The 575,442-nt window shown below is 41.9% G+C and overlaps 11 protein-coding genes, 2 long non-coding RNA genes and 31 other non-coding genes across 70 annotated transcripts in view; 34 read left to right on the top strand and 10 right to left on the bottom strand.

The window, feature by feature from the left end:
* The window catches only part of VCPIP1 (valosin containing protein interacting protein 1), a 14,784-nt gene extending 8,762 nt beyond the window's left edge, over positions 1 to 6,022 (top strand). The window contains exon 3 of the mRNA XM_075085152.1: positions 2,523 to 6,022. Within this exon, the coding sequence (XP_074941253.1) occupies positions 2,523 to 3,394 (872 nt within the window). The 3' untranslated portion in view covers positions 3,395 to 6,022. The remainder of the gene's footprint in view (positions 1 to 2,522) is intronic.
* Positions 6,023 to 17,039: 11,017 nt separating this feature from the next.
* On the top strand, positions 17,040 to 17,129 carry TRNAY-GUA (transfer RNA tyrosine (anticodon GUA)). The gene is given in 2 exon segments: positions 17,040 to 17,076; positions 17,094 to 17,129. It is a non-coding gene; the product is annotated as a tRNA-Tyr (tRNA).
* A 665-nt stretch (positions 17,130 to 17,794) lies between these two features.
* On the top strand, positions 17,795 to 41,568 carry MYBL1 (MYB proto-oncogene like 1). 2 transcript variants are annotated; one of them, XM_075085151.1, is made up of 16 exons: positions 17,795 to 17,989; positions 21,664 to 21,766; positions 21,885 to 21,956; positions 24,930 to 25,022; positions 26,069 to 26,289; positions 28,103 to 28,286; positions 28,512 to 28,586; positions 30,078 to 30,182; positions 31,405 to 31,638; positions 31,954 to 32,322; positions 32,807 to 32,949; positions 33,358 to 33,472; positions 35,168 to 35,284; positions 35,371 to 35,475; positions 37,433 to 37,612; positions 39,387 to 40,630. In XM_075085151.1, exons 1-16 carry the CDS (start codon positions 17,970 to 17,972, stop codon positions 39,513 to 39,515), a joined length of 2,265 nt encoding a protein of 754 aa, XP_074941252.1. In that variant the 5' UTR covers positions 17,795 to 17,969; the 3' UTR covers positions 39,516 to 40,630. The 2 variants fall into 2 exon arrangements, with proteins under 2 accessions (XP_074941252.1, XP_074941251.1); XM_075085150.1 differs by lacking the exon at positions 37,433 to 37,612 and having other exon boundaries at positions 17,841 to 17,989; positions 39,387 to 41,568.
* Positions 41,569 to 54,219: 12,651 nt separating this feature from the next.
* VXN (vexin) lies at positions 54,220 to 79,863 on the bottom strand. The gene is made up of 9 exons (XM_075085149.1): positions 79,788 to 79,863; positions 78,953 to 79,072; positions 74,586 to 74,896; positions 74,007 to 74,179; positions 70,910 to 70,965; positions 64,943 to 65,105; positions 60,781 to 60,842; positions 58,523 to 58,608; positions 54,220 to 57,523 (listed from the first exon to the last, which is right to left on the bottom strand). Exons 4-9 carry the CDS (start codon positions 74,071 to 74,073, stop codon positions 57,337 to 57,339), a joined length of 621 nt encoding a protein of 206 aa, XP_074941250.1. The 5' UTR covers positions 74,074 to 74,179; positions 74,586 to 74,896; positions 78,953 to 79,072; positions 79,788 to 79,863; the 3' UTR covers positions 54,220 to 57,336.
* Positions 79,864 to 81,123: 1,260 nt separating this feature from the next.
* On the bottom strand, positions 81,124 to 105,668 carry ADHFE1 (alcohol dehydrogenase iron containing 1). 4 transcript variants are annotated; one of them, XM_075085148.1, is made up of 15 exons: positions 105,554 to 105,668; positions 105,040 to 105,077; positions 102,740 to 102,783; positions 102,500 to 102,553; positions 101,115 to 101,269; positions 100,752 to 100,948; positions 100,276 to 100,353; positions 99,025 to 99,130; positions 97,632 to 97,784; positions 96,418 to 96,516; positions 95,441 to 95,519; positions 95,177 to 95,273; positions 91,297 to 91,454; positions 87,488 to 87,616; positions 81,124 to 81,568 (listed from the first exon to the last, which is right to left on the bottom strand). In XM_075085148.1, exons 1-14 carry the CDS (start codon positions 105,607 to 105,609, stop codon positions 87,533 to 87,535), a joined length of 1,398 nt encoding a protein of 465 aa, XP_074941249.1. In that variant the 5' UTR covers positions 105,610 to 105,668; the 3' UTR covers positions 81,124 to 81,568; positions 87,488 to 87,532. The 4 variants fall into 4 exon arrangements, with proteins under 4 accessions (XP_074941249.1, XP_074941246.1, XP_074941248.1 ...); XM_075085145.1 differs by lacking the exon at positions 81,124 to 81,568 and adding an exon at positions 82,298 to 86,883; XM_075085147.1 differs by lacking the exon at positions 81,124 to 81,568 and adding an exon at positions 82,298 to 82,702.
* A 1,603-nt stretch (positions 105,669 to 107,271) lies between these two features.
* On the bottom strand, positions 107,272 to 108,589 carry RRS1 (regulator of ribosome synthesis 1). Its single transcript, XM_075085143.1, has one exon. It carries the CDS (start codon positions 108,486 to 108,488, stop codon positions 107,409 to 107,411), a length of 1,080 nt encoding a protein of 359 aa, XP_074941244.1. The 5' UTR covers positions 108,489 to 108,589; the 3' UTR covers positions 107,272 to 107,408.
* Positions 108,590 to 180,006: 71,417 nt separating this feature from the next.
* CRH (corticotropin releasing hormone) lies at positions 180,007 to 181,842 on the top strand. The gene is made up of 2 exons (XM_075085142.1): positions 180,007 to 180,301; positions 180,827 to 181,842. The coding sequence occupies exon 2, from the start codon at positions 180,842 to 180,844 to the stop codon at positions 181,361 to 181,363; it is 522 nt and encodes a 173-aa protein (XP_074941243.1). The 5' UTR covers positions 180,007 to 180,301; positions 180,827 to 180,841; the 3' UTR covers positions 181,364 to 181,842.
* A 1,128-nt stretch (positions 181,843 to 182,970) lies between these two features.
* On the bottom strand, positions 182,971 to 222,694 carry TRIM55 (tripartite motif containing 55). 4 transcript variants are annotated; one of them, XM_075085140.1, is made up of 11 exons: positions 222,162 to 222,514; positions 221,575 to 221,747; positions 213,617 to 213,782; positions 211,820 to 211,915; positions 207,666 to 207,899; positions 206,564 to 206,586; positions 206,340 to 206,464; positions 203,947 to 204,164; positions 201,072 to 201,359; positions 198,659 to 198,749; positions 182,984 to 184,119 (listed from the first exon to the last, which is right to left on the bottom strand). In XM_075085140.1, the coding sequence occupies exons 1-11, from the start codon at positions 222,348 to 222,350 to the stop codon at positions 184,109 to 184,111; spliced, it is 1,614 nt and encodes a 537-aa protein (XP_074941241.1). In that variant the 5' UTR covers positions 222,351 to 222,514; the 3' UTR covers positions 182,984 to 184,108. The 4 variants fall into 4 exon arrangements, with proteins under 4 accessions (XP_074941239.1, XP_074941242.1, XP_074941241.1 ...); XM_075085138.1 differs by lacking the exon at positions 198,659 to 198,749 and having other exon boundaries at positions 182,971 to 184,119; positions 222,162 to 222,694; XM_075085139.1 differs by lacking the exon at positions 182,984 to 184,119 and having other exon boundaries at positions 198,569 to 198,749.
* A 9,895-nt stretch (positions 222,695 to 232,589) lies between these two features.
* Positions 232,590 to 242,971, bottom strand: LOC142053458 (uncharacterized). Its single transcript, XR_012659230.1, has 5 exons — positions 242,243 to 242,971; positions 240,049 to 240,182; positions 236,081 to 236,270; positions 235,441 to 235,507; positions 232,590 to 233,197 (listed from the first exon to the last, which is right to left on the bottom strand). It is a non-coding gene; the product is annotated as an uncharacterized LOC142053458 (long non-coding RNA).
* Positions 237,683 to 237,755, top strand: TRNAR-ACG (transfer RNA arginine (anticodon ACG)). Its single transcript has one exon. It is a non-coding gene; the product is annotated as a tRNA-Arg (tRNA).
* On the bottom strand, positions 241,080 to 241,169 carry TRNAY-GUA (transfer RNA tyrosine (anticodon GUA)). The gene is given in 2 exon segments: positions 241,080 to 241,115; positions 241,133 to 241,169. It is a non-coding gene; the product is annotated as a tRNA-Tyr (tRNA).
* Positions 241,352 to 241,424, top strand: TRNAR-ACG (transfer RNA arginine (anticodon ACG)). Its single transcript has one exon. It is a non-coding gene; the product is annotated as a tRNA-Arg (tRNA).
* On the bottom strand, positions 242,763 to 242,835 carry TRNAR-ACG (transfer RNA arginine (anticodon ACG)). Its single transcript has one exon. It is a non-coding gene; the product is annotated as a tRNA-Arg (tRNA).
* Positions 242,972 to 243,054: 83 nt separating the features above from the next.
* TRNAY-GUA (transfer RNA tyrosine (anticodon GUA)) lies at positions 243,055 to 243,144 on the top strand. The gene is given in 2 exon segments: positions 243,055 to 243,091; positions 243,109 to 243,144. It is a non-coding gene; the product is annotated as a tRNA-Tyr (tRNA).
* Positions 243,145 to 248,164: 5,020 nt separating this feature from the next.
* DNAJC5B (DnaJ heat shock protein family (Hsp40) member C5 beta) lies at positions 248,165 to 286,129 on the bottom strand. Its single transcript, XM_075086172.1, has 4 exons — positions 286,023 to 286,129; positions 257,920 to 258,133; positions 253,740 to 253,914; positions 248,165 to 248,259 (listed from the first exon to the last, which is right to left on the bottom strand). The coding sequence occupies exons 1-4, from the start codon at positions 286,127 to 286,129 to the stop codon at positions 248,165 to 248,167; spliced, it is 591 nt and encodes a 196-aa protein (XP_074942273.1).
* On the top strand, positions 260,651 to 260,739 carry TRNAY-GUA (transfer RNA tyrosine (anticodon GUA)). Its single transcript is given in 2 exon segments — positions 260,651 to 260,687; positions 260,704 to 260,739. It is a non-coding gene; the product is annotated as a tRNA-Tyr (tRNA).
* TRNAA-AGC (transfer RNA alanine (anticodon AGC)) lies at positions 261,076 to 261,148 on the top strand. Its single transcript has one exon. It is a non-coding gene; the product is annotated as a tRNA-Ala (tRNA).
* On the top strand, positions 262,532 to 262,620 carry TRNAY-GUA (transfer RNA tyrosine (anticodon GUA)). The gene is given in 2 exon segments: positions 262,532 to 262,568; positions 262,585 to 262,620. It is a non-coding gene; the product is annotated as a tRNA-Tyr (tRNA).
* TRNAA-AGC (transfer RNA alanine (anticodon AGC)) lies at positions 262,957 to 263,029 on the top strand. Its single transcript has one exon. It is a non-coding gene; the product is annotated as a tRNA-Ala (tRNA).
* On the top strand, positions 264,413 to 264,501 carry TRNAY-GUA (transfer RNA tyrosine (anticodon GUA)). The gene is given in 2 exon segments: positions 264,413 to 264,449; positions 264,466 to 264,501. It is a non-coding gene; the product is annotated as a tRNA-Tyr (tRNA).
* TRNAA-AGC (transfer RNA alanine (anticodon AGC)) lies at positions 264,838 to 264,910 on the top strand. Its single transcript has one exon. It is a non-coding gene; the product is annotated as a tRNA-Ala (tRNA).
* Positions 266,293 to 266,381, top strand: TRNAY-GUA (transfer RNA tyrosine (anticodon GUA)). The gene is given in 2 exon segments: positions 266,293 to 266,329; positions 266,346 to 266,381. It is a non-coding gene; the product is annotated as a tRNA-Tyr (tRNA).
* Positions 266,718 to 266,790, top strand: TRNAA-AGC (transfer RNA alanine (anticodon AGC)). The gene has a single exon. It is a non-coding gene; the product is annotated as a tRNA-Ala (tRNA).
* Positions 268,169 to 268,257, top strand: TRNAY-GUA (transfer RNA tyrosine (anticodon GUA)). Its single transcript is given in 2 exon segments — positions 268,169 to 268,205; positions 268,222 to 268,257. It is a non-coding gene; the product is annotated as a tRNA-Tyr (tRNA).
* Positions 268,594 to 268,666, top strand: TRNAA-AGC (transfer RNA alanine (anticodon AGC)). The gene has a single exon. It is a non-coding gene; the product is annotated as a tRNA-Ala (tRNA).
* TRNAY-GUA (transfer RNA tyrosine (anticodon GUA)) lies at positions 270,050 to 270,138 on the top strand. The gene is given in 2 exon segments: positions 270,050 to 270,086; positions 270,103 to 270,138. It is a non-coding gene; the product is annotated as a tRNA-Tyr (tRNA).
* On the top strand, positions 270,475 to 270,547 carry TRNAA-AGC (transfer RNA alanine (anticodon AGC)). The gene has a single exon. It is a non-coding gene; the product is annotated as a tRNA-Ala (tRNA).
* TRNAY-GUA (transfer RNA tyrosine (anticodon GUA)) lies at positions 271,926 to 272,014 on the top strand. Its single transcript is given in 2 exon segments — positions 271,926 to 271,962; positions 271,979 to 272,014. It is a non-coding gene; the product is annotated as a tRNA-Tyr (tRNA).
* TRNAA-AGC (transfer RNA alanine (anticodon AGC)) lies at positions 272,351 to 272,423 on the top strand. The gene has a single exon. It is a non-coding gene; the product is annotated as a tRNA-Ala (tRNA).
* On the top strand, positions 273,807 to 273,895 carry TRNAY-GUA (transfer RNA tyrosine (anticodon GUA)). The gene is given in 2 exon segments: positions 273,807 to 273,843; positions 273,860 to 273,895. It is a non-coding gene; the product is annotated as a tRNA-Tyr (tRNA).
* On the top strand, positions 274,232 to 274,304 carry TRNAA-AGC (transfer RNA alanine (anticodon AGC)). The gene has a single exon. It is a non-coding gene; the product is annotated as a tRNA-Ala (tRNA).
* TRNAY-GUA (transfer RNA tyrosine (anticodon GUA)) lies at positions 275,688 to 275,776 on the top strand. Its single transcript is given in 2 exon segments — positions 275,688 to 275,724; positions 275,741 to 275,776. It is a non-coding gene; the product is annotated as a tRNA-Tyr (tRNA).
* On the top strand, positions 276,113 to 276,185 carry TRNAA-AGC (transfer RNA alanine (anticodon AGC)). Its single transcript has one exon. It is a non-coding gene; the product is annotated as a tRNA-Ala (tRNA).
* TRNAY-GUA (transfer RNA tyrosine (anticodon GUA)) lies at positions 277,569 to 277,657 on the top strand. The gene is given in 2 exon segments: positions 277,569 to 277,605; positions 277,622 to 277,657. It is a non-coding gene; the product is annotated as a tRNA-Tyr (tRNA).
* TRNAY-GUA (transfer RNA tyrosine (anticodon GUA)) lies at positions 279,450 to 279,538 on the top strand. Its single transcript is given in 2 exon segments — positions 279,450 to 279,486; positions 279,503 to 279,538. It is a non-coding gene; the product is annotated as a tRNA-Tyr (tRNA).
* TRNAA-AGC (transfer RNA alanine (anticodon AGC)) lies at positions 279,875 to 279,947 on the top strand. The gene has a single exon. It is a non-coding gene; the product is annotated as a tRNA-Ala (tRNA).
* Positions 281,323 to 281,411, top strand: TRNAY-GUA (transfer RNA tyrosine (anticodon GUA)). The gene is given in 2 exon segments: positions 281,323 to 281,359; positions 281,376 to 281,411. It is a non-coding gene; the product is annotated as a tRNA-Tyr (tRNA).
* Positions 281,748 to 281,820, top strand: TRNAA-AGC (transfer RNA alanine (anticodon AGC)). The gene has a single exon. It is a non-coding gene; the product is annotated as a tRNA-Ala (tRNA).
* TRNAY-GUA (transfer RNA tyrosine (anticodon GUA)) lies at positions 283,199 to 283,287 on the top strand. Its single transcript is given in 2 exon segments — positions 283,199 to 283,235; positions 283,252 to 283,287. It is a non-coding gene; the product is annotated as a tRNA-Tyr (tRNA).
* On the top strand, positions 283,624 to 283,696 carry TRNAA-AGC (transfer RNA alanine (anticodon AGC)). The gene has a single exon. It is a non-coding gene; the product is annotated as a tRNA-Ala (tRNA).
* An 11,861-nt stretch (positions 286,130 to 297,990) lies between the features above and the next one.
* LOC142053457 (uncharacterized) lies at positions 297,991 to 307,795 on the bottom strand. 2 transcript variants are annotated; one of them, XR_012659229.1, is made up of 3 exons: positions 307,665 to 307,795; positions 303,801 to 305,602; positions 297,991 to 300,314 (listed from the first exon to the last, which is right to left on the bottom strand). It is a non-coding gene; the product is annotated as an uncharacterized LOC142053457 (long non-coding RNA). The 2 variants fall into 2 exon arrangements; XR_012659228.1 differs by having other exon boundaries at positions 303,814 to 305,602.
* PDE7A (phosphodiesterase 7A) lies at positions 306,697 to 382,334 on the top strand. Of its 4 annotated transcripts, none has more exons than XR_012659227.1 (13): positions 306,697 to 307,787; positions 348,349 to 348,409; positions 355,759 to 355,842; positions 367,257 to 367,408; positions 369,009 to 369,072; positions 371,366 to 371,461; positions 374,959 to 375,059; positions 376,925 to 377,056; positions 377,393 to 377,484; positions 378,129 to 378,273; positions 379,114 to 379,214; positions 380,143 to 380,220; positions 381,546 to 381,609. XR_012659227.1 is itself a non-coding variant. In XM_075085134.1 (13 exons), the coding sequence occupies exons 1-13, from the start codon at positions 307,650 to 307,652 to the stop codon at positions 381,755 to 381,757; spliced, it is 1,455 nt and encodes a 484-aa protein (XP_074941235.1). In that variant the 5' UTR covers positions 306,701 to 307,649; the 3' UTR covers positions 381,758 to 382,334. The 4 variants fall into 4 exon arrangements, 3 of the variants coding, with proteins under 3 accessions (XP_074941237.1, XP_074941235.1, XP_074941236.1); XM_075085134.1 differs by having other exon boundaries at positions 306,701 to 307,787; positions 379,114 to 379,210; positions 380,140 to 380,220; positions 381,546 to 382,334; XM_075085136.1 differs by lacking the exon at positions 371,366 to 371,461 and having other exon boundaries at positions 306,700 to 307,787; positions 379,114 to 379,210; positions 380,140 to 380,220; positions 381,546 to 382,334.
* A 3,270-nt stretch (positions 382,335 to 385,604) lies between these two features.
* Positions 385,605 to 411,930, bottom strand: MTFR1 (mitochondrial fission regulator 1). 12 transcript variants are annotated; one of them, XM_075085125.1, is made up of 10 exons: positions 411,858 to 411,910; positions 406,107 to 406,202; positions 405,589 to 405,731; positions 401,533 to 401,631; positions 395,866 to 395,984; positions 392,534 to 392,775; positions 390,473 to 390,725; positions 390,121 to 390,289; positions 387,477 to 387,548; positions 387,208 to 387,304 (listed from the first exon to the last, which is right to left on the bottom strand). In XM_075085125.1, exons 3-9 carry the CDS (start codon positions 405,652 to 405,654, stop codon positions 387,483 to 387,485), a joined length of 1,014 nt encoding a protein of 337 aa, XP_074941226.1. In that variant the 5' UTR covers positions 405,655 to 405,731; positions 406,107 to 406,202; positions 411,858 to 411,910; the 3' UTR covers positions 387,208 to 387,304; positions 387,477 to 387,482. The 12 variants fall into 12 exon arrangements, with proteins under 12 accessions (XP_074941232.1, XP_074941229.1, XP_074941234.1 ...); XM_075085126.1 differs by having other exon boundaries at positions 411,884 to 411,905; XM_075085122.1 differs by having other exon boundaries at positions 406,149 to 406,202; positions 411,884 to 411,898.
* Positions 411,931 to 412,163: 233 nt separating this feature from the next.
* ARMC1 (armadillo repeat containing 1) lies at positions 412,164 to 445,354 on the top strand. 5 transcript variants are annotated; one of them, XM_075085120.1, is made up of 8 exons: positions 412,946 to 413,110; positions 415,289 to 415,489; positions 415,746 to 415,771; positions 419,621 to 419,712; positions 439,011 to 439,200; positions 442,286 to 442,402; positions 442,486 to 442,560; positions 443,107 to 445,354. In XM_075085120.1, the coding sequence occupies exons 2-8, from the start codon at positions 415,423 to 415,425 to the stop codon at positions 443,296 to 443,298; spliced, it is 759 nt and encodes a 252-aa protein (XP_074941221.1). In that variant the 5' UTR covers positions 412,946 to 413,110; positions 415,289 to 415,422; the 3' UTR covers positions 443,299 to 445,354. The 5 variants fall into 5 exon arrangements, with proteins under 5 accessions (XP_074941220.1, XP_074941218.1, XP_074941217.1 ...); XM_075085119.1 differs by lacking the exons at positions 412,946 to 413,110; positions 415,746 to 415,771 and adding an exon at positions 412,164 to 412,337 and having other exon boundaries at positions 415,286 to 415,489; XM_075085117.1 differs by lacking the exons at positions 412,946 to 413,110; positions 415,746 to 415,771 and adding an exon at positions 412,183 to 412,337.
* Positions 445,355 to 575,442: the final 130,088 nt, after the last annotated feature.

Here is a 575,442-nt window from a genome sequence, read left to right as displayed (position 1 = left end):
CCATCCCCTTCTTGCATTGCTAAATGTCACATCTTGGACTATATGCAGAATAGCCAAGCAAGTATATAAATATTACCTACAAAGAATAGGATCTGTTTCTTTTGAGAAGAAAGTACTATGCAGTTATTTTCTCTCATTTAAAGTTTATTTTCTTATTGAAGTCTTTGCATTCATTGTTTAGAGCTTGTGGGTTCATCTCTAATAATGATTCCTTTGCTGCTTTCTTACTGTTTGATTTCTTCTTAGGCAGTTTTATCAACCATAACTTTATCTTGATTATTTCTGGAAACAGGTATTTTACCATGTAATTTCTGTTCTATTTGCAGTAATTAAAACGTGTGGTACACTCAGTGCCCACTATGTCTCACTGAATTATTAGCCTTGGTAACAGAATTAGCATGCAAGTGTCCTACAGCAGATCTGTTTCCTTTTAGTTTTCTTTCTTTTAATATGCTTGTACAGTAAAGACTGGTATATTGTTTGTGGCAAGTGAATTAGCTTAAACAGTGCCTGATGGAAAGGACATTCTGGACCGATTAATGACTAGCCGGAGTTGAGAACCTGAAATGAATCCAAGAGACTTTAAGCCAGCTTGGTCATTAACTCACAGAAAATGCCTGACTTAAAAGTCATTGTTGCCAACTGACAACACCAGAACTAAGGCTGTAGGAGATGATACTCTGTATTTGAGCATTATTGCATTTCTGTGTGTGCGGGTATTTTACGCTACCTTGGGAGGCAGAATTACTATTTCAGCATTAACATACTTGTATGATTTTTAACATTTTATTAACCACTAAATTTCTACATTAAACAATTAGTGTGCAACAATCTATTTTTTTTTTTTCACTTAAGCTCTTTACCTATTTGTAATTTACCTATTTGTAATATTTTAGTTAATGTAATAATGCAACTACCATACTGGACCCTTGGAACAAAGCTTTTGATCAAGTGTAGGTACTGTTAATCAATTTAAATTTGATTTAGTAGATCTTGTTTTAAGATCTTATTTTGAGATTTCAGGATTGCAATTTCAGAGCCAGTTTTGGTCTGTCATAGAAGCTGTTACAGCTCTCTTGCAAATGAAGGTTGAGCTGGTAAATTATGCAGTAAAAACAAGTTCTTCAGGCTAAGTTAGATGGGTAGGTGTTTGGGGTTAAATTTTGTCCTGTGTGTGTTCTGCCTGTTTGGTTACTGGTTCCCATGGATATCTAAAGAAAGGAGCTAGGTGCCTGAAGTTCTTGAAATAAAATTTCATCTGTAGATTCTCTGAAACTGTAAAAGTGTGTGAGTCAGAAGCTGTGGAGGATGAGTGAGATTGGTCAGTTGGTGCATCGGTATTAAAAACAGTTTAATAATGTTTCAAATTATTTGAGTCACCTTTTTCATTGATGCCCAGAATACTTATTTTCACTGCATTGTATTTGATAACACAGACATAGGATCTGCTTGTTGTGTTTCTTCCCTTCTGCATAATTTCTGGTGTTTTTCTTCAAGAATTGTAAGAGAATGTGAGGAAAGATCCCATTAATTTACCTATTCCTGGCACTTTTTTAAAAAAAATTTTTTTAGTTGTAGCTCTCTTTTCATAGCTGATAGAATTGAAGGGAGTTGTTGCAGCCAAGTTTTCATCTGGAGATAGCTTTTAACTCACCAAAAGCCGTTGTCACTAAAGTGATACCTTACTGCTTTTACCACAACCTGCATGGGACACAGTTGAAAGAGTTATTTTGTATTTTATGATTATAAACTGGAAAACCCAATGTTGCTCACTTTTGACACAGAGCAGCTTCAGAACTTTTGTCTCGTGAGCTCTCAATTTTAGCAGATTGGTCAAATTGTAAGTGGGACAATGAAACAAACAGCAGGTTAAAAATATTATGCCTCATGATTGTATTGTAAACAACAAAACTTCTACTGTCCAGGACTACTAAACATAGTAAGCTTGAAACACTTTTATTTAGCAACACTTCTTCTCTGAGAAGACAAGAAGCAAATTTCAAGTTCATCAGGCTCAGCAGCAGTTGTACACCCTGAAATCCTACTACAATTCTAACTAGCATGGAAGTGGTCTTAAATATTACTTTTCCAGATAGTGATTTGAAATGTCCTCTTTGGCTGTTTTCTGGGGTTTTTCTTTGTTTGTTTTTTGTGTGGTTTCAGGGTGGTGGTAATGATGGGGTTTGACTTGTTCTGTGTTACCACAAGCATACACTGTTTCTTTAACTTCTGTTGTGTTTGAACTGCAAGTCCCAGCAAGGTGGTTGTTTAATCTAGTAATACGACACTCCTGTCTCTTCATTAGAATCACCATAAAAGGCAGCATCATCATCTTAGGGGTATACCGTGATTGCTATCCCATGGCATACAAGCCTCAGTTGGTTTTCTCCCATGGTAGTAAGTTTCAGTGTGTTTTGTTTTTACATGCTTGATGCAATAAGTTTAAATACAATAATTACTGTGTAATCAAGGCATGCCTTAAAATATGTTAGCACTTTGAATAACTACTTCTATCTTTATAGGTTTGGCTGATGGCAAGCACTGTACTTTTCCACATCTGCCTGGTAAAAACTTTGTGTACAACGCAGCAGAAGACAGATTAGAGCTGTGTGTGGATGCTGCTGGACACTTTCCCATCGGTCCTGATGTAGAAGAGCTGGTTAAAGAGGCCTTAAGTCAAGTGCGAGCAGAAGCTACTTCAAGAAGCAGGGAAGCAAGTCCTTCACACGGAATGTTGAAGCTGGGTAGTGGTGGAGTAGTGAAAAAGAAATCTGAACAACTACATAACATAACTGCATTTCAGGGAAAGGGCCATTCCCTAGGAACTGCATCTAGTAGTCAACAACATGATCAAAGAGCCAGGGAAACACCACTTTTAAGAAAGCATGGCACAGAAACGGACTTCAGTCCTTCTGCTAAAATTGAGCCTTCGGTATTCACAGCTGCTTCTGGTAATAGTGAGCTTATCCGAATCGCACCGGGAGTTGTGACAATGAGAGACAGCAGACAGCTTGACCCCACTTTGATTGAGGCACAGAGAAAAAAGTTGCAGGAAATGGTCTCCTCTATTCAGGCTTCAATGGATAGACATTTGCGGGATCAGAATACAGAGCAGTCAGCATCAGTTGATCTATCTCAAAGAAAAGTAGAGGCAGTGAGTTCAACTGCTAAAACTGGGAGCTTTCAGGCTGGCTTACCCGAGTCGTTTTCTGCACCAGGTGGTACCGAGCACTTGGATACTGAATCAGCTGATGGTAACGTGGTGAATTCTGCGGGAACAACATTCCCTGCAAGGTCTAAAGCACAAAAGGGAAATTCTGTTGAGGAGCTTGAGGAGATGGATAGTCAAGATGCAGGAATCACTAATGCAACTGAGCCAATGGATCACTCTTGATAGGTTAAAATCTAATAAGGGTAGAAGAAATTACTGTTCAAATGTAATGTTTATTGGCTGGGCCACACAAAGTGATTAGTTATTAAATCTTGTATGTATGTCAAAGATTATATCATCTTATTCAGTGCATGATAAGCAAGTGTGTGATTGGCAATAGCTTTCAATATTACCATACTGCTGCCCAGGCTGGCTCTGTTACCTGTAAATTAGTTATTAGGAAATGCACTGAGATGAATATCTGCTGTAAATGTGGGTTCTTGAAAATTCTTTGTCATTTTTAATTCCTTAAAAAGTCTTAGAATTTAGAGCCCATGCAAGGTTCTTACCATGCTAGTTTAAGGTTACTGGAAAGGCTAGAACAGGCAAAACTAGAAACGTGACAGTTAGTCCTGTCCCAGGTACTTAATTCCACTCAGAAATACACTATAAATGTGAATTACACATAAATTTCAAAAAGCAACTGAAACTAAACTTCTGCTAAATCTGATAATGTAGCATATACAGTACTTCAATTACATTGTGCTGGCACTTCCTCCGATTTAAAAACTTTTTCATTCATACAGCTGTATACGCTTGTCAAATCTTGAAATAAGTGTAACTTTAGTAAATTCTAATTTCTGCATATTGTCAGTTTAAGCGAGTTAGGAAAAAGGCTACTTAGTGTATGATGAAGATAAAGTGAATGTGGTGTGGTTATGCATGGCTGTCTGAGCCAACACAGCCATTTTGATGCTCTGTTAGTAAGTGACAGCATGTTTTTATTTCCTCCCAAATACTGAGCTTGTCAGATGTTGTACAACATTTAGTACAACTACAGGAGAGAAGGAGTTGGCAATTGCAAGAAACAACAAACGTTCAATGGCAAATCCATTTCTTTTAAAATAGTTCGATTACTAGCATTGGTTAGTAATGGCAAAAATTAAGTAACAGCTGTGCTCTTCAAAGCAAATTAACAATTTATTGGAAGGAAATGACTCTAACATACATTATTCTAAAGTGTTCAGTGATAATTGAGCTTTTGGAAAGTTTTAGTGTCTATAAAGACTGCCCACCTCTATTAGCCTCAGTTCAGTTTGTGATGCAGGTTTCCCTGCATCAGTGATAACATAGCTGATATCCACGTAAGTAGCATGTTCATCAGGGCTGCAGTGCTAGTTCTTAAGAAGCAGCCATTGTGCTTGCTCCCTAAGGATGGAATGTGTATCTGATACTGCACTTTGCTTCCTATCTTCAGAGTCATATTTAAGTGCACTATTATTGCTTCCTCTCATGGTAAAATAACATTGAATGGATGAAAGGAATTAAGAGCATTTAAATATTGAAATATGTGTTTGTGCACATGTGGGTTTTTACCAGTTCACAAATGTTGTTTGTATTGTATATGTTTGTATTCAGAAAAGTCTCCTCACTTTTTACATTTCTAATCACTTAAACAGTTCTAAGCATTAGTATGATAAAAAGTCCCAGGAGGGAGGATTTATTTTTGTATGTAAAAATTAACTGAAGCAAGTCACTTAAAGAATAGCCCGTTTTGCCCAAGTAAATTAAAATGCCTCTGTTGGTTAACTTTTTATGTAGAGGGAATAAATATTACATGATTTAGTATACTACTTTCAGGTAAAAAATAAGAATCACCTTTTCACAAATATATGATCTCAAACCTGTAAGTCAGCAATTTGGAAGCTTGGAATGTATGAAGTAATTTGGCTCGCCAGAACTGACCTTGCTCATGCACTGATTAACTGGCAGGGCTCATTCAATGAGAAACAGGATGCATATGCAGCAGCTGGAAGCCTGCCACGACTTCTGAAAACATTTAGTCTCCCATGAATCAGCCTAGCTGTCTGAAGGCTACTTCTATATAGAAAATGTTGAGTAGAGGCTTGTGCTTTGTCACTGTGTGAGCTTTAGCAGTGGTATGTTCCTGGGAAGAGGTGTAAGTCAGGAGAGGCTGAGGGGGAGGAATCTCCGGGATCATTTCCATTTCAGAGAAGATAACTATCACCTAGACATTTTTAATCTTTTCTTTAGAAAAAGAAGTCTTCCTCGGCTGGAAAAAAATACAGGCAGTGTATATGAGAGAATTTAAAGTTTGAAATAAATTGACATATTTATTGCACGTCATCCTTGAGGGAAGTTGCTTACTTTTTTCATGCCTTTCTGGTAAGACTACAGAAGTTTGTGTGCCTTTTACTGTTTAAAGAGGAAGGCTTGGTTTAATTTTGACACACTTCCCATTTCAGCAGTAATTTGACATTTTCCTTCTTATCTAAATAGAAATAGACATAGATAATAGCTCTGTTTGACTCACCCTTAGTGTTACCTTGGGTCCAATCAAGTCACGTAGATCAGAACTCTCAAGTTCCTAAAACAAAATGGTCTCAAAAAGGAATGGTAAAATGGTGTCAAAATCACACGATCTGCTGACGTGATTTCCTCTGGTGTAAAGCAGGACTGTCATATTTCTTTGCAGTGTTCTTATTTCACGTAGCTTTCTCATGCATTTAAATATCAGTGTGTTTGAGAAAGACAGCTTTTGATACTCTCAAGTGAAGCTAAACTTCATCTACGTGCCGGTGAGATGTGTAACTGTACAGGAGAAGTGAAATAAAGAACACTGAAGTGTAAGTTTGAATAGATGTTTCATTTGATTGCTAGCAGTGGGTGGAAATGTAAGTTGAGGCAAATCTGTGTGCCTGTCTTAGGAGCACCCGTGTGCTTGTTAGATTTCCCTGTTAGCATCAGGAACAGTGGTGGGGTACAAGGGCAGGGAAGATGCTGTGTCATTGTGGATATGAAGCCCTGTCAATAGGACTTCTCAAATGGCGTGAAGAGTGTCCCTTTCTCAACAAACGCCCAACCTCTTGCTACTGAATTGCCTCTGCACTTAGGCTGTGGTTCTAAATTATTTTTGAGTACCTGTCTTGATTACTTTCTTGTCTAGGGGCTTTACCACCTTTTACGCAGTGACTCATGGCAAACAAGACTTAAATTATTTGAAAATCCTGAACTTAAGTGGCTTAGTATGTATAATGTAAATGAGAGATGATTACTGAAAATACAGGCCCATTCAAAAAAACAAACAAAAAAACCCCACCTAGATTGCCAGTGAGCATATGGGAAACCTCAGGAGAAAAGATCAGATTTCCAGGCAAATGCAAGCTTTTTACTACTTCAGATAGCTGGCTGCTTAGTAAGGTTGACTTTTTGATACTGCTGTTTCTCTGTGAATTGTTTGCATTTCGGCGAAGGGAAAACAAATAGCAGCTCTTCGAATAAAATCATATATGTTTGGGATGTCTTCACTGGCATGGTCACAAAACAGCAATGTATATTGTTGGTTTTGTGCACCCCGTATAGCTTACTAGTCTTCTGACAGAAAATATGTGCTAGACGTTTGCCTCCGACAGAATGCTCTAGCGATGTCCCAGAGGCACAGTGCCGTGAGGCCGTATGCTAAGAACCCTGCACAACAGGCACACTTTCAAGACCAAAATGCTTAATTTACAGTCTTTCGAAAAGTAGAATCTATTGTCACTGTCACAAGGTTAGCAGAGTTGCTAACTTTTTCAACGCACTGAAAATGCCAGGTAATAAAATTCATCGTATGCTTACAATTGGGAGAGCGATGCTCGATCTGAAATGTATGAAAAATGAATGATTTAAGAAGATGCCACTGTTACCTCTACATTTTTTGGTTCCCATTTTCAAATAGCAGAATCTACATGCTTTTGTAAAATAATAATAATAATATGAAGTTGATCCTTCTGCTAAAAAAACAAACCACAACAGTAAGTGGTTTCTTTGTTTTGCTTGTGGATATCAGTTTAGCTTCTTAAAATTGAAGAAGTTGCTTAAGATCTCTAGAATGCAGGATTCCCTCTGAGCCCTTATGCCTGTGGTTGAGCAATAAAAGGTTGAAACAAGAGTGGTATTTTCAGAATTAATTTAAGTTTAATGAGGATTATTGCCAAGAAATGAAAGAGTGCACTTTTAGGAGGGAATGCTATTTAAAATGTATAAATAAGAATTAAAATAGTGTATATATTTAGAGAACAAATCTTTTTAAACAGTAAGTGCTTTACCTGTTGAATTAAAATGAAATTAGCATAGAAACTATACCATCTTCACAGTACTGGCTGTTATCCAGCACAGTTTGGTTTGTTTTATTTGTGATTGCTGTACTAATTATATTTGATTTTTTTATCTGTAATGTAACAATAGTGTATTATAACAGTATATAGTGTACTATACTACACTTCACTGTACAGTATTTGGAATTTTCTTTGATTGCTATATTAAAACTATAAGTTAAAACATCTGCTTTGGTTTTATAAGGTGCAACTTTTATCTAGCCTTTCACACATTAGCCTGTTCAATTGACACTGATTTGGCTACAAAATGAATGAGTTGTAATTATACCAACTTTTGCATTCTACATATAAATTGCCTTATACTTGCATACATGAATAATAGTACAGAAGTTGAAAAACTGGTACGAATCTTAGAAAAGTAAACCCTGATGCCATCCATTTTGCTTTAGTTATGTTTCTGTTTAAAGGAAACTTTCTTGAAAGAAAAACTCTGTATGGAAAAGTTTGGAGGTTTTTTTTTTTGTACCTCATATCTGTTCTGAATATTTCATTAAACACACAGGACCTTTGAATTTGAGAGATTTTTAAAACAAGTTTTTATATATTTGAGACCAAAACCTGAGATCTGAGCCTTTTTCAAAGTTGTCACCATGAAGGTGTAGAAAAACACTAACCAAGTCCTATGTGACACTTATGATATCTTACAGTCTGTGGTTTGAAACATTGGTCAAAATGTATTTCAAAATAAATTTTAATACATGCATGTAATATGCAAGTATGAATAGTATAATTTGGAAGAGCTAGGCTTTTGAATATTTGGCATGCTTAAAGATGAACATACTGACAACTACGAAATTATCTCTGTGCTTTTTCCACCAGCTACACGTGGCAGTTTGTTTCAAAAATGGTCTGTAATCATAACTTTTGAGCCTAAAAAGAAGTCATGAAACCCATCTGCAAAACTCTGTGTTCCTTCTTCCTGTATTTAATTCAAAGTGTGCTAGCATTAAAGCATTTTTTAAAATGATGGGTGTAAGTATACAGAGTTAATTTTGATTGCATGTCATATCATGAAGAATTAAAAATTATCCTTTGGAAGATTTGTATTTCAAAGGCCTTAATGCTAAGCTAGAAATTTACTCATCTTCATTAACGCAGTGTTTATAACCTGAGCAAAAACCAGTACTGAATCTATGAAGCAACCGAATTAAGAGTGCTTTCAAAGTGTTTTCATTTTTCTTCAGCTATTAATTGTACAGCCGTAATATGTGTCTAAATGTTCTTCTTTTAGATTGGAGTTGTTGGGTTTGGTTTTGTTTTTTTCTTAAATTTTTATTCTTAGGTATGTCCGTAGCAAATCTGTTCTAACATCCCTGCAAAACCCCAGCTTTCTGCCAGAACAAGACTCCTTGCAACATAATTTTCTCCCTAGGGTCAGGGTGAGAGTGAACCTCGGATGCTCATCAGCTTGTGCAGTGAGTTGCGGAAGGTGCTTCTGGTATTATGACGAGTCAATTCGAACACGTATATTGACTGCAAAACTTAATAGAAACTGTGTCACTTTGATGTGGAGTTTATTTTATTGAGGCTTTGACATACGTTGGCTTCCACCTATTTGTGATGTTTTGAATATTTACTTCTTAATGACAGACAAAGAAAAGTAGTAGTGTTTGGATCCATAGTAGACTCGATGGCAAAGCTGACGTTTCAGAAACCTGGTTGCCACAACTGATTTGAAATGGGGTTTTCTGATTTGAGTTACTTAAACTGGTGTACACTGGGTGATTGTGAACATCTATTAATGCTGTCAAAGGCACTAGGCTTTGGTGTAAGCATGACCTCTGTTGCAGTAACTTGCAGATGCTTTCAGAGGCTTCAGAAAAGACTATTAATCTCTGTTCTGTTAATGAAAGGCATTGATTTCATGATTAAGACATAGCTGCACAGACTTGTATTTGGACTTTATCCACCTCTGGTTTTTTAAATGACTACCTAATTTTGTTTTCTGCTGGAAATAATACTTCTAGTGGCTTGTCTTGCTGGTAGCAAATCTAATTTCACTTGTAAAGTGATCCTGTAGATCTGGACAGGGTCTGTGCTTTTGGAAACTTGTATTCAATAAGTAAAAAATGAAAAGAAAGATGGCAGGTGGAAGGAAGTTATCAGAATTAGAAGAAGGTTTAGAAGGTGCTATGGTTCTTATTCACCAATAGTCTGCAGAGCCTGGTTGTGTGAAATGCAGTCATTTCTTATAAGCCTTTAAGACATGATTCAAGCAACTTCTTTCAGAATAAGAAAACTTGATTTTTATAGGCTATCTTGTCAACTCAGTATATGACTTTCTTTAAAATGAAGCTTCTTTCAGATTGTCATGTTGTATAAATGTCAAGAGATGCTACCTCCTAATCCTAACCTCTCCTTTCCCACGTGCATTTGTGCAGACTCTACAAATCCTAAACAGGTCTCTTCTGATGTTGGGGTAGCTTTCCTGTTTGCTTTTCATTTGCCATTTAGATTTATATACTGAATAATTTCTACCCTGGATGTTTTTGTAAGCTTATCATCCTCTGTTTATACTGCTGCTCTTTGAGACAGTGAGAGGCAATAGATAAATGAGCCAGTTTCACAGAAATTAGACTGATAGAAATGAAAACCTTGTCTGACTTCCTCTGAGGTCCATATGCATGGGACAGAAAGGAATGAAGGGGGATTCCTAAAAGAGCAGAGGACTTGTGGGCATATTCAGGAGAGAGAAGATGATACATAAGGATTCATCAATGATTCTAAAATCACCTGGTAGTTCTGTAGGGCAACCGTGTTTCATGTTGTTCCACCTCCAGGGTGATGAGCTTTAGAAGCTGCAGTGGCTCGTGCTAAATCTGGGGATTTCCCTGAGAGCCACCTTTCTTTTCTCCTAGGAGCAAAAGCTGACAAATACATACTTTTCCACACAGTGGGACAGAAGGGGTGAGACCTCACCAGTTGTTGCCACATGATGGTGTAAGGTTTTGGCAGGAAGAAAAAAGCCAAAACACACAGAAAAAGGCAAGGGCCTAGCCTAAAATTGCGTGGGGGTGAAATAACTCCTATTTCTAACTATATTTATGTTCAGATCTGCTCAAGTGTTGCTCACTACATACCCAAGTCCTACATTGGAACATTACACATACAAGAATACTACTTTTTCCCCTGCTATGTCTTTCTTAAAATAAAGTCCTTCTTGGCTTCTAAGGACAGATGCTGGAAGTCACAGTTATTTTTGCAGGGAGCAGGAGGGATGGAGGAAACAAGAGTCAAGAGTACCAAGAGTACCTGCTTCCTTCTGCTTTCAAAATAAGAAAATTCAAGGCATGGTACAATGGAAGAAACTAAACACCAGTATTTATTTCTTTGCTCCCTCTGTTTCTCCTAACCTTAACTTCTTCTTTACCCTGCCATAGTCACTAACATATTTTTTTGTTTTCTTACCTGCATTTAAAGCCAGCTGAGCTAGCCCATTCCCTTCTTAGCTTGGAAATTTTGAACTCTCTCAGGTCTCTAGGAAGCCAGCAGCCCCAAAATCCCCAGTTATCTACTGTCTGTTCTGAAAGTAATCTCTTTTTAACATTTTGGGTCTTTCCAACCCTAACCCTGAGGTTCTACATTTGAAACTCTCATAAACTTGCATCCCTGCACAAACTCAGAAAATACATTTGTAATAACTGCGGACCTCTCATGGATGCTCAATCCTGACTGCAGAAGCGGAGCCAGGGTGGAGGTGTGCAGTCTTTTGCATCTGTAAGCACTCTCTGCTCTCCCTTCCCACTGGAATTCTGCAGGGTGCGGGAGCAACACTGCCTTGAAAAGAGGTAAACTGCAGTTGTGCAAGCAGCAGGGGCCAGCGTCTCTGGGATTGCTGGTTGTGATGCTGGAAAACTTGTCTCCGAGACTCCTGTTATTGTAATTGGTGCTAGGAGTGGGAAGGAGAGAGTCTTGCTGCTAGTTTGGAAAGTAGGGGATCATAACACTATTCTTTGTATAAAGTGGTTTTTATTTTGGGGGTAGAAAGTCAAGCCAGTGCTTTCCATTTATCACAAGGATGCTCTTGAACTTGGGCTGTTTGCTTGAACCTAGCTCAGGCTGCTGCTGGGGCACTGCTACTGCTGCCTGACTACTGTTTACCCACCTGACTGTGTGGTTGGCTCTGTCTGGCTCCACCTGCTTTACAAAGCCCTTGCATTAGGACCAATTGTTTACTCCTGGGGTTGGCAATGTCTAAGGATTAAGTTGACTTCTCTTGGATTTGTAGTGATGACCACCTAGGGCATAATTCCACAACAGTGTGGGAAAACATGTACTGCTAACACCTGATCAACAGGTGACTTCTAAACAATCTCTTTCATCTCCAAATTTGTGAATGTTTGTGAAAGGAGTAAATCCTTTTTCTAAAACATTTGCATGCCTGGCCAGAGCTGGTAAACGCATTCCTCCATGATTTCCAAAATAAGCAAGTGGCATTTGAGAAATTAGTAAAGCTCGTTAATTAACATTATAATCTAATCTTGCAGCGGTATTGGGAGAGCTGACAGCAAGTTCATAGGTAATGTCTAAGTGTAAATTTGGGAATGTTTATTTCCCCCCTTTGATTCAAGGCCATCTCACTTTTAACCCCTAAAAAGTAATCTGTGTGCCTATATAGTGCCTCATATAAATTAATACCCATGCCAGTGAAGTGCTTGCCCACGAGAAATTTGTCTCTTCAGATGAGTACTGTCAGTGTAGCTGCCACTGTACTTGCATGAGCAGATGAGGTGAGGCTTAGGACTTGGATTCTAAGTGACAGTGTCCATCTGTACGCTGACACGATTGCCTCACACTCTGTGCCAGAGGCAGTGGGAGCTCAGCGTGACCTCAGTTTCTTCTCAAGCCAATGACAGCCAAGGATTGCCAGAAGCAGGGACACAGAGCAGCTCATGAGATCTGAAATACAATCTCATCCCTGAGAACTACAGTTGTTCTACAGTAAGTAACTTGTTCTCTGTGTACATGCCTGAGTGGATCCTACTGTAGGTTGCTGGCAGGGCTATATCCCTCAGACTGCTTTACTGATCTCCTGGACTTGGGAACTGCGGTTGTTTTTCAGTCCAAGGCTTGATCCAAAGGCCACCTCAGAGTTTTCTGAGTACAGCCTCCTTGAGAAGCTGATACAGGCTGCTTTGGGAATGTGCAAGAGGACGTTTTTTTGTGCGCAGTTGTCACAGAGGTTAATGCACTAGTATAAATTCTAAGCCCATCCAAATATACTAAATTATTTTGATATTTTTGTGATACGGTAGCCCTTAAGCCTTACATTTCCACCCTCCCTACACTAGCATGAATAATGTAGACCTGTCAATATAGTAAAGCCAAATTAATGAAATCACAAAGTACATACACTTCCTCTGTGTTATGGTTAACAGAACACAGGCTCATTGAGTTAGGCACTCAATTAAGCACTTTTTCCCCCTCTCAAAAGGCTGTATAAATAGATTGCATCAAAGTGCACAGAGCTTGCTAACTCTTCTGGGTGAGGTGGTTGATCCAGTAAGACTCAGCATCCAGGAAAATGTTGTAAGGAGCATTTAGAGAGAATTCCAGCAAAAGCAGATTGTTTTCAATAGCCATGAATAGAATATTGCCCTTCAGAAACTTTCATACTAAGAAGTTTGGTTGTTTTTTTTTTTTTAAAAAAAAAAAACCTGAGTATGGCTCTGAAGGCACACAGCAAGTTGAAATTGCTCTGAACTGCAGCTTCACTGAACTGACTGTGACATGATTCAAGTACTAATGATAAGCTGGGATCTTCAGCACTGAGACAAGGAGCGGATGCAGGTAATAATGTGCTGTCCATATGGAGAACTATTTTAATTTAAAAGGGTATCTGGTGACTATCCTTGTGCTCCATCAGGGCTTTCCCCAAACATGGGGAGGACGCTCAGTGCCCACAGGGCTGATGCAAGCAAGATCACCTTGGGTGCTGAATGAGGGGTGCCATGACACTGAATCTAGACCAGGTCAAGAAGCTGGGCTGAAGACTTGATGGATACATGTGGGTTTGATTGACGTATTTGGTGTTTCTGCCAGTGTAAAGCTCTGAAGATTACAGTCACTAGAGGAACTGGTGATAAGGCACTGAAGACTACTAAAAGGAAAGCAACTGGTAAAAAAAATTGCAAGCTCACATACACTAAGCTTGGTCTTTTAGCAATCATCAGGTGTTTCTTTTACTTCATAGACCTTAGCTCTATGAGACTGGCAGCAATTGCTTTTGAGCTGGGAAACTGTTTGCAGAGAAAATAAGCCACTTGATTTCCCAATTCAAAAAACCTGATTCCTCAGTTCACATTGTAGGAATTTTGCTAGATTCAAGGGCTGAAGCTCTGGTAGCAAGAAGTCAGTTGCATGCCTTATTCATAGTGCTGAGAGCCATCTTCACAAAGACTCTGGGTTCCTCAGTTGTATGGTTTCCAAACAACCTACAGGGAGATCATTTAGGACAGGCTGGTTATTCTTAACTCCATGTCTGTTGTTAAGCCCTGTGCCTTCTGGGGAATATCCTTGTATTGCTTAATTGTCCAGATAAATGTTGAACTGGCTGCCTGAATTCACAATGCGATCCTTATGAGCATGGCAACAAAGAATTACAAACTTCCACACATGACTTCAGAGTTTTTCCATCATTTCAGCTCTGTGACAATATAAAGTGGGATCATGACTGGTATTTTTTTATTCATTAAAGGCTTTGCCAGGGAATAGATGGAACTCTCACAGAATTGGAGCAGTAACAAATGAGCCCAGTAATACATGTATGGACTTAACATATGGCCTAATAGTTCATACCGCTGCAGCTGGGTGAAATTTTTTGAAGCATCAGCATTGCCCAGAAAGGCACCTGTCTCCCAGCAGGAACAGAGTCGCTGATCTGCCGTTGGTTAGGGTCATAATGAATGGCTAATAGAACTTTTCCCACTGCAGGTCAGCAGGAAGCTTAGCAAGAAGGAATAAATAACAGGGCAAATTAGAGGATCATCACTGTCTCTTCCAGGGTACTTTGCCTATCAAATCATCTGGGTAAGGGTGTGAGTGAGTGTCCTGTCTTTGGAAGCAGGATGCCCACTGCTGTTAGCATGTGGGGAACACTACAAAAACCAAGCAGGATTCAAATGCTAACAGGTGGTTCTAGTGATGTTTGGTTTTGATTTGTCAGGAGACCAAACTAAGCACTCCTAAGGCAACAGGGAAGTGGCAAAGCGGAAGTATGCCCACTGTGACTTAAGGTCCATGATCTTGGAGTGATGGTGACATTTCCCTCATCCTGCCACCCTGAACCTGCAGCTGTGTTTTCACATCTGGTCGCGTTCTTCAGGTCTAGGCTGGAATTGAGCTCTCCTTTGTTATGAGGGAGTCTTGGGAAGGACAAGCAAAGGCAGAAAGCAGGTCTTGTATAACAGGACTCGGATATCGGAGGCTGGTGAGTGTCCTACAAGAAGTCTGTTGAGGCTGAGCCTGGTGGCTTGTGGGCCGTAACAGCCTTGGCGGGCTGCGATGGGGTAGGACAGTTCCTGAAAATAGTGGCATTTGGGGGAGATGTTCCATATCCCACTACAGAGACAGACTGCCAGTTATTTCTCAGAGATGATCTTAAATGAACAGCTGGAAGAAATATCTTGTTGTAGGGTCTCTTAAAAGAGAAGTAGCTAGACCTCTGGCTTGGTTTTGTGAAGCTACCAGAAGCTGAGAAGAGATGGAGAGACGATGCACCTCCATCCTTTTTTTTGTCATGTAGGAGCACAAGAAACTCTGAACATCAGGCCTTGTCACACCGGACAGTAACACTTACAGGATTAAAAGAGAAAAAAAAGAGGTGTGTAGGTGATGTATGCCAAGGACAATGTTTACTGGACATACAAACTGCATCTTTAGATTTGATTTTTTTTTTTACCAGGACCATCAGTACTTATTTGGTAGTTTGACTCTGCTAATGCTTTCAGGATCTATTTCTTACAAATTAAGAACACATGAATTACTATGGGAATATACAATGGGAATATACAAGAAGGCACTTATTTAAACAACACTTTTTATTTCAGGCTCCTTTCACTTTGAATTAAATATAAATGAATGCTAAAAGATGACATTTCATACCATATGAAGCTGACGACACAAATCCTGTCTCAGGGCTGGTGTTTATTCCACATACTTTTTGATTACAGCTTTTGTAGTTCAAAGACTCCTGTCAGAGCTTTGATGTGGGGCAACCTGCTGTGTAGTCATCTCTGGATACTAGAATCACAGTGGGTGCAGGTTGTCGCTGAACACCTGCAGCAGGCAAAGACTGTAAATAAACAAATCAAAACTTCAACCTATTTGATCCCCCCCCCCGAAAGATGCAACGATACGAGTTAGGACTTGAAACAGTAGGTTTGTACTGCAGGTAAGTCAGGTTTTTGTGGGTGTTTTTCCCTCCTGCGCCTACGGGCCGTGCCAGGGCCTGAGGTTCCCGTGTGCCTGTGCAGAGGGCGCTGCGAGCCAAGCTGTCCCACTCACCCTGCTCCCCTCGCAGGCTGGGGACAGGCACCCTGCACAGATAGGTACGTGTAACAACGTATGTAGGTGCATGTGTCTATGTGCAAACTCCATACGTACAAGGCTTCGTTCATACAAATAATTTCCAGCTTACTACTCTCGTGTAGGGGAATACCTAGAAGATACATAGGTTATGCTGGTGTGTAGCTTGTACTTTGTGGAGGTGACAACTTCAGGAGGTTGTTTCCTCTGTGGTGGTGGTGAACAATTTTCTGTAAGTAAACCCATTTAAAAAATGTATTTGGGGTAAGAAACCGTATGCTGTTTTGAGGCTTTGTTTTGATCATTAAAGTTAAAATCACTTTAATAAAAGAAAAAAGCTGGTGGTTGGGCTCTGCAATAGGCTTGAGCACCCAAGAACTGAGCAAAGGCTGCGGATGACTAAAGGCTGACCCGAGGTGTGCCTGCCCTTTTGATTTTGGCTCTGTAACTGCTAACCCACGTCTTCAGGGCAGGTGCTCGCACCCTTTTCTCCTAAGGGCTCTGCAGAGTTCGTGTGTTTGTAGGTGCAGCCACAAGAGGATGTGGTGCGATGGCTGGGGTGCCTCTTTTGTAAATATAATAGTGCAGTGGCTAGAGCAGGTGCCCCGTAAGCGGGATGAAGACCCTCGCTTCGCAAGCACGCGTGTAAGGACAGGGCATCGGCGTTTCCGAGGAGGGAAGTGGGAAGGGCTGTCTTCACACCCTGTGAGGCTGCGGTGGTGTGCAGGGCTGGGGGCGCCGTGCTCGCCCCTGCCCTAACCGACCCGCCGGTAGGAGGGAGGGGGCCCTGGCTGCGGGAAGTCTCCGCTCGGCGTTCGCCCTGTCAGACGCGGGGCGCCGGCGATCTCCGGTCTGAAACGGGTCTTTACGCCCCAGCCGTTCCCGGGGAGGGGGCCGCGGCGCAGCCTGCTCGCCGTGAGGAGCGCTGGGGCTGTGTGCCGCGGTGCAGCCGCGGCGCCCAGCTCCCTTCGATAGCTCAGCTGGTAGAGCGGAGGACTGTAGAGGCGCGGCCCGCGGGAATCCTTAGGTCGCTGGTTCGATTCCGGCTCGAAGGAGTAGCACAGTTTTTGCGTCGCCGCGCGGGGCGGCCGCCGGTTTTTTTTCGTCAGGAGCTCTCTCCCCCCTCGCCCACCGTTGCCGCGGGTGGCGTGCGCGTGCTTGCGCCGGGGCGTAACGGGCCCGGGGTGGGGGGGGGAAGAACGAGGAAGACTCGCTCCCCCGTCATGCTTCGCCCCCCCGCCCCTCCCCCCCCCCGCGGCGGCAGCGGGCGCCAGGCCACGCCCCCCGCCCGGGTCGCGTGCGGCGGCGGTGGCCAATGGGACGGCAGTCCGCCTGCGCAGATTCAAACGGTGGCTCTGGAAGGAGGCTGGGCGCGAGATTCGGCGGCACCGACCGAGCCCGCCGCGAGCGCGGCGGCGGCGCAGCCCGGGGGGCAGCGGCGGGGCCAGCCAGCGGCGGGGCCGGGTGGGGCAGGGCAGGGCACGGCACGGCAGGGCAACAGGCCAACAGGCCAGGGCGGGAAGGCGCCGCCGGAGCCCGCGGCAGCTCTGACAGGAGCGGGGAGGCACCGCCGGGCGAGAGGGGGGCCGCTACGTGCTCCGTCCTTGCGGGCAGGGGCCAGGCCGAGCCATGCCTGACGCTCCGGGAGCCGGGCCGGGTCGGGGTTGAGGGCGGCCGCCGGGGAGCTGTAGACACCGTGAAGCTCCGCGGGGAGGAGGGGGCCGCCGGAGAAACCCTGCCCGCCCGAAGCCTCCCTGAGCCGCCAGCGCGCTTCTCCGTCCCCCGCCCGACCTGCCGCGCCACCCGGCCGCCAGAGGAGGAGGCCGGGTGGGGGCTCGGAGGCTCCGCGCCGCGTCCCGCTGCGCCGGCGGGCCCCCCTATGGTGCGCCCCGAGGATGGCGAAGAGACCGCGCAGGTGAGTGCGGCTGCGGGCCCCGCCCGGCCCAGGGGTCTCTGCGTTCCCCGCCCGGGCACCCCCCGCACGCCGGGATCCCCGCCAGGTGCCGCCGCCGTCCCGCCCCTCGCCCCCCCCCGCCGAGCCCTGCTGGCGCGGCTGTCGGCCTCCTTCCACCCCCCGGCCCCGGGTGTCACTGCCCGCCTCCCCTCCGCCCTCCGACCCCTCCCTCGCCCGGCACCCGCCCAGGTGGCCGTCCTCCCTGCGGCTCCGGAGTACCAGCTCCCGGGTATATGTCTCGCTGCTCTGGCTTCTATGCTTTCGCTCAAACCATTTTTGTTGTGGCTTACCTAGGCTTAGTTCTTCTGTGGTCGCTGAGCTTTTCCTGCCGGTTATTTTCCTTCTGCTGGAGTAATACTTTTTGCTTTTCTCCTCCCGAGTGGCTTTGGCACACCCTTGATGTAAGGTTTGGGACTGTTCAGTTAAAGCCGATGTTCGGGCCTGCTGATTGCCTCCAATATCTTAAATGCACCTACTTTCTCTGATTCGGCATATTCTTTGATTGAGGATGTTATTATCTAGCCTGCAGTCTTCCTGAGGGAGAATGTTTTCCTCGGGAGCTTCAGCAGTAGCCCCAGATGGTTTTGACACATCTTTTGTTTTATTGATATGAAAATGGGTGTGTCTTTGCTTTGTATCAAGAAGGTGGGCCTTGGACAACTGGTTTATTGTTATAATTATTCTTGTCCTAAATAGAAAATCAGTTTCTGAAAAGTGATAAAGAAATGTGAAAGCAGGATTAGGATTGAGAAGGGAAAAGGTATGCAATGAGTGATATTAATGCCAGAGTTACTTATGGCGTCAGGGGTTTACCGTGACTGTATGCTTCTCATGGAGTTGGGGGTGGTTTCACAGTTATGGATATTAAAACTGCTTCTGCATCTTCCTCTGACATGAAAAGAGTTCATAAATTAATCTCTTTCTGCAAAACTGCACCTAAACCAAGAAAACAATGCTTTTGGGTCCTGGTTGTGTAAGGAGCAAAGATTCATTAAGGGCCTTTGCTTGCTGAGGTTAACTGCTGGAGCTGTCTACATGTAGCTATCTGCAAGAATCAGCTCGAAGAGAGAATGTTTCTTGTTGCTCCTAATCTGTGTTCTGTAATTTAAGAGACTTTCCTCAGTGGTATTGCAAACAATAGTTTCATCTCTGCAAAGCTTTAGCTTGTATTATCTCTTGTGGCTATGGAGTGCTTTGATGTCATCATTGAAAATACAGCTGGCTGTGTATAGCAGAGGAACGTTTGATTAGAGTTCAGTAGCCCTGCAAGAATACTGTGTCAATGTGTGATGATGATGATACCGCCAAAACTAAATCATTGTAGCTATGAATTTACATAAAAGTGATTTCAAGATTGTTAATCCAGGTGTGGAGTAAGGAGGAAGTATAGTTGTTTTGCACCAAATGGAATCAAGTTTAATTTGGTTAAACTGCTCTTGGTTTTTGCATTTGGAAGCTTAATTTTCTCCTTTAATGGTTCTTAACTCAGAATTGTAAATATAGGTAGCACAGAACTCAGGAAATATGTTATTGTTCCAGATTTCTTAATGAAATTTGGTGGCTGTGTTCCACTTTAGTGCAGTATTGTGGTATGGTTTCATAACTGCAAAAGAATTGTCACATGAACTGTAACAACTCCATGTGTTTGAAGATATTTTAATCAAAAGCTCAAGTTAGTAGTCCTAACCATTCATGTATGTTTAATATACAATCTACTGGTGTACTGTTCTAAACAGGACCAAAGACTAAACAGTTATTCATGTGGAGTCAAGGTGCAAGAGAGCTTAGTGCCTGCTCAGCTGGCCCTTGTGCCTGGGAAGTGCACGGAGGTGGCTGTGCTGGTTTGGCTGTGGGACGTGTGCGCCGCTGGAGAACTCCAGCTGCAGGGCTCTTAACTGCCACTGCTGGCGGGGACACCACGTTGTCTGGTACCGGCCGTCTTGTCAGAATCACTGCTGTGTACGTGGGGCCTTTCCTCTTTTTTAAAATCCCCATGACTTTTCATGTAACTGAAGACTCTGTCCTTGAACTAGTTTGCTGTACAGTGGGTAAGGAGATTGTGTTGACAAACAGCTTAACCACAAGGCCAAATTTTAGTTATAAGTAAACTGTATGGCTTGCTTGGTATGAAATAGGATTATAATACTAAGATGTGCTCCTTATAATACAAAGAAACACTTCTGAAGTTTGTCAAGAACTTGTGGAAGTACTGTGAAGAAGTTGCTGTTGACCTTTCAACAAGCTCAATGCTTTGTATGTCACTGGCTCCACAAAGTTTTAGTATGTTTACATGTTACTATTTTTACTGCATCATGAAGCGAAGTAGGGCAAATCCAGATGTGTGGGATGTAAAGGCAATGTTAAAGACATGGGGTCTGCGGGAGCTGGGTACATAACTACCTTGTAGTAATGCTTTCAAGTAAGTAGTGCTCTTCTTGAATGACCATATTTTCATGTTAGCCATAGAGAACATTCTCACTTCCTGGGAAGTAACAAATATGTATCAATGGTTAATGAGCATGGTGTGTGGGCAAATTGCGTGTTCTGGAAAATAATGTAGAGGTCTGCCACCTAATCAGTTCTTGGGACACCAGCACAGGTTAATTCTGTTACTGGGAAAAGATATATTTTTTTAACCTTTGGTTGAAAAGTGGAAGTAACTTTTAAGGCTGAGCAGAGCTAGTAAATTTAGTTTTGAACATTAATTTATGATATTTATATTGTGCTTTATCCAGGTAATGAAACGGAGAAAACTTAAGATTGCCATGTGAAACTGCTTTTAATTAAAGTTGTGTATTTGGATGGGAGTCCCTTCTTGGTGTCTGCTATAACTAATGTAGAGGAACTGCTCATCTTGTTAGGCCTAGGTTTCCACATGTGTTTGAATTTACACTAACATGAGTCACTGACATCTAAGCTGAAGTAATATTTCCGTGAAACATTTCCCTGTGCTGCTTGTTCATAAGGCTTTGCTTATCAAGGCTGTGAAGTATGCATTTCTCCAGTAGATGGAGTGCGATCTACATGGAGTCACAGAGGTTAACCTGGTTTCCTGCCCTTCTGACTCTTAACTTACAGGGTCAGCCATGATCCGGTAGTTATTTCTTGCTGGAGTATTTATGCGTTAAGAGATCTTTATCTAATTCCTGTAACACTGAGGCAGCACTTCTGTTCGAGGCAGGAGCCCGCTTAAAATCTCAAGTTGGCGCTAAATTAGTTGGCACCCTGGTTGAGTGTGTTTGAGTTATGGAGGTGGAATATGAATGTACTTTGCAGACTAGCCAAACACGTTATCTTATAAGCTCATTTATATAAAATAACTTCATAAATGTGTTACAGAAACGTGATCCTAAGCAACAGCTTTTGATTCAAATTTGTCTTGACTTGGAATGAATTATCTGTCTGTATCCCAGCATGTGGCCTTGAAATTAAAATTAATTCTGTTCCTTTGACATGGTGAATATAGGGCACTGCTGGAGGCAGACCTTATGTTAATACAAATTACATATGTCATTTTAGAACAATGTGTATACAGATTGGAAAAAAGGTACAAGTAGTTAGGGAAAAAAGTTATTCAGAGTTTAAAAAAACCCCTTCTATTTCTATCTTCTTCACTCTTGTGTTGTATTCTGCAGTGAGGAAGATGATGACTTTCAATATGTGGACCATGACTATGAAGTTCCACAGCAAAAAGGTTTGAAGAAGATATGTAACAGGGTGAAATGGACACGTGATGAGGTAATACTTTATTGGCTTCAGTTTAATTCCTGTATGATATCAATAGCACATTAAATGTTATTTTGTATTGTATTGGGATATCATGTAAAATTTATTGGCTGAGGTTATGTCTTAACAGGATGAAAGGCTAAAGAAGCTGGTGGAACAAAATGGTACAGATGATTGGGCTTTCATTGCTAGTCATCTACAAGTAAGTTGAATCTCTGTTTCAGTTAAGCTTCCTCTTAATATTTATTTACTTTGGTCATATCCCTAGTTTGGAAGTGAGGTGAAATAGAAATCAGAAACACATAATAGTAAAAAATATTTTAAAGGATGCTTGTAAATTGGACTTGAGATCTAGCTCAGACCTTGGAGAACCTTCCCAGCTCAGGTTGGGTCTCAAGTGGTGGTCTGAAATGGTCAAAAATAATTTACGCTTTCTGTCCATGCTTGCTTTTTGTTTTCATTCTGGAACATATCCCTGCTTCCTATTGGTGGCATCACTTGTAGTGGTTACATCTGAAGCAGTTAGGAGAGTGGGTTGCGTCTGAAAGACTGCTTGAAAGGAGAAGGATCAATTTCTTAAACACCTTTGGAAAAGGGGGATGAGGTAGTGGATTTTTTTTTTTGTTTTGGTGTTAGGTGTTTTTTTGGTCTTTTTTTTTCCCACAGTGATGTCTGCTTCCCCAACATATGAAAACTTTCCCCCCAACAGTAACTTCAGTTGTTACGAATGGAACCTTAGCAGGTTTCTTGGAAGTTTCCTACTGGAACAGAACAAGAAATTTTAAGTGTCAATGGTCAGGTGAAACAAGTAAAGGAGCTGTTTGTTCAAATGATAAATGACTCCTCAGCTGCATGAGCTGCACTGGTAGAAAATACATACAACTAGAATCCATTATGTTTGTTTCTCTTCTGATAAAATGTTATAAAATGCCTACTATAAAAATGTGACTAGAATCTAAGGTTGAAATCACTACTTAAGTGGTATTGAATATTCAAATGTTAAAAATAAAAAAATTACACCCCCCCCCCCCTTGTGGCTGTTATAATATTGAGTGGGATTATATGGTTATATTAAATCCCTGTGTAACTAGGTAAAAATAGACTTGAATTCTAAATGCTGAACTGCTAACTTTTCAGTGTTCTCTTCATATTTGTGCAACTGTGGTGCTTCTGATTTTTTTTCCAGGTGGCAAAGTATAGATATCGGGAAACAAACTCAAAGCTTCTAAATTTAAGGAGTACCTAAGCTTACATATGTATTATCCCCTTCCAAAAAGCAGTGAAATGAGTGAATGGCAGAGAAGAGATACTATCCAAAAGCTTTTATATTAAACTGTTTAAAAATACAGTGTTTGGTGATACTGGTCTGCAGGTGTAGTATGGAGTTGCATTTAACGGATCTAATAGTTTAATTTAATAAAACATTCTCCACCTGAAAACATGCTGCTGGAGAGAGAAAGCTGTTGTTCATTTGGACCCAAGTGAGGTTGAAAAAAGGCTCCCCAGCTATCATGGGAAACATGCATGGATAATCAGGTTGCCCACTGCAGATGTTTGGAAGATGGATGGTTGATGTTGGAAGGAACATCTCAAGGTCATCTAGTCCGAGGCCCCTGCTCAAGCAAGGTCAGCTGGAGCAGGCTGCCCAGGATACTGTCCTGTTGGGTTTTGAATATCTCCATGGATGGAGTCTCCACAGCCTCTCTGGTTGTCCTATTGCAGTGTTCAAATTACAAAGCCAAATAATAGAGGCTGGTGTAATTAGAACGTACGCTGTTATTGATGGTCTCTTGCTAGGAAAACCAAGTGTATCTTGAGTTACTAGCATGTAAAGGTGCTCAAACTGCCATGTTTTCAGAACCCCATTTCACTATTGGGCTGGGCACAAGTAAACCTTCCCTGTATTCTACCCAAAAAAGTGACGATGGCTTAAAGGTGACTCTCAAGAGAGGAAACACAGCTTGCATTCTCTTCAAATTTGTTGTGGCTAAGGCAGACCTGAAATGATTTTGTTGTTTCATCCCATCATTTGTTTTGCTCTTCTCCCCCATATATGTAATGATTTAAGAAATGTCTGGAAGGCAAAAACACCAGAAAGCCAAAATTTCAGAATTTTTCTCTTGAAAATGGCAGCAGCTATCCTATGTTGAGTCTGCCTTTAACAGCTTGTCTCTACCAGGAAATGATGATGTTTTGTAACAAACACTAGTGTGCTTTTAATCATACGGTGTCTACTTGTGATTAGCTTGAAAGTACTGTCATCAATGTAATTTTAGATGTAACAGTGTTTTGGGTGTCTCTGGTCTTGCAGATTGCTTCTTGTTTAACCTCATCTTGGCATGGTAATGCCATTACTTGGTAGGCAAGCACAGCAAACCCTTGACATCAGTACTTGCTATCCAGCAGCTTGTACTGAAGAGAGTAAACCATCATGTCCCAGTGTTATAAAACATGTACTAATCAGTATGCTATGCTGGGGCAGGCTCTTATCTGCATATTTCTAAGGATTGAACCAACTAGCGAGAGAGTCCCAAACTTTCCTACAGACAGTTTATACGAGGCTACGTGAAAGCTTACTTCTCTTTCATAACTGGGAACAATATTTCAAAAGATCCTTAGTGAAGCTACAGAAAAGCACCATCTGTCCTGAGCAGGAAAAAGCAATGTTGTTTAATTAGTATGTGTTAGGTAAACTTGATATAAATCTGTCTTACTTAACACTCTAGTAAAGAGCTGAGAATATATTAATTTGAGACTTGGAAAAAAGTTTGTTGTCTTATTTGAAAGAAAAAGATTTCCTTTAAAATGTCTTTCCTTGTATAGGTTATAGATAATGTCAAAAGCATGTCAATCACATGAAGTTCAGAGAAGGTCTGGAGTAATGATGACAAAAATAATTATAAGTTTTTCTTTAAAGAAGAGAGTGTTCTGAATTTGATTATCAAGTAAGAACATTGAAGTACTTAGAGCTTTGCAAGGCTGTTTTTTCTGGAGAAGAGCTTTTATAAGCAAATGGAAGAATAAATAATAAGGGAGAATTTAACTATTATACTTAGAACAAAGGTCTGAGTAAGGCTTTTAATTTGAAATAAGCTAATAATTCTGGCTAGCTAATATTTTGGTTTTATGTATTCAAGAGTTTAACAGCTACACTGGTCTTCTAAAACTATTTCAGAATCGTTCAGATTTTCAATGCCAGCATCGATGGCAGAAGGTACTAAACCCAGAATTGATTAAAGGTCCCTGGACTAAAGAAGAAGATCAGAGGGTAATAAAACCTAATTGATACTGTACTCTTTTACTGTAATAAAACTGGCATATGACTACTAAGAATGTGTACATTTTCTTAGGTTTCATCCCCACAGTGATGCTGTCTGATGCATCTTGTGACATAGGTAATTACATTATGCTGTGTGAGAAGGAAAAAAACCGCAGCTGCTCTTAAGTAGATGGAATGTCTGGTCTGCTCAAGCATTTAATATCCCTTTGTTCAGATCACTAGCTGAGCTACTCTGGCTTACCAAGTAGAGGAGATACCTTTACAGCACTAAAGATCAAAGGACTTATTTACATCTTTTGTTCCTCAAACCCACCAGACTTAAAGGGGTTGGGAATAAGGGAAATTATTTCATACTCTACTGTTAAAGAAGCTAACAATGGTGTTAGACCTCTTTTCCCCATCTCTGTTAATCCACACTGCAGCTTTTTGCCTGCAAAACCTGGACTGCCCTGTAGGGAGGTGCACATACAGCTTTCACATGTGATGTTTCAAATCGACTGCTTATTCCCACTTATAAAAGCTGTTTTAAGATGTTTAAAACTAGTATTTGTCAACTTATGAATATGGTCTTCCAAATCTATTTATTTACAGTTCTCATCAGTCTTCTAAGAAAAAGCTTCTAATGTGTAAAAACACATAGAAAAGGGATGAAGGTTGGGCATAGAGGTGGGGGTGTTTTTTCTCATACATATGTTGTTGAAAAAAGTCAAACCAAGTATCTTTACCAGCTTCTCTTTTGGTCTTTCCTAACATCAGCTTATGCTATGGGTTACAGAAAGAAAACTTCTAAATGAACGTTTTCATAGTATATACTTATATTCTAAACGCAGTGAATTTGGAGTTAATAAGCAATTTTTTGTTTTCTTTAAAAATAATTTTTAAAACCCTAAGTTGCTGTCTGCCTCCTTAGGCCTAGTATCTTACAGAGTTGTCTATTATAATCCTATCCTAAAATGTGAGTTTATCAGTGTTCTCAGTCTTTGATTAGGAAAACTAGGGTATGGAATTATAATGTGCTTTCATCTGTGTTCCAGGTTATTGAATTAGTTCAGAAGTATGGTCCAAAGCGCTGGTCTCTAATCGCAAAACACCTGAAAGGAAGAATAGGCAAGCAGTGCAGAGAGAGATGGCATAACCATCTCAATCCTGAAGTAAAAAAATCTTCATGGACGGAAGAGGAGGACAGAATAATCTATGAAGCTCACAAGCGTTTGGGAAACCGATGGGCTGAAATAGCAAAGCTTCTTCCTGGAAGGTGCTTTTCCACTCAATTTGTGTTAAATATTGGAATATGGAAAGTGGTCATTGCACAACTCTTTCCAATGTGTTAGTCAGAGACCATCAGTTAAAACTTACATCATCTTTGTCTGGATAGATACTGAAATTTTCAAAGATCTTTTGCACTTGATTATGTATTTTTAAAAAGCCATAAAACCAATAAAGAGACCTCTAACGCTCAGCAGGTTCTTTCAAAAATCCTCCTGTTCACTTACAAAAAAAACTGTAGCAGAGCTGAAGAGTAACTGCGTGTAATAGTGCAAGAATGCCTTAACATTGTATGACTTGATATCAAAGTGCCTTCAGTAATATGCATTTGGGTGTGACTTCATTTTTGGCTTTAGATCAGAATTTCTTTTTTTAAAATTTATTTTTTATGGAATACTTCTTGTTAAGACACTCAAAAGAGAATCTTAGTAACTTTCAAAAGTCTGGGTTTAGGAGTCATGCGCTGCAAAGCTAGTGGTTTACCATGTAGTCTCAAAGTTAAGAATGAATTGTATATATTGTTCTCCTTATCTGTGTTTCCAGTGTGATTGCCAAATTACATGCTTGTGGAAAACAGTTTTAGTGTTTAAAGAGTTTAATGAAATAAACTTTTTTACCTTGTACTGTTAATTGAAACTCAATGTTAAGCTGTTCCTCTCTGAATTCAGTCTGTGTGTCCAGGAGGTGACTGCCTAGCTCTGCCTAAGGAATGTCAGCACTTGTTATGTTGGGAGAATGAGTCGTTAGAGATGTGTGTTTAAAAATTTGACATTTTGACTAAGTACACAATCCATGAATCACAGGAAATCCTTTGGAGGAATGAATGGGAGGAAATCGATTGCATCTTAATAGAATTTCAGAGAGGGAAGATGAGTTTGTAAGGACAGTGGCATTCCTAATAAACTTGTTTGACAGTAAATCCAAGATGAGACTCTTAGCTAGAGGTTGGATGCTAGACCTAGAAGATTTGTAGAGTTTAACACTAGTGGGATGCAAAAGGGGAATACTTCTTGGAGTTGAGCTTAAATGAAGAATGGAGTTTAAAGCAATTTTTATTTCTCTGTACCTCTCTCTAAAGCTAGTAGTAATACTGCTAGTATTTTTAGACTGTAATGCATTCATACTCTACTCTTGCCATAATGCTTGTCTAGCATTAAAAGTAATTTCAGTGTGCTTGTCAAACTGCAGACATTTTTTTTTTTATCAAGTGGAATGACACTGGGTGCTGGTCTTCTGCCATGCCTGCTTTTCCCATACAAGATCAAGAGCACCAGGAAGTAGGGGGATGTTCTTCCACTAAGCTGCACATAAAACTCAGAGCTGGGAATGTAGGCTGTCTTTTTTTCTTTTTTCTTTTTTTTTTTTTAAGAAGAGATGTCTTCCAGCAGCAAACACTGGCTGCAGTGCCCTTATGCTGTGGGACAGTTGGGTGATTGCCTTAGCTTTGTGTTCTGCAAACTTGTAGCAGAGGGTAAATAATGCAGTGACAGAGAACACAGGGTTGCTGCAAGTATCCAAGAAAAAAGGTTCTCACTCATGATAATAGCTAGAATGAAGGCTTTCTCTTTTGCTGCTTTTACTTTCCCGCAGAGTTGAAGTTTAGTAGAAGGAAGTTTTGAAAAGAGTAGTTTTCTAGTCATTATGCCAAAACCTCACTGATAATAGAACTTGCAGTCCAAGCTGCTGGAGCTTTCTAGGTTAATCCGAAGTCACAAATCCACTGTACAAACCCTGTAAATTATGCCATCTATTAAATTTTGAGATACAGAAACCAGTCACTGTTGTATACACTTTCATTTTAGGACTGATAATTCGATTAAAAATCACTGGAATTCAACAATGCGGAGAAAGGTGGAACAGGAAGGATATTTACAAGATGGTATAAAGTCTGAAAGAGCTAGTTCATCCAAACTTCAGCCCCAACCTTGTCTGACTATGGAACACTTGCACACTCAGAATCAATTTTACATACCTGTTCAGACACATGTAAGTTTGAAATCCAGAATAACTAGTATTTCCCAGTTTCAAATAATTCATTGCATTTGGAATGAGAAACAAATCTGAAAGAATGAAGATCTGTTGAGTTTTTTTGTGATATTGTGGTAACTTAGGATTTGTAAGCTGTAATAAATAGTTTATGTACAATAAACTAGAGATAATTTTGTAGTCTCATTTTTTTTAGGGTTTATAAAACGATTTATGTCTTTTCAGATTCCAGTATACCAGTATGCCTCACCGGAAGGCAGCTGTCTAGAGCATGCTTCAGCTTCTTCCAACTTAGCTCAGGTAAATTGTTATCGGGCATCATAAATGAAGACAATGTACTGTGTGTTATGCTATAAAATGAAGAGTTTAAAAACCTGCTACTTCAAAATGTCTTTAAGGCTTTAGCATTTACCTAAATTTATGTAAGTGTTCTTCTGTAAGTAAGCTTGCTAGCTTAGTTGGTAGTTCTAGGTAGCAAAAAAGGAGCTGACTGTACATCCCAGAAACACAGCGGTTGTCCTCATTTCTGACAGAAGTATGGCTTAAAACATAGTCTACTAGTTAAATCTTTAGGTTGAAATTATGACCGGTGAGCATTACCTAGCTTCTGAGAGACTTAACGACAAGAATTTACTACATTTATATATATATATATCTGTGATAAATACAACCCTGTTTGAAAGACTCAGTTCAAATAACTTACTGTGAATTACACTTCTGGCTGTGCTTTTTTTATTCTCAACAGGTTTTAGTTTTTTTCTGACTGATAAACTCCTGTCAGTCAGCTGAAGATGCTTTTTCATGCAAAAAATAATTGGTTATGTTTATTTCCTTTTGCTCCTTTGGCCTCACTTAGAATATATCTGAAATTCCTCACGTGTTGCAGACTGAATGTAGATCATGGTTTGTAATACGACTTCCTGGAAGAATTTTTGTGAATTTAACATTAGTAAAAAACCTATTTTGACGCGGAGAATAATATGTATTTTGTTTGTGCTAGGTGTGTTAAAGGCATTCTGCAGAACTCTGTACCTAACCTATAGTTTCCCTGTGTGGGTCATCTGTTTCATGTTGTATTTTCCTCCCTGATCTCAGGATAAGAATAAAACTCATAACAAAGCCTCCTATGGCCTTTGACACTCTGGATTGCCCTATACAGAAAAGTATATGATACTTTCTGCTCCTTGAAGTCCCCCTAAACTGGGGAGTGTAACTAATTTTGAAGCTCATGGCATATATCCTAACTTTTTTGTATTTATAGCAATAACAGAAAGTTTTAAGGAGGTTGAAAACAAACAAACTAACCAAAACCAATTAATTTTCTTTTCTGATAGTATTGGGAGGATTGCATGTATAGATACTCTATCAGCAAATGCTGATTTGAAACACTTTCTTGTACGCTTAGTGAGGATAAATAACTCAAAATTCTAGAAAGGACATGAAAATGCAAACACATCTACCAAGGTGCCAACGTTGTTGCTTCTATTAAAGACAGAAATGAGTGCCTTTTGGTTAAAAAGTGCTATAGCATGCTGAGCATTAGCAGGCCATATTAGAAACTTGTTGAAATATTAACTTGTATACCACTTTAATATCGGATCCATCTCCTGGTAATTGCTGGAGTTGTTTCTCTTGCAAGTGTATTACAAAATATAATACCGCTTGAACAGCTCTGTTCCACCTATGTGTGGATTTCTGTTTAAAATGTATCTGTGTTATAACGTAGAGTCTTTACTATGGAGGGGTGGTGGAGGTGGAAAATAGTAATCACTTCTTTCTTAAATTTTTCAGCAGTCATTTGTTGATGATGATCCTGATAAAGAAAAGAAAATAAAGGAACTTGAATTGCTACTTATGTCAGCAGAGAATGAAATCGGAAGAAAACGAGTGTCTTCTGTAAGGACTGTAAATATTTGAATATGCTTTACTGAGATTAATCCTCAGCAATTTAGTAATGGATGTTTGGTTTTGTTGTGTGTTTTCACCCGACCTTCTAAAATCAAACCTGTAGCTGTGGGGTTGTGAAACAAAGCCTAGCCATTAGAATTGAGGCAAATTATTTTTAGTGCATTTTTCTAAACTGTGAAAACAGCAGAAATATGACCTGCAATTTGGCCGTTGTTCCTAAGACCCAGGACTTTAATCCTCTTCAAGAGGTAGCATGTTTGTTGGTATCACCACCATTCAGTTTTACAGATCAGCAGTGTTGATCACCTGTTCAACAGAGAAAGGTGAAAAATATATAGGTTTTGCCCTATTTGATTTCAAAATGTTGTGTAGATTATATTTTTATCAAAATTCTATGTGAGTGCTTGTAATACTTAATAACCAGATTTGGACAGGACAAATGGTATATAAATTTTGTGCTGTACAAAATTTATGTGTACCTCAATGGAATGAGGGAAATTTGCAGATGACAGTCAGTTATTTCCTCAGGAACAGAGGGCTGTGAACAACATCAGACACCTAACCAACACAACGATATTGATCACTAATTTAGATTACAGGTGAACTTCCAGTTTTTTGTGGTGGGACTATTCCTGGCATTCTCTTGAAACAGTGCAGTGTTCTGCTTATCTAGTGCAATCTGTATTGCTTCTAGATTTCCAGTAAAAATTAAGATCTGTTCTGTGAGTTTCTAAGCAGTGTACTAAAAGGGATAACCATTTAGAAGTTAAGTAAACTGTCAATGCAGAATCTGCGTTAAAAAAAAAATCATATCAAACAAGAAGTATTTAATGTTCTAGAAACAGTTTCTGATCTTAAAATATACCTGTGTTCTATAGTGAAGATGACTTCATAATATACTGATGTTCAGAAACACGGGAAACTTGCATCAGAGATGTGTTCTGATACAACCCACGATTATCTAAGTTATAAGCATGTATAAGATGTGAATGAGAGGTAAGAAAAATCTTACACAATGTGAGAATGTTGAGTGTGTTAATGTAAGAAGGCTAACTGCATTAATGCAAACAGATAATCAGAGTTTGAAAAAGCAAAAATTAATAGTTACGCTTAGTCTTTCCACATACTACGTTTTTTTCCTCCCCACGGTCTCATAACGGACTCTTCAGCTTCTAAGTTGAACAAGATGAACATGTTTCTTACTTTTTAGCAAGCTGGAAACTTACCTTGTTGGTCTGGAAGTTTTGTCACGGAAGATTGTGTGTCTAATACACTAAATAGCCTTGGGGAACAAACAAGTGAGTTCTACAGCATGGATGAGACCCACGGCACATCTGTTCAGCAGAATTCACCACCTAAGTATTTGGCTGTGGAAGCAAATACAATGCTGTCGTCTCTACAAAACATTCCAGAATTTGCAGAGACTCTAGAGCTTATTGAATCTGTAAGTCTGTATTTATTCTAAAAAATGTTTATTTAGGAACACCAGGTTTTGCAATATGTGTAAAATACTCTTAAAATAACCTTATTCTGTACTTGTCTGTAGTTTTACCCATGTTGAGTGATTTTTTTATTGCCTGTTTTAAAAGAATTGTGTTTGGAAATGTTCAGTGTTTTAGGATTGTGTGAAAGATACAGGGAGAATAATTCATTATATGGCTTCTGGAGGTAGAGAGCTGTTAGACTGGCTTAGATGTTGTGAAATAATCTTGGATAACGCTGACAGTTATGTTTGAGTGTTTCACATCTTGCCTCATAGGATCCTGTAGCGTGGAGCGATGTCACCAGTTTTGAGCTTTCAGAGGCTGTTGCATCTCCTGTCAAGCCAGCTCCCGTAAAACTAATGCGGATTCAACAAAATGAAGGGGCTGCTGAGTGCCAGTATAACGTCAGCGTTGTGCTTGATGGCAAAAAACATAGTAGCATCAGTGGCGAGGAAGAAGCAGTTTGTCAAGCAACCCCAAATTTAACTAAATTCAGCACTCCACCTACTATACTAAGAAAGAAAAAGAGATTGCGTGTTGGGCAATCACCAGTTAATGAACTGAATGATGGCTTGTGTAATGATGCTATCAATGTTGCACTAAAGCATACACCAGTGAAAACACTACCATTTTCTCCATCGCAGGTGAGTTTGTTATTAAATATGGCTAAACTATGAAGGCTGCAGCGGGTGGATTATAAATTACAAGTACTTTCTTCCGTAGTCATACTTTGTAGCCTAAGCGTATATGTCTAGAAACTTCTTGAAACATCTGCATAAGGGGAGACATATTAAAAAGAAATTGTTAATTAACCTATTTCCTCTGTTTTGAAGAGTAACTTGGGGGGAGGGGGCAGCGACTTAAATCAGCTCACACTTTCTCATGCAAATAATTGTTGAGAGAGACCTATTGTCTCTGTGACCTAATTAAACAGTAGGGATTTTAAGGAGAAAACCAAGGTTTCAGCGATAAATATTGCAAATGTCTTGGAGTATAAGTCAAGAATAGTTGGAGTTTGTCAATAAAAGCCTTTCAGATATATACATATAATTTTTTTACTGTTCAGTGCAGTGGTGAAGTTTCTTCCTTTAAGATTGCTTAGGGGTTTTTTCCTCTCTTGTGCTTTAGTTTTTCAACACTTGCTCTGGAAATGAACAATTTAACCTCGAAAATCCTGCATTTACATCGACTCCAATCTGTGGGCAGAAAGTTCTTATTACGACTCCTCTACACAAGGAAATGACACCAAAAGATCAAAAGGAAAATGTGGGGTAGGGTTATTACATTAAACATCTGGTGGTGTTGCTCAAATAAAAACAAGTTTTCCTAAACATTGAAAAATTAGTCTACCTGTACACATACTGTGAATGAGTTTTAAAACCCCTAACACTTAAATACTTGTGTACAAACAAACTGGCTTCCTGTTTTTAACTTAACAGAAAGTGACTTGTACTCAGTTAAAATTTTTACTTTTTTAAAATACTGAACAAAATCCAATTAAAGTTTAATATACCTGGGGCAATGCTGTGGTGATCTTAATACTTTCAGATCCATGATGGTGTTATCTGTTGTGTAAATGAAGGTATTTTAAAATGTTTCTTAGATTCATTTTATTATGTTACTGTTGATAAAGTAAAATATTAAAATGCATGTGTGAACATTTTTCTATGCTTGAATAGTTTTAGAACTCCCACAATTAGAAGATCTCTTTTGGGTTCAACACCAAGGACCCCAACTCCTTTTAAAAATGCTTTGGCTGCTCAGGAAAAAAAGTATGGTCCCCTCAAACTTATGGTATGTGATGACATTGTTTATTTTCTTCTTTGTTAAAGTCTAAATGCCCTTTTGATTCTGAGATATTGTAAGCCTCAGCATGATCTTAGAAAGCATTTTGTAACAGTGCTGTTGTTTCAGGGATGTTCCATATTATGCTAGAGAACAGCTAGAATGTGAATCAAAAATGTTTCAGATTTTCTATGTTAGGTTAGTGTCCTTCAGTGTAATATAGGGGCGTTGTCTTTTTGAGTCGTATTTGGTACATATAATAATTTGATCCATAGTATCCTAAAATGCATTGGTTCCGCATCTGTGAGTTGTTTTAAATTTGTGTAGCCTTGCTAACACTGTACCTCTTATGAGGTGGTAACATCGTTGTCCGAGGTTTTAATTTTAATACTTCAGCATTCTGTTTTTTTCAAAAGAAAAATTGTGAGAGAGTGAATGAGTGTGGATCCTCCAACTGGATAATCTAGTAAGAGCAGACTGGTGCAGATGAATGTGACTGACTTTGTTATTATAAGCAACTTTCACATTTGACTTGAAAAACTGCATTATCTTTGAATCCTCTGGACTATATAAGAGCTGAGCTGCTTTCTGGCTTTTGTTCTTCTACAGTGCTATGACTGAAACTAGATGTTTACCACAGCATGCTAGTATTCTGAGAATTTTTTTGATGGGAAGATGTTTGGAAGTGTTTTATCCTTCCTAGGGGTTTAGTTGAGTGATGCCTACAATTTTCTTCATCCTAAAACCCAAAATCTTATTATAGCAATTAATGATTCCTCTGATTCTTTTGGCTCTCACAGAAGACACTTTTTGGTTGACTGTGGATAATGTTACTTTTTTTGGTTGTTCATTTGTTCCAACTGAATTCAATTTTTGCTCTCTTCTGAGCCTACCTGAGGTATGTTAATGCATAATAACTCTTGGAATTCAGTAGACATATGCTTTTCAAGTTCTGAAAAAATTCCAGTCAATATATATTGACTACTTCTTTTCTGCAAACACAGAAGGTAGCTCAGACTTTGCCACAGGGCTTGGCACCATCTGTGTTACCCTATAGATTCACAGTCTCTCACTATGCAAATGGAGTGGTTTGGCATTCCTGTTTCTGTCCACTATTAACCTCCTGTTCAAAATCAAATTTTGAGGGCTTAAGGGAATTCTTCTCCTGTTGGTACACAAAGGAGCCATCTGTATGGCTTCTGTGAAATTCTGTACTGTACTTAGGACTATCAATGTCTTATTCAAAGATTTGTGTTAAGATTGATAGAAATTCCTTTCCCAACAACAGTCATATTTTTACAGTTTTTTAGTATGTTTGTATGCATGTATGTATACATACATGTGATTATGTATGTGTTTAGTATATATGAAGTATTCTTACCCCTTTTGCCACTGGATAACCGTAGGTAATAAATGGAAACAAGTAGTTTGCGTGTCTTATTCAATGCTACCTTGCATTTTTGAGGCACTGTGTGGATATATGTTATATCTGGCTAGAAATAATGTGGAATAAAATGAATTAAAAAATCTGCATAGTATTGAAATGTTGATGTGTAGTTGTTAACTACAATAGCTTAAATCCTTTTTTCTGTTGCTATATTTTGCAAGATCTCTTGTGGCCTGCATGAGCTGGAGGTAGAATATGGTAAAAACTAGCAACTAATCGACTTCCTGTATTTTCTCCTTCAATTTTAATTAACTTAGTCACAACCACTTGCCTTCTTGGAGGAAGACATTAGGGAAGTTTTGAAAGAGGAAACTGGAACGGATATATTTCTCAAGGAGGAAGATGACACTGTGTATAAAAGCTGCAAGCAGGAGGTAACATTACAATAATAATTTCAAATAGGAAATAACTGCTTTTAAATAATAATTTACAATTATTCTCTGCAAAATGTTAATTGCAGCACAACTCTTCTAAAAAAGTCAGAAAATCACTGGTCCTAGATCCATGGGAAAAAGAACAGGTTGGTGCCCAGCTCTTCCCAGAAGATAATAGTTTGGATGTACAGGTGAGTATTAAACTACTAAAGACCATCACTGGCAGCAATATTAATCTAGAACTGAGTAACTTTCATTCTATCAACTAAAATAAAATGTTTGGATTGAGGCTAGATTCATAAATCTAGAAAGTGAAAATCACCTTTAGTTTGAAATATTACTTCACGTGCTAAAAGCAATACTTGAACACTGGGCTTGAATTCATGCATGAATTCTTCCTTTCAGGTGTTCAGAGCAGGACTGGTAAAGTAATGCAGATGCTTTGCAGATTTACTGTTATAGCAAAGCTGCTTCCATGCTGGCTACCTACAAACTTCAGCATATATGGCCCACTGAAGCTCTCTGTAATACACCAGGAAGATGGCATTTGCCCGTGTTTTGCATGCTTGACAGTCTGGCAGACACGTTCTGAAGACTGCATATTAGCAGCATGTCTTTCCTTTCCCGCATCACGTGGTAGGGGAATACTTACTAAGCACGTAGATGATGAGGCTTCTGGCCTTCGTCTGCCTGAAGGAATTTGAATACTTCTGCCTCAACAACTGACACATCAAGAGCTCAGAGATGGGGCTGTTTTGGTCCCTCATTCCTTTAAAAAGTAGCCCAATATTTTTCCAGTTGAGTGATTGAATAGATTACTCTCTAGTCTTGTAGTTTGTAGGAAAACCTTATTCTAATCTAGTTCTTAAATTAATGTATGTATCTGTTTAATTCTGAAAAAGTAAATGTCTGACTTTTGATCAGGTATAAAAAAAAGTATATTCAAGAGGTAGGAGCCAATGTCTTTGAAAAGAACAGGTGCTTAAGCCGTACCCCTTTCTGATTATTGTAGCTGGTTTTCTATATTCGCTTCCTAATGCCAAGCCTCGGTGTCTGTCTGCTGGGTGTGACGTGCTCTGCCACCTAGTGGAAACTCCTTACTTCCCCAAGAACATTTCTGTCTTCTGAGGAGCAGCGTTGCTGTGGCCATTCAAAACAGAAACAAAATATCCGGTGTTCTCTTAGTAACGTCTTGTTATGACATGGTATATTGTACATCACTGATGTTCAGGTTATTAAGCTAAAACCCAGATACGCTATGATGTTGTGGAACATTAAAGACAATGGACTGGGGAAAAATCGCTTTTCCTCCATTTTAATGAGGGATGCTGGTGCAGCAGGAACATTTGCTCTTAGCAAGAGAGATAGTGTTGGTATCTGATTAAAAAATGAAAAATATACCAATCCTGAAGTAGAAATTGTGTGTCCATGTGGCTTTAAGTTAGGAGTAAGGTCCTCCGCAGAATAAATATGTAAAGGTAGTTTAATGCAGTTTAATGGGGTGTTTTTGTAAGCAAACAAGCATATATGCCACTGTTACATCTGAATTTGCTCTCTAAAACTGTCATATACCTTTGTTCTGTTTTGCTATGGTGAAGATGGATTAATTTCTTTTTATTTCCATAAAGACTATCAGCCTATAAAAATCTTCTGGAATGAATCAATCCAGTGCTTATTTCAGTTCTTAAAGCAGTTCCTCCCCCTGATACTGATATGAACTTAATTCTTTTTACTCCAGTTTCCTTGTGCGTACTTCCACAAGGATCGTACCAGAAACGAATGACAAGCTTTTTCTTTAAAACTGTTCTGCAGTTACCGCTTTATCAAGTCTTGTTCTTAACAAAATGTAGTCAGCTGTAGCATGGCTTTATATGAAAGAAGCAGTCTACTCTGTAGTGCTCAAATAATGCTGGCAGCTACTTGTTCTACTGTGCTCAACATTGACTGTGAATCCCAGTACAGACTAGGCTAGTTCTTCATATACTGTTCATTACTTTTTCTTTTCAGATTCTCTCCTAGGGTCTTTTTGATTGTATTTGCTTTTTTTACATTTTGGCTTCTCTGACCACATCAGTCGAAGACTTTTTTTTTTTTTAAATTATATATTAATTATTATTCCTGTTCCCTACCCTCTTTTTTTGTCAATAGTCAGAAAATGCATATACCACATCTTTATTAATGATACCATTGTTGGAAATACATGACAACAGATGTAACCTGACATCCGAAAACCAGGATACAAATCCAGCAAACAAAGCAAATGTGGTAATTAAGAAGAAACTGAATGCATGTGCTTCAAAAAATGTCAAAATGGAGAAAACTCTTCAGGTCTGGATGCAAAGAATTCTGTTAGTTGTGTTAGCAGATTAACAGAGGATTTCTTTTTGGTTTCTGTCTTGTACTAATGTCTAGAACTGTTCGATTCAGTGATCTAGTTTCGATCAGTGTTTCCATGATCCTAATTTCTTGTAAGTTGGTCATTTGTCCATGAAGTGTTTATTCATAGCAAAGTTCTTTAAATAAAACCCTGATGTTTCACTGAGTGGCCTCAAGATGTAATGTGGGGAAAAAAAATCAGGGTAGGGTAGACCTGCAAAACAGGTTTGGGTACCCAAGTCTAGCAGTAAGAAAACTTGACTTTGTGCGCACTAAGCCTCTATAACGCCAAAGTTTCTCAAATTTGGCTGGTGGTTACTTCATAATAAGCCCAGTGGGATTCATTAAGCAGAGTTCATTCACAGGTTCTGGTTGGTAATTGTTCTTGCAACATGCCTGTTCTTGTACATCTGTACATTTTCCATACTGTTAAAATGGTGGAACCTAGTTTTTCCTCTACGTGTGTCTTGATCGCCAGGTTTAGGGAGAGATTGTCTTCAACCTGACTTGGTACCGGTTCCAGTTTGCCCTACAGGGAGTTAATGTGTAAAGTTTTTCTGTCTTCTCAATATCTACAGCTCTGTATTAATTTAAAAAAAAAAAAAAGGCAGGGCACCTGGAGCCTGATCTTCCATGTCTCATGTAATTGCTTTAACAGCGATGTGTTTTTAAGTACAGAGACGCCGGTATTACTTTCTGATCCTTTCTTATGAGAAGAAAGAACAAACCTTATTTAGTTGTGATTTGCCAAAAAGAAAAAAAAAATTTAACTGCAGTGAATTGCAGCAAAGGTGGCCCAGAACTATGCTCTTACAAATACTTAAAAGGGGAGCTTAGTGATACTGTACCCGCAAATATTCTCATTGAACTCTCTCTTTTTGCTCTTTCCCTTGAGAAATTCCCTCTCAGTTTAGTGGCCTCTCTAACCATGGGTCCCTTCCATGAATCAAAGTCCTGCTAAATTTATAGAGAAACTCAAATGGCTAATTTTCTCTGTGCATCTATATGTGGAACTGATCCTTTGGATCACTTTCTAGCTCAGCATGGGAGGGAGAGAATCCTGCCTTCTTCACTATGCTACAATCTGCTAGTGTCAGGTCCAATTTAGAGCTGCTGCAAATCATCTTGAGATTCAATAAATCATGTAAACTTGCAGGGTTTGCTTCATGGAAGAAGCAGCACCAGCGGCTCAGTTATTCTTCCATTCATTATTTTTATTCCTAATTCCTTTGCCATTTCTAATATATTCCCAAAACATCTGAACATTCTTCCACAGCTGCCACTTCGGTTCAGTGAAATCCTTCACAGTATTCTTTTTCAGCTGCCAAACCATTTTACCTTCCTTGGTGTCTCCAGACAGCTGTCAATAATGTATTTTTCTGCCGGTTGAACTCAGCCCATTTAAAAGGGGAGGATATCCAAAGAGAAGATGACTTAATTAACTTCCCTTTTATGTATCAATTGTTGAACTAGTCTATTTTTAGGAGTGCGTTACATTTTCTGTGTTAGAACTTAAAGCGTAACACAGATGCGCTGCTGGGGAGCTGGGTTAAGGGGTAGAAAGGGAGCTTTGTCGCAGGTTTTAGGTATTATATTGTAGGACTGACTCCTCAGTAAAATACTCTATTGCTAGACTTGGATAATTTATTATTACTCTGAAAGGTTGTATGAGAATTGCTCGAGTATTTTAGTTAAAAGAATCTTTTTAACTGAATTTTTTTTTCAGTCAAATTGTGAATGGGAAGCAGTTGTTTACGGAAAAACAGAAGACCAGCTTATCATGACTGAACAAGCAAGACGATATCTGAGCACATACACGGCTACCAACAGCACTTCAAGGGCTCTGATACTGTGATGGTCACTGCAACTGACAGCCATCTCTTTCCATTGAAACTGACACAATGTTGAAGGCAATTCCAGCACAGTGCTTGTGAATTAAGTCTTTACTTAAGGACAGTCTGCCAAGGGAAACCTTAAAGCTACCTTAAAGCTTCCTTTCTTCTTCTGACTGACAAAGAACAGGCATGAAGCTCTCATAGTCTCTACAATGGGATATTGCAAACACTTCTGCAATGGATTTCTTTAATATTAAAAAAGTAACACCCTGAAATATGATAAAGAATGATAAAAAACATTGCAGTACTGACAACATACAGATTTTAGGTCTATTTTTCATATTTATTCTTTTGACTTGCATTGCTTTTTTTCTGATAGTGCATTTTTAATATAGAGTAGGTTTATAGGTTGTTACTGGTTTCCAAATGAGCAACATACATGACTGCTTTTGCTTATGTAGCATTTTTCTAGTATGTAAAGAAACACAATGGAAAGGAGTATAAAAGAAGGATAGAAAGTTGCACTACTAATTTTTTTGGTATGCTGCAAAACAATGAAATTAACTACAGTGTTAAATATATTTATTTGCAAATGGTACTAGAAATAGGCGGGGGGTGAATTAGGCTTTAGTGTAAAGCATCAGTATTTTCTTCGTAAATCTCAGAATGAGATGATTGTTGAATGTATTGTACAGTATGTAGGAACAGGGAAAATTTTGTAAATTGGAAAGGAGACTGTTTTTTATAATTTATTTTCATTTTAAAGCTTAAATGTAGATATTTATATGTATGCAGGTTGTCTAGAAGCCAACGTTGTTTCCTGTTAAAACAGCTAAAATGATAAAAGGACAAGTTTAAAGTATGGAATAGCAGAAGAATTACAGTGGTGAAAGTGTACGAATCTATACTGTATGTTACATCTACATAAAGATTGCACTATAACCCTTAAATCATGTTGGTCTACAAAACAATTACAAGGTACACCTCTATTGTACAGCAACTGTTCCTGTACCTTGTTTAAATATATTTAGAAAGGAATGGTGGGGTCCTGTATGTGACCCAGGAGTACTTTGTCCTGCATAGGAACTAAAAACTAATGCATTTTAAATATTTAAAAAAAAAAGAAAAAAAGAAACTTGGCACCTTGGATCTCAAAACAATTGTATCTGCACTTAAGTTTGACCGTTATATACTTACTAAATGTTTGAAGAGCAAAGAGAACATTCTTTTATTTATGAAAAATTTTTGTCCTTATTTAAAGGTATACAGGTCACAACAGTTGCTTTAGTTGCCTATTTTAGGTATTTGCACTTATTTTATGTCTTTTTTTGAAGGAATGTTTTGGCTTGCTTTTGTTGTAGAGATTTTTATGTAGTAAATTTTGAGCAAGTTATAATGGTGTGTTATCAGCAAATACTGACAGGTAAATAGAATTGTACACTGTAGTTTTAGTTATTTATAATTCAAACACTCTTCCTCTCCACTCCCGGGTGTGCTGCTACAGATAGTGGCAGAATCGGCTTGCTGCTATGAGAGATGGAAAGAGCGAGCATCATATGCACTGTATGTAAACTTACAAAAATGATGTCAGGTTCTCTAGTTAACTTTATGAGATCAACCAGTACTATGCAGGGTGTGGAAAGCATTCCTATCACTTTAATATCAAAGGTGGTAGAGGATAATTTATTAATGGAGAATTTTAACGTGATGAGTGGCACAAGGAAGGTAATGGGTTATTAAACTTTTTTAAACATCTCAAAGCTTACACAATCCTTATTTTTATGAGCTTTTTGATATTAAATATTTGCCTGGCTATGACAGCAGTAGGCATAAATATTTTTAGCAGTTTTTAATTAGCATCAAAATGTTAAGGGGGGGTGTGTATCCTATATAAGCAAGGGGGTCAGAAAGTATCCATCATGCCAGGATTACTCCTCACCTACGAAAACTGAGAGGAGGCGACTGGAATTCTTGGCAGTACTAGATTTAGCTGTGCATTACCAGAATGGATTTAACAGCAACATTTAATGCCAGAGACAGCATTTAATTCACCAAAAAAAAAAAAAAAAGAAACAGACATTGGGAGAGAACAAATATCTAGAATCTGGATGATATATTTCAGTAGAAGTGGTATCACCAAAACTGCCTATACCAAGTTTAAGCATAGATTTATGGTAAGTAGTATTAATTTGTGTTGGTATTGGTTGGATCATTTAGTTAACTCCTACTTTGTTGCTTTAGCAGGAAGGTTTTAATCTTTCACGTCAGGCATCTTTTATTACTTTTCGAATGTTGCGTGCATTTGCATTTATTTCATTTTATAAGTAGATTGTACATGCAGCAGCCAAACTTGCATGAAACCTAAATACATATTACTCCGTACTTCTGTTTTAAGGTTTGACATAACGTGCAACAAATGCCATGTTTATCTTAGTTTTTGTTGTACCACAAACTTTTCTTTTATGTAAGAGAATTTCACATACAATACAGGCCATATTAATGTCAGAAATAAAGCATCTATGTACCAGGTTACTGTAAGTGCCTTTTATTTGAGAACTTAAACATACAGTGCTTGTTAAAGCAACATGTATGTATGTGTGCATGTGGAACTGCAAGAACCCTACCTTTTCTGGACAGGCAGAGACAAACAGCAGTCCTGGGAATAAGTGGGTTACCCAGCAGGATGGAGCCCCTCGACCATGCTTCAACCCAATCAACTTGTAAGCCGACTTGTATTTGGTTAACAGTTTGTATTTGTCTCTCAAAGCTTTAACACCAATATTTATGTATTAGAGACAGTTTTGAGGGATGAAGAATGTTGCTAGTGTAAAGCTTTTTTACATTCCTTTCATTTGTATGGTAGAAGGGATATTTTAGTAGGTGTGCCTGGGTCTTGGGAGGTCAATGCAAGTGTAAGCTGTACACGGTGATTGCTTTTTTCCTAACTAGCACTCACAAACATGTAACAATCTGAATCAGTGTTATACTTTGACTCTTACTTTGCTAGAAACATGGGCATTCAATAAATAATATTATTGCCTTCCCCAGTTTCGTGACAAAATACAAATGTCAAACAGTTAAAATAAGATAGTCTGTTGAAGGGAAAGGACAAGAGGGACTAACGCAAGCCAGTTCTTCAGAAATATGTCCTGGCAATTTGTGTCACCTAGCTCTAAGCTGGATAGGCAAACTGTGACTGTTACTGGGGCTTTGCTGGGCTTCTGGCTGTCGTAGCCGGATGGCTGTATGTATGTGCTGCAGACCCGTTTCTGTTTGCCCGCGTGAAGCTTTCCATCACTTGGGACAAGTGACGTGGGCTGAGTGTAGAGCCATTTGTTCTTGTGGCTGGCTGATGACCTCGGAAACTGGGGTTTCCGATGGTGGATGAACATGGGGTCTCTAGTGATGTCACTAGGTCATTTTTCCATGTCAGCTTTGCTCAGTGAACAAAAGTAGAGCAGAGGGACAGCCAGTAAGCCCAGCTTGGAAGGAACTACAACCGTAAGTTTGATTATATGAAGGCTCTGGAAGCTCTACTTGGAAGAAATGGTCTTTAAAGAATTGATTGGTGAGAATAAGCCCAGTTCCCACTGCTATTACTCTGGTTTTATGCGGGAGTATCTACTAGTTGCAACGAACTAAAATGGATGCAATGTTGTGAGTGCATCAAGCTTCATGAAATAAGGGTTTTAACGCTGGATATTAACTGACCACTGTTGCATCATAGTTGTGACCAAGGTCCAACACAATGGAAGCAACAAAAACAATCTGGAACTGATTCTTGCATTTGGTTTTGTGGCAAACATTCAGATAAAGTTTCAGTACCTAGGCAGAAAATACACTGATGTGATGCTAGACCTCATTTAACTTTTTTTTCCATTAGTTTCCTTAACCTGTAAAGCTGAAGCTTTACAAGCTTAAATGCTTACTTTCATGAAGAAGCTGTGGATTACTGTTTCTGTGCCAGCTGAGCCAAAAGATCGGTCCCTCTCAAAGCTGCAGCGTGCTGGTCTGTGTGGCTTCCCCTGGAGACAGCCAGCTTATCCCTTGAGTGGGTTGGATTCTTGCCCTGCAGCTGAAGGGAACAATAGGATCCTTGTAGTTCTGCTAGCACGATGTGCTGGAAGAACAGATAAGCTTTGGACGTTTATACATAACCTTGCATTCTCACATACAGCAAAAATCTGAACACTCATACCCACTGAATTCCACCTTAATGATTATGAAGAAGCGTCAATAGCGCAGCTTCTGTTTCCATCTGGAGTAAGAGATGTGCAATATGGCATTCTTCAGTATCAGCTTGTGTTGGTGGTTTGGTTTTCTTCTTTAATTCCACTTTCTCTTCTGCTTCATTGCAGTGTGTGTTTTTTGTGAGGTGCAGAACTGAAAGGAGTCCTCTGACGGTGCTTGCTGTTGGACTGCATGACCCCAGTGATACAGTTGCTATTGCAACGGGAATTCTGTCTACCTGCTACTACCTTTTACCGACATTTGGGGGGATTCTTTGGGTTTATTTTTAGAGAGTCCTCTGGATTATTTACCTGACTTCTGAGTTCCTGTGTCATCACACCCTCTGACTACAGAGAAGATGGATATTAATGGCTTTAGCATACCCAAAGCGGGAATGGGCTGTGTATTGGCTGGCAGTGATGTATGTCTGTGACTGTCCTGTGTCATATTCTGAGGGGAAAGGGTGCTTTTGTCTCTTGGCAAAGGAGAATTCTGCTTACTCAGCATTTAGTTACTCACCTACTGTTGGCCAGTTGCTTGATCTTAGTTACTCCTTGTAAAAGTGCTGCTTGGTGGTTGCACAACCAGCAGAACTTCAGAGTACGCTGTAGCGCATGCTGTGCGCTCTGCTTTAAAGTGGTCTATCCCATAGGTTAAGAAATATTTGCAGAGTTTTCTGAGGGTATCAAGTTCTTACACTAGCAGGTATTAAACGAAAAATAATTTAAAAAAAAATCAATAGAACATACCCATAAAACAGAGAAAAGAAAACCCAGAGAAAGACCATGCTCATAAGCAGTGATATGAAGTGCCTCAAAAGTCTTTGTAGGAACTACATGAACAAAATGAGCTATGCACATACATTAGATGGAAAGACAAAGTTTGGAAAAGCAATCAGCTTTGTAAATCACAGCAGTTGAAGATGTGTTTGCATGTACATGTAGGGATGAGTTGGCTTGATGCTCTCACCTTAAAGCTGAGCAGCGTACGGGAGAACAGCATCCTTGTTTGCCTACTTCTCAAGCTGGCAAAACATGCATTTGGCATCTTGGAGCCAGAGAGGACTGGCCCAGCACCAGGGCTCGGGCTGCGCCACGCAGCAAAGGGGAAGCGCGTTAGCTGCGCTGAGCGACGGGCCCCAATAGCCGGATAAATCAGCTGCCAGCTATTTACAAATGAATGCCACGTTCTCCTCAGCCATACGGAAACGAGCGGATCACCGGTGTCTGGAGGGCCTGTGTCACCAGAAGTAGGCCAGTTTGTGCGTCGTCCTGCGCTGGCAAACGGCCAGGCTTTGTGTGCTCCAGACACCAGATGGGAAGCAATTATGAGTGTGACAAGCAGGTCATCTGGCAGACACTCTGTGGACCTGCTGCCGCATAATTTTTGGCGGGAAAAGGAGAGCTTTTTATTCCCCCCCCCCCCCTTTTTTTTTGTTTTTTTTTTTTGTTATAATACAACCTCTCCTTGAGCAAACTTACAGTGACTGGGTATGGAGCATCCTGTGTTTGCTGAGTTCATGCTCCCTTTGTGCCCTTGCTGGTGCATACCAGAGTGCAAGTGTTTTAACTTGGCCAGCAGTAAGCAATGGTTACAATTATGTTTGTACATCGTATAGTTTGCAAATATGGCCTGCGGTGCTGGCACAGATGTTTTAGCAACTTGGCAAGCCAGGCCGGGACAGGAGGCCTCCAGCCTAGGACAGGAGAATGAGGGAGCCTGGAAACTCCTCTGGCATGGACCTGGTTGTCCAACAGGGAGCCTGAGGGAGAAAGAAAACCCAGCACTCTTCAAGACTTCCCACTTCCCTGTAGGGCCAGGTGGAGGGGGTGGACCTTTTGGCAGCTGGGGCCAAGACGGGACCTTGTCAGTTTGTCCTTTGACCGTAGTCACTGGCTTGTGAAAGGGGAGTTTGCAAGCCCAGACAAATCAGCTTAGCTGGCTCCAGCTGAGTGTGACAATACAGTCCCTCAACCGAGAGCCTGTTGCTAATTGCGTTGGGCAAATGTGTAAAACGTATTACATCTTCCATTGCTTTTGTCCGGCCAGCTGGGGAAAAATGGCAAACGTGGCCTGGGTCACCCAAGGTCACGCTTTCAGGGTGCAGCTGGGGATGGAGAAGGTCTGAGCGGGCACAGGGGCTCCGTCGGTACTGGCCCCAGAGAGGAGAGTTGGTGCTCGCTGTGGTGCAGGGCTGGCTGGTGGCAGATACTTCTCCCTCTGCAGAGCTCCTGAGGAGCTTGGTGACAGTGGGTGGCATCTGACTCCCTCCCTCAGCAGCGGCTCAGTAGCAAACATGGATATAAATAGAGGGCAGAAGGAATTTCCCTGTACCTGAGGGGTTCCCAGCTCTTATGTATAGAGAATGGCCCTCAGCAGATAGCTGCAGAGTTTGAATCCACCTCTGGAAATCATGTTCAAAAGAGTTTTTAGGTCCAGAGCCTCAGTTCAGCTCACAGCAGACCCTGTCAGTAGTTTTACATCTAAAGTTTCTTGCTGGTAAAGTTTTGCCCAGACCTCACTGGGCTAGATGTTTATAACCTAGCCTAGCCCTTCGTCATGGGTTAGCATCGTGTTCCTTGCCCTTGGGGAAGGCAGGAGTAAGCGTGCATGTTTCTCTCATTTCCAGCTTTAAATGAGCAGGTAACAGCAAGGTAAGAAGAGAAATGTTGTCCTGAGGGATTTAGTGGTTGTCGAGAAGCACCTGCAGCCTCTGATCCTGTTCAGCTTCCCACTTCCCACGGTTTGGTGCCAGGCTCTGTGACAAGGGCAGCTCGAGCACCCCCCTTCCAGCCCACCTCCCTGCCCCATGGCAGCTCAGCTCTGCAGGTGGAAAAGCCAGCAGCAGGTCCAGCTGTCGGCAGCAGTCCTGGTCTACCTCGTCCTTCCACCTCCTTCAAACTCTACTGCTAGTGACTGCTTGCATTGAGAGCAAAGGCATTTTCTGCAAAGGTACTTGGAGCCAGCCCCGCTGAAACAGTCAAAAATGCAAACAATTAAAATGTTGAAAAAATTCACTATAAGTGCGCATGGTCTAACTGTGATAGGATGGGGGGGAAAGATAATGTTAATTTAGTTCAAATCTCTGGAGCTAAGCAAGTGGGATCGGTGGCGACCTCAAGCGCCAGCATCTCTGTGTGACTCCCAAGTGCTCATATCAGTAGGACTGTGGATCTGCCTGTTCAGGAGAGATGTCATGAGGTTTGAGGCTGAATCTACATGCACAGACTCCTGAAGTTCAGGTGGTGGCTGGATGAAAGTACTTGCCACTCTACCCTGGTGTATCTTTTTTTTTTTCTTTCCCCTGAGACTTTTTTTGTTGTTTTCGGAACGCTGAGAGGGCATTTGGGAGATGTGGGGGTTTTTTTGCCTTATGACTGCAGACAGAATATTTTGCAGACAGAATATTTTGCAGGCAGCGCTTGTTGCAGGTTATAGATGGGAGGATAGATGTTATCACATTGCAGTAAGGATTATGGATGGCCGTTTCTCTTCTGCGAAAAACCCCAGAACAAGAATGCGTTATGACTCTTTACTGACCATGAATAAAGCTATCAGCTATTGGTTTACTTAAGCGATATGACAGCTGCAAAGCAGGTGGAACAGAGATCTTGGAAAAAATAACCTTCAACGACCTCAGAAGCTCTACTTTATAGCATTGGCTTTCATTTGGTGGAGCAGACTTGTTCCCAGCTCAGGCTGCCTTGCTGTGAAAATATCCCCTCTGTGCCTTCCCCCTCATATTTGGTAGTAGCCAGGCATTGATGCTAAAAACTTGCTTGGGTTTGACGCAAGTGAGAAAGAAGGGTTTTAGTCCAGAAAGGCTGGTGAGGGGTTGAAAAGAACAGGGGATGTGAGGGGTGTGGGACTTCTCTGGCTCTGCGCTGCTCGGCCCGTAAAAGTGGTGCTCAGGGACACTGTCAGCTGTGGCCCAGAGCCTGTGCAGGTGGAACCTCAAAAATATTTAGTTTTTACTTTCTAAAGCAGTTTAAATCCACAATGGCATGCCTTATGGCACTGGAAAATGTTGAAGCATTTGGAGGGAAGGGAAATGTTTTCCTCGTCACACCTCGCCGTGTGAAACGGCATTTCCTGTGGGGAGTTTGCATATCCGGACCGTTCACCGAGAACCAGCAGAGGTTTGTGCCACCTAAACATAATGTGGCCAGAGACTCTGAGCTGGCTGTTCACATGGGCACAGACACAGGGGCTTTTTTTGGCATGCTTTCCCTGCCCTGCATCATATGGTACGTGAGCAACCCTGGTGTTCTGAGGTGTCGTGCTGACCGTGGGTCACCACCCACAGTCAATCCGTGGCAGCGGCGGCAAGGGGCACCCTCTTACTCAGCCATGTGAGGCGTAAAGTGATGCATGTCCAGCTATCCTGTCAGGATATTTATGAAACAGCAATGGTGTAACTTCACATAACGCTATTTCCAACATACGAGGGAAGTCCTTTCATTGCCCGATGTGTGGCATCGTGCCGGGTCTCCATGTCTGTGCTGGTTATCAAGATGCTGTAAAACTTGACAATAGCTGTGTGCATTTGCCCTGATCAGATGGATTTGATGCTGTTTTCTCATGGTATATAAAAGGAACTAAAGCAATTCCTTTTGCAGCTGGTGATGGTGGTTTGTTAGTAGTGTTGCTGGCAGGGAGAGGGTGAAGCTGCGCACCCCCAGGCTCGGTGCCCCAGGGAGACCCCACTGGCCTGCCTGCACCGTCTTTTGGGAGCAGGTGCTGAGCCACAGGGGAAAATGTGCATGTCAGTGGGTGGGTTTGTACAACGTGTGCCCTCTACCTAGCAAACGTGGGGCAAGAAGGTTTCCTTGGTGGTGTGAAGTGCTTCTCTTAGGTGCTGCCTGCGTCCATCTATAAGGCAGTTGTTTTGTCCTGTGTTGCAAGGGGCTGTGGCGGGGTTTGTGCACATGCTACTTTCTCTCTGAAATATTCTGCTTAAACTAACAACCATCCAGCTGGGAGCACAACTGGATACTGCGATGACTTGGGAGTTTTCCTTCTGCTGTGGGTTGTGTGGCAGAGCTACCAAGGGGGTTTTGCTGTTGGCCTGATGATTCCTAGGGAAAAAAGTGACTGCTGTAACTGGCTGACCTGACTCTTGCACAAAACTGGCTCCATAACCTCATTTATCTCCAATTCACCCCAAATGTCTGTTAAATAGTTTATTCTGGTGCTTCAGAAAGGAGATTTGAGGGCAGAGGGTTTGGCTCTTTTGCATTTATCAGATCCTAGAGGAAGGAAGCGTTCAAGCTGCCTTGAGGTTCTTCCAAAAATATTGGTCCTCATGGAAAGTACCAGAAGTACCAGTTCCAACACCATGAGCAACTAAACGCAGACAGTGCTGAGGTTTGCACTGCTGATCCCCCTTTTGTGAAAGCAAGGCTTCTTTGGCAGGAGGGTGAGCCTCTCCACTGGAGCCTGTGGAGGAGGCTTCCGTGATGACACAGCAGGATCCCTGAGATCTGGACTGGCCACAGCCTCCTTCAGCACTTCAATGATTTCATCACGTGCTGGCTTTGCATTTCAGGTGAACTACTGAAAATTGAGCAGTCAATGGGTCATCAGGAGCTGTGTGTAAACTTTTATACCTGTTCCATCTGTTCTATCTGATTTTTGAGTCTTACTTTTCCCCATCTTCTGTTAAGAATCACTGTTGAAGGTTTCAGCTTGGTGGCTGTGGTGCAATTCACACCTGTGACTTTATAAAGGCAAAGAGGCTTACTGAGGCCGAGCAATTTTTCTACCCTATTTTTAGGCACCTGGATTAGCTGGAGTATATTTTCATTTTGTTGAAGTCTGCTTTTTCTGAGCCTTTAACTGTCCTGCAGAACAGCAATTTGCAAGCCTGCTAATACCAACAGTCTCCTAATAAAAATGCAGCCACCTGTGAGGCAGAAGCTGATGGTGCCAGCCAGGTTAGCTGGTGACACAGGGGGAGAGATGTGAAGATGGAGCCTGTGTCTAGGTAAAGCAGCATTTACCTCTGCATGCCTGGGTGACTGCCTGCTTCTCTTCTCCTTTAGAGGATACCCAGGAAGGGCAGGGATTTCCCACCCTCTGGGCAGAACATCCCCTACCCTCCTGCATCCTTGCAGGGTTTCTGGGAGGTGATGCACCCCCCCAAAAGCTGGGTATGGACCTGGACAGCCCAGTGGGGTGACCTGGAGGTTCCTCTGTGTGTCCGCAGCTATAAGTGGAGACCTCTCCTCCCTGCTGAAATGTATTATGTATTATATTGTAGAGCTGAGCAAATCTGTGTGAAGCTGACCTGGTCTCAGAGCCGTGCTCTGTGTTGGCATGATGCTGGTATCCAATGGTTGCACTGGTAATCATACAATACTTTGGATGCCTGCTGGGGGCTGTTGTGTAGTGGTGAGCCTGATGAAAGCTAGCCAGTCACGCTGAAAAGCAAGAGTTGTGTGAATAAGCTATTTCTCTTGCTTTTGCAAAGGTCACTATCCGCCTGAACGTGCAGTCTTCCTCCTCACCGTGCTATCCACACGGCACCGCTGGCATCTGCTTTAGTGGCTGGACCAGGTGAGGAAGGGGTTTATTGACCCTCTGCAGGGGCTGAGGCTGCTGACCTCTGTGCTTTTTGGATTTGGAGGGTTTCTGGTTTCCATCTCTGCTGATCACCCTGGCTGAGCTTTCATTACACTTGTGTCTCCAGCCTGGCAGTGATCACATGCAGTAAGAAGATATTTTTAACCCTGAGACCTGAAGCTGAGTCAATGGCCTGCAGAGAGGCCCTTGATGTGTCCAGCTGCTGCAGCTGCTATGCAAATTGGGCCAGACCCTGTTCTGCATGCTTGCACTGACAAAGGCACGAGTGCTGCACATGCATGGCCTCCCTGGTGCGAGAAGGGACGTGGGGCTGGCTGGGAATGCCGCTGCCCGGGGAGGAAGGCAGCCTGGGCTGAGCCCTCCTGTTCCTCAGGGTCCCTGGCAAGCGGCTGCCTGGATGGATCCTGCTTCTCACCTGCAGGAAGGATTGACATAGGGCAAAACAGGTGCCGGAGTAGTGGCAACCAGACCGTGGCTGTTTTGCACATATGGGGCGACTCCTCTGTCACACTGGTGGAGTTTGTCTCATTTCTTTAGGTGGCAAAGGTCAGGGAAGAAAGGGCATCTCCTGAGGCACCTGAGACTTATGTCTGGCCGAGGGCCTTGTGCCGGGCTGCAAAAGGAACTACTCCTTTAGCATGTGTCAGTCGGGCATCAGCTGCGATGGATGCCATGGTCACAAAATAAAGGCTCCCTTGCAAAACCCCAGGCTGGGCGAAAGCATCCTGTATTCATATTCTTGCCTACCCCACAGCGCCTCTGTACAGACCTTTGTCTTTGCGGAGCGTGGCTGGTGCGCTGGTGCCAGAGCCTGGAGTGGTGGCTGCTGAGGGTTTCTGTGTCCATGGAGGAAAACAATTGGAGGCTTAATTCTTATTCATATTTTTTCCCCTAAAATATTTGTGTGTCTTCTGCTAATGTGATAACCCACCTCTAGCATGTTGTTGTCAGCTAAATAGGTTGATATTTCTATTTATAGTGTAAATTATTTAAAAAAAATGATTGGCCAAGCTTGGATTTTTAGATATTACCATTGTGAATAAAAGAATAGGCACTGCAAGAGTCTTCAGTGAGGATGAACCCCATTTATAAGGGTTCATTATAGATAAAGCTTTATCCAACTTGCTTCAAATCTGACTGAAAAATCTGCTTGCATCCTAACTTACAAGGACAAATGTCAGCTACTGAGTATTACAAGGGCTCTGGGATAGAGTTATAAAGAATTTATAGGGTTGCAGTTTTCACAGGAAAGGTTAATGTCTTTATTATTAAAAATCACTTGCAGGACTTTCTGTGCAGTCTAGCAGTTAAATACAGCCTCGCTAGGCTTGCCGCTGCACTCCCAGGCTAAAGTAGCCTCTAATTTCTGAAGCTTTTGCTGGTCCTTGTTACTCAGGCAACTGCTTTGACGAGGATGCTGTTGCTTCCTGCACCCCACCTTTGCTTTTGCTGGCACAGCGCGGGAGCAGACAATGCCTCGGCAGAGCGGCTGGTTTCACAGCGTCAGCTCCCGGCACGGCTGCGCCAAGGGCTCGCTTCAACAAAAAGTGCCTCGTCAGTGGCGGGGTGAAGGACCGTGCACGCTGCAGGGCCCTTTGCATGTCTCTTCTGCTTTATGGTCCAGTGCAAACCGCCCCCCCCCCCCCCCCCCCCCCCAAAAAAAAAAAAAGGGAGCATCAAGCAAAATAGATGGTGTGTTGCCTTTTACTATTTCACTGCTATGCAAACCATGACAGCGCAGTAGGAAAATGTTGGTCTAAAATAAAGCAGAGTAAACTGTTAGGGCAGGTGAATCTGCAGGGTGGGAGGTCTGAAACACCTGGGACTGGGGGCTGCCAGCTTGTGTCTGTGCTGATCTCCTGCCTTTGGGTCAGCCCTTGGCTGCTCCATGGGGCTTATCAATAAGGCTGTTAAAAATGATGCCTTTTATTGCAGCGAATCCAACCTGATGGCTAAGGCAGGCATCATTCACATGTACTTCCATTTCATGTTCTCCTTTGAGCTCAGCTGCTTGTTTTTCCTGGGCCTTGATCTAACTTCATTAAATATTCAACTCTCTCTCTTCCTTCTAAATGCTTCACTTTTTATTTTAGTGATCTGTGTAGGGTCAAGCTGCTCGCTCGTGAATAATCTGTGGAGCTAACACTGAGATTTTAAAAATCTCTCATAAAATATTCATGGCTATTTGACATCTGCATTGTTTGTAGAGTTCACACACAGGGTTTCATCTGAGAAGTCTGACTTGTTTCGCTTTTCTTTCTGTGTGCGAGTCCTGATGTTGCAACTTTTCTGACTGTGTAACTCTAAGATGCGAAATTAGTCTGCAAAAGCCAATGTTTGAGTTAAAAATGTTTTCCGTAAAAAGTGTGCGGTATTCCCCCAAGCAGCAATGCGTCTGTGATCAACTCTTCTGGCAAACCTGTTTGCTACAGGATCTGTAAAGTGAGTGCAAAAAGGGAAGAAAGGCAGGCAAAGCATATCTGAGATTTTTTTTTCATGCATCAGTAAGAATTGTTTTATATAGTAGCCTAGCTTTAAATTCACTACAGTTTATTTAAATAAAGTGGTATGCAAAGTAATGATAGATATTTTAATGAGTAGCTCTATCACAAAGATGTTTTTTGAAATGGTGAGAAGAAATTAGAAACCTTTGGTTTTTTGGAAATGAAATATAAATTACTGTAAGTGTAATGGACTGTCATCCTGCAGTCTATTTCAGTCAGGTGGGTGCCCCAGTTAGTCTCTAGTTCCGGGGAACCCAAAATTGCAAAATGACACGAAACGCATATGAAAAATGCATCCTCTCAGAGATGCTATGAAGTATGACAGTATGCACGGGTCAGGCAGTGCCCGTCGGCTGCACAGTTAACAACTTTTCTGTCTTTGATGGGAAAATGGTACCGTTCACTTATGTTTTTAATCCCTATTTCACATTTTTCTGACGGTGCGCTGGAGTCGACCCAATGTTGCTTTGTGTACATTTTCATCTGGAAAATGTATTGCGCCTCTGCATCCTGTTCCATACTCATGCCAGTATTTTTAACACATGACTAAGGGTTGGGTATTTGCAGAGGAGTTCCCAGCAGAAGCCAGGTTGTTACCGCATGTCCTGGAAAATATCTGTGCCAAGTCCTTTGGTGTGGGCACTCATCGAGACAACACTCCCCGGTTGCTCATTTTAAACATAGACACTGTCTGTAATGGAAGGACCAGAAATGTGGCACCTTTTCACCAGAGCTGCACAGAGTATGGTCGGTGCCACAGGCAGGGGCACAAGCCATCCTCTAATGGACGGGCTTTCCAAAATTGGGGCTGGTGAAGGATGTCAATGCTGTATGTTTTCTTTCCTTGTTGTATCTTAAAGTCTTTCTCCTTGCAGTCCTGAGGCAGCTCCCCTAGCCTGGGCTTCTGCGTCCATGTGCCACCGACCTTGTGTTGGGCTGTGGTTCAGCGCATGGTCTCCGAAGACCACGTTGTGTTTGAGGTAAGTTAAGTGACTTTGTTAACTGGTAGGACTGAAGATAGGAAGCACTTGGTTTTATTCTCTACCAGAGCCTCTGTCTTGGTGCTCTTATTTGACGGGATGGACAGAGGGAGGTGACACTGCTTACCTCTCAGGGATGCAGCGAGACTAAACCCCGTGTCCGTAATCCTCTTAAGGTCAGGTGAGTAAATATGTATCTAATGCTGGCACTGCCAGGCTTGTTCTCTATCTGATAACAAACAGTGATTCTGCCACCTGTAAAATATTGGGACCGCTCCCAAACATACACTTCCAGGCTCTCCTCGTGGGGAGCAAAATGGGGGTTCTTTGCCATCAGGGTGTTCGTGTCCTTCAGTATCATAAACCCTCCCTCTGCTTTCCACTAAGTGCTTTTCAAAAGCTTCTAAGTCACTGAGACCTGTATGTTACCACGTTACTTGATTCTTTTATTTATTTTTATGAATAGGACATATTTTGTTTGAATCAATAAAATAGGTATCTACTACAATACAAGAAATCTCCACAGCAGTTCCTGGAATACTGAGAAATTAAATATGCTTCTTGTAAATCTCTCCTTCTCTTGTAGAACCAAATTATAAATTAAATAAATAAGAAAACCATAAATACACATTTCAAGATACAGCAATTATTAGGTAGAAACATTAATCATCTCCTCTTCACCTCCACCCTCATACTGCTTAAAGCTATTAATTAACAAATGGAATACTACAATACAGCTTTCTCAACGGACTAAACACTTGGTGCCCTGGACTGTGTGTTGGGTGCTCTGTGGGTCACGTTAGCTACAAGGGCAGGTACCACAAATGCTCACTGCCTTTATTACCCCAAATGCAGTGAATGGACTTTTCCCGGTGCCTGTCCGTCATCTTTATTTTTGCTTTGCTTAGGAAATGAGACCAAAACAGGGAACTAGTGATTGCTGTTCTCCATACTCCTTGAGTGTAAGCGTTGCTGTGCAAGAGTAGTCCCACAGGATTTACTAGGTGTAGTACCTTCTGGCAGGATTTCTATGGGCTGGAGAGGGAGGTTAAAAGATGTTTCAGGAAAATCTTGTCCATGGCTCCAGCTTGGTTCATTCATGGAGGACCTATGCTGGCAGGGTCACAGTGTCTGGACTATTACCCAGGGGCAATGTGTCAGGGTCTAATTTAAAGGTGGGGTGGCTCTGGTGGCTCTGGAAAACTGCTCTGGTGCTGTTCAGGTGTGCAGCCTTCAGCGGGCATCGGCATTGCTCTTGCATGCTGTGACTGGTGACACATGGTCAATACTGGGCCACCATCACCTCTTCTCCCTCCCTTGCCAGCAGCTGGGGCCTTTTGGTGTGTGGTTAATGAGAAGCTGTGTTCTCCTTCTTTCCCAGGAGGAAGAAAGAAAAGCAGGAGAGCAAATCATCCCTCTTTCAGGCTGCTGGGCCAGAGGACTTTTGCCTTTGGTAAGGAGGAGGGGACAGTGTGTGATTTCTAGTTGCAAGGCTGTCCTCTGTGAGTTGTCGAGTACATCTGAAGGAGAAGCCTGTGACTAAAGCAGTGATGGATAGCTGAATGTGAGAGCTGACAGATATTTTATGGTGGGCTAGTGCCTCTCCCCTTCTTGGCAGACTCTGGACTGAGTTGGCTGAGGTCGTATGAAAAGCCATAGTACCTTTTAAAATAAGAACTTCCTTCCCTGTCCTACTGCCTTCTGCAGCATGTCCAGCCCCACATAGGTGTCCCCTGCTGCCTTCCTTGGAGCCATGGCGGACATTAGCTCTGTAAAGCTACAGGGCTGCTCCAGTTGCTTTCCCATCCCACGGATTCAGGTTGCTCAGGTTATCAAGCTGTGAACCTTTCCTGTGTGCTGCTCCACCCCGCTCACCCCAAAGCCAGAGGACCTGGCTGCTTTAGTAGCCTCTCCTTCCCTTCTCATTGAGGTGGTACCTGGTACCTCTGAGCTGGTGACACCTGACTGGGGACAACCACCTGGGCCTGGGGCTCTGCAGGCTGCAATCCAAGGCTCCCTCAGTCCTGCGCTCTAAGAGGAATTCAGAATATGCTTTTTAATAAGCCCAGGTTGAAGATGATCTTAACACAAGCAGTGGAAGAAGTCAGCAGGTACCCCAAATGCAGAAGTTGCCTGGGTGGTTGTGGTAGGAGGGGAAGGAGCTGTAACCATTGTTAACGCTGCCGAGGTATGGTTCAGACCTTTAGCGGGTTCACAGCTCTGGAGCCTCCTCACCTTGGTACCGTGGCACTGTGCATGACGGCATCGCACTCTGTTTTATGATGCTGGCTGCAGGCACGCAAGTTTCAGATGGGAGCTGCTTTTCTCTGCTTCTGTCATAGAGTAAGACTCTTATTTTTCATTTATGCTTTGGAGCACTGGCAGTCAGAGATCATCATCATTACCATGAGCAACAGGAGATACACTTCCTCTTGATTTTATATTTAAAGTTCTGTATTTAGGCAAACCAAAGTCTTTTATAATAACCATGGGAGCGCTTGTTTGAGGCAAGTACTGTTCATGACTAATATAATATTGTCTGTAACACTGGTGAAACCTTTTTTGTAAAACTTTTTTTTTTTTTTTTTGAGAGGAAAACCCAAGGGGCCATGACCAGCAATTTCTAAATTGAAAAAAATGTTGAGAAAACTTTTTAGAGAAAATGCCATTAAATCCATCTATTTGTAAGCATGTCCCCTATATGCAAATATCTAATGTTTAGTCACCCAGCTGCACCATTTACATATTTTCTTTCCTCCTAGTATTTTGTGCACTTAGTGAGCGACCCTGTACCACATAGGTAGAGTAAGTTGCTGACTATCAGTCAACATATAAGCACGTTCTCTGGAAGCAGGTTCTCTTGAGGTTATCCAGTTGCTCACAGTTTGATCTGGCAGGACACTTTGAAACACCATCGCTTGTCGCATAGTAAAATTTGGTAAACGTGTGCTTGCAAACGTGCTCAGTTCTGACTCACCCATTCTTTTAATATTTTTGCATCTTTTACTCCTGTCTTGAAAGATCAAAACTGAAGAAAAAAAGATGTTTAGCATCTGTCATGCAGATAAGCGTATTGTACGAGGTGGTTTTTATCTTGTGATATGAGAGAGGGAAGAGGACAAACAGTGGTACACAACGAGCAAACCCCTGGGATTCAATGGCACTCTGTAATCAATCCATTGCCTTGCAGGAATACACAGACCTCTTGGTAAGCTTTTCTTGTTGTGAGTCCAAGCTGATTCAGACAGGACATGTAAAATGTTGAATGGGCAGTAGTTTCAGCCTAATTGAGTAAAGGTGTAATTCTAGTGGGATACTTGGGATTTTAATATATCACAACAAAGAAAGGCCAGTGAATTGCATTGCGTTCACCATTTTTGCCTTGGTCAGCCTTCCTCCCACCATTCTGAGGCAATGGCATCAAGTATAAAAAGGATATTGTTTTCCTGGATGAGCTGTGCTATGTCTGTTCCCTCATTGATCCTAGAGCACCTTGTCCTGGCTAAAGGACCTTCTGTCTTTCCAAGTGATGCGGAGCCTTATCAGTCTGCCTCAAAGGCACTGTTTGTTGCCCCCAGGTACTCTGACTTCTTCTTGTGCTTCATCCACATCTTCCTCAGGAGGCTGGGTGTCCCGCACAGGTTGCTTCCTGTCAGTGGTAGGGAAGCTTCTGCTCCTGGTGGCAGGGTCAGGTCATACTCTGCTGTCTTCCTCCAGCGCTGTCCGTGGCTAGCAAATAAAGCAGATACGTAAAGCATTCATTTCTGTGGCCCTTCTCCCCTGCCTACAATCACTAGCCATTGAAAAACACAGGCTGCCTGTTTGCAAAGGTATGTCTGTGCCTTGCCTCTCCCTGGGACTGGCATGGCTGGGGTGAGCAGGGGCTGTGTGGAGCAGTGGGCTTGGACGCTGCAGCTGTCCCTTCCCTGCAGTCCGCACCCACCTTGGAGCCCCTCGTTGACTTGCTATCAGGGCTACAAGTGGGACTGCTACTAGCTGCATCCTCTGTAGCGTTTGCCACCAGAGAAAAAGCTGGTAGGTGGCCTGGGGAGAGAGCTGAGACCTTCCACCAAAGCCCCGGGGACTGAGTGGCAGCACCCATACTGGGTGAGCTCCACCTGGCCGAGGGGACTACACTGGCTGACGTTGGCTGAGGGGGGTATATGTCAGTTTGTACAAAGTGCGAGGACACTGTGACAGTGAGCTTGCTACTGTCCCTTAGGTGGCAATGGTGGCATCTCAGATATCACCTGGATCTGTGCCTGGGTTAACTGTCTACTGATGAGTGCCTTTGTACTATGGTCACACTGTTCCTGAATTACACTTAAAGACAATAAAGCTTTGTTTAGAAAATTTTTAATTACATTTTCTAAACTGCCTTAGGGCAAATATTATAGACTTCTTAAGGGGAAAATACTTAAATTTTGAATTTAAATGCTTTTCTTTCTAGCGACAAAACAGAGCTGTAACTGGCGCTAGGGCGGCTGTATAAATGGCCATGGCTGATGATATAATCAGCATGTCCTTTAGCCGATTGCTCCCTGCCTTTGCGAAGCAAGTGACATGGCTTTACTATAAATCACCGAGGTTTTAGAGCTGTGATTCAGAGATCTGCAGCTGAGCACTTCTTTGTGTTTCTGGTGAGAGGGTGCCCTGTCCCCTTCCCTGCCCAGTAGTGCTGTACACGCAGCCCCCCAGGCTTGGCTGGAGGGGTGGGAAAGGACTTACTCGTCTGTCGGAGAGCTGTCGCCTGCAGGTGAGTCTGTGACAGTGGCCGCTTTCACTGTGATGTGGGCAACTGGCGATGCTGGGGACTGTGGGAGGAAAAAGCACGTCATTAGGAAATGTCACTGGTGAGTAGGGGCCCAGGGTTCATCTGAGGAAAGAGGCTGTTTTAGGAAAATGAATAAATACTGTAAATCTCTTAAGAGAAAGCAGGCTGGTTAAAGCCTAGACTGGCCAACTCTTACCCACACAAATATCCATTGCTCAAGTGAACAGTCTTATTGAGCTCGGCACAGGGCTCATATGAGCAAGAATTACACCTCTCATCAAAGAAGGAAGGCTTGCAGACCTTTTTATTCCCTAATTTTTAAGCCTAGCTTCCCGAGGAGGTGAGGCTTTGTGCAGACTGAGCAGCCTGTCTCTTGCAGCTCTTCAAATTCAGAAATGTTTCCCCGTTTTGCTGGGTGCTGCTCTGTGGTATGGGGGGCCCTGGTTCATGCCCCAGTTCTCCCATGGCCCCACAAGTACCTAATCATCAACTTCCTCCTTATCTTGTTTGATCATAAATTGCCTGCTAGAACTGAGTCACATTTTACCATGACCTTTAAAGAGGTCATTATCCCGCTCTACTCAGCGCTTGTCAGGCCACACCTGGAGTACTGTGTACAGTTCTGGTCCCCGCTATACAAAAACGATGTGGACAGGCTGGGAGGGGTCCAGAGAAGGGCCACCAAGATGATCAAAGGACTGGGAAGCCTGCCATATGAGGCTAGGCTGGGAGAACTGGGTTTGTTCAGCCTTGAGAAAAGGAGGCTCAGAGGGGATCTCATCACCATGTACCAGTACTTCAGGGGTAGCTACAAAGAAGATGGAGACTCCCTTTTTACAAGGAGTCACATGGAGAGAACAAGGGGGAATGGACACAAGTTGCTCTTGGGGAGATTCTGATTGGACACGAGAGGGAAATTTTCACATTGAGGACAGTCACCATTGGAATAATCTCCCCAGGGAAGGGGTTGGCTCGGCCACATTGGACACTTTCAAGATTTGGCTGGACAGGGTGCTGGGCCATCTTGTCTAGACTGTGCTCTTCCTAGAAAGGTTGGACTAGATGACCCCTGAGGCCCCTTCCAACCTGGGATTCTGTGAGTCGGTGAACAGGCCACTGCCACTGGCATACCCTCCAAGATGGTAAGCTAAAGTGTGGGTTGCCCAGAAATAGAAAAAAATGTCAGAAATTGTGATGTGCTCTTGCTATTTCAGCCAATAAACACACTTACGGATTTTACTGGCAATACTGAAAAATTTCATCATATTATTGTCACTACTGTAACTGCTCTTAAAATGCCTAGGGCTATTTCCTCTGGGGTTAATATGAGACTGGATACATTTAGGTGTGCTCTGCAAGTATCCCAAGACTTAAAGATGTTTGAAATCACTTTTGCAAGCATCCCTTGAAATTTAACTGGGTTAATTATTGGTAGGTGCAATTAGTCTCATTACACTGAATGATTAATTTTGACCCTCCTTCAGTATTGTACAGTCATTTTTCTCAAGTGTGTCCCAGCTACCAGCTAGCAAGTATATTGCATCCATCCAAAAGAACATCTGAAGCCATGAAGTTTCTGCAGTATGATCTGGCGTTGGTCGGAAACTTTTCAAAGGACTATTGTCTGTTTGAAAATCTAGTTTTTATAAAATGTAGGGACCTTGAAGACCGGTTTTTGGTAAGAAAAAGAAGGGAGGGAAAATGTTTTAGTAAAGCTGAGTCATTTTTAACCAAAACATTTTGTCTGTCCATTACAGAACAACTTTTTGGTTTTTGTACGATGATTTTTTCCCATCAAGCCTTTATTGACATTTTTGACCGATCTGATTATCATGTCAGGTTGGCATTCTGGAGAATATGAATTATTTGATGCTTGTTCCACTGTAGAAATTAATTTTTTCCTAATTTGTGAAATTCCAAAACGAGGCTAATTCCTCCCAGCTCTTGCAGGTGGCTGAGCATCCAGAACAGGAGCCTGCCTGTTTCCATCCCACTGCCCTTCCTGGTTCCCTGCAGGGCAGCCGTCCTATGCCAGTCTCTGCTCCCAGCTAAGGATCCTCTGGCAAAAATCACGTCTCAGAGCCTTAACGAAGACTGTGAAATCTGTGCATACTGTGACAGACTGACATGCTGTTAATGTGGGACATGCTGACAGGTACTAGGTTTTAAGATGCATCAGACAGTGGTGGTTGGTCTTGCTGTATTTACTTACCAAAGATTTTCCATCCAACAGGTGATTACAGGACTTGGATGACTCTCGTTCAGTAATTCCCACTGCAAGGCATAAGAAACATGGCATTATTGGTAATTATCCCATTGACACAGCTCGTATTAAAAGTCTCTTTCCATGCAGTTAAACCCAGATATGAACAGAGCCCTGATTCAGGTTATAGTCCCACTAGGTTTGGTTACAGCCAAGAGTGCAGAAGTTTCTTTACTATGATCACCTACTGTGATGTCAAAATAAGTGATTTTGGAATTGCTTAAGTCATTCTGGAAAGTCACTCAACTGCTTGCTCCTAGACTTTTAAAATGAGATGATGAACTGGCCTTAGCAGACCAAGCTAAGTGGGAGCCCTTCCCCCTCTGTGAACACTCGTGTATGTATATACAAAGAGTGGTCCCATCTGCTGCTCCTCAGCAGAGGTTGGGTAATGCAGTTTTTGTGCCTCTTGGAGCCCCACTGCCAGATTTGTCCTGCCTAGGAGATCATTCTCCTTTCTGGATTGTCCTGGGGAGTTATTCTTACCTGGGCAGAGATGTGTGCTCCATCCACCCCATCACAGGGAGGGATGAGGACCTTTCTGTATGCTCCTGGATGAGTGGCTGTCCTCAAACCTGGAGGTTACCTTTCAGTTACAGTGAGCACTCGGCCAGTAACTTATCCATGGGTAAATGTTCACTGACATTCCTGCTAGTGGTGCTGAGAAAACAAATGAGTGAGGGATGCCAGATTTTTTTCATAGAGCCAAACCACCTCATTTGGCTGTGGAAATGTGGAGATCTCTTTTTTTTTTTTCTTTTTTCTTTCTGTTCCTGGCTGTTTTTCATTCTCTGCTGTTTATTAAAAGGATATTCAGGTAAGCGAAGAGCAAGGATCTACAGGAACACTAAGATCCACCAAGACAGAGGATAGAATATGATTCACAACTGCTGTGACCAATGGAATATAAATAGTGACAGCAAACATCAGAAATAGCCAATATAGAGATTATAGTGCTGTCTCCAGCATGAGTTAGCAATCAGAATTGTCGTCTTCTGGGGGCAATATTTGACCATGATAAATATCTTAACCAGCCTCTCTCTCCCCACTCCACCCACCCCTGTCTCCCCCCCAGTGATTCCATTAGGCACCTAACTGTATCCCTCATGTCAAAGTTTAATTCGATTACCTCCTCTCATCTTGCATATTAGGTACTAACAATATTCAGCAAATGGCTCCAGGCATCAGTTCTTCAGCTAATGTCTGGGGGTTTTTTTTTTTGTTTGTTTTTGTTTGTTTGTTTGTTTGCTCTTGTATTGTCTGATTCTTCTTTTCAGCCTGTCCCTCTTCTTATTAGGTATAGAAAATGTTCTGGCAAAGTTTTAGCAAAATATGTAAGGAAAAGTAAGTCCTTGTGGCTTTGGGTTCATAAGCACTTTTCACGACATTGCTGGCTGGGTGCGGTGTGAATTCCACTTCCAGAAGGCGCTATGGATGTCCAGGCCTGGGACAAGGGTTGCTCTAAATCTGTTACTCTGACTTGCACTGTGTTTCCAAGATGAGTACTTGTACAAAACTGAGCACTTCTTTCCTGGAGAACAAGTGCAAGTTTTTTTAATCTATCCAACCTGTGAAGCAAAGCACAGCTTTGAGTGCAGTCAGGGGTTTCTTGTTCTGGCCTTCCACTACACATACTTGCCTTCCTGCACACTGGAATGCCCTGTCCTTACGCTTTGATATTTGTGTAGGGTTTCTGATGCTAGCAGTAAGTGTGCTGATGCTCTCATCTATGCTCTTGTTTGCACGTTCTTCACCTCCTCTGGAAGTTGAACTGTTCACTTTATGACCCAGATTTCAAGCTGTGCTTTACCAAATCTGAAGTCTCCTTAATATTCAACAGTACTTGTCTATGGAGCAAGCATGGAAAACACTACAGACACAACTATTTCCAGTGAGGAAGTTGAAGAATGTTTTTGAAGGGTGAAATTTATGTGGAGGTCACACTTGTAGAGAGATTAATGAAAACAGATGATACATATCTACACATATACCTTGCTCCATAACATATGCTGGCCCTCCAGCTGTTGAGAAACAGCTGGAGAAACCTTTCTGGATCTCATGGCACCCTATTCTCTGTGTAGGTATTATTAATACAGTGTGTACTGAAACCGGACACTGCAAGACATCATGGCAAAAAGCTGTTTTTATTTTCATACAAATATTTGCAAACACTTCTACTTTCCTCCCCTTAAAATGCTAACTCAGTAAAGTCACGCACTCAAAAGTCATGAAATACCAGAATAGGACCAAAGTTGTTTCGTCCCCCCCAAGGATCTAGACTAGAGATTCAGTCTCTAATTTGTGACCGGAAACCATTTTCCACAGACTTTCTGCTTCACTTATACAGACAGTGCTCACTCAGAAAGCAGTTATTCATCCTTAGCTTTCATTTCTCTGGGCAGACTCCTATACTACTTCCCCACCAGTGAATCCTCTGAGGACAGAACTATTAATATTTTCACCAGCTTTTCTGTATTGCTGATCACTGTGGTCATCATCTGCAAAAATGCTTTATAAAAACAGCTTCTTCACCTCCTGGAGGACAAGGAGTTATGCCAGGGAAACAGAGGTAGGTATGGGGTTTAAGAGCAGAAGTTCCTGGAATCAAGTTTTTCAGAGGCTTGAGGAGGATGCAGCACTGTTCATAGTCAAAGCACAGTTTTTAGTGCAGCAGGAACTGAGCACTCCTGGGTGTGGAGTCAGAGGTGTGAAGTAGGCACCCAAAAAAGGGGGATACCTTGGCTGTGTGAGGTGATGAGCATCACTGAGGAGTCTGGTGGCAGTGATGGACAGACCTTTGGAGCTATTGCAGGAGACACCCTGTAGCCCCGCAGCAGCTCTCTTGTCTTGTCCAGATGCTCCTGGTGAGTTTGTCCTGTCCTGTTCTCCTCACTCCTTCCTTCCACCCCTCAGTCAGTCCTTTTTGTTTTATTTTTTGTTCTAATTTAAACTTAGTTTCTCCCTCTCTCCCTTTCAGCATCCCAGTTTCTTTACCCAATCACTTCCCTTTCTCCCTCTATGAGAACTGTTTCCCCCTTTTCTGCTCTTCTTTTTGCATTCCTACATCTTTTCTCCTGTTCATGCCTACCTGTCATTCTTTACCTCTTGTTGCCCTTAACACCAGGGACCAGCAGTCCCTCCTTTCTCCCTCTGCTGGCTCTCTGCCACCCACTACCCCACAGCCGGTCCCAGCCACTCCTCCTCCTCTCCCCGCTCCAGCCCTGAAGCCCCAGCTCTTTGTTCAGCCGTTTCTTGGCTCCAGTCCCAGTTTGAGATCTTTCCCTACAGTCTAAAGCTCAGCTTGCTCCCTCCCAGTTTCCCAGTCCCCACTCGTCTGGTCTGTGTTCAAATGGGATAGCTCACGGGCAGTGAAGTTGCAGAATGATGGGTGTGAAGAACATGCACCTTCAAGGTAGTATCTGCTTTACAGTTTTAGCACCTTGTAACAGCTAAATGTCTAATGTCTCTACCAAACATGTGCCATATAGGAATTTTTCAAAGGCTTATGACTTGACTGCATCTGGGTGGTTTTTCAAGGGAGAGCAAAAGATGCGTTTTTGATTAAAAGGCCATCCCTTGCCAAACTACATGGCCCTGTTCCAGCTTCGACCTTCCAAACATAACTCGCCAGCGTTGCAGGAGCCGAGTGGCCAGTCTATTTATGTTTACTCATTTCCTTGGTTTTGCATTGGCAAACTCTGTTTTTCCTTCACGGGTTCTCACGAATATGCTGAACAAGTTTTGGTTAAAAAAAAAAAATCAGGTCTGTGGCTCACATCCAGAATCTAAAATTTCATCCCAGATAATTATGTTCTGGCAAGTTCTAAGCAGGGATCTTATATAAGAAGATGACTCAGGCAAACTCAGTAATATGCAATCCATCATCTCTAAAATACTGTCAGCCTTTGGAAAGGGAGCATTTATGACTCTGAATAAAGGGAAAGCTCTGCAATGCCACAGTTGTTATCTCATTAATTCCACCAGACACTTTAAGCATGGAAGTATCCTTCACGTATACAACAAAGCACCTGCTTCGCTGCAAACTGGAAGACTGCACTATCTAAAAACATTCTGAAGCCACAGAGGAATAAAGCGACTTCTGTGGACTTACTGTGCTGGGCAGCGCCCGTGGGAGGGCAGGGTCCCCGCGGCCCACTCTGCAGGTGGCCCAGGCCCCGCACCTTGTCTTCACTGTACAGAACCTGGAGGAGGTCACCCTGGTGGGGCTGCAGCTTCTCTGTCCTGTGGGGCCGATGATCGGATACAGCTACCACCTACAGGGAAGAGGTAAAACCATCCCGTTACACCCAGCCTTGGAGATAAGGTGGTCTGTCAAGGTCATGGGGGAGCAGCATCACACTTGCTCTTCCCACTGCTTTACTGTCATCCAGAGGGGATTTTATTGGGTGGGGACTGTGGGGTTTGAAGGGTTTATTTTGTTTGGGTCCTGCCTCCGTGCATAAGATGTATAAAAGTATGGGAAAACCAAGTGTGGTCTCTATGGGACACAGCTACTCAGTTGCACCTTTCTCCGTTCTCCCCAGGAGACTGAAGTGTGGTCCTTTTCAAGATCTACTGAATAGCATATGCCTTTGAGACAGCTCAAATTTAACTTCTTATTGTGTCGTATCTTGGGCAATCAGTTAAACTTATGCAATGTGAATTACTAATGCTCTTTCTTCATGGCCTCTCGTGTCTTTTGGACTTATTTACATTTTATACCTGGTAAATGACTACAGAGGATACAAGGTGGTGAAAAATTGGCTCCTAGAGATTAATTTTCACAAACATTATCTCATATAAACAAAACTCACCGAGTGCTGCATCTTTGAATATTAGGCCCCCTGTACCCTGAACAGAGTCCCTGAAAATCAGCATGAACAAAATCAAGTTCTTTTCTACATTGATCATGACTAAGCCACGGCACTCACTGTGCTGCCACAGGCAACTGGGGAGGCCAGAGCTAATGACAGCTTAAAAAACCATGAGTAGGCTCCAAGCAGGTGGATCCATCAGGACTCTTATCCAGGATGGTCCAGAAATAATTTTCTCAAGAAGATTAAAGTCCCGACAGCAGAGAGTGTTTCATACTTTTGTTTTTTTTTATTCTTCTCTGAAGACTTGCTACTGTCATACTAACAATGATTCAAACAGGGCAAAGATCCAAAACAGCAAGGGAAAAAGACACATGGCAACTGTTCCAACTGTTTCCTGTTAGACTTATTTCTGTTGATCTTATGTCGGAAGAACAGGAGAAAAGCAGTTACTGGCATCTAACTGATGACTGATAGTTGCCATCTACATGTTTTATATATAAACACAATTATTTGTTCTCAAGACTGAGACCAGCAACTGACCAGTACTCAACTGGCGTAGAAAAAGCCTTAATTCTACCTATTGCTCTGCTTTCTAACCTACACTCAAGAAAAAACAAGACTGCATTTAAGCATGTCCCTTCATGCAAAATTGTCTATTTTCTTTAAGTATGTTTTAATTAATTTTGCCATTAATCTGCAATATTCTGTGTACATGAATTTTACACAGATATATAAACACATGCAAATCAATGTTTTCCAAAACAGGAAGAAAGAAAAACCATAACCTGACCACTTTTTACTCTTTTGACTCCATGTATCCTCAAGAGTCTGGAGTAGGCTACGTGACCTGGATCTTACGGACCAGCAGGACAAGGAACAGCAACTGCCCAACAGCAGGCACAAGTGCTGCTGGAAAGGACTGGTGAGGCAACCAAAGCCTAATCCAAGACCTAAGAGGGGTTTTCTCTTAGTTCTGTGGATTTTGGCACACAGCCTAACACAATCCCTGCTCCATAACACTACTTAAGGACGTGCCCAGTGTTAAGTTAAAGTCAAAGGGACTACGGGTGTTCTTGAAGACAAGCACATGCTAAAGGAGGCTGCGGCTGGGGCCTAGCTCTACTGGCCACAAATCTGGTGCTGCCAGAGCCGTGCTTCAGCATTGCTCCGATAATTCAGAAACGAGGGTGATGCTGGTGGTGGGAGGCCTCCTGTTGCTGCTTAAGCAGTTGCCATTGTCTCTCTCCCAGCTGTCCCTGGACCAGTTTCAGGACCTCCCCATCCCTCTGCAGCAGCTCCTCATGTCCACGCATGGGTATGCAGCCCACTGCATTGCCCTGACTACCTGAACCATGCAAGCTGCTTACCAGAGGCATTACCCGCCATCACCACAGTGACAGTGGTGGAGTCACCTGTCTTCATTACGAATGGTGGTGGCTGGCAGGGGTCTTCTCATGACAGCCCTTGGAGTCTGCCTGATGTGAACAGAGATCTTCCAGCTGTCAAAGAATGCTACAAAGCTCACCTTTCCCACCAGCTCTGGAAATATGCACAGTGCTCTTGGTCACACTGTCTTCTTTAGTGTGTGACAGAAAATGCCTGCAACCCTCTGCTACTGAGACACCTGAGATCGCTTCTTTTGCATGGTCATGGAAAGAGCATTTTGGTAAGTAGGATGCTGGCTGCAATCACCTCTAATCCTGAAAGTGGCTTATTTGATCAGTGTAAACCACCATGAACTTGAAACTTAACATTCTGCCTATGCATTGCAAAGGACGAAATTTAGTTTGGGGAAAGGAAGCAGGATTTTAAACTCCATTAATAGCAGGAATTATTTAGGTGCATTGTCTATGTTTTCAGGATTCCTTGTTACAAGTTGTATCAGTAATGCCAAAATGCCTTCAAGCAGAAGAATCTGTATAAATAAGTTGCAATGCTATTTTCCATTACAGCTGGAGACAACAATGCATTCTCTACAACACATCTTCATTTAACATCTTTCTTGGCAGCATTTGGCTGTAATACACTTTTGGAGTTTCTTATCTCCTAATTCAAGATTTCACTGTGACTTTGGCTACCTCACCCATTACTGTAATATGTAAAGACTTATCTAGGTCAGGAAACTAAACCTGCTGTAGCGCAGTTTTGATCTAAACTGGAGCTGACATTTCTCTAGGGTACCTAGGGTAAGGCAGAAGGATTAGCTGGAAGTCACTTTTATTTTCTAGATGTACCAGGGAATTTAAATCTGTGTGAATGGCAGAGTCAGCCAAACTATGCAGAATTAGTAAACAGTTCTCTAAATAACTACTGTTTTTAGAACCTCTAAGTTCCTTGACCAGCTCAGTCTGTTTGCAAGACGTTGACTCTGAATTCAGAGCTCAGCAAAGTCTCTTTTTTGTGCATTTTACTGCCTGGCATACCCACTGTTGGAATTAGCTGTGTTAGGCGGGGAGCATGGAGGATGCAGGAGGGTTGCAGAGCAGTGCAGAGGATGTTCCAACAACCCAGCCAGTGCTTGTTGACCCAAAATCCCACTGCCAAACCAACAACCAACCAGAAAAGGTGACAATTAAACATCTGGCTTTGGATAAAACTCTGAAGCTTAGAGGCTGAACAATGAAATGCTTGTTAGTGGAGGAAATACCAGATTTGTAGAGTTAAGCTCTTTTTGATGGTCTAATGCTGTTCTAATTTTTAATGTGGTAGCACTAGCATGCACAGAGGGAGTTGCCAGTTTTCTATAACATAGCCAGGTACTGGTGTCCAGACAGTTCTACCCAAAGGATTCTGGGGCTAGAAGTGCAAGGGAAGGGAAGGGTCTACTAACACTAACTCTTAATAGTGCAATAGGAACTGCAAATAGGCGTATTATTGAAACACTCAATGGAAAAGACAGAAGGTGTTTCCCCCTTTCTCTCACCCTTCCACAGCCGTGACCATGAGTTTGGGATGGGCTTTTGAATGTGATGAAAGTTACCCCCCAAGGTCAGTCATTTGAATGTTAAGTCACTTTATGGTACACTGCTTGAGTGTTTCTGCTGCGAAAAAAAAGGTCTGGCAGATGTCCATGTTGCTTGCTATTTTTGCCCTTGCTGAGGATTAAAGTTGTGCATCCACTGCAGTCACCAGAGCAGAAGATGTCATGTTAGCTGAGGCATTTCTACAGCACTAAGTGCAGGTGCAGACATAAAAGTGAAAAATAATCATTCTGCTACTTTTCTGTGGGTCTAGAAATTGGTAATCACAACTTCCTCACAGGCATGTATATTCCAGTACGTGCAATTTATCTGAATGCTTGTGCATGAGCTGCAAGCAGCTGTCACACACTGAAGTCTAAGAGTTGACTGTGCCAACTGCAATTGTTTGAGAGCCTTGCTTGTTTTTTCAGCTGGAGCTACAGACCACTCCTCGGGCTTGGTCATCCTGGTGCTAATATGGTGATGCCTGCATCATGACTAAGGGCCAATCAAAGGACGTCTTTAACTGGGGTCAAGAAAGCCCCAAAGGAAAACAAAAATCCTCTGAAAATACAGCAATAAACCAGGGACCTTCTTATCTTGTTTCCTTCCACCTTTATGAGTATAGTGCTGCTAGAGCAGCTGATCCAATCCAAATTATTAGAGGCTCCCATTTAGCAGAAAGAACAACTATCTATCTGCTGAGATTCAGAACGTGATAACAGACATACAGTTGCCCTAGATTTCAATGAAAGCTAGCTGAAAATTTTCTAGCTGAATAGTTCTGTGAGAAAATTCTGGTTAGAAATCTGGGCATTTTGTTGGAAAAGTATCTATTTTGTCAAAAAAAAAAAAAAGAGAGAGAAATTATCTGAGCTTTCTGGTTTTTTAAGTCAGATTGGTTAAATTTTGGTTTGGACTTTTCCGCTCTCTTTATATTACATGGAAAACAAAATATACCAAAGGCATAACAAATAAAAATGGGGTGTCTCAAAATGGCATATTTTGAGTAACACTCCAGCACTCTGACTTTCATCGTCATTTGGAATGAAGAGTCATTTTGAAACCACAGCCTGAGTTACAGGACAAAAATAAGATTTTCACAATTTGAGAAAATACACACATACATAGTTTCTGCCCAAACACAACAAGCATGTTATTGACCCTTCCTAGCAACCACTTCAGGCAACCTGTGAAGTATTGGGATCCTGTGATCCACTTTAATAACCAAGAGAAGGGATGGGAGTGAATGTGGCGAGGCTTTTTTCAGTGCATGAGTAAGTGTGGTAAGCAGGGGGGACCTACTGTGCTGTGGGGAGGTCAGGGGATCAGCAATACAAAGAGTGGGCTGTTTACAAATGAGGATGGGGCTGGGAAGTGGGATAAGGCATGGAAAACAGAAGGACCATGGAGCAAAATATTTCAACAAAGTGCTAGAGAACAGACAGGTCTGTAGTGAGACAAAACGCTTTGTCAGAAGAGTCTCAAAGCTTGTAAAAAGTGCTTTGATATGCAGAAGAAAAAGAGGCTGTCATTCCTGCAAGTCAGAACTGGGATAAAAGGATTGTGGAAGGGGTTGTGAATGGTTCAGGTGGATTTAAGGAGGGAAAACTCTCTCTGAAGACAAGAAACCTCATGCCCATGTGTCAAAGTGTCCAAACTTGGAAAATGTTTTCTCAGAGCATAAAAAATGTTCAGTTATTTGAATGTGGGGGTGTATATCACCTGTATGAGGTGGGTAAAGGTCCAGCTGAGCTGGTGCATTGCAGGTGAATCAAGGACAGGCAAGCATCGCTGCGATCAAGGGACAAGCATCCTCCGGTGGCTCTCTCAGAGCCATCTTTTTGAGTCGAGGTTACAGTGCAACTTGGTGTTTTTCTCCCAAATTTCCCAGGGAATGGGATACTGGCTTCTTGATTAACGTGTATATATATTGATATGAATTTGTTTGCTTTTGATTCCTGCTTGTCCCTCTGGCACTATTGTTAAGGCTTTATGGATAAGAATTAAGTCTGTGATTCCCTCAGATGACCCATGTTGATAAGGTGCTCCGTTCATTTTGACTGACTCTGCACAGCAAGACCGTATTTTCTGAAGTTTCAAAGTGCTTCTGTAAATAAACTGTAGCTTTACAGAAACTCCCCTTTCTGTTTCCCACCCCACTCCCTGCACCAGACAACAATGCACTTTGCCTTGAAAGATCTGCTTCCCATTCATCCACAGCATTTTTAAGGATAAATGTAGCCAACTAAAATTAAAAAAAAAAAAAAAAAGAGGGAGAGAAAGAGAGATTATTCTTACACTCTTTGTTAGGATGTGCTGCGTAGGTTTGGCTCGTCTTCGGGCAGGACTGCTTGCTGTGAAAAGAAGAACAGAAGCACAGTCAGGGTGCAGCAGAGGTGGACAAGATGAGGTTTCACCTGCCTCTAAAAGTCCTCCATGAGAATACACTGGGGGCACAGGGGGGAAGGGGAGGAAGAAGAAAAGGTTTAAGGAGGATTCCAGCTGAAACAACACAGAAGAAAGTCCTTTTTAATGCCATGACAGAGACCATGCTATAGCTATACAACACAGTCATCTGTGTTGCACAGGGCAACAGCCTTCCCCAAGTTTCTGCACCTCCCCATCAACTTGCAGAAGGAACTGTCCTTCTCCATCCTGAGTTTTGATCTGGCCTCCCACCTGCCAATGTTTCAGAAGGAAATGAGCTTCTCTTTCCATCCAGTCACCTTCAAACATGACTAGTCTATACATAAACTTTGGAGAGGCCTATCATTTTATCTAGATAGGGACTTTCTCAATAAAGTTAAACTCCTTCCTGATGTCATTTCACTTTACTGCATGATGTCCAAACACAACACTTGCATTAAGCCCAGTCTTTTCAATCCTCAAAATGACCCATTTACTTCTTTAACTTGGGGCGTTTTGCTTAAAGCCTGTTTCTCAATTTTATTTCTTAGACCCAAGAAGACACCAAAATCATAGGCAAAACAGAATCGCTAGCCACTAGACACACAAGATGCCAGGCCCACAAGCTAAGCTTTTGACTGGACTGAAGCAATCAGTTCTGGGTGAGCAATTTTTTTGGACAAAGCGAAGATTGTTTAAACACTTATTTCAGTTTGACTTGAAACTGGCCCAAAAGACTCTGTCTTTCAGACATACTCAGAGATACTCCCAGTTCTCCCACTCGTCATAGGTTACCATTTGCTCTTTAAAATTATTATCCTCTCCTGTGTTCAGGCTACAGGAGCTACAGGATTTAGCAGCCAGTGAAGGAAACAGGCCTGCAAAAACCTGCCAAATTTGGACAATTAACTCAAATTCTAAAGGCTGACCCTGAGGGCAAGGCACATGAATGTGGGTTTCCTATTCAGGCTGCATGTATAGTCCAAAGGCTTTGAAGGGCCAGGAAGGCTTGTTATGGGATGACAGGTGACTCTTGCTCTCCAGGTGAGCTTTCCTTTACATTTTTGGCATACATCCAATTCCAGGAGTTGCAGTGCTTATCTCTGCTATGTATTACTGTTTGCAAAGAGTTTTGAAGCTGTGGAAGCAGCTGGAGGTCATCCAGGACTGCTTGTCACTGCAGCCAAACTCCTCTCCTCTGATGGCAGGAATAACAAGCGACTGGGCTTTCCAGGGCTCCGGTACAAGCAAAGCTGGCAGCGGGAGCAAAGTCACTCTTCCTAGACATCTTGTGTTTGTCTAAAAGCCAGCCCTCGACACCCCAGTGAGCATGTAAGTGCTGACCATTAGGACCCCACTGCATAGAATTGAAGTTTTGGCCTATGCTCTGCCCATAGTGAAACAGGACAGTAACGCAGAAGGTGATCAGTCTTGTCTGGGGTCCCTGCCAGCGACCCACTGCAGCACAGGCTACTTCCACACTGAACTCATCACAAGCGAGTTATCTGCCTGTATAGAGTCTGAGAGTGTGCTAAGCTGTCAGTTCGATTATGGTCTGTTTTGCATGGTGTGCTATCCTCAGGGATCCCTACTGCCTTCTACTGCAGGACATGTTTTATATTTTAAACCTTGCTGAGTCTGGGATGAAAAACAGACAAACAAAATGAAGGTGGGTTTTTTCCTAGGAATACGTTGTAACTTGTTTTTGAAGCTGCTGCATTCACCTTTACTTCTGGAATTTCAGTGTGTGATGACTAAACTAATTGCTCACAAGCAAAACACTCAAGTGCAGAAGTTTAGTGATCCAAGGAATTATCTTCTTGTCTCTCTGGTATTTTATGTATTCTACTGGACAGTGTGAGGAGCACAGTTTATATAGATTTCTACCAGCAGCAAGTACTACTGTGCTGTTATTGGTACGCAAGCTGGTGCACAAGGAACAACACATGCACCTAACGATAATAAATTTGTGTATTTTCAGAGTATGTATGATCCACAGTCCAACACTGCCTGTCGCCTGCTAGCGGGAGTGGCAAATGGCTTGCAGGGGCTGAAGAAAGGCAAGGCATGGAAGGGAAGTTACAACACCAGCAAACATGCAATTACTTGAATAGCCATTGAACGAACAGTGAATTATGGAGGTAGCCAGAAGTGACCCACTTATACAGGAACACAATGGGAGCAATGCAAACAGTGGGGCTGCAGGGCTCTCCCTGCAAACACGATTGTCTGCGGGGAGTGGGAGCAGGATGATGCTTCTGGATTTGCCTGCAAAAGGATGTTTGTATGTCCAGCCCAGCTCTCGGGCAACAAAAATAATTACAGTGGTGGTTAACTTTGTCATTTCCACTTATATTCTGAAATTAAGCAGCTGAGAGCTCATGCTCGCAGCTTGCAAGTAAAGATCTGATCTGGCCCCACAATTTGTTTTGCCTGCTTTTACCTGCTTTCTTGTTGCTGAAATATGCAGCCATTGAGTTTAAACTAATTTGTTCAATCAAAGGCAGACTGGGCTTTGTCCGGTTCTTACTCTTCATTACAAGCAATTAATGTTAATCATGCATTCATTTCCAGGGCATGGCTTTGGAAATGTTCCACTTATTGAGCCAGCAGACTTAAATTCAACATTCATGCAGTTCACCCAGTTCATCTGAGCTGCTAACTGCTCGCAGAACTTCATTTTCTTTTCTGTTACACAGAATAGCCACACAGTTGCAAGCTGTCACTTTAGCAATTACCTCATAGGTATACCAACACCGATTCCAGATCTCCCAGTTTTGCCAGAGCAAAGATTTTACACAGCCACAATGTGGAAGCACCTGCACGGATTAGCTCCAGAAACAAGCAGCGAGCGCCGGACTGCAAGCAGAGCACAGCACGGCACAGCAGAACAGATGAGCTGCTCACTTCAGAGATTTCCCTGATGCTAGACACCCCATCCATCTAAAAGACAACACCGTAGCGGTTGTTACAGTTTTGATGTACTCACATTTGGATGAAATCACAGTGGTGAAAACTTCTAAATTTTCGTCGCTGCAGCTGTAAATCTGGTGCATTTTCCACCTCCTCCTCCTGACTGCCTTTCAGCTTCATGCAACCGCTCTGAACTTCTGGTAAATAGGTTTCACTAATCCAATCTGGCTCTGTGATCATTGTCCAGATCTACAAAGGACAGGCTGATGCTGTGATCTCATCTCATTCCATATTCTTCATTGCAACATTTTCTGCTCCCATCTGCCTTTCTATGAATACTATTAATGCAAAGATTTAATTTAGCTGTTACTTAAGCCTCTACTCAGATAGGAGCATTTTATTTTATGTCTCCTTTTACCAGTTTGGTGAATTCTCTACAATAAATGGCTAATAATTAAAGTCTGTTTTGTGCAGCCAATGTATAGGCAAATAAATGTTTACAGATGTACTGCAAGGATTTTTAAAATAAGTTGGGTTAATACTTTATGTACACATTTATCATAAAAATTTTCTCCTCCCATGTAATGAGAAGATGATTCTAGGTATATGAAGAAAAGTATTTTATGCTTTACCTTTTAAGTTCATAAACTAGTACCTGAATCCTGGGCACTTTAGTGTAAAATTTCAAATGCAGATGACTAAAGAAGGGCACATCAGGCAGGTGTATGCAGGTCTCTATGCCCCTACACTTCAGTGGCTGCAGAAGTAGGGCAGGTGGTTCAGTCATAGATGGGTTCCTACATGACTTGATGGTTCTGGGGCCTAATTCCATGTTTATGCACTTCAGTAAAGGGTCTTCTTGCGAAAGCTTGTCATTCCTTAATGCTCCCATCATAAATTGTTCCTTTCCACATCTAGGAAAATCAGCCCTCTCAGCTTCTGGTGACTTACTACTGCCATGGACACCTACGATGATAGAAAATTTTGGCTTGCAGGCTCCAGCAACTGATGTAGCAGTAACACTTTCAAGTGTGAATAATGATATTAAATTATATCAGTCTAATGAATAGCCTTCATTACTATCACGTGTGTGTAATTAACACAAAAACTAGTGCTGTCTTCTCCTACAGATGCCTGCCACCAACAGTCCCAGATGGAAAGTGCCAGCAAACATGGGCTGTCACTCTCATATTCATGTAACGTTTCTTATCTGAACAAATAAATATTGGTCAAATACACATCCTGAGCCTGGAAGCCTTTTGGTTGAGTGGAAGGTGTTACTATTTCAAGAAAGAAATGAACGAAGAGAAGCTGGTATCACTTGTTACCTCCCAGGGCAGCCTCCTGCTGTCCAGGGGCAGCAAAGCCATTGCGGGGCTGGGGGCATTGTCCCAGAAAACCATGCCGTGTTTGAAACGGGCGGTGGAGCGGCAATATAATCAAGCAAAAGTTCAATTAGTTTTTGATTTATTGCACCACATGTTCTACTTGTATGACTGATGTCATTAACATCAGGCTCGGCTGGCGCGTTCATCTGTCCCTGCCCAGCTCCCTCTGAAGGCGCACACACTCAACAGATGGGGAGCTGCACGGGCGCAAATGCAATTGTTTATCCCCCTATTGTTCCTGTGTCAAGCAATCAAACCAAATCCATTACCCACCGAGAAAAAGATCAGCGCACCGTCCATTCAGCAGTGAATGGAGCAGAGGCGGTTATGCAGGGAGGCTTTAAAGCTTTCAAAAGGATAAAAAAAATAATGAAGAGCAACACTGAATAGTTGATGGAAAAAAAAAAAAAAAGCTCTAACAAATCTAACCCACCCTTTATTTCACCTTTGGATATTGAGAGTCCTGTAAGATGCACTTTTGGATCTGAGTCATTGTTTTCCTAGTTAGAGGTATGAACTAAAGATGTTTTTATATCATAGCTGGAGTTTAACATTAGAACAAATATTTGGTGTGTCGTCATGTTGAGGGGTGGTGGGGATGTGGAAACTGAAGCGAGATTCAGAAGCTGGTTACAAGCTGGCATTCGTGGCTTTGTAGGTTAGGCTTGGAGCAGGTAGGCTTTGAACATCTATCTTTACAAGGGATGTGATGCTCTGGGGATGAATCACCCTCTGTGCAGAGCGCTGACAAAAGGCTCTCACATCACTTCCAGTCAGAAAAATAGGGCTCAGGAGGGCCAATATAATCTGTCTCATCTAGGAATTAATTCTCCCTGTTCACAAAAGGGAGTTTGCCGCTTCATTCTGCCCAGAGCTTACAGGAGGGTTAAGCACTGTGAATGTCCAGGGTTTTGCAGAAAATATTAGTGTGGCTTCAAGAGAAGGACTGCGCATATTAGGATACTTTTTTCCTAGCTGTCTGTGAATTATTTTGGATAAATGTCTTGTTCTAGTTAGCTACAAAATGGGTGTGATAATACCTGTAAGAAAGTGTACTATTGAGCTCAAATGCATGCAACCTACTGAAGACTTGCAGAAGATAATCTCCACCATGTCCAACCCAGGGACTGTTTGCAGAGCCACATCAGATGATTTCACACAGTATCTCCCTCCAGCTCCCTACTGACCTAACGAGTTCAGTCTGTGGTGGGAGCAGGAATCCTTTTTTTATTCCCCAAACTGTGTAAAATATCTAGAAACTAGGCTCAATTTTTTCTTGCTGCTAAACACAACTAATAAGCTATTAATTTAATTCACATGGTGTCACTGCAGCCATGAGAAGACCCAAAAAAGTTTTTGCACTGGGGTACATCTTTGATTGAAGACTCCCAAGCCAATACGTGGACTGCAAATTCCTTGCTGTGGGCTGTGATTATCTCTGTTTACCAAATACCTGAACTCCCAGTGTTGTCAGTAAATGATCAAAACATTCGCTGGTGGAAGAACATGGCAACTAAAGGTGAATGGGGACAACTCAGGACACAAGACAGACATATGGTGTCTGGCAAAACATCCATCAAACTGAACTGCAGGTTTAGGACAAGGATGGTATTTGATTCTTGGGAATGTGGGCAGAAATGAGGGAGGAGTGGAAAAGAGGAAGAGATGTACGCTGAGGCTGAGGTAAAAACAACTGGTGAAAACGTCATAAGGTGCAGTGAATCTTGTCAACATGGCAGAAAATCCCAGAAGTTGGCAAAATGTTTCTCTGGGGAGGTGGCAACGGTGCTTTTCCCATGGGTTGGATCTGTTCAGCCACGTTTGGAAGAAACAAGTCTACATGCTTGTCCAATTTACCAGGTACACCAGAGTTGGTAAGCTTAAAAGGAATCCAATTAAAACAAATTTGAATTATGGTTACAGAAAAGGTAATTAAAACTTTGAATGGTTTAAGAGAAGTATAAGAAACCTTATTTATCCTGGCCTTTGTAAACAAATGAATGCCTTTCCAGCACAGCATTCTCCCAGTGAAGTCAGTGGGAAGCATCCCTGCATATGCAAGGGATATTGCTGAGGGATTCCCTGGCCCACAGAGGACAGCGGTCTTCCCGAAGCAGGTCTCTGGCTTCTCCCTGCATCTTGCACCCTGTTGCATAAGAGGCGACTCTAATCCGTACTGAGCCACTTGAGTCTATTTCTTACCGTTAGCTGGGCAATATGATAAGGATAAACCACAGGTATTTTTGGAATAGGATTGCAAACCAGAAGTATGCACAGTTAACCATTTAAAAATAAGGTGGGATAAAACTATCCAAGCACGCTGCAGACATTTACTCTAGAACACTTCTGCATGATGCAATGCAAGTGGCATTTTTCATGGAAGGAAGATCGCTTTGTTTCATTTTAGGGCCACAGAATTGCAACTGCCAATGACTGAAAAGTAAAATCAACAAAAAAAGGCAAAATATGAAGTGAGCTTCTCATACAAAATCTGTTATTTTTCTCTAAATGAAAGGACAGATACGCTATCAACAACTTCAACTCATAGTCTGCAAAAGTAGTGCTGCAAGGCTGAAAGGTCTGTGAATAAGTGAAAATTTTTCAAAAGTAACATTTTAATTTGCATCTGGCTGGAAGGTGCTGTAACAGATTTTACCCAAATGGGAATAAGATCGAGGCGTTTGAAAAACATTCTGAATTTTACATTCACTATAGAGGACCAGGAGAGAGGGATGCAAGTGTTGTGCAGTTTGAAAGGGCTACTGCACAGACCTCTCTGCTAATCAGGAAAGAAAATACCAGCCAGATCTGGAAGCCAATGTGAAAGCATCCCACACTAGTTACAGAAAGATACTGCAGGATCCTGAGGAAAAAAAAAAACCCAAACCCACAAAAAACCAAACCAAAACAAAAAACCAAGCCTGGTTGGCTCCTCTTAAAAAAAGTTACATATAGATAATTGGACATTCACCAATTTGCTCTAAGCTTGTAAAACACACTTGAATAAGTCCATACAATGATTAGCGAGAAGCACAATGCCCAGCACTGCAAGGTTCAAGTCCCGCAGAGCTTGTGCCAGCAGCAGGGATTGCACTGAGCCAGCATTAAAGCTAGGGCCAGGCTGAGCACGTGGAGGCTCAACAAGCTTTCATACACTGGTCATGTACTGGTAATCCACAGAAAGCATTAAAAATGTCAACAAAAGAGTGATATGTCCAAATTGGGCTGTGACAACAACCGCTTATTAAGATGCTGAACTTTAACTACATTTGTCCTTGATTAATTAATTTTTCAAGCTAATTGATCAGTGAGGTCTTTATTCCCCTGATAAAGAACAATCTTTTTTGGACGGGGCTTTTTTACTCCCACTTTTTTTCCTTTAAAACATTTTAAGATTATTTTGATTATTGACTCCTGATGTGAACATAACTATTTTTGGAGAAACAAGCACTTTAATTAAAGCTTGTCCTTTGGTTTCTGGATTTGTGCAGTAATAGCTCTCCTTCTGCATCTGCATATTACATCTTACACTGTACGGAGCAAAATCCACCGCCTGGGTAACCAGGCACAAACTACTCAGGGTTCCTCCCATGGATAAGTCTAAAGAATAAGGCAACCTGGACTGTCACCTTACTTGTCTCTAGCGTGTCCTCACGCAGCCACCAAGCTCCTTTTGCCACGTGCAACAGACGTGCTCTGTGGGATGAAGGTCTTTGGAGGGTATCAGATGTCATTGCCTCCTCTGGCCTAGGTTCTGCATGAAAATGAGACTAAATTTAAAACAAGGACCGTCATTATCGGCACTCAGAGACCTCTGTGCTAGAAACTTAGAAAACAGGACTAGGAAGGAGAAGCTGCACTAAAGGCACAGAGGCAGGATCAACTTTGAGTCCGCTTTTGGTCCAGATTTAAGTTACGGTGCCTGCGAGAAGCAGCAAGATAGCACAGGAGGAGGTGGCACCATGACAGAGGAGGTTTTAGGACAGAGTGGGAGCACCAGTACGGAACTGCTGTGTCTTGGAAATGTGAGGCTTTTGAGGTAGCTTTTGTGTGACAAGGATGTTAAATGGGCATATACCATACAGCTATGAGTCTGGAAAGGGAAACTGGGGGACTCCCTCTGATGCCAACTGTGCTAAAAACAGTTTTGGAGAGATGAAGTGAGTTATCTTGTCTCACTGCTGGTTTGGTCTTTGGCCTCTCTACTGATGCTGCCAGCAAGGGTGTCGAAGATCTTCTCCTTTAAGTACCTGACTTGTTTCTAGGAATCTGATTAAAGCTGATCACCTCAGATAACAAGAGGAACTAATGCTGCAAATACATAGGAGAGGATTTTCAAGCTCATAAGCTACATAGAGGTCAGTCCTTTTCAAGTCACGCAGCCTCTGAGATCTTTGATTTTTGCAGAACTGATGATCTTTACTTGTCCTTCTCCCCTGTCCTATTAGCCTTTACACTTAACCACTTACCTCTATTAATTCAGTTCTGGTTGTAATTTGTTCACCTGCATTCACTACTTGGCTCATACTGTACAGAGGTAAGTCTGGGAGAGAGAAATTCAAAAGGCAACAGGAAAGAGTTTTTGGGGGCTTTGCAATAGACATGGCACATTCTCCTTAATAACTACATAGTTTTAGATTCTACATCCTTTGGATTTTTACAATGTTTTGTAAAATGCATATTCTCATCTTAGATGTTCCCCTGAAGTCTGATGTTTCTATATCCTCTCAACTTGGCCAGCCAAAAAGAGGTAGAATGCTAAATCCTAGCTCTTCAACTTTTTATACTCTCTGGCATGTAACCACGTTACATATTCAGGCTCAATGTCTCAACTGTACGCAACTGTATGCATAGATCTACACAAACATCAGGTTTTTTAACAATGCCTTGTTTGCTAGGCACATGCAGATGTCTCCAGTGAAGGACATGCTTAGACCTTTAGCCCCATCAGCCCACCCTGTGTTGCCTTTGTTCAGCAGGTTGGCGTTTTTAGCTTGGCTCTGTTGGGTAGGGCCCTGAACTGTGATTTACAGTTGGTGACGTTATCGTTTCTGACATGAGAAGTCACAAACGGTTACTTTACTATCAAAAGCTGCCCCCAACTCTGTGCTCAGTTTTACCAACTGAATAGTCCTAGTTTTAGGACTTCAATTTAAAACACAAATACAGTGGTTATGAAGTACATCAGTTTAACCACACCAAGAGCCGAACCTGGGAGTGGCTACATGAAGGCTGTGGGACGTGCTCTCCTAGGATGTCCTAACTGCCAGAAATGTGCGTGGCACCACTGTGAGTGTGTCCGAACAGGACCTGTGTGCACCAGAAGTGGAGCAGAGGCTGCAGCCCTCCAGGAGGGAACACCGAAGTGCCACCGCTCACAGCACAGCACTCACATGGCTTCAAACCTTCCTGGCTTGGAAACATGACCCTGGAGAAGGACTGATCCACCAAAACAAGTGTTATAGAGGCTCTGAGGTTTTAGCAGTGCAAGGCAAATGCAATTCAGGCTCTGTTCACATTAATTCCCATTTCTCACTGCTCAAATAAGCACACAGCGACAGCTTTCACAAGGCAGGGACCTGTCCATTGGAAAATGGATTACGACCACCAACTCTTGCGCATAGACTAGTGAGCAACTATCTAATGGCCACTAGAGAGACACCACAGGTCTGTGCTGGTGACCTAGAGGTGAAAAGCCCTCCTTTGTCTGTCTGAATCCCCAAAGCTTTCAGACCCCTGATCAGGGGGGAAGTTCTGATCTAAATGACCATTAATCTTCCTTAAGGTGAAAAGGTCAGAAGAGCAAGTTATTCAGTGTTAACTGTTTTTTATGCCAGCAAAAAGCATTTTTATTTGCAATGCTGTCTTAGACTATACAGCAATACTTAAACATCCAAACTTTCACAGTGATTTTTCAAAAGTGAGGTCAGCTTTTAGATAGATGACAGAGTCCACACACAGTGTCAGCCCCCCACAGCTGTGTCCATAGCTGTACCAACAATGCCACCGTACCAACAATGCCACACAATGGCGTCCTTAAATCCCATAAAGGCAAGTGACAATGCCACAGAATGAAGCGATAACATATTGGAGCTGCTGACAATCAGTCTTTAACATGTGTTATCCATTTGACTGCAGGTGTAAATCAGCATTTCAATGTCAAGTTGCTAATTTAAGGCTGTATGGTCAAACATCCAACCAGCATACCCCAGGAAAAGCACAAGTACATTGTTAAAGTAGGTCAAAGTCACTGCAAGTCAGGGAACAGAGAGAAGTTCCACATCAATAAACCAGTGTTTGTGCTAGTATATATATATTTAATGATACAGTAGTATTAGATTAGATTAAACATTTACCGGCGCTCAGACAACAGTGTGGGCACAGCCATCATTCTCTTGCTGCTCAGTTGACTTTGGTGGCATATGTGGTGCCAGCGTACATGGCTGCAGAACCAAGCTCTGTGACTCTACAGTGCGACGTGAATTAACATGGCTCTCCAAAGGATATGGGTCACATTTCCCCTGCTTTCACTTAACTGTGCCACCTCACGGATGTGCATTAACTTTCCTCCCTTTAATTCCCACGTTCAGAGAAATAAGGAAAATATCTGCTGCAATTTGTTGCATTTAGAGTTCTCTGAAAAGCGAGTACATGTAATTTTTCAAAAGAAACTTAAGACTGAAAGTATTTTTTTCATCCCCTCTCCTATTACTAGGAAAGTAGTTAACTTAAGCCCCTGATTAACATTCCATTGAGCTGTGTCAAATGGTTCTTCCTCTTACCGTTATTATTTGGCTGTACAACGTTTCCTACCAACTCATTCGTGGAAGCTGTTTCAGTACAATGGGAAAAAAAGAAAATGAATGGCATTTCAGTGGGTTATTTAATGGGAGCCTAGAACTGGCAAAATATAAGACTGCATTCAGAAACGTTGCATCTAAGGGAACTGCAGCCTTCCTAATGATGGCCCAGGTTTGAGTTTGGTTTTTTTTGTCTCAGTTTCACCGAGAAATTCACAGCAAGAGTAGAAGCTGTGCTTACTCTCATGATCAACTACACGTGAAGAGGATGCACTCAACATTTTGTAACAAAGAGAGCCTGCGTGATTTCGCATATGTACACTGCAGTCAGTACAAAGGGAACTGCCTGTGGAAAAAAATCCGCATGTACAAATTGAGCTGAGACCTCTGCAAATTCAGTCACCAACAGTCCCGCCACACCATTGCTCAGAGAGGAACCTCTTCTTCTGCAGGAGGCCTGGTGATGAGTCAAACATGGAAACAGGCTTCCAGGCTGGATTAGTAGGGGCAGGTAGGTGTGGAAGACCCTCTTCTTGCTGCCCAGGGCCAACACTGTGGCAGACAAGCTGCGTGAGCTACAGCTCCTGGAGAGATCAGGGAAATGCTCACATTGCCTTCTGTATTCATTAGCTGCTGTTTGAATTTAAATTATGTTTCCTTTTATTTAGGAAGCACTCAGAGATGGTCTGATGAAAAACTGATGCTGCCCTGCATCAGGCTTCCCTTGTCCCTTCTCCACAGACAGACTTAATGCAGTGACAGATTTATTCGGTTGGAGCTGTTGAACCCATGGCATACTGCACACATCCTGGAGCACTGTGATGCTTAAGCAGATTTACTTGGGCGTTATGGAAAGTGCCTAGACATAGCTTTCCTGTGTGTCTCTTAACCATCGCTCTTTCTCATCTACTTTTCAGGTCTCAGGGATGGAAAGCCAACATGACAGCCTTGGCACATTGCCTTAAAGCGAACTCGATGCGATGAGGAATGAGCATGCACACCAACCTACCTGTGATTTCTTCCATGTTTATTCACACAGGATGACAGTAAGAGTTTTTGCAGATTTAGGCATGCTGGTTACATATTTTTTGCTTCATTTTCTTTTTGCCTTAAGTGCTGGGAAAATCAACAGTGGAATGGGAAGAGGCAAGGGAAAAGAGGGGCCAGACAAACTACTTTACCTGCTGCTCCCACTTCTACTGATGCCAAGCAGCAACCCTGAGAGTTCCGAGTACCTTGAAAGAAGAGTGGGCTCTCCATTATGTGGCCCAGGTAAAACTATACCTATTCTTTAACTATTTTCACCAGCGCTACACAAGCACTTGTTTGTACTTGCTCCCCAAATCTAACCTTATCACTGTAGCTAGACTGAGCGAGTAACCAGACGGGCAAGGGTTCAATTTGTGTTTGCCTGCACAAAACCTGGAGAATACAGGACTAGGGGAGAGAAGTCGCAGGTCAACGTCCACAGCAAGAATCCCAAATGTGGTAACTCCTACTCTACTAGGAGTCCCTAGGGCCTCTCAAACCATTCCTCTTCAGCGTTCTGTTCTTCATGTGCCCAGGTGGCCAAGAAGGCCAATAGTATTCTGGCTTGTATCAGGAATAGTGTGGCCAGCAGTAGGGAAGTGATCGTGCCCCTGTACTCGGCACTGGTGAGGCCACACCTCGAATGCTGTGTTCAGTTTTGGGCCCCTCAGTACAGGAAGGACAGAGAAGGGCTACAAAGCTGGTGAAGGGTCTAAAGCACAAGTCTTACGAGGAGTGGCTGAGGTAACGGGGATTGTTTAGCCTGGAGAAGAAGAGGCTGAGGGCAGACCACCTCACTCTCTACAACTACCTGAAAGGAGCTTGTAGTGAGGTGGGTGTTGGTCTCTTCTCCTGAGTTACTAGTGATAGGACAAGAGGAAATGGCCTCAAGTTGTGCCAGCAGAGGTTTAGACTGGATATTAGGAAAAAATTTTTCACTGAAAGAGTGGTCAGGCATTGGAACAGGCTGCCCAGGATGGTGGTAGAGTTGCCATCCCAGGAGGTGTTCAAAAAATGTGTAGACATGGCACTTCAGGGCATGGTTTAGGAGGCATGGTGGTGTTGGGTTGATGGTTGGATTTGATGATCTTATATGTCTTCTCCAATCTTAATGATTCTATGATTCTATCATGACTGAATAACTGCCATTTATGCTTCCTTAAAACCTATTCAAGAAAACATGGTCTAGATACACTAAGCATTTCTTCTTTTTTGTATAAAGACTGACAAATCCTTTTATATAGTTATAGCTGATTAAGACAGAAAGTAAGTCTCTGACTCTACCAGGAAGAGGGAGAGACTCGATCAAGCCCTACTGCTAACAAGTATGACATACAAGGATTGGTAGTGTTGTCATGAAATATGTAATAATACTTACAACTCTGTGCTGATTACGCAGAGCAAGGTGTGCAGAAAGCATTTGAAATGTTCACAGAAATACCATGCAGCAGTTCAGGTACTTTATTTCTGGAACACCTCTAACTTTGCTCTCGATTGTCACCCACCATACAATGATTGTGCCTGCACAGCACCGAGCTCACCACGCAAATGACATTGCAGAAGAGTCGTTATGCTCTGGGAAGCTAGTGAAAGTCTACTTTGTCTCAGTGGTTTTGGTTCATAGTTACTTTATAAATTTGAAGTTAACATGACAGAGTTAAACACTGCTCTCAAACACTTTCAAATAAGCCTTTGTTTATAGCAAGTGTAGTATTGTTGGTTATTTGCATTCCAGTATCATCTAAGGGCAGTAACAGATATGTCACAGAGGGTTTGAGTAACAGAGCAGTACCAGGAGCCACAAGAACAAGCTGCCCACATTTCACACACATGCCCAACCACTGCTGGGCACTCACAATCACAAGTTCACCTCAGCTTCCCACACAAATGGCAGGCTCATGTGCACAAAATAGGCATGCTCAAAGACACAGATATATTTGACCAACCAGGTTTTCTCAGTACAGAATAATTAAGAAAGATAATACATGAAAAACCCTGGTGACTCGTCAGTTTTGAACAAAACTACCACTGCCCCGGAGCCAGGGCATGACTCCCTGTCACACCATCACTATTTGAAAGACAGCACTGTGGGGTGACTTGAGCTCCCTTGATTTTCCCTCAGAAAATTTTCGCTAGTGACTAAAAACTGGTGGTGGGAGAACACTTGTGTAGCTGATGTCCATAAATGGGATTTCACAACCAGTTTAAGCCAAAAACCCTGGTGTGGGACCAAAGGGGTGTGGGAAACAAAAATGGCCCTTATAGCACCATCTGCTTACGTTGGGTTAGGTATTATATCAAACCCTTTGTCTCATCTATAAAATATGGATAAAACCTACTATATCAGAGGGGGTTGTGAGGCTTAATTTAAAAACTAGCAAGATCTCTGGGTTACCTGGGATAGGAAGTTAAGTGCAAGGCTCTGTCAGTTGAAAATGCAGCCTGCTAATAATTGCCGTACTGGCACAAATGGCAAACAAAAAGCATGCTGGAAGGAAATACCCTACATTCCTAACTAGCCCATCAAAGTGCTCTGCTGCAGTGATGAAACCCATGTGCTGTTCTGTTCCCCAGAAAGTATATTCTCCCCAAACACAGCATGGCTGCCATGAATTAAGCTCTTGGAAAAAACATTCTCTCTTCAGGACTGTGTACTGCTACCACAGCCTGGAGAACGATAGGAGTGGAAAGATTAAACAGGCCAAAAGATTATATACAAAAGGGTTTGACAAAAACGTGGGGTATTTTTTTTTCCAAACATGGCAGCTTTGCACAATACAATAAAGTGAATCCCTCACCCCATGCTATTACAACGTTAGCCTTCATGACAGAGGTTCTTGTGGGCAATTTCAGCAGAGGATAGGATTCAGAAGGGCATGGAAATCAAAAGCGTGTCCCAGCTTTACAGTCCCTATGGCCACTAAACCCATTCTGTGGTTAAAAAGAAAATCTCCAGTCTTCAACCAGTGTCCATCCACCTAGTTTAACTGAGCATTAAAACAGATCCAATGTCAATATCCAGTACACATCTGTCCTCAGATTCTAGGATAGCACTAGTTTTATCAAAGACATACACGCAAAGGTGTAAGTATAGGGCCTTTTACTTCAACAGGGTGACTGAAAAATGCTCCCTCCCCAGCAAAAAGAAATAAGCACACCAGAAGTTATGAGGTGGTTCTCATGTTTGCCCTGTGCTGTGGTAGCTGCATGAATCAGATGCTGAAAGGGTTCAACATGAAGCAGAATCTGATTTCAATGAACTGTACACACAACCATGTGTGCTTTTTAAAAAAACAAAAATAGTATTAAAATTTTAGTTTCATTTCTCCCTTTCCCACTTCCCTTTCTCAGTTGACAGTCAATCAGCTGGTTAACTGCTCTGAACGTGCACACTCATTCCCATGTTTAAGCAGTGCTCCCAGCGGGGCACTGTGCAGCCATATGCTACACCAGCACTTTTTAATATTGAACCACAGCACACAGCCACTTCCTTAAGCTGGTGGCTGCGCTCTGAGTGACAGCACCCGCAGGAGCTCAGCAGCAGCAATTGCTTCACAGAGAAGCAAGACAGTGCTGATAGCTTATTTCCACAGAATGCAGCAGGAAAAGGGAGCTGTTGCCTCCACACAGACAAAATGACCATGATGGATGAGGTATTGCCATTATGTGGTTCCTGTTGAGCCTCTGATCATGCTTTAGTCTGGTTTTGCTCCTCCTATGAACACTTTGTATAGATCTTAAAAGGAAAGATAAATACCTGACAATACATGTCAAGATTTTAACCCAAATAGAACTTTCAGGAAGCCTTTTCCAAATACGTGTGAAGTGCATAGGTTTTTTTTTCTTAACCAAACAACAAAAAGTACCCCAGTTCAACAGTCATCTTAGCAAAGCCAGACAGTAAAGAGATGATAAAGTGGAACAGAATACAGAAAGCTGACATCTTCTGCAAGGTAACTCCCCTTTCCTATTTAAAAATGCCCCCAATTATTTCTTAAATAGCATGACTTTTTAAAACAAAATCACAGACAATATTAACAAAAAACATAATTTGTAAAATGTTTTGGAATATCCCTCGAAACATTTTTCCACCTTTGACCACCTCTAAAGCACAGGAAAGCCTTCAGTAAAGCGAGAAGTCTGTTCCAACTTTAATGCAAGTTAATACTACTGACTACTGAACACGATAAAAACCCACAGTCAAGCCTTCACTTCAGAGCACTATTTAGTTAAAGATGAATTACTTGACCTTTTGGCAGCGTACAATGGAACAGAAGTGAAAGACACACAAGTTCTCCCATTCTCTAAACAAATTCAGCCCCATATCTGTAAGAAATTACCTTTGTGTTAGAATAGGGCACACTTTTCAGAACACAATGTTTAAGCTAATAAAGCTTCATGGAAGCCTCAAAGAGGGCAGACAAGTCGTCTTCTGTTTGGGGACGCGGTGATAGTTTAGTCACTCTCTCCTACAAGATTAAAGAAAAACTGGATTGCAGAAGGTTGCCAATAAAATTAATCACACAGTAGCTGAACTATGTGCCTTTGTACTAATGTCCTTCACAGAGAATAACAAGGTTTTGCAAATAAGTAATCAAGTAATTATAGTTGAAGCATCATCAACTGTACAGTACTTTCAAGAATATATTAAATTTTCTATAATTAAATACACAGAAGCAAGATTAAAATGCAGTTCAGTTATAAAGTCAAGTACTTCAAACACAGGTCTTGTCAATCACAGATGTCAGTACAGTGGTGGGTAGTATCCTGGGAATACAGTCCATTTTAAAATTTGTTTGCCAGCATTGGAACTAGGAGGTCAATTTTTAGGGACCAAGATTTTCTAATTACAACTTCTCTCAAAGCCCAGGAACTGCTATAGGTGGGGAGAGTAAACAGTGCTTGCAACTCAGACTCCAAAAAAGAGACGGTAGTGAAACTGCTTAATAAATGGCCTGACACTTTGGAATCAGAATACAAAATAGCTGTGGCTAGTCTTCATTTGGATGGTGATTCAACAGAATTTTCATGTGCTGAAGTCCCGCTGACTGAAATGAAACTCGGGTGTATGCTTCACTGCTCTGCTTGACAAAATAACCACAAAGGCAGGGATGGCAATTCAGAAAAGCCCCACGCTACTGAGGATGAGGCACTGTATTAGTGCAGCTATTCAGTCACTGCAGAAACACTCAGCTGAAAGGGCCTAACATTAATGTACTCATACTGGTTATGATTAGTGCTTTTACGCTTTCAACAATAAATGATTTTAACATTGATTGAAAGGCTGGGGAGAGTTACAAACATCTGCAAAGACCAGAGGCCAGGACTACACTAGGAACTTTTATCTTTAGATAAATGTGGTATTTTGGCAAGATAAGAGTTTCTTCTGCTACAACCTGTTTCGACATCTCCCTCATGGGAGAGGCTGTCCCGGTAAAAGTTCTAAATTTTCTTCCCCCCTTCTTCACATGTGAGACAGTGGATATCATTTGCTAGGGGCCTTGCCTCATGCACCAAGTGAGATGCCGGGGAAGGGGCTCCTCCAGTCCCCTCCTCGGGGACAGGCTCAGCTGAGACACCCTCCTGAGTGGAGCACACACCGCCGTTGCAGCTGCTCTGCTTCCCTCTCAACCCATGGGGCTGCAATCTGCGGACAGGCTGGATGTGGTTACACAGCAAGAGAGGCCACTGCACTTAACACGTGAAATACCATGGTGATGAAATCAGCTGTGAGATATTCACAGTTCATAATCACACTCAGCACAGTTAGCATCTCTTGTGACGAGTCTGAAAAGCGCAGCTTTGTGTGCATAACTTTACCTCCACAAGGAGCTTTGCTGGTGCAGCAGTAGCTATCAAACAATAGCTCTTTCCCCACCCCTGACCCGTGCCACCATGCACGCCGATGCAGCCGAAGAAAAGGCTAAGGTTCTTCTACACAGCTTTGAAACCAAATGGAAAATTCAAACAGCACTAAGGCAAAGGTATGTTGTTTTTCAGATTCACAATATGCAAATTTTAACAACTCAGTGCTCAAGTACTTGGTAAAGTCATTGGGCTTGTATTAGGACATTCTGGGCCAGATTACAGTTTTGCAGCCCTGTGCACCGAGATGGACAGAGTTATCTGTAAAGTCACATGGGGTGACATGAGACAACCACCCTGACAGACTGTATCACATCCCACCTGTATAGACAGAAGGCTACAAATGGATGCTCCTCCTGCATGCCTCAACACAGAGGCACCAGCACTCTCTCTGCACAAGCCTGCTGATATTTCCTGGTGCCCAGACAGCAAGGCCCCAGCTCACCCTGTCTGACTCAGTGCATTCTGGTCTAGTGCCAAAAAATGAGCAACTCCTGGCTCATCAGTGGTTCAGCCCACACTGTAGCTGCTTCTGGGATGTCTGCAGGGGGTGGGTGGGCTAGAGGACAACCCTTTTACAGCCTCTCATTTTCAGTCCTCCCCATCTCCCCTCAAACACCATCACAGGGCTGGCCACCTTAGACCTTGGGACAGCATCTTCTTTGCTAGACCCACTGCTGTCTATAAATAGGATCAATTTCAACAGACTCAGACAGGAAAACAAAATTCTGTTTTAACTTCAGGTATAAGTGTTTGTCTGAGCAGAGTTCCCACCCCAGATCTAGACAGTTAGAGTAGATTCGGTGATTCGGTTTTGTTTTCCTGCAGCCTGCACTTCACAGCGTGGAATACACCCCGCACACTTATTAGTGCTACCACCACTGCACCACACTGCCTTGCTGACGTGAATGGGTCAGTGCTGTATTCCAAAGAAAACCTACTGCAAGATGAAAAGAAAAAATATACCAAAGGTTAAACTGTATGGACTACCTCTGTGGGTAATAACGGACTATTAAGGAACACTAATACATTTTCATCATGCTACATCTCATACACAAAAATGAGGTTTGAGAAACTATTAGGTCATCTCATTTCACACAATACAATTAATCATCAATGCTGTCAGATGACAGTAAATTAATTAAAAGTAAATTTGAGCTAACAAACAAACAAAAAACCTCTTCAACATCTTTTGGTGAAGAACCTTCTCCCTCCCCCAGCTATGCAAAACACACCTTAAACGAGCAGTTGTGCTGTGATGACCCAAACCCAATTATTTTAAAGGAATGTATTTATTAAAACAAACCTCCAAAATGCCCCATAATGATTTACATGCATAACCTATTTGATGGGTGCTCAAAGACCTTAGTGTTCTTCCTGGCTTTGCCACTGCTCTGTTGTGCGTGACTGTAAATAGTTGCACCTTCGTGTCATTTTCTCAGGTATAAAATAGGAATATTAATATTTACCCTCCGATGTTAAGTTGCTCTGAGATTTATGAACGAGAAGAACCAGACATGGTAAGAGGTAGTGCTGAAAAACTGAATAACCTTTCAGCCTATAAAATTTTCATTTTCTCCATAGCGTTTATTTCCTTTGCTACTTGGTGAAAATAAATCCTAAGTGGACAGAACAGTCCATAGCATATGAATCAAACCATCTTTTTACAAGGAAGACACTGGATTTTACTTGTGGAGTGGTGTGTTGCTTTTTGCAGTGTCTTTGTGAGCACTGAAACAATAAAGGCTATTACAAGTTTAATCTATACCATCCCAGGGGACCTTATTTCATGTTCTGAAGGGGGTCAATGGAACAAAAAAGCCATCTGGGAAGAAAAGTGCAACTTCTCAATATGGAAAAGTTTAATGCAAAGTGAGCTCGATCATTCTTACCAGATAGCACTTGGTATTAAGGCTTTACCTATAACCCATCCTGCATACATAATTAACAGGGAGAGTTATGACAAAGCAGTTATCTTCTACAAAGATCAAAAGTCTATGAAAAACATCCTCTTTTTTAAAAATGTGACATTTAAAAAAACCACACAACCTAGCCATTCTTTCTGAATCCATGCGAGGAACAGACTGCAGCATGCACTCCATTCTCACTAAGACAGACGTAAACTGTGTAGAGAAACAAAATACAGTGGGCTATCCATAATTTTCTCTATTTTAATTCTCATGTAGGACTAAAAATAACATTTGCTTGCAAAGAAACACTTCTGTTTTTTCAAAAATCTGCTCTTTTAATTTGTCAAGAAAAACTGTTTTGCTTTCTGTCTTACCTGAGGCAGAGTGCCTTTGACTAATGCAGGGATGTCTGCTTTAGAATAACCAATTGCAGCTAAGCCATCATCAACATTCAGATCAAACAGGAATTTCCGGAGCGTGTCTGCCAAAATAAACCCCGCATCTTTGATTCTGGCAGTGCAGATGTCAGCTCCTAAAATAAGACATAATGCCTTGACTGTAGGGTGGAGAGAGAGGAGGAAGCCTGTTCTGGACTTAATTTAATCATATCATCAGCTGAATTCATATCCATACATAACAGTCACTGCCGTAAAAGCAACATGAAGTAAAAAGAGGAATCAGTCTTCATTTTACAGTTGGAATAGTTTCTAAACTTCTGTGATTCTGTGAAATAAAACAAGATCAGGAGAAGCAGGTAACTGCTGCCAGAAAGACTAACTGCCACATGAGGTTAACTTCCTTTCCCTCTGTGCTTACAGGGAGCACTTTTTGGTCTGACTTCTGGGAGGAAAGAAGCTTAACGCATGAGCGTCAATGGTATTTATTTTTATGGACAGTGTGCCAAACGCTAACTTTATTTTAAGGCCTTGAGTTTGCTGACATCTAGAGGACATGGAAACCACTGACTATTCTGTTCAATTACACATTCGAAGAGAGGACTAGAGCATGTAGGCTGAGAAAGACAATGGCAGGGCAGTGTTCAAGGGGTTAAGGAAATCCTAAACTTAATGCTATTTGAATATCCACTGGCTTGTGTAGGATAATGCAGAACTGAAGAGAAGGAACTGGTATCTTTGAAACATCTACTGAACAGTAATGAAAGCATCAATATAAAATGAAATATTATCAGTATTTCTTATGGAATAGCTTGCTTCCTCTCCTGCAATGAACTGTCAGGACTTATTTAAAAGTAATAACAAAAACACATCCAGACAGAAGACACAGGTTCCTCCATGTGATTTCTTTTCAAAGTAAGCTGAGCTAAATTTGTTCTCTGTGTAACCTCAATGATGTTACACCAGAACTATGTTAGGACCAATTGCCATACTGGGAGATGAGTAAGAGCACAACATAGCTACAGGAAAAATATTTTCTTTGTTCCTCACGCAGTTCAGGCAGTTGTAATATTCAAAGGGGGGGTGCTTTAAGTGAACAGGAGACCAACAAGCTCATTTGAGGAGCTCAGATATTTAGGTAGTAAGACTGGCAGTACTGTGGTAGAGAATGTCTGGGAGACATTGATAAATAAGGTATGACAGAGTCTTGTATGAAGTCTTATGCTATTAGGATTATGCCACGCAGCCTGAGTTTATCCTGGGTTTTACTGCAGAGGAGTAACTGGGACGTAAATCCAGTATCCTCAGATTGTAAAGTAAAAGAGAAAGGGAAGAGGGGAAAAAAAGGACAGAAAATATGAACAGCACTTTTACAATATTGCTGTAGTTCCAGTACTTTTTGCCCAACCTAAAGGATACATCAGTCATTGATTGTACTTAGAAAATTTCTGGCCACACGCATACCTATTTCAACTGTTTAAGAACCCACCCAGGGCGGTATTAAGCTTTTCTGGCTATACCCTAATTCACAGCTGTACATACACACAACATAACTATTTAGTAATCTGCTCCATGTCATAAAATACCTTCTTAGTCATTGCATTTGGCAACATGACAGATTTGAATCACCTACTGTGGTCAGTTGGTCTCTGGACTGGAATCAGAAGTAAACACCCTAGGTGGGAATTAACAAATTCAATTCCACATGACACGTTTTCGGCACAGTCCCTTTACAGCAGGGCAGACAATAATATAGTTTAAATTTCTATTGAGAAAATTAACAGTGTGTCCTGTTTTCAGCTGGGATAGAGCTAATTATTTTCCTAGTAGCTGGTATAGTGTTGTGGTTTGGATTTAGCATGAGAATAGTGTGATAACACACTGACGTTTTAGTTGTTGCTAAGTAGTGTTTATAATAAGTCAAGGACTTTTCAGCTTCCCATGCTCTGCCAGCGAGGAGGTGCACAAGAAGGTGGAAGGAAGCACAGCCAGGACAGTTGACCCAAACTGGCCAAAGGGATATTCCATACCATATGACGTCACACTCAGTATATAAGCTGCGGGGAGTTGGCCGGGGGGCGGTGATTGCTGCTTGGGGACGGGCTGGGCATCGTTTGGTGGGTGGTGAGCAACTGCATTGTGCATCAGTTGCTTTGTGTATTCTTTTATCATTAATTTTTTTTTCCAGTTATTAAACTGTTCTTATTTCAACCCATGAGTTTTTTTCACTTTTACTCTTCTGATTCTCTCCCCTGTCCCACTGGGGCGGGGAGTGAGCAAGCAGCTGTGTGGTGCTCAGTTGTCAGCTGGGATTAAACCACAACACAGAGCTTTTAGAGACAGAATTTATGGCACCCGCTGATACCACAAAACCCAGAGGAACTTGCTTTTTAACCACTTGTTTTAAAATCGGGGAGCCACTGATATGCTGTGCTGGCTAGTTATCCAGAAATATTTTCTTAGTCTACTTTGAGTTGTACATCATTGCTGTAGGAACACAGACATTTTGTAGCTTAGTATATTATTCCAAGTAGGTTTGTGTTCTGGTGTTGACCATAGGCAGGACTGCATACTTCGGAGGAAGGCTGAACAAACCTTATAGCCAACATTTATAAAATAAATGGAATTTTTCCCCATTTTTTCCGACCATGTTGTTTTACATCATCTTTACAATAGTGGGATATTTTCATTGTCTATGTAAAAGTCCCACTCTTCCTTGAAACCCACAATGCTTTCAGATTACTTATACAAGGAATTCATACACATGAGTGGATTGATGTGACTTGCATACAGAAGGCTGACCATACAAGGGACTGAACACAAATTTTCCAAATACCAGGAGAATTGCCTGCCCCATCAGCTTTCTCTCTACTTTCTACACTGCTGCACATGTGACTGGGATTGCTCATTAGCAAGCATGGGTATTAGCAGCAGTTTAGCTACAACAGCCTAGTGGAGGCAAAAAATCTGACCTTAGATATAAATAAATTAGCCCACCACAGAGCCATGCTGTCACAGCTAGACCACTAACAGCTCCAAGATTACATCACTGAAAGCTAGTTTATTACACACAGTCATGCTGGGGGTGCAATGAAGAGATATCCTTTCTCTAGGACACTTTCCAGTGATGGGTTACACAGATAACAAGGCACTGTATGAAAAGATAGTCTTTGAATGAGCTGTCAGCTTGCAGCATTTACTTTTATTCTGCTAAGAAGCAGAAAAGGCCACTATGTTCATTAACCCACTTCTGAGCCATCACAGATGTGTCCACAGAATAGCTACTCCATGCTTTCCCTTGACATCCACCCCTGAGAAATTCCAACACCTACAAACAAGCTTCAGCCTACATTAGAAAGGCCAAAACCTGTGTGTGGCATGGAAAAAGAGCAGGAGTGATTCAGAATATCACTCTGCCCTAATTAATTGCCACAGCAGGAAATTTGATAGGCAAAATGCTTCCTTTTAGGTAACAGATGTACCCGAGTACTGGTTTGTTTTATGGTATCTAGTCTAAAGTAGCTACTCTCCATAAAGCACCTAGAGACATGCCAATCACAGCTGCTGTCTTGTGATTCATAACAGATCTACAGTCAACTTCAGCTATCCAGTTTTCTAGGCAAGAAGCAGATTTCTCTAGCTTGCTTCTCTAACTCCATCATCCAATATCAAAATTTAGCATTATTCTACCTAAGTTTGCATTATGTGTAACTTAGGCTCCAGAATCTTGTTTTTTAACCTTAACCCCCCTGCAACAACAAACCACAATTGCTTGCACACTTTTTTTTTCCCCTCCCCAAAAGACCTTTTGGAAAGAATTCCATTTGTATGAGTAAGTTATATCCACAGAGATTCCTACCTAGTATCTCTGCAGCTTCCAAGTGCCGCTCTGGACATATCTGTGCCGTGAAAGCAAACACTGCTGGGGATGTCAGCACCACAGAAAGGCCATGAGGCTGGGGGAACAAAAAAAAAAAGAAAAAAGAAAAAAGAAAAAAAAAGATAATAAAATCACATCAACAGGACATGTACTTTCAACTTCTATGTGCTTTAATGTTCATTAACGTGAGATAACAGAGAACTGAAATGTATAATATGAAAACAAAGACAAACCAAGTTTTACCACTAAAGAGTGATCCACATTATAATCCTTTGGTTTATAAGCTTTCACCAAACCAGAAATAGGGTAAGACATTCCATGGCTGGAAAAGATAGCAGACAGAAAGTGGTTAGGACAGCTCTCCTGGTATTTGGAAAAGGTGTGTTCAGTCCCTTGCACGGTCAGTCTCTGCATGCAAGTCTCTTAGGTACAGGCATTTAAAGGTATTTAGGTACAGATATGGTATGGATATTAGGTACAGACAACCCTCACACCTCTGTACCTTAGGGACCTAGCTGTAAAAACCAGTAGCTCCTTACTTTGTGAGTGTGAAGTTGTATTACTCCATTGACTGGACTGAAAGATGTTCGGTTACTACAGTAATACAGATACACCAAAATAGCATAATCTGCATCTCTACCTGATCACATTGCCTGAGAAAAACAAACATTAATTTTAAAGTATAATTAAAGAGTAGATTTGCTCAAATGGAAGGAATGAAAGGAAGGTCTCTGAAGAGAATGACTGCTAATAACTTCTCCACAAAATCCAGGCTTAGGCTTTGCTTCTCTGAGATTTCCACCCCTATGAAACTGCATTGCCTTGCAATATTAATTACAGGTCATTTCAGCCAGCTGACTACCTACCCCACAGACAAACTTGCCAGTTCAGGAATGGCCCAAGATTACCTCATCGTTGTCTCACTACAGAACAGCCATTATGAAATTAAAGAATTTAAATGATATTGAGTATTTTTTTTCTAACTATGGTTTTTATTATCAAAAAAGGTAAAGAAGGCCACGTTTCGTAATTGTCACGATTGGCCAGAATACTCAATCCTCATACACATAAATGCCAAGAGCCCATCAATTTCTCACAGCGCACGGCTCCCCCTGCATCACAGGCCATGCTACAATGACTTCTTATATATTTAGCAACAAAGGCGGCGATGACTTTGACAATCTGAAACAAACTAGAGGTTAGCATTTTTCTGTACTCACCAGAGATGAACACCAGCATTGCCAAAGCCAATACCTGCAAAAGCACTTGCGAGGTGCATGTTGGCTCTTGCTTCATGGTCTTCAGGGTTTCTGATGGCTCTGTACACCATGGAGACAACAGTACCAGTGAATTCACAAATGGATTGGTAATTCAGGATGGAGAAGGGAGAGAGGCCTTCTTTATGGACAGAAACCTCTAAGATAAGCTGAGATAAAAATTCTAGAAATATGATCAGTTTACACTCCAGTAAGAGAACAATCCTGCTTCTGGATCAGTAAGTAGATCAAACTGGTTCAGTGAAGGGAAGTTTCCTTTCACTTGTCTAAAAACTGAGTAAATATAGTGAATTTAGCCATATTCACCTCAGTGGTGATTTCAACAATTCTACTTAGGAGCTTTGGCAATCCTATGTATGGTCCGAAGATGACTCCAGCTTTCTCACTATCTCATTACGTGGTGGTCTGAACCCCCCATGGGAAGAGGACAGGGTTCCTTGCCTTCCTACACATCAGACTGCTTGTTGCAGTTTGACAACATGGGGAAGAAGTCTCATGAATAGATTCCTCAGGAACAACAGACAACTATGTTGACTAGCTAGGTACTGTAAAAAGTCTTTTACAAAAAACCCCACATTGATCTTTAGTAGATGTACACACAGTATACAAAACTGTATACAGGCTAAAACTTTATTGGTAGGGATCAAAACCAACTCCCAGTTAAGTCAAAACTTCATCTAAATCAAAAGTCTTCTAAGTATGAACTAGTTTTCAGTAAATGCGTAATTTTGCACATTTGTAAGTACATGCAGTTACCTTGTTGATGGATGTTTAAGTATCTTCATTTACACTGAAGGTCACAGAAGTTACACCAGCAGTATTGTGTTCAGTTTGTTATACATTCCCCTTACACCATCATAGAAAGGGGATTCTTGAAAAAATGTGAATGCTGCTTCCATATTAACTGAGCAGCTTGAAATAGGTTCACAGAGGCATTAAAAAGCTACGTCCTCAAGACAACCTAGTAACCCTAACTTTACTTTCAATTTTATTTGAAAAACTTTTTGCTTTCTTTAAAAGAAATCCAGGGTAGAAAATGAAGGTTTAATGTAGTTGTTTGCCTTATTTTAGCCTAAAATTCATGTTGTTCTAAGCACTCCTTTTTGGGCACTGAAGACTCAACGTACTGCAAGGGGGGCGGCTGTTAAATGTATTACCTTTTCAAATATTTAGCCACAATGCGCAGTGCATGAAGAGCCCAGACGTCACTGATGGGGTTGCTGCCCTGGTAAGCTGGTCGGTCGATTGGGTTCAAAGGGCAGGGACTGCGCATGTTGTAAGGAAGAGCGGTATATGATTCTAGAGCATGGCTAAAAGATTAAAAAATTAATTACTTAAGTGGGAGCACTCCATTTTACTGCCCTGCTGCCCTTTGAATGCAGGTTCTCCTTATTTACTTCTGGTGTTTCACAGTTGCCAAAAATAGACATACAATCTCAGGAACAATTGGGAGAATGCTGGGCGGGGACCTCCAGAGCGTTTCGCTCTCCAACAGACACGCAAAAGGCAATCTAAACACAGTCATGATCTGTCAGCTCACACCATGCTTAAAGTTAGGTTCGATGAACTGGCACCTTGGGGTATAATGCTTTTCACTGAAGAGCCCTGTGCATCTGCAATGGGTGCGCTTCCTTTCTGTAGGACAGGAGCTGTAAGCACTGGAAGCATTGAAAGCATATGTACCTTTCTTTTAGAAGTATTGACCTTGAAAAATTCGGAGTACGATATTTACGCTAAATGGCACTGCCAACAGTCTTATTTCCTGGACGCTTGTGAATCTGACTACACAAAGAAGGGGCACTGCACACCTTGCTACATTTAGATGCCCAAACCTACAGACACCACCATTTTCATTTATGAACAAATGCCTCGATTCCAGTACAGGCACTGTAGTTCAGGGTACTTCACCAAGCTTGAGAAATCACGGTTTCATTACACATCTATTACTTTAATATACACAGCACCCAGAAGCAAAGCAAGCTCCAGCCCTCTGAACAGAACCTTGCATGCATTTTGTGCAGTTAAAAGCTGTAGGTTTAAGATGAAGAAAATTTTGTGCTAAGTGAAAAGCTCAGGAGAGAGGTCCTGAAGATGGTCATAATTGGGCTAAGACCTGCCAGCATCCCTCAAACCTACATACATTTTTCTTGACGCATCGTGGCTTTTATTAGAAAATCCATCTTCTCTATTCCCTGCCGTGTCTATGAGACATGCTAAATGCTGTCACAGTTCTGATTAATCATCTACATAATCTCTTAAAGAGGGACACCTGGACTCTCTTCCCTAAAGACAACCATCCTGGAAGCGAACAGTTTCTCCAGTGCACTGCGAAAACAAACATTTCTGCAAATGAGTGATTTGTTTTCATATGTTCTGAGGAGGGTAGTGAAATTAAGTAAGAGGAAAGTATAACGGAGACCGCCTTAACAAGAACAGGAAAGGGAGAAAATGATCATCCTTTTCTGCTCCTAAACCGTATTTTTTTCTAAAATCATAGTAAAAATATAAAATTGTAATAAATTCAAGTAGCAGTCTACATAGAAAACTCACCAAAGCACATCAAAGCCACTGTTGGCCACTATTCGCTCAGGCATAGACAGTGTGTGTAAAGGATCAATGACGCCTAATGTTGGCTTAATGGCTCTTGAAGCAATACCTGGAATATGTAAGTGAGGAAAATGAATTAAAGATTTGTTGCAACAAAACAGGACAGGACAAGCTTAAGGTTCAAAATGTAACAATTAGGGGAAATTATTTGAAACTATGACAGTAAAAGCAAAGAGCGAGAAGGGAGAGTAAGAAGTATCTATGAATCTAAGTCTTACTGATTATGAAGTCCCTGTAAGAGAGTTACATGATTTGAGGCTGTTGCCTGAAGTGAATTATTCCAGACAATGTTCTCTCTCCGTTTGTAACCCTCCCTGAGCAGACTATGCTTTCAAAATGTCTGCACTGAATGGCATCTGCACCATTATTCTTAGATTTGTATCTTCTGTGAACAATCACAGGGCAAGACTGGTTTTTGTCTACAACCAATTGCTATTGCTAATAGCTCTCTTCAGCATCTGCAGTAACCATGCCTTCATGTTTTGCTTAAGGGGGCACAGATGTAGCTTTGAGGGAGACAGACAGACAGACAGACATAGACTGACTGAGTACATATAGACTAGAAAACTCTGAGCTATGGTCAGAGCTCCTTAGCACACCCATTTGGGTTCCAAGTACAGTACACTGTGTGGCATATATCCACGCGTTTAAAACGAAAACCTCAAAACAGCTATGAAGCTTAAGATGACATTTTAGCTTCAGTCATTATTTGCCAGGGATGAAAAGGCGAAAGGAAGACAGTGCCCCTCACTTGCACAGCATCTCAGGCCTGAGGTTTCAAAAGTCAGGAAAAGGAACATTTGGTTGCAATTACACAACAAAGAAACACAAGTCTTAAAAGCTGAAAGAAAAATACAGAGGAAATAAGGAACAGTTGGTTGACCCTGAATGTAAGTAGAAATTTCCTTTGCAATTAACGTTTTCTGCCATTTAAGAACTTGAAAGATTTTAGTTTCCTGTTTTGCCTTCAAACTATAATCCACTGTATTACATAGATATTTCATTATGTTAATATGCTATAAATTTAATTCAAGGAGGAAACCTTTAAGCTCTTCAAATTTGCCTTTGGCAGTTGAGTCAAACAAAACGACACCTGAAATGACATGCAGTATCCCTTTTTTTTGAGGCAGGGAAATAATGAAGACATTAGAAAAGCAATTGTATTGAATAGCAGACAGGGAAAAAAAATCTCACCGGTTTTTACTTTTAGTTCTTTGAAGTCAAAAATGGCAACACCAGTGGTTTCACTTCCAGTTCCAGCTGTCGTAGGAACTTAAAAGGAAGAATGGGGATAACAACAAATAATAAGTAATATACAATATTGCAACATAAATAAATAAAAACACAATAGTAATGCCACCAAAAATATAGGTATCCCCGATCCTGAGTATGCCTGAGCCAACAGGTCAAACAGAAACTGCCACTTCGATCTCTTTTCTCAGTAAAAGGAGTCAAACTCAGCTAAACAAGACAAACTAATGACAGAAACTGTGATTTTAATTCCACTGAAGTAAATAGCAAAATTGCTGCTGAATACAACTAGAGCAGAAGTAAGCCCGAAGGAAGGTGAAACAGTCATGGTAACCTGATTTCAGTAGAAATATGACACAGGGTGGAGAATGGCTCCCCTTCTCCTAGCCCTCTCTCCACAAACCTCCCTCCTGCTTTACCTGCAATAAGTGGCTTGAGGGGCACAGTGACAGGCTTCCCTTTCCCAATAGGAGCATTGACATAATCCAAGAAGTCTGACGTAGGGCTGGATGCATACAGGTTGGCAGCTTTACAGGTGTCTATGACAGATCCACCTCCAACAGCAACATAGGCATCAAACTCTCCCTTTTTAGCAAATGTAATAGCATCCAGGAAACTTGGAAAACAAGAAAAGCTCCCCCATTAGTCAGGATTAAAACAGCACATAGAGAAACTAACTATTAAGACCAGCATAGAGGTCACAAGGCAGCGTTTAAACAGCTGTATGGCATGCCGTAAGAGCCTAAGGACTACTTTGAGAAGTGCACTGTCAGAAGTAGTACCTTTGGTCTGTTGGCTCCACCCGGACGTTATCATACATCTGAAAATTTATACCATATTTTGCCAAGGAATTCAATACCGCATTTACAGGAGGGAGTTGGGAGAGGTTTTTATCTGTCATCAAACAAACTCTCCTAGCACCAAGATTCTGCAGGTCCTACAATAACAATGGAATGAAAACCCAAACAACTGGTATAAAATCAAACAATGAACTATTGTAATACTAATCCAAATCAACTGAACCATGTAATAATAATTAAAAACTCAACCTAAAAATACTTGGTTCATGTAAAATTTTTGAAACAGTATCAGCTAAAAAGGATTAACCATATACACATAGGATGCAGAAAACAGCATAAAGTATAAAGCTGTCAAACTTATATAGTTGAAGTCTTATGACAGAAGAAGACCAATGATAAAGATCTTAAACAAGTGAAAACCATGTGGAACCACTTATGACTACAGTAAAATGTAAAATGTTTTTTCGAAATTTTTTTTTCCCTACACAATTCCTGTTACATAAAAGGGCTTTTCCACAGGTTAGGTCTCCCCTAAATGCCTACCAAAGCAAGGCATTAAAATCTTGAAAATTTAATATCGAATATTAATTTATTGATGAAAAAATCAAAATAAGGTGGCAAAAAGAAGAAAAATAATACCACATCCTAACCTTTGCTAAATTAATTGTCACAATGGCTATACAAAACATGCAGTTCTAAAATAATCTTAATGCTGTTTAAAGGCAGAAGTTCAGTCTAACGTCATTTACTATTGGGCTATTCACAAATTTACAAATAAAAAAAGAGAACTGTTAATGCCATAAATGCCAAGAAGAGAGGGGAAAAAATGATAGATGGAAAAACCCAGTGATAAAGGCAACCTGGAACAATGCACTCAGGTGAATCATCTCACACTACTGAAACAAAAATTCTACACTTTCACAGTGCAAATTCAGAGCTGAATGAATATCCACCTAATTTAATGGAAAGTCTCTGATTCATTTTAATGAGCACTAGAATAGATGAAAGTGATCTTGAGAAAATCCTGGTGAGTCACCAGGATTCAAAACTTTTTGAATTAAATTCCCTGTCAGAGAAAAATATTGTTGCATAACTCTGGCAGATCATCCACAATCTCATTATCCACTAAGCTGCGTTTCATGTACAAACTTATACCACAGCAACATTGATGTAACATGTTTCTGTTCTTTACCCAACAGTATTTTCTGACCTTTTTACACTGGTATATATGACTACACATACTGCAAAGCAGTGGAGAATCAGGCACACCACATATAAGCTTTCCCTTATAAAATGGATTGATAGCAGCAGCTGCCCATTAGAAAATAACTTATCACCAGTGATGGACTTACACTACGGGTGCTTACCATGCCAATCTCTTTAGTAACTCCTTCTCCATATCGGATGTTTGAAATGGCCATCTACAAAAAAAAAAAAAAAAAAAAAGAACAACATATTTTTTTCTGGAAAAATGGGGAAATGGCCTCCAGTCCCAAGCACTCAAAGTAAATATAAATATTTATGAATGTAAATATTTGCTAAATACCATACTTGGAAGTATACAAAGTACTACTTTTAAATCAAACATATTTTATTATTAGCTCTACCTCAAATGCATAGTCTGTATTTCCCAGGGTAGGCCGTTCAGGTACTAGAATGGAAATGAAACAGTAAAATTAGGGTACAAAAAGTTACTTCTATCTGTACCTCAACACTAGGGTTGACAGATTCCTTTACTTTTAAAATCACTAGTACACTCGCATAGGTCATCTTGGCTTGTCTGGGTAACAGTTACCCATTTCATCCCTTGCTGTTTGTGAGATAAAATGATCCAAGTACTTAATTTGATTCATGGAATTCAGCAAAACAAGAGTGTTTCTTCCTTCTTTCAAGAATTAATTCCTTCCTATAAAAACTGAGTAAGTTATCACAAAGTTTGCATGAGAATTTGTCTGCAGCCTGAGAAGTCCAGAACAGCAGATAGTAAGTAGAACTGAGTATCTGCAGAGCATACAGGCTGCTGCATACAGGTTGAGAGGTGTTACAAGTGTGTAGAGGCTCCATGATCACCTTCAGAACAACTGTTAAGACAAACTGATGAGGCACTCTCCATATGCACCACGATACAGAACATCTTTTGTATGTGTGAGGGCAATACTGACAGGTGTTTACACTTCATTTTACTTCTGCTTAGTCCTGAACTTGCAGGTGAAACTGAATTGCTTGCTTGAAAATTAAAAAACTGCATGCATTGCTAACAAACAACAGGGTTTTAATAAGAATTGGTGTGTCACTATCAACTTTATAAGGATCGTATTTCAGTCACATCCTCTCTCTGCCATGTCATTCTTCCTGAATTTCCACAAAACCCTCTATTTCTTCAATATCCTGATTTTACCACAAAGTGAAACAAACTGCATCAACTGAAACAGCCCATTCTTCTCCAAGAAAAGATCAGATGAGGCATTCTGCTCTTCCTGCTGAAGTCATGCCTTCTGTCTGCTACATTAATTGAAAATATGTGATTTGGATTCAGATCCAATGAACGAAGCCACAATAATGAGTCTTACAGACACTCTGGGGTGCACTGAAGCGCTGACCCACAACAGTAACAGATAGATGTATTAAAATCCTTTATGCACTTCCTATTCAAACCCAGGCCAGCTGCTATCAGCTCTTTCATTGCCATCTCTTGCCAGGCTGTACATGTTTGACCTCTCCTGGAGTTTGAGTCTGCTGTACTCTCAGCCATTAATTTGACAGGCTAAGAACATGTCCAAGCCATTTACTCTCCTGCTTTCTGAAACTATAATAGATGCCCTGCTGTTATGTTCTTGAGCCAAGCTTAACTTCCAGGAAAAATTTTCCTGTGTTCAAAAATGGCACTATTTCCTTGAACACTGCCAAGAAACACAACGAACATTTTTTTTTTCTGCTCACAGTCACCATTAAATCAATTTCCACTATTTAGACACTTACTGAACTGATACCATCTTGCTACATTACAGACTCCATTGTCTTACAGCGAGGATTCTTAACTAAGACTTCTATTTAGCAAGGGCTTAGTTTGAATTGACTGAGTAGGTCATCAAGCAGACAAGCGTAAGAATGAAATTCTATTTCTCAGCTGCACTACTGTCTTGCTGTATGCTAGTCTTTGGCAAAACAAATATCTGAACACATATATAGCTTTTGCCTATGTAAAATGGTAACGGCAATTCTTTAAAAAGTTTCTTAAGTAAAGCACGTGAAACCAAGCCACACACACTGCTGGAATTATGGCCCAAAATACCAATTTTTATTGGATCTGGAGGCTGACCAGCATAGAGGTAGCTATTCCCATAGCCTCCCTATAGTCAAAGCAAACAGAAATTCCTCCCAGGGTGACTCGGTCACTCAGTGCAGCTCTCCTGCTCTTACTCCACAACCCTGGCCCAAGCAAGCTGTGTTTTCAAGACTGACTGTATAAAAAGCTTATAGAGATTACATTTCCCAAGCTAAACCAGACCGTTGTGAATAGCTCCTTTTTATCCATATCGCCTCCCATTTATTTTCTAATGTAATGGACATGTATTTTTCCCTTCAAAACCAGACCTGAAGTTGAGATGGCTCAGGGGATGACAGCAGTAGTAGCAGCCAGGGCAGATTTCTGATCAGCTTGCCTCACAGGAAGAGGAGAGAGGTACAGGATGCCCGAGTTGTGGCTTATGTGGAAACAGTGAACCTCTCTGACAATAACCACCATGTTTTTACAGCTGCAAAATAACAGACTGCTTACCTTATCCTTTAAACTGTTCTCTTTCCCACCTGTTACCTGCACCCTCTGCCCAGGTTACAGTGGTAGGTACAGCTCTACAGGGCGATCGTCTCCCACAGAATTATTTTGGAGACACAAATTAAGTCTTACCTTGGGAGTATGTGTGGCAATGGCTTGGGCACCGACATCTAGTTAAAAGAGGAAAAAAAAGAAAAAAACAAACCAAAAATACCCATGATTAAAAGGGAAAACTAAAGCAGGAACCGAATCTGTCCTTGCCTAAAAGTCTCCTGTCTGCACCCATTCCTGCCGCCCTACCCCGGAGAGGCCTGCCTGAGGCGGCCCGGCACACCCCCGGGGCACAGGGGAGCGGCAGGCTGGGCTCCCACGGACGGAAGAACACGGGTGGGCCGGGCAGCCGGCCCGCGGGGTGCGCGTGTCAGGCGGGCGGGCGGCGCGGGGCAGGGGGGGCATTAGGCGACCCCCCCAGGTAGGGACCTGCCGCTGCTTCTCACGGTGTTTAAAAAGCAGCGTCCGCCCGGCCTCGCCCCCCGCCCCGCTGCCGGCACCTGCCGATACAGGGAGGGAAACCGGCGGCCCCGTCGGAGGCCGGGGCTCCCCCCGCTGAGGCGGCCGCAGCTCCCCTCAGCCGCCCCGCACTCACGCAGCCCGCTGCAGTTGCCGCAGGAGGCGAGCGACCCGCTCCCGCCCCGCCGCCATGGCCGTAGCTCCGGGGGGCGGCCGGGCCGGCACCACCTCCTCCTCCTCCTCCTCCCCCCCTCCCCCTGGGACAGGTGCCAGGCTCCCGCCCGCTGCCCGCCCCCCGCTTCCCCTCACGTGGTTTACCAAAAGCGAGGACTTTGCACGGCTGAAGCGTCAGATTCAGCTCCTCAGGGCCCGCGGAGCCCCCGCGCCTCTGCTCGGGTTTCCTCATCGCTGCTGGAAATGCACAAACTACCCAGGTTTTCAGTGGTGAAAGTTCACCCATAACGTTGTCAGCAGCATAAAAACGGGGGTGTGTGTGGAAAAATGCCATGCTCTCTGGTTGAGCAGGTACAACATGCGCCCTGTGGAGACTGCAGGAAAACTGTAGGTCTGGAACATAAAACAGCTTTTCCTTTGCATTTCCAAGTACTTTCCAAGTACTTTTTGCCCCTGATTTGCCTAGCTACTGCCATGAAAGCTTGGTACCAATAGGTTGTGCCCATGAGACTGCTCCTGCCACTGGCAAGTCCGAAGCAGCCGGCGGTGGTGCAGGCTGCTCAGCACAGTGGCAAGAAACATTTAAAAAGCAAAGAACATATCTTATACAAAGCCCATAGGTTGAGCACCATAGTCAGTCCATCAATACCACCCAAATCCCTTCAGCTCCAAGACATACAATGCCCCTTCTGCCCTCGGCAGCTGCCTTATACAGACAGATGTTTTGCTTTTTGATCATGCTCAAGCTACCATCCTACTGAGCTGCTAGAGAATGAGACAGCAGAACCGCTATACAGTCACTTAGCTTTTTCATAGACTCAAGTACTTGCAGCAGAATACTATGTTTTTATTAACAACTCACAACTTTACTACTTGAAAGTTTGAGAACTTAATTTACTTGAGATTGCTGGAGCTTGTTTTACTACCCCCTTACCAGGAATGGCCCCAGGGAGCAGCATCCTCCCTGCAGCCAAGCCACACACTAGGACAGCAAATTGTACTTTGTGTTTCAAGCGTATAGGAGGCACTACAGAGTTTAAGAGAGTAATAAACATAAGTCTGAGATAATTTCCAATATCTGCTCCCCAACTGCTTGGTAAACAAAAACACTGCGAAACTATTTCTATGAAATGATGCATTACTGTTAATACAGGGAGAAATTTAGGTTTTAATCTGCTGTTCAATGCAAACATTTTTCTGTTTAATTCAGTGGCTGGTCACCAGCTTTGGCTTCTTTCTTTAATCAACAGAACCCTCTAAGAAATCTGTACAATTTCTTAGGCCCTGCAATAAATCTTACAGTAAGTTTTCATGTTCCTTTTGTAACTGAACCTGAATACCAGAGAGATGAGCTGCAGAAGTTGACTTACAGAGCAAGAGCTCCACCGTCAGGCCACTTGCCCAGAGCAGAGAGCAGCAGCCACATCCTTTGACCGTATCTGTGCCTGATCAGGATGTTACTCGATCAGAACACAGTCCTAGTTACTAAGCAAGGGACAAGCTTTGCTCAGCTTCAGTCCTGCCTGGAAACGTTGCAGCCATGGCCAGCTGTGAAGCAACATTACCTCTGGGTCCCCACGAAACTGGGTGGGGACTAGGACTCCTCGACACACCACCAGCTCCCCTTAGGCAGGGAACAGAGTCCTCCCTGACTGCCAGCTAAGAGCCAAACGCAGGACATTTTAGAAAGACCAGAGCGTATTTATTGACAAATCGGTGCGGGAATAGAGCACCAGGCAGGAGGCTGGAAGTGACAGTCCTGTCCCACACCTCGGTGGGCACCCCGGGTCCCGCACCCCACGCAGTCCCTCCGTCCCTCAGGCCTTCTTCCTCCTGCCGCCGCCGGTGCTGCTGCCCGCAGGCCGCTGCTGCTGCCGCCGGGCTCCGCTCTTCTTGCTGCTGCGGCCAGCCCGCTGCTGCCGGCGGCCACGCTTCCCTCGCTGCGACTGCTTCTTGCCCTTGGCAGCGGCCGCCTCGGCCTCCTCCTGCCGCAGCTGCTTGTTGACGGCCCGGGTGATGTCGAGGACCGGCTTCTTGCTGCCCATGTCCCGCAGCAGCTCCAGCTGCCGGTTGCGCTCGCCCGCCAGGTTGCCCAGAAGCGGCTCGAAGCGGCGCTTCCTGCCGCCGTTGCGGGAAGGCGGCTCCGCGGGCTCCTTGGGCAGCCGGGGCTGGAAGCGGCCGAGCGAGGCAGTAGACACACGGGCGACACGGGCGACGTGGGCCACCTCCTCCCGGCTCTGGTGGCCCGTGGGGTGGAGGGGGGCGGCGGGGACGGTGCTCCCGGACCGGTGGGCCCGGGCCAGGTTGCGCAGGCGGTTGAGCTCGTTGCGGGCCACCCGTTCCCGCTTCTCCCGCCGCAGCCTGGCGAACTGGTCCTCCTCCGGGTCGGCTCCCTCCGGCACCTCCGCCAGCCAGGCGCGGGCCGGGTCGCCGCCCGCCCGCCGGTATCCCCACCGCCGCCGCCACTCCTTGGCCTGCTCGTCCCACACCAGCGAGGTCCGCTTGCGGCGGCGGATACCCTTCAGCCGGGCGAACTGCTCCCAGCGCGTCGGCGGCCGCGGCCGCGGCGGTGGCTTCTCCCGCGGCAGGCGGAAGGCCGGCTCGGGCAGCCGCGCCACCAGCGGCCCCCCGGCCCCACCGGCCCGCTCGGCCGGCAGCTCCCAGAGCCGGGCCACCAGCAGCTGCGTGTTATCGCGGGCCAGCGCCCGCAGCAGCGCCTCCCGCCGCGGCCCGGCCCCGCGCAGCCCCGCCGCCGCCGGCGGGTTGCGGTCCAGCGCCAGCAGGTTGCCCAAGTCGAACTCCAGCTCTAGCTCCTTCTCCACCGTGACACTCCGCCGCTTCTCCGCCTCCTGCTCCTCGGCGGCCGCCAGCACCTCCTCCACCCGCACGGCCGCCATGGCGGCGGCGGGACAAGCCAGGCCGGGCCGACCCTGGCCGCTTTCCGCACGTGGGGCAGCCCCGCCGGCCGCTCCCGGAACCGCGGCAGAGCCCTTCCCGGGTCAGGGCGGCGGGGCGGGCACGTCCCAGGGCCTGCCGGGAGTTGTAGTCCCGCGTGCGCCATCCCGGCCCCAGGGGCTGCGCCGGGAGCTGCAGCCCCTGCCTGAGGGAGGCCGTTCCTCCCGGCAGAGCCTCCCTGGCCCTTCTCCCGGCTGCTGGAGCGTTAATTCCCCGCGATTCCCGTCAGGGGACGCCTGCGGCCGCGAGTGCCGAGCAGGCGCTTCCAATGAACCCACTGAAATCCCCGGCGACCCCCTCGGGCTGGGGCTGCCAGCGGGTCGGGGCGGCCGCAGACCCCGCTCCCGCCGCCGCCGCCGCCACCGGCGGGGCTGAGGCCGCAGAACATGTGCGGGAGAGTCCGTGCGTGAGGGGATGCAAGGGCCGAACGCTCGGTGGTGTGGAGAGCTGGTGCCACCGTGGCCCCGCAGCTTTCCCTCCCTCTGCTTGCACCAGCGGAATGCTGTGGCACCCAGACACTGAGCCGGTCTGGGACCGAGAAACAGAAAAATACTTTTTCCATGGGTTTTAGGGTGGTTTTGGGTATCATTATGCCTGACAGTCATTGCCGTGGAGCAACACCCGTAAGTGTTCATCACAGTTCCAAAGATTCAAGTGCTGTATTGCAGCTCCACAGAGACCAACGTGGGTCTTGCGGACACGTCTCTCTGCAGAGAAGGGAGGGGAGGAACGGCGTTTGGAAAGCAGTATCACCTGGCAGAGGGTCTCATCAGGCATAATGATAAGTGAGGTGATCGGGTGATACTGCGTGCACCCGAAGGTCAGCTGGGTCAAAGACACCTCTGTGCTATTTTTAAACAGACAAGCTGTGGAAGAATCCATTTACAGCTGTGATTCGGCTTTCATGGCTGTGACATTGTGAGCTGATCCCCGCTGCCCTGAAAACAAGCTCATGACAGCACTTAACTGTAGCCAAGTGATGGGAGTTTTAATACAAGATACAATTTTCTGCTAAGCTATACCACATCTCTGCCTGTACGTTATGTTTGGAGTGATGGAAATGGTCCCAAGGACAACGGCACAGCAGTATTGTTGGAATTAAGATAAAATGCCAGCCTTGTAAAATGAAGACTGATAGCTGATTCTCAAATCCTAATCCTTACGATATTACATCTTCTACTTTGCAATTCTAGCTGTGATAAAGTCTTTGTTTTCCCGTGCCAACACTTCTGAGTGTGATTCATACACTACGGAGCAGCAGAGTCCCTTTGCGTTTAAACCCAGGCCGGCGGGCACAGCCAGTTTTCCTGTTTACCACAAGATGGCATTATGCTGGATAATGTTTTGTTCCCTGTCCTGGACAGCTCATACTTTCACCTGGAATTACAGATAAAATTAACTTTAAAGACTGTTCTTTGAAGAGATGTACATGCACCATTTAGATTTAGGCATAAATTTATCCTTTTGAATTGCAAGGTCCGCTTTTTCGGTGGTCTGATCAATACCTTTACTCTGATCCCTGTACCCTCCTGTTTTATCCTTCTGTAGCTAACCCTTTTGAGTTCTTTTGGTTTATGTTTGTACAAAGCTCATAAGCCTTCAGGTAAACGTCTGAGACTGAGAGGACATAGCTGGTAATATCTACTGCACTTCCAAAGTTCCTTTAAGTGCTAATGATTACTGTGTATCCCTGGAATAGCAGAAGGAGTGCGTCCCAGGAATTGGTCTTTTAGCTGGTAGCATGAACCTGCTAAGGAAGGGGGGGAAGAATCTCAGAATGTAAAAATTACTTTCTGGCAACTGCTGGATAGAACTGAATTCCAGCCTTTTTATGCATTCCAGAAATTGTCATTTACTGTATGAGTGGTCCTAATGCAGTAAGTGGGGCTGTTCATTTACTCAATTGCTTCAGCGTTACTTTGCGATAGTAGTCTAACAGGGGCACCCTTATGGTTACGGGTTAGTGACAGGAAATTCTATACTTGGTCTCAGATGGATTTCAAAGACGGATTTTTTAAATGGCCTTTTTTCTCCTATTACTGATCTTTGCTGTGTGTTTCATTGCTAGAGGCAATGAATTGATCCTGCATATTTCATCCCTTCATACACGATTGAACAGTAACAACTATGGTTGACAGAGGAAATCCGTAAATGTTTTTGCATATTTTTTTTTGTCCACAAAAATCACACTTCGAGCAAATTAGGTCTTTGAAAGTAGTCACAAGTAGATGTTACAACATGTTCTTAAAGTTATTAACAAAAAAACCCAGAAAAAAATTCTAAATATCTGTTTAGAGAATAAATCTGCAGAAGCGTCTTGCATCATTTCAAAGATTCAGGCTTCTAAAGAACATGGGAGAAACCCTGGCCAAGCTGAAGTCTTGGATGGTTTTGGTGCAGGCCTTGGCAGAGTCAGATTTTACTTATTACAAGCCAAAATTTCATAGTCTTTGTATAGACCTCCTCCTGTTGTGCAGAAGAAAGAAATATCTGCTTGGTTTACTGACAATGCCAAGCTGTTTGTGCTGTAAGCACAGGGCATAACTGAAGAAGGAGCCTCATGCTACTGTGCTTGAAGTGTCCTCAGCACAATGCTGCCTGTTGGCGAAGCCTGGTGACAAAATCGTTACTGCTGCACATAGCGATGGTGTATTATTCAGACAGGACGTTTCTGAGTTTGTGATTTTACAGTGTGGTTAGGAAGGTGGTAGTTGGAAGAATATTGGAATAGATTTGTAAACGAAACAGGGTCTGTAAATAAGAGACATGGATATTTTGGGGAATGATCCCATTGTGAGAAGTGGCTTCTAAGGTGCTTACCTTAGTAATCATAGCCACGCTTTGAGCTTCTAACTCCCGGTTTAGACCTGAGAATTACAAGCAGGCATACAGCTTCCTGTAAGTGAATAGGCATGCGTGTACTGCTGAAAATTTTGGCTTTTGAAAGATACCAATGTTGAATTCCAGAAATAGCTGTTAGAAAATATATGTTTTTATTCTCTCACGTTTGCTCCAGCTTTGTTGTCAGGCTTTTGCAGTAAATTTTTTAAGAATGAATTTTTAGCAATGCTTATACATTTTGTTCATCTCTGGTTTTGGGTTCCTAGTTTTAGAATCTCAAATACCACATTTCTCAAAAGGCCTGTGGCTGGATCTGAGAGTGCTCAGCCGTAGCACTTGAAAGCACTTATCTCTTACTGCAGGCACTCACAGTCCATAGATACTTAAACAATCTCAGCCGTGTTCTCTCTTTCCATGAGGTTCTCTATCTCTTCAGTATAAACTATAATAATACATAAATCTTGGGGTGTGTGTATGTGCTTAATCCTTAGTGTTTTCTTACTTTCTTTACTGTGAGATAATCGATCAGACAGACTTTGGATGCTGTGGCAAAGTGCAGGCTTTCTATGGGGTGAAGAAGGCTGGAGGGGTTTGGGTTGGTTTATTTTAGCCACAGTTGAGGTCTGCATGAAAAACATGCAGAAAAAAGATGGCAGAGTGTAATGTGCAGAAACACTTGTCCAAAAGATTAATAGAAAACATAATGCAGGATATATGTGATGCACCAGAAGAACTACGTCAATGTGATATACTGTTGGTTTTGTTTTTCTGTTAGAAGAGAATAAAGAATTATCCTGCGTAACTTTTATTTTTGTAGTTTCTGTTCAGCTGGGCTACAACTTTAAGTATGTGTTTGATAGGAACTGCTCTAATGTAGTGTTCATGTCTCACTGTTAGTGATACCATTAACTTAGATTTACTCTTCAAACTTTTGCCAATTACCTCTGGATGGCAGTAGATGTAGTTACAAGATGATTCAACCAATTCATAAGCCTGCTGTGAGGATCATTATGAAGAACACTTTTATCAGGAAAACCCAAAGTGCTGGAAATTTTGGCAAATAGTAGAAAGTGCCCTTAAAATACCCACACTGTCTCCAAATCCTTCCTTTCTACTGACTTTGTTCAGTACACTTTGAAGTAAAAATCTGTGTTGTAGGATTTCTTCCTGTAGGGGAGAAGTTTTTTGCTCGCTAAAGCTAAATTAAGTACAACAGTTTCTGGACCAAAATCTGCTTCCCAGTACATTTTTTTTACCCCTGTAAAATGTATTTCATGTATTTCAGCATGTATCTTTCTTTGCTGAGACATATTAAGTGCTTTTGCAGTCCAAACAATGAAGCATAGGCATGAAAATTTGGCTAAACAAAGACTCCTTCCTATTCACTAGTCCATATAATGTGAAAAAAACTAAGTAACAAAAAAATTGCAAAGACCTGAGCCACCATCTTTTATCAAATATCAGGACCGACTTCAGCAGTATAACAAAAATATGCGTGGTACTCACAGTTTTTACTCTTCAAGAAAGAGTTAAATTACTGATTACAGGTAACAGGTAGTTTCTTCTTGCGGCTTCACCAATGTAAGGCCCTGCTAGAAATGTGTTAAGGGACATGCTTAATTCTAGGCATGTGGATTTTTCTATTGATGCTGATGATACTATCGGTGCTCACATGCTTAAAAACTTGGATTGTAAATAAGCGGGATTAGATTTCCTGTCCGAAGGTTCAGTGTGATATTAGCAGAATGTGGGATTTGTGAAAAACCATGAAGATGAAACTCAGGAGGCTGTAGCTCTGGTTCCAAACCCTAAGACTGGGTAACTGGGAATGCAGTTACAAGTGAGTGATAAGTAGAGCCTAATTTTTGGTTCAGAAGCCAGAGCGTAGATAGCTGGCGAGATAGCAGGGAGGTTTGAATGACTGCAGGCATTGTGGAAAGCAATGGTAGACCATAATCTATTTTGATCAGTTGACTGTGACTGCGTGGTTTCACTGAACTGATTTTGGGTAAACAAAACAAAGCTAAGCTAATTTGAGGCCTTCCCAAGTGTTTGATGACTATCTTGCTATGCATTAGGGAATCAGGCTGAAAACAGATTGTGATGTGGTTTGCTTTTTTATGAGCTTCGCAGTGACCTGATTTCTTTGAGGAAGTTTTCTTGTAGCGTGGTCTCAATATTAGAAATACCAGCAGTGGTGTGGCTTGGTTTTGTTAGGTGTTTTTTAGCAGAATTTAAAGAACAGAGAGAGAACTTTATCAGGCAGTGATGGAAAGAATGGCAACGTTGTAACATGTTCTTTTTCCAGGGTCAGTCCTTCTTATCACCTGTCTAGAGTAGACCTACTTTTTGGCACAAGATTACTTCTACAAGTTTGAAAAAAAGCCATGGAACACATTTTCTTCTTTTACAAGAAATCTGTCGTGCACAGAGATTTGCCCTACACTTGCAACCAGAACAAAAATGGCTCCTCTGTTCTGGGTTCATGGCTGGAAACGTCTCCGATGTTGGGAGTGAGACGGGACGTGTAAGTCTTCATCCATGACACAAAGGATGTGCCATAGCCACTCCTGATTTTTGACAGAAGGACACAAGGCAAATCAAATCGAACTAAGGGTCCAGTACTGTGAATCTGAGATTAGGATAAATCCCTATGTGTCTGCTGACAGTGACTCTGCTTTTGTGAGTCAGAAGCAATCCATCTTCAGGAGGGGCCTTAGAAAAAGCTTCCTGAGCACTTTTTCAGTAGAAAATCTCAGTCTTTTATGCACATTTACAAATACTGCATGTGATTAAGCCTATGCAGATAACAGCATTCACGTGTACAAGAGAGATTTGAATGTTGATTTTTGCCAAAGCGAAAAGGATGAGACCTGATCTCAAAGCAAAACAATGCAATACATTTAGGACCACAACTCCTCAGTGACTTACTGGGGAAACTTCAGCTTGGGGCTCGGCATAGATCCAAGCATCATTTCATACACACACCACAGTGATTTCACAGTGATACAACCGCCTGAATCTTCTCCCAGCCCTTGCTGGATGACACGGAGATGTATGCTGAAATGCCGCTTGCCAAAGATGTCTTCAAAGCCTCAGCACTACTTGGCAGTCAGCAAGGGGAAGGCTCCCCAGGCCCAGTTTGTAACCTTTTACCCTCCACATTTCCATTCGTCAGCGAGGCTGATCAGGATGAGATCAGGATCAGGACTCATCAGGAGGGTGAATTAAATTCATCCATTCCAGGATGGAATTTTGTCCTCAGTGTGTTTTCAGACTATTTTGTTCTTAAAGCTACCTTTGACACCATCATGATGAAATACACGTTGAAGGTGGTGCGATGAGGAGTGGGGAATGTACATGCAGGTCCTGCTACAAAGCAGCAAAAGCGTTTGTGTGTGCGACTCTGCTTCCCACAAGCTATTTTGATAATGTATGCTGTAGGTGTCCAAGTAAAAGATATTAAGTGCTGCGCTTCAAATTTGATGTTTCTATTACATCAGTGGCAGTCATTTCAAGGTCTTGCTAATACATTTTCAGTTGACGGTTATCAATAAAAGGGGAAAAAAGTCTTGGTTCAGATCTTTTTGTACAAAAGAATATGGCACTTCATGGGTTCCATCTGAGGTAATAGGGAGGGTTTCAACCACGTGTAACCACAGGTGACTCATGTAAGACAAGAATCATCTGAAAACTTGTATGAGCTTGTACCTAGGATGTATGTTGTGATTCAGAGTAAATTAGGGGAATTTCTGTTAAACAAATATTTTTAATTTTGAATGTCATACAGCCTAAGGCTGTGACTCTACGTCATTACCCAGTGACAACAGATTTGGTTAAAATAGTTCCTGCACTGAAAAAGAAGTCCTAGAGATTAGCACAGTCAATTCACAGGTTTTAGACCATGCTGACAAGGTAGCTGAATCAGCATAGCTGAGGGAGATAGCTTCTGGGGTGGGGTGGGAGTGTGAATGCGTAGCTAGGCATTTGAGAGGGAACAGCAGTCTCTCAAACTGGCTTTGTCCCTGAAGGAATTAGCCGCAGCTTGAGTCACAAGTGAGGATGGCTTCCCTTGGAAGAGCAATTCTGGTTCATGCCTACAGCAGCCTACTCAACCTCTTCTTGAAGAAGTCTGCCTTGTAAAGGTAGCATAACTGCTTATGTAGCAGCAGAGATCTCCCATAACTGCTCCTGTAGAAACCGGTATATTATAATATACTATAAACTAAACCAGTTGCTACATAGGTTGCTCAGTCATTCCTGCAAAGGGTTTGGCAGCATCTCAGAGGGGTGGTGGTGGGGATAACTGGGAGCAGGACCAATGTTGGCCATCACAAGCTAACCTCCCCACTGCTGCTGAATCAGAGCTGTCAGAGCTGGGGCAGGAAATTCCCTGCCCTAATCTGCAGTCAGAGCTCTTTGGTCCTTAGAGGGGATGAGTGATTCTCTGAGCTGTTCAGAGCCTCCCTTGTGCCACCACAAAACCAAATCAGCTGTCCTGCACAGCGCATCCTTATTCTGTCAGTTTTCTGCAGTGTGCCTCTGTTCATCAGCTGCTGCACTACAGGGAAAGGAGCAAACCTGTAAAATGGGATAGAATCTCAGTTTCCAGAATCCTTCTACAGGCACTGTGGGAACTGCTCAGTCTGTAATTTTCCTCAGTTACTAAGGAAATTTTCAGGCAGGAACAAGGCAAGCAGAGGACACCTTCCTTTTCTATTGAAGATGAATCCTGCACCTGCCTCCCCTCTGGGCTTCCCAGCACTCGCCTTGCTCCCTAGAGACCCATCCAGACCATCTCAGAGGTGCCTCACGTAACCCATCCTGTGGAGTCTTCTTTTCTGTTCATCCCTTTTGTTCCTTTCTGTCATTCCTCCTTTGCTGCATTAATGCAGACATCCCCAAGGCCTATTATTTCTACTGTGTTTACTTACTTGCTCCTGTATTTGAAGCTGTTCCTCATAGTCCGTGCTCAACCCTGATCATGTCCATTAGTATTCCTAATTATTTCTGTGAAGCCCCGAGCTTGAATTTCCCTGATTTGGGCAACCTTGCTCCAGTCCAGAGCCTGTCTCTGGATTAGTTTGTCAGTGGGCAGAACAGCCATGTGCTGTGCCAAGGTGTGTCAGAACATGTGTCTCTCATGCAGGTCTACAGAGCACTCATGGGGACCTGGAAAAAGTACCTACTAAGTTGTGTGAGTAAGCCAGGCTTAACTGTCCTATAATGCACTGACATAAATGGTATGATAAGTTTGAATGCTGTGGTGTGAGAAACAGGTGGTGGTAAGTTTGAGAAATAGTTGAGCTGTGAATTAAACTTATGACTCAACCCTTATTGATGTTACCCGTCAATTAGAGGATCATGGAAAATCCCAGCTGTACATTTGGAGTGGGCAGTGTTACGTATTGGAAAGCAATTGCTTTTTACTCACTTGGTAAGGCCTTTCCTGGGCTTTGTAGCCTACATCAATGAAAATACAGACATCTACAATTGGAGAGAGTAGAGGAAAGAGGAGGAAAACTAAGTGGAAAAATACTTCATAAATGAGTTTTAGAGGCTCAGTAGGGAAGAAGGAGGAGAGCAACATCTCTTTAAGTGAATGGTTTGAATGATTGCAGCTTTTCCTTCACTCCAATTTAGTCAAGCTGTGAAAAACAGCTCTAGATAAAGCATATTCTCATTACGTTTTTGCTGATTAGAGAAAGGAAAAAAACCCAACCCTGTAGATAGATTCTCATTATGTTTTTGTGATTAGAGTAAGAAAAAAAACCCCTGTAGATGGTTTAGGACTGGACTGAGTACATTCACAGATCTTGGGAGATGCTTTTGTTCAGGCTATGAGTTATAATGATGGAAACAGCTGACACTAAGCCTATAACTTCTAAATAAACCCTCTAAACTTAAACAATTCATACAAAAAGAAAAGTAGATGGATACTATCAAACATCTTATTTGCTAAGAAGGCTGATTTTGGATTGGAAATTCAAAGATTTGTGTTCATCATCTCAGCAGATTCAGCAGTGGTCTTCAAGGTGGCATGAGATCTTTGTTCTACATGTAGGAAAAAATGCATTCGGGCTGCAATATTGATTGCTGTCCTTTGGAAAAAAATTAATCTCGCTTTTATGCTGTCACATTTGGGTTTTTATTTTCCATGTAAATTACACTAGTTTAAAATTATATACATAGAGAAATAAAATATGCTTGTAAACCTGTTTTCCTGCCTACCTTCAGCTAGGTACGTTTGTTTCGCAAGCTAACCACCTGTGTTTTCCCTGGTTTGGATTTTGAAGTTTAAACCCAGGCAGATAACATTAAGCATGCGTTTAAGAACCTTATGAACTAGGGTTTTTATCCCTCCCTTTTAGAAACCCACCAATTTTTTTGTATTCAGCTTTGCTGATATGTGATCAAAAAGGACATGGGCTATGGTTCTGAGTGAGTTTCATTATAATTTTGGAAAATTCAACAGATTGTTACAGGCTTGCTCTTTGCAAAATACCTGGATGTACAAATCCTCAAAATCACTTGAAATACTTCTTTGTTCTGCTATCTTTCAGGGTGGTAGCATGACAATTTTTTAAGGAAAAGTTGCTTTCAGATTATACTTTTAAAAATGAATGGGATGTTAGAGCTTCCAGAGTCCAGAAGACAAATTTTAACTTTAAATCCTTAGCAAACTTTTGCTGTAGCAGTACTAAAAATCATGCCATTGCATTACTGTTTGGGTTAGGATAGACACAAGCAAAATTTAGCCAGGTTTTCTGTGTGTTGTGGGCAGTGAGTGGGACTTGCCAAGAAAATCTAGCTAATGCTAGATGAGAGCTGTTCAGACAAACCAAAGTATTTTGGCTGCTACCTTGCTTCATCTCTCAGCCTCACCTTTAGCTAAACTAGGCGGGAAAACTGTTGTTTGCAGCCTAATTTAGGAAGATATTCAGACACATGAAGAGTCCTACAGATTTCAGGGTTTGAAGCAAAGTATCTATTTAACTTCAGGTTTTGAACGCAAGATCCTCCAATAGCGTACCTCACTGAGCAAAAGATCGGAAGGTCCTGCATTCTTACCGTGGTATCAAAATGAAGGGGTGTGTGCACCAATAGAACATGGATTATTGGATATGTATTTTGCTTAAATGTACGTGTCTTATGGCAAGTGCCCCACAAAGAAACTTCGAGTGTTCATTCTCAGCGTGAACCTTAAGGTAAAAAAGTGGAAGTGTGCAAATACCTTCTGTGTTACTTAATAACCCCTTCATGCAACTTTTAGAGTTTCTTAATGACATTTTTCTCTGCTAACATTAGTACAACAGAGTCCCTGTGTAGCTGCTGGCCATGTACATCACTTTACATGAACTGACAAATGAAAGGCCAAATAATGTGCTAATTACCTCTTGTTGAAATATAAGTGCCATTGTGACCTTTTTCTGTATGGTACAAACTACTTCTTTGCAGTGTCTAAGAGAAGTTATTTAAATGCATTATGAAAGCTATTCAGGGCCTGATCCTGAAAGCTTTTATGAACCAAATTCTCTCAGTGCTACAGTACAGGTCTACAGCCTGATCCCAGACAGGTGACTTGGTTTTGCGTTGGGTTACATCAGCTTTGCCAGCTCTCCTAGCCTGCTTTTGTGCACAGACTGTTAGTGGGACTAATTAGAGGGCCACGGCTTTATAGCATCAGGCTGAAAAGTTGCTCTGTGTTTTTTGTTTCTGAGGGTACAGTTAGGGCACAGTTAGTTAGGTACAAGGATGTTAATAATTGTCTGAGTATCTGCAAGATACAGTTAGGTATCCTCAGAGCATACAATTAGGCTAAGCTGTTGAAAAGGGTACGTAAAGGGAAAAAAATCTTGCAGATACTCAGACAATTATTAATATCCTTTGTAACTTGCGTTACGTACCCACATGGGCATTGTGAATGAGCCCTCACTAAGGAAGCTTTTTCCAGCTGTTCCCTACAGTTCTCTGGGATTTTTAAAAGTTTCTCCAAGAGAACACGTTGGTGTTTGTGGACTGGAAGGATTGAGTCAAGAATTCAAAAATCACACACCTGCAGCACTGCAAATGGGAAGGACCCCCAGAAATTGCACAGGTGATAATTGTGACTCTAACCCATCCTTGCCTGTTGTTGGTTCCCCAGACTTTTTATTCTTGTTTCTCCCCCCTGAAAGCTTTCAAATATGCCTACATCTTTCTTAGGCTTTGATACTCCAGTTGAAAATCAGTAACCTACTTCCCAGGTCTTATAAATGGCCTTCCCGTCAGTGCCCCAAAGAATAAGACTTTCTTTTTCAGCATCACAGACTGTTGATTCATATTCAGCTCATGAGCCAGTATAACATCGTTTTGTGCATAACTGCTGCCTAATGAGAAGTTTGCCCTTATAGAATACAATACTGTATGGTATAGTACAGTACACAGCCAGTCCATATTAGATTAAACTGAGAACAGTAAGCTGAGCATCTTGGTAACGTATTAACTCTTTGCAGTCCTGACCTATATGAGGTGACTAAGGCCTCGTGACCAACATTAATTTTTCTGATGCCATACTTGCATGTAGTGTCAGAAGAGTATTGAACGTGTAGAGCAAGTAAAGAGCAAAAGAGCTAACAGAGCAAGTGAAGCCATCTGAATCCTTCACTCAGAAGGGACCTGGCAGGGAATTGGGAGAAATGGTTGCAAAGCCTCAGAATTTTCTAGGGCGCTGCCTAGAAACGGCAGGGTAACTGATCCCTCCCGCTGCCATGAACAGCAACTCCCGTAGTACTGGTGGTGATCAACAACACTTTCTTGTGGAAATATGAAGTAGACCACAAACTTCTCAACAAAGACATTTAGAAATGTCAAGAATGCTGCAATTGACAACAGAATGTCACTTGGAAAAAGGCACATCTTGACACCAAAGCAGATGGCAGATGAGACAATTGAGCATTATGTCACATAGCTGTACAATAAAGAGAAGTCATATGAATTTGAACAGCTACCAGCCTAATTAGTGACTTAATAATTTGTCCTCTAACATATCACCAGGTGAAAACAGGGTACAGGAAACTCATCTACCATGAATAGTTGGGGCTGGCAGGACCTAATGACAAACTGTGCTTTGCTCCTTTTTATAAATTCAGATCCAATACTGAAACTGTCTTTCAAGAAGAAGGCCTAAACTGTCAGAGTTTTAAAAAGGGTGCGCGAACAAAAGCCTATATATTCTAACTCTACAAAGCATGCAGCCGTTTAAATATGGAACACTGTTGCTCATCGCCTCTAATTAAGATCTTCCTTACTCTATTTTCCCATTCGTACAGTCCAGTGGATTTAAATGGATTTACTTGTGATTCACTTTGGTGTAAATGAAATGCGAATTGGGATCCTGAAACAGGAGTGAAAATTTATGTGCAACGGCCTGATCCACATTTAGTCAGACATCACTTTGCACTTCTCTAACTGTGTAACAGAGTTGGGAAGTGAATGTGAATGAAATCTATATAGCCAATGAGATGCAAAATAGATTTTGTATCAAAAATCATCAAGGCTGAAAATGGTTTTGCTCCTTAGGACCTGAGAGTAGATAAATTCATTTCTTCTCACATATGCTCTGTTATAATGAGCCAGAATTTAACTGGAGGCAGTTAGAATTAGAAATTAGTGTATTTACATACTCAGAAATTTAGTGTGAAAAGGAAACAAGATCCACCTTGTTCCTCATTCTGTTCCAGGTGTCTTTCTATTAGCTACCTTTATTTTTGCAAGTGCTTTGTAAAACATGATTAGCCTTTACAGAATACCAAAATCTCTCTGATTTTATTAAAAACCACCTTGAATTTCATTTGCACAATAATCCATTTATTGTGAAGCGTTATTTAGAAGCATTTGACAATGAAGATCTCTCAATATTTTAAAATTCAAGTGCTGGTGAAGGTCTCGTCACGTTAGAAAGCAATCAACCATCTTGAGACAGGTTAATAAAAGCATCTTAAACTCATAATCAAAAGGCACTCTTGACCTCCATTACCAGGTACAGGACTCCTAATGATTCATTGATCACATTTTCTCTCTTCAACAAAAATATCATGAGCCTAAAGGCTTTGAGATATCTAACATGAGAGATTTTTTTTTCCTGCTTCACAACTACATTTGACAGATGACCTTTAGTCTTTCTTTCACATTAGTGAGATATTTAACAAAGATAATGCAGATACATTTTCACAATTATCTGGTGCACATGCTCACAGAGTCCTCTATTCGGTACCACACAGTAAACAGGTAAAAGATCCTTGCTTTTGTAAATGCCTTCATTATAAATAAGTGCCCTGCTTTCAGCTTTCTTCTTCCAGTATGATTACAAGGTTTAAAAGCCTCTGAATGATTCTATGATTCTATGAATGCATGCTGTTTCACAGGGAGATTGGTGAATGCGTAGATACACAGGAGGTTTTTGGGATGGATGTGTAGTCTGTTTCCATGCCTTTCCTCCGGCATGCCAACAACTGCCCTTGCATTTTCCAAGTACCAAGAGGTCCCATGTGCTCAGCATTTTGGTTTACGCCTTCACTGTCGTGCAGTTCAAGGGACAGACTGTGGCTTGCCTTACTCTCCTGAGCTCACCTGAAATTTCCTGGCTTGGGTACAGATAACAAGGGAGATGTGACGTTGAGGACATCCGCAGCCAAGTGCTCACCCAGGGTCCTGGGCAGATTTTCAGTCTGTGCAGAAATGCCTGCTGTCAGCACCAGAGCTGGCAGCTGAAGGTGACTCAAGTGTGCCTAGAAGAGCTGCAGTCACACCTCTGGATCATGGCAATGTTCCCATTTTCACTGCTTCTTCAGCCCTGGCAAGTGTCTCCTGGTCAGAGGTGCTGTGGAGGACACAAGATTGCACAAAAGTGTTAAAAGAGCTACATCACTGCAGACCTCCCCACAGTGGTCCTCACTGCACATCCCCGCTCTGTCTGTTTTGCAGATAAAAACTGAAGTTATTCCGCTGAGGCCAACAAGTTTGAGAAACGTGGCCTTCTCTGTCGGAAGACCATTCTCTGCTGGGGAGAGAGGGGCAAGGCAAGTTGTCCTGTTTGGATGAGCTGACACCCCTGTGCTCTGCAGGTGAGAACAGGGAGGGAGGTGAGAAGTAAGCAGACAGCATCACAGAGCAGCTGGCAGAACATGATGAGCTCAAGGTCACTTGGCTGTTGGCCCAAACCCATCCAAAAACACTGAAAGCCAGCAATTAGTCAGGCTGGCAGGCCAAAAGGAAATGGCTAAGCCATGGCATTGTTCAGCAAGGTCATTCAGATTCTGCTAGCAACCTTTGGAAGGCCACCACGGACGTAAACTGGGACCATCATCGTTCATGGCCTAGCTCATCAGTGTGAATTGAACTCAGTGTCATTTTACTTGAATACCGGCCTGAAAACAGATTCAAAAGTACATTCTCGATTGGATCAGGAATTCCTGGTAACTTTTCAACTTCTCTTGGGATGAAGAGGTGGATGACTGAAGGCAACAATGCTTTGATGCAAGATGTCTATTAGAGCAGCACGTACAAGCTCTGGACAGAAGCTTTTCCTGGCACTGAGGCTTTTACAAGGTTCCATCAATTCTGAGACAGTTAAATCTTTCTTCCCCCCTCTATTAATAAACATAAATGTGTGGAAAATTACCCTAATCCTCTTCCAAAGAGGGTGTGCCTCCAGAATCACTGCCACTACCAGGGACCTCAGAATTCTGCTGCCATATTTAGAGGCGATAAAAACAGTCCTTGAATTTCTGACCAAAATCCAAATATAGTCTATTTCTTTCTGCCAGCTGAAAATGTACCTTTTTATTTCATTCAGTTTTATTTAAATCAAATTTCATTCCAAACTTTTCATTCTATAAATGTCTTTTTCACTATAATTATTTAAATAAAGTGCGAAAGTGCCAATTTTAGTGAACTGAATTAGTATGCTACTGAATATGCCTGCTATTGTCATTCTGCTAGGAGTGGTGCTCTGTTCCTGTTTTGACTTCTCCCTGACTTCAGTGGATTTACGCAAGAGCTGAACCCAGTCTGTGAGGGATGGATTACCACAGGCAGTGGCACTTGTCAAATTTGAAGTGGACATAGTTGCTGTTTCTACATGATTTATCAAAGTCTGCACAGTGGGAGGAATACACTGGTTGCTACTTGACCAGGCATTGGCTTTATGGCTAGAAACTGACAGTGCATGTCAGTGATGCCCTGAGACATCTAAGCCTACTTGTCTTGTGTGTTGTGGTGTGTCAGGTCCTGGTTTCCGAAGCATTCAGCTGATCTCCAGCTTGACAGTGTGACGGCTTCTGTCTGTGATGGACACCCCTCTCTGAGAAGGGGGAAACATGGAGCTCAAGAGTCCCAGAGAACATAAAGGAGCAGAAGAGACAATGCAGGACTGTGGGGGACATTACTGTGGTATTAACCTCAGCTGGCTTTAGGTGTTTATGCTATAGGTGTCCACATAGAGCTGGTTGTTTAGGCTCCTTTCAGAGCCAGTGGAGAGAAGCAAGAAATACTGAGATATTCTGGATAACTCTGAGACAAGACAAAGCTTGTCCTAGAAGTGCGTGTTTCTCTTCAGTAAACTTAGTGGCAATTTGAGTAACTCAAGTGTAGCCCTCATTGTGTAGGTGTCACAGGTAGGTGAGATGATCCTATCTTTCTTGTGTGGGACCTTGACAGGTAGAGATTTTCAAGGTACTATGTGTACATTCCCTGTCCAGAGTCTTTTTTCATCTTGTTTCCTTCTTTTTTCTCCTCTGAATAAACGATCTTTTCTCCTCCTCTCTCCTTTCCTGTTTCTTTTCTTCCGTTGCTTACATTTTTACTCATAGTCTATTTTTCTTCTACACTTTGGTGCTCTGAGACGATAATGATTCTACATAAATGGGTTTGGCAATCAAACTACTTAAAGAATTCCTTGAAAATCTTTACTCATCTCTTGAGGGCTAAAGGTGGGAAGCAGGCCAGTCAACTGGGCAGACTCATTGTACCATCCTTACCGAGCACTGCCTTCTTGCCCCACCTCTGTCTCACCCGCTTTCAGTCCTTGATCTGAGGTACCAGATGCAGGTGGTCATCCGACCTGTAATCTGGAGAAGAGGTTGTGCATGGCAGTGAGACTGGTGTTATCCAGCAGACCCTGTGCTCACCGAGGCTACTCCGAGCAATCTTCTGTCCTGCCTGGGGCCTCTCATGGCAGCTCCATGTATTTCATCCAGTGCCAGAAGTCTTATGCACTGGGACATTTGGGGTGCAGTGATGATACAGCTAATGGGTTTAGGGGCTGGGCACTGCCAGAAGAGGGTGGTGGTGCCATTTTCTGCCCCTGCATACCTGGCTGTGGACCCCTGCCCCTTCCCACATGCCACTGGTGCTTGCCTGACCTTGGAGTGAGGTCAGACATTAAAAATGAATGCATATTTCTCATGAGGGAAAGAGGAGATGTGTTCTGTTCTTCTCTTTGAAACTGCAGGCTTTCAGGTACAGCAGCGCTGTGCTCTGGGGTACAGTATAAAAGCAGTATATACATCTGTAAAATGTCTGTGAAGAGGTAGTACACAACGATGCAGCCCAGCTCCCTCAGAAATTTCCTGTTGGCTTCAGTGGCTCAGGATTTAACTCTGTTTACTCTCTGCTGTGTTTCCATAGTGCTGTCAATATTCTCCTACTTGTTCTGCATAGTCAGAGACAAAGATACGGTAAATATATTAGTACAACATTAAAAACTGAGCTCTTCGTGCTGGAAAGCACTTATGCAGCTATGCTTTATGTACAGTTGTTACACCAGGCTGCACCCTGCTCTTGCTCATGCTACTGAAATTCAGGAGTGATTTCCAAAACATCTGTAGGCCAGCTCTATGGATCCAGCCATGAAGGGAATGTGGAAAAAGAAAAGGTCTGCAGTATCTTTTGCTTCCTCCTCTTGCAGCCTTTGAGGCAGAGATTCAGTGTGGCCCCCCTGAGTGCTGTTGTGCTGCTGAGGTGTGAGGACAAGCACTGTCCTGAGCTGGGTGAAGGAGGAAGCCAGATTCTGTCACTGCCCTCATAGCTGTAGCCGGGCCCTGTTACGTGTGAAGGGGTGACCAGTATTAAGGTGGTTGGCCAAAGCCCCTTCAGTTCTTCCTGGCAGACCTGAGCCTGCCCCACGTTCCAAGCACAGTGCTCCCTGCTCACAACTGTTTTTGTTTCTCATTAAAGAATTCACTCGATTACTTATTGGAGATGAACTAGGAGTGTAATCCCAGTGAATTTGTTCAAAAATGCAAATGAATATTCACAGCAGGTTTTTTTTTGGGGGGGGACACTGGGGGGAGTAACATTTGTTCAACTGTATTCCTTACACTTGAGCTATAAAAAGCAGCAAATTAAGGCTCAACATGAAGCCCCATAACATAAAATCAGAAAACGACAGCAGAAATGTTTCAGTATCCACCCACCACTTGCATAGGGGAACAAGGAATGGTGTTTCGTTTGTTGCAGAAAGATTATCATAGTGACCTAGCCCAACAAGCCATAAAGTCCAATCTTCTCCTTAGAGCCCTTTACAGTTTTGCAAGTCAGAATGCTTGTTTTTTCTTTACCATTGTAAAGGAGGATGCAAGGGAAAACACTGTGGTTCCTGCCTCCCTCTGACTCTAAAGAAAGGCTTTCAGGATGGTGGATTGAGCACAAAAACTTTGCAGAAGTGGACTATCACAAACACATGTGAAAATGATATTATATTTGTCCGCTTAAATGCTACATTTCTCATACACTATTAAAAAACCTACATACACATTCAATCAATCTGTTTACAGATATGGAGGAACATAGACTATGTATTCAGCACATACTGTCTCTCATTGCAACTCCCCTTTCTGTCTGCCCACTTTCTAGCAGATGATCTGGGTGCAAGCATTTAGGGATAAAGATCCAGGGTCTTGGTTCACCAGCAGGGGCCACTTTCTTTTAGTCTTCCAGATCTTCCGTGATTCATGTCCAGGGTGTGCAGCTGTGAGCTGGTCTGCCATTCAGGCGACGTTGGAGGTGGACATGCCAGGGCATTCAGCATCCACCACCCGGACAGTCTGTCCTGGACTCCATTCCTTTTCCAGAGAATGGCATACATTTGGGATTTTTCATTCCTCACTATTACTAAGTCAATTTCTATATGATCAATATGTTCTGTGAATCAGTTATTTTTTCCCCAGCTCTAAATGTGTGATACTTCTCAGAAGAGACGTAAAACTGAGATGCTGATCCCTTAATTTTTACAAGCTAGTCTTGTTTAATTAGTGTACGTATATGGCCCTATCCGAAAGTCTTTGGAAGTAATTCCAGTCTTCATGCATACATCCTCCTGAAGTGTCAATTGCAAAAGCAGTTTGTCTTAATTTCCTGCACCAAAACCAGAGGACAGCGTTACTGTGTGCCTTGTACTGCTGTCTACCTCTCAGGTGGGTTTCAAGTCAAGTCAACCATATAACTCTTCCAGTTTAGAAATGGTCCCAGCAGTCATTATACGTGCTAGGTGACAAATTGTAATCTGCCCTTGCTGCTCCTGAAGGACCAACCTAATGGTTGCTGAAGGCAGCTGGAAGTCACTGCAGCATGCTTTACACCAGGTTAAGGCCTCGGCTGCAGCTCAGCTCCTGCAGCTATAGCTTGCTGTGTGAGCTCCCAGCACAGGAGGAACTCATACCTTTAGAAGCTCTATGGGAAAGAATAAATGAAGCAAAGGTTGTCTTCTGCAGGAGCAGATGTGCTCACAGAAGGTGTTTTTGTAGTGATGGGCCAAATGGTGAGAATTTGCACCCTGAGCAGACATTGCTTTTCTGGAAATGTTTGTGGCAGAGATTTGGTCCAGTCAGGAGCAACCTTAAATATATAGTGCCGCTCCGCTTGTGCAGCTGCCTGTTCAAGCACATCTCATGGCTGCTGGTGAAGTTCTTCAGTTTCTTGCTGCACTGTGCACGAAACTTGGCTCTGCTTTTTCTGTCAGTTCTTCTGACAAAAATTAATGAATTTCACAACAATTTGAATCCTTCATTTTCTGAGTATACCTGCTTTCCTATTTAGAATATTCTGGTTTGAGAGCCACTTCTGTCAGTATGGGGCTTTAGAAACAGAAGATCTATATAAATATATATTATTTTAATAATATCAAAATGAATTAGCTGGTTTTGCTTATAAATATAATTATAATTTTGCATTAGAGAACTTTCTCTTTTTTTTTCAGAACATGAGCACACAATTCAGTCATGAGAAAAATCATCCTGGAATGTGTTTCTAGAAAAACAATCAAATGTTGGTAAGCCAAATGCTTGCTTACTACACCACACAGAGGGGAAGTAGCAGAAAGAGAAACCTCTGATGGTACCTTTCATTAAAAGAAAAGCAACTCAAAACCTCACAACGTAGGAAATTAACTATTAGGTACATCTGACTTGATGATGATATCTGTACTGTGGTCTGGACCAAAAAAAACCCCCCCTGTTTATCCTCCTGTGATTACTTCTGAAGCACTTTAGTACTGTCACATCCCACTGGCTTTGCTGTTTTCATTACTCCTGACAGAACGTTTGGGTAAATGCAAGAAGAGAGAGGGGATAGCATAGCAGTTTGACAGCTCTAATTATGAATATTTAAAAGCTGCTTAAATGTGCTCTCTTTTATCACCTAATTTCCTATCAATGACAGCATTGGAAGCACTTGTCTCATTTTTCAAATCAAAGCTTCCTCAAGCAAAATGCTTGGAGACTGAATAGCTTATGCATTCTATTAATCACAGAGGGTGGGAAAAGATCCATCAAGTGCTTCAGATAGTTTGAGAGTACTCCATCCTTGTAGAGCTTTCACCTCCCATTTCTCACAGATGAGTGCGTTCGCCTCGTGTGAGTGGTCTTTGTGATTCTTCTTCATCCAGAAATGGTTTCAGATTTATCTTCCTTCAACAGTGCGTCAAATGATGCCTGAATATTTATAAAAAGAGTAAATTCTAATTGGGGTTAGTCATAGATAGGAGGAAAGAGTAGTCATATGTTGTTTTCTTAAAGAAGGGTAGCTCTTACTCTGCTTCCAGTAGGTCAAGTTTCATTAAAGAAATGTTACAGTTTAGATGGAAAAGAACAACCACTCCAACTTTGAAATGAACTTTCTTTATTTGAGCCAGAAACAGCATTGTTACCTGATGTTTATGCTGTGATTATTGTTACTTTCTGCAGTTAAGATTGACTTTGACCATGATGGTAAAATGTTCCCAATTAATTTTATTGGAGATTTGTTCTTTATGCATATCCTGAAGAGAAGTGTCTTCTCCTTACTAGATAACATTAACCAGACTCTCCCCAATAATGACATTTAAATTCTGCAGGATGTGCTTAACTGCAGCAGCTGGAGAAGGGGAATATCTTCAAAGACGTGCAGACGGTACCTGGTACTAGCCAGGCTGGCCCTTCGCCTCCTGGGAGGCTTGTGTGGCAAAGCAGTGTGATAATGTCCCTAACTTTTTGAAAGAGTCTGTGTCTGAAGTGCTTGTTCCCTCCTGTTTTGCCATTACAACTTGTGAATTTACATTCCATATGCTACTGAAAGATGACATGAGAGAGAAACATGATGACATTAAATGAAAAAAGTCAATTCTTCACTAAGCAACATCTTGTGGTATTTCCTACTATTCCTAGAGGGGAATATAATTCCTCCTGGGCTCATCAAAGTTAGAAGTTTGATGGTATAGCAGGAGAGCCAGTCTCCAGACTGGAGATGTGTGGGATTCAACAGAGTGATGTCTGTCTTTCTTTGATAAGAGCCAGGGAAAAAAAATAGATAGGGAAGCAGAGAGAAGAAGGAAGTTGAAAAGAAATGGTTTGGGAAAATGAAGAGCAGGTTCAAAACTCCTTCACAATATACATTGACACAGCTGGGTAAAAGTGTCCTACGGCTTAGAAATGTCTAGTCCCACAACCCCCACTGAAATGAGTAAGATCTGCATCTAGTCACCAAAGAAAGAACCTCTTACCAAAGACACCCACAGCTGAAAATTTTGGGGTTTTGTTTTCATAAAGTGTTGCTTTATATCCTATATTTACTCTGCACCTTCATGGGTCTAAACTTAGAAATATTTCAGTCCAGCTACCAAGCTAGAGGGAGCTACAGAAGAATAAGGCTGCAAACCTTTTAGAGTTCTGCTATTAACTGTTTCTAACACTTAACGCCATTGATTAAATTTCTGATTTTCCAGAAGAAACATGTTTTGTCCTCTGAATGATTTTTAAAATTTGCTTCTGATGCACAGTCAATTTTCATAGTACAACAATTTTTTTCTCACTTTTTCTTAGTGCTTAAGGGAAAATCTGTGCAAAATTTTGTACTTGCTTTGCTATGTGCATGGCTGTTAACACATTCCTTCATACTGTCTTTAAAAGCACCTTAAAACTGAGCCACCATTTTAATTATGTAAGGCTTTTGTTGTTGAGGAAAGGGAGACCAGCTAACAAAGAAAAACAGGATGCCTTTGTTGGAAGGACAAACTATGTCCTGAAACAACTACCAGGATTGTGGATTTCCCACTGAGTGACAGGTGAGACTTCGTAAGAAGGCAGGTTGCAGCCAAATACTGAATTTGGCCTCAAAGAGAGGAGACAATCCTAACTGCACTTTATGGATTGACAGAAATTAATAGAGACCCTGTGCATTTGGCTGTGAGGGAGAATATGAGTCTGCTTACATTTTTCAGTCAAAATTATTAGTTTTTGTTAATTGAAATGATTAGCACCCAAGGCATATTAACTGTGCTGTTCAGTGCAGTGTAAATGAGCTCACCGAATCATGTCCTTTATACAAAGTTTCAAGTGGGTCAAAAATAAATTGAATCAGTGACCTTTTCTAGTAGTTTTCCCTGGGGCAAAGCAGAATGTGTCATGTGCCTGAGTAATTTATTTTCTTTTTACAAGGTTCTCTCTTCTGCAGGGGTTTTTAGCAGTCTCCAAACTTTGGTGCCTGGGTTATGCCGGTCACAATTCGTGAGACAGCCTTGAAGCACTCAGATAACCATACTGACACAAAGCAACTGGTGCTCCACCGGACTCAGTGAGTGAAATAAGCACAGGCTCATAGAATGGCTGAGGTGGGAAGGGACCTCTGGAGGGCATCTGGTCCAACCCCTCTGCTCAAGCAGGGTCACCCAGAGCTCATTGCCCAGGACTATGTCCAGATGGGTTTTGAATACCTGCAAAAAGGAGACTCCACAACCTCTCTGGGCAACCTGTGCCAGTGCTGGGTCACCCTCACAGGGAAAAAGTGTTTCCTGATGTTCAGAGGGAACCCCCTGTATTTCAGTTTGTGCCCTTTGCCTCTGGTCCTGTCACTGGGCACCTCTGGAACAAGTCTGGCTCTGTCCTTGTTACACACCCCACCTTTACACCACTCTGTGCCAAAAGACTTTGTTACTGTATTAATCACCTTAAACTTCCAGGCCTGATTAGTGGGGGTGTATGATGCAGTGAGCAGGAAGAAATATTTCAATAGGCTTTTGATGAGTTGATGTATAAAGAGGCAAATGAATTATGTAATTTTTATTCATTTTTCACTGGAATCCATAGTTACTTGGGGTATAAGAACAAGAACAAAGAACTTTGATACCACAACTCTCTGTGCCAATTAATGTTTGTGGTTTATATCAGGCAGCCATTTGATGAAATAAATAATAGCTGATGCAGAAACTGAAGTGCTGATTTCTCCTCTCTCAGATGAGTGCTCTACACATCTGACTAGATGCTGTCATGTATTCTTTCTGTCTACAGTTTCTTCTCTCTGCCTTTGGAGAGGGCTCTGGAGAAGTGGTATGTAGGGCTGAGAGCAGGTCACTGAGCCCAGGTTTCCCACCTGATGATTGAGTGTTGCTTTGACTAAATTTCTGGATTAAAATGAGGAAATTGCCCCTCCTTGCTGTTTTTGTGTGCTTCTTGATGTATTAGGGCACACACAGCTTTGCTTCAAGTGATTCAAGTGTTGCAGACAAAACAGAGAGCTTTCCATTTGTAGATCCTGAGAGGATGCAGATAGGAGCCAAAGAGCTAGGAGTTAACATTGCCAGGGCTGGGGTACTTCTGAGAAGACCCAGGTGCAGAATTTTACAGTGTAGGCATACGCGTCGTGTAGCACCCTGCAGTGTTAGTGAGTCCTTGCACTAGGAACTTGCACTGGAATCATGGGCTGTACTCTTCAATCAGTATCTCTTGCACAGCTACATCTCTAAAAACAAAGGGTGGGACACATCACATTCAACTTTAGCTGATTATTAGATAGCTATCTCATATAATTAATCATCTACGTACTTCTACACAGAGAGAAGAAGGCTCCACTAAAGAGAGATTTATCCAACTTACCTAAAATGAGCTGAACAGCCTCTGAAGCTGCTTCTCTCTCACTGCTGATGGCAGAGGGAGTGCCGGCAGTTATCCGGGACAGGACAGCTGGAGTGTGCTTTAGCTGCAGATTACAACTAGGTGTCTATGAGTAGGACTGCCTCTGGTGTAGACTGGTGTCTGAGCTCCTGTGTACAGGCACTTGAAATCCCTCAGAGAATCTAATGCATTTACTCAGGGCTGGCAGATACGCCATAGGACCTACAGGAGATTGCAGCCCTTCTGAAGCAACAGCTGGAGGTCAGGAGGGATACACCAGGGCATCCCAAAGGCACAAGATGCATATGCTTGCACAGAAAATTCAAGCCCCTGTTCAGTGCAAACAACGAAACTTGCGATCAGGGACCTGTGCTAATCTCTCTGAATCCTGGGGGTTTGTCAGCCTGGGCTCAAGAGTGGCTTAGATATGGTGCAGCTCTCTAGCCCTGAGGATCCTCAGTGGGGTCCTGCTCCTCCTTTACTTGGGAGCTGGAGTGTAGAGGTGCCCCTGCCTGGTCTTGCAACTCTCTGAGCCTGACCAGTTCCCTGACTTGCCCTTCCGGCCTGGCCTCAGGTCCGCCTTGCTACTATAGACTTGCTGGGGGACCACAGGGCTCTTGGCTAACAATGGTTCCCATTGCCATGTCTGCTCAGCTCTTCTTGTCCAGATGCTCCAGGAAAGTGCTTAGTGTCAGTGAGGCCACCATCCTCCCTGCCCCACTGCGACCCTCAGCTCCCAGCTCCCCTTCCAAAGTAGATCCACTCTTGCTGCTCCTTGTGTGATTTAGCCCACCAAAAGATAAACAAACTCTAGGTGGGCAGCTCTTTACCTCCCCTGACTGTATTGATTAGAGCTCCACTGACGATGATGGGAGCTTAGACACTTGTCTCCCATGGCAACATCTGCCATAGCTAAATTTAGGTGTCTTAAATTGAAGAGGAATTTCACTTTTACCATAAAGACCGTCAGGACTCGGTTCAGTTTCCCTAGCATAGGCATTCAGAGATCCCCCACCCCATGGCAAGGCTGGAGGATACACTGCAGGAGCCATGACAAATCTGTATCTTGCTGGGTCAGTGCTGGAGGCCTGGTGTCAGATCCTAAGGGACCTCATATGGCACCAGGTGCTCACATTCAGGCAGCCTGATGCCCTTAAAATCAGTTGAGGTGAATCTCCTTTGCCTTGAATCTGTATGTGTTTCTATGCAAACTGCACATAAAATGCCATTGCAGACCCTGCTGAGGGTCAAAGTCAGGATGACTGTGTGGGGCCAAGCAGGGGAGAGCCAGCCAGGGACCCACCACCCCAGCCAGGAGCAGGGCATCTGGGGTGCACAGGGGCAGCCCTGGGCATCAAGCATATCCTTGGGGACAGGTTGAGGCTGGGATGGGATGTCAGGATCAGGCCTGGTGAGGGGAACTGGAGTCAGACATGGCCCAGGATGGGCAGGTTTGGTTGTGGCCATGTCCTCCTGTAGGCATGGGGATGGGGCATGCCCTCAGCTGTGCCAGTACTGAGCTGCCCTGAGCCTGATGGCCAGTGCCCAGAGCAGGGATGGACTCAGGGCCGTGCCACTGTCACTGTGGCTCCTTGTAGCTCTACATCTCCTTTCCCAACCATTGCTGTGTGCCCACTGTCCCCTTTAAAACATCCAAGGAGCAAATTTCTGCCTCTGAAATGCACCTGCTGCTCCTTTTGAATTCAGTAAAGATCAGAGCAAATTCATAGAATCTGCTTTCTCAAATTATAAACTTTCTTCAGATACATTTTGTTGTTATTGACATAAATTACAGTATGTTATAAGAGCATGTAATTATTTTCTGCCCTCTGTTTGTGTGAAGTAGTGCGTAAAATCTGAATTCTGTTCCACGGTGATTTTTGGTTTTATATGCAAAAGGAGTGCAAAACCCACCATCAGACTGCATAATTTCCTATTGTATATTTCTGCATCATTAGTGAGGTTTTGCAATGGTTCTCTGTATGAAGATGTTCCTAAAATAACTGTATGGATCCTGCATCTTATCCACAGCTGTATCAGGGGATGTGTAGGAGTGTCAACAAAACCACTAGGTGAATTTGAATATTTAATTAGTGTAGTGGGAACTTTGGTAATTATTTGCAAGAATGTAACTATTCTAAAATGTGTTTAGGATGCAGCTTCCATGTTTAATTTTTGTTATGGTCTTATGTTATAGACAAGATAATGGCATTGAGGAAATCATCAGGACACTCACCAGAGGTACTTGCTCACCCATGAGTGGATCATTTTCTCTTTCTTGAATGTTGCTTTTACTTTTTTATTAAAACGTTTTCTCTACCTCATGATCCTGCTTTTTGGAAAGGAAAATAAGGGAATTCTTCAATATAATTCAAGAAATAAGACAAATGAATTGAAATATTTGGGTACTTGGACAGGAGATCATTTCAATATTTTATGTAGGTGTATAAACCTTAAGCTGTGTTTGTGATATAGTGTCTTTTAGCTTTTCTTCAAGATGGGGATTCTGAAAGGTAACCTGACCTTTAGCTCTTTTTCAGACTAGGGCAGTTATGGTGACAGCAGTTTTGTAAGAAGGATAAGGTAGTTTTGGTGGTTTTAGGTCAGCAGAGAAAGTGATAAAAGCTTTCATAGCTAACTTTTCTTTTCCTAATGAGTAGATTTTTGAGTAAATTATTCAACTGTGCTAGGGTTTTTCCTCTTTTTTTTAGCAGTTTTTACAGAATTTTCCATATTGAAGGTAGTGCAATATCTTTTTGCCTTGTTTGACTCTAATTGATTCAAAACTGGTCTTCAAAAGTGGTCTACATTAGTTAGTGTTTTCTGCTGTGGAGTTGTGGAAGAGATAATTTTTGATTAATTTTTTACCACAATTGCTAGTTTAAATCGGACTTTTCCAAGTTGATACCCTCTCCGGTTTGGGTGTGAGTCTTCATTTGGTCTTGTTTGGTTCCATATTTTCAATAAAGTCTTGCACCAGGTTATAGGAGAGGATTTGTGAAATAGGAGTAAGTGAAATGCATGAAGTGTTAGAGTCAGTGAAAAGAAGGGGAAACTTCAACTTTTGGGATGATGGCCATGTGAGGGAATGAAAGGCAGAGGAAATCAGAATGTGGGTTACCTAGCCAGCCTCTGGCTAGTGTTTCCCTGCACACCCAGGAAGCCCACAAATGAGGAGTGACCCCAACTGATGCTTTGACCTCAGTTCTACCTCCCAGTTCAGGAGGATGCAGCAGACAGTGAGAACTCACAATTTTGAAATTTTAAAAGAGTAATTGGTGCCAAAAATTCTGGAGAGACGTGAGATTGCTACCTACAATTTCAGGTAAATGAGAATTTATCACTTCCTAAGTGTGGTGTTTCCTTTTTGTCAGTATAGGCTACATCTTTAAAAAGTTGATTTTGATGGTGTGCTTGGCACTGATATGTAACAGTTGTGTTCAGTCATGTTATCTAGGTTTAATTCAAATTAGATTTTCTCTAATCAGCCTCAAGTATAGATTTACATGTTTGTTCTTCCTATGGCCTAAGTTGGACTCATACGTTTCCACATTTCTAGAGCCAAGGGAATCAGATCCATTCCACATCTCTTCAATAAAACAGCAATCTATATCCGGTTCTCTATTACACTTCACATGTAATTACTTTGTCTAGGGTGAGAAGGTGTGGAAGGACAGTATTAATTATAGGTGAGTCTCCGAAATGAGTTTTTCTAGCCTTTTCATTTCTTGATTTCCAGTTTTCTTCTTCTGCAGTTAGAGCACATCTTTTGAGGCAGTACTGACAGTGTGACCATTCATTGCTCTGACAGCTCCTTTGCCTCCTGATTCCTTCTCTGTATTTTCTGCATGTGGAAAAAAAATCCTCCTTCTTTTCCTGTGCTAAAAGATCTTTCTACTTGTCTTGCTGTGTTTGGCTGGAATTTGATCAATAATCAAAGGCATTTATTCCTAATCCAAGCTTTAAGTATTCAAAGAATCAAGATGCCCCCCTCCAAAAAAAACCAACCCCAAACGCCCAAACCTCTGAAGCAGGAAACATATTTGAACAGTCACAAAGGCTAGGGGGAGGTTAGGAGAAAGTAGGGGCTGGGTGAAATACATGCTGGCTTTGAACAGAGGTGCTGTGTGGAAGGTCTTTTGGGCTTTATACAGTGGCAGTTTCTCGGCCATGTAATCCGACATGCTCTGTCACATAGACGAAATTGACAGGAGCATGTATGTGCAACAAATCATGAGATTGGATGTAACAGGAAGGGGCTGCAGTACTTTAAGAAAAGGAGGCAGCAGGTAACAGACTGCTAGAGCAACTCCTCTGGCTCCCAACCTGCTCCTGCCAATGTTTCTGGGCCTTTCACAGAAGATGGATTAGTCTTCAGGCTGTCTGGCTCTAACCCAAAGACTCTAGGTCAAGTGCTCCTGCATCATCTGCAGAGATGCTCAGAAGGTCAATTAGGCAGGCGGTTCGATAACCCCCTGGTCCCTGATTGCAGCCTTTCTTGTTGAGACTCCCAAGGAAACTTGTTCTGATGTCACATCAGGGTAGAGAAAGCACGGATCCCTAATGCTAGTGAATCACCTTTTCAGATGGTTAGAGTTAGCAGAACTGTGCTGATTTACAGCACTTGATAATCTGGTGTAAACTGGAAAAAGGTATGCATAGCAACAGGACAAGAAACAATGGGCATAAGTTATTTCAGGGGAAATTCTGTCTGGATATTAGAAAAAAAATCTTCACCATGAGAACAGTCAAACTTTGGGAGAAGATGCCCAGAGAAGTGGTGGCTTCTCTCTCACTACAAGGGAGGCACTCATGCCTTGGACTGGCAGAGCCATTGATAACCTAATTTGAGGCCCTGCTTTCAAAGGGCGGTTGCGCCTGGTGATCTCCAGAGGCTCCTTCCCACCTTGGCTGCTGTGTGGTTTGCAGTTGTAGTATAATCTTTTTGAAGGAGAGGCAGAACTGTCTGGATGGAAGGAAGGAACAGACCAGGAAGAAATTAGACCAGCGAAATGAAAGGGACAGTATCGCTGTGTGACTACAAGCACAGGATAAACTGGAGGCAGAAGAGAGATGTAGTTGTGCATGGAGCAGCGTTCAGATTTAAATATGACATTTCAGTGGATGTAATAAAAAATATTATCTGAAGCTAAAGTAAAAGCTGCTTGATAGGACTGAGCCTCCTGCATCAGCTGTCTGATTAGTCTCCATAATCTGCTGCTCTTTAGATGCTGACTCTGTTATGGCTTATGCTTGTAGTTGCAGAAAGACCAGACAAAAAATTAGAGAATGGAGGGAATGCACAGAGAAACACTGTGCAGTCTTCCCTTAGAGAGTATATATCATGGGAGCCACTTTTGATTATATTATCCCATTGCTCATGTTGAGACCAATATCTAAAAGTAGAAATCCCATTAGTAATGATAAATAAGTGGCATGTTTAACACAATCAAATTAAATGTATAAATCTTAAGGAAAGATTCTTGTAACAATGTTAATTCATTAAACTACAGGTGGTCTCACCATGAGGGTGTTGCATCATTGTGTCACTCATTAATAATCTTTTCCTGTCACTTCTGAATTAAATCATTTATAGAGATCCTGTGCATTTCCTCTGCCTATTAACCAACTTGCTATTACATACTACTGCAGGAGGTAAAAGTCCTGAGTATTATCAATCCTGAAGTGATTTCTGATTTACCTGAATTGCATCCTGTTCTTCCTTTTCACAAGTCCTATTGCCTTGCTAGTAAACTACAGCGGGTAATAGGCTTAATGATACATACTTAGATTTAGACTGCAAAGACATTTTCATTTTAAAATATAAAAGACTTCAGAATTAGTTCTTTCTTCATCTAACTGACAAATCCCAAGGATCTCAGGCAGGTGTAAATCTAAGCAACTGCTATTTAAGCCAGTAGACCAACGACAGCTTACTCCTGCTGAGTGGCCGTCCGTGCTTAGCTTACAGATAGAGGCACAAGCACAGCATGAGAAGAGATCAGGAAGTGAGGTGTTAGTGGGGGCCAGAGGCAAATTTTTATTTGAAAGTTCAACTGTGTTTGTAACAGTCCTAAAATTGCACCCTTCTCTTGCTGATGGACCAAAGTAGTCTGGAGCTTTATGGTGAAGTCAATGGCAAAACTTCTGTGGATTTCATCCATGATCTATTCATTGAATTACAGTTTGGATGCTGCCAGCTGTTATCCTGCTGCTCTCCTCCCAGCTATTTTTTCCATTCCCACTTCCACGTGCAGTTGGCTTTGGTTTCTCTTGCCATAGCTTTCTCATCCCAGTTTGAGACTCAGTCTGCAAGTCTAAATAATTTCATAGCACCTACTAAACCCCACTCAATTTCTAGTTCCAAACAGGTTCCTTACTCCTTTTTTTACCCTGGTCTGGTCCTTGTCCACTGCATCTCAGGCAGGAAATAACTACTCTTTTACACTACAGAGCAGCTGTGTCTGCATTAGCAAATACCATGGCTTGATGGGAGCAGACCTTTGGAGTGAAATGGTATGTGTTCAGGACCCAGTGGCCACCCCATAAGCATTTCAGGGGTTTTCACTTTGGACAGCCTTTCATGAGCAGGACCATCCTTTACATTAGGACCATATGCCTCCCTTAATAATTTCACTTTGAAGGACCGCAACCCATGCACTGTGAGACCACTCCACAAAATGAAGCAAAGCATGGTAAGTGGTGGACAGGCAGGAGATTTGCTGCAAAGACTAGTAGATGAACCTGCAGTGATACAGTGGAGGAAGGTGTCTTCGAAAGTGACAATACATTTGTCCCTGACAGGCCAGAAAACCAGCTGCAGGAAAATCTGCTCAGCCTCTATAGCGTGAGCTGGGAGTACCCGGTACCACAACATCTTTAGAGAATTTATGCACCAAATACTAACAAATCTTTTCTGGGCACATGTGAATAAAGATTCCTCAGAATTTGTAAATGCATCATCAGAGAAGCATCTCTGCTATGAGGACAAAATTTCTGCTCCAAGCCAGAGGTCTTGAATTTCTCAGTGTGAGATTTCTTTCAACTTAAAATGTTATTTCAAAACAATAACTTTTCCCTAAGATTATTCTTATAAACACCCAAAACATACACACTGAATATAGGAAAAATTATTAGTGTAAAGCAGATACCCATGGAAAATATGAGTTAAAAAAGATAAATCTGTTAAAGAGGGAGACATTTGTAAGCTGTTAAAAGAGATTTCTGGGAAACATCTTCTTTAAATCACCTCATCAGATGTCTCTGTTCAGAGTCTGAACTTCATGTTGATGTTCACAGTATAACATGGCACTCCACAATCAAAAAGTACATTACCACCTACTTTTCTAACTTACCTTTCAGCTCCCCTCACTTGTATTTTAAAGCTTGTAATATTGGTATGTTCAGAAGTTCACACATGAAGACTTGGATGTGGAAGGTGATGCATACAGTTTTTTGAAAGCTGATGAGAAATACCCTCCAATTGATGAAACCAAGTCATCCAAATGGCCCCGGTTTAGTGGTGGACTTGGTAGTGTAAGGTTAATGGTTGGACTCAATGATCTTAAAGGTCTTTTACAACCTAAATGATTCTATGAGTCTTTGTTGGTGGGCAAAGGAAAAGCAATCATGGAGTGTTATATTTAAAAAAACAGAAATAACATAAAATGGTGGTGCTTGTAGGTAGCCTCAAAAATAACCAGTGTTAATAAATACCAACTGAGGCTGTAGAAATCCCACCAGGTTATTTTAAACTCTATGCTGCCTGATGAATTGTGTAGTCTTGTTGTGGTGGATGGAGACTTGCGGAAGGAGCTGTGTCCCAGCAGGTTGCCTGCTTTCTCCAGCTCTCATGAACTCATCTCATAAGAGTTCTAGTTTTCCTGCCTGTCAGGGCCCCAAGCGCATCCCCTGCTCCAGGAGCTGCCTGCCAGGCTTGGGGTAGCTCAGCACCAGTGCGGGCAAGGATGGCTTCTGGCCCCATGGCCACAGGGATGATGTGGCCAGAACTGAGGCTGACTATCCTGGGCAAGTCTGACTCTGGTTCCCCTCACCAGGCCTGATCCTGACCCCCACCCATGGGCTGACATCCCATCCCAGCCTCAGCCCGTTCCTATGGAGGTGCATGATGCCTAGGGCTGGTGCTGCCCGAGTGCCCCTGGCTGCCACGCTCCTGGCTGTGGTGGGATGGGACAGACTGTCAGGCCCTGCTTTGCTGCCCCAGGGGGCCCCCGCTGCTCCCCAGGGAGCCCCCCAGCCCCTGCAGTGCCCTGGCACTCCCCAGATGGCGTCTGTCCTGTGAGATACATCAAAGATATGCAGGAGCGGGGACCATGTACTTCAGCCTCCTGGCCCACTTGTGTTGTTAGGAGGAGACTGAATATAAATTACACCCTATTATTAGGCAGCCTGGGCACCCTGGGCCTCCCTCTTCCTCCACCAGCCCCGCTCAGCTTGGCAGAGACCCTGAACTACCCCTGTCAAACTCACGAGGCCACTTGTGACCAAAAGGAGATGGGGAAAGATCATCCCTGTCGCCTTTTTATCAATAGTGATGACACATTTGAGGAAACTGCTGCTTGTCTCCAGCGAGGTAGCAAGAAAGCCATGAATTATTTATTAGTTCAATTAGTTGACATGGGTGAAGAGTGGTGAGGGCTGTAAAATAATTACTTATTGATTTGCCTTTTCTTCCTCAAACTGCTTCATGATTTTGGTGTGAGACAGCAAAAGCACAAGGGCTTGGGAGCCTGCTTGCTTTCCCTTCTGGTTACAGTGGAGCTGGCATTACAAATAATGAGGCTTCAGCTCTGGACATGTCCAAATATTGGTGCTGGCACAACAGACAGAATAACTTTATTTGCTGCAGCACAGATGCTGTTACCCCATTATTTTCTACAGGCATGTTAAGCAACAATCAATAACTCCCTGTCAGCTTATGGCATTTGGGAACCTCTGGGGACTACTTATAACACTAATTTGTTTTTCACACTTGCCATTGAAACATATTCAAAATGCCCAGACCTTCAAAAGGTGGGTGCTTTTTTTGGTATTTTTTGTGCATATTAAAAGGGGGCTAATTTTTGTGCATATTAATACTAATAAAAAAAAATCTACCCAACTTCAGAAAATGATGGACTGTGACACTCTTACAAAGAAGGCGGCAGGGCTAATGGCATATTTTTAGATCATTCAGAATTCTGCACAGCTTCAGTAAACTTCTACAGTTACTTCATTTCTGTTGCTATGTCAGTAATTAGCAATGTTGGTTACAGTTTGTATTAATGCCTATATCATGGGGTCATCAGACAGGAGGCAATCTGAGAGTGATGCCTACTACATGCTTGTGGTGGTGTAGATATCACAAACACTCTGTTGTTGAGTTGTCACCATAGGCCACTGCTTTTGTGTACGAGAGTCTTTCACAGAACCCTTTAATTAACTTCTTTGAAATCTAAAGTAAGTTGCAAAACAAATACAGACCAAATAATGAGCTACTTCAAGTAAATCAGAAGCTTTAATAACATTGATGGAAACAACCAAATCAAATCACCTCCTAACCCTGGTGGAAACTCGTATCCTAGGGTAATGATGTGACTAAGAATTTGTATCGTGGCTTGTGTTTTGAAGCACAACAGTTCTTGAATTTTTTTGACTGTTGTCAAACTGCAAGTTAGAACATGACATATATACTGTCGTTAGTCATCACAGTCTGTGGTCAGAAAAATGTCAGGTCCAGTCAAAATAATTTCTAAGAACAGAAGAATATGAAGGCATTTCTATCGTAGGACTAGCCTGCAGCGGACAAAAGCGGATGTGACAAGCACTGACATTTAAACCTTGTATCAAAATTACAAGTTTGAAGAGAGGAGAAATATTTTCTTTAGCTGGTGACTACCGTCTATACTACTGCATATTTGCTGGTTACTCAGATTCCTGAATTCAGGTAGCACAGGGCCATGTGTCTTTCTGTACTGGCCAGAGAAGTGTCCTGATCAGATTCAGCAACTTGTTTGAGTAAAAGCCAGCAAGGCAGATTCTTCCCACTGGCTTACAGCACCACAATGTCATTTTTATTGGTGCCGTCATTGTTGTGGTGCATATGATGAATGACCTCCTTCTATCTAGCACTGGCACACACTAACCACTGCCAACAGGAAAATCAAGCTTAGGATCTTCTAGGGTGGGTTGATCCTGGCTAGCAACTAAGTCCCCACTCAGCTGCTTGCATACTCCCTCCCCTCAGTGGGACTGGGGAGAGAATCAGAAGAACAAAAGTGAGAAAACTGCTGGGCTGAGATACAGGTTAGCAAGTGAAGGGAAGAGAGGAAAAAAAAAAGTGATGCAAAGGCAAACATTCCAATGATGCCTAGCCATACTCCGAGTGATGGCTAGTTTGGAAAGTAGCCATTTGAAAACTGGTCTTTCCAGGTTTTATTGCTGAGCGTGATGTTACATGGTGTGGAATATTATTTTGGGTAATTTGAGTCAGCTCTCCTGGCTGCGTCCCCTCCCAGCATCTTGCCCGCCCCCAGCCTGTTGCCTGCGGGGATAGAGTGAGGAACAGAGAAAGCCTTGATGTGGTGCAATCACTCCTCAGCAATAGCTAAAAAATTGGTGTGTTGCCAACACTGTTTTAGTCACAAATCCAAACCACAGCACCATACAGGCTGCTATGAAGAAAGCTAACTCCATCCCAGCCAGACCCAGGACAATTTCATACCAGTGCTTGCTTGTAAAATACGTGGACTGAGATTCTGGTTCACCTTGAGCTTTCCTGCTCTCCTGTTGCAGGGCCAAATCACAGCTTTACCAGAAGCTGCAGCTAGGGTGGGTCTGGAAAGATGAGGTTTCTAGAAATCATGTTTGTTCCTGTCTTGTCTTGTGATTCTGTAGCAGCTATGGTCCTGCTGGTGGTGAGTGTCACTGTGAAACAACACTAGAGGTTTAAAAAAAAGCTTAAAAAAACCCCCATAACTAAGAAATTACACATAAAAAACCCAAGAAGAATACTGTGATTGAAAGCTTCAAGCACTGAACGATACAGAATGACATGATTAGGTTGCCTGAACCATCCCCATACAGGGGATTATCACACCTCACTCATTTGCTCCATGACTGTCTTCAGTTCCACGCTCATATACCTCTTTCTCCACAGGCAACTTTAATTCCAGCATTTTCTTAAGTTCTTGCCCTTGCAGCATTAATATTCTCAGCAATTTAGCACAGTGTGGGTGACCTATAAATATTTGCAAGAGGTTTTTACACTTTTTGTTTTCCTCTGTCTTTTCAAAAAAACCCACATTTTCAGGGCGCAGAATTGAAGAGCATTGTGATAAAAAGGGTCAGAGTGGGAAATGTCAGGATCTTATTAAAAAGCATTCATAGCCTGGGCATTCAGCTCAGCCAGTGGATCGCCTAAATTTTTCTTGCAATCTGTTTGGGAAGCGAGCTTCTTCAGCAAGTAAATGTTAGCAGGAAATTAGGGGAAAAGTTTCCAGCAGTTAAGGGTTCTTATGTTCAAGTGTTATTTTGAAAATATTTCTGGTTAAGTGCTAAACACATTTTCAAGTGTCATTTAACAGGTATGATGGCATTTCATGTGGGAGGTGAGCGTACACCAACAACACTACTGCTCCTTCAGCATGACACATATGTTCATTTTGTGTGCTGGAACAGTGTGGTTTTATGGGCACCTTGTCAATACCTACATTGGCATCATTCACAGAATAACCCTATGGGGATTGTAAATTTAATTACTGTCAGAGTGCCTAGAGGCATTTTTGCACATCAAGTCAAAATACATAAATAAATAAATAAGGCAAACTTCTTTCTCCAGTAAAGACACTTTCTACCACCAGTGGCTCCAGGTTCTGCTGTTAGGTGCCTGCTAGCTACCCAGTCCCCATCTGTGGATCCAAGTGCGGGAATAAAGCCCTGCCACATCAGTAGCCACATCAGTTTCTGAATGCTCTGTGGACAAGGCAATTTTTGCCAAACTGCAGGAACAAGGTAAACATAGCTGCTAGTCAACAAGTTTGGTCTGTAAGGAAAGTTCTGCCTGGCTGAGGGAAAAGGTCAGGAGCAGCCTTCAACAAGACCATCCATCCAGGTGGATGTTTGACAGACCTTAGTGTACTCCTGGGAGGGATTACGTAGCTTTTGGAGGAGACCTTCCCCTGGGGTCCTTGCTTTGTTTTTCCTGCAGTGGCAAAGGACAGTCTTTACATCATTCTGCCCACTACCTTTTTCCTTAGTTATACTGAAAGTCCTTCTTATATTGACATCATGGCCTTTTTCTTGGTGATTTTTTCTTATGCAGTTCAGCAGCTGGTAGTAGCAAGGTGTCAAAGGTCAGAGCAAATACGTGAATTTTACCTTCTTCTATTCTGACTGTAGGTTTTACCCTCTTAGAATTGGCCTGTGTGAAACACCAAAGAGGTAGTACATTTATCCACTGATTAGAGAATGTATATGCTTTTTTCTGTGTCAGTATTCTGCTGCTGTTTAGTTAGTTATAAATCACGGCTAGTTTTACTATGTTAGTATTAACACAGCATTTTGAAAAAGCAAACCTTTGTAATAGTTAACGCTTTTAGCACACTGTATAAAGCAGTATCAAAGGTGACACTGGATAAATATTCTTCCTATTTTCTTGCTTCTAAATGTCTTTGTTATCTTCCCTGGATTCAGGGTTCCTGAATAAGGATACTCTAAAAATAGAGGCATTTGCTAATGCTCAAAATTAGAGCTGCATGACTAATTGATGGATGGCAAAATAGAGAACAAATTCCATGTTTGGGCTGAACCATGTGTAATTGTCCTCCTTTTCTTTTCACTGAACTGTAAATCCTAAATATCTTGCTGGCAGTAGCTCCTGTTTTAACCAGTAACTCAGGGGCTAGAGCACTTGCTACCACAGTATGGGAGATGCTGGGTCAGTTTTATCCCCTGCAAAGCAGTTTTGACGTCCACATTTCTCACTGGCTCAGAGAGTGTTTTAATCCATGGATTTTGTGAGTTGGAAAGGCAGACAGGAGAAGATGGGAAGAAAGAAGGTTCTCCTCTTCTTATTACCCTGCTGTGTACAAATAATTAAATACCCACTCAAGCAAGAACCAAACCCAGATGACCTGGCAGCCTGTTGGGACAACCTGTCACTTGACTCCCCACCATGGGAGTTTCCTGGCAGTCTGGCTGCCACCCAGGTTCTCTCTCATTAAACACTGCAAAACAGACCAGCCTCAAAAGGAAAATCTATGTAATACCCTTTGCCTACTTTTTAAGACATTCAAGAAAGAGTGCAGTTGAAGGACGTTCATATCCCATGGGGGCCTTACTCAGGGTGGGGATTTCCAACAAAACTCCCCTATCTCCCAGTGGGGACCCCAACTATCTTGAGTAGACTGCTCTCAGGTGGTACAATCCCAGGTGGGAGCTGTATAGGGCGCTGAGCAAACATGCAGAAAGTGACTAGTGTGCCTCATGTTTAGGCTCATTAAGAAGGTGTAGACTGTAGGGCTTTTTTTCTCCTTTTACCAAACAATGAAGTCATTAGGACTTTTCTTGCCTTTTCCATCTTCTATTCCTTCCAAGTGGAGCTTGATATTTCAGACACTCTCTGGATTCAGCTCCTGTCAGACAAAGGAGATAATTACAGTTTGGTCTTCCATATCCAGAGAAAGAAGAATCTCCTTTAGAGATCCCGGTTTCATTGATTAAAGACTAATTTACAAAAGCTATTTATAATTTTAATTTAAAAAATATTGGGACCATTGACCTTTCCCTTCCCAGAAAAGCCAGCCCTCACTGTATTGCCTGGTGTCTGAGAGGTCTCATAGGCTTCTCCCCAAAGACCTACAAGGGAGTACCACACCATAGAATGAAACAGGAGAAATCCAATAGACCTTAAGATCAATAGAGTCTTTCCATCTGTTTCGATGGATCTTGGATCAAGCTTCATGATACGTGACACTCATTTTTCATTTATGAACACTTCACCACTTGTTTTATGCCTGAAAGAAATACGCTTAAACCCTGGTTGTTATACATCATGAGAAGTATACTGACTTTAATGGGCCTGTTTTTCTTCTCTGTTAGCATAAATTCTTGCTGGTTATAAGCCTAGTAATATCACTGGTACTATACACATACCTCACTGATGAAAAAAATAAAAGAAGAACGAGAGAATGAGGCTTGTGGACTGATTTATGTCAGCTGAGGACAAAACTGGTGTGCTTTAACAGTACCACAGAAGTTCCACTTGTCTTATTAATTAATGAGTCACTTGCATTCAAACATTTATCAGAAGAAGCCCTGGAGGAAAATTTGGAATAAGTCTGTTATAATTTCTGTATCTTACATGTATAAACTTTTGATGTTATAAACTCTTCTGGCAATTAACATTTAATACACGTAACACTAGTATAATTTTTTTAAAAAATAATAACACTGCTGTTATCTCTTAAGGATAGACACATTTGTTTTACTTTTTCATCATATCTTAGTCTGATATTTCTGCTACCTCTTTTCAGGTTATCTTTCTGTTTTACACTTCTACTATATATTCAGGAGCACCAGAACAGACAAGGCATAAAACATAACATTTTACTTACATTTACTTAAATAAGAAAAAAATTATAAGTATTTATCAGTACAGTTCATTATCTTGCCAAACACAAAGGTAGAAGTCCTTTTTTCAAAGGGCAAAGTAGTGAAATATTTGTAAAACAGTCTTGCTGCTGCTGACGTAAATCTACCTTGCATTACTTTGTTGTTACTTTGTTTTCCTTTTTGTTTTCCCTCCCTGATTCAGTCTTTTTTCTCCATGGCAGTCTCCAGATACAGTGTTTTAGAGTGAGATCCCCAGAAGATGCAGGCACTTTAAGACTCAACATCTCAGAACCGACAGGTAGCATCAGCAAAAGTCTGTATGCTCGGCCTCAGGGCAACAGGGGACTTGGTTTGAATTTTGTAGGAATTATTGGAATAATAGTCTTCTGTAAGGACAAATTTAAGGAGGGTAGTAGTGAAGCGTTAATAGGCATGCTAAAAGATCTGGGCAAACAGGATTGCAGGAAGCTTCAACTTGATGTGACTCAGAAATGCTAGCAGGATAAGTGAGGTTCCTGATGAGAGGTCAAGAAACATGATCTTAAGAGCCACACATTGACTTTCAGTTTCTTGGCAGTCAAAGTCTCGGTACTGGCTTTCTTTGCAAAACCTGATTTCCTGTCATTTCCTTTGCAAGCTTTGAAAAATCCCTGTCTTTGGAGTAATTTTAATTTAGCGTTTTAATAACATTTCACACACGAGCAGAAACTGGTCCCTATGAGCCAGGGAGTTAGGCTGACGTTCAATGCGGCAAAAGTTTTTGAAAGGCTTGCTTTTTTCCACATATACCTTGAAAAAGCTGATGGGGCCTTTCCTATCCATTGCATGTCTTTACACTGACCAGGGAGCAAGCAAACAATACGAACAAGTTGCAGATTTATTTTTTGCTAAGAAGTGCTGTGTTGGGAGTTTGTAAATAAACCACTGTTGTTCAAATATCAGGAAGCATTCCTGAGCATCATGTGTGATGTGTGAGAAATGTGAAACTGGACCTGAATGAGGAGTGAGCTTGGGAGGGAGTCCTAGAGCATTTATTAACCTCAGGACACACAGAGTCAACTGCTTGATTTACTCAGAATTTCTGTGAGTATAAGTGAGAACAAAGTCTCCCCCATTATCTTAAAAGTCAGATTAGTTCTGAATGTGCCCAATGAATCTGGGAAACTTTGTGTTTGGGTTGGGAGAAAAACAGTAAGGACTTGCACAGACTGCAAGAGATAGGCCTGTTCTTCATCTCCAACCCTAGATGGGAAAGAGAAAACCATTAGATCACTGGAAGGTGTTACAGATATATTTAAATTAAAGGTCACTGATTTGATTTATTTCTTTTGGGTACTGAGCACCTTCTCTTCCAGAAGTAGGTATTGCAAAAGTCAGCTTGAGGGTTTCAGGTATAGGTATGGTGCATCATTCTGGGAAAGGTCAAAGCAAACAGTGGCTCCTCTTCTTGAAGGGAGCCAACACACAAAAAGGTTTCTGTTAAGACTTGTTCTGTGAAGTTATGCCTAGACTTTGTGCAGACTATTTTCAGATGTAAACAGAAAAATCAGAAAAGTTTTTCTTACAGGAAAATTCTTAGTCTTTCAGGTGTTTTAAGATATGTTGAGCCAGTCGGTTAGATGAGAGCTGTCTGATGATAAACTGGATCTATAAACCATTTTAAATTGAGAACATAATAGAATTACTTACTATGGTTACATTTATTTTCCCAGCAGTAAATGAACATGAAACTTCTTAGTTTTTTTTTTTTTGTTCAGATGGAGCCATGCGAATTAACAGTGCCGGATATAGTCAATTTGATGTAGTTGGAAGAGATTTTTTACTTCTGCTGTCAACTAAATAAATATTTATCAGCACAATTCATGAAGTATTGAGTACTTTGTATGTCAATGGTTATTCTGATTATTTAAAGTTATAATAACAGTACTGCCATTTTGTAACATTAAAAATAATGAGTGATATTAAAATGATGAACTGGAAATGTGCCCACGATTTGGTATATGGAGATACAAAATTTATGAGAATGTGATACAGAGGTAGAAAAATCAGTTCAAAGGAAGTGTGTTTGGAAACCAGTAAGTGCTGTTTCATGTACAGATGAAGAAATTTGGTAAACAGGATACAAAACTGAGTGTTGTGAGTTGGTTGGTGTTAACTAGACAGCTATGCTAAATACATATGGTATTTAAGGCCAAATTTAAGATCTGTTTGGCACATAATTTATCGCCAAGCCCCAGTAATTTTGAGCACGTCACACCTCATTTGGTGAGCAACTGTGGAGTCTATTGCAAATCCAAGAATAATTTCAGGAATAGGGTGAAAGGTTCTAATTCCCACTTGTGCAGATATTTACATTGTCAGAATATATGTAAAATACTAATGGATCATAGTAGTTGGGACATATTGCCACTGATGTATATTACCAAATTTTACTGCGTTCACAAAGCTGTCTCTCAGTTGGCTCCTCTTGGCTGGAACCAATGTGCTGGCCCCATAGTCTGCTGCCATAGTCAGCCATTAAGGAGTAAAATAGTGAGCTGTTATTGCTGGCAGGATTGTTGAGACAGAGAATCCAGCTTTATTCTGTTTGCTTTGGGTTCAAATACACCATTCCTGGTAATATGGACCATAGAGACTCTATGGTTTGTTGATGATCAGAGTATGCCAAGATCAACTGAGAAATAGACTGGTTATGACTTTTAACTGGAAGAAGAGCAAAACGAGCTCATCTCTGCCTGAAGAAATCCAGGCAGACATATTCGGCTGTTTGACGATCTGCCTCTTGTCTCAGTGGAGCTGATTTCATTAAAGCTGAACTTCCTTTTTGTCACTTCATTCTTTTTCCTTCAGATTAATACACTCTCTGAGTGAATGATGCCCAGAGGTGCTATCAGAGTTCATCAAAAGGAAGTTGTTCTCGTATAAGATTCATTCTGGTGAGAGCCTTAGAGAACTGTAGCTCTTGAGACATCCCAGTAGAGTTACAGTGACAAGATTATCCTAGTGTAGTTACAGTTGGGCTGATGGAGAAGTGCAGATAGCTGGAGAGCTTGTTCTGAGTCTGGAACAGAAGTAGGTCACATTTGGCCTAGGTATGTTGAGTATGGCCAACCTGCATCCATGTATGAGGATGGGCAGGTCATGAATCTACACTCATCAAAACTCTTAACCTCTTGGTTTTTGCATATGTACAGGGTAGAGGAGCCCAAAGAACATTACTGCTGGCACTATTTTTGGTTATCCTCTTCCATTAAGCTGTGGCACAAAGCTCAGTCTGTCATTCTGACAGATGGAACAAACCTGGCTGAGCTTTTAGTGGGTGCAAATCAATGCAGCTCACAGAAGCTGCTGGGTTCATGCTAATTTACATCACAATATCCTGCTGACCTCTTGAATGTGCCCAAATCTTTGGCACTTTGTGCCTCCTACAATCACTTAAAGCTGTGCTGAGGGATTGGGTTAAGATAAAGCGCTTGCCACTTACTTGGCACTCAGTGGGCACAGATTCTGAAGGAGCTTTGAGATACCTGCACCCTACTGAATTTCTTTGGAGGTTGGATATCTGCCTTCCACAGGTTCTTTTGAATATCACTTCCATAACCTCTCAGTCAGAGGTAAGGGTGGAGGAGGGACCAGAATTGGCTATGAAATGCGGTAATAACTTCAGTGACTTCGAGTGAGGTAAATACTAAATATAAATTTCCAGTTTGACACAGAATCCACTGACAGCACCATAATCTCAGATGCTTTCATCATGCATGATTATAAGCACTCATTGGCATGAAGCACCTATCTGTCACATTTATAGTTAGAAGCAGTGGAGGCAGCTGACATCTGACAGGGATGAGGCAGACCTGACAGGCACCCCCATCTTGGCTTGCTTCTCCTCTCTTTTTTGTTTCTGTCTTTCACAGGCTGGTAATACATCTCCCTACAGGGCAGGCTCTGCCTACCCCAGTCTCACAGCCACTGGAGGGAAATGTGCCCTTATGGGGTGACTTCATGACCCTGCTGCTGTCCTGATGGCAGCCATCGGGCCAATGGTCTTTGAAATGGGCAAGTAATTTCTCAGACAGCAGAAACGCATTTGAGACAGGGCATGTGCATATTCTGTTTCCTCATGGCCTGTGACTTCTCCATCTGGGTACCCTTTAAAAACTCAGTGGTGGCGGATCCTTTCTGAATATGGGCTTGGGAATACAGATTGCTGTGGCTGTGTGTATTTAGCAGCTCCAGAGTGTGATTATCCTTCCAGACCAAGCTGGGTGCCAGATCTTTGCCACGAGGAACATGCAGTCTATGAGCTGGTTAGCCCTGTAGAAATCAATCCTACATTTTCAGAGAAGAAGATGAATAACCAAACAGCGACTAAAGAAGTGTTTTGAACTCTGCTTCTTTTTCATTCCTTGAAGAGGATAATGTCTGCCTGCCCTTTTCCTGGCAAAGCTCACCTCTTTGCTCACACTTGTTTACTGCTGGAGGTCATTACCTTGGTGGAGGTCATTGTCCATGCCCACCCACTCTGTGGTGATTCACTCCCTTCCCAACAGCAAATGGAGAAAAGAATCAGTAGTCTGTTCCCTGAACACAATTAAAATGATTATAATAGTTCCTAACTTTGCTCAACATATGTAAAAAATTGTCTATAAAATAGCTTCGACACACCCAGGGAGCACAGTGAATAGAGTCAGTAGTGTATGAATGAATTCTCAGATCAACATCCACCTTATTTCTAGGCTGTCCCTTCAGTTTTGCTAAAACTTTCTGTGAAAAGGACTAGGAATTTCTAACAGTTTATTTCATATTAGTCTGATACTGCCTAAAGCTGAGACTTGGTAATAAAATTTGCCTTTGGTACCTAACAGGCAAGTATCTTACTTATTCTTCTGAACTGCTGTGTGACAACCATGAGACTTTTACGGTCTTCCCATTGCTGAAACAAGGAAACACCGTTTCCTCTTATTTTCTTACACCAGCATAAATCTAAAATAACACCACCATTTAAATTAGAGGCAGAATTTGGCCCATCAACATTTTGTGGGTTTTAAAAACAGCAAGGTATTGAAAAGAAGTCCGTTGTCTCCAACTTTAGTAAAGGAACTTTATCTATCAGGCAGCTGCTGTAGTCTACTTGCAGTTGATTGATGTTACCTTAATAATGATGATCGATTAGATCATCAGTGTCATCCTTAGAAAGAATGTACTTTAGCTAATGACATCAGTTGACTAATAGATTCCTGTTTAAATGTCAAGGGGCCAGAGAAAGACACTCTGCTAAGTACTTACATTATACCTATTGAAAAAAATCACATCAAGTCTACCTTACAAAGGACTTTTGTGCCATAATTATAAACCTTCTCTTTCCTCTCCTACAGGCAAGCAAATTCTGCTTTAAGTTACAACAGTGTAAAGCCAAGGGTTACTCCATTTGTCTTCAAAGTTTGCCTCAGTCTTTCTGGAAACCACCAGACATAAATCACTATGCTGTTACCCAAACATTTCTTTCCCTGCTGTCATTACAGAGAGCACATCTCCAGCCCTGAAACCAGAGGTGTGGAATGTGGCTCCTTTGTCCACTGTGGTCTCAGAAAAAAATATTTTGAGTTGAATTGTCTCTTCCAGTATGTTTGCTTTTGGAGAAACTCAAATTCCTTTCTTCTAATTATATACACTTCCTATGAACATCTTGAGAATATCTTCCATCACTATTGCAGTAAACAAACTGCATTTCCCCTTCCCCTCAGGCAGAAGATTCCAAATAGGTTTTACATTAATGGTATGCACAAGTTAATGATTCCAGTCAGCTATATTTTGCTATGAAATTTTCAAATGTAACATTCAATTGATTTTTAGATTAATATTCAAGGAAATACTTGCTTAATGCAGACTTAAGGGTAGGTAAATATGAATGGGAATGCCATTCTATTGCTACCTTCCTTATGGATTCCTTATGGAGATGTACAATTTATTGCAAGATATGGCTAACATATTCAGCTAATATGAGGAGGTGGTTGAATGAGGGGCATACTGTTCTATGTACAGATGTGTAATTGCACAGTAGAAGGCAATTTTGTCCTTTGAACTTGAATCAAAATGTATAGAACTGTGAGCAGACAAATTCACTTTACTTTACTAGCTTTCTTACACTGAAGTTTAATTACCAGACAGATTTATTTTATTCCTTTTCAGAAAATCACTGCCAGTGTAAAAATAAAGTGCAAAGCTGATAGAGGCAGCATTACAGATGCATATATAAATTTATTTGTTCACAAGCATGTATGCATTAAATACAGCTGCCCAGCTGGCAGCAGTTATATTTTTCTAATTGGAATTTGAATATGCTTAAGTGAATGTATTGTTTTTATGGCTCTGGTTCACTGTTGAGTCAAAAACCTTAATGGAAAGGTGACTATAGATGCTGCCTGAGAAAAAAAAACCCAAACCAAAATTACCGAGGGAGGATATTTGTCTAGAGACCATCACAAATTTAATTGCTGCTGATATTCAGTTCTCTGGAACACATTTCTTCTGGAGCAGGCTGATCTGAGAGGACTATTGCAGGCAGCAGCAAGGAAAAAATGAAGTAGCAGTGACCCCAGAGAGTCAGCGGAGAGTCTCTACCTGAAGGATAATCTTTAGCCACCGAGCTCTCAGGGAGGTGGAGCAGGGCGAGAGTATTGTGGAGGAGAGACACTCTTCCGTGTTTATCACTGTCCAGAGCAGGGGAGGAAGGAAGCTAGGGAAATACATATGCAAGGTGATATTCCATCATCCCAGCAAAAATTTGGAGGATGAAACACAGATGATGGTGTAAGTATTTGCAGTATTTAATTTTATGTCTGGCTTAAGTGGCTAAGGTTATTCAATGCAGAATCACCCACAAAAGGCTTTTGTTGGACTGAACCCTGACAGAATCTGCTACATCCTGAATTTATACCAAGGTTTTTCAACTGGCATCTTTGGCCCTCAGCCCTGTCACCTTGCTCCATCAGCATGGAGGGTTATTCACAATGTATGAGCATCACAGACTGGTGCTAACTTTTCTTCCCTTGCATCAAACTACCTTGCACTGCCGGAAAAGCAAAGACAAAGGCAGTCCAGGGGCTAATGCAGCCATGACCTTCCTGGATGTGCAGAATAATTTTGTTTGTGGAGGTTCTTCACAGGGTGCAACATAACCCGGAGAGCGCTGGGGAACTTTTAAATGAGCTAGTTCTACTTCTAGAAAAGTACAGCAGTATGGCACTCAGAGTGAAAAAAAGCTGTAGGCAATCTCTCCTGGATGTGGCTCTGCCAGTAGAAGATGTATTGCCCCAGCTTTTCAGTGCTACCCACTCTTAGGGACTATTGCTAGTCTGAGCTCACCCAACTACATGTGTGAGTGTTCCCAAACCCACATCACTGAAAACGAGCAAAATAAATCTGACTCTGCTGTTTAAATTATTCTGCTTAAACTGACCTGGCTCACACAAGCAGCTCAGTGGGCAACAATAGAGAAGCCAGGTCTGTAAACTGGGTGGTCATGGAAAGTGGGGATCTGTAACCACGGCAGTGGGCTGCAAGGAGGTTTATGTCTGTGGCTTCAGCAGACCCCCACGCACAGACATGCTGTGCTTCCTGACAGAGGAGGGCTGCAGCTCTGTAAAGGTATTTCATGGTAGGCTAGAAGGGTCCAGGGTCTTATTTTTAAGAGCATGACATATCTTTCATATGTGTCTGACTTCAGGGGACATTGAACTGGAACCAAAATCCAGCTCCTTGTGATTCAGAGATGCCAAGATGCTCCACAACACCCAACTGCTAGATGAAACAGCTGTCTGCTTCATGCTGCTCAGGCTCTGCTGTGAGCTCAGGGGACCCGACAGAGTTCAGACAGAAGATAAAATCCTGCTATGAAGATAACAGCTCAATAAGTGACGTGAGTTTGAAATGCAACCAGCTATCGTCATGAAAGTGATAACAATACAGCTCAAAAGACCCAGCACGGAGCTGTTCTCTTTGCAATTTCAGGATAAGGAGAAGCATTCATTGTCTCATTACATGTTGCATAGTTTGCTCATTTCACCTTTACCTTATCTAGAGAATAAAAACATACCGAGGATGTCTTTTAGCAAGAAGAAAAACAACTGGAAAAGAACATTTCTATCACTATCTGTCTATCTGTCTATCCATCTGTTAATTTAAGTCTTTAAAAGAGAATCTTATATTAGAACCACCAATCCAGACCTAAACAATGTATGAAGAAGGATTTGGTATTTTTATAAGTATTTTTGTATTTTTTAACATTTTTGTTTCCTGGGATGAAAAATTAACTCTTTTAATGGTGGATTTTGCAAAAGCATCTTTTAAAATTTTCTGACCAATACATCATGCTGTGACTCACAGCATGAAGTTGTATAGGTCACATCAGACTTCTTTCTTTATGGAAAACGTGATGTCACATATGGCCCAGTGTGATGTGTCAGAGCACATGAGAGGTCATTCCTGAAATGTGACAGAAAACGTGAAAGAAATGTGGCAGTTCTCAACTTCACTTAAAATCTAAGGATAAATAGCAAAGTGCTAGGTAAAGCTGTCTCATGATGTTAATAGTATTAACTCTTATGCCGTTCTACAGCAGCTTTGATCCTGAAATGTGACCATCTCTGGAACAAAAAAATATTCTTCTGTTTTAAGTATGGTTTAACACAATCTTTTATTTTTATTGTTTACCTTAAGAAATAGCAAGTGAAATGGGATCTCTTTATTTTAGTCACCTACCTAAATTTAGGCTACAAAATAATATCTTGTGAAATCCTGAGACCCTTATGTTTATGGTTTTGATTTCACTTGATGTGGTACTGTCGTGCCTAGAGTATTGCTTCAGTAATAACGTGAAAAGAAAGGTACCACCTATGAATCTCTCTCCTTGGAGATCTTCAAAAGCCATCTGGACATGGCCTTGGGCAAGCAGCTCTGGGTGGCCCTGCCTGAGCAGGGGGGTCAGAGCAGATGCCCTCGAGAAGTCCCTTCCCACCTCAACCATTCTGTGATTCTGTGAAATCAGCAGTTACACACATCCATGACTAAAGACACCTTTTTTTTTTGATTTAGACTCCCTTTGATGACCACCAGCCCTCTGCAATGCTTGGGTCAGTTAAATACCTATTACTGTGGCTTCCCAAGTACTTTGAGGAACGTGTTTGTCTTTTCAGACTGATTTTGTACAGAATAACACCAGTGACAAGAAGGAGGTTTTGGTTAAAATAGATTGAGAATTACAATATTTAAATTATTCTCCATCTGAAACCATGAACACATGTATATACATGCATTCCATGAATTAATACAGATCCGAGTTTTATTCTCTGAACATAGACACATAGTTCTTCACAAAATATTTTATGAATGTGGTGACAGTCATCATCTTGATAAGAGTTTATGCTTAATATTTAATCCCAAAGTCTCTTACAGAAAAGAGGAATCCATTTTACAATATCACATTCTGATAAATCTTTGACTGGATCTGCTGAAAAGTCTGGAGATTTGTCTTTGCTTGAGCCCAGGCCTGTCTTGATGTATGATACAGATTAGTGTCTGTATGTGGTAATTAATTGTTTCTAATTACTCATCTATAAACCATTGCGGCTTTTTTTCCTCTCAGTTGTGTTGCATTGGTGCAATTGTTTTTCCTCTTTACCTGCACTAGGGCAAAGAAAATGATGTACTGTGTCCATGCCATGAGTGTATTAAACAATAGATCTATATTGCATTACTGTATTTATATTTAAAAATTTCAATCAGGATTTCTAAATATTGCTTTACACAGCAACTCTTAATGGGAATAGTTGTCAGATGAAAATTATTATGTCTAAGTTCTGTGATTATTAATATCTAGCAACTTCTCTGGAGTAATTAATTGTCCTTTCCTATTGAAAATCTTCATTGTTCGGTAAAAGTGCCAGGTTTTTTGAAGTATGGGACCAAAATTCGTTTGATCTTTTTGCCTAAAAAAAATCTTTAATTTCCTGACTCTTCTGTGAGAACAAGTGTGGTTAAAAAGGGCTGATTGCTCTTTTCTAGTACTGCTGTTGGAGTTATGTTCAGGGAGATGCAAGTCATCATTTTTTCTTCTCCTAAGCTCTTCTAAAATGTCACTCTTGACATATACTGTATATACACTGCAAAGTGTGCCCAGATCCCAGATCCAGGCTCAGATCCAAACCTCTGGTCTGGCCAAATTTTTGTTTTTTACTTCATACAATCCATGCACGTGTCTTTGCTTCTATTCTGGTGCATTGGTTTGGAGAGATTTTGGTGTGAAGGAGTTATAGGAATGTGTCCCAGAGTCCTTAATACACCCTTAAATAGAGCCACTTGAAGGACTAGCTCATGGGAGAACCTGCCTTCCCATCAGCTACCTCAGCCTGTGTCTGGTGTGCCCCAGGCTGAACTTGGGCAGGCACAGGTTTCTCATAGGAGGTGGCTGGGTTTGCTTAGCTCCCAGTTGCCTCCTGCGAGTTGAGATGAGGAGGAGGTGTCTGTATTTCACTGTAAGGTCACCCAGGTTTGGTCCAGCTGAATCAGAAAAGGTGCAAAAAGGGAAAGTCAGGCTCTGCAGAGGCACAGACTGCCTGAGTGTGGCACAGCTGGTAGGCAAGACTGAGAATGAGAATGGGGTGACAGTGGGGACCGTTCTCCTCTGCTTACTGGGCATCACAAAGCAAGCATGGCATGCTAAATAGTTGCTAATAGATAGACATGTTCATACACCGCAGTCCTAGTGAGAAAGTCCCTGGGCCCATGCCCAGGGAGCAGCACCCAGAGCTGTACCCCAATTTATAAGAGAGCAAGGACCAGTGCGGGCACATCTGGGCAGGAGGCAGGGAGTTCTTGGGCTACAGACTGAGTCACCAACAGGTTCCCGTCTGGCCCTCCGGCTACCACAGCCTTTGCAATTTTATACAGACAAGGTACGGAGTCAAGAAAGGTTAAATCTGAAGCAAAATACATTCACTCATCTTCAGAGGTACATCAGGCTCCATAAATAACACTCCATCCCAAACCCTTGTTTCAGTTTGTTCCCTGCTCCTGTCTGTATTCAGAAGCAAGTGGAAGGTAGGTCCTTAAAATATTTATGAAGTGTTTTGTGCAACTAGTCTAAGCTCTAAATTTAACTTTCCCCCTAAAGCCATAAAACATTCTTGGTAATAAATTCTCTCTTTTTCCTATTTGGGAAGGAAAAGAAATTGTTTATTTTTAACAATTCAGGAAAAATTATAGCATAGTGAATAGCAAGTAAATTAGCAATTCTCTCTATTATCCAAACCAGCAGGTCTCCTATTAACAAAGGCAGTTTGTGGCCCCTGGATTACAGGATCAATCAAACAGTTCATTTTTCTTTAATTTCAGCGAATTAAGTAATCATAAATGAGTCAAAAGCTGCATGTAGGACTTGTATTTACCTGTGCTGAGTTGATTGAGCTGATTTAATACCACTTTCTTAAGCCTTTTATTTTCTGAATTGCTGTTAGTATGTAATCTACCCCAGATTAAGGACAGTTATTAAAGTCTCTCTAGCAAATCTGATGCAGGCACCACCTTCACTCTCACTTTAAAAAATGTGCTTAGACAGCCTGACACTCAGCCAAAGGGACATTAACAATACATAGGCTGGGAAAGGGGAACTATTACATCTACTTTGTTTTGTCTGCAAATTTAATGGCAGACTTTTTTTTTTTTTAATTGGGCATGTATATTGGCACATAGAGCTAGCCAAGGCAGCTTAAATGAAACTTAAATACAGGGGTTAAGTTTAATGTCCCCCTTTGGACGCTGGATTTTATTCAACTGTAGAAAGCTTTAAGTAGTATGTAGCAGGGTCTACCATTGTACACAAGGCAGAACTGGGGAGGAAACAAGACAGATAAGACCTAACTGAGTTCTTCTTTACCTGTAGGTCTGTACTGTCTGCTCGCCATACCTAGGAAGCAGGAAACCTTGGACTTGATTTTTTCTAGATCCCTTGACTACCCATAGACATTTGCTGCATGTCAGCCTCCGACTTTACGGTCCAAAGGCAGTAGTAGCTATATGTGCACATACACCTCAAGCTCTTGTTCTGAGTTGGTGCCATTACGTGGAGTCAGATTCAAACCAGTCAATGCCGGGAAGACTGGAGTCTGATCCAGGGAAAAGAGGAGCAGTAGATGATACTACAGCCACTGGCCTCACTGGCTCCTGGAGCCCTAGAGGGACACGGACCCAGCAGAATTCAGAGCAGCTTTAAGACTGGCCTGAAATATGCCATGGTCTAAATCAGTTCCTTGGAGCCAGAGGCAAACTGAAGTAGTGTGAAGCCACGCTGGTAAGCTCTAGGGTAGTTGAAGGTCTATTTTATGACATAGGTGCAGGACTAGAGACCTTCCTCAGAAATTCAAATAACAGTCAACTGCTCTGCTGGGCTGCGTCGTTCCGCCTTTGAAGATTAAAAGAATTGGATGGCTGAGATTAAAGTATACTTTTACTGTGTGAAGGCATACAATCCACCTACTCAGAGAATTAGATGAGTCATTCAAAAATTCAGTGCATCAATACATTATTTTTTAAACACAGGCAAAATCTGAATTAATAATAGCAACAAGTTTGAAAATTATGTGAATGGGCACATACTTCCTTGTGAACCTTTGGTAGAAAACATTTATGGTGAAGAGGATGTCAGTTTAAAAATTAAAATATTTTCTAGAAAGGCTAACGTCAGAAGAGAGATAGTAGATGTATTTCTCAAGGCCTGCTGCTGGTTCTGCACCATCAAGGACAATAGAGGTATGAAAATAGAAGGTATTTAAGGCCAGAAAGCATCTTTAGATCATCTAGCCTGAAATCCTTTGTGCATCACATACATGCAGGTCATTGTCACCTCTAAGTTGAATTCAGTAACGTGTTTGATGAAAGACCTCCCAGAAAGGCACTGAGTCCCAAGTCCTCTTTTGAAAACCCTTAACAACTGGAGAGCCTAGCTCTTGACTAGGCAGTCTGTGACAACGCTTACCCTGTTTCATGATAAAAACGGTGTGTCTCTGCTCTGACTTGGAGCTGTGTGGCCTATGTTTGCCTCCAGTGCCCACATCTTCTTATGCCTTTCTCCACCGGATTAGGGAGCTGAATGGATCAGAGCAGTAGATACCACTTTTAAGTGGATCAGATGTCTTAATTACAATACCAGCTGTACAGGTAATCCAGGAAAGGATCTTCACTGGAGTACCAATGGCTGGGCTGTAGGCTATGACTGCTCTACTGCTCCCAGGAGGCTGCATTACCCTCCACAGCTGTAAAACTGAAATTGTGCAAAGGTGATTCAGCTTTTTAGCATCTGGTATCTCAGGGAGAGCAGTGTTCTCTCTACTCTGCCTGTATTCTTCCACAGATTGCAGACTGCTCCTCCACCCTCACTGCCCTGTGACTAAGGGCAGGGTTCAGCCATAACTTAACGGCAACTGTAAAATGTGCCTAGGTCCAGACAGTACAGTTGAATTGCGTCCTTTCAGTAACATAAAGGTTCTTCAGTGCTGCTGTGGCAACGCAGAAGTGCCTTACAGTGAATAACACCTTTTTTACATTCACTTAAAGGTATTTTTTGTTGTCAAAGTAGCAAAAGGAGGCCATAGCTGAGGTGCAAGCTGATATTTTTTGAGGATACGTCTAAGTTATGCAAAGGAACAAAACGCAGAAATGCATGGGCCAGGTTCCATGACTTGGCTAGTACCTCCACAACATACAGGACAATTCTGTCAGGCAGTACTAGCTTGTGTCTTCTACAGGAGCTAAGAATCTCCTCTTAGCAAGGTTAGCAAATGTGGGTGTAGTGCATAGCCAATGCAGTCAGACTGCTGCTGGTTCCCAAAAGAGGTCAGTAAACACCATCCCAAGGGTCATACACTCAACAAAGCATTTCAGTCAGTATGTTCAACATGCTGTACTCAAGCTTTTGGACTTGTAAATGTTAGCAGTCTTTAGTTTCTGTGAAGACATGCGGATGTGTTGTTTTGGAGGCTTTTACTACCCTGTTCTCTTTAAGACTGTATGCATGGACTATACTGCCTGGGCCTCATCTGGAAAAGAAGAAATCCAGCTGTACATGTTCCAGTGCTCCTTCAGCTCCACTGCCTCATCCTTGGGATGACACACATCACAGGTGATACAATGTTTTCTTTCAGAACTCAGGAGCAGACTTGTTAGTCATTGGAGAACTCAGCACAACTCAATTAAAATTCTTCCACTACTTAATTGACATTTAGTCAGCTAGGAAGAAAACAACACCAACAGCAAACAGTCCTTGCTTTCAGTTAAGATGTTATGAAACTTCATAACATCCCAACTAGCCAAATGTAAGGAAGAAATGAGGAAAATCTAATTAGACATTGCATGGCCTCTCCTCCAAGTTTAAATGTAATATATTTGTGGTTACAGCTTCCCTTGAGGATCCTCCTACTCATGTCAGGCATACAAAAGTGGTAAAACATCTGTGACAGCATGGTGCATAACATAATATGTCATCTGCGGTCACAAGATTGGGGTTAACTCTTCCAGACAAGGAAGGTGGTATGTCTGCTGAAGGCTTGAGGCTCTGAACATCTGAAAGTGAGATGGATGTGCACAACCATTGCCATAGCAATGTGGAGTGTGCCTCAGCTTTGGATGTTGTAGCAGATTGCTCGAGAGCAATGCAGGACAGCGTGCCCATCTTTGGGAACACCACCTTCTTACAAATAGTTTCTAGCACTGAGCAATCCCTAACACTACTCTTTGAGCTATTGTGTTTTTCCTAACAATTCCTGGAATCATATGAACTTAAGAAAGCATATAGTCATCAGGATCCTACTGCCTCTTAGCCAAAGTATTTATGACATTGGGACACAAAACTTTTGAACTCTGCCATTTCTCCAGAGCCTGGGCGAGGGGGTTAATCAAGAACCAACAGATGAGACTTGACTCTGATAGGCTTGACGCTGTCTCAGGGGTAATTGTCTTCAGCAGTCATGGGGAATCTCATCTAGTTCAAGTTCCTTTCGGATAGTCTGTGGACTGACCTCTTGTCTTTTGTAAGATATCAGAGGTGAGTTGCAAAATGGCTACCAATAACAGTTAAAAATAAATGTGCGCACACTCCTATGCATACTGGGAACGCAAAACAAGGAGGGAGGATAAATAAGCTTTCAGCTAGTTTTCACCACACCTAAATCTCATGTGGTGTCATTGCACAAGATAATCCACTGATTTTTATTTTATTGTTTTTCAAAAGGGTTGAGTGGTCCTTGTTGAAGAAGATTGCTCTATATGGAAATGCAATACAGCTAGTATAAATCTGGTTTTAAAAACCTTCTTCAGAGAGTAGTTATGATTACCTTTCCAACTGAGGAGATGTGTCCAAGGAGTTATAACCTGGGCTTGATGTCCAGTATTTCATTAATAGTTTGGATGATGGAATAGAGAATATACCTGTTAAGCCTGCATATTACACCCATCTGGGAGGGGCAGCAAAAGTGGCAAAGGACTTAGGTGTTACTGACAATCTGTAAAAAACTACTATTGGGCTAAAAAGCTGCAGTCCAATAAGGAAAATCCTGTTACTGGGAGGAAAAATGCATAAACCTAAAATGAGGCTATTCAGTAGACACAGATTTTCTGAAAAAGTCTAGGGAAAACAGCAGATCACAACTGAATTTACATCAACCATGTCACATTGTCTGGATAAAAAAAAAGCATATATTACACCACGATGTATGAGGAGAAGTGCTTTACACACTACTAATAAGGCTTTACCTTAGTCTTGTGTCCAGTCTTGTGTTCGCCATCCTGCAAGATAGATGTAGAGTCCAGAGAAGGCTAGTATGGGTGATGCAGTCCTAGGAAACAAATTGTATGTAGATTGACAAAAGTGAGTGAGAGGGGTTAATACAAAGAAAACTGAGTGAGACACAGTTGTGGTCTCCAAATAAAGTTTAGATAGGATGAAAACTCATGGGCTGTGTGGATATTGCAGATAGGTGTTAGGAAACCTTGGCAATGGTAAGGAAAGATTGATATGCGGGTTGGGGCAACCCCTGGTATCAATACAGGATGGGGGATGAAGAGATTGAGAGCAGCCCTGTGGGGAAGGAATTTGGGCTGCTGGTGGATGAAAAGCTGGATGTGAGCCAGCAATGTACGCTTGCAGCCCAGAAAGCCAACTGTATCCCAGGCTGCATCAAAAGAAGCATGGCCAGCAGGTTGAGGGAGGCGATTCTGCCCTTCTACTCTGCTCTGGTGAGACCCCACCTGGAGTGCTGCGTCCAGCTCTGGAGCCCTCAGCACAGGAAGGACATCGACCTGTTGGAGCAGGTCCAGAAGAGGACCACAAAAATGATCCAAGGGCTGGAGCATCTCTCCTATGAAGACAGGCTGAGAGAGTTGGGGTTGTTCAGCCTGGAGAAAAGAATGATCTGGTGAGACCTCATTGTGGCCTTTCAGTACTTAAAGGGGGCTTATAAGAAAGATGAGGACAAACTTTTTAGCAGGGCCTGTTGCGATAGGACAAGGGGTAATGGTTTTAAACTAAAGGAGGGTAGATTTAGACTGGATATAAGGAAAAAAAATTTTATGATGAGGGTGGTGAAACACTGGAACAGGTTGCCCAGAGAGGTGGTAGATGCCCCATCCCTGGAAACATTCAAGGTCAGGCTAGACGGGGGTCTGGGCAACCTGATCTAGTTGAAGATGTCCCTGCTTATTGCAGTGGGGGTCAGAGTAGTTGACTTTCAAAGGACCCTTCCGACCCTAGCTATTCTATGATTCTATGATGTGGAGTCTCTGTGATACTGCCTTGAGGCCAGGACCATGAGATGGGTGAGGCTGTCTGGGTGCACAGCTGTCAGCAGCATGGGTGTCCTATCTACCTTCTGCTCTGCCACACTCAACAAAGAATAATTTGTGTTGTATTTTGTATATGCTACCTCCTATTTTTACTTGGGTTGAGCTTCCCACATCTGAGGTGCTGAGTTTTCCATCTCACATTTTCACTGGTTGCCTCTATTTTTACTGCTGATCATCTGCATGAGAACACTTTTCTCTACTAGTTCTTTATGGTTTCACACAAAATAGGAGCTTTTAATGACTTACTCAGCTTCCAACGCTGAATGAGTAGCAACCAAAATAATCTGTATTTCACCACATGGTTCAGAAGCCACAGAAGCAGAAGGCCTCTACAATTTGGATATAAGAAAGCATAGTAAGAATTACTGACAAAACTGAGTTTCACAATGTCTGTAAATCAGGTAGGGCTCCTGAGTATGCAGAAAACAGTAATGGAGCCAAGTTGCACTAAGCAGAAAATAGCAGTTAAGACTAGTCCCTTGAAGTAAGTACATTTATGGTGGTGTAAACCAGATCTAGCTAAGGGGAAATACAGGCGCAAAGAAACTTGATTCATGTTACATTATCATAAAATCAGCTTCAACCTCAATAGACTTAAGCTTCTCACGCTGATTTTGATTAAACTCTTGTCACATGTAATATTGATTTCAACTGAATTATTTCTGTTCACACAATGTGAAGGAGGCAGTCTGTCCCTATGAGCATAGAAGGTCTGTGTGTCCTTCAGGAAAGATATAGAAAGTAGTCTGCCCTTCCAGCATTGATTATTGTTTCAATACATGCAGGAACAGGAAAGCATTATGCATGTGCATTTCCCAATGGCTAGTTTCAGCACTAAAGGGAGAAGTAACATTTGCATTCCTTAAAGAACTGATTGAGATTCTAAAAACAGATTGGAAACTTAATGGTAAGAAAGGCACAGCTTGAAAGTCTTTACTTTTTGGCATGAAAGTGTGGACCAGATTGACACAATCTGTGACGTAGTTTCTAATGAAGCATTTGTAATGAGACATTTAAAGCAACTCAAGAGGCCTCTCTATCCTGTTGGGAAAGGAACACAAGGAGCACATATTTGAAATTCATTCAGCAATGAATACATAAGCTGATCTTGACATGAATTTAGAGTAGGATTCAATTGTAGATAGGTGCTTGGGGAAGAAGTTGCTTGTAGGAAAAAAAAAAAAGAAAAGAAAAGAAAAGAGAGAGATATAAATTAAGAGCTAAAATAGTTGGAGGAAACTCTTGGGGAAATTACCAAGAAGAGAGAGAGGTTTCTGCTTATTGAACTGTTGAATCATGGAACTGATTTCAGTTGGAAAACTTTGTGCTGGAATTTCATGCAGAGACAAATTTGGTTTTCCCAGTAGATAGGTAAGGAGGGTGGGACCTCCTGATTTCTGTTTCTCATTCACATCTTGCTTACCCCAGGCAGGGAGGCATCTTTGGTGCTCACTAACACACTGTAACAAGCCCATTTTAAACCTCTGCTGTAGCTGGGGTGAGTGTGATGTAAACATTTTTTTTCTTAGTGTTTAAATGTTTACTAATTAAGCAACTCAAAGCATCCCACTAGGCCTGACCTTGACACACTAACATCTGTTAAAATCATAGTTTACCTTATTTCCCTGTTGAAAAACACCTGTTTCCCTACATAAAGCCACAACAAATGAATGACTGTGCTCTAATGATTTGACCTTGCTTCTGTAGCTCTGTTTTCTCATCCTAAAATGTTGTTTTTTCTTGCTTGCTTTGCTAGTTAGTTAGGGATTAATTTTCTACCTAATCTGCTTGTGTAGCGCTCTGAATATAAAGTGTTTTTAAGTGCCAAATATTGCTGTTATGGCTGATTAGGTTATTAGGTAATAATCAGTAGCTGAAATAGGACTTCCCAGAATGAGAAATAAGTATGGCACTCTTCCACCCTCTTTCCCGTCTGTGGAACGGCTGACTTGCTCTGCAATGCCCGTAGGGCGTACTTGTAAACACCTTGTTGAGGCGTATATGGCTATATGACAGAGTCATATACACATGTGCATTTTAACACCTGATTATGAAATTAACTTTTGGGTGCAATGGCAGCTATGGCTTTCAATGGCAGGAGCAGCATGTGCCACTCTGCACCTGTCCTTCAGGACTATAATCCAGAGATGTGAAAACTTGAAAAGACTAATGCCTTAGTTCAAGTGGTCTGACTTTTGCCCCAGTTTCTGTGCCTAATATTTCCTCTTGGCTGGCTGTAGGTCTTCAGAGGTGCTAATTGAAAACACTAGGCACGAGGAATTAGGTGGAAGTTGGGCTGAGTGAACCTGGGCACAAGATGTCTCCTGTAGCATAAGAACGTCAGAGAAATGACTGGTTACAAAAGCTGTCACCTTCCTCAGTAGTCATGGGCTGAAGTCTAGCATGGGCACAAGGGAATTTCTTGTCCCGGAGACACTTTTTGATTGATTTCACTGTCAGGATATAAGTCAGACAGCCACTCCCAACTCTAGCCTCCAAGACTAGCTTTGCAGCATCTTTTAGGCTCGGGCTGATGGCACTCCCTGAACTGTGTCACAGAAGGAGCTGGTTTTATATTGTCAAGTGTAATAAACCCAAATGTTAGTATGAATTTGCTAACAAATGAAGGTAATTGGGTTCTTTAGGAGGGAATGAGATGACAGCTTTTACTGTACTTCAAATATCAGTCCCAATTACTGTAAATACGATCATGATGCAAAACATTAATTAGGAAAATCTGAACTGTTTGAAATGTAGAGTCCCATATGAATGATTAACTACATGCAAAATATTGTGCCTGATTAGAGGCATTCTACTGAGACATCCATCTGTGAGCTCCAAAGTAAACCTGGTAGGAGGGGAGGAGAGATCATGGCGCTGAGGGACTGGCACGGCTGAGATGACCTACGAAGCTCCTGAGCCACGTGTATCTCATATAGGGTCATAGGGCTTCCAGGACAGTAATCTCTGTGTACCCTATATTTTTTTACTGCAAGCATCTTCAGAAAGAATATTTCAGGGTTAAGGAAGTCAGGCACTGAAAGAGTACATGGCTTGCTCAAAGTCACCTAGGATGACAGTAGCAGAGAAGGAAACTGAGCAATAGTCTTCCAAGTCTTAGCTTAACTCTAGTTCTTGTTTCTTATGCAAGGGTGGAAGTGGGTGTCCACAGAAAGGTGCGAAATAAAACTTCTCAAAAAGTCATTAGTGAGCACACAATTACAAGAAGACCAGGAACTACAAAATTGCCTGTAGGTCACTCCGAGTGCTTTTTCTGGTGGTGTAAATTCTTGTGATAATGCATTAGCAAGTGTTCATCAATTGCTAATGAAATAATGCACCTGGAAATGCTGGCTCTGGGTATTTCCTATGGGATAAACGCATCCACCCATTACCTCCACCAGGTCATAGGCACACCCTAAACAGTGAAGGATGTTCTACTGAAGTATGGCCTTTAGGACATAGCTCAGTACAGGATAGATTTAAGGGGAAAAAAGGAAAGAAATAATGTTCAGTCTTGTGACTTAGTTTTATTTGTGTGTTCTTTGGCAGGGAGAGGGACCATGAGAGCTCAAAACACTTTATCTGCTGGTTTGTATATTATTTGAAATGCATTGGTCTTCTCAGTTCATTAAAAATACTAAATAACTATGCTGTTGCTGTTTTATTATGAAACTTGGATATATGTTGCCAAATGGGCTATTTTAAGCAAAATATTCTGTTGTAGTCTAAATGTACTATTGTTCCTCATTTGGACATGAGTCTGTAGCCACGGAAACATAAAAGCTGAAAAAATGGTCTTTCTTTGTCAAAACCTTGGTGAAAGCATCAAGCAACAAAGGATAATTGTTCATAGTTTGGACTCCTTTTTCAGTCAGTTCTTAGCCTGGAAGTCCTCTCTCTTTTTCTGATGGTGGTGCTACATTCATTGCTGGGAGAGCTGCTCACCACCAGATCACCCACTGATCCAGCTGGAGCATGAATATATGCTCCTTTTTCTGTCAAATTACTCGCATCACGTGCTGTGGTATTTATACTGCCTCCATCTTCTGTGCCAGCTTTAGGGGGAACAGATGATACCCAGAGCAGCACAAACCCCGCTGGTACAAAATTAACTTGCTTTTGAAGAATTTTGATCCAGCAGTGCTTTGCACCAGGTGGCTGCAGAGCTTTTGATCTGATACTGGCAGGTGCCAGGTCAGATTTGCAGTACTGAGTACTTGGAGCTGTGTGTCCAGAGCTTTTCTTTCTCAGCAGCTTTAGTCTTCTCAGACTCTTTCAGAAGCATAGCCTTCCAAAAACAACGTCCCATAAACTTCCCCTGATAGCGATGCTGATGTATGTCTTTATCAGTGACATGTGCACATTTTGGGCACAGAGAATAGTATCATTTATTGTCTGATTCCCTAGAGTACTATAATTGATGCTTACATTTATCCCAAAATGGAAGGTGGCTGTTATATTCATTTGTTCCAAAGAAAATCGGCCTAATGCATAACAATGCAATGTTATACAAATTATATAAGAATATCATAATGACAAATTATGTAATATTCTAGCATTTGAATTTATTATCTCAGTATGCTCTTTTTATGATGAAATAAAATGAGGTTTATTCATGAGCAGCTTACGAAAATTTCACTTCAAGTACTGTATCAGCTAGTTGTTTAGGAGCTCTTCAAGAAATTCCCTAACCATTGATCATGAAGCTACAATTTATTAGCTACCTCTTGTTGATTCTGAAGTAACAGTCTTTAGTGGGCTGTTTTCACAGATTAAATGAGGTTGAAGAAGGAGGCTTACTTGTCCAGATTTTAATGGAGATAAATATAGAAATCACACTGGAAGCTGTAAGAGGAGGGTTCTTTTGGGAGCCCATTAGCATCACTTGCTAAAGGGTAGTGCAGGTAACAAGTGATAAGTACTGTTAGCTGATAATAAAAATGGTTATTCACTTTAGTTTGACTTGGAAAGGTCTGTGCTGCAAAACTACCACTGAAACTTCACTGTGTGGTTCTTTCAGCAAAGGCGTACCTGCTCTTCCTAATGTTGCTCAAATTTCCACTAGCAGCACCAAAATTTCCTGCATATAGGAACAATTCCCAGGGGATTGATTTCTCAGTTCAGCCATACAGCAGCAGGGCAAGAAAAGCCTCAGCTATGGTAGGTGCTTCTGTCTGTGACTCCGTAATTATCTCCAGTGTTCTTGCTTTCTTACTGAAGGCCCTTAACCTGAAATGTAGTGTGATTCACTGTCAGTGAAAGAGCTTCTGGTAATTCATCCCCAAAGTAGGACATTTACCACTGATGAAAGGCCTGGTGTTTGTTCTTAAGCATGATTTGACTCATGCATATTTGGTAGTGTGTTGCTCTAGTGCTCAATTTAGGGACAATGAGACCAGATCAACTCACGAATATTTGCATCTGAAGTAGTTGTTCTTATTATATTGATAATGAGAACTTCTGGATACAGCTGAGGGGTGAACAGTTTCAAGAACTCTAGGAAGCAAGCAGGAAGAATTGAAGATGATTGCTTTCCAGAACAGCTAGGCCCTAAAACTAGAGAACAGGTTACACGTTTCGTAACAGCTGAGAAAGACTATACAACGTAAGTTGGAAATATTATAAAACATAGTGAGCGCAGCCATCTTTTACATCTTTCCACCTGAAAATCAGATGGAATAGTTTGCTGGGTACAAGATAGCTGAGTTCTAGCACCACCTCTTGGCTCCCACCTGTAGGTATGGGATGATTCAAGCTAAATACATGAGTAATGGGGAATCAGGAAGCTTAGCCTTTTTGGATAAAGACAATTCCATTCTTCTTTTCTTCTCGGTGTTAATTCCTTAGCTAGAGGCACAAAGCAAGCAATCTACCAGTCTTTCAAAGCACTGCTGGAATTTCTGGTAGTCCCATTGGCACCTGAGCTGTGGGTGATCATCTGCATTGTCTATGTTGTGAAAGATTCAGGACTTCTACAATCAATTATGAAATCAATTCCTTCCTTTTCTAGTGTAAGGGCAGCAACGTCTGATGCAAAGAAGAATCTCACTGGTTTTACAGATAGGTTGTATAACTGAAAATCTCTTTTTCCTATCACAGTCACATTCCATGTTAGGATCTGTTATGGGGCTTGTTTATTTTTAATGCAGATGTCTTTCACAGACAGAACACTTCTCAATCAATCTTTGTTCTGACACATTCAAGAAAGAAAATTCTGTATTATTCTATTTAAATTCTATTCTGTTAAACACAAAGCCTGTCACTGGATCAGAAAGTCCCTAAGCTGCAGACTGCTTCCCACTAGAGCTCCTGTGCACAGAGCTGCATGATAGGCCCCTAGCACGTGGATCAGGGGGCAGAGAGCACTGTTTGACTGAAGGCTCAGTCAAATGAATGGCAGACACACACTGTATTTGTGAAGTACGGTAAGCACTGTAATATTTGTTCCTTCTTCAACACTCAGAAAGATAGTACAGTTGAAGACACAGCTAATTTATGGCTAGTGAGGCATCTGTTAGTTCCCAAGGGAAAATGGACTCAGGATGGGTACAGTCAGGAGATACAGTCTGAGACTGGCATCCTGGCTAGTGGCAGGATACTGATGCTGTGCCTGGCAAATTGGAGAAGGCCAGTGCCCCATCTGAAACTGTGCTATCAAAATATCAAGATAGTACTTTATTTCTCTAAAACCACCAGGAGTTATACATGCCATGAGTTCACAACAACCTAGTTCATTTGCTGTTGGAAGAGACAAGTCACTGGAAGATTTACTTCAGTTTAGATTCTTGAAAACATCTTAGTCTGTCTCAAGCTACATCCTAGCCATAATTGAAGTCTGAAGGATAAGTGGACTATCTGGTTTTGGTAATGAACAGAGATTAGTTATCAGTAGATGTCAATGAGCAAGAAAAGATTCACCAGACTGTTGTCTGTGACTCCTCTGCAGTTGGCATTGTTCATGTCCAATTCTTAGAAGACGAAAGTCAAACTGAATAGGATCTCTGTGATACTGTGGTGGAAATACGCACAGATGGCAATTTTATTGCTTATGGTTCCAGTCATAATGACAGATAGCGTGTAAAGATATTTAAGCTACAGCATGTGTTCTTTGGAGCATGAGGTGGGTCTACCTCAAGCTCTGTGAAGTATCTCAAGCAGAATCATGCAGAGAGACAAGGTTGCTTTTCAGGATGGTGTTGAAGATTTGAAATCTGGCCTTGATTCCAAACTGGGACTTTTTTTTTCATTCTTTATAAAGGAAGAGTCAAATAGCACCTTGTTTTCTATCAGCCAATTTTTACTCTGCTTGGTGTTGACTTTACTGGATTTTTGAAGGGGTTATCACATAGCTCAGTTTTTGAAATGAAGACCTGTTCTGAGTGGCCGAAACTGGGATATTTACCTCTTAGACAGGGACGTGTTATTTATTATAAGTTTGTCCTCACATGTTGGTAAGCAGCTGAAGGAGGGAGGATAGTCTTGTGCCTGTGGCAAGAGACACACTTCCCAGCTACAGCAAAACAACACGTGCCACAATTCCTTCACTCTCAGAATGGATTAATACCTCCTTTCCTTTCTCCCTGAAGGACCTACTTGAGTGTTTCCTGGGTCTAGGTAGAGCTATGCTGGAAATGTTCATTAGTTGTGAAATGCACAATATTCCTTCTTGCTCATGTCTTTATTTTGAGGTTGTTAATAGAAATAGAAAAAGGATCCAGAGAGAAATCCCACCTCTTAGTCTCAGTCACTGTAGTACTGAAATAGGAGGGTATCTTGAGTCATGCATATATAACTACTGTCATTGCCCTTGCTGACAAGATAAAGACTTGCAGTACAGTTCAATCACCTATTGACATGTAGAAGCCAGTTCACTTACCACTGCCCTTCTTTCCCGGTTCACCAGTTTCCTGTTACTGGCATCTCCTTTCCATTCCTGTTCTGCAACCGTCAGCCAGCCTCCATCACACAGCTCTGCCAAAAGCTCTGCCAAGACAAATAGGAGGAAAGTGTGTGCTTTTCAGTTTGGGGCCAAACCAAGTTTAATTACAGTCAGTGTCAAAACCCTAGATTTCAGAATGCACAATTTCATCCCCTCTGAGTTGAAACCAGTACCTTTTCCCCCGAGGATTATCAATACAGGTAGGGCAAGTGAGAGACTGAGATGTACACCCCATGTTACACCCAGGGACCCTCTTCCTTATCCTACTAGCAGAGGGAGAGGCCTTTCTCAGTCTCAAGTCTAGGAGCAATTCTGACTAAGCTCTATGTGCTTTTGTGTCAACCCTTTTACTAGATGTGTTTCCAGGTTTCTCTGAATCTGTCTCTCATGCTAGAGGCCTTGCTGAGCAGACTTCCTGGGGTGGCATCTCTTGGAGGTTCAGATGAGCTGTCTGGTTGAGCCAAGGATTTTCAAAATCTTCCCTGAGCACAAGACACTCATAGGAAACTGGAGAGAGACAACCTCAGGGAGTTTATTATTATTCACGCTGCTGTCTGACAGCAACACCTAAAGGTCAAGGGCACTCACTGTTAACACCTTAAATTTGGCTGCTCTAAAATTATTTTTCACACAGCCTTTACTAAGGGAACTGAAAAAGCCTTATAGGGACATTCCCAACCTTTGTATGCCCATATATGTGGCTGCCTCAAAAGAGACACTATCAACTCAAGTATTGCTTAAAATTAGACTTTATTTACTGATTACAGTTCTGATGTTATTTTTTAAGTTTAAAAAAAGTTTTGCCCCCTCTGGTAGCAGCTGTCTTCTCTCCTTTGAAAGCATCCTACGAGGAGCTGTGAACTTGCAGCTCCTAATGACTTTTAGGCCACCCTAAGGCTCTCTGCTTTGGTAATTCACCCCTAAATATCTCACCCTTCCCCTGTCATTTAGTAAAAGCTTCATCTGGATGAGCCAGGTTACATCAGAGATGGGTGCTGACGAGTTCTTGGCATTTACCCAGATGGTTTTAGCCAAGTTTCAGTTTAACTGCCAAGCCAAGGGCATGTACAACAGAGCAGAGTGGGAGAGCAAGGAGCCACCAGCCCTCAGCAAAACTCTTCCATGAGATGCAGAATTGCATTGCTGGAGCAGTATGATGCAAGCTTAGGTAGTCCAAACATCTCTGCACCCATTACCTGAGGTAGGCTTGCCTGTAACACACTCATCCTGCAGCCTTGCTTGGATCCAGTACCCATACACATGTCCTGGTGCTAGTTTTAGCCCAGTCTGTGGGCCTTGATTCTGGATGGTGTTGGACTATCTCAGTAGAGAATGCATTTCAGTGCTGAACAAAATTACTTATATATGGCTATTCGTTAACTTTATCAAATTCAGAGGTAATATTTGCAAAGCAGTTTGAGATCTGCTTCTTATCAAGTGGCCTGATGTCAGCCACTGGCACTGCTCTTCCCTGGTGAAGGAGAAATAAAAAACTTAGTGCCTAGGAATATTCATAGTTTTTTACTTGATTTTCATATCCATTAGCCTGGAATAGGGGTTTTTTTAATAACATCCTCAGGCCAAAGATGTATCTGCTTCCAAGTTTACCGGAAGCTCCTAGCTGTAGAGAAGCAACTACAATGCCTCCATTGCCACCTGCCTTTGCTCTCCCAGCATCAGGAGTTAAGAATAAATACTTCCAGACTAAAATCTTCCTCCTTTGGTAAAAGAATAATATATGATGATGTGTGTGTGGCAGTGCCATCCATAGCCCCTGTCATTACATCCGTAATGATGACAAAGCAGAAGAGAGATGAAGGAAACCATCCAGTAAGTAAATTCATTAAGTATATGCTTTGCAATAACGGTAACCCAGAGTGAGAATGGGGGCAGCTGAGAAATCTGTAAATTTTGTCCGGTGGAGACTGATAATTTCTTCCATTTATTGGCTGGCATGATTTGTGTGTTTATTCTGCATTTTGATGCCTTCACCCAGTCTTTCATCTTGGCTATATCAAAACCCACTCCAGTGCTTCCAGACACCGCAGCCCTGAATTAGAAGAACCAGACAAAGAGTCCTGCCAAATTCCTGAGAGTAGACTGTAGTTTTGTATTAGCATTGTCTTCTCTTCATAAAAATGAAGTGTTTTCAAATAAAATTCCATTGGCCTCTGGCTTAGAGGAATGTTTGTTGATCCTGTACATTGGAGGTGCTGATGAAAACCACCTTCATGTTCCCAGCTAATTTAATATTACTATTTACTATAATGTACTGCTTGAATTGCAGTATCACTTAGGATTCCTAGTCGCAGACTAGGGCGCCGCTGTGCTAGACACCAGGCAGGCACAGAACAAAAAAGAAAGGCCCTTCCCTAAAGAATTTGCAGTCTTTGGCATAAGTATGGTCATTATAAAGATAACAATATTTTTTTCCAAGAAATGCCTCATCTTGTTCATTATCCATTGCAATTAGTCTCGCGGGGCTCCACTTCCAGCAACACGCACCTGTTGATAAGTGCAGCCTAGCTGGAGCTGAGAGACTTTGATTCTTCCATTTTTTAATGAACATCAAATGGTGCATTAGAGATGTTTGCTCCTTCAAATATGCAGACATCTGAATTTCTAATTGTTTAGCATTAGTCATAACTTAAGTAGGACGGAGCAGATTCTATATATAGTGTGTTGCCCAGCCATTCAAGACAGATAGTGTGTTTGTATTTCTTCCTATATTTCCTCACTTGAAAGGAGTGAGCAGGAAGTTGCAACATCTCTAGCCTCAAGTATTCCAAAATTGTGCTGCCTACATCTCCTTCTCCCCCAGATATTGAGATTGTTTTCAGAATCATGAGATTTTTAAAGATGATGACATTCTCAGCTCTTCTGGTGTTTATTTGGGGGTTCTCAGCCCTGATGATATAGCTGGATGATGTCTTTAAGCTTGAAGGCTAAACTTTCTTCTTTTTTTTAGCAACAGTTGAGGTTGTAACAGGATTCCAGGAGCTGGAGTTGCCCTTGGTATCGCAAACTTCCTTTAAATTGCTCTGACCATTTTCCCTCTTTACTCAGTTTTCATTTCTCAAGCTCATTCTCATGTTTACATGCTCTTACATATGAATGCATCATGTGTCTTATATTACGAAGGAAATCCTTGTTCACAGCAAACATACATGGTGCATATCTTGCCATTGAATGAGGGTTTTGCTTTCTGCAATTTTCAACTCCAACTTTTCTCCCATTATTTTCTCCTCCATCAGGACAGCCATGGGCTGGCCACTGAAAAAACACAGCCCCAGCAATTTGCTCATATTGCTTCTGCCTGGATGCTGGAAAATGCCACAGCAGCCCAGCTGTGCTCAGATGTTTCTCTTGGTTTTCATAGTGATGCCCAGATCCATCATCCCAGCAGTATGGTGTCCCCATGCTTGTGACATGGCTACAGCTTCAGAGGTGAATGAACTAAATATTTCTGATGATGCTAATGGCTAATGGCAGGCTTGATTCTGCATGGGATGAGAGCAAGGCAAGGTCCCTGATGTCAAGGATGTGTTTGATGGCTGAAGCCAGCACTGGCTCAGTGGCCCTTTCCATTGGGGTGTCCTAGCTGGACAGACAGGCTCTCAACTGCTCCTGGCCTCTGGTGGATGGTTCCTCACAGACTCCCTGGAACAAGCCTGCAAGCAGCCATCCGCAATACAATCACAGCGTTGTAGGCTCCCCTCTGTGCCCCTCTCTCAGCGCTGAATAAAGGGACATCTCTGGGCTCTAACTTCTCAGGGGTAGGGACACGCCTGGGGAGAGGCAATATGGGCATTGCCACCTGCCCTTCCCTGCACGGCCACCCTGGTCTCCCTTACCTCCCCTCGGACAGTGGCTTGGTCTGTGTGCCTGGCACCTGCCCTCCTCTGGTTCAGCATCCCCCCTCCCACTCAGCTGAGCCTGCACCCTGCTGCTGTACAGATTGTGTGTGTCTTTGTCTCTTCCACTGCAAACTAGGGTGAACCTGGTGATTTCAGTGGGTTGTTCCAGATGCATGCGAGATGCAAACCCAAACCCTTGCCCCGGTCTGTGCCAAAGACAGAGAGATCATATGCTCAGCTAACCAGCAAAATATCTTTCATGGTCAAATGTACCCAGACACCAAGGCAACCAGGAATACCAACTGCTCGGTGCTCTCAGGGAGTGCTTGTTTGGTGGATTTCCCTGCTGCTACCAATGATGTGAGATAGTTCCTGCAGCATTATCATTAATGGCATAGAGGGCTTGCACATGTATCGGGTGCAGCGTTCTCCAGCCCTTATCTGAGAGCAAGAATAGCAACTGACAAGTCTTATGAGGTAAATATAAAGGTCAGCTGTTGCCTCCCTGGATGAGGGCTGGTAGGAGGAGAGAGGCGCAGCCCTTGCTGCCTTCATGCTTCTCCCAGCTTGCGCCTGCAACTTCCCTTTGCTGCTCAGAAGGAGAAAGCAAGGCCATGAGGTCTCCAAAAGTGGTTTTTCGTGGTGCCCAAGAGGGTACAGGTGCAGCTCCTCTCCGTGTGACTCACGCTGGAGGGAATACCCCACCGGGTGTCCAGTGCTTTGGGCACAGGGAAGGCTCTTGCTGGGTCAGAAGGTCCATGACTGAGATTCCTGAGTGGTGTGTGCTGGCCTCTGCTCAGCTGCGGGTTAGGCTTTGGGAGGAAAACCATCCCTGCAAATCTACCCCTGTGCAAGCTGCTGTGAACAGCTGTGTTCTTTCCAGACACGGTGGAACCAAGAGGATATTCCCAAGGAATTTTTCCTTCTGCTAGGACCTCCAGCCCATAAAACTGTGTCTTGTGGGCAGCCGTCTGGGATCAAGAGTATGAACATTAAGTCATGAATGAAAATAGTCCTCTGGTTGAGCTTATGAGCTCGGTCTTGGAAAAATGTGAGATTTACTCCTGCCCCATACACAAATCCTTGAGGAGACAGTGGGTAAATCTCTTCACCATCTCATGTTGTTTCTCCCCGCTGGAAAGTTTGGGAAATTAAGGTGTTTTTGTCTCTCTCTCACAGGACTGTAGAAAAACCGGTTATAAGTTGTAGGTGGAGCTCTGATATGATGGTGAGACCACAGAAAATCCCTGTGGCATAAACATGTGAGTCCCTTCCTGGAATTAGGCCATTGAAAAATTGAAAGAGAAATTAAAACTGAATAGGAGAATTTTTAAGACTTCTGGTGTCAGAAGAAATGGCGTATAGCTGAGCTCCTTATGAGTTTTGTTCTTCATCCTGACCTAGAATGTACTTTTTATATTTAATTGTTTTATTTTTATTGATTTTTATAACTCACTTTAATTGAGCCTCTCTATGTCTGGCAAATTCAGTCTGCTGAGTAATAATAGGCAAATGTATTTTGTTCTTAAAATGACTTATCACCTTCAGGCATAGTAAGATACCTCGAATTTTTTGCTTTTTCTCTAGATTGCCCTGGAATGTATAACATTTATGACCATCAGATTTATATTTCTTAGTATCAAGGGCACCAAAGGGTGATATGGAAATGTAGTGCATAGATGTGCCTGTGTATAACTGCTGGCACCTCAGAGTGAGCAAGACGCACTGAGCTCACCTGAAATAGTCACAGAATGTAAGATTGCATGTTAGAGAGCTGATCATAGGGACTGAGTGACAATGGTGATCACATGAAGTGGTTATGCGAGATGACATGCAGATGTTCACCAAACACAAGAATACCAGAAACCCTTACTGCCTTCTGACAAAAGCTGGAGTGGTAATAGAATATTGCACTGTGGTAGAAAGCTGATCTACATCTGATGTGTGTTCTTCCATGTTTGTAGTTGGACATCTTAAAATACCTGGGGTAAGAGCTATGCCCTCAGTTTAACATCATCACTCCTTTACTGCTGTTTTTAGAACTGTGATCTCTCTGCTATGGTCAACCAGTGAGGAGGGGATTCTTCTTGCCTCACATTAGCTATCTAAAAATTCAGTGAGTAGGCTAAGGTAGTTGTCTGCACTCTCTTTATAGACAAGGGAATGAGGTGAGCTTCTCCGGAAGCCTGAAGGCACTATTTTGTGATGGGATGTATCATGCTCTGGGCATGCTTTTGCTTTCCATTAGCTACAGCAGAGTAGCTATAATTTCCTTTCAGTAGGTGCCTGAGTTTGAGATCACTGAGGCTAAAGGGCAGGTGCACCCAACCCGAGACGGCACAGCCTAGATGGGCCTTGCTAACACTTTTTATTTCTAGACAATTTTATTTTGTGATTCACTGTGAAAATTATATTTATCCACAATGTTTGCAGAATGAGTCAAATATTAATACTTTTCTTACGAAGGTTATGCTAATCTCAAACTATATCATTAAACATAAAACTCTAATCCAGATATACCTGGTATCTGCCTTGTCTCTCTCATTCACCCCTCTGCTGAGAATCTAGGATTTCTTCTGTTCTACTCTTCAGGAGTAAGAGCTGAGATTTCACCCAGAAACTAGTGTCTCTGGAGAAATGACTTCTGTGTTCCTAGGCAGTCCGTTCTGCATTTGAAGTGCTGAGGGAAGTACTTTTTGGTATGTGTACCTGTGATATTTTATATGCCTCATTATCAAGACATCTGAATGTCTTACAGTCTTCCCTGCATTTAAATTGTTGGAAGCCCTCTCACACATCACTCAGGAACTATGGGGAAAGTGGGGTAATATGACCATGCTGCGTTAGAAACAAGCATGTATGAGACACTGCAGACCCTGCTCAGAGCCAGGGGTCAGGAAAAAGGGCAGAAGAACCTGGCAGGTTGTACAGCTCTTGGGAAAATTGAAGGAGCTCTCCTAGCCCCACCCCTGTGCTCTTTGATAACCCTGTAATTCTTCAAGGGATGAAACTGTCTGCCTAAAGGGACCTAAATAATATTGTAAGTGATGAAAAACATAAAATAATCTGAGTGAATTCTCACTGGCATCAATCTTTTGGAGTGATGCAGCTCTATGTCTTATCCAGATCTCACCCACGACACTAAAAAAATGTATTTGGATCGGAATGCTTCCTTCTTTACATTTAAGATCACATTATTTTAAGAGGTATCGCGTCTTTAAAAGGTATATTAAACCTAAAAATGAGGACACTGTGATAAAACCCACCCCAGAGAACATCTGGAGGGTTCAATAAGTGCCTCTTGCATTTTCCATCAACTGATTGAACTTAGCTCCTGTTTTTTGAACCTGTTGTTGTTCTCACTGCAAGCTGTGCTGACATGCTTTAAAAGCATACAAACACCTTCTGCTGTAACTATCTACACAATGTATTCTGTTCCGTTTTCAGCATAATATGCGTCTCAGTTCGTGAATGCCTGAGCTAAGAGAGGTAATGCAGAGATAAATCTCTGGTATTACTACTTGTTTTTTCCATTTGTTTATGATGCACAAGATCTGATGCTTTGGCACTTTACCAACAGTGCCTGAGGCCGTAGGTAGGTATAACAAAATTTAAAGTGTATAGCATCCCTAAGGAGATGCTCAGAATTGGGCTGTGGCCAACCTCATATGTTACATTGTTTGAACTTTGTTATTTTATTAAGGAATGGATTTCAGATTCATTAATGATTTAGCATCGATAGCATATGACCACCTTCCGTGGTCTGTTGAAACTCCTCAGTGTGGTGGGAGACATGCGAGTGCATGATCCCAAACATTTACAGTCCAGGCAGGATAAAACCAGTAGGTTTTCGGTACAATTTTCCAATTTAAAGGAAAGGACATGATTAATGTTGCAACCGAGGAGGTGGAGAAGCAGGACTGAGACGCAGTGGCAAAGCTGATGGGAAGTGAAAACTGAAGAACGCACGTTACGCCTGGAATGGGTGTTGGGCAGAAGTTATTTCTATAGGCAGCGCTACCTCCTGGAAGAGGAGATTTGAGAGTAAGCAACCCAGCTGGAGACACTGGTGGAATACGGTCTGGAGCCAGCGGGCATAATGGGGAGGGGGGAGCACTTCAAAGGGAGCTCAGCATGGGATTAGGACACATTTGGGGGTAGGGCCTTTGCTGAGGAGGGCAAACAGGGAAACACGGCCGTAGGTGGGGAAGATCAGCTAGTGGTGTCGAGGAGGGGGAAGAAAACAAAGGCAAAAGAGCGCTTGTTCCCTCCAGGCAAGAAGTGGGGAGGCAGTGGAGGGAGGCGAGGGCCGGGACGCGGGAGCGGGAGCGCGACGGCAGCCCGGGAGGAGCGGGCGGCGGTGCCGGAGGCGGCCGGGGAGGAAGAGCGGGCGGAGCGGCCCCCCGGGCTGCGGTCCCGGCCCCGGCGGCGGCACCCCCAGCCCCCCCGCCGCCCCCGCCCCCGCCCCGCCGGGGCTCACCGAGGGCTTTCCGCCTCCTCTCCCGGCGGCGGAGCACCGGCACCTGCCCCGCTTTGCAGCGGGAAGCGCTGCCCCGGCCCGGGCTGGCCCCGGGCGCCGAGCAAAGACGGGATCCACGCAAAACCTGCGCCCCGAGGAGCCTCCCTCGCCGGCCGGGGGCGGGGGGCCGGGGGGCTCCGGGGATGGGAGGAAGGCCAGCGCCCGGGAAGGCAGCCCCGGTCCCGGGTGGGTCCCTGCCCGCGGGCCGTCCCCTGAGTGGAAACTTTCCCCCGGAGTGACCTCTCATAGTACGCGCCCGCTCGGAAATCTCATTCAAGTATTTTTGTCAATGGGGTGGGGGGGGGGGCACCCTGCTCCCGGCCCCCGGCCCGGCTGACGTCACCGCAGAGGCGATAAATATCTGTTGATATAATTGGACGTGAGATTTGGGGTTGCGATAGCGAAACTCGGCCCATCGCCGCTCCGACGGGCCCCCATGATTTATTCAGCAGTGGATCGGGGCACGCAATCGGGCTGTCAGGAGAGCGTCAGCTTATTAGGCAAGTTCTGCGTGATTCCAGGAGAGGGTCTAAGCTATAAAAATCCCGCGCCCCGGCTCTGATTAGGACCAAATCTGATCCCAAGTTCGCCAGGAGCCGACTCCGAGGGAGAGCGAGAGGAAGGGACGCCGGGCACCGCCGAACCCCGCCGCCTGCCCTGCCCTGCCCTGCCGCCGCCGCCGCCGCCCCGGGTAGGTGCGGGGCCGCGCCCGGGCGCTGAACGGGCTGCGGTGCCCTGCGGTGCGGGGGGCAGCGGTACGGGGGGCTGCGAAGCGCCGCGTCCCACGGGAGGCGGGGAGCTCCCCCGGCCGGGCGCGAGGGAGCCGGGCGCTCGCACCCTGCAGCTCGTGGGGACAAGCACCCCACGCACCCTCCCGGTCTGCGCACACGCGTGGACTCTCTCTGCAAGGATTCAGGCCAGCCCCGTCCCCAGGAGCCTCTGCCGGCTCAGCCCAGGGCTGTTTCGCGGTGGGGGGCGGGCGGCCGCCTCGACGGCGGGGGCCGGCCGGGCCGGGGCTGAGCTCGGCCGGGTCGCGGTGTGCGGGGCGCGGAGGGGCGCGGGGGGGGCGCGGGGCGGCGCGTTTCAGCACCGGGACAGCGGCGGCGGGGGGCGCCCCCTCCCAGGCCCCGCGCTGCCTGCCCCGCCGCCGCGGCTCGGCTGCCTAACCACCCCCTCCCCCCCACCCCCCCCGCCCTCCCCGCATCTGCCCCCGCAGGTTTGGGCCCCGACCATGAAGATCCCGCTGCTGGTCTCCACGGGAATCCTGCTGGTGGCCCTCCTGCCCTGCCAGGAGTGCAGAGCTCTCAGCAAGAGCCCGGTAGCCGCCCACGGGGCTCTGCACCAGCCACATTTCTTCAAGCAGCAGCAGCAGCAGCAGCAAAGTCTGCCCGTCCTGCTCCGTATGGGCGAAGAGTATTTTCTGCGCCTGGGCAACCTCAACAAGAGACCCGTTGGCTCTTTCTCCGCCTCCTCCAGCAGCACCAGCCACCTACAGCCCGAAGCCTCCGCCAGCAACTTTTTCCGGGCGGCGGTGCCACAGCTGCAGCAGCTGCCCGAGCGCTCGCTGGGGAGCCCCGACGAGGGCGAAGCCGAGGGTGAGGCCGTGGAGAGGGAGAAGCGATCCGAGGAGCCCCCTATTTCTCTGGATCTGACTTTCCACCTCCTGCGAGAAGTCTTGGAGATGGCCCGAGCCGAGCAGTTAGCGCAGCAAGCTCACAGCAATAGGAAACTGATGGAGATAATCGGGAAATGAAACGGCCCCTCCCCGCCTTGCCAAAGAGATTCCGCAGTTAGCACAAGAATAATTACACCGTCCGATGTACCATAGTGCTGCTCTGATGTCATCTCTTTATTTTTATATAGCTTTAAACCTAGAAGGGTGTACGCCGAACAGCCTCTGTCCCTTGACTAGCATGCACAACCGTGTACCAAGTGCAGAAACACGAGTGTCGTTCGTAACCTCCCCTACCTTTATTTATTTCTCCGTTTCCCAGTTATTCTAGTGCCATCGCTACGTAGGGATGTGTGAGCATTGGAAGAAATGGTGCCGAGAAGACAGGTAACTTTTCTGCTGGGGGCAGGGAGGTGGGAGGGGGAATCTCTGTGAGCTACTTTAAATCCACTTTTTTCCTTGTAAACATTTTCACAATAAAACATCTTTTCAGCGCTCGGTCGATTTTGTTGTGTAAGAGAATGTTTAATATTTATATTTTTAATAAAAGCTGCAAAGTTACCATGGCTTGATAGACTTTCTTGCCTAGACGCCTGAGGGCTGCTCCGCCTCCCTCAGCGCTTACCGGGGCAGGGATGGGGGGCACCCACGGCCGCGGACACTCAGAGCCGCGGGGAGCCCTACGGCACCCTCGGGGACGTTTTTCCTGGCCCCGGGGAGCCCCCGTCCCTGCGGGCTCTCCCAGAGGCGCGCCCCGACGTGCCGCCGGCCCCGGCCTCCAGGCGGGCGCTGCCCCACGCCGCCGACCCCGGCACCGGCTGCTCCCGGGTCCGGAGGGGGGCTGGAAGCCGGTCGGCGGCCCCCAGCACCGCCGATTCCCACCTCAGCAGCACCCCTGGGGGGTCCCCGGCTCCTGCCGCTGCAGCCGGGCGGCTGCATCCTGCCAGGGCGCAGCGATGGGGCACCGGGGAGGCGCTTCCACATCTCTTTTTTGTTTTCTTTCTATCTCTGCTCATCCTTCCTGCACCCCAAAAAGGGCAGATGCCTCCCCGCCTCGGCTCCCCCCGTCCCGGTGGCAGTGCCCAAGCCGGGTCCCTCCCAGGGACGCTGGCGGTGCATGTGGAGAAACTTTGCGGGAGGAACTGGGGGAAATCCTCCAGGATGACCAGGAGAAAACAGGAAATCCCTCACCCCAAACCACATCTCAAGGAAAAGATGCTCCAGCAGCCAGAGTTGATGCAGTGGTGCGAGCGGTGCTTGCTCTGGGCTGAGTCTCAAGGCTTTGTGCATACCTCACCTATGCAGCCCTCCAAAACTTCTCTTGCAGGACCATTTCCCAGGGGAAACAGATAGAAATGAGGGTTGATGTGAATCAGCCCTGTAGCGAGGAATGGCCAGGACTGGGGCCGACCCCTCACAGCCTGCTAACCAGGCACTGTGTTGGGTCTGCGCTGCCAGCTCACCGGCCCTGCTGGGGTGCAGCACAGCCCTATGGCCTGCCATAGTCCCCTGCCAAAATAGGTGTGTTTAGGGCCTGACTTGGGTCTCCTGGAAAGATCCACACTTAACCCTAGTGCAGAGCTTCACACCTGGTCCCCCACGGCACCGAGCACCCCCAGCAACCTGCCAATCTCTCTTAAACACTACTGAGTTCTGACGCCCTGTCCCCAGTGACAAAACTTGCAGGGTTTCACCATCAGTACATCTTGTAGAGCTTCTTTGAAGACACAAATTTGATTTCATTAGACAGCTCCACATCTGCCATACACACGGAACAGGACATTCAGCTTTTGCCTTTTCTTACAGCGCACCACAGGGCCTTCAAATTAAACCTTGAATTACTATCTGTGACCACCTCACTGCATCCCGGTTTCATGCAAGAACATGCCCCTTTTCCTGTACACACAGATGGCTGAGAAGATGCAGACATGGATTATGGCTGGACAGATGCAGGCAGCACTCTAGCCTCTGCCCCACATGCTCAGAGCTGTGTCTTGCACCCGTTTGTGTGGGGTGGCCAGTGCTTTCAGCACATGCGTCTTCCTCACCCCTGCTGCTGGGCACCTGCCCTACAAATAGCCTGTTTATGTGAGCGTTGTCTGTTGTGGGGAGAGCAAGGGCAAAGGAAGAAACGGCAGCTTTCCTCTCCCCTCGTGTGTTCAGCCTCTGCAGCTGGGGAGGCTCCGGTACTGTGGGGACTGTAAGTGACCACAAGTGACCACTCATAGTGCAGGTGCTTAGGCACGACCCTGACTTGGGAGTGCCAAGGGTGCAATGGTGTCACTGAAGTCACCAGCGCTGACGCAGGAGGGTACTGAGGAGAAACGCTGTGTTGGCAAAGGATGCTACTAGTGAGTATCTTAACAACATTGGTGAAGCATTTACACCTACACGGGGACATGCCAAAAGTGAATAACAAAGCATTAGCGGTGCTCAGCCTACAGCTGTAGTGATGCTATTTTCCCCTTGGAAACAAGAAATTATTGGAAACATTTTGACTACAATACAGTATAACAATTTGTCCCCATGCTCCCATCCCTCTTAGGACTCTGTCATCTCAAGGGCTGGGTACGATGTGGAGGTCAACTGAGTTCCTGGGGATGAAACCTGCTCGGATGTCTCTTTCCAGGCCAGTTTCTTTGTTGACTGCAGCCAGGTCGCCTGCGCTCACGGTCCCTCTGTGGAGAAGCACACCAGAAGCCAGCCGGAGTGAGTCATCATTCATTCAGTGAGTTCAACCAGGAGAAGGAGAAGACATGACGAGCCGGCTCGTCACCCCTCTCATTGCTCACAGGAGCTTCCTCCACTTGTCCTTGAGGAGATGGTTCAGAACCAGTCTGTAAAGGAAGGAAAGGTTGACAAATGGAAGAGGAAAAATGAATTGCATTAAAATCCTTACAATTTCACTACACGCAGAAAACCAGAATGAAGTAGAAAGAGGGGAAAAGGCATGGAGCATGAACATTTGGGGAGGCCAGCCAGACTTCGAATGCCAGAGAAGTCGGAGGGACTTTTGCCACGGACAACGGCAGAGGAAGGCTTATGCTGGGTGAGCGTGTTGCACCTGTGCAAAGGGTTTAGTCCCGATTTGGACCTCTGGAATATTATTGCACCGAAGGTGATAACTGACTGTTTAGAAGTGATCCTGAGCCAGCTTGGCTTGTATAGCTGGGCCTCCAGATTGATGTGGACCAAAGCCAAAAGTTATTGTCAGTGCGTTGCCACTCAAAATCATACTTGTTCTGCTGTCATGAAATCTGCCTTGGATGTGGTTCTTTTTTTCTTTAAAGTCTTTTGATATTTATTTCACTTCAGTTTCACTCAGCCCAGGAACAGAAAATAAATAATACAGAGGTATAAACTTCTGCTTATATCCCAGGCCAAATTCTGCCTTTGTTTGCACAGGTATCCTATGTTTACAGTAAAAAAAAGAATCCGGACATAATATGCTGTAGCTGCTAATCACAGGAATTATTACTATTTTTAAAATTAGCTGAATATTTAACAGGCCAGTATGACATACAGAAATATTTTTACTAGTTCCAGTGTCTTCAGATCCCTTTGACAGAGAATGAAGACCAGCTTGGTGATAGTTTTGGAAATCCTATTAAAGATAAAATATACAAAAATGGGTGATTTGGTAGCTAAGGGATGCCTTCTGTCTTTGTCATTAAAATAATGTTTTAACATGTGATCTACAGGATATTTTCCCCCTCTATATTGCTAAATATGCACATACATTACTGTACATTCTTAAAAGTAAAATAGCCAATTCAGCCAGCCTTCTCTGCACAGGGTTTCACCTTACTTTGGGAATGTCAGCATGATCCCAGGAGTCCTATTTGATGTCAAGATACTACTTGATAGAGGGAAAATGACAGAGCAGTGCCCTCTGAACTTTAACACATCTCAGTCACTTATAATACTGTCCTAAAATGGAAAGTTACCAAAGCAGTGATGCTGACAGACATATCCAGGAACAAACAATGAAGCAGGGATGCTTGTGAGGAACTGAAGCATGGGATGGATGATTTTCCTAAGCATTTTTGTAAGTGCTTAAAGTGTACCGCAGGAATTAGTAAGAACTAAGGATATGTTAAGTATAAATTAGCTACTGGGCTTCATTCCAGTTACTACCTATTTGAGTGTCATGACACCAACAGACAAGACAGCATGGAGGTATGAAAAAAGTAGCTCCCTATTTCTTTGTTTATATATACTTAGAGTTCATAGCTCCTCCTTTAGAGCCAGATCCTCAGTTGCTCTAGACTGGAATAGCTCTACCTGTTCCAATGAGATACTATCTGAGAATCTGCCTTAATATTTGAAGTGTGGACTAATCTTTGGCTTAGATTCATATTTTCAAAGCAAGGCGCTTACTGCTACTCACTGCAAATACAGGGCTCAGAAAGGATTTTTTATGGACAAGGATCTTGCAGAAGAATATAGGTTTTGCTTGCTAACTTTATCATGTACTCTAATGAGAGCACAAGCATGGTGAGAAACCTGGGAGAAACAGCTGCCTACTTGAATACAGAAGCCCATTTTCAGCAATGCTGGTGAGAAGGGTCACCTCCCAGGCTTATGCAAAAGTATCATAAAGAATTGGGCCCATGGGGCCAGATCTTCATCTGAAAAAGCACGTAGCTAATTGAGTCCCGATTACAGAAGATCTGCCTCTCAGCCCAGGAAAGTGCTGAATGCAAACCTTTCAGCTGAAATGTTCCAACCCCGATTACAAAAGTCAGGTATCAGCAGTAAATAGGTGGCTAGACTTTCTGACTTGTAAGGGATTTTGCGCTTTCTTGATCTTAGTCGATGCAGGCATGTAGGTGGTTTATTAGTCCTCTGTGATGTTGAAAATTTTGCCTTTTATTTTTGGAAGGACAGCCAGAGTGCCTGGACTAGCTAAAAGTAATTTTGAAATTGGTTGTGCAATTTTGTGCACTTAGTCTTCAGCAGCATGTGTAAGCAGGCATGGGGCAGCCCTCCTCACCCTGCCAAGCAATAGGACTGGCAAGAGGTTTAAAAAAATAATTTCCTGTATTTTTATTCTTTTTTACTTAAAAGCACACTGGAGTCTTGTTATTTCTCTTCCTGTGCAAGATGGGCTTCCTTTAGCACTTCCACTTGCTATTGCAACCAGCCATTATCCAGACATATACATAAAACTAAGCTTTACTTCGAAGCAAAGAACTAACTATGAGCTTAAAGTTAATTAGCTTGTTTCATAGGATTTGGATCTAACGTGTTAGAAGAAATGAAGCACAATGTAATGACTGAGACTGGCCAGGTGACTGCATTACCTTGTTAACCAACACTGCTGGTACTGCATTTCAAACAAAACAACCTTTGTCTGCATCACTGCCAAAACTGTGTTTCATAATGTGTTAACTCCTTCATATTCTCCTATGATGACATCTTCCTGTGTCAGCAAAACCATGTCAGAGCTCCAACATTCCCACTGAGTTTGGCTGAATGAAGCATTTAGTCCCTGCACCTTGCTGGACTCAGCAGGCTGCTGGTCTGCAATACCTCAATGTGCCTTTCCAAGAGCAATCATTTGCCATCACACCCAGCTGGGAGTGAAGCAAGCACAAAGCTGATAATAGGGCCATTCCTTGGCTTTTAGACTTGTGTTTTCACACCTGTGACACTTCAGTATTTGTGCTCTGAATCATACAGTGACTGAGGTATGCTACTCTCGTGAGGCAAGAGACCATCAAAAGGTGCCAGGAGCAACTCTGTCCACGTTATTAAGTCCGTTCTCCCTTCCAACGACAGCCCACACGACTCAGAGTTATACAGTATGCTGGGATTGTCTGAGACAAAGATTTCAGCTGTAGACTTTTACAGAAAACAACTCTTTTGAACCAGGAGGTGACTCTGAAAGGCAGAAAGCAGAAGTAGGCCCCCTCAGTGTCAATGGCATTGGGCATCTGACCCCACAGTAGGTGTTTGCAATCTCATTCCGGATCACCTCGCTCTCCCTGTTACCACAGGCCTGCTCCGCTGCCAGAGAAAAGCTTTCTGCTGAGCACGGCACAGCCCTTGCCACATGCCTTTCAGATGGTTCAGATTCAACACTTCATTGTGTCTGTTCGTTGTTATTAGGTAACTGTTGTTAAACTTCTACTCAAGCTTTATCTTAGTCTTGGAGATCTCAAGGGTAGGGCTTGTTTTTTCACATTATCTAGAATAACAAGTCCCAACCCTTGATTTGGGTCCCTAACAGCAATAAGGAATAACTAAAATGTTTACCTCAGATTACATTAATCACATTAGGCCAATGTTGAGAGAGTGCTGAATACTTACACTTTGATTTATATTTTCCCCTGTGGTGTCGAGTGACATCAGATGATGCTTTCAATAAGCAACAGGAATTTTCACCAGGCCGGCTCATGAAGCAGGGAGGGAAGCACACCCTGTATGACTGATGGTTGGATTTGTTTTTCCCATAAGCAAAGCCCAGGCTGGAGTTTACATGCCAATTCTTTGGAGGTGCTGAGCAACCACAACTCCCACTGAGCAGCCATTCAGCACTCCTCAGCAACTGGCACACTAGAATTTGCATGAATAAACAGTATAAGGATCTCAGTGTTTAACCTGATGAGTTGTATTAATGTTGCAGGTATTCAGCATCTTTCAGCATTTCCTTCCTTAAGCAGGGCACTACTTGACTCTGTATAAGGTTCTTGTAAAGGGTGTGAAGGGGAGGAAAGGGGTGAGTGTCATAACATTTTCATTTATTAAGGCCCAGCAGTTATCCTATTTAAGCTGGGGAAAAGTAGGCAATCTAGGCATTCTAGATATTTGAAACACAATGAAGTCTACACAAAAAGTCCACACGCTGTTTTCTGCTTTACCACAACTTATCTCCATAGCCTTTAGGTACAAAGAGTGGGATCCATGTTACCAAACTTCAGTCACCCAGAAACGAGATATCCACTCAAGCAAACTGCATTCGTCCCCTCTAATCGGAGTGATGAGAGAAAGGCACCACCAGAGGGTGATTTGCCCTATCTTAAAAGAAGTGTCTATAGGATGGGTTGCCCTCTGGAGGTACCTGTTTCCTGACTCTAGAGAAACTCTTGGTGACCGGGTTAGACTAGATCTGGCTTTTAAGTAATTACACAAGAACATTCCAGCCGAATACTTTAGGATATCAGAAAACTGCTTGGTAGGAATCGAGAACTTTGACTGCACTATTGCTTTTTACGAGATCAGTAACTCTTACATTTAGGAAGTGGGGAAGAAAGGTGAAGGGTCTTCACAGTCTTCTTCAGTTTGGTTTTTGCTTTGGCAATTTTTTGCTTATTTTTGATGACTTCTGGTAAGGTAGGATCTGGAGAAACCAGTATTATAATGTCCCTCTCAGAGGTTATATCATACTAGCTTGCAAGAAGACATGAGAAACAAGGCCTGAAATGGTTGTTTCCTCTAGGGCTGTAGATTACCCACCAGTATATTTTATCCAGATTGAGCATGATTAAATGATCACAACTTTTTGTAATTAATCAGAAACCAAAAATGGTTGCTGGTTTTATGCTGGCCACAGTAGAATAGATTATGCCTTTGTTGACAAAGCAAAAATGGCCTCCTCACATTTTTTGGACAAAAATGTTCTACCTAGTGAATTTATAGTAGTTGAGCACTTTGTGGTGCCCCAGTATGTTATTTCTGACCTACTGCTGAAGTCTCCAAAACTGTATTTACCTTCTTGTGGGATCAGGATCTTGGTTTTGACTGAAATAATGAAAAAGGTCTAGACTTGCAGTGAAATAGGTGAGAAAAGAATGCGTGTGGTTTATTAGAAGTCACTATGCCTGAAGAAAGGGGGTTATTTCTTACAATTATGCACATGGATGCACTGGTTGATTATGAATAGACCTCTTGTGCAGCTATACAAATGTTTTCTGGAGGAACAATGCTAACCAAAGCAGGTCCTGCCCCTTGGCTCCCCATCCACCTCTTCCCGCTTTACCTCCATGGTTCACTGTCCATTTGCATTGCTGCAGCTGTTTGCAGGGCTGTGCTAAGAATGGGAATGTCACTGGAATGACATAGATTTTTTTTGTTGTTTTTTGAGGTGAAGGAAGATATTTTTAAACCTGGAGCATTTGAATGATCTGATTCCAACACCGCCCAACAAACAGCTGCCTCAGCACAAACGCCATGTGAGTGGTGGCATCCGGGCAGGAATAAGAAGCAGGGCCATTTGGCAAGAAACTCCTAAATCACCTTTGCTGACAGAGAAGAAAATGGATCTACACCCTTAGAGGCATGTGAATGCTTTCACTGCCTTCTCCTTATCCAGCAGAACAAAAGTGTGAATTTGTTAGAAAATGTATGTCTTGGAGAAAGAAGGAGCGAAAATACAAGCTTCTTGCTTCTGTGGTTTCTGTAGCCTCAGAAAATGAGTAAGAAATTAAAGTTAGTTCCCATATTTTAGCTGGCTTGTTTAGAAACAACCCCCAGTGTTGACAAGAACAGGTATGATTAAAAAATGCTAGCTGGTCACAAAGCCATCACAGAATTTGTAGCCTATGTTTGTCTGCCTCAAATGTCAAGTGTTACACTTCTGGCACTCATCACTTCCAGGCAGCAGAAACAAAGGGAGCACAACAGGTTATTTTTAAATAGTTTAAACTTTAGTTCAAGCATTTTGTGTTCATACTTTTATGCAGTCTAGCTCCTTCAGCATAACACCTGGCAGCTGTCACATATATCACAACAATATTGTTTCAAGCTAAGAGGCTGCTTATTTTGTATGGATCTTTTCCTTTTATTAGTGGGAACCAACAGAATATTCTCCAAAATAATTGCTACAATTGCCTGCCATGGAAATACATATGGTGGCAGACAAAATAATATTCACAGACTAGTTCCATCAGTCACAGTACTAGATATGTCACTCTTAATAGTGGTCAGTAATGAATTTTAAAAGTCTATTGGGAGGAAATGCCTTTCTTCAATAGATTCTCATTATATTACAATTAACATTATGTGGTTAATGTCTAAGGCAATGTCTATTACATAGTGACCTTAAGGAGACCAATTATAGTTCAGAAGATAACAGCCTGGCTAGCTTATTTTGGTATAAGATCTGCACATCTCCCATGGGATCCAAAGGTCCAGACACTTGAAGCAATGGTGGAAACAGTTTTAGAGTGGTGTGAGAAAGCAGCTTTCTTCTAACTGTCTAACTTTCTTCTAAGCTTTCTTCTAACTTGGAAAAAAGGAAACACAATTCCCTTATTTATGTCAGCTATCTTTTGCATGACTCAAACAAAAAAGCAAGAAATAAGATACTTCTTTAATATTTCACCTATTGCTGTACCTCACTGGCATCACTTTTTGTTGAGAGCAATTAACTACAGATTTACATAAAACCTAGTCCCTCCAGTGTCCAGGAAAATGAAGGAGACCCAAGAGGAGAGTCTTGGAAACATGTGAATGTTAAGGCTGCATGACCAGAACAGTCTTTCCTGGATCTACCCACACATCATTCTTCATTCCTCTCAGAATGAAGTTTTTGAGGACCTCCTGATCAATGAGCCATCTGTCACTTCTGCTCCCTTCCATCCCTGCTGGAGAACTGTCTAGCAAAGGAATGATCATCTTGAGAGGCTGTAGAAGGGGTACACGCTGGCCACCAGTGCCAGAAAGCTACTAGTTCTTCACTCTTCCCCCTACCTCTGCTTCATCAGACAAGTAGATAGGACAGCTGATCAACAAGTTAAAGGTGAAGTAAAGACTTCCAAGAACTTCTCTGTGCCAGTAACCCACCTAGTCCACGTCAGAGAAACTTCTCTATTAGCTTTCAGAGAGAAGTAGCAACTTTAGTAATGGTTTAGCGTCATGTTTGTCTCTGTCATGTAGTCTTTCCTTTGAGTAACAGGGACTGTTGTAAATGAAAGCTTTTTCTTCCCCTGCAAATGGTATTTTTGTAAATCCAGTGAATGAGACAGAGTGCCAGTTCAGACTGTGACTCACCCCAGAGCTCCATTCACAGGATCAGATAACGGAGCCAGCATAGCTGTGAGGTGCGTAGACACATACCATGCTTTGGAGGTTGGAGTACTGCTCACATCTGAGTGACTGACTTAGTTGAGCTGCTGTAAGTATGGGGGGGGGTGTATGTGAGCTGTAGACACGGCGCACCTTGTCTGAGAGACAAAAACACACTGATGGAGAAAGTGGAAGACAAGCTGGAACATCAGCTAAAGCAACGAGTTGCCATTCTTTAAAGCCACCATGTAACAGAAAAAAGAAATTCCTGGCCACAGTTAAAACATTTTTTCCCTCATCACCTGTTGCTGCTGCCCCTTTTCCTTTGTGTGCTCATTTTTCCATGTCTTCAATTGCCTGAATCCTTACTAGAACCACAGCAACTGAAGCTCCAACAATAATATATTGCTCAGTGAGCAGCACCATGACTTCCTGGACAGACGTCTGTCATATCACATCTCACATTGTAATCTGTGCTCACCCATTAGCAATGCTGGCTTGCTTGCACAGCACTTGGCGAGTCGATGTGCAAGATATTAAATCAAACTTCCGTCTGCCCATCTTGCACTGTTCCCAGGTGATGTCCAAGGAAGCTGTGATAAATACTACTCTTAAATTCTCTGATTCAATCACAGTTATTGACCAGGTTTTTACAGAATATAGAACGCAGGTCACAGGCACTTGTCCTCAGAGACAAGCTTGGAACTGACCTGCATCTGGGTGGGCACCAATTCAATTTAAAAAAAAAAAGAATTTGTTTATTTTATAAAATTCAATTATGAAATTGTGCATAAATATAAAAACTAATGTATTTTAAAAAATAAATCTGGTACCAGATATTGAAAACACTGACCAGCACTGATGGGGTAAAAAACAGCTACCTTTCCTCAGAAGGCATTTTGTAATAGACCAAGTCACACAGCAAGTGTTTCATCATGAAAAACAGCCACTTCTTCTGTGTGCAGAAGTGCTGAGCCAGAAGTACTCTAAGAGACTGGGTCTGTATTTCAATCACCACCTTCAGTGGTTGAGATAGACTCAGGCAGATTTTATAGGGTGCTCTCTAAATTAAAAAGAACAATGAGAAATTCAGATCACTTATTTCCCGGCACTGTGAGATCCTCATTCTCTGCTCAGTCAAAGGTGTGACATCTATGTTGGATATCTGCATCATGGTTTGAACACCATGGCACCTACCTATTTATATTGGCTAGTAGCCTGGGATAACAGGTTTTCTGAATTAGTCACTCATCTCTTACTTAGTGACCTGGAGGTTATTGTAAAGATGTTAGGAATACAGATCAACTGAGAAGGGATCTAACACTGAAGCAATGTTCTCTTTTTCAGTTTCTTTTTGGCTGTACCTGCAGCCCCCCAACCTGTACCTCCATTTCAAACGCCGGGTAGGAGGGCACTGAATCCTGCAGGGTGCTGCGGTCCAGCCCGTTGCCTGCTCACAAGTCAGGCACAATATCCAAAGGACTCAGCCCCAGTTTACTCATTACTGTCAGTGGGATTTCAATCAGATAGGCTGGTGTTTAAATATTGACCCACCTCTAATGATCACAGGATTATAAACACTGCTTTCTACAGACCGAACTGTCTCAAGGCAGTGGGATGACAACTAACCAAGTATTTTACAAACAGATGGTTTGTGTTGTTGTGACATAGATCTACTGTAATGTGATGTAAAACAGCAACAGTTCATCCACGACTAAGAAATATTTTTTGTTTGCACTCTATTTTCCTTTCCAAACGCCCTAACAATAAGCAGAACAGGCGATGCTTGGAAGAGGAGGTCAAGTGGAGGTACAATTCAGTATTTAAATGAGCTAGTTGCAGAAAGACAATATCTAGGTGAGCCTGGCTTTGTATTAATTTGAACAGGAGAAATAGTTTTGTCCACACTGTCATTGTGGAGGTCCTTTTGCTAGTAATGGAATGAAAAAATGAAATATACATAATTCAGATAGTATCTATGACTCACCAGACAAATCACAGAGCAGACTATTCGAGGTAAAACTTCAGGTGAAGTATTTGCCACTCATATTAATTATGAGAAACTGTTGTCTGGAAGCTGGTCTTAATACATTGCCCTCACAGCTCATCACTACTGCCTCTGAATCATTCAGATAATTCTCAGACGCAAGGGACAGAGAGGTGTTAAAAGAGGAACAGTCAAGACTTCCCTGATTTTCTTTACACGTTATTTGCTAAACTGAGGGGAAAAAAATCTCACCTGAAGCACAAAATCAAGATGCAAAATGAAAATTTATAGGCAGAATTTGCCAGCAACTAAACATCAGCCTGCCACTATAACTAAGTCCCAATTCATTAAGTCAAATTACAGAGAAGAAAAGACAGAATTTTTGGACCGTTAACTGAGATTTTTGCATCTAGCATTTGCCCTGTATTTCAACTAGAGGCCGAACACTTTTTTTCCCACACCCCCGCCCAGGTGAAATTTAGGAGATGTTTAAGGAAGAAGCTCCAAACAGCATTTAATTTGGGCTTGCATACTAGCTGATTCATGGGTCTCCTACAAAAGGCTCAACTTCATGGAGGCTAGATGACCCATTTTTCATTCAGTCGAAATTTGAGGATTTTTTTTTTGTCTGAACATAAATATACCCCTCCAGTTTTCTACCTAAGGAAAGATACTGTCCAAGTATATCCAGACGTAGACTGTAAATATCAAGTTGACTTTTGCTCTCTCCATTCCCAGATCTTTCATTAGCACTAAGCACAGTTGTTGCAGGGAGCAGAGAGCCTTCAGAGCAGCAGCTGGCTTCCTGGGAGAGAGCTGCCTGGGCTGCGCCTGCTGCTGATGCTAACAAACTTCTTGTCCCACTCTGGGAACAAACTGTGGGAAGGCCATGTCAGGTGGGCCAGACGGAAGGGAAGACCCTCTCTTAGCATCGCTCCCGCAAGATCCAGCCTTGCAAGACTGCCTTGCCTCAAGCAATCCCCTCTCTTGGAGCAGTTGGCTTGAAGAGGGGGACGTAGCTTCCTTACCTGAGCAGATTGGCAAGACTGTTTTCAATTTGGAGAAGAGAAAGGAAATTATTATTTGTGTGCCACTGCCATGCTTGTGCAAGCATTCCAGAGCAGCACTGTGCTAAAATGTGGGACCATACCTTTTATGGATTGATGGAAAAGCAGAGGTACCTGGACAATGAGCACAGCATGATCTCTCTCAGACTTATTTTAGTTTTAAACTATCTTATTTTGTCCGTGTTGTCTGCATATTGACATGACAACCAATCGACTAAAACTTAGCTAAGTACTGACCTCTCTGACATGTGATTTAAAGCTGTCTCATGGAAAAAAAATTGAAGGATCACCAGCTGAAATTGAAGTATTCAGCAGCAGGGTGAAGAGAACTACAGTACATGAATACAGAGAGGACTGTCCCTATGGTAATTCTGGCAGATGGCATAAGGTTGCAAGCAAGTAATAGAAAATTTTAAAACTAATGAAACAAGATTAACATAGGCCACTCCATTAGTATTTCTCCTCCCAAACAGCTCAGTCCTGATTATATTTTATATCCTTATGGAATTAAAGCACTGTACTTACTGGCAGCAAAGGGAAATTAGATCAGAATACTGTTTGTGGATGAATAACTTGCATTTCCTTTCAAACTAAATGTATGTGCTTCAGTCCTTCGGAGCCACAGACAGCTACTTCTCTGATGGGGAATTTGAGGAACAGAATATAAGGTCCAGTACTTCATCTTAGGTGAAATAGGCTGAATAACCAGAGACCCAGGAAAATACAAGACTTCCATAAACTGTCACAAATTTATATAGTGTCACTGCATGAGAGATGTTGCCTACAAAAATCTGATTAGGGGAAAAAAATGACCAAACTTTTCCTTATGCATCCATTGCCCTCTGTATTTTAACCAGACTGAAACAGTTTGAGCAGATGTAAGGTATTTTGTGATCTGCCTTCTTCCAGTGACAACACAAGGAAGTTTTATTATAAAATACTCATCACTGCTGATTTTTGAGATTCCTCTGTTACAAACTGAGGGATAGGGTGGTTCTGAATGTGAAGACATTTTTAAAGTCTACACATTCCTGGAAAGTGGTTTTAATGTTCTTGATGTGCATGGCTTCCTCTAGCTATCAGAGGTCTGCACAAGAGAATTAAAAGGCAGAACTTAGGGCCAGCATTTCACATTTGGTGGCCTAAAGCTGGGCAGCAAGAAGGGCTTACATACCTGGTTGAAAGCTGGGTGTATTGAACATTTGCACCATTAGAAGTGACAGCTAGAGGTTCAGCACTCCTGTAAACTAATCTTACTGCTAAGAATGACTCAATACATAATTAGAAGTCAGATTTCCAAGAGACTGAAGGGCCATGTACCCATTCAGGTGTGCCAGTCCAACAGTTAGATGCCATGAGCATTTACAAACATACACACCGTTCTTCATATGCCTAAAGCTCCACACCTATAAGCCTTGGTAGCATTCTTCAGATACAAAGAGTACAAAACCACATGCCTGAGTCCTGAGGTGACAACCGAGTGAATGAGTTTCTGAAGTGTAATGCACAAAATATGTATTCTTCCTTGCTCACTTAGCCGGTCTTCTGAGACCGAACACAAGAAGACAAGACTTGGTGAAGGCTTGCTTCACCTCCTTCTGTAACTCATCACATAGTCTGTCTCTAAGCTCTCTAAGTTTTTGTTTTGGACTCAAAGATCTGTTTCTCCCCTGCATGGGAAATGGCTGCTTGTTAATATCTATGTCACCCTCCACTAATACATTAATCCCCATGATGGCAAGGCAGCTCATTGATGCTGTTCCTGTGCCCTGTGTTTTAATTGTTCGCTCCTGGTTGTCAACCCCAGAGGCTCAGATTCACTTCAAAAGATCCCCCCAACTTTAGACACTGAGCAGAGGCACCTGGGTTAAGATCGATGTCACCTTACTCACAGCAGCAGATGTGCCAAGTGAGAACCAGCAGCAGCTGGTGAACTGCCTCTCACTGGAGATACCTCTCATCCTCCATCAGACACAGAAGCAGCCTGCGGTGACTCTGCTTCTGACTTAGGCACCCCCTGAAGCAGGATGCTGCTCTCTAGTGCAGAGTTATCTATTTTGTTCATGCTGAATCATCTCCTTCCGTCCCTCCTTAGACCAAGTAATGTGTATGTCTGTGGGCTGTACCTCCTGTTGCCTTATCCCTGCTGATAAACCCTCCTGCACTCTGGAGGAAATTTCTTGATGCATTGATACAATTTCTTAGAGTGCTGCGGCCCTTGAATAGAGTAAATTTTGGGATTTAATAGATGGATCTGACCTCTTTTTTGCTGCTGAAAAGAATGAAATCCCTATCAGTGCATCCTGTTAAAATAGCCTGAAAATAAATTATATGCTTCTTATTATGACAGTCATGCAGATTTATATTATTATTATAAATTATTATGACAGTCATGTCAAGTAATTTTGTATTTGGCTTTCAGGGGCTTCTCACACACAAGAGAAAAAGGGCAGTGACCTGATATCTCACATGAAAGATAAAGACACATAAACTGTCTGAACAGTCACCTTACTACAAATGGAAAAGAAAATAATTTTTATGCAAATAGAGTCTGAGACCAAAATGTCTTTCTCCCTCACCTCATTTCTATTTAATGATTAAATAAATCATAAAGCTGTCACTAGAGACAACATAGAAAGAGGTCTCAAATGGTAGAAATGAGAGCTTTCTGCATTTGTCTATTTTTAATTTCAAAAGGTATTTTGAATTAAAAAAGAAAGAGAGGGAGGGAAAAAAGCATAATGCTATTCACATGCCTGATTTCCCAGGAGTACAAACAAGCCCTATGTCCTTTTGTAATAATATATTGAATTTTCAAAACCAAACACAAATAAATGAAAATTAAACTATGATACATAAATTTAATTGAGATTCACAGTGTCCGATGCTTGTCAAATTCAAATTACCACCAGACCTTGCATCTTCTTGCATAACTTATGCAGCTAAAGCGTAGGTGATAGCTTCTCCCCTCTCCTTTTTATTTTTTTTATAGAGATATATACTTCAGTCATAGTACTGGAATTTGTGTACATAAAAACTGAATAATAATTTATCATTTTTCATAGATGCACTATATCATGTTGTACGGTGCTTAGAGCACAGTACAGAAAGTGAGTAGGGAAAACCAAGCATTTGAATTTGAATTTTTCTGCCATTAGAGCAAACACCCAAAGGTGACTACAGTTACTTTGTGTCAGAGGTCTTTGTCTTCAGAAAATAAGATTAAATGCCCAAGTGGTAACACAGGATTCTCTGCAGATCAGCCATATCACTTTGGAAATTGAATATACGCATACGTCTTACCTAATAGGGATGTGAATTTGGAGCTGGAAGAACTAAATCATGGACAGTGTCTACCAAAAAGGAGCTACTCCAGAAGAGATGTTATGGAATAGTTAAGGTTTAATTGACAGTATTTGCATTCAGGACAACTTCACTGGGTAGTGAAGTTCTTAGTCCTTGATCTTGTAGATATTTCAGCTCTTAACTAGCATGACCAAAGGAAAGAAACCTTTGCCTACAGAAAACCATTTTTTAACCACAGGTATTTAGAAGCACACACAGAGCCTTGGGTGTCTGAAGGGTTTGGGATCCCTCCCCAGCTGCATGGGGATGCATTTCAAGGCCATGTTTGGTACTGCACGCTCACTGGGAATGTGGGAGAGATGGTTTTGGATGCGTTTTGGTGGAAAAAGGACCTGAAGAGGAGTCCCCGATGTGTGGGGCACACTGTGTGGGCTGGAGTGTGAGAGGACCCTTTCCACATTGGTGCTCCCTCAGGGGGATGGCTCGAGATCTTCTCTCTGGAGGTCCCCATGGAGCAGAGCTCGAGCCATCCCGCTGAGAGACCGTTGGTGGTTTGCTTATGGTGGGAATCCCAGCAGCAGGATTATTCAGTGGATTTTTCTTCCTGATGTTCACCCCTCTGATGACAACCATTGCTCTCCAGATCTTCCTCCCCCATTTGTTGGACTGAACAAGCTTGGGGCTCTTCACGTCTCCTGTCAACCCACAGGTTCTCCATCCTGCTGGTTATCTAACAGCAACTGAAATATAAGCCCATGTATCTGAGGGAGTAAACACCTCTTTTCATTTTGAACCAGGGAGATGCAATGTTTAACCATGCAGGAGTAAGCTGAAGGGTGGCGTTTCAAAGGTGCAAGGAAGAAATGTTTTAGGCAGCTTGTATTGTGAACTAGCATGATGTTTTTGGATGGGAAGAAAGGGGAAAAAATCCTTTAAAATCATGTAAGAACATCACCAGAGACACTATTTTAACTGTTAGTTAATGGTAAAAAAAATATTTCCTACCCATGAAAGTACAAATCATGTATTGAATCAGATTCCAAAGATGATGTAGTATGATAAGAAATGCCAAAAGTGATATGCAGAATGCTAACTCCTGTGAGAAAATAAGAAGAGTGCTTCACCAGTGTTGTCATGACACGAAGTAGTCATTATCACTACATTCAGTGAAAAAGCTCTGTTTCCACAGCACTTTTCCATGATATTGTTTAATTGGAGGAAGGGAGTAAAAACAGTTGGGAACATCAGCCAGGGTTTTAAAAAAATAGACAAATACGGCATTTCAGAGGGAGTTGTGTACAAGTCACATGCAGGAAAAAAATAAAGTTGAAGTTCACATACTTAAAAATGATCACTGCCACATGACAGAGGCCATTTTGCTCGTGACATAGACAAATTTCAGCTCAGATCTGCAAACCTTACCACGGCATCATCTCGTGGCAGCGCCCTTCCTAGCTTGGTCTCTCTGCTTTTTCTGTTCTTTAGCACACTCTGCACCTTTCTGCTTCCTGAGCTTTCCTATTCCCTTCCTCTGTCTCCAGCACATGGGCAACCCCATCCTCAGCTGCACGCCCTGCTCCTTCCTCTCCCTGTCCCCAGAATCACGTGCCACCCTTCTCAACATCCTCCTCCTCCCAGAATGTCAGTCACTCATGATCTGGCAAAATATCAAAGCTCAGCACCCCCAGATTCACACGCCAATGGGGATTGACATCTTTCCCACGTGCCTGTTTTTATTGCCAGTACCCGATGATGAAGAGAGCTCGGTACCAGACTGCTGCTTCGGTGTGACTGAACACCACTGCCACTGTTTTTTCAGACAGTTGGCCACATCAAACCTTAATTTTGCTCCTTTACTTGCTACTGGTAAATTAGGACCCAGGAAAGCAGATCACAGTCAAGCAAGCTCCCAGGGAATTTACCCAGGAAGGATTTTACCTGCCTGTGGTGAGGTTTGGCTGCCCAGTTATTAGGTGAACTGGTACAAAGAAACAGCAGCAATTAATTTCACTTTGAATTCACCTGTTTTTGCCAGCTCATTTGGAATATACTTAAGAAGGCAAGGTCATAGCAGATTCGGTAATTTAAAAAAAAACCTATTTTTTTGTATTCCACTCAAATATTCTCAAATCAAGCCCTGACTTGAAAAATAGCTACTGAAATATGGTCAAATGTTGCTTTTCTTAAGACTGAAGTCAGCAAGAATCTTTACACCAAATTCAAATGTCACTGCTAAAGCCTCCAGCTAAAAGGTAAGTGCCCCTTTTATCATGTCTGTATGAACTCCTCCTTATTCTAACTTTTGCTTATGTAGGTAGGTGCTGCTTATGTATGTTGGCTGGTCGACTCCAACTTCAAAGGGAACAGCATGATATACTTACTACCCGCTTGCACTTTTTTTCAGACACACACACAATCTCCTCTTGTCACACACATACAGGTAATTGCTTTGTTAAAACATAGGGCTTAAGCCTGTAAATCAGGATGGTCTAATTTAGAGAGTACTGCTCATGGGCTGGTAGCCAGGCACTAGAGCAGGAGCGGGTGTAGTGTGCAAAACCTTCACAGACAGCTCCCTCAGCTCTGTTCCTTGGATCCTTGACCCATGCGGAGTTTGTACACATGTGCAGAAAAAGAAATATTTGAATTCAGGCTATCCCACCTCTAACATTGTCATTTTAAGGGAAACACCCTCCTGTACCCAACACATCAGTTTCTGTTACCCCATCATGCTGCTGGTAGTCTGACACAGAACTGGAATATATTATCTTCATGCTGTCCTTTAATCAAGTCCCAGTAATCCTTGGAGGAAACCCTTTTCGACAGATCTGAACCCAGGAAATCACACTGCTTACTGAGAGGCAATCAAACACACAAGAAGGCTCTGGGTATTTGCATAGCTTTGTGTTCACATGGGGAAACTGTACGCTCTGGGTGCAGCCACGGAGCTGCAGAAGGCAAAGCCAAGCCATAGCTGCTCTACCAGTGGTGGTAGAATGGCATATGATATACACAGGCTTTCAACAGGTAACGAGAACAATCTCATGCACAGGATTTGTCTACTGCTAAAGCATGCAAATATCTGATTGCGCAGAGGCATCGCCGGCCTCTCTGCCAGATCCTGAGCGTGTGCATGAGCAACTCGGATAACAGCTTGCACAAACGAGGTGCACTGGCAATTAAGCACAAGCAACCATAGGCATGCTATTCTGAAGCTGAAAAGTCAGCCTGTCACATATTGAAACCATCTGTAAATCCAGTGATTTGCTGAAACGACAATTTATGCTGTTTCCATATTTCTGAAATTATTCTTATTCTTTAGCATGCAGAGGAAAATTAAGTCATATTTTCCTTAACAATTGCCGTTCCCGCCTTGCTGCGTGTCACAGCCCTCTGGAGTGACTTCGGTAGCACTGACCTTGGACGTTGCTGCAGTGGCATTACTTTCCTTACCACTCCCTGGTGCGTTCTCCTCGATCGCTGCCGCTGCTAGGGCTTCTGCCTTCTTTGCACTTGTTTCCAGAGAAACTGGAGGCCCTACTTTCCCAAGCCCAGTCACTGGGTTTGAGCTTGGACTGCTTGATTGCCGCGACTGAGCCTTATACCAGCTAGGGTAAAACAAGGGATCGACGGTTTCTGCTGTGGCCGGCACTTGAGTGTCAGACTCTGGGCTCTGTTGAGAACCACTTGGTGTCACAATCTCATCCTTAATCAGGACAGATAAAGAGAAGAACAAGCAGAGTGCACCACATTACCTTCCTGCCATAGCCACATTGCTCTGCATGCCTTGTTTGTTATATGTCACTGCAAGAAATAGATTTGTCCTAATATATGGTCCAAAAGAATTACAATCAAAATGCGAAGCAAAAGCAACTATCATTTGAATAACACAGATATGGGAAAGAAAATAAATTACCAATAAAATAGAATAAGAGGGTAGAATTAGCTGGGAAGGGGATGCCGACCAAGAAAGGAGTGAGCAAGTGCTTCATTAATTCAGCTAAACACCCAATTCAATCTTAAAAATATAAGAAATTCTGTATGAGAGCCTCATTTTATTTAAGAACCGGTACCAGCCATGAGTGACAGATACAGGTACCTTCGAATAGCTTGTTGGGTTTTGGGTTAAGAACAACACATTTGCCAATGAGTCTGTGATGAGCAGCCAGAATAAGAGGAATACAAAGACACTGAAGCGACACGTTAGCCCACCAGCCTTGCTATCATTGCTATAAGCTGAACACAGTTGCTCTGCCAGGAAGAGGAGCAGCCGGCTGAACTGCAACTGTCTACCTGCATCAAGCTGTCAGGGCTCACCCACACAGTACCTGTTATCACCACAGCATTTCCGTTTGCCTTTCTTACACCAGAAAGCAAAAGCTGAAATACGGGTACCCCACACACTGCAACACCCACATGCCACGTCTGACTCCACGTACGACCATCTCATGGCATTTTACAATTGCTACAGCATCATGCCGTACCTTTCCCACTTTAGCCTTAGAAGTAAGGGACTTCACGTTAGTGGGCAGAATTGCTTATGTCTAGTTCTTGTTTGCATAAAACCCTGCGTCAGTTAGGCAACACAAGTTTAGTTAAGTCAGTGCAAATCCTCAAAAGGCAAACTTTGGTTAAATCAATAAAACCTGATTTAAGAGCATCTTCACACAACTGGTGCAAATGCATGTATGTTTTAAAATCAAAGCAAGAATGAGTCTATAGTATTTATTTTCCCTTGTTTTATGTCAGGAGCTTGCTACCATCAAAGATTCTTTATGTGCTTTCTTGTTTTCACACTGGCCTCCTCAAATATCTTCACAGCAGCATTTACCCACTCAGCAACTTCACTGGGTAAATTGTATAAGAGGAGGAGAATTTGGTATGTTAATTGTTTGCAAGGCCAGCTAAAGTAGCACATGAAGTATATTTTTCTATGTAGGTCTTTTATAATAATCGGTGATTACGGTCTCATTCTAATTGCATTCCTTACGAAAAAGTGCTGGCCTAAATCATTCACACCCTGGATCTGTTTGCTGCTAGGTTGTGAGAGGCAGTTTCCTCTCTTGTTTGGTGGAGGAGTGGCTGGAAAGCTGCCTGGAGGAAAAGGACCTGGGAGTGCTGGCTGACAGCCGGCTGAACATAAGCCAGCAGTGTGCTCAGGCAGCCAAGAAGGCCAATGGCACCCTGGCTTGTATCAGGAATAGTGTGGCCAGCAGGAGCAGGGAGGTGATCTTGCCCCTGTACTCGGCACTGGTGAGGCCGCACCTCGAGTACTGTGTGCAGTTTTGGGCCCCTCACTACAAGAAGGACATCAAGGTGCTGAAGGGTGTCCAAAGGAGGGCAACGAAGTTGGTGAAGGGTCGAGAGAACAAGTCTTATGAGGAGCAGCTGAGGGAGCTGGGGTTGTTTAGTCTGGAGAAGAGGAGGCCGAGGGGAGACCTTATTGCTCTCTACAACTACCTGAAAGGAGGTTGTAGCGAGGTGGGGGTTGGTCTCTTCTCCCTAGTAACAAGCAATAGGACGAGAGGAAACGGCCTCAAGCTGCGCCAGGGGAAGTTTAGATTGGACATTAGAAAAAACTTCTTCACCAAAAGGGTTGTCAGGCATTGGAACAGGCTGCCCAGGGAAGTAGTTGAGTCTCCATCCCTGGAGGTATTTAAAAGAAGGGTAGATGTGGTGCTTGAGGATATGGTTTAGTGGTGGACTTGGCAGTGATAGGTTAGTGGTTGGACTCAATGATCTTAAGGGTCTTTTCCAACCTTAATGATTCTATGATTCTATGTCCCTGCATCCATCCAGACAATATCCCTAGGATGATGAATAGAAGTCGGCAAACTCCATTCACAGAAAACAGATTAGAAGTATGATCTAAAAATTAGTGCTGGAAAGCTCACTAAATTCAGAGGGAATGCCAAATTCTTTTAGTATAAAAATTTTAACAACATTTGTAAAAGTTAGTGTGAGTTAAATCACAGCAAGCTGAACATCCCTTGTAATGCGCTTAATTCCCAAACCAAATCTCTTCTATTTATAGCTTATGTATCCCATATGTTTCGCAGTTTACCTAGCAGCATAATTTTTTGCTTATCAAGTGATATATATGCAGGTCAGTAGGACAGGGTACAGTTGTGTATATGTGTATAAGGGCAATAAACAATTTTGCTCTCCAGTGCATCAACTCCCTTATCTGTGCTCCTGATGTATGGTGCCTTCAGGCCGGGGGGAGCATTTCTTGCTCTGCCGGGATGCACTCAGCATAGCTGGCAGGGCAGCTGGGCGCCAGGGGCACTTACCTGACCAGCCGGGGTGGCGGGCGGTGGCACCAGAGCGGGTTCAGATGGAGGCTTTCCTGCTGCGCTCTGCGGTTCAGGGTCCTGCTGAGGTGGCTGTGGTGCTCTTTCAGCCCCTTCCTCCACCTCTTCCTCCTCCTCCTCTCCTGATGACTCTGTGTGGACTTCATCCAAATCTTCACCATCCACTGTCTCCTCCTCCTCCTCCTCTCCCTCCTCCTCTGACAGGACACATGTAAAAGGACTGGGCTGATCACCACATGAAGATGACTACAGTCTTTATGTAATTAAAAATCCATTTACAATTGCACGGTAAAGCTACTGATAAATCTGCTGCCTGGCAGAGGATGCAGGCTGGGGAGAGGGCATTGGTGAGGAGCCTGCTCCCACCAGCCTGGACTGGGCATTGCCATGGAGCTGCCAACAGGTACTTTGCAGCAGGGAGGGCACGAAACACACACGTGTTAAAATCTTAAGCTGGCCCTTTCCATGGGAAGGAGGACAGAAGGTCGTGCCAATGCACTTATCCTCACGAAGGATGTGCATCATGGCCCTGCACTTTTTGCGGGGAGGATACCTGGTCTGGCACAATCTGCCAGGATAAAAGTCCCTCTTGCAATTCTAGGTGTATGTTTGTTTTAAACACCACTGAAGCCACCATAACAAATCTTTATCAGGTCAGTGCTTTGCAATACATGACTGGAGGTTTGGGATACCAGCCTCCCTAAAACCAGACTGTCAAACTTGGTCAAACCGTCACTTTTGCGTCATCTGGCACATCCTGTTGTCAGCATTCATGGCTCAGCTAGTTCCAGAGGGAGCCCTCTAACAATACATTTTCTTTTGCATAATCACACTATTCAACCTCACAAACATCGGATGCTGTTCAGAGTCACCCTACCACTTCAGAGAAATAAACTTAGACAGATGCATTAGCTCAAGCTCCAGATTGGCTACGCATTTTGCATAGGTTATGGTTCTGCCTGAATATGTAGAAGGAATATGGATCTGCAAATTAAGTAACACCCTCATAACGGAGAAATGTTTCTGCAGACAAATACACTCCTGTAAGCAGAATGCCGAATCTCTGCTTCCCCTGGCTACAGAGGACCTCATTGACTGTAGCAAGAGTATCAAATGTAGGACTGAACTCCCGATTGCCAAAGCCCTTGCTAATGCCTTGTCCCCAGGAGGTGGGTGTCACATTCCCCATCACATGGTGGGGGTGTATGCCTGGAGCACAAGGTCACAATCTTGGCAGATGCATGTGTGCAGCAGGCATAAGGCAGCTCTGGCTGGCCACGGGGAAGAACTGGGCACAAGGCTGTGACTAGGGATTATCCCTCCCAGGACAAATCTCTGGAGATTCATGGCCCTGTGAGATGGCACCTGCTCCTCTGCTGCTGACTGGTGCACAGGTGCTGCCCCACTACATGGACCTCTGTGCCAAGTACAGCTAGTCCATGGTTCCCAACCTATGGAGTGCACAGAGGGCATGCAAGGTCCCTCGCAGGGAGAAGCCACACACTCTGAAGTTAGTGTAAATTGTGGCAGGGGAGTAAGCAATGGGTGGCATCTGCATGAGACTTAACTGAGCTGATAAAGGTAAATATACTAGATGTACTAGAGAATCCAGTGCTAGCAAGAAAATTAGAGATATCCAGATGACAATTACTGCTGCCTTTTAATAGGAGAGATCCACTTATTTGAAGCATTTATCTCCATTAACCTCTTGTGGCTTATTCTTTAAGGTAAAGCATAGATGAGCCTAGACTCCAGGCTACTTTGATAAATGTAGAATTACAACTTTGCGTTATTATATAGATATATTAAGCATGTTTAATCATGATGTCATGACTAAATGTCATGACAAATAACATGACAAAAGATGTTAAATGCATGAAAGATGATGACAATTTTTGCTTCCCTCTATAACTCTGTGATCTTGAATTTTGATTGTTTCTGCTAAATTTCTCAACTATATGTAAAAAAGTATCTTTCATAAGTACTTCTTTTAGTAGTAAACATTCTGTTTCTTTAATGACTTTCTAGAGCAGACAGGCCATACAATAACGGCATCTTTTAGGTAAGAAAGGACTGTACAGACTGAAAGAAAAGCTCAATTTTGTGGTTCCTTCACATGAGCAGTAAATAGAGATCATGGGCTTAGGAAAGTGTCAAGGCCACATAAAAGGTAAGATTAATGGTGTCGATGGGTTATGTGATTTTTTTGACTGTGATGGATTTTGCTTTTCATTATAATTGATCCAAAATGGTCTAGTTACACTTTGGGATGGAGAGAAATATCTGATTCCAGTTTTCCTACTCAGTATCATCATGTAAATTACACACAGCTGCAATTTAAGGAAGCAATTGAGGTGAAATAAATGACATACCTCTATCAAAATCAATTTCTCGTATTATCTTTTCTTCCCTACTGAGGTTCACAGTGAACTGGTTCATATTTTCATACCCATCCTCTATTTTTTCCATTTGAAATCCTTTAGATGCTTCAGTAATTCTAAAATAGAGAGATTAGTTATTGGCCTTTGGATCTGCAGATAAATTTGTAATTTGTAATTCATTCTAAAGATCAAGAATCTCAAGTTTAAATACTTACTTTTGTAGCAATGTTTTGGCATTCTGTGAAAACAAAAAGGAAATAACTGACTTCTTAAATGGTTCAATTTTTTCAGAGATTTTATGTATTGAGATCTAATTCTTACACTGGCTGCTTCTAAATGCACGAATATGGACCTCATAAATGACAACCATGAGATCTATGAATGAGATCAAATTTGGATGGCAATTAGTATTCAGCTGAATAAACCTTTTAGTTCACCGAAGATTTTTTAGTTAAAATCTGAATATGGTGGGGAATACATACAATTTCTACAAAAATGAAATGGAAATACTTTTGCTCTCTTTTATTTTTTTGCATGTGTTTGTGGTGAAAAGCAATTGTTCTGTTACCTACTTTAGTCACAGTAACTATATCTTCTATATCTTTGACTACCCATAAGGGCATACTTCTGGAGCCACAAAATTTTATTTGTCTGGAAAGAATATTGTACTCTTCAAAGGCAATTATTTGATGAAAATATGTAGGGGGGGATTGTTGTTCTTGGGTTTGGTGTTTTTGTTTTTTGAGGAAACATCCTTTCAGCTTTTAATATAGAGGAATTGTAAACTTGCAGGACAGAAATTTTACACCAATGAATTCAGTGGACAGACTGCTAATGGCTTCCTAATCAGCTCTCCTGAGTTTATAGTAAGAAAACAGAAGAAAAAATATTAAGTAAAGACATAAAAATGTGAATTAGAGAATAGATATTTAATTTTTGGAAAGTTAATCACTCTGTCAATATGCAAATGAAATCTATAACTCACAGAATTTCATATACACATATATTATAGTGGTGGGACAATACAGATATGTCAGAAAATATGAAAATTGGCATTTCTTCTTTGGGGACCCGAAATTCCTACACAGGATAGTATATTTTGGTGTAAATAGCAAATACTCATGTTCTTGGTTTGGATACTATTCACAACAAGACTAGTCATTTGTCTGTGCTGAGGCAAGTGTTTAAAAAATGAGTTTGCATAAATGTTCACTCAAAGATGGCCAAACTCTGAATGTGCCTAAAATTGAGAAATGCTTAAATAGTTTTTCAATAAACCCATCAGTCTTTTTCTATCTTGATTTATAGACTTTATACCTGCAAAAACACTGCCATTTCTGGTTCTTCCATGAACTGGATTCCTGATTCAACCAGCTTTGACACAGCTTCCAAATGATCCGCATACTTCTTCATCAGGGAGCGGACGTGTTCCAGTTTCTCCTCTTGGGTTCTAGTGATTATTTGTGTCATCTCATTTTTTCTTTCTTCCAGTACAGAATAGAGATAATCAAATTTTTCACACAGCTGCTCTTTCTGTCGTCTGCAGCATTCCTGTGAATCATTTGGTTTACGTTAAACATGTTATGTTCTTAAAAGAGTTTCTATTTTTACTGTTACTTGGAAGCATTTTAATCAAAGAAATTCCTCTTTCTGAACAGTGCAAAGGATTCTGAATGACCCCAGAGACGTTTATGATTTTCAAAGTCCAAAGCTATTGGAACAAAAGTTTTAAAACTGGCCACAAACTCTGAGTTTCAAGCCACTGAAAGCCCCCAAACAGGTTACTGTATAATTTGTCAGTCTCCTAAAAATTGTGAAAGATATTTATGATGTCTGTAGTGATACATCAAAGTCTGCAGAAAAAGTAAAAACCCCCACCATATTAGCAGCTGGGTTCATTTGCACGAACAGAATGTTTTTTAAAGAAGCAATCATCTGAAATCAGCTTTTTTCCTACCAGAGAACCTGGAACTATCCTGGCTGGGCTTGGTTTTCACATATGCCCTCTTAGGCTCTATTTTTACAATAGGTGTCCATTATATTCCATTTACTGTGCACTGAATGGGGTAGAGGTACCACAAAGAAAATAGTGTGTGACATAAACACAAAGACAAGAAAGAGGAATCAGGTTCCAACCCTACCTTCAGGCACTGATTTTCACATCATTTTCTGAGACACTTTTATTGTTCTTCCAGCCAGACAACATAGCATATTTCACTGAGTAAGGAGGATGGGTTTGATGACTGCTTCATTGAGCACTCTCTGACAAGAACACAATGCACTTGCAAGGGAGGATTTATGGGGAGGAAATCGAAGACAGATTAACTATAATGTCTGAGATCTACCAAATAGAAGTACTTGAGGCATAACATTATTGTGGTTATATCCGGTTGTGGATGGTGGTGATTATTTAAATCTCTTTCCTAGGAACTGAGGCTGAATCAATTCCTCATTTTGTCCCTTGGGGCATAATGCTGAGATCCTGGCAGCACTGGATTATTAACAGTCCCACAGTACTTCTGGAAGTGATAAGACTGATCATTCATATTACTTGGTCAGAGAGAATCCAACTTTCTTCTTGACTTTCAGCCAGAGCTCTTTCCTACGAGTGGTGACGGTCTGCTCTATATGGTTCAAAGGAGAAAGCCTTTCCAATATGGACATGTGGCCAAAAATCACTGTCTACATTGAGGGTTGGGGGGCAAATACAGATCTTGTTGCTTTGACCCAAGTATCCACCTCTGCTTCCCAATGAGAAAGACTAGGCTGTACATACACTCCTAATTTAAAACTCCTTGCAGGGCAGGGCAGGCTTGTCCTGCTCTTCTGGAGGTGCTTGTCACTTTCCAGAAATTCTTCATTAGTGAATTGTAGGGTGGGGAAAAGGAAGCTTTCCAACCAAGTGAGTCACAGTTCCTGGGTGTCATTCTATTGTTCAGACCTCAGATAATCTTCCTCTCCTCTTTCACTCCTCTTCTAGCTTTCTCCCAGTGTTTCCTGCACTTCCGCTTGCTCCAGACTCCTCTTCAGTTTAGTCTACAATGACCTCCTCTGAAATGTCATTCAGATCACTTGTAAAACAACCTTAATTTCGAGACAGGTGTGTGCTATCTTTGCCATTTGACACAGGACAAGTGTTAGGGGAAGAAGAGCGAGTGACAAGCAGGGTGCCCTGAGAGATCCTTCCCTATCTCTAAGCTCTAATATATAATATTTCCTTCCAGGAGATATTAGAGTTGTGAACCTCAAGAGTGAGAGTGCAAAACAGGTTCATAACTGCAAATGCTGAAATATTCTCTTTCTGTAGAAAATGTTCCCATACAAAGTCTCTGCTTGATGGAATTACCCTAATCAGATTCTGAATAATGAAAAAGGTTAACAAATATATGACTTTCCATTCTAAAAAATTCTCAGCCTTTTTGGTTTTTTAAAGCATGGCTACAGCAGAAAGAAAGGAGTCCTTGCCACTGAGCATGGGTTGCACTGCTTGTTCTGAAGTATCTGTACTCACTGGCCTACAATATGAGCATTTGGAAGAAACACTAATTTTTCCTTCATTATTTGACTTGTATTGTTTACAGGGCTAAACAGTACTTAACTATTTGTTATTGTTTTCCATTATTTAGCATTTTATATTTCCTATTTGTATTTTCAGTATAATATGTGAATTTGGTCTACCTTTCAATCCGTTAAAAACTATACAACTATTAAGCAGGGTTTTTTTGTTTTCTCTATTGTTTAGGTTTGAATAGGAGCAATAGCTAAATATAGAACTGTAGGCTATTGCTTACTCCAGCTAAAAGAAAAATGATCATGTATTTTCTGCTAAAGCAGATACTTATTGTTCTCTGCGAAGTGTTAAGCAGAAAGAGGAGAGAATCCTGGATTATAAACATTATTTTCATGTGTGCACATTTCTCAGATCCAGCTGTAGCTTTTAATCTTCAAGGACAAACTGATGTCAATTCAGACAAAGTTCTTGTATGGTTGGAAATGTGATTTGCTTGAAATGTAACATGGAAGTGTCAAGGTAAGCTCTAAGATCTATTTTCTGCAATCTCTGGCTTTAAAGGTGAAAACATCTAAAGGTAAAATGCCTGTACTTTCTTCGGGATTCAAGTTTAAAGGTTAGACTTTAAACTGAGTGGATGACTCTGAGGAAGCTAGTTTCAGAAACTGTTGTATTTATTAAGGTATTTTTAGCATAGGGTTTTCTCCATACTTCAGACTAGATGTTTGAAGTTGTGTTTGTGGTTCAGCTAGTTCAACTTAAATGAGTATAAGCTTTTGCTTTTGTATCATTAAAATTTCTGCAGTTAACCTACTTGAAAGGCTTGTTCCTGTCTGCAAAGTCCTGATAGCAGCCAATTTTATCTTTGCAACATGAAGGCTTCCTGACTACAAAGTTCTGACTGCTGCTAACATGTTATCTCATTTACTTGGGCTAATGGTTTTATGTTCTTTGAACCAAACTTGGCCATTTTCTGTTCTTCATTGATCTAAGGAAATAGAAGCTTTGGACAATTGTGTATGTAGATTGTGGAATCAATTTTTCTTACCAATTAGAATCTATACATCTTGGATTAACTTCTTTTCTCTGCAGTTTCTCTTTTCTGCTCCAGTTCTGAAGGGTCAATATAATTCTAATTGGGCTGAGAGGGATGCGACTCCTTCAGTAGATCCTTCACCAAACTGATGATAAGATCAATTAATATGAGCTCCTTTCAGCCTATTGCTCTGTGATGCTCAGATTGGTCAGAGCTGATATTTGTATTTGCTTTGCTGGTGCAGACCTCTTGGAGGAAATGAAAACCACTTCTGCTATTGAATGACACAAAACTAATTCCAGCTCTGTCAAAGCAAGACCTTTACCAGAAAATCCAGAATCACAATAAGAACCTGAACTCTTCCCTCCAATGAGCATCAAAACCAGACTCCTTAAAGAACAAAATAAGTATATTTAATAACCACTTCTGCATAGGGGGCAAAGTAACCAAAGGCAGAGTTCAATGGCACACTTGGGAGCCATGCTGTGTCTACCCTATGGCTGAAACTAAGACTCTGTTCACAGGACCCGTCAGGCCTCAGACTAATACTGGTGTTTTACAGCTTTAGCACTAGATTGTAGATGTTAAATGAACTGGGAGTTGATGGCATTTTGTTGGATCTGCTTTTAACTTCAGTGATGTCTTATGCCACTAAAAATGCGGAGCAAGGCATGCTGATGTGGATTATCCTTACTCTTTGTCCTCAACCACGTGGCCAATGTCAGAGGCAGGGTGCCGAGCAGGACCAATCTTTTGGTTGAGGCAGTACAGCTGATACCGTACAAAGCCACAGGTAATGGTTTAGCAAAACAATGTGGGAATGCATGTGGGTAAAGTGAGGTCTGTTAAAGAATGATCGTTACCATCAGTTTAAAAGACGTGACTTCATGCTGAAATATCTGCATTTAAAGGGGAGGTACCTACCTCAACCGTCTTGCAGGTCTCCTCCAGCTGCGTGACTATCCCTTGTACTCTGTCATTGCTCCCCACCAGGACAGCAATGCCATCACTCAGCTCGGACTAGGAAATAAGGGGAGAACAAGCGGTGGGGGGTTTAGACAATGTCCCACTTCAGGGTGGCATATCTAACTGTGGGGAGCAGGGGATGAATGAGCTGTGCCAGGGTATTAGCTCTTCTTTCCAACAGAACCAAGGAAAATTGGAGCTTTACCTGCCCACAAGTTACCCACTAGTATTTTGACATTTGTTTCCTCTCCTGAAACACTATGAAAACACTGACATTTTGAAACTTTTCATGGAGAAGAAGCTGTGGTTTGGAAAGGAGGAAGCACTTTGTTCTAGGAGGCTCTTCTAGATGCTTTTGTCTAAAGTGTTATGTTTCAGCAGCTCAGAAATATTCCCTCTGGGTTTGTTGAGAGAAAAGTCTTTGCCTCTTGAGGGATTTTTTTTTTAGTGGCTGTGTCTAGCCACCCCACTGTATTATGTCCCTGATGGCTGTAGTTCTTGGTTCTGGAGAGAGGAGGCAGCCCATGGGCCTGGAGGGACCAGGGTGCTACAGAACCCCTGGCATAAGAGCAGTGGGGCTGGGGCTTTGGTGAGAGGGGAAGGAAGAGGAGGAAAGGGTGAAGGCTGAGCCACTGGCATGAGGGAAACAAGTGGAAGAAGGGAATGACATAAGTGTGGGGAGGGGGATGACTGTGGGATATCATTGGAAAAGGAGAGATAGGGAAGATAGTCCCTAGGGAACTTGGTGAGGGTGCTGGAGAGGGCAAGGTGCCCTTGGCACACTGCTGTAGTGACAGATGCAACCATGTCTGTGGCCTCCACAGCTTTGTAAAGGGTCTTTTGAATCACGCATCCTGCAGTCTCCGGGTTTTGGGCGTGGCGGCCACTTTCTGCAGGCATATGGGGAGAGAAATCACTGCTTGCAAATCTCCACACAAAGGGAGTGATCAGCAGCATGGATTTAGTCTAAGAACCTTCTCCCCCTTCTACCTCCCTTTTTGATTGAAAAGGATGTTTGTAACTACTTTCCTAAAGCGACTTCTCATTTGTAGTTTCCACACACAAGCATCTGTGTGACAAAGTTGGAGGCTGGGATTGCAAACTTGGCCTGTCTGATTGCTTGCCCCACTGGGGCCCTCCAGAAAAATGAGCTGTTTATCTCAGGAGAATAACCCAGTGAGTCAGGTTTTAAATTAATACTGTATTAAAAATAAACAAGTCTTTTACTGGTGACAGCAAGGGCAGAGGATGTTAGGTACATCCTGTGCTGCCAACTATTGAATATTCCTGCATTCACTTGCAGGAGGAGGTTTTTCACTTAAGTCTTCTTAAAAATAGGATGCTTAAAGGCAAAGGTGTCTGATAGATAACTGTTAGATTTGTAATGGTCTGTTCTCTTTCCAGTTCACGTGTTGGAAATCCCACTTGTTCTTCTGATCTAAAAGCACTAAAAAAGAGAGATTAGGAACCTTGAAAGAGAGATCCTCAGCTTCATGTCAAATTGTTGTCTAAAACGTTTACTCACTATGCTAACACTGTGTCCCCCAATCTTTCTGTGTGACTTCTCATAAATTTATTTTGCTGTTTTTCTAAACAGTCCCTACAGATTTGGATGAGCTTTTCACTCACACACAAAGGAATGGCAAAGGCACCCCCAGGGCCCTTTAGAACCTTGCAGGAAGCCCATGGGAATACTTTCCTGTTGATGGTCCTGTCAGTTTCTGGGAGGACTATGAGATACAAAAAGATATTTACCTTCTGTTGCTGGTAAACATTTGTGAGAGGAGCAACTTGACAGTCTTTGTGGGCACCAAAGACTTTGCACAAGGAGCAGGTGGGCATTTCACAGTTCAAACAGTAGATATTAATTCTCTCATCCTCGTGCTCTTCGCACATTGGCTGGTCACACTTCCTTTCAGGTCTGCAAAACAAAGCAAGTTTAAAACAGACTTGGTGCTCATGAGTTTCTGGTGACAACACTTAGGGTATCAGCGTGAAATAGGATACCTTTGTATAGCAGTGTCCAAGGCTGACCTGAATATGCAGAGTAGACTTAAAGCTGCTACACAGGATAACTAGATAGACAGCCGTACAGCTGAAGTCCTGACACAAGCAGGATGTGATCACAATATAGCAACATGACTTCATATGGGGATTCCAGCTGGGAGTGTGACTGAACACTTGCTCATATTTAAAAATGTAAATAAGCTCACTAAGACTGATCTCAGACTACTCGTGTACTTTAATTAGCATGTTATCCAACATCTGTCTGAAATATGAAACATATGTAATTCCTTTAGAATTCATCATGTAAAACATTGGGCACTTGGCCTTAATGCGGCAAAGCTCTTATTCAGGGGCTATTTTGAAGAGAGAGTTGTAGGTGTTGGTGGACCTTCATGCCCTTAACTCTATACCTCTGCTGGTGAGCTTTGTGAGGCCCAGGTCAGGACTGTCAATATCAAACAGAACTGGGTACTTTTGCCCTTTGCACTAGGCCAGCAACCAAAATAAGGCCTCACACAAATTAATTTTAGCTGGGTGGCACGCGTCTAGCTTGTACAGCATTGGAATTTTTAACAGTAGCTACTCAATTGTACCAGCCACCACGGGCATGAGGTACAAAAGAAGCATTTCTTTCCTGTGCTCAGCCAGGAGCTGTCACCAGACTATAGCTCAGTCTTGATCTTCTCTTCACCAATATGATTTAGCCATATACACACAAGTCAATCCCCGCTATTTTAGGAACTAATTTAATTGTAGCTTCCTCTAAACAAGCCACTTAGCTGACATTCCCAGTGTAATTGAAAGCTCTGGTCCAGTCTGTGTGGGCAAGCTGATGTATTTCTGATCCCACACTTCAGGCTTAGCACCTTGAGCACGTCTGCGGCAAGCACATGAGTGTGTGAGGATGTGGTACTGGAGCACAGAGTTAGTAGATCAATGGAGGGAGCGTGCCTGCGGGTTCAAGTGTCCAAAGGTTGCCACTCCTACTGTGTCAACATTAGATCTTTCCAATTTGAGCCATTATCCCCTTCTGCTACCACTTGGAAGAAGAACTATGACTATGACTAGTAGCAAGTGGAGCAATGACATCATAGAAATACATCTTGTCATCATTAGAGAGAAAATATTTTCCAAAACTGTAGAATTTAATGGCAAGATTTTTTTACAAGCCATTCTACAGAGCTCTGTAGGAAGGAGACAACCAGTCATTCCATTACAAGTTTAAAAATTCATGGAAAGGTAATTATTTTAGATTATATTACAATAAAGTTTTTCCATACAGTTTGGTAAAGTGGACATTGCATTTATTTTTTAATGACAAAGAACAGGTTTTCTCTTCTGAAGGGAATGGAATGTGATCAATTACATGTGTTTAAAAAAAGATTAAGTACCCACTAAAATGTCTCATGCATCCTTATTTTTTAATTTCAGGAGGGCACTGGAATGTAAAGGGTTCACAAGGAAAACCTGTAATCTGCAATATAACATGATATACCAGAATAAAACAAGATGGGCACTTCTGAAGGAAGCCTGTATTATTTGGGTCAAGTTTCCAGCACACATTTACATAAGGCACTCTGTGTGTCAAATTCAGCATCATTTCAATGCTAGTCAAAAGAGGTGTGTCTCCACTATAAAGAATGCTTTACATTGTTTGCAAATGACTGCAAACAGCCCCATATATATTCATGCTGTAGTGCACCAGTGGGAGGGCCTGCATGTGAGGGCAATAACAGACAATGAATTTCAAAGTGATTAATTAAGCCTGAAATAGCTGCTCTTCCTGCAAATATTTACAAGACCAGAACCAGAAACTACTAGAATGTTATTTGACACTGGAACGGTGCCACTAGCATGAAAGACACATCGCACAGGGCAAAAAGGCAATGGTGTCAAACAAGTTCAGCCAGAAGTAGCCAACCTTCAAAGGTGCCGCAAAGAGCTGGAAGAAACCTGGCAGAACTCCCTGAACTAGCGGGGTCCTGAAGGCAGTGACAGAAGACTAGAAGTAAACAGATCTATAGTCTCCTCTCTAAGCTTAGCAAAAGGAGAGGTTTTTAACAGAACATTCCCTGACTTCAGAGGAGATCCTCTAGGTCTGTGTAGTTGCAGCCAAGGCCAAAACACAACCCCTAAGTTTAAAATGGTGGCTGCTCCTGAAATGGAAGATTAAAGTGTAGCCAGTAGGAAAATGACAGCATGGCTTTAGTAGAAGAAAAGATTCATCATAAATGGACTTATGACCAAAGAAGCAGCAGGTAGCTGAAATGGCCTAATGGATTTGAGCTCTGGTTCTCTGACTCAGCTCTTTGAGGTGCTAAGCCTGTGTTTGACTGCTACAGGCTTGTTCTTTCCCATTAAAAGTGGATTTAGACCTTAATGTGCAAGAGTATTGAGCATGTTCTATGGGGAGGAGGATTCTCAGCACTGGTAAGGCTATACCTGGAGTACTGGGTCCAGTTCTGGGCTCCCCAGTACATGAGAGACATGGACATACCAGAGAGAGTCCAACAAAGGGCCATTAAGATGATGAAGGGACTGGAGCATCTCTTCTGTGAGGAAAGGTTGAGACAGCTGGGACTTTCAGCATGGATAAAAGAAGGTTCAGGCAGTTCTTAACAATGACCTTGATATTATCAATACCTTCAGGTATCTAAATACCTCAAGGGAGGGTGAATGAGGATGGAGCCAGGCAGGGACAGAGGCAATGGGCACAAGCTGAAACACAGATGGTTCTCTCTGAACATGAGGAAACAGTTTTTCACTGTGAGGGTGACTGAGCACTGGCACAGGTTGACCAGAGAGGTTGTAGGGTCTCTCCTTGGAGATATTCAAAATCCATCTGGACATGGTCCTGGGCAACTGGCTCTGGGTTATCCTGCTTGAGCAGGAGGGCTGGACCAGATGCCCTCCAGAGGTCCCTTTCAACCTCAGCCATTTTGTGATTCTGTGATTTAGTGAGGAAATTAAAAGTTGCTGGGCACATAAAGGAACACACTTTAATTAAGGACATAGTAAGACCTTAGCAAAACCACTGTTTATTTACAAGGCATGTTTTCCTTAGTATTTCTACAAATCCAGAAAGATCTGTATGGAAATTCTGAATCTAACTTAGATAGTGTTTTTACTGAGGACCCTAAGATAGGTGTAGCCCCTACTGTACCATCACATCACCTAGTGCCTGCACCTGGTCAGGGGATGGAGAGAATCTGCATGACTGTATGAGGCACAGTCAGGTCATTTGTGAACATATGAAACTGTATTGGTCCTGGTATCAATCTCAGGCATACATCACTAATGACTGGCCTCTACCTGGCTTCATGCTGCTCACCATAACCCTTTGAGTCTGGAGTTCAGCCAGTTTTCAGCCCACCTCACTCAGTGTCCACTGTCCGCTCTAGGCCTTATTTCATCAGTTTGTCAATAAAGTTGTTACAGGAGACAGTGTCGAAAGTCTAGATAAAACAACACCCACTGCTCTCCTCTCATTCACTGAGTTAGTCATCTCACTCTAAAAGTCTTTTGGGTTGGTCAGGTGTGATTCCCCCTTCATAAATCCATACTGACTCTTCCTAAACACCTTCTTGTCTTTTATATGTTGCAAATGGTTTCCAGGACGGTTTGCTCCAACAACTTTCCAGGGACCAGTGCGAGGATGACCAGCCTGTAGTTCCCTGGATTCTACTCCTTGCAATTCTTGAAGATTGAGTAACATTTGCTTTCTTCTGGTCCAGCCCTCAGGAACCTATCCCAGTTGCCACGACCTTTCAAAGATTATTGAGAGTGGCCTTGCAATGACATCAGCCAGCTCCGTCACCACTCATGGGTACCTCCCATCAGGCAGTTCACCTTTTAAAATATTCCCTAATCTGATTCCCCTCTACTGATGATAAGTCTTCCTTGCTCTACACTGAAGGCCGATCTTACCAGTAACGACCAAGGTGAAGAAGGTATTGAGTACCTTGGCTTTCTCCATGTCTTTTGTCACAGGACACCCTACCCCATTTAGCAGTGCACCCACACTTTCCCTAATCTTCCTTTTGCTGCTTGTGTACATGTAGAATCTCTTCTTGCTAGTCTTCACATCCCTCACCAGATTCAGTTCCAGGTGGGCTTTGGCTTTCCTAATTCCATCTGTACATGCTTGGACAGTGTCTCAAAATATTTCTGAGTCACTTGTCCACATTTTTTTTTCTTATTTTTTAATCTTTTATTTTTATCAGGAGCTCCTTGTTAATAAATACAGGCACCCTGCTACCATTGCTTGAGTTTCTGTATATGGGATGGACCATTCTTGGTACCGGGGCCAATATGGTTTCATATGTTCAGGTGGTCCCTGAAAATCAACCACAATGATGGACTCCCACAAAAGCAGTGAACCAGGTTAGAAATGAGGCTTGAAAAAATGAGAAGACCAAAAAGGTTCATAGGGACATAGGGATTCCTGCAGCTCCATTACACTGGTACTATTGCGAACGCCTGGCCCAAGAAAACCATTGGTGCAGGTGACTAGGGGCTTTGTCTCCGTGGGGAAGGATCCAAGTGATGTCTCTCCTCACTTCTTTTGCTGCACAGTCTGTGGGGCTTTTCCTGCAACTCCCTTGCCCATGTCCCTGGCCCAGCCTATCTGAGATGGCCAGACATCCCTGCAGCCTGTCCTCGAGAGCCACATCCTCCCTCTGGAGCTCTGGCTGAGGCCTCTGAGGTGTCAGGGGTAGCTGCTGCTGGTGGTGCTGGCGACCCCACCCTGCAGCACAGCACCACCATTGCAAAGCCCATGCACACTGCTCCCAGCACAGTGTCTGGTCCCTGCTGTGCACAGTGCTACATACACTGCTCTGTCTGTGCTCAGGGTTGCAGGGACAGCCTAACTAGGGCTCTTCCTGGTAGGTGCAAGGGAGAAAGGGTGCTCCACCCTCCCTGATCAGGATTCAGTTGGTAACAAATCCCAAAGCACTTTGGGATCAGGAATAGCTGGCCAAGCTGGTTAGAGGCTGCCAGAGCTTGTGAGAAGTCCACAGACTCCTGTTGCTACCCTTTCCTGGTAGCAGCAGGCACTCTGATATTCCTCAGATGGTTCAGGTAATCAGTGCCTACAGACTTTCAAACACTGATTTAATATTTTAGCCAACTCTATTTCCACTGGGTTCAGCCCTTTGGCATCCTTTAAAGCTTTGTAGAAGCCACATCCTGCTTGAAGATTTCTTTCCTTGTGCCACTAATAGATTCTAAATTGGCCAACAGGCTACCTGCCATCAACTGTAATTTGATGAGCAATGGGATAAAAGACCATACGGTGTGATTCTTAGTAATAGGAAGAGCTGCATATGAGGACTTGGGTATACCCTGCCAACCCCATAACCCAGTTTCTGCCCCAGCTCTTATTTAAAAAAAAAACAAACAAAACAAACAATTCCTTAATTCAAATAGAAACTAAAATTTTAAAAAATATTTTTGAAAGAAATTATTTTTGCCTAAGCAGGAGACAAAGCTTGCTCCTTAGCTGAGTTCCCCTCCCTCTCCTAAGTTCACGTGAAGTGCAGCGGGGAGCTGGCATCATTCTGGCACACACAGTTATGGTGAATTATACCCACATGAGGACTCGAGGGGGAGAGGCTCCTGTCTGGAAATTACATGTGCTGCTGGTTTGAAGGGTTGTCTTGGGAAGTAACAAGGAGCGCACAGCTCACCCTTCTTCTTATGTACCTCTGCCAGACCCCAGACCTCTGTATGGAGGAGACTGGTACAAAGGGAAAAAGTGGAGAAGACTTGATTTCCCTTGACTTTTTGGTTTCAGTGGGACAGCACAGGGTAAAGCCATGGCAGATCTTGCTCACACTCTCACGGGAGCCTGAGGAACGTTAGGCAGAGGGAGATAAGCAGCTGAGGCCTACAAAGTGCCAAATAGTTTAGATAATGCTGCTATGCATTGCTGCTGCTACGTAACTCTGATGATAATTTTCATTCTAAGGACATATGTGAAGGTTAAATAAGCACCTTAACAGACTAAATAAATGAACCTTTTGGACAAATATCTAAGCAAATACCTGTTCATATTTATAATTTTTTCTATTGTCCCCTTTTATTAATCATGTTGTATTTTGTGGAATTTAAAAAAATCTACTAAATCTCTTACATTTCTGTTTAACTGAATTTTGTTCCAATTGCCCATGAACTACATGGGGAAAGGAGCTATATTCCTTTAATATTTTTTAAGTTAAATAAAACTGTGAGCTGAAAAAAACCCAAATCCAAGAAAGACATGAAGCCATACATGTCCAGCTTATTTGGTCAAAAGCAAAGTCCACCACTGTACCTCTGCTGATTCATTTCCTCTGAGATTTTCCTGACTAAAATAATATTTGGGTATCAATGACACACACAAGGGTAGCTGGCCTTCCCTTGGCACTTAGTGCAAAGGGCAGCAGAAAGGACAATTTTAAGCCAACTTTGTGCTCTCCGATGCTTTGAAGCTCCAACCTATGCCCAGCTACAACAGTCCCTGATGGGATTCAAACAGCCAAGAATAGCCAAAGCCACCACTGGGCTCCTAAAAGTCCTCTCTGCTGGTGACTGTCCTCCTCTACTGGAGGAGGGTAGAAGTGCCCCAAGCCACCCAAGGCGCCAGGCTCTGAAGGTTGTGTCCACCTGCAGCAGTGGTACCACCTCATTGCCCCTGTGAAACCCAGCTGCTTGTTGGGGTGGGATAGGTAGACTCTCAGGGAGCACAGCCAGGATTATGCCTTCGTTCAGGTGCACAAAACACCTTGCCATACAAAAGTGACCCTAATGATGCATGCTGGTGGCAACAGGCAGCTTCCCTGGGTGGCGAGAGCTGCTTGCTTGGCAGCCTGGGAACAGGTTTAGCTTCCCCCCTACTAAGTTCCTCAAGGTGGTACCATGCATCTGACCCATCCCAGGGCAAGAAGGACAAGAACACAACCTTCTTCTATTGCTGGATCCGTTACACACCCAATGCAGGCAATTAACATTCAGGAGTAATCTTACTTTTTAGGATTAACCCATTCCTCTGCTCTGTGTGGCACAGCCACACAGCACTGATACATATTATTTCTGGCTCTTCCTTCTTTTTTATGGAATCCTAAATAAGACTTGATTTCATGAGTTCACAATCCAAGCTGACAGGAATGTAGATTTTTTTATTGAGTTTTGATTCGACATTATGATGCAGGGTATCTTCTGTGTGAAATTCAGTTTTCTTCTTGTTTGCACTGTCTGTCCCTCAGGATTTTCTAACAAGATTTGAAATTTCTTTCCCTTCTTTAGCATGAGAACACACAGGTTAAAGACAAATAAGACTCATCTGAACTGTTTTTAAAATAAATTATGTGAAACTAGCTAATTTTCCCTTATTCATGTGAGCAGCCATGCTGACCTCAAGGGCTTTGCTTGCACCGGTAAGTGTTACTCATGTGAATAAGCATGGCACAATCATCTGCTGTAAGTGGAAGCAGGGAAATTCGGCATCTATTTGGATACATTTTTCTGTGTTTAGTGAGGGCTTACTCCATTACACAGCAAACAGACAGGCATGCGCTGCAGCACAGTCCCTTTCCACATTTCCAAAAGAGAAAACAACATCATTTTGTGCGACAAACAGAAAGACCAGAAGGCCACTGCAGCCTCCTAAGCCATTTCTGCTTTTGTGGCAAACCTCCTCTGAAGGGTACACATTCACTTGTTACCTTGTGGACTCCTGCTTGTAGATGTCGATGATGTTCTCCACCAGCAGGTTCCTCTGCAGCCCGTAGACGCCATGCCGGTCGAGGACCACTTCGTGCCTGCAGGAGGGACAGCGAAAGCGGCCTCCCGATGCCACGGTTGTGCCTCCCCTGGTCGGCAGGTAGGGGTTGGAGGCCTGCTCTTGCCAAGCAGCACAAGGAGAGGTGCGTAAGGCCATGCAAAACCATGAAAAACTCTTTCAAAAGCAGCGGGGCAAAAACATGCTTGTAGCAAACCATTTGTCAGCATGCCCAAGGACAGGATAGGGGCAACAAGCTGCCCCCAGGAAAGTGCCTGGCAATCGCAGGGTGAGGAGCTGGTCCCTGGTTTCTAACATGCGGCCATGTCCCCGCAGCTAACAGGTGACACTTTAGTCTGCTATGAGCTCAGCCCTGGCCCCCAGGGACGCTCAACTGCTGCTTTAAATCACTCCCCCCCAAGTCTTACTGACTGTTAAAAGGAACTCACTAAAACATGTAAAAATCTGCTTTTCCATTAATTTCAGCCAGTGCCACTTGGGAAGCAGAACTTTCTGCGGGAAGAAACCTACCTGGAAAATGTCGCTGGCACATTTCCGACAGAGGTTGTGCTGACAGGGTAGGATGACCACAGGCTTGGTGAACATCTCCAGGCAGATGGGGCAAATCAGCTGTTTCTCCAGGTTATCCATGGTTTGCTGCTCTTTGGAGAAGGACTTGTAGTTCAGGGAGGTGCTCATCCCTAGCTTTTCCAGGGTCATACGCTCAGGATCACGGCCTCGTGGAGGGGTTTCCGGGTTGATTTCCCTTGAAATAAGTCCAAGACTGTGCTGCGATCAGAGGCTATCTGGGTTGCTCTGGCCAGAGGACATTGTTTAAACGAGGGGCCGAAGGGAGCTGGGGCTGTTTTTAGCAGCGCGGCGTCACGAGATGCCATCCTGCCGTGCCCATATAAGCGCGTGAGAGTAGGACAGGCTGGGACAGGTGACGGCTGGCGGGGGGACGGGGGGGCGGCCGGCGGGGCCCTGGCTCTCCTCACTTGCACATGGCAGCCTTCACCCCTTGAGAAGGAGGGTGAGCGATAAGCAAATGCAGTCCGCTCTCCCCCTTATCTCTGCATGGCGGCGGAGAGTGTAGGGCTGCCCCAATCTGCCCAGCTGCACAGTGCAGCCTCATAAATACTCTGTTTGGAGCAAGCAGCTGTGGCTGTGAGATGCAGGACATAATTTTACCTGTGTGTTTCAGCAGGCTCTGGGATCTTGCCTTTCCAAGGTGTGAAGCACATGCAGTTGCTGGAGAAGACAATAGGAGTGATGGCTGCGCCAGAGCTCAGACACTTCAGGGTCTAAACATGTCACCACCTTGAAAACCAGTTAAAAAAACTTTGCCTGCCTATAACTATGCTTAAATTTCTTCCGGTGTGGTTTGTTGTTTTTTTTTTTTGTTAAGGAGCTGTAACATAAGAATCTAACAGGACTATTCAAGCCATTAACTCCATAGAGGCTTAAATATGAACCAAAAACATTATTTGAATGTCTTGATGAGAGACAGAAGAAATACAGTACAAAAAGCTTTCAGTTGTACTGCTAGAGAATAGGTGCTAATTGTATATGCTCTCTCTCTACATAGTTTAATTCAAATAGATTTCAGTTTTGGGGACTGCTGTGTTTATATCTGTTTATTAGACACTGATACCCCTCTCAGCTTGGCACTTGTTCCAGAGTTATTTTTAAAATGACAGTTTCCCAGATAATTTGTGGCATGTGATGCCTGATCTTAAGGGAAAGCCATCTGTGCTTCTACTTGCCAATAATTTATCACACAACTGTACAAGCAATAAATATCTCATTCTCCAATTTAAGCCAAAGTCCCTCCATGTACTGTATAATATCACTTTGCCACTGTACTGTACATGTAATCAGAATATTGTCTTCTCTTTTAATCAATAACCCCGACTCCAAAGCAGGGCTCTTTATCTGCCTGCAACACCAGTCTGGAAACTGTGTACTTCAGGGAAATATAAAAGTGAAGATTTTCATTGATTTCCGAATGAAAATAAATACTATTCTCTGCATGAAATGGCAATGAATCACATTAAATTAAATGTATGATTGACTATTTTATTTTCAATGCCTTGCATGCTTTTTAAGTGTTTGGGTGAAATCCTGCACCCGTTTGCAGCCCACCAAGGTGGAATTTCCCCTATGTAAACATACGCATTTGTCAGCAGTCACATAAAAAACAAATAGATTTTTCTGAAGTCTTCCATTCAGGGGAAATTTATGATAGCTTAGTTAAACCCAGTTGAAATCACACCTTTTCTTCAACTGCCTAGTGCAGACAAGAGCCTGGAGCCGAGTGGGAGAAGCTGCTCCGGCAGCTGAGCTGCGGACAGCTGGGATTTTGGCAGGGCTGGCAGGGAGCTTTTCCTGGCAGCAGCGAGAAGATACTTCTCTTCTTCCCCTCCCCTCTGTGGCCGGGTCAGAGGTGACATTCGCATCTGGAGGAATTTGAACGCCTCATTCCTACCCTCCTAACTCTGAGTCAGCTGCTCCTTGCACATCAAAACCTGCTTTAATAAGGGGCTTTGAATTAGATGAGGAGAACTGTCCTTGCCTGGCAAGGTGGGCACTTCCACCTTGCTGCACAGGCAGAAACAGAAAAAGTCTGGAAGGAAAAGCTGAAGGTTAGAAATGTCCCTGAACAAAACACCTGCATATGGTGATTTAGGGAACGGGGTGTTCACGGCATGGAAAAAGTCTGGTAGATTGTGCCGCTGGGTTGGTCCTTTGCACAATGAGCTGAGGCACCTCTCAGGGTATAGTGTGCCTCTGGGATGTAATTCTGGTGAATTTATACTTACCTGTGGTAGCCCACAAAAGCCTTCTGCTAACAGGCTGAGCATGACACCTGATGCATCTGCAGAGGACATCTGATGGCAACAAGGTGAAGGAAAATCTACTGCTGGTTTTCCCCTTTCTGTGTGCGGAAGTACACTAACACGGAGCAGATAATAAACAGCACAACCACAAAAAGGAGCCGACAAAACAAAGATGAATCCACCTTCTACAGCCAGGCCTAAGCTGAAATATTTTTCTGGCAGGAAGATGTATGTCAGACATGTGAAAAATCAGTACAGGTTTTTCTGTCAAAGTATTATGAGCCACAGCAGCGATTGCTAGGTAAAGAAATGAGGAGGCTCGGCTGCACTTGCAAAGGCTGGGGGAGAAGTGCCAGGAAAGCCACGCGTTGTACAACTGTGCTGCAACAAGGAGGAAGAGAAGAGCAAAGCCCAAGAGGCTGCGGAGCTACAGGATGGTCCTGCAGCTGGTCTTCAGCAGGGATTGCTGAGGCTGGACCTCGAAGGACTCACACTGAGAAAGAGGCACCCTCCTGTCTCTCCCTGGCAGCCCTGTCACCCTCCTCTTCCTCCCCTTCCACACCCACAAGGGAAGACCACCAGCATGCACAGCTGTCCACCTCCAAAGAGTCGCCAAGCTAAGCCATCTCTCAAGAGCAACAAAGGGCAAGAGGACCCGCTTTAACCCCGCTCCTGGACAGAATCTCTGGATATCTGCCAGCTACCACCAAGAAGAAAATATCTTTTTTTATTTATTTTTTTTAGTATTTCTTGCCCAGGAATGTTACCTGGCTTTGTTGACAAAACCAGAACACTAGTTCCTAGAGATATGCTTGCTTTTAGAGACATTTCTGCTAAGTTGTCTATTTTCGCAGCTGAATAACTGCTTGGAGGCTGTGGACTGACGGCCAGGAGAGCCTGGAAGGCTGGCTGTGAAGCAGCGGGTTTAGGAAAGGGATTTGGAGGAGGAAGGAGAGGTTAAGAGATGTCCAGGTTCAGGTTTCAATGCCTGTGCTGGTTTTGGCTGGGATAGAGTTAATGACGTCCCTGGGTTTTGCATTCACAGAATACCCCTCTGCAACCTCTTATCTTGTACCAGTGCTGTGAAGCTCTCCGGTGCCAGTCACAGAAAATCTGCCCTGTGGCTCTTTTGTATGACTCAAAAACAAAGAGAAAAAGCATTTTTTTTTTTTTGCCAGAGGACAACTCCCATGTGATTTACCTCTCCACTGAGCCCAGCAGAGACAAAGCCCACTGTACAAGCACTGGACTCCTTGCTCAGGCATCCTCACTCAGACATGGTGGATGCAATGGAGCCTCCTGGTCCATGGGGTGATGGTGCCCTGGCCTGCTGCCACCCCACCTCCCGCCTGTTCCTGGGGATGAACGAGCACCCTGCCAACTCTGCCACCCACCCCAGGGGTGGCAAGACACCTCCACCAGCAGCTGCCTAAAGCAGATGGGCAGCTGTCCATCATCCCCTGAGCAGAGATTGACACCCACCCCCACCCCACTGCCTCCAGCAGTTCCCCATGCTCCCAAGGCTGGCAGGACTCACCTGAGGGCTTTGTACGAGAGCTCAGCTGCTGGAGGAGGACAAGGCTGGCAGGTACCCTTGTGGGCAAGAGAGGGGAGCAGCCACCGCTGCTGTGTGCGTGGACCCCTGGACCAACCTGCCTGTCTCCCCCCAGCTTTGCCCTGCCTCACTCACCTCTGCCAAGGAGTCCTTACTGCCCACGCAATACAACATCCTTACAAAATGAGTAAAATGACAATGCAGCTTTCCCCTCTTCCCATTCCTGCTAACTCTTCTTGCTGTTTTGACAGCAAATATTTGCAGTTTTAGCCAAGCATCCCTGGAGGGCAGGGGGTGGCTCTCCACCCATCTCACTTTTCATCTGTGCCCATTTACCCTGCAGTGAGCAGTCCTCAGCAGTGGATGGTGAGCATCAGCATTCTGACCTGCAACAGGCATGTTGCAGAAACTAAAATTTCACTTACATTTGCAACAACTTACTAAGCAGGTGAGCCAGCTATAAGATGAAGCCCTCCTGCCTGTACAAGTGTGAACTGCAAATGGTACCTTGTATTTAATGATTTTATTGTGATCACCAAACATCCATGATAAATATAGAAACTACCCTTGTACATGACTCAATTTATGCAGCAAAAGAGCCTTTGCAACAGAGACAAGTGCTTTCAAAAGCAGTTGCCTTTTGAGACTGACATTTTTCCTCTCAACATATATATTCATCTTTGTGTACCTCATATGTGATGATAGGCCACATGCGGTCAGTATTTGGAGACCTTCTAAAAACAATCTGGTTTCACATCTCCAGGAAAACAAGGACCAGCACAGGAGCTAATGACGTCTTCTGAAATTTCCTTTTGCCCCTACAAAATCACAGCAGCAGGGGCAAACTCAAAGCATTTCTAAGGGTGAGTCACTGGGAACACATCAAATATGCAAGAGCACAGGATTTCAGGGACAAGTAACAAGGACCAGTCAGAGGGATGATGTCAGTCCTTTTCTTTTGAGTAGGGGATGGACGCTGACCTGAGCTGAAGCATGCTCAAAAGCAGCCCTCTCTTGGCTTATCCATGCTCAAGGAGCTTCCATGGTTTGCAGCAAAGAGAGAGAAACATGGGATAAATGGGAGGATGAACTACATTTATAATTTCTGTTCCAGATTCATCGGCAGTACCAATATAAATTATAGCAGACAAACATCAGAGATTTGGATTAAAAGACCCTGAAACAGGGAGTGTCTGTGGATGAACTCCATCGGGGAGTCAACCTCTGCATGCTGTGGCTCTGCTGCCTGCAGGACACCAAACTGTGGTGTTGCTGCTCCCAGCTGCCTGCCCAGGGGAAGGAAGGAGGGTCCTGTGGCTTCCTGCTGCCTTCCAGCAATGCCAGCAGCCCAGCGTGGACCCGAGTGTCACCTGGCTTTAGGGGCCACAGGAAAACAGAAAGCCCTGCCAACAGAAAGTCCTCGTTTCCCCACAGTCCTTGAGACTGGGATGAGAAATGGTGGTCAGGCCGTACTCTTCAGGGAGGCCATCCCCAAATGGTGATTCAGATGAGGCATTTATCATCTTCCCTGAAACTACGTGTATTCTCAAAAGTCCCAAAATCAGTGAGCTTGAAAAGACAGGCTGCTGGTTCTGTGGAATAACAAACATGAGAACAGTTGTTCAGCATCTCCCCAAGCAATACACAACTTTACAAGCCCAGGGGTACCCAAACCCTCATCCCCTCAACACAGTACTGCTAGAAAGAGATCTACATTTCACATGCAAGGCATCAAAGTATGTCCAAAGCAATGCATAGAGGAAGTACTGCATGTTGGGAAGAAATAGCCCCATACTACTGCCTACCTAAAAATAGGTCCTTTCCAGGGACCAGCGACAAGTTTCACAGATAACAGGCACAGGCTTGCTTTTCCACACCCCCAAATAAGCCCTACAGTGACAGTGAGACAGGAAGAAGGAAAGGATATATATAAAACAAGACCAGTTAGAAAAATGGGAGATCACACCTGTTAGAAAAGTGGGAGAATCCCACTTCCTGTGGGAGAGTAAGAGACCAAGTGCTTTACTGTTTTAGCACGGCTTTTCAAATGCAGCCCCACCACTTTGCTGTCACAGCATCCCATGGGAGCCTGTTTGTAAATCATCACTACATGGCTCCCCTGCTAGCAGAGAGGGCTAGACACAGGGGGCACAGCTGGGGCAGTGCCAGGGGGTCTCCCAAGCATACCAGAATTTAAGGAAAAGGCAATCACAGAGTTTTTACCATAGGAATTTTGACTGGGGGACAGATTTGATTTCCTCTCTGACCTTAACAGGCTGTAGCACCCCCCCTTTAAACACTATTGCCACAGCCCCAGCTCTGTCGTCAGGAAAGGAGAGTGATGTTCAATAAGGAAACGACTTGCGTTTCACAGCACAGATCCAGCTCAGGCTTCCCAGCTGGTGTCAGCTCATCACTTCGCAGAGATACAGCCCTATCCCAGTGTCACGTTTCTCCCCAGCCTTAGTCTGCTCAACATAAGCCACTCTTGATGCTATTTCAGTATGTCCCCTGCATAGCTCAGCTGGCACAGCAGAGGAGCACAGGCATTTTTTTCTCCAGGACAATGATGAGGTCTGTAGTTCAAAGGAGGAACTGATTTTAAGGTTATACTCAGCACATGACTATACCACGTCAGAGACCTGCTGAGACTCTGTCCCAGCTCCCTAGGCTGGTCTAGGTCATGTTTTCCTCCATCCCCATCTTGAGGGTCATTCCTCCAGGACAAAGTAGAGATTCAGCGCTGGAAGATAGAGGATCAAACATTATGGTATTACAGCTAAATTAAAATACTGTGTGTGGGGGAAGGAAGGTTTTCACACAGCAAGGCATTACCTGAACAAGTCAAGTGCCTGCTTAGCATGTGACTGGTGACAGAGGTGGTACCTATGTTTTCCTTTCATGTGTTCCTTTGCCCTGTAAATGCTCTTTAGGCATAGAGCAAAACCAGCATGACTATTCATTTCTGAGTGCCAGTGTCTTTTTCCTTTTGAAAGGCAGATTAGAAGAGCAAGTTTGTCTTTTAGCCATTTTCCGGCCAAGTTCTTTCCCCACTCCCTCACGTGAGATTCACATGAGCGTAGGGGAGCACAATGCATGAGAGAGAGAGATGCAGGTGTTTGCACGGACCGCAACATCTGGAAACTCCTTCAAGCTGGGCAGGAGTTGAATGAATGTACTTTAAGCTATGATGAGGGATGCCATCCACTGTGACACTGTGTTCACTGTACCAAGCAGCAGTTTATTAGATTAACGCCCTCCTGAATTATCACTTCAGGAAGCATCTCGAGCACGCCGGCCCATGTCCACACACACGGTGTCGCATTGCCCTCTCCCATCAGGCTCTTCTCCAGGAGTCAGCCTTTCTGATTCTGGCTGAGCTTAGGGAATGTAAGGAAAGAAAGGGCAGACAGCAAGTCCTTTGGCCACAGAACAAATCAGACTTTGGGTGCCTCTTCAAAGGCTTTGACCTTGCCACCAAAGGGTCAGCTTTGCAGGAAAATTTGTGTTTTGCACGGAAAGCAAGGGTCGGGCTGCCTGAGGATGCACACCTCTCACTGTGAAGTCCTACACCTCTGTAGTCAGTGTTGGGCAATATGAACGAGTAGTTCATGGGAGTAAATTGCATCCCAGTAATCTTACCATGATCTAGGGAGAAGACAAAGAGTTTGGGGCTTTCTCTCCTCCCTCCCCGCCCCCCCCCTCCCGCCCCCATAATTCCCCTGCCTCTACCTTACCTTGCCAAGCACAGCCTGTCCCCAGCCCAGAGGGTCAGTCCTGGTGACCCTGGCCATCAGCAGGGAGGGAGGCTGCTCTGGTGCTGTGTGCAAGGGAAGGAGTGCTGCTGTGAGCCAGCAACACCTGACCTCCCTTGTTCTACCTCTGTGGTCAAGAAGCTGGAAGAACAGGGCACCGACAACTCCATATCCCACCGCCACAGCCACTTTTTTGGATCAGGAGAAGGCGACTGCGGAAGAGGATGGGTGTGTGCAGGGAGGGCTGGGATGTGGTGGCAAAGCAGAGTGCAGGATCGGTGCCAGAGCTGCTGTGCACAGCAGCTTATCACAGCACTTAGAGTTGCACTGCTATTGAAGCACATGGCTGACTGCATGTAGTCTGCAAGAAAGAAGAGGTGGTGCAACAAAGTTGGTCCTCTGATGGATCTGCTTGTTGCGAATTTTGCCTCCTTGAGTCACTTGTGGCCCTGTTTTTCTAAGGCCATGGGGTCAGATCTCCCTCATCTCTGCCATATTGTAGGTGTGCAGGGAATCTTACTTCAGGGAAACCTTGGGATGTGACAAGCTGGAACAGTACACAGCCTGTTTCTGCTGCTTCTGATAATCCCAAAGACTGTAATGCAAACATGACAGTGGTGATAATGGATTTCTGTGTGAGTAGACTACAAATCACGTCTCTTCCAGTTACCTATGTAGTATGGCTTTGGTGCTAGTTCCATCCCTAATCATTGCTATGAAGTACTTCACAGCAAGGCAGCAGCTTTGCAGGAGCTTTGCTTTGTGCAGAAAATTGTATTCAAGGTGCCTTTTAGGCCGTGGTTCCCCATATCCCAGAGTGACGTGTGTGCCGCTTGCCATCATGCTGCTGGGACTGGGGCCGCTGTGGGATCCCACCAGGAGTCAGTCTCAGGACTGCATCTCTCATCCTTTGATAGTTCAGCTCCCAGTGTGGACGGCTGTAGTGCTTTCAGGGCAATCCTTAGTCACTGGTTTAATTCCAACTCAAAGGAGAGGGGGTTTTGGGGTGGGCAGGAAGCCTCTTGCTCATCGCTGGGCTTCTTATTCTACTCGTGTCATGGTTTTAGCTGGGATAGCTTTAATCTTCCTCACTGCATCTGACATAGTGCTGTGTTTTGGACTTAGTATGAAAATAATGTTGACAACACACTGATGTTTTAGTTGTTGCTGGGTAGGGCTGATACTAGTCGAGGACTTTTCCAGTGCTACCTTGAATAGCTCCTACATGACTCCGAAATCCTTGTTTGGGTGTTTCTGACCATTTTGCAGTCCCCTCTGTCAGTAATGGATGATGAACACAGTTTGAGGGAGGAGGCAGAAATTATTCCTGATATTTTCCATCTAGCTGCCATCTAGATGTTTCACAGCTGTCTTTACTGTTGTTCTGTGCACATATATATGTGCCTCTTTCCCCTCTTAGCCCTGTTTTCTTTGTCATTCTCTTACTGCTGATACTCACTGGCCAAGGTGTGGTAGCATCAACCAGAAATATTGAAAGCAGCCCATGAAATTGTAGAGTTTTGTACCACCTTATGTCTCTGTGTCAATTATTTGTACAGTTGTACAAATAAATTCAATCCTAATAAGTTCTCTGTTTAGGAGTTTTCTGGACTTTAGTCTGGGTTGTGACCTTAACAGATTTCACCTCTACAAATGTGAGGGCTGAGAAGACAGTCTCATTTTGGAGGAGGGGAATCCTCAGTCCCAGCACACTCATTTTAGATTTAGAGCAAAGTTCATGAGGAACCTCAGAAGTTGAACCTGGGCCAATCTACTATTCCACACCAAATAGCAGAGGATGCCTCTGCCGTCCCTGGCCTCCACCAGAGGTACTCACCAGAGACCTTGGTTCTGCAGCCAAAATGGGACAGGCATGGCTATTGCTATCTGTTAACACTCTGAAGAATATGCCAAGGAGCCCAATATGATTAGGTGTCCACAGCATAACAGTTCACCATAATCTTCAGCAAGCAATGCCAGCAATAACACTGAAATCCTGCTTAATCCAGGAGAGATGACACAAAAATGCAAATAAAATTATTTATCCATGAAAACTTCATTAATACCCACCCAAAATAGATTACATTTATGGAATACTTAAAAAAGCTAAACAGACTCCTACCTTTACCCATCTAAACTGGCAAGACGTCTCACCTGTCACCGGCTGGTGTGCAGGTGATTGCCCTGAGAAGGTACAGTGCTCCCTTAAAAACCTTCCTCTGCAAGCCATGGCTCAGGTTGCATTTATTAGGGCGCTGCTAATATGTCAGGTGTTGAAGCCAATTCCTTGGGCACCTGGCAGACTTCAACCTAAAATGCATCCAGACTGGCTGCTCATTCTCAGGAACTGAATGAAGTCAGCCATCATTCACTTCCAGGGAAGTATAACTGTATCTTTATCAAGCCAGGTGTCGTGCATCACCTTCTTGCCTTGAAGAAGTCGACAACATTCTCATCCCCTCTCTGGCGACTTAACATGTTCCTATGTGAAATGCTCTTTACACTGACTGTCACAGGTTGCTCCAGGCTGGAAACTGAGAAATAAAGCATTTGAAGGGGCCAATGTGTAGAGCAGGAAGCTCCACCTTTTTCCATCTTGGTGATCCCATTTTCATCCTTTCCCTCACTTTACAGCCAGGGAGCCATTCTGAGGGAAGCATGCCTGTCCAGAATTTGGGAGGCAGTGGGATCTGTGCCTCGGCTCTCCAGCCCCGGGCCGGTGTTGTCCCCGCTCCTCCCCTGGCCCCACATGTTGTCCAAAAAGCAGATTCGCCACACGGTGTGCAGTGAGTCAATAATCACACACTCAGGACAGACACTGTTAATTTATTTCAGAGTTGCTCAAGCCTGGGTGCTTGGTGGTTTTCCACAGATCAAGCACAGAGAAGACAGCTCCTTCATTATATTTATACAACAAACTCATACATATTCTGCCTATCTAATACTTATTCATTCTAATCTACATAGGTTGCATAATGGAATTAAGTCACTTGTCTTTGTTCCGCTTCAGATCCTTCTGCGCATGTCTTCCTCTCTTTGGGGGTCCTTGGTGGTCTTTACAGATGAAGTACCCTAATCCTTTTTATCCATATATTGTCACCTAAGGACAACTCAAGGCTATTTTCTCTTCCCAACTCTCCTTTATATTCTTCCAAAAGGAACATTTGTCCTTGATTAAATGGCCAAGATATTCTGTTCCTAAGCTTAGGTTAAATATTAAAACGTCAAACAATGCTTGATCAAAAGGGAGTCTAGATTCACGCTAATTAAACATAGACAACACCTCTTCTTTCAGGAACCATGCAGGGGGGCAGAAAGGTGCCTGGGCTGTTTCCTTCCAGTTTAGGGAGGTAACTGTGCTGCCAGTGGGCTAATGGGTATCTCTGTGTGGTCCCTGTGTGAAGCCGCTTTGTAAAACTGGAAGGAGAAAGTTTGCAGGGGCAAGTGGAAGATGTGAAGGGAAAAAGACTCAATAACAGGGTAAGAAAGGAATAAGCACACAGCAGTCCCAGGATGCCCTCTGCATTGTATAAGCACTGCTCCCTTTAAACTGACTCCCCAAAGCCCAGCACAACCACCCCACCACCTCTTCTGCTTCGCAGCACCACAACAACCCACTTTTCCTCCTTCCCACATCAACCTTCAGCTCCTTTATCCTCTACCATGAAGCAAGTGGACTGTTTCACCCTCTCCCTGAAAAGGCAAGTCCTGTGAACCAGAGAGCAGCCTATGCTCCTGTGGGCAGAAACTGCTCCCCTTGCTCCTGATCCCAGCACCAGCTTGAAGCAAGGCCTCCAAACCAAGGCTGACTAGGTGAACACACTTTGCCCTATGCCTGCCAGAATAATGATAGCAGGCAAGGTAAAGAGAAGATGTTTACATTATTGCAGAAGAAAAACTTAAACAAAAAACAAAAGACAAAAAAAAGAAAACGGTGGCATTCAGGCATTGAGCCAGTGCCTTTCCCATGATAGCACTCTGGCTGAGCACTTGAGCCAAGGTATTGTTAGCTGGCCAGGTAATGCTAAAGGAATGAAATAATTCTAATTTTTGCCAAGAGGAAGGGCCAGTGCATCTCCTCGACAGGGAAGAAATAGGAGGAACTCCATGCTAAAGTGGTGGACCTCCCTGAAATGGAAAAATTAATTATTTTAGGAGAAAATTAGATGTGAGAGATGTTTTGTTCATCCAAGAGGAAATACTTCTTGGTCAACACAGCCTGAGGTGTAAGGTGTGGAGGAAGATAGGCTATCTGCTCCTCACTGTGTCAGGAGAGCCTGAGGCAAAATGCCTGGATATGAGAGAATGGCCTTACTGATTTAATCTTCAAAGCCAGTAACTGAAGCCTGGTTTTCTCTCATTTCTCCGCCTACCTCTTTTATAAGTCTATCTATCTTGGCAGCTGTGAGTAAATGTTTTTATTTGCTTTTTGTCTTAACCTGTCTTGAATTAAGTATGATTTCAGTGTAATTGGATACTAATGACTTGTTCCTTGCCAAAGGATGTGGTAAATCTCCATGTAGAGCTTAAGGCACCTTGCAAGCACTCTGGATTGCCAGCTTGTTCTCCATAATATCCAAAGCATTACTGAATGCACCCTCCTTCAGCTGCAGGGCCCCACTGGACCCACAGTAACCAGGAAGGAAGAAGTATCTTCTAGGGTTGGGAGCAACCAGGAAGACCTGAATCTCAGGGGCTTCTGCAGGTTTGTTGGAGGACTTCGGTTTGGGGAAAGAACATGTGCTTCTTGCACCATTTGCTGAGCAAGAAGAAAGGTGAGAAACACCCATCAGCCTGAACGGAAGCAGCAACTTAAAGTCCGTTAAAAACTACGTATATTTGTAGCCGGCCTCACTGCCAGGAAAGCTATCAAAAGAAGTTAGGAGCAGCCACCAAAGGTAGGCTTGGCATAGCGCAGGCACACCTGTCCTTCCCTATCTGCCCACCCCTTTGTATCACCACTTCTTATTTCCAGCTCTTAGCTGTATTAATCCCCTCCCCAGGCCACTAGCCTGATTTCCCAGCTCTGGCTCCAGCTTCCTCCAGGCATAAGGATTGTTCCCTGCCTGACCAAGGTTTCTCCTCAAATCAGTATTCTTGGCTGCAGCCCTGTCCTGGGTTCGAGCCGGGCCCATCTCACTGGGACCTGTTTCCTGAATTGCAGAGCACCCCAACACAGCTGTTCTTCCATGCAGCACATGTTCCATTAGTCAAAACTGAGTCTCCTTATTTGCTTACATCAATTCCATTAAAAGTACATAGAAATCTGAGAAACTACTCTTTTCTAACAACATTGTTCATCCCATCGTTGCAGCAGGAGCAACATCCCTGGGATCTCTGAGTGAATATGTGGGAGCCCTCTATCCTGCCTGGCTCAGGCACGCAGTGGATCATCTCTCTGGCTGCCAACCGAAGGAATAGGCACAAGTCCAAGGTGCCTGAACAGAAAAAGGCACTACCCCTACCCCTACAAAATCCTGTTTGCAATTAGACTCTTCCTGCTGATATATGCCCTCCAGCCATTTGGACACACTCACCCCCTTTCATTCACTTTGTGGTTTTTCAAGATTAATTCAGGGGAAAAAACCAAAACCCATCTGCAAAAGAGGAGCTATTTGCAAGTCTCTGCTTATGAAGGAGCTGCTCCCCTCCATGCTTACCTCTCTACACTGGCTTGAGGCAATCAGGAGGAATTTGCCTTGTCTTCACCGCCCACATCACTAGCACCTGCGAAAAATAGAGACAGCAAGAAGGGAAATGAAGAGAGAATGAAAATAACAGATTGAAAGTAAAGTGTCTGCGGACGCAGACAGTGACTCTACCTCTCACCTACTGGATACTTTCTCCACTTCTCACACCTTGCTCCAACTCCATGTCTTCTGCTTCATTGTCTCAACACGACTCTCCTTTGGGCTGCAGTTTGACAAGCAACTGCAGGCGGCTGAGCTGCTCTGGCCAGCAGGACAGGTCAGCCTGTGCCTCTCACCTTCCTCATGCTGGCCCTGTCTGCAAGGTCTGGTCCCCTCATTTGCACCGGCTGAGCTGATTCACCTCACTGACTGTTAGAAAATTACCCACTTCTTTGCTGGGTTATGAAGTTGGCTCAGGTGCCGGGAGTGACCAAAGACCACTAAAGCAGTGACAAGGCAAGTTGTGTAGCTAGCACAGTGGAGAAGAGGGGAAGAGAAGTGAGACCTCATTACTTTGGAGCAAGGAGCTGCTAAACTGGCTCATCCTCCTTTCAAACTTCACCCTCAACATGTTCATTGTTACCCAGAATATAATACCTTCAGTACCCACCAGATGGTCCGTGACTTGAAGGAGTGCTCACAAGCGTGTCAAGCCAAAAGCCATCACTTAGCACAGTAGTCTGGCAAAATCACCACTGCTGAGAGACGTACGGTAGCAATGTGTGTCGTTGATTAATGTCCGTCTCCAACAGCTCCTGGCATTTTCCCTGGCAGTAGGTTAGGTGAATCCCATCCTGTTCCTAAGGAATGGAAAGAAGAGTAATTCATGTTTTTCCATGCTCCCTAACGTCCAAAGCTGGCTAACTGTTTGGGTTTTTTTTTAATTTGTTTGTTTGTGTAATGAAGCTAGGGCTAAATATGCAGACTTTGTTTTCAGTAGCTGGACTCTCTCTGGTACAGACATGTTTCTGAAAGCCTGATGGACAAGTGTCAGGTGAGAAATCAACCAGCAATCAAAGGCTATCATTGGAAGGAACCCAGCAGCTCAGTGACACCCAGGTTATTATCAGTGATGGGCCAACATGCTTGGCTGCCCTAAGGTCACTGAGAGGCTCAGAAAAGCAGGCAGGAAGCATCACTAAGATGTCCTGAGGCTGAATCCAAAATGTTACTGATCTGTGAGGTGCTCCCTGGCTCTCCGTGGAAAAGCAAAACTTACTTTGCATCTGATTGACAAGGTAGAACTGGAAAAGTTCTGGGGTGTTTTGGCCTTTGCAGAGCATACCGAGTGACCAAGACCACAGCCGCTGGGGCGCTGGTCTCCTTCCTGAAGCACCAAAACAGTGCTTTGTATGGATTCAAAGGCAAAGCCCATCTTGGCAGTCCAAAGAGAATTGTCTGAGCTGCAGGAAGAGAATATGGGGTACAGACCAAGAGTAACTCAGGGCTTGGGGCAGGAACTAATATGCAGGCATGAGTTAGGCAAGTCATAATGGGAGAGGCATTGGTGTGACAGTGGAGTGGGGGTTACCTGGAAGACAAGGTGCTGATGCTATCTTGGTGTCTCCAGAGCTGCCTTTATCCCTGTGAACAGATCAGGTCTGTGCCGCACCACACAGCCTGTCCCAGCCCTGCAGGCCTTGTCTGTCTGCTTTGGGGTCCTTATGCAGAGGCAGGACCAGGCGTGGGGTGAGGGCTACAAGGCTTTTCTGCTACTGCATGGTGGAAGCAGAGACAGATCCCACCTCCTCCTCTTCCAGGCACCAGGGGAGCAGCTGGGCTCTGCTGGTGCCAGGGGCTGCTAGGGTGTGGGCGAACAGAGTTTACGAGCAAAGGGGCATGACACAAATCCCAACATTTGGGAACTGGATTATAGGATGATGTTTTTCTTTTTTCCTTTCGGCATAGATACTGCAGAAGGCGACATGATGTGACTTGTTCCCGGCTTGTACTTGCAAAGCTCTTCATCACAGTGGAGCAACATCAGATACGGGACTTGGACCTGGATGCCGGTGGGAACATGGGGTTTCCCACTGCACAACCGTCACCCACTGCTGGAGAATTTCGGGTTCCCCCACCCCAAGAAAAACAGTGCAGAACCCACTAGGGATGGGAGGAGAATCAGAGACTCAATACTGGGGGACCAGGGTGTGCAGGACTTTGCTCCTGCCCCGCAGCCCCGCGTTTTAGCGGTGCCACCCACCGACACTAGGGGCCAGTGGCGCAATGGATAACGCGTCTGACTACGGATCAGAAGATTGTAGGTTCGACTCCTGCCTGGCTCGCTGGTTTAGTTTTTACACCCTCTCCTCACCTTCCTGGCCACGTATCCCTTAAGGTTCCTGCCCAACCGAGCATGGATGGAGGGAAAATTGGGAAGCCTGGGAAAAAAAATACATGGAGGTAGGGATTTCCTCATTAAGGGATTGGTTCAGTTAAGTTCTTACCCACACATCCTGCTCAGCATCTTTGGAAGGCTTCAGCTGGGTCAACTCTATTTCCAAAGAGATTTATTTTAAAAAAAATAATCTTGCTTATTACATGCATCTTTCCCAAGCCCTCCAGGAACCTCGAGCACCTAAGGCTATTCCCAGCATCTTCCAGTTTTTCACTGTCATGCTCTGGCTTGGCTGACCCTGGAGGATACCTGCTCATTGGCTCCTGATGCTGAAACAAGGTAGGTTTGGCTGCTCTGGGGAACTTCCTGGGGAACTAAAGATCATGTCTGAGTGCCCAGGATGTCAGTTGAGAGAGCTGCTGTTAGATGAGTGATAATCCGATAGATCTGGTGACCCTGAAATCCCACTTAACTCAAGCCAGGTGAAGAGTTGGTACAATGAGAAGCATGTGTTTATGATATTCAAAATAGATACACTGGCAAGAGTAAAGTCAAGAAATAATACAGTTTCAGATACTAACAAAATCAGGAAAGATGCTCTCTCTTTTCCAGGGGTTTCCCACCTATGTGATAAGCAAGACATCTTGTCTGTGCATGTGCCCGTATCGCAGACCGCATCCATCAGCCAGCACCTCGGCATGTGGGAACATTTTCACCATTTTTCCTTTTAAATCCTTCAGTCTGAAAATTTTTATCCTCAAACTCTTAACTCTCCTGAGGTTTATCCTATCTCCCCTTTCTCTGGGAGGAAAAACAGCTTTTTCTTGAAATGCAAACAAACATTTTCTTACAATGCAGGAGCTGAAAATGTTTTTTCATTGGAGCAGGTGTCCCCTCCTGCACCCGCCAGGCCATTTAACAACCCCTGATCCATCTGTTTGCCTGCCCACCTCACTCTGGTGACCCAGGGTATCAGAGTGAAATGTCCTATGAATGGGGTTTTTATAATGTCTGGCATCTTTCATTATTAAGTGATAAAAATGATTGAATAGGATACACACACAGAGTTTGTTATTGGCCCTTGCCGGAGACCAGAGAAACAATTAAGTACTTGGCGGTGACCGGTCGCCAATACTTTTCTCCTAAATTAAGTATTTATCAAGCTACGCTATTATCCAAGCACTGAATAGGCTGTTACTGTAGTAAAAAGCATTTAGTACACATAAATACATGAGCATGTCCTAGAAGAGTGGGAAGCTGAGCCAAGCAGTTACATTAATGTAACAGAGCCATAGCTTAGGAGGCAGAATAGTTGTTCAGCATACAGCAAATCCTGAGATCGGTGCCTACATTTTTCCGCAGTTTGAGTTACAGGTATTTTTGTTTGTTTGTTTTTCCTGGCTTTCATTCTGTTGTATTTTTATTTTTATTTTCTTTTTCTCTGCCTTCGTTTTCACTTACGGGTAATACATAGAAGCACATGCATGTCAATACTTTCTGGATGGGTGGGAGAGAAAAAAATGTCTTGGAGTTGGAGAGGGAGAGGAGATGGTCCCTTCTTCAGAAGAAACTTTGGATGTGCCTTTATTTATTGAGCTATCCTTTAGGACAAGGAGAAAGGACTGTCACTGAATGAGTGAAAAGGAGTGAAGGAGTTTGCATGAACTTCTGCAAAAAGTAGGAGCAGAGACATTTATATAGGAAAGAGTGAATCTTAACCAAGAAAAAAAATGCATCTTGCAGCCCTGGATTGAGTCTGTGCCCTGTCCCACACTGGGGAGCCGTAAAGGGATGTGCTTTTGGACTGTGGATTCAGATTTGACTGCTAGATGTGTAAGATAGCAGACACCTAACAAAATGGATGTCTTCCCTCAATTTCTGCTCACCGGGGTGTCCCTGTTCCCTGCTGGGCCGGCTTTTCACACCTGGATTTCTCCTGAGATAGTTCCCGAGAGGGTGTACTGCACCTTGCTGGAAGGAGAAAAGGCTCTGTGTGTGTGTCCATATGCAGACACAAAAACATGCTAATCAATATGAGAGGTAGCTGGGGCCAGGGGCGTAATGCATGAAGTGTGTAACTTCAGAGCAGAAGCTTGCATGTCTGGCTCCTGCTGAGCTTCATAAATCTGTTTCCCTGCTGATAATCTTGCTTGTACCCTGTTCCCACAGACAGTGGGCCTTCCTTGCTCTCATATCTGAAATCTACCCTAGAAAAACATTCTCACACAGAGAAGACTCACTCTGGGTTCTTTTGAAGGAGAAAACTCCCATTCTTCCCCTGCTACGCATACAGACTTGGCCGCCTTCAGACACTTTTACTCTCTCCACGCCAGCAGTCGTTGCCATGTGTGTTTTTCTGCATGCCACGTAGCACCTGTAATGACAAAAAAGACTTTAAGGGAAAAGGAGGGGGGATGGCAATACAACCACAGAACAGAAAACAGGAAAAAAAGGCAGAATGTGAGTGCTGGCCCTGTTATTTACAGCAGCCTAAGCAGGCCCATGTCCATCTGCATTAAATCTCTTCTGTATAAAGGATCCCTATGCCCTCTCCTGCTGCTCCACCTTCTCCTCGACCACCCCATGTACCCGCTTTATGGCACGGCCAAAGGCCAAGACCAAACATCTCGCCCATCGCCTCAAGTTGAGAGAGCATGGAGCACTTTTATCCACTCCCATCAGCCAGGATGCTCAAAGCCCTCATCCATAAGGACTACCTGGCATCATATAAAGCAAAATCAGTATGGATTCTTTGGCACCACATAATGCAACATGCAAAATGAGGAGCACCTGTCCAGAGCTGAAGTGGCACCCTGGAAAAGAAGACCTAATAAAACTAGCTGTGATTGTGCTAAAAACACCTAAATTTTTTTATTCATATAGGGTAACGCCAAATGTATTTTATGATTATTATTATAATATATTATTTTATAATTATATTATATTATAATATATATAGATCCTCTACTCTCTACTGCTAATAATATTATTATGGAAAATAATGAAGCGCTTCCAGAAGCGTCACTGCAACATGAATTTCATTGTTTACTGCAGGGCTGCCACCCACCCCTTTACAGTATTTTCTCTTTTTTTGTAAAAAAAAACAAAAAAGAGAGATGTGAGTTGCTCATGTATTACACATGTTTGAAACGGCTCTAGGAGAAGCTTCTGCCTGGGCGGCGGGGCGGGAGCGGTGGCCGCGACTCCATCCATCGCCGAGGGGCCGAAAATGTCAATATTGCCCGAGGAGTAAGAAGAAAATATTGGCCTCTCCTTCGAGCCGGAATCGAACCAGCGACCTAAGGATTCCCGCGGGCCGCGCCTCTACAGTCCTCCGCTCTACCAGCTGAGCTATCGAAGGGAGCTGCCAGTCACCCCCCAGCGGCCGCCCAAGGTGCCGCCCCGCCCCGCGCGGGGCTCTGAGCATGCGCTGTGCGAGGGCAGTGGCCGCGGGGGTGGGCAGCGCATGCGTGCGCAGGCGGGGGCCCGCAGCGGGAGAGGGGCTCGCTGAGCGGGCGGCGGCGCAGAGGTTTGTCGCGTGCAGGGCCAGTGGCGCAATGGATAACGCGTCTGACTACGGATCAGAAGATTGTAGGTTCGACTCCTGCCTGGCTCGTGCGTCTTTTGGTGCCGGGCCGCGTCTTCGCTTGCCCGCGGAGAGCGGAACTAAACTGGCCTGGCCTCTCTTGCCTCCTCCCTCCCCGGTGGGCACCAGAACGCCGCACGCGTTCACTTGGAAGCTTGCAGAGCGCGCTGCCACGTTTTTTTCCTTCTACACCATCTCCAGTGTTACATATCAGAACCATAGAATCATTAAGGTTGGAAAAGACCTCTAAGGTCATTAAGCCCAACCATCAACCCAACACCCCCATGCCTCCTAAACTATGCCCTGAAGTGCCACGTCTACGTGGTTTTTGATCACCTCCAGGGATGGTGACTCCACCACCTCTCTGGGCAGCCTGTGCCAATGCCTGACCACTCCTTCAGTGAAGAAATTTTTCCTAATTTTTCCTAATATCCAATCTATGTCTACCCTGACGCAGGTTGGGCCCATTTCCTCTCCTTCTAACAAGCCTTCTCCAGTAAGGTTCCCAACAACGGATACGTGAGCGTGAGCAACACGTGGAAAAATGAGGGTCTCAGGGCTTGGCCCCGCACAGCGCGATGCCCCGTCCTCGTGCCGCCCCTCGCCTGCCTGCATACCTTGTATCGTGACCGGCACCAGCGCCGTTCACAGACACCACAGAATAAAGGGTGGCGATTCCAAGGGTTAACAGCACCAATGAGCCCCCTGGGTTATTTATTAATAACAACATGAACCGCTTTTTATAGCGAAGTTGCGCTGAATCCACAGGTTGCGGCTACTCTGAAGCCCTGGAGCGTTCTCAGAACACCTCCCTCCCTTGCCCCTCCCGGTCGCAAGCTGTTCCTTACCCGCTGCATCACCTTTAGAGGTGTCAGAAACGGGGTTTTGCAAAATCGCACGCTTTTCATTCAGCTGCACAGCGAGGATGCTCTCACGCTTCTCAAGACTAACGGGTAATCGCTACGAAAATAATAGTCTTTGTCACAGCAGCGTTGCTTGTTGCCTTCGGAGACCTCACGGCTGTTTTCGGGGATGCCATTCCTAAGACTGACTGTCCCGTGTCAGGCCAATGGTGAGCACGCTGCTCCTCTCCCAGGGCCTAAAGGATTTTTCCCCTGTGTAATTCACTGGCGCGTTCATTGGGTTCAGTCGATGGCAGAGTTAATGCATTCGACGAGACACATATTTAGGGGGTTTGAAAAGTTTATGTCCAGGAGGTTTTCTATAGTTTCTTTGGTAGAGAAAATAACTGACGATGTGCCGGGTGTAGAAACGGTGATAAATTACGAGATCAGGTGAAAAACAATCTCTGCCCCCGTCGTGCGCGTGTAACTGCGGTGGTGACGTGAGAGGCGTGAAAAAGAAACGCGAGCCAGGCAGGAGTCGAACCTACAATCTTCTGATCCGTAGTCAGACGCGTTATCCATTGCGCCACTGGCCCCGCGTAAGGCTAATACCTCCCCGATCCACCGTAGAGCCCAAGGCCCGAGCGCAGCGCCCGCAGCGCCCGCCCCGCCGCCCCAGGCATGGCCGCAAGGCCGCCCGCGCCGCGATCCCGCACGGCCCCGCCACGCAGCAGTGCGTCCCGCGCATGCGCGGCCGGGCACCGAGACGCGGCCTGCACATTCTTGAGGCCTGGCGGAGGAGGTTTAGTCAGGTCCCTTCGATAGCTCAGCTGGTAGAGCGGAGGACTGTAGAGGCGCTGCTCGCGGGAATCCTTAGGTCGCTGGTTCGATTCCGGCTCGAAGGAGACGTCAAACTTTTTCCCCTCCCTCTATACAAGCTGCGTCTAAACAGCTTTTCTTTAACCATTTGCGGGTACGGTTGTTTTTCTCTTCGCAAACCGAGCCTCTCCTGCAGTGGCTCGCTGGCTTCCAGCAGGAGCGGTTGCTGCGGGAGCAGAGGACGCCTGCTGCGGGACTGCCAACGCCTCGTTAATTTTTAAAGGAAAAAAAGATGCATGTTGTTCTTACTCCAACTTACTGCAAACCCTCACAAAGCAAGTTAGTGCAGGAGGATGCCTGTTGAGATCCTGTCATCTCATCACTGTTAATTAGGATGTTGAAATTCTGAGTTTTTTTTCCAAACTTCCCGAAATGTCTAGACACTATTTTTCCAGAATAAGGAAGTATCCATACACTTACATACTGCCACAATAGGAACCCATTTTCAAATCCAGCCAGGTGATACTCAGCACGTGTTACCTCTCTCCGCCAGTGGGAAATCGCCTGTTTTTACCAGCATCTTTCTGAGATTATTTTGTAAGTGTCGGCTACCACCCAGTCGTCCCACACTATCGCCTTCCCAGCCCTGAGACCCTGACGCTGGCACAAAGGACAGAGTCCTCTCATACAAAACTCCTGTACCCATTCATCCCTCTCAAAGTGAAAGGAGACAGGTGCTGCATGTGATGATTTAGCTGACTTTAGTTCCTGGAGAGGAGGAAGGGGGTTGCTTTCATCAGCGGTCTTTCTCCCTGCTTTGTAACAGCACAACGAACATTTTCTCTTCTGTGGAAGACATAAGTGTAGGAAAAGAAATCAGTGATTTTAGCTGTGCTCAGTTTTGCATGCTTCATAATTCTTCTTCAATGATTTTATTCTAAGAAGAGGCAAAAATGTAATTCATTTTGACTGAAATCATACCCATACTTTGGATATTAATTCTTAGGGAAGGTAAGCAATGAACTTAAATGACATACAACTGTTTGATGTTTTTTGGACTAAGCAGAGTGGTTTATCCTCTGAACTTGTTGTGGGGAGGAAAGTGCACAAACTACGTAAATAATTGGTTGTGTGGACGGTAGGTCTAAATCTTCTGTGATTTTTCTTCCATTCAGTATTTTGAGTGAGTCTGGGTATGAGTTACTATCTAAGCACGCAAAAGGGCAGCTCTTTGAGAATACATCCAGCCAAAATGGTTGCCCCTTGTCCATTTCTCAAATGCTTGGGCTTCTGTGATCACAGAGACTGGATACCATCCTAGTGAGAAATATTCCTGTCCTGTAGCAGGCCGAGACTATCTGGCACTCTGCGCTGGCTCTTGGACAGCTGCAAAACCCCTGAGTGAGTTGATGGGACGCCTGCCATTGTCCTCAGCAGCATCAAGGTCTCCCTCTCTGCGCGCACCCTTTGCTAGGGAAAATCATTCCGTATAGGAACTGATGCCAGGAAAACTACTGTGTTCTATCACCTCATTGCACTGCTGAACTTGTTTATGTAGACAAGCACTGTGCATTAGATAAAGGATTTGCAATGTGCAGCTGTAGCTCTGGCTGCTTTGCATAGGTAGGTGCATCTGCTGCAATCCAAGACCAAGTTCCTCTTTGGGGAAATCCTGAGTTGCCGCTTGCCACTTGTTGGGATGCAAAGCTGTACTTTTGGGCAGCTGTCTCAACAGCTTTTCTAGCTGTTACCGGAATGAAGTTGTTGACAGTGTGGAAAAGGGAGTGCTACAATTCATACATACAACCTTTATTAGTCAGAGTGGTTGACAGCAAAGGTAGATTTCAATATATAGTACTTTAAATATAAATAAATGCAGCAAAACAGAACAAAATTTTGGGGATCCATACATTTTGAGAAGATTAACTGGTGTGCAGCTGAATTTTACACAGAAGCAGATCATGTAAGCATAGCTACGTTCATGTCAGGAACTTTTCTGAAAAGCAAACAAATGAGTAAAATTGCATTGAAGAGCTAAGTCCTGAAATCCTCATTCATCCTTTCTCCAGCTGTCCTCAGAATAGCTAGTCCTGACAGCAGCGAGAGAGGCAAATGCTCTGGTACTCTGAAAACTAAGTTTCCTCCTTGGAATTAAACCATGGGTTCAGACACCCAGATTTTTAAGCTGGAAGTCCTGGAGAACTCACTCAGAGCCTTGGTCATTGGTTTGTTCTGAGGTTTTTTGGCTAACTGCAATAATCTGTTGTGGCTCTTCTGTACCAATCGCCATGTCAGTAAAAGGGCTTTGCAAACATGTGGCACCTTGCCCATCTTTGCATCACACTGTGAGATCGAGTCATAAATCTTTCCCAACAAAAATGTCTCATTTAGAAAGAGTGAATAAGAACCACATGACTTACGGTACATCTCGAGCCCATGGAGATAATTTCCTTGATTTCAGTAAACTTTGGCTCTGGCCCATAGAGTGGGCTCTGGAGGGACATCAAAGGTGTTTGGATGTGAAAAAAATCCCCAGTTGCTTTTGCTGATCTGGGATTTACCTTTCCCTCCCTGTCTTTAGGCCTGATCTGTAGCTGTTGTTGAAATCGAGGGTGCAATTCTCAGTGAATTCCATGGGAATAGGAGGAGGGATTTCACACGGGAAATGGTTCCACATATAACCTGTAGCTTTACACCAGACTTCTCTCCGAATGCCTCTTCCATCTCTGCTGGAAACAATCACTACGTAGCATGTGCACACTTTCACAGTGAACACCTCTACCAGACAGTAAAAAGAAATCACTTAGCCTGCAGATTTGTCACATACTATGAGCACTCCCTGCTCCTTCGTTGGGCAATAACACCTTATACCAGAGTAAACACTGTGCAAAAGGGAATAACAAAGAAAGCCAGAAGATGTGTGTATGTGCGTGTGTGTGCTGGGGTGAGTGGGTGCTGGTGCCCCGGCACGTACCCAAGTGGGCTGCGTCTTGCCCATCTCGCAGCACTAGCACCCCAATGCATATACCGCCTGATCCGGCCACCCAGCAGGAGGGTTTGCAGCACTCAGGTGCCGCTGGGAATGTGCCTTCTGGGATCACGTCGCCACAGCGGCAGGATGGTGTCACCAGCTCCCCTCCCCTGGGACTGCCGGGATGGAAGGGCACACCACCCTGGCACCGCTGGGCAGGCAGGATGGCGGTCTGGACTTACATATGTATGAGTGGCCTCCAAAATTATTTGCAAGGTGCAGCTGAGGACAAAGAGGAGCTCATGGGTCGGAAGGGAGCGAGTGCTTGTCCACAGCCCCAGCCATGCCGGGACTTCCCCTCTCCTCTGAAGCAGAAAAATAGGGCTACTTCTGAGGGCAACGCACCTGGAGAACACATATATAACCTGAACTGGAATTAATGGCTTTTAAAATGTCCATGTGTTATGGGAACTTTAAAGAAATGTTAAATTATTTCTTGACTTTGGAGTTACAGCTAGAGCAATGAAACACACTCTTTTCCCATATATTTAGCTGCCACTGAACGACATTTGCTGTGAAAGGTGAGAATAGAAGGAAGACAATAATGTTTCACAACTGCGGAATCCAATTTTAAGGAAAGGAATAAGACTTTTGACTAGCTATATATTTACTGGTCTATATAATTTAGTGGTACGTTACGTCTCCCTTTGGACTGCAGCACTGTGATTAGAGGAGCAAAACCAGCAAATGCATAGAACTGACAATGATTGATGTAACATGATCAATAAAGAGAAAATCAGCTAAGGCTTAAACTACTATGTCAAACCAGTGAAGTGCTAAGTTTAAGATCTCAGAGGCATTTCTTTAGCTCTTACAAATTAGAGGCCTAATTTCTTCATACTTTCTTTAGCCACACCACACGTATCTCCACTGATTTCTGCAGTGGTACACCTGAACATACATCTCATCCCTACCTCTTTATTTAAAATCACACCAAGTGTTCTTAAAGCCCCCGTGCCTGAGGCAGAGGGGAAGGCCCAGGCTGACCCCCATGAGCCAGGCTGTGAGGAGGACGGTTGCGCCCCTGCTGCTTGCCTGCCCTGCCAAGTCCTTGCTGCTCCCAGAGCCCCAGTGCCAGTGCTGGAGCGATGGCTCCTATCCCAGAGCCAGCGGGGCAGCGGGTCTGGCAGCCAGGGACACAGTGGAATAAGCAAGCCAGCAGAAAGTTGTTGGCTGGGGACCAATTTCCAGCACATTGCAGCTGCAGAAAACGGGGCCACCTGGCATAGGCAGCAGGCCCATCCAGGCTGGAATGGGGGAGCTTTGCCATGGGACTGTCACCGGCTCCAGGGAGAGAGGCTCTGGGGTAGCCCAGGGCCAGCCTCCGCCTCCATAGGTTGTTTGCCCACCATCTCCTGGGTTTGCAACTTGTGCACAGGAGGACCCAGAGCCTATGTGTGCTTCTGGTGCTGGATGTGACTCCTGGATTTGGAGTGACCTGCATTGTAACCACCAGGAGAATGACCCCAGAGCACTTTGACTTGGCTCAGGTTTATTATTGCTGGGCTGGGCCCCAGCAAGCTGCTAGCTGCTTTCCAAAGAGCGTTTCCTCTCTGGGAGGGACAGCCCCATCTGCCTCTCTACAGACTTTCCCTCTGAGGTCTGCTAAAGAGCATTTCCAGGGCTCCCTCACAGGAACGTTTCACATCCAGCAAAACTGCTGTGCCTGAGGAATGTTCCCAGGGCAGGGAGGGATGGAGCCGGTGCGTCTGGAGAAGGACTTGAGACTGTGACTGGGAGGTGAAATCTCAGCTGACGGCGGGGAGGAGAGCGATCATACCAAAGGGAGTATTATTAGAGGGAAGGACCATGCCGAGCCTGGCAGTTTGAAGCTGTGAGGGACCAGCATGCTGGTCTGTAGAGCTCTGTGCTAGCCATAGGTATCTCCTTTCAGAGTGTAGATATCAACCTACTTGAAGTGGCCTAGAGGGAGATTCTGCCTTGATAGGAAATTACTCTCAGGTTACTCCTGATTATCTTAAAGACAACTACAAATACAGGCTGCACAGCTTATCATGTGTTTTTTCTCGCTGTGACACTAAGTGGGAAGCACCAAGAGGTGGTGTTTGCCCGCTCTAGGAGTCTGTGCGATAGCTCCGATGGCTGTCCCCTATTAGCTGTGTCTTCTCAGTTGCATTAGTCGGCTGAAGCACGATAGGCGTTTCTCCATCTAAATTGGGGAGGAAGACAAAAAATACTTTAAGAATCCTTCACTTGCTACAAAAGTCAGATTTCTTGTTAACACCACAACATTTCATCTGGTGTTCTGACTACGGCTTAATCTTGGCTTCACAGGCAGCTGTGTGCGTACTGAAGAGGCAGCAATGCCCACACTGAGTCTACAAATCCTCTTGCTCCTTGTCCGCATGTAATGGCAGATTTCTGGGTGACTATTGTTGTTGTTATTAAACTGGACATTAGCTGTACCTGGTGCTTTGCAGAGATTGCAAGATAAGGGTCCTTGCCTGTTCCAACTGCAAGTGCTTGTTCCTGCAAGTGTCGGAATATAATGAGTGCCGTTGTGAGTCAGCAAGCACTAACCTTGACAGCATTTGTGAGAATGGGCCAGAAATGAGTCTTGAAGAAGGCAAAGTTAACAGTAAAGAAAGAGGAGAGTTAAAAGGAAAAAAATGCGTGAGCAGTAATTTACTTGAGAGGGACGAAATCATATACATCCTGAAAGCCAGCTAGTTAAATAAAAATTTAGTTAAATTGCATTTTGAAGTCTTATGTAATATATATACAATAGGATTTTGAGAATTACTGTTTTAATGAGTTTGGAACTGCCACTGCCAAAGACTCATATTATCACTCTATAAATCCTTACTGCTTTGTACTTTCTCATTCCATGCAGTTATATGTTTGGTTTCCCAATATAACTGTAAAAAATGCATTTGTTGCAGAGTGGAGGAAAGTGAAGTCCTTACAGAGTTCCCTGACGTGTTCCCTCTGATAATGAAAAAGGTTTGGCTGCCCTTCTCCTGGGCCTCTTTCCAACCACCATTTTTTGGGGGGGAGGAGTGGACTCAAGACTCAGAGACTGACTTTTAAAGGTTCAGCCATCTCAGTGAAGTGCTTTCATCTGAAAAATTTGGGACTATCTATATCTTGATACTAGCACAGCCTTCACAGTAACTGAATACAAATGATGACTTTTTTTTTGCCAAATGACCGAATGTTCAGAAAAAAACCCTCATCTGACATTTCCTCCTGTTTACATGACAGTTGATCGGATGAATCATGGGCAAAAGATGTAATGTACAGGAGTAACTTAACCCAGAGCAGGAATCTAATTGCATGCCATACGGCTTCCCCTCAGTGGGGGTAGAACAACTTTGACTCTGTCAAGGTGAACAGCAAGAATGATTAAATGCCAAGCAGCTTCTCTGTATGGGCAATTCCGTATTTAGACACAAGGTCAAAGACAGACATGTTTCATAACTTCTGAAAATATATGAGTAATTAATGCTGAGAGCTCAGCTCGGGCACAGATTAGTTTGGCAGTTCTAATCCATTTTTAAGTTGCGACGTATTTTCTAGATTTCTGAGCAGCACTCCCTCCCACCCTCTGCTGCCTCCAAGTTGTTCATTTTAAGGAGGATCCTTTATGGAGGGCAGAATCTAGCAGTTCAGTTTGCTGTGGTACCCAGATGTGCAGCAAGAGAATAGGACCCACTGCAAATCTGTCACGTTGCTTCCAGCTGATCTGTAGACAGTTCTGAGCTGACACCTTCTCCAAGTATTTTGCTGCCCACACCCTTCTAAGATTTATGATGTTTTTTATCATGACAGGGACCCATAGTATAATAAACTGTACAAATATAGCCTGCTAATGAAGAGCTGCAGAATGGAGGTGCGGCAGAATTCACAGTTTAAACTGCTTTCTATAGATAGCTTTTGCTCACTGTTCGCCTACATTGGTATCATATGGAGTGTGGAGGAGACAATGAAGTGCTAAAACCTTATTGCTTCTGAGTTGGGAAACTATTTTGTTATTCACCTTTTTTTTTTATCTCACAGATTTCATTTTCTGTAAAATGAAAATTGGTCTAGAAATGCCTTGCTTTGTTCTTATGATGACAACCAAACAGGAGAAGAAAACAAACCTGTCAAACTGCTTGAGTGCATCATTACAGCCTGAAGTACCAAGGCAATCCAAATTCCAATGACACCTCCTCCAGGACCACAAAAGTCAACAAAAGGTTTGCTATCGACTTCAGTGGAATCTGGCAACCTGCCCTGTGTGTACGAGTGAAAATGATGAACTGTTGCATGCATCCGTGCTGCAGACAAGTGAGTGATACTTCCCTCTGCCACTGTATTTTTGCAGGTCACCCATAACATCATGGCATGATTCCATAGAAGACCCCACTTTACACTTTTTTAATGTCATGTTTGATCTAAAAAAATGTTATGTTTAAAATGTAATAAGCCAAATACAAGACTTATTTTGGAATGTGATCATCCATTGTATGTTAGGCAACAGTCCTCTGTGGTACAAATCAATAACCATGAGAAGAAATCACTGTAACCTTAGGAGAGGCCAGGGCTTGAAAATCCCTAATTTCCTTTAGTTCTGATGGTCATGCTACCCATGGAAGTACATGCTGTAAAACAAGTCTCTCACAGGAGATACTCAACTAACTGAGCACTACAACTATTCAAATATATTTTAATAAAACTTTCTTCTAGAGGAATATGCCATTTATCAGAATTGAAGCCTTTGACGTGATTGTGTTGATTTCAGTGACAACTCTCTTTGCTTTTACATTTTAGGGAATGGATCACTGAATTTTTTTGCCCCACCTCTCCTTTTTTCACTAATAATTATGTTTTATGGTATGTTAATTTGAGGAATGAAATCAACTGTGTATCTCCGTAAATTTGATAAGGAGAAATGTGAGTGACTCTGAAAATTATTACTATTGTGCCAGCTCAAAAGATGAAGTCTAAATCTCAACTCCCACAACATGCATATTGCCTCTTCTGTGCAGTACGGCCGGCTCCAAGCAGCTCCCACTGTGCACAGCAACAACTGGTGGAGACCTGCTCTCGGAGTTTTTCCGCATCAGGAATGGTGACGTTTTATCGATGTTGCATTCCTCAGAAAAGCAATGACTGACTACAAAATATTTGGATAAATTAAAGTATGGCCTTAGCCTGAGAATCTACATTTTGACCTTTGCAAAAAAGTTCTGGCTAGCAATAATATAGATATTGGGGACAGCTGGAGCAAAGAAATTAATTACCAGGTAAATGCTCAGTCTGTGGGCAGAGGGCATGCGAAGAATTTGGATTCTAATAGGATTTCCTCTTCTGAAATGAAATCTGCTGCAGGAGTGATTAGAGTTTGTTCCTGAATTACCTAAAGGAGCATCTGTATTATTTACATAAAGGAAGCCATGAGTATTCATTTCTATGGCCCAACATTTGAAAATGTCTGGTGGAAAAGCCCAGTCTTTGCCATTCTAAGTCAGCTGCACCTTTTTGGCCAGCATCCCTAAACTTTGAGCAGGGGGAGGAAGTGCAGTTTGAGCTGGTTATCATTCATTTTTCTAAATGCAGTATCTATTTTCCTTTCAGCTGCAGAAAAGATGCTCACATTACCCTCTGTCATTTTATTCCTGATATGTAGCTCTCCTTCAATCTAATTTTAAAATATAGAGAATTCTACTCTGCTGAGGCCAGCTGGTTTTGACTGGTAGGAAATGTTGCAAGACTGAAGAGAAGGGTAGAAAAGGTAGAAATATCTAGTTTTCTCCAGCCCCTACCTATATACACTTACTACTGTCTTCCAAATACTTAAAACACATAATTCCACATTCCGTTAATTTTTCAGACTGGTACTTTGCAAAAGAATTTAAATTCTTTTTTAAAATTGGTGTTTCAGTGAGACTTGGTGGGAGTAAAGGCATGGGAAGGTGGCCTAAAATTACTGAATACCAATAAATACCACCTGCGCTGGAAGGAGAGAGAAATTTTTTTCTGCCACTGGGGAATTTTATGCTGGATTTTGAGAGAGAATAAAATACCTGCCAAATTACAAAATGGCAGAATTAAAAAATTCTTATCCTTCAAAGTTCCATCTTTATATTTCAAACTTGGCTTTGGTGTCATAGACCCATAAATATCAAGACCCATTTTAGATTTGTACTTTTCAGGTGCCTAGTGTCATAGAGTATATTACATTTTTTTCAAATGCATTGTGGTTATAAAGCTTTCACTAACTTTTTGTTGCCTTTGCAGAAACTGATCAAGTATGGTAAATTTTTAAGCTGACTGTATTTACCTTGATATGCCTCTAGGCAAAACCAATTTAAAAACACCACCACACGTTGGCATATCAGTTATATAAATAGCATTTGTTTCAACTACTACAAGTGTTTTGTTACATATTTAAGGAAGGGTAAATCTGTGTGAAAAGTTGGGGAAAAAAAATCTTCCTGCTAAGGGAACATGACATTTGCAATCTGGCAGTGCTAATTTGAGCATAATAAATGTAAGAATGTAACAGCATAAGACCTTCCATAACAATGGAAGAGGAGTGAGCTGACTGCTTAGGTCCTTCCTCATAAAAAAGTGTAATCCTAACCATAATTTATATAAATTTGCAACTGAAAAGTGGCCTAGGTCCTCCCCGATACCTTGGCCTCTTATTGCTGGGGCAAGGATCATTGCATCTCTCAGCCTGTCCTGCAAGTGTCCAAATCTAACCAGTTTGAGATGTTTCTGCTTCCCCTGAAGACGAAGGCAAAACTCTGTCTCACTTCAGCAGATTAGGACAGGGCTTTTTGTTCAAAATATGTAAGGCATGCTAGTGCAAATTAGGAAATCACCACCATCATCCTTTGGTATAGCCGAAACTTGAGTGTGCAGCTGAGGGACTCAGCAAAGCCAAGAAAATAGGGTGACCTGCTGTGAAGGGGGTCCTGCTGCCCCTAGCCAGTGTTCCTAGCCATGTGCTCTTGCTCCCTTCTTCGAGCCAGCATTAGCACTTGGCCTGTCCCACCATGAAGCACAGCAGGGAGTTGAACTGGCAGGGAAGTACATTTTTGAGAGGATTAGTTTTCATCTGGATCATATCCAAGATGTGGCTCCTGGTAAGGCAGTACAATTGCTACTGTCAGTGCATAAGAGAGCGAGCAGCTTGGGGACTGGATGGCAGAGGGGCAGGACCACGGCAGCTCCCTTGCAAGCTCTCTTAGGCTACTCCACAACCTTACTGTTGGAAACTTTGTGTCTTTTCTTAAAACCTTTTCTTGAATGGGTACACAGTCAGTGATAAATTTTACGTGAAAAAAAAAAAGTCAGCTTATTCCAGCAGATCAGATGTGACAAGCACCAGCACAGGCAGAGCAATTTGGGCATGGGGGCTAGAGGGTGAACATTGTCTTTTAAGATGAGCCCTGAGACTTCTAAGTGTCTAATAATACATACAAGGAGATATTTAATTGTTTGTGCTGTAAGTTTAGTTTGTTATTAACACACAACTTGGGAAGTTCATCAGGTCATGGTGTTAGCTGGAGTGAATTGGCACATCTCACTGATGTCTGGAAGCAGCCTCAGCATCATGAGCAGAACATCTGGTCTACAGGCTTTAAAGATTGTTTTGAACAGCTTTGCCACACAGTAAGCCCCTATAACACACACCTCTTTCCATGTCGTTCTTAATTTGCTCTTCCAAATCTTCTGGAGACACACAAAACTCCTGCTCTTCACCTTCAGGTGCTTTGGGTTTACACTTTCCACAGCAGCAGTTGAAGCAGCAGCAGAGGCAGCAGCAGAGGTAGCAGCCCGTCAGCAGGCCACAGATGGCAAACAGGCCCTGTGTTAAACACAGCAGGAGGAAAACCCTGTGAGCGATGACATTCCTAAAACTCATGGCAGTCTCTTACTGCAGAAGGTAGACCAGTGAAGGAACTCAGGTTCCCAAGTCCTTGGCACTCAGAGGAGTCCAGCCACTGGCCAAGCGCCTCAACAAGGGCCAGATCTTCCAGAGTCCTCCTCATCCACCAGCTCTTACTTGCCACTCAGGACCATGCCCACAAAGATGACACCAACCAACAGGCCCCTGCACGCTCAACTTTTGAAAGTCTGTCTTCAGCTGATGGCCCTCAGAAAAAACTTCCAGGCGGTATGCAAAACCCCACCCACCTTAAAATGACTCATTTCCATCTTAAAAATGACTCATTTGCCCAAGATCATTTTTGCAAACACTTATTTACTGGCAGGTTCTTGTCAATAATAAGCCAAGAGAAAAAGAAGCAAAGACCCAGATGCATCCCACATAACTTCAGACACTGAACTAAGGCATCCAAATTAGAACTGTAGCCCCTGTGGACTCCCCACATAGTCAATAGCAAGTTGAAAGCCATTCCAGAGGGTGGTTCAGCCCAAGAAGGATTTGAGTTGCCCCTTGGGAGTGTGTCTCTGTCTCTCCCCATTAGCCTGTGCAGGAGCACACAGGTGACAACTACTAAATCAGACTCCTCGGGCTGTGTTTTCTTGAGCCGGCGACTCAGGCAGCAAGAAGTTCCCACCTGCATCACCCTCTGCTCTCTCCTGTCCCTGTGGCACAAAGCGCAGAGGCTTCAGCAGAGCAGGCACAACTGCCTGGGGCCGAGACCAGAGATCTCAGCCAGCTTCAACAGCAGGAAAACTTTAGTTTGCAAAGCTTTTCTTCCTCCACACCAGGTCACTGCCTGGGTTCACAGCACAATTCCACAGCTGCTTGCGCCGGGGGCTGTGTGCCATATCGTGGCAGTAGGATGGGCATTGCAGAAGCACAGCCCTTAGGCTGGCATTGCCGCCCCATGCTCCACGGATGCACAGCAGCAGCCTGGGTCCTGACCCAAGGGTGGATCCAGGCCTGCACCAAGAAGTTTGTGGCAAAGGAGAAACCTCCACATGTCGTTGTGGACAAAGTGGTGTAAGAGTAAAGGAAAGCCAGTGACGATCCTGAAAGGGGAATCACGGCTGATATGTGGACCATGTATGCAAAGCCAGCATAGCTTTGTGGCCACCAGCTGTATATAAGTTAACTTGAAGGTACAGCCAGGCTTTAGCATTATAGTTATACAGTCTGGCCTTTACTATTTGTTATATTCATAAGAAAACATGCTGCTGAGGAAGAAAGCAAGCACAAATGTCAGGATGTTGTCAAGCTTTGACATTGAAGCTATGTAAATAACACTCAGTTAAATATGCATGTCTCAGACAATGTTAGTGGGGGCCTACTGGAGTATCCTAGAAGGTAATAAGACTATTTACACGCCTAATATTAATGTCAAGGTGGTTTTAAATGAAAAGGATGACTCCAACTTTTAAAATGCTTTCCTTCCAATGGGCACCCAAAACTTTTCTAAATGCTGTAGCCCCTAAAATAAGTTATCTGGCTCTTTATCATTTATTTCATAGTGGAGAATAAATGGCCACAATGGATTGAATGAAAAAAAGAGAGAATAAAAGTGTACAGAAGGAAAAAATACTTTACTTTATTTGTGGTACCTTATATATTTCAAGATTTCTTGTGCTTATTTTATCATAGTTGGTAAATCAAGAATCAGTTTACTGATGCGATCAATAAACTGTCTTCATGGTAGACCGAGAATTGCTTTTTTGCCAAAAACAGTTAAAGGAACAACATCTATGCCTCCAGTGGTGAAGCAGTTAAATTTCCCATTACCCAAGTCAGTAGGTTCCCAGTTTAATACGCATGCTAAGTCTGGCACTCCAAAAAATAAGTATTTTTCACTTTGGATTTCTCCATTCATTTGAGTTTCCCTGCTTCTAACGACACACCTCCTTACTGTTGGCAGATTTTCTGAGTATGAGTGTGATAGGGAAGAGGATTTACCAGGAATATTTGTAGTTGAAGAGGAAGAAAACAAGCGAAAGCTGTGGTCCCTACTGTCTTCTACCAGAATGGAAGAAATTAGGGGTCCAGAGGCCATCTGCAGATGATGCCTCAGACTCAAGTAGTATTATAATGGCCAATATAGAAAACTGAAAGTGACCCCAGCATTTGTGCATGAGTTAAAAAGAGATGAGGACAAGTGATCTCAGCTTGCAAAAAACACTTGGTGGCCTGTTTATGCTTTGGAGGTGGCAAGATTTTGGGCTGGGGGAGGGATAGAGAGACCACCTGTGACAATCCTCAAATGAGTCTGTATGCATATTTTGGATTTTTTGCACAGAATTCTTAAAAACCAGGAAGCAGTGATTACTTTTGCTGGGTTATCAAGGACATCTCATCTCACCTTCCTTGAAAGAATCCACACATTCCTCCTTTAGCTGTAAGGGACTTACTAGCATCTCTCTGTACTCTCCAGTGCTCTCTGTATGAGTCAAAGCCACGGTGGTTATTTCTGTTCCTGATTGCCTAACCACAAAGGATTTTATACTTCATAAAACCTCCATTAAAAATCAGTAAGCAGAAGAGGAAACAAAAGCTAAAGAGCAGCCAACAGTGAAGAAAACCTTATTTAGCAAGACTGTTAAAGGAGTCAGTGCTGCTGCTCTCTCAGCTCTAAGGCAGTGTTTCCTAGCATCTGAACCATGACAAAGAGGCCGAAGGAGAGGGTGGACAGCAAAGAAAAGAGGGGATGATCCAGCAGGAGAAGACAGCAGCTGTGGGGAGGGGAGTACAGCCTGCAGCAGGAGTCAGGTACAGCAGCTGCTGGCAGGCAGCCTCCAGCCTACTTCTGAGGGTACAACTGCGCCTTTGCGCATTCATTAGTTTCATTCACTGTTCTGCATTCGAGCAGCTTCCATCTCATCCTGATTCAGCAGACAAATTGTGGCTTCTCAGACCCACAAATTGCCCACGTGACTTCCCAGTTTGAAAGGGGCCCGTGGGGCAGTGAAGCACTGGCCTGATCTGTGCTGAACACAGGAATCCATGTTCCACGGTTCTCAGATCGAAGCTGTCATAGTGTGATTGCCTCACACAGTACAGATCATGTTCCTATGTATTCCAGCAGAGTCCTTGCTTTCCTGTGCTTCTGTTGCTGGAAATAGGTGGGGACAGAATGGATTTTGCACATTTGCAATTCTGTTGGTTTGTTACATTTCTGTAGCACTTATATTTGCTGAAATGTTCAAACCTGACATATGCAAACATCAGAAGACACCAGTGACATAAGAGAACACATGAATGCAACTCCTTTATGACTAGAACAGCCCATGATGTATTTTTCCCTTGAGCAATATGCCATTTTTTGATGTATCATTCTTTTCCTTTCCTACTCTCTTCCTCCACTCCACCCTTCTTACCTTTTCTTCCACTTCCTTTCTCTCACCCCCTCACCAGGGCACATATATGACACCATAATCACATATATGACACCATAATCACAGTGTTATGTATTATTATTATTTACTTATGCTGTGTGCTATATATAGCAAAGAACACAGCTAAATTTGTACTGTAATAACTTATTAACTGGTTGTCACATAAGTGGGACTTCTTGTTTTTGAACAATGAGTCATTTTTATTCAGTCATTACTGAAAAGAAAGTCAAAATTAACCTGGAGCACTAAATTCAAGTCTAATTAGTGTCTAAAAGTGTTACAAAACACACAATTTAACTATTTACCAAGTTAAAAAGAAAACATTCTATAGTAGCACTATTCTGAGTTGATGTTACATTTTGCCACTGTTGATTTTCCAGATAATGTTGTTCTTTAATTAAGCTTATTAACAGTATAGATTCATATCCTGTTGTTTGTTAAGCCTGTAGAGAGACCATGTTTTTCAGGGGGTTCCTTGTGTATGTAATTGTCTGCATGCATTTTAACCCTTGATTTCCAACAGAAAATAATGGTTTACCTTTGCCCACCAGCTTGAGAGCATGAAGTAGGTGTTAACATTTTCCTCACCAAACTGTTCTGCCACATAGAGCCCTAAGGATCCATACTTGTCATATATGTTTCGCTTGGACAGATCAGTCAGTGTTGCATGAGCATTGTTGATCTCTTTAAATTTTTCTGCAGCCTCTGGATTGTCTGGTTTCTTGTCGGGATGATATTTCAGAGCCAGTTTTCTTAAACATGGAAGAAAAAACAGAATAAAATAAACTATCTGTACATATGCATGTATACAGACACTTAGAAAACATTACAAAATATTTTAGTAGAGATAAAATAATTCTGAACAGTGTGTCCAGCCACCTTTTTTCCAGCTCTGCTGTACTTGGTGGAAGAAAAGTAACACAAAGTGACTGTACGTGAAAGTTTTGGTAAAAAAAGTATTGCTATTACACTAAGTATGAACTTTGTGTATTGATACCTAGTCAGCTACCATGTTAAAGGAGACAGTGATATATGCTGAAAGCACAGATTGCAGCATGATAATAAATCACACACATTTGTTGCATTATGATTGCCAACTGATTTGCATCATTTAGCAGGTTTCAACAAACATAAAGATTTTTTAAAGGTTATTTAAAAACATGATGATCATACTGCTTATCCCATCACCATTATCTTCTTTGTAGCAAAGGAAATTCTGTATTCAATTGCCTGACAATAGTAGGTGTATTAAATTTTTGTAAACAGTGTCTGTGTTTGCAGAAGCGCAGATGGTGATGACAGAAAACACAGGTAGGAGGTGCAATAGAAAGGAATAATCTTTCTGAGCACAAGGTGGAAAAGCATACTGAGATAGCCACAGCTTCAGGTGCCTGTTCTTTGGGCCTAATTCCCCACTGTCACACTTTTGAGCAGTCCTTAAATCAGTGGATGCTGACTGTCAACTGTTTTGGATGGTTTATGCTAGTGGGAAGTCTTTGCTGGGACAGGGCTTGGTACTGTCTTTTTCCCCTGACCATACGCAGTGCTACAGCGTCCGAGGACGGGTACAGCTTCAAAGGAACAGTGTGGGACTGTTGGCTCATGGGCAGTGCTGGGGAAGCACAGCTTGAAGAGGGGGTTCGCTTCCAACCATTTTGGAGCACTAGCAGCGTGAGTTCACACGTACGTGCAAAACAAGCAGTGTATCTTTTAAAAACTCTCCACTCCTTTTGAAGAACTGGCAATAAGATTTTTCCAGGACATTTATTTAATGACTAGTGGTGACCTCTAGTGGCATCAAAAGTGTTGTGTTTTAAACGCCGTGATCCTCACCTCAGTCAAGCTACGTTGCATTTTGTAAATATTCTATCAGAATGTTTCAGGAGCTAGCCATGACTGTTATGCCAAAAAATACTATTTGTAGTGTGAAGGCAGTGTACCCACACTTCTAATAAATTTGTCCTCAGAGTAGGGTCTTGCTTGTCTTTCCACCGAAGTCCCAGTGCAGGTTATTCCCCCAGTAAAATGTAACTGCTTTGCTCCTGATGACAGTTCCTGCCTTGGAAACATTCTGCCAATATGAAGACTGATATGAGCCTGGGAACAGCCTCTGCCAACGGTCTCTTTGAGTTCTGTGTGCTGAACCAAATTAATATTCTCTTAGATAATAAATAACTCCTTAAACATGTCTCTAATAGCAGGAAGGGGTTCATGTTCAGTCATATTTAATATACTGTGCCTGTGGTACCTCAAACATAAATTTTCAGTCATATTTAACATGTGGTATGCTAAACATAATAAAAGATGGAATAGGAAAACTGGAAAAACAAGCTAAGTCTTGCACGACTAATGACATTTTGTGTCATCCAAGTATTTAAGTAGCTTTTGCAATCTCTTGCTTTTCTTAGTGGAAAACAAACCCCAGCAATTAGAGTAAAAAAAAAAGAGAGAGGCATTACTTTCAAAACCCATGCATGGCTGCGGTCATCAGATAATCAATATCCATCCTCTCTCTTTTCCCACAAACCCAATCCCTATACCCAACAATCTCATAAAAAAACAAGAATTTGAACAAAATGTAGTTTCAAAAAGGTGAAAAACATTAGTTGCACACTCACTTTACTTAGTATTGTTTTAGAATATTAACAGAATTACTTTCAACATAGTACAGTTAACAAAAGATGAGATATATTCTTATTCTGATTTTGGGAAAACTGTCCTCACTGAAATAATGAAATAACTCCCTGCACACAAAAATGACAAATACTAATTGGAAACTATTTAGTAATGGGAAACAGATATAAATACTGGTAGTGCAATTAATATGAGAGAGAAAAAGGAATCCCTTAGGTCCAACCTAAGAAACAACAAAAGTAAGGTCAAGAACAATGTGACATGTCATAAGTATCAACGAATTAGAAGCTTTCATGTGGGCCACTGGAAAAGTGACATTCCTACTTTGTGATAACTATGGTTCATTATGAATAGAGAAAAAAGAATAATCTCAAAGAAAGAAACTGAAATAAACACAGGAGTGTGTCGGGAACTTCCCATACCAAACACAGGGATTAATGTCCAATCAGATTATTCTCATGAAAAATAGCATTCTCCACAAGCTTGGGAACACTGACATCTGCAGCTATTCACAATTCACAGCAGCAAAAAATACAAGGTGTAAGACAAAAGTGAACAACAAGAAAAGAAATCGGGAACACACAAAATGGTAAGGAAGACAGATGAATAGAGAGAGGTGTCAAGGTCCCATGGTTCCTTCGATAGCTCAGCTGGTAGAGCGGAGGACTGTAGGCTCCCTTGCACGGCCATCCTTAGGTCGCTGGTTCAACTCCGGCTCGAAGGAGTGCCCTTTTGGCTCTGGCCCAGAGCCTGCGGCACCTCCGCCATTTGGCCCTGCCCGGGTGGCTCCCCTTCAAGGGCTGGCCGGCCTTGAACTCTTGCCTGAGGTGGGGGAGACGACCGGCCAAGGCAGTTTTGGGCGAGCCCTGGGCAGGCAATGGTGGTCCTGCGCATTGGTCTTGCCAGGGTTCACCACCAGCAGGAAAGCGCGTGGGTGAGTGGGTGGGTCTGTGAGAGCGAGGCCCATGGGAAGCGCAGGCTTTGGGTGCAGGGCAGCCTGGGTCAGGGGTGTGTGCCTGGGAGGGGAGGGGGAGAGGAGCTCAGGCAGAGGCCGTGGGCTGGGGAATTAGCTCAAGTGGTAGAGCGCTCGCTTAGCATGTGAGAGGCAGCGGGATCGATGCCCGCATTCTCCAACGCTTTTCGTTCCCCTTGCCTGGGCAGAGGGCCCTTTGCCTGGAGCCCGTGTCCTCCTCTGGCGACCGTGGGGATCTCGCGGTGCACCTGGCCTGCGCAGAAGGGGACAGCATCCAGGGCTGCCCCAAGAGCAGCATGGGCTCTGCATGGAGGGAAGGCCTCTTCTCCACCTTTGCTCGGCCCCTGATCGACGGCACCTAGAATACCGCGCCCAACCTTGGGCCCTGTGTAGAAGACGGACGTTGACCAAGTGCAGCAGCCTCAGAACAGGGCCGCCAGGACGGTTGGGAGTGGGCGCGCTTGACCTCTGGGGAGAGGCCGGTGAACGTGGGCTTGTCCAGAGCCTGGACAAGAGAGGGCTTTGGGGGAGCTGAAGAGCAGCTTTCAGCTGCCCATCAGGACGTTATTGATTCAGCGGGCATAGGCCCTTTGCTGTGGTGATTGGTGGGGCAATAGGGATACAACAGCCAACAGGTGGAGGAGGACAGGTGCAGTTTTTCCTCCCCTCCCACCAGCCAGGCAGGAGAAGAAGGGTGCTCAGGAGGCTGTGCAGTCTCCATGCTCGGAGGTTGGCATGAGCTGGCTGGCTGAAGCTTTGCCCAAGCTGGAGCCATCCCCAGGCGCAGGCTGCTCGGAGGAGGTTTGAGCAGAGACGTCCTGAGGTCTCATCCAAGCTGATTTCTTTGACTGCTCTGTCATGGAGGCAGAGCTGGGAGGGGCCGTGCTCTTGCATCAATAGCTCTGCTGGTAGGGCAGAGGACTGCAGGCTCGGCTCCCTTGCATGGCTACCTTTACGTCTCCTGCGGGCCCCGAGTGCCCTAATGGGCCTGAATGGCCCTGACCAGCCTTTTGCGGGACCTCCACGTCCACCCGTGTGTCCAGGAGCTCTACTGACGTTCGGCTCTGGGCCCTTGCTCTCTTCCCGTGCTACACCGCAGGAGTCCGGGTCTCTGTCTCAGCCATGCCTGTGGCTATGCCGATGGCGTTGTCCAGCCGCAGAGACCCTGACGCAGTTGCTGACGTGCAGACGGATGGATGCTCTGCCTTGCCCTCATCCCTGGCTGGTCAGCCTGGACGTGCCTGTCGCTCAGCGGACGTGCTCTTCGCTCTGAGCTATGCAGTGACTTCCTGGCGTGCCGTTGTCCCTGCCTCCCGCTGCCAAGGGTGCCTTCTGCTTCTGGACTCTCCCTTAGAGCAAGCCACCATGGCTGGGCCTGTGCTGGTCGGGTGTCGTGGGCCTGAGAGTTTCTGGGCAATGTGGGTCTAGGGCAATTGTTTGTTTGCTGCTGCTGAAGTGTCCCGCGGGTCTGCGTGAGTGGTGTGAGAGCTGAGGCGTTGCATGAGTCTGTGGTGAAGCTGTGAGGTGTCAAGGTCCCATGGTTCCTTCGATAGCTCAGCTGGTAGAGCGGAGGACTGTAGGCTCCCTTGCACGGCCATCCTTAGGTCGCTGGTTCAACTCCGGCTCGAAGGAGTGCCCTTTTGGCTCTGGCCCAGAGCCTGCGGCACCTCCGCCATTTGGCCCTGCCCGGGTGGCTCCCCTTCAAGGGCTGGCCGGCCTTGAACTCTTGCCTGAGGTGGGGGAGACGACCGGCCAAGGCAGTTTTGGGCGAGCCCTGGGCAGGCGATGGTGGTCCAGCGCATTGGTCTTGCCAGGGTTCACCACCAGCAGGAAAGCGCGTGGGTGAGTGGGTGGGTCTGTGAGAGCGAGGCCCATGGGAAGCGCAGGCTTTGGGTGCAGGGCAGCCTGGGTCAGGGGTGTGTGCCTGGGAGGGGAGGGGGAGAGGAGCTCAGGCAGAGGCCGTGGGCTGGGGAATTAGCTCAAGTGGTAGAGCGCTCGCTTAGCATGTGAGAGGCAGCGGGATCGATGCCCGCATTCTCCAACGCTTTTCGTTCCCCTTGCCTGGGCAGAGGACCCTTTGCCTGGAGCCCGTGTCCTCCTCTGGCGACCGTGGGGATCTCGCGGTGCACCTGGCCTGCGCAGAAGGGGACAGCATCCAGGGCTGCCCCAAGAGCAGCATGGGCTCTGCATGGAGGGAAGGCCTCTTCTCCACCTTTGCTCGGCACCTGATCGACGGCACCTAGAATACCGCGCCCAACCTTGGGCCCTGTGTAGAAGACCGACGTTGACCAAGTGCAGCAGCCTCAGAACAGGGCCGCCAGGACGGTTGGGAGTGGGCGCGCTTGACCTCTGGGGAGAGGCCGGTGAACGTGGGCTTGTCCAGAGCCTGGACAAGAGAGGGCTTTGGGGGAGCTGAAGAGCAGCTTTCAGCTGCCCATCAGGACATTATTGATTCAGCGGGCATAGGCCCTTTGCTGTGGTGATTGGTGGGGCAATAGAGAGACAACAGCCAACAGGTGGAGGAGGACAGGTGCAGTTTTTCCTCCCCTCCCACCAGCCAGGCAGGAGAAGAAGGGTGCTCAGGAGGCTGTGCAGTCTCCATGCTCGGAGGTTGGCATGAGCTGGCTGGCTGAAGCTTTGCCCAAGCTGGAGCCATCCCCAGGCGCAGGCTGCTCGGAGGAGGTTTGAGCAGAGACGTCCTGAGGTCTCATCCAAGCTGATTTCTTTGACTGCTCTGTCATGGAGGCAGAGCTGGGAGGGGCCGTGCTCTTGCATCAATAGCTCTGCTGGTAGGGCAGAGGACTGCAGGCTCGGCTCCCTTGCATGGCTACCTTTACGTCTCCTGCGGGCCCCGAGTGCCCTAATGGGCCTGAATGGCCCTGACCAGCCTTTTGCGGGACCTCCACGTCCACCCGTGTGTCCAGGAGCTCTACTGACGTTCGGCTCTGGGCCCTTGCTCTCTTCCCGTGCTACACCGCAGGAGTCCGGGTCTCTGTCTCAGCCATGCCTGTGGCTATGCCGATGGCGTTGTCCAGCCGCAGAGACCCTGACGCAGTTGCTGACGTGCAGACGGATGGATGCTCTGCCTTGCCCTCATCCCTGGCTGGTCAGCCTGGACGTGCCTGTCGCTCAGCGGACGTGCTCTTCGCTCTGAGCTATGCAGTGACTTCCTGGCGTGCCGTTGTCCCTGCCTCCCGCTGCCAAGGGTGCCTTCTGCTTCTGGACTCTCCCTTAGAGCAAGCCACCATGGCTGGGCCTGTGCTGGTCGGGTGTCGTGGGCCTGAGAGTTTCTGGGCAATGTGGGTCTAGGGCAATTGTTTGTTTGCTGCTGCTGAAGTGTCCCGCGGGTCTGCGTGAGTGGTGTGAGAGCTGAGGCGTTGCATGAGTCTGTGGTGAAGCTGTGAGGTGTCAAGGTCCCATGGTTCCTTCGATAGCTCAGCTGGTAGAGCGGAGGACTGTAGGCTCCCTTGCACGGCCATCCTTAGGTCGCTGGTTCAACTCCGGCTCGAAGGAGTGCCCTTTTGGCTCTGGCCCAGAGCCTGCGGCACCTCCGCCATTTGGCCCTGCCCGGGTGGCTCCCCTTCAAGGGCTGGCCGGCCTTGAACTCTTGCCTGAGGTGGGGGAGATGACCGGCCAAGGCAGTTTTGGGCGAGCCCTGGGCAGGCGATGGTGGTCCAGCGCATTGGTCTTGCCAGGGTTCACCACCAGCAGGAAAGCGCGTGGGTGAGTGGGTGGGTCTGTGAGAGCGAGGCCCATGGGAAGCGCAGGCTTTGGGTGCAGGGCAGCCTGGGTCAGGGGTGTGTGCCTGGGAGGGGAGGGGGAGAGGAGCTCAGGCAGAGGCCGTGGGCTGGGGAATTAGCTCAAGTGGTAGAGCGCTCGCTTAGCATGTGAGAGGCAGCGGGATCGATGCCCGCATTCTCCAACGCTTTTCGTTCCCCTTGCCTGGGCAGAGGACCCTTTGCCTGGAGCCCGTGTCCTCCTCTGGCGACCGTGGGGATCTCGCGGTGCACCTGGCCTGCGCAGAAGGGGACAGCATCCAGGGCTGCCCCAAGAGCAGCATGGGCTCTGCATGGAGGGAAGGCCTCTTCTCCACCTTTGCTCGGCACCTGATCGACGGCACCTAGAATACCGCGCCCAACCTTGGCCCTGTGTAGAAGACCGACGTTGACCAAGTGCAGCAGCCTCAGAACAGGGCCGCCAGGACGGTTGGGAGTGGGCGCGCTTGACCTCTGGGGAGAGGCCGGTGAACGTGGGCTTGTCCAGAGCCTGGACAAGAGAGGGCTTTGGGGGAGCTGAAGAGCAGCTTTCAGCTGCCCATCAGGACATTATTGATTCAGCGGGCATAGGCCCTTTGCTGTGGTGATTGGTGGGGCAATAGAGAGACAACAGCCAACAGGTGGAGGAGGACAGGTGCAGTTTTTCCTCCCCTCCCACCAGCCAGGCAGGAGAAGAAGGGTGCTCAGGAGGCTGTGCAGTCTCCATGCTCGGAGGTTGGCATGAGCTGGCTGGCTGAAGCTTTGCCCAAGCTGGAGCCATCCCCAGGCGCAGGCTGCTCGGAGGAGGTTTGAGCAGAGACGTCCTGAGGTCTCATCCAAGCTGATTTCTTTGACTGCTCTGTCATGGAGGCAGAGCTGGGAGGGGCCGTGCTCTTGCATCAATAGCTCTGCTGGTAGGGCAGAGGACTGCAGGCTCGGCTCCCTTGCATGGCTACCTTTACGTCTCCTGCGGGCCCCGAGTGCCCTAATGGGCCTGAATGGCCCTGACCAGCCTTTTGCGGGACCTCCACGTCCACCCGTGTGTCCAGGAGCTCTACTGACGTTCGGCTCTGGGCCCTTGCTCTCTTCCCGTGCTACACCGCAGGAGTCCGGGTCTCTGTCTCAGCCATGCCTGTGGCTATGCCGATGGCGTTGTCCAGCCGCAGAGACCCTGACGCAGTTGCTGACGTGCAGACGGATGGATGCTCTGCCTTGCCCTCATCCCTGGCTGGTCAGCCTGGACGTGCCTGTCGCTCAGCGGACGTGCTCTTCGCTCTGAGCTATGCAGTGACTTCCTGGCGTGCCGTTGTCCCTGCCTCCCGCTGCCAAGGGTGCCTTCTGCTTCTGGACTCTCCCTTAGAGCAAGCCACCATGGCTGGGCCTGTGCTGGTCGGGTGTCGTGGGCCTGAGAGTTTCTGGGCAATGTGGGTCTAGGGCAATTGTTTGTTTGCTGCTGCTGAAGTGTCCCGCGGGTCTGCGTGAGTGGTGTGAGAGCTGAGGCGTTGCATGAGTCTGTGGTGAAGCTGTGAGGTGTCAAGGTCCCATGGTTCCTTCGATAGCTCAGCTGGTAGAGCGGAGGACTGTAGGCTCCCTTGCACGGCCATCCTTAGGTCGCTGGTTCAACTCCGGCTCGAAGGAGTGCCCTTTTGGCTCTGGCCCAGAGCCTGCGGCACCTCCGCCATTTGGCCCTGCCCGGGTGGCTCCCCTTCAAGGGCTGGCCGGCCTTGAACTCTTGCCTGAGGTGGGGGAGACGACCGGCCAAGGCAGTTTTGGGCGAGCCCTGGGCAGGCGATGGTGGTCCAGCGCATTGGTCTTGCCAGGGTTCACCACCAGCAGGAAAGCGCGTGGGTGAGTGGGTGGGTCTGTGAGAGCGAGGCCCATGGGAAGCGCAGGCTTTGGGTGCAGGGCAGCCTGGGTCAGGGGTGTGTGCCTGGGAGGGGAGGGGGAGAGGAGCTCAGGCAGAGGCCGTGGGCTGGGGAATTAGCTCAAGTGGTAGAGCGCTCGCTTAGCATGTGAGAGGCAGCGGGATCGATGCCCGCATTCTCCAACGCTTTTCGTTCCCCTTGCCTGGGCAGAGGGCCCTTTGCCTGGAGCCCGTGTCCTCCTCTGGCGACCGTGGGGATCTCGCGGTGCACCTGGCCTGCGCAGAAGGGGACAGCATCCAGGGCTGCCCCAAGAGCAGCATGGGCTCTGCATGGAGGGAAGGCCTCTTCTCCACCTTTGCTCGGCCCCTGATCGACGGCACCTAGAATACCGCGCCCAACCTTGGGCCCTGTGTAGAAGACCGACGTTGACCAAGTGCAGCAGCCTCAGAACAGGGCCGCCAGGACGGTTGGGAGTGGGCGCGCTTGACCTCTGGGGAGAGGCCGGTGAACGTGGGCTTGTCCAGAGCCTGGACAAGAGAGGGCTTTGGGGGAGCTGAAGAGCAGCTTTCAGCTGCCCATCAGGACGTTATTGATTCAGCGGGCATAGGCCCTTTGCTGTGGTGATTGGTGGGGCAATAGGGATACAACAGCCAACAGGTGGAGGAGGACAGGTGCAGTTTTTCCTCCCCTCCCACCAGCCAGGCAGGAGAAGAAGGGTGCTCAGGAGGCTGTGCAGTCTCCATGCTCGGAGGTTGGCATGAGCTGGCTGGCTGAAGCTTTGCCCAAGCTGGAGCCATCCCCAGGCGCAGGCTGCTCGGAGGAGGTTTGAGCAGAGACGTCCTGAGGTCTCATCCAAGCTGATTTCTTTGACTGCTCTGTCATGGAGGCAGAGCTGGGAGGGGCCGTGCTCTTGCATCAATAGCTCTGCTGGTAGGGCAGAGGACTGCAGGCTCCCTTGCATGGCTACCTTTACGTCTCCTGCGGGCCCCGAGTGCCCTAATGGGCCTGAATGGCCCTGACCAGCCTTTTGCGGGACCTCCACGTCCACCCGTGTGTCCAGGAGCTCTACTGACGTTCGGCTCTGGGCCCTTGCTCTCTTCCCGTGCTACACCGCAGGAGTCCGGGTCTCTGTCTCAGCCATGCCTGTGGCTATGCCGATGGCGTTGTCCAGCCGCAGAGACCCTGACGCAGTTGCTGACGTGCAGACGGATGGATGCTCTGCCTTGCCCTCATCCCTGGCTGGTCAGCCTGGACGTGCCTGTCGCTCAGCGGACGTGCTCTTCGCTCTGAGCTATGCAGTGACTTCCTGGCGTGCCGTTGTCCCTGCCTCCCGCTGCCAAGGGTGCCTTCTGCTTCTGGACTCTCCCTTAGAGCAAGCCACCATGGCTGGGCCTGTGCTGGTCGGGTGTCGTGGGCCTGAGAGTTTCTGGGCAATGTGGGTCTAGGGCAATTGTTTGTTTGCTGCTGCTGAAGTGTCCCGCGGGTCTGCGTGAGTGGTGTGAGAGCTGAGGCGTTGCATGAGTCTGTGGTGAAGCTGTGAGGTGTCAAGGTCCCATGGTTCCTTCGATAGCTCAGCTGGTAGAGCGGAGGACTGTAGGCTCCCTTGCACGGCCATCCTTAGGTCGCTGGTTCAACTCCGGCTCGAAGGAGTGCCCTTTTGGCTCTGGCCCAGAGCCTGCGGCACCTCCGCCATTTGGCCCTGCCCGGGTGGCTCCCCTTCAAGGGCTGGCCGGCCTTGAACTCTTGCCTGAGGTGGGGGAGACGACCGGCCAAGGCAGTTTTGGGCGAGCCCTGGGCAGGCGATGGTGGTCCAGCGCATTGGTCTTGCCAGGGTTCACCACCAGCAGGAAAGCGCGTGGGTGAGTGGGTGGGTCTGTGAGAGCGAGGCCCATGGGAAGCGTAGGCTTTGGGTGCAGGGCAGCCTGGGTCAGGGGTGTGTGCCTGGGAGGGGAGGGGGAGAGGAGCTCAGGCAGAGGCCGTGGGCTGGGGAATTAGCTCAAGTGGTAGAGCGCTCGCTTAGCATGTGAGAGGCAGCGGGATCGATGCCCGCATTCTCCAACGCTTTTCGTTCCCCTTGCCTGGGCAGAGGACCCTTTGCCTGGAGCCCGTGTCCTCCTCTGGCAACCGTGGGGATCTCGCGGTGCACCTGGCCTGCGCAGAAGGGGACAGCATCCAGGGCTGCCCCAAGAGCAGCATGGGCTCTGCATGGAGGGAAGGCCTCTTCTCCACCTTTGCTCGGCCCCTGATCGACGGCACCTAGAATACCGCGCCCAACCTTGGGCCCTGTGTAGAAGACCGACGTTGACCAAGTGCAGCAGCCTCAGAACAGGGCCGCCAGGACGGTTGGGAGTGGGCGCGCTTGACCTCTGGGGAGAGGCCGGTGAACGTGGGCTTGTCCAGAGCCTGGACAAGAGAGGGCTTTGGGGGAGCTGAAGAGCAGCTTTCAGCTGCCCATCAGGACATTATTGATTCAGCGGGCATAGGCCCTTTGCTGTGGTGATTGGTGGGGCAATAGAGAGACAACAGCCAACAGGTGGAGGAGGACAGGTGCAGTTTTTCCTCCCCTCCCACCAGCCAGGCAGGAGAAGAAGGGTGCTCAGGAGGCTGTGCAGTCTCCATGCTCGGAGGTTGGCATGAGCTGGCTGGCTGAAGCTTTGCCCAAGCTGGAGCCATCCCCAGGCGCAGGCTGCTCGGAGGAGGTTTGAGCAGAGACGTCCTGAGGTCTCATCCAAGCTGATTTCTTTGACTGCTCTGTCATGGAGGCAGAGCTGGGAGGGGCCGTGCTCTTGCATCAATAGCTCTGCTGGTAGGGCAGAGGACTGCAGGCTCGGCTCCCTTGCATGGCTACCTTTACGTCTCCTGCGGGCCCCGAGTGCCCTAATGGGCCTGAATGGCCCTGACCAGCCTTTTGCGGGACCTCCATGTCCACCCGTGTGTCCAGGAGCTCTACTGACGTTCGGCTCTGGGCCCTTGCTCTCTTCCCGTGCTACACCGCAGGAGTCCGGGTCTCTGTCTCAGCCATGCCTGTGGCTATGCCGATGGCGTTGTCCAGCCGCAGAGACCCTGACGCAGTTGCTGACGTGCAGACGGATGGATGCTCTGCCTTGCCCTCATCCCTGGCTGGTCAGCCTGGACGTGCCTGTCGCTCAGCGGACGTGCTCTTCGCTCTGAGCTATGCAGTGACTTCCTGGCGTGCCGTTGTCCCTGCCTCCCGCTGCCAAGGGTGCCTTCTGCTTCTGGACTCTCCCTTAGAGCAAGCCACCATGGCTGGGCCTGTGCTGGTCGGGTGTCGTGGGCCTGAGAGTTTCTGGGCAATGTGGGTCTAGGGCAATTGTTTGTTTGCTGCTGCTGAAGTGTCCCGCGGGTCTGCGTGAGTGGTGTGAGAGCTGAGGCGTTGCATGAGTCTGTGGTGAAGCTGTGAGGTGTCAAGGTCCCATGGTTCCTTCGATAGCTCAGCTGGTAGAGCGGAGGACTGTAGGCTCCCTTGCACGGCCATCCTTAGGTCGCTGGTTCAACTCCGGCTCGAAGGAGTGCCCTTTTGGCTCTGGCCCAGAGCCTGCGGCACCTCCGCCATTTGGCCCTGCCCGGGTGGCTCCCCTTCAAGGGCTGGCCGGCCTTGAACTCTTGCCTGAGGTGGGGGAGACGACCGGCCAAGGCAGTTTTGGGCGAGCCCTGGGCAGGCGATGGTGGTCCAGCGCATTGGTCTTGCCAGGGTTCACCACCAGCAGGAAAGCGCGTGGGTGAGTGGGTGGGTCTGTGAGAGCGAGGCCCATGGGAAGCGCAGGCTTTGGGTGCAGGGCAGCCTGGGTCAGGGGTGTGTGCCTGGGAGGGGAGGGGGAGAGGAGCTCAGGCAGAGGCCGTGGGCTGGGGAATTAGCTCAAGTGGTAGAGCGCTCGCTTAGCATGTGAGAGGCAGCGGGATCGATGCCCGCATTCTCCAACGCTTTTCGTTCCCCTTGCCTGGGCAGAGGGCCCTTTGCCTGGAGCCCGTGTCCTCCTCTGGCGACCGTGGGGATCTCGCGGTGCACCTGGCCTGCGCAGAAGGGGACAGCATCCAGGGCTGCCCCAAGAGCAGCATGGGCTCTGCATGGAGGGAAGGCCTCTTCTCCACCTTTGCTCGGCCCCTGATCGACGGCACCTAGAATACCGCGCCCAACCTTGGGCCCTGTGTAGAAGACCGACGTTGACCAAGTGCAGCAGCCTCAGAACAGGGCCGCCAGGACGGTTGGGAGTGGGCGCGCTTGACCTCTGGGGAGAGGCCGGTGAACGTGGGCTTGTCCAGAGCCTGGACAAGAGAGGGCTTTGGGGGAGCTGAAGAGCAGCTTTCAGCTGCCCATCAGGACGTTATTGATTCAGCGGGCATAGGCCCTTTGCTGTGGTGATTGGTGGGGCAATAGGGATACAACAGCCAACAGGTGGAGGAGGACAGGTGCAGTTTTTCCTCCCCTCCCACCAGCCAGGCAGGAGAAGAAGGGTGCTCAGGAGGCTGTGCAGTCTCCATGCTCGGAGGTTGGCATGAGCTGGCTGGCTGAAGCTTTGCCCAAGCTGGAGCCATCCCCAGGCGCAGGCTGCTCGGAGGAGGTTTGAGCAGAGACGTCCTGAGGTCTCATCCAAGCTGATTTCTTTGACTGCTCTGTCATGGAGGCAGAGCTGGGAGGGGCCGTGCTCTTGCATCAATAGCTCTGCTGGTAGGGCAGAGGACTGCAGGCTCCCTTGCATGGCTACCTTTACGTCTCCTGCGGGCCCCGAGTGCCCTAATGGGCCTGAATGGCCCTGACCAGCCTTTTGCGGGACCTCCACGTCCACCCGTGTGTCCAGGAGCTCTACTGACGTTCGGCTCTGGGCCCTTGCTCTCTTCCCGTGCTACACCGCAGGAGTCCGGGTCTCTGTCTCAGCCATGCCTGTGGCTATGCCGATGGCGTTGTCCAGCCGCAGAGACCCTGACGCAGTTGCTGACGTGCAGACGGATGGATGCTCTGCCTTGCCCTCATCCCTGGCTGGTCAGCCTGGACGTGCCTGTCGCTCAGCGGACGTGCTCTTCGCTCTGAGCTATGCAGTGACTTCCTGGCGTGCCGTTGTCCCTGCCTCCCGCTGCCAAGGGTGCCTTCTGCTTCTGGACTCTCCCTTAGAGCAAGCCACCATGGCTGGGCCTGTGCTGGTCGGGTGTCGTGGGCCTGAGAGTTTCTGGGCAATGTGGGTCTAGGGCAATTGTTTGTTTGCTGCTGCTGAAGTGTCCCGCGGGTCTGCGTGAGTGGTGTGAGAGCTGAGGCGTTGCATGAGTCTGTGGTGAAGCTGTGAGGTGTCAAGGTCCCATGGTTCCTTCGATAGCTCAGCTGGTAGAGCGGAGGACTGTAGGCTCCCTTGCACGGCCATCCTTAGGTCGCTGGTTCAACTCCGGCTCGAAGGAGTGCCCTTTTGGCTCTGGCCCAGAGCCTGCGGCACCTCCGCCATTTGGCCCTGCCCGGGTGGCTCCCCTTCAAGGGCTGGCCGGCCTTGAACTCTTGCCTGAGGTGGGGGAGACGACCGGCCAAGGCAGTTTTGGGCGAGCCCTGGGCAGGCGATGGTGGTCCAGCGCATTGGTCTTGCCAGGGTTCACCACCAGCAGGAAAGCGCGTGGGTGAGTGGGTGGGTCTGTGAGAGCGAGGCCCATGGGAAGCGTAGGCTTTGGGTGCAGGGCAGCCTGGGTCAGGGGTGTGTGCCTGGGAGGGGAGGGGGAGAGGAGCTCAGGCAGAGGCCGTGGGCTGGGGAATTAGCTCAAGTGGTAGAGCGCTCGCTTAGCATGTGAGAGGCAGCGGGATCGATGCCCGCATTCTCCAACGCTTTTCGTTCCCCTTGCCTGGGCAGAGGACCCTTTGCCTGGAGCCCGTGTCCTCCTCTGGCGACCGTGGGGATCTCGCGGTGCACCTGGCCTGCGCAGAAGGGGACAGCATCCAGGGCTGCCCCAAGAGCAGCATGGGCTCTGCATGGAGGGAAGGCCTCTTCTCCACCTTTGCTCGGCCCCTGATCGACGGCACCTAGAATACCGCGCCCAACCTTGGGCCCTGTGTAGAAGACCGACGTTGACCAAGTGCAGCAGCCTCAGAACAGGGCCGCCAGGACGGTTGGGAGTGGGCGCGCTTGACCTCTGGGGAGAGGCCGGTGAACGTGGGCTTGTCCAGAGCCTGGACAAGAGAGGGCTTTGGGGGAGCTGAAGAGCAGCTTTCAGCTGCCCATCAGGACATTATTGATTCAGCGGGCATAGGCCCTTTGCTGTGGTGATTGGTGGGGCAATAGAGAGACAACAGCCAACAGGTGGAGGAGGACAGGTGCAGTTTTTCCTCCCCTCCCACCAGCCAGGCAGGAGAAGAAGGGTGCTCAGGAGGCTGTGCAGTCTCCATGCTCGGAGGTTGGCATGAGCTGGCTGGCTGAAGCTTTGCCCAAGCTGGAGCCATCCCCAGGCGCAGGCTGCTCGGAGGAGGTTTGAGCAGAGACGTCCTGAGGTCTCATCCAAGCTGATTTCTTTGACTGCTCTGTCATGGAGGCAGAGCTGGGAGGGGCCGTGCTCTTGCATCAATAGCTCTGCTGGTAGGGCAGAGGACTGCAGGCTCGGCTCCCTTGCATGGCTACCTTTACGTCTCCTGCGGGCCCCGAGTGCCCTAATGGGCCTGAATGGCCCTGACCAGCCTTTTGCGGGACCTCCACGTCCACCCGTGTGTCCAGGAGCTCTACTGACGTTCGGCTCTGGGCCCTTGCTCTCTTCCCGTGCTACACCGCAGGAGTCCGGGTCTCTGTCTCAGCCATGCCTGTGGCTATGCCGATGGCGTTGTCCAGCCGCAGAGACCCTGACGCAGTTGCTGACGTGCAGACGGATGGATGCTCTGCCTTGCCCTCATCCCTGGCTGGTCAGCCTGGACGTGCCTGTCGCTCAGCGGACGTGCTCTTCGCTCTGAGCTATGCAGTGACTTCCTGGCGTGCCGTTGTCCCTGCCTCCCGCTGCCAAGGGTGCCTTCTGCTTCTGGACTCTCCCTTAGAGCAAGCCACCATGGCTGGGCCTGTGCTGGTCGGGTGTCGTGGGCCTGAGAGTTTCTGGGCAATGTGGGTCTAGGGCAATTGTTTGTTTGCTGCTGCTGAAGTGTCCCGCGGGTCTGCGTGAGTGGTGTGAGAGCTGAGGCGTTGCATGAGTCTGTGGTGAAGCTGTGAGGTGTCAAGGTCCCATGGTTCCTTCGATAGCTCAGCTGGTAGAGCGGAGGACTGTAGGCTCCCTTGCACGGCCATCCTTAGGTCGCTGGTTCAACTCCGGCTCGAAGGAGTGCCCTTTTGGCTCTGGCCCAGAGCCTGCGGCACCTCCGCCATTTGGCCCTGCCCGGGTGGCTCCCCTTCAAGGGCTGGCCGGCCTTGAACTCTTGCCTGAGGTGGGGGAGACGACCGGCCAAGGCAGTTTTGGGCGAGCCCTGGGCAGGCGATGGTGGTCCAGCGCATTGGTCTTGCCAGGGTTCACCACCAGCAGGAAAGCGCGTGGGTGAGTGGGTGGGTCTGTGAGAGCGAGGCCCATGGGAAGCGTAGGCTTTGGGTGCAGGGCAGCCTGGGTCAGGGGTGTGTGCCTGGGAGGGGAGGGGGAGAGGAGCTCAGGCAGAGGCCGTGGGCTGGGGAATTAGCTCAAGTGGTAGAGCGCTCGCTTAGCATGTGAGAGGCAGCGGGATCGATGCCCGCATTCTCCAACGCTTTTCGTCCCCCTTGCTTGGGCAGAGGACCCTTTGCCTGGAGCCCGTGTCCTCCTCTGGCGACCGTGGGGATCTCGCGGTGCACCTGGCCTGCGCAGAAGGGGACAGCATCCAGGGCTGCCCCAAGAGCAGCATGGGCTCTGCATGGAGGGAAGGCCTCTTCTCCACCTTTGCTCGGCACCTGATCGACGGCACCTAGAATACCGCGCCCAACCTTGGGCCCTGTGTAGAAGACCGACGTTGACCAAGTGCAGCAGCCTCAGAACAGGGCCGCCAGGACGGTTGGGAGTGGGCGCGCTTGACCTCTGGGGAGAGGCCGGTGAACGTGGGCTTGTCCAGAGCCTGGACAAGAGAGGGCTTTGGGGGAGCTGAAGAGCAGCTTTCAGCTGCCCATCAGGACATTATTGATTCAGCGGGCATAGGCCCTTTGCTGTGGTGATTGGTGGGGCAATAGAGAGACAACAGCCAACAGGTGGAGGAGGACAGGTGCAGTTTTTCCTCCCCTCCCACCAGCCAGGCAGGAGAAGAAGGGTGCTCAGGAGGCTGTGCAGTCTCCATGCTCGGAGGTTGGCATGAGCTGGCTGGCTGAAGCTTTGCCCAAGCTGGAGCCATCCCCAGGCGCAGGCTGCTTGGAGGAGGTTTGAGCAGAGACGTCCTGAGGTCTCATCCAAGCTGATTTCTTTGACTGCTCTGTCATGGAGGCAGAGCTGGGAGGGGCCGTGCTCTTGCATCAATAGCTCTGCTGGTAGGGCAGAGGACTGCAGGCTCGGCTCCCTTGCATGGCTACCTTTACGTCTCCTGCGGGCCCCGAGTGCCCTAATGGGCCTGAATGGCCCTGACCAGCCTTTTGCGGGACCTCCGCGTCCACCCGTGTGTCCAGGAGCTCTACTGATGTTCGGCTCTAGGCCCTTGCTCTCTTCCCGTGCTACACCGCAGGAGTCCGGGTCTCTGTCTCAGCCATGCCTGTGGCTATGCCGATGGCGTTGTCCAGCCGCAGAGACCCTGACGCAGTTGCTGACGTGCAGACAGATGGATGCTCTGCCTTGCCCTCATCCCTGGCTGGTCAGCCTGGACATGCCTGTCGCTCAGCGGACGTGCTCTTCGCTCTGAGCTATGCAGTGACTTCCTGGCGTGCCGTTGTCCCTGCCTCCCGCTGCCAAGGGTGCCTTCTGCTTCTGGACTCTCTCTTAGAGCAAGCCACCATGGCTGGGCCTGTGCTGGTCGGGTGTCGTGGGCCTGAGAGTTTCTGGGCAATGTGGGTCTAGGGCAATTGTTTGTTTGCTGCTGCTGAAGTGTCCCGCGGGTCTGCGTGAGTGGTGTGAGAGCTGAGGCGTTGCATGAGTCTGTGGTGAAGCTGTGAGGTGTCAAGGTCCCATGGTTCCTTCGATAGCTCAGCTGGTAGAGCGGAGGACTGTAGGCTCCCTTGCACGGCCATCCTTAGGTCGCTGGTTCAACTCCGGCTCGAAGGAGTGCCCTTTTGGCTCTGGCCCAGAGCCTGCGGCACCTCCGCCATTTGGCCCTGCCCGGGTGGCTCCCCTTCAAGGGCTGGCCGGCCTTGAACTCTTGCCTGAGGTGGGGGAGACGACCGGCCAAGGCAGTTTTGGGCGAGCCCTGGGCAGGCAATGGTGGTCCTGCGCATTGGTCTTGCCAGGGTTCACCACCAGCAGGAAAGCGCGTGGGTGAGTGGGTGGGTCTGTGAGAGCGAGGCCCATGGGAAGCGCAGGCTTTGGGTGCAGGGCAGCCTGGGTCAGGGGTGTGTGCCTGGGAGGGGAGGGGGAGAGGAGCTCAGGCAGAGGCCGTGGGCTGGGGAATTAGCTCAAGTGGTAGAGCGCTCGCTTAGCATGTGAGAGGCAGCGGGATCGATGCCCGCATTCTCCAACGCTTTTCGTCCCCCTTGCTTGGGCAGAGGACCCTTTGCCTGGAGCCCGTGTCCTCCTCTGGCGACCGTGGGGATCTCGCGGTGCACCTGGCCTGCGCAGAAGGGGACAGCATCCAGGGCTGCCCCAAGAGCAGCATGGGCTCTGCATGGAGGGAAGGCCTCTTCTCCACCTTTGCTCGGCACCTGATCGACGGCACCTAGAATACCGCGCCCAACCTTGGGCCCTGTGTAGAAGACCGACGTTGACCAAGTGCAGCAGCCTCAGAACAGGGCCGCCAGGACGGTTGGGAGTGGGCGCGCTTGACCTCTGGGGAGAGGCCGGTGAACGTGGGCTTGTCCAGAGCCTGGACAAGAGAGGGCTTTGGGGGAGCTGAAGAGCAGCTTTCAGCTGCCCATCAGGACGTTATTGATTCAGCGGGCATAGGCCCTTTGCTGTGGTGATTGGTGGGGCAATAGGGATACAACAGCCAACAGGTGGAGGAGGACAGGTGCAGTTTTTCCTCCCCTCCCACCAGCCAGGCAGGAGAAGAAGGGTGCTCAGGAGGCTGTGCAGTCTCCATGCTCAGAGGTTGGCATGAGCTGGCTGGCTGAAGCTTTGCCCAAGCTGGAGCCATCCCCAGGCGCAGGCTGCTCGGAGGAGGTTTGAGCAGAGACGTCCTGAGGTCTCATCCAAGCTGATTTCTTTGACTGCTCTGTCATGGAGGCAGAGCTGGGAGGGGCCGTGCTCTTGCATCAATAGCTCTGCTGGTAGGGCAGAGGACTGCAGGCTCGGCTCCCTTGCATGGCTACCTTTACGTCTCCTGCGGGCCCTGAGTGCCCTAATGGGCCTGAATGGCCCTGACCAGCCTTTTGCGGGACCTCCGCGTCCACCCATGTGTCCAGGAGCTCTACTGATGTTCGGCTCTAGGCCCTTGCTCTCTTCCCGTGCTACACCGCAGGAGTCCGGGTCTCTGTCTCAGCCATGCCTGTGGCTATGCCGATGGTGTTGTCCAGCCGCAGAGACCCTGCAGCAGTTGCTGACGTGCAGACAGATGGATGCTCTGCCTTGCCCTCATCCCTGGCTGGTCAGCCTGGACGTGCCTGTCGCTCAGCGGACGTGCTCTTCGCTCTGAGCTATGCAGTGACTTCCTGGCATGCCGTTGTCCCTGCCTCCCGCTGCCAAGGGTGCCTTCTGCTTCTGGACTCTCTCTTAGAGCAAGCCACCATGGCTGGGCCTGTGCTGGTCGGGTGTCGTGGGCCTGAGAGTTTCTGGGCAATGTGGGTCTAGGGCAATTGTTTGTTTGCTGCTGCTGAAGTGTCCCGCGGGTCTGCGTGAGTGGTGTGAGAGCTGAGGCGTTGCATGAGTCTGTGGTGAAGCTGTGAGGTGTCAAGGTCCCATGGTTCCTTCGATAGCTCAGCTGGTAGAGCGGAGGACTGTAGGCTCCCTTGCACGGCCATCCTTAGGTCGCTGGTTCAACTCCGGCTCGAAGGAGTGCCCTTTTGGCTCTGGCCCAGAGCCTGCGGCACCTCCGCCATTTGGCCCTGCCCGGGTGGCTCCCCTTCAAGGGCTGGCCGGCCTTGAACTCTTGCCTGAGGTGGGGGAGACGACCGGCCAAGGCAGTTTTGGGCGAGCCCTGGGCAGGCAATGGTGGTCCTGCGCATTGGTCTTGCCAGGGTTCACCACCAGCAGGAAAGCGCGTGGGTGAGTGGGTGGGTCTGTGAGAGCGAGGCCCATGGGAAGCGCAGGCTTTGGGTGCAGGGCAGCCTGGGTCAGGGGTGTGTGCCTGGGAGGGGAGGGGGAGAGGAGCTCAGGCAGAGGCCGTGGGCTGGGGAATTAGCTCAAGTGGTAGAGCGCTCGCTTAGCATGTGAGAGGCAGCGGGATCGATGCCTGCATTCTCCAACGCTTTTCGTCCCCCTTGCCTGGGCAGAGGACCCTTTGCCTGGAGCCCGTGTCCTCCTCTGGCGACCGTGGGGATCTCGCGGTGCACCTGGCCTGCGCAGAAGGGGACAGCATCCAGGGCTGCCCCAAGAGCAGCATGGGCTCTGCATGGAGGGAAGGCCTCTTCTCCACCTTTGCTCGGCACCTGATCGACGGCACCTAGAATACCGCGCCCAACCTTGGGCCCTGTGTAGAAGACGGACGTTGACCAAGTGCAGCAGCCTCAGAACAGGGCCGCCAGGACGGTTGGGAGTGGGCGCGCTTGACCTCTGGGGAGAGGCCGGTGAACGTGGGCTTGTCCAGAGCCTGGACAAGAGAGGGCTTTGGGGGAGCTGAAGAGCAGCTTTCAGCTGCCCATCAGGACGTTATTGATTCAGCGGGCATAGGCCCTTTGCTGTGGTGATTGGTGGGGCAATAGAGAGACAACAGCCAACAGGTGGAGGAGGACAGGTGCAGTTTTTCCTCCCCTCCCACCAGCCAGGCAGGAGAAGAAGGGTGCTCAGGAGGCTGTGCAGTCTCCATGCTCGGAGGTTGGCATGAGCTGGCTGGCTGAAGCTTTGCCCAAGCTGGAGCCATCCCCAGGCGCAGGCTGCTTGGAGGAGGTTTGAGCAGAGACGTCCTGAGGTCTCATCCAAGCTGATTTCTTTGACTGCTCTGTCATGGAGGCAGAGCTGGGAGGGGCCGTGCTCTTGCATCAATAGCTCTGCTGGTAGGGCAGAGGACTGCAGGCTCGGCTCCCTTGCATGGCTACCTTTACGTCTCCTGCGGGCCCCGAGTGCCCTAATGGGCCTGAATGGCCCTGACCAGCCTTTTGCGGGACCTCCGCGTCCACCCGTGTGTCCAGGAGCTCTACTGATGTTCGGCTCTAGGCCCTTGCTCTCTTCCCGTGCTACACCGCAGGAGTCCGGGTCTCTGTCTCAGCCATGCCTGTGGCTATGCCGATGGCGTTGTCCAGCCGCAGAGACCCTGACGCAGTTGCTGACGTGCAGACAGATGGATGCTCTGCCTTGCCCTCATCCCTGGCTGGTCAGCCTGGACGTGCCTGTCGCTCAGCGGACGTGCTCTTCGCTCTGAGCTATGCAGTGACTTCCTGGCGTGCCGTTGTCCCTGCCTCCCACTGCCAAGGGTGCCTTCTGCTTCTGGACTCTCTCTTAGAGCAAGCCACCATGGCTGGGCCTGTGCTGGTCGGGTGTCGTGGGCCTGAGAGTTTCTGGGCAATGTGGGTCTAGGGCAATTGTTTGTTTGCTGCTGCTGAAGTGTCCCGCGGGTCTGCGTGAGTGGTGTGAGAGCTGAGGCGTTGCATGAGTCTGTGGTGAAGCTGTGAGGTGTCAAGGTCCCATGGTTCCTTCGATAGCTCAGCTGGTAGAGCGGAGGACTGTAGGCTCCCTTGCACGGCCATCCTTAGGTCGCTGGTTCAACTCCGGCTCGAAGGAGTGCCCTTTTGGCTCTGGCCCAGAGCCTGCGGCACCTCCGCCATTTGGCCCTGCCCGGGTGGCTCCCCTTCAAGGGCTGGCCGGCCTTGAACTCTTGCCTGAGGTGGGGGAGACGACCGGCCAAGGCAGTTTTGGGCGAGCCCTGGGCAGGCAATGGTGGTCCTGCGCATTGGTCTTGCCAGGGTTCACCACCAGCAGGAAAGCGCGTGGGTGAGTGGGTGGGTCTGTGAGAGCGAGGCCCATGGGAAGCGCAGGCTTTGGGTGCAGGGCAGCCTGGGTCAGGGGTGTGTGCCTGGGAGGGGAGGGGGAGAGGAGCTCAGGCAGAGGCCGTGGGCTGGGGAATTAGCTCAAGTGGTAGAGCGCTCGCTTAGCATGTGAGAGGCAGCGGGATCGATGCCCGCATTCTCCAACGCTTTTCGTCCCCCTTGCCTGGGCAGAGGACCCTTTGCCTGGAGCCCGTGTCCTCCTCTGGCGACCGTGGGGATCTCGCGGTGCACCTGGCCTGCGCAGAAGGGGACAGCATCCAGGGCTGCCCCAAGAGCAGCATGGGCTCTGCATGGAGGGAAGGCCTCTTCTCCACCTTTGCTCGGCACCTGATCGACGGCACCTAGAATACCGCGCCCAACCTTGGGCCCTGTGTAGAAGACCGACGTTGACCAAGTGCAGCAGCCTCAGAACAGGGCCGCCAGGACGGTTGGGAGTGGGCGCGCTTGACCTCTGGGGAGAGGCCGGTGAACGTGGGCTTGTCCAGAGCCTGGACAAGAGAGGGCTTTGGGGGAGCTGAAGAGCAGCTTTCAGCTGCCCATCAGGACGTTATTGATTCAGCGGGCATAGGCCCTTTGCTGTGGTGATTGGTGGGGCAATAGAGAGACAACAGCCAACAGGTGGAGGAGGACAGGTGCAGTTTTTCCTCCCCTCCCACCAGCCAGGCAGGAGAAGAAGGGTGCTCAGGAGGCTGTGCAGTCTCCATGCTCGGAGGTTGGCATGAGCTGGCTGGCTGAAGCTTTGCCCAAGCTGGAGCCATCCCCAGGCGCAGGCTGCTCGGAGGAGGTTTGAGCAGAGACGTCCTGAGGTCTCATCCAAGCTGATTTCTTTGACTGCTCTGTCATGGAGGCAGAGCTGGGAGGGGCCGTGCTCTTGCATCAATAGCTCTGCTGGTAGGGCAGAGGACTGCAGGATCCCTTGCATGGCTACCTTTACGTCTCCTGCGGGCCCCGAGTGCCCTAATGGGCCTGAATGGCCCTGACCAGCCTTTTGCGGGACCTCCACGTCCACCCGTGTGTCCAGGAGCTCTACTGACGTTCGGCTCTGGGCCCTTGCTCTCTTCCCGTGCTACACCGCAGGAGTCCGGGTCTCTGTCTCAGCCATGCCTGTGGCTATGCCGATGGCGTTGTCCAGCCGCAGAGACCCTGACGCAGTTGCTGACGTGCAGACGGATGGATGCTCTGCCTTGCCCTCATCCCTGGCTGGTCAGCCTGGACGTGCCTGTCGCTCAGCGGACGTGCTCTTCGCTCTGAGCTATGCAGTGACTTCCTGGCGTGCCGTTGTCCCTGCCTCCCGCTGCCAAGGGTGCCTTCTGCTTCTGGACTCTCCCTTAGAGCAAGCCACCATGGCTGGGCCTGTGCTGGTCGGGTGTCGTGGGCCTGAGAGTTTCTGGGCAATGTGGGTCTAGGGCAATTTGTTTGCTGCTGCTGAAGTGTCCCGCGGGTCTGCGTGAGTGGTGTGAGAGCTGAGGCGTTGCATGAGTCTGTGGTGAAGCTGTGAGGTGTCAAGGTCCCATGGTTCCTTCGATAGCTCAGCTGGTAGAGCGGAGGACTGTAGGCTCCCTTGCACGGCCATCCTTAGGTCGCTGGTTCAACTCCGGCTCGAAGGAGTGCCCTTTTGGCTCTGGCCCAGAGCCTGCGGCACCTCCGCCATTTGGCCCTGCCCGGGTGGCTCCCCTTCAAGGGCTGGCCGGCCTTGAACTCTTGCCTGAGGTGGGGGAGACGACCGGCCAAGGCAGTTTTGGGCGAGCCCTGGGCAGGCGATGGTGGTCCAGCGCATTGGTCTTGCCAGGGTTCACCACCAGCAGGAAAGCGCGTGGGTGAGTGGGTGGGTCTGTGAGAGCGAGGCCCATGGGAAGCGTAGGCTTTGGGTGCAGGGCAGCCTGGGTCAGGGGTGTGTGCCTGGGAGGGGAGGGGGAGAGGAGCTCAGGCAGAGGCCGTGGGCTGGGGAATTAGCTCAAGTGGTAGAGCGCTCGCTTAGCATGTGAGAGGCAGCGGGATCGATGCCCGCATTCTCCAACGCTTTTCGTCCCCCTTGCTTGGGCAGAGGACCCTTTGCCTGGAGCCCGTGTCCTCCTCTGGCGACCGTGGGGATCTCGCGGTGCACCTGGCCTGCGCAGAAGGGGACAGCATCCAGGGCTGCCCCAAGAGCAGCATGGGCTCTGCATGGAGGGAAGGTCTCTTCTCCACCTTTGCTCGGCACCTGATCGACGGCACCTAGAATACCGCGCCCAACCTTGGGCCCTGTGTAGAAGACCGACGTTGACCAAGTGCAGCAGCCTCAGAACAGGGCCGCCAGGATGGTTGGGAGTGGGCGCGCTTGACCCCTGGGGAGAGGCCGGTGAACGTGGGCTTGTCCAGAGCCTGGACAAGAGAGGGCTTTGGGGGAGCTGAAGAGCAGCTTTCAGCTGCCCATCAGGACGTAATTGATTCAGCGGGCATAGGCCCTTTGCTGTGGTGATTGGTGGGGCAATAGAGAGACAACAGCCAACAGGTGGAGGAGGACAGGTGCAGTTTTTCCTCCCCTCCCACCAGCCAGGCAGGAGAAGAAGGGTGCTCAGGAGGCTGTGCAGTCTCCATGCTCAGAGGTTGGCATGAGCTGGCTGGCTGAAGCTTTGCCCAAGCTGGAGCCATCCCCAGGCGCAGGCTGCTTGGAGGAGGTTTGAGCAGAGACGTCCTGAGGTCTCATCCAAGCTGATTTCTTTGACTGCTCTGTCATGGAGGCAGAGCTGGGAGGGGCCGTGCTCTTGCATCAATAGCTCTGCTGGTAGGGCAGAGGACTGCAGGATCCCTTGCATGGCTACCTTTACATCTCCTGCGGGCCCCGAGTGCCCTAATGGGCCTGAATGGCCCTGACCAGCCTTTTGCGGGACCACCACGTCCACCCATGTGTCCAGGAGCTCTACTGATGTTCAGCTCTGGGCCCTTGCTCTCTTCCCGTGCTACACCGCAGGAGTCCGGGTCTCTGTCTCAGCCATGCCTGTGGCTATGCCGATGGCGTTGTCCAGCCGCAGAGACCCTGACGCAGTTGCTGACGTGCAGACAGATGGATGCTCTGCCTTGCCCTCATCCCTGGCTGGTCAGCCTGGACGTGCCTGTCGCTCAGCGGACGTGCTCTTCGCTCTGAGCTATGCAGTGACTTCCTGGCGTGCCGTTGTCCCTGCCTCCCGCTGCCAAGGGTGCCTTCTGCTTCTGGACTCTCCCTTAGAGCAAGCCACCATGGCTGGGCCTGTGCTGGTCGGGTGTCGTGGGCCTGAGAGTTTCTGGGCAATGTGGGTCTAGGGCAATTGTTTGTTTGCTGCTGCTGAAGTGTCCCGCGGGTCTGCGTGAGTGGTGTGAGAGCTGAGGCGTTGCATGAGTCTGTGGTGAAGCTGTGAGGTGTCAAGGTCCCATGGTTCCTTCGATAGCTCAGCTGGTAGAGCGGAGGACTGTAGGCTCCCTTGCACGGCCATCCTTAGGTCGCTGGTTCAACTCCGGCTCGAAGGAGTGCCCTTTTGGCTCTGGCCCAGAGCCTGCGGCACCTCCGCCATTTGGCCCTGCCCGGGTGGCTCCCCTTCAAGGGCTGGCCGGCCTTGAACTCTTGCCTGAGGTGGGGGAGACGACCGGCCAAGGCAGTTTTGGGCGAGCCCTGGGCAGGCAATGGTGGTCCTGCGCATTGGTCTTGCCAGGGTTCACCACCAGCAGGAAAGCGCGTGGGTGAGTGGGTGGGTCTGTGAGAGCGAGGCCCATGGGAAGCGCAGGCTTTGGGTGCAGGGCAGCCTGGGTCAGGGGTGTGTGCCTGGGAGGGGAGGGGGAGAGGAGCTCAGGCAGAGGCCATGGGCTGGGGAATTAGCTCAAGTGGTAGAGCGCTCGCTTAGCATGTGAGAGGCAGCGGGATCGATGCCCGCATTCTCCAACGCTTTTCGTTCCCCTTGCCTGGGCAGAGGGCCCTTTGGCTGCAGACCAAGCTTATCGTGTGCTAAGAGTAGGAGTGCATCCATGGCTCTATTAGGAGTTGCACAAGGTATATTAGAATCAGAGGTAAGCAGTTATCCCTCTGTTTAGCAATGATTAAATTTTATTCAGAGAACTGCACACAGTGTGTAATAATATTCTAAATCCCTTATATGTGCTCTCTGACAGAGGTGTCGTACTTGTTTTTTTGGTAAATAGTCTGACAAAGTGTATCTTTTGAAAGTTCGAAGACACATTGAAATACCCTATATCTATATGTATTACTTCACTTTGAGATTGGAAATCAGAAGGCAAAGTAGAGTTTAAGATTTTATAGCAGAAAAAGGTTTCTAAAGGATTTTTTGTAGGGTTTTGATCATAAAAAGTTCTCCTTTGAAATTCTGCTCATTAGAAGCATGTTACATTTACTCCTTGATAAGTTAGACTTGCCAAACTCCGAATAAAAACACAGAGAGCTACCTCTGTCATGTTTATTAAAAAGTAAATTTTGCCCTGGGCTGTAGTAGTATGATTAATACTGCCTTAATTAATAACAGCAGTAAACTCTGAATCAGGTATTGCTGGTTTTATACCTTGCACTAAAGAATACCAGTTCAGCAGCAGATTTCTGGATTAGCATAAATTAAAAGATAATTATAGCAAATCTATGAGACTGACTCATCATTTTATCTTGCAAATATTTACAGCTACTCCATTAAATGTGAATCCCTCTGACATTTCCACTTTAGTCAGAAGTAGCCTTTTTTTTTTGCTATAATTACTAATAAATATGGATAAAGCACCACTGTCAGTTTTACCATAGATCACCGTGTAAATCATCCTTCTTCATGTTCAGCATTAAATATAGTTAATTCCATTTTACATTCTTCCATGACAACTCTTTTCTTTGGGGATTAAAGAAAGCCTCCTTTCCATAAATTTAAATATTAAAGCAACAAGAAAACATGAGGTTTGATACAGAAGATGGTTTCTGGAGCCAGGCTATACTACAGGGACACAGAAGGTGCAAGTCATGAGTGAACTTGATACTGTAATAAGTTTATCCCCCAGTGGTACAGTTATGCAAGACAACAGAATCATGGGATGTCAATAGTTTTCCTTCCATTGTGTGAAGTGTTTGAACATTCACTGCTTCTCCCACCTCTGTTGAATATATGCCATTAGGAACAGAAAGCGGGAGAGATGCAATTTGTTCAGAAACACGGAGGACAGAGGCCCAACAAAATTCAAACTAAACAATGATGCAAGTAGAACTATTTCATAAATTCTTTTTCAGTTCAAATATAGTCCTGCATTTGATAGGAAAAACAAGCCGTGTTAAAGTTTGACTGGTAATACAGTGCAATCAACAGCATCCAGAATGATGCTGTAATAAAAGTTTTACTATATTTATTAAAACCTGCACGTACATGTCTGGCATATTTCGGTGTCAAGTACATCTATTTCACTCATGACATTTAAAGTTCCTTCTCTTTTTAACAGCAGCAGAACAGATTTTAGAGCAAAATGACCCATAAAATCTTCTAGTCTTACTTCTAGGTCTTGTTACATTTCAGCAATAAAATACTTTTCACCATGGTGAATACTTATGTTTAAGTAAAACTGATCTTAAAGTCCTCTCTTATGTTTCAGTAGAGAATCTACCATTTCCTGTGCCAGTATGTTTCAATGGTTGGTTATGCTCACTGTTAAAACCATGTACCTCTTTTCAGCTCACATTGTTTTAGATTCCAAGCACTGGTTTTGGTTATGCCTGCCTTCATAAAGTGGAGAACCTTCTCACAGCTAGCATTTTTCCCCTTCAGAGATATTACACAGTACGGTCAAATAATCTATCAGTCTTCTTCATGACAAGATAAACTGATCGAACTGCTTATGTCTCTTCCTCTAGTTCTTGAATTGTTGTTATAGCACTTTTCTGCATTGGCTTTACTTTTCAACATTCTACAGGAAACCTGTTAACACAAGAACTGGGTGCAATATGCAAAGACTGCACTTTGCAAGCATAGTCTGCGTTACTTTATTCTGACAGTCTGACCTCTCATTTAGCTAGATTAAAACATTTTACATGAAGCACACAGATTGCTGGTGGGATGAAATCAATAGATTCACATTGCATCATCTCTGATTCTCTTCAGGCTCACGGTGCCAAAAAAAAAAAAGATAACAATGACTATCTACAGTGTAGGTAACTCAAGGTTTTACCATCATAATCATGCCAGACGCACAAGCATTTTTAGACATGTTGCAAAGCACATTTTACATACCTGTAGGACTTCTTAATCTCATCATGTGTTGCTCCCTTCTCTAGGCCCAGGATTTCATATAACGCTTCCCCTGATGTTGAGAAAGCACGTTGCCTTTGTTCAGCCATGTTAGCAGCGCATTACCAAAGCTGCAATGTAGAACAGAATTTAAAATAGCAAGTATATATGGATAATATTACTTATTGTTCATTTTAATAGATTTTAATCAGTTAGTAAAAGTTAAAAATACATGAAACTAGAATAAAATCTGATCTAAATTACCCTCCATCACTTAAGATAGTTTAAAATCATTTGAGAAAACGGAAAAGCAAAAAGTAAAGATCAGAAGCTGTTGTGTTAGGTATTACTGTTCATATTAAAGGCTTGATGTTGCTCTCACTGAAACAAATGGCTACATTTCCTACAGCATTAATGCCTGCACATAGTATTTCCACCTAGTTTTATTTGTGTTTGTTTACAACTATCTTTTCTAAGTCTTAGAAAAATAATTCTACTACTTGTTAAGGCTATTGGCTTCTTGCAGTGGGGTAAGAGCTTTGCACCTCTGAGTATAACCTAATGCAAGATAGTGGTGAATTTTTGCTTTTTCAACACAAGGACTCAGATTCAGCCTAACCAATTTTACGTGCCTAATTTGAGTGATTATTTGAAGCTTAGTCAAACTAGACCCCTTATATCATCAACAGACAGACATACATACTCAGAGAACAATTGACCAAGCACTTTCTCCCCATTACCTCTACAGTGTTGCTCAGGATGACTGCATTCCCAACGCATGTGCCTGAGGACAGGTGGAATGAATCTGGACCTAGGCAAGGAGGCTAGATACCAAGAATTTACCTCAGTATTACAAAAGTAATCATTTCTTGCAAACTTATGCCTGTGAAGTACTGATGTCAATCAGGGTCCTGTCTTATTCGAGGTACAAGACTGTGGGCTGAATTCATGAGCTCATGATAAGTTTAACAAGGTGCCCTTACAGTATAGTGCAAATAAAGGCTAAGCATAGGCTGACAGATTTAGTCTACTTAGATCTATCATTCATTCCTTCATGTATCACAGAGGCAAAGCAGACAAACAAGTGATTCTCCACTGAATGGCTCTACTACCTCCTTAAAGTTCATCCTTCTGGATATGAAGAACCAAACATTTTTAAACCAGACCTAGCTAATGCTAGGCAATGACATGAAGAAACTCATATAAACCATAATTTAAAACACCAGGTACAGATACCTATCATTCATAAGAGAAAGCTGCAGCTCTTTGATGGCAGACTTGCCACAACAAAACCCTCACCACAACCGCTTTATTTCTTTGTATGCTCCACTCTTCTCCAAATGTTGAGAAGTGATCACAGAAAAAGCCTAAAAGCGAGCTGTAACCCCAGCCATAAGAAAAACTTCTGAGAACCTGTTTTGTTAGATAAGACTACCAACTCTGCTATTTCACCCTTCTCATTGCTGAGCTAGAAACTCTATCTTGCCATTATTCATATATTATTTACTAGGCCACATTTTGGTTCAGAACCAGCCATGTAACACTTTTAAGCTCTTCAGCTTTGTCCAGTACTAAAAAGAAAACCAAATACCATGTGAATACACACAGAAATATAATAAACGGATTAATTCTGGCACATAGTATATGATTTACTAAAAGACCTAATTTATTCGTATTTACTTTGATATTTTCTTTTTCTTAATAAGCTAACACACAGTGTAAGGTCTTGTGATCTGCTGAAAAAAAAATTCCTTTTACTTTTAAGTGTTGTACACAAACCATCAACTAAATGGACTGAACTTTTGTTTTTAAAGTAACAGTTAAGAATGAAATTATACATGAGCATATAGATATTATTTTACCACTTGCAGTACTTACAATGCTACTTGTTAATAACGTTACGTCCAGAGCATATTTAACATAATCCTGGGATCTATCCTGATCATACTAGAATCATGCAAGGCACATCGAGCCTGTTAATGCACAAGTTAATGGTAGGCAACCATGTGAAGTCACAGATATAAAGCATTATTTAAAAATTCCATTACCTAATGCTATTTAGCTACATGGCAACCCTGAAGCATAACACAAAGTTAAAGTTATGATGGATTTCATTCTGAAGAACTAAAAAATAATGTAATTTGTACTTTCTAATAAAATAATTTTAATAACCCAGTCAGCTATGGAAATTTAAACTCACTAGCCTATTCAGTCTTTTAGTGATTAATCACCTGGAAAGTCTAACTACTCAAAGTTGCTTCTTACTTATTTAAAGCAGTCCTATAAAATACTAAAAGCACAATGAGATGACACTTTTCTAGAAAAAAGTTATGCTCTCTTTATTAAGGATGATATAACAGTTACAATTTTAGTACTAGAACCATTCCCGATGGCTGAAATGACATTAGAATCCTACTTTCAAACTATGTATTTTTATTCCAGTGGAACAGAGACAAGAAAATACTGTTTACTTCCTTGCCTGAAAATATCTTAAAAGACAATCCGAATTCTGATAACAGTTTCACACCTCCTAAGAGGATGGGAGCCCAGTTAACTTCAACTTTTTCTGTGCAAATTTTATACTATGCAGGATGAACTATCTTATACAGAGGTTGTAATAGTATGCCTTTTTTCTACCACACCCATAATTAATTTGTATTTGCACTGAGAAATAAAGCAAGGTGATTCAAATAACATACCTGCTTCAAAAAGTGATGGAACACAGTCTGGCATGTATAAACTCCCAACTTTATCAGTTCAATATCTTGATGGCTTTATGCCAATATAATCCAAAAGGAAAGAAGCAAGTGCCACCAGAAGCCTTGTTCCATGGAAAGCGGCTGCTGCTTTTCATCCTTCACAATCAAGGTTAAACAGGTCAGTGGAGTCTGATTACTCTTTTTGTTTGTTTGCTCAGTATCCAATCGGTTATCTCCCAGGAAGACCTATGAAAGAATGAATAAAACATTCATGGGCTTAAAGGCTGATATATCTGAGAGTTAATGACACAAAAAAATATAGGACATCTGTGTATTTAGTTAGTTGTTCTGTGCTTTACTCTTGGCAGGGTCTGGAGTTTTTCTTTGGTTTTTTGCATACAAATGTATTGAATTTGTTTAAAGATACAACAGTGTTGCTCTAAAGTTCACTTCTCTGACACCAGCCATGGCTTAGGTTTACTATATAGTCTCTTCCAGAACAAGATTAACTGAAGAAGACACTTTAGGACTCCTGAGTTCTTGTAAAATATTATATCAAAACAGAAGATTTACTTCTCTTAGTCGGATAGAGTTACTCCTCTAACTTATACCGTTAAAAACCCTGGAGAGCTGTTTCTTTCCATTTGGAACAGGGAAGGTTTTAAATGCCAGAGACTTAAAAGAAATTGCTCTTGGGACATCATCCTTGGAACCAAATAGTTCACCCTTCAAACTCAAAAAATTCATCTCCCACTTCACCCAATTCCAAATGATATGCTTTTGCTGTGGATTGACCTTGGCCAGCTGCCAGACCCCCACCCAGCCACTTTCTCACTCCTCCTCCTCAACAGGACAAGGGGAGAAAATAAGATCAAAATCTTGTGGGTCAAGACAAAGATATGGAGATCACTTACCAATTACTGTCACGCGTAAAACAGACTCAACTTGGGGAAACAAAGACAAAAATTAAAGCAAAGCCTTCCCCTCGCCACCCTGTTTCCAGGCTCAACTTCACTCCTCTGTTGCTGACTCCTCTACTCCCCCCACCCCTGAGTGGCACAGGGTGGACAGGGAATGGGGGGTTGCAGTGAGTTCATAACAGCTCCTTTCTGCTGCTCTTTCCTCCTTACACTTTTGCCCTGCTCCAGTGTGGGTCCTTCCCACAGGCTGCAGTCCTTCATGAACTGCTCCAGTGGGAGTCCTCCACGGGCCACAGTTCCCGTCAGGGGAACCTAATCCTGGCATGGGCTCCCCTCCACAGACTGCAGTTCCTTCAGGAAGTATCCACCTTCTCTGGCATTGGGTCAATGGGCTGCTGTGTGGGTATCTGCTCTGATGTGGTCCTCTCCACAGGCTGCAGTGAAATACCTGCTCCACCATGGTCTCTTCTATGGCCTGAAAGAAAATACCTGCCATACTGTGATCCTTTCCAGGGGCTGCAGGGGTATCTCTACTCTGGTGCCTGGAGCACCCCCTCCTCCTCCTCCTTATTCTCTGACCTTGCTGTTCACAGGGCTCCTTCTCATACTTTTTTTCCCCTCACTTCTCACAGCCATGCAGTTTTGCTCTTTCTTAAATATGTTTTACCAGAGGTGCTACCAGCTTGGCCAATGGGCTCAGCTGTGTCCTGTGGTGAGTCTGTCGTGGAGCTGGCTGCATCCAGCCTGGGGTAGCCCCTAACCTCCTCCCACAGGGACCCCCTGGCAGCCCCCTGCTACCTAAACCTTGCGCCAGACATCCAGTACAGTTTCATACAGACTGCAGTCCTGCAAATGGATTAATGGAGCCCCATAACCCAGGTAAAGTTTGCTTCATCATGAGTCGGTGAGTTTGTGCTTGGATTCTACTGCAAGACTGGAATGATAAATCAACAAATTTTTGAAAACAAAGCATCATTAATTACAATCACATGAAAACACTATTTATGGAAAAAGAAGCAAACAGTGTGACAGCAGGTGAAAAGACTTGTTAAGTGGATGCTTTTTAATGTGAAGCATGTGTTTTTAGCATTTCTCTTGTTCTTAGGTATATTCTTTACTTCAAATATTCCCTCAAATTTCAGCTTTGGATGAGGATAAAGCAAGGCACATTTCAACGTAAAATGTGAGTGTTTTTCATAGTTATCAGCAGTCAATATAGAATAGTCAAAATATCTTTTCCAGGACATTAACAACAGAGTAGTTACAGCTAATTCTGTTATTTTGTATGAACACAATAAACCAGATTATTCAATCAGCTTGCTTGATCTCGATTTTGCAATGACTTTTTCATTCTTGCAAAACAAACAAAAAAAAATATACGTTTTAATGGTACGAAGAAATTAAGGGGGAAAAATATAAAAGGAAAAAATCAAATCACTTTGAGGTTACCCAAATCCTCTATACTTATTAACATAGTATTATCAAGAAAAACATCACTCACTGTTCTGCAACCTTGTCACATACCTAGACCTACATTTCTGTGTGAATACAGCTCCCTCTGGTGTGTTGAGTTAACACTGCTCTGTAACCTATATTGCTTTTCTTGTAAGCATTCTTGTTTTATTTGAAGGAAATGAACATAATCTCTGCAAATCTATTTCTCTTCCTTTGGGAATTCTACATCCTAAGCACATCCTAATCTATCTTTAGAAGACTCAAACGTTAACGAATTGCCATAACTCTTCTGTCAGATCAGCTATATAATTTACAATAAAACATATAATTTAATACCTGTTCACTCTTCTCATTAATTTTTATTTTTTGTATCATAACACCTAATAGTGCACCACAACCCCACTGTGGCAGGCAGCGCAAAACTAAAAGACAGTCCTAGTCCCAAAGGACCTTATACCTAAGAAGTCTTACTTACACTTTACATTTCTTTTATATATTACATACATTTCAAAACAGACAAATCAGAACACGTCTGGAAATGTAAATTTGTGTATCAGCCTATAAAAATTTGAAACATGGCCAGAGAGCAGGAGGTCTGGGGTTGCTTCAGAAGCCTCCAGTTGCACACAACCAGAGCTAAGGCTTGAAGAACTCTGAGTCACTCTGGTCCTTCCTCCCACCACTCCCTCCTTTCCTGGCTTATAGCAAGTTCAGGGACTAAGAGCCTGGGGATGAAAGACTGGTAGGTACTCATACATGCATGAAAGGACTGGCATCATTGCTCAACAGTGGTGTGAATTTTTAGCTTCCAAGGCAAGGAAAGGCAATTCTATAAGCTGAATTGTTTTCTTAGTTTGTTGAATCTGGCAGTGTTAATATTGACATCATCAAAGCATGTAGGAGATACAAGTGGTCAGACAGAGCACTCCTGACCTTCATGGAGAACATGAGCTTCTGACTCTTTCTTCCAACAGTGACAGGGAAAGTAAGTCTCTGATTTTACTGAGAGGAATTCAGGGAGTGAAATAAATTATCTTGCTGGTGTGCTTTAGTAAAGCCAACAGGTTAAGGGAGGTGATCCTTCCCCTCTACTCAGCACTGGTGAGGCTGCACCTGGAGTACTGCATCCAGATCAGGGCCCCTCAGTACAAGAGAGACATGGGCATACTGGAGGTTGTCCAGCAAAGGGCCATGAAAATGATGAAAGGACTGGAACATACCTCTCCTCTGAGGTAAGACTGAGAGAGCTGGGACTGTTCGACTGGAGATGAGAATGCTTGGGAGGCCATCTCATCAATGTGCATAAATACCCGTAGGGAGGGTGCAAAGAGGACAGAGCCAGGCTTTTTCCAGTGGTGCCCAGTGACAGGACCAGACACAAAGGGCACAAACTTGAAACACAGGAGGTTCCCTCTGAACATCAGGAAACACATTTTCACTGTGAGGGTGACTGAGCAGTGGCACAGGTTGCCCAGAGATGTTGTGGAGTCACCATCTGTGGAGATACTCAAAAGCTGTCTGGACATGGTCCTGGGCAACTGGCTTTAGGTGGCCCTGCTTCCCTTCCCCAAAACTTCCCTGGTGTGATTACTGTTATCACTAATTTCTGCACCTTGTGCTGCCAAAAAGGTGGTAAGAACATTAGCAAGGATGTTGGAATTTATATTGATGACTGACTAGAAGTGACAAGAGAAAGAAGGCAGGTGAGGAGACTGAAAAAGAGCTCTTGCTAACTGATGACTTTACACAGGTGAATGAGTGGCAGTCTGAAAAGAAAAGACCTGAAACAAGTACAGCATTAGGATATGAGTAAAGTACAGTAGGCCGATGAGATATGGGGACATGCACACTGAAAAAGGGTGTATTCAGCAGTAGCGTGTACTGTCTTTTCACTCTTTGGGCAGGATCTATCTTTTGCTTTATTTTTTAATAGTGTGCTATGGTGATGTCAACGTTAATAACACCCAGCTGAGCAAGCTAATCAAAGGGCAAAAGACTGAACAAGAGGAGAAGAATGCTTCTGCCAAGATGTGCTGGGCCTCTGGCTCAGGCACGGGGATTGATTTTTGTCAACAAGGGAAGAGTACTTTTTAGGCAGCTATGTCCCAAAATGCTCCTGTCATTTCTTTTTAACCAGTTCTGCTTCGCATGCTCACGGACGTCAAGTGCCCTGCCTGAACTATATTGCACGGTACCTATTAGATATTCAACGGATCTCCTAAAGAAGAGAGGATTGTTTTAAGGTCCTTTCTTCAGGGTGAGCCTTTTAAGATCTCAGATGAGCCCAACAATTCTACAGCAAGAAATTACATTCCTCTTCCCACATTTCTCTGTTACAAAATAGGTAGTGTCATTATGGCTTCAAAAGTAATAACAGAATTGATTTAAATCAATCCATTTTTAAATACATATAACTATATTGGAAGGAAGGTATTCCATCTGGTAACCCATCTGCAACTCCATCTATATAAGAAGTAAGTATTCATAAGAGAACATTCATATATTTGAATTCTCTGAACATATTGTGACCTTCTGTTACTATTCACATAGAATATCTCAATTTAAATATATGTTGGGTTTTTAATATCTTTCAACAACGGCAGTATTGGAAAGAAGTAGCAAACTCAAGAAATATGAACCTTAAATGAACAGTCTGTTGCATATCCAAATTGCTCATGCCTTTACGTGGTCAGTTTGACACAGAGAAGCAATCCAGACCTGTAACTTCCTACTTCATTCCACTGAGTCCAGTTTAAAGGCTTGGTGGACTACCTAAGTGATATGCATATAAACATTTTTTTCCTTAAAATTAAATTATAAGCTTAAAATAAAAGTTTTAAGTAATAGTAATATACTTAACTTTTTCAACATGATACTCAGTGGAACACTGGGAATTTTATTTTCATCTGCAGCTTAGGAGGAAGTTCCGTCTACCCTCCCTAATTTAAAGTGGGTCATGGAGGTAGCCATAACTAAGACATAAATCATAATAATCTCTCTGGCTTTAAATTTCTTTCTGAAAAGCAAAGGATAGGAAGTCCCTAGTTTATACAGCTTTGACAACTCAGAGGTAAGTTATCTAGGACTATCAGTAAAAGAGAAGTAAGAGAGTCCCCTAATTCCTTGTTTAGGCAGTGTGTTGGTAATTGCTTCTGCAAACAGCTGTAGCACATTAAGGCATTATTCTGCCACTTCTTATCATAAGTTAACAAACCCATAGTTTTGGTAGCAGAGTTATTAATTTTAGCAGAGCCCAATCAGCTACAGCTAAGAATCAGTAAGATTAGCTTGAACAGTATAAATGAGTGCTTTGAACTATTTTTAAGCTCATTTTACCAGAAAGAGATTAGCAGTGGCAGTACCACATCTTCTCAGTACCTGCTTCTGGGAATCAACAGCTGCTTTCAGTCCTCCCCACCAGGCACAACCTTCCTCCAGCACCTAACAGTTCTCTCCACCTGTTCCTCCTTCACATAGTTTTCTACAGTCTTTGTCTAAGCAAGCTCTTTCCTGAAATCCCCAACATTGTCCTCAGTTCCATCCTGCACCAACTCCCTAATTATTCTCTCCCAAATTCCTGCAAGCTGGGTCCTTATCAGAATTGTTCCCAGGAGGGAGGGGATACAGTAGGGGAGATGGCAGTAGCCATTTCTTTTTAAAGCTTCATTAATCCTCACATAGGATTTATTACCCTGTCTTAGAAATGCTCACTTAATCAATGGCTGAGAAAGGCAAACTCTTTCTAGTGCTGATGAGTAACTATCTTAATTTATCCTGCTATCTAGATCCAGATAGGAATGTCTATCCAGTGGGTGAGTTAAAAATCAAAGAATTCAAGCAATATGAAACCCCAGGAGTAGAGGAATTACGGATTAATGGATGAGAAGACAGAAGTCTCAGATGTTTTTTTTTTCTGAATGTCACTTACTGGGAGAAAATGAAAATTCCTTAAGATGTATTTAATTAGAATAACTATTTCACCAATAAAGTAAAGAAGCAAAAACATAAACATGAATCCTATTCCCCACATAGTAGGTGTAGAAAAAGCCACTGGAAATATTTCCCATTAATTCAGCAGCTTAACATTTCAGTAAATTAGTAGCTTTGTTGTTATCCATTTATGACAGCTGTTCTTAGGGGATTTTTTCCTCCTTATTATAACAAGACCTTTCAGCTAGAAAATACTCAGAGCTGAAACTCAAAGTCTGAACCCGTGGTCTTACAGTTGGCTCAAGTCAATCTGAGGGCTGCCAGCAAAGAACTTTCTTTCTTCTTATTATTTTTTTTCTTAGTTTTCGGTTAAATCAACTTGCTAGTCTGACTCACTCCATGACTGGCATCATTACTAGAGCTGATGCAATGGAAGTTGTGACATCACGACTTTTCAGCAGCAGTAAAGTCATACACTGTCTTCAGCTCACCACAAAACCGCACCTTAAGAAGTATATAGGGGCCAGAATACCATATAAGTGCAAAGCACAAGTAAATTATATGGAAAATAGCATGAATTAGAGTAATTGAGGCTCTTCCAGACTAATCTGTGGCTATAGGATAGGCCAACGTTTGACAGCATATTAAAGATTTTTGAGGCGTCTGCTGCCAGCTTTGCAGTGCCATGGGTGCGTGACACAATGTGCTGTTCCCATTGAAACGCTCTCTGCCAATTCAATTTGTTCAAACAAAACTTTGACAGATTAACTTTGCCCTGGCAGGATGACTGCTACAACAGGCATCGGTTGCCCACACAGCCCTAACCCTCTGTGGTTCCGGCACCGCTTGCTCCTCTGCAACCAGGATAAAAGCAGACAGGCAGCATAAAATCCTCATGAAGCACTCTGCTAATTCAACACAAATGTAATCATGTGCCCACACCTGATCCAGATCAAATTTGTACTGCTGGGTGATGTGGCATGGCCCAGAGCCAGCGGTAATGATTGTGGAACCACAGCGCTCGGCGAAGGCTTTCTGCAGATGAATTACCCGTACGGGAGACTGTAAATACAGAATGTGGCCTATCACTGTGGAAACAGCTTGTGCAGGCTCTCCAGGACATGCCCCGATCCGCACAAAAGAGACATAGCGCAACCCCTTGCCAAACCACCTTCCTCTCTACCCTTAGAGGGAGGGTGCTGGGTTAGCCTCTGACTGAGAGCATTAAGCAGGGGAGGGGAAAAAAAAAAAGGAAATTACATGTCTGAGGTTTTTCTTTTGGGCAAGTCTCTTACAAAAATAAAGGAGTGTGCAAATGTCTTTGTTTCCCTGCCAACTTTTATAAGAACTAATTAAGACCAAGGAGAGCTTCATTTTCCTGTTTATTTCATACCGAGAACAGCTAAGAAATTTAACCTATTGATGATTTTGCAGTTGCTTTAATTTGGTTATGACTGAGAAACAAAAAGTTACTGTAACAGCAACGGGTTGCCAAAGCCATGGAGCGGTCACTGGTGTGTGATCCAGCTGTGTGACCAAACTTCTGTTACGCAGCTGTGACAACAGAGCACGGGCTGTCCTTCGGAGCAAGAAAACAGTACCAAAATTATGGCCGCTGCTTAGCAGTTGCTTATTTCCAAGTCGGTTGATTTGTCCAGAATAAGGTCAGTATGATCATAAAGGTATAGAGCCCTGGCATTTACTCCCTGCTAAAGAACATCATGCACTTTTCAACTTTATGATTTACCTATTGATTGCAGTAGAAAATTCAGGCCATAAAATTCAGTGGTAATTGCTATCAATAAATGAAGAATTATGCTTTACCGGAAAACAATCTTTGGGGGTAAATATTCACAGGCCTTAGCATAACTCATATTTCTTAGTTCCGGCAAATCGATTACAAGGCATTTATTATATCAAAGAGTCCTGTGGACTCTATGGAAATCATACAGAATTCAATAAAGAATTTTATGGCAGCTATAAAACCTACAAAATAATTTTTAATGTCCTTTTGATTCAGAAGGTGAGATCCCAGCCCTCTATAAATCAGTGACAGAACTCACGATTGAGATTGACAGCAAATGAGCACCCAATCATTTGCAGTTCTTATTTATAAAATTCTCCATAAATTACTCTACGTGACTAGGGAACCTTATGGGTTTTACTCACACTAAATTCTACACCTTTTTTTTTCAAAAGTTGGGGGGAGAATGAATCACTTGAGAAGTGAGGTACTTTATTTTCTTGCTTTCCTTAAAAACAGGCTCTTCAAACTTTCACGTTATTTCAAAATATTATTTCAAAACAATTTACAGCTATTAGACAGGGATTCTGAAGCCGTAGTATCCTAGCACCAGAGTACCTAAACTAGGTAAGAAGGCAGGTGCAGTCTTGAGAACTCCTGCTGCCCTGCTGCACCACCGGTACCCAGCCAAGGTTAGCCCTGCGTCAGCTCATGCGTTCTAACAAACAGAAACTAGAATATCCAATAACAGCTAACTCTCCAAATTTGCAGTTACATATTTAGTCTATTCCAAAATCACAAACCTGGAGATGTGAAGCTTTTCCTGGGAAGCTGGGCAAGAGCCTTCTTATGGCAAGTAGAAATTGGCCACCAGCACCCTCTGGCTGGAATGTGTCAGTACTATAAAGACTTCTAGTGTATGCACAGAGTCTATGCCATAGAAAGGGAAAATGATTTCTGTGGTATGTATGTCGTACCAGAGCGGAACAGAATCCGTATTATGCATTACTTGGTAACAGTCAGTATATGCTGCTACTCTTTGTTCACATTGCATCTGCTGGTGGCTAGGCACCTGACTTTGTAATATTTGATCATTGACTTTTGATGTCACAATTCAAAATAGGCAATTTTCAATAATGGATTTAACCAGTTCTTCCTTTTCTTATTTGCATATTATTTAAAAGTGAAATGCAATTTAATATACTGTTACAAATCACATACAAAACAATATTTGTTCCTACATTTCATTAACTGGCAATTATAAATAAGTTTGCACGATGAACAACTCTTCATTTTTTCCAAGTGATGTTTAGAAAGATCGATTTCATCAACTGTTTCTGCAAATGGACATTCATGCATATAGATGTGATAAAGTAACAAGTAAACAAAAATATATCTGAAAATTGAATTACAAAGCCATTACACTTTTAATTCCTATGTTGTTTGGGAGCATAGCTTCATGGTGTATATTTTTTTCCATATGTTGCAATAAAACAGTCACTTGTAATGCAAATGGTACTGACTTGCAGTGTATTAGTATTAGTTCTGATTTCTAACAAATTAAAGTCAATTCTCCCATTATCTGGGAATTTATTATCTTGGCTACAGGTGCAACGATGTGTAGCTTGCCCACAGATCATCCATTCAAGATCAGCAGCAACATAAGCAATCTTTCACCAACTTAAGCTGTTTGGGCCTACTGGTTCTCAAATCTTTGTGCTCTGCAGTAAAGTATCAGGGTCTTTCTTTAGAAGCTGTACACTCTTTTGGTCTTTTTAGACAAATTAGAGGTACTGCAGAATATGTTTTTTCTACTTATTTTGTGTAATCATTAATTGAGTGTATAAGTAAAGCCTGCATAAAACTGAGCAGATGTCATGGTTTTCCCTGATTTTAGGTAATCTATAAAACATGCTGTCTTGCAGGTTTTGAACAATTTGCAATATTTATTAATATTTTTTTACACTTTAGAATGAAATTGCTTAGTAAAGAATTAACAAAAATTCAGAGTCCAAGGTGAGATTAAATATTATAAAAGTTGCTTATTAGGCCTATCCTTGAAAAAAGTATTCTACAAACTTCTAGTCATGTAATTTAATCTAGAAAAATGCTGACATGGTATTGATTTATGTAGATTTAACTGTTGTTCTGACACATGACTACGGGGTGTTCTCCATAATCCCAACTCAGCAAAGCATGTAAGAACATGCATAAAATTAAGTATATGCTTTGTACCATTAATACTTCATGCCAGTTAACCCACATTTTTGCCGCAAATTCTGCTATGCCTGTCTTGTACCATAAACATATTACGCATATGTTATATATTCCATGTATATGTTACATATTCCACATATTGGTTACATAGTTCAATATACGTTATACATATATTCCAAAGAATATCTTTATTTGAGATTTTAAAACTAGATTTTCTAAAATGAACCACTTTTTGAATTATATAGTGTCTGAGTAATCCCTTACATAATCCTGATTTACGCTATGTAGGTGAGTTTTTATGATACAGATGATGTCGTCCAACTGTGGGCTGACTCCGGAAGGGGCACTGCCATCACCAGTTATATATCTGCACTTTCTATCAGCTGTGCTGTTTGGCTGGTCCCACTTTTTTTGGTGGGGGCTAAGATTCATTTTCTGCCAGCTTAACACCCTAAACTCTCTTGGCTTACCCTAGAGCTGAGCATCAGTACTGGTAGGAGCAAGAGGACAACAGCCAAGAGGAGTGAGATGGAGTGGCATGGCCCCTCTGCATGGCAGCATCTAGCTTAGCACCGACGTGTTTTAAAACCACAGCTCCAGTGCACTCCACACCATTAAGAGGCCCAGCCTCTGCGTTTCAGTGCACTAAACCCCCCCCTCAGCTTTTAACCAAGAGACTCATCTCTAATTAAATGCAAAGTTGCATTGATTGATTGAAAAATTGATTGAAAAATATTCTCCTAGTACTCAGACTGGCTTTTATCTGAACATAAAAGTCAGTTTATCAGAGCTAATCCTTTTCGTATGTACTTGTCTTACAAGAACAATTTTCTTTCATTTGGTCAAGACAAAGGAATTCAGGATTTTCTGTAAACTAACCCTCCCATTGCTTTGTTGCATTTTTCTTGACATATTGACAACATTCCTTCCAGTTTTAATTGGATTAAGCACACAGAAATTTAGTGAGTTGTAAATCAGACAGGATTGCAGCTACCTTTTTGCTATTGTTAAAAACAAAAGGTCTAGCAAAGAACAAACCTAAATAAAACCAGAGGTAGTCTCTTGAAAGTAATGAAATCTTCTCGCTGCATTTGCTGAGGTAGTTAATGGGAAGACTGGCAGAATGACAGATGTTTATCCAGAGTTTCAAGAGAAAGTCAAGGTAGAGCTAACCCTGACACATTCTTTCCTTCACAAAGAAATGTCAGGATGCTACATGGTGGAAAAACATGAGTTGCTGCAAATATTCAATCTTCTCACTTCTATTCATCTGAATGGGATTACCTTCTACTGCTATAGGTTTTCATGGAAGAGCAGTCCCACCAATTAGCTAAAAAGCAAGCACAAGAAGATGAAATACCTGATTAATTTTCCATGCAAGCGCATATTTACTGAGGAAACTGAAGTGGTATATTGAGCATCTTTTGAAAAGACAGAAAAAAATGATTACTTGGAATACAATGGAGTAATTTTATTTTAATACTAATTAGTATACATTTTTACTACTAATGTGATCCTCGAAATGTAATTGTTAATTCTAATCATAGTTAACTTAATATTTTTTTGAGGGAATAATTGCACAAAATGACACTTCAATACAAGTAAAATTGAATAGTAAAAAAGCCAAAGTGCAAGAGGAAGGCAGGTGTAGTGTAAGAGGAAGACTGCTAGGTTCCTGGATGTAGTCATCGAAATTATCAGATGTGCAAATGTTGCAAGATCCTCCTGTTTCCATTTCTAATTTGCTTCATCCGCCAAAGGGAGACTGTTGCTAATGTGTTCTTTTTGTTGCTAGAAATTCTCCAATAATTTTAACATATGTAAAAAAGCAACTGTTCTACATTCTCCTACAAATAAAATTCTGCAACAAGGGAGTGCGCTCATCTTTAATATAACCAGGAATAAATTAAAATGTTCTTTGAAAAATTCTAGTGTTATTAAGAAAGGTCTTACTTTTGAGCTTTAAATAACAAACTACTACTTTTTAGTTTTTGACAACACAACACAGATTAATAGGACACTGTTGCTTCAGCCTAGTTGGTAAGCAGCAACTTTAGCTTATTATTTCACTTCTAGCAGTATTTGATACTCTCAGTTTTAATATTACAAGACACCTTTACCATATGCCAATAGGCCGGTAAAGAATCAGATGAGACACCATCAGGAATCTTTTGAACCTAAATACATCTTCCAAATCCAAACCTACCTCTCAGTCCCTAATTATGGGACTGCTTTCTTGATTTTTTTAAAAATACAGGTCAAAATTGCTTTAAAAAAATCCTTGTTAAGACTGCGCTGAAAATTACATCTTCGGGTAAAGAAATCTAGAAGAGATGTGCAATTTTGATGAGGTATGGGGACAACACATAAAACATTTCAAAAAGTTACAAAACTAGATCAAAATAAACAACTACATTTTCTAAAGACAGAACAGGTGACTGATGCTCTGACAGAATGGGTGATTGATGCTCTACAGCTTATCACGGAGGCTACCAGGTACTGTACGCTGAATGGTTTGTTGAGAAATGATTCAGCTGGCAAATGTGCAATGCATTCGTTATGTCTATTCATAGGGATCCAAACCCACTTCCATTACCAACACAAAAAGCTGTGAATTTTCAGCTTCTAATAACGCCATTAAACTTGTACGCTGCACCTCTGAAACGGCACCTGGGGTTCTCATATCCTCCCACTCTGATATTAAAAATATTCTGCACATCAGCTGCTATTATGCATGTAAAAATGACACAGAGAAGCCTTCTCCACAGGCTTATGCTGACACCAACGCCCTTAGTCATTTTAACACTACAGTGGTGTGAGGATTTTTGTCCAGACAACTGTAATCACTGAGAAAACCAGAACTTCAATGGCTGAGACTATTTAAGCTGTGTGCACTACAGCAAGTTTTCTAAAAATGCATTTAAGAAAAAATAAGACTGTGAAAAGAACCATCTTTTCATGGTGTTATTCCCAGTAATATCTTCACTGGAGTTACAAAAAGCTCTCTTTGAACTGGTATTAAACTTTTGACAGTCTGCAGCTGTGTTCAGAACGGACTTTTGTTAGCATGTTTCCAGAGTCAGTCCCCGTTTCTGGAGGCTATAACTTGTCAGTAAAACTCCAGTCTTAAATTAAGCATAGAAGAGGATTTTTAGGGCTGGAATCAAAGAAAAACAGAAATCCTCTGGGATCACACTTTTAAACTTTCTGCTCCAGCTTGCTCGTTTTGGCACAGAATTGGTATGTGTCCATTAACCAATGTCAGTTTAGTGAAACTGAAGTTATTACATATATTGAAAATATTCTAAATAATTTTCAATATAATATTCAAAATACCAGAAATGGAAGCAAACACAAAAGTCTGCCCAAGCAAGTCAAACCGACTTAATCTGCCTCTCCAGCAGAGTGACAAAACACGTGGTTAATGGGAACATGTTACACGTGACATAGTTCATCTTCACTGACACTGCTCTTCTACATGGCCCACCCTGACACTACCATAAACCAAATCAGATACCCCACTTCATCTGATCGACTTCATGGACACAAACTGAAGCATCTAAATTAGGAGAAAGGCTGCGCTCTCTTCCTTCTTTCCAGAGAAGATAAAGGCAACTTCAGAGAATAACTTGAATGGCCTGCTGTCTTCCTCTTAATTATTGACTCTGAAATTAGCCTTAGGCAACTACTCTCTAGGTTAAGCCTCTAAAGTTAGGAAATATGAACCTGGGCTATAGAGTAGATAAAGCTACTGCAATATAGGTGCAAAAATGACTGGAAACCATTCCCAGAGGAGTTAGCAAGGGTTGACAGGATATACTAAATACCACTCTTCAGGTCTCTTCCAGATCTTGGACTCACCCATTCATAGAACTTTCACTGTTGACCTGGTTGTTTTCGAGACCATGCTTATTAAATTTGCAGATGATAGAGAGCCAAGTATATTGAAGGACAGCACTAGTATTCAACCTTGACCAACCAAAAAAAAAATGGGTCCAGGCAATCACAAGGCGCTCAGGTAAAGTGCCAATTGTCCCACACAGGAAGGACTAACACACTGAGGGGATGGCTAGAAGTTCTGCAGAAAATGACCTGGGGGTGCAGGGGATGGCAAACCAAACAGGAGTCAAGGACATTGTGTTCATAGAGTAGAATCATAGAGTCATAGAATAGTTTGGGTTGGAAGGGACCTTTAAAGGTCGTCTAGTCCAACCCCGCTGCAGTGAGCAGGGACATCTTCAACTAGATCAGGTTGCTCAGAGCCCCGTCCAACCTGGACTGTTTCTAGGGTTGGAGCATCTACCACCTCTCTGGGGAGACTGTTCCAGTGGTTCACCACACTCACTGTAAAAAAAATTTTCCTTATGTCTAGTCTAAATCTACCCTCTTTCAGTTTATAACGATTACCCCTTGTCCTATTGCTACAGGCCCTACTAAAAATTCTGTCCCCATCTTTCTTATAAGCCCCCTTATTATTAAGTATTGCCTCAAACAAGCCCAATGGAGACCCAGGGCAAGGCAGAGGGAAAGGACATGCTGAACAGGGATGGGAGTGTGCTTCAGCTAGGCTGTGAGAAGTCTCAAAGTCCTATGGAAATGTATAGTTTTCATTCACACAATAACTCTGGGTAGAAAAGAAAGATGTATCTGGGTGTGTGCCAAAGAAACAGCACATGCCAGGAATGATGTGTAGAAACGCAGTTACTAAGGATGTAACAAATGAAAAGGCATTTTCCTGTCTATAGAAATAAACCCTGCCTTTTGTACCACGTAACTTCTTCAGGTAATAAGAAAAGCTAAAAACTCTTGTGCTCACCTTCATCACGTACCTGTACAAATAAATATTTCCTCTGTTCTTAGGCTGCTTTCAAAGTACAAGCATGTTATGCCTTTGAGGATCCTTATTTCCTGTTTTGTACAGAACATGGGAAAAGCATCCTCTTCTGTTCAGGCTTTTCAGCTCCAACAGCGTTAGCTGGCTGTGCCCTGAAACAGTGCGCTGTGCCGTGCGGTTAGCCCAGTAGAATGTCTTGCTGGTGTACCTGTGTGATTTCATCCTCTTTTCATCGTAACCAGGAAAGTAAACTAACTCCAATTTTGTGATATTCCATCTCTTTGGTTGCACGAGTGCCCCTCCTTGCGATAAATCCGGCCACCAGTAACGCTTCTTCCTTGCTAGACAGCACCCTGAACACGATAACAATGTGTGAAAGACATTAACTGTAAATGTGTGAAGAATCATTGAAACTTTACTAATGGCCCCTAAATTTGAACAAATTGTGATGTGTAGTCTCTATCAAAGGCTCTGTCTGCCATGATAAAGAAGCCACAACACACAGGGCGTACGTAGCTCAACCATGGCACCTCATGATGCCGTATGAGGTGTTTAAGAAGTGCAGCACCATGGTGCTGAAAGAACTCCATGGTTCACAAAGAAAACAATTCAAACAAAATGCTGTGAATGAACACTTTGGTGTTGCTACACGTCTACAACAAAAATAAATAAAAACCTCTTTCCTATGCTACAAGCTCTTAACTTGCAGCAAGACAGCAGACAGAACAGGCAGGGTATAAGGCATAACACACGCCATCTTTTTTTAAGAAGAGTAGTTAGGCTGAAAATATGTGACTTACGCCATAATTCTAAGGCTTTGTCTATCATCCTGAGGTGAGGTTCTTCCTCGTAAACTTGTACAAGAAATAATCACCTGTCTAATACTAATAACTCCTATATTAAAAATAGTAATTTGCGTCCCAAAAGCAGAACGCTTATGGAATCAGCCACTGCCTGGAAAATCTATGCTTACTTCATAAGAATGTATTTCAGATTCCTTAAAGGTGTTTATGTAACATTAATTGGAGATCAAAGATAATTTGATTATTAGCCAGGAAAAAGAAAATGCTGATTATGTTATTTAAGGATATACTGGCTCTGACTGAGCGCTTATATGACCTTAAAGAACTAGTTTCAACTAGTCAGATGGAAAGTACGTCAAGCTGATAGGAACCATAAAACACATTATCAATACTCTTTATTTATAGTTTGACCTTGTAGGATTGAAATATATATTATGTATATTCAGTGAACATAAGAATATACTTATTTTTCCTACAAAACTTGATACATTGTTTATAAATTGAATTTTAGATTGACTGGAGTAAAAATCCACCCTAGCCGAGTACAGAAAACTAATTTGTTATTAGTAGGAAAGAACCAAGTAATTTTGAAAAATGAATGGGGGAGTGAAACCCTGACTCCAGCGATGCTGGTGGAGTTCTATCAGTAACCTCAATGTATTGCAGATTTAACGTAAGCAGGCCAAATATGAGTGAACTGTCACAGAACATGGAAGAAAACCTGACATCTCTTAATTCCAGGGGACAAAAAAAAGAGGCTGACTGTTATTTCACTGTGATTATGTGCTTATTACGTATTTTTAATTATTGCATGCATATATTATAAAATCATAGTGTGAATGCTTGTGACATTTTTATTTCATGAGATGGGAGAAAAACAGCTGAAGCAGGCTTTTAAGACAAGGCAGTTGGATCCAGTGTCCTCTCTCACGCGTCCATATGTCCTAGCAGCTATCCATGAGGCAACGTGGGACTGCAGTTCTGCAAAAGAACAGGGTGCACTTGTTAACTTTGTAGCTCAGAGTAAAACGGCCATCAGTCCACAGCTATAAAACTTCTTGTTTCTACATAGAGTTCAAACACATGAAAATTCTCCATATAAACCACCTATTCTTTCCAAATGGGCTCCTCCACAGCCATGTCATTGCCTATAAATATCTGTTATCATGTGCAATCTAAACCTTTCTGCAGGTAACCAAGCACTTAGAAGAACAATGCATTATGCAAAATTAAATCACATGAATCATTTTGCAAAATCTGATTTTTAAGTGGGTACAGGCACTTCATATATTATTCAAAGAACAGGAATGTTCCCTTACCTATCATGCTATATTTAGTATTTTTTTAATGATGGAGAAATAAAAGAGATGAAAGGATGGAAAAAAGCAGCTGAAGGGAAATACAAAGGGAGGCTTAATCCTGAAAAACGAACCATAGTCCTAACCCAGCTAATGTGATGGACATAGCCATGGACCAGACCACCTCATAAATTGTTCAGTTTCTTAAGTCCAATCCTGGAATTGCATGATTTGCCATGCAATTTTTTGCCTTAACAAAAATCACATGGTTTTACCTCTTCATCTTGCAAAGGAACACCCCTCCATACCCTAAAAAACTAACAGCGAGGTTACAAAATAAAATACAAACTCCACCGTGTACTGCTTTTGCTAGATAACGCATTTTAAGCAAAACTGCCTTCCCGTGTTTGGTTTTCGAGCAGCCGCTCATGTTGGGCGCCCCAGGCTGGGCCGTACCACCCGGTGCCCCGCTGCCCGCGGCAGCAGAGGCCTGATCCCGCCCTGGGGTCACCGCCGCCCCCTCAGGGAGGCTCCCCAGCCCTCGGGGCACAGGCGGGTACGGGTTGGGGGGCACCGAGTCAGCCCCGGCCCCCGCCCAGCCCCTTCAGGCCTCGCCCGAAGAGCGCCGGGCACGGCACGTGCTCAGCCCACTGGGGGGAGGAAGAAGGGACGGGAAGGGAGGGCAAGGAGGGAAGTGTCGCCGGCGGCCGCGGGGCGGGACGTGACGTGACGCACTACAGCCGCCCCCCGCCCCCCCGTCTCTCCCGCCCCTCCCGCCTCAGCCCCAGCTTCGCCACCGGCCGCCGCCGAAGGCGGGAAAAGGATAGCGCATGCGCGTGCTGCGGCGCGCGGGGCCCGCCGGCGCCGCCGAGCCACCCTGCCGCTGCGCACGGACGGGCGGAGGGGAGTAGTGGGTAGTTACGTGATGACGCTTTGCGTGTCGCCAGTCGCGCGACCCACGCAGAGTCCGTCGGGCTTGTGCCTCCTCCTGGGCCAGTGCGCTCGGGGCTGTTCCGAGTGGGGGCGGGCGGGGCGAGGGCTTTCTCTCTCCTCCTTCTCCTCTCCCTCCTCCTCCTCCTCCTCCTCTCCCTCCTCCTCCTCCTCCTCCTCCCCGGCTCCCCTCTCCGAGGGCCCGGCCCCTTCCCCCCGGCGGAGCGGGGCCGTGCGGCGGCGGCGGCGCCTCCTCCCCCTCCTTCTCCTCCCCCTCCTCCCCTCTCCTCCTCCTCCTCCCGCCGGCCGTGCCGTGCCGTGCCGGACAATAGGGGCGATCGCGGCGTGTGTCTCACCCAAAGCGGCCCCCCCAGACCGGCCTCGCCTCCATGCGCGGCGCCGGGCGGCGGGGCTGACAGCGGCTCCCGCCGGCGGCGGCCAGGCCGAGGGAGCGGCGGCGGCCGCGGGCTCCGGGCCGGGACTCGCCGCCTCGGGCACGCACTGACAGAGGCGTTCCGCTTCACCGCTCCCCCCTCGCTCGCTCCCGGCGGCGGCGGCGATTCCCGCCGGGCTTTGGCGGCGGAGGACAAAGGCGCGGGGCCCGGCGCAGCCCGGCCCGACCCCCCGGGGGGCGCGGGGGCGGTGAGGAGGCGCCGGGCCCCCGCGGGGTTTCGCCGCCGGCTTCTTCCCCGCTCCCGCCGCCGCCGCCGCCGCCCCGCTGCGGCGAGCCCCGGGCGGGCAGGTGCGGCGGCGGGCGAGGCCGCTGCCCTGCGGCGGGCCGGCTCACAGAGGCTTCTTCAATGGAAGTATGTTACCAGCTGCCGGTGCTGCCGCTGGACAGGCCGGTGCCGCAGCACGTCCTCAGCCGCAGAGGGGCCATCAGCTTCAGCTCCAGCTCCGCGCTCTTCGGCTGCCCCAACCCCCGGCAGCTCTCGCAGGTAGGCACCGCCACCGGGCCTGTCGGCTCCCGCCTCGCCGCGGCGGGGTCTACTCCGGCTCCGTGTCTCGCCGCTCCCCCCCGGCCTTGCCCGGGGCGGGCGGCCCCGGCCAGTCCCTGCCGCGCCGCTGCCCGGCGCCAGGGCCCGCCTTGGGTGTCAGCGGGGAGCCGGTGGGGGTGGGCGGGCGGCGGGGCTGCCCCGGGGGGGGTATAGCGGCCTGCCCGCCTCCCTCCCGGCCGAGCCGCCGGTCGCGCTTTCCTCGCCCGCTGCCGACCAGCGGTGGCCGTGACGAGCAAATACAACGCTTTATAGGTGTGCGGCTACTTATTGTCCAGGTTGTCTCTTCAGCGCTGGTTGTAACGACAGCGTTGGGCTCCTTGGGGTTTCTTTCTGGAGCCAGTGAATTCTTTCTTCTGTAATTTTTAAACTGGGGTTGTTTTCTCGCTTTTTAGCTAGGCTTTCCTCGAAGGGTCTGAGTTTCCTATGGGGTTGCCAAAAGCCGCGGTGGCTTTATTGAAATAACGAACATGCACTGCAGTGTTTTATTTGGGATGCGGAGCTCTTTCTCCCTCCAACTACTAAGACTTGGCAATCCGTCTAGAAGGAGACAAAGATCCTTGGCTTTTTCTTTTCCACGGTATTGTTCCCTGCCCACATTACATCAGTCACAAGATGAACTATACTGTGTTTTGTTTCATCCGATCGTGTTGGCAATACTACAAAAAGGGTCATTATAACTATCAGGACAAAAGGGAGGTTTTTCTTCTGAAACCTGCCCTAAATTTCTGAGTATGCGTTAGTACGGTTTCCCAGAAAACAGTGACAAAATTATATTCTGGCGGAAGCCTCTAGAGAAAATTTGGAATTATGATGGAAGGCATGTGTTTCGGTGGGAAGACAGCCGGTTTTGGCTTCTAGGAATTTCCTATGATGTCTAGATTGAAAGGTCCACCTCAGTGCTCCAAAGTATGTTGTCCTTACAGAAGATGTCTTTGCTTTTTACATGTGTAATGGTAATTTTTTTGTTCCTTAATTTTTTGGGGTATTTTATCAAGATATTTTGTTTTTTCATTACTTGCTCTACTTTGTATATGCATATATATGAAATACAGAGTGACCAGTTTCTTTTGGCTTTGTCCCTGGTTTGGTAGCAGTGAAGCGCTCTGTGTGTATGTGAACATTAGGCATGTGTATGTTTGGGAAGGAGGAATCAACAAAATACTGTCTTCATAAACAGTCAAATTCCTGGCCATTGAAATAATTATTAGTGAGCAAATGAAGATGAACGCACATTGGCAACCCTATCTTCCCTGAGTATGAATGTAACAATTGACAAAAACTTTGGGTTTATGACAGATTAGTTTTCCGTGTAGCAACTGGGTTAGGATGCTTTCTGTTTGTGCCACTTGATCTGAGTTGTACTTGGTGATGGTGAATTTTTCATACGTATGAGTCTTCTTGAAAGTCCAACCTAATTTAACACATTTTGTCCTGTGCAAATGAGAGGATAGTCTCTTGTTTAAAGCATTCATGGCCTTCTGGGAAAAAGGATAAGCAAAATGATCCAGGTGATTTATCGTATTTATTCCTTTTCTTTGTGGTCCCCAGAGCAGGTGATGCATGAAGTGTGTACAAGCTGATCAAATTAAATAATGGTATTGACACTTAAGTATTTTTCCCCAAACTTTCAAGTTTCTCAATGGATTCTTTGTCTCCTGACCAATACGCTGCAGGTATATTAGAGTGAGTCACAGGGAGACATGCTTGAATAACTTGTAAAAAAGTGAAAATTATATGTATGCTTGACCAAGTAGTATTTCCTTTGAGTAAACCAGAGAAATAATCTTATGCATTAATAAAAATGAATTAGGTTATTTAAGTGAGGAAAACTTTGCTAATGTTGACCAGCTGATTAGAGTACAGCTATGTTTTGCTGTCTGTACCTTCTCACCCCCCAACTCCCCTTTCCCTGAAGTCTCCTACAGATAATAAGACGTGAATTTCTCCCAGACCTGCAATCAGAGGCTGGTGTAAATGATGGACTAAGAAGGATCACCAGTGAGATTAATGATTCCATGTAACTGCTGAACTTAATTTCACCTTGCAAGTCTCCTGTAAGACTCATAGTATTCCAGTTCCGTTGCTGTTGAAAGAGGTCTGAGCCCTTACCAGTCTGTGGTTTTCAGTCTTCTAGTCAGGCTAGCTTTGAACAGTAGGAGTAACACCGGAGATGTGTATTAGCAAAATCAAGAAGGCAGTATGTACAGCCAGCCTCTTACAGTTAATACATGTTTGGCAGGTTTTCTTAAAAAATGTAAGGTCTTGAAAATTGAATTCACACTTATAGATTAAAAGTGCAATGATTTAGGCATAAAACATTTTAGGCTTATCCTTTCAGCAAGGGGGTATTTTACATGGGAAACACATGTATGCTATATTAGACATAGCATTTAATTGTGGTAATGCTAAGCAGGCAAATATTTATCTCTTTTAATATATTAAGTGAAATTTCAGTTTAATATTGTTAAAATTCCACTAAATGGGTTCAAAATGGGCTCCGTGATGCTCTTTTAAAGCTTAAATAAAGTGGTGCTGGAAATGACCTAAAGAATTCTGGTCTACTCCTCTCAGCCCCAGGAAGGATAAATTGTACTTACAGTATTATTAAGAGATGTTTGTCTAATCTGTTTGCTTAATCTGTTTTTTAAGATACAGTCTTATGAGATGCGGTGAGCTGACATAACTCATCATTGCTGAAGGTTAAAGTCCTGACATTGGACATGTATTATTACTACTTCCTTTATGCCATCTCAGATGCTTGTCAGGTGTTTGCTGTTTCAGCTCACTAAAACAACAGTAAACTAATATGAGCAGAAACTGGGTATCTGCCTGCCATCTTTTTGGATAAAATAGGTTTAGTGAAGTTTGTCAGAACTGATTTAAAGGAAAAGGATGGTACCACTAGGCTTTTGAAACCCATAAAAGCCTCAGATAATAGAAATTACACAATCTCACTCAGCAGTTTAGCTGTTGTTAACAGTGCTTAACTGTTCTTGTCATAAGACAGTTCTTTCCTAATACTGAATTCAAATCTTCCTTGTGGCAATTTACACCTGTTACTATCCCCAGTAAATGTAGAGGAAAGCTTATCCCTTTTCTCTTTGCAGTTTTTTTATTTATGAATTATTTCCCTGTAGTCTTCCTTTCTTTAATTTCAAAGTATTAACAGCAAAAATAGTAAAAGCGACATGTTACCTGGAGGTTATTTGTGATATTTATTGTTCAAGTCCAGTGAAGTGAAAAGCTGCTATTGTATGGGCTATACAATTGTTTGAGTTAATAATTGTCTTGAACATGAAATAATTTTCAATGCTAGTGTTAAAAGCTGTTTTTAAGGGCACTTGAATGGGTAACTGTTGAAATGACTAGAACATTTCACACTGGTGAGGTTGAATTTAAGTTCACTGTGAGATCAGGTGGATGTTGAGTAGCACCTTGGATCATACGTTTAGGGTGTTTATTCAAAATGTTACAAAATTATACTTTTTAAATTAAAGCTGAACATTCAGAGGACTATTTTGGATTCTTTGCCTCAGCTGGTTTTTAACTTGTGTTGTTAATAGTAGTAAAAATGAGTTTCTAAAAGTGTCTGTACTTGTTTAGTGTAAAAATTTTTAGTCTTTTTTTAATAAGGGTTTATAATGAAAACCACTTTACAAACATAGCTGCAATCACTTTTAGATTGTGTTCTGCCTTTCACTCCCCGCCACATCCCCCTGAACGTTGAATTGACATAAATGTATCACAGATAAGCGAGATAACTGCCTAACCTGCTGTTTTTGACTCATTTCTGTCCTCCTACCTTGTGACTGGTTCTGTACTCTCTTCAGTGCCTCCAAAAATGGCTTCAGTGGTATCTAGTAGTAGAGTATGAATAGAAGTAAAGATATAGTTTTGGCCTTTCTGTCCTTAAGTGTTTGATGATGGTAAAGAGGATATCTCCTAAGGATGAAATTGCATGAAGAGGGAATGGAGCAAATAACAGAAGACTCCATTTGAATCCCAAAAATGTAGGCACTAAGTCTCTTACCTGAAGTGCCGAGTATTACTGTGTACCAGGTATTACCATGTGCTGCTATCTGGTATTTGGTCCTCTAGTTCATGAACCCTTTTTATTACATCTTCATTTCATGCATCTAAGCAATATAACATAATGCTTTGTGACTCTCCATGTTACATACTCCTGAACAATAGACTGCAGACGATGCACATGGAATCCTAGATTTGACTTGGAGGTCGCGGTGGGGGAAAAAAGTTGCTAAGGATAGCTGGACGTGTACTGTGCTGGTGGATTCTTCAGTGAAGGGTACACACTTCCTCGGAAAAACATATTCCCCAACATCAGCCAAGTGCTTTGGCCACCTTTTGCTGTGTAACTCATCTTTTCAGTTTGTCACCTCATGTGTTCCAAACATGTTTTGCTCTGCATGTAGTAGCATTATAAGTTACAAGACCTAGTTGGGAGTTGTATTTTTATGGTCTGAATGTAGGCATTGGTCTTTAATCCCATGGGTGCACCTTTTTGCTGGGAGAAGTGTTGGCATGACTTATTTTTGCCCTTGCAGCTGCTCATTTCTGCTGCTGCATTTTCATCTTAGTTGTGTCAACTTTTTTTTCTATCTGTTATTTTTCAGCCCTGGCTGGTTCCTAGTACAGTTTCACAAATGATTGTGCTTGTTAGTATGGAGGGAGCAGTGTGCCGCAATGCTAGATCAGGAGTAACGAGGGTTGGGGAGGCAGAAGGAATGACGTAGCTTGGCCCTGCTATTGAATGTGGAACCTTACCATAAACCCCTTTCTTTCCTCATCTGCTGTTCTTCATAACTTTTATGAAGTTTAAGTTTTATAACTTATGAAGTTTATATGAAGTCTTTTATACCTCTTTTTAATCCTCTCAATCATTGTTTCTCAGTTGCTTCTTCTTTCATTTGCTTTCTCCTGCCATTTCCCATATCTCTTCTGCATGAATAATTAACAAGTTAAAATAATGAAATAATTTTCATTATGTGATTCCTAGCCTCTGGAATTAATTCTGTGTGTTGTTACTATGCTTGCCATTCCCTTCATCTTGTATTTATTGTGTCTGGTTGCTGAGATTGCATCTATTCATATGAGAGACAGAGACTGACTCTGACTCTATACAAAGCATGGGCAAGTTCTGATTGAGGATTTCATGCACTACAGCAATTTTATGTGGCAGTTCATTTTTGAAATGCTCTCTGAGTTTTATGGCCAATTAACTTTTTCATATGTTGTAGTGTAAAGCAGCATTGGTACTTTCATTCTACAAAAGGTCATAGGAGCTTATTTCACGGCCTATAATTGCCTATGTAAGATCTAAGGAGAATAATAGTTTAAAGTCCCCATTAATTAGATTGTCTTAAATCACCAGAAGTCAGTTCTTTGTCCAGATTGTGTAATAGTATGTCTTTTGCTTTGCATGAACGTCAATTTTCTGATGCTATCTTTAAAGAGAAATAGGTTTGAAAAGAGAGATTGTAGCTGTGTGCCCCTTATGTTGTGAAATACTGAATTTTAACCACAAAACAATTTAACAAGAAGTTGGCATCAGTGTATGAATATTCAATATTCTATATGAACTAATAATGTTGTAATGCAAATACAGCTTGTTGGAATTAGATGTGTTTTGTATGGGATGTCTGTTTCAGCAGCTTTTCTTGAAAAGAAAATCCACACCAACCCTGTATTTGCTAAGTAAGTCTGGCTTTATAGGTTGCTTGAGAAAAACAACAGTATTCAGATTGGGTTAATTCTGAGTCAATATGGTAATGTGCTCAATTATGAGGTAGAATAAAGTATCATAAAAATAATGTAATCTTCTGACATTTCTGTTCTGCTGTTTTGGCATGTGGAAAATAATGTTGAAGACACCTGCAGCTTGAATCCTTAATTCTTCAGCTCTTTTATTTTCTGCAAAACCTGTGAGGGCAGGGGAGAACCCCAGTAATCGTTAGAATGGTGATTTGTTAGAAGAGTTTTCCATCCTGTCAATGACCATTGCCTTATTGTTTTCTTGTAGATTTCTGAATATACTCAGTCATTTTTCTAGCATAGAGGATCTCAGATTCATGACTGTATTCCTAGGATCTGTCAGATTACGACTCATGTATAAGCAAAACCTTTTGGATTGGACTAAACCTGTTGTATTTACCTTTCTTAAAAATTCACTGAATCTGCATGGAAATAGTGAGTAATTTGGCAGCTCAAATTAGATTTTTTTTTTTTCCCCCAGAAGTGTGAAACTAAAGTAACTTGATTGTTCTCTGCTGTGTAAATCCTTAACACACATCAGTACTTTCCACGTGAGAATTTGTACAGTTGGATGTCTAAGATGTAAATTCATGTGTATCGTGATTAAAGGAACGTAGTGTGTTCTGTTAGGTTGAATGTCCTTTCCTTGTAAATGAAGGACTGAAGATGGACATGCTAAAAACTTGAAGGGTTGAATCTTAAGCTTGGAAATCATCCTAAATAATGCATTTAGTGCAAATAGTCCTTTGTGTGCATTCACAGCTAAATGAAATGTTTAATTCTGCCTGAGAAAATCATTTTGTATAAGCAAATACAAATCCTTGCTGTGTGCATGCACATACACGTAGGGTCTTACAGGAAGCATGTGCCTGGGACCAGGAATTGAACATAGACCTCTCAAATTGCAGTTCAGTGTTATGCATAGAAATCCTCATATGAAATCTTGGAAGAGTTTTTGTTTCATTAGATGTGAAATTTTCCTCAGTTTGTTCTGATTATGTCATTAACAAATAACTGCAGTGTAAATAAGCACCCCATGTAATCCAGCAAGGCAGCCTGCCAAAGACAAAATATTTTATTATAAAAATGCAGTCTGGAAAACTGGATTTCAGGGTTAGTTGGGGAGTTGTTTATTTTTATGTTTGTATCCTATGTGTATTGTAAGGAATTCGTAGGCAAATATTTTGTTTTCTTTCTGGTTGAAAATAAATTTATGGCTGTTATCTCACGTTCCCTGTCCTCCGCCCTTCCATACCCTGAGAATTTTTTATTTCTATTACATCAGTCTAACTCCTGTTTTCCTCCCACTTCTCCCTGCTTTGTACACCTGTGATAAAGCAGTCTGATTTATTATCTTCCTGACCACACTCCCACAATCATTATAATTAAAGAGATTCCTGGAATCTGCTTTTCATCGCAAGGTGGAGGGCAAATTCTTTTCTCAGCTCCTAGCTGAAAGCGTGAAGGAGCCAAAATTTGCAGCTGGCCCTCCTTCTCTGCCTGCTTGAGCAGCAGAAAGAGTATGCTGCAATGAGAGTAATGAGGAGAGCTCTGTATTAGCAGAAGATTTTACTATTTCTCCCACTCCTTGCTGCCAGATGAGATATGTGGAGAGAAAGAGGCTGTTTCCTCTACCAGTGATTCCCCCCCCCAGCAGACATACCTGATTATGCATTTAATACAGGTGAAATAAACTGGTTGCCCACTTTAGGGCAAGGGGTCAACTCTGTCCCGAGGGGGGAAAAAAACAGAGGAAAAGATACAGGAACCTATTCCAAGGCTTTGAAAGAAAAGGTTGAGACTTCAATAGGTGGATCAGCCTTGGTACAGCAGAGGTTTAGCACCTTTGTGCACAGCCTCTGATTGTGGTGGCTCTTAGTTGTCTTAGAAATTGAGGTACGTATGGTGTTGGGATGCTGACAAGCAAGTGATTCCCGAGGGACTCAGTTATACATCTAGATCAGAAAAAAATAATACTCTTACAAAAAATACTGTTTTTTAATAGTTTAGTCTGGTAGTGGTGGGATAATAGCTGCTATAGCAGGAGGGATGCTGGCCTGCGTTATTTCTTGCTTTGTTTTTAGCTAATACGCTCCATATATTGATGTTGCAATTGACGGCATGCTGAGGAGGTTTCACGTTTACTCTGGCATGAACTTGCACTTCCATGTTTTTAAACTTTTCAGTAGAGTTCCTGTGCAACAGTAATCTCCTGAAACGCGTATGGGGGTGGGGTGTCTTGTCAGTAGTGCCCTGCCTTAGCTTCTCTTTTGGAGTGGTAAAGGCCTGTAACCAGTTTTCAAAAAGTCTGGAGTACTTAAATTTCCTTGATTGCTATCTGTGGAATTTTAGACTTCAGTTTTCAGCAACTCCATTAACTGAGATCTTTCTGGTATTGGGCAAAGAAAAATCCATACAGTTTCTTTTACAGCTGCAAATGTGGTGCAAGACTGCTAAATATAAAATGTCTATGTGTGGAAATAAAGGCAAGGAGTTTCTTTGTTCTTATTGTGAGAGATCTAGAGAGTAACTTTACGGAGTTTTGTTCTGTCATTTCTTCTCTTGTAAAGTCTGAGTTACATTTCCTTTAGCATGGTGATACTAGGAGTTTTTGCTCTTTTCACTGGACTTAAACAATATATTCAATCATCTTTTCCTAGCTTGTTTTCTTTCAGACAAAATAAACTAGATAACATCTTTGTCCAGGTAAAACATCTAGTATTTAGCCCACGAATTGACAGAGGAAATGATAGAATTTTACCTATTGCCTGAATTAAAAATAAAAGTGAACTTGAGTTTTTTACCTTGAGGATCCCATAATGTCACGAACACTTAAAATAAAAATTGTTGTCCACCCCCATTTTTTCCTTCTTCTTTCAAAAAGGATACTGTTTCTCTTCTGAACATAGTCACCCTGCTTATAACACCTTTGTCACTTCAGATTATTGTGAGAATTTTGCAACCTACCATAAATGAAGCCTAGGAGTTAAACAGAGCAAATTGCGGGTACTAAATTCCTTAAGTTTTGTTTGCAGGGAATGTGTTGGGCTTGTACTGTGATCCGTATTGAGTTTTAGGCTCTTTTAAGGAGGAGAAAGACTTCGTCTCCCTTAGGGGTCTTCAGTGGTTGAAGCTATGGTTACCTTTTTTTTTAATGTGATATTATGGCATTATTTTTGCCAGTGCCCTCCAGCTTAAGTTGAGGCCCAAAGGGATGTTTTGTGTCTTAATAAAAGGCCCTTGGTTAAAATTCTTTGCCAATCAACTTTTGATACAATAGACTGTAAGTGAAATAGTCTGCTGTGCACTGAAAGCCTAATCCATTTTCATGAGCTTTTTAGGAAAGATTTGAGAGAATTAGATGAGAAGTTGTTATTCATGATTGGTTGACTAAGTAGGAAAGGCTATTATGAATAATGAATTTTAAGACTTTTTTCCTTTATTCTCAATACTGTTGTATTCATATGAAAGCATAGGAAAGATGCTATATACTAAAAAATCTGGTTGTAGTGAAACCGGTTTGGGAGCCAGGAGGCTGAATTATTCTCTTACGCTGAGTGTGGCAGAGGGTCTGGTTAGGGTGAGAGGAGGCAAAGATTGGTAAGCTGAAATATACATCTTAAGCTTGTTTCTTAATGTAATAGTACACACATTACAAGAAGGCTTTTGTTTCTGACAGTGTTCAAATTAAGATTGTTAGTTAAGTGCGATGGTTTTTGTATTTAATGTGTCATGAAAATAGGAGGGCAATTTCTTTAATTCTACCTTGTTTGACACGCTGTGATGCTGCGCGTAGTGCTTGGAGAGGCATGTTGGTTGATGATTATCGTCGACTGGAGCCATAGTTTTTATTACTAATGTTATTTTAAACAGAAATTCTTTTTCAGAGGAGAGTTTTGTTTTATTGTCTGCAGTCAGAGTTCCAAGGTGCTTTTGGTGTTAAGTGTAAGCAGTATTGCTTGCACAGTAATTGCTTTTAGCTGTGTATCTTTACTCCTCCTCTTGTGCTGACATTTGCACTCCTCTGACCCTGCAGAAATCTAGTTTACTGAGCTACAGCAGCAGAAAGCCTTCTCCTTTTTGTAGCATTAATTTTCTGCTTATTTGGCTCTCCCTGGCTTTCTTGCAGGATCCGAGGAATGTTGGTGCAAGGGAAGGAGCAGGGAAATCCAGGCAGAGGCAGCACAGCATGTAGCAACACTGACTCAGGTTGTTTCCACTGCAGTTGGAGGAATGTCCAGAACAGCTGACAACTGTGTGGAATTGTCTCACTTTCTCCCCAAACAGGAGTGGGCTGAATAATTCCTTGGTGTTATTCAAATTAACTAATGCACTATATTCTGCTATTTAGTAGTCTTGAAAAAGCATTGTGCACCCCGTGTCTGTTATACATTAGCATTCACATAACTTCAGATTCTGTAGTTTTGCCTTTATTAGATGAGTCCATGTTTCTGTATTTTTTAGATATTGGATAGATTTAACTTGGTAGAAGAATATTTTTAAAAGGGCTGTTGTTAACCTCTGAACAAGTGCTTAATAAAGTAAGGTCAGAACAATCTATATTTGTTCCTCTTTTTTAAATGTAGAACATCAGCTTTGAAATTTGGGTTTATAGACTTCTCCAAAATATGAAGATTCATTTTTGTTTTTCTCGTGTGTGAACAGTGTATTTAGAGATAATGTACAAATGAAAGTTTATTTTCATGTGAAACTGAAATAATCTTTCTGCATTTTTTTACTGAAAAGTAGCTATGGTTGTTACAGTTTATAAATGAAATGTGTCAGAACATGAGGATCAGTCTTCTCTTTTGTCTTCGGAGAATTGCTGAGGATACTTAAAAGGCTTGCTAGGGTGTGTGTGGGTGTGTGTGTATGTATATGTGTGTATATATGTGAAAATAAATATATATGAAAATGTGGTAACTGAATTGAGGGTAGGGTGGGTGCTACGTGGATTCAGAAAAGAGGAAAAAAGTATCCATTGTACCATTTGCTACCATGTTGTCCTGTGTAGGGCAAGTTGCAGGACAAAATCATATCTCAAATGTATCAATTTTTGGAAGACTTGTTGCTTTTGCTTGATCTTTCTAAGCAAGATTATACTTATTAGATCACTAGCCTTTATCATTTACAGTAAGGTTTTAGGAGCACTTGGTCGGAATGAACAATAGATAAAGACACATAGTTTTATACTGTTGTAAGTGCTTCAGGATGATGTCAGGTATCTGTTCGGATTGTTCTTTTTAGTCTGTGTCGTCCCCCGTCGTCCCCCCGTCCCCCCCGCCCTTCCCTCCAGATTCCTAGTTGTTAGATATCTCCTCCAAACTTTGTAGAGCTTGCCCTGAGGCATGTCTTAGGCCAAGGACAGTCATACCATAATAGCTATTCTATATGTTACTGAGTTGCCAAGTCAAACAAATTTGGATTGACTGAGTACATGTGTGCACAGTTGTTCAGCCATCCGTTTCTGCTGAATTTAGTAGAGCACACAGTATGCTGATTATGTTGATTGGCAGAATTATTTTGAATCCCAGCCTGAAGTGCATCTAGTTCTATGGAGGTATTTGTGGGTGCGTTTGTTAGGGGTCTATGTGGCCAACCCCTGACCTAGGAAAAGTGCCTTGAGGGAGTCTGGATGCCATATGCCAGTCTGCCCAGCACAGCGCCATGAGAATATTCACAGGAACTGTCAACATATGGGAGATAAGGTAGGCCGTACTGCTGATACACTTGCTGGATCATGATAGAAGAGAAGAAGCTGTGGCAATAAATGTACTGGCTTCCATTTCATGCATGCTTCCATTTGCAAGAAGAGAACTGATCAGCAGCCGATGATTGTTCTGCAGGTGAAGTAAAACTTATGTGCATGGGCATCCTTTCTTAGTAGGTCTTCACGTTTGCTGTAGAAGATGCCATGTAAAAGTCTTACCTGAAATTTCCTTTGTAATGTTTGTGAGAGCAAAGAATGAGGACTGACTAAAGACATTGTATGAGAGTTGTGCCACCAATACCTTCTGGGGTTTGTCCCCCTTGGGAGAAGGTGAAGATCAGATAATTTGTGTGAAGTGTTTGATGGCAGAGTATTTACCTCTGCATTTTGTGATATTGTTCTGAAAGCAATATGGTTTTGTTGAGTACACACATTGATACCCATTTCTTTCATCTGTTGTATTTTCTCCCCTCTAATGCCTGGTTTGTGGTATTGCTTTCTTCATGTTCCTTCATGGTGGCCCAGACCCAGGTACCACCTCTCAAACCCTCTGTGAAAGTTTCAGGTGTCTTTATGGGGCCCAGTACTTCACTTGACTCCAGAATGAAAATGAGTTTGGTAAATAAAGGAAATTGATCTATTGCAAAGATAAGGATTATTTTTTTTATAGCAATATGTGATAAAGTTTTGAGCAGATCTCTGCTTTTTATGAATTCCACTAATTTCATTGTTTTGGGGAAAAGAAAGAAGCAGCTGCGGTCAGGAGGAGAAAACTGTGGGCTTCTAGGGCTTCCTTGGACACGTAGGCCTCTGTGTGTTGTTACATGGTGGTGTATACTTTTATCCCTGCTTCTCATGAAGCAATATTCTTTGCTGGCTATGGGCTGTGCCACTAATTCTCTGCAGGCGATGAAAAAAGGATCGTGCTGCAGAGAGTATGGCAGCGCCTACACAATACAGGGAGGCCTCCAGTGAGGCAATAGTTGCTGAGTTACGGTTTCCAACATAAAGCTGGCTTCTCAATCACTTCTTCAGAGTGTCTCTCTATCAATTTTCTTACCATCACTGAAACTATACAGTAGCCTCCAACATGGCCAGAGCAGTGAGACAGCTCTTACTGTTTTGTTGCAGTGGTCTTTGGGGCCTCACAAGGATGCAAACTGCTTCACATCCATCTGGTTGGTGGTGTTGTCTCATAGATGATATAATTATCTATGTTCCCTGTTTGGGCACCCTGTACTGCTGCTTTGCCTTGTAATTCCAGCAGATCCAGGACTGCTGCCTGCGTGCAACTGGGATAAAGGGGCTGCATTTGAGATGTGCCTAGCACATAACTCACCGGCAGTTTCGGCAGCCCTGCCCTCTGGATTGCAGGCTGACTTTAGGTGGGTGCAGGATATGATACTTGTAAGAACTATTAGAACTTGTGCTCTTACTATGGAGTGAGAGTGTCTTTTGGAGCATGGTTGTTAAAGTGCTCAGCAACTGGGAAAGAGAGGTAGTTGTTGGTTGGAGTTGAAGTGACTTTACCTGAAAAAGAAAGAGCAGAGGGCGAGAGAGAGAGTCCTAATTTTGGAAATGAGCCTGATTCTACTGAGTGGTCAGATGGAGAGTATGGTTACAGTTTCTCATTTCTGTAGTTTTTTCTGAAACCCTACTCTTCCATAGACTGCTATGAGTCTTCTGGACACCCAAGGCAACCAGTAGAGAGTATAGGCCTGAAATGGTTTATAAAGGGGGACTGTGAAATGTGTTTTTGTCCTTAGTCCACAATTCAGTGATTGGAAAGGGTTTGGTAAAAAAGCACCAGAGCAATGATATTCAGAGGACTAACAAGGAAGCTACGAATGTGGGTTAATTAGACCATAACAAACTGAAATAATTCAAAGTCATGTTCCATCCCATGAACAAACTGACCTTGCAAAAAAACCCTTGTATGCAGGCAAAGGAATTAACATCCTACCGTTGCAGTACTCTTTTTTTAATACCTTCTTTTTCCTATATCCAGTCCAGGCATCCTGCAGGTTTTACTGTTGTATCAGTCCATGGTGCTGCATTTTCTAGTTCAGGAAAAAGAAACATATTAGTGAAAATTCATTGGTGCATTCACAGTGTAACGTTTCGATTCAACAAAGATAGATTTGCTGTTCTGAAGGCAGGTGAAATGTTTGTGTAGTTAAAATGGATATTTAGAAAGTGATTATGTTCTGTAGCTTTGTAGTGTGCAGGTCTAAATATTATGTGAGTTTTACCCTACTTAAATACTTTTCTCCAGTTTGCAGTTCTGAACCAGATGCATGCGTGCTAGCTCGTTATACTTACTTGGCTGAAATGTGCCAGGGTTGCCTGCATTTTAAATCTCTCTCAGTACTGTTACTAAAAATAATGTTACAATAAAATCAGGAATTGAAATACTGTTAAACCTCTGCTCTAGGGCTGAAGAATTGTACAAGGACTGTAGGTGAGATAAGGGACGTGGCCATCTCTGCCCTAACAGCAGTGACCTCTCATGTCTCGTGTGATCTGGTTGAAGGGTGCTGCTGAAGTGTCCATCTCCTCCAGCATCTGTTTCCATCTCAGCTATGCAGATGCACAGAAGTGTGTCCCTTCACTGAGCTGTTCTTGGAATCTTTCCTCCTCCATAAATTCCAGGTCTTACAGGCTCTTCTGTCTACCATAGAATATGGTAGTTCTGCTCCTGTACTTCAGAGGGGCAGAGGGACTTGTGCTTAGGGGAAAAGGGTCTGGTCAGTCTGTAATCCTTCACACTGCTGTTTGAGACATAAAAAGGATGAGAATTAAGACATAAATGTACATAAATATTCTGGGGTATGGTGATGCAAGCTGGGACCCAGGGACAGTAATACAGAATTACTGGTGCAGATATTGTAGTAGGCATTAGTGCTAGACTCTTTGGTGTTGCTTCCATTGCAGTGTCATCCTTGTGGTAGTATATTGCTTTTTCACTAAATGAAATTAATGCATTTATGCTTATTTGTGAAAAAATTTATCTGAGATAAGAACATGTCTTTCATAATAGCTTTTTAATGCTAGAACTCAAACAACAGCCATGGGGTACTCTGATTACTGGGCATGTGTTTTGCTGTAGAGAGCAACACAGTGATTTCTACCTCTTCAGCTGGGAGAAGGAATCTCTGGTGGACTGTAAAATAAAATGTTTTCTTAATATTCCATGAAAATTCCTGCTAAAGGAACTGCATTTATCTTTCATGAATGCTCACCTTCATGCATACATTTCAAGTATTAAGTATCAAATGTTTCTGTCTGACTGTTTTAGTAGGTGTTCTGCTAAGGGGAGACTGAAAGGCCGCAAAGCTGCTTGCTTTTGAAGTTCTCAAGCACTGTTTGAATGAAGCTAGCTAGTGGACAGTCCCGTAAGGGCTGTGCTTGGTAATGCTGACACTTCATTATACTGTGTGAAAACTCCAATAATTGCTCCTTCATACTCACAAAATGGAGCACATAGAAGTTTGCATCTCCTACTGTCTCGTCTAGGAAGAATGCTTTTTTTTTCTTCCCCCTCACAACTTCAACTGGAATTCATTTTCTGTCATCAAGCAAAAATGTAGTGTTTAGGAGGAGTGTGAGCTGTGCTTTTTGAAGTTAAATGTACAGAGGTAGAATAATTCAGCTGTAGTGTGAAGGAGAAGAAAAGCTATTTGAATGTGTAAAACGAGCAGGAAAGATAGGTAAAATGCATAGCAGAGCCTGTAATTTAACAGGAATGAAAATTGAGGATGAGGGGATGCTCTTGTGTAGATTTTCCACATATTTGAGATAGGAGTTCCTATATGGTGGTATTCAAGAACTATGCATGATTTGGTCTTGTCCTTTGATTCATTGTAAGGTACAAAAGGTGGCCCAAGTGCAGCACTCTGCTGGTTTCTATGCTAAAGGGACAAACTAGATCATTCCTTCTCTGTCAGGTGCACAGGCATGCGCCTCAACAAGAAATAAAGGTATTTAAAAATGCTATGTGTGGATGGGCAAGCTTTGGAATTAAGAATTTTCAGGTTTGCCACTTTAAATTGTCCTGCAATCACAGACCAAATTATGGCAAAAGGATGCCGTCTTGAAGATGATTAAGGAGTTTTAAGTATTCTAAGAGCAGCTCTTGAGGCTATGTGGCACAAATAAATTCTAATTAGCCCCTGGTGGAATGTGTCATTGAGGTTTTTGAAACTTTCTGTTCTATAAGGTAGATATCCCAGCATGTGTCTCAGGATGTCTCGCCATGTTAAAATCCACACACCACCTGGAGGGTTCTTCTTTAAATTGCCAGTTGCTTTGTGATGTGTATCTCCAATGCCAGCTGACAACTCAAAGCAGTTGAACATCTGCAGGGACCACATTACATAAATGTGTTGGCGCTAACATCAACTCTTCCCACGCATTCAAATGAAGCTGGTATGGTTGTACTGTATCTTCTTAATCAGCTTTGTCCGGCCATCTAGGTGATTTGTCTTTGGAAATCACGTCAGTTACTTAAGAATTTGTGGTACCTCACATATTGGCGAGGAAATTGCAGTCGTAAGAAACGGAGCAGGAGGAACAGAAGTTGAAGAAGCTGGTGATTAAGTTCCCTTCTGGAAGATGAGACCTACAGAATGTCTTCACTATTGGGTCTCTTTCTGCAAACTGGTTTCAGGGTATGCACATTAGGTGAAAAAATAACGTAGTTTTCCTCTGAAATGAACTTCTAGGCTGGTTTTTGGTGGGTCTGTATTTTTTGTCTGGAAAAGCAAAGTAACTGATTTTATGGGTAATACTAGCTTCCTTGGTGTTGCTGGGAATATAGGCACAGCTATGCATTGAAATCTTACAGAGCAGTGCTCCAGAAGCAGTATCTGTACTGACAAATGTAAACAACTCCAGTTGCAACTTGAATATTTTTTACTATTTCAGAGTTTCCAAGTTCACATAAGCTGGTTAAATTCTTTCCTTAACTGTTATACAAGTATGATACATTCATTATAATTTGCAGATAGTATTAATTTAAATAATTTGATTAAAAATGCTTTGTGCGTCATTGCAAATAAAAATTATATTTGTATCCCTATTGCTTTCATTCAAGTACAATAGGTGAAGTGTCATAATTGCAGCTATTGGAATACACAAGTTTTTTGTTCCCAGGCTTTTATTCATATTAGTGGAGGGCATTAAAGTTATGAGAACATCCTCTTTTTTTATTCAGCCCCACTTTTTTCCAGCTTTCATTTAAAGATTGCACGTTCTCAGTAACTCTTAAGATTTCAGATCAATTTTTCAGTATTTCTGTAACAATGAACTTTGGTTAGTGTTTTTCTGTTTGTGGAAAAAGTGGAAGTAAAAGTCTTATTTTTAGTGTCTTTAAATTGCAAACATTGATAGACATTGCATCATAAAATTGGTGGGTGATTATTACATTTTCAGGTGCTTTATGCTTTCTAAAATAGGTTTTTATTTTAGCCATTGTATTATAATGAAGGATATTATTCTGATAGTATTTTGGCATGGGTTGGAGCTATTCCTGAAAGCGGTCTCTTGAGAGAGGATTTCTAAAAGTTTGAGGATCTGCTCTTTCAGGGATGGCTGGGGGACGGAGAGAGCCTCACTAGTTAATGCCTCACTACATTTCTTCTGTACTGTAATGAGAAACTTTGTGTGTGCATTAATGATTTTGGTTCCATCAACAGGCTGTTCTTTTACCAGCGCAATAAAGAACCTGATGTCAAGTCATCATCACACAGATCCAGAATCTGGCATCCTTGATATCTTAGAGACCTTCGTTGTGACATATGAATTAAGTTGTGGGCTGTTGATATTACACAGAAATCTAGGCGGGAATGCATGGAAAAAAAAATCGATAACATACCTGAGGAGGATTTTGTAGATTTAGAAGGCATCTAAGTCAAGGTATTGATGATAGTTTTTATCAAGATACCGAAGGTAGCTTTATCAATTTTGTTGAAGATTAAGTTGTCTTTATAGGTAGTGAATTAGCCTTTTATATCAACAGATATAATGGGTCTGTTACTTCAATGATAATTACAGCATTGATATGCCATTTTAGATGTATTACACTTGGCTATTTGGAAAGCTTAAGATACGAGTTTGTATAATGCTTGATGTCATGTATTGTTTCTAGTTATTTATTTTATCTCCTCATGTGATGATACTTTGATGCTTTTAGTGCTGGATACTTTTTGATAGCTTGCCTGTCAGTTTTGACTGTAGGTACAAAAAAATGTTATTCTAGAGAGCCAGATTACCTTGCTCCCCACCGTCTCCCCCTCCCCCCAAAAAGAACTTTTTCAGGAATGTGGATTGATACCAGATATGCCAGGTGGTTACTAGCAGGACTATTTTCATTTCGAGGCATGCCACTGGTATGATGTTGATTTAGTCTGATGGAGTTGGACAACACCTGCAGTTTAAATAGAAAAGGAAAAAAGGTCCCTTACGTACACTGAAATGATGCATGTACACATTAAGGAAATGAGTCACCTAGTATTCTCTATTGGAGAAAGTGGTTAGGAATCTGAAGAGCCTTCTGCACACGTGTAGCAGGCTTTGACATACACAGATTTAGTGCATACGTGTAGGCTGTTCCCATATTCATAACCTCACTGAGTCTGTTCTGCTTTATCATGTCAAATGATCTCAGTGCCCAGAATGTGCTGATTTGCTGTGCGTGATACCAAGTTGCTCTCTGAAGGACTTCCAGATATCTGGCAGTCCAGATTGATAAATGTAGGGAAATTGGATAGGTTACTTTTTAAGAACTTTGTCCAAACTGGTGCATTTCATAGATATGCTAGTGCACCTGCATGCCAAAATGGAAACTGTCAGGCAGGGGGGGAAAATAGTCTACTTGCTGCTTGTTGAGGGAGGCAAGAACATGCCTGGCTTTTCTTCTGGTTCCCTGTTTGACCGTGAAGCAGAGCCCAGGTTTCTTCTGGATTAATCTGGTGGTGATCACGCTCAGCTCCTACCTGCAGTTAGTTAATTGTCATGAGTGGCAGCTAAAGAAAAACCCATGGATGTTGTCTTCTTTTCTCCTAGGGTACATGTGCTGTGTACACTTACGGATTCATGAGTTCAGTCACTCCTTTTCTCCCAGCTCCTGAAAAGAGTTGGCTTGCTCTCCTGACTTTGCAAAATGTTTGCTCATCTTATTTCAGGAGAAGCTCTTATGCTTCATTAGAAGTCTGAGGTGGGTTTCCTCAGCCTCCAGTTTTCTCAGCTCTTGGTTAATGAACTATCTTACTATCAGGTTTCATGAGCAGTTTGCAGACCTTGTTAAAAAGGTTTCACTGCAACAGGAAAGCTAAAAGGTAGGTCGTCATCTTTGGGCTTGAGGAACATCCATGTATATTCTTCAGAAATCTGTAGGTTGATTGTACTTTTGCTGTGCAAGAAAAAGTAGGAAGTGAAACCCATTGAAGCTGAAACTGAGTAAACAAACCCCAATCAAATAGATAATGTAATGTGGTGGTGGGGGAACCAAACACAAATATGGTTCCTTGAAAATTATATTCGTTTCAGATCTTTCACCCCCATTTTTTCTGTCTTAAGAGTGAACAAAAATGATAAGCAGTTCTGATGTGCTTTCTCACCTATTTTTAGTCTCATCTGAAGTACAGCAGGGGTGGTTTCAGTTCAGGTGTTCATTGGGTTTCCTACATTTCACCCTTTTGTATGTTTGAAATAACAAAAATATTGGCATTTATAGAAATCATGACCCTTTCACTTTTAAAGGAAGACTCTCAAACTGCTGCACAGAAATTAACCATAGATGTTAGGGGGAAAAATACCAAATTAATTCATCAGGTGAGTTTTATCAGGATATATTTTATAGTACAAAATGTCCAGGAAAAAATAAGTATCTTGTGATACATGGTTAGAGAATAAAAGTTAAATTCCTCTTTTGAGGGGTTTGACATGCAATTTATATGGAGGAAGGAGTTGGGGGCTTGCTTAATTTTGCATATGGAATTCCATTTTATGTGGAATGATTTGCATGAAAATATTGTGAGAATATCCAGCTAATCTCATCTGCCAGTGGAAAACAGCTTATTGTCCCTTCAGCTGGTTTTGTGGAGTATATCTTTGTGACCTTTGTAACTTTGCATTCAAAGAAATTCTTTAGCTTCTAGACTAGATGTCATTATTTTTTTCTACATAAAAAGAAAATGCTATAGTATTAAGATGAAAAGGTAATGTTTTGATGCAAACTGAAATTTAGCCTGAGCGTTTCACAGGTGTATGCTGTTTTTAAACATAACCATACTTTTCTCTAATGCAATAATAGACTTGCCTTTCTAAGCCTTGAAGAAGTTACAATTCCAATTTCAAAGCTGTCTTTCCATGGTCTGTTCCGACATGTGATAATAGATACCTCCCTGCAAAAAATTTTACTCCAGTGCCTTTCTTCAGGAGCCCCACATTTGTATGAGCTTATCCCACTCCTTCTCAACATGTCTGGAATCAGAAAGAAGTAGAATAACATATATTGCCTTAGGGCACGTCATGTCTTGGTGGAAGGCTGAAAGGTGTGCAGCTGAAGGGCAGCGAGCCTCATGTATCAGATGTCCATGGTATGTGGGAGGCTGGAGCCAGGAAAAGAGTTCAGCTCATCAGTCATACTTCTTCCTACTTCTTGAACATTGAGTGTTGTTACATTGAAACCTGTTTTACAAAATTACAGAATAAAAAGATGATCTAATAATGTCAACGCATTGAGGTACAAGTCAGCTCCATCCCTGAGTGTTGTACCCCACGCGTACATACTGTAACAGACAGCGTAGCAATCTCTCAGTTCAAGGTGATCTTGAAGTACTTACGACAGTAGTCTTGTACCAGTAAACACAAGCCATAACCTGATGATGAGAGATGTCAGTTTTTCAGATAAACTGCCCTATACCTGTGGATTTTAAAACATTAAGCAATTGTTATTATTAAACAAGGAAACTTAATTATAGTGATGTTTAGTCTCATTGTAATTATTGCAAAGGTTCTTAGGAGGCTTTCCAGCACTCCACTGTGCTCTTGTGGCTAACCTGTTCAAAGCTTTGAACAATGTTAAATTTTCAGCATTAACGGTCTGTGCACTTGAAAACTTATTCTCATCACTAAGGGCAGATTGCTTTATGGCTAAGGCCCTGTCCATGCCTAGCCCTGATTACTATACCACTTACAACTGTAGTAGGCATTGTGTATTGAACTAACCTACCTAGAGGAAGCAACCTGGGAGAAGTTCTAAACCCAGGAGTTCTAAAGATTTTTATTGAACTTTTGTGTTTGTAGATCATAGAAGCAGCCAATCCAGTGCAGAAAATTCAGTTGTTTAGGGAAAAGGGTAAGTAGCTCAGGTCAAGAAGGATAAAAATGAATTGGTGAACATAACTACTTTGGGTTTTTTTTTTTTGCATTGTAGTGCTTCCTCTAAAAAGTTGGTACTTGCTGGTTAAGAGTGATGGCTTTTAATTTCTGTGTTTGTTTCCAAATACAGGTTATATATTAAGTGTATTTGTATCTCTCTATGTAAAGGTTGCTCAGGATACATCTTCAGTTTGTTAATTTTTAAAATAGGTGGTTTTTTTTTCTATTATTAGAATATTCTAAGTTATGTGTGTATGTAGTTTATATCTTAAAACAGCAGAAGTGGCCTCTAAGATGAATCTAGAGTTTGCAACTTGTTTAGGAAGCTATATGGGTAAAGTATGTTCTGACCAATAGAGTTTCATAGTTGGTTGTTGGTTTGTTGTTTTCTTGGGTGGTTTTTTGTTTTTGTTTGGATTTTTTTGATTGAAAGAAAACAGAAAAATGACATAACTTTCTTCTCACGTGGATGTAATTTTAAAGAGAAGCACAGCATTTAGGAAATATGCATTTGGATTGCCTATGCAATCCATGGTAACGTCCTTACGTCGATGGATTGTGAGGTTTTAATTTTGTTAATATTTTCCAGGAAATCTGTCTCCTTTATTGCACAAAATGTACTTGCTTGTGTTGTGAGAAGTGTTACAACCGTTCCTTGTGTTTTTTGGCTAAGAAGAATGGAGGATTGTGTGTCCTTGTAAGGCAGTTAAATGCCACACTGGAGAAAAAAGTTTCTCATGCTTCCGTCTTGTAATTGCTTATTAGTGCAGATGTGTAAATCAAGCTTTTCCTAGATCGTGATTGTATGCTTCTCATTTAAGTGCTTGATGTGGATCTTGCATCCTGATCTGCCTTTCCTGCTGTCTTTGTCCCCTCCACCCATTCCCAACAGAGGAAAAAGCTCAGGCCGGGGAGCTATGCTTACATGAGGGCTGTATGTGATTAAAAAATTGGAAGAATACAGTTCTAGCAGTCTGAAATTGGGTGCCCAGAAGGACTGATGTTTGGCCTCTTGATCTCTTTGTGCTGAGCTGGGGTTTTGAAGATGAGTATTTGTGAAGTGCTCTGGTATTTTTGATGAGTGGTTTAGAGAAGCCACTGAGAAAATTAATTCTGCCTTTGGAGTTTGAGCACTTGGCAGTATGTGAAGCCTATTGCCATTTCAGACCTTTCACTTTTCTTTTTAACTAAAGAATTATGACTTAATTATGGGTGCAACAACCTAAGTGCATAAATTGACTCAGGAGCTTTGTGGAAAACCAGCATGGGATCTTACTCTTGGTCTATTTAAAAAAAAAATAAATACATGCTGTAAGAGAATTTAGTTAAGACACACCAGTAATCCTTTTTTCTGGGGGGGTGGGGTGGGGGGAGGGGGTAAAATTAAGGACATCATAAGTAAGCATTATAAGCAGCTGACTATGTTGGCTATTGATTTATTGCCACGAATACCTTTAAGTTCAGGATATTTTCCAAAACATCTGTATCATTTGTGTAGAACGATGGGTCTGAAACTTTCTTGAAGAAATAGAAATTAACAAAATACATCTCTCAAATCAGAATAAAAGTTCAGTGTTGACAATCAATTTATCTGTTTCCAGGATTTGAAAAGTTTTTGCACTTCACAGTTTGGAAAGTGAATGAAAGAGCAAGAGTTAGGCTTTTTGCCAGACTGATCAGTCAGCCACAGTACGTGGTACCTTTCCTTCCCTCTTCCCCATCGCTATTACTTGGTGGGCTTTGATGCAAAAGAGGGAGACAGTAGGATGAGAGTGAGTTCTTCAATTACATGTGGAAAACGGGTTAGAAGCACGAGGAACAACTAATTTGTGTAGGAAGCAGTAAAGAAAAAGTTGGGTTAATTGTGGTGGAGGTAGGCTGATTTAAGTGTGGGAAGCAAGGCTCAGCTGTGTATGTTACAGGTTGGCTCCCCATGTCCCCTCCTCCCCTGCAAAATGGGGATCTTTAACTACTGGCTGGGGTTGCATTTCTTTCTATTTTTTTCTAGTAAGTCTTTGGGTATAGGCTCAGTGCTCCTGAAGGGAAAAGTACTGGAAGCAATGACATCCATATTCAGTAACTATTTTAAAGCAAAGAATCTTTTTAGCATTTTCTATTATTCTTTTGTTCTGATCTTTAGTTCTACATGTTCATCTATATTTCTATAAGTCTTAAAATTCCTTCATAAGGTGAGAAAGGCTTTAATTATATTGAGGCTCGTGTCTGTATTCCATCATATTTGGCAAAGTAACTGACAGCAGATCCTCCTTTCCCCCGGAGAATGGAGTGAGCAGTGCTGTATGCCTTTTGATCTGCAAACTCCCAGCTCTGACAGAGTGATGAGGAACCTGGAATTATGCTACAGTTGTGCAAGTTACTCCTCTCTTTCTCTTCCCTCATTTTCCAAAGTGTTTTGGAGGTTGATTATGTAGCTTAATTGTTTTACCATTCTGCTTCTTTCCAAAAGTCCCGCTATAAAATTACATCACTGTGTTCATAAGGAAATTATGATCTGATATACTAGACTCTCCCCTTAACTGCTGAAGTAATTTAACATTAATGAAATTAGTTGTGTCATCTTAGTTTGTTGTGCATAGACAGCATAAATATAGTACTGGAGATAATCCCGTAGCAAGCTGAAATGGTTTCTCACAGAACAATGGGACGATTAGTGACAACAGATTTGAAGACAAAACTGGGATCTGGTAATAAACACGTGTGTGATTTCTATATACCTGAAATATTAAATGCTTCCAAATGTACTAAACTGAAATAACGTTCAGGGTTCTTGGTGAAAATGAAAGGTTTTTACACCAGCTTGTGTGCAAACACAGAATGCTGCAAGCGGACGAAGCCCAAGACTGCAAATAATAAACTCACCCAAAGTAGCTAACTGTTGCCTTAATTAGATATAGCTTCAAAGTGTATGCTTAGATTTTTCCACTACAGCTTTTCATCACTTCCACAAGTTCAGCACGCCCTATACAGATGCTTAATTTGTATGCTGGGCCCTGTGATAAAGCTATTTCTGTCGATGAGACTCCAAAATTATAGGCACTGATGTCAATGCAGATGAGGTTAGCCTAATTTGGTCAAGAGAGGGCTATGCTATGCAAAATCTTCTTTACATGGGCACATAAAGGCCAGTGCCAAGACTGACAGGTGTCCAGTGGGTGGCAAGGAGCTTCAGAGATAAATATTCTTGTTGGTACTGCTACAATTCTTGCTTCTTTAAGAAACAATATAGCAATTGTATGGCTTTTTTTCAGTATCCCTGCAGGATAACTAAGTAAAATAGAAATGGAACTTGTAATTTTACAAATGTAAATCTTCTAAATCCTATTGAAATAACTTTATATGCTAGATTCTTAAATTCAATTTCTGTGTAGTGTTAAAGCTTGACAATGAAAGTAGCATCTTATCTTCAAAAATGGATTATTAAATTCAGAGGTATGCTGCTGTGAAATCCCTGTAAGAAAAATTACTTGAAAGTGGTTTTTAATTGTAGGAGGTCTCAGAATGTTGTAAATGCAATAAAATGCTCACTCAGGTTGAATAATGAGAAGAATTGTATTTTTGAGAAGACTGTAGAAGGACATTGGTTGTACTTGTAGAAGCAGCTTAGGGACTTCTAGCTTTCCACTTTTTTCTGTGTCAATGTGTCAGCTGTGAAGTGTATAAAAAAAAAAAGTATTAATCTATTAATAGAATACTTTATATGCTGGTTTCCATACCTCCTCCCATGCCTCCCCCTAACAGGAGATTGCAGTCATATGGATTTTTTTTGCCTGGGAATTTTTTTTTATATTAGTTTTGAGCTTGTAATTCTTCTGTTCCTTTGTCAGCTATATCTTTCTTAGTACCAATATATTAAAAAAAAAAAAAAAAACCAACACAACCCACAAACTCTTTCTTAGTATCCAAGAAAGAATATCTTATGCTGACATCTCTGTAACAGAAGGCTGAACCTTTTTGGTGCATTTCAGTCTCAGACACAGTAGTCTCAGCTTAACACCTGCAGACATAAGCCACAATACTTCTGAAAAGCTCTGTTACCAGGTCAGCTTTATCTGTAGTGGGTGAGGTGCTGAAATAAGTAGATTTTTGATGAAAAGTCTTTGGATGCATGGGTTGCTGGCATCCACATGGTAACAGAATATTAATGGAAAGCAATAACTACATGTTTTACAAATATGTAAATGTCTGTAAAATATCAGTTTTGCATGAAAATACCTTTCTTAAACTTAATTAGCAAGTTTTTAAAGCATTTGCTATAAGATATTTGCATCTGCTACAGGTCAGAGAAGGAGAATTTGGAAGTAGCTAGGAGGGGGTTGTATCAGTAGCTCAAGAAAATAAAAGGTGGGAAGCTGGCAATAATATATTGCAGCCTGGAAAGTGAGGGAAGATGTTGCAATGGCAGGTGCTGAACTGTGGCATTTGGAAGACTAGGGTTTTCAACTTACTGTCTCATTAGAGCCTTTCCAAGTTTAAGTAGTTCAGCTGAAATTGGTCTGCTTACCCAGTTCAGTTGAAATTGGTCAGCTTAACCTTAATGGGCGTAGGTTTAATTAGTTCTTGGGAAAATGCATAGAAGACTATAAGCACTTTTGGTTATGGTGTATAAGCAAGTTCTGAAGTAAGTGTTTAATACAGATGAGTCTCCAGATGAATTTTCTCTGGAAAGAATGGTGTAGCAAAAACTAACTCTGCTAATGTTTTTTTTTGTTTGTTTGTTGGTTTGTCTGGATTTTTTTGCAAGCTTAAAATGTTGAATGTAGTTGGCCAATGTAACTTATTTTAACCATTTTTGTATTTCAGATACTATGGGTTGCTGCATAGTTATGTGCTTTGGCAAGGCCAATATGATCTTTCTTTGAATCTCTTTAATCTTCATAAACTTTGCAATGACTAGGTTAATCATTATTTGCATTTGTAATGCCATCATATTATAAATAAAATCTTATATTGATTTATGGGTTTGACAGCAGATGGTGTAACCAGTTTCAATGTTTGTCCTGTGTAGTCATTCAGTTATTGGAAATGATCACAGAACAGGAAAACAAAAGCTAGGCTTGATTTATTTCAGATGTTCTGTTGCCATCTCTGCTTAATTTATTAATGTGAAACTTCCAGCTTTCTCCTTGAGATTTAATCCTTTTTGATAACATAGTATTTTCATGTTTCTTTGGTGGCTAGCAAAGAACCAGAAACAAAGATGATTTTATTACTGCCTTTTTAATGTTTTGCGTATTTTTGGAGCTTTAGCGTATGTCTGTGTTCCTGGGGAAATGCTGAAATATGCCTTTTCTGTGGGAACTCTTAAATTAAAACAAAACAAAAACCAACAACCACAAAACAAAAAACCCATGAAAATTATATCTAAAATCCTTGCATAAATACCTGCTTATACTAAAAGGCTGTGTTGCCTGGGGAGTCTCAATAGATGTCAGTATTTTAATTTTGTGTAAACTACTCTTTAAATACTTCCTACAAAGTGAATTGAGGTGTGTATGAGGGGATTAAAAGTATCTTTTAGCAGTGCTGGAGTGGCAAAAACTTGCTAATCAAGAACCAGGCAGACAGGTGTTTCTGAGGCTGAGAGGGAGGTGAGCCCCCATAGTTATGGGAGATCATCCATCACTTGGGAGCCAGATAGAAGCTCTTAAGCTTTTTTGATACAATCTGCTAATTTCTGATTGCTTTTCATGCTTGAATGAGAGAAAATCCAGGGTGCAAGTCAAAAGGAGCAGCTCACATTGTACCCTGCTCCCTTGCCTTTTTAGCCTTCATGCATTGCACTGCGTTGCTCTCTTCTTTGGGTTCACGAGCTAGAGACACACGTCTGTGGAAATTAATACGTGCAGCTTGCTTCCTGTGCAGCCCCTTTCCACACATGCACACTTCTAGGAGCTGTGAAGCTGCCAAGGTGGGCTAGTAGTGTTCATATAGGAATAAGATTTATTGGAGAAGCCTCTCTCCAAGGAAAAAGCTTAAGCCTCGAATTTAGAGGGCAGGCTTCTTGTGTCCTTTGCATCTTCTGTAGATAACTTATGAAGAATTATAACATGCAACTACTGTGCCTTAAATTTCTGTAATTTCCTTTTCTGGTGTTGTGATGTGTTGACAATTTGGTGATGTCTTTCTGTGAGATTATGACCTCATTTTTTAAATTTAGGTTTCTGGATAAATATAAGACAGTAAGACAGTCTTTCACTGTTCAAAGGATGTGCTTTAGAAATAGAACATAGATATTTTATTACAAAGTCTAAAGCACTGGTAGCTTTTCTGGTCACATATTACTGCTCACCTGTTTTCACTTATGAGCCAGGTTACTTGCAGTATATGAAGTATGTGGGAATCAAAATTAGTCTTTATTTGCTTCCAATATGCCATTCAGTCTTTGTTCAAGTTGTGTTTAATAGTTCAGTGTGGTAACTCAGAGCAGCTAAAGCTAAAATTCTTGCACCCCACCTTCAGAGCAGTTTATCTTTACTGAATGGATTGCAGTCTGAGGCCCTGATGGTACTTTGTCTTATAACAATGGTACCATTTTTTAACTCTCCATAATCATGGCTGAAGGCATTTGTATTGAACTATAAAACCGGTCCAGCTTCTTGCTGTGCCACAGACCTTTTGTGATTGAGCGGATAACAGTGTCTGCAAACAGGTGTGGACAGATGCCAGCTGATGTAGACCATCCCTGGCTGAGCATCTGTATGACCATGCTAAAATGGTTCTCTGTCCAATGTAATAAATCTCACTATGCCTGATAGACAGTTGAAAAATAAGTATTCCTAAGTAACACATGGCAAATAGGTCTGTAGACTGTCATCTTAACTTTTTTCTTTTTTTCCCTTTTTTCTTTTTTTTTTTTTTTGTTTAAAGAGGATTTGGTAAAAGTAGAGTATAGCTTCTCTGGAGAGAAGCAGAAATCTAAGTTCTTCTGGATTTAAACAAAGCCCTAAAATGCAGTAGTAAGTAAACAGCCTCAGAAAATGAGTGTCTGAAAAAAATTGATCAAGAATACTGTATTTTAGAACTTCAGTGTTCATAAGAACAAGGGTTATATGGTACAAACTGGCACAGTGACAAATGATCCAATTTAGATCCTTTAAATGTATGTTATTTGTATAAATTTCAGAGTTTCTATGTAAAACAAATCACCATAAGATTAACTGAAGTTCATGATATGACAGAGGCACTGAGTATTCTAACTTGTATTGCAGAAGAAGCATTTTAGAAAGAAGTAATCTGTTTCTAGATATTTAATCTATGCAAGGAAATTAAAAATAGGTTCTTATCCACCCCTCAGCTAAGATATGTGCATTTTCGCCAAATCACTGTGTTATGTGGCCATTTCTCTTAACCTGCATAAGCATAATGTTGAGCAAATAAGATGAAAAGTTAAAAATAGCCATCGGAAAAAATGCAGTGTTTAATAATGTGCTTGCTTTGGCAAAGATCTGTGATTTGTTTATAAAATATAGAATACCTCTTACCCTTTTTGGAAATGCAGTGCACATAGGATGGTCCTGATAGTCTTCCGTTGCCATGTTAGAGTAGCTGATGAATGAGTGGTGTCATGGAAATGTAGGTTATTGGCTTCCTTTCATTCATTGAGGTTGGATCCTTTCTTTTCTAAGGGGCGATTCTTTCTGTCTTATTGAGGACTGAAATGAAAGATTTCTAAAAATGAGAAGTGGTCTTTAAAGAAATTGCTAAATTCTGCCTTTTGGATCTGTAGCCATCCTTGGCTTTGGAAGTCCATGTTCTGGAGTTCAAAGCCCTTAGTTTAAGATGAACCAGCCTTTTGAGTTTAGTTGCAGTGAGTCAGGTAGTAATGAGGACTTATATGTGGTAACAAAGGTGAATTTTGCTAACTTTGATTTTTTTTTTTCCATGTTTGCATATTGCTTACTAGCTGATATGTGGCTTTATGTGGTAGAGTCACTATCCCTGGGGGTATTTAAAAGAAGTGTAGACGTGGCCTTAGGGACATGGTTTAGTGGTGGACTTGGCAGTGTTATGTTTGTGGTTGCCCTCAATGATCCTAAAGGTCTTTTCCAGCCTAAATGATTCTGGATTCTGTGTTTTTATTAATAAGCAGCTAGAATAGTTGGAATCTTAGCCTATGTTGCAACTAGGTACAACATGGCAAATCTTTTAAATAAGAAGCTGAATTGAAAGTAATATTTTTAAATTAAGACATAACCAGAAATAGCATTTGTAAAAGTTGTTCATTTTGTATACGTTATGAAATTCTAAAAGGTCTGCTTTCAGTGTCTGTAAAAATAATGGCACATTTCCCTCTTATTTTTCCTTGAGTGCAGTATTTAGTGGTTGGGTTGGGCTGCAGCAATAGCTACCCACATTTGTTACAAGAATACTTCTCATAGATTACCATTTAATTATTCTTTCTTAGCTAAGTCTGCTGGAGAGAGAGATCGCACATGATAGATAATGAGGCAGGGAGAAAAGTGAAGAAAAGATGGAAATTAATTGAGAGCTGTGTAGGTTGTGGGTTGGTTTTTTTTTTTTCCACTGTGTGCTGATGAATTGGTAAATGATAGGCTTATTGCTCTGCTGTCTTCACATGCTGCTAATATAAACATGGTTAAGTTCCCTGACTGGTCCATAACAAGTAATATGCCAGACAGTGTATCCTAGAAATCTGTGTGCCACAAGCCACTGCTCTGTGCCTATTCTGGAAGAGGGTGTTTGAAGGGCAAAGGAGACTCCATGGAGATCTCATTTCTGGGCCAGGTGTACAAGTGCATGCATGTGAAATCAGGTCATTCTGGCAAGGAGTGATTAGCAACGGGCCTCAAACTTATGCATAAAACCTCACATGGTGATGGAGATCTGTGAAGCCCTGCTGCACTTAAACAGGAGTGTCATGTACGACCCAATGTCTGTGAAATGTGGTGCTGTTCCTTCAACTCTGGATTTCCTGTGGGTGTTATTGAAATGTTTTGGGGGAGGGAGAATTTAAAGACACTTCTGTACATAGAGCAGTTACTGTAAGGCAACACTGAGGAATTCTTCAGGACTGCTGAAATTTATTAAAAAATAGAAGTATTGGAACAGATGGGTATTTAGAAATTGACAAGTAAAACTGGGATCCTGTACTTGGTCCTTCAAATAACAGAGTATGCTAATAGGAAATAATGGGTTTCCATGTGGAGCCTTGCAGACCTCTAGGAGCACATGTGGAAATAATTGGATCCTTGCAAACCACTGTGGCGTATTCATAGGGAGCTACTTTGAATTGGTAGGAGCTGGTCCCATGTGATGCCTGTTTCACAATGAGAACAAACTGGTGTCTTTAGCAGATTCCGTAGTCCAGTCTTTGTAACAACTGTTACAAGACCCCAGGTGCTTTCTGCCGTATTGATGATGAATTCTTGACTTAAAAGGAATTACGCAGAAAGGTTTACTCAGCAAATGCAAAAATTGTAGCAAAGCATGCCTTTGACTGTTTAGATGGACCTACAATGCCGTGTATCATTAAATTTACATGAAGTTATTGGGATATTTATGTTTCTTTGTTTGGAAATGGTTAGAGACAGCAATTGCACTTGTACATTTGAGCTGATGGTAAGGACCGAGGAACTAGGTAATGACTTGTAGCTATATTTGAGTGTTACATACTGGAAATCTTGCCCTATCAAACATGGTATGTCTGCATGCACTGAGAAAATGAGTTTTAGAAAAACTGAAAAAGAATCTGCTAAAAAGCAGGGAAGAAAAAGAAAGAAAATGAAACAGCCTTAGGAACTCCCATAATTTTTCAAAGACAAAAAAAATGGAGATAGCTGATCTTTCTGGCATGCTTCTTCATTTCAAGATGAAGCTGAGACTGATGGTGGTATCCACAGCTCAAGGGTCACTGATTGCACTCCCAGAACTTAGATGGTATAATCGGTAGTATGTTATCACAGGGGGAATTTAGTACTATCTTATTTTTAGGTAGTCTTCTACCTTTGGGTTTACCATACTTGCTAATGACCTTGGCTAATTTTTTCATGTACTTGTAAAACATAATTTATTTCACCTTCACCTTAGAATTGTTAATGGTGTTATTCAAAGCAGTACTTTCCCCAAATAAGCACGTTAGCATCTTTGTTAATGTCTTATACTTCTCGTACAAACCAGTGCACTTCTTGTTCTTCCTCCGTCTCCAAATTCAGAATCCCACTTCTGAAACAGTTTTTCCATTTCCAAGCCACAGTGAAAACAAAGCTAAAGCTGTAGTGGTGCTTAATAGACAGACGCAAATATTTTTATTTCTGTGTTTTGGTATTAAACTTGTGCATGAGACAATAGTTTTAAGAAAAATTTTTGGGAAGAAGAGGCTAATGAATTAATCCACTTGCTGTTGGAAGACAAAAGAGGAAAGGGTGATTACTTTGTGTTACTATGTTATCTCAGATAACATTGTGATTCTGATATTGGTAGAAGAAAGGCTTGTTTCATATACCCAGGGTAACACACTCCACACACTCCAAGAACATCTTCATGTGTCTTGAGACAGGAAAACAGAAGACTGATCAGGGATTGAAAATGGTGGTGGTGGAGAAAAATGCTTGACCTTAAAAGAGTATAAGGCTATTTGTGTTAGAGTTATATTTGGAGGAGAGTTCAGTCTCATTGTCCCTGTTTATCATGACCATTTGTTTGTTTTCCAGAGTAGTTTTGGTATGTGCTAACTAGGCTCCTTTCAAAAGAAACTAAGCCATTCCACTCCTTCCATGCACCAAATGTACCCTTAATCCTTGATAAGTGTTGTAGAGGTTTGACCAGTTATTGGTCATTTTTGGCACCTTTGAACCTCCTGTGGTAGGGTCTGGTAAATGTGGCCTGCAAGAAAACCCTCCTGATCTTCATATAGTATAGGTGTGAAGACTGCACCATCAGCTGTGTCTTGATCTGCTCCATTTGTGCCAAATCGCTAATGCATTATATAGCCTTCTGCCATTTATTGGTTTGTGGGTTTGGTTTTTTTTTAAAGTAAAGACTGGTGATGACTAATTGTCAGGGTGTCTTAACCTTGTCAAGTGTTTAGAGATGGTAATGTTTTTAAATCTACCTCAGTGACAGTTTGTATTATGGGTGGAACTTGACAGACCTTTTGATATGTGCTGTATTCCGTTAAGTGAGGTACCAAAAGGTCCATTCTGATTATTCTTGCCTATGGGTTTTATCTGACTGGTTGTCAGAGGCATGGGGAGGGGAGAAAGCAGAAGATACAGGTTTGGAATGTAATGGTGCTGTAGGAACCCACAGCTGGTGCAGAGATCATGATTATAGCTTAAAAGCCAGCACAAATATTGGGAATCATAAAATAGCAAGAGCCCTATCCCAGTTACTGAGTCTTCTCCTTTGTTCAGTAAACATCTACTGTGGTATATGCCCCCTTTTCCTGTGGATAGGAGGAAATTCAATGAATCTCAGTGCTAAAGTTACTACTTTGGTAACTTCTGCTAGCTTCTGTGTATTGCGCACATACTGGAACTTGCAATACCATCATCTTATAATAAAAGAATAATTGTAGGAGGAACAGAATCTCCATATAATTTTCCTTTCAATTCTTCAACCTCATCCTTTTAAACTCCTCAATACCCCACACTTTTCCTTTTCTCCCTCTGTAGCTGCTTTTTTTCCACTCCAAACTATTTGACATTTCTTCGGATTTCTGAAATGAAACTCTCTTGTCAGCTTAAAATGACAAAGATTAAAATGAATCCCAAAGCTGCACCAAGTATGTAAGACCGCTTGGCTGCACGATCAGTGCTCTTAGAGGAAGTTAGTGTGGTTTCCAACTCTGTAAAGTGCCGGGCGGGGTGTGAGGGGGATTGCAGGCAAGTTCAATCCTTGGAGCAATAAACTGAAGCAACATACCAGTTCAGGCATGATTATGTTTGGTGGCTAGAAAGGTAGCATGAAGGGTGGCTTGGTATTTAGTGGACAAAAGAAGAGATTAGAGAGCCATGATTGGTTTCAGAGATGCATGTATTCAGTACATTAACTTTTTCATTAACGTTATTTATAGTAAGTTGCTATAAAAGCAACCTTGAATTATGTTTTGAAGTTCAGTTCATAGTAGTTCTCCAGCTGCCAGAGATAAAAGGAACTTGTGTCAGTCATGGTGAAATCTGCTGGAAACGGGCTCTTCATAGCATTTAAAGGCAAGGCAGTATCCTGGCTTAGCTCCGGTGGTTTGAGTACCAGAGTTTGATCCTGCAGTCTAGCAAGCTTTGCTGTGTTAAAATGTGTTATAAAACCACGTAATCGTGGTTTTTAATTTCCTCTAGCATTTCTATAGGGTTTAGTAAGGTTTTACTATTTGCCGTGTGCTCCGGTTGTAAAACTTTCTCGTAGAGCATGGAGTTGGCAGTGAGACGTCCAGGGCAGCGCTGCTCACGCGGAGCAAATCTCTGGGCTGTCAGGTGACTGCAGCCTTCGCGCAGCTGTTGGCGGTGCAGGCAGTGCCTGCCTGCTGCCTGCCTGCTGCCTGCCTTACCGCTGTGTGCTACCTCTCGGGCTCTTACACCCTCTCACAGCTTCCAGCATTAGTGGGGATCAGGGAGGAGATTATGCTTCAGGTCTTCGGGGTGATCCAATGGGAATTGCATTGATCTGGTGTTTAGCTCTGATCCTTATCAAATGGATTACTTCTAAGGTAGGCCATTTTATTATTCTCTTTTGACTAACTGGGTTTATAAGTTGCCTGAGAGAAAAGAAGTCATTAAGAACTTCATGAGTACTTATTTTTCTTTTTCAAATCTAATCTGTTTTGGAAACACATCATTCGTCATTCAAGATTGTGTTTAAGTGTTCAAACATGATTTTGTAACTCTTGACTTTTGCCTGCCTTGAAGTGGGAAGAGTGTGTTTGTAGCAGTGCCAGTTAGGAGACTGGGAAAAGGGATCTGAAATGGCTTCTGAATGGCAGGGTTCGCTCACCTCCTTTACTAACAGATCTTCATTTTTATAGCTCTTTAAAGCCTTTATGAAAATAAGGAAAAACAATTTTAAACACAGTGAGAATAATACAAATTAGCGTGTTTTGCTTCCTGGACAGGATATCCTTTTCGTATTGTTGCTTTCAGGGTTACGGGAGTGGATATACCAGTTTTGTTGGCTTAGGTGAAATACCGGCTACTTAAGTTGCTTTGTAGCCTTTCCATTTGAGATGCTTGTGCTTTGAAAAATGTGTGCTAAAGTTAGACAAAATTAGGAGTTCCTACTCTCTCATTCTAAAGGACATAAGTGTCCCCATAATGTATATTGTGGTATTAAATGTGAGTGGGATTAGTGCCTGGAGATGAGACCAGGCTCTTCTCAGCATAGCTTGCTGCCTAACCTGGAATTAATTCCAAGAAGAGGAATAAATTTAAAGTTTAGGATTGTGAAGGAGGGCCAGAATCATTGGAGAGAATGGGGGAAACTAGCCAAAGTTTTACAGCCAGTGTGCTAACCTAGTAAGTCATCTGCATTTTACTGGCATACTGTTGAATTGCTGTTTTTCTGAAACTTAATGTAAAAAGCCTGCTTAAGAATTATGTCTGTAATTCAGGTTGGTCAAAGATTCTATTACGGTGGGAAAAAAAGGAATTCCAGTTAAGCATAAGACCCACTGACATTTATGGTTGTGTTTTTAAATGTTGCTAATGTTGTTTCTTTTAAACAATTCTTTTGTGTGCATCCAGTTATCCTATTTTGCTGTTGTTTTTCACTCCTTTCTGCCATTCTGATTTAGTTTCTAAAGGCAATATCCCTGTGTGTTTCTGTCCTCATTTAAGTCAATCACTTATGCTTTTTTGACTATGCTTTCTTTTCTGATCAAGTTTCCATTTTGTATTTTTTTGTTAAATCTTGAAATTTTTGTTGATAAAACTTTGGGTGAATCTTATGATGCTACATGATATACATCTAAGGTGTATGAGAGGAAAAACCTTACAGGTGCTTGTTAGGTGTAGTTATCAATAGCGTTGATACCTATCACTCAACCAATGGCTAAGTTGATAAATGTTTGCCATGCATCCTGGGAGACGATAATTTGAAATAGCTTTATAAGGAAGAAAATAGTAAAATTGCCACATTCAGATATTGGAAGGGGCTGGGTGGGTGTGTCTGTCTTATTGCTGATTAGTATTTCTGTCCTGAAATTAAATACACTTTCTTATCATGGTTTGATAAACTTTGAAGATGCTGCTTTGAACTCCAGTGAAATAATTAGAAAATAGTAGGATGGTTTTGCAGCGGTTTGTCTGAGTTCAATGATAGTTGCTTAAGTTCTTTAAAATAACATTTTCCAGGGCTTTAGTGCATAAAATCTTGGTGATATCTTGTAGAAAACTGTGGATCTTATGTTAATATCAAACTTTCAATTGCTAATTCTAAGAATTATGGTAAGTGACAGTCTCGCTTTTGAAATCCAACAATAGTTGGAGAAATCCAGTCTAACTAGTTTGTCATTCTAGGGACTTCTAGTTGATAAACTGTCTTAGAATCTAAAGTAGTTTCCAAGTGTGTATGTTTGAAGCAGCATAACCAGCAAATTGCAGTTACTGTGATACAACTACTTCTCCACACTTGTTCTCAATTTCAGTTTCTGAAATTCTGATTGTTGGGCAAATAATTTGGGCAGAAAAGCCAGGTAGGTGAAAATACTTGACTGGCTGTGTTGCTCTCCTCTGGCTTTTCTTTCCCAGTTTCTGAATAAACTACTGAGTTGCAAAATGAGGATTGTGCACTCCATCAAAAAGCATAGATGGTTCTTTCTGGTGGGAGGCACTGAGTTTAGAAGGCTGACAGCTCCTTCAGTTTCTTTCTGCTGTTACAGAATGAGACCGACAGTTGTTTTGCTTGACAGTCTGAAAGCTGGCTAGCTGGCATTGGCCTAAATGAAGAGCCCAATGGTAATGCTGGTGCTCTGCTCTGAACTGGATTGGGAAGTCCTTGCGTTAAAACTGATACATCAGTGGAAACGTTTGTTTGGCACAAACAGCAGCAGGTGCTCTGTTTCCAAGTGTTACATGCATGTGCTGTACTCCTAGCATCACTGAAGCGGTTTTCCTTTGAAGATATATCTATGTGCTGTTTTGGCATGTCATTCCCATTGCATGGCCTTTAATAACTTCCTATACTCATGTGAAAAGGACAGGGAACTGCTTGAGCAAATCCAGCGGAGAGCTACCAAGATGATCAGCGGGCTGGCACATCCCTCTTTTGAGGAAAGGCTGAGAGACTTGGGTGTGTTCAGCCTGGAAAAGAGAAGACTGAGGGGGGATTTCATCAATACCTATAAATATCTAAAGGGAGGGTGTCAGGACGGTGGGACTAGGCTCTTTTCAATAGTGCCCAATGACAGGCCAAGGGGCAATGGGCACAAGCTGAAACACAGGAAGTTCCACCTCAGTATGAGGAAAAAAAAACTTCTTTCCTGTGAGGGTGACAGAGCAGTGGCACAGGCTGCCCAGGGAGGCTGTGGAGTCTCCTTCCCTGGAGACATTCACAACCCACCTGGATGTGTTCCTGTGCCCCCTGCTCTGGGTGTGCCTGTTCAAGCAGAGGGGTTGGACAAGATGATCTCCAGAGGTCCCTTCCAATCCCTGCCATTCTGTGATTCTGTGAAAAGATTTTCAGAAATATCTGATTTAAATCTATCTTTTAGTAGATACTCCCTTTGCCTGTTTTGTGGAGTCCTTGTATTGTTGCTGTTCTTAAGGGATTAACGGATCGTACACTTTAGCTTGAACTTCTTCCATTCACTTTCCATAAAGATGTGACAAAAGAGAGGAAAAATTAAAGCTTTTCTTATTGTATTGCCCTTTGGAAGAATAAATGACACTAATATGAAACTGAAATTTAAGGTGAGGTTTTCAAACCGGAAGTCCAGTGCAAACAATCCTTCCCAGTCATCCTTCCGAGATCTGTCTTCACTGCTGAAGCAGAACAGCCCACGCAGTTCAGATGGCTGTGCTCATGTCTGGAAAGGAGCGGAGTGGTTAAGAACCTCACCTAATCATTTGAGGAATTTGTTGAATCACTTGGAGTTCAGCAGATATTCCCACTGGACAGAGGGAACCTGCCTAAACACATTAGGGTTGTCTTCAGTTTGACCGCTAGTAATTCTGTCGGCTTGTTGGAATGGTCCTTATTTGTTTGAGATTTGTACAGAGGGTCAAGGAGCAGTATGGTTTGGGGTTGTTAACAGGTACAAAGCTTGAGGTAGACCAAAGAGGTGTCGGAGATCTAGAAATAAAATTTTATCCTAAGTGAGTCAAAAATATTAACAATAACATGATATTTTGAAGTGCCAGAAGTCAGGCTCTGTCCATGAAGTTTTTAGCCAAGGTTTGTTTAGGCTTATACAGTGTGTGCTACAATCATCTTGACGGTGTAAGTAAGGTAAATTTTTAGTGTAAGTATAGCCTGGACGTCTTGATGTAGGTTACAGAGAGTGGGCCTTTGATTAGCAATGAGGGAGGAGGAATTTCTGGTGGTCATCAAGGGTAGAATCATGGTGACTAAATCGTTTGAACTGCTGAGTGCTTTACAGAATGTCTAGTTCTTAAAGATGTATTTACCTTTCCACTTACAGATTTGCTGCACGTGACAGTTCATATCTCAGGAGAAGCTGGTGTGTTAAATCTGGTCTTTCTGTTTGCTGGATTTAAAAAGTGGAATCTGGGCAGAGTATCTTAAAGAACCACAGACAGGGTGGATTAAATTACTACCTTTTTTTGCCTTTTTTTCTTGCACTTTTCTTGAGTAGTGTAGGGGGTTGTATAACAAATATGCTGATAGTATTATTTGAAGTGGGAAAATAGGTGATATATCTCAACCTGCAGAAGGTAGTCTGTTATTTGGAGCTATTTGGAGCGTGAGCTGACAGAAAGCAATCCATGGGTGAGTGACATATTATTTAATTTACATACCTATCACAAATTGCTAAAAACCTCTGTACCGTTAGCTCCCTCCCGTGTCTCTGACTGCCCACCACCACAGTGCTCCTAATTGTGTGTACCTCACTTATTTGCCAGGTCTAAAGGTGCGAGGTCTGACGACTCGTTGCCCACCCTGTATCTGTTCCTTGGTGGAACTTGCTAATATTTTCCTCTTATCAATTTTATTTAACAAATTGCAGTCAGTGAAGTATGTTTAGGACCTCTACCCTTTTAGCAAAACTGGCTGAAATTGTCCTAATTTTGAAGTATCATTAGTAAGGTTGACACAGTAAATTGTCTCTTTCCTTAGGAAATCAAACTTTGAAAAGTAATTTTAAACGGATTTTACTGCTCAAAGATTCCTACGAGATCTTTTGGAGTCCTTGCAGAAGGAAAACACTTCTTTGTATAAGCGATTTATGTTTTTAAAAATGTGCTTTGTGTTTGATAGCAGACATGGATGTACTACTTTAGCAAATAATATTTTAGGTTTTAGAGAGCAAGTAATATTTTAGAATCCACATATCAAAAGGATTTATTTTTCAGTAAATTTTTGCATATTGTTTTCCTTCTCAGAGACTAATGCTCCATTGGGGCATGGTGGTTCTTAGCTGCATGTGTGCTTAGCTCTCTCCTGTATTAGATTACAGAACTGTACTGGACATGTCCAGAAATCTGTGATAGACAGGTGCAAATTGCAAGTTAGCACTAAATTACATTACTGATTGCGCCCAGTCAGTGATATGAAATGTTCCAGGCTACTGAAAATATATTCAGCTGAGACTCAGGTACGTTATATGAAGAAATTTGAAAATGTTAGTGTGAAATCAGCATCATTTTCTCTCTGATGAGATGCATTGCTGTCTTTCCCATCAGGACGGGCGCGTTGCTGTGAGAAATGCTGTACAAACATATTTCAAGGGAAGGATTATTTCATGGTTTATGATCTTCCAAGGAAATACAGAACAAAAGCTAAGACAACATAAGTGCTATAGAGGGAGTTCTTCCTTGTAGTCTTCACAACAGCTACTATAATTGGACCCAGGTCTTCGGTCATTTCTGTAATTAAACATTAAGCTTACCTTTGGAGAAACTTTTTTGACCTCAAATTTAAAGTTTTTTCTTGTTTTAACTTGAAAAATATTAAAACAATTAAGTCTACTTCTGGGTTTGGAGTCAACACATCAGTTGTACAAGTCATGCTGATAGAGGTAATTAATCTCTAGTCTTTCGTTCTGCATTCAATTTGCTCTGTAGTTAGATGTTCATAAGCAATTTTGCCTTTTTCCCCCTTTTAAGTAATTTATCTACCTCTTTTTCTTTCTTTTAGAGTTCTTAATGTCCAAAATGTATTTTTCTGTCCTGTTTCCTAACATGGTTTGGTTTCCCATCTTTTGAACTTGTGCATTTTCAGGGTGTTGTGTGTCCCTGGTGTAGTGTTGTTCCTGCTATACAGAGGGGAAAAATGGGTGACACTGTTCACCTCCAGGTTGGCTTTTATCCGAAGTTCTTGAAAAAGGGTGTGATAACCCTTTGTGGCACCCACATTTACTGTCCTCAGTGTAAATAAGCAGTGTGGCGGGGACAGAAAGGTCATGGGAGTTTTTAATGCGACGTACACATAAAAAAACTTTATTTCTTTCAAGAGCAAAAGTTGTGAACTGCCAGAATTGAAGTCTGTAAAGGTGATCCTCTGATCCTAGGGCTAAGAAATATGATTAATGAAGGCCCTAGGAAGTGACAGAAGATGGTGAAAGTATAGTGAAGGCAAGGCATGAGGCTGAGTGCTAGGTTGTGCCAAGCTTTGAGGAATACGTGATGCCAGTGTTGTGTAACTATGAGAACATTCCCCCAGTTTTTAGCTGTTAAGAGTTCACCACACCTGTGGGAGGCTTCCTGGATTATAACTATTATTGCATTGGCTGAATATGTGTGGAACATACATATTTTGTGTAGGTAAGAAATACAGGCTATATGGAAGTATCTCAATGTTGTGCATGGATAGCTTGATGACTCTCTTAGACTTCTGTCATCAAATGTGAAATACCACTTGCTCATTTCCTTTAAAATACCTTTACGTATTACATCCTGCTTCAGTGGTACCTTGATTTGCCTACAGAAAGCACCGTGTGGAATGAAAGTAGCATGTGCCAGCCAAGTTCTGCCCTTCCAGAATACAGGTAGAATTCCGAGGACTGCAGTAATGGTGTCATTTGAGTTCTTTTACTTCTTTTAAAACTACTTTTAGCTTTGAAAGATGGAAATACCACATGGGTGTAAATAAATAAATAAACCAGGAACTGCAAGGATTTAAGTGTTACATTCTAGAAGGCTATGAGAGGCACATTTTTTTGTCTGCTTAATCACGTTCTGTGTCTTCTTTTTTTATTGTGAGGTATGACTGAGGAGCATCTGGAAAGAAATTTAGGGGGGATATTTCAGTTTTCCACACTCTGGTCCTGTTTTTCATAATCTCTTCCCTACCAATTCCTGTCCTTACTTTGTCCCCTCCTAAAACAAAATCAGTATATATATTTTTTTAAAGATGCATGTCCAAATTTCCAAAATCAATTTGGAATTAATGAATTTGAGGAAACGAACAATTGATACTTTATTTTCATTTCACTTTAAAAATTCTGTTCTAACTTGTATAAAATATACCTTTTTGTTTCTGCAGAGACGTGGAGCAATTTCCTATGACAGCTCTGATCAGACTGCGTTGTACATTCGTATGCTAGGTAAGCATACCAGCTTCTGTATTGCAAAGTGCTAATATTTATGATTCAATTTAAAATAATTACTTTTTTTATAATCAAGTGTTGAATTCTTAAACTTATCATTCCCTTCCTCTTAGATAATATCCTGGTTAGATTCTTTGGAAGAGTTTTTGGGTTCTTTTGCGTTGACTTGGGTTTTTTGGTCGTTTGCCTTTTTTCTGCCCCCCCCCCGAGTTAACCATTGTCGGATGTTTTACTCCCTATATTTAAAAAAAAAATAAAATTAAAAGTTCTTACAAATAACATAACATGTTTGAGAGAAGTTAAGTTTTCCAAGTGACTCATGATTGATTTTTATTTCTGTGATCAATTTATCACCTCTGCATGGTATCTTTCTGGTTGAAACTGTAGCCTAGAGAATATCTGTGAGAGTTACCACACACTTTTAAAAACTTCAGTACTGAGGCTATGAAATGCTCAAGGTGTTCTTAAAGTAATGATATGATTTTAAACAATACTTTTTTTTATTTATCCTAGAAGATGACTTGAGAAGGGAAAGGATGCATGACAGGGCCAGTAGCTTAGTCAATTTACTGAAGAATGCTTCCAGAGTAGCAACTAGATAAAGGGTAAAGCAGAATTAAAGTGAAAGAACAGTATTGGAAGGGGAAAGCATCCGGGGGAGACCCTCTGTGATAGTGAGTGCACTGAAGGACTTGAGGTCAGTTGTTGAGAGGAAAAAGATGCAAAGCTCTTGCAGATCTGGCTGCTGGATTCAGTACTTCCCGCACCTCTTCTGGAGGCTGCTGGTGGTGCAGATGGCACAGGGACTGTGTATATGCTCTAAGTCTGTTTCTCTGCAAAATTATGCCACTTAATTTAAGCCATCTTGAGTTATGATTTTGTGTTGAAATGGACTCTGAATGCTTGCATGATGTCTCACACAGCTCAATGAATATCAACAGCTAGTGATTATAAATTCTTAACTGGCTCCAACTAAATCAGCCAGAACATGTCTTTTTATGCCCTGAATCTTTTCAGTGTAGTTGTATATTTACGTATTAAAGTCCCCAGAAATCCAGAACTGCTTTGTCTATGAATTTAAAGTTGAATGAATGTGGACACGTGTGTATATATGAATTTATAGTCATAACCTACGTATGTAGGCATACGTGTGCATATGTATATATAAATCCAATTTTGACTTAACATCTAATTTTTGTTTTTCAATTATTTTGATTTTTTGAGTTTGATGTTAATACTATAGCACTAACTGTCTACTGAAGGATTTTTGATGAGAGAATGTAATTACTTCAGAGATTTGTTAAGAGGAGGAGGACAAAAGATGCTGGCTTCTAAGTGTTTATTGAAAGAGCTACTGGGGTTTTTTGTTGCTGTTGGAAATAGCTTTATTTCATTTTCAAAAGTTAAAATAATTTCTAATCATCCTTTTTGCAGGATGAACACTAAAATTCTTCAAAGTGTGATTTTTCTGCTCTAGGCATAAGAATAAGACGGTAAATTTAGTCTGAGGTAGTTTTTGTTTCCTTGATTTTGTGCTACTTTTTAAAACTAAATTTATTTTGTGCTATAATTAGAAAACACAAAATAATTTCTGGGGAGAATAATCTGATTTCTTTTGCTGCTTTGGAAGTTTAACTATACCATGTGAAGTAGTTAGACCCATCCTTTCTGCAGAAGGGTTTGTGATAATGCTCAAGTAAATCTACAGGAAAACAAAGCATGACTTCTGTGGTTCTTGGTATATACACCTGGAATGAGGGAAAAATCTCATTTGTTTTGAAATCTTTCTTTGACTATTCTCATAGCCAGAACCAGTATATATTCAGAACGTGATGTTAAGTAAATTAAGTTTTCACTTGCTCTCTCATTGGAATTATTAGACTATATGATTGGTGCTTGTTATGAATAGCATAGCTCTTGCTGGCATTCGTTGCTATTCAGTGATGCCAGCTCTTCAGAGGCAGTAAAGTCTTTTAAAGGATTGACCTCTTCTAACTTCGGCTGGGGGGAGGAGGGTGCCAACAAGCAAACAAAAAATTACTTATTGGTTGTTTGAACCAGTATGCTAAATTTGTATTGCTTTCGCAGTTGTTGGTGATCACTTTGTTTTCCCAAATGTTACGTACACTATACTGTACAAGTTAGCAACCATTTACAGATTTATTACTGTTGTATTCATAAAAGGACTGTAAAAAAGACCAGCCTGAAAGCTGAACAGTTGGACACATCGGTATGTAGAAATGTTCATGTCAGTGTAGATTCAAGAATTAATATGTCAAATTAGAATTTTTTGCAATCAATGTGAAATATTGCATTTCCCATGCAGTATTGTGAAGGTTTTGGTTTTTTATTTTAGTACACTTCAGCAGAGTAAGCTGTAAGGAATCCTTAACTGTAACTTAACGGGAAGTTAGGCAGAGTCATGAGACGATTTGCCTTTTACTTGGTTGGTTAGTATTCCAAACAGACTATATCTACTAATAAAATGTAGGTATGGTATTTATTTCAGCAGACCAAAAATATAAACCTGAGGTATCTAGGACACCTCCCTCTGCCTCTGTTTAGTTGTGCTGGCTGTAGATTTGCTTCCTTTAATGTTTTCAGGCTGTTCCAATGGGAATCCAAGGGAAATTAATTTGTGCCAAGTAAATAGAAAATCCTGTGGTATGGCAGTGCTTCCAGGTTCAGTTTAAAAGATCAAATTTTAGGGACACACAAAATAAACAAATAACTCTTTTAACTGTCTTCATCAGTGTTGATATAAACAACCAGCGTTGACTCTAATGACTCATCTGTCATACCCCATTCCCAAAATATACACTAAGCCACTCCCGAGTGGCTTATTTACTATTTTAAAATATAGATACAGATGCAGCATTGTAGAATTTTTCTTTTAAGACTTGGGAAGGGCTAATATATCTGCACCACCTCAGTGAGCTACTTCTCTCAGCAACTATGAGGAATTCTCAAAATTTCTTGTAAGTGCTTCTGTGTAATCTCGATACTTTCTTGATTTTTCTCTTCTTTGCTTTTCTGGTCGTTTTATATTGCCTGAAAGTTTTGCTACTGTGCATGGGGTAGAAAGAGTGGGGCACTGACTGCTTGTATTGGTGAGCATGCACCCCTCAGCTAGAACTGGAGCATTTTACCTTCCTGTAGAGGTCTTGATCACTTCAGATAGGAAATAGTGGAGACAAGCTACTGTGTAATACAGGTGCACGTTCTTCTCTGGTAGCAGTTGTGTTGTATTCCTTTTGCTTTATTTCCGGCATATTCAGCTGACCTGTCATCTGTTTCTCCAACAAATTTAATAGGAACTTTAATCTGTGAAGCTAGTAATTCTTTCTGGAAATCCTGCTCTTCACAACCTCATGGCTTTGACTTGGGTGGTTTACCTTGAGGTGGCTGTCATAATTTCTGCTCCCAGCTGTCCTCCGTGATCTCTGAGATTTCTGCCCCTGCTCCAGAAGGTCTCGGCTCCCCAAGCAGCTGCTGCATTGTTACTGTGCCACACTGGAGTATTAGGGTAGCACAAAGTGTGTGCTGTGTAACCCTAACGCACAGGGATGTCAGCTATGGCATTTCAGCTGCCTCGTAAGTATCAGAGCTGTCCTTGCGGTGTGAGCAGGAATCTGAGGGGGTAGGAACTAAATGATCTGTCTAAAGGTAAGTTTTGTTACAGCCCTGATTCCTTTTCAGTTTTCAGTGGTAGCTGCAAACCTCCCTCTTACATTCCTCCTTCCAATGTTTGATTTTCTGCCTGTATGGCCTTTGTCTTAAAAATGCAAGCAATCCTGGTCACGTAGAATGATTCTGGAAAAAAACCTAGTTAAATAGTCAGCCAACAGATATTTTGTCATGTTTGTGCACAAAATCAGATTTTGAAAGGAAGGCTTTACAGTTTTTTAAATCTTCCTCTCGATTCTTTGGGCTCACAGAAACTCTGAAGGAAAAAAATTGTTCCTGGAAGTCCACTGTCATTAAGATGCTGGACTTGAATGTGTCCCCTAAGGAAACAGGGTCTTTTCAGAGTGGCTAAAAAAGACACTTAAGAGAAAAACTGTCAGCTTGCTACCATTTCTCCCCCCCCTCCCCCAGAAATTTACCTAAGCAAATGGTGCAGTCTGGTTGCAAAAGACTTTTGTAACCACTTCAATAGTTTAATAAAAGGCCTAAATAAATAAAAACTGTTCAAAAGTTCTTTTGTTTTAGGGGTTGAATTTTCATTATCTTTCAGCAACCATAGTAGCGCTTGGCTCTGAGGCTGGACTTCTGTTGCTGTTTGAAGGAATTGTGTAACAATGTCCTTTTCGTCTGATAAAAATATGCACAAGACATTTTAGATTTTAGATTACTTTTAAGTTACCTACGATAATGAACATGTCTCTTCCTTAAAATTAAATTCTGTATCATTTCAGAGTCATAGGATTACAAAAAACTTGTGCAGGTTTTCCCAAGCAAATCGATGCAAATACGTTATGTTGTGCAAGCACCATAAAGTGGGTGCATCTGGGATCTGTTGGTCTTTGCAGGTCAGATTAACTGAAGAGTGAATGCTTAACAATGGTCCAGTATTCCTGGGTGTTTTGGGACTAGTTATACATACGCAGTAGAGCTTCATTTCACTGTGCTAATAGCACATCATTTAATAATGTGGTAATGTGCTGCCAGTTTGATGCTAATCCTTTATATGCATCTATATACATAGAAACTTCAGGGTGTATGGTATCTTGAAATTCCACTTGTACCAATTTTTTTCCAAGAACATTTATTGTCTGAAATTTTTAAAAATGCAGTAGTTCTGTACAGTAATGCAGACAGCTCTTCTGCCTTTGTTTTGGCCCAATAAAAATTTTTACTTTGTTTACTGTGACAAATTCCAGTCCTGCAGAAGTGATATCTTTTTCCAGAATAAATCCAAATGTATTCTAAAAAATTCATCCATTGTTGAGATCTTGGTTCTTAACAAAACACCCTCTGCTTCTACCATGGAGAGAGGATCTTGTTTAGCAAGTATTTAATAAAAATATTTTGCTTTCCTTGCAGGGAACTTCTCATTTCATATGTATGCAAGTAAATACCCTCATTTTACCTTTATCTTATTACAATTGCCTTTTTTAATAGTTTGCCATAAGCATTTTAGTATATTATTTCTTCTTTTGGCTAACTATTCCTGTAAATAGACATTTTAATAATTTCTGTTAAAACCAATAGAGTTAGTTGCGCTTTTGCATTTCACTTGTAGACAGTTTTTCTTGCTTTCCCACTCAAAATCCACAACATGGCAGGCATTTCAAGGGTAACAGAGATACTGTTGTTCTGTCTATGCTGTAAGAGTAGGTCCTAGTAAATAAAAAAGAACAAAGCAGAGAAATTTTCTGGATATCATTTATCAGATGAACCTGCTTGGCTTGCTATTTCCAGAATTCCAGGTTAGTCTTCAGGTATTTTTCTGTGAACTTTTCCTATTCTTGACACTTCAAAATTGTTGTTCACCAAAACCTAGTTGTACACTGATTGAAACTAATTGATAATTCACTTTATGGTTGGTAAATTTTGAAAGTTAAGACTGCCTTGAAAACTTAGTATAAATCACAAAAGTTGTATCACCTTTTCTGTAAAAAATCAGCTCAACTAAAAAATACTCTTTTATTTTTCTTCTAATTCACCTGGTGAACTCATTCACGCAGCTGTAGCTATGACTGATTTCCCAGATAAATGAGTGAAAGGTAATGAAAGTTGCGTTTTCCTCCGTGTAAACTGAAGTTTTCATACACTGCTACTAATGCATTTGCCTTCTCGTTTCCAAAATTTCTTCCTTTTCTTTTTTATTAATTTTGTAAATAAAATTCACCAGTTGCTTGTGCCTAACAGAAGAGTTCTACAATTTGCTGCCTCTGTATTGCCTGGAACAAGACAAGCCTCTTGCACTCTGCTCAGATGAATGCTTGAAACCTTTATAAGTAATGTATTGTCAATGGTCTGAAAAATAATATTCACAGGTAGTAATTAGGTTACTTTCCCTTGCAGCTCTATTAAGGTTTTCAGTTTCAAAAAACCCAAAAGGACTAATAATTGAAAACCACATATATTTGGTGTGTTTTTACTGACATGTAAACTTTAAACTTGTTATTTGGGGAGCCCTGGGCCTACTTACCTCTTTCTGGTCCTTCCAGCGTGCTTCACAAAGTATCAATAGTGACACACTTCATGTGACTGTTACGTCAGTGTTTATAGATATGTATCTCTAGAAAGATACCTATTAAGCATTAAAAGTGTATTACTCAAGTTTTACTCAGTATCTTCAGCTATTTTCTGACAAGTTGCCTGTTTCAGCATTACAAATTGCCAGGCTGGAAAAGAAAAGGAAAAAACACTCGAGGTTATCAGTTGCTGGAAACTAAATAGCTTTTTTTTTTTCTTATAAAATCTGTCTTATGAACTGATAAAAATAGATGTGTTTGAGGAGGGGAGACTACTACACTTGAAGGATTTTCATAATTAGAAACCAGAACTTTTTCACATCTTAAATCTCATAGTTTTGTTAGGATTGGAGGAGGGAAACACTATTCCATTTGATCCTCAAAGATTTGCCCAAATTTGTAATTGCTAAAGGATTTTAAGTGAAAGCTTTTAATCCAGGTGAACTACTTAAATTAATGCATACAAATACCTAACAAAAGAATACTGATCAGCTTTCAGTTGGTAAAATGCATAAGTAGGAATCAACTAGCATGCTTGAAGATTCAGGTTGAAGCTAATTGCAGTGCAAAATAGTTTGATAAAATTTTAATACTGAGTTTTGGTATTTTAATAGGCTCTTGTGTAATATTCAAACAGCTGAGCACAAGTAAGTAAATGCTAGTGGGAAAATATTCTATTATGTAATATAAAATCATATTGTAACTAGCTTATTTGCTAAAAGCTACCATTTCTAGAAGCTGAATCTTTTTTTGTATTCTAAAAAATGTTATCGTTTCATGTGTGTTACTGAGGAACAGATCAACTTTTAATGTTCTTGTTTCCTGTCATATTAAGGTGCATTTTTACCATACTGGTGTAGCAGGCTGTTCCTAATTTCATTTGAATGCTTATCACATGCTTCTGGCAACGTATGCTTAGGCAGGAGAGATTTTGACGAGAAAGCATGCGATTGCATGTTTAACAAGTCTTCAAACTTTGTTTTGAATTTCACCTTTAAAACAAAAAGCATTGAAATAGGCCTATTGTTTGAATAACCCTCCTCCATTAAGTACATGAATCTTTACCCCTCCAGGCTATGTTCATTTGCATTTTATCTCTGCCACTCTTCCACACTTTTATTTCACTCTTGACCCTGTTTCTAGGAGATGTGCGAGTAAGAAGTCGGGCAGGATTTGAAACAGAGAGAAGAGGTTCTCATCCATACATTGATTTCCGTATTTTTCACTGTAAGTATTTAAAAGCAGATAAATGACAAATAAACAAAGGCTTCCATTAATCATAACTACTGAGCCTCTAAAGTTAGCACTTTATATGACAAGACCATTTTTTATACTTCTTAAGAAAATCTTTCATGGTACTGTATTACCAAAAATAGAAGAAGAAAATCTTCACTGCTGAATTTTTGCTTTTAAAAAACATAGTTTAAACTCGTTGAATTTAGGCCTGAATCCCTATGGAAATGAAGACTCTCTTATATACAGCTGCTGATGTGTCTGCTGAGTTCTTACTTGGCAGACACTATCAGTTGAGAAGAATACTTTCCTGCTTTTATAGAGCAGCAGAAGGGCCTGGTCCAGGATGATGTTTGAAGAGAATTACAGTAGATGTCAATATTCTTGACCTCATCATAATCAATTAACATTACCTTTACTGAAACATGTAGCTAGGACTTAAATTTTTTTGGACATAGACAAATCTTAAATAAAGATTAAAGTGTTATAAGAAAGCAGACTAAATTTTATTATGTGTTTTAGGAAACATTTTTTTCTCAGAAGTGTTACAAGAAGGGTATTTTCAGATAATTTCACTTTTTTCTCTACGCTATACTGTTATAACTAAATATGTTAGTGGTTGTAATATAAAAGCTTCAATAACCACCAAACCAATATGCAGCTAATGAGCAGGGGATTTAAGTCTTAATTAAATGATGCCAATAATATTAATGTATTGTCATAAAGTATCTATACCAACATTGTATCAGCACAATTCCAAGTATTCTGAATACAATAGAGAGATTTAGAAAAACTTTTTTCATGGTAACAAGTGTGGTTGTTGTAATTACCTTAATAAAAATGAGTGGCAGAAACTGGTCTAATTAATATTCTGATCTTAACTGAAGTTACTCTTTTTAAAAGTAGACCACTACTTAAATTTAAAACTCTTAAACTGTTAGTTTCGTTCAAAAGTTAGTACCATAAAATAGGTGAGAAAACAAAGTTTGAAGAGTATGCTATATTGATTTGTTTTCAATGAAGAATTCTATCTCAAGTCCTGATAATTCTATTGAGTACAATAAAAATTCTCTGTAGAAATAGCATGCGATTTATGAATTACATAACTGTCTTTTTGTGTGTATATATATGTGGCATTTCATGCTGATACGTGAAAATACTAACAGAAATATTAAAATAACTACCTGTTAAAAGACAGTCACATATTATATTATTGCTGCTGTCAAATTAACTGTATTTTCTGTGGTACTCATCACACTGTTTCTTTCCATCCTGATGATTGTGCATCAGGCAGATAGATCATGACTAATCAGGAAAAGGATTTTCACACCCTTTCTTCTTGTCCCTACTTGTTCAGGCACAGGCACCAACTTTTAGCAACATCAACTGTGGTGTCTGATGACAGCAAAGAATGTTGCTAGGAGGCCCAAAAAATTCTTTGGCTATAACTTCGCTCTGGAGTCAGCTGCTGTGGCAGTTTTCAGAGTTGCCATATTATAGTCAGATTTTTTTGCACTTCAGGATTGTGGCCTGTTGCACGGTTGCTCTTTGACTTCAGACTCCTGCTACATTGTGGAGTTTCTTTTGAAGTCTGTAAGGAATTCAGCCCCATCTCTCACCATGTCACTACATTATCTATTAACTTAGAGCAATATTTTTTTAAAATCAGTAAATTTTTGGGTTTTTTCTGCAAGGCTAATTGAGTCCTGATCAGTGTTTCCTTAATTGTTTTAAGTAAAAGAGTTTTAGTATCCTACTGCCAGACTGGGTAGAGAGAAGCTGTTGGAATCAGATTTGATGTCATTTTTAGGATATTCTCCCTGCACTACCCTGGCAACTCCAGAAGGATTTTGCCACACAGAGCTACATGGCTGAAAAATGTCCACCTGTATGAGCAACGAACAGCATATGATATGAGCCAGCTAGCTCTTGGCTTGGGGCAAAAACTGGGCTGAAAGGGTCTCTTCTGCAGCTGAAGCACACTAAACCATCTGAGTGCTGTTATTTCCCCCCTGCACCCCCAGCTGCACAGTGAACATCAGTAATGCATGGATATGCTTCCTTCATGGTGTTTGTAAAGTTTCACTGTAACTTTCTATACTATCCACTACCTCTACTCTGTGGTTCTAAGTATTTTGTAATGATCACTGCTTACCCGTTTCACAGATAACTTCTATACTGGCTATCAGTCAGAGTGTTAAAGCATTATTGCCATTTTGTGTTTTGCTTAGCTAACTTTTGTTGTTTAGCATTATTTTATTTTTCTGTTGGTGATGTTTTGTGAAGAAGTTGAATGTCTTTCAGGAAGTCCAACTAATAATCTGCTGACCAGTTCTCTTTTTCCAATATTTTATTAATAGGCTCTTAACCCAATATTCTATTGGTAGGTTTGAAGAGCACTGAATTTTAAATGCGTTACTCTATTTTCAGGAAGTTATAGGGTGGGGGTTTTGTGTGGTGGTTTTTTTTTTTAAATAATCACTTCTATTTCATAAGGTTATTTTTACTTGCAACTTCAATTAGTGTTACCGAAGTTTGTTAGCATTTCGTTCTTAAGGCCACTTCTGTTTCTTCTTAAGGATTATAAACTCAGTGTCTGCATCTTTATCCCAGAGTTCTGTAACTGGCACATGAATTTCTAAAGTTTCTAAATTGGCTAGAAATATTCTCCATGGTAACTTCTTTCTAGGAAATTAGATTATAAAATGATTGTTGGAAAAATGTCTTTGTTGTTGCTAGAGATGGTGGTATGGGAGTCATATTTTAGGAGTATTAAATGTGGGATTTAATTTATGATAAAACTAAGTTGGAGTGGTAGTTTTCCTTCTATATTATCAGCTATTCCAGAAGGCACACTTTTATAGCTAATTGCAGGAACTAGCCAGGAGGAATAGCTCAACAAACAAATTTTTGTTTCAAGAAGACTGTTTCACGATGAATCGGGAAAGTTGGGATTGTATTCTTCAGGCTGGTTGGTAGGTAACTGTTTAACATTGGGACATAAATTCGTAGTTTTTCTGTTACCAAGGTCTGTTGATAATGTCTGTGTGGGACCATGGGCATAAACTCAAGTTAGCAGCTAAAAGCCGCCATTTCTGGAGAGCAAAGAGCAGCCACAACTTCCTTCCTCAGAAGTAAATTTTTACCTTAAATATAATGGTCTGGTTTTGTTCAGTGGATATACGTATTTCACAGTTGCACAGTAAATTACATACAATTAATTACTTTATTGAGTTGAATATAGAGTGCTGGATCTATTTTTCACTCCTTGGGCAACGAGGGAGTTTGGCAGTTTACTGTCTTGACAACACATCATGTACTGTTTGGTTTTCAGGGAATTTACTGAAAAAGTGTTTGCAGTGGTTATAACCACTCTTGCTTTCTGCTGGTTTACAAATAGACTAGTGTTAACATGACTACTTTTAAATTTTTTTTACATTACTCAAGACATCATAGATACTAATTCAGTCTGCAGTGATGACTGACTTTGTTTTGCATTAGCTTTTATCAACATAATCTTTGGTAGACGAATTGGTAATTGACAGTGTAAAAAAAATATTCCCTTTTTCAGAAATGTCAAACTGGCAACAGAATTTTAGGTTTTGTTTTCTTGCTATTGAGAGATCGTCAATAGTGTCTATTCTTTATATGCACGTGTCTGTGTGTATATATATGCAGACACACTTAAACTTTTGTGAGGATTTTGTAGCATGCACAAACAAAAGAATATATAATGTGCCTCAATCAATCACTGTTTCACCTGAAAAAAAAATAATCAGTAAATAGGCGCAGTGATGTGTACAGTATGCTATAGTGAGGATGTGAAGCCAAAATCAATTAAGTGATGCTAAAGTGAATAATCAAGATAACAGCAAAAATATTGGGAAGTGTCTTATGCACCTACCACTCAAATTACCGCTTTCAAACTTCCTTTCTAGGAAAGGGTTGTAGGATAGAGCCTGGAAGAACCAGATAAAAACCAAGTACTTCAGTTCCGTGGAGAAGAAACATCTTTTCTTGCTTTTTCCTATTGTATCTGCACTAGAATAGATACGATCTTCTAAAAACCTTTTGACAATTCTCTTGTGCTACTTTAGTCTGAGCATCCTTCTACGGGGAGATGGTGATGTTGCCAATATGTGTGGCTCTATTATGTGTTTCGTAGATAACCGAACATGTCACATCTGTGAGTGAAAATATCTTAGAAAGAAGAAAGGGGTTTTTTAGTTAATCAGTATGTTTCTGTAAACATTTAGGAATGACTTAATTTTGAATCAAATTGATGCCTGCATACAGTACAGTGCTTCGCACAGGAGAGACAATGATGTGATGGGAACTTAAGACTTCATTGAGATTTAGATGGTGGTTCTCCTTGGTGGTATGTGGAGCCTTTTTAGCAGGGAAAGGAAAGAATGGAAGAGTTTAGGTGACTTTTATAGGTGATGGATAAATCTAATTCTCTTAAGAGTGCAAACCCATGAAGAAATTGCAGAGTTTATCTCTGGTATACAACTTTTAGACTGTGTATTTGGAAATTGCAGTTCATGGAACATTTTATATGCTACTTTGAGATCTGGCAAAGATGTCAGCATCTACTGTTTGCAATCTTCTTTTGAATTTCACAGTTTTTTCACTCACAAATCATTAGCAAAGGTTTACCTCGGACAGTGAATTTAGACTTCCCTTGGGTGAGAAGCCAGAAGTCAAAGAACAGAGAAGAGTTCAAGTCCAAACGGATTACGTTAAGCAATTTGGGAGGTCTTTGTGTAACAGCATCTGATCATGCTTTTGACAATACCATCTAGAGGTTGAGGCAAAATGAGCATAGGCCAGATGAAGTTGAATGCCCTTTTTTGTTTCAAGAGAATAGAGAAATACCTAGCTGACTCTGGTTAAGAGTAATTGTCTGTCTTGTTCAGCAGTCTACTGTGAAGAAGTGTTAGTTTCACAATGAGTAAAGTCATAGGTTGAATGAAGTATTTGTTTCCCTGTAAATATACCAGCACTGAGGAGTGAAAAGCTAGTACTCAAAAGATGTCTCTAAAAGCTGCCTTTCTGTGAAGGATGCATTCAGAAATTGCCATCTAATTATTCACAATCCAGATTTTTCAAATTGTCAATGTGAGAGAAATTTTTACTTTGGTTTAGTGTGGAGAATGCAGTCACACATGGGGAAGTCGCAGAAAATGTCCTAGATACAGCTTTGGCCAAAAGAAAACAGTGAAGATAAACTTGAAGTTTGAAGTGAGCTTGGTTAAGGAAGACACAGGGTAAAAGCTTCCAATTAAAAATACAGGACAGATGTTTTTTGTTTCTTTTGCTAGATTGTTATTTTACCTACAATTTTTTTCTTTTTATATAACTGATCCTTAACCCACAGCATATTTTCTGGTTATCATTATTATTTGGAAAAAATACGTATGAATGTGTAGATAAATACAAGTGTATGATACATAAAACCAAAACAGTCTGGCTCAATTTTTTCTATAAAGTAGAAAAGGGTGTATTGAGCCTTAGTGATGCTAAGCAGGGCTTCAGTGTGGTTCTAAGGAAGACAGGAAGTGTAATAAGGTGATTTAGACACCAATAGTCTGTATATGTAACTTCAAATTCCTTGCTGAAATTCTATCTTCCAAATGAAATCATAGTTTTAAATATGTACTGAATGCATTAAAAGTACTTCAGAATGCAAATCATGAGTGGAAAACTTAAGAGCTAAATAACAGGACTTAAAACAGTATTTTAAATGCACTTGGATCTAATATAATGCATTTCTTAATGGCTTGATGGGAATAGTTGTAATATTAGAATGCTTATGGGTCCCTCTAGTGGTGTGAAATGCTAGAGAATACTTTCAAATTATTCATAAAAAGAAAATTATTTGTATCCTAGCAGGCCTTAGAAATATGGTTATACTTGGCATGTGAGGTTGAAAATTTATTTCAAATGTATATATTTACAGGTAGGGAAAACTTTCAGATACTATGTCAGGTTTGGCTATAGTATCTGCTGTGTAAAAATATATGTAGTTGGGTTTAATATGGAAAAATTGTGAGAGACTACTTGCATGAAAAGAGATTTCCTTGAATTTTTTAGGAAAATGCCTCCTCTGGTGGACCTTTGCACCTCAAACTTCAGGTTTCATGTTCAAACATAAAAGATCCATAATTTCAAATTTTTATTTTTTTAAGTTCCTTTTTCTCTTAGTGGCAGTGATACCAGAGATCCTCAGTTAAGCTCTTTCTACTGGTAACAGCAAAATTCAGTGGTATCTATCATGGATAATTTGCTATTTACCTTTTGGACTGTAGCAGGGAAGAAATGGAAGTATAGTTCTTATGCTGGATAGCCTTGTTTTGACCAGCACCCCATCAGAGGCTGTGAGCCTTTATTTTTGTGTTAAAAGAAAGTTGAAGCATTTTGCTAGGATTTAAGGTTTTTATTAATAATTATGGCTTGGTTTAATTTTTTAAGTTGTCATTCTTCCTTTTGTTGTCTCTCCGTACTATATGAAATGTGAAAATTCTGAGAATAAATACATCAGTATATTATGGTTTTGTAAGTGATTGTCACTTGTCTTTTCTCTACATACTTTGTATTTTTATTTCAGCATGAGAAAAATATTTAATATGCCTGTGAAATGTGATAAAATTTTTTTTAGATTTTGAAGTACAACACTGAAAAGACTGGCAGTGGGAGGACATTAAAATGAGTGTATTCTTGGAATACAGATGAAATCTGTTGCACGAAGACAACTTGCGTTATTTTATTTTCTTGCTGTATATGCATAACATTAGCAAAATAACTGATGTTAGTAAACAGAATTATTCCTTTTCATTTTAGGGAAAGGTGTTTTTTTATTATACCAGCATTTCACTTCAGCTGCTTAGAAACAATATAATAATTTTAATAAAAAAATAACTTGGCGGTAATAAATACGTTGGGTGATATTCTAACTTTAAATAGGACATGAAGAGTTAAGAAGGGAACAAGAATGTCATAGGAGAGCTGCTGTTGACTAGGCATAAAGGCCTACTGTTTCAGTCTTCTGGCTCCTTGCTTCGAAGGCACTTCTGAATGCTGTAGCTTCCTTCTTAACATGCCCAACATCCTGACTTTGCTTTTTCTGTTTCAGTTCTCAAGACTGTAAGTGTCATATGTTTATTTTTCTCATTCTAATTTGTCCTTATCTCTTAAGAGCAAATGGTCACTACTGGATATTAGAAAGGCACACTGCAAGCTCCAAATGAAATGAAGGACGTTTGGGCTGGGAGGAGGGATGTTTTTCTAGCATGCCTTTTCTTGAGCAAATGTAATGCACTCTTCACCTTCTTTCCATTATAAATACATTACTGAACCTTGCTTTGGTAGGGTCTCCGAAATTAGCATCTAATTTCATGACTCATGACAGAAGAGGGTAGGATGACATTCTCTTATTAATCATGCATATAAAGGGAATGAGTCTTCCGCTTGTGCCAGGAGGGAAATACCAAGTTTCCATTGCACAACTGTATCGTACAGTTTACCAGTCTTTCCCATGAACTTGTCTTTGCTGGTCTGCCAGACCACAAAGCGGTTGATTTTTGTATCCTTCATAATAATTTGTATGTGAGGAAAAGGAAACTGTAAAGCATGGATGCTGTCAGTGTTCCTGCAGCTGCAGAACCTGTTGTCTTTTTTTTTCCTCTCTCCTTCTCTTCCCCCCCGCCCCCCAGCTAGCTATTTTCTTTTTCAGCCTCCCCTTTAAATTAATTACCTGTCAAACCTCCACATCTGACTCACCTATTCTGAATTGTCCTGTAGCAAATGTTCAGCTGTTAAAGAGAGAGCAATTTACTTTTTGGGTTGGTGTAGTGCTGCTGAACTAGGTGTTCTGGAACTGCAGAGGGATGGCAGGGCTCTAAATCTCTTTTCTCATTTGGAAGTTATTTTGATCGTTCTGGATCTAAATAATAAGACATTTGGCCAGCCATGGAATATGGTTGTGGAATAAATACATGTGGAATAAATAGTAGTTCAAAGGGAAGTGCAAAGCCCTACCTCTGGTGAGGAACACCCCCAGGCACCAGCACAGGCTGGGGCTGACCAGCTGGAAAGGAGCTTGGCAGAGAGGACCTGGGTGTCCTGGTGGGCATCAAATTGAACGTGACCCAGCTGTGTGCCCTTGTGGCAAAGGTGACTAATGGTTGTCCTGGGCTGTAAGAGGGGGAGCATTGGCAGCAGGGGAAGGGAGGTGAACCTGCCCCTCTGTTCAGCACTGGTGAGGCCACACCTGGAGTGCTGTGTCCAGGTCTGGGCTCCCCAGAACGCAAGAGAGATGGACATTCTGGAGAGAGTCCAAAGAAGGGTCAGGAAGGGGCTGATGAGGAGAGAGCTGGTACTGCTCAGCCTGTAGATGAGAAGGCTCAGGTGGGATCTTTTCAATGATATAAATACCCGTAGGGAGGGTGCAAAGAGGACAGAGCCAACCCTTTTCCAGTGGTGCCCAGTGACAGGACCAGAGGCAAAGGGCACAAACTTGAAACACAGGAGGTTCCCTCTGAACATCAGGAAACACATTTTCACTGTGAGGGCAACTGAGCAGTGGCACAGGTTGCCCAGAGATGTTGTGGAGTCACCATCCGTGGAGATACTCAAAAGCTGCCTGGACGTGGTCCTGGGCAATGTGGTCTAGGTGCCCTGCTTGAGCACAGGAGTTCGACCAGATGACCTCCAGATGTCCTTTTCTATCTCAGCTGTTCTATGATTCTGTAATAGCAGCATTGATGCCAGGAAAGCTGGAACGAAGCAGGCTTTGTTGTTTGTTTGAATTATATCAGCTGGAGCAGTGCTCTTTTCCTTTTTTCCCTTTTTTTTAAATAAGGAGGAGATAAAGTAGGATTAATGTGTAAGAATAGTGGTTAAACTATACAAACTATTGATAATTTAGAAAGTTTAAAAATATTTTAAAGTTGAATGTCTCAATAGCATATTGCAAAACAGAGGGTAATGACTGTTCAGTTTCACAGAAAACGGAGTAATTAATTTGCTTTTGTACTCACATTATCATCAGAAAAAATCCTGAAGCAAAACCATGTGCAACCCCCCCAAATGACTTAAGACCACAAATACAGGTTGAACACAGACCTTTACTGCCAAATTATCTCATTTCTTTGTTCCATTGTGCTCTTTGCTGACAAAAGTTGTTGTTTTACATGTTATTACCTGCATCATACTCTTTTGCTAAACATTAATGGGTGGCATCTGTGATCGTGAGACCTATTTGAATCATGACAACAAAAGTAGGGGTTTGTTAACTACAGATCTGTAAAAGGCTACTTATGATCAACAAAACTATCTGTACTTCTAGAAGGGTGCTGATTTTGCCTACTTAAAATATTTCATTTTACTGAGATTTAGTGAAGTTTCTGGATTTTGTATGTGACTTTGTGGACATTTTAGATCATTTTATGACCTAAATATACTGATTTTATATTATTTTATTTCAAACCTAATGACTTCTGTTCTGAAATTTGGATTTCAAGGGACTGAATCAAGATTGAGGTGGAAAAACTTCATACCCAAAACCTGTGCTTCGTTAATGGGAGCAGCTGTATTGCTCCCTGCTTCTCTGTTCTGCAGGCTGGCAGTGCTCAAACTGTAACCATGTGTTAACAAATGCTATTAGAAATATCGGTAGAGTAATGCAGCATGACAGAATCTATTTATTTGCCGGCTGTACGCGTGAATGTTGCTTTATCATATGTAGTACACCCGCTTACGTAAGCGGTGCATATATAGATGTACCAGTGTCTCTAGAGGGAGTGCCCTTGACCTTAATTATGATGACTTGAAGAAGGCTATTTCATGTGAAGTTGTCTGTGTTAGCCCTTTGAAACGGATGGGAATGTCAGTATCTTGAAGTGGTTCAGGCATGTATGAAAGAATATTCCAGTTTTGTCAATTTAATCTCTGTTAGTGCAGACTGTTGATGTGAAATGGTGCTGCATTTGATTAGATGTATGTTCATGCAATTGTCAGTTCTGTTCGGGGGCATTTTCTTAGTGTAGATTGGAAATGAATATATTAATGAGTTAATGTAGAACAGAAAGTACGTTGGAGCTTCTGCAGGGAGAAGATTTTGTATGGATAAAGATTTATCTTATGTAGAATTAAACTGCTTTCGATAGAAAATGCTGAAGTTTTTAATTGAGGTTGTTAACAAGGCCATACCTTCCCCTATACAATATTTTAGTCTGACTTTTGACCAATTTCTATTATGCCTTGTTCTTGGAAGGGCAAGAGGTCAGTACTGCAAAGTTGGGCTCATGTTGGTTCTGAGGATCTGCATTTTTAGAAGAGAGCATGTTTGCGTTGACTTCCTTAATACCTTTTTTCCTTTCTTTCTCTCTCTCTCTTTAAACATAAGTCATTTCAGGCAGAATGAGGGAATATAAAGATTATTTATAGAATTTAATTAATTATTAATTATAGAATTATTTATAGAATATAAAGACTGCCTGTTGGTTATATCCAGCTGCTGTTGGGGGTACTGCTGAAAAGAAAGTAAAGGCCAAGTTCGGCCTGAAATATTTCAGAATGAAAATATCTGGCCTGTTGCAAAGAAGCTGTAGGTATGTGTAGTTTGATCTTCAGGTTTCTAAAATACTTCAAGCATAAGAAGTGGAATTGAATATAAGCTAGCATTAGTCATTTGAATAGCTAAACCAGTTAACAAGTAAAGCAAAATATTTGGATTACTCTTTGTAAACACACTAAAGCAATTTTTTGTAGTGTTTTCACTGTACTGGGAAAGAGAATTATATATGCTGTGAAAGTAAATGTGGAACCTGTTTGGCAGAGGAGACGTTATGCGCATAAATATCTGCAAAAGCACCAAAGCCACTTGAGTGTGTTTTAACTTTACTGGCAAAGTTTTAGAGAGTTTCTAGCTTTAAAACCTGTGTAAAAGTTATTTGTACGTGCTCAAAACCTACTTGTAACTCCTGTACCAACACACAGTTAATGATATTTCCTTGCTGGTGTACATACCTTATGTGATTTCCTAGGGACGCGAATTGGGTGTGTATACATGAGAATGGTTTTCCGAAAAGAACTTGTTTGGAATACTGTGTGTGTGTTTACACATTTTCTGTAATATTTCTGTCCTTTCAATAAGAGTTCCTTAAAAAGATAAGCTTCAGCTATGGTTTAAATATTTCTTTTTCTTTACAGGATGCTTACATAGAAAACTTTCTTTTCTAGGCCATGGCTCTGTATTTCCTATTCATAAAAATTTCTCTGGCTAAAACGTTTGATATACCAATTAAAAAAAAATTGCAGCGCCTTTATTGTACCAAACTTCCCTGAACAGTCTTTTTTTGGTAGTTTTATTAGAGAGAGTATTTATTTTCTTGTTTTTTTTGTAGCAAATTCTGAAATCGAGGTGTCTGTGTCTGCGAGAAATGTGAGAAGGTTGCTTAGTTTCCAGCGATACCTGAGATCTTCCCGTTTTTTCCGTGGTATCACTGTTCCAAATTCTTCAAACATTTTAGATGATGATTATAATGGACAAGCAAAGGTTGGTTGCTTGATTTTTTTTAAAAAGTTAATTAGTATATAACTGTACCTTATGTTAAAAGATAGTGCAGCTAAATGCAAATGTTAAGCATGTATTTTTTTGTGTGTGTGTGTTTACATGTCTGTATCTTAACACCTGGTTTCTAACAAACCCCTTCACCTCCCACAAGTTTACTGGGATGATATTTAGAGTTTACATGGCTAGCAGTTTTTTTAATAACTCTAGTGAATGGAGGATACACTGTAATAACTGAAGAAAAAGGAAAAATGTAACTGTATTTAAGAAATGTAATGGAGCAATTTGGACTCTTGCCCCCCCCTTTTCCTTTTTAGTCTAACCTCGTTACTGAAGATCTGGAAGAGTGACTAACTACTGCTGGAAGATCAATAAAATGCATAAATGGATTTATACAGATGGTTATTATGCCAGGCTGACATTTTTTTGGTAGGCTTTTCTTCTAGAAAAGTGTGATGGCTTTAATATATCCGTGCTGCAGTAAAGCATACTGGGGAGACGGGCAGTACTAAAAGAATAGTTAGTTGGATGAAGGGCTAGTGAATTGGGGATGGAGGATGGATGATAGAGCTGAAGGCGAATGAGCAGGCAAAGTTCACAGGTTATCCAAGATCCTAAAGGCTGTGTCTTCCTAATGAGCGTGTAAAGCTGCTTGTTCCTAAACTTGATGCAGAAAAGGAGTATGCTTAAAATGCAGTGTATTCATTCGGCGCATAATCAGGCTGCAGGGTAGGAAAAACATGATAACCTGGAGGGTGGATTTAAAAAAAAAAAAAGCCATTTGAATGGCAGAAAGATTTTGTTAATGCAGTTTGTTTCTTCTGGCAGCTGAGTTTTAGTGGCTGGTGGAGGAAAGCTAGAACGTAGTAACTGGATCACAAAACAGCTCTACCAATCTGATGAGGACAGGTGAAGGCACGTATCTGTTGTAAAATGTGCTAGGCAAGTATTTCAGATAGAGGTAGGGGAAGCGAGGAATGTGACTGCTGAACTCTGGTGAGGTCTTGAGTGGTGTTTGCTGTTCTTGTTCATCCCTGTTGCTGGAAGAACTGTTTGTGTGGAGCAGCTGTGAAGAAGTGCTAGCTCAATAAGGTGGAAAGTAAAGTCAGTTTCTTAAAAAAGAAATGAAAGGCTTGGCTCATATGTCTAGTAAAGCATCTACTATTTCTTCTGTTTTCTGTAAACAAGGGAATGAGAGAAACAGAGGTGAAGGACTACATGTCAGCTACTAGCTCACTGCAAAAATTAAAAGTGGAAGTAGTCTGAACACAGAGTTACTCTGTCATATTGTTTCAGTTTTTAACCTAATCGTTTTAAATTTTATTTAAGAAATTGACTGAAGGATGAAGGGAAAGTCTCAAGCCAGTACTGTCAAGACACTACTTGTATTTCAATTTCCAATTTGTAACATGTATTTTAAAGTTTTCTAGTTGTCAGACAAATTTAATTATTATTTTAGTACTCTTTTTTGTATATAGAAATCCTAAGACTTGCATCGGTCTCTGAAATTGTAAATACCCCTCTGCACTATGGGAAGATAGGCATATATTGAGAAACAAGTGACAGCTTTTGTGTTTTCTTTCAGTGTATGCTGGAGAAGGTTGGAAATTGGAATTTTGATATTTTTCTTTTTGATAGACTGACAAATGGTGAGTTTACTTTTGCTATTTCATTTGTGTTTTATCTCCTAGCATAACGTAACTATTGCTCTTACGTTGTGGTATGTGATTGCTTGTTTGCTAAAAAGCATAAATTTCGTCAAGTAGTATTTTCTTATTTAATAGTCTCTAATCTAAATCCTAGTTTGCCTGGTCACTATTAAAATACTGTTACTGTCAGTACTGATGATAATCATTAATTTGTAGAAAAGACCCTTCTTGTGCTTTGTAGGTTGCTGTTCTCTCTTAGTAATTTGAAGTAGTAACTTGACATAAATTAATAAATAATTTTGCTAACTTAGTCCTTTTTTTTAATTGTGGAATGCTGGTAATTTATATGGTTGTGTCTAAAAGGCCACTTGCACTGAACAGGTATTTTTCTGATAAATTTAATGTTAGAGTAGTTCTGTTACTTTACAGTAGAATAAGAAGGTATGTTGGTATGAATGCATTATAATTACAACATATGACAGAACACCTAGAGAATTAGGAGGTGAGCAGACAGAAGCTGCTGTACACATAGCTTGCACAAAATACAAAAAGGAAGAGAATATCATGGTTCATTTAGTGCACCGATTACAAATAGCAGTAGGAAGTATAGAAGTATTTGGTTAAGAAAAAAAAAAAAAGCAGCATTGTTTAAGTTATGCACAGTTAGAAAAGAGATGTGTAAATGTGCTGGAAAGGAGGAGGGAGGGCTGCTGCAGTGGGTACGGAGGAGTTTTGTATCATAATCACAGCAGTGGAAGCTGGGTTTTGAACAGAATGGAAGAAGGTGAGCAAGTCCAGCATCATGGTGCCAATTTGTGCCAGGGTGGGTAGTGAATGGAGGGCAGCTGTTGCAGGTTTCACATCAGTCAAATGGAGTTGGTAGCAGAGATGCAGTTAGTGTTTAATGTTGGCAGAAAGAAGCAGAAATGAAGTTCAGAAAGGAAAATATGGCACCAACAGATAATTTCCTCTCCTGTTTTGTTGAAGGGATGCTTGGCTTTATCTAGTGTAAAAGTACTACCCTCACAGTTTGATTTAATACATAAATTGATATAAAAATGTGAAAACTGAGGATTTTTACAAATAGAATGTTTGTACAGATAAACTGGAGACTAGTTAACAATGAAGAAAGCTATGTGTAGATGTAGTGTATATCAGATTAGTTTATCAAATGGGAGTAATCTGAAATTATCCTTTTTGAGGCCTTTTCTACCTTTTAAATATGCTTTTTTCAAATACATTTTAGATACTACCAGTATAGCTTCTATTGTGGAAGCCTTTCTATACCATCCTCTGCATCCTAATGTAGTAATTTTTAGGAGGACATTTTGAACAGGCAGCCTTGTTCTTGAAAGGTGGAAAGAAAAGAATGCTGTATATAAAACTCTTCTTGATGAACTGCCCTGGATGAGCCTGTAAGAAACAAGCTACTCAGTGAATGTTGTTAGAAGAATTTTGTATCTTACTGCGTAGTGTGCACACGCAAGTACTTAAAACCGAGTAGTAAGCTAGGTTTAGCAAAAATTTTTGTCCTTTTTTACCTCAGTTTCAGTCTGCACTAGGTTAATTCCTGCTAAACGAAGACTGTAAGAGTCAATGTACTAAAACTGAGTTATCTGCCACTATGTATTGTTTGCAGAGTAAATAAGCAAGATATTTCAAGTAAACCTTTGCAAGCTATTTCTGTCTCTTAGTTTTACTTCTTTTACCACTGCAAGTGATTGTAGTATTATAGCTATGAGTAGATGAAGTATATTGTAAGCTTGTAATACACATTTCCTAGAGAAACTTAAAACTTTTTGAGTTCTTGGTGAAATAAGGAGTAGTTTAGCAAAATACATGATGAAAATGAGAGATAGCATATGTACAATATACACTAATTGATAGAGTTGGTTAGCCTTTTCCTGTGCCTGGTTATTTTTGTATTTGGTTTTAAACTGTATGTCTGTTTAAAAATCATGATGCAATATACCACAAAGTTGAATACCATTGTAACAGGTTTGCACGTTCAAATCTGTTGCTTTTTTAATGTTCAGTAACATTTTCCTCTTATCAGTTGACAGTGGACAATTGGTGAATGCGTTATAATTATGCAAAAACACTGGTGGTTACTAGAGGAGATAGCTAATGGAATCTTTTCGTGCAGTAAGATTTAAGTATTTATCATACATTGGTGTAGAGAAATTTGCTTGTATAATTTTTGTGACTAATTTGTTTGAAATAATACATTTCTTATGAAAGAGTCACTGATTTCATGGCTTCCAATGAATTAGTATTTTCATCTTATTTTTAGGAAACAGTCTAGTCAGCTTAACCTTTCATCTGTTTAATCTTCATGGACTAATTGAACACTTCCAGTTAGATACGATGAAACTTCGTAGATTTTTGGGTAAATACAGCTTTTTATTATGATGAATATTGCTGTTTATCCGCATTTTTATACCTTAACTGAAGTGCTGGTTTAGCAATAAGGTTTGAAGAGTACTGATGCAGACCAGATTTGCAGTGATTTAAATTATATTGATAGAGACAATCTCTCAAAGTTTCTGTGAGTATAGAAATCCCCATGTTAAATCCAAGCAGGTATTTTCAAGCTTAATAGTTTTGTAGCAGATGCTGTATTGTATTTATTAAATCTAAATAATCAGGAATATATGTGACTGTGTGATGTTTTTATTGGGAAAGGCTAGACAGCATCTTTCTTTGTTTTGAATTTCAGTTCTCTTTTAATCTTAATTTCTCCAAGTTCATGATAGTTCAACTGTATTGAGCATGCAAGCGTGGCTGTGTTTCATGGTGCCCATTTGATGCTATCTCTTGCTTGCTCCAGCTCTCGTACAAATAAGCACTCTACTGTGTGGGCATATTTTTCTCCATAGACAGAGTGCAAGACAATTTTACCTGAATGTTTGGGCCTGCGGCAGTGGACTCATAGAATGCTTCAACAGAAATAATTGTAAATATTATGTAGAATATTAAAACCAAGCCGTATTTTCACTTGACAACTGAAAGAGGTGTCGTTCTGCGTCCCCATACCATGGACACATACACTGGTGTGAGACTTCATTCCTTTGGTGGTTCTGTGACAGTACCTTCTATGTAATTTTGTGGAGTGGGATGCCTTCTTTTAGCTAAGCAGGAGAAACAAGTTTCTGGCCCCTTCTGGAAGGCTTTCACGGTTTCGGAGAAAACAATTTTGTGGTTACAAAGCTTGTCATTTAACAGAGGGGAAATCACATTTGGAAGGCTTTTCTCCCCTTTCAGATAAAGGGAATGTTTTTGTTTTCATCATTTAGTTTTCTTTCAGCTTTAAAAAAATGTCTGTTTTGCATTTTTTTTAAAGTGGATTCAATTCCTTCCAGTTTAAAAAAAAGTAGTTCAGCTGACCTTCAGGACTGATATATTGGAATGTGAAGAAAATTATAGAAATCTGAAATTAGGCTAGTCAGGTTGTAACTGAGTGGTTTTTGTCTTTTTCATCTTGCTTCCTGATTAGCTGAGATTTAGCAAAAGACAATACTTGGAATGAAAGATCAGTTAGGAATGACTGGATTAGTTAAGTGATTATCAAAAGACAACAGTAGTCTTAACTACATATGACTACTCAAAGCCATAAGTTGCCAAAATGAGATTAGTCTTGGAAGAAGGCAAAATTTTACTCTAGCTTTGAAATACACCACTCTTCCCTTTTTTTAATGCTTCCTCCTTAATAGCAGTAAGAAAAACACTACTTAGCTCTGCTCTAGCGCATCTGCCCAGTCAAGGAACCTTTCTTCCAAACACAGCTTATTAGCATGAACCCAGTTCATTCTTTTGTTTTGCTACGTGTTGTACACTAGTTTACAGGAACCTGAAGATCAAATTCCAGAAGGCTAGGACAGCTCAAGTGGTCCATAGTGCCACACAAAATTAACTTTGAGAACTTCCTCGAATCTTTTCAAGGAAAGAAATCTGATTTTAGTCCTCAGTAGGATCCCAACATTTTATTTTTGTGTACATATATACATATAACATATGTATGTGTGTGCATATATGTATATATTTGTTTATACACATACACAGTCTTTCTGTGATTTCCAAAGGTTACTTGGAGATCCGTCTCACCCTAATGTGTGCTTTCATTATTTCATCATTTATTCCAGACCCAAACAGGGGGAGAGAAAATGCAAAGTACTACATTCCTGGAAAGATAGGGTTGTTGTGCCATTCTAGTTCTGGCAAATGGTGATAAAAATATTTTCCTAGGTCTGCTCTATTAAAATCATAGAATCATAGAATGGTTTGGGTTGGAAGGCACCTTTAAAGGTCATCTAGTCCAACCCCCCCTGCAGTAAGCAGGGACATCTTCAACTAGATCAGGTTGCTCAGAGGCCGGTCCAACCTGACCTTGAATGTTTCTAGCCATCTACCACCTCTCTGGGCAACCTGTTCCAGTGTTTCACCACCCTCATCATAAAAATTTTTTTTCCTTATATCCAGTCTAAATCTACCCTCCTTTAGTTTAAAACCATTACCCCTTGTCTTGTCACAACAGGCCTTGCTAAAGAGGTTGCCCCCATCTTTCCTGTAGTCCCCCTTTAAAGTACTGAAAGGCTGCAATAAGCTCTCCTTGCAGCCTTCTCTTCCCCAGGCTGAATAACCCCAGTAAATAAGTCAAGACTGTAGACTTCAGGTAGCTGGACCAGCCTATGAAGCAACAAAAAGTTGAGGAGCAAGCCAAGGACTTCCTTATTCATGCACTGTATGTGGGGAATAGGAGAAAGGGAGTTCTACTGCAGGTTAATAGAGCCCAAAGATGCTTATTTTCATTGTTTTCCATATGAGGTGTCAGCTATGCATTGAATACTATTGAGATTACACGATGGTTACAGTATTCTGAGTTTTCACAAGCCACAGCTCTTCACAAATACCATGGCAGTAATGCTCTAACATTACAGTCACAATTACAGCGAGGGTACTGGCTTGTAAACCAAATAGGGAAAGAGGTTGTGGGCATGTTTGTTTGAATGGGGCTGACAGACTGTAGTCAGCCAGGAAAATGTTATTTTAATGTTTGCTTGAAAGAGGTAATGCGTCATAGCGGGTAAAACTTCAGAATATAGTTTGATGACTGTGCTTCGGATCTTCTCCCCTCCATCTTTTTTTAACATTATAGTTCTTTAACTCTACGTACTTAAGGTGATGTGGGTGTCCTTTAAAGTATTATTCTACCTATAAAGTTTAAAGACAGTCAGGAAGATGCAGGAAGGAGGAGGAAAGTAAGGATGAAGTTAAATAGGGAATACTAGGAGTGGTTAGTCAGACCCATCATCTAAATGAGATTCTTCTTTAAATAGCATATAGGCTTAAATTTGCCTGAGCTACAAGTATGAGAAGATGCCTAAACTATGTAGAGGTGGCTTCCCATAACCATTCTCCTGAAGGGGAAAGAAAAGCACTTCATACGACAGGAAAGCAGTGCCTAATTCCTCTGATCCTGTCTGTTTTCAAGGCATGGTATGAAGTCATCCTGATGCTTTGGTAAATATTATCACCTTCATTTTGTGTTCCAGGTTGCCTCAACATTCAGACAGGCTAGATTATCAAAGGGAGCCTTTCCTAGGAATTTCTCAAAGTATCTCAGATTATACATTGATTTCAAGTTTTTTATTTTTTGCTCTGAGATTACTTTACATGTAGTTGATTTCCTTTAGAAAATAGTGTTCCTTCACGTAAAAATCTTTTATACCTAGGTCTTGGTTCAACTGATGATTAATTGACTTTGACGCTTTTATGTGTATGTAACTTGTGATACTGCGTATTTCTGTGCATAACAAGGACATATAAAATGGTACTTGAAAAAATTGCTATTTTATTTAAATTTAGATATTTGTTATTTTCCTGCAGTTATGGTCCAAGAAGATTATCACAGTCAAAACCCTTATCATAATGCAGTTCATGCTGCTGATGTGACTCAGGCCATGCACTGTTACTTAAAAGAGCCCAAGGTAAGGGAATGTTCTCACTTTTACATCACATGTACATACAGAAATATATCTATTTTTGTGTGTGCATATAAATTGATTGTGTGCACATATATGCCTATATGTATACTCTTTTTATTAAAGACAAACCAACCCCAAAAGCCAATAAAAAACTCTTTTTGAACAGAGACAGGTGGGGGCGGAATCTCCATGTTGTTGAGGCTGTGGGCTCACACTTAGCAGTATGCCTTTTTTTTCTTTTCCTTCCCTCTTCTGAGCTGGCATTGTCTTTTTTGTGACTTCATGTTGAACCGGAGTAGGGAACTGGTTCAGATTGCAGCTGTTAAACATAGCGCTGTGCCCCAAGACATTTACAGAGAATCACAGCCTGAGTCAGAGCTGGCAATAGTAAACCTGTGTGTTCATGGTTTGAGGTGGGTTTGTTTTTTGTTTGGTGTTTTTTTCCTTCAGAAACTGCTCTTTTCCTTGTTTTGCTCATCTTTGATGTTAATGAATAGTACACTCTGCTAGAGGCACTTTTTAGCAAGACATCAGGAGTTCTCTTTGGCCTTTCTTTTAAAAAAGGGCAGCGTGACAGACGTTAAAGAGCTGAGCTAGTTGAGTGTTTGTTGCTTATTCCTTGGACTGCCGGCAGTCTGCTGTAAGTGATGTCGTAGACAATTTCAGGGCTAAATCTTTTCCTGTATGAAATTTAAAACTGTAGTGCTTTCTAGCCAGGTCAGAAGTTGTCTGCCTTGACGCAGGTAATCGCCGATCGGGTATTCTCTTGAATAGCGTAGCTCTTTATCCTGCTTCTGAGGTAAAAACAAGGAAGTTCTGGCTCCATGGGTGTTTTTCAGAGGCTTTTTGCCCACTCCTCCCACTCAGTTTCTCAGCGCTGCTCTCAGATCAGTTGTTGGTGCAGTGAGACAAACCACAGCAGATACATCATGAGATTTTTTTTATGGCATGCAATTTGGAAGCTCTGAACATTTTTTATTTAATACTCATGATAGAAGTTTTGTAATGCTTTGGATACAAGTATAGACTTTGTATTTTTAGGAACGTATACAACTACTGGTTCTGTTTCACCGAAGTACATTATAAACATGAGGCATGATAGATGGCAAATGCAACAGGGAGTATAAACAACTGTTCTTGTAGGGTGTTTGCTGCATTTCACTTTTGTGCAGGCAGAACTGTCCTCTGTTTTGGTGCAAGCTAGACTTTATTACTGAGTTTAACTCACAGGCATCCCAACCAGAAGTAGCAACTTCTATGGACAGTGAAAATGAGTCTGTGCAGTTTCATGCTGAGCTAATCGACATGCACGTACTTCTTGAAAATATTTCTTTTTGACAGATTTTCCACCTTTGATTCTTTTCCTGGTAGACTTTGAGATATAATTTTGCGTAAGAGTAGTAATCATTCTGAACAGTTCCAAAGTCTTCCAGTGAATTAGTTCCTTCCTTTTAAGATGAAAGTTTTTTTTGTTTTTAAAAATATTCCCTGTATTTAAAGCAGAATTGGCGCATACAGACAGAGTTGGTAAATGAGACAGAGATCTAATTTTAAGAATTTGCTGCTTTTACAGGATCTGGTTAGAAATAGTACTTCATTACCAGCCAGAAAGTAGCATTTTGTGTGCCAGCACTTTTTATGACTGAACCTTCTCATTCAGAAAGAATAATGCTTAAACCATTGTTGAAATTTTGTAGCTTTTGGGGGCGAAATACTGTGAAAAGTCAGTGGAATATTAGTTTTACATTATTTTCTCTAGGTTTCTATTGGCTTTTAATTACTAAAAAAAGAAAAAAGTGACACCTCTGACCTTTTTCTAAGGGCATGCTTGCATTGCTAACAGAATTACATTTGTTGTTATCTTGCAGCTTTCCAAATCTTTAACTCCATGGGATGTTCTCCTCAGTTTAATAGCAGCTGCCACACATGATTTGGATCACCCAGGTGTTAACCAACCCTTCCTAATTAAAACAAACCATTATTTAGCAACTTTATATAAGGTAAGGAAAAAATTGGTGGTTTTATTAAAACCAGGTTTGGAGAATGCCTGAGGAGTACAGAAAAGGAGTGTAAATTGTGATGTGTTTAGCTAGCGGTAGGTTTCCATCCAGACATTGTTTCCATGCCACTGGGATAAAAAAAAAAATGCGCGAGGCTAACCGAGCATTCAGGATTAGTGAGTTTTAACCTTCTTGAGAAAAAAAAGAAAAGAAGAAAGAAAAACACCACCCCCAAAACTCAGCAAAACTGTCTGGTATATAGTTCTCTTGGTATATAGTTCTTTGGTTTAAGTTGTCATCATTGACTGACACCTGTAATACCCTTTTCATTTGCAGAATACCTCAGTATTGGAGAACCATCACTGGAGATCAGCAGTGGGGTTGCTGAGAGAGTCTGGTTTATTTGCACATATGTCATTAGAAAACAGGTATGTTTATACAAAATAGTATAGATTAGTTTAAGACGTAAGCAAGCTGTCACTTAGGTAAGACAGCCTTGCAAAACAACGTAAATTATTGCATGGCAGTTCTGAATACAAAACGTAGATTGTGATCTATTTTAAGAATTCCCGGATCCCATGCTGTTGGAGTAGAGCAGTTCATGGTGCAATGTGATATTCGGAAAATAACATTTACTGCGAGCACACTGAAGAAGTGTATTCATATAGTCAAGCACCTGTTTAGATTAAATTTGGCAGCCTTTTCTCATTCTGCCACCACAACTGTAGTTTAAAATAGACCCTCTTCACCCACCTACTTTAACAAGAAAGAGGCTTTAAACCATTAGTTTGTGCATTTTTAAGAAAAAAAAAAAGGGGGGGGGGGGGGCAGGGGGTTAAAAACTGTTTTAGTCTTCCTGAAAGCTGCCAATGCAACATGCTCATATTTTTGTGGATGTTGTAGAAATTTTTCAGAGAGGGAAAACAAAAAAAAGGAAAGAGTTCAGTGAAACTGCTGGTTATAAAGCTTCTATTTGTACAAAAATGAATATGATAAAAAGACCTGTAATTGTAGTGATGGCTGTTGTTCTTAATTGTCATGCCTTTTGAATGTTTGGTATCACTAATTTCAGGCAGCTGATGGAAAGCCAGATAGGTGATCTCATTCTTGCCACAGACATCAGCCAGCAAAATGAGTATCTGTCCATGTTTCGATCCCATTTGGATAGAGGAGACCTATGTTTAGAGAATGCGAATCATCGTCACTTCATTTTACAGGTGATCTTTGTGGTAATACTTTTGAGAACATCATTTTAGCATCAAAAATAATTTAGTTCTTCCAGACTACTTTCAAAATGGAGTAGAAATACCTTTCAGTCGTTTTGTCTCATTACAAAAAGGCTGTTCCCTCCACTTCAGTCTCCCCAACCCCTCCCAGCACATCTCCCAAGTGATGTTGTGTGTTGGTAAGTCTGATAACTTAGAGCTGCTAAACCAAGGAGAGTTGTGTTTCCAAGACAAAGTCTAGTTCTTCTGATGCCTCCAGTGCAATTTCAGAACTGTGAAATGCTTTGTCAGAACCTATTTCAGGAAAGGAAAGCACTGTTGTTGCGAATAAGTTTGCAGCTGTGCTAGAGAGAGGTTTAGCAAGCTTTAAAAACAAAAGCCTTGAGAGCCTCTTTAGGTTTACAGAAATTTTTGTTATTAGGTTCATATTGTGGACCATAAAAGCAAGTGGACAAACGGACATGTTCAGCCCAGTGCAAACCATTATGAAAAATGTGAACTTCAGAGCCAGCAATGCAAAATACTGTTTGCTTGCTTTGATGTTTCTTTCTCTGAATTTGTCTCCTGTACTAGTGAATGTACTAAATATAGTGCCCCTCAAATACTTTGACTTGACTGAATTTCCATATTACTCAGAGATGATCATAAGATCTAATCGTTCCCTGAGTGTTTTATAAATATGATTATAGGCCATAACTTTGGAGAGAAGCACAAATGGTAGGTAGGTTTGTTATTCAGAAAACTTAAAATAATCTGCTGTCAGGAAATAAATAATTACAGATGCTTCTGTTGGAGGGAGAGGTGATCTAACGCTGCATGTTAACTTACTAGATGGCTTTGAAGTGTGCTGATATTTGTAATCCATGTCGGACGTGGGAGCTGAGTAAGCAGTGGAGTGAAAAAGTAACAGAGGAGTTCTTCCATCAAGGCAAGTAAGAGTAGAAGTATCTGTTGGTACATAATGTATTTATACTGTGGAGAGAGCGACTGTGAGTCATAGCTGCTTGCAAATAAAGGCATTTATATTTAGGACTAATAGAGGTTTACAGTACAGTATGGGAATTTTTTTTACTTTCGTGGGTTGTACTTCTCGCAAAAGGTCAGTGTTGCTAAAAACCGACGAAGAATCTGCTTAGAATCTGAATCTAGAGTGGTTGGTTCGATAGATCCTTCAGCCTGAAAGGTGCTACGGATGAATGATGATGCTCACTATACATTTACTGAGTGGTTTTGGTAAATTATGAAATACATTCATCATGGATCTTCAATATTTAAACTTTGGCTGTGAGGCCTGTTTGTAAGCAGGTAAGAGCTAGAGATAGGAGATTTTTGGTTACCATGCAGTTAAGGCTACTTACTTTTGTAAGCAGCTAATAAAGTTTTTAATTGACAAATGGAGTGATTGTCATTATTATGGGTATGATAAATGGGGAGCAGACTGCTTTATTTGGTGCTAATCATGTGAAGCTTATTAGAAGGTGATGGGGGGAAGCAGCGCAACAAACTGCCTTCAGTGAGAAATGTCTGAAGGCTGGGCTATTCTCTTCTGTATTGGTAAGGAGGGGATCTTAATTTGCCATTTCTATGGCAGTCTAGGAGGTTTTGCAAGGAAGTGTGTTAATCCTGCAGGAAACCTGTGATTTGATGTTTTTAAATTATTTTTGATGAAAAATACAAAGTGCTGTTAGTCTCATTGACAGACCTGCTGGGTTTTGTGGGGGAGGGAAGTAAATGCATTCAGCCTGCTGCAAGGTACCGTCCGTGTAAACCAACTTGCACAACTCACCTCTGTCAGTGTTTGATGATTCCATTTGCGTCTGGACTTGATGACTTAACAGTTGTACTTTATTTCTTTAGGAGATATTGAGAAAAAATATCACTTGGGTGTGAGTCCACTTTGTGACCGACAGACGGAAACTATTGCCAACATCCAGATTGGTAACTGCAGTTCAGTTTATTTTAGTGGATTTCTTTTAGGATGCAGTTTGAAAAAAGTACCGTTTTGGAGGCATTTCTGAGAGGTTGTTTGTGCTCGGGGTGTGTGTGTGTGTGGCAGCACTTCCTTACAAAGAGCAATTTCTTTCAATCTGCCATATAACGTTTCTCCCTTGAGTTGAGTGTTTACGAAAGGTGCTGCCAGGACTGACAGTCCGGGAGCCCGAAGCCCCTGTGTTTTCTCGCAGAGCAGGTACAGCATGGGAAGCAGCTCCCTGACTTTTCCTGTGCTGCTGCCCAGAACTTTTCTCATTTGAAGTGGCCAGTTTGGGAAGAGGAGTGTTATCCCCTTGTCCCTACAGGCAGTGAGGTTGCCACAACACGGTTCCAGCTCTCTGGGTTTAGCTCTCCAGAACGTTAGCATTCCTTTTAAACGCAGCCTTACGAAGGCTGGTGGGCAGAGATCTGATGGAGAACCATGAATAGCCATTATATTTTTGAGTTGAATTTAAAATAGTAAAAGGGCTGGCTTTTTACAGTTTTTTTTAATAAAGTTGTTCATGTAGATGGAATGGGACTCAATTAAAAACGTAGTTAAAGAAAATAACCAATTTAACAAACATAATATGAATTAGTGGTTGAAATTAGAGACAAAAATCTGATCTGTTCAGGCGGCTGCACTGTTTTTATTTAGAATGCTAGAACATCCTACATTTCTGTAATTGACAGATTCAGTTTCAGTATTCTTACCATTGAATTTTTGGTTCATGGAAGTAGACATTATAAAGAAGCACACATGCGCATACACACAAATGTATGTTGATGTTCTGTGGCCTTTTTGTTTCAGAATTTCTCTGATTTATATTTTTTCAGTATTTTTAATCAGCTTAATATTGTGAAAAGAATGGGGTTCCCCCCAGTGCAATATAGTTCGGACTATCTACGGGGTGACGTTATAAAATCTGTCTTTTAGAAATTTAGTTTTTTTAAAGTAGTTTGTGTGACTTGCTGATGTTTAGATTCTCCTCCCACATTCTCCAATATTTTCCTTTATTTGGTCACTGTTGTGAAAGGAAGGAGGTTAATTTGTAACCCAATATAATGCTGTTCCCTTAACTGACCTGTAAGATCTTTTAAATTTTGAAAGATTTTTGTGAAGATGCCCTGAATTTGAGGTGGATTTTTAAATGCACAGTGGCAAAGAATACTCTGATGCATTGTGATTTTTGCTACTAAATTTTATTTAAAATATTTAGTTTGTGTGCGTGTTTTCTTGTTTGTTGTTGTTGTTTTTAAACTGGGATATGTTTGTTTTCTTGTTTTCAAAGGTTTTATGACCTACCTAGTGGAGCCACTGTTTGGGGAATGGGCCCGGTTTTCGAACACCAGGCTGTCGCAGACGATGCTTGGCCACCTGGGACTGAACAAGGCTAGCTGGAAGGGAGTGCAGAGGGAACAGTCTGGCACTGGCGACGATGTTGACCCCGCTTTTGAGGAAATGGACTCAGACATATTACCTCAGGAACCGCGATTGTCCTGACCTCAATCTTCATGACAAAACTGCCTCTTCTCTTGGTATCTGCACGGTTGGATTAAAGGAGATACTTGCCCGCCCAAGGTTTTGGTAAAATGGTAAAATGATGCCAGCATTATTTATTTCCAAGTTTTCCTTTGACACAGACCATTTGAACCAGAATTTTTTTAAACTGCAAGATCTGAACATAGAGCAATATGCATATGCCTCAGTTGGTTTTCGTTCGGAACCTTGAATATGCAAAGCACAGCAGTGACTGAGCCTTGAAGGAACAGTACGAAAGCTCCATCGTGCCACACAGTTTTGGTTTTTTGGTGAAATTTGGGAATACGGTCTTCAAATCTAAGACTTGAGACGGATCGTTCCACTTCCTTGGAATTTAGCAAGACTTGCATAAATGTGTTCAAAGCAAACCTTCCACTCAGTCCCTGTTTTAATACGGAAATGTGAAGTGCCCATCCTCTGCTGCCTCTGGCAAGACTTGATGTTTACAAATGTACTCTGAAACTATTGGTTCTAGACTTAACCTTTGCGCATGGCTGTGAAGGAACCACTAACTTGGTTTTTTTGCTTTTTTTTTTTTTTAAAGAGAAAGATCAAAATCTGAGACTGCAGCTCTTGTTTCTTTGGATGCCAGAAAAGCCTCCCATTTGCCATAATTTCGTTTGTGCACTGGGAACTGAGCATTCATCATAGAGCACAGCCAAGCTTTACTCCAGTGCTATATGGGAATGCAATTTTTTAACGGCAGAAAACACTTCTGAATTAGGGAGGGGAAGGGGCGGGGGTGGGGGGGAAGCGTCCGAACTGCATTGCGATTCTGCAGTGGAAACATCGCATGTTGTTTCCGCTATTGTACACTTGAACTGCACATGCAAGAAAAAGGTGGAATGTCTAAACACCATAATCAGCTCAGGGTATTTGCCAATCTGAAATAAAGTGGGATGGGAAACGTGTCCTTCAGAACAAGGGTACAAATGCCCCTTTCGCTGCAGTGTGTGTGTATGTGTGGGTGTGTGAGTATGTCTGGGACGGGGGAGGGCGGGAGGGTACCGGGAAGGGTTTGAACGGCAGCATTTTTTTTTTTATTTATTCTTTTAGAATGTGACAATTTCATGAACAGCCACATTGGGGAGGAAACTGTAACAAATTGCTACAGATGCCTTAAACTATGCACAAAGCTAAGTGACCAAATTTGTTTTTGATTTGAAAACTAATAATAATAATAAAAAAAAGTGCATTGTTTACGTATTCCTCCCTCTACTGAAACATCACCCACTAATGGGTTTTTGATGGGAAAAGGAGAAAATGTTTTTTAGGACAAAATTAAAGGACTAATTTTAAACTTATAACATTCCATTTTTGTAATTTGTTTTACATTGTTTTAAGTACAGTAAGCACAACTGTAATCTAGTTTGAGAAACTGGTGCTTTCTTTCAGTTCATTTGTATTTCCCTGTTGTTATTGTAAAAGACTGTTTATTAATTCTGTTTACAGTTTGTTGCAACAGCCATTTTGGGAGACAGCTTCAGCGTAAAGCCGTTTGTAAAGGCTTTGCCATATTCATTTTAATATGTGCCTGTTGCTGTTAACTTTTAATTAATAAAAACAATCTTTTCACATTACGCTCCTGTACATTTAAGTTACGACCGAGTCCAGCATTACGGAAAGGTAGCTAAGGTTGCAGTCAGCTTCCACTGTAAGACTAAGCCAACTTTTGGATTTGAAAATACTAGTCCTCATATGCCAAAACTTATTGCTTCTTGGAGCTTGGCCTTTCATTGTTTGAAAAGCAAATCCTGACTTACCTGGTTGTTTCCCTTCTAAAATTGTTTATTATTCTTTCATGTTCCCTGAAGTAGAATCATTGATCTCAAAGTGGCCATGTTTAAAGAAATAAATTTATAATGAAACCATTTTTTTTGAACCTGCGTGAACTTCCTTCCTTTGCTGTCAGTGCAAGTCCTTGCTGTTGTCTGACTTCATCGGAGACGGATCAGATGTGGTAATGAGATTTGCTTGTAACTTGCAGTAACGGAAGAGCCTTGTTTTGACAGGTTGCCTTTGAAAGGGTGATACTAGCGGGTGGCGTTTGGAGCTGTGAGGACAAAGAGGTAACGGCTGCGAGTGAGGAACCTGCTGCAGAGAGACTGCGGCGAAGCTTCCTTCCAGCCTGTACGGGTTCGTAGGGTTATGCGTGGAGAGTTATTGATTCCTCTTGGACATTTTTGAATAAAGCATATTCCAAGCCTGCAGCTATTTTCAAAACAACCACTAAAGTCGGTATCTGGTGATGTCTTCTGTGACTCACGTGTTTTTGAAAATGTGACTTGCTTTAAAGACAGGGCCTCAACAGCAATATAAACTTTGCTACTTGGTACAGGCTATTTAGAAGCATATTTTAATATGCATTTTAATGAAGAATAAACCTAACGAATTTACAAGTATATAGTAATATTTCAATATAATATTTATAAACAACCTGTGATTCTTGAATTTTGTGCATTCTTGCTGTCGGCAAGGGTGATCTGCTCTGATAGGAACCAGTACAGCTCGTCAAGATGTTAAACACGAGTGATTTTGTTCTGAGCCACCCTTCCTGGATAGGGGCTTCTGTCTTTTCCTGCAAAACTGACTTTAGAAAGGTTGGTTTTAATCCCATCTATCGGTGTACGTGGAAGCGTCTGACATCTGACTGAACTTAAAAAAGAAACCCAAAAGCCTTAATGCCCTTTCTTGAACGTGCTCTGTAGAAACGCCTTCTAGAAACCTCCATGGAACTTCAACATTCCTACAGCTTAACCGCTGCAGGGGAGCGCTGAGCGTAGGCGTGCTGGGAGCGCACCTCATGTGCTACCACCGCTCACAGCCATTCGGCCCACCCGAGCCTGCAAATGCGTTACAGGACAGAGGCCGCGTCCCCACCGTAAATCATTATAATGGCTCCCGGTGGGCCACGCTATCGGCTGATGTACAGATACAGACAGGCCTTAGGTCATGTCTAAGGTCTCTGCCTAGTGTGCACCAACGTCCTTAGTTCAAGAGCTTAGTTTGAGCTTGAGATGTCTTTCCGTGGGCAGTGGCATTGTGCATGTAAAAGATTTCAAGTAGAAAGATACATGTTAAGGTACAGAGAAGTATGAAATTACTTGATGGTGGCTTTGTTATTTTATTTTCTTGTGCAAATGACATTTCTTTTACCATAACTTAACATCACAAATAAGGCTTGCCACATGTTTTTGTCCTTCTGGGATAGTGGCACCTGCACCTCACATCAACAGTTCAAACGATAAATGTTTAGTGTGTTTTTTTCCCCCACATTTTAGCCCAGTTTAGTAGGTCAAGCAATGTCCTGAATTCTACAGTTAACGTAACTCAGTCCTGTTAAATAATTATTGCAAATGTCAGCGTTCAAGTGAAGTACCTTGAAACACTTCCAGCAGAGGTTTTGTCTCTGAAAGAAGGCGAGGACTTGAGCAGAGGTTTTCTGGGCCAGCTGTGTCCCTTTGGGAGGGGGAAGGTTGTGCCGCACTGAGGGACTGTCAGGGGAACCTGGTGTACAAGGGGAGGGAGAGACTGTTAAACCAGCACCTTCCTGCTGAGTTTGTGGTGAGGCGTAAACTTTGTGCTGGTTCCTGATTTTTTTTTTTCCTTATCTGAGTGTAACTGAATTAACTGTGCTGTTCTGTGACTAATTCTACTGCTATTCCTGCTGCACAGCAGTAGTCCAGTCCCAAAGGAGATGCAAGTAAGTTGTCACTACATTGATTTATAGTGGCTATAACAGAAATGTAAACTGTACTTTACTGCAGCTGCTATTGTTGGTAGAGTACCACAAATCACATACACACTGTTCATTTTAACTGCTTTTAATTTTATATAGTGGCAATAGAACATTAAATACAAAACTTGAAACCAAAATTAACTTTCAAAAAGGTGTTTCAAAGGCATTTAAAAGAACACACAGATTTAATGGCCTATCAGCGCGACTGATGGCAGTGTGTGTTGGAAGGAAGTTACATCGTGTACATATTAACACCATTTCAAGTTTCATACCAGAAAACATCCTCCTCCATCATACAGTCTACATTCCAGTTATAAGCAGCAAAGCTTCAGTTGTCTTCAGTAACCCTGGTCAGAGCCGTTCACCTGTCTTTGTTTAAGAAGTGCTGCTTTTTCCTTTTCCTAGAAAACAGAAGCTCTAAGAGGCACTTTTTCCAGCAGCCAGATCAACTTAGAACACTGAAATACCCAGCTCAGCTTTTTCTCCGCTCATCTACAGTCAGAGCAAACCTTGGCTTCGTTTAAGCATGCAGCTAAGTTGTAGTTCTCTGGTTCCTGAAGAGCTTTTTTTCAACCTGAATTTTATTTTTAGCTTGAGCCCTTTCTCCACCTGCAGCTGGAGACATGAGCTCAGGTGGCTGGTTAATGAACCAACTCTGTACAGGTCTGGCAGCAAAGGGCTGCTAGGGGCTGACCGCAGAAGGGCTTCCCCTGGAAGACAGGGTATGTGCAACAGCTTACACCATCTCTTCCCTGCAAACAGGGCCACGAGGGCTGGTGTAGTCCCCAGCTGCTAGAAACCTACGCAGGGACCCGAGGCAGCTGGGGATAAAAAAGGTGTCCACAAACATCCCTTAGCACAGCTGAGATGAGCAATATACTTTTGGCAACTCGCACCCCACAGTACTCTGTACCTTTTTTCCTATCTACACCACTTCTACGCTAGATAACACATACTCTGACATTTTTTATTTTATTCTGCTGCTATCTACTGGTATTTTCAAATTTATTGGACTACCTATTCAGAGGCGGACGCAGCATGATTTACTCACTTGTTGTGCACTCTTTATGTTGGCCACAGGATGATATAAGTAGGTTTTGCTCTCTTACCCTTGCAAGCTCATTTAAAACAAACAAACCCACCCTGCACAAAAATGTGCTACTACTGAAAATGTCTCATACCAGCTGACCTCTGCAGCAGATTTAAGTTTTCATGTTCTTTCAGTAGGAAGCAGAATGCATTCAGGTTTTCCTTGGGCTAAAAATTTGCTAAAATTAAGTTTAAAAGAAAGACTTTGATGTGAAAAATTCAGTATCAAACTAGACATTGTAGTGCAAGTTTCAGTTAGAGCTCAAATAACTGATATTAACTTAAGGGTGTATCACTATCATTACTAATGTGTACACAAATTTTTAAGGTGGTCAGTTATGCACAAAGAATGTTGTATATATAACTTAGTGTTAATAAACTAAAACCACCACAGAAGTCTGAGTAGAAAGCCAGGTTTGAATACAAAATTAATACCTGAGTATAATGGTCAAATTTATTCCCCTTGATAAATGACACACAAACATGTTTAGTGCCTCAGTTCTACAGTTCACATTAGGTTTTTTCTGTGTTGTAAGAGACCGCTCAGTACTAGTGCTATTTCCAACATAAAAGATTTCAGATAAAACAGCTTAAGTCTTGCGCGCAGTGATCTTAATAGATTACGATTTTTCAATTAAAGTCTTCATTTTTCCTGTAGACTTCAGCATGTGTGGTCCAAACTGAGAAAGAAACCAGAAACACGTTCAGATTGCTTTCAACAGAAAGCTAGTCGAACTATTATTCATCCAAGTTGTAAGAAAGACCAGAACTTGGGCAGAGGTGATTTCCCTTATCAACCTGCGTCTCTGCACATGGATTTCCCCCACTTCATAGCCACAAAGCAAAGGGTACCTTGAGTCAGCAATCGCTTGAGATGAGCAGCTGACCCTCTGCTGGAGCAGCTCTGACTAACGGTAGCTCGCTCTGCCACAGCAAAGTAAGAAGACAGATGGAGTTGTCTTTGGAAGATGACAACCAATTGCTCTAGTGCCAGTTTAACAGTATTTCTGTTCTTACTCCATCCTGCATTTTTGTGCAAGTCCTTTTAAAACTGTGTCACACGAGGATATCATACAAGGACTGAGCTAGCAAAGAAGTTGCATATTGATAAGTAACTGATGACATGTTTATTAGCTCATTACAGATCAACATTCCACCATTTAACAATTTAAATTTCTTAGCTTATGATGACTTAATGATCCTTAATCTCAAGAGGGACTGTAAATTTCAAAATTGGAAACTCATGAAAAACCCATGTGTGACTAAAATATTGCCAACTCATGTTCTTTCCCTTAAAGCCCCAGAGATGCTGAGGAAGAAGTGACTGATTCTTGGGGAATACCTAGCCTGTTAGTTATGAAGAACTGCCTGACCACTACTGGAATATATCTTAAAGGCATAAACCAGAAGGCCAAGTCAGTCAACATTAATAACTGCACGTACTCAGAAGTCTGGGGATTTGTGGCTTGGGAATCTTATTTTCCTCAGAACTTAATTCAGAGTGCAGCCAGCTCTCTTAGAGTTTTATGTGTGACTTGCCTGGTTGACATGGAGCAGGCGGTGGACATTGTCTACCTGGACTTCTCAAAGGCCTTTGATACGGTCCCCCACAGCCTCCTCCTGGAGAAATTGATGCGTTATGGCCTAGAGAAGTGGTCTGTGCAGGGGGTGGGGAACTGGCTGACAGGCCGCACCCAAAGGGCGGTGGTAAATAATAGATCTTTTTCAAAGTGGCAACCCATCACAAGTGGGGTCCCCCAGGGATCGATATTGGGCCTAATTGTTTTTCAATCTCTTTATAAGTGATCTGGATAATGGCATCAACTGTAGCCTGATGAAGTTTGCTGATGACAGCAAGTTAGGTGGGGAATTAGACCCTCCAGAAGGGAGAGCTGCTCTGCAGGGAGATCTGGATAGGCTGGAAGAGTGGGCCAGCAAGAACCTTATGAAGTTCAACAAGGAGAAGTATAAGGTCATGCACCTGGGAAAACATAATCTGGGAGTGCAGCACAGACTGGGATGCACCTGGCTGGAGAGCAGCTCTGTGGAAAGGGACCTGGGAGTCCTGGTGGACAGAAGGCTCAACATGGGCGAACAGTGTGCTGCTGCGGCCAAGAAGGCCAACAGGATGCTGGGTTGCATCAAAAAGGGCATCGCCAGCAGAGATAAAGAAGTCATTATCCCGCCCTACTCAGCGCTTGTCAGGCCACACCTGGAGTACTGTGTACAGTTCTGGTCCCCGCTATACAAAAAGGATGTGGACAGGCTGGGAGGGGTCCAGAGAAGGGCCACCAAGATGATCAAAGGATTGGGAAGCCTGCCGTATGACGCTAGGCTGGGAGAACTGGGTTTGTTCAGCCTTGAGAAGAGGAGGCTTAGAGGGGATCTCATCACCATGTACCAGTACTTCAGGGGTAGCTACAAAGAAGATGGAGACTCCCTTTTTACAAGGAGTCACATGGAGAGAACAAGGGGGAATGGACACAAGGTGCTCTTGGGGAGATTCCGATTGGACACGAGAGGGAAATTTTTCACAGTGAGGACAGTCACCATTGGAATAATCTCCCCAGGGAAGTGGTTGGCTCGGCCACATTGGACACTTTCAAGATTTGGCTGGACAGGGTGCTGGGCCATCTTGTCTAGACTGTGCTCTTCCTAGAAAGGTTGGACTAGATGATCCCTGAGGCCCCTTCCAACCTGGGATTCTGTGACTTTTTCCAGACACACAAAGGTAAAAATAAGCTCTTTACTCTTCCTCTCTCGCTCTATAGCACAGGGCTTCAAGGATTGCTTACTAACAAAACTGACTATACTAGCCTGTTTTTAAGTCAGCCATATATCACTAGAAACTTGGATCTTGAACATTCACTGCTTAAAAACCCCGCACTTCAACTTCATATCAATCTGAAATAAACTGGAAGCCATTAATTCATACCATGATGTGGATTTTAAATATAATTCTGTTTTGACATTCCCACACTATAAAGAAACTACTTTTATTTGCTCAGCATTTCCAATTATTGGAAGAGACTCCCTACACCAAAAGCCAGCAGTCATTCTGAACAACTTGCTTTCTGCATTCCTAAGCACAGCTGACTCGTTTCAGCATCTTGCTTCAGTGCTTCACACGCACTATCTGAACGATTAATGTTGGTAACAGCTGGTAAACTCCGCTCAGATTTGATTCCGGTATGAGCCCTTAGGAACTGACTTTTCAGAATAACACACGCCTGTGGCAACAGGAAAGACTTTTGTTTAAAAAAATAAGAAAATAACAGAGCTTTTTAAACCTAGGGCCAAAAGAGTACACAATCTTAACACTTGATACTAAAAACATGATTGCCACAAATCCCGGCATATTAGCAGTACCTGACAGGGTTTTGTGGACAGGGATGCTAACTTGTAGGTATTTCCATATGCTGGCAGAAGGATGCACGCTGGCTTTCACTACAACTATGACTTAGTCTGAGCATGTGTTCAGAATTGCAATACTCACCAGCACTGCCTCAGTCTTTGTCTTTTTTTCAGTCTTTGGAATAACTTTTTCTGTTTCACTTTGGCTGTCATTTTGGTATCGATATGCAAATTTCTTTTTGAGTGCTTCTGCTATTAATGCTGCAGGATCCGTAGGGTCAGGCACTTTAGATTTTGTACCTTCTGATGATCTAGAAAAGAAAATGAGAAGAATTCACATAATCCAAAACAAACCTTTAGAAGTTGTGAATGCTTTTGCATTCTGTTTGTCAGATGTTACATCAGCATCTGTCTCACCTTGAAACAGTTCTATGTCATAAAACCAAATCTTTAATGCAAATGTTAATACATTGGTATTTATTTATATTTATTACCTTTTCACTGAGCGTAGTTTCACACTGTTCATGTCTTTGAGGATTTCTAGCATGTTTGGTATTTCAAACTTCTTTGGCCCATTTTCTGTCAGATTCTGTCCAGAGTTCATTTTTTTGTTTTTCCTTTCCTTAATGAGCTCAATTGCAGACACACCCTGTTGTAGGCCTGGGGGAGGGAGCGGTGGTGGAGGAGGAGGTGGTGGTGGCGGAGGTGCAACAGGGACAGCAGCCGAAGCAACTGGACTTGACCCAACTACAAGTAAAACAGGCGTTACACTCCGGTTTACTTGCAAATCCCCTTTATATCTCACAAATGCTCAGGTAGGAATATGACTATAATAGCTTCAACGGCCCCCCCCCCCCCTTAGATTATCATGTAACTTCTTCACTCCTAAACCACCTAAGTAGACTCAACTCAAAAGCCACATATAAATATCTTCTTGAAGAGTGAGAAGTGTTCTTTGAATTCCGAGGTACAAACTCAAGGTGTATTTGTGTCTTTGCTGCAATGGGACGGATGTCACGATGTCTTTTAGTTATGTTCTGCTCGTAACATTACCAGTGTCCACTGGTAACCCCTTAGAAAAGACAGTTACCACTTCCTTCCAAGAGGCAGGTATGAGGCTGGAAGCCCCATACCTGTGAGATGTGCTTCTTCCTACTTATCATCACAAATAAGAAATTACTATACAAGATTTTTTATTGTAAATTTCAGAGCTCTAATAGTGCTTAAATTGAAGCTCATTCCAGCTCTCTGAGGTTAGGGATTTTTAGACCAGCTAAACATCTGCCTGAAGAGAGATTCTCACAATAATCTTGATTTCAAGTTCCCTGTACCCTTCAGGTAAAAATAGATGTTATAGATAACTCGACAAATAAATGAAGAAACCTCTGCTCAAAGGCACCTTTAAAGACATCAGCAAAAACAGATCGAACCAGGGTTTTGAGGCTTGGAGTATAAAGTGTGTAAAGATACGTATATAGATAACACAGAGGAATCTACTCTGTGTACATGTAGGCTTACACACAGTGTCGTTATCACATTCTACCAGAAGAGGGAGGTAAAGATGATCAAATCAAAATTTAATTTTCCTAATAGAGGCAAAGGGAAAATGATGAAAAATAAGTTATTAGTTATTTCACAAAACCCCCACAATAATTCCAGTTTAAGAGTAAAACCATGCGATCCCTAAAGCTGTTTCATAGTTCTGAATACAAAAAGGTAAGGAAAAATAAAGTAACTGCTATCAATTCACAGATAAAAATTCCACAAAAACATCTGAAGAATTAGAGTATCATTTTTATACATATAGGAAAAACCTGTAATTGCTATGTGACCTTAGGAAAGAAAGAAAACAGAATGGCTGCCATCTCCAGTCCCCAAGGGCCATCTCCCACTGATCTCTGGAGATGGTGGCCTTAGAACTGGAGGGCAGTCAGAGACAAGGGAAAGAGGAAAAAGAAACTCAGGAAAGGAAGAATTATTCTGTTTACTACCAGAAACAGTGCACCATTTTGGTTCCATCTGGAAAACGTGCTTCATCCCAGGGATGATTCCAGTAAACAATCTCCTTTTCTGTTAGTTAGTTCATAAACTTGAGATTTGTATTACATATCCCAAAAGTGTAATTAGCATCTTGTGTAATTACTTCATGATATCAGAGAGCCTATTTAATTACCGATGGGAAGACTTAAGTGTTAGCAATTAAGTTACATTCTTTTAGTTTGGTTTAATCCGCCGTGTTTATCATGAGCTTTGCTCTGAAAGCTGTTTAATACTTCTTTACTTATCCACAGATTCAGAATTCTGGCAGACTTTCACACAAACATGAAGACTTTTGGAATACTAGAAAATACATAAAATATGGCAGGTCTCTTGTCTTCAAGACCTATTCTGTATCCCTCGGTTAGTGTGCTCTATCTGCCTACCAAACTAACCAAAACAATATGGAGAAGGGTTCAGTGTTGCAGCACCTCACAAAAGTGAACTAGGACATAATTAATTATAAAAGGGACAAATTCATTAACTAATTTGTGCTAAGAGTACAGCAAATTTAATACCTGCTGTCAGGTTCTGTTGTTCTTGCAAGATGACGATTTTGGCTATTTGTGCTCTTAAAGTGGCTAGTTCATTTTCTAGAGCACTGATCTTCTGCAGAGCTTCTTCATTTGCAGTCACTACGCTCCTGGACACTGGTTCTTCTTCCAATGGGTTTTGTAAGGACATCTGTCTGCATGGGGACTTTCCAGAATGATGTAGTTCACCTGAAAGAGGCTGGGCTGGTTTTGACCAAACTTCTGACCTGTAACAAAAGTATCACAGGGTTCCTTTCTAAAAGGCTTTGTTATAGATAACAACTAAAGCACCATTACATACAAACCAGGAATGCAAGCTGGAAAGCCTGACTTTAAATTGGCTTTATACAAATCATTTCCACCATGACATCATGTAGCTTAAAGTAAACAAGAGCTTCAGATCCTTTCTTTTGCATCACAAGCTATGTTTCTTCTCTTCCCCTAGCCAGCTTTTTGCGGAATCCTTGATTTCAGGAGAAAACAGGAATACATTCCCCTTCACCCCCAATCTACTTCTCTGCCTCATAACCTATTGTATTTTTCACTGGAATTAAGATTTTTTTTTTTTTCTTTTCCCCAAATGCTACCATTTTCCCCCATTGGGCTACAAATAGTCACTTGTAGTTGATTCCTTTGAAGAAGTAGGAAGAGTTTTAGTTCCACAGCACATTTTTGTACTTTTTGGACTTCTGAAGGGATAGTCCTCCATTTTAGCAGTGCTGGGAGCACGGAGTATGTAAAACAGCTTAGTGGCACAGAGGCTGCTAATCAGTAAATGGGAAAGGGTCTTCTATCTAGTTTTCTAACACAACAAAACTGTAGAGAAAAAAAACATCATGCAGTTTTTAAAGAGTCCATAAGCTTCCCTCCTCTTTCTCACAAGAGCAAGAAAATGCACTTCTGTTGCCTTCCTTTATTACCCACCAAAGCTCAAGCTATGTGAAACAACGACGTGTTACTGAGCATCTGCAGTCACTTACGAAAGCACTTACAAAAGGTTATATTCACTGACGACAGCAACATTTTTAAACAGTTTATCTGAAGTAGAATTGATAAGGATTAACGACAACAGATTATCATAAACATTATAACTGCAAAATACAACCACATCCTTAACTCCTCAATCCTCCTTACCTTCAATCCCAAAACTTCTCAGGCAGGTCAGGATTTCACTATTTATTCAAAACGTGAGAGTAAGAACAGCGGCTAGTGATTATGACTTTTCAAAATGTGTAGAATGGCTCCAGACTAATACAGCTTAAGACCCCCATCGCCCTGGATGCATGCGTTAAGCTACTCTGGATGCGCATCTGCTGTCATGCTGGACTTCAAGCATGAGCCAAGATTTAAGGCTAGAACAAGCCCTGTGCTCTGACCACCTCAATCCAGGATTTGATACACATTTGACATGACACTGACAGAAAACATTAGCACAACTTGCAGAAATATGATCAATTTAATTGAATTCAACAGAATTTAATATTATCAAGATGTTAAAATTTAGGTGCTGTTATATAGATAGGAATAGAGAGCAACTAAAGCTGAGAAGAGAACAGGATGCTTCCTACAGGAGCCATTTCCCTGCTCTCCCTAAATAAGTAAGGTGGAAGGAGCCAGTGGTCACTTCACTCTTTAAAACCTGTCTTCTAGAAACTCTCTTAACGGAGCAGAATAGCTAAACAACAAAGGGTATTTTTAGCTCAGAGCAGTAATGGTGTTTTAAGCAAATTTCTTGATTGGAATCTAACGCCGCGGAAAAATATTATGCTTGAATTGTGACTACTGCTCTGACTAGGGGCAGGGGAAAAATGATTTGTCATTTAGTTGCTTCCTCTATAAAACTACATTTGCAGAAAAAAAAAAGTCTGCAAGACCATTTACTGAATTATACAGTGAATATATATTTAACAGTAACACCTATGTGATCTTGTCAAAACAGAGAATTTCAAATGCCTGGAAAACACCTAATGCATATTAGCTCCACTACATAATACTGTGCGTAGACGTAATAAACGGTGCACATTGAAATACTCGTATTTGCCCAGTAATTCACTTACCATGCTCCATTTTAAGCTGTTTGCCTTAAGGTCACTACATATCTGCAGGAATATTTTAGTCCCATCCAACATCCATCTGTCCCCCTTCACGTGCAGAAGTCTCAGCAAATATGCAAGCCCTACATCTTTCGTAACAGGTTCTTTGAAGCAACAAAGAAGTGTTCTCCCTGTTGTCTCCATTAAATATAATAGCTTTCCAGTTCAATCTTTAAACAAAATGTTTCTGTGCTAGCAAAAGTAGTATTGGCCAGTTAATTTCTTTCGCATCAAATACACTTTACAAATAATGGTTCCCAAACAAGTGTTGATTTCTGTGACTCCCCTCTGAGTTTGTGAAATTAATGTAGCAGTGCCAGAACGCATGTTATGCAAAGCTTCACTGCAGCAAGTCATGTTGGAGGGCATCTAGGTCATTACTAAGCTATTTCATGCTTTCAGATTAAGAACGGTATCCTCTGGTAATCTCTGAAGCCAACAATCTGTGCCTTTCTCTGGAACATTAGTTTGTTTAGAAGAAAAACTTCCTCTGCACTGCAAAACTGTACCTTTGTTTCTGGCTAGTCTGAGCAGCAATTTGGGTAGGCTGGAACAGAGAACTTCATCACTTCAGCCAACCTGTTTCATGCAGTTACAGCGCTATGTAGTACTCTTGGCCCAACACAACAGCACCTATCCTGTCATTCTGGACACAGGTGCTCACGCGCTTCCCTGCCAGTTTTCATTATGAAGATTAAAGATGAAATATAAACCATAATTTTTAATTGTCTTTAGCAGACTGCAGAGCCTTAACCAGAAAGGTGAAAACCAATGTGCCAATTATTGGATTGTCAGAATGACCATTGCTGTTAATTAGGAAGCTGTACAGTACCCTGCCCCATACTAATGAAAATCTCGGGAGAACTGGAGAACGGTCAGTGTTAGCAATTGTGCCATACCACAGCAGACAGTTTTGTGGGGACAAGGTTTCCTGAAGCTGTCGCATGCAATTCTTTGCAATAAAGAAGTAAATAAAAAACAGTCTTCCCTGTATAAAGTCAATCTCCTATATGTTCTCAAACGAGTCTTTCATTTATAATCCTGTTAGTCTAACCTCTGCTACTGCTTTTCTAGACCCTGCCTTTTCTAACCCTCTTCCCTCTCTCTTCTCCCAGCGTTCAAGTCCTCTCCATTAATTGCAATGCACAGAGAATTCTCATTAGAGAGAAGCTGCGCTTCTTCCTCTCGGTTCAGAAGTTCAAAGAGAAGATTTGAGGAGCGTACCTGAGCCTTGTAGAGACTTCACCTTCTTCTCGAGCAACCCATCCCACATCCGCAAAGGAGGCCACTGCATCTTCTTTAAATTGATTAGGATGGTTTCCTTCTGTGTCATGAGAAGTAAGCTAAATTTTAAAGACAAGATACAAGGTTTTAGAGTCACTGTTCTCAGCCTATGCCACAGTCATTCTATCCAATACTTTCAGTGAGGCTACGTGTAACTATTAATACATACATGCACAAAACACATCTGTAGACTCAGCACACTTATTTCTGTTATGCACTTGGTCCAGAACCACTTCACTGACTTCAAACTCTTCAATCTAGTCTGCTGAACACTTTACAGAAACTATTTTTATTTTTTAAGGTTCACAGCTAACTACATATACTATCACATGACACTACTGAATGCTAAAAATCCAGTGCAAATCGTTACCTTAAAGACTAACAAACATCACCATTCTCGAGTAGTTTGCTATATTAACTCAAATAATATGTTTTTAAATTATATTAATGACCAGTAGTTAATAAAGACATTAAGGCTACTAATATTTCTTAAGTCTTTTGCTCTGACTTAATATTATATTGAAAGTGAAATTCTGTTGAAGTGTGTTTCCCTTCTCCTACAACTTTCAGAATTTCTGTACAAGAATAAAGGTGCGTACATTACACAGGGGAAAGGAGAAAAAAAAAAAAAGCCATTTCCAGTAGCTCAGTAATCACAAAGACTTTGAATGAGGGGTAGGATGCAATCATAACAGAATACACTCTTTGCTAACAATCTCATTTACAGCATGCCAAACAAACCGACCGTTTTCCAGCATGGTTCTGCCATTAGCTTTATAGGTGTTTGAAGCCAAAGGTGAGCAAGGCTCCAGAGACTGGAACCTTTCTTAGATTTACAGTGAAGTGACCTGAATGGAGATTTCAAAAATTGTCTGGACCATCAATATATGCTCCATAGCCACAACTACCCTAAATTGTTTCAAATCTACTTTGAAATACTGGCTGCTTCCCCAGGTTAGACAATGGCACGTGTACTCGGTGGCTGGAGTACTGAGCAGCCTGGTCTCAGTATCTTAGCAGATAAAAGCTACTGAAACATCTTTCAGTAATTCATTCTGCTCAGTCTGTCACCTTGAGTTACTTTTCTCCAATGCAACTATGCCACCTCTTTTGCTTTTATTATGTACAATCCACAGGCGAAATTTGCACATGAGCCACTGCAGCTGTTTAAGTGGCACTGCTGCTGGTAGTGGCCAAGAAGCAAGTAACACTGACAAAGGTGGTGGTAGTATGTAGCAGCCTATGAAGACAGCTTTTGATCCAGTCTGTTAGCACTTAGGTCAATTTTCAAGGCAGCTCAGCTCTGTAAGAGGGAACTATTATGTAGCAGCAGTTATGAAATGTTAGCATTAACCTGAATTTGTAGCAGCTATGAAATGTTAGCATTAACCTGAATTTGTAGCAGCCCTATCACTGTAGGACTGCAGGTAGGATGAGGTAAAACCATTTCTGAAGAACATCCACAGATATTTTAGTTGTAGCCTTTGATACCGAAGTCCCAGATAGATAGAAGTTGTGGGTTTGGGGTTGTTTTTTCCCCAGGAGTTGTTACAAACAGCTTTGGAAATCAAGATTAGTCATCTTCACCTCACACTCTCACAACTTGTGTGTGAGCCTTTATCACAGCTCCCAGGAGTGTGTATTGGCACCATCAGATCATTTGGAAACAACAGGGTTTTTTCCAGGTAGCATCAGCACAGATGGTAATATGTTTATCACATTAACAGTTGTGCCTAATACCATCACAGTCTGCCTCTCTTTAAAACAGTCTAGAGAATACTATATTGCATGTTAGGATTTTCATTGTTTGAGGTTTCTTTTGGCTTTTTTCTTTTTTTTTTTTAAATAAAAAGAAATTTTAACGATCACAGCATCTGTATTAATGTTAACGGCAATTTAAAAAAATCCATAATTAGCTACTTCTTGCAGGTGATACGATTTTCCTGGTGGTAATGGCCACATGAGGAACTATTAGCATGAAAAGACTGAAGGCACATTTAAATACAGGCACTACACGTATCTGCATCAAAAATAATTTTATAAATCAACAGTAAGGGATGCATTTCCTACTGCCAGGTTTCCTGCATTGTGAGATAAATAACTTTGAATCCAACATTTAGTAGTAAGCCTTCTGTTATATTGTGATGCAAGTTTCTTCTTACTGTTTTTATTCGTATTTATATGTAAACAGAATCTGCTTGTTATTCCATATACAGATGTTTCTTTTCTCTACCCCTAAAAACAACAAGGCCTTCCACAACAATGGATTTTGAATTTCAAGTTAATGCAGGATTTTTACTTTAATTTAAAGGTTAAAAGTCAACGCCTGTCTCTTAAAACCATTGCCCATCTGTCAAACGATGCTTAAACAACTCTGTGACTTCCCTATTCCTCCAGTCAACTTCAGCTGAAGAGAACTTGGACAACTGCTCTGTCGGCACGTGAGACGGAGAACAGAGAGCTGAAAACAGACGCCCAGATCTACTGGACGGCAGGAACTGAATGAAACAGCAAAAGTAGCCTGCTTTTCTTTCTCTGGAAACTATGTAGTTGCTTCCCCCGCTTCTTCCTTACAGGTTTTTTTTTTGCCTTAGTGTGCACGTATGCTGCACGGACACACACGCTTGTGGGCTTCAGACCCATTACTCCACGAATTTCTGAAGAAAAGACTACACACAGTGTACTGTTCTGGATGATGTTTTAGAATCACAGAATATTTTGAGTTGGAAGGGACCCAGAAGAATCATCAAGCCCAACTCCCAAAGAGTCAGCCTTGCCAGCATTTCTACCTGGTTTCAAACTGGAGAGCTTTTGCGTGGTAGGTGAATGTGACAACCACCATGCTACAGAAACAGTGCTTTGGAGGATGTCAAAGCAGCATCTCTACTTTTTGTTTGCTCCAGGAAGTGGAAAGCAGAACAAATATTTTTATACATTTAATGATAGAGTAAAAAACTCTAATTTCAAATTACTAATACAGTTAGGTATTAAAAATTTGGAAATACTTCTTCAAGTAAGACAAACTTGCTACGGTCCTTCAAATTAGCCCAGTAAACTCCAATGTTTGCTATGTGCACACCAATTCCTTAGGAGACTTCTAATGAGTTATCAGGTTTCCATCAGACAAACAGGAGAAGCGTGGGACCAGAACAGAGTTGCTGTAGCTGAAGGATACTACTTTGAGAGACAGTATTGTAGGCTTGGTTAAGTCTACCCAGGCTATATTGGTACATTTGACTTTATTTTTTCCTAAAGGCTACAGATAAACCTAAAAAATATGAACACAAGAACCCTATAAACCATTTTTATTTGTTCATGCAATATAGAGTATATAAGGTAAGCTCTGCCAGTTACTAAATACATAAGCAGCATTTAGCAATTAATTTAAATGTTGGCAATGCCAAGATCCACAGAGACAGATATTACAACAATCAGACCTCAAAACTCAAAATGTTAGGCTATTGCTTCTTTTTTCAGACTACATGAACAAAAGCATGCTAGAAGAGAAAGAATGAACATAACAGAGATATATATTCCTTCCATATCTCTTACCCATTTATCATCAGGAAAATGAAGACCTGTGGAAAGTTTGTTGGTCTTAGATAAAGTTAGAAACACTGATGATATACATGCACCCTCAGATGAGGCAAGTAAAGTTTGTTCTGGTTTTTAAAGAAATTGACTTACAGCAAGGTTCAGTGCATGGTCCTTTCATAATATAGCTAAAGCTGGCAAGAAAGAGGAAGAGACAGCTATAGGAAAGCATCAGTTGCAACAGCATAAAACCAATCGAGATCAGTATTGAACTTCACTACAGAATCTTAATGCTGAGATAGAGACATAAAAAACAGATATTAGCATCACACTTTTACATGTTCAGCAGTTTATATATCAAAATAGTTTAAAGCCTGCATAAACCATGTAAGTTTTAATATGTTTGAAGAATCAAATTTTGAAATTAATATTTCTAATTCAACCAACTCTGGCAATTGTACTTCTATTTTTAGGATCCTTTCCTTCCATTTAATAGAAGATGAAAGTTTATACTTAGTGTGCATAAAATCCAGGCAAAGCTGACTGAATGTCTCTTTAAGAAAGAAAAAAGGCAAATATTTTATTTATTCTAACCCAGAATTCAGATGAAGACATATACGTATTTTTATTTCAACACTAAAAATACTCAGGAACAGATTCCCCAGATGTATCTTACAGCTCTTTGCAAGTACATAAACCAGAAATGTCTTTTTTTATGTACCATATTAAGAGAGGGCAGTATTTGGCTAACTGTCTGCAAATGAGCATCACCTTCCCATGTATGGCCTTTAGACTACAGAAAATCAGACACATTATAGGAAGACTTCATTTCCTTTCAAATACGAGGCACACAGAACCTTATTTCTGGCATAACTACTGTTAATTATATACCCATGCTGGTTTAAAAACAGCATGGCATTTTGTTGTCCTCCTCACCTGCACAAATCCCCACCCCCACAATGTATATATTTACTTAAGTTTCACCAAGCCACTAGAAGTGAGAGATGGTTGCCCCCCCTAGTTTCTTAATGCAGCTATTTAAGAGAGGCAAAATGTTAGCATGGCTTTTACTATCACACCAAAAAGGCTTCTATGGTCATCTCAGCTATGTGATTTTGCTGCTATAATCTAGAGTCTAAGTATTGTTCATACATTTCATATAGGATGTAGAAACTAATTTAAATAGTGAAAAATTTAGCTGTGTGGAAATTACCTTGTCTTAGTATGGGTGATGATTCCCACCATTCATCTTTATGTTCCCCACCTTTCCTCGGCCCAATAAACATTACTCTCTCAGCTTGAGTTTCAAACACTAAATTTCTCCAATTCTATACCCACCCCCTATCCCTAACACATACAGAGTTGAAGAGATTATGTGTAACAGCTTCAATTTTCCCATCTGTTCCTGAAAGACTTGTTATAAAAAGCATGGGTTTTTCTCCTCCTTAAGCTTTTACCCCTACTCTTTACCCTCCCACTACATGCAGTTGAAGTTAAAAGCAAACAAGTCAGAAAGCTGCACAGAACTGATGTTCCCCTTTCACCTATACAGCGGTAGCTTTGTATTTAAAACAAGAGCCAACAGGGCTCTCATGTTATCTTGTTACTAATATTTTACTTTCTGATAAAGTTGTTTATTTTCCCAAATATTTTAAGTAACTGTTCATCTTTACATGCCTCTTAAGCCTACCTTAAGTACTGGTTATAGAAATAAGTTTCAAACGTTTTTTGCTTTTATGAATCTATTTTTTCCCAAGAATAACTTTTCAATACTGCATTGCCTAATTTAAGAAGTTCCAATTTCCTTAGGGGGAAAAAAAACTGTTTCAAGTTTCATTATGTGTGTTACAGCAACATGGATTTAGTTAGGTTTTAGGCAGCACAGAAGCTGAAGAATCCGTATTTGGAAAAAATCTCAACTGGAAGTGGGAAGAACTGAAGTAAACTAATTCTCCTACGTCTGCTTTTACATTTACTTGAATGAACTGCACATTTGCTTAAAATCTTTTGATGCAAGAGCAAATCCCTTTATCAGTATAGTGAAACGTGTTCTGAACTGTTGAGAACACCTACCTGAAACTGAACTCTTGGACACTGTATAAGAGAGAGGTTAGTACCAATTTTCCGTACAATACTTCGAGATGAACCATAAGGCTTGCTTGACCAAAGCACCTAGGTGGGAAGGAAAAAGAAGCCGGCTGTTAGGTAACTGATTTTTATATCACACTGGAATGGTTTTCCCTTATCCTTCCATACTATGCTTGGGCTAAACATACTTATAGTTATTATTTTCATGCTAGAATAGGACATAATATAAATACGCTGACATTTGTATCAGTGAACTCCTTACATTCTATACCTGAATCAGCACAAAATTTGTTTTTGTCATTACAATATAGCTACAGCTGTTTAAGTTCAAGACAAACTTTGCATTAAGTTTAAATTCAAAGCAATAAATCAGGTAACACAGAAGGATTCAAAAGTTGGAAGCATCTTCAAATGCATCATTTGTACCCCACCTGGAGTACTGCATCGAGCTCTGGAGCCCGCAACACAAAGAACATGGACCTGTTGGAGGGGGTCCAGAGGAGGGCCACAAAAATGATGCGAGGGCTGGAGCACCTCTCCTATGAAGACAGGCTGAGAGAGTTGGGGTGTTCAGCCTGGGGAAGAGAAGGCTCTGGGGAAACCTTATTGCAGCCTTCCAGTACTTAAAGGGGGATTATAGGAAGGATGGGGCAACCTCTTTAGCAAAGCCTGTTGTGACAGGACAAGGGGTAATGGTTTTAAACTAAAGGAGGGTAGATTTAGACTGAATATAAGGAAAAAATTTTTTACAATGAGAGTGGTAAACCACTGGGACAGGTTGCCCAGAGAGGTGGTAGATGCCCCATCCCTGGAAACATTCACGGTCAGGTTGGACTCCACTCTGCGCAACCTGATCTAGTTGTCCCTGCTCACTGCAGGGGGGTTCAACTAGATGAACCCTAAAGGTCCCTTCCAACCCAAACCATTCTATAATTCTATTCTATGATTTGTCCATTTTCAAGATGATAAAGAATCTGTATTGGGTCAGACACCTCTTTTTAAGGGGTTTCAAGAAAAGACAATCATGAAAAATCCATAGTTACGTAATTCTACACTTCCTGAAATACCTTTTTTCTTTTTTAACTAACAGCTCTTCTAACACAGGAATGGTGTCTACCAGTCTTAATAAGAATAACCATCAGGTAGCATAAGCATGAAAATATAACTGCAGAATTAAAGAGCACAGAAAAGGGGGAAAATAAATGTATGAGAATGAAACTCTGTCCTAATTAAAAAAAAAATAAATGCAAAAACCAACAAAACAAACCATTCACCTAGGTAAACCTCAGCACACCTGGCTTCATCGGAACTATTTCTACTGCAGTTCAGATTTCTTTCTATGTTGTTTCAACAGAGATTGAATTAGCTTTCTTTTGTTGTACTTAACAACAGGAAAGTTTGCTGTAATATTTATCATATTTGTGCGAAATAAAATGAGACTTTAATCCCAGGAGAATACTACAAAATGAGCCAGAACAGAGAGAGAAAAAAAAAACCCCGAAACAAACCACCACTAGAGAAAGACAGGAAAGATTTCAGCACAAGTAAAGGCAACAAAAACAATGCAAAGAAGACAAAGAATAATGGGAAGACTAACACAGAACATGTTAGTAAAAACTTAGAACACTGTATAGTAATTTAAAAAACTTGGTCAGTGTTTACTTGTAGTTTTAGATATGAATTTACTACTGAGATCTTTGTTTTTAATGGCTTGTAGATTCAAGCAAACTCATCATCCTGATAGAAGACTGCCCAAGAAAGAAAACTTAGATAGAATCCAGGCTGTTAGTACCAAAACAACCCTCATCTGGCATGGCAATATTGCCTGTGTGATTAGTGTAGGGCAGCTGTGGGAGTTTCACAACACACAGCTGAATAACATTTTGATATACCAAGCAAAGATCACCACTCTGATGTTTAGAAGGTTCTGTTAAAAAGAAAAATTTATGCTCCATGGTATTTATTACCAGATTATATTATCTCAGAAACCACACAAACATTTTGCCTATTTCTAAACAAGTATATTTCCTTCCTCTGGCTTTATTGTAATGTATAAATTTTGACAAAATAAATGTGCACTGCACATATGCAATGCTAGACTCTCACATCAGAACTGCAACTTCTCCATTAATCCAGACCCATTTTCTCCATTCTATGAAACATACATTCTCTTGCTAAATATGCTGCTAAATTTGAACACAATTTTTTTCAATGCAGAGTACTCTGCATCCTGCATTTTGGATGCCTCGAAGACCTCACAAAGACTTCACACTCATTACTATCACATTACTGTTTGTCTATATGCCTGAGCAAATAGCAGGTAGATCAGAAGCCTTCAAGAAAAAGTCACTGACAAACTACTGCAGAAACACAGCCTCACTATTCACAACAGATTCTGTTGTTAGAAGCAGAACTGTTGGTGATAGCCTCAAAGGGATGTTGCACTGGAAAAAATACTACTAGTCAAGGGAAGGCTTAATTAATTACAGAAGTACTTCCGCAACAGCAAAAGAGCCTAGACTGCATGCTTTATTACCAACTTCAGTGCAGTGCATTTTACGCAAGTGGCAAAACTTGTTTAGAGAGTGCTCAGACCACAGACAAGATGTTGACTAGCTCCCAGATCCTCAAAAATATTTGGTGCCCAAATGCCCTTGGGGTTGTTCAACAACAGTGGTTTGGTGCACCAAAACTTTTAATGACTCACTTTTGGTAATCCAAGATATGCCTGGACAATATTTTCAGAAAACAGTACGCAAGCTGTGCAACAAGGTATGCAAATAAAGTCAGCACACTGCTCAGCTGAGCTAGTAAGTCTCAGCACTGCCCTCCCAAGTTCACACAACTTCTTGTTGACTTGAAGCACCGGTAGAGCAAGTCTGCAAAATATTACTTAGCCATATCCTCTTATTGCATCAGTGTTTTGCTGTTGTCCAGAGCAGCTGACATTTGGAAATGTAATTGCATTATCACAAGCTTGATACAAGTAGAGAATCCAGGGAAACAGATTAAAAACTTGTTCCCCTCCCCCCCCCGCCCCCCCCTCCCCCCCCCATTTAGGCTGAAAGATGGTGCTGACAATAACCACAGCAACATTCATGGTAGTCCAGCATATTCTCACACTTTGAATTTTCAAAATTACACTGCATGAAATTCAGATCCAAGTTCAACTAAAATCCTAAAATACAGATTCTTATTGATAATTTTAATTTACAATGTATAAACAATTTGCTCTCCATAAATTCCCAAGATTGATAAAAGGTTCTACCACAATAACCCAGAGTAAGAACTGCCCTTCTAAGTGCTGCACATAGCTGTTAAGGATTTCCCCATTTTTAAAACATTTCGACAGCTTACAGGGACTACTGCATTGAGGTCAATGCTTCTACACAAAACAGCTTCCTAACGGTCCCAGGGACAAAGCAGTTGATGTGTAGCAGATCTCTTTCTCCCTCTCTCTGCTAAGCATTCAGAGAAAACTTCACACTCTTCCCTCCAAGAGGAGAGCTATGCATGCGCATTCCTCTCTTTCCCCAGTAAAGAACACAGCCGTGTTGCTCTCATGTACTGTAACAACTCCTTTCAGGAGATAAATATATGACAATTATCACCATCATCTCAGTTTCATCGGGCTTTTCGTATCTCCAAGATAAGAGCAAAGATATTATATTATTTAAGAATTAATATCACTGTTAAAAATCAGTTGAAAATTTTCCTTCAGCTTCAAAACACACATAGAAGTCCAGCATGAAAAGCAGTATTAACAAAGTGAACAGTTTGTTATTAGAGCTAGAAGGAACTGCATGGTATTTTTAACACATATTATATTTTTAACATAATTTTAACATATTTTTAACACATTTTAACTCAATACTTCAGTGTCCAAGTAGTAAACTTCATACTTTTTCAGCAATGAAGAATCATACAAGTATTGAGTATACTTAAACTGTATTGCTGGAACACATAAGCTCAAACTAAAATATGTGAAGTGCTTTCTATACCTGATTTTCTGAAAACATGAAGCAAGTTTGAAACACTTACTGATTCCATGTTTAATCCAACTTGTTCAAAAGCCATCCTAATTAAGCGCTTAAGCCAGCAAATCATTTGGAACGGAAAAAGCCTTTCCAAACTTGGATTTACGCCTTCCAAACCCAGAGGGCTGCGGACGTTCCATAGTACTTCTGAAATGAGAAACATAAGAATTTTAGATGCATGTTGTGGAACGTATACAGAAGTAAACTGCTACATGTATTTGTAAAAAAACAAGCTTTAGAAAGAGTTACTGAAAACAAGACATGTTAGGTGAACCAACAGTTCCTAGTACTGCAATGTATAAGCATTCAGAAGGCATTTCCTTAATACAGGTGACAAAAATTTTTAGTAGTGTCATTTTTAAGAAATCAAAGCTGCAGCAAAGTTAATGATTAAAAAGCTGGGAAAATGATTGCTCACTTGAGCTTGGACAGATGATGGTGTTCAACAACTCTGAGCACCGCACACTACAGAATGCCTGCAGCTGGGGGACTAGTGCTAAAAGTAAAAAGCCATACTCCTACCTAAAATTTATTTCTATGCAGAAACTACAGAAAGCTGATCACCTCTCTTCATTCACATTCTCTGACAGATTGGTTGTTTCCTCCTTTTTCCCACAACTGAGGAGAGAAAGGAAACATGGAAAAATGACTAATGCAAGAAAATTCAGGAAATAGCATAGATGTGGGACCTGAAAATACTCAAACTATTTATAAAGTTGGACAGATTTCAAACTGCATCTATTTATATTTACTACCATTCGCTTAAATCAAGATGGTTTTGTTGCTCCTCAAGTGAAAATAGTGTAGCTTTTCTTTAACTGTGTTCTACACAAGTCATAACCTGGATGCCACTGGAGAAGTATATGCTACCAAAACCAAAAAGGAAGCCATAGATTTAGGTTTACATTTGTTTGTGTATCAGGCTAGAAACAACACTCTGTTGAACTACCCTGAACAACATATTTGTAGGATGAAACACAGTGTTGCTGGGGCCACTATATATAGACAAAGCATTTACTAATGCAACGTAGCAGCAAGGTACGGGTACTTGGGAAGTTGGAAAGTCAGGAGATGGAAAAGCTATGTTGTTTGAAAGTGCCCACAGGCATTACAGTTAAACCATCACTGTTTCCATTACAAATGTTTTCTTCAACAGTTTACAGTTCCTTAGTAATAACCTGCTTCTTGTGGAAACTTGGCAGGAACACTGCAACTCTACAGTTATCTTTTTTTAGACTGACTTAAAAAATTTTATTAGTTTCTCATCAGCACAGAAAGTAAGAAATTTCCTAACAGGATTTTCTTTTGTTTCTGAATAAACTAGGAAGAAACTACTAACCTATCAGCTAAAGGAGGACTAATAAAAATCGTAAGATGAAAAAAGTTATTAAAAAAAAGGGAACCAACCACCACGAGATTAGACTGGAAACCGCAACTGTTATAAGAAAAACAATAGGGAAGAATAATGGGCTACCTACCGAACAGCCATAAATATAAGCTACAATCATACATAATAAAGAAATAACTCACTGACTTATTCATGGAAAGCTGGAAAAGTCCATTAGAGAAGCATTACGATCTACCTGATCTAGCTTTCCTTTAGGCATGTTATTCCTCCCTACCAGGCTGTATGGACCTTTGATCGTGCTGCACCTGCTGTGTTTTTAAAACAGTAAGAATACAAGTCTTTCAACACGGCCCATATTAGATTTGGCATCATATCTGGCACTGTAGACATGCAGTGACGTAAAGGAGATACTAGTGCTCCTTTAAAGGGTAAACCTGTTCCAAAAGCGTGACACATGTGATGCACTCTGCCTCATTCCAAAGTTCAGACTTGTTAAACATGTAGTCCGGAAATCAAAGAGAAGGAAAAGGGAAGCTGTTTCAAGACATTCAAACAAAAGAGAAAAAAACATAGACTATATCGCTGAGCAATTGCAAAGACAGGGCTGTCTGGTAATGCAAGTGATAGGACTGTAAAGAGATGACAGTATCCCGATACACTGCTCTTTCAACAGACATACAAGTCACTAGTTTAAAAATCCCAAGCTGTAGTCAGAGTCACAGTTTGTTTCAGGAAGTGAAGAAAAGGTTTTGTTTCTCATGACCTGGGAGGACTGAGTCTTTAAGAACAGAGGCAATTTGGACAGAAGTAAAAAGAGTGTGTTAGAACTTCCTCTGAGGAAATCAGAGCAGGTCTACAAAGTTTCCATGAACTCAAGAAACTAGGAGGCAAAGAGGTAAAGGAATGACACAAAAACTGTCAAGATAACCAAGTAAAGGCACAAAAGCAGATGCAGAAAAAAGTAGCATAATATTAGGATGACAGAAGAGTACAAATATGAAGTAGTAAGTTTAAAAAGGTTAAGGTACAACATGTGTTCCAGCTTATAGGCATTAAAAAAAATCCTCCATACGTATTAGTAGTAAGCAGGAGACAAGAGAGCGAGCCACACTGTAACAGGAGAGGAAAGAAAGCATATTCTGTGTTTTCACTTGAAGATACAAAAGACAGAGACAGATGTTGGAATGAGTTGTAGACAACTGAAAAGTTATAAGCATCCAGGGCAACAGTGTCCAATGAAATTCACCTTGAACAGCTCAGAAATTAGCCAAAGCCATTTCTGAAATATTAGTGATGACTTTTAGAAACTTGTTCAACGAGATCCAAAAGACCCAGGAGTAAAAGATGACGCAAAGCATTGGGAATAGTCCAAAATACTTATCCTGCCCTGAAACATTTAAGTGGCCTTTTGTAATTCCAGATTCCAAGACTTTGATGACCGAACACAAAAGAGCATTCATTCAACAAAGAAACACTTTAGTAAAATCATTGTTTATAGTTCACATTATAAATCATTGTTTCTTCTGTAGCCTAAATACTTAAAGTCCCTAAGACTGGGATCATCAACTCCTTGCTCTTGCCTATGAGCTGTTACCTGCTTTTGCAGAAGAAAGTGTCAGAAGTCAAACTGTTAGAGTGCAGAGTACCAACCCTTTCCTGGATTAGTTTCCTTAGTTCCTGGCACTAAGGAAAACCACCATGTTTTAACAACCTCCAGCTAATTTGTTCTCTAAAAGGAGATCTAAAAGGAAAGTGCTTCTAAGTATATCAGCCTGATATTTTTATGAGATCTATTAGTTTTCCATAATTATCCCCAGACCAACTTGATACTCACTTCTGCCAGACTAAATTGCACTATACCTTTCTTCATAAATCTCAGTTATTTCACAATTATTTTATGTGCCAAGAGCAGAAAGGGTTCATTCCAAATGAAACTGCTGGACAGCAAGAATGAAAACATTAGCAAATTTTTCTCTCATGCTCTGTGTACGTGCCAATTTCAGAAGCAGGAGTTAAACGTTTATTGCTTTTATTAACCTAGAACAATACCTCTTAAAATATTGATGCTTGCTTTATTTATCCTCTATCTTCTTTATGCTACCTAAGATAAAAATAATAGTAGTTGAATTCCTCTACAGCTTCCACAACTCAGTTACTACCCAGTGATAGTAATAGTGCTGTAACACACAGTCCTTCCGCTGTGCTTAAGCAAAACTATTACAATGATGAGCAGCAGTCATAGGCAAGATTCCCAAAAGAGGTTAGAAGAGTAGTAACACAAAGAATTACATTTCCCTTCATAAAGCGGGGGGGTTTGGAATTTCATGGGTTTTTCATTTATAAAACTCTATTTACATGTAAATCAGCAATGCTGAAGAACGAACTTTCTGATATGGAAACATGCAGGAATTCCCTGGTTCAGAAACAAGGAGGTCTACATTTCTGAATGTCGGGGTTCTCACCTTATCCTCTTTGAACTCTCTTTTGCTCCCGCTTTTCCCAACCACTTTTGAAGGTTTCATTCAATACTGTTGTATCAAATACCAACCTACAAAGCTGAGGCATAACACCACTTACAAATTACAAAGTGTTCATGAAATAAACATAAAGGCTCTGAAGGAACACCACTCAGTAAATACGAAATGGAGCCTTTTGCCAGGCTTTCTAGTGAGCCCTACCCACAAGAGATGAAAAGAAAGAAAAATCAGATGTAACTTCTTTCAAATTGAAATTCTTCTATGTGTATTTCCCGATGTTGGATCTGTCCATGTCCCTTTCAAGTTATGAGTTCTTGGTCTTAAAAAGAAATATGATAATAATATTACTGAACAAAGTTTTTCTCGTTCATGTAAGATCCGCACAAAAATAAAAGAGAATTGGCTTAATAGGCTTGAGGCAGCAGATCAGCCTTTACAAAGAATAAACAAATGCATGAAATCTGAAAATGAAAGGTGTGGTCTCTAAATTGAAAGGGTATGCGTAACAAAGTAGTACAAAATTTTCAAGGAAGCATAGTTTCAAAGGAATACCAACCACATTAAAAAAAAAAATCACATACAAAAAGAGTAGGTTCCTCCTTATTTTACCAGGAAAATAGGCCACTCATATCTTCACAGTCTTTAAGACTGACACATGACCCAAGCTCATCTCATAAAATTATATCCATAAGGAAACATATTAAAGCAGTAAAAAAAAAAAAAAAAGATAAAGCCAGCAAAAAATTATCATAGCTACAGCAAGCCAAGCAGGCAGGCAGAATCTTCTGATAAAGGACTAGATCCTCTCCCAAATCAACACAGAGAAATTACAAGTAATGTAAGTATTTGGCAGAGATCGCAAAGCCAGCTACAGAGGTCTACTTTTTGGCTTGGAAGCCGCAAATAATGGAGTGCCACATTACTTTCAGAAACACTTGTTTGGAAAGATACGCCAAGAGAAACAAAAGTCCGTGACTACTACAGAGACAATCAAGGGCATACCTAAGCTAATATCAGCATGAAACCTAGAGCAAGAAGTGAATATACCCTTGCAATAGTAGTTGTTAGAGCTTATATATACCTCAAAGTGCAAAACCATATTCATCGCATATTACCCATGTTACCCTATCTTGCCAACTAAGGACAGAGAACAAAAACACCCCATGCTTAAACACTAGTTTAATCAAAAGCCTTTGTTCAGCAGTTTATATCTACACAGTGCAATGTGATACTGTGAGAGGTAAATTAAATCCTTCAACATCTCAGAACCATACAGTATTATACTACACACTCATAACCATATACCTACACTTTCCTGCCAGAAATACAGACCTCCTTAGTCATTGCTGTGAATACCAGCCATTCTGCTACCTCTCTGAGAAATAAGAGCATGCAAATTTCTTTAGCAAAAGGGTTTATCTGTTTGAAAAAGCATTTAAAATGTTCTATGGTTTTTCCCAAAAAAATCTCTCTTTGTAACAACACTGAGTTCTTACATGCACCAATTGTATTTCAGCTAGTGACCTCTATGAAGAAATTTTTTTTCGATTCAGCAACAGTTAATTGGAACTTCTGGAGCGGATGTGTGGAACTCTGCTCCCTTCTTTTTTTCTTTATCACCTAGGTAAAAAGCAGTGGGTATCAGAGGACAGAATTCTTTTCTTTTCACTTAGTCTTTGTAAGACTTGTCTTCACAATAGCTACAGAGGTGTACAGCTGTCTGAGGACAGCATGTAAATACTAATGAAGTCTTGCTGATGCTACCAGAGATCAATACGCTACAGTTGATATCAGCATTCAAACTCTACTCACACTCAGTGTTTCGAATTTCGCCAGCTTGTTAAACACAACAAAACCAAGCATCTAGCAAGTTACTTATTCAGAAGAACCTGAGCATTGTAGCAGTATCACTAGATATATAAAGTGAGCATCATAAGTTTACAGAAAAGGAAAATAGCACCAGACCCCTTAAGACTAGGCTCCTTTCCCCTCTATATGCTGCCTCTGTATTTTAAAGGCTCGTTAAAAAAAAAAAAAACTTCCCTGAAACTCCTATTATCTTTTATTTCCGTTATTTCCCGTGACCTGTCGCTCCCATCACAGCAAGGTTAGAGGGTTTCAGCTTCAGTCAGCTTGCTACAGAAATTAAAGCTTCGACCCCGACGCCCCGAGCCGCTTCCACGCTGCCCTGCTCCACTGGGAAGGCGGCGCAAGCCGGGCACCCTCGCAAGGCCGCCGTCTGCCCAGCACCTGCCCTGCCCGGTGGGCGCCGGGCCCTGCCGCGCCGCCCGAGGACAGCCGCCATGAGCGTGCTGAGCGCCTCCGGGACCGGGTCGCGCTCCCCCGCGCTCATCACCCCCAACCCGGGATCGGGCGCGACAAGAGGAGCTGCCTAGGGGAAGGGGGGACCCACGGACCACCCCGGGAAGAGGCCACTGTCCGCCTCACCGTCCGCCGCGGCCGCGCTCCCTCACCCGCTTCTTCCACCGCCGCTCGCGGCCAACCCCCACCCCGCGCCCTCCCGACAGCCAATCCACGGCCGCCCCGGCGCCACCCCGACCAATAGCCAGCGCGCCCGCGGGGAGGCGGGACCACGAGTGCCCTCCGTGAGCTGAGGCGTAGTGACCTACCCGGCGGCCACCGGGCCCGGGGGAGGAGGGTGAAACCGCCCCGCCCCTCTGCCCCCGGCTGTGACCGGCAGGCCATGTGACCCCGTCCCTCCAATAAGAACGGGCCGCGGGGAAGGCGTCAGCTGTTGGGAGGTGGCGGTGGCGGCAGATAGTCCGCGTGCAGGGTGCTTGGGCCCGGCGGTGGCGGCTTTGTCGGGCCATTAGCGGCCCTGCCTGGAGAGGGATCCCCTGAAGTGCGGGAAGCGCTCGGGGTCTGCCCGGGGAGGGGGGGAGGCGGCTTCCTGGCGGAGTCTCAACGGTCAGTAACGGCACTGCCAGGCGGCCGTTGCTGGCTAACGGCCCTCTGGGGCGGGGGAGGGGAGCGGCTGCAGCTGCGCGGGGAGTTCGGTGGGTGGTGTCGGCTGTGTTCTGTTAAGGGTTTCAGGAGTATGCAGGAGGTATTCCCAAAGTTAAAATCTTGACTGGAAGCTTTACTCATATCTTTCAAAACTTAAAAGGCTCCGCTGAGGTGAGCGGAGCGGGGGGATGTGGGAATGAAAACCCTTCGCTCCCTGGCGGGGGAACCCGCACCTTCAAACAGCGTTAAGACGTGCTTATCTTAAAATAAATAAAATTGTCCCAGTCTCGCTGGCTGGGGACTCCCCCCTTCGGGTGTCAGAGGAGGGGAGGGCGCTGTGCCTCCGCGCGGGATCAGCTATGTCTCGCACTATAATGTTTTACAGTATTTTAAAAAGTGTAGCTGACGAGCGGCGGGTGGTGCCGCGCACCTCCCCGGACTACAACTCCCGGCGTGCACAGTGGGGCGGGGCGGTCCGGCCGCAGCCAATCGCAGGCCTAGTCAGGAACAAAGCGGGCCGTGAGTGGCGGAGAGGGGCTGGGTCCTTCCCGCGCCAATCGGGTTGCGGAGTGGTGGACGGTCGCGGGGTGAGAGTGGGGCCTGGCGGGTGCGCGGCGGGCCCGGCTGGCGGGCCTCCTCCCGCTGCCCTCCGCAGGCCGCGCCGCCCCCGCCGGCGATGAGGCCGCGGGGCTGAGCTGAGCGGAGCTGCTCGGCCGGGGGTGTCTTTTGCGACGGTACGGGGAGGATAGGGGAGGGGGGCCGGGGCAGGGCGGGAGGGCCGTGAGAGGGGGCGGTGAGGCCGGCGGAGGTGCCTCCCGTCCCTCATGGCGTCCCGAAGCTCACGTCGGCCGGTCGCTGGAGGGCTGCGCCTCCGCCGGGAGAGGGTCTCGGGAGCTGAGCCCCGGGGCCTTGTCGCAGGCGGGCTGTCAGCCCCGCCGCTTGGGGAACGCCGGCCTGGCGGCGGAGGGGTGAAGCGGTGGCGGCGCCTGTGATGGGCCTCCCCGGTGAGGCCACAGAGCGGAGAGGGAGACCGGCAGAGAGATCTGCCGCGCCTTTGCTAGGCTTTGATCTTAAAGCTGCGAGGAGGGAAAATAGCCGGTACCTGACCCAACTCACCTGCTAGGCCCCCAAATCTGAGATAACTTATTAAAACTTTTAAAACAGCTTAATTGTTTTTTCATAAAAGAAAAAAATGCCGGGGTCCTAGTTTTCATAAAATTGGCTGTTGTACGTGATGAAGAAGGTAGGGGCTTCAGTTTTCTCCTCAGTTGTGGCTGAGGAGAGAGGAAGAAAGGTCTGGGGAGGACATGAGTGTGACTTAGTGGGATAGGAGTGCGGTAAAATTTGGCTTCATGCTTTTTCAGGCGATTAGAAGGAAAAAGGCAAAAGGTGGTCAGGAATGAGAGAGTTGTAGGAATGATCTGCTGCTCGGGACGCAGAACTGGAAGCCAGAGACTTTGGTTAGCACTGGCTTTGCAGCTGACTTAATTTTTAATTTTTGAATAAGTTCCTTTGCCAACTATGAAAAGTGATGAATAATGCTTAACAGGGAGTTGTTTGGTTTTTTTTTAATTTAGAGTTGTCTGCTTTGGAAATCCAAAGTATAGTTTATTGGTTGAGCTGGTGTATCTCCCAGTTGGTCTCTTTTGACTTGTGATAGCCAAGAAGAATAGCATGGAGGCTAATCATTGGCATGTACTTTTCACAATAGCACTCTTTCCTGAAGGAAGGATCAGTGACTTAGAGAAACAGCACTTTTTTCTATGTGAAAATGTCAGAAATTATCATAACCAAAATGCATATTTGTGGTTTGTTGGTTTTGATGAGTATGATTAATTTGTGTTGCTGAAAGGCCTACCTTCAGTAAGAAAACAATACAATGTTTGTACAATATTACTTGTTTGGGTAATGATGTTAAAGTAATGGGACCACTTAGAAATTTAATTTATTTTCATGTGGGGGGAAATAAGAGACACAGATTAACAATGCTATTTACTCACGCTGTTGTGCCTTAAGAAAAGTTACTTTCATGGATGCTGGCAACACCAGGACCACAGTTAGCATTTGGTAGCTTCAGAGGCACATAATCAGCCTTTTGAAGGAAAATGGTTTTGTGCACCAAGACGTAGCATTTCCTCTGAGTAAACTTAGGCTTTTGTTGCCTGTTAAGCAGTTATTCCTTATTAAACAATTCTGGAATCTGATACTCTTGAGCTAACATGTGTCTCCTTTGAAACTGATACGGTGTCTTGGACTTTGGCTGGAGTAAGACGTGACCTGCTTGCTTTCTTTTTATTGAGAGGGTACCAGGGAAAAGAAGAAAAACAAACCCCAAAATCCAAACCCAAAACCCACCCTCTAAACCCCTTTTTGCCTTTGAATGAGTATGGCTTTACATTAGTTATTTGATAGATAGATCCAGATTAAAGCTTAATGTTCACTGTTCTTGATGCACTGTTAATCTTTTACTGGCTTTTCTTGTTCATTTTTATGTGAAATTTGATTATTGCTAAAGGTACTCTGAAAATACATATTTTGATTTTACAGGTGTTTATAGAGAAGGATGTTTATAGACTTCTGGAGTGCCATGGTGTGAGAAAACTATGGATTTCGTAGAAATAATTGTCAGCAAAGGAAAAAAAAACAACAAAAACATAATTCTGTAAAGGCTGACTAGTCTGAAACAAATCAAAATATGTCCTCTGCATAGGAAGTTTACATAACCAGTTTACAGATTTCAAGATCCACATCATTATCAATTCCGTCCACATTCCATGAAATCTAGTCCTTGGGTTTTTTTATACTTTTATGCTTATAACAAATCAGTGCTTTCGTGCTTTTGTCTTATCTGTGTTTTAATTGATGATTAATGTTGTGGAATTAGTAATAGAGATTTTTTTTTTCCCCAGCAGATATTTTGTATGTATGGTGCAGAAAAGATGAATTCTACGATGAGTGAGGAGCCTGATGCACTATCTGTAGTTAACCAGCTTCGAGATCTAGCAGCTGACCCATTGAACAGACGGGCAATTGTTCAGGATCAAGGATGCCTGCCTGGTCTTATTCTGTTTTTGGACCATCCCAACCCTCCAGTTGTTCATTCAGCTTTACTAGTAAGTATTCTGGAGATAAATTTGTATGTCAGTGGGACATTTTGTAACTTTGTTAATATGTCTTTAAACAAGTAGAAATGTTTTTAAAAAAAAAACCAAACCCCAAACCTCTGGTTTTATGTTATGTTGATATTCATTATACATGTTTTTTAAAAAACATGTATTTCAAAAATTATTTAGCAATGACACATTATTCCAGGGAAATTTGTGGGGTTTGGAAGAGATTAATTTACTTTGCATTTTTTCCCTAATACAGCTATCTCACTTCTTGTATGGAGGAAGGTAAGTGACCTTAAATCTATTTCTTAAGATGAAGTCATGGAGCTTGGTAAATAGACCCAGTGATTTGACATTCGTATTGTAAAAAGAAAAAAAACATAGGATAATTTAGGTTAGAAATGATCTCCAGAAGTGATGTACTCCAATACCATGCTTAAATTCAGATTACAGCTCAGGGTTGTATCTGCTTGATTCTTGAACACCTTGAAGGACAGAGATGACATAACCTCTCTGGCACCCTGTTCCAGCACTTGACCACCCTCGTGGTATTAAAAACAAATAAACTCACCCCCAAAAAACAACCCAAAATCTATTAATATCTAATACAACTTGTTCCAGCTTTTGCCCGTTTCTTCTCATTATAAATGATAAATGCTAAAATCCTGATTTCTCATCCTGAATCTAAATACTTCCTTAAAGTGTATTAATTTCTTAGAAACAGCATAAACAAAATCTTGACTTTTGTTTAAAAGTCTAATTCAGTTCCTCTAATGAGATTTTCAGTTACTAAAATTTACGTGGTGCTCTTTTTTGCATTTTTATGTCATTATTGAATTCTAAACAATGTGAAACTAAAGAATAAAGAGCAGTGGCTTTTACATACAAGTATACATTATTCTTTATACCATTAAGACCTAGCTGTACTATAATCCTGTATTTTTCATTTGTTTTACTTTCATGGTGGATATTAGTGGACTTCTTGGAATTACTTCAGTGTCTCTGATAGTCTTCTGTTCAGGGAATGAGGTCCCATAATCCAGGAGAACTGTGTCCTGCTAATTGCTTTTTTAGGTTAGCGTTGCCATAGCATTTGCCAGACTATAATGTTCTTCACTGGAAGAACTTTGAGTTGAGTTTACAGTTCTTGGGCATATGTTGCATTGGTTTTCTTTCCAGCGCAGTTTCCTTAGGTTGTGGTCTTAAAAGGGGATCTTGTTTGGATGTCTTACTTTCTTTTTCCTTCCTTTGCTCCTTTGAGCTGTGTATTCTCACTGCCTGCACATTCGGTAATCAGTCTGTGATCATGTTACAAACATTAACTACATAAAAAGGACTGACCTCATCAGATTGAGGGCTAATCCAGTTTGCAGTGTGGTTCCACAGCCCTGGATACTATTCAGGTTGTGTTGTAAGGACATCTTGTTGGGCGGGAATGGGAGACAGCTGTGTTTTTCCATTTAGTGATAACCTACAGTTAGAGTGGATTAAGAATCAGGATTTAGAGGAGACCATGCTATATCCCAGGACTCTGGCTGCAATCAGAAATGGATCAGTTTATTGTGAAAACGTGGTTTTTTGTCTGCTGCTCAGACTCCTTGTGTTCACAGGTTCTTGAACCTCTTAAGCTCTGTAGCTTTTAATATCTTTGCTGATAACTTTAGTCTTCATTTTTCATATTTTTCATTCTGAAAAGTAATTTTTGTTTTTTTTTCTACCCATTCTACTGGTTAAAAAGTTGCTTCCATTTGAATGAGAATCATTTAATGTAATGATTTTCCAATTATTAGGTACAAACTTAAAGGATTTACAGCCCTGACTTTAAATTTCTTCTATGATTCCCGTAGCTGAAATTAGATATAATCTGTATGAATCATAATAGTTCCTTATATAACTTTCGTGATACGCTGTAGTGTCTCTCAGGGAGGGTGTTTTCCTCCCCATGTGCAGTTTCAGTTCAGTCCTTTCTTCTGTCTGATCAAGTGGTGTATTTTTCTGTAGTTTTCTTTAGTTTTGATTCCAGGAATCCTTTACAGTACACTTCAAATGCTGAAGACTTTGAATGTTGTAATTAAAAAAAATCAGAAGTAACCCAGGCAATACTACTTTTTTTAATTTTCTCTTAAATTTGGACTAAAATTTTCAAAAAGAGGGCTCCAAAGTTAAACTACGTTAATGTTTCACTTAACAAAAGACACCTTTGATGTTTTGTATTAACAGTGTATTTTTATATTCAAGTATAGAGATAGTCCTATTGATCATGATGAAATTACTTGTGACCTTAAAGCTAACATAGGTAAGTGTTCTGCTGAAGGGAGGCTGAGCCAAAGTCCATAATAGTAATCTTTCTTGGGTCTTCAGTAGACTGTGATCTCACTTTCTTCAAGGTGCAGACCATTGCATCTCCCATGGGGGCTGGGGGAATAGGACTTCCTAGCGTTGAAAGGTCAGGTCACTTAAGTTGTTCTGGTAACTTGGTCTTTGGTCTTGTTTTGGTGGAAGTTACATTTGTGTAAAGAATGTGTAACAGATGGAAAAGAGGCTGCCTACATTTTGACTCAAATAATTAGCTGTTAAGAGAATGGGTTTTTCTTTGTCCACTGACGTTACATCCTTACTAAATTGCCTGAACAGAGAGTAATGAAAATGAGAAAATTTTTCCACCAGTAAGGATACATTTCAGTTAGTAGTTCAGTGCTATCATTCAGGTATTTCCTCACAGTTGAAGAAAAAGAAAATAAATGCATATGCAAAATTTATAAACTGCAATTATTGAGAGTGTTCCATATCAGGAAATAGTGAAGATCACATTTGGAGTTTTTATCATGCCAGACAGCAGACAGACTTTATCAAAAGGCAATAAAATGGTATTGAATTTTACCTAATATGTGCTGAAGATGATTTAGGAAAAAAAAAACAACCCAGATAATCCCTTCAGAGACAGAGAACTAATTAAGGAGCTTGTTATTTTTAAAGCAGCTATTGTGCACCTTATATGACTATTTAAAGAATTGGTGTGCTTCTAAACCTTGCTATCACAAACCCCATTTTATAAACCATCAGTTTTGTGTATTGCAGGATTTTGCAAGTGCAGTTCTTTTACTTACATCAATAAAACACTGATTAAAGCACAATGCATGGTACAACTTTAGAGGTTCCTTCTGAGAAAACTTTGTCAGCACTAACAATAGAGACATGTCTCATTAAAAGACAGACAGTTTAACTGGAAGAGTGTTACTTTAGGACGGTTGTGCAAATATACAGTTGCTGATGCCAGTCAACGAAGTGGAATTGTGCAGAGTCTACCTTGAAAGTCAAATAAACAAAACCATGGGCAGCAGATAAGTGTAAATTCCAAGTTTAGATGACAGTAACCTAAGTAGCTTGCTGCTGGTTCTGTTATTCCTGCATGGAGTGATAAACATTGCACCTAGTCTTCAGAAGCTTATAAATGTGGTAGACTTCTTTTTGTGGAGAGTAGAAACTTGGTGGTGGTGAGTTTTCTAGTACTGGGAGAGCCTGTAGAATTGATGGAAATTATACTAGAAGCATAGCGTATAAAAATTGCTTTGGATCTCAGATCACATAAATGTTTGTTGGAAGGGACTTGTAGAAGTCATTCACTTCAGTTTCCTGCTTGAACTGGGACTGTTACCAACACTCAGGTCGGTTGTAGTTTTTTCTTGTTGATTCTGCAGTCCCACTAGGTCATCTGTTCCAGTGTTGAACTACTTTCATAGCGAAAAAACTTTCTGTAATATCTGATTTGAAGTTCCCAGGCTGCAATTTATGGCTGCTCCTGCTTCTTACGTTGTCTGCTGCTGTAGAGGAAAGTTTGGCCTAATAGTCTTTATAAAGGCTTTTTGAGTAGTTGCAGACAGCTGTTAGATTGTCCCTTAGACTCTTAGGCAGTATAATGAAACCCAGTCTCTCAACCTTTTCTCATAGACAGTCTTTGCTTTCTGTGTATTTATAAGAATAAAACAATTTTTTTCCATGTTCACAGTAGGTGATAATACTCTTTATCTTCCTATTAGAATTCACATTGTGAATGTTTTGCAGATGTACACTAATAAAAATGAACGATAATGTTTTGGACATATTGCTGATTTGCTGTGGTCCTCTTTCCTTTAGGCTCTCCGCTATTTGGCAGAGTGCCGTGCCAACAGAGAAAAGATGAAAAGTGAATTGGGTATGATGCTCAGCTTACAGAATGTAATACAAAAGTAAGTTTGTGACGGGTTGTTGGATCCAAAGACAGCATAAACATAACATTCTGATGCAAAGTAAAACTTTTACTACAAATAGTATAGAAAATTTTTAAGATTGTATTCTTCCCTGTTCAAGTTATGTGGCTGCAAGTAATTAATGGTTTTCATTTTACAGTATAGCAAAGTAATTAGGCTGTAGTCTACAAGAAATATTCATTTGAAAGTCATTTGCCAAGCAACAGTTTTCTTGCCCTTGTTACAGATAACTAATTTTTTCTCTTCCCTTTAGGCTCTTTTATAATCCTTCTCATCATTGTGTAAGGGTGTCTTGCACTAGTGTGTGTAACGAAATTGGCTGGCATTTGCCACATTTATTCTTTGAATTCCACCTTTGGGAAGGGAAATTGTATGTGCAGTGTATTTGTTTCGATGTGTTTTTGAAGGTGTGTATCTGCAGCTCTGTGCTGAGGAAACATCTTGCAGGTGGAGTAGAAGTTAGTGAGTTTTGTAGTGGTCTCTAATTTCTTTGTAGAATGGGTTGACTGGGTTATGTCTCAAAATTTGTGACTTGGATTTTAAGATTGCTAACTGTTGAGTCTTGAATACTGGAAGGTGTGTGGGTGTATGCACCCTGGAGAAGATGCACATATACATTTATCAACAGAAATTAATATGGTGAACAAAGACGAATCATTATTAGGGGAAAAACCCAACCTCCTTCAAAGATTAGGCTGTCATAGCAAAAATTAATTTGCCATCAGGTTATCAAAAGATGATTATTTTCCACGCAGTTTGATAGCGCTCTAGTTAACCGGACTTTTCAAATGTGAGGGACTGTTCCATGAGGGAGGAGAAAAGTCACATTGCTGCACTGAGATGTGTCTCAGATGAATGTTTAAAACAATTATTTAGGAAAGGATGAAACACAAATGAAATTGTATATTAAAGATTCATATGGAAAGCTCTTGAATCTTTAATACGTTAGTTGAATCTCTAATGTATCACTTGTGGTATAAATTACAGGTTTCTTTTAGAAAAAACCCAAGACTAGACTTTGCTAGTTCCTTCATCCCATATCACCTCCTGGTTTTGGTCGTGTCTTTTGTTGTTTCGTCTCTCTGACACTGTTTATTTAAAGGTGTGAATCTGAAGATTTGGAGGGGAAATTCTGGTCTGTTCACAAGTCCTATGTGATACCTGATCTAAGAAAGATTAAAACTGCTTACCTTTAAGTACTTCATTCCTTCTGCTGAAACTAACAAACTGATGTATTGGCATGAAATTCAGCATTGTGCCTAAATATCATCTTGTTATTCACCAGTTACCCAAAACACAAGGCTTTAAAACAAATGTCTTAAATAGGACGATGAACTAAATGACTTGAATTCAGAAGACGATAATTCTCTTTTTTTTGAATAATGTAGTAATTACAACTTTTTAAAATGATAGGTGTTTTTAATAGGATGTATGGGGGAAAATGGAATTAAGTTTTACAGTATTCACCTTTTTTAAGGACAAGCCTAATTAAGGTAAAATATATAGAAGTCTCTGTTACTACAAAAGTAGCAAGCAATAAGAGCTGAAGTATTTAGGTAGTAACCGAAGCATGTATTTCAGAAGAACTTTTAGTATAGAATATGTGTCTATTTAGTGCACAGAGACATCCTTAAGACGTTGTTGAAAGGGGTTCTTCATCAGTCTCTACAGCTTACAAATATTGCTTGGGAAACAGTCGTAATTAAAACTTTTGTGTAAAGAATTTTATGGAAATGTCTTCAACATTTTTTCTACATTTCAATTTCAAGGACAGAAAGAGTGTGAAGTTCAGAAACGTGCAGAAAAGGAGAGATAAGTCGGTAAAAACTGGAATTCTCGTAGGTGTTCTTTTTTCCAGAAAGCTCTTTGGCAAGAGTAAGGACATACATTTGATTTGTATGCTTGTAACATTTGGAAAGTGTGATATCATGAAAATTTAAATATATAGCATCTTCAAACACAAGACTCTGTCATGTGCTTGTCAGAATTTCAGGCTTTAATGTTGACAGGAAATGCTAAAGCTAAGTTTTGTATTGCCTGCAGAAATATGGAGAAAGATGGTAGAAAAGCGCTGAAAAGATAAATGTAGAATTATTTTTGTCACAAAACCCCGATGGTTTGGGGTTGTGGTTTTCTGTTAGAAAGCCTGTAGGGGAGAAAACAAGGTCTCTACCTTGTTCAGATTTGCTTCACAAAGTGCAGATTCTAGCTTTTAATGTGATTTCAGTTTACCAAGATATTGTAGTCCTTTGGACTGAAACTAAACATTAATAAATGCAGTAATGAATGCTTTGGTCTTAATGACTGCATGCTGTGTGTTGCAGTGTACTTTCCGGAACATGGGTATCTAGCTCATCACTCTATCTAATAGAAAAATCTTTTTATTATTTCCTCAATTTAGTTTGTGGTTTAGATTTATTTTTGGTGACCTGTTATAAAAATGCAAACATCATACAAAGAGGTATGAACTTCTGTCAGTATTCTGCTTCTCCAGTTATTGCACAGCTCTTTCAAGTGAGACGGAACCCAGCATCTTCTGGACCAGAAGTTGTAGTCACTGTCTTTTTGCCCTTGATAGGTTAAGCACATCCTGTGGTCTGAATCTTTCCCTTTCATCAGGATTTTGTAACTCTCTCTGTTCACTTTTGTTGACTTCTCGCTTAACTAAATAATATCCAGTGGCTTTCCGTGTTCAGTACTGAATTGTGACAAACAGTATTCTGCCACTGATAAAGTTGTGTTAAGTCTCTTCAAGCAATGAACTGGAGCTTGTGTGCACAGAGGCAAGTCTCAAACTGGATAATCTGTCATATTTCAGACATAAGTTGATGTTGAGCAGCACTGAACTGATGCTGTGCTTAGGAAGTCAAGAGTTTGTTTAGAACTACAGTTCTCTTTTGCTTTCAGTTATGTAAATCCTGAAATTTGAGGGCTTTTCTGATCATGTGAGGGTCTTTTTTATAGGCTTTGAAGGTCTCTGTATTGGAGATCTCAAGTTCAGGTGGGGAATTTGTTGTCATATCCTGCCTACAGCTAACCAGTCTAACATCTTAAAATGGTCAATGCTATCGACTGGAAAATAGTTGGAGCTGGTTTGCTACTTAGGATTTCTTGTAATAGTACATGGGAGCCTCAGGCACAGGCCAAAACCCTTTTGTTGGAAGTAATACACAACCAATAGAAGAAGAAAATAGCACTCATTTAAACTCATAATGAAGGTAAAGTACTATTTCCTTCATAAGACTACCAAGAATGAAAGTTGAAATTGAGTGCCACATGTTTATCCAGTGATACACAGTAAATTATACTCTGTCCTGCATCATGGTAGATGGGTAGGATATACCAGAGACATCCAAGTTTAACTGTAGTTCTTTGAGGTACCTTCATGTCTCATTTCATGACTTACCAGTCCCCTAGTATTCTCTGATCAGCTTTTTGGTATTTGCTTATAAAAAGCATTATAGTTCATCTGTGAAAATCATTTTGGTGCTTAAAATAAATGTTCAGCTGACTGCTTAGTTGATACTGCATTTCACCTAAGGAACAAATGATTTTCAAGATGTATGAACACTAGCTTTTGCTAACAGAAGAGTAACAGATTTTAGATGTAGAGACTGGGGCTTACAAGCTCTAGAGCAGAAATATGAAATGTCAACTCTGAGGAGTACAGAATAAAAATTTGAAGGCAGTAAGATATATATTTAGGATTTCTTTTCAGACTGAACTTGATTTGGAACATGCATGACTTTCTGAGATACTTCATATGAAAGGCTTTATACAATTCTACATTTTCTAGGACGTATAAGAAGCTCTTCAAGTTTCATGGAATACTTCAAAACATTTTTCAAATGTAACAACTTCTGTTGCCCTATTCTAGACTTGCTGTTTTTTTAACTTAGCAGGGCAGATTTCTTTTTTGTTCATGCAATTCTGGTTATTTTTAAGTGAAGCTTGATGCATCTTTCCTTGTCATCAGCTAGGAGTAGTAACTGTGTTGGAGAGAAATCAGACCTTTAAAATCCCTACCTGCAGGTTTCCAAACTTTTTTTTTGTGGCTGATACTGCTTTATTGCTACCACAAAAGTGTTTTGCTCCCTTGCCCAGGTGACTGAGTACCTGTAAGTGTGTGTGTGTAAGTGTTTGCATAAATAGGTAAAAAGGAGAAGAGAAATTGAGGCTCACTGGAGAATGGTGTTTCATTGTATTCCAGCAGTCATCAGCAGTTATTTAATATTGAAAACTGGTTTAGTTGCTGGCTTTATGAATTGTACAAAGGACTTAATGTGTCCGTATGGACTTTATAAAATGTTATTAGCAGCTTCTAGAATTAAAATTAATTAGGATTTACAGCCTACAAGGAAATACACTAATTTGTGTTCAGAGTGAAAGTGACTTTTGATGGACAGTAAAGGTCAAAGTTCATAATTTCTCATAATCTTTATGAGCAGCATAATGGTACTGTTTAAATATAACTAACATGTATTTTAAAAAAAAACCTGACAAAGAGTCAATATACTAAATAGCTCTTATTATGGAACAGCAAATTACTGAGAGTAAAATTCCAATTACTTAGCCAAAAGAGCTTTTCAAGATAGACTTCCTTTGCCAGGGTGTCAGATTTAACAAGCTGAACTAAATCCAGTGCATTAATCAGCTCTTCCAATTTATTACTTGCCTAAGAAGATTAGGGCAATTAATACGTGTTTAATTAGAGTCTCTCACAGATCTGGTAAAATACATGCAGTCTATAATTGCTGACTTCTTACTCAATTTTAATTTTTGGTAGCCTTAATTACCTATACTTTTTGAAAATTTAATTATTTGTTGAAACCATAAAAGTTTAAATTTATGATGTCTGACAAAAAGACAAATGTTTCAGGTAGTATTTGCTGAAATTAAAATAGTAGGGATGTATCAACACAATAGTTTTATCATTTTTGTTGTGTGACATACTTCTCTTTGTGAGAAAGGAGGAATGGTTGGGGGAAAATACAAAGGCCATGTATTAATTAGCAAGAAAGCAAACTACATATTTAGAGGGCTATCTGGTGATGAAGGGGATGTTGCCATATCATACCTGGCTTCAAGATACTTTGTGAGAAATTATAGCTAAAAAATTCTGTAAACTTGCCAATCAATAGCATAAATGTATAAATACAGTAAATGTGAAACACTTAATTTCTGATCTGCAAAGGGGAATAGTTTTTATAGACTGTAGATATTTTATTTTTCTATACCTAAATCACTTAGTAATGTTATTTTTGTAATCCTTGGTATGTGGGAAGGGTTTTTTAATATGTCAGGACAGAGAAATAGTTGAGATTGGGTAATGGGAAACATGATTGTGTTGCATGATCATTTTTGGACTTTACCATACTTGTGATTCTGTACTGAGCAGTTGTGTTTTTGGAGAAAAACATGGTTAACCTATGCCTTAAATATTCCTGTGAGCAGGAGGTTCCAAAAACTTTGGGTTTAGAAATGATGTACAAATTGCAGTGCGTTACCTGGAACAAGAGTAATACATCTCTCTCTATTCCATGTTAACTCTCCTGGCCTTTCCTTGCCTGTTTTCCCAAGCTTCCTTGTTTCTCCCGCTTTGTAACATTTTGTCTACTAAAAGGTAAGCGCTACTAGAAAATTATACTCTAGGTCACCGGTGTATCTCTTTGGGCTGTGGGGCTCCAGCCTATTCAGTGCTTGTAGCAATGTGCTTGTTAATAATAGATGGTCACAGCAGGAAGACGGCTGCAGGCTGTTTTATTCATCATTAAGCAAAGTGGCTTAATATTCCCCTCCCCCACCCCTAGTTTCTTTAAGGAATGTTTTTATTGTATATTTTGTTAATCTTACAAGTTTCAGAAGTAGATTGGTTATTTTGAAAAAGCATCCTCTGCCAAAAAAAAAAAAAACAATGAAAGATTAGGAAATGTAGGAAACATCAGTATGTTCTCTTCAAATATACCATGTTATTCGTTCTAAGTGGCTGAATGCTCCTTTTGTCTGGCAAACAGCTTCCTGGTATTTGGAGGAAATTATATATAGGAAGGATGGAGAGGCAGGGGAGAGGATGGGTTCAATGCTGTGGGCTGCCTAGGTCACTAAGGCACGTATTCAGTAAAAGTTCTTGCTGTTTTTGCTTGTGGGTGATGGCAAACTAACAAGAGTTCAGGCTTTCTCCCAGTTCATCAATCTATTTAAATAAAATTTCAAGACTTTCTTTTGTATTCCTGTAGTATATTTAGCATTATGAAGGACATAGGAAGTCATGATCTTAACACAGAGATGCAGGCACAAGGATAAATGGTAGCAATAAATAAAATGCAAAAAGCATGAAGTAATGAAATGGTGTAAAATCCAAGTTTAAAGTATTGGTGTTAACCTGAACTTTAGTCATGATGGAATGGGCTTTCTGGGAGAACCTTATGGGTTTTTTGAGATAAGAATATAAGGTTTTAAAGGTTTGGAAAGATAGATGTCATTTGTAAGAACAGTCCAAGACTGTCAACAATTCAACTGTAACTAGTAACTTAAATGTTGAAATATTACTGTGGAATTATATTTTTCAGGCCTTAATAGAAATTAGCAGTCATATAAATATAGATTTATTATGAGAGGTGTGATTTAGGAAGAGCTTATTTGTTTTGTTTGTGCGTGTAGAATGGTCACTGAGAAATACATGAAAATAACCGAATGGAAGGGTCTGCCCTGTGCCCTACAAGATGTCCTTGATGTTCTCTCCATGTGCTTTTGGTGTTCTGTTGAGGTTTTTTGTTTTGTTTTTTTTATCTCAGGACCTCAGAGGTATTACAAAGCCATAATTTCATCTTGCACACACCTTACTTGCTTAGTGAACTCTATATTATCAGTACTGTTTCTGTAATCAACAGTGTAGGTGGTTGTTAACCTCTAAATTTGGCTTTTGTGTGTTTGTATTTTTCTTTTTATTCTGTCATGTGTATGTAATTCCTGTTATAGTGTTTTTTGACTGCAGTCAGGAATACAGTTTGGTTTCACTTTTTGCTCTCCAAGCTACTATTTTTACCTTACAACATTCCACTTAGTCCTGATACAGATGCCAGATACTGATGAAAAGCCACACAGCCAACATCTGGCATCTGTCTCCATTCCATTTGGGTACTGTACATCCATAGACTTTTTAGTATATCAGTTCCATACAATACTAGTTCAATAGACTAGCTTTTAGTGAATGAGTTCAATACATTTGCACTCAATGAAACAGCTGACCAGCTACTTTTGTTACTGGTTTCTGTGCAGCACTTGCGGTCAATGCACAGCTTTCTTGGTATGTCTCTGACATTACAGTTCTTGCATTTCAACAGTTTCTCTAGTCCCTTTTCTTTGATATAAATATTAAATTTTCTTGTGTTTAGTGAATTACAAGTTAACTAACTTATAAATAGTGAGGTCACAAAGTAGGTTTTCATTACTGCAGTGTTTTTAATTGGTCATTCATGTAATGTAAGATTTAGAAACTACCTGTAAATTCTTCAAAATCACAGCCTTCAGCTGGTTTACAATGACTGGCTTAAGAATATGATAACAGGCAGTGCAAGTTTCATGCCCCGTTGAAGTGCCTAAGTTCTACAGCGGTGACTTACGTACAGTATCTCAAAAGGACCATGTCACCAGATTACAGGTTCCTAAACCTGGACAAGAATTTTCAGTACCTGTATACTGAGTGAACAGGCATTATTCTGGTGTTAATTTTTTTGGCAGAGAGGCCACAATCATAATTGCTTTGAGTGCTTTGTATTTAAATGTGAAGAAATCAGTTGGAAAGTTAGAAAATGAACCTGTAACTTTTCATTATAGGCAAGAAATACTGTGATGAGTATTGCAGAATAAAAAAACCCACTTTGAAACACTGAAATGAAAAGTGTTTGAAATATTAAATAACTTTGATAAAAATGCATACATCTGAAAGTTTTGTGCTCAGTGTCTTAGCCAGTTTCTTCTTTATTTAGAAACTGGCTGGAGCAGGGGGTTGAGTATTTTAGAAAGCAGTGTAAGTTTAAGGTGTTTTTACTTCCTGTTTTTTCCTTTAGACTTTATATTAAACCAAATATGGGATTCTGAGAAACATTTTTTTGAATTTAAATAATGAAATGGTTTACAATGTGACACAATGTGCTGATATGTTAAAAAGAATAGAATCTGAATTGGCATTTAACTAATTGCTGATTGTATGATAGGAAAAAACCCATGAAGTTTAACTCAGCGCCTGGCATGGCATGCCAAAAGGCAACTGTCTTCTCATTTTTTGGGGCAGGGGGAGGGTACAGTACTGAATTGGTAGGGGAGAGATTTTAAGTGGATTGACAGAAGAGTCAGGAATAATTATGGCAACACAGGGTGCCTTTAACACTCAATAAACCTTGTCATCAGCTGGTGTCGAAAGCATTTTAGGAATAAAGTGACCTTCACTGGTTACTTTTGAGTTCACACAAAAAGTGCTGTGGTAGGTTCTTTGATATGCTGACTTTTTCTGACACCTTACTAAAATAAAGAGCAAAGAAGGCTTAAGATGCTTTGAAATAAAAGTAGGAAGTTGTATTGTGAAGTATTTAACACGTAACCGCAGGTGCAGATTGACAGTACTGTAGGCTGAAGCCATTTATCTATGAAAAGGGAGTTGATAGATATGTAGTACTGTGAAGTTTCTCATCTTTTCTTGCCAGTATTATATGTCTGCTTATGGGTTACAATGAGCTTGTCCTCAGGTGGTGCTTGTGCCTGATTTTGACCTTCATGCTAAGCGTCCCCTAAAAATTGCAGATGTTCTCCTGTTGAACCATAAGTGTCTAGATTAACCTTTTTTCTCTTTTTTCCTGAATGCTTTTCAAGCAAGAAACGTAGTAAGGTACTAGTGTGTGATTAGAACTTCTATAGTTGCACATGGGTATTAGAGGCAGTAAGTGCCACAAAGGGAAATTTCTTAAAAAATATTAATGATGAAACAGTCTTCATTAGCAGTTTCTGAATGGAGCTGTTATTTCAAAATAAATTGGATTTTACTCTAGAAAAACTAATGCAAAGTGAATATATTATTCTGAATTAGATATATTTCTATTCAACTGTGTTCATTGTTTTGCAGTACATGTTACAGTATCTCTTTCTGCAAGATTTCCATTTAATTTTGAAGGTAGGAAATCCTGTGTAATAGCTTGTAACAAATTGTTAGCACATTCTGTAATTACATAGTACATCTTCAGATTCACACAATTATTTGGTTTTTTTAAACCTTGGTTCATGCTTCAGCCTATTTTGTATGACTGCTGTCCCTTTGGCTAGCAGTGAGGCTGCTAATACTGGCTTGCTTTTAAAAAAATCCATTGCTAACAAATAAGTAGTTCAAGAATATGAAAACAAGATTTTTAAATAGTTGTTGCTTTCAATATTACCGACTTCAAGTTTCTGCTGAATAGATTAATGTTAATTAACTATATTGGCAAATGAATCAAAAAGCTTACACACAGGTAAGCCTACATTAAACCTGCATTTCTTTTTTCTCTGGTACAGGTTGGTGCTGTAATTTAATTCTTATTATTCACACAGGTTTGTTTAGGGAAGACTTTATCTGTAAGTTTGCAAACCTTTTTTTTACTTTCTCCAGTAGGTTTCAGGGAAATAATCAGATGAGGCTTACTTCTCAAAATTAAAATAAACTGGTTTTTTTGAAGGCCTGAAAAGATTTTCCAGATAAATACATACTATCATCAAATATTTTGAGATATGTATAATGCTGTTAGCATGCTGATAATACAAGCCATGGTATTTGACTTCCTTCAAGATATGTTCCTAAAATGCTGTAGTACAGAGCCTAATTCCAGCACTACTGATATTTCTACCTGGTCACTACAACATTATTACCAGGAAGGATTGGGTTTCTAATGGCAGTATTTGGTATCTTCTACTGGAAAGGACATGAGAGAGTTGTTACCCTTAATATTTAAAAAAAACCAAAACAATGCAATTTGTTGAAGCCATATAATAAACATTATTTCTGCCATATAAATGCACTAAATGATTACTGTTGATTAGCAGGCAAGATGTTGAAACTAGCTACTGTGAAATTCAAGATGGAGTTTGTCTGTTATGCAGACTCTTGTCTACCAAATGCTACTCTGAAGCCTTTTGAGTGTAGTTGAATAAACAGGCCTTTATTTTTTTTTCAGATGGAGAATATGTCCATATGGTGGATACCAAGCTGTGGAAGATCAAAAGTTGATCTTCCATTTAGCATATAAATAGCAAGAGTTAAACAAAATTGGATGAATAGCTGGGTTAAACATATGGCATATGCTCAAATCTGTTATTCCATTCTTGAAAGTTTGTTTTCCTCTTGTGATCAGAGGACAATAGAATGAATCAGGGAAATGTTCTAAGCATAGGTAATTACTCAGTTTGCTAAATGTTTAGGATTATATCACAGTCACTGATTTTACAGCAGTTAATGATACTGTACTGTGATTTTACTCAGATTTACAACTTATATTTAATATTTAGGCCTTTTTTTATGTTTTCAGCAGTCTTCAGAACATCCCAACATTACACGGGGTTTCTGTAAATTTCCAGGGCCTGTAGGAATATGACTTAAATTGAGCTGAAGTCACACTGGGAAATCCAATGGTCACTCCCAATTTGTGAGGTGTCTCTTGGTTAGTAGAAATTCAACTTCAAGACATCAGATTTCTCATTCCATTCCAAACTCTTCTTTGTGTAGTGTCTCCTGGTCAAACTGTCACAGCCAGTAGCATGAGTAGAGTCTGGAAGATTTGCCAAGTGGCAGGCATCTTGCAGCGCTAGAAAGCATTCTAGGAAAGTCTGTCTGACCTGGCCTTGTTTCCATGGTGTGACAGCCTTGGAGTGAGTAAAGGTGATATGTAGCTAGCACATGGTTGATACCACTGCAGTGTAGCCACTAACACAACTGCAGTCAGTTTGTATGTAGGTTCATTGAGCAATCCAGCTGCTTGGTTTTCAGATTTGAAGATTCGTAGTGCTGCAGCTCAGTGTGTTACTTCAAACTTGCGCAGTCCTTACAGGTTCTATTGTTTTTCTGTTCTACACCTATCAATTATTTTTCCTGCTGTTAACCCACTGCTATACTTGATATGTTGTCATTGGCCAACATAAGGATCCTGCTGTCTATATTCTTAAGGATTTTGACTTCTTTTAAGAAAGCAGGTGATAATCTTTTTTGTCAGCTGCTGTATAATGTTATCTGGTCTTTACTGGGTGTTTTGGGGATAGAGGAAACTGAGGTATACTATAATGGGTAGCATGATAATAGCACCATACGGGGACTAGGAGAAAGTGTGTGCTGAAGTAATGTTCTTTTTCAAGTTGTTTTCAAATGACTTGCCTGTTGCCTGGAATGAGTCAGGAGAGCAGCCATATGCTTGTGAGCCCACTGTATCATGGCATGCACTAAAAGCTCACAAGAAAGAGCAGCATTCTTGGAGATAAGAAAGAATCTTGCCCTGGCACTGGAGCAGAACAGCCAGAAAAACAGCCAGATCAGATAACTGTCTTGAAACAGATTGCTTTTTCTCTAATACCATGCTCTTTCTTTAGGCTTGTCATTCATGCTCAAAGTTTTCATCAAAACCATGTCAATCACTGTGTCTCACTTCTAGAGTCAAGGATTAGTGATTTCCCACTCCCCCCCTTACAGAATGTAGCAATCCTTTGCAGCTTACTGCTCCCTTCCCTCAATTATTACTAGAGACAGTTTCTGTCTTTAAATATAGGAAGAATGGGCTCTGAAACAAATTGGTCACCTGGAAACAAATACATCAGTGGTCGTAAGACATAGTTGATTATGAATATCAGTGTTAGCCATTTTTTAACCATTATTAAATCAAATTATAAATCTACCAAATATATGCTTTAAGGTTTCTAGTATAACTGTATTTACCCAGCAATGTATTCAAGTAGAATTCATGCCAATGCATTAAATCCTTACTTGCACTTTGTGTCACCTAGGGTACTACGTTTATTGCAGTGGATGAGGTTTATTATAGAAATGAAATGATTATTGAAAATGTCACTACTTAGGATCCTAGACAAAAATATTAGTTCTGCCTTATAGGGGCAGTACTTGCATGTATGAAGAGGATTGGGATCAAGTGAAAAGATCTACTTCTATGTGATCAGAAGTTTTCTCAAACTTTTTGGAAAGGTGCTTGGGTCATTCTAGAAGTGGAGTGTCTCAAGCTAGTATTTTGAAGAAAAAAGTGGTGCATTCAGTCCTTTGTTACCTTCACTGACTTGCTTTGGATTTTTGTGAGTTAAATCTGAGAGTTGTTTTTACTTTTAATTTATGAGTAGGTTATTTAGTATGGGATTCAGCTGAGGTCCTCACCACTGCTAGCTTTCTTTGCTTTTACAGACCTGCTCTTAATATTAATTTTTCTGTGTGGTGGTTTCCCAAGTACTTGTGAGCAAAAGCAGAGTGATTAGCTATACAGTGCATGTCCACCTTTTCTACTTGGCTGTAACACAGCCTTTCCCCATGAGCTGTAAGGCTGTATGCCATGCCCCATCCCTTATGGGGCATGCATACTGAAAATATATGTAGTACAGACACTCTGTATGTGAAAGTGTCTTATTACATGTGTACAGGTGGTGTGCTGCAAATGTACTGTTCATGTATATAATTTTCCTTGCTTGGATCCTAACAGAGTTTTGGGGAGTGGGCTGTTCTATGATAGAAAAAGTCTACCTCTAGTTGCCCTCTTCTCACAGAGGTTTCTCAGCCTTGTGCAGGGAATGAGCTGTAGCTATTGTCCATGTGTCCTGAGGTGTAAATGATGCCCCCTTGTAAAGCTAAAGCTAGAAGTTGAGAATGGTCAGTCTTTGGATCTCCTATTCCTGAGCAACCCTGGGAAGAAAGGTCTGTTGGTACAAGGCTGAAATTGGTGCCTAAATTACAAACTGAGTACTCTTTTGAACTATATCAGATTTGGTTAAGAGCAAAAATGTAGAATCCTGAGTAAGTTTATATACATTGACATTTTGATCTATGTTCAATTGACTTGAGGTTAAAATATTTCTTTGGTATTCGTGTGTGATCTCATTTTTGGCTCTGTACTAAATTTACTGAATGCAATCATTGTGCTAAGTAAAATTACAAAAAAAACTCTCTATAGATTGAGGGAGAAAACTTGGATGAGTATTTTCCGAAAACCAATGTCATGTTTGAACCAATAAACTACTGGATTTTTAAGTTTTGTATTAAAAGTTTCTAAATTGTTATTATAAGGTGTAATAAGCTCCATAACTTCTGTGATGACTGGCTAGTAAGATCATGCTATAAGCTAATGTGAAAACATTTGAAATACCAATTGGCAAATTGTTTAATGACTTTGAGAATGAAGCCTCCCCTTTTCCATCTAGTCTTGCCTTTCGTTCATGGTGCCTTAAGATAAAACAATTTAGGGCTGAGCAGTGAACTGTAAGTCTAAATATGGGAGCAGGAAACTTCTGAAATAAAATTACACAGCTGCTTATATTTCAATCTTTCTAAATTATTAAGTACATTAGAGTTATGTAAGCTGTCATGCAGAACTCTTTGGAAAACAATACATAAGGAAAATAGTTGGCAAGAAAATTAAATACATTTTTGCTTTACTTACATAAAAGCCTAACTTCTAAGATACTCTTAACCTGAAAAAATAGATATCCACAAATAGATAAAAATTATACGTTCCATGTACATTGCTGTTTGAATTTATCCAATGACTTCTCAATTTCTAATACATGTTCACAGACTCACAGAATGGTTGTGTTGGAAAGGATCTCTGGAGGTCATCTGGTCCAACCCCTCTACTCAGGCACAGTCACCTAAACCATATCGCCCAGAACTGTGTCCAGACGGCTTTTTTAATGTCTCTACAGCATCTCTGGGCAACTTGTGCCACTGCTCGTTCACCCTCATAGTGAAAAAGTGTTTCCTGATGTTCAAAGGGAACGTCTCGTGTTTCATTTTGTGCCTGTTGCCTCTGGTCCTGTCACTGGGCACCACTGAAAAGAGCCTGGCTCCGTCCTTTCTGTACCCTCCCTCCTTTCAGGTATTTATATCATTGATGAGATACCCGAGTCTTCTCATCTGCAGGCTGAACAGTCCCAGCTCTCTCTGCCTTTCCTCATCAGCCCCTTCATCATCTTCCTGACCCTTTGTTGGACTCTCTCTAGTGTACTGGGGAGCCCAGACCTGGACACAGCAGTGTTGCCTCAGTAGTGGGGAACAAAGGGGCAGTATCACCTGCCTCCATCTGTTTCCAATGCTCCTCCTAATGCAGCCCAGGATACCATTAGCCTTTTTTGCTGCAAGGGCATGTTGCTGGCTAATATTGAAATTCATGTCCACCAGCACTCCCAGGTTCTTCTCTGCCAAGCTCCTTTCCAGCTGGTCAGCCCCAGCCTGCGCTGGTGCCTGGGGGTGTTCCTCACCAGGGGCAGGGCTTTGCACTTCCCCTTGTTGAACTGCATGAGGTTCCTGTGAGCCCATTTCTCCAGCCTGTTTAGGTCCCTCTGGATGGCAGCAAAACCCTCTGGCATATCAGCCACACCTTCCTGTTTTGTCATCTGCAGATTTGCTGAGGGTCCACTCTGCTCATCATCCAGATTGTTAGTGAAGATACTGAATGGTACTGGACCCAGTGTTGAATGGAGTACACCATTAGATACTGGCCTCCAGCTAGATTTCGTAGGCCTGATCGTCACCTTCTGGGCCTGACCATCCAGCTAGTTTTAATTCCATCTCGCTGTCTGCTTACCCAGTCCATACATCATCAGCTTCTCTGAGGATCGTATAGGAGACAACGTCAAAAGGCAATATCCACTGCTCTTCCCTCATCTACAAAGCCAGTTATTTCATTGTAGAAGGCTGTCAGGGTGGTCAGGTGTGATGACTTTGTGAATTCTTGCTCACTATTCCTGGTCACCTCCTTGTCCTTTTTGTGCCCAGAGGAAATGGTTTCCAGGTTTGTTCTATCACCTTCCCAGGAGTTGAGGTGATAGCTCAAAGATTATCAAGAGCCTTACGGTTTCATGAATGGTAATTAACTTTGTCATTTTATCGTGGGTAGTTGACATGCTGAAGAAGTACAACCAAAAACAGTATCACTGTAGAAGTGAGACTTTTGGAATTAAATTACATAAACCTCCTTTTGATAGAATCTGGAATGTAATTGAATCTCTGGCAAAGATAGATACCCTCCTTGGTTTGAAAACCTCCTGTCTCTAGGTTATAAACTCAGTAGAAACACTCTAATGAAATGCTGTAATAGTATGGTTGTTATCCGCTTGGCTAATGTGTCTTCAGAGCACAATGTATGCCACTAAGGAAATGCACGTAATAGTTTCTGTGCTTGTGCACAGGGTCTGCTGTACTTTGAGCAGCGTAGTGGTTGCATCTGTTTCCTCTGATATAGGAGTGTGTATGTAATGCACACATGTATATGTGCATATATGTTTATTTTAAAATATACATAAAAGAGTATAGTTTTAAAAATGATAAGGTGGTCTTTTACACACACACACCCCTTTACAACCCCCCCATATATACATATTGATAAATGTATTTATATCTTGTCTTTCTCCAAAAGGGGAAAATCTACTGTATTAGCCTTTCTCAGCCTTTGTGCTTTTTCCAAAGGAAGAAACATAACTTTCTATGTTACTTCTACATTAGATGCAGCTATGCTAGGAAGATTGTTGGGGCCCTTCTGTTATCATTTATGATGCTGTGTGTATACTTAATTCACATGCTGGTTGTACAGCCATAATGTTGTATGCTGCTTACACATTCTTTCCAAGCATGCATGCTCAACCCACATCACATGCACCTTTGGAGTTGTAGCCGATACTTTTTGTGCCCTTTAAGTTTAGCTAAAACTTTTGAAAATGGCTTGTTATGCTAATAAAACCTCTGCAGCACTTGGACCAGGTTTACAAAGTTATTTTTAACTGTGGGGAAAATGACAATTAATTTTGTATCCTGAGAGATACAGCACATGTCACTTGGACTCTGTGTTCATGGAATTACAGAACATCCTGGGTTGGAAGGGATCTCAAAAGATCATCTGATTCAGCCTTTCCTGGGAAAGGGAACCTAGATGAGACTACCTAGGACTACCACCCTGTCCAGCTGTATCTTGAACACCTCCAGCAGTGGGGACTCTGCCACACCCCTGGGGAGGTGGTTCCAGTGGTTGTTCTCAGTCAATCTCTAACTGCATAGTGACTTTATGGTATGTACCTGCACCTTCAGTGGTGAATAAAGTCCTGTACTAGAATGTGAATGGGGGTGGTGGAAAGATGAGCAGGAGTTTCCTTCTGCTGCTCTGATGGTAGCAGGAGACTGGGTCGGACAGCTGTGAGCAATGGCATCTGAAACTGCTGACATGCAGGTGCTGGGAGGGCCTATGTCAGTGCCCTTGGAACCCTCTTCTCTTAGGGTTGCAATTTCTTCTCATTTTGGGCAACAAAACCACAGCATGTGTTATTTTTAAAATAACCCTCCACTATTCTACTATGTTTTAATTTTACATGTAGTTTTGTTGTATTTATCTTTTTGTTACCAATATAATGTATAAAGAAACAGAGTCAGTGTTGAATGTCACCTTGGTTTTACAATAGAGAGTATTTATTATACTTACTTCCAGATAGGTTTTTTTTTTTTCCTTAAAGATCATAGAATCATAGAATAGTTTGGGTTGGAAGGCAGCTTTAAGGTCATCTAGTCTAACCCCCCTGCAGTGAGCAGGGACATCTTCAACTAGATCAGGTTGCTCAGAGCCCTGTCCAACCTGATCATGAATGTTTCTAGGGATGGGGCATCTGCTACCTCTCTGGGCAACCTGTTCCAGTGTTTCACCACACTCATTTTAAAAAATAATAATTTAAAAAATTCTTATATCTAGTCTTATGTTAAGATATGAAGTTTTGTATTACTTTTATAGCTCTTGTATAAATTACTTTAATGAAGGAATAACAGATTGATGCAAAACTTACATTCACTCATTTTACCGGTACACTAAAAATCGTAGAAGGCTTTTGGTGGAGTTTTTTTGTATCTATCTTTGGGGTTGTTTTTTTTTTTAACTGAGTTACTGAAAGCGTAGTATTGCATTACTGTAGAATAAAACTGGCTTATACCTTTTTTGGGGATTGTTTTACAATCTGATATTCTTATGTGAAATTCATTGTTCTTGCCCATGTAGTGTCTGAGTTTCGTGCTGCTGCTTATTACACAGCAAGTGCCTCATTTTTCCAATAGATTCTCTTTATATCTTGTGTTTGGGATTTTTTTTAAATATGAGAAGGATAACGAGTTATAGTCTGTAACTTAGTGGTAGATAGTAATCCACAATTTGGAAAAATACCGGAAATTATTTGATTAGCTTGTTTAAGTGTGTGTGCATAGACATAACGTTTACCTGTATAGACTTGGTTTAGGAATATCTTAGAATACTTGTCTTGAATAAGAGCAGATTTAAATTTGTGTTTTCAAATCAACAGGTTGTTTCAGTAGTACAGTTAATGTTAGGTCATTAGTTTTCCAAGAACTGTGCCAACTATAATGTTGGGAGCACAAAACATGTATGAAAATCACTGTTGATTTTTTACTTTTAGGCACTTGCATATTTTATATTTGCTGACATTGATAACTTCAAATTCTTTCTTTTGTGTATGTATATATATATGCATATATATTATGGCTAATATTAAGTACATTTTATTTCTCATTTGTCTTTCTGCATGTTTTTTAACCCTGGGATACCACAGTACAATGGTATTCAAGCAAAAGCTCTTACTAACAGCATAGAGGGTGCTGTAGGTGGGATAGTGACATTTTCAGCAGCATGCTTAGTTAACTGTATTTAAACTTACCAAAAAAAAGTCCTCTATTGTAAATAACTTGATACGGACAGGATTTTTGTTATTGTTGAAAGAATTTGCCAAATCCTAATAGGTGGGTAGATTTCATAGTATCTTGGTAAGATATGTCATTTTTGCACAAGCTAATTTATTACTACCTTAAGACATCAGCTTGCACAGCTTTATCATCTCATTCTGTTACTTCAGTAAATTATGGAAGGTTGAGGTTGAAATCTTTGTGAGTTCCCAGCATTTGTTTCTGTGAATGAACATAAGCTTGTTTTTTTGCTGTAAGAAACAAGAACGTATTTAAAATTGAACATATGCTGAAATGCTTTGCTATTTTAGGTCTTGGTTGCTTTCATATTACCCCCTTTTTTCCTTTTTTTTTTTTGTGAATGCTATCAGTGTACTGAATGATTACAAGAACTCACGTTTTCCTCTCCAAATGGGTGCTGTTCAAAACAAGGTGGAGAGAATTAAAAAAAAAGGCTAGCTGGGACCCCCACAAGTTGAGAACTCCTAACATGCTTGATTCAGTCGTCTTTCTTGTCCATATGGCACGATGGAAAATGTGTTTAATGTATAGTAATTAAGGAAGTCAAATGGGGGGGAAAATCTAAAGGTACGTGTTACTTACTTAGTGTTTGCTAAACAAAGCAGCAAAGCTGTCATTCATCATTTCAAAATTAATTGCAAGTTGATGCAGTAATAATTTTGTTTCTGCACATAACTTCAAATTGCTGGCATAATTAAAGCTGAATTTGGACAACAGTTTCATGTTAGTACCTTCTTAAAATTAGTATTAATAATAATAAATTAATATTATGTTCTGTCTATTATCTGCGGTTTTTCCTATCTAAAAAAATGCTATCCTATAGTTCGTACCATAAATTTTAGTCTAATCAGAAATAACTTTTGGATTTTTTAAGACTATCTGGGATTCTGCTTTGCGGTTGATGCTCAGTAACTTTGGAGAAGAAAACATTTAGAAAGATTACAGTTCTACAAATTATTTTTATTTTGTAACAAGGAAAGTGGGAAATTAAATGTATCATAAAGCAGTTGGAGATCATCTTTAAAAAAAAAAAATGAACAAAGTAACAGCAGTGTACTACCATGTTTTGTTTGTAGTTTTCAAACTGATGTAAACTGTATTTGTTGTTTGAGAACACAGACTTCTTTATAATGATATTAGAATCAACAGATCAACATAAAAAAAAGAATTTTTGCTATGTATTGACTATGTAATTGTATTTCTGTAGCTTGTGGAGTATTCCAGTTGTGAGGACATAATCAGCAGCTGTTTGGAGTACTAATGTAAAAACAAATACTTACAAATCTTAATCCCTCTTTTCTTTAAGGACCACTACACCGGGAGAGACTAAACTTTTAGCTTCTGAAGTCTATGATATCCTTCAGTCTTCCAACATGTCAGACATGGACAATGTGAATGAGATGAATTACCGTCGACGGAAAGCACAGTTTTTCCTTGGCAGCACAAATAAGCGTGCCAAGACAGTGGTTTTGCATATAGATGGCCTTGATGATTCGGTAAGGAAACCTTCGGCACTTAGGTGAATAAGGCATATGCTGTACTGAGATGTATTTTGCCCACAAAAATAATGTATTCAGGCTACTTGTGTGGCATCATCAATTGTCAGAAATTTCTGTGAATCGTATTTTAAATCGCAAGATATGTATAAATCTTGCATAAATTGAGCTTACTCCGAATAATTCTAGAAGGTGTTTTAAGGCGCTTTCCTTGATGGCTTTCTAATTACTCTAAAAAACCTGTTCTGTTTCCATCTGTCCTTATTTTCTCTCCTGTTTCAAGAAAGAATGGAAGAAACAAGGTACCTTCAGCAGTTTCACTTAAGGATATCTTGTGGTTGTGTCGGTGTGTTAAACTGGAAAAAGTTTCCTTATAGTTGTGAGAGATGTCAGACAATATTTTTTTTGATCGCTCTTCATTTAGAAATGCTGCATTTTCTTTGAGCTGGTTTTGCTACATCTTTTCATTGTCTGTGAGATCTTTTCTACTGTAGTGACCAGAATGGCATTTGAGTTAATGAGGTCTCACTGAGTCTTTATGTAATGTCAGAATAACTTCTACGGATTTATCTACCATGCCCCTGTAGATAACACCCCAGGGCCATGTTTGCCTTTTTACGGCTGCCACACAGCATGTAGACTGTTTAAGCATGTTATCCACAAGTGCCCTCCGGACTCTGTATCTTCAGTTTTGTACCCGTTTTAAATGATCAGACCTGATCCTTTGCTTTGTTGCTTTACATTTTGCCAAGTAAGCGTGTCCACAGGCCCAATTTATCAACAGCATACCCGTCATACTGTTTTCATAAGACCATAGTTAATTCCTTTAGAAATAACATGCTGCTCTAGCTCACTTTATACAAAGTAAATATTTTTTACAGTTTTGTCCTTCCAGCACTTGCTCTGTCTAGAAAGACAGTGCTTTGTCAACACCATTGGCTTTTGTACTCTAAAGTTGTTTTAATTCAGTCCAATCAGTTGCCTCCTGTTCAGTTTGTTTTGTTTTAAGCTTGTAGTTGATTTGTTTGTTCACAGGTATCTCCAAGCAAGAAATTAAATCCACTTCTACTTTGTGAGTTTAGATATTCTGGCTAGTCTTGATTCTATCTTAAAAGTGTTTCTTTGTGTCCTTCGACAAACGGAACTTAGCAAGATTTGTGGAGCTTCTCTCTTAAATACTGAGGTAAAGGTATTCTGAATAAGTGTAGGATATTTAGATATTAGGCTCCAGAGAGCAAAACTGCAGGCTTCTGTAGTTGCCTAGAGCATGCTAGCATGTTTTCTTAGCTCATTGTTGAAGAAAAGAAAAATCTGGCTGTGTGCTGGCTGGAGATGGCTAGTGTATGTAGCTCTGTATTTCATCAGATGATTAAAGAAATGTTAGTGATACTCCAGGTGTCCACCCAGCAGTAACATCCCTATAATGCTGTTTTAAATGTCAGGGTAAGTTGGGATGGGGAGAATGATGAAAGATATGAACGGTAAAAGCAGCTTAGTTTCATTCAACAGTTTATTCCTTACTTAACTAGCAAAGAATATGAGGTGGCACACATGAGTGGTAAAAGGCATCACAAGTAAACACAGGGCTGTAAATACTGTCTTCTCAGTTTACCTGTGTTTTGTCATTTAGATTTGAAACAAGAAGCTGCTGTTAGGAATGATTGCAAATCCTACAAATGCCTGTGGATTTTGAAACCTCAAATAGTAGATATGAATTATTTCAGGAAGGGAGGGGAAAGGTCGGTTCTTGTTTAGTGTGGGGTCAGATGTTTTTATTTTAAGATCTAATGATCAAATTTGACAATAAGCTTTAAAAAAAAGTTAAAAATGAAGCAGTATATTTTATTAGTATATGTTAGAGTATGGTAATCAGTGTTCAGTAGTCTAGCAGGACTACTTTTTAGACTCAAGGTGTGCAAGAAAATAACCTAAATTCCACCTGTCCTGCCCCATGCCCATGCTTGAGGAGTACCATGCAGAAAAACGTCTAGATGTGCATTGGTGGGGTTTGTGCCTAACTGCCGTAGTTAGACATACTTTGCAAAATTGTGCAGCAAGGCTGGTGGCTGCCTGGCTTCCAGCTTTCTACGGAGTCTGTGTGGACCTTGGTAAGTTTTGCCTTTAAGAAGTGATTCAGCAGTTACCTTGTCACTGAAAGCCTCATTTTGAATTAAACTGAGGTGCCTGTGACTTAACCTGGGATCTCAGAGTAAAAAGCCAAATTCTGTCACAGAATTGCTATACACCCATGTAAGCACAGATTGTTTATTTAGGCTAATAAGCTGCAAATGTGTTGCTTCTTGTGTCCAGAAGTAGTTTTGACTTCCACTCATGCAAGGCAGCCTATCATCTTCACATCAAATAATTCCTGTGTATGAGAAATGTAGCCTATCCAGCAATGTTACTTGTTTAACTGTTGAAAATGTTAATTATTTCAATACATAAACTTACACAAATGAATTGTTTCAATATATATGCTAAACTGCTAAAAACAAACAAAAAAACCCAACTTGTGTCGGTTAGCACAGTAGGCAGTATCACTTGCTCTAAACATAACATTCCATTGGTTATCAACCAAGTATTTCCCCTTTGAAATAAGAATTAAGTTTATACTGTGCAGCGGTGCCCGTCAGCTGCCACAGATGAAGCAGCTGAAAGATACAACAGCTGCTTTGATGCATTCAGTCAGTATGGAGGCAAGGTGTCTGATAAATAGCAACTTAAACACTAACTGCTCATCAATGAGCACTTCAGTCAATCAGACCTTAACCAGAGGGGACTGTTTAGCTGATCATACGGACAAAAACATTCTTTGCATTTCAGCACTTTTCTCTAATTATTTACAGTTGATTCCATCCTTCTTTGACTTCTAAAGTGTAAGCAATTTTCTTCTTTTTTTTTGTGTGGCAGGAGAGTCTAATATTTGTGCACTAAACTGTAAGTCTTATTTTTTCATTTACAAAAATGCTGTTGAGTAACCACCTGTGCCCAGACATACAGGAATTCCTTAAAAACTAATTGTTAGCATTCTCACATGGTGTATTATGCAAGTACTTCAGTTGTGGGGTTTTTGTTTGTTTTTTAGTCTCGAAGGAATCTTTGTGAAGAAGCATTGTTGAAAATTAAAGGTGTTATTAGTTTTACCTTTCAAATGGCCGTTCAAAGGTGCGTGGTCCGAATTCGCTCAGACTTAAAAGCAGAGGTAAGTGCTCAATAACCCTTCAGATCCTCACGTTATTCCATTCTGTCACACTAAGCTCTTGGGCTTTTTCTGTGTACCTGCAGGCATTGGCAACGGCAATAGCATCAACCAAAGTTATGAAGGCACAGCAAGTTGTGAAGAGTGAAAGTGGTGAGGAGGTAGGATATGTACCTTTCTAAACACCAACTGTTTTAGCTCGGCTGTATCTCTAATACCAGCACCTCTGTGCCCATAACATCTGATGCCAGGCAAAATGTTGTGAGAGCGCTACGCATACAGTACAAGGAGAACAAAGGTTATCCTATGTCAGGACATGTATCCATAGAACAGTTTTACAGAACTTATTGTTCAGAAGAAGGACAAAAATAGTGTAATTGTTTCTCTCCCTAATGATATGAAAAAGATCACAGTGAACCTTTTTTTTTTTTGGCTGCAGTTGCTGAAGTGTTCTTATTTAACAACTACAATAAAAGAGCTATGTCTATATTTGATTTTTTTTTTCTTCCATGTTAAGCCAAAGCTTTCCTGTATATTTTCTAAGCATACTAGATTCCTGATACATAGTAGATTCCATTTAGATTCTTGCGGTATAGGGGGACGGGGAGAGCCTCACAACACACATCTGTCATCCTGGATGTATATAGATGCATAACTTTCATTCATTCTTTTAAGTTACAACATTTTAATTTGTTGTATTTTATCAGATGCTGGTTCCGTTCCAAGATACTCCAGTGGAAGTGGAGCAGAATACAGATCTACCTGAATATTTACCAGAAGATGAAAGCCCTACTAGGGAACAGGACAAAGCAGTGTCTCGTGTTGGGTCACACCCAGAAGGTGCAGCAAGCTGGCTCAGCACAGCAGCAAACTTCCTATCGAGATCTTTCTACTGGTGACTTGTATTTGGTGTTAAAAGACTGTGTGAATGAACCAACAGGGGGGCCAGTTTTCCATTGGCGTGGTGAACTGCCAAGTGCAATTTGCAATAAATCATCACAAAAATTTTAGATTAAGCAAATGTATGCTGCATTTTACATTTTATTGGACATTTAGCCTGATAGGGCAGGGGTCAAAGGACAGAGGTCTCCAATCAAATTGTTCTTTCCTTTGTTTTTCATGTAGATTTTATTGCTTCACTTTTTAAAAATGGGTCCACTGTTATATACCAAATGTTTATGCATATAGAGCTTTAAGTTTGACTTCACATGAAACACATTAGGGAGAATCCATTTAACTCAAGTCTCAGGGCCTCTGTGAAAGAAAATTCTTAATAGCTCTAGCTGTGCATTAAATAAAATGCCCTTTTGATTTCTGCATCCCTTTGGACTAACGTTACTTTGTTTAATTTTCTAGATTTTTACTCCACAGAAAAAATATAGTCTGCCTCTTTCTTTGCCTTTGTTTTTGCCAGCCATGTTCACAGCATGAGCACGATGTTCCCCTTTTGCTGTTAAACTAGAATCACTACAGACTTGAAATTTATAACCCTTTTATGTATATTGATTTTTTTTCCAGCCTGCCCTTAACCATTGGAGTGATTGAGGTTAAGACATAAGGGATTGAATAAACACAAATATGTGTACATACATTGTACAGTAAATAAACTAGAACATACTTGTAATGATGGGTGTGACTGACTGATGTACCTAACTAACAATACCACTGACTGCTGTTTAGGCTAGCTGGGAAGACTGCAGCAAAAAAACCTGTGATTTAATGTAGTGATGACCCTTTGCAGCCCTGTCTGCAGAGAATAGAGGGAAGTAGACTGTATTTGGTTAAGAAATTGTGTTCATTGTTAGCAAATATTTAATGGTAACTGAAACTTTAAACTTGAAGAATAAAGCAGAACGGAACGCCTCTCTTGCCACAGTGCCACACTCATAAATTTTGACTTTAACCCTTTTTATTTTTTTACCTAACAAATCTGATATGTAATTACTCTTCCTTCCTAATGCCTTTCATGAGACTCCCATGAAAGTACATAAGCTTGGATAGGCTTAAAAACGTATACAGACAATTGGCTTTACCTTGTTACTTACAGACAGTACAGGTTTAAATATGTCTTGGTAATTTCTGTGACCAGAAGTCATAATAAAAGTGAAACTTCTGTAGGTGGAGAATAATATGTATCAGAGCTGTTAGTAAACACTGTGTGCCTGAGAGGATTTGATACACAGTGCTTGGAATCTGCAGTGCCACTTCTTTGTTGCACCAGAGAAATACAGCAGAGAACTTTACATAATGTTACAAATCTCATTATACAATGCTTTTTTGTGGTAATGTATTTGCTATATTAATTATATCTACCACTTGGAGAATCAGAAAAAAAATTGAAATGCATCAAAGCTATTCCCCTGTGCCTATGCATAAGGAATTAAAAAAAAAAAAAAAAGATTCACAGGCTGTCATAATACTACAGCAATGCTGAGGAAATGATAATGTAAAATAGTAACGCAGGTCAGAGTTCACCCACCCAAGTTAATTGTCATTCTAGGATAAAAAAGAAACAAAAGCTTGTTGGCAGACTAGATGTCTCATGTTTTTTAATATATCTAGTTTATTTCTGATTCAGGTTTACACGCACAGATTGAAAATACAGGCTTTTCAGGGCATGTATTGCTTTAAATATGTAATACTTCTCATATTGCTGTCTAAAATGTTACAGTACGAAATGTGTTTGAAAAGTCCTCTGTTCTATAGCCATGAATGCAGAGTTTTTCTGCATTAACATCTGTTTGCATTTGCATTACGGCACATCTGTTTACTAAAAGACTACACCCTTCGGATATTAATGGTTCAATACCAGTAGGTATTACAGTTTGTTTGTGCATTTGGTATGTAGGTGTGCTTTTATGACAGTATTGCAGCTCTTGTAGAACAGTTTAAGGCATCTGTAAAAGTTTTTGAAATATATTGTAAAATAATAAAGGATAATATAACTAAACAAAATACGACTGGTGCCTTTTTAGATGTCTAAACAAAGGCTGGTGCCATTTAAATATTCCAATATTCTTTTGAGCTACTTGTGGTATTAGAAGTACATCTTTTTCATCTTTAATTTCACAGAGAGGAATATAAATGTCCAGTGATAGTGAGACCTTTGCCGCATATCACACTGGGGTGTTTTATGTATGTTTAGAAACATGCTTGCATTTTAAACAAAGTTTTTGTAAAAAGTAGGCAAGTAGAAGCTGCTTAAGGACATCATCTCGAATTCATTCTTGGGCGGGTTTTTTTGGACATCAGCTTTTTTTAATAACTGATGTTGTGTAGGTCATATTTCATTAGGGAAATTAAGAAGAATCAACATTCCTGGAGAACTATCTTATTTTGAAAAAGAAAAAAAAAAAAGAGAAAGACACCGCACACAGTCATTAATTTTATACTTGTACTTTTTCAGAGGTCATATTAAGGAGAAGAAAGCACTTTAACCTAAGATGATGATTGATTTTGCAGTAATTTTTTTTTTAAAGGCCTCCAAACTTAAGCTGAACTGGCAGATAGAGCACCACTATTGCGTTGTACTAGTTGCAAAGTACTTGATTGCCAAGGAAGCCACTGCATAGATCATGGTTTAAGCTCCTGAATTGCCCTATGGTTATAGCCGTGTGCAGCATAATAGAATAATCACTACCATGTTTCTTCATAATAAGAGTAAATGCTGATGGGGTAGGTAGAGGCAAAATTGAGGCTCCTAACTGTGCATCTGTGAACAGCTGTCAAAGCACTGCAAGCATTCTGCGGTAGTGTGAAATACAATATACTCTGGCTTTCCCACTCCACAATCACCTATGGCTTATTCCGTATAAAAATAGCTGCTGTTGCTGAGTTTTGCCACAGGCCATGTAAGCTGATGGGGAGAGTACTGCGTGGGGCTAATCCAGAAGAAAACATTGACTACCTAGGCAGATGCAAACTGGCAGGTGTGAAGTACTCCTGTAACTGCCTGCAATGGAAAATAAAATGTGGGTGCTCCTTTTTTTACCTGTGAACAATGCTCCAGCTGTCAGCTAGCAGGGTTTAAAAACATACTTAATAAAAATTAGCACCAGCGTTCTTTGTGATTGTCATTTTGCAGAAGGCCGGACTATATAATCCTTCCTGTTTCTTCACCTGTACCTAATTATTCTGAGTTCTTAGAATGGGAACAAATCTATTTGTCAAAATTAAGGATTGAAAATAAAACGAAGATGGATGAGAATAACCTCTCAGCCCATCTCCAATTCTGACTGTAATTCTTCAGGAAAAGTTGAAAGTATGTTATTTGGCGAAAGGGGGTGAGTGGTGGGGTCACTGGAGACTTCTTCAGTGAGGTGCAGCATCTAATTAGCCTCAGGGGTGAGACTGGCTGTTAAGATTCCTGCTCTAAAGCTTAATATAAAGCTGTTACGAAAAGAAATTGTCCTATTTCTCGTAGTTCACATGGAGCAGGCAATGCTCTACTTGTTTACCCTGCTTTACATGCAGGTTTTAAATAAGGTTGAAAAAAGCTGAAATTTGTAGTACTTTGCATGTATATTAGTTAAAACATGGAGAGCAAGGTCTACCTCTGTGAGCTGATGCATGTGCCACATCAGGATTTACACTATTTTTAAAATTTCTTCATGTTGTTGTTCATTTATGTGCACATTGCACTAGGCTTGTTAGTGACTGGAAGAGTTAGAGCTTCCCCTGTGGAATAAATTAAGATATATTAAAGCAGTTAAGGTTGTGTGGAGATCGAAAAACATCTCAAAGATGCAAGCTCTTACCATGTTTTTGTGCCAGTTGTCATCGTAGAAGTTACTACATCAGTACCTGAAGGCTGCTATCTGGATCCAGTCCTCAGCAGCTCGGTCTCTTTGTGGCTTGAACACTGCACAGAACTTGGTAGCTAAATAATCTCCAGCAGCACCCCTGTGTTTAACACTTGCCTACGGTTCAGGTCAGCCAGCAGCGTTTGTGCTAATCTCACCAGCATTTCTAAGGAGCTGAATAACATCAGAACGAGAACTAAACTTCATATGCGAAAAGCACTCCTATGCCAGCAGTGTGTGGCAAAATGTCTGCTTGGCATGAAAAGGGTCTTTAAAGTAGCAGATATAAAAAAGTGAATACCACAAACCCACCATATGACAGCATTGTTGCTTTCGTTTCCTATCGGAGCACTGAGTTAAGCGTAAATACTGAGAACAAGGGAGTGCTGCTGGTTTGAAGTAATGCCTTGCTGTTTCATACCGCTTCTCGTTGAGGTCCTGCAGGGACGTCGGCGCGCTAACCCACCAGTGCAGGGAATTGCTACGTCAGCTTCTCCGTGGGCACTGCCCCTCTGGATGTTTGCTTGTGAAAGAGGAGAGCGAGATGCCGCATAAGCACGCGGTGAGCTAGCGGGGAGCAGCCAGCACTGTTCACACCTAACAGCCCACAGAAACGTGAACATCCGTAACACGAGGTCTTTACAAGGTTGTTTTTCTACTACCCTCATTGTACAGACTGCACGACTGAGTCCGTCTACCCAAATTGCTCAGGCATCCTAAGTGCAACATTTTGTGAGCTGTCTCTGATTCTTAGTTCATGCTTCATTACAACAGTAATCTGAACTGTCCACCATTTTAAGAGAGGCCTTTGCACTGTGTGAACTCCTTTGGCCTGGAGTAGAAAAGTCAAACCTGCCATATGCACCTTTCCTTATTAAGTTATACATTGGATTGCATTGTGAGCCAGGCAAGGTTGAAAGCCAACTTTCTTCTCAAAATGATCCTTACTGATTTGTTGAAGTTCTAAGTAAGAAAGAACTTTCAGTAACAAATCCCCTTTCTGGTTTCCCAAAAAATACTTAGCTATCTTTACATATGTTACGGTGTATTTCAAAAGCTTTGCTGATTTATTTCAGCAGTGCTATGTGCAATACATGCCCGCGGCATTTGCTGTCTTCACGTATGTTAAAGCATCACTCCGACAGTGGTGTTTACACCCTTTCCAGCAATTAATGCCATTAGTGATTTTCTATCCCTGAACACTTCCCTAAGAAGGTGTGATCTCCTTCATAGACTCCCCATGTATACACCATCACACAGCTGATACAAACACAGTATTTCTTTTCAGTTACTTTTCAAGGGCATGTTTTAGTTAAGCTCCATTCCTCCCTCTGGATCACAGGTTGAAAATGGTAGCACAACCAGATGTCCCATTTGTCGTGCGACCTTTTGGCCATGCGTCCTTCGCTGGGGGAGAACCCGGGGTGCGTTGGTTTGTATTAAACTCTGAAGGGCAGGTAGAAGATCCAGCATAGAGACTCCTTTTTTGGACAAGGGTAGGAGGGAGGGGAGGGAAGCTGGAAGCTGGTTCCCAGAGAAACAGGTTTTCCACTTGCAAAGGCTGCTCCTCCTGGCCAGAGGAACGGTACTAATCTAACATTACATGAGACTGTCTAAAGGTGAAGGTTTATTTTGTATTATTGCAAGATTAATATTTTTCTGAACAAAAACTTAAACTACCGTAATAGATTTTTGATTATAAAACCCTAATACAGAAGTCCCAAGTTTAATATTGACAAAGCCATTCGTGTTCATTATCTTGGTATAAAACTAGAAGCTTATACGTTGTCCTTGGTTTTCATGGCTTTACCTCCTTTGCTACAACAAATATGTCCCGTAATGTTTTAGCAAATAACCATTATTGTTTATACACTGTAATTCAGTGGGATGTAGTAAATGGCATATTTTAAGGAGTGTATTTCTTTGCATATAAAATACCTGTAAAGCTTACTGAAGGTGAAGAGTGGCTACTACTTAGCTCTCAATTGTTGGCTACATTACTGAAACAATGAAGATATATCACCCACTATAATAGGGAAATAGCAGCCATTTAACATAGTTGAGCATTAACTCTGTCATTTGGGCTGCTGAAGCAATCTTATTATTATAGTCAATGTAGCTGGTTTTGTTTCTCCATATGTGTAGATGTTCTGGTGTATAAAACACATTGCTGTTTGTAACAGTAAATTACATGTGCTCGAAGGCTACTGTTGCTATTTAAATGATGTTATATCCGGACCCTTCAACAGAATAAGCAAAGATAAAGTAAATAATGATCGGTTTTGAAATCACTTTCACTGTAGTGGCTTCAACAATGAAAATGCTCTGTGCCATCCTGCAAAATTTTGTTCTAAGAAAAAAAAATAGTGCTTTTATATATAAGCCTTCACTGTGAAAATGGCTTTTTGAAACGTGACTTTGCAGTGCTTATTACCAAAGAGGTGCACGTTACCCATTTCAAAGCTAGGGCCCTGTAAATGAAAGCTGGTGATGGCTAGTCCTTCACGCAGGATGTCTCAAATGTCACCACCTCGTTAATATTAAGTTTGCAGTTTGTATTTGTGTGTCTGGGATAGATAAGAATGTCATGTTGTGCTTTGGTTTCTTTTTTTCTTCAGCCTTTGGTGTACATATATACCATCCTCAGTATAATGAACCCTGACGCAGATATCACTAGTGCTATAGCTAAATAGTCAGGTACAATTCAATCAAGGGTCTATAAATTATGAAAGGGAAATGGTAGTTATTTGGGGAAACTCCCCAAAATAGCTTTAGAACTTTTAAAAATTGCATCTAAATTAAAAAAAAAAAACAACAAAAAACAACAAATGCTTTATTGAGACACTCTTCATCATATCCAAGATAATACATATGGAAGCATGATGCTGACCTCTCTGTAGAGCAGATTGACATCTGGTAAATTACAGTAAGAGCCAGACCTGAATATTACTCGAGAAGATCCTTAATGTGTAAAAGTTATCTGCATTTAAATTATTTGGAGTAGGAAGAAGAGAAGAAAAAACCCTAATGCCACAAAATGAAGTGAAAGCTTGAATGTAGCCCAGCCCTCCCTGGTCCTTTTCTGCCCCTTGTCCAACACCATCACTACCAGACTGCAGCAGGGCCTGTAAACTGAGAGATGTGGGGAGGACCGGACCCTTTGCTCATGCAAGAATATCATTAAGTGAAAAAAGATGGGGCCCACAGGTGTTGTTCCCATTAGCTCTACAGCAGTTAGTGCTTGAACATTCCAGTAGTGATAGCTCATACAGACCCAAATCTTGAAAACGGGCTTTTGTCTTTCGAAGCCCCTCTTTGGCCAGCCAAAATGTTACTGCTCCAAGAACAGTGTTTCTCATGCGAGGCTGATGTCCTACTATTCTGGCTAAACAACACTATGGTTGTCTTTGCATCTGACTTGTTAGATAGCCAACCGCCATGGGGGGAGGACAGAGAGGGCGGTCTTAACGCTGCTGAAACACTGGAACAGGTTGCCCAGAGAGGTGGTAGATGCTTCATCCCTGGAAACATTCACAGTCAGGTTGGATGGGGCTCGGAGCAACCTGATCTAGTTGAAGATATCCCTGCTTACTGGAGGGGGGCTGGATTAGATGACCTCTGAAGGTCCCTTTCAACCCAAACTGTTCAATGATTCTATGATTCTAAACAAATTCTCCATTTGGAGAGCTGTAAAGACACTCAAGTCTGGCCTTTACCTGTGTGCCCACCTCTAAAAAGCTCTGTGCTTAAATGCCACCGGTGAACATTTTGTGTGTTTCCTTGAGGATGGTAACACCCAAACTCAAAGCGTCCTGCTGATTCCTAAGCCCTGAGCAGCTCTCTGCACCACGCAGATTCCTGAGGAATCAGGAAGAAACCTCCTCACTTGGCCAAATGAGGCAGCAGCAAAAGCTGTAGCTAAGCACTTCTGGTACTTACAGCAGCTGCTAAGCGATGATTGTGGGATCACCTAAATTGATGATAACAAGTACCCAGCAAACTTTCAATATGTGGTCCCAGTGACTACAGCCCATCTCGAGTACCCACCTACTCCTAGACTGAAACGGCAGCTGGCATCAGCTACTCAACCAATCCAATTTACTTTCAATCACACCATTACTACAACCTCCCTCCTCCATCTGTGTAAACATATGTCTTTGTTAAACACCACCATTTGTACAGAATAAAAATTGTCAATGCTGACAAAAATGCCCCCACATAATGCTGTTGTGATTGCAATGTTGTCCTTAAGCTGATTTTAAAGAAGTCTGCGAGCTGATCAACATCTTCCACTGCTATTAGTGGGAAACTTTCTTCGACAGAAATAAATCTTGTAAAAATGGGTTTTATTTTGTCCATGAGTAATGTGGTCTCCCTTTTTTAAGACTCACTTCTTATCAGCCCCATATTAATTGTTACCAGCAGTTTGCAGTGCCATGGCAATACCGCAAAGCAATTGCTGTTTCATGAGCAGTCTTTTCTGATATCAGTGTGTTATCTTGGCAAGAACATACTTCCCTCATATCTTTCTGGGGCCGGCCCTTAAATCCAGCAAGGGAAAGAGTTACAGTTCTGAAGAAACCGTTTGGTTATTAGCGATTGCTCCTTGTACCAGCTTTTCTTCAGAAATGACCTCTACTGGCCTCTGTACAGGAGCTCCCCCTCTTCTTTTTCCTGCAGTAGAGTGCAACACAGTTAGGACTGTCCTACAACATAGCTGAATCCCAGCATAATCAGGGGCCTCCACTCTCTAAACCTGAGCATTATAAAAAAATCAAAGTGGATGAAGGTAGCTATTTATACAAAGAAAGTACTAAGTTGCTATGTGAGACATCAAAATGAAAAACTGAGAAACAAATCTCTCCCCCGCCACAGGGAGAGCCGTTCAGCAAGCTGGACTCTCACCAAAATTGAGCAGTGCTTCTTGCTGGGCCATCCTGTAAAACACTGGCTTCGTCAGCACGAAGGCAGGGAAACTGGTTTTGGTTTCTGGACCTGAGCTGCTCACTGTCTGGGACCTTAACTCCAGATGCTTAAAATTAACAGTCCCCTTCATAGAGCTAAATAAATCCTATACTGTTACGTCTGGACTTCCCACTTTGCTCCAGCATCGATCAGCTAAGATCAAGTAAGTAGGCATTTTTCCTTTGGACAAACCTGCTTCCTCTGCAGCACACTTTGCTCCTTTCTTTTACTCTTTTACAGTACGTACTGTGTCGTTGTTGTCATCATTGTACTCTTCCATCCGTTCAGCCCTGGTAATAATAAATACGCAATTGTAGTTAAAGTCCCACCATGAACTGGACTTAGATTCCCTGAGGATTTAAAAACAATAATTTTGTTTCTTGCTTATTTTCTCCAGCCATTTGGGTATGCTGGAGAGCAGTTCCAAGCTTTTTTCCCACCCTCTCTGCAGCTGTGAGGATTAGGGATGTTTGGTTTCTACTGAAAACTGAGACTTTGTAAAATTGCTTCCCTTAAAAACTGGGGCTTTGCAAAAGCAAGCATCAGAAAAACAAAACAAAGCACACCAACGAAACCCTGTAACAATATTAAAACAGCTTTCCACCCGCTTCCTCACTGGCCCGTTTTATTCTGGTGATCTTTCTGCTGTTTCACGCTACCTTTTCCTGTTTCTCTGGCTCAGTGGTTTTGTAAAGCATTCAGGGTCTTCCATACTTTATTTTTTTCCCCTGCTTTGCTTACCATAACTCTGCACCCCAGTTTTCAACCAGGCAAAGCAGGGTAACAGGCAGAGAGTTGCTTTCTGTGTTTTTTTGGATTCAGCCAAGTGAAGTGTTTGCATCAAGTTGGTGGTACTTGACTGGAGCAGCGCGGATGTAAAGGCCTGGATGCGGGGCGGGGTCCAGTAGCAAATCTTATCCCGTGCATCTTATGAAATTGCAAGATGTTGTTTCTGAGATGTGAAGATTATGAAGAGAGGCTGTATCACCTCCCTTCCTGGATGATTCTTGTAGAAACTAAAATGTGTGATGCCAGGAAACTCCTTTATTCTGTGTTTCAAAGCACTGGTATCTGCCCCTGCTAGGGACCTGGGTGGCTGGTAGTGCAACCCACCAGCGCCTCCAGTAAGGACTCCTGTCTCGTACTACTGCTACCAACCCAGCTATTTTTGGTAGTTGCTGACGTGGCCTTATTCCCAAGCTGCTACTTAGTGGTTTATGGCTGTTTAAATGTTACGAAGTTTCTAAGGAAGCACTTTTTTATGGGCCAATTCTATAGTTCTGATGAAAAGGCGAAAGTCCTGCCCTGCTTGTGTGGTGGAGAAAGGGTGGTTTCCTCGTCTGCCGAGCCTCTGAGCCCGCAGCGCTGCCTGGGCTTGAGGCTCAGGCTCCATTTCACCGCCTGCGCTTCCACCACCTGCGTGAAGGAGCAAAGGGAAGGTGGCGTCGGCCGATTTCCCACATAGCCAGGTGCTCGCAGCAACACCTTCCCCCGATGCGATTTCACTACGAGTTTCTGATTCAGCCTTTGGAGTCCTAACGGGTCTTTTTGCCTTTATTTTAAAAGGCCTTTTATTTGCCTGCCTGGCCACGCTTTACGGGAAGAAATTCCGCTTTTACCGTACCCCAAGTCCTCGCACCTCTCTTGGCTGCCGTGACCCGCGCTCGTTCCCATCACTAGTTACTTGGTCCTGTATCAGAGAACGCGTAGGGCCCCCGGCAATGCTATTAACCACGGTTATTCCCTCCCGCCAGCGGCCGCTGGACGACGTTAGTTTCCCCATCCTGCGGAAGGATCCGCCGCACATTCAGCGCGGAGGAACGCTAATTAACTCCCACCGGACACGCTCCTACGGGCATTATCGCCCAGAGGCGCCGTGCGGGGCCCTGCGGGGCCGGGCCGGGCCGGGCCGGGCCGGGCCGGGCGGGAGGAGCGGCGGGGGCGCGCGGCGCTGGGCGGCGGCGCGCGCGGCGGGGCGGGGCGGGGGCGCTAGATGGCAGCATGGACGTGCCGTTGGGAGGGAGCGGGGAGCGGGGAGCGGGGGGGGGGCGACAGCCGGGGGATGCAGCCACCGGAGCCCCCGGCCCCCTTCCCCGGCTGGGGTGCAAGGCGGGAGGTGCCTCCCCGCCTTCGGCTCCCGTTCTTTCAGTTTTTAATATATTTAAAAAAATGCATTCTTTCACTCATTCGCGGAATTCTGTGCAGTTGTGAGAGACGGAGTATTATTCTTTCTTTGTTCTCACATGGATGTCACTATTATTTTTAAAAAAAAACTATTTTTTTTTCAGAGAAAGGCTTCCTATGGGAGTGAGTTTTTGTCTCTAACTAAAGATCGCCATTTATTTTTCAGTTAATTTATTCACAACTGCGTATACAGCACTACAGACAACCTTAATGACTTATGAAATTGAATTGATAGTGGGGATTGTGTGTTCATGTATAACTATCTGCATATTTATACCCCATGTACCACCTACCTGAGTGGCAGAGGTCCTGGTCTGATCTACCTGACAGCAATGCAAGCACAGGCTAACCTAATCTTAGTTTTATCCTGAACGCAGGGGATCCTGGTGTAACTGAAATCAGAATTTAGCCCAGGCTTTTTGCAAGTAAGTGCCCCCTTCCAGGTCATGCTCTGGTTACAGAGCAAAGGACATTCCTTTTGTTCCAACTTCCAGAGCAGCGTGGGTGCTCCGACCCCGGGTATTGCCCAGGAGGTTGCAGGTTTGGTTTGTATGAACAGCCACCGAGGCTGGTGCTCTGCTCTCAGACCTGCGCAGAACACTGCTAGGTCTTCTGCAACAGGTCTTTGCCCAATCCCCCTGGAGTCCCCTTGACACTAGTTGCCTTTAAAATACAGGAATGTGAGCAATGCCCCTCTTCGCTTATTTTGCTGTTTCTCGTGGCAATACGTATTGGAAGAGCATCCACGTAAGTGAGGAATTAGTGGGAGGCACAAAAAAGTGTTTCCTGAAAAATGGTCAGGGTTTAGTCTGTTTACTCTTATGCTGGACCGTTCTGTGCCTCACCCAGCACTGGGAGCAGGGAGGGCTGCCTGGCTCTTGCTCCTTCCCAGGGAGAGCCGATTCCCCGGCCACCGTGGCATCGGCACTAAAAGTGCCTCCCTGCTGCTGCAGCTGTGGGGCTGGTCCATGGGTGAGTGGAAGGGTGAGCGGGGCAAAGGAGAGGCCTAGTTAAAGGTCTGCACCCTTTAATTATGCTGGTATAAACAAAGTTAGGTCCCAGGTTAATGTAGCCAAAATTTGAGATCCAAGTTGCTTCTTCAGAAAGCGTTGCCCTTCCACACCGTTGATCTTAGCCTCCAAAAAACCAGAGGAATTAATTGTGAAATTAGAGGAAACTAACCCCACTGTTATTGAGACAATCAATGTAGAAGAGGTCCAAAAAGGTATTGTAATTTAGAACCCAGAAGAGATGCACTGATCTTTTTCACTGTGCCCTGTATGCATTTTATTCCAAAAGACAGCAAGTGGAAACAAATATTTTTTTCCTCTTATAGGCCCCATTTCAAATGGTTTGCTGAAAGATCAGTGGACTTGGTGGACATGGATGAATTTGTGTGTAGGAGAGAGAAATACTATGGGTGTTAGTTCAAAGAAACCCTTCTTGTTACCTGGACTTTCCCGAATAGACAGCAATCTGTTTATAGACTTCCCCCCACCTGCCCAGTGCACATTATATATATTGCATAGAATATGATTGTTTAAAAGTTAAATTTCATCAAACTGCTACAGCAGTAAATGCTTTAATATTCTAACAGCATGTAGTACACAGGACACATGACCGTGGTTAGTGTTATTTCCCTCATGGGACTGTTCCAACAGAAGTCAGCTTGGTGTGTGGGCAGAGCTGCTGACCAAGAAGACTGACCTACAGTAATTTTAGGAACGCCTTTTTTGTATGGTCCTGTCTGGCATCATGTCAGACTTGCTGACCCTCATTGTAAGTGCTACTGGAGATCTTGGTGTAAAGTCTAGCTTCTAGCAGGATTAAATCACAGAATCACCAAATGGTGGGGGTTAGAAGGGACCTCTGGAGATCATCTTGTCCAACCCCTCTGCTTGAGCAGGCACGCCCAGAGCAGGGGGCACAGGAACGCATCCAGGCAGGTTTTTGAATGTCTCCAGGGAAGGAGACTCCACAGCCTCCCTGGGCAGCCTGCTCCACTGCTCTGTCACCCTCACAGGAAAGAAGTTTTTCCTCATATTCAGGTGGAACTTCCTGTGTTCCAACTTGTGCCCATTGCCCCTTGGCCTGTCATTGGGCACTAATATCCTTCTTGGGTCTCTAGACACTTCCATGGAAAGGGTCTGACATGTATTACTAGAGTGGACTGCTCAAAACTAGGAATTCCATCACTGAAATAAAAAATAGGGGTAGAATAATGCCATGTAAAAGTGGATGATGATACCAATATTCCATAGAGAGAGAAGCAATAAATGAAAGTTGTGGGTGTTACTGACTCTGCTACCAAATATTTTGATACCAATTAAAGTGTGGTGCCACTAGAGATGTTTTCATCACAATATGAGACAGAGTACAAATACTGACTCAGAGAATGACAGTGGGGATATGAGCTTGTGCCACAACAGATGTATAACAGCAGAGCGGCATGTATAGCAGAGTGATTCAGAAAAAACAGGCACAGGATTGCGTGTTATGGGAGATGACAGAAGTTGTGGTTTCTCATGTGGGGACAGAAAGAGATCTTCTCCCAGCAGTCAGGCAGAGAAGAGACTTCAGTCTCAACCTTTAGAAATGTCCCAAATGGCAAGGACTCACAGCAAGTCTAGATGGTTGCGATCCATTGACTTAGGTTGAGTTTCATAGTGCAATACTTGTTCTTTTTTTTTTTTTTTAATTTTTCCATACTTAGTCAAACATAGTCATTATATGAAAACCTCCAACATACCTTACCCAAAGAAATACACTCTTGGGTATTTTGTTCAAAATGAGATTCGCGGTCTGGAGCTCGAGACTTGGAAAGACTCCTCTGACTTCTGTCCACCTTCTATGGACATAATCAAAAGGAAATTTAGGGGGTCCGAATTCAATTTAGCTTCAAATGGACAGGCTCTCAGGGTACACTGTAAAGTAAAAAATATGTTTTACAGAGGAAAAAATATGTTCGCATCAGCCTCTTCACAGCATAATTCTAACAGTTCAATGCACAAAGACTGCTAGTTGTTCATTTATTTCTACTGCTGTCTTACTAGTAAAATAAAGAAGCAACAGTGGGAACTGAAAAAAAGGAACAAAGTATTGAACACAGGCATTCAGTGAATCCAGAAGTAAAATGAGCATTTTTTCATTAATATTTTAGCAAAACTGGATTCTTTCCCCAAATAAAAAAATGCTATAAAATATCACAGGTTCAACATCTGCTGGTTCTTCATTAGTTTAAGTGTTATGGTTTGATTTAATGAAATTTTATGAGCAACACTTAAAGCTGAAGTAAAGAGAGTGCTTTTTCTACAAATATCAACACCTTTGTGCAGTAGGAACTTGGGCCTGTTTTCTGATGGTCTTTGTGGTACTGCTTTAGGATTAACTTACTGCTTCTTCTCTCTCCAGGTAGAAAAGTCGGTTGTTGCGAGCAGTAATTTTTGGTTGGTGATCCTAGGGCTCTGTTCCCTGCTGTATCTGGGTGGCTTGGGGAAGTCATCAAAACTTTCATGCTTCAGCTCCCACCTGGGCAAATGAAGGCATTGTTGTGTTTTCCTCCTGGATGTGGAGGTTAACGACACTGTTCAAGACTGGATGCGGCTGCAGTGGGAGTTGGATGGCTCAGTGGATCCTGTGCCATGTGAACTGATGTACGCACACCAAACAGGGACACGTTAGTAGGAGGACAAAGCCCCTTGCAGCAGAGTGCCCACACATAATAAAATGCACACATACTTGTGCAGCTATGCAGAATCTGTATAAATTCCTCAGACTTGTGTCTGAGAACTTGTTAAATGTCAATCTACAGCTATTTTTTGTTTCTTTCTCAAATCCCCTCTAATTGGATCAGACCAGCCTTAATCTTCTTTCCAACTGACCCTAGAGACGATTAGAGACACTAGAGACTTCTAGAGACTAGTCTCTTCAAGAGACTGCAACACTAGAGACTTCTTCTATAGGAAATATCCCTTCATTTATTACCCTAAATATCTGTTTGGTGTCTATCAGGGACAAGCAAGTGATGATCTTTGCACTGAAGAACACCGGTTTCACTGGTGTGACTGTGTACCCTTCATGTTACAAGCAGAGGAACAGGAAGATGGTCACGTAGCTCTTCAGCTCAGTCAGACATGTAACAGCCTCTCCCTCCTTTTTTTATCAATGGTCTTTTCCTAGCACCAGAAGTTCAAGAAATAGGATTTTTAAGGAAGTTTTGTGAGCTGAGGTAAAACAGATGGGCTGAGATCTGGAGAGGTCAGACCAAACAAATGTGCAACGGGAAGGCAGGGAGAGAGGGGGACAAGTAGGTACCACTGGGTTGATGAAGGTGGCAAAGTCAGTGGAACAGGGTACCCAAATAATGCCAGAGATGACAGGATGCGGCAGCATATCTGTTAAGTCCCAGCATTATTAAGTTCAGGAAGGTTTGGTTCATTTAACATACAGGCAGTTGTAACTTGGAGAAATGGGGGTCATTAGTTGCAGACAGTTCTCTCTAGGCACTCTTAATTTCACTACCAGGATCAACTCTTTTGTCATGGTTTCATCCTAGTTGGAATATCCTTGTGAGGTTCATGGGTGCTACCTATGGAGTAATAAAGTAAAGACATGGGAAATAACATTGTTACTGAAAACAGGGACAGAAGTTCAATCTTATTGAGCTGTACAGCAGTGGTATATAAAGGAAAGTCAGAAAGCAAAATAAGATGGTGCTTTAATGCATTTCTACTCTGTGCACCACAATCTGCTTGCAAATCTGCAACCACTCAAACACACAAATACCTTAAGATGATGTGGAATCAAAAGAAACTTGAGCTGACCATGGCACCTGGGAGACAAGGAGGTGGCTGAAATGGAGAATGGGATAGCACCATACAATTATTACTCCATTTGCTAATTTTGTGCCTGGATGAAATAAGTTCTCAGAATCCTAGAGTTTCATTAACCATTTACCAATAAGCTGTCTGACTGCTTGCTTCTCATTCGGCTGGGAGACAATGCATTTTTCACTGCCTGGCTTGAAACACTGAACAGGTGAGCTTACTGTTTTTTATCAATATACCTGAAGGGGCCTGAAGACCCTTTTTCTCAATTCCTTCTCTTCTCAGAGTCGTGACAAATGCTGCTGTGCTGACTGTGCACAGCCAGACATCTCAGGATCAGAGCTCATGGGCTTACACAGGGACGGGATTTTAAAACACTTGATAAAGAAAGCGACGCTGGGCTGTCAGTAGGTGGTGTGCCAGCATGAAGTTGAGTAAGGCATAGCACAAGAGTGAAGCCCTTTAGGTAAAGTACAGAGTAAAAGTGATCCTGCTTATGAGACTGTAGAAACTCTTTGGTACCCCTTGCAAAAGCAGAAATAGATTAATGTCCTGGTTGACATGGTAGCCCATGGAAGTACCGTGTGTGCACGTGCACTTATGGTTTCTAGTGTCATAATCCAGACCTGATCTGCACATTAAAGGCTTTCATGCAGCACTTGCAGATCTTGTAGGCATGCCTCTAATAGGTAAAGTGTTGGACCACTTGGTTGAAGTCCTGTGTATGTGTCATAATCACATAAGTTAAATTCAGCTTGCTGCTTGTAGAGCTGTCAGCCCGAATGCTCTTGAAATTAAGCTTTCACAGTTTGCCATCTGGGTCCTGTATGAAGGCAAAAATGTTTCCCATCTCTAGTACCATGTATTAAGAGACAAAAATTGAAGTTTTCTATACACCTGCCAAACCCACATCTTGGTACCAATTATGGTTGAGAGTTTTCTTGGAAAAACATCCATATAAAAAAATGAATCTTTCTGATAGAGTATTGGATGCATTTAGTTTAGAGTTTCAAGTTATGCGTGACTAGAATTGCATGCTTGTCTTCATAACCATAGTTAAAAGTCTTGATCTCTCCACTCGGCTCTTGTTCAGGCAAGAATCCTGCTCACCTGAGTAGTTTGAAAGGCTAATATCTTCAGTACTTAACCCTCCAACATTAGGTTACATTTGTCACTGAGGTTTAATTCAGGCTGGCTTGGCCCACAGGGGTGATTTTGAGTAACCTTAAGGAAAAATGTAAGGTGACTTTTGTGAGTTTTTGACAGGAATGGCTTGCACCTGGTAAAAGAATAGAGTTTTGTGTTTGTTTTTTTTTAAAAGATGAGATGATCGGTATGAGTTTTGTTGAAATTGTAAATGTCCTGCTTTTAGCTTCCATTTCTGTCTACAGCAGACAGTCTTTAGAAGGTTCATTTCTCCTTCTGTATTTGGGCAATAATGAACAGGCCCACGTTTGATCTGGTTGTGTCACCGGGTCTAGCTTCATGAGATTGCAGGGAGATAAAGCCTCTTCCCAGCCATCCAAAAATTCACCCTTAAGGTATGCATATGAATGAGGTGGCTGAAATGGAGCATGGCATAGCACCATGCAATTGCTCCTCCTTTTGTTAACTTTGTGCCTGGATGAAAGAAATTCTCAGAATATTAACATTTCGTTGACATGACTACAAAACATACAAAAAGCTAGATAGGAGGGTGGACATAGCCATGGGAGAGCACTGAGGTAATACATTCCTGTTTTTACAGTAATAAAATAGATTTAGCTCAGAGGGGTGAGGTAAAGTATGTGCCTTGCTTCACTGCAATATATCTTAGTCCCTCCCTGCAGCCCTTACAAGCTGGAAATCCAATAGCCTTGGTATAGATAAATACAAGCCAGCTAATGGGTGGTTAATGCCACTTTGAATTCCTGATTTTGGTTGTCTTATGGATGTGATGTTTTGTCTTATCTAGAAGAAGTCACTTTTCTGGGTGCCAGTACACACCACTGACACCTCTCTCTTTCACTAACAGTGGTCCCATGTCCCCTGCCTGCCATCAGGGCCCTTCTAATTGCTGGCATCCCTTTGCTTCAAGTAAGTGTCTGAAGATACTGAAAACATAGTGGTTGCTGGGGTGTTACAGACTTTACAACTGTATGTAGGAGATATTTTGATAATTCTGCAAAGGACCCCTCAGATATTTTTTGTTTTCTTTTATTTTTTTTTTATTAAAGCTTGATATTGTATACCTGAAGTGTAGCCCTAATAATTGGTAATAACAGCAAGGGTAGTTTCATGAGAAGAGCTACAGCTCTAGAGGTCTCCAACACATCAGTGATGGTTCTTACAGATATATTTGCATCTGGTGGGAGCTGTGTAAGTATTTAGTTGCATATTTGTGTCTTTGGTGGTGACAGCATATTAATAAGCACTTGTCCATTTATTGACAGGGTCCTGTTTTAATTCAAAAGGAGAGAAAAAGCAACCAAGGTTTATGCGCTTAAACTGTAGCAGCAAAGAACCATGTAATCAGAAAGAGGAATCAGCTTGTGAATGAGTCCTTAATTTAAAAAAGACAACATCGTTACATAATTATATTTTTAATTATTTGACTAATTATTGACTAATTGGCTATAACATGTGAAGGCAGTGCTAACAAATCATGGCTTTGGGAAGTGTTTACTTTCAGAATCAGTGTAACATGTATTTGCACAAACAGTAATGCCAAATGGAAACATCTAGACTGCCTTAAAGCTGGGTATCATTGGTGAAAACAGGCTGTAAGTCTCAGTTGGTTTCTTTAATTCTTTCTTCTGCAGCACATTCTTAAAAACAAAGTGTAAAGATTGGGAGAATAGCAATTTTACTTTGCAAATGAGTATGTTTTTCCAGAAATTATTAGGATTTATTTTTTTCCATCTATTTCTGTATTTCTTCTAGAATCCTTGGTAGAGATAATATAAAACACTATAACGCTATATTCTGTCTCTTTTCTCTAGTGGAATATTTCACTGGGGTTATTATCACAACTATTTTACTATGTTCAATGAAATTAACATTGATTCCATTTGTTGAAATCATATGGAGACTGCAACTGCACTCTGCCTTATTACCAAATGAGTACAGTGTGCCCTTCAATAATTCTCTAAACTCTCAAATGCCTTGGAAGTAATATGCTGGAGTGTTACCGAACTGTGACTGAAGCACCATTTGTGCGAAGTGTGACAGTGCACGAATGATATTCCACAATAAAAGTTCAAACTACATTAATCTTTCACAGAGGTTCATTGACTGGGAAGATGCCTGAAATACAAAATAAAGACATTGTGGCCCCACTTCAAATTATTTCAGAGTGGTTCGTCTCTATGAGTACCTTAGAAAAGTGTAGATTAATTTCTCTGTATATACTTAAATGTAACCAATGAGGAATTAAAAAAATGTAATAAATTATATTATTTCTGCAACCACAAACTTTACATCTGCATTTGCTGTAGAGAAATCCTTCTTGGCAGTGGTATCATTAAGTACGTAATGATAGGCAATGTAATACACTTATGGATGATGGTGCATAACTCATTTTGTGGTTTTGCTTCCCTCTGCTGTCTTGAATTACAGTCAAAAAAGGGGCAGACTCTGACCACAGTTATTTTCTCACTCTTTTCATAAGATCCCGGGCAGGTAAGAGGAAACAGTGCTTTCTAAAGGGAAATTTAAATTTTTTTGATATTTAAGATGTATTATTTGTGGAAATAGAACGAGTGACCTCTGAGGGACCGTGGAATTTGGTGGTAGATATACAGGAGGGGGAGCTGGGTTATTCTACTTTCATACCCTTCTCTTTTCCTTACTTGTTTTTTGGCCCTTGGGCATATCCTCTCACATTTTACTTCCCTTCCCAGTGAACTGGGCATTGACCCTGGTGTCACACAGGCATTTGAGAATTAATTACTCCATATCTGCACAATTCTTGCAGTAGAACTTCCTGAAAACTGGTAGCCAGGATGCGATCTTGTCTTGAGGAACTAAAGTAATGAGGAAGACGTAGGCCAAAGTGACGTGGCCAAGATCAGTCTTTAAGATTGTGCCACGGCTGTTTATCAAAGGTGAAGTTCTCCCAATTTGTGACCTTGCAACATAAATATCAGCCCATTTTTTCCTCCCCTGATTTCCATCATTTATTTAGCTGCATAGAATTGAGGATTCTGTACTCCTTTGAAAGCCAAGACTTCATCTAAACTTACCAGTGCCTTCAGGGGCCAGAATTCACCTTTAGTGGCTGCGATTTTACTAGGAACAGGGAGAATAAATGCAGGTCTTGGCAAGAGCACATACTCTTTGGTGCAGCAGTCCCTTGCTCAGCTGCTCATCGCCTGAACATGAAAACAGACCCCAGGGACTGGTAGAATCCCATCCTCATCTTGGACTAAAAACTGATTTACTTTTTCATTTATCAGCAAGGAAATTGCCTTCTTTGGCTGTGATGAACCAACCTTCTGACATCACGTCAGAGATTAATTGCTTAAGACCAGAAGGGACTGCTATGACCATCTAATCTGCCTTCTTGCATAACACAGACCTTTGGATGTTCGCTAAATAACTCACAGTTGAAGGCCAGCATATCCCCAAGGAAAACAGCCAGTCCTGATTTTATTGCCAGAGCCCACTGCAACTCTTAGGACATTTTCCAATAGAGCTATGTTAACTATTTTGTGGTCTTTTCAGTGTGTGCTGTGTTAATTGGGTTTTTTCATTTGAAATTTTTGATCAAGAGCTAATCAAAGAACTTCCTCTACACCACCAGTGAGGAAGAGACTTTTTCAAGGGAATCTGGTTCCTGCTCCAGGAGGCTTCGTATTTTTCTTATGAATGCATGAGGACCTCTGAGTGACAGAAACCATGAACAAGACTTCTTCCCCTTCTTCTGGATGGTACAGGCAGGTTCCTTGTTTGTTCTGTGGTGCTACAAGTCTTGCACAGAAGCATGTAGTGGGACAAGAAGGCACAGTTTCAACAAGATGGGGAACATCCGCTCCTGGTGTGTAACCTGCACAGTGCGGTACTCCCAGGGAAATGGGAGCTGTGGGGTTGTTCCCCCTCAGTCTGGAGTTCAGATTTTAGGTCTCCTCTTCCTGAGTTTGGGACCTGCCACCATGTTGTCATGCAAAGGCAGGTCATTGCTGCTGCCACCACCTCCATCAGAATAATATTTAGACTGCTGAGTCCTCTCTGAGAGGATGGTGTTGTGAAACTGCCCCAAGCTCCTGTGCAGACCTCCTAGGAACCAGCATTTCCTACCAGCTGGAGGTAGTCAGCTCTGCGTTTGGCATTCAGGAAGCCTAGAGGACCAAGGGGAGCATAAGACATTTGACAAGCTGAATCACATTCCCCATGGACTACCTGGAAAGCTTTTGCTCGTATATAGGCAGCCTAAATCATCAGGCTGGGACGAGGCTTTTATTTTTCAGGTGTTGTAACCCTTAAAATTAAGTGTCTATATTAAGTGTCTATATTAAGAATATAGTCCATATTGCTTTTCAAATGCCAGCCCTCTACTGGTGTTTAATATGGTGTGGGGTGGTGCTGCAGTAATAATTATGGGATGTCTGGTAGTGCAAGAAGGCTCTGGGGGCCAGATGAAGGAAATCACGGGGGGGAAAGAAGCAAAATAATGCAATAATTACGGATGCTTGCAGCCAGGTTTGCCTGTGCAGCTGCTCTTCATGCAGCTGAGTCATTGATCCTGTCAAGGCTTTTGCTTACCTATGAGTCTCAGTCATGGTATTTTATTGGTAAGGACCATCTCTGCCCACACTCTGTAGAGTCAGCTGTGTTTGCTGCGACAAAGATTAATAAGCTACTGGGTGATGAGTAAATATTTAACAATATTTTTCTTTGCTTTGCTTTACATGTAAAATAAATATATTTGCAGAATATTCATTTTCCCTAGGTCTGGCAGCTTCCTAGAGTCTTTCACTTTTGACTTTTAGCAGATATGTTCATATGCTGTATCTAAAAGGATGGTGAGGCAATCTTTATGTTTTGCATATAGCAAACATTATGTTTCATCCCCCTTTGAGAAAATCCCTTTCTGAGGTTTAAACTAAATGTGTCTCGTCTTCATATTCAGTATGGCTCTACTTATGCTGCAGCTTCCAAATTATTCTAACCCTTGTGTGCCTTTTCTTAGTAGGATTTTTCAAGGATTTTCAAGTTCCATTTTGTTCATAGTACATTTTCTTGATGATACAAAAGGGCTTCCTTTTAAGGATTGAAATAATGATACTTCTATCTTAATCAGTCTTCCTTATGCTATTGTCCACAAAACATATTACAGTACTGAAGTCTTGGTTCTCTTAGATGAACCTTGTTTCCTCTACTAAACCTGACTACCTGTCTTTAGGAAGAAGCATACCAAACAAACTATTCTGAACATGGCTTAAAAAAAGGCCTTGTAAGAGGGATTTGTTCCAACTTCTGTGGAAATTATTCCCCAGGAATATATTCATCCTTGCCACTGATAACTGGATTTTAATCTTCAACTTTTGCATTTGCTGCATCTCTTCTTCTGAGTCTTCTTCAGCAAAATCCCGTTGGAAGCAGTCTACTGATTCCCCATGGACATACTGCTATTTGCTGAGCCTGCAAGTACCAAGTGGTCAGAGACTTATTTACGCTGCACCAAACTTTATAAGGGGTGGTAAGGAAACTTCATCATCATGGAGAAGTGGCGAAAGACATTGCAAATTAACTTCTTTAATGGAATAACCTGAAAAGTCTGAAAAAACTAACTAAAAATCAAGTAGAATTCACCACTAATGGTCTCTCTTCCATGTCCACAAATATTGAATTTCCACCTAACTTTGACAGCAAAGGGCCCAGGCTGTGGAAGTGGTAGAAGCAGAGTTCCTTTCTTTCACAGAGGAAAGTAAGAGAAGCTCAAATTTAAGAAACAATTTCATTACAGTTTTCTGGCATCATTCAGGGAATTGAACACTTCCTCTTCACAATGAGGAAATGATTGTATGGGAAGGGTTGCTGTATTGAGACCATGGCTACATAGGCTTTAATGTTTGAATGAAAGGTTTAGTAGTCCCAGAGCTGAAGAAGGTTGTACTGATACGTTATACTGTAGGAGGGAGCTGCCCACAGTTTTATGAATGGTGGTAGTGGGGTTCCCCCCGACAGTGTAATCATGTAAGATCCTTGACAGCAGTCTGATTGGAAAATCTAACTAAGAAATCTTTGAATTAGTGTATGTTCTTCTTTCTTTCCATTCAAATATAACAGATCCGGACCCGTATCTATATCCTTGATTGGACCACATATTTAAAATTATGTCCATCGTATCTTTGTTAGCTACCTAACTTTTATAAAAAGCAATGTGAAAGTGTAAAATTGAACATCCCCCTGGTAATAAATAGGATGTCAATAAATCATATTCTGTGCTTGACCTATACTAACAATATGTCCATTGTGGAAAAGAGGCTTCTTATTGTTCAGAAAGAAAACAGTAGTTTTGTGGGCTTGGTGATTCACTCTAGAATACTGGGTTTTTTCACCAGATAACCTTTTATCCATAATATTCCTTAACTCTGTCATCAACAGATTAAACCAGCCTCTGTCCCCTGCAGTTTAATACTATTGTGTAACTAGTTAATTAGAGCTACACAGCTGCACTGCAACTTTTATTACATGGCAGAGTCATCCTGTTAAGTTCTACCATTTTTTTTGGTTACTCCTAGCTCTTTGTTTTCTAAATCCCTCAATTATCCCATGTAATCTTGTCAGGGTCACATCAGTAGGGAAGGGGTGGATATGTAGCCCTTTGTTCCTTTTCTCTCCCTTCTCACACTCTCCTCTGTAAATATGAGCAGTGTGTAGTTACTCCTCAGCAAAGCTTATGGACTTAACACAGAAAATCTTTGGGCTGCTCAGATGGAAGGCATGGCAATGCATCATATACCTAAGTAGTCTGACAGACTTTTTTGCTCTGAATGCTGGTTAGCAGACAGCAGTACATTTTACAAAACACAGAATTGCCCCTAAATTGTTCACAACAGTCCAGCTGCCTCTCAGAGCATCTCCTGTACATACATAGGGCCAATAAAACCAGCTCCTGATAAAAATAATACAGTTCCCCTTATAAAAATCATATTCTTGGAAAATAAAATATACTGAGATTGACTTGTAAGACCTTCATAAGTATATTACCACAATAAATGATTTCAGCTGTGGTGTCCTGGATCAGGTTTTCTCCCAGAACAAAATCAATTCAAGTGTTTCAGTGAACAATGATTAGAAATGCCAAGAAAGTCTCCAATTCTCACTCTGTTTTTGTTTAAGATTGTATGAGTTTTGGATTTGTGATCAAAACACTACTGCTCCCAAAATTATCTGTACCAATATTTCTGTACCACATCAAAAGTACAAAGGGAAGAAGGGGAATGTTACAAACATGGATGTAGCACCACTTAAATAAGTCAAGGGCTAGGACAGTACTCAGTGCAGTAGCCAGGAAACCTTCAGGTAACTGTGCTCTTCAAAGTTTTGAGGTCAAATTCTACACTGAGTTACAAACACATAGCCTTTATTGAGGACTGTGTGAGAATAATATGGGCACAGGGAAAGCTCAAACTCTGGTTAGAGGAAACGCTTCCAGAGTGTTATATTCTGAGTTGCACTCTAAGTTTTTTTCAAAGCAGTTTAATTGCAGAAAAATCCAGTTTAATGGTAACCAGGGGACCATGCTCTCTTGATTCTCTTCTTTCACCTCCATTGCTAGTTTTTATACTTCACAACCCTTAAAAGTTACATTTGATGCAATGATTTTTTGTTTCAGTTTTCTTTTGTGTCATGCTGAATCCAGGGCTAAAAGATAGCCATTGGAAATGTGACTATATCTGATGTTCTTATAAGACAATCATAGTTTAATGTGAAAAAATGCCTTTTTCTATTCCTGCATTTATCACAAATTTTATTGGATCAAGTTATACACTTTCAAATGGTCAGTTATCACAAATGGTATTTGATTTAGTTGTACACTTCCAAATTTGAAAGGTTGCTGTCCAGACATGCTGGGTCTTGTTTCTGTTGACCTAAGCTTTTTGTTAATGGCCTATCTTTATGAAGTGTTTTCCTTCTCTATTTTTGGCTTGGTTTATATTTTTTCCCCCAAGAGGAACAAAGCAAAATGATTGGTGCTTCAGGTCTCTCTTGGAAAGAAAGCAAAATATCACAGGGAAATTCTTTACTCTAAAGAAGGAGGAGAACAAAGCCTTTGAACAAAAGATTTAAATTCCATCTGTCATTTCCACGCACTACTAAATCTACCAAAGACTGAACATTTATCCCACTGAGCTGAGCGTGCTGATACCTAACTGTGGTGCTATTGATCACTGCAGAGCATAGGCCTGGCTTTTTAGCTTTTTGAAACTGTTAACATAGATTTAAGTGCAACAGAGGAGGCATGAAGCCATGAATGTTTTATTGGAGTGCTCCAGATCATCTCTCAGCAGGTGAGTTCAGTGCCGTCACTTAAAAGATTAACCTCCTATCCCTACAACAGCAATTACGACAGGAACTGCCTTATTAGGTAAAGCATATTAGAGAAATTGAAACTCTAACTCTATTGATAAATTCATTCAGTGGAACTGACCTCATGGCTCCCAGGCTACATGGGAAAATCTGTAGTCTTTGTCCTTTCATGCATAGGAATCAGCAGGCTAATGAAGAATTAGTGAGTATCCATGTGACTTAAAAAGCATATTAAGAAAGTGTCTGTTTTGCAAATGTCTAACCTTTCCATGTACAATACAGTCTTTGGGGTCTCAGTTTGACAGTCAGGCTCAATAAGATGTAACACATGTACCTTCCCCTTCCTAGGAGGAATTTGCTAAGTAACCATTCCTCTGAGGCAGCTTCTTCCAAGAGTCTTGTTTCTAAGCTTTGATTTCAGCTTCGTAATGCCCTGGTGTGTTCAGCAGGTACAGCATTTTTTCTCTAGAGGGAAGACTCAGAGGAAGGGCTGTTAATATCCAATTTTTCAAAAGCAGTGGTGGATTTTCATGGGTGGCTCTTCTGCTCTTTGATCTCCTTGAGTCTCCTCACAACCAGTTCTCAGGGAACCATGATTTGGCTGTACTTCTAGTTAAAACAGCATAAACCTGGAAGTGCTCAGTGCATCTGGACCAAGCCTATGGTGTCTGAGGATGAAAATAAGGTATCTCCATGGAAAATACAGACCAGTGTGACTAGTCTTAGGAAACGTGAAAAGTCTATGCCAAAGCCAAGAATCTAAATGCCCAGTTCCTATTCTACAGACAGTCCTGTAAGATTATATTTTCCTATTGTCTTCAGACAAAAAAAAGCAACTAATTTTTCTCTCATTTCCTCTTAGCAGGATAGAGCATTTTATTTTCCAGACATGAAATATTGGTGAGTTATCAGCAGTTGTCTTTTTAGAGCATTGAAAGTTAACATGACATTTTAGAAGCAGGTGAGAAAGGTGACTGTTTTGCAGGTTTCCTAGTTTAAATGATGCATATGCTAAATATTTGATTGCAGTGCGGTACCTTTAAAAGGAAGAGGAGAGGGTGAGGGGACAACTTCTCCAAACTAAAACCAAACTAAAGCAAATTCCATTCTAAAGGATAGTTGATACATTAGAGGGATTGGTTTAATTTTTAAATTTTCTAACTTCAGTGGCAGAACAGCCAACTAAGGAACAAGGAAACCCCAGAAAAAAATAATTACTTATTGTCCAAACCTTTGGTTTGTCATCATGTCATGCCATTCACTGTGTTTACCATACATAAGAATTGTGAAAACTGAAAAACCTTTATATAGGCTAAGGAAATAATTACTGGACTGTGGAATTGAAATATTAGTTCTGGTCAGAGCTGCATATCAGCTGAAATTTTGACAGTAGTGGTCTTGGGGCATCGGCCTGCTCTGATGGGAAAGTTGTCGCTGCAGCTGGTTCCGAGTGCAAGGGTCAGAGGGAAGCAGGTGGATTTCCATACAGACCGAGAAGGTACCTACACAGCTTACAGTGTCCCTGGTTGCAAATTTGGAGCTTGCCCTCTCCTATCCCTGCACTTTCCTTAGCTCTCTCCTTCCAGGAAGAGAGGGAGTGGGAATACACCCTGCCCCGAGTGACACATCTGTGGCTCTGAGGTCTTGGGATCTGGAGAGTGCTGGGTATGAGAACAGGCAGAGATGCCACTAACAGCAGATGTCTCCTGTACTTCTCTCACCAACGTTTTTCAGATGCAATCAGAGTATGCGTGTGCATGTGTGTGCATGCATGTGTGTAATACTTGTAGAAAAAAGCCCCCAGCTTATTGGAAAAGTCAGGGTGATGGAGTAAGACTTTTGGAAAAAATATTTGCTTGGAAGGTCAAATGAGGGATTTTACTGACCACACAGCTGCAAATATTAACGAAGTGCAAGAGCCAAAAGTAGGAAATATTTTAATTACCCTTTTCAGTGACAAACGTGCACCACCCACACATAATAAGTGATTATAAGATAAATGCCTTCCCCCAAGGTTTGTTGCTTTCAAAGGAAAATATAAAAGTTATTGCTGTCACACCTCCCTGCCAAGTTTTTGTGTGTGAATATCCTTTATCTCATGACTTCAAGGAGATAAAATTTTAATGGGAGACATGAATACACGTGAAGTGCACACTACACCTAGGTCACACCTAAGTTGTTTATCATGAGGGAAGACTTCAGATTATAGGATTGCTTGCCAAAAAAATGTGTTTAGATGATCCATATGGGGTTGGGAGGCTCCTTGGCAGAGGTGGCAGGGGTAGCAAGGCTGGGACAGTGATCAGCATGATTACTGGGAGAAGGTGCATGTGGGAATGGGGGCAGGAGGACCTGGAGCAAAGACTTATGTGGTGAAATGAGTCTTTTGTCTTCATATAACTGATCCACTTCCCCTTAAGAGAAAAGGGTCAGTCTAACAGTGGGAAGAGGGTCTACATGTGAAACTGTAGACCAGGTATCTCTGGTTCTGATGAAAGGGCTCAAATGTGTGTGCCTTCCCATGGGCTTGCTGGCTTCAGCTTTGCTCCATCAGCTCCAGTGGGACTGGCATATAAGCAGGTTCCTGTAAACTTTAAAGGAATTTCCAAAATCTCTTACTGGGTCTGACAGCGTCTCACTCTTCCTGTAGTGACAATAAGTCCTAAAATTCTGACAACTCTCTCTAATTGTGGGGTTGGGTTATCTGTCTCTTGTCTGATGTGACATAGCAAGTGTTAGGCAGATATTATGGCTCTAGTGCTGTGTGTTATTACAGGAACCTTTCACTAGCTTCATTTATTGTTACCAAGTGCTAACATCCCAGCTTTATAGGGTATGATTTGAGGTATACAATCTTTAAATGACTTGCCGAAGGCCAAGCGTGAAACTTGTGTTTACGGAGGTATTTAGGTATTTAAATGCCATTGGTGGCACAGGATACCTAAATATGAATGTGGATATGGTCCCTGAGTTTTAGTAGAAGTGAAAACCAAACCCAGTGCTACCTGATTGGAGTTTCTGCTGTGACTATACTACTGTGACTGCAGTAATCTTGTCCACCTCTTTAGCACCTTCAATTGCCAGAGTCCAAAATATAATGACTTAAGTTCTGCAAGTAACAGCAGAAGGGTTTGGAGGAGCTTCATAAATGTTCCTCCTCCTCTCAGAAAACACCACATATGTCTCTGGTTTATGGGCTGGAGCTATTCCCCTAGTGTCATGCTGAATTTGTGCTAACATAAATGCCTTTTATAGGGCAGTGAACTGAAAAACTAGAGAGGTAACAAGTTATAGACCAGTCAAGCACCAGACTCCTCCCCGTAATTAATCTGCAAGGTGTGAGAATTGCTGTTTGTGTAGGAAGATGTGTGACAGCCTCCAGGTACCATGTGTCTAGTCAAACTTGTGCATGGTTGGTTTGTCTGGATATCAGAACATCTGAAAGTTTTTCTTGGTACGCAGTTCCATTGCATGTATGTATCTCTCTGCCTCATCGATTCTCTCTTTTCAAACCTCATCTTAAAACATATCTTTTCTCCTTTGCCTATGTCTTTTAATTTCTCTTTCCCTCAGTCATTGGCCTTATGACTGAATGGTTTAATTTCTTCACCATGCAATATCTTTGTGACGTTGTTTTCTGTAATTTATATCATCTACAAGACAGTGGACAGTGTTATTTAATTCCATAAAGGGCTTTAGGATGTCATTTGTACAAAAGATACTTATAAAATAAAGTCATGAGTCTGCAAAAGACTTATTCATGCAAATAGTTACGTTAAAATCAACGGTGTTGCTTGTGTGAAGAAGTTGTTTCCAGGTTGGACCCTAATATTTTGTATGTGGATACCTAGGAGTCCAAAGTGGATTGTCTTCTGAAAAGTTTCCTGGGAGGTTACATTTTCTGACAGCTGGTTGACCTACAGCTGGTTGATTTATAGCATACTGTGAGTCCAAGAAGGTCCTATTTTATGGTCCTGTTGGGTGATATTTACCCTAGACAACTTTAGGTGTTCTGGAAAGGTGCGTAGGTTGGAGGTTGGTCACTGTGCAGTGAGCTGCCTTCAGGAGGGAAGCCAGAGCACGGATGTTTGAAGCCTGCTTTTCCCCATGTAATTCATAGGAAGATTCCCCTAAAGTCTGATCTCCTTGCTGACCACAAATAGGTACTTCCTGGAGGCTTACTAAGCCTCAGGCATGTCTGGCTTAGCTTGGGAGGATTTTTCTGTTACCTCATTAGAAAAAAAAAAAAAGCCACATGCTTTAAATTTATTTTAGAACCAATGCCTTTAAAATTGATGGTTATTTTGTTTAATATTAGATAAACCTTCTTTTTGGAGAGTGGCTTTATCTCCTGTTAGGTGTCCAGTTAGCAGACCAGAATTATAGGAAAAAATAAAATTAACTCAGAATTAGAGAGGAATAAAAAACCCCAAGACTCTGGGTTTCTCTCTGAGTGTCCTTTCCATGTTAGACCAATCTCAGCTGTGTTAAAATATTCCCTGCTGGCATGTTTCTTCTCCCAGAATATCTCCAGTTCACTAGTCTCGAATTATGACATGTATCCCTGAATATGAAAGCTTCTGGCTGAGCCTGAATAAGCTTTCTGGTAAGACAGATGTTCACTCTTTGGATGTGTAATAGAAAACCCATCCAATGTCTCATCAGTACAAAACCGATGATGTGATCCAACTTCGGGTGCTTTGTCTCCTACAGAAACTTTTATATCTTATTACCTGGAAAATAGCATGATGATTTCAAATTGGATTCTAGATGCTGATGGAGGCTGGGCCCTGATTCACTGGCAACATCAAGTCTTTCCATTTATTATCTCTCTGTTGGGGTGAGGGGGGCAGGAAAGAAGGAAGAAGGAAAGCCATCAGTTGCATTCCCCCCCCCCCCCTTTTTTGTTTTTTATCTTACTTTTTCTTAATGTTTCTCTTCTCCTAATGCACACATCTGATTTTTCACTCTGCTGCATGATGGAGGAGCAACTCCATCCAAGCCCCAAAGCAGCTCCTTATCCTGACCCTCACTTTCATGTCCCTCTTGTCTCACAGGTGACTTCCACTGCGTCAGGATATCTTCTTAATCACACTGATTGTGCTAGCCAAAATCCATCAGCATGCTTCACGGATCCAGGGCTGGAGAGGTAGGAAGAAAAATTTAGCGGTTTGGAATAATAGATCAGGCACTGTACAGACTTCCCATTTCCCTGACCAATGATCCAGAGATTTTGTGAACCAGCTTTTGGGGATGGCATTGAGTAATCCATTCAGTAACTGGCCTGTTGTCTCATTTTTTCCCCCCATAGCTTCCTATTTTAAGATAACCAAGCGAAATAAAAAAATAATTCTTTACATTTTGAAGTAAAAATGTTGAGCAAAATGTAGTTTGCTGAGGGTTAATGAATATTGTAATGTCCCTTAAAAATGAGACCTCTTCTGCAAGCAACAGAGACATCATGGAGCTCAGAAAGATGCTTTAGATGGGTGAATATTTTTGTAGCCTGCGTTAGGCCTCACACAAGGATTATATCCAGCCATGACACACAGGTGGTTTTTAGATAACTTTTCATGAAATCTCCTTTCATAGTCACTTTGCTATGGAAACTGGGGGAAAAGCCAATTTTTAACAATCTACATACCTGTCAGGTGATTAACTGTAAACTCCTTTTGGAAGTAGTATATTTCGCACCCCTGGAAAAAAAACAAACTCTTTTTTGAGCAATTGTCTGTGTGTGTCTTCCAACACAATCTCATTCAACTATTCCTTAAAATAGCTCACTGAGGCAAGGAAAAGAAAAATATTTCAATTAGGAGATAAAAATTACAGTCATGCAGCACACTAATGTTTATGGTAAATATTGTATTATCTTTTACATTCAAACTTGGTTTCAAGGGATAAAGAGATGGGCTGGAATATGTGCTTATAATTTGATGTAAACAGTGAGGCATTCAAATGCACAAAGGAGGCAGAAGGCAGCTCTTCCTTCCTGGGGCAGATGAGGAGAAGGCAGCCTGCAACAGAAGAAGGGGTCCCGATCCCTTGTGCAGGCATTCCTACATAGAGCAGGGAAAGTGTGTGCCCTGGCAGTAGGGATGCTGAGCAGTGCAGGTTCAGGAAGAGTGCAGCTATGTGGCTCGTAAATGAGTGCTAATAAGACTAATATACCACATGTTACCCACACCGTTTTACCGCTGTCTGCTGCTCCAAGGAGAAAAGCAGAGTGGAGGAGAACAAAAGGGTGGGAGTGACAGGGAGAAGAAAAGAGGGTTGCTGCTGTAATCAACATTTCACTGAACTGTGAATTTAAAGAGGTTCTCTGTAGTTCAGATTGTTATTTTGTCCACTAGGTACCTGTACAAGATAATGATGACGGCTGACAGAATATTGCAGTACAGCCGAATTCTCATGGACTTTGCAAACGGGTCTCTTGTCCAATATGCTTCAACCTATATGATCGCAGCTTAGTCATATTGCCACATTGGTTTTGATGCTACATTTAATTTTATGAATAAACTGGTTTCTAAATTGCTAACCAGTTGTCTGATTAGCTGCCACAGATACCATTTAATCTAAGTGCTCAAGTAAAGCGTAACTGCTGCTTTTATGATATTATCAATGCCCCTGTCATGTCTGTCTAACTGGCATTTATGCAACCTATGCTCATATGATAAAATTCCTTTAGAAATCATTAAAGAAAAGTATGGGCTTTTGTGAGCAAAACCAAAGGTTATATTTAGTTTTTTGTAAATAGTACATGCTATCCTATGACTTAATGGCTGGTTGAATTTCAGTGAAAGATGTGGCAAATTATGAAGTATAGGAATGCATCACATATCTTTTGTTCTGTCTTTTCAAATATCTACTCTTGCTTCCCTGTGAAATGAAGGGTATATTTTTTTCAGGGTTTATTTGCCAGCCCCCAAGAAGTGCTTATTTTAGTATTTGTGGGGTACAATCTGAAAACATAGGATTTAGCTTGCATTCAAAATGAGCTCCTGGAACAAATTTAGATGCTGATATTCTTGAGATCTGCAATTTGTTCCATGAAAGCAAACATTATAACCACCAGTCATGCCGGTAAAGGGAAAGATGATCACCTGATAACGTGCTGGAATACTTGCAGCTGGTGAAGTAGGTCTTGTCATCCCCATTTTGTAAGTAGAGTCACAGAAAAATGAAGTTGCGTTGTGCACCGGGAATGTGGACAAAACACAGTAATGCAAAGATGACGAGCAGGTGCTCACACTGCCCAGACTAGATGCCTGTGAAGTGAATTATTTACAGTTAATGGAAAGAGAGAGAAGCTCCTCAGAAGACCATTCAGAGTTAGCCCTCTGAAGCCTGGTAGAATAAATACTTTCTGATCTCATACTCTGTTGGCAGCTTTTTCATTGAGGGACATTGGAACAAGACCCAAGAACCAAACAGAAGCCATAAGCTATAATAAATACTACAGGCTGGTCAGGATGGATCCAGCCTTGATGGAAGTTGGGCAGCATTGCAGGAGGGCAGCTGTTCCCCATCACAGGATGCAGAGTGTGCTGTGAACCAGCAAGAGATAACATGAAGAACATCCCCTCCCCTGTCCCTGTGTTAAATCTGTGCCTACCAGCTATTGCATTTCTCAGTTTCTCATATGTACCTCAGGTCTTGCTTGCTCAAGGTCAAAATATTGTCAACACATGGTGGTGAACAATGTGTGTTACCTTACACAGTTGTTTGTTGCAGGGGTGTTTGCTTTTTGCACAGCATAAAATGGTTAAACGTGGTGTTTTGCCTACTTACAGCTAGAGCTTTTGTACTTGCTTTATATGGTTACCTGAGTTATTTTCCATCTGTTTCCTCACATCACTTTCAACTGGCTTAATCCTACTGCCTGACTGTGGCACCTTCCACGATGCAGTGTAATTAACCACAGGCAACTATTCAACATATTAGAGATGAAAGCAATGTAGCGTGTTTTCTTCTGGCTTCGTGACATGTGAAGGCCAAAAGAACAGCTTTATTCTCTCCAGAGCTTCTCTACCATTCTTTGGTGTGTGATCAGAATATTTTTAGTTGGCCTTGCAGGTATACAGATATACCTAGGGCACCTTGCAATAAGATTGCTTTGGCCCCATAACCAGCCTCTCCACACTGAAAAGAGGAATGTTGGCAACTGGTTAATATGTAGCAGAAGAAATTAAATGCCTCTGACAGTAATTGCCTGAAGAAAATTCAGAAGATGAGATAGCAACAACACAGCCGACACAAAATAACTAGATTAAGAGCACAACAGCCATATGTCAAGATTATATTAAGAAAACAGTGCTTAAAATGGTGAGGTCAGAACCTTTGCCAAGAGCCTGACATGTGGTTGCCAAACTAGTTTTGTCGGAGAAAGTAGTGTATGGAAAAGGTGCAAAAAAACAGTCTCCACCTCCAGACCCTACAATTTGAAATCTCAGTGTTTCCAACTGAGATTGATTACTGCAGTTGATGAGGAATATTAATCGGGGAGGGAAATGTTAAAAATGAAAAACAATTCTTTTTCCATTTCTCAGTCTACTTAGAACTAAATGATGCTAATAAAGCAAGCCATAGTTGGCTAACAAAGTAATTTTTCCCCATGTAAATCTTGATTCTTAAAACATTTGTATTGCATTATGATCTCCCTTCTCTACAGCTAACGTGAGTAATAAACTGGTAGCTTGCATTAAAAATGAAGCTCATTTTTGGTTGTGCATTTCTGACAAGACTGAGGTTGCTGATATCTAAGGAGACTGTTTAGTTTCAGGCCTCCCTACATTTCAGTTAAACATTATCAATTCCCCTACTCAGTCAAAAATACCCATCTCTAGGAAGTGTGAATACAGAGACCACTACCATAATAACATTTTCAGAAAAAAGATATAGACTCTTATTTTTGGTATCACAGGCTGTTACATACACCTATCAGTTATAACTTCTGTAAAATTTTGGTATATTAGTGCACTTTACTGAATATCTGTACCCAACAAGATTATTCTTCCTGTAAAGGTACATTCTGAACATCAGGAAACACTTTTCCATTGTGAAGGTGACCGAGCACTGGCAAAGGTTACCCAGGGAGGTTGCGGGGTCTCCCTCCTTGGAGATGTTCAAAAGCTGTCTGGATTATGTCCTGGGCAACCTGCTCTGGGTGGCCCTGCTTGAGCAGGGGGGTTGGACCAGATGCCATGCAGAGGTCCCTTCCTACCTCAGCCATTCTGTTATTCTGTAAAGAGATGAGTGATGCAAAGGGCCTATTAATGATCCTCTCTTTTTTGGGGAACCTCTGGTATATGCCTAGCTTTACATGTCATCTGTATTACTTTTATAAGCACAGATAAACAGGAAGCCTGCTGCAAGGTGCCATAGTTAAATAGATTAGCCTGTTTATTCTAGCTGAAAACCAGAAAAAACCTCCTCAGTAAGTATAAGGTATCTGGGTACAGATTTAACCAGATCTACTTCAGGTCTTTTAAAGGTAAAACTGTCAGCAAAATATCACACCCCAAACTGACACAGTTATACCGGTATGAATTTTTATATGTAGGCCAACTCTTGCTCTACTATATGTAAAATGAATCATAGGCTGCAGTCCAATTGCCTTAACAAAAAATGATTGGCAGAAGCCTCTGCTGACAGATTTGGCAGTGCAGGAGCTGTATGGGCATGCAGGCTGATGTAGTCTCGTCTTCAGAGGCCCTTCTTCAGAAGAAGGTTACCCTGTGCAAGTAAGGCATCATTAGGAAGTTTACCCTGCTGTTGCCCATTTCCTATCCTCACCACTGACAGGATATTAAACTCCATGTGCCACCTGACCACTCTTGTGAAGACTATAAACCCTGACGCTGGATATTACTCTGGATATTAGTCCACGAGCAGCTCAGTAGCACAAGTGATATTCCCTGGCTGTCCCATCTTCTTTGCAGGTGCTGCTGTGCTGGTACCACCTGGACTCCCAGCAGCTACGTCTTGGTGTGGATACTTTGAATATGTGTGTAATCATAAATTTTGCCCACTGCACAACACAAAAACTGCGTAATTTTGAACACAGCACATGGTGTTCTTTTAATCTTTGCTGTCTGTTTTCTAAGGCATTTGCTTCATATCAACCTTTTGTAAATACAACACCTAGAATTCTACCTTTCACACACACACCCCAGATGAAAAACAAAATTACTGCCTAAGTGACTATAAGATCTGGGACATTATGAGAAAAAACAGAGGATACGTTAGAATTCAAAGCTTGGCATTATTGCAATGTATGAAAAAAAACCCCCATTCTTGTCATTGGTTAAATTATCACTTACTCAATTTCATCTAGCTTATCAAAAGCTACGTTGGAACAGCCTGTTGCTTAAATGAACATACCTCCCCATGAATATGTTGTTTTGATTCTATGGTTCTTTTTCGTTAAATCTGTTTATGAGCTAAAGGAAGTGAAAGACAAGTGGAAAAAATTAGCAGTTGATATCTCTAGTTCTGACTAGATACTGCTAAACATTTAATATTTAGTTGATTTTAGATTTACAACTAATCTTGATATGTATGCACTACTGAAATGGTAAATATTCCCTTTCTGGGTAAGGCTCAGTAAAAATAACAGTGAATGTAATGTTTAATGGTCGCTATTTTTTTAAAAGGTTTTCTTGTCTTTGAAATACATAGGTGACTGCTTGGTTTATTAAAGGCTCACTGTAATTAGTGATACACACTTATAAGGAGTCGAAGTGTTCAAATTCAAGCCATGTTAAGGCTTTCTCATGTTTAAAATCCATCCATTAGATTAGGTGGAAGGGTCGTAAAGCATTCTGTGAAATCAGGCGCTGATATATCACTCTTGAAGGGTGTTAATTTGGTTCTCCAGTTCTGATTTGTTTGGAAGAACATATTAATTGCTTGTTAGACAGAATTAAACCATTTTGTGCCACAAAAAAAAAAAAAAAAAAAGAAAAAATAGAAAAAAGATAAAATGGAATTGCTGAGAATAAAAACCTGGATCTTTGCAGAGCATTAATTCTGATTACAGCAGCTTGTTTTGCAAAAGGCAGAACAGGATGATTCTCTCTTTTTGGATCTTTGAACAGCTCTGAGAAACAAAGGCTGTTACTGCTGAGAGAGGAGAAGCAGAGAGAATTTTATTCCCTGCCAAAAAAAATATTCTTAAGGTTATAGTATTATGTGGTCTGCCTCAGCATCTCTCTTGGCTTACAGCTCAAGCAGTCAGGGAAATTATTGCAGAAAAGCTATTTCACTTGAAAGCAAAACTGTTTGGTTCTGTTGCAGCTGCAGAGATAAGATTGTACCTGGGGCCTGATCCTGTATCCCCTGAGCCAGGGCAGAGTCCCATTAAAGTTAATGGAGCCTAACTTGGGCATCAGAACGTACATAGATTAAGTCAAGAGCAAAGTCATAACCACCAGGAATCCAGACAGAGGGGCTTCTTAAAAATGAGGTTCTGCCATGATAGTGTCCATTTTAAAATGCCAGTCATTTCAAGCAGCTAATGTAGGTTCATGCTCTGCATGTGGCGTGACTGCAGAGAAGACAGTGACCAGACAGGCAACAAAGTGAAAAGTAAATGTCCTCATGCTCTCATAAAGTTTGTTGTTTATTTTTTTAGAAGAATCATGCTGCTGGATGAATTTTCTACAAACATATAGAATTCATGCAAAACCACGTAGAACATAACAGACCCATATTCCCACAGTAGAATTGTAAACATTGATTTAAAAATGAGAGGGCAAGGCTGTATCTCTCTGTTAAGTTGCCTGACACATTCTCATGAGGGCTACCACTTCTGCCACATATTACTCAGGTTTATATATGCATGAGAGGTGTATGCTGGAGGAAGGACCTACCTCTTCACATGAGCCTGTCCTGGTGCCTCATTGTGTTTGACCAGAAGTTCCTGGTGTGTTTAGTGCAGCGAGGGGCAGCAAGATTCACAGGAAATCTTAGGGAATACAGTGTTTCTTTGAGGTGGACCATGTAAAGCTGAGATGTGACTTTGATTATTTTCTACAATAGTGGTTGATTTCTAGTGTATTGCATCAACATTACAGCTATCTCTTTAACAGCAGGTAGATTAAAAGAAAGCAGGTGTGTACATTTACCTGCAAATCCACCAAATGCCTAGGCATTTTTTTTTTGCTTAGCTGTTGAATTAGCTGTGAGACACAAACTTTGCCATTCCATTTTTTGGAAAGTTTTCTATTTGCTTGGTGGTTATTCTGTGTAGGATCAAATTTTCGTTTTCCTTTCGTTTAGTTCGAATCTCTGGCTTCTTAAAACATGCTATGTTTGAAGCTGAAAAGGCTCTAATCAATTTTTCTTGATAATGTCAGTTTGCAGTGTTGCTCTCAAATGGGTGTGAAGAATTCACCTGGGAATTCTATGGAGTCAGTATTTCTATTCAATAGATGTTATAGAGTTTGCATATTACGGAGATTCCTTCCAAATCTGAAATATATGTGCATAGATTCAATACTTACTTTTTGCAGTGGTCTTAACATATCTTGGCTCTCTGCCTTGCCTGCTTCAGTTCTTATGTCTCCAGCACAGAGCAAGCTTTGATATCTTAGAAATGCCAACAGGAAACTTCCTTTGTGCATTTTCCTTTTGTATGCCTTAAAACTAGCGATCCAAACCTTGTGCTTTGTGGCTACCAAGTGTATGTTTTGCTCTTTCCTCCTTAACTCTTTAACAGCCTTCCAAACCTCCTGCTATGTCTGCCTGCTGTATTTCTGCCTTATCCTCACCCCTGAGTTCTCTGAGCCAGAAGCTGTCGCCTAAACTTGACATTATCACTGCCAGTCACTTGATCTTGGCTGTGAGTCCATGCATGCTACTAAATGCAAATAAAACCCCCCAGACCATGCATCTTCTTTATTAGGCCTGATCTTACCCTTAGGTAAGACAAAGTGAAGTTGGGGGGGGGGGGGGGTGTTCAGGGGTTTTAAGGCACTTGAGATATTTTTGCTTTAGGAATTATATGTACTGCCCATAAGGGATCACTACTAACTTACATCACCAGTTTTAAATTAAAGTGGTTAGCTCAAACACAAATGCTGGAATTTCTCCATTGAAGGAAATAAAACAACTTTTGGCTTTTTCTGAATTTCTGTAACTTTGTTTGTAAGATAAAGGTCATCCAATTTTTCAGATTCAGTTGTCTAAACTTGTTTTGTCCATCTGTTTTTGTCCTGGCATGTACACCAGTAAATCCTTCATGTAAATGCTGCTTCATTGTTCTTCCAGAACAGTGAGGATGAACACTCAGGAATATTATTGGTCTCTAAATAAAATAGAATTGTTCTCATTTCCTCTAAACAAGAAAATATCCATTAGCAAGACAGATAGGGATGTGAAGTCCATAGCAGAACAATGATACTATATTTGTTAGTAATCAAGATAAAATATGGCTTCATTTTAAAAATGATACCTAAGATACAATGAAACAACAGAGATGTAAATAATTAAAAGTATTTTAACACCAATGTTCTTTCTAGATTTTTTTTTTTAAATTTCTGAGGGATTCATTCATAGCCATCTTCAGATTTGGCCACAATTTAGTGGGCATGTATTTCAGCACTTTGCAATGAAGCAAATGGCTTAGGCTTTTACATATTTATAAAATATATATGAATTATAAATGTTGTATACTTTTACACTATAAAAAACTAATAGTCCTTGCTATTGCCACCCCAATGGGTAGGTGGAAATAGTGTAAAATTTATAAAGTGTCTGTTGATCCATGGTTTTGGAGTCAGATTCTGATCTGTATTTAGATTTGCTAAGTTACAGAAGAGTATCAGTGAGATATGACTGTTAGAGGCTTACATGTTGTTTCAGAGAAAACTGAAAACAGGAATGCCTTAAATTGTTAGAAACTAATGACAGAGTCAGTGTGGGTGAGCACTGAACAAAGAAAGAGATAAGGCAGAACGAAATGCTTCAGAACAAAATGCTGTTTTCTGGCAGTCATGCTTTTTGTATTCATGATGGGGAAAGACGGTGACCCTCTTGTCACATCAAGTTGTCACCACAGGAGCAGTGAATATGACTTTCAAGCAGGATGGGCCAGGTCAGAGTTTTACCTGAGGTGGCACATGGGGATGACGATGACAGGCAAAAATAGTTCATCAGTGCATGGCACAGCTGCCACAAAGGACTTCACCTGGCATCAGCCCTGCTCCACTGTAGAGCTTCAGCTCATGCCATGGCACAAGGCATAACAGAGCCTGACTGGAGCTTGTATTGTCAATTTCTTCAGAGAAATGCTAGTTGGCTTGAAAATATATTGCTCTTTTAAAAATAAATAATTGTATTGTTGAATAACTGCTGTTGCATATCAGCATTTGGAGTGATGTGAAGGAAACTGTTTCTCTCTGGGATGCCTCTGTGAATTGTTCTTCTCTGGAAAGCAGTCAACTAAGAAGCAAAAAGGGCACATCAAAACTACAGTATTTGGGTGAGATTGAGGTAAAGACAAGCAAAAGACAAGTTAATGCATCAAAATTATTTGTGTAATGCAGCAGCGACAATTTTACATAATTTCCACAGGAGAAAACGTGGCCTGTGAATTTTCCTTTTCCATGTCAATTAGCTTTCCTCATGCTTCACCAAATGCCTTTAGCAGCACTTAGAATTATGTTGATAATGGAAGTTTAACTTGGCAAGAGGCAGAGGAACTCAGTCAAGGCCAAAATAATGAAATGAATGGTTCATATTAGCAAGGGAGAAAACACCCCTCTCTCTCTCTGACTCCTGAGCTGTGGCGCACAAGTGTTCATGCCACTGCCTCATGCAGCACAGTGGTTTGAAGTTATAGATTGTTATTTTAGAGGCTGCACCAGCCTGAAGAGTTTGTCCTGCAGTCAGACTGAGATAAAATGGTCTAGATTCTTGACTATATGGACATTGCTTCTATATGTCCAGCTTTCCTTGAACTTCTTCTCTTTTTCATCTGGTTGGTAGGAAGATAGCACTTTGCCATTTGCTCAGTGTTTTGGGTCGGCTGAAGCCCTCTCAACCTACTGGGTCAGCCCGGGCTGTGCACATCCTGGGTGGCAGCTGGGCATGCACAGATGGACTCCAAAGGTACAGTGAGCCTCAAGTGCCAGGATATACTGGTATACCTGTATTTGCATAGCAGATTTGATACAGCCCATATGCACCTTCTCTCTTGTACCTGCGTTATAGAAGAATTGGGAGCAGAAATATGGCAGTCCTAGATATGGCCACCAGCTGACATGCTGTTATCTTTCCATTGCTACTCTACGTGGGAAAATTTCACCTTATGCCGCTCTTAGGACTACCTTCAAACAGTGGCCAGAACAAAATTTCGTCTAGGTATGTTTTGCTTTGCCATGTTCAGTCCTTGCCATGCCAATGGTTTGTTATATACTTACATACAGGATGAGTTTTACAGATATTGCACTGTTGAGAATCCCCAAAGAAAAATAAAGCAGAAGTGATACTGCCTCTCATTTTGTTTAAAATGGAATAGAACACTCAAGCCTTATCTTGTAAGTACTTTGAATTGAATCCTCAGCTGGTGCAAATTGTCTTCACTCCACAGAGGACCAGTCTTTCTGTGTACCAGTGCTCCCAGTGGCTTCAATGGGAGCTCTTCATACTGAGCATTCGCAAAAGCAAACCTGTGGCATATGAGCCTGACTCAAATGTGTTTGTGAGCATAGATAGATCTTGCCATGAACAAGAGAACAAATTTTATTTGAACTCTGCCCACCTTGTAACTTTTTCTTTGCAATCCTCAATATGTTTTTGCATTTAGGGACTGAAGAGACCTTCTGTAGCTGTGCTAACACATGCCAGTTCCCCTGGGTTAGAATAAAAAGCTGTTTAGCCTGATAAAATTCCTCACAGCTGTTAACCAAAGATTGTGTTGGATGAGGGGCATGCCCCATATGTCAGAGGGTGCTGACTTCACATGTTGATAGGGTTTCGCATTTTAATTCTGCTTGCTAAAACCACAAATAACACAGACAAAACTGCAAGCCTCCCATGGCAGAACTGCTGCAAGTAAAGCAAATTATGATTGATTTTAGTCTGACAGCTGAGTATTATTTTGCCTATCTAACTCAGGAGTACATAAATATTCACCAGAGAGATGAGTGACCTGCCGCATCTTTTGCCTTGTAAAGTAATTTTGGCCACAGTGCTGCAAAGACAAGTACATGCTCAGCTTTCAGTATGAAGGCTGTGATTAAAATTAGCTTTGTGTCTTCCTGAACAAAACTGGCTACATACAGTAGAACACACCCTAGAATTACAACACCTCTACAAGAAATGGCCGATCCTCTGCATACTGTAATTGATTGTGTGTGAGATGTCTAGTTCCCCAAATACTTACAAAGTAAAATGCATTATTAAAACTGTTTTTATTAAGATTTAAGTTGAGTTGCATTAACTCTCAATACTGTTTCAATCTTTGATTGCATGGTTTTACAAAAATTTAAACAGTGTTTTTCCAGGATGCCAATATATATTATAAAATGTGTTTTATTTAATTGAAGAGATTTTCTCCCCTTTTTGGGGCAGTTCCTTTTACAAATATCATAGAATCATCAAATCATAGAATGGTTTAGGTTGGAAGGGACCTTAAGAGGTCATCTAGTCCAGCCCCCCTGCAGTAAGCAGGGACATCTTCAACTAGATCAGGTTGCTCAGAGCCCCAGAGTAATTCGTAGGGTTACTTACTACAGAATGACAACAGCAGATCTGAACTACTGATTTATAACAACCAAGGTTCATAAAACCCAAAGGGTTTTTAATTATTAACAAGAAGTATATTGTTCAGGGTAAAACAAAATTACAAAGGTGTCTACGAAGCAGTTTATGGGTTAATTCAGACTGACTTGGAAGGGAGACCTATCTTGGGTGAACGAGGAAGGCAAAAGCAAGCCTAAAGCTCTCTAAGGTTGACAGCGGTTGTATTGAACAAGCCCTCTTTTGAAAGCCAGTGGCTTCTCCCTGCAGCGTGGTGGCTTAACAATGTACTGACAGCACAGTTAGGTTGTGCAATTGCCTTAGGACAAAAAGAAAAGTGTGAACACACCCTGTATATTGGAAGCAAATATTCTGAAGGTTGTTCACAGGCTCTGTTGGAACATGTCTAGCTCTCTGCAGCACGTAAACACCAACCTAGGGGTTGATTTTATACTTACCAAACTTTCAACCAAATGTGGGTCTGCTGAGGGAATTCACATATATCATTACCCTACACTGACTTACATCTTGGGACCCTTCCCTTAGCTCTACTGATAAATGAGAATGGTGGAGTCGCTCCACTGGCCGGGGTATCAAGCAAGTTTTCAAGATAGTCTTGTAAAATTTTAGAAGCAATATTTAAAATTAAGTCAGTCATTGCAAATGCAGCAGAGTGCCACACATCTTTTCTCTTAAACTTTGGCATGAATGGTAGTGGTGGCTACCATTTCTGCACAAGGAAGGATGATTAAAAATTACTCAGACAGAAAGGGAAAAAAACCCAGTCATTTTGTCCTTCCCTAACTTTCTTTCCAAGCCTAAGAACCCTTATTTGTGCAGTTTAATTTAATTTATGTATCTAACTGTGATCTCATGGACTCATCTGAATGAATCCTGTGAGCAAAATAAAGAGGTTTTATTTCCATTTTTCTTTTTCCTAATCACAAAATTATGTCCAATAAAAAAGAAACAAGATTTTAAATATTTAGGAGCTGAGTTTAGACTGGCAATACACCCAAAGTTTATAGGCCAAAGTTTTCAAATAGTCTGCCTAATTTTACATTCCAGATTTGCGTCTTCCATAAAAAAAGCCACTATAACTTTTGGCGTTAATGCGAAACACTGGCACTCAGTGGTTTTAAGTCAAATCATTTTTGTGCAAATATCAGGTCTAAATATGAGTCCAGTCACTTAATTATTTCTGAGTCTTGCTTTAAATGTCCAAGATTATACCTCTAAAGATTCCTGCTGAGAACATTATTCTGGAGCACCTAGATTTTGGGGTTTAATGACTCCCCAAAGCCTGCAGTTCTTCCCTGGATGCTGAGAGCAATCTCCTTCCTGGCACAGCTGGTAGAGCTGCTCTGTTCCCAGCCCGTACCTTGGCACAACAAGGATCCAGCAAGATTGTTTTTGGCAACACTTGGCTCCTTCTCTGAGGTAACAACAGGTGCCTACTGAAATGCTATAAGGCTCCTCCGCACAGGGCTTAACCCCCTTTTTTGGATGAAAGCCTTAAAACTAGTGTGGGCTTGGGAGCCTGTCATCAGGCACTATGTTTGAAAACTTTAGTCCAACCTTTATTAGGTCATACTGGAATTGCAGATTTCTGGTTCTGCTTCTAAAATGAGTGCTCATATCTGTGTGATACACAAGCTATGAAATCTTTTTCTAAATGTGTTTTATTACTTTTATATATAGTATAAACTCCAGAATATTTTACAGTCTCCATATTAAATTCATCAAACGTAGAAGCAGTTGGAATTTAAACAGGTTGTGTTACATTTCCTACATGGACATGAAGTTTCCAGTGTAAAAGTAAAAACTGCTTTTACTGCTGTACATTCTGCATCCTTAACCTTTTAGCATTGTAAGAATAAAAGATACAATACACTACTAGGCAAAGGGGGAAGGAAAAAGATTTTACGAGTTACAATGAAGAATGAATTAATGGCTTAAGCTCAAACATGAAAGCTATGAACTGTTGAATTCCTACCCTGAATTTAAGGGTATGGCTTTTGACAGGTTGCTGAGAGACAGATTTTTTACAAATTCCTCCAGTTTTTCCACTTAATTATTGTTGAATCCCTTAGATGCCTAAATGCACCTATAAGCTGAGAAGGTAAATGCTGACGCACCATGTTTTGTGCCTGCAATGTTGCACTGCAGCTAATCATCAGGATTCAGACTGAAATCATGTTCTCTGCTTTAAGAAGTATCGTAAAGAATCTGTCATGCTTGATTTCTTAAAAAAGAAAAGGCTAAGTCTGTGCACATGCTAATGTTAATGAAGTACTCTATTTTAGTGCAATTCTGTTGTACTGCTGTGAAAAAAACCCTATAATTCTGATGTTATAAACTAGAACATTCTTTAGACTCTAATATAAGGGGTGTGGCTCAAACTCTCTACTGGTAAATGAAAGAAGCTGAGGTGTTACTAAGCCAAAATAAGATGTAGTAAACAAGAAGTAAGAACCACTATGGGATTTAAACAACATGCTAATATATGCTGAAAGCCCTGGGAAAATATAAGGAATATGATGCAGGTCAGATCAGTTAACAACATCATTCCACTTTGGTGGGTGTTGCTAAATTTGGCCCAAGATGATTTTGAAAATTCTGGGATTGATTGTCTGGAAATGTTATTGGGATCTAATTAACTGGTTACAGTCTGTTGTGTAACTTGCTCTTAGTCAGGTACTCCTGTGTTCTGTAAAACAAAATCCCACTATTTAGAAATCAAAAGACACTAGAAATACAGGTGGTTTTTGTATTATCCTTGCATATTATTGCATTGACATTATCATTGCATATTGTCTTATGAATTTTTTAATCACAATAATGTAGAATTCAAAAGTATCTTAAAGAAGTTACCGTATGAAATCTGTAACCTTATCTGTTTGTCATGAATGCGTTTGAAGAGTTTCTCACTGACTTGAAGAATGGCAAGTTTAGTGCCTTTCTTACTGTATTGCATTTTTAATTCCTTGCTGACACACGTGCAAGAATTATAACTTTTCAAGAGGTGAAAAGATTTTCCCTCAAGTCTACCTAGATATATCCGTAATAAGGAGGTTATAGTAGTTTTCAGCTGAGTTTCAAAAAAGATTTCACAGTCACTTCGGAAAACAAGCATTAGGCCCAAAGAGAATAAAAATGGATATCAAATAAATAAAATATGGGGCATTGAAGGCAGTGGTAGGTTGGAGGGTGAGAGTGGGGGGGCTCAGGTGCCTTGGTTCCCTTTTAACCTTTTCTAATTAATTAGTAAATCTTCTCCATTTTTTTTTTTGTTTCTTTTACACTAAAATTCTACAGTAATTTGAAATAAATTTTGTGCGTTCTCACCCATCCTCAAACAGGAGCAGCCTGGCACAGCCACCATACCCCAGCCTCAGGCCAGCTGCTTACTGGTCCTTAGCTGTGGCGGAGAAAAATGTAGAGCTTGCATTCAATGTACAGCAGGTCCCAGCCCGTACACCAGGCGTGTCTTGTGATCCTCAGCAGAACAACTCCAGAACGATGTCATTCAGCCTCCTGTCCATCTTCACTGGCCCCAGAGGGCTTGTGGAGCAGGCAGCCATGAAGGACCTGGCAGGGGTTTTCTTCCAGCAAGAAACACCTTTCATGGGAGCTCAGAAAAAGCTGTGGATTTCCAGAAAATTCCATCCTGGTTTTGAGCTGAGCTGTCTTGCTTTGTTTTTATGCTAAATGTCTTTACCTGTTCCTTGCGATAGCCACAGTCAATGTAAAGCTCATGTGTTAAATGACCTGCAAAGTGCAGTGATTTTAATAAGCTGTGGAAATTGTAACCAAAGAGAGAAGGGGGAGGATACTTGCCATTTTAAGATCCTAGCCAGTGGTTCCTGATCTTGACTCACAACATCGAGGCTTTAGCTCCAAGTCACCCATGTGCCACCCCTTTCAGAGCAGGGAGGACCATGATCCTCAGGCAATAAGGCAACCTGCAGTGTCTTCATATCAGTGCCTTAAATTGATGGTATTCTGTGTTAACCAGCATTTACCAACCTGGGGATGTGAGCCAGCTCTCTTACGCCATAGCTGTATATCACGAACACTGATCAGCAGTCAGTCCCTCGGAGCTTTGAATGACCGTCTTATTAGCCAAAGAGAGACTGAGACAGTTCATGAGACATGAGAAAGTATCCCCCAGTTTGTTTAGTGCTGAGTGGGTCTAGCTTCTCCTTCAAGTCAATCGCAGCTGAAGATTTTGACAGCCATGAGGACCAGCCGTGATCCTGCAAAGCCTTACTTAAAAGAGGAATCTTAATTCATGCGCGTCCCAGTGACTTTGATGGAACTGCTCACATGTGTAAGAGTCTGCAGGATCAGCAACCCTTAACTAACAAGGGAGTTATGTAAAACTGAATGGCATCTGTAAATAAACACAACACTACAGACCCTGGTGTGCTGCTCTGCTCCTTTTTGGACACACTATCCTATCTTTGCTGAGGCAAAGTCTTCCGGCTCTCTTCACATCACACAGATGGGATCAAAAAGCTGAAGAACTGCTTTTTCATGACAGGAGTCCATCACAGGAGCATTGCTATTAGTCTTTGCTAGCCATCAATGTCTGGAAATTTCACAGTCAAGTTGCTAGTGATTGTATTGAAAGGGTTTGTGTGTGGGTGGTGGAAAATATGGTGCTTGGCCTCTGGTGCCAAACTCTCAGGCAATATCAGCTGTCTTTACACAAGTGATGAGGCAGAATATGTTACTTTAAGTTTAATATTCAGAACTTTGTCTGTCTTGCTGTCAAAAAGCTATACATGTGGAGGGGATTGCTGACTGCAGAAAGTGCATAATTAAATACCTCAGCACAGAAGAAGGCATCATGTAGCTTTCATGGGGAAAGGTGGCATGAAGTGGTTCTTTCATTGTTTACATTTAAATTAGTCCCCTCAAATGCTTTTTTTTTTTTTTTTAATATAGCAGCAGTTTGTTGTTATATCAGTAGTACCTTAATTTCTGAATCTCTGGATGTGTGGTTGACTTTCCTATGTTTTATTATGTGTACACAGATGCTTGGCTTTCCCCGCAACACTTAATAGAAACTTTCCTATTTGCTTTTTACTCATTGTATTACATAATATTACTAAAACCAGGGAGAACTGAAACTGCTGAATTCTATCCCTGTTTTTGCTGGTGCTTCTTTTTCTGTTATGAGATTAAGTAATTTGTAGCTTAAATGTTGAGAAAAAGGCGAGCAGGTTTAAAAAAGAGAAAGGGAACCAAGGGAGAAAGGAAACCCTGAAGAGAAAGAGAGTGGAAAAGGCCTTGAAATCAACTGAGTGTAGGAAAAGAAGGCTAAGGATGAAAATGTGGTAAGAAGTATGCATAAGCACATGGACACTGGTAAAAGTGAATGTTGAGGAAAGATGGAGAACAGAGGGAGGAAGTGTTGGGTATTTTGCAAAACATGGCCTTTGCATCAATGTACATCTTTAATGGTATGCATTTTGTTATCTTTTCTTTTATAATGCTTGTGAAAGCTGGCAATACCCTCCAAAGGACATTCAACACATAGGTGGCAGAATGACCTCTTTTGGGCCACCATTTAACCTTGAACGTAGGAAAGAGGTAAAATGGTGATTGTTGGTGCTTTCTCTGGGAAGGTCTTGTGGCATATTCTACCTGTGAACATGGGTCTTTGATGTTTAGCAGTACTGATTTTTAGTTGAGAGTGCTCCTCTCCCTTTTCTCTCCAACATACCCAGGCTTTGCAATAGTGGCCCCTAAGCTGCATAAGCAAACTAAACAGGCATTTTTCTTCATCTTAACTATTTTAGTTTACTTTTATGAAGTGGCAGAAAAAAATCCAGTAACAACCGTAGACGTGTCCCTTCAGGATTTAGCATTGGCCTACAAAAAAGTTTAGCAGTGGGTAGTTTGGAAAAAGGATAATATATATATGTATTTAAAGATAAACTGTTCTTTATTTCTCTCTGCAGCAAACCATATTGCTGATTAACCACTGCTTTCATAAACTACAAGTGGGCCATTTAAGCTGTTTCACTGCTGGTTAATGTACTGTATTGTGCTCCCTCTTTCTACAGTACCTAGCTAGTGTTTTGTTTTTATTAGAAATTCACCTATCCTTGTCTACTGAGGAGAAAAGAAATTACACTACAGAGCCCTACAGCCCATAAAATGGCAGAGATTCCTAAATAAGACTGGCTCGAAACTGAAACCTCTGTCTGCCTGCACTGTAATGAAATGCATGACTACAGGAGATAATAATAATTGCAGCAATAGCTCGTTACAGCTCCCAGATGATTTGGTGCTGTCAGGAGTGCACTGTCCTCTGACATCCCAGGAGGCGAGCAGCATCACTGACTGCAGGCCCTGATTGGTGTAGTGAAATATTGCTGGCAAAAATTAAAAGGTCTTGGTGTCAAAATAATTCATGATATGCATATCTTCCGTTCTGATGAAACGGCTGATATCCGGATTAGCAAGATAATAAAACTGATCAGGCTACAGTTAAACAATTTAAGCTGGAGAGCTGTTCATTTTGTAGGTGTCACTTGTCAGATCAGGGGGTCAGAGTGGGATGAAAGGCTCTCCCCAGTAACCTTCTGATGATTTGGATCTGGAATGTTCTTCATGATTTGTCCAAAGTTTTCATCACTGTGCTGCCGGGTAGCATTACCGCAGCAGGCTCTGTTCTGACATTCAAATCCTGGGAATGACAGGTTATTAGGAGAAGAGAACTGGCTGTACATACATTAAGCCCCATGTCTTTGACCTGTAATTTGAACTGATAGTGATATTGTAATTGAGTGAGTAAAAAAAGGAATTTTTTATTAAAACACAGGAAGATGAAGAAAACGTTTATTTTCAGGAGATTTATGGGTTCATAAAATACGTTTTTTTGATGACGATTTATTTTATGGCTCTTGAAATGCTGAGCTGTGTGCTTACTATTTATTTTATGGAACAGTTATTTAAAATAAGGCAGCTTCCCATATATTTGCAGCCTGTTCATCAGTACCCAAGCCTGTGCAGATGGAGAGATATCCGTTTCATATGGGTGTTCATGTATTTGAATAGTTCAAGGATTATCCCAATAAAATGGACCTAGGAAAATATTGCACCCAGTTAACGCTCATTGCTTCAGAGACCCCTAATGTCCTTTCTTGACACCTTATTGCAGGCTATTATTATACAATGGATCTTCAGTCATATGGTTATAGGGAGTGGGGCAGAGCTGCGCTATCAGGGTAATTGACTCCCGTGCGTGGCGGTGTTACACACTTGAGTAACTAATTTAATGGAATGTGTTTTCGTGTCCTCCCACACAGCCCTGGCCCTGCATAATTCTCTTCTCAGGGCCCCCAGCAATTTGGGACAGGTGAGGAGTAGCACAAGAGCTCTTGATTTCTGAAAGATGGGGCCAGAGGCTCAATAGGAGCCAGCTCTCGAGGTAAATTTGCTGCCAGCGAAACAACCGCCTCTGAACCCAGTAAATTAATTGAGGTTACAAAGAATTCACGGCTCCTGATGAAACTGGACCACCAATGCTTGTATGACAATTATTGTTGTTGCTGATTATTACTGTTTGTGACTGCTGCTTTTTGTTAAACAGTACAGTGATAATGGTTTGGCATAGGTAAAGCACTTAAATGACCCATTGATGGCAGAAATCAGGCTGTACGGTACAGAGCTCTGAGGCTGCATGAAAAATCCCACTCCCCTGAAACTCAAAGGAGTCTTCGTCTATTTCAGTATGAGCTGGTCCTCACATAGATCCAGGTAGAGATTTTTCTGGCATTTGGGAAGGTGCAGAGAAGAAGAAAAGGCCAGCTCTCTGGACAAGGCAGCTGGATTCTTAAAAACCAATCACAGAGGACAGTGATGGTTTGCTGATGCCATGTTCTGCTTCTGAACTGTTCCTAGTGGTGCAGTGAAGTAAGGATCAAAAATCACTGTCAACAGGTATTTTTGTTTCCCATTTACTGTTGTACGATTAGTATCTAAATGCTTGGTCATATCATAGACTTTAATAGAGTCTACTTGATTGATGTGGGTTTATTCTCTGTTAATTTTCACAAGCAAGATTACTGATCACTGAGAAGTTATGGATTCACTGCATTTACACGATGGCTCCTTCTACATAAAGGGTACCACGTCTGGTATTCACATACTAATCTTATTTTAAATCAGAAGCCAAATCCTGCAGACTCATACAATATTTTTGTCTGAGAATCATTCTCCTGGCTTCATTTAATATTCGGATATACATGTAGATTGAAAAGAAAATACTTCACAGAAGACTTTTACTTAATTAGCCCACCCCAAGCATAACTACCTCTGCTTTTGCTTGCAATTACATCACAGTTGTCAAGTGAATATTGATGCTTATACAATTAAAGAATTGATTCTTAAAGCATAATATCACTATAGTAATATTTGCATAATTGTATTTTAAAAAGTGTCCAGAATGTAAATTTTATGGCCTATCAGAGGGATTTGTATGTGCTTGCCCTTACAGTTGGGTCAAGTACAACAGAAATTTGTGGGCTTGCTTACTCTCATGAGCAAAGTTAAATAAGTAAGCATAGATTTTCAGGACTAAACCTATAGACACTCCCCATTGAAGTCTCCCTAGGCTACAGTGAATGATATAATGGTCTTTAGCCGTAAACCTTGTAAGTAGTTTTGCTTTGCTCTGTGCCATTAAGATATATGCATAGTTTGCTTTTATAATGTTTGCTGTAATTTCATTACTGATACATGAAGATGATCATCCCAATTCAATTAAGTTAAAATTAATGGCTATTTTGGGTTTTCTCAAGTCAGCTGAAGATTTTGGGATGTTGCATTCTCCATGCACCAAGTATACTCATTATCTAAACTGAAGGACCAAGTGCTTGAGGACTCTTTGATGGACTGCCACATATAGCCCTTCTTCACTTGTTAGTTTAAAAATTGGAACTGGTGGAAATTAGTGCAGAGTTTGGTTATCTGCCATATAAGCCTGAATGGTTTAGGAAGGTCTTTAATGAAGCTCAGGGGCAGTTTCACCTGCTTTTTCTCTCAGGTGCAGAAAGTCATCATCAGATAGGTCGTCACTTGTAGGCCATTTACTTTTGTGGGAGGTTTCAGTGGAGATAATCAGCGTTAACTATTGTGAATGTCTTTCTAATTGTGCTATAAAAGAAATATCAGCCTTTTTTTCTCTTAGTTTCTCCCTGTTAAGAATCAGGACACAAAGAACTCAAATTTTTCATTATGTAATACAGTTATATTTAAAAATATATGGCATGCCATACTCTGATTTTTTTGCACTTTTGTAGAGATAGCCTGATGGATGGCTTTCCATAACTTTAAACATAACTAGTAAAGCAGAGAAGCAAATTGCTTTTGAGGAAAGGCTGTTGAAATTCTTCAAATTTGTACAACAGTTGATTGGATATTTTCCCTGTTAGCTTACCACAAATTTGCAAAGAAGTTCAAGTGCATTCCTGATGGAGGCCAGATGAAGGGAGAGGCAAAGAAAGGCCTGGACTTTGTAGTATTTCCATTTTAAAATACAGTACAAACTGGATTTTGTCTCTTAGATTCCAATTAAATCCAAACTCCTTGATTTCAATAAGCATGTTTGATTCAATTTTATTTCTCATGCACAGTATGTAAACACAGGTCTCAACCTAGTTAGGAAACAGTAGATACTCAGTGAATTTTGTATATCTAGTATATATTGGTTGGGAATAGATGTTTATATTTGACTCTACTTTGCTTTTTTTTGCACTTTCATTATCTTTTCTGTGTCACAGACATGTACGTGAGTATACATGTACCGGCTATAAAGATGCAAAAAGATATGAAAAACAGAGGGAGATTGGTTGATTACATACACAAAAAGATATGAATTTATTGTTTCCACATCAGCTGTACATTTTGGGGGTACCGAAGAAATGACTCAGTACCTTAGCTTATTTGATTCCCTTACAGATTTTATGTCTTTACCCCATTTTAATTTTTCATTAGAATATAATAATAGCCACAGGAAAAAATGATTTGGTCTGTGATCTATTTCATTATGTTCCCATCATAAGGGAAGAATCTAAAGTGGGAGAGCATCACTAATTTTTCGGCACGGTAATTTATTCTACAGTATTTAAATGTTGTAATTTTCACACTGAGGCACATGCTGCCACATCTATCGTCCCCTGGACCAGTCTCTGTCTTGCTCTTTCCTTTTAATCTGTTTTGTTTTTGCATTTTTTTTCATAAATTCGACAGATGGCCTCTTGATGAATCCTTGATAATACTGTCATGTAAAGCAGCTAAGACTAGAAATCATCTCACAACAATTTTTCATTGCAAAGGGAAAATTGAAGGCAGACAAACATCGCTAAGTCCATAACAACAGCAACAAAATATCCACTTCATGTAAATAAGGAGGACAAGCTTTCCTTATAATGCTCAAACACTAATGCCAGTATCCTTTAAAGCTTCTGGATTTTTTAATGCTACATTTAATTCATCTTTCAAGCCTTGGGTTTGTTTAGTATTTTGTTGGTTTCATATTCAGAAACATTTTCCTGGCTCTTAATATGTTCTCCCTCCTCCTTAGTCCCCCTCCTTTTAGGTCTTTATAATTGTGGATCAGGTGAAGTTTGCTTCCCCTCATTTCAAGGTCATGCACCACTAGGACCATTTTCCTGACTCAGAGGGCACGTAATTTCACAGCCGTGTACTCCTCATTAATCCACCCTGAGTGGGTGCTCAGGAAGTTCCAGATCACAGATTTGTTTTTGTCTTGTTCTCTGACTCAGTGCTTCACAAAAGGATTAGATTAACCCCTTTTGATTGTATTTATATCTTACTGCATCGTGGTAGAAATAAAGTGATTTCTTCTTCTTCCCACGTAACCTTCCCACCCCTTCCACCTCTGCACTGGGGACTCTCAGCGTTTCGTTGCAAATAGTCTTCAGTTAGTTAAAGTGAAGTTTGTGGCAGACAGAGAGAATTTTTTTGTTTTCTGTTTCCTCTCTTAATGCAGCTTTAATGCATGAATCTCTCTCTTCCCATTTACAGAGGCTTTGAATGGTTTCTCTTTAACTGGAAACTGCTGCAGTCCACTGGCTCTGAACCTGGCCTCATCTGGACCTGAATTGTCCCAGATCCAAACAAAAAAGAAAACAAAAAAAGACAACACAGTGACTACTGGAGGAGATCTATCCTTTCCCCTTTGGTATAGTGCCCCAGCCAACTGCATCATCCAGACGCCTTCACCAGGTAGGACTCTTCTGCCTCCGTTTGTTGGCCAGCTTCTCCTGGGCACCTGCTGGTGAAAGGGATCCCCCACTCACTGCTTCAGGTGGGGACTGACCTCCTAGGTGGGCTCTGTGTTCACTGGTGTGCCCTTGGGCCTGGCCTGCCAGGGGCGTCTAGAGGGTCTTGCATCCCTCTGCCTCAGTTGCGCTATGGCAAAATGCAAAGTATGTAGGAGCTGTGAGAAGTATTTTAAAATGGAGTTGAGCTGCTGTATTTAGCGTCTTAAGGCAGCAAGATCTGGTGTTCCAAGCAACCCACTGGGAGACCCTGAGCTGGCAGAAACCTTAGTCTAATTACTTAATATTTGTCCTTTTTTCCTCTGTCTGTAGTAGGAAAAGAAGTTTGTAAGTTATGTGAAGCCATTTTTGAATCCTCCAGGTAGGGTTTGATTTGAGTTAAAATACATAAATGTAGGTGTCTACATATAGGCTTTGTGTCTCAGATGCCATTACAGTCAGTGGAGCCTGTGGGTTATGGAGCGGACCAGCTGTATGTGGACAGCTAACAATCTTAACTACATCTCCATTTTTGTAATGGGAGTTTAGGTCAGTGGTACATTTGTAAACACCTAAGTTCAGGTGCCTTAAGCTCTGTATGAGTCCATCCTTAGTGTCCTTGTACTGAACCTATCTTAAAAATATAAGCTGTATTAGGAATACATACACTTAGTTTGTGTTATCTCATTATTCCTAATAACTGTGTTTCCTATGGAGATGTCCATCAGCCAAACAAGAATGGAGCCCCCTAACTCTAGCTATTTGTCAAAAATTAAAGTGTTAAATGTGCCCAGATCCACCAAGACTATAATTGAAATGGATTAGATTCAAGCTGTGTGTTGGGGTAAGGGGATGCTGACAGTTAGCATGAGAATTACCACAGGAACACCAGAGTTTCAGGATGGAATATGGGAGAGGAAGGGTAAGGAAAAGGTTTGGCCAACTGGGAATAATAGAGAAGGGAAGGAGGTGGTAGGGCTTAAACTGAAAGGCAATGCAGAAAAGGGTAAGCAAAGACAGGGAGAGAAAATGAAAATTTATTTGCATTCATTGGTCAGACAAACAAAATTTAGTAGCTTGGAGGTTAATGGGCCCTACCCATCAGCTAAGTGGCAAGAACTGCTCTGGGCATGTTCCTAGCTGGTGACAGCTAGAGCACACTGGGGAGGGCTGAGGCACTATCCTTCATTTTACATTTGTGACATGTTAGGTGTGTACATGCCATTGGTCATTGTGAAGAGAGGCTGAGGGGACTGGGCATATTCAGCCTTGAGAGGAGGCGGCTTCAGGGGTACCTAACGACAGCCTGCCAGTACCAAATAAGGAGGTTATCAAGAAGATGGAGCCAGGCTTTTACAGTGGTGTGTCGTGGAAAGACATGAGACAATAGGCAGAAACTGAAACAAGGAGAATTGTATCCAAGTGCACACAAGGAAAAACTATTTCACGATGAGGACAGTGAACCGATGGAAGAGGGTGCACAGAGAGGATGTGCCACCTCCTCACTTGAACATTTACAGGATCATTCTGGATAAAGCTTTGAGCAACATCATCTGATCTTATAGCTGAGCCTGCTTTAAGCAGGATGATCCATCCAACCTGAATTGCCCTCTGGCTCATGCTGAATGGAGGGGAATCCCTACCTTGTTCTGATCTCCCTAAAGCTGTGGAGAGAACCTTTCCTTTTCTGCAGCTCTGAGTCCAAGGTGGCACAGATAGAAGGTGTGACCCCTGCTGGTCCTCCTCTTTCCTTTTACCCTTGGGAGAGTCTCTCCGTGGTGGTCCTGCAGGATAATGTTGTGAGGAACCACAGCAGAGTTTGTCTCTGTGGGCTGCAGCCAAAAGTGGCTGCACATCTGGAGACACCTACACCCAAAAGGGATGTACCCCCAGATGCTGCAGGCTGTTCTGAACAGAGAGCACAAAAGAAGCTTTATCTGTATATAAAGTTATGGAAATTTCAGAATATTTTTTGATGGCTTCTCTGGGTTTTGTTAAGGGCAGAGGGAAAGTCTCAGATGATATTGAGGAAGACTTGCTCCCAACTGCGACCTGTATCATGCTGAGCGCCATTCACTGTGGTGCAGATGGCTGTTGACTTCTTTCCATGAGGCAGGATAATTTTGGACTACCTGTGGGGTATGCAAGCTTATGAAAAATTAACACCATAGTGTCACTTGTTTTGCATAGGAGGAGACACTACACTGCAGTTACTCTGCAGCTGAGCCGACTGCAGTACACACAGATACATCCTAGCTAGATTTAAACTAGCTCACCAGGATGCTCTTGGTGGCATAAGAGAGAGATATCTGTGCAGACTGTAAAGCCTTTCTGAGGAACTCAGCAAACAGTGAGGCATTTAGTCCCACTGATTTCTGTGCCACAAGAGCATTCATGTCCCCAGGACCCATACAGTGAATACAGTTCTCTCTGCCCAAACTGCAGCAAATGCAATGTAGGTATATCCTAAAATACTGTTTCTTTTAAAATGTGATTTGACAGGATTCCCTTTGCTATAGGAATGGTTTTTTTCCTCTGCTTCTCTGTCCTGGTCAGAAGCCCCCGTTTCTTTCTTTGGAATCAGAGGGAGAAAAAGCCAGGACAAGAATATGTCCGGCATTTAAATGATGTAATGAGAGAAAGGAGCAGAACTGTGTGAAGGAATTAGCCTTCTCCATTCCCTGAGGCAGCTACTCAGAACACTGAAATTCACTTGGAGATGCTGAAATTGGGATTGTTGCTTACATTACCACTTCCAGGTGCTTTTAGTACTACAACATTTGATAAGGCTTTTCCGTATGAACAGAGTATGCTTTTCCAATTATATGAAATACCAGCAATTGTAGGTAAATATTGCCCTGTAGAGGGTCACATCTGTGGCTCCTAGGTAGTTTTTTTCTTAGTCATCATGCCAGTGTTTTAGATATAAGAGGAAGGTACAAGGTTTCCTAGGGAAGTTTTTCTATTACGTTGGCCCAAGCACCAAAGACATGGAAAGATTTGCAGAAATGTTGGTATGAAGGAAAAAAAAGCCAAAAAAAAAAAAAAAAATCTGAAGTGGTCATTAGGTGTAGTGCAAAACTAACCATTTAAATGTGACTTAGGTGCTGTTTCCATAGTAAATATAATCAGTGGTAATCACAGTTTCTCTGAGTTAGCAGTTTCACTGAGTTTCACAGAGTGCACAAACTTCCAGCAGATAGGACTCATACTGGATTAGGCAATGTGCAAACAGAACATTAAACTCATAGAGATTGGCACCACCTTCCACCACAGAATCTAAACCCAAACTTGGGACTCCAGCTCCTTGCTCACTTGCCACCCATATTTCCACTGCCCTTAACTATCTGCTGTATCCTCTGATCGTATGGCATAAGATACACAAAATTCTTTACATTATAATTTTCTGTTAGACAAGTCCTGGATTGAAATCTCTGGTCCAAACCAAGCAGTGGAGGGACCTGTGCCAGCTCAGGGGGACACTTGCACTAAGTCAGTGCTCCAATGGACCTAGGGTGTAAGAGAGGTGTTATCATCCATTCAGTGTGCTGATACCTTGTGAATTCCCTTCAGAAGTGCCAAACTCTTCTCATGCTTTGCAAGGGACACATAGCCATCTCTCCTAGGATTCTGGGTTTGTAATAGGGCAGATAGGCTACGGTTAAGTCTCCTTCAATGGTTTTGGCTATGAAACTTAAATCCATCCACTCTTCTTTGCTCAGTGAAACTGATTAGAGGTGGAGGTGTGGTTGTGGTAGAGCTGAAGTTGGCAGGTTAATAATTGGGTAAAAGACTAGCATGCTTGTTAATAACTGGGGATCAATAACAGAGTTAGAATGGGTATTTCTGGTGTGGACTTTGTAAATGGTACACCTATATAGATGGTCACTGAGTGTGAATAGATCATATCCATACCACTGTTGGGTTTAAGGTTCTTATACTTTAAGTAATATCATTGAGCTTTAGAGAGCTTTTTACAGTATGATGTGCCCAAAAACTAGATAAATCCAAGTGGACATTAATCAGTCGGAGAGTATCCAACTCACAAAAGAATTATATTGAAGATGTATGAATAGAGTCCTCCATCAGTGATGAAGTTGTCTCAGCTTGATTTCTTGCTATGCAGGGCAATAGGGAGCTTGGCAGAGGGTGATGGCAGAATGCAGCCCACTTGGAGGAAGGGAGATGGCAGCATCTTGTGTCTCAGCTCATTTATACCAGTGGCTTTAGGCTCCTGTCTTGTGATGCACTTGTGAGCTGTGCGTAGCCTGATACAACATCAGCACCCGCTGCTTGCTTATCACCTCTCATACAAGGCCCTGATGAAGAGAAGAGATAAAAGAGCAGAGCCCCAAAATGTCAATTCTGTCAATTTTCATGGCAAAACCCCTGCATGTAGAAAGATGAAGTTAGATCATGTTTTCTTCCTCATGGTCCTTTTCAGTTTTCTGCTGTATTTCTTCATGCAGGCTGTCATGGTTTAACCCCAGCCAGCAACTAGGCACCACACAGCTGCTTGCTCACTCCCCACCCCAGTGGGATGGGGGAGAGAATTGGAAGAGTGAAAGTGAGAACTTGTGGGTTGAGATAAGAAGAGTTTAATAATTGAAATAAAATAGTAGTAGTAGTAATAGTAGTAGTAGTAGTAATGGTAATAATAATAAAGCAAGTGGTGCGTGATACAATTGCTCACTACCCACTGACCGATGCCCAGCCTGTCCATCAACAGCAATCCCTGTTCCCCAGCCAACTCCCCTCAGCTTATATACTGAGCATGTCACATGGTATGGAATATTCCTTTGGCCAGTTTGGTTCAGCTGTCCTGGCTGTGCTCCCTCCCAGCTTTTTGTGCACCTCTTCACTGTCAGAGCATAGGAAGATGAAAAGTCCTTGACTAGTGTAAGCGTTACTTAGCATCAACTAAAACATCAGTATTCTCCTACTAAATACAAAATATAGCACTATACTGGCTACTAGGAGGAAAATTATCCCAGCTGAAACCAGGACAAGTCTTCTTTATATGGCCTTTGCTCCCAGGCTTTTATGCTACAAACAGGAAGGAATGGACATCATCATGGGCATCAGCTGCAACCTGGAAAAAGAAAAAAGTTTTGGAAAATCCTTTCTCCCCATTGAGCAGAAGAAAAGTATGTAGTTTGCTTGAAGCAGTTTGGGAGGTGAAATGGATTTCTGCTTTGCAGGCTCTCCAGGGGTCACACTCTCTGCTGTGGGAATGAGCGACCTGGAGGTATTGCTGCAGTGCAAATCTCAGCTACTGCTTAGATCTAGTGCTTCTTCACCAGTCCTCAGTGGTCAGCCAAGGCACACATGGAGCAGAGCACTCCCGGGCCCTGCTCGCAGCCATACAAAAGGGGTGGCAGAGTCCCCTTCTGGCACCCTGAAAAGTTATCTTCCTTCCTCTTTTTTTTTCTTTTTAAGCACTTAAACCCAACTGCTAATGGAATTTCATGATTTTAAATAATTTACATTTCCATCTGGTTTGAAAAACACCAGGTGGAGATTGCAGATTAGGATGAGTCTAAGTGGAAGGAAATGTTTGTTTAAAATATTAAAGCTAAAACCAAACATTTATGTGAACCACATTTTTGCTGTCCATTGTGCTGTGTTCTTGTATCTTCTCTGCCATCACTTTAAATGTGCAAACAGTATTTGCTTTTAATTGTATGTTTTGCACATGTTGCTTATCATTTTGATCAGGGGAGAGGGGGCCGGAGAGGGGGCCAGAGTGGGGTACAGGAGGGAAGGAGAGCCCATACCAAAGGGCAAAGTAACCAGGGATTGAAGGGTTTCCTCAGTGTGTTCCTTCGATCATTACATTTGTTCCTTTCTGCTTTTCTACTGGCCTTGCTAACTTACTTTCTTGGAGATTAAAATAAATTTGAAGCTAGGGTACACAGGGGTGATTTTAAGGGAGAACATGCAACTTCCAAAGACTGGTGAGAGTTTTGTTAGGGTAAAGACTGAAGGCTTGCTGGTACACAGTCCAAACCACCCACAAGGACAAGAACTTTCCTTCTCTCCCACTTGCCAGCTGGCATGGTTTTATTTAAAATGGGGGATACTGAGCTGTGGTTTGTAAAGCTGCTTCCAATACTTGATCCTTGGCCGCCAGTTCCTTGATGCACGTTCCCACATACAGCATGCAAACACAAACTCACAGTGAGGAGCTATTCTAACAGCACTGTTCCCAAAGCCCCTGTTCCACCTTTTTCCCTGTACTTTGACATATTTCATTTTACGAAACCACGCCTATAGTTGTCTTAAAACCTGCCCTTCTCCCCCAGCTAAAATCCTTGTATTTCAGTTCTCTGGGATGTTTTTAATTTTGAGTAGAAGCTGCAGAGACATTCTGGTGGGTGCGTGCCTTAGCATGACATGATTCAAAATCACACCAGCATTGTAATGATAGCATGTAAGGCTAAAGCTTGCCTGTGCTGTACAAAACCCCAGGTACAATATTATGGAAATGATCAGTGAAAAGAATCAGTATCACAGAGTTAAGGCTGCATGAGGAAAGCTGTATTCAAAGCAAATAAATGTAGACTGATGTTGCTCACACTTGCAAATTCCTCATTCAGAGATGCCAATGGCTCAGAAAGAACTACCCCCACCAGCCTGTAATATGAACCTGGTTTACTTACCATGAGTGAAACAACTACTCCAGCTGCTCCGAGTTCTGTCCAAAGCTGGTAACACTGCTTTTTACTGTGTGTACATAGTCCACATTTTCACCATTCAGAGTTCTGTTAGGACATAAAAAGTCTTTGCTACTTTAATCATATTTGCAAAAATTAAAAAGAAAACTTCGTCTCTTTGTGTATTTTGAACGCCATTTCCCCAAGACACCACCAGACAGCTGAAGAATGAGTTAGATATCAGAAGTCATAATATCCCTTGGTAAATCCCAAGTGTAATTTATGGTGGCTGTGAGTTGAACTATGATCCAAAAGGACGGTGTATGGTTTTTGTTATATATGAAATAACCAGAACTTAATTTTTTCTTTTGAGGATTTGGCACTAAAACCAACTAGTCTGAAGGTCTCCTAACAATAAAATTGGTTTGTACTAGGATAGATGAATATTCGAATAGATAAAAATTGTCTGCAGAAATTGACATGAATTTACAAAAGGAAGGAATGTATACAGTGAGCAGATTTTAATTTTGTTGAGTTTGTTACAGAGCAAGCTGACAGTGGATGTAATTTATTAAGACAAAGATTTACTGTTTGGAGAAGATTCATTTTGTACTATCAAAAAGTCAGATGCTGTTCATGAAGGATTCAATAAAAATAGCTTGGTACGTGAAAGATGAGGAAGGTAAATGGTTATTTTTCACACCATAAGGTAATTGTAAAGGGGTGTGTTCTAGGAATTAGTGTTGAGTCACTCTCTATACTGGTGGCTCCAAAGAAAGAATATCAGTAAAATGTGAAAATTTGCCACTTAAAATAAAGTGAAGTTCTTACTAACACCAGAAGGAGAAAGAGATTACTTTTAAGGAGGGAGGCAAGAGCTGAAAGTGGCTTTGGTTATTTAATATACTGTAGCACTGGAAGCATGTTAATGTTTTCAGGGATCAGTAGATGCCAATCACAAATCAAGAAAAGGAACTGACTTTGTAAGGATCAAGAAACGTTTGTAGTCAAGCCTTGAAAGACAGCTGACAACCCAACCTCCATAGACAAGCTACAGGCGCCTTTTTGTCCTGAAGTGTTATTTGGATGTTGCATGTTATGGTCAAGTTTAGATTCTCTTTTAATCATTTCATTCCCTGACCCAAGGACTCTGCCTCTTGACTGTGTGGAGTTAACGGGGGTTATCTTTAAAGATGCTGCTCATTTTTCTCCCGCATCCATTATTTGTATAAACAGCTTTTACCATACTTCATTAATAGTAATCCCCTGTGCGGTCTTTGCAGTCAGAGGCATAGCTGAGAGCTCTTCATCTGTACACATGAAAGAACTTGCATTCTGTATATTTGCATCTTAAGTTTCTCCAATATTGGAATGTGCAGTAGGTGACTTTAAATTACTTTCTTCTTGTTTCCATCCCATTTGGGAAAAAATGGTAATCTCACAAAAATACTCTCTAAACAATATCATTAAAGGTAAGTAAACTAATAACACATAGATTTTAGTGTTTGCTGGTTTGTGTCAGCGTCTGGTAATACAATGAATAATTCATATCAAACTAGTAGAATGTAACATTTACATAAAATAATACTTTGCAAATTTATGGTAAGTACTAATTACTTGCCTTATTTGCCATGACTATGATATTAAATATTCATAAAAATGTGATTATTTCTTTGATTTGGCAGGCATTTAGATTTCTCTACAGCTTTTCACACTGCTAATTTTAATCCAGTAAATTATCTGGAAGAAAACAGTATGCAGCCTAGAAACTGTTCAAAATTCACTCCAACATTGAGCACATTATGGACGTAATGATCCATTACAACCAAACTTCAAGAAGGTCTTGCAAGAAAACTGAGAATTAAACAAAGAAATATGGAGACTATCATCATTATTTATCAGATATATTTATTAATAGTTTAGAATTGTGTATACATTGGAAACTTTAAATAATTAGATCTACTTTCATATGTTTTATTTTTGTAAAGTTAAGTTTTCTTAAATTCTTTCTGTGTTAAATCTGTTGCTCATATTTATTTTTGGTGTATTTATATTTTAACTGCTTAAAGAATCTGAATTCTGTCTTTTGAATACAACAGCCATATGCTTATTTTTAACTGTCACTTAGAAAATAATCCTCATGAGTACCACTTAGGGTTGTATGATATACAGTATTAGTACCACTTTGCACTTAAGAGTATGTATAAATGTGTGTGTGTATATATGTATACACTGATTCCAAGGCTTCAAAGCTGCTTACATAATTAAATCTTCATATCTATCTGTGAGTATTTAGTACCTGTTCCTGTCTCTCTAGCTGTGCCATGTGTATACATGTAAATCTATCATGTTTTAGTTAATAAGAATAAAGTATCTAAGACTATGTACTGCATGTACATAGTATATGTGCCCCCAAAAGCAGAGAATCAAAAACAGGAATCAGAAATGCTTAGATTATTTCCCTGCATTGTTTGCATCTTTCTCTGTTGTTTCTAGCAGCAGAGGAATAAACGGTCATCTCAAATGAGGTAATATAACCAAATACAGTCATCAGAAGGCAGCAACAGCAAAACAAAGAATCAGGGAACTTGTGTGTATAAAAAATTTCTATAATAGCTAACAAAAGAATTTGGTAATATTAGCGATACACAGTCTTCGCATAATTTATGCAGTATGTGTAATATGTAATATGTAATTGTATCTTTGCAACCTTTATAGCCAGCAAAGCCTGTCCTTGCTTCCTGGTTTTTTTTCTTTACAGATTTTGCACTAGAGAAGATGCATTGTCAGCACACCTACTCTCAGCTACGTGTACTTCTTCTCAGGCACCTGATGACTTGTTATCCAGGGGTCGCCCCAAGGTATCTCAGGGAGGTGTGCCTCCATCCCTAGACACCTGTGCAATTAAAACTTTGCTGCTCATCAAGCTTCAGTTAAATATGTGGGAAACTTTCAAAGATACATAAACCTTTAAAAATCTTTGATTAAAAGTTAAAATGATGACTGGTAACTTGCAAACAGCATCACTAACCATATGTAAAAATACAGAGTTCCTGTATCACTGCTTAAAATAAACATTTGGAAAAGGTTTTGAAATTTCAATCTGCTTCCTTGCTGTACAGATAAGGAATGTGAAATGAAATGTAACTTTGTTAAGTCTAAACACCAGAAAACAAATTTTGCCTTTAGTATTACGCAGCTCAGCCCTGCGTAAGACTTGCAGGATTTCAGCAAGCCATGCAGGTTGTTGGAGCAAAATTGGGGTTCCAGAGCTGCATCTGCCATCATATCCTGCTCAGTAATGCCCTGAGCTTAGGATATGTCACTCGAGCACTCTGGCAATGAAATCTTTTACCATCTCCCCCATGGCAGAAGGTGGGGCAGCACTGGGGCATGTGGCGTTCGCCCTATACTGATGCCAAATGCCCGTGGGGAGATGCATCACTCCCAGTTCTGGCTGCACTCAGGGCCACAGCTCAGTAACTCTCCCCAGAAGAGCTCTCTCTTACATTCCCATGGTTACATGCTGCCTCTTTCTCTACAAGAGGATTTTAAAGGGCAGAGGCATCTGATGAAATTTCTGTTTAGCAGACCACTTAGTTTTGGGGTATGTTACATGAAGATGACTTTACTCCCTAGATAAATCCGCCAAATATCAAATAGATAACATGAATCTAAAAAAAAACAACAACCAAAAACCAAAAACCCAACACCATGCTGCCCATGAGGAGAGAGGGAATGTGCAGTTCAAGGGATGCATTCTGCATTTATTCTGCTGCCAGTTAGGTCAATTCAGGGTCCTGCATGCTCATCTGAGTGGAGCTCTTGACCTTAAATAAATGAGAGATAGTAGCCCTAATTTCCCTGTGTTGGAGGAAAAATCCTTTTGAAAGCTTGCTCAGGTAGCTTTCGTATGTACAAATGCTAGCACGTTGTCACCTGTGAACACACCATGTAATTAAACTCGTTCTGAAACTGTACACTTACTGAAATGTCTTTCGTAAGTGCAATGAAATCCTTTGTTTTTACATGTTTTGACATTGTGAAATGGGGACAAGTGAAGCAGAGTCTTAAAATCCCCAGTGCAGCTCTAATGGAGCCTCTTCTGGTTGCTTTGTACTAGTCTCAGGGGTGAAAAGAGAGTTCATTTAAAAATAAGCATTTCCCTTATGTCAAGATGAGAATCTATTGATTTGTATTTGTGTTCTCCAAGAAAAACCACTGATCCCTTCAAATGGGAAAAGAACCTCTGCGTTGCAATCTTGTGAGCTGTGTAAAAGAGGCCGCATGCTCAAAGTCAAAGGGAAGCCAGAGGAAAATGGCATGCAGGAGGTCAAAGCAGTTCACATGGCTCATCGGCAGCTGTTTGCACCATATGACAGATCTAAAGGCAACTTCAGAGCTGTCTGTACAATATGTGGAGCTTACCAGAGATATAGAAGCTGCTGTTATAATGTCATTTCCTTAAAAAAAAGTTGGTAAAGTTGGCACCGTGTTTTATGGACTGCAGTGCCGATGATAGCCTTAATGCATGATCTTAATCCTGACAAGAAAGAGACAAGGAAGAAGTGGAACTGGATGTTCACTTTACAGGAAGTTCTCTGAAAGCACAACTCCCAGCATCACTTTTGTGCTGCTCAGCACTAAGTCTGTATCACAGCCTGTTTTGCTTTGTTTTTCGTATATCAGAAATACAAGAATTGAAAAGAAATTGCAGATGTTATTGCCCTGACTTTCATTTGTCTGAAGGCCACTTGGGTTCAGCTGGCTGGAGTCACTCAAGAAACAAGTCTGATTGCAACCTTAGGTTAGCTGGCAAGCATGAGAGAAGGTAGGTGGAGAACCAAAACAAAATGGTTTTTTTGTTTGTGGCTGTCTCCATTAGGCACTAAGTGGGGCTTTTAGATGTCACAATATAACAAAACTATTAAAAATCTTTTCACTTGACATGATTCTATACAATTGTTAGCTTGCTGTTTTTCATAACTTTGTCACAGCAGGCAGCAGACTGATAGAGGGAATACAATGATAAGAGAACTTTGAGGACTTTGAGAACTTTTCTTTTTCTAATGAAATCTCCGACTGTTGAACTACATGTTGTTTAAAACTGTTGGTTGTTAACAGATAAAAGCAGAATATTACAGTCTTGCCTGAAGGCCATTCTGCACTGATGTATAAAATTGAATTTCATTGCCTAAATTGAATCATTAATCCCTGATCCTGGAAACTTATTTACACAATGTTTAGTCACCTGAGTAACATTGTTGTTATAACCAGAACCACCCAAATTCATCAGGTTTCCTAAGCTTGGGATGTTCCCACTAGCTAAGATCCTGACCTGTATAAACTCCCTTGTCTGACTCTGGAGGCTGATACTTTTATGCATGGTTTGTGAGGTAGATAGCTCATACAATTCTGAGATGAAACGCTCTGTATAAATAGTTAATTTATTTCAACGTGCATTACCACTACATCTCAAGACGCATACCAGAGCCCATCTTGTGCTGTCCTGCTGGAAAGACAATCTGCCACAAGTCTGGACTTTAAGGGATCATTTTGAGAAGTGTTGGAATTGCTATATGCAGAAATAGATGTGTTGCAAACTTCAATCACTGTAGGAAACCTGCTAGAAAATGTGGCTGCTCAGTTAATGAATCTGGAGAGTCAGATGGGCATATTGAAAGAAGATTAGAATGCACAGAAACTGAATTTCCACCTGAGGAGCTCAGCATGACATTTTCTAAGGTTCATGAGACATTATTTAAATGTCTTATTTTTAACTTTTGCCCCCATCTCTTCACTTGAGATATCTTCTTCATCTAGAGTGACAGGGTGAAATCAAGGGAATATAGCACTGGTCCTTTCTCGGCAATGCTTTTTTGTAGGAACTTCCATCCCAGAAATAATTCCTTGGAGTCATTATTATTCCTATTTAGGGAAGAAAGAGCTTTCAAAATTGCACTGGGCTTCTGTGTCTAGATTGACCAGGACTGTCCTTACTATGGGAGATTCTCTGACTTCATCTACATGGATGGGTATCACAGAAGATGGAAATGGGACTTGCCAGCTCCAATAACTAGGTCCATCTGACACAGAAAATTTTCCTCTGCACCCTGAAGTCCTCTGCTCGTGAAAATCCTCTTTAGCTATAGACCTCTCAAAAACTGACCTTGAAAGGTTGGGCTTATGATTTGTAGCTTTATGTGTTGCAATGGTGCTTGTTCTTGTACCATTCACATGAAGATTTTCCAAAGAGAAGTACGGATCAGCATTTTCAGAGACAGGAAAATAATGGCTTACTGTAATTTCTGTCATTATTTAGTAAAAGATGTATAGCTGAGAGAGATTGCTGCCATATTAAATGCATTTTAAAAGACAATTGGCTGAGAGAGACTTTATCTGAGCAAATTTTCAATACTTAAAAAAAGTATTTAATATTCTCTATGACAAAAACCAAGAAACTGGTGCAAATGAGAGTCTTTGTCCATATAGATTCCCTTAAGGATAATGAATGCAAAGAGGATAGTTTTTAGCTCAATATGGTGAAAAATCTTCTATGTGTGTGTCTAACAACTAAACACAGTGAAAATGGATTCTGAACATGCCTATTTATAAACTAATACAACTGTAATGCAAATTATTTAAACAACAGACAAATAGATATGAAAAGCCTTTATTGTCTGAGAGAAAGTAATGCAGAAACATCATGTAACATGTAGGTCAACACAGTCTTAAAGCTCATTTGTATATTTTTGCTTATATTGGTGGAACAAAATTGAGCCCGGATCCCTCAAAACACAGATAGTAAGAGTATTAAATAATTTATACTCAGAAGAAGAAGTATTTTGTATGAGGGGAGAAAAAACTATTTACTGAAAAACGTACAAGGAGGTGGGGCTTTATAAGTATACATGTAGATTCTTTTTGACAATATTTCAGTACCTCTGCTAGTATAGGGTTGCATTGGGAAATGCTGCACAGTAACTGCAATCAATATTTTTTTCCACCTTCTGCTAGAAGAAGCTCTAGTATATTCATTTTCCTTTTTTCTTAATGTCCTAAGTTATATGGAAAAGATATTTGTAATGGAAGCTGTTCGAATGACTGGAGGACTCTGCTGATAAAGACATAGAGTGTGTATTCTGCTGCAGAGGTCTTTATACTGCAGAATTGATGGCTGATTACAAAGCAGCCTGAAGATCTAATTACAATTGGCAACCAGGAGACGAGGGAAGACTGCAGACAATTTTCCTCTATTTTTATACACAGTCCTTGTGGCATTCACATTGCTTTCAATAAGTGTGCTTCTGGCAAAAACTGTCAATGATGGTAATCGTCTGGATGACTGGCTTCGGAGAGGCTGCAAGCCTGACCTTTGCTATTGTAATCATCACCATCATCAGCATGGGGATGCACGCCACCCCAAAGCTAGAACAAGTGCTGTAACTAGGCGGTAATTGCAGATTCTTAATGATGATACTATTGATGAATCATTTTTGTTTGTGTTAATTGAAAATACGTTATGCTGGGCTTAACTCTATGGTGGTGAATGATTAACACTAAAAGAGGGAAGAAATATGCGGCTGAAGTAAGAAAGACAAACAATTTGTGTGTGCCATTCTGCTACGTCTATCCCACCTGGTACATAATCAAAATACATGACACCCTTCTGTTTGAAAAGAAGGGTATAAAATTCAAAGTTTGATTTAAAATTGGGTTAAAATCCTACAGCTAAACAGTGTGCTCTTAAGCCTATTGCACTAGCCAGTGAGTACTATTACAGTTGTGTAACAACACTTGCAGCTCACCAGTGAAAGCAGATTGTGGATGCTGAATAGGGCCAAAATATCAGTTTGGATACTCGGGGAAGACGTGCTCTGCGAAGGTGGTGGAATGTAACTGGAGAGAGAGCACAGACTGAGGATATATAGGATTCTCTAGAAATTCTAGGATCTGGATTTCTCTGCCAAAATTGTGATAATCTCAGATTGGGTACTTTGTTTTCATAATAAGCATGAAGAATTATATCTTATCTCACATTTTTAATCTGTAGGAAAGTTTAAGATTTACATAATGGACATTATCCTCTGGACAGTTATGACTAAACATCATGAAGCTTAGTGTAAGACTAACACTTCTGTAAGTGTTTCTTTAGTCTTCCTTTTCTTTCCGGAAATTTGAAAATATAAATTAAAATTATTGGTACTCTTCAGCACTTCACTGGAGGACTCTCATCACTGCTGGAGCTGAATGCCGAGTAAAATGGTTTAGAGAAACCAGAACTTCCCATGGAAACAAAAGTTTTGAGCCTTGAATGAAGGAGAATCATTCTCCATGGTAAAAAGCTGAATGGCCGGAAGTCTTTTTCCCCCTCTGTCACAAATGCAAACAAGTTTGCCTAACTTCATACCCAAATGTCAGGCCAGACTTATTGCTTCTAGCTTTTGGTTTGTCTGCCTGATCTTGGTTGCATTAGCACTAAGCCAAACACATGCACATTTTTCTGTTGCACTATATCATGGATGTAAACATCAAGCACATGCGGTGTCAAGTGTATAGACTTGTCTGTGACAAAGTATGTGGTAATTACTCTTGCCTATTCCCTTAAAGAGATATCCCCTGAAAAAAAAATCTAATTAAATCAATGTGTTTCTACCAAAAGTTGCACTGAAGGTGGATGGATTGTAATCAGAAATGAAATTTCTGCTATAAAGTGGTACCTATTAAAACTTCATTGTTTGTGTTGTTAAAGGACCATCCAGTACAGTCTCACTGAAGCGGAGACCTTGTTCAAATTTTAAAGTTCCTAGAAGGTTAGGCTATTCTTCAGAAACTTGCCACTACTTTGCAGCTCTCACTAATGGCAAGATGAAGCGGGTGGAGCCATGCATGCAGCTGAAGGTGGGAGCCTGCAGAGAAATGTGCCTCCAGTGTGCTCGTGATTTAGCTTAGCTTTGAGATTTTGTGATCTCTTACAAGTCTTTATCATCTAGCTGTATTTCAGCAGCCCTTATGAAACGGGCGATCTCATTTCATTTCTGTGAGCCTAGTCCCACTGCGAGAGAAATGCAGTTAGAAATGATGATAGCTCTGCAGCAAGTCCAGGAAGCCCAGAGATGCCAGCGGATGTGAGAAATGGGACACAAATGCTTTCCCTGGAGCCTCTCCCCAGAAATAGGCTAAATTGTGGTGGTGCAGAATGCTGCTATCACTCGTGTTGCACCCCTCTAGATAAATAAAGGGTTTTCATTAATACAGTGTCTTTTAACAGCAGTAAATTCCCATTAAAATAACTGGGCCAAATTAGTTTCTCCTTTAAGTTAAAGCTGCTGCCTTGTTCAGCTGGCACCAGCTTTGAGTTTGCTCCAATTTATTTAAAACTTGAACCCACAAGATGAATTTCAATTATACCCAAATCAGTTCTGGCAGCACCAGGGTATACTTTGGTCTCAATACAGGTAGGAGGATGATGGTTCCTCCTCTGATATTTAAGGGCCTTGTGGGCCTATCAGGATAACTACTAAATATTGCCTCCTGTGTTCTGTGATCCTGTGAAGTGAAATTAAAGGTGTGCAGTCATATATATCAATAGCCAGTTTCTTGGCCAAACCTGTGCAGGTATTCCTGAGACTACATCGTACAGGGCGTCATCTTTACATGGAAGGTAAAAATAGAAATAGTGACAGCAGGCAAAGGTGAAAGGCCAGTACCTCTCACCTTGTACATATATTTATGTTAATACCTTATTGCCAAGTAACACACAACTTGTATTTCTAGGGAAACCAGTGACACACTCTGAGCCCTCTTCCCCTCCCCCCCCAGCTCAAACTCTGTCTTCAGGACCAGAGCTTACCTTCACCATCTCAACTGACATAGCACTTTCTTCTTCTTCATGGAAATGGTTTTATTACAGCAACACCTAATAACTTACGGTGCTGAAACCTCTTCTTTTGCCAGTGGATCCCAGAGCCCTTTCCAAATGTAACACAGCGGTAAGCGGGAGTCAGATAATACAACACTGTGAATACCCTTAAAAGCCTTGGTTTGCATTTCCCGCACAGCAGAGCCCAAAATTCAGCAGTTCTTCACTGTTTTTACTACAGGAACTATAAATGATTGCAGAACACCTCACCTCCCTTTTGTAGTGATGGTTGGTAAATATTTACTTTTTGTTGGGACCACTACTTGAGCTGGAATAAATGGAGTAAAATATTCCACACACATCCTATGTTAATGAGGCCTTAAAACTTATGAGTACAGGAAAAAAGCAAGGTACTGCACTTGGTTAGACCATTGATTAAATTAAGCCATGAAATTACTGCCTATTATGAAAAATGCATGCTCATTTTACTGTTATCTCTTTTTCTCTCTTCCTCTGTGTTTGTGTATTACATCTGTATGTTGTCTGGTCATAAACCTGGCTTCCTCCTCTCGGTGGAGGAATCCATCTTTATTATGACATGCGCACACAGCCCCAGACGTTGCGCGGTCCTTGCTCTTGACAGGTGTGTCTTTGCACGAAGGTAGTGTAGACTATCAATAATGCATCCCTCAGAAATGACCCTACAACACCATAAAACTCTCCTGCCCTTCTCATTCAAATGCTGAAGCGTTTCCTATCAGAAGATGCCCACTCATCTCCCCCCAGCTCCTTCGAACCGTCCAGTTGATTGTACCAGATCACCCCATTGTTTTGCCAGTCATGGTCCCACCAGGGATAAGTGATACTTCAGAAGATGGCAAATACCTCCCACCATGCAGCTAGGTGATTTTGTGGTGCTGTACATAGGAAATCCTTCTTTTCTATGAGATGCTAATGTTATTCAGACACTGAAGTAGTAATAAGGCTTTCTAATTTGTTTTTTAAAAAAGCATGTATGTACAAGCACAAAGCAGAGGTGTAAAATATACAGCCAGGTCCTGCAGTGTTGCCCAAGGGGCAATGGAAAGAGAAGTGTGTTCCTCACATTTTTTTTCTTGGTGAGGTTTGTTCTTTGCAACGTTTTTGATTATCCAGCCAACACTTCAGCGCTCCCTATCTTCCTCTGGGTGTTTGGGAAGGCAGGCTCTTCACAAGCAGCTGTTCATTGTGGTGCCGCCAAGGTCCTTCGCTGCATTTCCAGCACTGGAATTCAGTGTTACCAATAATTTATGTATGTATATCTTCACGAATGTCATAAATAAACCCTTAAAAATCTGAACCTGCCCTCCAAAGGTTTAAATATTTCAAAATAGCATTTAAATGACTTTCTGTTGTCCTAAATTCCTTAGTATTTTATAAAAGTACATGTTTACTCAATAAACATAAGCATTTGAAAAATACACAATCATACAAATTTTGCTGGGAATAAAGAAGATATTTGTTGGCAACAGAAAAAACACATTCCCCATGAAGTATTTATGCAAAATAGAATGTTTGATCCCAAATATCAGCAGTGGATCCCCAGCCAAACAATATACTACTTTGAGGAATGATCACAATTTTAAAAAAAGTGCTAGATTGTTTCCCAACACAGTTTGTGAATAGATAGGGAAAGCCAGTCATTCAGATGATTCAGCTCTGTCTTTAGATTATATAAATTCATGGTCTTATCTAATAACTACTTTTGAATGTGGCTACTTGTTTTTCTTCTGTATGGTATTTTGTCACACATTAGAAAACGTGTGAGTGATGTAAGAAAGATGATGTGATACTTTGGTTTCCCAGCTTGGCCAGTTTCTGGACTGAAGCTTTTGCTTTTTTTCATAGAAAGGTCTTCATTTTGTTTAAACATATTTCCTCTGCAATGTTTAGCAAATCTAGAGTATTTTTCATATAAAAAGCCATATTCAAATACTTAATTAACAGCTGTGTTAATAGTGCAGCAGCCACCCTAGTGCCGGGGACAGACAGCTAGCTTTGGTGTTACCCTGGCGTTGTGCTGCCGTTTGAAGCGTACGCAGCATCCTCTCTCACTTTTGGGTGTTTGCCTTCCCAGGGCAGATGGGGAAGCCTTGAGCCCCGCTCAGCCGGGCAGAAGGGGAGAAGGAGCGGAGAGTGGCAGTGGCCGTCGGGCAGCCTGGGGATGGCACCCAGCCCACTGGAGCTGGGGCACAGCAGGAGGGCTGTCCCTCATCAGTGGGAGGCCCCAGACCCTCAGTCCCACCATGCTGTGTGGCATCATCTGGGATGCCAGGTTCATCGGCTGTGCAGGACCCATAAAATACCTGTCTGATTTTCTTCAATAAGCACAAGCTAGAGGTTAATAATGTGGGGATGTTTGATTCCCTGCTGTTTTAAATAATTTCATGGGGAACCTAATGCAATAGGACACCAGTTAGAAAGGTTATTACCCTCATCAAGCTACAGCACTTCTTTCCGATTATTTCCTACCAGTTTCTCAGCCTTACACCTCCTCTCCCTACACGTACTGCAAATGAGTCTTCAAAAGGACACTCTGCAATGGGGTGGAGACAGAAAACCTCATCCCCCGCTGGTGTCCTGTCAGTGTTCCTGGGGGTGTCGGTGTCCTATCCTCGCCCTGCCATAGTGCTGGCGGCACCTGGACCGTGCTTCCCGCCGGGCCTGGAGGATGCTCTCACCTCCCTGCTTGGAAAGGCTCGGCCAGCAACCCCTCACCTTGTGATCAGTTTTAGGTTGTCTAAATATGGGATGGTGATCCACCGCATCCCCCAGGCAAGCAACCTGCTTGCCTTATGTCTTTCCTCCTTTTCTTTGCTTTTAATGCCACATGGGGGTAGCGGGGGGTGGGGCTGGGGGTGTCAGACTATTTAGGTGATTTAGCACCCTTGTTTGTATATTTTTTTATTTCTTTCCTTAAACTAAATTTCTGCCTAACTTGATTTTTCTTAGGCACAATATTTTTATCCTTTCCCTTTTCTCCCCTCCCCTTTCTCTCCTTGTAGTTGCTCCAGCTCATCTTCCACCTTTTCTTCACTTTCTTTCTAAAAAAGATGAGATTTTGTAGCCAGCTCGGCTTTTTAATACAGCTCTTGGGAATGTTCTAGTGTGGCTGACAATGGGAGACTGAGTTTAAAATGGTGCTTGCATGGGGTTGCAGTGCCTTGACGTCATTATTTGGCCAAGGAGAAAACAGTTTTGTCCAGTAAAAATGCAGGCCGCAGTTCACAGGTAATTAGTGAAGAAATTCTACATTTCATATATGTGTGTGTGTGTGTGTGTGTGTGTGTGTGTGTGTGTGTGTGTGTGTATGTGCGCCACTCTTCAGATTTTAATAAATTCCCTTAAATAATGTCTATGAGAAAAAGACTCTTTTTAAATTTAATTTAAAGACCTTTCTTGAGACAAAAATGTGTTTTAAGAAACAAAATATGAACAAGAAATTCTGCTATTTTTCTGGTTTGGTTTTTTCAGTTACAAAAGAATGAAAAAATTTGTTCATTTCTCACTTTATTTTCTCTTCATCCTTTTTAGTAGCAAAATAGTAATGAGAAAAATATTAAAGCCAAATATTAAAGAAAATAAAATTTAAAATATTTTTAAGTCAGTAAAAATATATTCACAATTCTTTTTTTAAACAAAATGCATTGTTTTTAGAAGCAGCAGAGGAAAAGTATTTTGAAGTCTTGAAACAAAAATTGCCTTTTTCGCTATAGTAACCACATGTTACATTTCTAAGTTACCAATAATACTCAAGACAATGCTGTGACTAAGTGTAAAAGAAAATAATTGTCTGAACTTGAGAAATTTGATCCAAAGGCTGGCATTACTCTGTTTTGTAGACTGATCACGTTGAGCACCTGGAGTAAGACCCCAAGTACAGTACTTCATTTTATGATATGTTGGTTACATTGGCCCAAACAAAAATTGAGATGGAAAATTGTTTCTGTTTAGCAGAATCCTGCAAACTGCATTTGAAGGTGTATATCTTTCTTGACAGTAATATCCAGTGCCCCTTTGAGCATTGAATAAACATTCTGTTCATAAAAACCTGTGGCTTAAATGCATACTTACATATTTTTGAAGATTTTCATAGATTTCCTAAGTCAAACTCAGATGTATTTTATTTTTCTTTTTCCAACCAGTTCAAGACAAGCATAGCAGATAAAATTGATAAATATAATGTTTACAAAAAACTTCAAATGCTTTTGGAAGACACTTGATTTTCACATCTATTTGTCCCTTTCTGTTGTACGTTTATGAAGCTGAATACATTGCAGTTGAAGCACACAGGGTCTCTGTGATCTGAGTATGAGCTGAAATCTGTTTACAATTAAATGCTTTGAAGTTATTATGAGCTTCTAGTTGGAGAGGGGCAGGTAGGAGTGGGGCCAATATAAACAAATATTCCCAAGTGATATTAGTGGTAGGAAAGTGGGTGAAACTCCCCCAGAACGTTCTGCCGAAAGGCACTTATGTATAGAACATCATGTGCATTAATCGGCAGCTCTCTCATAAAGTTTGAATTCACACATGCAGGGAAAATACTAAAAGACAGAGATTCAAGGTTTCGCTTGTTCTCAGGCACATTATTACCTGTGAACCATATTTTAAAATGCATTCTGAGATTTGAGCTAATAATGTGAATGACATTCAGTGAGATTGCCAAATGCTGGTAATTTACTTTCATTTTCACATTAATGTGGGCCCACCTGTGATGAATTGGAAACTAAATAAGCACATCAGTTTTAATTAGATATTTCAGCGGCTGGATCTAGTTAAACAGCAGCATTCATTCTTATCTATTAAACAGTCAAAGAGACTTCTGCATTCTTCACAGTAAGTTGTCTCTCCTTCCAGCTCACCTTCTTTGCATTGCTTTCCTCTCTTCCTGACTGGAATATTTTAGGGGAGATGATCTAAGCTGGTAGCATCCTACAGAGTTAACAATACAGTTGCCACAGAATTGGTTGGTCTAGATGATTTTCTAAATTATAGAGAAATTAAGAGGCTTTCAATAGTGTTTTATTCTGCAATGAAAACAAAATAAAAGCCCAGGCAATTGGAATAAGTTCACACTTTAGGCTTCACAAAATGGAAATGGCTTTCTATTGACAGTCATGGACTTGTACCACTGCACCTTTGGGATCCAAGTTCAGTTAATGGGTGACAATTTAGGTACCAGCTGAAACAGTTTCCACTCCTAGAGGGATGGGAAGCTGCAAGAGAGGTGGAAATACTCAGTGCTGGGTTGGAAGGAGTCAGGCCAGCAGCCTGGGAAAGGCTTTTTTTCCTGGGGTGGGTGCTGACAGCAAAGCCTGCCTCATGCCTCAGTTTTCCCACTGACAAATCACCAGTAAAGCTGAAAGGCGGTTTTATCCTACTGAATACTCAGTGTTTCTGTTGAGGCTACCAACAAGCAATTGTTGTTGTTTTCTATTTCAGCAGACAGTCATTCGCTGAAATAACAAAGCTGCATGTTTCAGTCTGAGGAATTTGTGTCTGATGCTCAAGCGACTGCAGAGATTTTTCTCTGTCTCGATTTCACCTTTCCTCCCAGGGTTTTGCAACCTGACCCTCCTTTCTGAGGCAGTTTTCAATAGAAAACTGAGGCCTGAGCTGCTGCTGTATTGAACAAGCACATTTCAAAGCAGCCTGCAAGGGAGAAAGGGCACCAGGTTAAACCTTGATCTTTTTTTTATTCTTCTCTAACATCTTGATAGATTGAATGACAACTTTAAAAAAAAAAGTCTATGCAATTATATTTCTCTCTGTGAATAATATTAATTTAGGTAACTATTTCTAGAGATATTAATTAACAATTAACAGACATGGCAGATGTAGGTGCTACCTAGCAAGCAAGAACAAATTTTGAACTAGAGCCTTCATTGTACCTCTAACTTCCTAAGCGGTGAAACACTGGGAACAGCTTTCACTGGGACACTGGGAGCAGCTGATATTGGTAAAGCTGACATTTCAACTTACAACTAGGTTTATGTCTTTGCTACATCTGACTCTATCTTTCTGATCAGTATTTCTGAAGAAAGGGCAAACAAGTTCATAAATACAGAGGATTCAGTGTTAGTGAAAAGCAGCTTTATTTGGAGCCAGGAAAACATGTATGAACACCTTGAAAAATATTTGCCCAAGTCCTGGCTTGTTGCACTGACATTTCAGCCTACCAGCTCAGAAATATTATTTTGGGTGCTTTTTATAAGTAACTGAGTTGTTCAGAAACAGCAAAGGAAATAGCAGGGAGAGCCTGAAGATAAATTCACATCTAATTCAGATTTCAGGCAGTTTCATTTAAAAATATGTATGCTTCTACGCAAAAATATTTAGCATTAAAGCTCAAGACTAATGGTCCAGAGCTGACCCTGGTCTCTGAGCAAAACCCATGATGTTAACTCAGCACATACCCCTGTTACGGTTCCCTAGAAGGTGGCATGTAAGAGAAATTCCCAGGAGAAGACCTTCACAGGCTTTCCTTCCCCAAACCCTCTCTGAACAGGGGAAGCAGTCCTGCAAATAGTCATAACCCACTGAAAATAAAATTGGCCTGACAGCTTCACAAACCTAAATGTATTGCTTTAAGCATATTCCAAAACATTTAAACAGAAAAACATATTTTGATGAAAATGCTTCATGTAGCAGCTTTAAAGAGACAGAAAAGATGTGCTTAATGAACACAGATATGTAGTGTGGAAAATACATTCAGTTCAGAAGCAGCTGTTTCGTAATGAACTTGCACTCCTCTTCTCAAATGTTGCAACATAACTTTCAAATCTCGGCTATAATTTAGACCTGACTCTATGCTGTTTTTAAAGAAGGTTTATTTACTCTTTAGTCCCCTCATTTAAACAGATTTTCTATAACACGAAGTTACTAAGTACTTATCAGTAGACGCCACATAATAAAAAATTTTCCTTTCACTTTCCTATCTAAGTAAATACTCCAATTTGTACTTTAGCAATGGTATTTTAACTAAAAGGGAAAATGAGGTAGACTTAACTTCTTTACCCTGCAGAAGAATAACTTGAGAAGCATCTAATTTGCTGCCTCTCTCCATGATGTTTTGGAAATCTGTGCAGCCCTGCCCTGGATGCAAAAAGTAGGGAGAATTAAAGCTACATTGATGTATCTTCTTCTGGCATGAGTAGTCCTTGACTTCAAGACAGCCCTTTTCATACTTGAAATATTTGAGGTTAAAAACCCACCCCTCTTAGATCCTAGTCTTGCAAAACGCTGTACATAGCAATGCATATCAATTTCTAGATTATCTGATACATCCTGCGAGTCTTCTGTGAAATGGCACTTCTTGTAAAACCTGTAAGCCTCCTTTAATTTGGGGTAATGCACAGAAACTGTGCAATGAGAAAGAAAGGGTGCTTGCTCCAGGAGCAGCAGCCTAGCAAGGGTGTCTGAGCTTGCTGTGCATCCTTGTAGCTGGCTATTCCAGAGGGCCTGACCCCACAGCTATCCAGCAGAAGTCAGTGAGATACCACAGCTGTCTCCCTTTTTCTGAAACTGGGGATGGGGGGGATAACACTTAGCTGCCTAAGGGAGGGAATACAATTAACACTAAATCTAGAAAGCACTGTGAGTCTTGTGTAGACCTACTTCATGTCAATGCCGGAGAATAAGGCACTAGCATGTGCAAGTGCTGTGTAAATACTAAGGCATCCAAGGGTATTTTATAAATCAGATAAAACATTGTTCAGAAAGGCAGATAGTTCCAGGATAGAGCTCATTCAAAACATGTGAGAGAGAAAAATGGGTTAAATTTTCTGGGCAGATATTGACTCATCATATCATAACAAAACCTGCTAGAGCTGGTTAATGATGTGTCTGATACTTCAGCAAGTGACATAATGTTGAAATTTGGAATCAAAGCTGTCAGGAAATTGCTCCTTGCTCAAACACAAGATATTCATGATGAAAACCTGTTGTAATCTCCCTCTCCTGAGCCATTATGCTGAAGGGGCAAGAGGGAGTAGTGCCTGGTGACATTTCTTTCTGATCCTTCTTGAAGTGCTGCAGCTTTTCACAGAAGTTTCTAGGCACGGTTTCCTCTGATGACTACTAATATGATACGGCAGTCCTTCAAAGGAGCAGAACACAGGGCTGCAGCTTTGGGGCTTATTTATGCAATCAGCAAATATGATTTTTTTTTTCCAATGGCTAAATAGCTCAACATACAAACAGTACACTTAAGGGCACAGTCCTTTCCACACTGCACTCCCAGTTTGTCCCTCTTTTTAGGCTAGCAGCCATACTCCCTGAAACTGTGGTTCCCCCAGCTTGCTGCCTGGAGGTAGAGTGGGATAATGCCAGGGAAGAATCGGTTCTGGGTTGATTCTTCCAGAAGGTAAAGTTGCAAGTGCTCTATCTTGTATCAGTGTTTGCTGGTCAGCTCTGCCAATGAACTGATGCCATAGCAGTGCTATGGAAGGGAATTCATACCTATACCGTGGTGCAAATAATTAAGGAAGAAGTGTGCTAAAATCTTTAAAGCTATTTACATGATTGAGTTGCTAAATTCTCAGCCCGTGATGTGAAGAGAGGTAGGTGGAAGTTTTAGCTTTGAAACTGGCTCCATTCTAACCATGTTCAGATCAGCAAAGCTGTCTACTTTTTATTTTTCCTTTTCTCTTCCAAGATTAACTTAACGTTCTAACACAGAAGGTAAGTGCCCAGGGGTGGAATCCACTCTCTGTACTTTAAGGGTTGAACTAGGGGCACTGAGACATTTAGGATAGGAAATTAAGGTGAGTTAATTTGTCCCTGCCTGTACTCCTTCAATGGGCATTGGCATGGTTAAATCAGGGGTGTTTGGTCCACTGATGAATCAGTTCCTGAGCTGCCACTCCTGGCTGGTTCTGGGGTGGAGTGCAGCGTCCCGCAGGCAGCACAGCACTGTGGGCACAGGGGTCCCGCTGCACATGCAAGCGGTCGAGCCGCTAAACGCAGGGGTAATCACTGTCACAATTACGTATAGGTCTGACCACATTTGGGCTTTGGAAAGATTTAGGCACAGCTCAGGTGGGATGACTGCTTAAGCCTGGATCACAAGGAGGTACTCGGTGGCGTGCATTTTCTGGTCGTGTGTATGGGGATAAATTTAAGTGCCCAAGGACTATCAGACTCTGCATGGAGGTGCCTAATGAATTTAAACATGCAGAAATTTGGGCAAATTGTTCGACCTTGATCTGCCCAACACACACTGAAGGTCTATGATGAAAATATCGATTTAGATTAAAGCAACATCGAGGTTACAAACCAAATTAAAATCGATCAGGGCAAATCACTGCAGTGGTTGGGAGGCAAGTATCCACGATGCCTGAGCCAGACAAAAAGGTGTGAGAGCCCCAAAACGGGGGGCTGAGCAACACAATGAAGATGGCCAGAGTCCTCGCATTTCTATTCTCTGCTGTGGTGCTTACTCCTGTTGTTTGCATGCTCATAAGCCGTTGCCGTGCCGTCCCATGGCATTGCCTGCTTGGTGTGGGGCTGGATCTGACTTCACCACAACCACCACCAGTTCAGACTGAGCACTGCCTGCCCTGGGAAGTGTCACTGGTTCCAGCAGTATCAGGGCTGTGTTTAAAAAGTCACGTTCTCTTAATCCAGATCTACATGTTTCTAACACATACATTTATTGTAAAAATTAATGCTTTTTTGGAAGAAGAAAGCAATATTATGTCTGCAAATTTTATTTATAGTAGTTGCCAAATGGTACTTTGGGAAGTCTCCCTTTTTAAATCAGCTAATGTGGGAGCAAATCCTCTATCAAAACTGTGAAACAGCTTCATGGTTCTTCTACAAACATTTTGGTGGCACTACAACTATTGCTTTACCCTCTTCTTCCTAAGCCAGCCCGGGTTTTTTTTTTGTTTGTTTGTTTTTAGTTTCTTTTTGTTTTCTTTTCTTTTTTATTAAGACTTACATTGCAAGGAGGCACCAGTAGCAGGGGAAGATTTCTGACTGTATATTTTTGAGAGAGGATCTGCTTTCAGACCAGTATTACATGCTCTCCTCCTGGAAAGGAGGCTACTTCAGACCCTCCCATTCTGCAATGTTTCCTGCTTGTGGCCCAACGTGGCTTGATCCTGGGGCTGCTGCCTCTTGCAAATTGCTCTCTGTGCTGTGTTTGGCTCTTCTACCTAAGCCATTGACTATGGGCTGCTGCTGATAGGAGCTTTTGTCCCCCTTTTCCCCAAAAGATAAGTTATCTGCTAGATCAGCTTGCTGCACTGACTTGCCTCACTGCCATGGGAAGTCTAGATCTGAAGCAAGGTTGGGAGAAGGGGAGAGAAAATGGGGCCAGAATAAGTGTATAAGCAGGGCTGCCCCTTTCAGAGGTAACCTGCCTCTACCCTGATGAAAGGACAATGCCAAGCTGTCCCCTGTGGCACCTGATTTCCTCTGCTTGCAGTCCAGGGATTTAGATAGAGGGCTCTCAGTCTTCCTGCAGCCATCCTTGTGGTGGTGTCCATCAGCCTGCAGGACAGATGGCTGGGCTGTGCAGCAGCTGCTGAGCCACCCCTGCCATCTCAGGGAGTCCTGGCACTGGGGCTGGTTTTCCTCAATACACCCCACTGGCATTTGCAGTGGTCCAGCAGCTGCTCCAAGAGCAGCCCAGCCTTCTGGTTAGCATGGGGCAGGTAACTATGGCTGGTAAACCCTACCAGGGCAGGTGGGTGAGCCATAGCCCCTTGTCCCCAGGGTGCATCCCTACATCTCTGGGAAATGGGATCTCCTGGCAGTGCTTCTTGCAGCTCTGGGGCTGCTGCTGGCATACAGATGCCTGCACAGATTGCATCAGATCTACCTGGACTTGTATGAAGCATTTGACACTGTCCTGCACAACGTCCTTGTCTCTAAATTGGAGGGACATGGATTTGATGGACAGACCACTCAGTGGATAAGGAATTGGCTGGATAGTCTCACTCAAAGAGTTGTGGTCAAAGGTTTGAAGTCCAAGTGGAGACCAGTGATGAGTGGTGTTCCTCATGGGTCAGTATTGGGACCACGCTGTTGAAGATCTTTGTTGGCAACATGGACAATGGGATTGAGTGCACCTTCAGCGAGTTTGCTGACAGCATCAAGCTGTGTGGTCTGGTCAAAATCCTGGAGGGAAGGGATGCCACCATCCAGAGGGACCTTGACAGGCTTGAGAGGTGGGCCCATGTGAACCCCATGAAGTTCCACAAGGCCAAGTGCAAGGTCCTGCACATGGATGGGACAATCCCAAGCACAAACACAGACTGGGTGGAGAATGGATTGGGAGAAGCCCTGAGGAGAAGGACTTGGGGTTGTTGGTTGATGAGAAGCTCAACACGACCTGGCAATGGGGTCTGCATCCTGGGCTGCATCAAAATAAGTATGGTCAGCAGGTCAAGGGAGCTGATTTTCCCCTTCTGCTCTGCTCTCGTGAGACCCCACCTGGAGTGCTGCATCCAGCTCTGGGGTCCTCAGCACAGGAAAGATGTGGACCTGTTGGAGCGAGTCCACAGGAGGGTCATGAAGGTGATCAAAAGGCTGGAGTACCTCTCATATGAAGACAGGCTGAGAGAGTTAGAGTGTTTCAGCTTGGAGAAGAGAAGGCTCTGGGAGACCTTATAGCAGCTTTCCAGTACCTGAAAGGGGCCTACAAGAGAGCTGGTGAGGGACTTTTTACAAGGACATATAGTAACAGGACAAGAGGTAATGGCTTTAAACTGAAAGAGGGTAGATTTAGATTAGATATAAGGAAGAAATTCTTCACTATGAGGGTGGTGAGGCAATGGAACAGGTTGCCCAAAGAAGTTGTGGATGCTCCATCCCTGGAAGTGTCCAAGGCCAGGTTGGATGGGGCTTTGAGTAATCTGGTCTAGTGGATGTTGTCCCTGTCCATGGCAGGAGGGTTGGAACTAGATGATCTTTAAGGTCCCTTCCAACCCAAACCATTTTATCATTCTATGCAATGGGAGATTTTTCTGATAGGAAAGATACTGTTCTATCAGTGTGCTCTTCAACCCAGGCTTGCAGATGCCAGGATTAGCATGCTGGTGAGAGACTGTATCAATGGGAAAAGATTGCAGGGCTATTTAATTAAATAAATGCCTGGCTGAGATCCTTAGAACAGCTTCAGATCTATAAAGCTACTTCAGTAAGTTCATATCCTGAATAAATATTGTACAGTTAGCTTCTCCCTCATGTACTAAAGTATGACAGTGTGATGCCATGTTGACAGGGAATGTAGCACAGGAGGGTTAAGCAGATTTTAAACAAGACCAGAAAGAGCACCCCGTTTTCACTGAAGTTGGTTATCTGGGTACATTCAGATTCTTGTGTCTGTGGGTGAAAAGCTTCGTGTGAAGGAGATGTATGTTATTTTCTGGGCATCTTAAACGTCAAAATGAATTTTAGTTTGAAGTGTTTCATATAAAAAATAAATGTCTGTTCTCTCAGCAAGTATATCACATTTTAGTGCCCGTTGCTCTCAGGTTTTCAATTAGAACTTTGAATCACATTCCTGATTAGTAACAAGCAATCAATCATAATTAATTAGTTAAAATGTTCAACCGTTAAAATCATTACCATTAATTAAAATAATTATCTCTATTTTGGCTGCACTTCATTGCCATTTCAGGGAAATGTGTTGCTTAACTCTACCTTTTGCACTCAGTATGGGATTGCGGTGACTAAAATGTGTATGAGGGTGGGGGCATGACTTTCAAAAAGCTGGCTTTTGTGGTATGGTTTTAGTTAGCTTTAAATAGGTGTAAGTATATCAATTATATTTTTAGTAAAGTTATTTCTCCTTAGCTTAAGAATATATCTAATAGCTGAAGAGATAGAGTGTCCAGAGAGTTAGTTCTTTTCTGAGGAATTTATTCTTTACATATTTATGCTTCATAAGTCTCTCCATAAATAAAATTCAGCATTGATATTTTTATGGTATTATGCTGGATATCCTCATTCATGGATAGAGGTGACTTTTGCCAAGCTATACGCTGATGAAAGTAAACTTTGATTGAACACTGTGGAAAAGGAAAGGTTCTGCTTCTACTGAACAAATATTTTGTTTCAGAAAGGAAAGTATAAGTAAAGGACTTAACCTTCACAAGAGGCACATAGACCCACTGGCATGAAATCCCAGATTGTCATTAATGCAGCCGTCCCTTGATCAGGTCAAATATCTCAAGCCCTGTCATGTTGCCCAGAAAGCCAGTAGCTCTTGTGTTTGGTACTAGCCAAGACATATTATCTTTTATCTTGGGATAATAAGGAGAGGTAAGAATTTAATTTGTGTGTGCTTGTGTCAGATATGCATCTTAATGTGGAGGTTGATATAAAACTCAAGGATAATTAGGATGACCACTAAGTGCTTTGCCACTACAAAAGTTCCCCAGTTTCATAAAAGACATTTGTATCTCCAAAGAAGTGAGCCGATGCTGCCCCTCAAACAGAAAGGACTAGACAAGATCTGAAAAGAGAATCTGAAGCTGCCTAGATCGCTGGGAGGAGTGGAAAAGGACTTAAAAGGTTAACAATAAAAGGAATACATACTACTAAGAAAGTTTTTTTCTGCAATATGCAACCTGAGAAGTAAGATGTGCAGGAAGATAAAATCCATCAAAAAGCAGGTCTTTCAGAGTTCGTAAAGGGAAAGGAGAACCTTTCCAGTTAAAATGTGTGCAGATTAAATATAAGGTATTTCCCCCTCCCATTTCCTTACCTGTCTCTTAAATGATTATCTGAGAGAGCTGTCTGTTTTGAATGCTATGAAAAAGGGTTGAGTAAAGAGTTATTTCACTGTAGATGGATACAAACCATACATTCATCATTCGGGGTATGGTGGATCTCTAAACTACAGCATCTCTAAACTACAGCACTCCAGTACCTCCGTACACCCTCTGCTCACTGGCAGTCACTGCAGTGCCATGGCAAATGGTCTGAGACCTGGAGAAGCAGCGTGATGTGGATGGGGAGCTTAGAGGTCAGCAGAGGAGGAGGAAATATCTGCTTTACAACCACTTCTTGTGGTTGTAAACTCATTGCAAGTCTTTCTGCTGTTGCACAGCATGCTTAAATTCTGAGGAGCCCAGGAGCATTTCTTCTGTCTTAGGCACCATTGAATTCTTTGAGCAAAAGGTAAGCTCTGGAGGCTGCCTAGTCTAACCACCCTGCACAAGCATGGTCAGCCAGAGCAGGTTGTCCAGGCCTGTGTCCAGTTGGATTTTGAATATCTCTAAGGATGGAGACTCCAGAGCCCCTCTGGGTAACCTGTGCCAGTGTTTGACCACCCTTACAGTAAAAAGTTTTCTATTGTGTTTAAACAGATCTTATTGCATTTCAGTTTGTGTTCATTGCCTCTTGTCTCTGAGAATTGTCTGTCTGCATCTTCTTTACTACCTCCTACCAGGTCATCATTCTTCTTGTTATTCCTTCTCTTATTCTCCATGCTTCAGTTGGTGAAGATTTCCTGTACTTATAAAAGTGGGCAGTACACACTTGGGTCACTTTGGTCTGAAATATGGCCTTAATTTCCTGGAACTGTGATTCAGATAGCTGTTCATTGCAAGACCTCTCTGTGCCCACCTGGGACCTTCTACTGTGTAGCTATTTCTTTAATCCATGTAATATCACCTTACAGGTTGACAGTCTGATATGAAGATGACAGGCACAAATATGCCCTTTTAAAAATCTTTTTTATATGGAAGGTGGACAATGTCTACCTAAGACACATGAATTGGAATAAGGACATTTAGGTTCTGGTCTCTGTCGCAAATTTTTTGTATGACCTGAGACGTCTCATTAGCAACTGACCAAAAGCCTGCTGGGAGTCTTTTCATTTGCTTTAATGGGCTTTAAATTAGGTGCTTAACTTTCTCAGACTCACTGACCAATTTATATAAAAGAGACAGTGTTATTTGCCTATCTTGTTCGTCTGTCACAGAGTGAAATAAACTACTACAAAGGATTTGGGGATCACTGAGTAGTAGAGAGTGCTATTCAAGTGCAAAGCATTATATAAACCTTTAGAGGCAGTAATAAAAGTGCTAGCATTTCCTTGAAAAACTATGATTTCTTTTCACCTTTATATTTCTAGAAAGAGTTGTCATGTCATGTTTCTGGAAGGAATACATCATCCTCTGAAGTGTGCAGGGTCCAGTCCAGCATCATATCTCAGTGGCTTATTCCATAGGACAGTGTGATGGAAGAGACTACTTTCACTGTGCTGAATTTAAAATTTTGTGAATTTAAACTTTTAGACACCAAGGTAGCAGGGGTCTCTCATAACGTTTTATGGGAATGCGGAGTGATGCTACAAAGGGAATAGGAAAAAATTTCGTACTTGTGTGCTATTTTATAGAAGTGGTCAAATAAGCTTCTGAATATTTATAAAGTTACATGGACACATAACTTTCCCTTTCAGATAATCTGGGGGAAAAAATTTGAATGGTTCAGTTTGCACCTGCTAGATATGATATGGAAAAAATAAACATTAACACAACATTGTAAATAAGGTTGTAAATGCAATGGGTTTCACCCCCATGCTTTTGTCTTTCTTTTTTTCTTCATGTGTTTGTAATACAATAACTTGGTTAAAAAAAGTCATAATCGTCTTTTGTGTTTTGCTTCTGCTTTTGTCTGGAGCTACACGTTATAAAATGAAACAGGATATTCTCATGTGTATCAAATCTGACTAAACTCAAGTGTACCTCCTTTAGACACAAGCCTGACATAATTTTTAATCACCATTTTTAATGATATTTACTCTTATTAAAAATTCAAGTAAATCTGAAGCAAAGATTTAAATCATGTCAAGTTCAGCCATTTCCACGTGCTCTCCATTTGGTACGGCTTCCTGGAACAGTGGTTTCAGGCTTCAGACTGGAGAAGAGGGACAAAGAAGTTTGTGGCATCTATTTGTTGTGAAGCAGCCATCAATGCCAGTTTCCAGTCCAGAGCAGGATTTAAACTTGCACCAGAGTCCGGAACACATGGGCTTTTCACTAAACCAGGTCTTGTTGTGTTTTAATTTTGTAAAAATTTGATAACTTGAACAAAAGTGGCAAAACTAGAAACCTCCTCATTACACACAGCTTCTGTACAAAGGAATAAAAGAAGATTAATTCTCCTGTAACTTTTAATGAAATAACTCTCTCCATACCTTTGTGATTCTTAATGTCTTTCCGAAGTTCATTGCTAACTTCCCCTTCTGGCCTGTGTGCTTCAGTATCTTAAATACTAGCATTATAAATTACATTATTGCCAAAAAAGCATTAAGGTTTTATAATCCTGCTTGAAGGACCTGATATGTTGGCACTAATGAAGAAAGCTACTTGAAGAACACAAGAACTTGCTAATCAGATTGTTAATTGACTACACGAGCTTCACATAATACAAAGGCAAACTGTGGAGGTGACAATGATAGCCAGACTTCATCTGTTGAGTTGGAATTAACGATGAACAAAATCAAGATCCCTTTGTGGTTGATTCTTGTCCAGCTGCAGCCAACTATAAAAGACCCATCAAAGAAATCAACTCATTAGCTGGTAATTCTGTACAACTTCAAAAAGAAATTCTTAACCCCTCATCAGTCTTTCTCTGACAACTCCTTAAAAGCTGTGTTAAAATAAAACAAAAAACCATTATTTACTTCATCAACTCAAAGAAATGGCCTGCAGAAACATAGTATAAACTGAAGCTTTTAAAAACAAATCTATCCATAGGTAGAACAGTCAAAGCGCAAATATATTGTGACATGCAAAATCTCCCGCAGTCACCCGTGTCACACAGTGTCAATAGCTTGTCTGCTTCACACAAAAACTAGCCCCAGATTTAAATAATTTTAACATTGTAACACAAACTGACAAAACCCAGTGAATTCAGAAACAAGGCTGCCATTGTGTCCTTATTGCACTGTCATTTTGTCTGTAACTCTCGCCACTGGGGGAAGTTGCCAAACCAAGAGTGACTTAAGGATTGCGTCTGTATGATGTTGGAAAATAATGTGTTTTCAGGGCAAGACATCATAGGATAGGAGCAGTCCATCCTGCCACCTCATTACCACTGCAACTTTTCATTCATCTCGGTGGGACTGCTATGATAACGGTTTGCAGGCCTGGACATTTAGTTTATATTTTTAAGGTTTGATTTTATAAGATGGTATGCAACCCTCAAAAGGTATTTTTATAAACTGGCAAAAATGCCCATTAAAGCTCTTACAACTTCTGTCCTGTAAGCTTTTAAACAATCTTAAAAATGATTAGGTATGTGAGTGAAAGATTAACTTCCTGGGAAGCCTTATTTTGGATAGTCTCGTATGAATGATGTGTTATTATATAGATATATTAACTGGGGTTTGTTAATGGAATGTCTATTATTTCTGTTTTAAGACTCTGTATGTTGTTTTCTGTGCTGCATTAGGGCACATAACATCCTAGAAGAAAGTAGCAGTTGCAGAAAATTAAATAATGTGCGGAAATATCCCAAAGATGTTATTTTGATCAGCGGTAAACTGTGTATTGAATAGTAAGCAGCAATTCTAAAATATTTTCACTTTCTCTCCTTTTCCACTGTTACAACGTGTCTTCCAAATAAGTATTTTGCAGGAGGCACTATGCACAGGTTGTTTTATTTTTTTTTAAATTCAGGTAGGAAGTTTAATGATTGGAGGTTTTGTTTGATGGTTTTTGAGAGTCAGACTGATGTAATTGAACATGACCACACCCATAAAGTGTCTCACGATATTCTTCCAGAGGATTCCAATACTATTTAGAAGAGACCTGACAAAAGATGAAAGCAAGAAATTCAGTGTACTGCTAGCAACTTTAGGTCAGCCTTCAGAGGCCAACTCACGTTTGACTTTTAACTGTTGAAACCTTTAGTTTCTTCAGTGACCAATGCAGGTGACTCCTTCTAGTATTGTTCTCTGCAGAAAGTGGGAAGATATGAAATTTTGCTATGCTTTCGTTGAATCCAAGATAGGAGAAGGCCTTCCTTTCCTCCCTGTTTGCTAGCTGCTAAGACGTGGCTGGGTCTCTGCACGGTGGGGTGTGCGTGGCTCCTGTTGCAGAGCCAGCTCTGCTGGTAACTTCTGTGTAGAAAGAAGGTGCTCAGAAAACAGAGCAATTGTTCAAGAAAGAAAAAAAATCAGTGTTGTGTGACAGTTTTAATCCTGCTTTTATCCTGCTTTTTAGTTCTGTTTTTCATGAACCTCATACAGGCCATTAGGCTCCTAAAACATGGCTTCGCTGTTAATGGATTAGTATTTGATAAAGGAAGACTCTTTTGTCTTCCAGTCCAGGGCAGAAACCTGGCCCTGAGTTTAAAAACTCAGAAATACTCTTGGCTAAAATCTATAGCTGTAGCAGTTGGAAAGGTCTTTTTAAGAGCATGACATTAATGGTTATTCTGCGACTAATTATGGCTTATGTGAATGTGTCTGCTGAACAGAGTGGACAAGCAGACTTCTTGTTGGCATGCCTGAAACTTTTGAAATAAAATATTTCTGGTTTACCTTTAGTTTATCTTTGTCTGGAGGACCCATTCTGCTGTCCAACTAGCTCTGGTTCCTCAACAAACAAAAAGGAGAAGCAGCAATAATGACAAACAAATGGAAAGTCATTCAAATCAGAGGAAAATAGGTGGGTGGGCACATGTTGGTGCGAGGGGAACATTTTGTACCGCAATGTGTTCTTTCCTGCTGGATTCGCAATCCGTGAGCGAGTCTCCTATAATTAACACATTGCCATTATCAATAAATGCTACGAAGCAGGACCAGGGAGAATTGGCAAAGCTGCTGCCACTTGCGCTAAGGCGTCCCCAATCAACACTGACTCCCACCACGCTAAGGAGCCGGCGGGAGCTGAGGAAAAAGACACCAGGAGTTGGTATTCTGGGTGTGAGCCGCTCCCTCCCGCAGCCCCACCGTTTTGGCTGGCTCCTGTTCAAGCCATGTTGGCATGTGCTGTCTCTTAGCAACTGCCACCCGGATGCTCCTGGCCAGCCGGCCACCAGCAATGTGTCAATCAACCACCCAGCTTCAGTGATGGTGGTAGTGGTGGTGGATCCCTGCCCGGCCTCTCCTATCCTTGGAAATGGCCAGTTGGAAATTACCTCTGTTTTCCAAGGAAATAGGTTTTTTTTAATCAGACTAGTGAGTTTGAGCTGTTCATGGCAGCAGACAGACCCTGGCTGTGGCCAGAAAGGTGTAGCACTGAAGATGACATGACATCTTTGGTAACTCATCTGGCTGCTCCCACCCAACGAAGAGCCTCACCTGAGTTTTACAGCTGATCAGTATGTGGGCTAACGCATGTCAGTGCATTATTTGCACATTGAAAAAACACACTTATAAATATTATGTACGTTATTAACAATATATAAAAAATATTTTGCTTTTAATTTTGGTTAATTTTTTAATAAATTTTGCTTGGTTTTGGTTTTCAGGATTTACTTGGTCCCTCCTATACTAGCAGAATTTTCTCCCTCTACAACTAATGGTGCTTTATGAGTTTTACTCTTTTTTATTAATTTTTTTTTTGCCATTTACCTTCTCCCAAACCCTTAAGTTTTAAAATTTTATCTTCAGCTTCACAAGTCCCTGTGAGAGTCTCTGGGCTGTACCTCAGAGCACAGGTCTCAAAAGGTAGGGCTAGGTCCTTGCCTTTTTCTGGGCATCATCTTCACTGTGCTACTCAGTATCAGCCATCAAAAATGAATACAGTCATGTTTATGTAAATGTATTCCTTTCGTTTAACTTTCCAACTGTGAGTAGTTTTTTATAATTGCAATGATGGAGCAATTTAGATATATTCTATTTTGCTATGCAATGTCTTAGAGATTATTTGAGTGCTTTCGCACACAGCATACTAAATGACATTTCAGTAGTGAAACCAATGATAAAAACAACTTTTTTGTTCTAGAAAGTGCAGGTCCTTGGGGAAATAAATTGTTTTGCACCATGCTGTGACGGGATACTAAGAAAAGTATAGAAAGTCTATAGTACCTAAAGAGTGCCCCTAAGCATCTGTTTTGCGCTACAATTTCTCTACTATTTCAAGTTCCTGAACAGGGAAAAATTATGACTGAGATCATTGCAATGATCTAGAATTGACTCTTTGCACTGTAATTTCCCCTACGTCACACTTATTACCACACCTACTTTCTGAAAGCCGTATTTTCTGGCATGAGTCAATGAAATCTCATTCCTGCTCCCATTGGACTACTTTATATTTTGAGTAGAAGCCTGAAAAGCCTCCCAAAACCTCTTAGGCTCTTTTCTGCCCATTGGTGGAAGTTAAACCACTTGACTGTCTGTTAACAATTTTGAAAATAGATTAGTGATTTTCTTATATGATTTCCTTCTCAAAGGTGGTGAGTGTTTAATAGCACTTGCTATGGCAAGCAGAGTTGAGATAGGTGCAAGCTGGACTCACAAGACAGGGCTGAGGAATTCTATTCATACCAGGGAGGGGAAAAAAAAGACAACCAGTAAGTCATAAAACCCTCAGTGAGTCACCAAGGTTTTCCTTTATGGGCAGGATAAAGTGAACATCTGTTCTACTACATTCCATTTGCTTGAGTCAACAGGCCATTCTAATAGTTTGTTGATTATCTTACATTTTGTCAATATTGTGGTATGATTTCAGTGTTTGTTTTATTATTACTCAGATTGACAATGTTTCATTTTGTGAGCTATGATGAGATAGCACTTAGGGTATGAAGATAAGAATGATTTATCATGAATTGCCATTTTTAGCAGATTGTTTTGTAGTAGCTACTGCCCTGCTCTAGCTATTCAATGATTTTTGCTTTATGCTTCTCTCTTGTGGCTCCCAATCAAAACAAGGTTTTTCTTGGCAGTCAGTGATTTAAGCAATTGTCCCTATCACACAGGGTTGGCTCTTCTTCTTAAGGAGAAAACCATATTGTCTGTCTCCTCTTCAGTGAGCTCCTTCCTGTGCCCTAGGGACTATACTTGAAGATCCTGACATGGAAGTGATGGTGTGGCTCTCTGGGCTGCCACTGCTGCTCTCCTTCATGCCCTGGTTTGACAGATGCCACAGAAAAACTGAGTGGTGACATCCAAGCATGGGGGATCACCAGCACACCCAGGCTCTGTGCTGGATGCTGAGGGGAGAGTGGGCCATATCCAATTAGTGTAGCATTAATTCTGTAGTTCTTAGCCAGTTAGGATATCTTCTGTGACGTATGTTGGCAACAGGTCCATTACCTGTTACAGGGATATGAAGTGCCTAATGAGCTCTAGAAGACCAGCTATTAAGTACCTGGCAGAACTATAACAGGTTTCATTGTATGAACATGCAAAGAGGCATGTGACGCAGAGATAACCTCCCAATAACTGAATTTGGGGTTTTATTGCTACTAATGGAAAACCAAACCATGGTATGGAGGACAGATTTGCAGGGGCCCCAAACAAATAATTAAGATTCTGGATCTGAACTTTACTATATTAGGTATTCAGCCTTAACTCGCTTCATTCTAACTTCTCCCTATAGACATACTCTATTGGAAACATATGAAAAAGTTCCAAACATAAATGGCATGTCCCTAATAAATAAATGATTATGCTGGGAGCAGCAAGAATATTTTTCTGTTTCCTTTCAGCTAGTGTTTTGCAAGTGTTAGTGATTTTCACAACAGTTCAGAATTCCCATACCCATCTGTGGTGATTTCCTGCAGACACTCATAAACCCACTTTTTGAAATTTCTTATGTATTTTTAACTGTGCTAGTAGAAATATTCGATTCATTTGATGTGCATAAAGCATACTACGTTGTCAAACCATTTTAAACTTCAGCAGCGAGTGCAGTAGCATTAATAATAGTCATGTACCTTGCTCTGCCACTTCAAACTGCCCACTTTATTTATCTAAGATGTTCCAGTATCTTCTATCACTCTAATCATTAGCAAATTTATGTTACTCTTTTACCTTTTCATGCTTGCCAGGGCAAAATATGTAATAATAGTCTGTAATTAAATCTTCCTCAACTTACTTTATCACTGTACATCTTCTCTATACATTTTCTTCTCTCCACCGTCCATCAGATGATAGAACTGACAGAAAGGAAAGATACTGCTTGAGCTGCACAAATGCCTATATGCAAATTAAGCTGAAATTAATCTGGGAAAAAACCCACACACATTAAATTAACATTTAATGAAGCTCTCAAGTTTTAGGATGTTAAACCCAGTTTGGCTGAGATTTGAACAGAGCTATCGATGCTCAGGTTCTGCAGTGATAGTAAGTTTGATTAGGAAATGAAAAGTTTTTTAGCTTAAAGTGACAGAACAAAAAAATTGTGTGTTATGGTAAATTATTAGTAATACAGTAATTACAGTGGCATCAAACTTTTCACTTTAGCTATGGTGAAAAATGCTCAAAACAGGATCAATTTCCTCCACTGTTTTTTTTCTTTAAGCCAAAGAGAAAGGAGGTTTTTCCATTCCACTCTTGATCTTGCATTCGTCCTTAGCAGTGACCTGAAGTGCTGTTAAACTAGTGTAACTTTCTAAAGGAATGAACTATGTGACTTATAAAAGGGAAAGATTTCTAAAATTTTGCAGGAATGTGTAATTAGAGTCCAGATACAGCTTCTGGCTTCTTTTCAAAATGAAGGTGAATGTCTTCTATCAGATATTATCCAAAATATAACAGGGAATGTGATAAGGAAAGGTAAGGAGTTTTCCCTTGATTTCTAATAATTACATTTTAAAAGAATGGCATAAGTGGGAGATTTCTTGCCCCTAGTTTTTTTGCATTTTTTTTCGTGGTGAGAAGTGGATGCAGCTGAGTAAGAGTTTCTTTACTAGTTAATATTGTATAAATTTCAATCAGACTTCCACTTATAGGCAAACTTGCAGTATGCTATGAAAATATGACTAATTCCCTTTGGGGGCTGTTCCAGTCTCAGAAAACTCCTTTGGAACTTCATAAAAAGATACAACTGAAAAGTAGTCTCAAAGTCCTCCTCATTTCCTTATCAGGTACAAAAAAACCAAAACCAAAACAAAAAACACCAACAGAAATTCTCATTAAATTGTCAAAAAAATCTGCAATGGGGATTTCAGGGATTTGCATGAAAAAAATTAATTAAAAAGGTAATCTTACATTGTAAATAAATCATATGTGTCATTTTAATTTCAGTTGTCACAGCCTTTCCCTACTTCCCTCTTCCTCTGTTGAGGCCCTCTGGTTTTCTAATTTTACATATGAGTTTGGATGCCACTCTGAGAACGTCTTCCTCTTTCTAGGCTTTGGGGAACCATATATCAAACCACAAGCTACTACTAGTGTTATTATTATCTTTCTTATCTGGTGGAGTCAGTGAGGCTAAGACTGTGAGTGGGACTTGTGTACAGTGTTTCCTGTTTTGCAAATCCGGCCTGGGGCTACTAAATACTTCCAAAACCCAAACTCTTCCAAGAGGTAAGAGAGGCCCTCTGACCTGTCCTGGCTTTTGGCTAATGTGAGAGATGAAGCAGAGGAAGCGGTTATCAGCTGGAGTCTGAGGCCACTGACCTGCTGGGGAAGGGCAGATGCACGACTGAGTGGACACAGCAGCAACCACCACAGAGGTGCTCTGGGTGAGTGGTTACCAGCACCTGCTCAAACACAGATCTCCTGTCACACCGTGCAGCTTCCTCCCCTATTTTTCCCTGACCTCCCCTTTCATTGTTTCATCCATATGTGCCTGGTATGGATGGGCAGGCACCCTACAGCTGGGCAAAGTTCAGAGCTAGCAGTGGGTGCCTGGCTGCACTTCTGCACTTGTTTGCAGGAGGCTGTGGACAGTTTTCATGAAAGTTTTGTGTTTCTCATCCTAGCCTGGCTGCTTTGGTCACTTCCAGTCACTCTCCAGTCACCACAGAAAAATAAAATGGATTAGTCTTTGGCTTCTGAAAATATGTGAATCTCCATTGTATTTGACAGAATGCTAATGACTTGTGCTCTTGGGTGTCGTTAAAGGAAACAATTGCATGATTTTTACTTTTTTTGGTGATACCAAAATGAACTTCATTAAATACAATTTATAATAAATTTTAAAAGTCTGCCACTTTCAATCTGATAATTCATACCAACCTTGTTGTTGTTGTTGTTGTTGTTGTTAGTAAACTGGAGAGATAAGCTGAGGGATGATACTCTGGGGAAGTTTCCAGCAGTGAAATTATAGAGTTCAATATATTCATAATGTGGGACAGCAGCTTTAAAGCAAATACAAAGAAAACTATAATCTGAAAGTGTTAACCTGCTTGAGAATGCAGAGTTGGAAATCCCTTATTGCATACTCAGTTCAGCGGGAGTTTCTTCTTCATCGTATCATGTGGTTATTTCACCAGGGAGCACTACTTTTCCTTGCCTTGTTTGTAGAGTTGAACCTACGTAGGTATATCTCTACTCTAAATAAATTTCCTACAGAACTTGTTTAAGCCATATAGATGAGTCATTGAGAGTGACAGGTGTAATACTGAAATAAACTTCCTCTCTGAGCCAGGGGAAATTGGACTGGAAAGCCAAAACCTCTACATCTGGAAGTGTAGTCTCAACATCCAGCAGCAAGTTACAGCTATGCTAAACAGATTCGAGTAGAGTGAGATGTGGCATTAAAAGATGAGATGGTCTGTTATCCTTAACACTCTGGTGTTAAATCTCTGTCTCTCTTTACCTCATGCTCATTCCAGATACAGATGTTTCCTTGTTTAAAGATTTCAGCAAACAAAATTAAACCCATAGATACACAGTGCTTAGGGAGTAAATGGATGGCGGACAACAGAAAAGACGCTATCATGACTGTACCTGTTTATTCAGTAGACAGATACCTGCAACCCATTAAGTAAATGCTTGTGTCCCCCTGGGTGATAGCTTGACATTGCCATGGTGCTGTAGCTATACGCAGCATTTTACAGGTGATGCCAATGGAGCAGAATTGTCACACATGTCATGTGCCCCACTCTTCTGAATTCCGTTTAGGTCTCTGTATGCATATGTAGGGGTAGATCCATCCACTTTTTCCTTGAACGTCATTGCTGCTTGTACACACACAATTTCAGGGATGTGGAAAATAAGGCACTGAATCACTTTGGCACTGTACAGAGATGCAGCAACGTCACACTGAGCAACCAGAGCAGTTAAACAGGGAGGTTGTGGAGTCTCCTTCCCTGGAGACATTCAAAACTCGCCTGGACGCGTTCCTGTGCCCCCTGCTCTGGGTGTCCCTGCTCAAGCAGGGGGGTTGGACAAGATGATCTCCAGAGGTCCCTTCTAACCCCTACCATTCTGTGATTCTGTGAACCATGTTCTGTGATATCTGGTCCCACTGTACGGTGTCTGTGTTTGTGCAGGTTCATTGCTGCAGAGTGGCATTTTAAGAAGATTTTGAAAGAAGTGACCACTTGGTCCATCTTCTCTGGCACTGCAGAGGAGTGTAGGGGGAAAAAAGACTGTTAAAAAGGTGAAGATAAAGATTGTAATGAGTCATTAGTGTGGGAGAAAGAGGTAGCTGGAAACTTGGGCAAGATACCTAAGCAGGGGTGGTTTTTTTTAAACAATCCTCCACTACAAAGGAAGAAAAAGAAAACGTGTTTTTCAAGTGGAGTGGGATTAGTTTTTGAAAGGTTTAAGTTACATGTTTCTCTGTGATAGTAAAGTCTGCACTAAGTCACTGACGTCTGTCCCAGTCCTGTTTTGTGATCAGGTGTTGATTTTCCTCCTTTTAAGTATTGCTTTATTGTTGGAAAATGATAACTATAGCACTGCAGGTACAAGAGATTAGAGGGGAAAACCTGACTGCGAACAACCTCTTTATAACTATAAAAATAAAACCAGAATTACTAACAGAGTTAAGTACAAATCATGGCAAAATATAAGGAAATATATAGGATTTTAAGCCAGCTTGCAGCTCCCAGTCCTGTGTTTGCAGCACAGCACTAAATGGAAGTGTAAGTTTGAGGACCATTGAACAGAGTTCCTATCTCCAATGAATCACAATTAGAGTAACACCTGGATTAATAAATTTGTGCTGATTCACTGGGGAAATTCACCTTGTTTAATAGCCCTCAAATTTCCAAATAAAGTTGTTTATCTGTGGCAGGATGAACTACTTTGTCCCAGCCTGGGCTGCAGAGCTTGTAGAAAGACTTCCTCAAGACCATTTGAAGGACTTTTCCAGTAAAACTGTGAGGTACTGTGCTATCCTTTATAAGCTGGTCATGTTCCCATAGTTCTGCCTTTTCAGTAACCACGAGTAACCTTATTAGGTTTAGAGCATGCTTCAGACATAGTAAGGCTGAGATTTTGAACAAGCTTTCACCTCAGAAAATACTTGACATATATAAATGTGAGAGTTACAGCTCTCACAGTGTCCCTGAGGGATTACCAAATATCTAATTTACAACTCATACATGGCAGTGCCCGAGTCAGACTGCTTAGAGGTGTTTTGGTGATACAAATGTGTTATTCAATATTTGTCCATCTTTTGCCATTTTGTGCCTGATGGGTCATCTTTGCATAGTTAAATATTCCCAGCTGCCAGATAGGCTGAGTTCAGTCTTGCATGTAAAACTGGCTAAATTTACTTGCGCAAACTGTGCCACTTTGCCAAAGCTTCATAATTCTCTCTAGCCAATTTTCAGTATTAAGACAGATACTGTTACCTCTTGGTATTTCTTCTTGAAATGCAATTTTAAATCCTTAGGAGGCAGAAGCTTGGAGCTAGATTTTCATTGCTCCTACCAGTTTGCAGACAGGAACCTAGCTCCAGTAGGAGGTTAAGAAGCAATATGCCTACAGCGTGTGAGATCATGCATCTGCTATGATCTGTGTTGGAGGAGGGTGGAGATTTGGCAAGCGCAGGGCCCGTACGGCTGCACGCTCAGCCCCGTGCATCAGTCAACGAGAGAGGTAGGGAGCAGCGTCATGTCACCTTAGTCCCCATCCTGTTGTTTGGCACCTTTTTTACTGTTCTGCCACCATCTCAAAACTGTGTAAAGAATAAAACCACCTTTATACACTCAGGTAAGGATACACAAATGACATTACAAAAAAACCCAAACCAAACCGAAACATAAAAGCTGAGGCTGGTTTGATGAAAGACTTTCCTCTGAACTATAGTTGATACTGTCAACATCAGAAATCTGATGACCTACACAAGTGGTAGGATCCATCCTAAAGAGTTCACCAGCGCTTTCTTGAAATTTATAAATAAATTAAATGTATTTTTAGGATTACTACTGAAGTTCCACTTTCCCATGTTTTCTGCCCCTTTCAGACATACGTGGTTCTGAGTAGGTTCAAACCTCTACACGATTCCCTTGTATTTTGGTTTAAACGATACCCACCTAGCATTATTTATGCAGTAAATTCCCTGCTTATTCTGCACAAATAAGACATGTCAAGAATAAACAGGCACTGTGTCCATGAAAAATGGCTCTCTACAGGATCTAGGAACATGTATCATTGGGGTTTGTTGATTATTCAGGTGACATACGGTAGTGAGAGTGATTAACGCTGTACTGCTCAAATTCATCAGTGAATAAAAGCATTACATTACTGTGGTTCATGCTGAAACAAGCTACTAAATCAGGCTCTTCCAAGACAGCAAACATTCACTTTTCTTAAGTACTAAATAAACCTTGCATCTTTAGGTTAGAGGAAATTGGACAGATGAAGAAACCAGGGCCAACGTTATCTCTGTAAGTTTGAAAAGTGTTAGGATTTTAGAAAGATCCCTAAAGTTCACTGAGTTTTATGGCTGATTTTTAGCATGAAGGAAGTGAAGCCATGTGGTTTTTTTGAGAAAACGCTGTGAAAATTATATTTATTGAGGACATTCTTTAATTAGCTTTCAAAAAAATCAGAAAGTTTGTAGAAAAGGAGGGCAGAAAGGTGCAGAAAACTAGTGCCTGGTATTTCTCAAGTACTTTCTGGTGGAAAAAAAAAGAAAAAAATTTGAATCTTATCAAGTGTTAGAAAAATGAAACCAGAAAAGTTGTGCAGCATATGCATGAAGGGAATAGCCTACTCTGCCACTGTATATTTTCCACTTCTATACCAGTGAAAAATCAACAGTAGCTTAGCTGGCTGAACTGCATTGATGGAGTTGCTCTCCAAAGACCAGTTTTGCAAAAAGGTCAATGGCAATTACCTGTTCCATTCATTTGAAGGTTCAGCACCTTTCCATAATATTGCCAAACATATATTTAGATACACATAAAATTTATTAATTTTTAGCCAGTCTTACGACTGGGGCTTGAATGCTTGGAGTTGGCAACAACGGGAGATACACCTCTATTATGAAGGTACAAGTATGTGTTCATGCATCCACAAAAGCTTTTATGTAGAAAATAGTGATGAGATCCATGTGGACTAGACGTATCATTCACCATTTACTAACCCAAATTCCAGTTCCTTCAGCACCCAGTCTGAAAGGGTTGTCAGCGAAATGTTTTTTCTTGCAGTTGGCTGCGTACACTGAAAAACTATGTTATAGCTCAGAGAGGGAAATAGTAATGGGTTTTTTGTGATAGATTTAAGGCTTACTACCATTTGAACTGTCCAAAGTGAAAAAAATGGTCTTGCTCTGTGTTTTAGAAAGGGAGGAAATCTACTTTCCAAATACAAAAGGCTTGTGCATAGGTTGCTTTGGGAGAGCTCAGGAGAGCGACTGTCACTTTCCTGGTGTTTTAAAGGCGGCATCTGAGGCTGTTCTAGAAATTTCTGAAATATATATGTTTAACTCTCCCTAGGAAATGTGAGAATCTGACATATTTTACAGACATGCACGTATACACTGCTAATGAAAAACTTCAGAACTAATAAAATCTTTCTGAACCAGCTTTTCCGTGGCATGTTGACAGATAGTGAATGCAAGACAATGATGCTATGAAAGTTTCATTGACATGCATTTGGGCTGACCTACATATAATCATTTTGCCTTTCTTGCAGGCAAACTAACATCCTAAACAAATATGCCACATCAGCTAATCACTTGGTAGAAAGCATGAGAAATGGCAGGAGACTGGTAAGTATATCTCACTAGACCCCTGGCTTGCAAGGGGTAAAGAAGTAATCCCTTTTCAAAAACTTAGCTGATATATGTTGGGTTTTTTCTACCTCAGAACAACAAACTACTTAAAAAATACATAACTTAGAGTTACGAATTTACCTCAGCCCTATCTTTGCCAAGCAGCTAGGAAAATAAGGGATGTGTTCATCTTGATTTGAAAGACTGAGGGGAAATACAACTCCAGCCTTCAAGCTGTTATGCAGCTGAGATTCATGCTGTGGAGTGAATAAATCTTTCTAACAAGAGGAATGGATAAGCACGGGACAGCTTACATATGGGAAATGTGGTAGCTCTGTTTCTGGAAGCTTTTAAGACGCACATCTCCTGGAAGTGGTTTTTCCATATAGCAGATCTTGCTTTTACACATGCAACAAGGCATGGCACAGGGATACCTGAGCTCCGGCATCCCTGCTCGGACTGAGCTGGCTCGAGATTTGCTGCGCGCAGTCCGGGATTGCTGACTGCAGAGCAGTGCCTCTGCAGGACTTATGAATTCAGGCCCAGCACTGGGAACGCTTCCCAGGCCAACATGCCTGGGCCCCACACACACTTTGAAACACCACAGGGATATACTAGTGGTATTTGAAGTGTAAACAGGGTTTATCAGGCACAGGGGAGGCCTGAACACAGGTTTCCCACATCCCGGATGATTAGTCTAATCATCAGAATAGACAAATAGCTGCTTTCTCTATGATTTATATAGTTATTCACACAAAACAGCTCAATTAAGGATTACTATTGCATTATAACCAAGCAGTTAGGACACTAACTCAGTCAGATGAATTTCCTAAGCAGAATTTCCTAAGTAGAATTGTAGCAGAATTGCAATCCCAAGCATTGTAGAGGTCCTCTGCAATGATTTGTACTGAACAGAAATTCTGCCATGAACCCAAGCAACCATCCTCATAAAGGGCTCCTTTTAATGGAAAAATTGATAAAAACACTGATGTCACTGACTTTAAAATTTCTCACTATATTTCTTTGAAAAAATATCTGTGCCCCTTCCGTACATCTAATTTCTATGTCGATTAGCTCCTACCCATTTGCTACTGTTATATTTCCATCTCTCCAGAAGGCAAGCTGGCAAGGTTTTCCTCTTCTGGTAAATAATGATCACTTCCCAACCTTCACGACATAGAATGCAACTCCACATTTGGGATGGAAAGAGCCCTGCTTACCAAACTGATAGCTACTTGTTACAGGGTAACAGATTTTTAAACAAAATCTTTGCACCTATCTTTCATATTTTAAGTGGAAGGAAACACCCTATTAAGCAACACCCCACAAATAAAATAAGATTTTTTGGCCATTTTCAGACTCCCTGGTATCTTGTCAGGCTTGCAATTTGTTTAGCTTTGTCTTTGTCTTGGTTTTGATTTATAAATACCCCGCCCCTGTGCTTGTTTCTTTTTTCTCCTGCTTTGCCTGATAGATTACAGAGATACTATTTAGACCATTATTGGCAAGATAAGATATGGCACTTCTCTTTTCCAAGGTCTGAATCTTGTCCCCATCCAGTGCTGGCATGTCTCTCTGACTTGCAAAAAAAAAAAAAATTGCTTCTGTCTCTCTTCCTTAATTGGACATTATCCAAATTTCATCAGGCTCCTAGTTTTGCCCAAATTATGTTTGTCTGGTCCTGCCACCAATAATCTGATCTAAACCATCAGGTAATTTTGTCCACCCATGCCTGCTAAAAGAGCCTGGGATCTGGCTTTGGCTCCGTTCCCACAGAAAATTTCCATTCCATTCAATGGCAGCTGGATGAGCCCCTTAGTCTGCAAATCAAGGAAGGACATTAAAGAGTGATATCTCTTCCTAAACATCTTGTAGATATTTGGGAAATAACTCTGGCGATTATTTTTGTGCTAGGAAAGGAGAAATGTGAGTTAGATTAGGAGCAGTCCAGTTAGCATTTAGAACAGCCAAAAATTGTGGTCCAAATGCCAAAGATGCAGCTCTAGCTTGCTATTAATTAATATACAAAAGTTATGACATAAGAAGCTACTCCTAGAAATAGCCTGTACAGATGCATATGACACTGCAGATTATCTCATCCGCACAAATACAAGAAAAGGAAATAAACCCTAGGAAATAGGAAAATAGTTATTAAATGGTGACCTGGTGTCCCACCAGCAGGCTGCGCCTGCCGCAGGAGACTGAGCAAGGCTGGGGCACGCCAGCTCTCTGCTGAGGCCAACAGGTAACCTGAGACCCACCAAGAGGGTGTTTCCTCTTATAGCTGTTCTGATGTACGTAGGAGCAAATTACTTTCTGTTGCTGAGCCTAAAAGTTTTCAGGGCACTTTTTTTTTTTCTTTTTTCTTTTTTCTCTTTTCTTTTTTCTTTTTTCTCCCTTCATGACGGACTGAAGAACTCATTGGTGCTGTAATGAAAGGCAGACTGCGTTGCCTGTCATGTCAAGAACGCTGCATCGGGAAAGTCGACATGATTTCATGGCTAATGATTCACTTGCTAATATCAATGTGGGCTGCAGTGAGGATAACCAAGTTGAGCTGTCTTAGATCAAATGATTCAATTAGGCCAGCTGTCCCTATTTGTCATGGCTCAACTCGCTTTCAAATTACCTTTCCAAAGTGTGTACGTGCCTTAGCATAGAACTTAACAGCTCAACTGTTTTACAAAAAGGAGATATTTAGGCATGATGATAAAGGGGAAGAAAGACGTCCCTTTTCATCTGCACTGAATGTTTTACCCTTAGCAGTTACAGTATGTATTTGCCAGGCTAAACTTTAAACATCACTGTTGGGTGTGAATCGTTCTCCTCTCCTGATGACAGCGCTCTTTTAGATTTGTAGACTATCTTTTACTAGTGTAATGAAAATAGAAAAGAAAATCTAACAAGGTGTGTGTGTGCACAGGGACATCTGACACAGAAAGGAGTAAATGGTTCATAGAAACCAATAAACAAATGCATAGTCCCTCAAATGTATCCGTAAGGCTTAAACTGAGCTGAAGACAATAACAGCCAATGATTGTTCATACGATGTCTAGCAAAGAGCTTTTCTGCAATGCTTTGGTTATCTTTGTTAAGCTACTTAGTCCTTGATACATTACCTGTGGGAGAACCACGCTGTCATCCCTTGGTAGCAGCCCTCGATGCCGCAGTGGTGAGCGCTCTGGAGAGGCAAACCTGAGCTGGCGGCTGGCAGTGTCAGCGCGCAGACCCGGGGCTGAATAGGCATGGAAATTCAATTACCCTTGGTGGTGGTCCCTGCAGTGTCGGGCAGGGAAGCTTCTCCTGCTGAGGATGAAGCAGAAAGGAGGCAGTAGCTCTGCTTGCAGAGCTGTCAACCATGGGCATTGATTGACCTTTTAGTATTGCAGAGGTGATAAATAGGGGGAAGAACTACCTGGGTGTACATGAAAGAGATGAAAGTTATTACAAACATACAATCACAGCTGTTAATAAAATCTCACATATTTCCTGTAGTTGGATTTGGCTGATAATTGAGGGCTTCTCACTTTAAATATTTTAATAAGATTCCAGTGGTGCCTGAAAAATTCTTCCCTGCTGTCTGTATGGCTTATTTTGCACTATATATATTTATTTTGCCTAAGCTCTCTCTGGCAATCATACCAAGTTGGAAAATAGCAGTAGTGTTTACTAGAAAAATAAGACAGTTTCTCCCTGCTCTGGACCCAGTATCTTGCTATTTTGTGATCATGCTGTCAAGAAAAATATACTTTTGGTTTTGAGAAATGCTATATTAAGGAAGTATTGTCCATTTATCTAAGAGGAACAGTGAAAACTGGAACAGGTTGAACTTTGGTTCTGAAAATTTGTGAAGGTTTGTATTTTTATTATCCATATCTCTCACTGAATATGGAAACATCAGTTAGAAAAGTGTGATTGAAATACTAAATATCAGAACATTTTGAGGAGCTCTGTTTAGGATTTGTTCATCTTCTGATGGATTATGTTGAACAGTGATCTGTGAAGTCCTTTGAGTTGATTGGTGGGAGACATTGGGCATGCAATGAATATGCTAATTGGATGGAAATACAGACAGATGCAATAAATCCTTATTTGAATTGTATTGCCCAGAACAGCTCTCTGAACCCTTTTATTCAGAGTCACAGTTAGGGTTATGGACTGCTGAGATGAGTGTCCTGATGCACAGAGTTGGGAGTCTGCAAAGTCTCCAGCAATGTTACTTGATGATACTTTTGAAAATGAAGTTATATGGATCCAAAACTTTCTTATACCAAGTTTTCTTTTTTTTTTTCCCCAGAAAGCTGGGGAAATTTGCCAGCTTTAAGCCTATATGACTCAGCAGGTTTATGAGAGAGTAGGTGGAGTACTGCTCTCCCTCCTACCCTAGTGTAGATGTGCTGCTCCTCTTTACTTAGGCTCTAATAGTTCTCTGGTCAGTCTCACAAATTCTCTCTTCCTCATCCCCATTGTATTTTCCAGTGGGAAGTGGGGATCAACATGGATTGTCCTCTGGAATCAAGACAGTTTCTGACTTTTTGAATCACAATCTTAAAGCAATCAGCAACATTTTACAAGGAGAGCATGTAAGACTAAATCCACTTATCCCGGGCTGTCATGTGCATGCGGTGATAATATTCATGTAGCTGGTTTAATTTTCTTTGCCTCCTCTCTCTTGTTTTCAGTACTGCAATGCTTTTCTCCAATGATAACAGAAAGATCAGTACCATGTATTTGCCTCCTCTTCATTTTAAGAGACACTTAAGATATCACCATAGGCTAAAATGTTACAGACACACAGGAGCTCTGCTCCTCGGACCCTCTCTGTGCTCAGCAGAAAAGCCAGTGGTTCCTCAGACAAAGGCCACCTCCTGGGTGAGGTGCACCCTGAGGCAATTTGCCTGCAGCCTTAGCGCTGGCTGGCTTGGAAAGTTCGTGACACACTAAGGGTCTAAAATGCCTGAATTGGCCTTCTGCCTCCTGCTCCTGCCAGATATGTCCATGTGTGGGCGTAAAAATAACAAGCCAGTATATATTGCCTGGCGCATACATATACTAAAGAGAGTCCAAGATACAACCATGCCATATTAGTTGAATGTAAAATATTAATTCTCAAGAAGTAGAATGGAGTTTGCCTGCTGTCTAAATTAATAAACACAGGTAAACAGATTTACCAGCCTTATGCCTGGTATTTATAGTTGTTAATTAATTCAGTTAATCAAAAACACAATGCTTTTTGCAGCTTACAGTTTCTGGCTTTGGCTGCAAAAGACATAGCTATGGATGGGAAGTCTGTAGAGCTGAAGAAAATGAAAAGGTTTGGTGTGGGTTTTAGTGGAAAACCTTTTCAAAGGTGAGCTGCAAAAGAACCTGAATGGTTACAGTCAGGAAATGTGGCCTGACCAAGACGGTGCATTAGGGTTTTCATTCATTTCAGTCCGCTATGTCTTCTTCTTTCTTATTCCTGATATACAAATCTTGGCAAGGAGGTAGAATCTAAGAAAAATGACACTTTTCTTCCAGAGATTTTAAAATGCAAAGAGACTGCTAAGGAGATATCTGACTACATTGAAAAATGTCCCCCTGAGCTTTGCCTTGAAAAATACCTTTCAGTGCTCACATTTCAGCCTCCCTCCATATTCTCTTCCATTTGGCCACAGCTCAGGGGGGGACATTTCCAGACTACAGTCTCTGCTCACTTGGAATAATGTTTGTTTGCATGAGTAAACCAGCTAAAGTGGCTATCACTAAAGTCATAACTAGAAGAGAAAACTGGTTGGGACTATTCCCATGTGAAGTGAGTCAGGTTGCTGAATCAGGCCCATGTGTGAATTTTTCTGTGTCCCAAAGGTATTTTCCCCACCTCATTAGAAAAATATGTTATACTAGAGCACCAGGCAACGAAAGCCTGGGAATTCAAAGTACGGGGGGACGTAATGTCCTTTTAGCTTTTCCCTCTCACCTTTCCCTCATTTTTCCTTCCTGCAGTGTGACTAAAATGGAAACTCTCTGGTGAATTTTATAATTCTAGGCTTTTATCAGTTTGTTATTTTTGTTCTGTTCTTGCCTAAATATATGGTGCACGTAGGTTTTTTTAAAATCTAAACATCCTTACTGGGTCTGGTTTTATCTTAAAGACAACAAAGAATTTCAAGGTGTTAATGGTGTTCATTGTGCAATATGTATCTTAGCTTCCCCTTCTACAACAAAGCAGAGCTGGAGAGTGTGAAAACAGAAGAAATATGAAAACTGTAAAGACATTTAATGTGTAAAAAGGACCAACTAATGTGTGTCAGCTCAGCCAGATGCCCAAGGCTAAATCTCTTGATGTGAGATGGTGATTCAGCTGTCAAGGTGCCTGAGTAGACTTGTGGTCATCATAATGATTGGCTATGATTTTTTTTGTGCTTTTCTTTCCGTTTGGTTTTCTTTCTTTTTTTTTTTTTTTTTTGAAAGAGAATAAACAAAAAAGGTCAAAGTTATTCAAATGAACCAACAGCCCATTTTGGTGGAAATACAGCAGGGCTCGTTAACTCAATTCACATCTTTTGTGTCAGTTTTCTAACATACCATACATCTGGAAAAATGCAGTGATTTCTAAAAGACATAATGTGCCTCTTTTCCCCAAAGGTTTTTTTTACAGTATGTAATAAAATATGATACAATTTTTCATGGAGATGGGATCTGATAATTTGTTTAGATATAATATGAAAGTATCGGTCTGTGAAATGAACAACATCAAAAGTAAGCAAATGCTCAAGATGTGTCAGCTAACAAAACAGCAAGTTCCAAAACACGCATTCAAGTGAAAATCAAAGGCTTCAGAAACAATTATATTTCCCTTAAAGATCAGCCTCTTCAGACAGTGTCTAATATTTTGATGTTGATTGCCATTAGATTCAGAACAGAGACTGTGTTTTACTGTGACAGAGTTCTTCTTACTCTAGGCAAAACCTACCTCTACTCTGCTGAAAACCCAGGTAATGAACAGACAACTCAGGTCTTCAGGCATCCTAAAGTATCAACACTCAATAAGAACATACACACTGAATCAGCCCAAAGGTTGCCATCTAGTTTGATATGCTAATGATGCTGTTGGCCAATGCTGAACACCTGGGGAAAGCTTGTCAACCTGGAAGAGTGGTTAAGTCGTATTTAACTCTTGGGTTTAGCCTATGTAGACTTTCCTTCATAATTCTTTGTTGCACCTCAGATTAGCCATCTTGAAGAGTGTGGTGTTAGCCTTTAATTGTAGAATATTTAGCATGTGTGTCACAAGTTTGTGATTCAGCCTCCACTCTTTCCTTTTAGATTGTGCAGGTGCTTTCAGTATTTAAAAGCAACTGTTTGTTGCAGTATGCTTTTGCAAACTGTCAGGATGCAAATGACATTTATGAAAAGCAGGTTTTTCATTTCTGCTCACAAATTGGAAGCAAATATGTTTAAGAAGTGGTCAGAGCTATGATTTATGCCTTATCTGTGTCAAGACATTACAGTATGTATGCAAAGATACATCAAGGAAGATAATTGCAATTGGGGCCAATCTTATTTTAAACCAAACAAATGAGAAGCTTTATTCTTTGTAAACAATCCTTCTTGGAACAAGCAGATTCACCTTACAGTAAGATCTCTGCTTTACAGTCATGCTGGCCCATTTCAGTCCTCTAAGTCGTACCCCATACACAACTGCTGTTTCTAAATGGAGACATCCTTGTTAGATGACATTAATTTTTCTCAGCTTTAGGTTCCTTGTACAGTACAGAAATCAGGGACTAGCAGTGAAACAGTGTGAATACCTCCTGTGTATGCCCTCTGCAGCCCTCAGTCTTATTACTGGGTGCCAAAAAGCCCTATGAAAATGCAGAGACACCTCCTTCCCCTTTTTGAACTCAAGTGAATCCTGCTTGTATCTGTGAGAATTATGTGTGGAACTTTCATATTTTATCACCCAGATGGCTGGACAAGGGCTGAAAACTGGCATCAGTAAAATGAATCAGCTCTGGTGAAGAGTCTGGAAAGCTCATGAGGTTTCTCCAGGTGCAGGACTCCTTGCAGGCATCCTGCTGCAGAAAAGGCCACCACTGGTGGTGCAAAGTGGGCACAGTTCAGTTTTATACAATTGAATTGGTACAACCAGTGTAAAAGACTCACATCAGTGTAAAGTCCCTGGGCATGTGTGACTTGGTTTATGGCACTGAAAAACATGTAAGGAAGCAGAAAGTTAATTGAGTATCAATTTACCAGATCAGTAAGCTTTCATATAGCTAGACTGTTTCACCTCAAAAAACAAAAGTTTGGGTAGGGAAGAAGTTAAAAAAGAGCAGATTTTCCTTGTGAAAGGTGCAAGTAGGCTGTATGCTGAAGGCCTAAACTGGTCCTTGACTGTTTGGCTGCATTTTAACTCCCGCTTTCAAATATTCAAGAGCTCAAGGCAGCCCAAGTAGCGAATGATGCTGTGACTGGAAGGGGTTAACAGACAATTTATGTAAAGTCTTAGTATTCTGCAAAATGAAATGTGCATGTGAAATGGAAAAAAAAAGGAAAAGATTATATTTGTCAGCTGTGCTACCATATGTTGCTCTGGCGGAAGCACAGCAAAATGGTGACAATTTCTATTTTATTGAATGAGGATCTGTGTTGATTTCCATTATTTGAGAGTGTCTCTGGACAAACAGAGGTATCTTCATTATCACATAAAACTGTGCTCACCAGTAACCTAGAATATCCATGGCTACAGGGTGACCTGGGATTGCAGTCTCCTTGAAAATAAAATATCAGAGAATCCGTTCAATCCATCTGCATATTTTAATGGATTTAGCCCTTGGAGGGCATGGGGGAATAGTCTTGTGAAAAGATAAGTGGCAGATACAGGAAATATAGACAAATTTGAAGCTCTTTAAAATCTGAGGAGAACTTATCTCATCAGCATGATTAAAACAAGTGTGTGTAAAGGCTTTGGTGGTTGCAGACTACTCTCAGCCATCTGGTCATGCTGGGAGGCAGGGCTTCATGGTTTGGGTGCCGAGCTGCACAAACGTAACTACATTTCTCTTGGACATAGGCTGATACATTTGCTTATCTCTGCTGTATCATATGGGCTTACTTGTTGGGGCTTTGCAGGGTGAGGGGTATCTGTGCCATTCCATTTTCCATGATATAGAAGTGTCCTAGAAGATGCTGCTTTTGTTATTCTAGGATCACAGCTTTCAAGATTTTTCTCAGCTTGCCAGGACCTCAACATGTGTGCTGCAGTGAGCTGGGTGCTAAGTGTCACTGAACATCCAGTCTTCTCCTTGGCTCCATGTGCACCGTGGGTGCACAGTGTCTCTCTGGGCCATATGTCGAATGAAAGGCATGAGAAAACAATTCCATTGGGCATTAGAAATGATGCTCTTTTGCTTTCAGGACAGCAAAAGTTAAGCTTTTGTTGCCTCTCCTGCTTAACAGTACCCAACATCCCTTAAGTTTCTCTCCTTCTGGTGACCACAAAGCTTTTTATGCTCTCCATGTCAACCCTGCCTCTGAAGTGGCACCATCATTTTCTGGATAATGACACCGCAGTTCATTTTGCCTCACCAAATATGCCAGGCTAGTTTCAGCTTTCTGAATGTCCAGCCTGGGAAGGTAGAGAATTGCCTGCTCTGGCACCATGTGCACCAGTGGGAACTGTTTGGTTCTGTCTGTGCAGTTCTGTACCCGGACTCTTAACCTGTGCCAAAGACACAGCTAGGCAATATCCAGGCAGAGCTGGCTTTTGGCTGGCCAATTTTGGTCTGCCAGAGCAGGCACCCAGTCCTGAGCATCCCATCCCCAGATTGGTGTGTTCTGTGTTATATGGCGCAGGCTCCAGGGGGTCCTGCAGGAATGTTTGGGTTGCGTCCTCCAGCTCCTGGAGTGCAGCGTCCTTGGGGAGAAGTGCACTATGTTTTATATAGGTAAGGTTAGCACCATCTGATTCTTGGTCAGGCAGAAAAGTACTGTGGTAATGTGCAGAGGTGAGGGCTTCTAACCTTCACTCTCACCTGAGGGAATTAAATTGTTCAAATCACCCTGATTTTCCTATGTGCTCAAACAGAAAGGGATTTGATTGTTCAAGATGAGCATTCGCTGCCATAATGTTGAGTTGGTAGGACAACTATTTGCCAGATACTGACAGTTATTTGCTAACAGATACGTTAATAGACCATTTGGTAGGGAGAGGTAAGTTTCTGTTTCAAATCCAGGACATTACAATTCTTAAAGGGGAATAAAGTGCATTGATCTGCTACCCTCTCCCCTCCCGTTTTGCAGCAGGCAGGTTTTGGGCTGCAGAATAACTCCCTCTTCTCTTGCTGTGATTGTAGGCATCAAATCAATATATCTGCATGATACCAAGGCGAGCTGTGCAGCTGCTGAGCAACTACATTTTGGAAGAAGCAGAAAAATAAAATCCTGATTTCTTGCATTCACGTTGCTTGGTGTCTCCAAGGCCACTCTACCTTATGCCATTACAGCATTTTGTAAGTGGCTGAAATTTCTATTTTCAACAGCTACTGAGAAGCCCCATGAGACAGCGATAGTGATTTGCTTTTAGCGTGATTGGCCCAAGGGGGGACACACGTATGTACTTGCCATTGCAGTAAGGAAAGTTCTTGTATCTGAATTTTCCAACTGTCTTTTAGCCATGGTTTTATCTCTCCTGTACGGTGGGATACCTTGTACTGAGCAACCATGGAAGAAACTTCCATAGGTTAGGCTTTTTTTTTTCTAAATCTGATTATTTGGTTCTAGGGACTCTATACATAACAGTTTTATAATACAATCATCCTTCATTGCAAATAATACAATAATTTTTCATTCCAACAGAAGCCACACCTCACTACTTGTCCTTCAAATTGCTTTTCTTAGGACACGTTTGATTTCTGCAGTTTCTTCTTAGTATTGTGGGCTTGGAAGAGAATAAAGAAGGACAAATCACCTACCGGTAAAATGAATGATATTTTTTCAGTGTTTCTGTCCTAGTTTCTTCTTCAGTCTTGGTATTTGCTTTCTGAGTGCTTTTATACATCAAAGCAAAGTTCTAAGAAAGAAGTCCATATTATGCTCAAGTTTTAGAAAAAGTAACTACTCTGTCCTGAGACAGAAACATCATAATATCATTGAATTTAGGAATCATCAGTATTAGTAACTATTTCTCAGACAACATTTTCCAGGACCTCTTAAAAATCTGACAAGCTGGCTTTGTTTTTAATCATTCTCTTTGATCTTAAAGTGAAACCTAGGCAAATAATTAATCTTTTACTGAACTAACTGAGCTGATCTGTAAACCAGATATCCTCTTAAGCTGTGTATGTTAGCTAGAATATTTTTAGTGCCTAGATTTTCATTAGGGAAGGTGATATATGATTGAGGCCATTGCACACAATGTGTCTTGGTGCAGGTCTCTCCATACATCACTGTGCATGCACTATTGATTGCAAGTCTGTGTCATAACTGCTGACGATGAAGCAGAATAAATGAATCATTTATTTAAGATATACATTTTACTGCAATTTGACTGTCTTTTGCATATATCTCTCCTTTTAAATGTAAACATATTAAAACTTAAACTTGAAACTATGGCAGCATATGTTTAGACATAACTTCCAGCAATCTATTTAAATAACTTATGGTGAGTAAAACTTAAACAGCACATCTTTAAATTAATTCAGATTGCTAAACCAGTAGAAATCACTAGTTCAGTGTCTGAGAAGAAAGTGGAAAAAACTGTCTGCTTTGGAGACCTGTACTCTTTTTCAAGGTTGTACTTATTTGTCTTCAGTGTAGTCAGGGGTTTTTTAAGTTCTTGAATGAAAGCTAAGAAAGTATTTGGGAGCTGAAAATTTAATAAAAGTGATTTTTGGAAATGTTTTGTTTTACCATTTTTATATATGAATTAAAGATAGGTTTGAGGGTCTAAGAACAGTTAGGTCTCTTATCCTGAAGGACTTTCTAACTACATATCATCAAGCTTTTTTTAATAAATCAGTCATTTTGAAATGCAAGTTAGTATTGACATTTTTATCCAGCATATTTGAAATAATTTTATTTAAATACTATAAATCTGAAATTTTTATTTTTGGCATTGGTAATTGAATTTTGATATCCACCCAAAAACAGTCTGGCACAAATGTGAAGCAAAGATACATTCTAGTAAATAGGAAAGGTGGTTTAACAGAGTGTTTCATAATAAAATAAAGATAAAGAGAATACACGTACATTAAACAATATAATTGCTTTTACTATATATAGTATGCTGTTCTAAAAAGAAATTCCAAATTTATTGTAAGAACTCCTTTAGAGCATATTCATTTGCATTTAATTGTTGCCAAATGGTGAATCAACATTTAAAAAATTTTTTTTTGAAAGAAGCAGCTTCCATTAGAGTTCCCTTATCATGTTTGGAGTGAAGTTCCTGAATGTCAGCATGTTTGTGCAAAAATCTGTGGCACTAGTGGGGGAAGTGTATGGTCCCCTGCTAGTGTGTCAGCCCTGTGTTTGTGCACTTGAGAGAAGGTTTTGTTGTTCTCATGTCCATGTTAGCTGGTGAGATGGAGGTCTCTACACCGGTCTGGAGACTGCAGCCCTTCTTAGGAAAGATTTGGCAGCCAGTCTGAAAGCATATCATGGCATTTCCTTCAGATATTTTGGGGGAAGGGTTGTTTGGAAATGTTCCAGAAAAATCCCCCTGGGTTAAAAGAGTTTTATTAACATTGCAAAGTAGAATTTTGAATGTCAGAATTAAGGCTGTCTGGCAAGCTGTGGCACCTTCAAGGGCAGGCATTAATATGCCATCTTTTATTATATGAATTGCTTTTTTCCCTTGGGCTTCATCCCATGCCTAGGTCAGATCTAGTTTCAGTCCCATGGCAAGATTTGGAGAGTGAGCGGCATGGTTTGTAAGTAGCATGATGGTATTTGGATTAATCAAGTATAGACAAGTAATCTAGTATAGATTAATCTGAGAAGAGTTATGAAAAATACTGATTTTAAACTAATGGAAAGAAGTGTTGATAAATGTGAGGTCATATATTGCACAAAGAATAATAAGAATTATGATTTGCATATCTAGACTCAAATTGCAACAGATTAATGACAATTTCTCTTTGATGTATGATATTGATGTATTATTATAGCGAAAGAAAATGGTGGCACATATAAATAATTGCAAGAGAGAAAAAGGGGAAACATTGTAAAACCACATATAAATATATATCACTTGATGTATCTTACCATGATGGTAGTGGATAATCTTTATTACAAAAAAGATCTAAGAGAAATATATAAGGTCTTGGGATAAATAAGGAAAATTATTAGATATATGTCAAACTTCTATCTGACAAGAGAAGAGAAAGTGAATGGAAGCAAAAATCTGTAAGTCATGAATGGTTAAGAGAAGGTGAACCAGACACATATTTTCCTTTCTTCATAACAAAAGAGATACTTAAATCTGAGAAGTGATGCATTTAAATGTGGCATAAGGGACTTTTCTGCATCATTCACAGCTGATGTACTTGCAGGATATTACAAAAGCGCAGGTTATTAGTGAGTGAAGAATTTGGGATTTTAGATGATTCATGTTTCTTGATATGAACAGTCACAGTTATATTAAACATGTAAGCACTTTTTTGAGAAATAAACCTCTCATGCTTTAAGGCATAAACTAGCTCTAGTTCCAAATCTGATGATGTTTAAAAATAAACTTTCCTTAAAATAATATATTCCCACCTTGCAGACGGCAAAGTGCTTTGCTCCGTTTTCTGAAACTGTTTTGGAGTCCTTTTTCTGAAAACTTCATCAAGTAAGATATCGATGTGTCTAATCCAGACCTGGGTCCTATTCCAACAGTCTAGCAGAATCACATCTGGCAAGAGGATTCAAATATAGGAACTGAGTCCAGATATGTCATTGCAAAGGCTGTCTAAGCCTAGAGGATCACTGGTTCCCATTCAAGCAATCTTCTGTAATTTTCTTTTGTGCCATAGAGATGGCATTTCCTAAGTTTAATAGTTTATGTAAAATGAATTGATGTTTTTCCTGGATTCAGTTTTTTCGGTGAGTTTGGACATTAGTCAAAACTCTGTGAAGATCTTCCAGTATTGAAGAAAAGAAAGCAAGTATTAAATGATCCTACCAACTTTGCTTTGTATGTGCAGACAAGGTGCAAATTTAGTACAGTTTTCTTTCTGCGACGTGAATGCCACTCTAGCTGGGGACCAGTGAACCTGGGGAGACAACTATAGGGCATCTCTATGAAAACTGAGGATGGCAGATTCAATGCATCATTGTATCTGATAGTCCAAGTCTTGTAACATTTATTTTGTATCAGGAATCCAGCCTAAGAGGTTGGTTGATTGCTGTGAGTCACTGAGTTGAAATGAGTTTGGGTAATCTTCTACAAGGGACAATGGAAACATGGGCCTGAAAGGTGCCTGAAGAGACCAGCTAGTACGACAGGTTGCTTTGAGGCAGGATGCAGTGCAGCTTGGCAAACTCATACATATCGTCAGCATATCTAGAGATGAGACAGCCATACCTGGGTACTAATACCTGGGTACTGTAAGACTGCTAAAAGGACAGAGAGGATAGATTAGAAGAGAAGCTGACTGGAAACCCTTGAGAGCCTGGGAAGCCACCAAAAGACTACCTTCAGGAAGATGTTAGTCTCCAGAGAAAGCTACTGCTGAGGCCTCTTACATCACTAGTTTAGATAAGGATAAGTAAGCGTTTTTGCTGAAGTTATTTTGGGAAGATTTTCCTTGCATGTATGAAATATCTTTCCTTCTGTTATAACATGTGTATATAGTTCAACACTTGTTTGTGTAATTCCCTGTACACATTTAGCCTGTAGTGTTTTACGTTAGACTTCAGAATAAAATTGTTTTGTCATTTTCCGCTCACCTTCTGTCTGCTATTTATAACTATATGGAACAGTAATTAAGGAAGGAACTAAACAGCCTAATGTGATCACCCTTGAAACAGTAGTCTGTAATGTAAGGAGGAATAAGAGAACTCATTCAGTTTGTGAGCAAAAATAAAAATTTGCTGACAGATTTTTTCATCCAATTTCCTCCACAAGCAATATTGAATTCTTTCATTATTCTTTAAAAATGTAGGGTATAAAGGGAAAAAACCTGATGTGCTGAGTATGGGTTACTAGCAAAGAAGTTATTCCTTTCTTAGGCCAAGTAGCATTGGACAGTTTTTAAATAAACTGTACAAATACTTTATAGTAAAATGCACTAGTATTTTATAATGAGAAAAGTATTGCATGTTTCAGACAATGCCATAATGACAAGAGAAAATCTTACCTGAGAATTTAATGCATCTGACCTCTTCATAGTCCCAGGAAAGGAATGCAAGAAGTACATATGTCTTTCTACTGCAGTAAAGCAATCAGATCCCTGTTGTGTGCTGTTCATCTTTTGGGCTTTTTTTTTGGTAATGCCCATATTCACAGGGCCATTAGGATATGCTGGAGCTGCTACTGCATAAAAATCTATGGTTATGGATTATGATAGAAGTAATTTGAATGTCTTTCAAGGCTGCTGTAGCCTGTTCAGGTTCTTTACCACACCTAGTGCCACGGTATCTGAGTTTTCCCCTAGAGCATTAAATAACATGAGTAGAATCTGTCACATGTGGTTTGTTCTCCTAGTATAAATGCAAGGTTAGGTCAAAATCTTCTTCAACTTTCATAGTTAGACATGCTCCAAAAATATGAGCTAATATACACATGTCATTTTTTGGATTGCTCTTCGACTTTTTGTTTTGCATCAGTCTCCTCTTTAAGATATTTTTTTTTTTTTTGCTGGTTTGGTGCATATTACAGTGCTGAATGGCAAATGTCTGGCATTCAAAGAGTTGTTTTGAATCACAACATTGAATCAAATATGTGAGTGCCTTGAACAATCAAAAGTTCCAAAGACAAGACAAATGCAAAATTACTTTATTTTCTGTGTTAAAGCATTGCGAGCATCCCCTTATTGAGTTGTTAAAAAGCTTGTACATTCTTAGAGCAAGAGACATTTTTGTGGAGATTATGTGTATGTAGTGCTCTGGGTTATAAATGCTTACTTATGACACAGATGAAAAACAAGAAATTAAGACTTATGACAAGAAATGTTAAGACTTAATCTACCCCTGTAGACTGTGACCCTCAAGACTGGTACAAGTCTCAAAATAAGTCATCGGTGTAGGCAGATACCAGGAAGACATGGGAAGTTGCTCAGTTTGGTGACTCTTCCTCAGTGTGTACTACTTATGGCTTGCTTTTGGAAATCACAGTATTTTTGAGTGTCAGGGTCTACTCTGTATCAGCTGTCATTATTGGCTAATGATTTTATTTGATAATCATGTTGGAATCTTATAGATTTTGACAATCTTTAACTGTTGGCTTTGTTATGGCAACATTGCTACTACTCCAGCCAATTGATGTGTGAATGTGCCCAGTAACTTCTCACTTTATCATTCACTCAAGTTCAGACTCTATCTCCTAGTACTAACAGAGCAAGCATTTTGATGGCACACTGAAATCTCTGCAACTGTGATACATTATATTCTTAGAGCCTCCCAGATTGCTAACTGCCTCATCAGATTCTTTAAGAATAGCTTTTGAACACTGTTTTGTAGACAGTTATACCACTTCATTCATCTTATATCTTTCAACAGATAATCTTGTGCCAGTATGAGTTCGTACTTTCTATGCCCTGTCTACTTTTTGTGATCATTTTATGAGGAAAACTTAGTTTTTGCTTTTAGTACTGGGAGGTCAATCTTAATTTTGCATGTGCTTAGAATGATGATAATGTATTTAGCTCCAGTATCTATTTTGAAATTTACTTTGACTGGTTATTTCCATTTTCACAAAGCCAATCTGTTATAGAATCTTGCTTTGATCAACAGACCCAACAAAGACCTCTGTTTTGGTATCAACATCATCCGAGCTTTGCCTTGTTGTGGTGCACTCATGAATATGTTTCCTTTTTATGTGTCTTTGCAACTTGTGCTGAGATTGACACACTTTGGCAAAATTTTATTGGAGATATGAGACAGCCCCCCCCTTACTCTGCATGCTTTTGTGTCTTGTTATGATTGCCTCCATATGGTGAACAAAGAACTTGAAACTCAGCCCAGTAATGTATAGTACTGGCTACCTAAATGTGTTCAGCCTAGTTAGATCAAAACTTATGGAGACTCAGTGATACTGTAGCATTGGAGGTTATTTTAGTCAAGCTAGGAGGTAGTGTGCAAGAAAGAGCTGCTGAGATATCAGGCAATGGTCTGACAGCTCAGTCATCAGGTTCTTTTGCATTTACTGCCATTGAATGATATCTCTTCAGTACCCTTGGAGAACATGATTGTTTCCAGAGGGTTAAATAAGTGGGAGAACACCAGAAATCCAAGGAGTTAAGTGGACAGACTAGGGGGATGGTTCAGTAAAGCAATGAGAGACATTCAGTTGGGCGTTCATGCATGGTTTTGATTTCATTTGCACAAACAGGTAAGTCTGCCGTAATTGTTTGTTACTTATAACCACTGAATGAATTTATGCTTCTGACTGGCAGGCACTGGTGGCTCAGCATAAGAAAGAGTCTGTAGCATCTTCTCAACTTATATTTTGTGAATGTTGAGCTTTTTTCTATTGATACAACTGAACTTCTATGCTGAAACAAGCTCACTGCCGTTCAAAAAACACAATTAAATATTTTGTCCAGAGCTCAAGTTTGGTGAAAACTTCACAAAACTATATGACTAATTATTTTTGATGGAAGGAATGAACACAAATTACAACAGTTTTGGATTACAAATGTTACAGCAGTTTGCTTGGGCCAGAGGGCACAGTCACAAAATTAACAGGAAAATAGCTGTAAAAGAAAGTGAAGCTGCTTAATTAGAATTCATTATATAACATAAGTTATAACTTATAACATAAGCTAAAGGATATGTCATCCCTAATGTGTGGGATGGGATACCAAGCCAAATTAAAAACCTCTGACATTTTCTGTTAAGGTAAAAACTGTAGGAGTGAATAATCCTGTTCTATATAGCATGTGTAATGATGAACAACAGGTACCCACTTATTGACAAAGGAAAAGGAATTTCTTTATTTTAAATTTTGACAATGCAAATTTCCCTGTCTACTTACTGAGTTCAATTAGGTAGTAATTAGAAAACTTTTTCTTTAAATCAACCCATGCCAGTAGCTTATGCAGAAGTCATTGTGTTAACACATGGCAAAACTCAACCACTCTGCCTTTTATGTTCTTGCTGTATGACCTTTTTCTTCCTATCCTACCTATTTTGTTGAGATAATAAATTCTTAAGGGCAGGGGCCTTGTTTTGTGCTAGTCTGTGAAACATTTGCATGGTTTCTCTGCAGAAGTAATGTTGTACAGATATAAAAATGGGCTAGAGACTTTTGTGGTTTTCTTCTCCCTCAAAGAAAATATGAATTTTCAGATTTTCTTCAGATCCTTTAAGCAGGCTTATATCCAAGCTCAGTAAGAGTCCTTCACCAAAAGAGAAGCTGCATCCTCTTCAACAAAACTCAGCTAAACACTTTCTGCAAGGCTATATCTCACTAAGCCCATCTGTTCATCAGTGTTCAACATGTGAAAAAAAAAATTTTCAAAATTTACCTAATATGATGGGCTTGTTATTCCTATAGATTGATTCATTTCAAAGAAAAAAAAAGAAGCACTGAGGTGTAATTATTTTCTCAGTGGCTTAGCGTTCTGAAAAATGTATTTCTCTGTATGAAAGCTCTTTCTTTATCAGTGGGTTCCTCTTCAAGGACAACTTTTGATAGCATCTAACGATAAGCCAGAATACTCTCTTATCAAATGCTAGGTAATCCAAGTTTATTTGGTAATGCCAGGTTTTCCCCAATCTTTTCTGATGCTAACCTTGGTATAGGCTGCAGGAATAGTTGGATACCTTGACATGAGATCTCTCTCTACCCATTTCCACCGGGATCTTTGGCATTCACAATTCTTGATTGCAAATGTTTGTTCTATTGCCCTAAATTTAAAGGTGAAAATCATCCTTTTATAGTAGTTGAAAATATGTTCCTCACTTGGTAATGTACAAGCATTGCAGGAGTCTCCAAGGATTACAGGTGGCTTTGATGCCTTTTCCTACTGTCATACTTGAAACCAAGAGCAGCTAAGTAAAGATTTCATTTAAATATAATACAAGTGGTAATCACTGTCAATTAAATACAGTTATTAAAACACGCTGTCTAAATGCTTTATATTTGTATCATAAATAATGTATCTATGTCAGACTTTCTGTGTCACAGAAATGGATACTGGTATTCATGAAATGTACGATACATATTCAGTTAAATATATGCTAATAACGCTTCATGTCATAAAACAACCAAGGCAGTGGTTTTGTTAGAAAGAAGCAGCAAATTGTACCTTATATCCCCATGAGCGTGGCATTAAATCTGCCCTCTGTATTTTGTGCTTCTCACATGCATAAGTGAAATGGATTTCTTTGCATCTGACCAACGCAAAAACCTCAGGGAGATGTTTTTAATAGGATTCATTGTGATTAGGAGCTGTGGAATAGCCCTATAGTCATAGCAATGTTAGAATGCCACAACTATTTGATAGGAGACATTTCAATCTGTCATCATCTTGTGTGCCCTGACCCCGATAATACACCCCATTCAACCTGAGGCACAAACAGAAATGGTGAGGTAGGGTTGCATTTTTTTTTTTCTTTTAGCACAGCACCAGTCACAGCTTTTATAGGTTCCTGAGAGGAAAAAAAAAAAAGCATTTTTATTTTCCGTGCTGTTCATCCATTATCTAACCATTTTAAAAGATATTCAGTTTCCTGAAACACAATAAACAAGTGGAGGGGGAGAAAAATCCTTCCTTAGGTAACCTCAGAACAGAAGAACTTTGTGCATTATGCAGCTCAGGCCATGCCAAAATGCAATTTGGAGGGTGTCCAGCACTTCATTGGAAAGTAATGGTTTTCACTGAACTGAGTTATGACCAGCTGTTTACAGACAGTCTGTGACATACTGATAGAGCAGAACACCGTATGTTGCTTTCCAAATCAAATGATACAAGAAGTGTGACAGAGTGGAGAAACATCTGTCATTAGCAATTTTCAGCACGCTTCACTAATTCTGGACAAAATACGAGTAATGAACTTACCGCAGGAAACTTCAAATACTACCACTGCTGAAACAAGGATATAAACAGCTAGTGCTCCTAATGGCGTCTAATTTAATTCATTTGCAGTAAGAAACAAACAAAGTGGGTTATTTGTTTTTGATCATGGGGTAGTAAATAGTAATGCTGATCACAAACATTCATTTTAATCAAAGAAAAAGGGATCGTGGAACTCAACTTTCCTCAAGTTCAGACAGAAGGTAATTATCGGGAGCCTTTTTTCTTAGTCTTTTTTAATATCAGTGATTTGGGTGCTTTTTTTTTTTTTTCTTTTGTAGCAAGGTTGTTTCAGAATAGGCCAAGGAGAAGTTGTTACATTACAGATACCATCCTTCTTTGCCTCTGTCCTCTCCCTCACATGTCCCTCAGTCACGTCCTCCTCCTGAATCTTCAGAGAGCAAAACTACAAGTTTTCTGTGCAGCATCACTCAGCAGTGGGCATGAAGACAACAGGGAAAGTAGTTCAATGCTGGCTTTTACTCCATTTCCCTGCATTATGGCACTGCTGCTGCTGTTCAAAATGTCACAGTTCCAGATGCACTTTTTTTTAAAGCTGCACTTTAATGTGTATGTGGCCCCTATATATTACGCACTCTAGTATTTTCTGGTTGATTTCTCTATTTTCATCTTAACTGGAGCCCAGCCACTGTAATTTTGTGATGATTTTTACTTTGTCTTTGAAATCAATAGAGTTGTTCTGCCATTTACATTCAGGGGCTTTGGTTTCCCCTTACCACTGACAACACAGCAAATTCCTGAAACTGTTAGGATTAAGTGGCAGTCCACAGGGGAGAAGGGGGGAAAATGAAAGGACAGGTTTTTACTCTTTATATGAACTTTCAACTAATGTTCACACAAAGCTATAATATGAAATGCAGAGGATAGATTTAGTCCAATCCATTGGTGTCCCACCTATGGGACTTCCTTTGGAATGGATCCCAGACCAAGGGAGTGAAAGCCATTCCGAACTGATGACTGTAAAATGAGTGTAGGAGGTCTTTGAGTAGCTGCGTAATTGCAAAATTATTCATGATAAAAAAAAAAGCGCTAATCTGGAATTCCCAGTTTCTTGTAGAATTTCCTGAGGTGCCACAGGAAAATTGTGTAACTTCCTAACACCTTGGATACACCAAACTGGTTCAAGCACAATATGTTGAAGAAGAAGAGAAAATGTATGGAAATATTTTTTATGGTGGGAGTTTATGACAGAAATATTTTTCTCTTGCTTTAATGCAGAAAAGGAAAACTACTTAATAGAAAGCATTTCAAGAACTGCAAATGTGAAGTTCCTCTAATTCTTATAGACATCTACACAGGAGAGCAAAGCAAAGCAAAAATATAGGTACCATTGACACCCATCATTATGTTTGTGATCTAGATAATAAAGTAAGCAGACCCAAGCAATTCGCTAACACTAACGCTATTCTTTACATAAACAGTAAATGTTTAGATTTTCCTGTTCACTGACTAACAGCACACATATCATAAACACTAAGCTGTTATAGTACGTTTCGTGTGTTGATTCACTTTAACAGTTGTTAGTGTGAAGACAGGAAAAGAAAAGTGGGTGTAATGAGACCATGTGCAGTATGCTGTGAAAACAGAGGCCCTTATTTGGCATAATGGGTTGCACCATAAGGGCCATAAAATTGTGCATGTGTTAGTATCATTTTAATTATTACGGGTGCCACATGTTAAGCAGAATAGCGGAACTACTAAAACAGCTTCAAAATCCTTACTGCTGATCGCTGCATTTAATTACAAATAGGAACATTTGGAGATAGGTCACCATAAAACCCTTCTGTTGTCAAATGAGCTCAAATCTGATTTTTGTAATTATGTTTTTATACCACAGATCCTGTTGAATAACTATAGGGAATAAAATTTTAATAAGTACTGATTAAATGCAGGTACATCTTGCTTCCTAAGAATATTTATGAATGTTCTTTGCCACTTACATCAAGGTACCATCACTGCTTCTGTTTTGGTCAGTGGTGATCATTCAAGCTTAATGCAAATAAGCTGAATAACTTTATGTGCCATGAAATATTGGGTTTTTTCAGTGAAGCATAAAAGCACTGGATTTCAATTATTCATTCTGTTTGCTAGAGCTGTGTACAGTACTCTAATCCTCTAGTACCAAGGCACTTTCATTATAACACTACATGTCACATGCAGGATATGATAATTAAACTTCCTAAGGCAGAGTTTTGGTGTAAGGAATGACAACTTTTTTTGATCTGTCCCGTTTTCCATTGTAATAACATGTTCCTAGGTTCATTTTACTAAGGTTCTTTCTTAGTATCAAAATGAAAGTTGTAAATACATCAAATCTGCAGGTTAACATGTTAAACATCACTAGGATATTAGAAGGCCCTAAAAATGGTAATTTTGGATTTAAATAAGTAAACTTTCATTTTATGTAAAGACTAACTATAAACTTCTCTAAACAGAGATTTATCTTAGGAGGAATGAAAAGGTTAAAGATGTATTCAGTGATATAAAAGGAAAGTAGCAATTAAATTTATAATGATTCATCACTGGTTGTAAGCTGGATTTTGAGTTAGATTAAGGACAGGGGCATTGTATTTGGCTATATTGTTCAAAGAAGATTGAAGTCAGAATATACATGCCCGTATATATCTCTATGCATTTATTTGTTCACACTCCCTGTTTCCTTTTCGGAGATACACGAAAACCTAAAACAAACTTGACCTTGTGTTTTTTAAATTTCTAATACCAAAGAGAATATTAACAACTACATGTTGTAATGTCTAAAGGAGGAAATCTGTTTAGTGGGATATTGCCATTGGACATGTGGGCTAGCACCCAGTTCAGAACATGCTCCAGAGCTACTGCACATACCCTGGCCTCAAGAGACCATCAGCTGGAAATAAGTAAAGATACAGTGCCTCCTGGAAAAAGACTGATGTAATTTGTAAAATGATCGGTAATTCTCGGAAGAGAATTACTTTGCTAGTTTTGATACAGAGTGACTGCTTTGCATCATTTATAATGGCATGGTAAAAAATTCTCATTTAACCCACATAGCAGTCCAAGAATCTATGTCTTTGCTTACAAGAAAAGAGGAAAACTCTTGTTGACTTTCATAACCTTTTCCAAAATGTGATTCAATGACTGCTAAATAAAAACCTCAAGATGTACTGACTGCCAAGAAGGCAGCCTAGAAGTTTTGGGAATGGCAGTAGGCAAGCAACACTAGAAAATAATGAGCTCCTCTGTACTAGAACATTTGCAGGTCATGTGCAGGTTATGTAGAAACATTTGTACCCAATGGGGTGAAAACACAGTTATTAAGGAAAGTCTGGCTCCATTCTGATCTCAGACCAGTTTTGCATCAATACGACTTCATTGGAGCTCATATTATCTGTAGTCCTCTCTGTGAGGGCAGAATAGTGTCCTTGTGGCACTCTGGCTCAGTGCTGGAATAATGCGCTCTCTGTATGTCTAATGAAATTGTCTCTCAGTAATGTGAAATCCTCATCTGAGGATGCCACCCTCCTCCTAAAACACAGGCAGCTAAAATTAAATGCTTGGCTTCGGTACTTCCATTGTAACTCTGAATCCCGTGTAGCTTTGGTTGTGATCCTACTTCACGCCGTAAGGCGTGCTTAGTGTTGGACGGAATTATGACCTTGCAGGGGGAAAATAATAAGGAGTGTGAAGAATACTCAGCTGATTAACTGCCTTGTAGAGAAGGAGAAAAAATAAAATAAAAGGAGTGTTTTCTTTGTGGGGTTTGTTCCAGGCTAATTGCATGAATTGGTCTTGCTCTGCAATTGCAAGAAGAAGAATTTCTTTGTAATAAGAGAATGAAGATGGGGATATCAGTATAAATGGTGGATGTTAAAGAATGGTAGAACATTATCTTACACAGTAGCAGTGCTAAACCTATAGGAATTCATTAAACAGTCACTTGAGCTTTATATTGGAGGTTGTCTGGAAAATACTGGTCCATACCTGTGGGTTTGGGTAGTAAATACTCTCTGTCAAGAAGACAGAAGCCCTGTGTATCAGGTTTATCAGTCCTCGCTCCTATGGTACTTGCATTCTGCTGCCTATGAGTGTCTTGCTTTGGAAATTGGGTTGTACACTAGTGGTATCTCTGCTATATTGCACTGTTTGGTTTCATTTCCGCATCTACAGGAAAAAAGAAAAAAAAATGAAATTGAGAAATTAGACAAAACTAACTTCTGGGGAAAAAAAATCAATGCATCATTTCACATTTTAACAACTTAATTTTACATAGAGACGGTCATAACATGAAAAATTAAGATGATTACCTATTGCCATCTAGAAGCTCCTACTGCATCTCGGAAACCCTGTCACCCTTTCCTATTGATAATGACACTCCGTTCAGTAATAGCACAGTCAAGACTTTTGCAGGGATTATGCATCTTGGGAACTGCAGCAAAACTTACGGTAATACCAACTCATACAGGTGGATTTGAACTCACATCCTTGATTTTGAACTAAGCCAGGTCCGCTTGTGACTTTGGTCCACTCCTCTGTGCAAATGGGATTTTGTGTGTACTTGAATCGTTACTCTTAGGAACATGTCTTACTAAACTACTAAATAATCTTTCTTTTGATATTTGGCCACTTCTACAGGATCTTCTTCTGGGCCTTTTCTTCAGTCACAGCCTGCTGAATCTTTCATTCATGTGCTGGGGAGATTACTGGGTTTGGGGGAGTCAGGTGAGACTATTTTCTGCCAACCCTGCTCCACTTTCCAGACTTAATGCTCTCTTTCTTCTCCTCAATGGTTAGAAGATGAGCTCTAGGCAGTGATCTTGAACTTTGGGGCTAAATTTTTAGTATAGAAATTCTTTGATTGTTCCAATCAGAGGAAGTATCCTAAACAATAGGTTGTGAGAAATTAAAATGTTTCATCACAGGGACCTAAAGTTTCAGTGACTGCATTGGATTTGTTTTCTGTTCTTACTCATCCATCACTGCTACTTTGTGGGAAGTTGAAATTTTTGCTGCTGAATTAATCACATTTGTTGGAATTTAAAATTACTAAAGCAGAAACTTTTGTGGCAACTTCATTTGCACCTCCCAGTCTGTGGTGACTATGAGAGTACACTCTATGTAAATGAAAGTTGTTTTGCTACATAGATGCTATTTTATTGTAAAGATTACTGAAAAAAAATAGACCAATATTGGTTCTCCTTGGTTTTGCTTTGCAAAGCATCTCCTGGACTCTTCATTCTTAATCTAGCCATGGAATCTTCACTTCATTTGAGAGTGGTTGATGGCCAAAAATAGTTGTGGTGCTGGTACCCTAACTCCTGCAGAGCTACTTAAAGTATAATAAGAAAGAAGACAAGCTTTGCCTCCTGAAAAGCACAAAGGAGAATTTTTGCTTCTCTCAGTGTTTTCCAAACTTTAGTGCCCTACAGAATAAGAAAACTGAGTGGATATAATAGTGAAAAATGACAGCAACGCATCAGTCAGAATACTGAGTGTCATTAAATGTGAAGAGAATTTTTTTTGTTGCATAGTGAGAAGCAGTCTTGATAAGACATTCCAGCTGGGTCACTGTTCTGGCAAGGCTATTGATGAGAACTGCTGCTTGCAATTGTATATTTTTAATGTTTCCCCTTGCAAAATATTAAACTATGCTGAAATGGAAATGCACCAGTCCACCTCCTTTGCTTATCTATTAACTTCAGAATCAGAAATATTTGCAAAATGGTGAAGGACCCTTTTGACACTGGTCAAAAAAGTACTTTTTATTAATGGCCCTGTTTGCTGTATCATCCAGTTACTAGGAGTAACTTGACATGTCAGTGTCTTTTGTGAGGCATGTTGTGTTGTGCTAGAAATACAAGCTTTTAATTTTGGACCCTGTAAACAAATATGCTTTAGTCTCCAGACCTGATCTAGCTCTTTCAGATGCCTCCTCTGTTCCATTATCTTAGGTTTGTTACTTTGTGAATGTAGAGAGCAGCTATCGCCCATTGAGCTAACTAACCCTGAAGAACCCACCCTGCTCTGGACCAATGATCTTGGTTCATTTTTCAGATTGTACACTGCGCATTTTTTTAGATGATAATTTAAAGGAGTCTCTAAATTTTTTCATCTGTATCATGCACAGATTCTCCATCCTTCTGAGCCAAATCATGCCCTAAGAAAAACTATCGCTCTACTTCCATGAAATGTTACTTCTTGGTATGCAAAAGTGTTGCCTGAGTAATTTTATGTGGAATCTTTCTGTTCCTCTCAATCTTATTGTGATTGATTTGGCTGAGCTGTCTGCAAATATCAGATTCTCTACTTCTCTTAGCCAAGATATTCTTATCCAACTCTGTGTTTTTGTTTCATGGTGAAAGTCTATCAATCACTTTATTAAAGACATTTAAGACTTTCCCTTCATCTAATAGCCCAGCTTATGTGAATCACAGCGCTTTTCCAGATGTTATGTGATGATGGTCATGAAGAATATATGTCTTATTTTCTTAAGAAGCAACATAAGGGTATCATGGTACTCAGATGCACACAAACACCTGAATGACCCTTTAAAAGGCTCAGCAAGCATACAGAAGTCTAGCATTGGAGCAGGATATGACAGAAGGTAATTATTACTACCCATAATACAGTAGAACCTAAAAGCCACTGTGAGATTGAAATTCCATTCCCTGGAGCTGTTCAAAGGGATAGAGAGATGCTCTCCTTGCTCAGAATCCTTACTATTTAATTTAAGGAAAGGTGCCAAAAGGAGAGGGGAGGCTTTTCATTACTAATGCAATGATAATAAACAGAATAATCTTACAGCTTCAATATTCACAAACTATTACTACTGATGGTTTGAAAGTGTTTTTTAAGGGCATATATGGAATTTTTAAGTATTTCATGTCAACCCATAGCCCTCTATGCTCCCGTTTTGCATATTTGTCATCCCAGAAAATGTCAGTGATGTTTGTCTGGCTATTCTTTCTATACTATTTATTCCTTTATTTATGCGTACAGTTGAAAAGATGGATAAATTGTGGGAATAGGTAAATTATGAGATGACATCCATGCTGGAGCAGCTGAAAATGGGATAACCCAAGAGGATAATTCATGTACTGAAACAGGAGCAGATGTCAAAAGAGACAGCTTGTCTGGTTTGTTTGGATGATGATTCTCTAGCATGTATTGACGGAGCAAGATTGTCAGACAGCCTGTTTGTGAAGTTCAGTGTTGCCTGTCTTAATCATTCTTTATGGGGAGGTGACATTTTGTTGCAGGCAATTGTAGAGTGAAATTTTTTTGAATTGTTTAAAGTAAAGCAAAACTGTCCTGCCAAGCAGCATCCTTCACAAATATCTAAAGTCCAGTGAAAACAACTGCCATTTTGACTTCTTAAAATTAAATTGGATGGTCTGTCCCATATGTGTACTGTGTGCAGAGTTGTTCTGTTCACTTCCTTTTGTATCCAGATGAGGAGGATTCAACTGACAACAGTGACAAGAAAGAAGCGGTCCATTCTAGGCAGAAGGTTGGGTAAACCAAGTCATTTAGAAAGTAATATACATCTGCTACATCTAGGGAGACATGCTTGCTCAGGATGCAGCTTGTGTTATGATGCAATTTTAGAGGAAAAGGAAATGAAGAATCTGAAGAATTTGGGGCATTTAGTAGTGTCTGTAAAAACAAAATTCTACCTGGCTGACCTTGGTTGGTAATCATATTTTCAACTCTCTGTTGTCTTGTGTAAGTAAACTCAAAAAGGTGAAATATTTGCTGGGAAAATGATGTTAACTTGTTAAAGGGTATGAAGTTATCCCTCAGGTTTTGTGAATCCAAATGATGTTAAGGATCATGGGTCTTAGGATCAAGCATTATCTCCCTTGTAGCAAACAGAGAACACTCCCTCCCAGAAGAATAAGAAAGGAAGGTTTGTAAAACCCTGTCTTCACAGACAGACATTCAGGTTTCAAACTAACCTGGCATGATCACATACGCCCACCCACGTCCCACAGATTATTTGCTAGAAATTGAATCTGCTTTTTTAGCTACATAACTCTACAATTGAATTTTTCAGTAATTTTCTCACTAAAACCCTTCCATTGTGTCAGATTTTTTTCTCCTCTTGATGCTGTGGTCACTTTTGTTTCATGTACACAATATTCTGCTCTCCTCTCCCTTTCTCCTTCTCCCAATTTCCTGAAGGCCATAAAACATGGACAATGCCTTCAGGTTTCCCCCTTTTTGTTTGAAATCCTTGTCTTTTACAAGACTAGGATTATTCATGTCCAAACTGTTGGATTCTGCTCTCTCCTCCTATTCCTGGTTTACTATTACTAATGTGCTTTCTACTTCATTTCTCCATCCATGCACTTCTATAATCCTTTGCGTAAGCTTTTCCATGTCCTTGAAATAACCTTCTCCCTCCTCTGTGCCAACCATAAAGCCCTTCTTTTATATCCATCCTTAACTCACATTGTTGCTTTTTACCTGCCAGTGGCTATTTCTCCGTACCATGGACCAGTAGACCATTTCCTCACCAAGCAAATAACAAAATTGGAAAAGATACACCAAGACAAGAATTTCAAGTGTTATGGTCTGTTTTCATTAGATACTGACTCTTCTGCTCAGCATAATCTGCCCTTCCTTTTTGTATCTTTCCTCTTTAAAAGGATGCAGGTAAGTAGGCATTGCCTTTGTGTTTCTCCTTTTCTTTTTGTCTCTAAAAATGATCAATTGGTGTTGATATCAAGGTTTATACTAGCACCATATCAAGGCCTTCAGTGAAAGATCCTGAGGTCAAGGACTTTGTTGTGCTATATCCTTGCTAAGTGAGATTTCATTCAATATATAAATAATAGTAGCAGACTGAATGAAAAGGCCTTCAGAGGTTAACCTTAACGTTAGTAAGAAATCTGTGGAAACACAGGTGTTTTAACTACTGGTGTTTTTGTGCCAGCCATGACATATGGAGCAGACACCAAGGAGATGGAACTGAAGACTATTGTTAGAATGCATCGGTATCATCTTGCATTTTGAGCATTGCAATCTAATTTACTAATCCAATTCATATCAGTGTGTGTATGCTTACGCTTAAATATATGATGAAACAGCCACATATTTTTAAAGGATGACATATTTTTATTTACACTTAATTTTTCACTTCCCAGAATTTTTCTGTCTTTTCATATTGCCTTATGGTGTGTTGCTTGACTCCCGTTCTCTGTAAGTGTGAAAAGTCAGGAGGAGAGTTCACAGCAGGTTGATGGCCTGGAGATTAAAAGTCTGTCTAAGGACATTTCAAAGTTGTAAAGGTATTATTCTCACATGTACTTATTTCTTGGTGGGTGTGAACAACAGCTACTCACCAAGCTGGTGTAGTGTGAAATAGTTTCCTGTGAAATGATGTGCAGACATATGCAGAAAGCCACATGTACAGCACATGCACAGACTCATCCCTGACTTATGATTAGTGAGATTCTTGCTGATAACTGAGTTAGGAATGATCAGTGGGGCACCCAGCATTTTAATTACCCATACAACTATGTGGATTTTCCATATTTACCAGGCTAAAAGCATGATCTTGTCCTGATGCTTTGAGATTAACACACTGGAAATGACCTTGATTTCTCAGCAGTAGTTCAGTATTACCAGGCGAACTGCAGACTGAGAATTTGCTCTGTGTGTGGTTCTTCTCTATACGTTCCTTTGTTTGTCAATGCGTGGGATTGATTTTTTCCATGCCCCATAAAAGTAAGTTTTATTCTACTAAATTATAGAAGTTATTCTTAGCCAACCTAAATATGTCAGCTAAATCAAACAAAAGAAAGTTAAGCCTTCTGAGCAATTTTCGAAACGTAATAATTTGGTATCTGGCTATTATGGGGATGAATATAGAGTATAGTAGAACTGCTACTGCTAAGAATTTGCTTTTATCTTTTTAAGGCAGTGAATAGGACACCAGAGAAAGTGGATCCAAAGCTTTTGACAAAGCCTGCTCAATCACAGATGCCCAGTGTGACTGTGACCAGAATGAGAGGCCTTTTCAACATGCACAAAAGTGAGCTCTTCCTGCCCTACTGCTGTACACCAGCACAGCCACACCTTTCTGGTGGGCCAAAAATTAGTGTGACACATGCCAGAAATGACAATAAGAAATGAAAAGGCCATATGGAGCCATTGCTGCCTGCCAGTCATTGCAGTAGGTGGCAACTGGGACAAGAGACGTATTGGAGAGGGCTCCATGCATTAGGGGACTGAGAGAGTAATGCAAAACCTGGATATGATTCCTGGCAAAATTTAAATTATTTCCTTCTTTATGTTACTTTGCTCAGTTGTAATGTATTTATTATACTAATAATTCCATATTAAGGATATACTGAGTTTTGCTCTGGAAACAGAACTCAGATTTGGTATAATTGCTAGGATGACAATATTCTTGGAATAGTATTTAGCGGATATTTACTAACATATGCAGATACTTCAGTCACCTAAAAGTCAGGCATTTAATCTCAAATAGTTGTGTAGACCTCCTCTGAGGTCACTGAAGAGAGCTAGATGACTCCAGGAGGGGAATACTCCTATCCTAACAGAAGCAGATTGGATAAGTCATACTTTAGTGGGGTTTATCTCATTCTAAAGTACTTCTCCAAGAGACCAGATGAAATATGCCCTGGAAAAGCTGGATTCCCTCCAATTACTAGAGTGACTGCTTAGATGTGGATGATGCTCAGATGAGATTAATCCAACGCCTGGTTAATACTTTCTGATCAGGATCTTTGTGGGATGTATCAGCATTGTGAGGTCTTCTCAGATAATTCCTGGTTATTATGCATAAAGGATAAATTCAGAAATGCAGTGTAGGAACTAATGATATTTAAATGGAAAAAGGTATTGCAGTATGAATTAATATATTGAGCTTAAGATACTCAAGATACCTACTGTGGTTTTGTTACTTTCATAAGAATGCCTTATTTTACACTGAACATCCAAACAATCTTCGATTTTGATTTCTAGTATACATCCCTGATGCTGCTTTGCTCTGTCATTGCCAGATTTCTTTATTCTTCTGGGCTAGCAGCTTAATTAATCTTTCCTTATTTAAGAAATATTTTTGTTAAGATTTTCTGCATATTCCCTCTTACCATCTTTCTGTCTTTTCTCGTATCTGATCCACTCAGTTTCACTATCAGAAAATTAGAATAAAATTTTGATAACTATTGTCTTGAATACTAAAGTATTCAGTTAGCATGCTAAATACATGTGCTTCTAAATACTAAGACAATTGTGATGAAAATAAAATCTCAGTGCTTTAGTTGCTTCCTCAAATACCTGGTGAGGCCATTCTTGAAATTTTTATGCAGGAAGACCTCTGTGCATATAGCAAATCACAAATAATTTCACTGTAAATGATTTCTTAGAGTGCTGTACTGTGCCACACTTGCTTGCCAGATGTCCCACCTCAAGCTCTAACCTTGCACCTTGTCCTGTGCAGATCAACCTCTGCAGAGCAAACTAAGAGTTTCTACAATTTAGGGGATTACTCTGAGAGCAAAGAACTACTCAGTGTGAATAAGGCTACCAGACTGTGATCCTAAAAAGAAAGTATTCATTTTTGTTCAGCTGTAACCCAGCCTAAGCCAAGGAAGTTCCAAACTGAAGAGAGAAGACCAAAGTTCTTACAAGACATTCAGCAGCCCCTAGGCAGATCGCCCCATCCATGCTGGTCATTAACACATTATCAGACAAAGGAACCAGACTGCGAACAAAGCAATCATGTTTCAGAATAAGGCTTATGCGGAAACAATGCCAGGAGGACCCATTAGTTATCATCTGGCTCAGGTAAAACAACTGCCTAATACACAAATAGTTATTTTGCATTTGAAAGGTATATTAAGGTGTTAAAGTTTGTCAAATGTTTATTGACGAAAGAAAAAGGGAGCACCCATGCAGTCTTGTATCAGTCGATCTGTTTTGCACTTTTGTTTGCTGATTAGCAGAATTTCCCCAAAGGAAAATAGAAAGAGAAAAGAGAAGGTAAAAGCAACCCATTTGGTGAAATTATCATTAAACATGAATGCTATAATCTGTGATCAGGCACCATTCTCATAAAAAAAAATTAATCCCAGAGGTGCTCATCATGACTCATGCGTTCTTATCATACTCTCACTATGGGGCTGTGCGTCCAGAGTGCAATAGATCTCTCTTTTTTGGAAAAGAAGGGGGTTTGCATTTTTTTTCTTGCTTCATATTCAGTCCTCTTCTTGTTTCAAGCATTAACAGTGAGTAATTTGGCTTCGTCTTCCTCCTAACTACAATAAATTTTGTGGACATGACCACAGGTTATAGGCAGATTGCTCATTATAAACACCATTTTCATTTGTTTCACAATGAGTCAAGGAAGAGGTGATGTTACTGATTTTTTAAAAATAATCTTTATTGTGCATGGGGGGGTAGAGCTTTCTTCTTTCCAGCAACTTGCAAGGTAGTTCTGTAGACTCATAAAAAGGTACAGAGCAATTTAGGAAGGAAGGAGCTCAAAAGGCCATCTCTCTGGTCCAAACCCCTGCTCAACACAAGGCTATTTGCATCAGGTACTTTGCCCAGACAAGTCTGAATATCTCCAAAGACAGAGGTTCTACAGTTTCCCTGGGTAACTTGTTCCACTGTTTCACCTCCTTCACAGTGAATATTTGTTTCCTGGTATCTCATTGCAATTTCCTTGTTGCAATTTGTGTCTGTTGCCCCTGTGCTGTCTCTGTGCACTGCTAAAATCTGTTCTCCAGGCTGTACATGGCTGGCCTCCTCTGTTGGATGGGTGCAGCGCTGACTCATCCTCAACTGTCTGTGCATTTGTTTCATCTCACAAAATATGTGATGAATTTCCACATTTGGATAAGGAGGGGAACATGTTCAT

This window comes from Phalacrocorax aristotelis, chromosome 2, assembly GCF_949628215.1.
Source record: "Phalacrocorax aristotelis chromosome 2, bGulAri2.1, whole genome shotgun sequence".
Lineage (NCBI taxonomy): Eukaryota > Metazoa > Chordata > Aves > Suliformes > Phalacrocoracidae > Phalacrocorax > Phalacrocorax aristotelis.
The sequence above is the reverse complement of the archived record's forward strand: the minus strand, read 5'-3'. Positions and strand labels throughout refer to the sequence as shown.

Excerpts from the sequence above, each read along its gene's own strand:
- MYBL1 (XM_075085151.1), top strand. The coding sequence starts at position 17,970 with ATGGCGAAGAGACCGCGCAG. Across the intron at positions 28,587-30,077 it reads CTTCTTCCAACTTAGCTCAG|CAGTCATTTGTTGATGATGA; the intron begins GTAAATTGTTAT and ends TAAATTTTTCAG. Across the intron at positions 35,476-37,432 it reads ATAATAGTTTGGATGTACAG|TCAGAAAATGCATATACCAC; the intron begins GTGAGTATTAAA and ends TTTTGTCAATAG.
- ARMC1 (XM_075085119.1), top strand. The coding sequence starts at position 415,298 with ATGTATGGTGCAGAAAAGATGAATTCTACGATGAGTGAGGAGCCTGAT. Across the intron at positions 439,201-442,285 it reads TAGATGGCCTTGATGATTCG|TCTCGAAGGAATCTTTGTGA; the intron begins GTAAGGAAACCT and ends TTTGTTTTTTAG. Across the intron at positions 442,561-443,106 it reads AGAGTGAAAGTGGTGAGGAG|ATGCTGGTTCCGTTCCAAGA; the intron begins GTAGGATATGTA and ends GTATTTTATCAG.
- RRS1 (XM_075085143.1), bottom strand. The coding sequence starts at position 108,488 with ATGGCGGCCGTGCGGGTGGAGGAGGTGCTGGCGGCCGCCGAGGAGCAG.
- ADHFE1 (XM_075085148.1), bottom strand. The coding sequence starts at position 105,609 with ATGGCGGCGGGGCGGGAGCGGGTCGCTCGCCTCCTGCGGCAACTGCAG. Across the intron at positions 101,270-102,499 it reads TTACTAAAGAGATTGGCATG|GACCTGCAGAATCTTGGTGC; the intron begins GTAAGCACCCGT and ends TTGTTATTGTAG. Across the intron at positions 91,455-95,176 it reads GGAAGCTGCAGAGATACTAG|GAGCTGACATCTGCACTGCC; the intron begins GTAGGAATCTCT and ends GTCTTATTTTAG.
- MTFR1 (XM_075085122.1), bottom strand. Across the intron at positions 395,985-401,532 it reads GTCCAAGAGTTCAGTTTCAG|CTTACTTCTCATGACACAGA; the intron begins GTAGGTGTTCTC and ends TTTAAAATTTAG. Across the intron at positions 392,776-395,865 it reads GAAGTCTCTACAAGGCTCAG|GTCAGAAGTTTGGTCAAAAC; the intron begins GTACGCTCCTCA and ends CTTTTGTTACAG.
- CRH (XM_075085142.1), top strand. The coding sequence starts at position 180,842 with ATGAAGATCCCGCTGCTGGTCTCCACGGGAATCCTGCTGGTGGCCCTC.
- DNAJC5B (XM_075086172.1), bottom strand. The coding sequence starts at position 286,129 with ATGGCTGAACAAAGGCAACGTGCTTTCTCAACATCAGGGGAAGCGTTA. Across the intron at positions 253,915-257,919 it reads TCTCAAGCTGGTGGGCAAAG|GGCCTGTTTGCCATCTGTGG; the intron begins GTAAACCATTAT and ends TGTTTAACACAG. Across the intron at positions 248,260-253,739 it reads TAAGAACGACATGGAAAGAG|ATGGAGAAACGCCTATCGTG; the intron begins GTGTGTGTTATA and ends TCCCCAATTTAG.
- PDE7A (XM_075085134.1), top strand. The coding sequence starts at position 307,650 with ATGGAAGTATGTTACCAGCTGCCGGTGCTGCCGCTGGACAGGCCGGTG. Across the intron at positions 307,788-348,348 it reads ACCCCCGGCAGCTCTCGCAG|AGACGTGGAGCAATTTCCTA; the intron begins GTAGGCACCGCC and ends TTGTTTCTGCAG. Across the intron at positions 377,485-378,128 it reads CATATGTCATTAGAAAACAG|GCAGCTGATGGAAAGCCAGA; the intron begins GTATGTTTATAC and ends CACTAATTTCAG.
- VXN (XM_075085149.1), bottom strand. The coding sequence starts at position 74,073 with ATGCACCAGATTTACAGCTGCAGCGACGAAAATTTAGAAGTTTTCACC. Across the intron at positions 70,966-74,006 it reads CACTGTGATTTCATCCAAAT|CAAGCAGTCCTGCCCGAAGA; the intron begins GTGAGTACATCA and ends TTCTTTTCACAG. Across the intron at positions 57,524-58,522 it reads GACAGCTCTCCGACAGACGA|CCACGGACAGCGCTGGAGGA; the intron begins GTAAGTCCTTTC and ends TTTATTTGCTAG.
- TRIM55 (XM_075085138.1), bottom strand. The coding sequence starts at position 222,350 with ATGACCCTGGAAAAGCTAGGGATGAGCACCTCCCTGAACTACAAGTCC. Across the intron at positions 221,748-222,161 it reads GTGCCAGCGACATTTTCCAG|GCCTCCAACCCCTACCTGCC; the intron begins GTAGGTTTCTTC and ends TGGCAAGAGCAG. Across the intron at positions 206,465-206,563 it reads GCCAAAACATTGCTACAAAA|AATTACTGAAGCATCTAAAG; the intron begins GTAAGTATTTAA and ends TCTCTATTTTAG.